Source organism: Rhinolophus sinicus, chromosome 17 (genome assembly GCF_057876585.1).
Source record: "Rhinolophus sinicus isolate RSI-liver-muscle chromosome 17, RSI-T2T, whole genome shotgun sequence".
Lineage (NCBI taxonomy): Eukaryota > Metazoa > Chordata > Mammalia > Chiroptera > Rhinolophidae > Rhinolophus > Rhinolophus sinicus.
The window spans coordinates 164,192,516-164,769,231 of NC_142517.1; the positions used below are offsets into that span (position 1 = coordinate 164,192,516).

Sequence of the window (576,716 nt, forward strand, 5' to 3'; positions counted from 1 at the left end):
TCTTGTTAGATATCTCAGTTTACAGGAGACTCAAATGATAAAGAGTTTTTAATAAAGATCATAGAGGAAGGCTTCTTAAAGCAGAAATACTAGGAGAATACCAGTATAGCCTCTGGGCCCATTAAATATGAGGGATGGAAAATAAACAGCCTCCACTCCAGAGGGCTGCAGGGTGTTGCTGGGGCACAGAAAATTCTCAAGTTCTCCATAGGCAAGAGGTGAGTCAGATTTTGTAAAGAGGCTGAGGATGAGAGGAATTTGCTAACAATGGAATTATTGTTTCAGGGGGTCAAAAAGGGAAGGCTGGGGAGATAACAGTGGAAATGTCAATCATCATCATCATCATCATCATCATCATCATCGTCATGTAGTCTAATATCCTGTCAGAAGGATAGTAAGATACATATACATATAGATGCATTGGCTTGAACCCTAACATTTTGAAGGCAATATACATATGGCAATGTCAACTTAATGATTTAATGCCAAGATAAGGTAAGGAAGTCCCAAATTGTACTAATTTATAAGAATTGAAGAAAAAAGACAAATATTGTATGATTCCACTTAGAGTAGTCAAATTCATAGAGACAGAAAGCGGAATGGTGGTTACCAGTGCCCTGGAAGAAAGGAGGAGGGGAGCTAATGTTTAATGAGCAAAGACTTTCAGTTTGGGAAGATGCCATCGTTCTGGAGATGGATGGTGGTGGTGGTTGTACAACAATGTGAATGTACCTCATGCTACATCGTACACTTAAAAATGGTTAGGTGACAAATTTTATGGTACGTTTTTTTTTTTTTTTTTTTTTTTTTTTTACCACACACACAAAAGAATGGAAGCAGTGTGCATTTTAACATTTGCTAATCCAAGTGAGTTCAGAGAATGTCAATTGTACACCCTAGAGGGGTTTGACATTGTGGAAGGTGTTCTATCTACTTCCTCTTATTTAATCCTCACGGCTGCCTGATCAGGAAAATATTGCTGTCTCCATCATAGAAGGAGGAGAACTGAGAGCCACAGAGCGGTCTTATTCAAAGCCAGACAGCTAGAAGTAATGGTGCTGGGAGTTATAGCCAAGTATATGTGTCCCCGAAGTCTATGTGCTTTCCACGTGCTAACTACATCACACTGAAATGGGGGATATGTAAACTCTGCTTTAAAAATGTTCCAAAGTCCACATTTTCAGCATGTGGCACAGTAGTGGGCCACTGGCAAACGCTAGCAACAGATGGTTAAGGCAGCTCCTTTTAAACAAAAGCCAGACTGTACTCAAGTTGAGAAGCCGGTGGTGTAAACAGGAGCAGGCTCCACAGAAGCAGCAGAGGCCTTGAATGAAAGAACACTGTTCAGTGGGAATACTGTGGAAGGACTCACCACTGTGCCTCAGATTTATCAGCTATCTCCACACACACAATCATTGCTATCATGGGGCATTACCCTCTGGATAATGCACAGCCAAAATAGGATGTGTTCAGAGGTAAAATTAAAATTTTATATCTGTACTTTAGAAATATGAGTGGTTCATAAGTACAAGGCATTAAAATGATTTAGATTCCACAAGCAGTGTGGGAACAGGAACCGTTGTATCAGATAGGTATAAAGCTCACTGATTGCCAAAACAACAGTGCCAAAAAGGAATTAAGCACAGACCACTCAGGGAAGCTTTGGATAATGCCAACTTGAACTTTTCTCTCTGTTTTTTTTTTCTCACCAAAGTATGTTTTGGAAAATCTGTGTATGTATCCTATTTTCTAGAGAACTTCAAAAGACTGACATGGACCACTGCAGAAACTTCAGAATACTGCCTTGAGAATACTTCAAATATTTCCAAAACACACCAGTATAAAACATCTGCAATGTAAATTAAAGATGCCAATTGAGTTGCCAGTAAAGGCAAAGTTTAATATTCCCACATGTTATTATACAGTATCTGTGATATGTTGGCTGAGTAGGGTATGCAAATTTGTACAGCATAGTATTTTTTCAAAATGTAAATCTAGTCCCTGGAGACATAACAACAGCAAGACTGAATAAATTGTCTGAAAAGTAAAATTCATATATCTTTTTTTATTGCTCGTTTAAAAGATAGGGGAAGGGAAAGAGCAAGAAAACTAATACTTCTAGTAAATGGTATTTTTCTTACTGAAGTGGTATCCGCAAATTCTTAATAAGCATAGATATGGAATGAATAGTTTTTTGTTTTTTTATCTTGGCATTGATTACTCCCATTACACACCTTTGAGAAGATACAATGGAAGCTAAATACGCTCATTTACTTAATAAATTCTCTTTTTGAGGTATTGACTATGTTATAGCTTACTCCATTTTTAAAGCTTCCTATGTTTTAAGATAATTGATTGAATTCTATCCAGGATGTGCAAAACAAAATGAAGCATGGTAGTTTCACAACATCAAAGAAGCCATACCTACGCTATAGAAGTATTTTGGAGGATTTAGTAATTCATAGAATCCTTGCCCTTGTGGGAGGTGGTAGCAAGGATAGGATAGTGGAAGCAGCTTCATTCTGGAAGTTTTCTCCTACTTTACTCCATTTGGAGTTGAGCTTCAGTGGTAATAACCATAAAGAACATTTTTAAGTGCAAAGTTATTTTGGGTAACCCAAAGGACAGTTTTTATCCAGTCACTGTCTAGTTCAATTATTCAATAGATTTTGAACTCAAAATACCATTACTGAAAGCAGTAAGGGAAAATTGTCAAGTGTGTATATCTTTTATATAGGTAGTTTAACTAAGGCATAGTTTCCAAATACTTTGGCATTATGCCAAAACCTTCAAGATAGGGGTCAGTAGACTAGGTTTCTAGACTTTATCACATTCTATCAATTGTGCAACCTTGGAAAAGTAATTTTTGCTCTTTGGAACTATGTTTCTTCATTTTCAAAATACGAAAGTTGGGTTCCACTAATTTTTCTGACCCGCTTCACCACCAGAGGACCTCATTTTAGCCGCTGTCTGGAGACTCCTACTTGAGAATCTCCAATTAGCTTCTGTAGTCAATTTGAGGACAAATGCACAATGTCTATTAGATGTTAGGCTGAGATCACGAATACCCAAAGTTTCCTTCCAACTCTAACAGTTTATGATCCTATGACTTATTTGGTGCCTACCCCTCAATCATCAGTAACAGCAATGCATTATGGGGTGCCCAGTATTTTACCATATTGGGCTAGGCAAGAGGGATATTAAAAAGTTTGAGAGATTCCTCTTCAATTTGGCTGGGAAGATAGATTAGATAGGTAAAATTAAGGAAACAGGGTAATGTGTACTGGGTGGGAATGATAACCTGGGCCCAGAGTGTTTAGGAAGGCTTTCATGGATGGGACTTGAGAGAGGTTAACGAAGTAGAAGAGGGTGCACCTCTGCAAAGGAGTAATCAGGTCTTTCCAGTGGGGATAAGTGGAGTCATCAGAAACATGGGAACAGAAATATTCAATGACTGTCTTGAAGTAATGAGTAGGCCAGTATAGCTGGAAAGAATTGTATTGTTATTTAATGACTCTTTAATCCCAAATTGTGTATAGAAGTTTAGCTGTTATTTTAGCAAATGTGGTAGCTATTATTACTATATTTAGCCGGCCTGTGGTACATCAGACTACTTAGCTGTTTACAATTACTTTTATTAACCCGAGCGAAATTACTGATGTGTCTCAGAATCTAATGTTGACCCAGTGGAACCATAGACAAATATTTATTGAATCCATATAGTGTGCAAATCTTTATGGCGCGTAAAGCTGGATTGGAAAGGTTTTTGCCCTAAGGGAGAAGACTAGTTATTGTAAAATGCCCTCAAGGAAAAAAACAAAATAAAGAGCAAGATCACACAGCCAATTTAACACTTTAAAAAATAAACCCTCAAGCGACCTACACTTACAAAAATGACCTTATTCATACCCACGATGAAACTGATTTCTGTGGTATACTGATGAGTGAAAACCTCTCGCTCTGGTTCAGGTCACTTCTTATCCACATAAACTCTAAGATTATTTCCCTTATTTTTTCGCGCTGCAGATCTCTACCTGGTATCCCACAAGCATGCCAAACTTTATGTTCCAATAGAATATAGAATCTCTCCCCAACACACCTTCTCTCTCCCAAACAAAATATAACAAAAGCAGACACCACTTCCATTGCTACCACCATCACAAAAAAACAGCCACCCAACCCTCCAAACCAAACCTACCCTTTCTCTGGCAATTCCCACCTTGGTGAATGGCACTACTTCCAACAAGCCAGTAACAAGGTCAGAAACTTTGGGTGGTGATGAAATGGGGGAAGACTGCATACAAGAAGGAGGTGGGGACAGGGGACCTTTGAGGCCAAGGAATGTATCTGTCTTGATCACAGTATTTCTACAGTTCCTGACACTTAGTAATTGTCCAATAACTGTTTGTTACATTAAGTAGAAATTTGCCCGAGAGTGGAAATTATTGCTTTATCAAAAGGAGGGAATAAATTAATATTCATCCTCTTGCTTTTTTTGGACAGCATAAAGTTTGACCTATATGTAGATTCTTGAACTGGTACTATTAGTACTTTGGTTCAGTTTCACAGACTCCTGTGACTTCTGCTTCAAAATATAACCAGCACTTATAATCTGACTTCTGAGGGAAATTGAATTCAGCATTTCAAGCAGCCAATGTACAAAGATACATTTGGAATGTAACAAGTTTGTAAATTGGGGGTTCTCTGTATTCTGTATGCTAAATGCTAAGTGAATATTTCAGATGCTAAACACTAGTGGTGGTGGACTAAAGAGAGCAAGATTGCTTCTGAGGGGTAGGTGAGAGAACTTTTCAAGGTGAAAGACTTACACAGAATATTTCAATGGGCAGGAGTTTAGAAATGCAGAGAGAAGGAAGAAGGGCGGAGGAGAATTATGAACAGCAGCAAGAATGAACAAGGAGTAGAGGAAGATGAGGAGTAAATGTCTTCATTGTGTCTAGAGAAGTATCAGAGATATGTAGAAAGTATGTCACTGCACAAGCAGCATTTTAGATTAATCTGGTGGTTCTCTATGGCATGATTTGGAGTTGAGAGAGACTGGAAATGGGAAAATCAATGAGACCTTTTTTATAAATCCTGGCATGAGATAATGACCTAAACCAGAATGGTAGTGGATATAAAAAGAATATGGAAAAAAGATAATGAACTAAGTACTGTTTTATTATTTCACAGAGCAGAAATTACATTCTAGGCCTTCTGATTTATAACAAACATAAACTACAGTAAGAGTCTCTGAAGTACATCATTGTGAGGTCTTATATTATTATTCTTGAAGGTACTTTTTGTTTATGTAAGAAACATATTAGGTGAAATATAATTACACTAATAGAGTTAACAGTTGATTTTTTTATTTGTTGTTAAAAAGGTACTGACGCTTCTATTGCCAGCAAAACTGTGGTTTAGATAACTTGAAAAACTCTCTCATTACAAAACACTTGGAAATCAGGGTAAAAGAAAACATTCCTATAAACCAAAAGTGAAGAGTGAATCGAACACCAAAATGATGTGGTGGAAGATGATGTTATAGCTGCCCTGGAAAGTGTGTTGGTCTTGTTAATCTAGAGTCTTGGGTTTATTATCCCATGTAAGAACATGACAGCCATGGGCCAGTGTCAGGTTAGATACCCCCATAATGCTGGAACCCCCGAAAAGTTGTGCCCTCAGAGAAGGGGCAAGATAGCAAAAATCTGTTTACCAACACAGGGAGGCAGCCAGGAGCTCAGTGCTTTTCACCTATGCAGTGGGTGGACTAAAATAGTATCCACTTAAAGTTCATAATCATAAACCCTCATATGGATTTGTCATTTGAATTTACACCATCTGTGGGGGTCCAAGAACTCGCCCTACACTGAGAAATCAACCAAAAAAAATAAATAAATAAAAGTAGGCTAGACTGTTATAAATTCCGGAGTGCTTTGTAGAAGGAAATGCAAAAACTCTCTTTTTTAACCCTAGTTGCACATCATTTCTACAGAGGAAGCTGCACAGATTATAATTAGAAAACACACAAGGAAATAACCTACTGTGGGGACAGAGTCCCAGAGAGCAGTTTCCAGGCTCTCAGCCTCACGTGGAAAGGTGCTGGCTCGGCTGTAATCAGATGGCCATCTGCTGTGGCTGGGTGGCCGTCAGCTGTAACCAGTTAGCCATTAGCCACTAATATAACTGCCGGGCTACACTAGGGGTTTGGTTGGTTGGCAGAGAAGTGGATGGCGGATCGCGGCTAGCAAGTGGGGTTAGGAAGTGCAGATGGCGGACTGCAGATCGTGTGGATCCTACTTCCTGTGTTTCACTAGGCGACCAGCGAGACTGGAGTGCAGGAAGACCCCTTGTTGGGGTACTGGCAGATGTTTCCTTTTGTATCTCGACCAGCCACCAGCGAGAATATAATGGTATGACTCCCCTATCTATGGCTCCGTTGTTCCTTTTTGGCTTCACCGTGTCTTGCGTTCTTGTGCAGGGAGCGGGAGCTGAGTTCCTGCATGATACCTACTATGAGTGAAGATTAGAAAATACATCAAGTAGCATGATTAGACCACCCAAGAACTTCAATTAATGGAGGCATTAGTTAGATATCACCAAACATCTGATTTAAATAACTGTAGACTTCAAAGAAGAAATTTAAAAAAATTTAAAAAGGTATTTGGGGATCTCGTTCTACGCAGAGAGCTATTTGGGCACCAGCAGGGCTAAGACTGATGATTGGGCGTTGCCAGCACGCAAAATGTAATGTCCATGGAACTGTTGTGAACGTCCATCCTATTCAATTAATGCTGATGTTGAAAATGTCAGATATTTTGGGTGAGACCTAGTGACAGGGATCTGCATGAAATGGTGATAATTTAAGTCAAATGATTCAGAACAGTGGTTGTGAAATTCCACAACCAGTTGGACGCAAGAACCCAGATCAGGTAGAGTGTAGGGGTAGTGGTGGTGGGGGGGGGTTGGGGGTGGGGGAGGATAGCTACTGACAAGAGCAGAGTGATGGTCAAGACCGTAGCAAGAGGGCTTGTGTTTAGGGCAGATGTATATCCGAGGAGAGAAATGGGTTACAAAACAAATTGGAAAAGCAGTCCTACAGTGCAGATTCGGCGTACATGAAGGTAGGGAGCAGGGAGGACGTAGTGCAGGGTTTGAACTACGGGTCCTCTGGATACCAGACAGAGTAACGAGACTAATTCCAGACCCTTCATATTGATGGGAATGGGTTTCCAATATACTTCTAGGCTTGGTTAGGACTTGCTCAGAGCCTGAGGAAATGTAGGACCTAAAGTTGGGTAAAGTTCTCTGAGGTAGGCACTGATACATCCGACTGTATTTATATATCTACTGATCTCTAGATTGTGAAATGCCTTTAGGACTTACAAACCGAAGAATCTTACCTTAGTAGTTGGTAATAAAGTAATTGTCATCCCCTTTAATTCACTATAAAATATCATGCAACATTTTTCTTTTTGCACACAATATAATTTCTATTTCAATGAATGCTACATCTCCATGAACAGATTTATGATAAATTCATCCAACTCTTTGTTGTCTGGCTTCCACTGTCACTGTAATTTTTTTTAAGATATTTATTAAGAAAAGCACTTATCCCTTTGCTGATAAAGCATCGTTTGAGGGGTCATTTTTCACTTTAGAAAATTAAAACGAAATTAAAATTTTTTGAGTTTGGAATGTTTTCCATTTGAGAGATGGAATTCCAGTCAGCCCGGTCCCCATTCTAACTGTCTGCCATGTTGTTGCCCATCTACAGGCTCAGTTCAGATGGTCCCCGGCAGGAGATGCTCCCTTCTAGAAACAGCCGGCAGCTGCTGGCCTGCCAGGGTTGAGGGTCTGCTTTGGAGGACCACAGAGTCTTTCTGACCTCACAGGTCAGACTGTTTGGAGCGAGCTGCCAGACTGCATGTGAGTTTCCCAGTGCTCCTGGGCCTTTTCACTCCAATGGCTTCTCAACAGAACCCCTTGCTGCTTCAGTGCACCCTTTTGCTATCTCAGGCTCTCAGGTGCCTGCTTTAGAGTAATTTCCAACATGCTGTTCAACTGGGGCCGCAGTGTGACAACACTAAGAGAACTTTGTGGCAATCTTCCAGAGTTAGAAGGTTCGTTTTCCTGTAAAACAAAAATGAAATTCCTAGATTCTGTGTTGACTTTGAGGACAGAGAGGAAGCTAGGGAAAATTGGTTTACAGTGTGTTCTAAAATTTCCACAGTGTGTTCCAAGATATACCTCATCCTGAGAAATCCGTTTGGAAAAAAGATTGGTTAAGAAAACTTTAGGTGAGTTGGTTTAAAAAAATATGTAGAAGTCTGCATCTTAGTCTCTCTTCTGGAAATTCATAATTCATAGGAACATGTTAATAGCTCTGAGAAGTCCTGCAGTAAAGAAACCTGTTTAATTTTGATTACTTCAGTGTTTTCCAAACTTTTTGATCTCCATAACATTTTTGGATAATACCTATTGTCATCCTGAAGGAACTAGAACGCTGGGGACCAAGCTTTGGAGAACACTAGGATTACCTGCATCTAATGGCATTTGCTCAGGCCTCATTGTCTTTGCCACTTCTGCCACAGAGGCCGACTTTTACTCTCTGCACCTTTCTTCTTTCTTGACTTCCCTTGTTCTGAGGTTCCTCCTACATCCTCTCTGTGTCCTAAACCTGGGTTTCTCCAAGGTTTAGGCCTCAGCTCACGGTTCTTTTTTTTTTTTTATAATTCTCTTTCTTTGGGATCATATTCCATCGCCTGGTTTCAATCATCACCCATATATGAATTAAAAATCTATCCCTAATATCTCTCCTAGCTGTAGTTCTGCATCTCAAAATGCCTCCAGAATACTTTCACTTGTATATTCTGCTGCCACCTCAAACTCAACATGTCTACATTTCTCTTCCCACAGTATGTACCTCTTTCTGTGCATATACGCAAACAATAACCAGTTACAGTCCATAAAGTTAGAGAAAACCCTATTTTAATAGCAATAAAAATGATTAAATACTCAGGAATAAACTTAGTAAGAAACATGCAAAACCTAGATGTGAAGAATTCAAAACACTCTCCTGAAAGCCAAAAAATGTAGACGTGAACACATGGAAAGACATTCTTTATTCTTGGATAGGATGAGTCTACATTATAAAGATGTCAGTTCTCCTTAAATCAATTTATAGATTTAATGCAATTTCTATAAAAATACCAACAAGCTTTTTAAAATGGAGCTCTATGAGTTGATATTAAAGTTTATGTAAAAAAGTTAATATGCAAGAATATCCAGGATAACATTAAAAAATAATGAGAAAAGAAAGACATTGAAGAAGATAAACTACTTCATGTAAAAGGAAAGAGATTTAAAGAAAACAAACATTTATCTGCTCATTTGTAGAAAAGAAATGCAGGAAGTATAAACCATAAATAATGAGATTGGTTACCTACAGGGAGTGGATGAGAATGAATAGATAGAATGTGTTGTAGGAGTGAGGGGGAGGTGACACTTCTTTGTGTATGTTTTTTTATATTGCTTTGACTCTGAGAACCACTGTAGTATTTCATGTGCTCCCCCCCCCCAAATAAATAATTAAACTTAGTCAGGACTTGGGAGAAACCTCAAATGGAACATGAAGAGCAATTCATGAACTTAAGTGTATTAAGTGAATAATGTAATCACATGAAGTAGGTGGGGAAGAAAAGAACTAACCTAACTAATGTTGGAAAATCATTTTTTGACTATAAACTATAAGACAAAAGACAAAAATCCTTCACAAAAATACTGTAGTCTACTTAGTAAATTTGTTTCTCATGGGGGGATATGGGTTTGCAATTCTGAAACTACTTTATATCTATACTATGACTGAACAAATAAGAAAATATATTGTGAATAATGAAAGCCAGGTTTCTCACTTTCAGAGAAAGAAATTACAAATGAAAAAAGGGGGAAAGGCTAGAATGAATTTTATGATGCTGGATTAAAATTGAAGGTTATCAATATGAACTCATGAGTTTATATATTTACACACATATATGTGTATATACATATACACTTATATAGGTATATATGTACATACATACATACATACAGGTAGTTTTAGAAATAAGTATAGATGTGTGTGTGTGTGTGTGTGTGTGTGTGTGTGTGTGTGTGCATGTGTTACTATATACACCTGTACTTTCTACCTTTGTCCACTGAATGGGCCTGGAAGCAGTGGCATTGGCATAGCTAGCAACCAGGTCTTGGTTTCTAAATATCATTTTCCACTAACAGAAACTAGGTTCCTTCGAAAATGGTTGATTCTATGGCTGGAGCAGGGAAAATACAAAATAAGCCTGGAACATCTAGTGCTAGAAAATAAGGAAATCCTTGAAAATTGATAGGGGCATTTGAAAAGGCACAGGAATCAACTTGAAAAATGTACTATTAGGCAAATCTGGGAAAATCTGAGTAATAAAATAAACAATGATAGTTTTGGATTATAACCAATAGAATAAAATAAATATGCATGAATCCATACTGATATAAATAAATAATTGAATAAATAAATAAATAAAAGGGATAAGGCACCGCTTTTTCTTGCTGTAGGATTCTAATTAAAAAATGTTGAAGGAATGCTAAAAATAGGAAATCACCCTTAGGTAAACACCAAAGTAATAATTATTGCAGACTAGAGTCAGGAATGGATCCTAAAATTAGTGGACAAAAGTATGATCAGAAGCAGGATTTTGCATAGTCTTAACATATCTCTCATAATTTACTTATTCATTGCAAAGAAAATAATTATAATCGCACAGTGGAGAAAACTCATAGGCACCACCTTAACCAAGTAATCAAATTTAACATGACTTGTAATAAGATGTATCACTTGTATCCCTGATATGATGTACTAAAAAAGGCACAACATCACTTCTGTGGTACTCTTGCCCAAAATACATAACCTCAATTTATCAAGGACATATCAGAGAAACCCAAATTGAGACCCATTCTACAAAATAACTGACCAGTATTTTTCAAAAGTGTCAATGTCGTGGAAGTCAAAGAAAAAGAAAAACTGAGCAACTGTCACATGTTGGAGGAGACTAGAGACACGACAACTAAATGCAACATGGGAGTCTGGACAAGAAGTAGAAGTGAGTGGGAAAACTGGAGAAATTAATATAAGGATTGTAGATTAGTTAATTTCTTGGTTTCAATAATTTTATATATTTTACATTTACAAATACAATTTCACAAATACAAATGCATTTTACAAATACAAATGCATTACACTTATAAATACAATTTTGTATTTATATAAAATACAAAAATATATTTTATTAGATGTTAATATTAGAAAAGCTGAGTGAAGGATATATGGGAACTGTATAATTTTTGCCACTTTTACTGGAAATCTAACATTCAAAACAAAAGTTAAAAACAATGATATAAAATAGGACATAACTTCAGGTATTAGGAGTACATACATAAATACTTAAAAACTTAAATTTAAAAACTACTAGGAAGGCTATGATATTAATTTTAATTTCAGGCCTATTATAGAGCATTTTAATCCAACATCCACTTTTCTTAATATGCTTTCTTACTACAACACGATCTGGCAGGGCTGATAAGTTAAAAGTGTTTTCCAGTATGCCATTCTTTTCCTAAAAGCCTTATGTCTTGCTGTAAACATACACTTCAAAATGATAATGGGCATTAAAGAAAAATTGGAAGATATATTTTTAGTTTATCACAAGAAAAATATGTAGGTGACTTACATGATCTTTAAACTGTTGTTAGATACTGAAGTAAATTTATTATAATTATTTTAAAATTTATTCTTAGACATCATCTTTGTTTACTCTGTATTCATCTCATTTTCACATACTGAGATTATTTTCCATATTTGTGTTTATGTATGTGTGCAACTACACGTACACAGGTGCATTATATATAGGTAGGTTCTCTTTTCTCAGGTATGGGGGATTTTAATGACAAATCCTTTGGAGAAAATTGGAAGAGGAAGTCCTGTGTGGAGAAATCGAATTCTCTTATCCCTTCTTAAGTTAGTGAAAGATCTTATTTGAGTTTTAATACTTCAGCCTTAAAATCCAGTTCAGATTCATCTATTGTGCTTTGAGTACTTCACATACAATATCTCTTTTTCCTGAATTGGAGTAGTAGCTTGATGATACTACTATAGGTACAATTTTAAACGAAGCAGAAGCAGATTTTTTTAGGTGTTTCTTATACTTGGAGTTAGGTTCTTTACTGACAGTAGTATACAGACAAAACTAAATAGAAGATCTAGATAAAACTCATGTAGCTTCATATGAATGACGGGGTTCAACAGGGAAGAGAGGAATATTCAGTCACTTAAAAAAAACTTTCCAGAGAGAAAATGGGAATCATTGCTATGACTGGCAAGAGGTGCTGCTACCCAGTATTAGTTGTTTTTATTCCTTTTGAGTTCCTGTGTTTTATTTCTAGGATACTGTTAAAAAAAAAAAAAGGAAAGAAAGTTGATAAGATACCAAATATTTCACACTGAAATTTGAACTGAGCAACAGCTTAAAATGGTTGCTTTTAATTTTGAAGAGTTATGCAGTGAGATGTTTTCATTTTATCTAGAAAGGAAAAAAAAAATCCTCATGAACAGAAGCATGTTGCTTGTGTCTCTGAGAGATTGTGAGGTTCAAACACGTGACAAATTGTTCATTACCCCTTTGAACGCTTAGATATTTGATGAACTGTTGGGCTCTTGAAAGTGTAGTTTACCCAGCTCAAGGAGTTATTTTTCGTATATCTAAGTTTCAGAAAGGCATTCGGTATCCTGGCAAGGGCATTTTGCTTACACTGAAGAATTGTGGTAGCTATGGCAACACAGCGACTTAAAACATTTCTTAATTAACATTGCCTATGACTTTAAATAGGTTTGGACGCTCTTTCATAGCCCTTATCACTCTGTGTTGAAATGGCTTGTTTGCTTGTCCACCTTCTCAATTGTATCCATGTTCTCAGATTGTATTTCAGAGCAGACACTGAATTTTGTGCACCGTGGTATCTCCATGATCTAGCTGTGGGCTCAGCATTACAAAATGGGGTCCAATAATTACCTGATGAATGAATGAATGAGTGAATAAAACTGATGCTCTGATATAGATTTTAATTTGGAAAGAAGGCAAAGGAAAATAGTGACAGCCATTTCATTTGGCAGAGCCTTCTAGATTCTGACTTTACATCAGAGGTGACCCATTTCTCTATCATGGGAACATTTTTCTCAAAATGGCTCCAAGTGCTTAGGAGTCCTTCCAAGTTTCTGCTTAGGCCCATCTCTTTGCCAGTTGTTTGTGACATACATGTTGTAGACAGGTGCCTTAATTGACCTTCACCAACTCTTCCGCTTGTTTAAAGGTTATGAGGTAAAATATGACAACTCAGATAAAGTCTAACACCAATGCCAAACCATCATCAAAAGCAAGAGTATCTACAACCAGTCTACAAAGTTTGCCAGTTATTCCCATTCAACACATCATCCTGTATTAAACAGTAAGAGTCTCACAATGAGAAGTGTCTTGCCCATTTGCAGTCTTAAATAAGGGCATATAATCAAACAATAATATCTTTTGGATGTTGTTCTGTCTGCACATGTTCTTCTCTTATTATTACTATAAGAGTGACTCTCTGCTATGGAACATGAAGTTAAACCTTTAAGACAGGTTCTTAGCAGTATAATTAAGGCAGTATAATAACAAGTCCTGGATGTAGACAGGTCAGAGCACTTCCTATAATATCACCTTTAAAAAAGTTTTTTCCAGTATGATAAAACACTTTTTCTCTAAACGATAAAAATGGCATAAAAATATTATAGAAAATTTAGACGACAGTAAAAAAATAAAAAAAGAATAAAAATCCCACCCCCTTGATACAACACATTTGAGAAATCCCACCCAGTATTTTTATATACATATTTTTACATAATTGTATTCACAATAAAACACACTTCACATTGTGCCGTTTTTACTTAACATTGCATCATTCATGTTTTCCATATTGTCATGTTCACACACATAATTTATAGCTTCAGAAAGAATATATACTTGTTAGCTAGCTCTGGAAGGACATTATATACCCCAAGGAATAAGACAATTTTTGTGGGTTTTTTTTGTTTTGTTTTGAAAACCTGTAAATTTACTGCTATAATGATTTAGGGTTGAGTTAGCTCGTTACATGTAGTATGTGAAAGTAGTTACTTGCACATAAATATAATAATATAATAAATATATATAAATAATAAATATAATAATTCTGTTGAAGGTATCCTCAGCTCTCTCTTTTAGTTAACACAATCACCGGAGTTTCTCTTCCCCTCCCCCACCTGGGGGCTGTGAAGGAATCATTACATTTTATTACTTCCTTTGTGAAGTGAAATGAAAAATGTTAAAGAGCTTAAACGACTTTTCTAGTTTTAAAAAAAGCGTTAGCCGCAGTATAGCACTCTTGATTCTTCTTGTAGACCGTGGTACTATGGTTTTGGCTGTCTAGCATCTTTTCTCCCATTTTCCTTCTTGTAACTGGTTTCATTCCTCCCTGGCCTGGTCAATCATTGAACCCATTCGTTTGGATAAAGTATTTAATCCAGAGGTGAGAACATTCAAGCAATTATAATTCTTCCCTGGGATTAATATATGGAAGGTGGGGTTGCCAGCTAGGAAGATGTCAGGTTGGTGCTACTAGCAGCTGTATTTCCTGACACCTGGGAGAAGGTGTGTCTCCCCTTAAAAGGAACAAAGCTGAACGGAGATGAGAGGTGAAGAGAGAGACAGAGAGCAAAAGCACTAAGGTCCTGGTTCCTAGAGTTATTCCTTTGGTTCTATGAATTACCCTGGTGTCTTTTCTGCCACGATGAGGCAATAAACTTCAATTTATTTAAGCTAGGTTTAATTGTGTTTTTATAACTTGCAGCTAGAAAAGTCCTAACTAATTCAGTTCCTGTAACTGCAGATAAGACGTTTATCAACCACCAGTGAAGAGCACCCTCAGTAGATATAATTAAAAGACTCAGTTCCCAATAATAACATAAAGCTTTGAAAGTGAGGCAACATACATATTCTGCCCACTTTGGGTGAATAATTTGGAAATTTAGCATTTTAATTTCTTTTGAAAACCAATTAATATTCGAAGAATCTAGGCCCACTATGATCAATAATGTAGATACTTGCCAAAGTGTCGTTCCATATGCCTGTAGTTCATGTGAGGGAGTCCTAGCCTAAAATACAGGAGGTTGGGATCAGAGAGTGAGAAAAAGGCAAGGACTTAGTCCTGGATTGGCCATGATTTCTTAGGAATTATACAAAATGGAGGAAAGATAAGTTGAGAAATATAAGGAGGAATGGCTGCCACATCTCTGTACCCTTTAAAAAAAAGTTTGTAAACCTCATGTTACATTGCTTGTAGTTGTCTACAGTTCCATTTTTTTAAAGTGAAAACTATTAACAGATGAACGGAAAAACTCTGGGGCATAGGCTGGCTACCTTAGTGTTTTAACTGTGTTAACATTCTACTTAGATTGATTGAATTAACCATAATTAATTCTGTTGATGAAGGCTGGGAGGGAGGTGGACTAACTTCATAAAAAGGCCAGAATTTATTGTATTATTGACATATAAATTATATAATTTTGAAGGCATCTCAGCCAAAATTTTACTCTTACAGGCATTTTTTAAAAAAGAAAATATTTACGTTTAAAAATTAGCATTCTAAAAAACATTAACATTTTATCAGAGAAAAATGAAATTCAGAGAAAATGCCTTAGTATTTTAATCTTAATAAAGTTCATATTCATTATGATAGCTGTATATTTTCTATAATATAGTAATATAAAATCTAGATTAGAGACCTGAAAATATTCTTATGACAGAACAGGTTTGTGAGAAAAGTGATTTTTATTAGAGCAAACAATAAGGCTGTTAAAGTCATGCATTAATATTTTAAGTAATTGTGTGATTATCCTTTTAGTAACATATGGATTCCCTAGCACTTTTGTTTTATAAGCTCATTCTTAAAAATTCCAGTGGCTTGTTTTCTTATATTTTCCTTAATTGTGGTGATTTTAAACAGATCTTCAGTTTTATAGCTGCCAGTTGTTCTAATATAGATGCATAAATATATTTTCTCCAGTTGGCTATTTATTACAAAGACAGCTTGTTTGTGGGTACTGTCAAGACATCTGCATTTTATTGGATTTAATTTTTAGTAATAAAGACCTCCCACATTATAGATTTTTTCCAGCCTAAATTAGCCTGTGTGGGAAGCAAAGGAACCGTCAGTCAGGGAGAAAAAGTGAATACATATGGCACTGATGATTCTGTTTCCCTGGCTACAATGAAGAAAGGGTTGAGCACAGACAGTGCCCTCAGCAGATCCCCGGTTCTTTCTCAAAAGCTTGCTAGAACAGAGTTGGTGTCAGTCCCAACCCAGTACCTTTCAGCCACCCCAGTTCATCCATGTGCCATGCACTAAGTCATAGACACTTACTGAAATTTCAGGGGACATTTGCCTTTGCCTCGCTCTGTTTCTCTTGCCTGTATGCCCGGTCCCTGGCTCTTGCCATGGTTTTCCACATTGGGGGTCAGTCTGCTATTTGAACTTGTTGGGTTTTGGTTACCTCAGTCCAATTTTCAGTACTCTCTAAGGACTTTGGTTCAGGTTCCCACACAGGCTCTACGACATGGAGAAATCTAAAAAACACCACATGTGTCAAAACATTTTATCTTCAGCTTTTTAATGGTGATAAACCAAAATTGATAGTAGTACTTGAATAGGTGATGGATCTTTTTCACTTTTAAAGGTTATATGTAATTCTCCACTGTGTAGAGAACAGACAGAAACTGAAAGATTTTCTTTTGGTTGACACAGAAATACCTGGAACAGTTAATTTCTCTTGGTTCATATTACCCATGGAATAAAGAGGAGGAAACCGGGCATAGTATACTCTTTACTATCAGTGTTATCTCCCTCCGCACAAACAGAAACTTATTATCTTAGCCTTGTCAACTCTGAATCTCAGCCAGTGAGAAGATGCTGCTTCTTAAAACACTGCTCTGTTTATGTCCATGTAAAGCTTTGTGGGGAAATTTAAATTTAATTTAACAAGTTTCCTGGTTGCAGAGGGTGTTGCAAATACTGATAAGACTTATCCTTAAGAAACATGAATTTACTGTAGTGGGTAGAATTGTACACCTTTCCCCCATCTCCTGCTGCCAAAAAACAAACAAACACAAACAAACAAAAAACCAATAAATTCAAGTTTCTAATCCCTGGTACCTGTGAATATGACCTTATTTGGAAATAAGAGTCTTTGCAGATGAAATTAAGATGGGGTCATACTGGATTAGGGTGAGCCCTAGTTTAATTACTGATGCCCATAAAAGACAAGGGAAATTTGGACACAGATACATAGGGAGAATGACATGTGATGATGGAGACAAGAGATTTGAGTGATATATGTTTAAAACCAAGGAAGGCTAAAGGTTGCTGGCAACGCCTAGAAGCTACAAAGAGGCAGGGGGAAGGATTCTTTCCTAGATGCTTTAGAGAAAGTATGGCCTACCAGATGCTCTCTGAAGTCTGTTTCACTTGTAATATTTTATGCCTCTAAATCTGTAACATATTTTGATTTTTCTCTAATTGTAATTTAAGAAGTTATTAGGTTAAGGGGTAAAAAGTCACTTAGGGGTTTTAGTGTTTTTTCCTCTTTCTGCTCCCCCAAAAGGGGAGCGGCGTGTGTCAAACTAGAGAATGTATTTATTCTCCAAGATGAGCTTCATTTTGGGTGCAGAGTTGAAGGGCAAACTCTCTCAGCTTAAACGCTGCTCAAGTCTCTTTCCCTCTGGTAAGCAAGGAAATAAAGTAATAATTAAACACTAATGTCTGTCCATGGACTAATCAACCTAGCAGTATAGGGGAACAGAGGAAATTAACGTGGCCCTGAGCGGCCTCCCTAAGCAGGCAGTTCAAACTCTCTGAGCCTGTTTCCTTATCAGTAAAATGGCGATAACAATATCATCTTACTGGGTTGTTGAGGATGAAATGAAATGAAATAGAATGCTATATATATATATATATTTTAAAGTGCCTGGTATCTAGTGTTGCTTAAAAACGTTCTTGCTTACAAAATCCTCGCTTACAGAAAGGATACTAAAAACCTCTGGGGTCCCCCTGCCCGCACCCTAGGGTCGTCGGAAACCAAGGACCTGCGACCGCTCACCGGCCAGGCACTGGCCGGGATCCCAGCGCTAGCGGCCCGCGCGCCCCGGGGGAGGAGAGCGGAGGCGGGGCCGGCGGAAGCGCTCGCGCGCCGCTGTCAGCTGCGCCGGAAGTTCCTGTCCGGGCCTGGCGGTAACCTTCGGATCCTCGCCGCCTTCACTGCCGCGGTGGTGGGCTCTGCATGTCCGAGCCGCTGCCAGGCTTGTTAGCTGCCAGAAGTCGCCCAGGTTGCGGAGGGGGACGCTAAGAATCGCAGGGAGAAGGACCCGCGGGCGCAGGGCCGCCCAGCCGACATGTCTCTAGTGGCGGAAGCCTTCGTTTCGCAGATCGCAGGTAGCGCGTGGCCGCGGACTGCAGACGCAGGCCAGGGCTGGGGCGGGGCAGCCGCGAAGAGCAGCGTGGGGTTTAGGGCTGCAGCTTTCCCCTTGCTTTGTGGGCATTAGATGCTGGACCCAGGCCTACGGTTGAAGGCGGGTATGGAGTACCAGCCTCATATCACAGATGAGAAAACTGAGGAGGAGACACTTAGCCAAGGTCACCCTGCAGTGGTAGGAGTCACGTTTGCTTCCCCTGGGCGGTGCTTTGTCCAGCTCTCTGTTTGGTCGGGAGAGGCTGGGTGCGTGGAGGAGGCCGTGGGTTGGGATTGAGGTGGGGGGCGTGGCCAAACATCCCAAGGCTTCTTTGTAAGAGTGGTGGCAGCCTGATCGTGGGACCTAAACTGTAAGGTGATTGTCACTAATGAATAGCCTCTTGTCATTGAGGGGCCACCAGAGTTCTTGTTTCATCTCCAAGCGACACAATACTGCCATTGCTAGGTCTCTAGGATTAATTGAAACATTTTTAAATCTACCTGAACTTTTGAGAAACACCTTTGATTTGATAGACTGAACATTACTGATGTAAATAGACCTGTACTTTTTTTGTTATTGAGGTTTGTATTCACTGTAGTGAAAGAAATTAAATATTGTTGAGAAAGTGAGGAGACTAGACATACGTATTGTAGGTTGATGAGTAATAGTTAATCTTTAAATGGAGTTACTCTTCTTAGTGTTTTCAGTATAAGTAGAAACAGTCACCGGAGTGAATAGATACATTTGAAATAAGGTAGTATTTTGGAAATGGAAAATACTGAGTGTATCATAAAATTTGCCAAAATGTTTTTAATTGCCCTGCATTTGTGTGAACATACATTTCTTTTTTCGTTTTGTCACTTAAAGTAAATACATTGTTTTCTAGGAGAGAGGGAAGCTCCCACTAGATTGCAAACTTCCTGAAAGCAGGGATCATACCAGTTTTGTGCCCCACAGTGCCCTGTGCCCCTGTCAGTGCGTGCTCAAATATTTATGACCTGAAATAATGAATAATATTGAGATTTAAAACAATTATCTATATTTTTACCATTTATTTAAAAAAGTTACATCATTGATTTATTTTAGATTGCTATGTTAAAAAATCAACCATTTCACAGTGTATGCTGATGGTATACTGTATGCATGTGTTCCAATGTGTGCTTTCTTTTAAAGAAAAAAAATGATGAATGTCTTTTAATAAACTTTTAATAAGTTTGGAATTTTGCTTCAGTTTGTGAAGTTTAAGAATTTCTAGGCATTTTATCTGTCTGCCATCTTAGCTACTTGTAATGATCTGTTACTCTAGGAGGAGGCATTTAAAGATGGATAATTCAATAAATGGTGTTGGGACAACTTCTAGGTCATAAGACTGCTAGAATAAATTCCAGATGAATTAAAGCTCTACATGGGGAAATGCAAATGGACAGTGAACATATGAAAAGATGCTCTTTGTCACTAAAAGCAGATGACAGTTTTTCTACCTTGTCAGATGGGGAAAAATGAATATGATAATTTGAAGTACTGACAAGGGCATGGGAAAACAGTTACCCTCAAATTATTGGTGAGTCTGTAAATTGTTACCACTTTTGGGGAACGTAATATCACTATATTTATTAAAATGCAATCCTTTGACCCAGAAATTCTTCAGGGCATTTATCTGATAGAAACGTAAGGACCAGTATTTAAAGAAATATGCAGAAAACAGAGAATCATACAGCGATACGAATTGTAGCATGGTTTGTAATAGCAAAAAACCAGAAATGTCCTAATTATATATCAAATTGTGGTATGCCCACATTATTACAGATACTGAAAATGAAGAGGTACACCTATTAAATATATTAGCTGGAAAGCTATGCTTATTTTAAGTAAAAACAAGTTATAGAATAATATACATATAGTATGAACCCATTATTAAATAAATAAACCCTATTTAAACATGCATATATAAGCAAAAAATACATAGAAGAATATTCAATTAATTTTAATTAGTGATTTGAGGGTAATAAGGGTAAGGGCATTGGTAGAGGGTAGAGGAACTATATTTCTGAACTGTTTGAATTGTTATAGTGAGAATATTTTACTTCTGTAATTTAAGTGATTGTAATTTTAAAAATTTAAAAGGTTTTGTTTTGGCAAGCAGTGAAAAAAAGGGCAGCTAAAATAATAGCTTGTATGAAACCCTATGTTTGACTTGTAAGTGACTTATAAGTGTAACTCAAATCCAACAACTTCAGAATATTCTATTTCTGGCAGTAATATGATTTTGTTGGAAGAGGTCAGTTTTAAAAGATTTGAGATATATACATATGTAGTCCTATGATAACTGTTTTTGTAGTTGAGAGCTCTAATTTTTAATGTATTTAACACTTTGCTTATTATTCTTCCTTTCAGTGAGTGTGAGCCAACATACTGTTTGATATTACTTTTGGAAACATTTAAAGGCATCTTGCCTTTAAGGATATCTGTGATATCCTCGAAAGCCTTTCTTTTTTTTTTTTTTTTTTTTTTAAGCATTTATTTGTTTGAGCAAAAGTGTGGCAGCCAGGGAGACACAGATTTAGGTAGCAACCTAAATTGTGCTCCCCTTGAAAGCCTTTTCCATAAGGACACCTTTTTGGATGGCTTCTCTGAACTCCACAGTTTAAGCGAACCGCTTCTGTCTCTGTACTACCAGTGTGTCCCCCACCAAGTTCTCTCAGTTCTTACTCCTTACTGTGACTCAACGACTTATTCTCTCCATCTCCACTGTTTTTCTTGCTTGGTTACTGTAGTAGTCTCTGAATTTGTTTCCCTGCTTCCATTCTGGTATCCTTCCAATAGTCTCCATACTGCAGGCCTCAGTGGGGTTTTGTTTGTGTTATTTTTATTTTCCTAAAAATGCAAATGTGACTCCTCTTGTTTTAACACCTTCATTAGTTCCCCAGTGTCAGAAGGTGGAGTGAGGCATATAAGACACAGACTTACTATAAATTAGTCCAAGTCTGTCTCTCTAGGCTAATCTCTTGCCATTCCTTTCCTTGAACATTCGCCTTTCTAACCTACTTGTAGTGTCTACGTGTTGCCCTCTACCTGAAATGTCCACTTTGCTTGGATAACTCCTGTTTGTCCTTTAAGGCTCTGGGCACATTTTAACCTGTAAGTCTACCTGACATTTTTCCCTGTCAAATGAGGAAGGCTTTTTTTTTTTTTTAAATATATTCCTGAAAACATGGCCATTGTAGAAAATGAAAACAATCCAAAAAAATATAAAGAATAAGGTAAAAATCACCTAAAATCATAACACCCAGATTAAGACTTTAAAATCCCATCTTCATCATTTAAACTTTGGTGAGCAGAGTTATCTCTTTCTCCCTGAAATTATTTTTAAAAAATGACACAGATAACAAAATATGCATACTTTTTTAAATAGCCTGTTTTGTTATATAACATATTGAGATTTCTTTCCATGTCTGAATGGAATTATACATAATCATTTTTAAATGGTTGGATAGTGTTTGATTGTAATGAAACCATAATTTATCCCGTCTTATTCTGATGGGTATTTAGGGTGTTATTTTGATCAGTTCAACCAGAGAAGCAGAAGCAGTAGGATCTCTGCCTCTACGCGCGCAGGCACGCACGCACAGAGAATTGGTTTATGCTGTTGTGGGGCTTGACCAACCAAGTACCAAGTCTATAGGCAGGCAGCCAGCAAGGGGATATCCTGAAGGAAGAGAGAGCACAGGCAGTGCCGTCCATAGGTGCTGCTTGCAGTGTTTGATCTCAGCTGATTAAATCAGGTACACCCAGGATAATCTGCCTTTTGATTAATGTAAAGTCAGCTGATTAGGGACTTCAATTATACCAGCAAAATCTCTTCACAGCAGCTCCTAGGTTAGTGTTTGAATAACTGGGAGAAGGTGTTTTGTATGCTACAGAATGGCTATTGCCTCCCTTCTGTCTTCCCAATGTCTCCTAGAGAATATTCCTCGTGGCTCACCCTGATCAGAAGCATAGTGGAAAGGGAATTCTGGAAAATGTAGTTTAGTCTAGCCAAGTTGATGCATCCTAAAGCACAGGTATATATGATTTTTCTCTATATCAGCAGTGCTTGCGTAGACATATGTGTGTCTGCTGAGTAGTTCCTTTGGATAAAGATCTGAAAGTGGACGAGGAATTTGAATTGTTCTTTCAACTTAGTGATATGGAAAGGAATGGTAAATTGTGATTTTGAAATAGTAATTTAGATCTCTAGATGATGATATGGTAGACTTAGAGCTTTAAAAAAAGGATACAAATAGTCCTGGATATTGAATGGTTTTCAAAATCTTTTATAACAGGCTGTGTATTTTAAATTTTGACTTGCCTTTTTTCTTGTAATGGCAAGATATTCCAATATATTACTTGAGTTTCTATTTAAAAAAGTTTTTTTCTTTTCAGTTGTCAGTGGGTATGAGTGTATTTAGGGCAGGATTGAGTAGCTGCATTTGTGCTGTGTGACCACATTTGGAGCAGTCACTGAAACCAAAAGGATGGAGTACTGCACTGGACAGGCCTGACTCACTTGCCCATCCTGTGCCAGGAGTGGTCCAGGCTGCAGGGCTCCATAGTGCCACCAGACCCATGCAAAAGAAAGAGAGCGAAGTGTTGAGCACTAAACAGGAGAAACCTAGGGTGTTATCACCTTCAGCTTTCACACTGCCCGTGGACTGTGGGATGCGAGTCAGACCTGGGTACTTACTCAGCCACTTACTAAATGTGTGACTTTGGGCAAATGACTTGCCTTTTTAAACCTTTTATTTGCAGAATGGTGAAGATAATTATAGATTATTTAAAGATGATGAGAAAATATGTAAGATGCTTAGGATTGTGTCTGGCACACTGTAAGCACTCGGTGTTCATTAATATTATTGTGAGCTGTTTACCTGTCAGTTTTTCTCTTCTACTGGGTTTTGCCTCTAACTTCCTGTGTGAAGATACAAATCTGGTCAAGTTTTTAAAAGTTATTTATAAATAGAATATGTAATTTATTTCAATAATATAAAACATCTAAGTTATTACAATGATTAAAATTACTCCTATGACAAATTATTCTGTTTATTTCAAGATTATACATTTCGTGAACTCCAGTCATGTTTCTCTTCATTATAAAATTGAATTCTTGTTATAGTTATATACCGGGGATGCCAAAAAATATATACGCATGACTTGCATTCATCTTTTGCTATCGGTATATATTGAGTATTACAATTTTAATACAGTCTTTTTCTTAAAATGTGTACACATGTTTTTGGCACCCTCTGTATATACTGAGTCATTTTCAGTAGAGGCCTGTTCATTAGACATTGTCAGACAGTTTTAGCTTAAAAACATAACTCATAATTATGTGATTACTGATACTATGAGTAAATGTCCAGTTTTGAGCCACTGTGCTAGATGATTTATATACATAATCATGAATACTAACTACTGGATCCTGTTAGATAGGTGGTGGTCTTGTCTTGGATGAGGAAATGGAAGCGCCCTTAGTAAGAGAGCATAAAGGTTAGGAACCAGATCATTTGCGTAAGACAGAGGAACTGACTTCTAGGCTCGGCTCTGCCTCTTACTTGTTTTATGGTCTTGGGCAGACCCTTCTAGGCCATAGTTTCCTTATTTGTAAAAGGGGTATAATCTATTTAATATTATATATATTAAACGCCTAGTATAGAGTGGTATGTATTAAATGTTCACTATATGGTAGTTTCTATTTATTACCCAAGAGCCTTTGAGGATGTTATCCTATTACCATTTCAGACAGCAGAAAATGTCCAGTGTCTTTATTTTTATTAACTCACATGCCATCTTTTCTGAATGATCTTATTATTTTACCAGTGTCTTGCTATATTTTAAGCATATTGGTTAATTTCATTGTACTGTCATTATTAATCTTTTGAAATCAGGACAATATCTGTCTGTTCTTTATTTAGAAGCTCAAAACTATATAAAGGATGAAAAAAGAAGACTTGGAATATTTCATTTATCTCATTGTGAGCATGTGGGTGCTTAATTATTTAAATTTATTAATAACTTCAGTCTAGCAGTAGCATTAATTTATAGTATGATCTGGAAAAGTAGTTTTATGGGTTCCATGAAACCCATATATGTAAGCATCCTGAAAGTAAGTATAATCAAAACAGGCATGTTTAAAAATTTTTGTTTTTATATCAGTAATAAAGTGTTTCTATTCCATCCTGCTTCCACAGAAGTCCTGGGAAATCTGTACTTTAAAAGCATTTCACAAGGGTTCTAGGGGCACAAAGAAGTGGAAAACATAGGTTAAAAGTCCTTTGTAAAATAGAAGTGATCTGTTGTTCACAAGGTTTATTGAGAATGAAGAAAATGATAATCAAGGCTCTTGTATCTGCGTGTGCTAATATCTAAGGATGATAATTGCAACAGATAATTGAAAAAATAAAGATACTTTGTTAGTTATTTATACTCAGTATTCTGAGGATTCTCCAATATTGAGGAAGGCACTGAGGAATTATTGAGAAGTTATTGAACTGGCTGTCACATTTCAGAGAACCTTTTTAAATTCATATTAGTTACATGAATAGTCTCGTACTGTAGTGCTTATCAAGCTGGCACATGTGAAGTAGATATTGAAGGGGCAGATGGAGAAGCAAAGCATGGTCATCCATAGTAGAGGCAAAGTGCAATTTATTGACAGCAGTGTGGCGTAGTTTATCATACTTGTAGTCATGAATAGGTTGGAAGCCAAATTCTTAGAGGCAGTGTTTTGTTGCCTTTTAGAAAACTTTGATAATGATGTTATGATCACTTGAAAGGCTTGTTTCGGATCTTGAAATAGTCCATAGTTAAACATAATGAGAGTTTTTATTTTCTTACATGCTTTATTAACATTTTATACTCCGAAATTACATGATTTTTAGTTTTTAACTTAAAAGATTTTGGTGATGGGTGCCCCATAAAATTTTTCAGTCGCGTTTCTGGAAGACATTTGAGTTATTAACGTTAGCTCAAGCTTCCCATATTTGAGTGAAAATTGAAAGAAAACATCATCAAACTTCTTAACATTTTTCAAACATTTTTGAAATTTCTTGATAACTCGTTATCAGACGGATTGAAGATATCAAATGGAGATGAGATATTAAATTCAGGCTTCTCATTTTTTTGTTCAAAGACAGACGTTACAATATTCAGCAAATCCAGCTCCAGACATTTATATGTAGAAGTATTTGCCTTGCCAGTAAGAGAAATGCATGTTTTAATTTTTTAATGCTTTGTAAATGATCCTCTATTCTTGAACACTTTTCTTATTTTTGTATGCTCTATAAATGAATCATGGTTTTGAACTTTTCTACATCAGTAATAAAAATGAAATTTGATTGGCTAGTAATAAAGAAGATGTGTTTCATAAAAAAAAAATCATTTTACATGGCAGTTCCCATTAACTAACTGCTTTAGCAAAATAGAACCATAAAAGGCATTTCATTGTGCTTATACATTTAGCTACGTTTTTGTGCTGATTGTATATTTTTATCTCTCCTAAGAACTTTTATAAACCAAAGAAGTTTCTTTATGACTTAACCTGCCTTTGGATTTGAAAAAAAAAAGACTTTTGTTGTCTATAGTTGTGTATATTTATCCCAGTGAATACAGTGTCCTTAGATATTATAATAGAATTTTCTCCTCATGTCATATTTCATGACCTGGTCAAACTTAGAGCCCTGTCTAGAACCTCAGACAAATAAATTGTATCATTTGTGAGACAGGAAGAGACCATCATTACTCCCGCATTTATTTCTGTAAGGTAACATTGGCAGGTGATGCTTTAATGATGCTTTAATGAGGCCTTTTATTGACCTTCTTGTCTTTTGATTATTAGCCTTTATGTTATAGGAACATGTTTTGGAATCATGAATTATAAGTAATATTCCTAATTTTCTTATTTTATAAATTTAAAAAAGATACATCAATAAGAAATAGGGTAAAAATAAAAGTTACTGTATGTTTTTCATCAGACACTTATTGTTATTTTTATTATTGATCAATTTAACATTCTGGTTTGGCTAGTGAATAAGAGCTAGTTATGTAAAGTTATCTATGTAAGTGATAATTGATATTTATTCTTTAGTTGAGATTGTGAATTATTCTTGATTTATTTTTTCCTAAAACATACTTCTCCTTCTTACCATATACTTGTACTGATTTTCCCATAGTGTCATTTGGTGGCTGTTGGGGAAGGTAAAATAATTTTAATATAAATATTCAGAAAGGAAGATATGTTTTAGAAATCATAGAGTGCAGTTTAAAGACAAATAATAAAATATGTTTCATTATTTGCTGTTTTGGATTATATGGGTAAATAAGTTTACTGATCTGCCTTTATGGGTAGATTATGGTAAGATTTGAGTTTAACTAGCATAATTAAGTCATTTTTCTCTTGGATTCTTTTTTCTTCTCCTTTCCTGAATAATGTCATCAGACCAGAATTTATGGGGTAAGCCACTGTGTTCAACTGGGTTTCAAATTCTGGGGACGAGAGGCCAGGGAGCACGGCTGTGGTCAGGAAGTTGGAGAGTGAAATTTCAGCAAGGTAAAGTTTCAAGGTAATGGGTTAATAAAATAGAATTGACTGGAGGGTAGGTGGAAGTTTCAGAATCTATGGTTGAAGCAGTAAAGTGGAATTTATAAGTGTAACATGGTCAGGAGTTAGTTTGGTAACTGATTGAGATGAACAGAGGGAATTCTGAGGCTTCAGATGAATCAACATTTAATTGTTTCTTTAATGAAAGGTCTGTGACTCAGGGTAACTATTAAAATTATGACTGTTCAGTTGCTGTTGTAGTGTAGAAACCATACCACAAGTTAGGGGTGTAAATTTTATTACTACATTGATGGATCCTGTGGGTCAGTAATTCAGACAGGCTACAGGAGGATTAACTTGTCTCTACCTCACAATGTCTGGATGCTCAGCTGGAAAGACTCAAAGGCTAGAGGTGATCCAGCAGTGGAGGGCTGGAAACATCTGGCAGCATCTTCACTCACACGTCTGAGAGTTGATGTTGGCTAGGAGCTCAGCTGGATTGTCTTGTGCGAGTTTTACACATGGCCTCTCCATGTGGCCTGGGCTTCCTCAGAGCCTGTAGCCTCAGGATAGTGAGACTTTTCTCCCAACGCTTGTGTTCAAGCTGACAAGGGAGAGAAGCTGCATCCCCTTTTATGACCCCATGCTGGAAGTCTTAATGCATCACTTTTACCATGTTCTGTTGGTTACAGGAGTTACAAGCCTGCCCCAATTCAAAGGAAGGGGAATTAGACTTTTCTTGGTGATGGGGGTGAAAGGGGCTTGGAGGTTCTAGTAGAGCTTGTGGGACAGGAGGTACTGCTGTAGCCATCTTGAAGAAATATAATCTGCCCCAGTTACCCGCGTGCATGTACTGGTGCGGAGGGCTCAGCCGGGTCATTTTAATTAGAGCTGGGAAGTGACTAGTCCCACTCAGGACCTAATAGAGGTTCTAAAACTGGACAGGGGTGAGTCCCGGGGTGTGTCCGGGGGGTAGGGAGGTACTGCACACTGCAGTCAGTTACCTGTGGAGCCCTCTACACCAGCCGGGTTTGCTTTGCAGCGCACTTCCTGCCTGCAGCCACGCACGGCGCACACACTTTTTTTTGTTTGTTTCTTACTAAAAGCCTGTTTTATATGTGAAGGTCAATGGTAGCTCTGAGGCAAGTATATTTTTTAAACATTCCGTAGATGATTGAACTGAGCTCCTCTGGTTAGAACTATTGAACCATTTGGAGAGAAAGTGAGTTCATGAGTTTACACTGTTGAATTTAGTATACCTTATCGAGATGTTATCGTTCCTTAATTTGGTTTGATGGTTTTATTTCCAGAGTTATAGCAATTTTTTGCTGTCAGACATCTTTAGATAGCAAAAGACCTGTTTGTATTTTCTACAGAATGTTTGTTAAGTCGAATACCTAAACAAACGAAGCACGAATACTTGCGTGCTCTGCTAAGTGCTGGGGTACAAAAATGAGTAGCATGATTCTTGACTTTCATAAACGTACACCCATTGAAACATAATTTCAGTACAAAGTGGTGAATTCTATATAGAAATGCTAATTTAGGATGCCCTCACCAAGCATTTTACCTTCCTTCTCTCAGACTGGATTCAGGGTGTTAGATGTTTAGTGAACAACTCCTCTTCCTGCCCCCCACCTTCTGTCTGTCACTCTTGTGATTAATTTTTGGACCTAGTTCAGATTTCATCTCCTCTTGTGAATGCTTCCCTGTCTTCCTCAGGCAGATTTTATGTCTTCAAGAGGATTCCTGTAGTGCTTTAGATGTACTTCTGGTCTGATGCTTATATTCATAATTACTGATTGAGTACATTCTGTGAGCTGGAGACTGTATGTGGCTCTTACATAATTTATCCAATTTTATTCTTCCAACAACCTTACAAAGTAGGTAATGTTTGTCCTTTTTACAGATGAGGTGATTGAGGCAAGAAGAGGTCAAGCAACTTGGCCAGCCTCACTCAGACGATCAGTTGTAGAGTTGGGAGGGGAACCCAGATATGTCTGTGTTCGAGACCTATGATTTGCCCCCGCACCACCTGTGTTCACTTATTGTATTGTAAATGGTGTGTATCTGTCCCCTCTTATTCTCAAACTCCATGTCCCCAGCTCTGTGTCCTTCACCCACTCAACAAAATTAGATTCTAGAAAGCAATGACAGTTTTATCTTCATCTTTATCTTTTTATTATAGTCTCTGGTACATTTTGGAAGTTTAATAATGTGTGTGTTCAGTTAAATGCTATACATATTTTTTTTTTCCTTCGTCTCTGAGGATTTTCTACCCTGACTCCTATTCATGAAGGGATTCTGTGATGGTTAGGTTATGTTATCTTAATTCTTGTGGGTAGTTTTTTTTTTGTTTTTGGTTTTGGTTCTGGGGCATCTTACAGTGCCAAGATTTCAGGAGGTCAAATCCTTTGTAGGGGATCCTTTGTTTCATGGCTAGCTGGGAGGAGTTAGGGAGGGGTTCTTTGGTTACCTTGCTTAGTGGGAGAGAGTGAGTATGTGTAAAGTACTTAGACTAGTGAGTACATAGTAGATACTTAAAAAAATAATAGGTGCTGTTATTACAGTGATTGTGTTTGGCTTAGAGTAGCGGGGAGAGTTGCTCCTTAGTTTGAGGGAAATCTATTTTCGGTTTTCCAGGATTAGATTTAGAGAACCATGAAACCTGTGAAGGTTAGCATTGTTACATTGCTGAGGCCTGATACTTGCCTGGGGCTGTTTGTCTTTTCTCCGGTTTTTGGCCAGAAATTGCACTTTTAATCTTAACTAGCTGTTTTTGTATAGTTCTGCTAGTGATCTCATATTCATCTCTGTTTCTGAGAAAAACTCAGACGTGGTGTTCGTGTTTCCTCTTTTGTGAATTTCAGATTGCCATTTTTTAAAAATTCAAATTTTAAGTCCTAGCCACAAGGTTCATATCTATTCATAATCACATGTAATTGGCCTGCTTTTTATTGGAATTTAATGAAAAATGGTTGTTCATTTTTATAATGGGACAAAGTCTAAACACAAGCATTTGAGAAAACGATACGTGCATACTTACTAAGAAAGAATGGAAGGTTTTAAATTTAACTTATATTCACTTTACCCTGAGTTATTGGCTTGATGGTGATGTGAATTTGTTTTCTGGACCCTTGTTAACTTCCACAAGTTTGTCGTTTTTAGGAAACTGATCCTTGAATACCATTTTGAAATTCATCTCTAGTTTCACATAGAAAGGTTTAGATGGTTCATGTTCAGGTCTCATTATTACTAACTTAATTTTACTTTCCTTATTGATTATATGTAATGGAGAAACTATCAATAGCCACTTTGGTTCCAAAATAAGTGAAGCCTCAGTTCATTAATCCTAAAGGGCTTATTCTGGAACAGTATAAAGTTACCCCATGTTACTAAGCTATGCTGTAAAACATGGCTTTAAGCCATATCCACAAAAACTTAAGTAGAATAATACGCGTAAAATATTCTTGAATGAAATTAATCTACACAGATCCTCACTACCACATTCTTTGAGGCAAATCAGTGGAAGAGGTGAAAATAACTTAATCTTATTTCAAGTGCATTCTGCGTCCCCAGGATGGTCTTCTTTGTGTGGCGTTCACAGTCTGTCTGCAGCGGATTTACTGGGAGTGCTTGTGGCAAGTTTGGATTCTTGGTCCTGATCTCTGTAGTGTTATAATCTCTGAGTTTTGGGTTTGGGAGAAATACACAATTTTATGAAGTTCCTCTGGGGATTCGTTTACACTGAGGGTTGAACCACTGTTGTAGGATGATTATAATTGCTTTAATTTTAATAATTCATTATTACCTAAGAATGTTTACTGTGGGCTCTGTAAGAGGTTAGCTAATTCAGTTGTGTGTTCACTGACTGGAGCCAGACTCCCTGGGTTCAAACCCTGGCTCTTGTCACTTACTAGTAGTGTGACTTTGGGCAAATTACTTATGCTTGTGCCTCAGTTTTATTCTTAAATAGGGATAATAATAATAGTGTCTACCTTGTACAGTTATGAGATAATTAATATGTCAGGGCTTAAGTGCACAATACATGCAGTATGTTAATATTTTCTATTTAGCTCAGCTTTACTGAGATATAATTTACATACCCGTTTAAGTGTACAAGTCAAGGATTTTTAAAGTATTATTTACAGTTATAATTCTTACCATAGATTAATTGTAGAATATTTCCACCGTTTCAAAAAGAAATCCCTTGCCCATTTGCAGTCACTTTCCATTCCCAGCCTAAGTCAATCACTCATCTACTTTCTGTCTCTATAGATTTTCCTGTTCTGAACATTTCATATAAATGGAATCATACAATATGTTTTCTTTGGTGTCTTGGTTTTTTTCCTGGGCATAATTCTTTTGAAGTTCATCTGTGTTGTAGCATGTATCAATACTTGGTTCCTTTTTATTGCCGAATTGTATTCTATTATATGGCTATATCACATTTTGCTTATTCATTCACCAGTTCATGTTTTTTTTTGGGTTGTTGCCACTATTTGACTATTGTGAATAATGCTGCTGTGAACATTCATGTACAAGTCTTTGTGTAGATATGTTTTTTATGGTAATTCTGTGTGTAACATTTTGAAAAACTACTAAACTTTTTATATTTCTACCAGCAATGTGTGAGAGTTCCAAGTTTTCCACATCCTATTTTGTCTGTCTTGCTGATTGTAGCCATTCTAGCGGATGTGAAGCGGTATCTTGTGATTTTGATTTGTATTTCCCTAGTGACTAATGATACTATCTTTTCATGTGCTTGTTGGCCATTCATGTATCTCCTTTGGCAAAATGTCTATTCAAATCCATTGCTCATGAAATATTTTTGGGTTATTTGCCTTTTTTATTATTGATTTGTAAAAGTTCTGTATATATTCTGGTTGTAAACTTTATGAGTCTTCAGGAATCTTAACTGCCATCACTATCCTCATCGTCACCATCATCATCAGCTGCCTGGATAGAAGTCCAGGTGGTGTTTGACCAGAAAAAGATATATTCTCATCATTCTCTAGTTTCATTTGGGCTCCAGTGTTGGTTGTGAGGGGAGATTCTGCCCTCTACTAGATTTCTTGAATTTTCCGTCTCTTTTGCTTTCTATCCTCTGCTTCCCAAATGGCAGGATATTAGCATCCATTTGCCTTAGATTTTAATTCTACTATATCATTCATTCGTGGCCTTCACTTTGGGTCATTTTAGTTTTTTGTTTACCACTTTGTTATAAATAAATGGGTGGTTGAAGATATTAATGAGGGATTTGTGGGCTATGATTTATTTATCATGGGCTCCACGAGTTGACTTTCATTTGGCCTATGGAAGATATTCACTGCTGTATGTAATTTTTTTTTCAGTTTTATGTAATATGTCGACCAAACAGAATTAGGCCTTGTTATGAATCTATGATAGAATCTTTATTTTCATAGTCATATAGACTCCAGTATTTGCCAGTTTTTAACTTGAAATATTATAAAGGCAACAGATATGGACATAGGCCACATGGTACTACTCAAATCTAAGTGCTTTAAAGGCAGTTACTTGATTTTCTTTATAATTCCATCTTTAGTTCTTAGAATGGGGTCTGGCACCTTCTGTGGGGGCAAAATACATATACATTCTGGGAGTATTTATTGAATGAATGCTAAAACAGATGTGTAGAATGTGGCTAAATTTACTTTCTAAAATGAGAGCTATGTACAATTTAGTATACGTATTTATATACAACAAGCAATAAATAATATACAGTGGATTCTGATGACAGTCAACAAGTTTCTTCTTGGTAAGGAGTGATGATAACTTGTAGCCGAGGAAATAGTTCTGGTGTGACTCTTCTTCCAGAGTCTGGGAATCCCTTTGTATTTTTGTCTGACGCTTCTCCAGTCTGTCCTAGAATGTCTACTTCCTGCTTCGGGGTGCTTATTTCAATCTAGGGTTGTCTTTAGTCTTTGTATCTGTGCTTGCTTGCAGTATATTCTTTAAGTCACTGCTATGACCTGAGTTTTTGTGTCCCCCCTCCCCCAAATTCATGTACTGAAATCCTATTCCCCAAGGTAGGGCCATTAGGAGGTGCTTAAGTCTGGAAGGCAGAGCCCTCACGATTGGGATTAGTGCCCATATAAAAGGCTCCAGAGGGCTCCCTTGCCCCTTCCACCGTGTGAGGACACAGTGAGAAGTCAGCAGTGGCCTAGAATAGGACTTTCACGAGAACCTGATCAGATTGGCGTCCTGATCTTGGACTTCCAGCCTTCTAACTGTGATAAATAAATTTCTATTGTTTATAAGTCACCCAATCTGTGGTATTTTGTTACAGCAGCCCAAATGGACTAAGACAGTAGCTTTACCACTAATGTTACAAAATGTTACCTGCCAGATTTTTAGGTTTATGGAAATGACAGTGTTACACTGTGCTTCTCCGTTTTCCAACGTGAGCCACTTTCTGACATGAACATCGATCTCTGACTGTTGAGGTGATGGCAGATTGGTTTTAAACTCCTTCTGTGGGAAGACTCACTTCCTGCTTACACATCCTGTGTAATACCATTAAACATTCCCTGTGAAGCAGTAGCTAGGGGCATCATTTAATCATTTCACTATCAGTGTTTTTTTGGTATATAGTGTTATTTTTGATTTGTACTGTATTTGCAGGTTGAATTGCTGTTGAATCTAATATATAGCTCTTAAAATTCTAGATTTGATAAAGTCACATGTCATCATATTTTAAGTCCAAATATCTTCAAAATCTATTTTAAATGAAGCCTTCAGCTCATGACTGCCTAAAACTTGATAGGTTTTGAGACTAATGTCTGTATTGGTATCACCGAGATCATCAGTATAGTATTTATGTCAAACTAGTAAATTTATTTCCTTCTTTTGTCTGTGTCTTGCAGTAACTTGTCCATGTTTAGGAGCTGCCAAATGCTTTTTGAGCATTTTGCTATATTAGTTTTTGCATTTACACCTTTGGCAGAAAGCCATCCAATCTTGGAGATAACGCTACACATGTTTCCTACTGCTTTTGTATAACACTGTCTACATCGTCTTTGGGAGCTGAAGGCATGACATCTGTGAGCTTTTGGAATCAAGTTGCCTAAGGATAAACTGGGTTTGACTTCATTAGTGCACAAATGATAGGTTTGTGTAGAGTTATTATAGCATTAATCAATGTGATGGATTGGAAATATGACAGTACTGAAGCAGCATATAATATTAGTGCCTATTATTCTACAAATTATATCTTCACCTACATTCTTATGCCAGAGGACTCATACATTAAGAATGCAAAACTTAAAAAACAACAACAGAGGGCACTTGTTTTCGTGGCCCTTCTCTTGTCCTCTTAGGTTAGATCATCAAGAGATGGACTTAGGAATTAGACTTGTTAGATCAAAGCATGACCTTTCATACTGTGAAATAGCATGAGTTGAATGGAATAGGTAGATTATCTGCCACCAGAATGACTTATCATCCAGCTTGATATTTGGGAGAATACTGCAGGTAAAATGTAGAGTCTTTAAGAGATCTAAGGGTATACATATGTGAATTTATTGGCCAGTGGCCATTACTCTAAAAATTATAATGGATTAGCAGTAAAGAGTATTTTTTTGCTATATTGTATTGGTTGATAAAGCTTAAAAATAGTAGGTACCTTAAAGATAATTAAATGAGAAACAAATATGGTTTTTTGGGGGGCGCTGTGGGTGTTGCTTTACGATGTGTGCATTTCTAATACTAATTTATTTAATTATACATTATTTAGTTTGTCTTATGGCTTTCAGATGTCCAAGCATATGTTTCCTCTCTCTTTTTTTAAAACTTTGTTCTCCAACATAAATACTGTTAGGAAAGGAGAAAGTTTCTTTGAAAAAAATTAAAAACACTTGTTTGGATTAAGAAAACTCTGCACTCCACTGAAGACTGAAAGTTTAAGAGGCATCTCCTTTGCTCCTGGTAAAAGAGATACTGGATGTAAAATAGTCACTCTGCCTAGGCAAGATTGGAAAGCAGGTAAAGGACTAAGTGGGTAAAAGACTTAATAACTTTAATTGGATACAAACTTACTTATGTGGTCCTCTGATATTTGCTTTATCTTTAGATGTTTATATCTATTAAATAGGAATATTTCTTTATAAAAATGATAGGAACTTTTATGGGTCTTTTGCTAGGGAATAAGAAGTCATTCTAATCTAAAGAATGAGTTAATGTAGGTCACTAAGAGTAGTTTAGAGGGTTACTGCTTTGGTGTGAAAATGATACCATAGTTTCTTATTGTGTTTATTCCTGAAAGGTGGGTAGTTTTACTTTGGAGCTCTCGTAATAAAGATACTAGCTTTAAGTGATATTTAGACCCCCCTCCAAAAAAAAATTCTGCTTAATTTGAATTTCATATTTTAGCATATATTATTGTAAATGCCATATTCAGTTTACAGTGGTTGAGAGGCCAAGTCATTAATAAATAATCTCAGGACCATAGGACTTTTTCACATTCTAGGAACTTACTGGAAATAGAGATAAGATACTGACATAATAATAGAATAGAGTAGAAAGTAATATATGATCTAAGACAAGTACAAACTGCTATGGACAGTATAAATAAAGGAGAAATTAGATTTGTTTCGTTAAAAAAGCTTTGATGGAGCTAGCATTTAAAGTTGGTCTGGGAAAAAGCATAGGGTTTGTGCTGGTGAAGGAATATTTTGAACAGAGGGGAACAATTGGAGCAAAGTCATGAGGGTGAGAAAGTATGAACTGTATGGGGGAAATTTTAAGTACTCTGGTAGGATACGAAGGTCCTATTGTTAGGTAGATAGGTAGGCAGGTTACCCCCGTGTCCCCCCCCTCCCCCGCCCGACCCCCTGCCTTCTCCGCTCCATTAATTTGTGTGTTTTCTTTCCAAGCCTTTTCTGTGGTCAAAAAAGATGATTTCACTAAAATAGAGGAAGATTCTTTTTTGGTCAAGGGTACATGAATAGCTGGGTTTCCTGCTAAAGCTTCAAATAAGTAGTTATTTAATTAGAACAGTGTTTTCCAAAGTGGGGTGGAGTGTATACACCCTTATTATGCAAGACGGTCCTTTTGAAGTACAGGAAGAAAATATTGGAACTTGAATTTCAATTTATTTTTAACTCTACTTTCTTTTTTAGTGTGTGATTTATTAGCTCAGGAATACCAACCATATGATTTCTAAATCTATTTGGCCCTGCATACTCGAATATTTTATTGATGGGGACACGAGATTTTAAAAAATGGTGGTCCCTGGGTTAGAGTTACAGAGTGTGGAAAGGAGAATAGTGAGATTGTCAGATGATTTGAGGGCCTTTTGTTAGTCTTAGGAGTGTTACAACGGTAATAACCAATGACAACTATATAATTTGATATAAAACAAACAATTTCCAGTTTTAGGGTCAGTGCATAGGTACGTTTATAGAATTAGATTCTGCCAACTATTTCTGGCAGCCATTCAGTATTTTTACAGTAGTGTTATTGGTTGTAGTCTTGAAGTTCTCTGGGTCACGTTTCCTTTTTTGGCCGTGTTCTGTAGTTTCCTTATCTTCCCTGCTGTATTCTTAGCCTAAACATAACAGAATAATAACAATAATGATATTGATAATAATAAAAGAAACATTATTTAGCCAACATTTACTGATTGCCTGTTAGGTGCTAGGTTCTAGGGATGAAGTGGTAAGCAAAAATCAGACATGAGCACTAGATTCATGGTGCTTATGTCCTAGTGGGGGAATTAATCAAATAGTCCTCAAACAGATGGAATAATGTTGACTGTGAAAGTGGTACAACGGAGTGTGCATGCTATTTAAGCTTGTAAAGAGAGGCTTCCCTGAGGACATGACTGGCTACATAATTTGTAGTGCCCAGGCTAAGATGAAAATGGGAGGCCCCTTGTTCAAAAGAATTCCAAGACTGTGACGGCAGAACATTAAACCAAGCGTGGAGTTTTTCTAAGTGCAGGCCTTGTGCAGCTGCTCAGGTTGCATGTCCATGAAGCTAGCCCAGTTTGCGGAAGTGATGCTTGAGATGCGAGGACACACTAGAAGGAGGGGAAGATTGCTCGAGGGCAGAGGAAACAGCACAAATGAATCGCTAGGGCAAGAAGGAAAAAGGTGCCTTCAGAAACTGGGTGAAGGCCGATGTGGCTGCAGTACAGAGTGGATGGAGTGGAGGTACGATGGGTCCAGAGAGGGAGAGAGAGTGGGGTGTAAGGTCAGGTTGAGGATTCTGATCTTTATTCCAAGAGCCTCACAGACTATTGATGTGTGTTAAGCATCAAGTTTACTTTTGGTGAGCTAGTAATACCAGTAACTTGAAATTTACCAACATTGGACCACATTTTCGCTCAATCCACATTTCCTACCAGTCTCCTTTTCAGAAACTTTTAGACTTCTATATTTATTTTAAGGCTGACTCTTCCCCATGGCAGGTTTACAAAGGCACTTCATATCAGGGAGTGCTTATGATGGTAGAAATTGATAATAGGGTAGGTGAGTTATGAAATTTTATCACTGTTGAATTAGTCTGGTCTAAAACATTTAAGGTCAACTGAAAAACTCAAGAGATGAAAATGTTCTATTGTTTTAAAATGATGTTTCCTTTTAAATGCTACAGATTTTTAAGGCGTATTGCTAGCACTATAATTCTAAATTTTTAATCTGCCTCTTTTACACGTGGTCAGGAGAAAGGGTGGGGATTGACTTGCCTGACCTTGGAAAAGGAGTGAGGAAGAATTTGTACTTTGGGACTTTGTCTTTCACATAATAGGCATTCTCAATAAAAAGGCTTTAATTAATATTCCCCAAACCAGGAAATAGGTTTCATACTTTGTTATGTGTGAATGATAACATTCATGATTCATGGGCTTCCTTATGAAGGCAGTTACAGAGCTCATTTCCTAGAAACATACCTGCAGGGTTGATTTGTAGATCCAGTGCCACGCCATACAACTTAGCGTTTTCACTTTTGTCACATTATGGAATAACACGCTAGCATTTCTTGTCCCATGTCATGTTTAAAACGTAATTATTTGAGCTGGTTTCTGTAGGTGATGCATTTAAATCAGTGATGTTTGTATACTCGGAGCTTGCTCGTGGGTGTGAGAGGCGGCTGATCATTCCCTGCCTCTGCTACCATTTCTTGTCTCCTGATTTGTGGGTGCGCTGGAATTCCCAGCTGCTAAAATAACATGGTTATATAGGTTTCTTGCCGCCTGTTGGTTTCTCCTTTTTAAATGGTAGGCTCTATTTGTGAAGATAACATCACATGTTTTGGCAGTTAGTTTTTGAGAGTTTATTTTCAATAATAATTTCTGAGTTGGAACATAGTTTGTATCTTGGATCAAGAAAAACACCGCCCCCCCTCACCCTGTTTCCAGCTTTAGGTTCTTAGTAACAGCTTTCAGTATTTGTAGGCAACTTTTTTTTTTTTAAAGATTTTTTTATTGGGGAAGGGGAACAGGACTTTATTGGGGAACAGTGTGTACTTCCAGGACTTTTTTCTAAGTCAAGTTGTCCTTTCAATCTTAGTTGTGGAGGGTGCCATTCAGCTTCAAGTTGTTGTACTGAATTTCAGTCTTAGTTGTGGAGGGCGCAGCTCAGCTCCAGGTCCAGTTGCCGTTTTCTAGTTGCAGGGGGCAGAGCCCACCATCCCTTGCGGGAGTCGAGGAATCGAACTGGCAACCTTGTGGTTGAGAGGACATGCTCCAACCAACTGAGCCATCCGGGAGGCAGCTTAGCTCAAGGTGCTGTGTTCAATCTTAGTTGCAGGGGGCGGAGCCCACCATCCCTTGAGGGACTCGAGGAATTTAACTGGCAACCTTGTGGTTGAGAGCCCACTGGCCCATGTGGGAATCGAACCGAACCGGCAGCCTTTGGAGTTAGGAGCGTGGAGCTCTAACCACCTGAGCCACCGGGCCGGCCCCTGTAGGGCAACTTTTTTATTCTTATTTGTAGTCAGGTAATATGTTGCAAGATTTCTTTTGCTTTCACATATGTCTATTGTATTAGATTTCGAGAATCCATGGGAGTGATGATGAATTAACTTTTAACTGAAATTACTGTTCATATGAGAACTCTCTGATATTACAGAGTAGTGAAGTGGTTTCTTATTTATCAAAGAACACTTAAATTATATTCAGCCTGTATTTAATGCTATGTATATGTTATTCCATTGTTTTGAAAATTTATAGTCCATGCCTAGTATGTAGACAGCTAACCAAAAATTAAAATGACCATAATATTTAATTGGAACACACTATTACTTTAGCATAGTTGATAATATTAAGTTCAGTAAAACTTTGATTAGCCAGAATATTTAAGGAATAGGGTGGTAGGTTTAATCAAATATCCCTTTTCTTTCTTCAACACACAATTAATGAGCACCAGCTGTATGTGCAGCATGGTACAGTACAGATGAATACTCACATCTGTACCATCAAGGAACTAATTTCAACATCTTTGAAGTTTTTGTAAATTTTATTCCTGTGCTTTACTGCTTTAATAAGATTAATACAATGCATATAATTGAATCTTTGGTGATGTAGGATCTTATAATGAATGAAACTCATTGTATTGTTTCTAATACAGATGTAAACGATGTAGGTGTATGCTGACCATACAATTTATCCTAAAAGGTTACTTTTGAGTAATTCGCTGATGTCAGCTTGTTTTTGTTTCCCTGACTTTTATTTTAAAAACTATGTTACACAGGTTAATTGGGTTCTTACTGAAATTTTACTTTATTAAAAAGTTTATAGTAACATATAATAAATATTTAGTTTCACTGCCTTTTTGGTACGTGAGTTGAAATTCAGTAGCCTTTCATACGGTACATGTGTAATATTGTGAGCGACGGCATACAAAACTTCGTATGGTCCATTATCTTCTTAATGATTTCATGCTATTATTCCTAAGTGTGAGTTTAATTTTGTGTCTCCCAAACCAAACCAAAAAATACCATTTATAATTTATAATACTACTACTATGTTTTTCTTTTCATTCTAAAGTGTAAATAAAAGCATATTAACCTCCCCTCACCCCTTGGACTGTTTTAGTGCATCTTAAATGATCAGTCATAAGGAAAAAAAGCTTCATACATATAAATTTCTTTTAAAAAATCAGCTAGAATTGTATATTAAAAATAATTTGTTGCTATGTCACAGAAATTGGATTAGTTTAAACACAATAAGAAAAATACCAATTATTATCAAATTTCATATATTTAATTTACTTTTTTGCTGAGAGCAAATATAATTACTGTGCCCAAATTGGTGATTTTGATATTTTATGGCTTTTACAAAGAAAAATTCAGCAAATTATATCCTGTATATTCTATCAGTGGAGACATTGCTTCTTAAGTACAGTTGATTAGACAAAATTCAAATCTAGTACTTTTTCCAATCGCTGGTAGGTTGTTAATGTTCTCTGTGTAGCTAGCTAGAGTCTCTTCTAGATGAAAGATTAAGAGGCAAGGTCAAGCAAGCCTGGCTTCAGGACTAAAATTAGCTTTAGCAGCTTTGACCTTGTAGGTACTTATTGCTTCATAATTGCTGCTCCCCTTTGCTGTTGTGGGGTGTGATGGGGTCAAGCCAATGACATGTTCTAGACTACAACTGGATTCCTCTGGAAGTTTCCATACTCCCAGCTTATGAGGCAAGATGCACAGGCTGATATACATATACTTGATTCTTTCATGCGGTGTTATCTGTTTGAAAATTTAAAAGTTTACGGTAAAATATTATAAATATTGTTTCACTTTTTTTTATAGTGAATTGAAATTCACTATCTTTTTCTATGAGTAACATTTTAGATATGTTTATGTTTGAAGGCGGCTAAAGGAATAGTAGCATATAGGCTGTTTTATTTTTTAAATTCTCACTTTTGATTGGGCAAGATGTCTTCCACCTCCTCCCCATAAAAAAACAAAACACAAATTACCACCAAACATGGATTGAAAATTATTTAACCTACTTATACAGGTTACCAAAGGAGCTAAGGTAGTGTGATTAGTTGCCATAGTAGTTAAGGTAACCTTGGCAATTCACTTTAAATGCTCTAGGCCAATGTGCTTATTAATTTGGTTATTCATTTGTTTTTGCCCTATATGCCTAACTATCACTGCCTTGTTTCCTCAGCTGCAGAACCTTGGCCTGAAAATGCTACATTATATCAGCAACTGAAAGGTAGGTACTTGTTCACAATTAAAAATGGCTTTGCGTCAAAATATATTTATTACAAAAAAAAAAATCCCTGAGTAATATAATTTACTGCAGCGAGAACATAAAACATAAAGAAAGGATTCCCTTGTGTAATTTGTCGAAGAGATTTTGCCTAAACTTGTATTTGCCAGTGTAAACCAACTATTCACGGCCTATAAGGTCCTTAGTTTATTATTGACTCATTATATTGCCTGCTGTAGGCAGTGTAAAATGATGTGGTTGCAGGAGCAGTTGGCAGATTTACTGCACCAATAGCTGACACAGCAGATTTTTGAAGCCCTTGGTAAAGTGGGCTCTCAGTAAAAAGGAACTGTTAAAATGTATAGGCTAGGATGGTTCAGGCTCCCTTTAGCAGCTCTTCATATATCATCAGATCACATTATGGACCCCATTTGGGGCTCAGCAGCCTGCTACAGTTGTCAGAAGACTGCAAAGTAATGAAGACTAATAGGCAGCAGCCCTAGTCTTCTAAGCATGGAATTTTTATTGCAGCGAACTTGTCATCTTTCTTTTGTGTGACAGACCTAGACATACTGTGCAATATTAACTGCAAGCTGGTTTTATATGATTTTGAGTGGTTTTACTTTTAACTAGAGAGGTTTGAGTAGATACATATAGTACTTAATTGTAATGAAAAGAAGAGGCATATATCTTGAAAACTTGAAAAATTAATTTGTTTTTAAATGAGTGATTTTAATTACATATTGCTGATAAAATGTGATAAATGATCAGTTATAGAGAAATAGTCTTGTTTTATCATTACTTACATACAATATAATATAATCAAAATTATAATTACACAATAGCATTGACATAGAACTTCATAATTATGTTAGTGAACGGCTATATCTTTTCTTTTTAAAAATAAAAATATAGGTGTATTTTACTTGTTTAGCAATCATACTGTTGACTCACACCTTTCATTGTATTTCCACAGGGGAGCAAATTTTGCTTTCTGACAATGCAGCTTCTCTTGCTGTGCAGGTAAATATATAAATAATGTAATATTTTTCACTTTGAGTTGCAATTTACCCCCCTCCCCAGACAGTCTGATACAGTACATTTAGAATTTTTCTGTGTGATTTACCATTATCAATATAACATCTCTTCTGTGAAGAGTAACTTGATTATGTGATATTGTTCAGCTAATTGTTATCAGTATATAAAATAAACAAAAATCTTCATTATTCATTCTTTTTTATAAAAATCATATATATGTTAGGCACATTCTGTTTCTTAGAACTTGTTCTGCTTTTGATTAGATATGATGGTATTGATCTTTGGGGGTGATATGTTCATTTATGGACACAGAATAATTTTCTAACTTAATTGTAAAGATTTATGCACCACATATTTTTAAGCATCATTTTCTCATTGTACTCATTCTAGCATTAATTCATTTGGTAATCTTGAAGCAGACATACTCCTCTCTGGTAATTTTTTATATACTTATTGATTACATTAGTGTCTATTATCCTCAAACCACTTATTGAATATAATAGCTCTTTAAGTTGTATATCACAGTTGTATAATCCAAAAAAGATTAGTGGCCCTGTAAATTTTAAACTGCACTATAGGGAGAATAGGATACTTGGGGATTTTTTTTGTTTTAAAAAAAGAGAAATGTTTATGTAGAATATAGAATTATAATTATAATTATTCAAACATTTTACATACTGAGCTGCTGTTTATATAGTTAGCTTACATAGCTTGACTCACAAAGAGAGGTTTATTGTCCAGTACCTAAAAGAGAAATCTAAGACATGTGACATTTATTGGAGATGAGACTGAGCATCTTGAGTACAGAAAGAAAGAGAAGAGGAACTGAGCTTTTGCCGTGTTCTAGACAACGATGCTAGGCACTTGGTCATTTCATAGTTTTTTTATTCAACTTGGTATCATTCTCTGGGCTTAATAACTATGTCTGATGCATAGTATGTTGATCAGTACATTTGTGTTGTGTTTAAGGCAGGGAAAGAAAGACAGATGAGAAGAAATGTGCCGGGCAATGATTTATTTGTGTGACTATCTATGAATATCTTTAAGTTTCTTTCTTTTTAGATTTATATCGCTTTACCAAAAATATAAATTGTTTATTTATTTACCTTGATTTTATCTTTGGGTACTAGTATTATAACTATTGTATTTTCGTATGTTAACTTTTGAGAAGCAGAAATTCTCAGTTGGTTATAGACAATAAATACGGACTTTATACTTCAATTTTTTTAATTTAAAAATATTTTAAAATTTGTTTATTTGTTTTTGGTGAGGGGGATAGAATTTAAGTTTAGCTTTCAAATACTAATAACATAGTGCTTAGCATATGGACCGTACTCAGTAAATGTTGAATGAAGGGTTTATAAGTGTGATAAAAGCAATCTTGCCTGATAACTGATAGCACCAATAAACTATTTGCTGTGTATAAAAGAGTATTTTCAATTTTTACGTCTTTGAAAAGATGGCTTAAGGTACAGTGAATATTTCAGTTGAAGCACTAATTCTTAACCCTTTTTTAATTGCCATTTTTGGGATAACGCTTTCAGGATTATCCACACAGTCCAGTGCACACACACAAATAACATACCGAGACTATTCTGCATATGAAGTTTATTGATCTCCCTGCTGTAGCTATCTGGGAATCTCCTATGAAGAGCCCCTAAAACTAAAGAATAGTAGTTTAGGAAGTACTGAAGTAATGTGCACCAAGTAGGATGGTATTTTGGGTAATTGTTCTTAACTAAGGGAGATTTCTACCTCATAGTGGACATTTGACGGTGTTTGGACATTTTTGGTTATCACACCTGTTGAGAAGGGTGCTGGTGGCATCAATTGGTGTTAAACATCTTACAATGCGCAGGACAATCCCTCCACAATAAAGAATTATCCAGCCTTAAATGTAAATAGTGTCAATGTTGAGAAACCCTGCAGAAGATGGTTTAACTAATTTTCAGTATAAACCAAGGTATTGGTGTGTTAACTGATTTAAAAAAAAATTGTTTCAAATAATCTGTGGAAGGAAAGAAAAAAAATCTATGTACTTTATTTAGCAACTCTATTTGTATGGTTCCTATTAATTTGCTTACTTACCATGGCTTCTCAAATCATAGTTGCAATTAAAAATAAAACCAGAGAAAAAGAACCTTTTAAAATGCAGAATTTTTCTTAACCATTTTCAATTTTTTTGTTATCCTACATATGTCACTTAGATGATAAATTAACCAGCATTTATTAAAAATTGTTGGTTTTCTTCAATATTCTTTGGCTTGACAGCTGATAGTAGCCATGACTATAAATGTGACTCTTCCAGATATCTGATGTAAACTTTATGGAATAATTTTCATCTATATGGTGGACCAGTATCCATTTAGAAAAATCAGTTAAATGTATAAAATTGATTAAAACAATGTGACAGGTATCCATAAGCTAGATATTTTATAGAAGATACCAGACATCAAACATCAGATATTTTAATAGTCTGCCAGTTAAGCCATCAAGAAATTTAAATTTTACTTACCACATAGACTTGGCATTTATTATACACCTGGAACTAAGTGGTTAGATCTTTTTTGATTAGAGGAACCTTTATGATTTCAGTTTAAAAGAAAATAAATTTTTTTTCTCATGGTTGTTATTTCCTCTTAGGTTTGTTTTCCTTTCTTCATCTACAAAGTATTGGTATTACAAGTGTTTTCCTGGTCATAAAATCATCTTGTATGTTGAATATAGTGAAGTATTAGTGTAGTGTGTTCCTCTGGTTTCATATACATATATATGTGTGTGTGTGTATATATATATACACACACACACATATATACACATATATGTATATATGTGTGTGTGTATATATATATATATATATATATATATATATATATATATATATATATATATATATAATGTATAATGTGGACCATATATGTAGTTTAAAATTTTGTAGTTGCCCCATTAAAAAAAGTGAAAAGAAACAGGTGAAATTGATTTTAATAATATATTTTTACCCAGTATATCCAAATGTTATCATTTTAACATCTTTTAATACAAAATGTATTAATGGGATGCTTTACCTTTTTTTTTTTTTTTTTTTTTTTTTTTACTAAGTTCAAAATTTGATGTGTATTTTACACTTAGAGGACATCTCAATTTGTGCTAGTTACATTTGAAGTGCTCAATAGCCACATGTAGCTGGTGGAAATACAGTATGAGCAACCACATATGAACTCTACAAGTTTTCTGCAAAAAATATTTTATTTGATTTTCTTCAAATGCTGCCTTTTATAGCAGATTCCACAAATGAAATGGGCAGCTGGGCTCTGTTCCAAATACAGCATACCTTAAACAGAACACTTTGTTTCCAGTTTCCTTATCTGTAAGATATAATAGATGATGGAAATGTAATAGAAGCTGCCTTATTGGGTTCGTGAAGATTCAATGTGTTAATACATATAAAACACTTAGAAAAGTACCTGGCATATTCTAAATATGCAATGAATGTTGGTTATTATATTTTTCTCTCCTGATTCTTATACAGAAGTACTCATAATCAAAGTCAGCAGGAGTAATGGAAGCTTGCAAGCTTTATAATGCCTAAAAACACTGAAGTAGTTAAAATAAATGTTAGATATAAGAATTTTTGGGCGGTGGCCGGTTAGCTCAGTTGGTTAGAGGGTGCTCTTAGCAACAAGGTTGCTGGTTCCATCCCCACATGGGTCCCTGTGAGCTGCGCCCCCTGGAACTAGATTGAAACTTGATTTGGAGCTGATGGGTCCTGGTAAAACACACTTGAAAGATAAAAGTTTACAAAAATTTTTGAGGGGACATATTTGAGTTTGTGTGAGTATTAATAATTTTCGTAATCATGCTTTCATTCCATACCCCCAAAATATTAATATTGAATGCTTTAATTTAAACAAAATATTATTTTAATATTGAATAAGATTTGTTTTAAATTGAATATTTATTAAATGCTTTCATTGTAAAAGGCACTCTACTGAAAACGTTTATATAAAGTGGCTTATGCAGTCTTTACCATAACACTACTAATAGGGTAGTAATACTAACCTAATTTTAAAGATGTGGAAACTGAAGCTCAGAAAAGCTTTAGTCAAGGTCATAGCCCACAAACTGGAGGTAGACAGTAGTAGCATTGGTTGAATGCCTGCCATCTGCTCATCACTGTGCTGAGCACTTAATTCTTATTAACTCATTTAATCCTTACAGCAACTCTATGAAGTAGGTATATTATTATAATATAATCCCTATTCTGCAGATAATGTTAGTAAAAATAGCAATAATGATGTAGCTAAAATTTGTACTGCACTTACTCCGTGTGCCAGGTTTTGTTATATGTACTTTAGGTATCATATCATAGGTAATACACACAGCAATGCTGTGAGGTAGGTGGTAGTATTATTTCCATTTTATAGATTAGGAAGTTGAGGCAGAGAGGTTAAGCATTTGGCCCAGAGTTATATAAGCAGCACTTGGCTGAGCTGGAATCCAGACCCAGGGAGTCTGAGTTGAGAATCCACACTCGTAACACTTTGTTGCATATCACTTCCGTTCAGTGACATAGAATTTTGAATTTTTATCCAAAAATAATGGAAAATTAATTTAAAACTCATTTCTGACATTTCCTAGCAAATTATATCTTACAATTTATAGATTACATTAAGATGTGAAAGATAAACGTGTCTCAGTTTTGGGATCTTTGACATGTGATAAAGACAGTCTCCTATATTATGAGTTATTGTGAAGCTCAAGGTTGGTAATAAAGGGGAAATTCTTTTGAAAAAAGGGAAACAAATATAAACATGTGATGATATTATATGCTGAATTAGTGCCTATTTTGGCTTGAAAGATTTACGTACATGTTTTGTTAATGTCTTTATATAATAAAATATTACTTTCTAGTCAGTTTTAGAAAAGATTTCTTTTAATATAAATGAAGCTAATTTAAAAAGAAGCCTGTTTCCTTTTTTTTTTTTAAATTTGGGTTAATCTATTGTAAAAGTTTGAATTTATTTTTAGAGAGTGGCTCAAGCTTATGATCATTATTAGAATGTTGCATGGAAGAGTAATCTTACTTTTTACGTAGTGTTTTACTTCAAGAATAACAAGCTCAGATTAAGGGAAATATCCCTATTCATTTAATATTCTCATTTCCCCTACTCTTTGTGCATAAATACTTTATCTCTAAAAATGAAAGGGAAGACAACAGAAAATAACTATTTTCTTTCTGTTGAATATTTTGTATCATTAAAAAAAGTCAGCATTTTTATAGGCCCCATTCATGTTGGCCATGAACACTAACATGTCAGATCTGCTGATAGATAGTTAGCTGACCCTTGCTTTTTCTTTTTAGCAAATGATGCTTTTTAGGTGGACATACTAATTAACGGTTAAATGGTAATATCCTAATGTAGAGATTGGAGAAGAGCAGAGGGAGGAGTAGCTCTCTCCTTTGGGGCTGCAGGCCAGTTGTTGCATTGAAGAAGCAACTGTGATTATCAAAGTGCTGTATAGCCGCTGTAAACTTGTCATGGCATTCTGGTGGCCACAACGCACAGCTTACCTGCAGAATTTTGGAGAAAATGATTTTGAATTTTCAGTTTGGTTGGATACATTTTTACTTTAAACAAGTTGTTCATGGTTGTATGCAGTTTTTGTCTCAGTTAAACCTGATACGAGTACAAGTAGGATGATACCAGTGGATATATTTTAATAGAGAATCAGTAGAATACTATTTTATGGAAAACATTTTAAAAATTGTTATAACTTTCTTAAAGTTTCATAAAGTGTAAAATTTTAGTTTTTTAAAGTTTGTTCATCCCTCCCACTTTGATCATCCTCTGCAAAATGAGGCTTCTGTATTCACTTTCAGGATCAGGATCAGGATCAGGAGAAGGAAAGCTAAAGGGTAGAGAGAATTTAGGGAACATTTATTACATAAGGGGACTTGGAAATTCCTTTTCAGTATTCTAAAATGAGCATAATGGAGGCTGCAGAAGTTTTGTTGATACCATTGAGTTTGAAATCTTCAGATAGAAAGTCTTGTCCTTACCACCTTTTGCATACCAGAAGTATTAAAGCATTTTTCTGATTTATGCTTATAATCCCTGGAATGACTTAAATACATAATATGTGACCTTTAGAAAAGATAACTGTGAACTTAAATTGCAAGCAGAATGTAGCAGATTAAAAAATTCTCATTATTAATCTTAATCCCTCAATACATAAATGATACGTTTATTAAAATATTTAAATTAGTCTTATTGGATTTGTGAAAATGAAATATATTCAGTATAGAATTAGGTGGTATTAGAGTTGTCAGTTTTAATAATTAGTCATTTTTAGTAATCAGTGAAATAATTTTAGTAATTAGTGAAAAATGGTTGGTTATATATGGTAATTGTTTGCCAATGTAAATATTAAACTTAGCAAAAATTCACACCTGTAGTTCTGAGAGATTGCAAGTTAAAATATCAACTGAATACTTTTCTGCTTAAAAAGTAAATAGCAAGCAGGATTTTAAAATTTGTTGCTGTGAAACAGAACAAAGCTATAGCTGTAAGATGAAAAAAATGACAGTCTATTTTTTAAACAGAAAAAGGCTAGAATTTTTCATTATTAGATATACAGTATCAACATAATCGATCTAGCAGCATTATATTTGAGCAGAAAACACACTTAAACTTGAGGCCATACACTACCCTGTGTGAGTGAAACATCTTTCATATAGTCCTAAGATGAAATTACCCTTGAATGAATAGCATCTTCATTTATCTTCAAACCTTTTCTGTGCTTTTAGTGAGTCTACTCTTTCAACATTCTACAACAAGAATTACATTATACCATTATACCAGAGTACTTCTGCAGTGTGAAATAGATTGGTTTGGAAAATGAACCTGGCTTTGCTATAAATTACATTCCCAGGTATAAAGGAATTTGTTATTTTGTTTAAAATAGTCACAAATGTAATTAAGGTCTTAATTTATGTTAAACTACAAATATGGCTATTACTTTAACTGGATTAGGTACTTAATCTGTCACTTCAAGAATGATACCTAACACTTTTCATTTGTAACCTTAGATACATTATTTCAATTACAGGGTCTGTAGCTGTTTGATATAAAAATGAATTATTTTGTAGATAGATTTGTTCATGGTTTTTAATTTTAAAACATGCCTCTTCAGTAAGGTGGAAAATAATTATTCAGTTGTTGTCAGATATTCCTTTGTGTCTTGGTAAAACAAGATACGAATTAAAATTCAGAACCATTTTCATTTTGTGTCCTGAAAATGGCATTGCATGCTTTAGAATAGTCCTTAGTGAATCCTTATATAAAATATTTCAAATTTAATTATGAAATGAATAAAAGCTTTTTCTTAAAGAAGGAAACCTGAGGTCTGACTGAAAATGGATTATTTCCTATCTAGAATTTGGATAACTTTGTTAATGTGATTTACATACATTTAGAAGCTTTATTTATGACCCCTTAAATTTCACAATATGAATCAGTATAAAGCATCTAATCTTTTAAAAACTTTTATTAAAGACAATTCCTGAAAATTTTGAATTATTTTTATATTTTTATTGGGAAGCAATGTTAATTTTCTTGCTTAAGGGCAATTAAAGAGTATTGTTATGTATTTTACTTGTAAGACAAATGTTCATTTTTCTTTTGGAATAAAGAAAAGGAAAGAAGATAGTGCTGCACATTGGTAAATGATTCAATACTGAATTAACATTAGTTTATTAAAATGAAGTGAATACATTTTATATCCCTGCCATCTACTATTTAGCTTACCCTAAGAATTAAAAAAAACATTTTTGTCATTGTTATTTTTCTCAATTGGGAATATTTATTTCATCTGTAAATAATCAAACTTTAAAGCTTTCATTATAGGACCTCAGAAAAATAGTTTCCTTTCTTTATTCCCAGGTTGTTCATTGAGTGCCAGCCACATGACTGGTATTGCATTAGGTTTTTTTTGGGTTACAAGAATTATTCTTTCTGTGCCTTTGCCTAGTTTATAACTCTTTTACATAATTTTGACCCTACAATTTTTATTTGTATTTATTCTAACAGGGAAACTTGTATTTTTTCCTATTCTGGTTATCTTTTTTTGTTGCTTTCTTTCCGAACGTGTTTTTTTCCTACAGCTGTCAGAGGTTGATGTATCTAAAACTGAGTGAAATATTCCAGGAGTAGTTTTCAAGTGAGAGTTATATTAAGGAAGGTTCTATTCTCTGATGTGACCTGTCTTCATATGTGCTCGCAATAGCATTTCATGTTTATGGTAACAAATTTGCTCTATTTAAAGCTTTCTATGCTTATTGAATTGTTTCTGATGATTTCTGCATAGCTATTTTTTTAAGTAGAATTCTTATTATTGTTTTCTAAAACATCTTGTTTATTGATATTTGTAACTTTATTGGCTTTTAATTAAAAAACCTCTGAATTTAACAGGAGTTATATCTAATCTTTTTTTATAAGGTAATGTCTTTTTTTTTTTTTTTTTAAGATTTTTTTGGGGAAAGGGAATAGGACTTTATTGGGGAACAGTGTATACTTCCAGGAGTTTTTTCCAAGTCAAGTTGTCCTTTCAATCTTAGTCGTGGAGGGTGCCATTCAGCTTCAAGTTGCTGTCCTTTCAGTCTTAGTTGTGGAGGGCGCAGCTCAGCTCCAGGTCCCGTTGCTAGTTGCAGGGGGCGCAACCCACCATCCCTTGCGGGAGTCAAACTGGCAACCTTGTGGTTGAGAGGATGTGCTCCAACCAACTGAGCCATCCGGGAGCTCAGCGGCAGCTCAGCTCAAGGTGCCCTGTTCAATCTTAGTTGCAGGGAGCGCTGCCCACCATCCCTTGCGGGACTCGAGGAATTGAACTGGCAACCTTGTGGTTGAGAGCTCACTGGCCCATGTGGGAATCGAACCGGCAGCCTTCGGAGTTAAGAGCATGGAACTCTAACCGCCTGAGCCACCGGGCCGGCCCTATATCTAACTTTTTAAAGCAGTGAGCTTTGGTCCCATTAAATAACAATGCTAATTTTTGTTGTAGTTTACTAGTTTTATATGAACTTAGGTATGTTTGTATTTATTATTATGAGTATCAGTATCCATTTAAGCAACTTCTTACATCTGTATTCTGTTAGGATCCTTCAGGTTCTGCCAGGGCACTTAACCAGTGACAGTTAAGGATTGGGACTGTGCTAATGGTTTGTCCAGTCATAAGAGTGATACGGCTTACGAGTCAGCCACAGAAAGTCAGTTGCTCTTAAGGATGGTAAGGATAACATCTCAATGAGGCTTCATCTTCCCTGTGCAAATGTAGTGACTAGGGCAGGCCTGTTATTGGCTAACGATGTTTCCTTTCAACTGGTGTTGAGCTCTTTTTACCATTTTCTGCATTGAGTATTTTTAACTACCCTTTTAAAATATATATCACAATTAAAACAAAGGATATTTGATATTTTAAAGGTAGATTCTACCTTGCTTTGTCAGGAATCGTCATATTTATTGTTTTCTGTAAAAGAAATGGATGACTTTTTGGCTTTAAATTTAATTTCATTGATTACCCCCCACCCCCAGATTTCTTTCTGTAATATAGTACACTTCTTCATGAAAAGACTTGAAGAAACTAGATATGCATAATATTTGAGATGTTTTGTTTGATTTGCTCACTAATGTTATTCTGCTTTTGTACTTATGTTAATTATAAGACTTGAGTGTTTATTTTAAATCTCCTGAAGATTGGGCCATAGTTGCTGAGATTTTAAAGGACTCCTGCTGACAGTGGCTCCTTCACGTAAATTTTCAGAAGATAATACTGCTCTAGTTGGATGGCTTTCTTAGCTTTCTGAAGCTTCTTATTTTAACCATGACTTTTCATTTGGTGGGCTGTAGATGCAGGAGATAGAAATGACCAAAAATAAAAACTGTCCTTGATTGTGTTTTTATTCTGTATAATATCTGTAGCTCTACCCATTTCTAACACCTTGATATTACATACCTTCAGGAAAGTGTTGGCAAAGATGATATTGATTTGTACATATTTCTGTCACTTGTGTCCACAGAAGAGTCCACAGAAGACTAGGCTTCTCAAAGTTTCAAGAGAACCTGCTTGTCTGCTTTTAAATAAATATTGTACCTTAGCAACTCCAGGCCTTTGAAAAGAGAGCAGAGTTGCCTGCTATTCATTTCCTTTCAGAAGTCTAACAGAAGTGACAACTAGAGAAGAACCCTAAAGACTCCTGCGTCCCCCTCCTCCTACCAAAACATGCTCAGCCTACATTTTTTCCTATTTTGGTAAATTGGCAGTTGCATCATTCTGGTTGTTTATGTCAGAAACTTTGAGTCATGTTTGAAGTCTCTTTCTTATATCCATATCCAGTTATCAGCAAATCCTTTTGGCTGTACCTTAAAAATATAGCCAGAATCCAACTTCTTAACCATCTCTAGCACTCCTAACTCTGGTTGAGGCCATTATCAATTCTTGCAAAATTCTCCTAACTAGTTTTCCTTCCTCCACTCTTCTGCTCTCTACAACCTAATCTCTGTAGAGCTGTTTGTAATACTTTAAAATGTCAGTCAGATTCCAGCAGTCCTCATCTCAACACCTTCTCGTGGTTGTTCATCTTATTCAAAGCAACAGTCAGAATCCTTACAATTATCTGTAAGTCCAGCATGATCTCCTGGTTGTCTCTCTGATCTCATCTCATCTCTTAACCACTCACTTCCTTTCTCCCCCACATCACACTGGTCCTATTGCTATTCCTCAAACACGCCAGTTTAAGCACAAGACTGCTTCATACCTTTGAACTTGGACAGCTCTTCTCTTAGCTATTTCTCTGATTTAAAACTTCTCAATGAATGTTATTTCTAAAGAATTTGGAGTCAAAATGTATAATCCTTTTATATTTACTTTTTCCTTTCTCATAATAGCAATTGGTGACATATTGTACATCCGTTTTCGTTTGGTGTTAGGAATTTTAGAGTGAAATTTGCTACTCATGTTAATGGACATTGAGTTGTTCCCAATATTTGATTATTATAGCTCAAGCTGCTATGAACATCCTTGTACATGTATGTTAGTGACTATATGCCTTATTTCTTTTTGGTATATTTCTAGGAGTGGAATTGTTGGCTGATAGAGTAGGCATATGCTTAGTAGTAGATATTACCAAACAAACAGTTTCAAAGTGTATGGATTGATTGATTTACACTCCTACCAGCAATGTGTGAGAGGCTTAGCGCCAAAAAATACCCCAAAAATAAAGTCCACTGTTCCACTCTTAACCCACCCCAAATCCTGATACCCACAGACAACCACTTTGAATCCTTTTAGCTATATTATTTCCCGTGGTATTTATCTCTATTTTTAGGTAAGATGCTTGTGATGGCCTTTCATTTTTGAATATTACATATACCTATTGAATTCCATTATGAAATTAAGCAGTACAGCTTTCCTCCCCCTCTCCTTCTCTATCTTCCCAATAGTTCTCTCACTTTTTTGGCTAAATTAATATTCAGAGTTTACACTATAATAATTAGAATGTAAACATTGATCCCAGCTTCTTTGTTCAGTGTACTATCAACATATTCTTTCTATATGATTTTTTTTCCTGTTGGGTAAATAATTGCTTTATTTAATTCATTTGGGTAGTTTTGAACTCTTTGTACTATAATACTCCTCACAAAGGTCAGACACATCAGGTCCTTTTTTTCTTTTTCTCTTGGGTATACTACCTCTGAAGCCCCCTTCTACTTTAGTTGGAGCAATTCCTTTCTGGCTTCAGAGCTATTTTCTTATGCTCGTCATTATCCAAGGAATTCTTTTTGCTTTTCTTTTATGTTCGATCCCCTATTTTCTGAGTCCCCTATATTCTTCATTAGCTTGCCTACTGAGAAAGAATACATGGGAAATAACATTTTAGAGACCTTGCTTGAATGATACTGTTTTTATTCTATCTCCACACTTGACTAATACCTTGGCCATATGTAGAATTTTAGGTTGGTAAGACTTTTCCTTAGAATTTTGAAGACCTTGTGTTATCGTCTAGCCTTTAGAGTTGCTGTTGAGTCATTCATTGTCATCTGTTTGCTCAGTTCGTTGTTTGTTTCTTTCCCCCCTTCCCCTCTCCCTTCTTCTCCCCTCCTCTTTTCTCTGCCTGGATCAGATTCCTTACCCTGTCTGTACCTGTTATCTTTAAATATTATACCTACTTCATAGGATAAAGCTATTAATTATTTAAGTACCTTGCATTTAGTAAGTGCTCAATAAATACTGGCCATTATAATTTTTTTTTGATGTATTCTTCTCTCTGCATTTTCTGTTTCCTCCCAATTCCTGTGTGTGTGTGTGTGTGTGTGGGGGGGGGTTGGCTCTATATGTTTGAGGATTTCCTCAAATATCTATTTATCTCTGCTAATAATTTATATTTAAGAGTGAAGTCCTACAAAGCTGATGGGGAGAAGAGGGGCTTTTGACATGTGGGCATCACTTAGACCAATTGCACAGTGAGCTGCCATTTTTGTTGGGCACTATCCCATCCCACCCCACTTCCACCCCCAGTAAAACCATCAGTATTTGTAGGCCTTTTCTGCAAAGGGATATCCAGGAAGGACTTAATTTGGCTGCCAGTGTTTGGAAGCTGAGAGGGAGAGTGGTGCTGTAGGTCTCTTCAGTCAGTGTGTTTACTGTCCTTTCACCTCTTTTCCATGTGACCCCCATACCCATCCATGGTGTCCCCTGTTGTGCTTGAGTCTGGAGTCAGGAGGCTTTCTGGTTGGGTTTCTCCAAAGACTGATCCTTTGTGTCCTGCCAGATTGCGGGCAGGTCAGCTGTCTGATGTTTATACAGACTTTCAACCAATCCTCGTATTTTTATTCCTTTATTTCACTTCAGCCTTCTGTGGTACTTGGTTCTTCCAATTTTGGAATACTCCTAGTTCTGTGATAGGAATATATTGATTTTGTCCTCCCCATGTTCTTAGGTTTCAGCTTCCTCGACCCTGCTGCATCGGCTTTCCATCTTACAAAAATGGGTTGACATCTGTGGTCTACTTTGGTCTCTCTCCCATTCTTTGTGTCTGGGTTTATACATTTTCTGTTTCTTCACTTTTTTTGAAGGGTCGCAGAGATAAATGTGTAAGTCAGTACTTCATATTTAACTAGTTATCTGTGATCTGGTATTACTTTTTTTCCCCTTTTTAGGAAACAAAAAATATACCAACACCCCACCCTTCAGTGATTTTTTTTTTTTTTTTTTAAACATTGAAAATTTAATTTTCAGCCATGCTGAGCGGAGCGCCTGCCGGGAGCCGGGTGGGAGCAGAGCCCGAGGCCCGCGAGCGGGGAGATGCTGATGACGATGGCGTGGGCCCCGCGCCCCCAGCGGGCGGCCGTGGAGGAGGCGTGCCAGGAGCTCTCCGTCCAGCGCTGCGTCATCTGCAGCTTCGTGAGCGATCGGGCCGCCACATTCCCGCGGCGGGCTGGGTGTGGGCTTTGAGAGATCGACCCCCTGCACTTGGTCCAGTTTTCAAAACATGAGGCTCCGCACACTGCAAGGACCGAGTGCTGAACTCAGATGAACTCCATGAGCTGTGTGAAGGTCTGAAGCCCAACCACAGGAATAAATATGACTCGGTGCTCATGGTTACACGAGTGACAAGTTCTTCCCGGGCGTGGTGGTGGACAGCATGCGGGACCTGAAGCGGTAGAACTCCCGCTGGGTGTACACGTGTGTGAGCCGGTGATGGGTGACGGCGAAAGCTCTGCCTGCGTTCCACAGGAGCTCCTTGTTTACAAAGAACAGGTGGTGCGCGTTGCAGACATTGTTAACTCCCATCCAGTTCTAGGCGGAGATACTGAGTGGCAGAAAGACCCACACAAGGAAGAAGCGTCAGCGGTGAGCACGTTCTGCACTCGAGGGGCCCCGCCACCGTGGCCATCACCAGCTCTGCCCGGCCCGGCCCTGCCCACGGGCCAGTGACTACCTGCTTCTGCGTGGGAGCCAGAGGATTCAGCGCCCCAACGGCCCTGGTGCTGGAGCGCATCCACGTGACATGGCACAAGGTGGACGCCGTCTTGGTGGGCACCTTCGTGGGACCTCTTCACTGCCATGTGCCTCGGCGTGGACACACAAGCACCCCAACAATCTCAAAGTGGGAGAAGACCATGTTAGCCGTGCACCGTGATCTTCAGCAGAGCCTGAGGTGTGTGGAGGCCCAGGCTGGGGGAGGACAGAAGCCCAGCCCGGCCTCGCTGCAGCTCTGGGTGGGCCGGAGTAGAAGGAACAGCTGGTGCTCCAGGTCACCGTGCCCTGCGGGTCTCGTGTGCCCACCTCCTGACGCACAGCGAGCGTGTCAGTATCTCCCTCTTTGTACTGGTGAAAAATGTAACATCTGCCTTAGAGCTGTGACTGAAACTTGATACATATTTTTTCTTTTGTGAGTATCTAGTATCACCTGGTCTTAAGTGTGACAATGTGCTGGTTGTGCACATTTTTAAAAATAACAAAAGTGATCACAAATTTGTAATTTGGAAACCAGCTCCCTCTCCTCCCCCAAAAGACTCCTGGAAAACCAGCTCTGTGGTCACCGTCTCAAGGGCATCCTGGCAGTCTGGGGGTGGGGGTGGTGGGGAGATGTGGTGGGGGGGCTGCTGCCTCCTGAGAGTCACATCAGCTCCCACTGCGTGGGCTGTGTCTGAGGTATCTCCTGTGTACCTGTGTCTCAGAGTGAGTTCCATGTTGACCATTTGCAACCTAATGAATTACAGCAATACCGGTTACTGTCATTTTGACCTTTCCCTCTTTGTTCCTGCTTCAGGGTTTTTGTTTCTTACTTTGCTATTCCGTAGATCCCTGGACATTTCAGATATCCTGCTTTTGTTTCAGCATATGGACGGGTTAATGCCCGCTGGCCCAGACACACGTAGGCCTGCATAGTCACTTTGATGGGGACCTTTCTAGGACCCCAAAAATTCAGGTCAGTCTGCAAATCTCATAAGTATCAGCGGGACCGCCCTGTAACCCCACAAGTATTTCTAGGGACCTGCTGAGCGATGTGTAGGGAGGCCAGTAAAGGGAAGGCTGGTGCAAGCCAAGGGTGCCTATGGGAAGATACCATGTTGGGCTCCTTTTGGAAAACTCACCTAGTTTATGGTACAATTAAGCACTGTGTGTTTGCCACCTGCTGCTGGTGACAAATGCTTCATGCCACGGAGATAGTGTACAGACAGGTACAGAGGGCAGAGGTGGGCTCCCACCTCCACTGTTGGCACATTTCACCCCTTGGCCCTGACACAAGTCCAAGTTGTCCACTGCCAGCATGACCCCCCTCGGCCCCACTTGCCCAGAATTTTGGGGTCCCCCAGGCATGACTGCAGATAGGCAGTCCCATCCTAAAGAGTCAACCGGCCTTGATCTCAGCAAAACCCCCCCCCCCACCCCGGGGCTGCAAAGGTTTACCTTTGTTGGTAGCCAGCAGCCTGGAGGGGACAAAGAGACTGTAGGACATGGGGGCCCACATGTGGCCCCTGGGAAAGCAGACTCTGAGGGCAGCCCTTGTCTCCAACCCATGGCTCCGTGCTCACAAGCAGGCCCCCTCCCAGAGCCTGTAAAGCTCCTCAGTAGCGCATTCTTCATGTTGTTGAAAATGCCCTAAAAAGAAGAGATGCCACTCGCTGTTGAACTCGCTGCACCGTTCTGCTTGTTTTTCTTCCCCACTCTGCTCACTTCTTGAATATCTTAACTCACATGTGTACAGCTCCCAGCGGCCTGTGCAGAGTTGGGGCATCTGTGCCCCTGCTTTGTTTCCTGGTTCCAAGGACCAGGCTTCTCTCAGCCCTGGGACAGAGCTGGCTTGCTGGTCCCTGCAGTGGCCACTGGACCAGGAGGAAGAGGAAGGTGTGACCTGCAGCCTGGCAGCCTCCCCAACAGGGTGAGAACATAGGGATGAGCCAAAGTCACCCAGGGCTGTGGGCCTGCACAGTGCCTTTAATGGGACATACTGCCACTGCCCAGCAGAGCTGGGGAGGTGGGCAGCGAGAAAAGCTTTTTCTTTTTTTCTTTTTAAAATTTTAATATTGAGAGTCAGTGTAGACTGGGGAAAGAACCTAAATGTATCTGTCTTCCCGAGACGGTGAAAGCCCACCCAGAAATTACAGTTTTGGGTGTTGGGCCTATTCCGTGTGTACAGTGAACTTGAAGGGAAATGCAGTCCGCCAACACTTCGATTCTTGGTTCTTTAGTTTTAGTTAAGAGACTTGGCCCCACTTTAGGTTTAATTCTTTGTTTTGACTTTCCATAGTTTAGTAACATGCAAAATGATGATGATAATTTATGTTAACATAGGAGATGTATTGACCCTGAACCGCCTGTTGGTTGTCAGAGTGCAGATTTCAGTACTTTCTAGTTTTTCAACCTCTTGTAGACCTTAAAGATGAATTAACACTTTAAAAAGAAGAATTTATTCAGTGTGTTGAAATTACATCAAGCTTATTAAATTTCAGGGTCTCAAGTCAGGTGCGAGGTATTATGTTCTGTGTGCATGTGTGCACGTGTGTGTGTGTGTGTGTGTGTGTGTGTGTGTGTGTCTGAAAAAGCACCTACCGTGTCATGCTTAACTGAGGGATAGGGCTTAGATGAGTTATCCTAAGTGTCGTTATTATAATTAGAACGACAGGTGTTTTTGGATTTACATAAGAATTAAAACATAAAGATTGCTTTTCTTTGAAAGAATTGAAAGTAAAATGTATTTTTGGTTGTTGTATCATGCCTGTTTTAGAGTATTTGTGGTGCTGATATGAGACTGAAAATTAACGTGAAATGTGAAAATAGTATTTTGGAACCTCAGAGATTTTCTTCCATCCTACAAGAGAGAGGAGAAATACTGTTTGAGTCAAAACCTGGTTTGGTTTTAGAGTTTTTATATTCTTGAAGGCAGTCATGGTATGCTTTGTTTCACATTTTTAAAGTCTGGATGAAAATACTGTGTTTGTGACATCAGATTTCTTAGCGAACTACAGATTAATTCAGAAAATTTCTTTTGAATCAGAGATAAAAAGTAATTATAGTAAATGCTGTGAAATTAATCTTTGGCTACATCAGCTGACAAATTAGTTATTCATGGGTTCTATTTGTGGGCTTTTTATTTTGTTTCATCTATCTGTCTGTTCTTTTACCAATACCACAGTGTTTTGATTACGATAGCTTTATAGTAAATCTTAAAGTTGGGTAGTGTCAGTCCGTCAACTTTGTTCTTCTCCTTCGGTATTGTGTTGGTTATTCTGGATCTTTTGCCTCTTTATATAAACTTTAGAATCAGTAGGTCAATATCTATAAAGCAACTGGCTGGGTTTTTGATTGGGATTGCATTGATTCTCTAGACCAAGGTGGGGTGAACCAGCATCTTGACAATATTGAACAGGGAGTATCTCTTCATTTATTTAGTTCTTCTTTCTTTTAGTTCTGCAAATATCTTTCATCAGAGTTTTGCCGTTTTGTAGTCTTCGTATAGACCTTGTACTATTTTCTTAGATTCATATCTAAGTATTTCATTTTTGGGGGATGTTAATGTATATGGTATTGTTTTTAATTTTAAATCTATTTGTTTATTGTTGGTGTATGGAAAAGGAATTTACTTTTGTATATTTAAAAAGACATTAATCTTTGGCTAACCAGAATTATGCTAATCAGTTGAGGTCTGTGGTAAGTTGAGTGTTGTTAAATTGGACAAAATTAAGTCAGTTATTTTTAGTAAAGAAGTAAAAAAATTAGCAGGACTGGAAGTATGGCGTTGATTGCAGAAATTACAATTTTGCTTAATCTTTCTTAGTGAAATACAGCTTTTTGAAATATTGATTCGTACAGTTGCCACTATGCATGTAGTTTTACAAAATACAGTATACCATATTTACTATTTTTTATGGTATTATTACTAACTAACAACTGGATATGAGTCAGACTTTTGAGACGATATATTAAGCAGTTTATTTTCCCGAGGGCCTCGATTCCCTCTTGGTCCCTCATTCTCAGCAGTTGGTTTTTCCCGTTTCTCACAGAATGTGAACATGCCCTCATTTTCGTGACCTTCTCCCTTATTAAATTGCAGTTATCGCCACTGATACCAACCACCCCTTGCATTACAGTGGAAAAAGTGTCCTATTTCCTGACAAAAACAGATCTCCACTTGTGCTCTTATTCCATTCCTTTTGACCTTCTCATGACTCGTGTGTTAGTTGTTGGTCAGGTATTGTACCTATTTCTTGTCATTTCAGCCTATTTCCACTTTTTTTTTTTTTAAATTTATGTTTTAACAAGCTCAACTTTTCTGTATCACCAGTATAGATATATATGTAATAGAACGGAGTTGACCTTTCTAATCCCTTCATCATCTTCTTGAAAGAGCTGTTTAAATTTAATCTAATTTTCCCCTTCCTAGCAAACTGTTTTAACAAGCCTTCCACATGATTTTGATGCATGACAAACTGAAGTTTGAGAACCACGATCCTTGTCTATATTTACAGGTCAATCTAGAAGCTCACTATTATCACTATAAATCTGGAGTGCTGGTTATAGTATTTAGAGGACTGTTAGTGTACACTTACATAGACACAGAGAAGTCAACTTTTCGTTGGGTGAGTCGGTGCTTAAACTTAGCAACAGTAATTGTTGGTGAATTAGTTAGGATTAATTTTATCTCTGACAAAAACCCCAAAATATGAGTGACTTAAGAATATAGGAATTTATTTCTTTTTCTTAGAAGTATGGGCAATCCGGCTTTGCTGACTACATGGTTATCAAAGACCTCATTAGGCTGCTTTGCTCTTGTTGCTCTATCATCTCCAACACGGAGCATCTGCTTCATGGCTTAGTTTGGCCTCTGTGGCTGTGGTCACTGTTTTCACATTCTTTCTAATCAGCAAGAAGGAGAAAAAGTTCCTCTTACAGAAACTTCCCAGCAGTTGCCCAGAACTTTAAAGTCCCATTGGCCAGAATTTAGACATTGGCCACACCCAATTGTAAGGGATCCTGGGAAATAAAGTTCTTATTTCAGGCAGCCATGTGTGAAGATAAAATTCATGGGTTCTACCACTGTAGAGAAAGAGGAGAACATACTGTGTGGGGGGTTGACTAGCAGCCTCTGTCACCGTAAACTCTGGGAACTTTGTTTGGCTCAGTCACTAAACATTGACTGCTTATTGTAAGTAGTGCACCATCTCATGCTAGCTGTGGAAAAGTGAGGGCGATGAGGATTGGGGCAGAATTACAAAAAATTAAAACCTATTCCTAAGATACTACATTTACTTGGGGACATCAGAGCAATGCAGGAATCAGAGGGTGTTTAAGTAGAGAGGGATCAGACTCATGTAGGGTTTCTTTTTAGAGAAGCATTCCTGGAAAACAGATTTGAAGAAGAGAATTGACACACTTTTAGGTAAAATGAGTACTTTGTACAAGATAATAATCACTGTTTATTATTCATACTATGTAACAAGAGTCTTAAGACTGATTTCCAATGTAGAACTAAGGAAGGAAGTATAATAGGCAATCTTAGGAGAAATCTTTATTGGGTAGGGCAGGCTGTTCTATTCATAATCTTAATATATAATAAGTAATAGTTTTGTTATGTATTAATTTGTCTCAGCTGACATTTGACTGCTGTTTATAGTAGTTCTCTCAGTTTTAAGAGGTAAAAGTTTGTTTTTTAGTTTGTATGTGGTAATTAGAGCCATTGTAACCTATGACTTCCCCCAATTGAATAATTTTATAGAAAGAAGACAGGGAAATTTAGTGAGTGGAGAAACAGAAACCTACATGTCATAGGAGAGAGAACAAGGTCAGCTTTGAGTGTTACAGAAGATAGTGGAGAGGACCAGTTAGAAGGCATATAGGTTTGGCAAAGTGTTTACTGATGTCTTAAAAACATTTAAAAATGAATTCGTATATATAATCTATACAGTTTTGCATTTTTTCACTTAATATTGTGATATGGACATTTTCCTGTCATAAAAAATTCTTTAAAAGTTTGATTTTTAAAAATTGGATAGCATTCCATGGTTGGAATTTACCATAAATAATTTACCCATTTCCTATTATTAGATATTTAAGTTGCTTATTTTTTGTTACTATAAACAAAGTGAAAATAAACAATTGTGGTTTTAAGAAGTGAATTAGCATAAAATCTACATTAGGATATTTAGTATTATTGGAGAGAACTTTGAAGTAGCAGAAATAACATTTTGAGAGTTTTCCCCTAAGACAAGAAAGATGATGATGCTATAAAGAGTAGTGGAGTTAAGCAATACCTTACAAAATTTGGACTTGACTCATCTCTTAAAGAAAATTAAAGCAATATATAGTATCGCTGACTTACATAAACTAATACAGTAAAATAAATGTGCGTAATTTACATTTCCTCCCTTAAATGTATATAAATGCTTTAAGTTTCAAACATTTACTGGTGTCTAAGTCATATTGATTTTTTTAGTAGTGAAATAACATTTTATTTTTGTTTGGAATACAGCTCTTTCACTTTAAATTCATTGATTCCTTTCCAATAAAGTGTTCCTATATACACTATTAAGAAATTTTTAAACAGTTGTGTTCAAATATGCATATACTTTCTCTAGGCTCACTATATACTTCTCTTGATTTACAGGCTTTTTTGCAAATGTGTAATTTGCCTATCAAAGTGGTTTGTAGGGCAAATGCAGAATATATGTCTCCATCTGGTAAGTGTTTTTCTTTCTAATTTTTTTCTTTGTTAATATTCTTCATTGATAAAATTGCAGTCCTAGTTCAGTTTATATCTAGATTTTAAAATGCCTATTTTTTGGTTTTCCCTTTGAAGAATTTCCCCAGGTTTTATAAAGTAACAAGTGCAAACTTGACATCGTGGGTGGTCATGATTGTTCATTTCAGCTCTGTGGTCAGAGATGGTTACTGGAAAGTTATGGGAATATTTTAAATAGTAAATATTAAGAAAACACATAATCTCAGATTTCCCCAGTCTTACTTACATACATAGGACTGTTTTCTCAGAAAACAAATTTTAATATTAATGAATCTATTTGTTATTAAACAGACTTCTCTAAATTATATTCTCCCATTATAAAGATGAAAGAGAGATTGTGGAATAATTAACTTGTCATAGATCTTAAAGTCATCTCTGAATGCTTTTGGTTTCTAATTTTTTTTGTTTTACTTTAACAGTTTTTAGGATACTTTTTATTAAGTTTATAGCCTTTCTGCTATTTTTTAAATCAGTATTGCTTTTCTGTGTATCATATATTAGTAAAATGCAGTTTTAAATAAATACAGTTCAGATAATTTTTAATATAAAAAATACAGTGCCACAAAGCTAATACATAAATGTTAAATAGAATTGATATGGATTATTATAACTATGGTTTTGCTGGAGCAATAACACAAAATCATTCCTTTATGAATAAATTCAGTGACTATAACTGATTGTCATAAGTGTGTTACATTGCTTTTACGGAGGCATTTATCCATTTCTTCATTGTAATAACTTGTCGTAAACGTTTTTTTCCATCTTAAGTCCTTAAGGGTGGTAATAATTGTCAAAAGCTGTGAAGACACCCTCTCCAAACATGCTGAAAATTCTATATGAATACATCAACATTTATAGATTTATGAATGTATATTTTAAAACATTTCCATAAAAGAATTTCTAGATTTATAAACATAGACATATTTTAGATTCTTGAAGACCACTAATTGACTCATTTTGTGTTAATTTTATATATAGGTTTTATAAATTTTACACAATTCTGGTGAAATGACTTATATTGGGTTCCGTCTTTTTCCTCTGTGTAGTCATACAAAAAGAGTATAGATACACATATAAAAAGGTTAGTAATCATATACTGAAGTTGATATCTTTGGCAAATGAGGAGAAGTCATATCCATGTTTCCTAAAATGACTGTACTTAGTATACTCTAGGTAGATATCTATCTACTATTTATAGACTCTATGAAAGACAAACAGATAAATATTATAGACTACAATAATACATACCTACCATATTATTGTATTGTACCGTACAATAATACATTCATAGGAATCTCCTATAGGTAGATGAAAATGATACTTTCTATTAAGATATTTAAGTTTCATCATATCTCTAGTATTCTCTTTCATCATATTATTTAGGGTGATCAGGGGAATGTGTTCCATTTTATTTGGTTGTTTGATCTTTTGGAAGATTTTTAAAACAGAGAGCATTATGGAACAGTCAGAAGATCGCTTGGCTAAGAGTTAAGAAACTTTTACTCTAATTCTTCTGTGACTTTGTCACATATTAACAATTTCTTTGGGAAATTTTACTTCTCTTCTTGGAGTCCCCATGACTTCATCTGTAATATGAGATGGTTGGATTGGATGACATCCAAGGTCCTTTCGAATAGTCTCGGAATATGCGTACTTGCTTGGCAAAATCTTCTTGCTTTCTTTGGAAATAAAAGTTCTAAAAATGATTATTCTGCCTGAAGTGAGAAACAGTGCCCTCAGTTCTCTTTTATAACCTTTGGTTGGTGCGAGAGAATAACTGTCTTTCTTTGCTTTTGCCTGATACCTGCCATAATAAGGATATAACATTAGGTCCACTCTGAGTCAGGCAAGTGACAGAAAACATTATTCACTTTTAATTTGTTGCCTTGATTTTTCTATATCTATTTATATTTAGAGATATTTAAGTACTCAGACTACCCAAACTGCTTCCCTGTTTCAGACTCTACAGTGCTCAAAGTATTTTTAAGAAAAGAAATAAAACGAAATCTCTTCCTTCCAAGAACTCCAAACTGGTTATTGAAAATGAGAAATATAGTATACTCTGCTCTCAAAAATGTTACACCCCAGAAATACCCTTCGGTCTGGGCATTCATTCACAACTAGTTTTCATTCTCAGATCATTTTGTCTCAGAAGACCTGCACTATTTCTATCAGTATTGTAGTTACAAGGATTTTATCCCAAGTTAAAAACAATATGACCTAACGACCCAGATAAGAAATTCTTTTTTGCAAGATTTATAAAGTAGTAGAAGAAAGGAATACAGAATTCGGTGTTTCTATATTGGTAACATGGAAATGTCTTCTAAATACATCTATTGAGTGGTTGTGTTCCAAAAGGCCTGCCTTTCCTTTGTAATGTGTTAGCCTATGGATGCAGATGAAGCTTTTGTTGGTGCTGTGCACCTCATCCATTACCCTCAGGCTGACTGAGCCGCAGAGGAGTGAATCTATTGAAAAGGACCATGAAGAAGCCTGCTGTTAGTGTGAACTCTGTTTGAACTAGGTCTGACAGCAAGTTTTCATCCTCTAGGTTTTGGGGTAAACTTTATTGTTATTTGGAGACTGTTTTGTTTTCATTATCTCTGATGATCTCATCAACTATTTTTATATGAAATAATTACTTTTTTAATGTGGCATTTATTTAGAGAAACTAGTTTTTATAAGCATCCTACTTGGTTTGTTTTCTCCCCACATGTGTTGGGATCATACTTTCTATTATAATTCATAAACTAACATACTTTCAAAGATTGCTAATTCTCTTAATTCCTGATATTTTTGAGTCAGACATGTATTAATCCACCAATATGTACTTAAAATATTGACTTTAATGGGTATCTGCAACTTAAAAGTAGAAGATGTAAAGGTCTCCTTTAATGTAGTGTAAAGTACAGATTGACTCATTGTACTCTGAAGAGAAAGCCTAGTTAAATTTCTTTGAACCATGAACCAATGTCTGGGCTTGGTTTGTGTAATTTGAATTTTTGAGTTTGAGTATTAACTGTTATATAGTGATTTTACTAGTGTTAGCTCTGAAAAGGGAATATTATGATCTGTTATTATATACAAGTGAGAACTCTAGAAACGAATCGCCTTTTTCTTTTTTAAAATCAGTAATCAGTGTTTAAAAATTTATAGAATTTAACATATACATTTAACTATAATTTTCAAAAGGTATAGTGTTATGAAATTTTTGTATTAATAAAGCATATCCTAGTTTTGTGTTAATTTCCTTTTTTATTAGCACAAACTTTAATTTACTGAAAGTATTTTCACACATTTTTTTTTTTCCCCTCAACAGGTAAAGTACCTTTTATTCATGTAGGAAATCAAGTAGTATCAGAACTTGGTCCAATAGTCCAATTCGTTAAAGCTAAGGTAATAAAAAAGATACTAAATGCATTTGATCACAGTTATTCTTAAATATGTCATTCATCATTCTTTAGCATGTCTTAAGATTTACATTGATTGTAATCTAGTTTTATAAAATACCAATATAAACTACTGGAGAAATATTTTTTAAATGTAAGTTTTTTTCTCATAATGTAAATCAATGCAAAAGAGGTAATTAGATCTTTCCAAAATAATACATAATTTTCTGACTTGATGCTTATAAGAATTCTGGTCATAAATAAAAACTGTTAAGTTGTTATTAATGTAAAATATCAAGTGAACATTTGAGAAGAGAGATATGATATGTTTAAAAGTTGAATGTATTAATTTATCCATTTGAATTATTCATTTAAATTTTAATAGTTATCGAAGGACAACCTCCATTAACATTTTTGGGAACATACTTCCAGACTTTTCCTTTTGCATATATTGAAAAATATGGCCTATACTATTATTAGTTATTTTGCAGCTCGCCTTTTAAAATCATCACTGTGTTTGGAAATCATTCCATGTTAATGACTATACATACATACATACATATACAAGTGTTTATGTATGCATTGTCCTTTTAAAGTCTCGTATAATATTCTGTTATATGGATGTATTATAATTTATTTACTTAAGTCTTTACTGATGCACACTTAAGTTGTTGCCAATTTTTTGCTGTTATGGAGTGCTAAGATAAATATTCTTGTACATATACCTTTGTACACTTGTCAGATTATCTCCTTAGGATAAATTCCTAAGAGTGATATTACGATGTTATAGGGTATGCATTTTTAAAATCTTAAAACACATTGCCAGATTGAACTAACGGTTATATTATTTTATGCATCCATTCATTCCTATAGCATATTAGAATTTAAAAATTAGTGTCTATTTCCCTATACCTTTACTAACATTTTTTTCATCTTTGACCACTGTATAAGCAACATATGTATCTTTTGGCATTTATTTTATTACTAATAAGATTAGTTTCTTAAAATAACAAGGTTTACTGACCATTCGTATGTTCTTCTTTGGTGAAATAATTGATAATATAATTTTATCCATTGAAAGATACATTTTTATAATGACAAATAAATACTGCTTATTAATAGTTTGTAGCGATATTATTTTTTCATATAAAATAATTATGTTTTAGGCATTTTGGAAATCAGTCCATTGGACATTTGCAGTAAAAAGATTGATGTTATATTACTTGGTAGTAAGATAACTGAAAGTTTTTGTATATTTAATATGATGCTCTTAAATTTTTTTAAATTCCCTTTAGGGCCATTCTCTTAGTGATGGGCTGGATGAAGTCCAAAAAGCAGAAATGAAAGCCTACATGGAATTAGTCAACAATATGCTGTTAACTGCAGAGGTATGATAGAAAATAATAGGCCTTGAAAATAAGCTTTTTCTCTCATAAAAGATCATCTTTCTTATGGGTTATTTTAAAGTTATTGAGAAATAGGAAAATAGTCAAGTAATTCTAGGGTGAGGATGCTTACCCAAATTACTTGATCATTATCTTTGAACAAGTTGCCTGACATTTTCAATTCTAATTTTTCTGTATGTAAAAAGGAGTGATTCTTGCTAACTTATTATTTTACTTTGGCCTTGTGAAGTTTACTTAAATAATATCTATAAAACACTTTAATGGTATTTAGAAATGTACTATGTGAATAAGAAATATTTTTCTTAAATACTGCCATTACATTTAATTATTATGTATAGCAACATTAGCAAAGAAAAAAAACAACCCTCACATATGTGACTTTTATAAAATTGGCTTATAAAAAATTACCATGGCAAGAAATAACTTTATTTTCATCCATTTTCTCTTTGGTATTCTAAAGTTTCAGTGACTGTTCTTTTGTTCCTAGTTGTATCTTCAGTGGTGTGATGAAGCTACAGTAGGGGAGGTGAGTGGTTCTGCAGCATTCATCTTAATTAAAGTTTAATGAGAAAACACTTTTGCTCAGAATCATAAGTCCCTGCTCATAAATGAAACATGGTGGTTTATACCATTAGTGATATAGTTTTTCACTTACTTTAATTTTGCTTGCACATACATTTTAGGGAAGCTATGTGTCATTGTTTGATATAACTGGTTGCAAAGTACATAAAAGTTTATATATTTTTAAAGAGAATGTTTTAAAATTTTAATTTTTTAGATTGCAAGCTATGTGTTTTTTCCAGATTGTTCTACTTGTGTTCTCTGAACATATATTTCCCCTAGAATTCTATTTGTAAAAAGACGCTTTGTTTTCAGAAAGAATCACGTTTTTAACAATCTTTTTTGCTTTAGATCACTCATGCTAGGTATGGATCTCCTTACCCTTGGCCTCTGAATCATATTTTGGCCTATCAGAAACAGTGGGAAGTCAAACGTAAGATGAAAGCTATTGGATGGGGTAACAAGACTCTGGACCAGGTCAGTCAGATCGAAGTTTACAAAACCCTCAGTGCATTTAAGAAAAGCCTTTAAAGCATTAAGAAATTCATTTTTTTTGTATTGATAGTCCTTTGTATTGATAGCTGGGATTTTAAGAAATCCCAACATAATAAAAAATTAACAAAACATTTCCTTTTATTTTCTCTGACATGAAATAGTTTTGTTTTATAAACATCACATGTGCTTATTATAAAACAAATTAAATAATACAGAAAAGTTCAAAAAGGAAATAAAAATTGCCTGAAATTCTACCATCTTGAAATTGTCGCAGTTAACTATTTTGAGAGCATTTTTCTCGATGTCTCTTAATAACATTTTCCTCAAATGGAATCATACCTGCTACTCTATAAGCTGATTTTTTTCCCATTCAGCAATACATTGTGGGCATCTTTTTTGCAAATAAATATCAATCTGCGTCATCAGGGCTTAAAATAGAAGTTAAGTACAGTACTTAATATATCTTTTTTTGTTTGTGTTTTTGCTCTTAAATTTACTGAAGTAGCAAGATTAAAAAATACAAATCTTGTCAAGGTCATGAGTTTGAACATCCTTAGACAATTTAATGTCTCTCTTCCAAGGCTACCCTTGGTCCTGGCCAGCCAACTCACTAATGTGTGCCATTGGCTGCAAGGGGGATTCGGAAAATGAATAGTGATGCAGTAAATAAAATCCATCTCCACTAGTGGAAAAACAACTCAAATGCTTTTATTTATGGTGAGTCATCAGGGTCATCTTTATAAAGCAGGTTATTTTATATATGTCAAATAATTTGAATATATAGATTTAGGAAAACGTTTTTGTAGGGAGTGCAGTGTTGAGATTAAGTCTTTCTTGAAAAGTAATCCTTATAAGTAACTTAATTGTACTTGCATTGAAAGGAAATTAGCTCTCAAATTTTCTTCCTATTTTTTTATATAGAAAGCATTACTTAATGTTCTATATGTGATCTATAGTCTGATTTAAATGTATTATAAAAGGTTACCTGAATTTATATATTTGTTATAAACAGTGAAGTAAATTGTTTTAGACACATTTTACTGTTTTGCTAATTTAAATATTTTCCTTTGGGGTCTATTGCCTGTATTAGGTCTTAGAAGATGTAGACCAGTGCTGTCAAGCTCTTTCTCAAAGACTGGGAACACAACCATATTTCTTCAATAAGCAGTAAGAAAATTTTTTTTTTTTACTTAGTTTTTTTCTGTACTGTTAGATTACAAAATTATTTTATCATAGAGGAATTGTTTTATCGAGAAATATTTATGAAAAGATTATATACTTAAATTTATTTTGCCTTCATTAGACATTTAATTAGCACTTCATGGGAGTCAGGCATCGTGCTACGGTAGGCTCTGGGAGACTGAGATTTCTCAAACGGGTTCTTGCCATTAAGAATTTCTAAGATCGGTGGCCGGTGGCTCAGTTGGTTAGAGCGTGAGCTCTTAACAACGGGATTGCCGGTTCGATTCCCACATGGGCCAGTGAGCTGTGCCCTCCACAACTAGATTGAAGGCAACGAGCTCCTGCTGAGCTTCCAGAGGGGTGGCCACATGGCTCGGTTAACGGCGACTGGACGTGGAGCTGAGCTGCACCCTCCATAACTAGATTGAAGGATAATGATGGAGCTGATAGGCCCTGGAGAAACACACTGTTCCCCAATAAAATAAAATAAAATTTCTAAGATAGGTAAACCAGTCATTAGTGTGTGATATGATAGAGGTTCTACTAGAGGTAGTTCAAGGTGTTATGTATGGAACTATGACATTTTGTTGCTTTCTTTTTCCTTTTCTTTTTTTTAATTAAAGTTTATTGTGGTGACAATAGTTAGTAAAGTTACATAGGTTTCAGGTGTATAATTCTGTAATACATCATCTATAAATCCCATTGTGTGTTCACCACCCAGAGTCAGTTCTCCTTCCATCACCATATATTTGATCCCCTTTACCCTCATCTACCACCTCCCTCCCTCCTTAACCTCTGGTAACCACTAAACTATTGTCTGTGCCTGAGTTTTTGTTTCTCATTTGTTTGGAACTATGACACTTTAATTAACAAAATTCTAAACTTGCAAAGTACTGTTAAAATACTTGTCTGTATAGGGTGATACCCTGGGGACTAGAAAAGTGAATAAAACTAAACAATAAAAAATATTGTTGGATAGACAGCACTATTATGAACTTATCTTTTAAAAGTTGGTGACATTATTTGTAAAGCCCAGAAATGAATATGAAGGATATAGATTAAATATTTATATAAGTAAGTTGAGTAATTCATATTTCATTAAGACAGAATTTTTTTTGTAATTTGGAAAAGAAAATCTAATATAAAGAATGGATTTTCTTTTTTTTTTTAAAGTTATAATTTTAGTGTATCAGAGTCAGCTATCCTGTGATCCAGTTTAAGATGGGTTTAAATTAGCATTTTAATCTCAGTGATTTGCTTAGAAGTTCTAACCTTTTCTTGGCTTTTTAATAAAATTTTCTTGCTTTTTATTTTTTAGGTTGATAGCTTTATTTGCTATTATTTATTCTTTCTTCATTGGCATTCATCTTCTATAGCCATATCATACATCTTTCGGTAGATATATTAATATTTGTAGCAAAAATGACTATTTGATAGGTTGGAAATATTTAAATTATATTAATATATACTACATGTAACTGATATTAAAATAAAATTGGAGTCTGTTGATCTCTGAAGCAGAAAGGTCTTAGAGCTCCAACTCATGAAATCCTGTAAGGGAAAGCTTCTACAGCTATGCTCATATTTCTAGTGGTGTTTGCTATGCAGAGTCTATTTGTTTTGTCTCTAATACAAAAGAAACGTATCCAAATAGTAGTATTATGTAGTTTCTTTTCTTTCTGATCTAGGAATTCTTAGGAGTTGAAAAGCTCAGAGGGGTGTGTTTTATTGTTTGAAGTGCATCATCCTGTGTTAGGAGTTTTGTTACACAAGCTGTCTTTATGGGAGGCCAGGAGCATATATCTAACTTATTTTTCTTCTCACGTAAATTCAGTATCAGAGTTAGTAATCAGGTATCATTTGACACGTGATTCAGTAGAAATGTCAAAATATTTTTTTCTTCATGAGGGTACAATTATATTTAAACTTGTAATTAAAAATTAAAAATTTAGAACAGGTGCGAAACCAAAGGTTTGCTATTGAGGAACTGTTTAATTGATAGTAAGATGTAGGTTTTTGAAATAATTTTACCTCATATGAGACTTAGGTAAACATTTTTCCCTAACAGTTATGATTAATGAATAGAATAGATTTAGTTTTTTGTTTTAATTTGATCCAATTGTTTAATTAATGTTAACATGCAAGTAAACTAAATTTATGAAAAAAGAAATTGTATTTTTACTTGGTTGTGGCAAAATTTTTCTCATTTCTTTATCTGTCGCAGGCATCATTACTTTGGGAGACACTGTACCTTAATGAATAGGGCACTGGCTTAAGTCAAGATATGTAGTATTGGATTCCAAGTCAGAGGCCCTGAATTCTATTCTTGGCTCTAACATATACCAAACTTTGGCAGGTTACTTTATTTCCCTGTGTATCTTCCCCTTACCCTCTTAAATTAGAGTCAGCTTTTCTCATAGCTTACCTACGGGGATGTTGAGAGGGCTCATGAAAGAAACCTAATAACTTTACTTGATGAGGGAAAGGGAAAGGGGAGTGGAGGGAGATCTTGCAGGAAGATTAGTAATAGGGAAAAAAGAAGACAAAGAAGCTAAATGGTGGAAAGGCAAAAGGAAAATGAATTTGAAAAAAATTAGAAATGATACAAGGTAGATAATAACATTGATGGCCTTTTTATCCTTCAAAATATATAGTGTTGATAGCTTTTAAATATTTATTTAAATCATATTTCTGAAATGCAACTAAAACAAAACGCGTACTACCTGTTATGTACGTGCTGTCTTGCTGATGTGTGATACCCGTTAAGACACCCACACAAAGACTGCTGCGTCATTTGTTCCCTTCACCTGGTTGAGTGTAGACTGGGAATGAGAAACTAAAACTGTTCTTAAAGTATAGTTTTATGCTACTTTTTTAATAAAGGGGAAGAAAGAGTAGAAAAATAATGTATTTTTTTCCTAAATGTAATCAGGATAGAAAAAGTTATACTTTTAAAGCATTTATGAGCTCCTTGTAGGTCTGTGCAAGCTAGAAGCTCAATAAATGTTGGTTAAAACTAGGTTAAGTTGAATGAGAAACTGGAAAAGGAGTTAGATTTTAAAAAGAAAAAATACTGCTATTAACCATAAAGTAGATGGTAAAATTTGAAAATATACCTTCATATACTGATGGAGAAGTGTACCGAAGAAATGGTGCAAAAATTATATTTGGGAATTTTAATTTGAAAAATGTCAGGGAGGAATAGGATTTTGTTGAGGTTTATTTAATTAAGAAATCACCAGTTAAGAAAATTAAGGGGAAATTGCTCAAAAATACCCAAAGGAAAAATATAGAAAAGGTTGATGACAAGGGGCTTGATTTACAAACTTGAAGGACCATCCTGAAGATTGGTGACTGGTATATAAAGAAAGGATATTTCTAGTAGTATGATTTCTAGTAGATTATTTCTAGTAGTCTGAAGACATGACAGGTTAGCAGTGTGATGGGAAAGAAAACTTAGTGAACATTTTTAGGAATATTGTGCTAGTAATTATTTTAATATAATGTGCATTGGTGATGCATCATTTATAGTCCATTAGAGGTGAGGTAGATAAATTTAATTTTTTTGTTAGTAATACATAATTAAAGGGAAAAAAACCTTAGAAAAATTTTTGTTGAAGGTATCTTTATGATTATGTCTCCTTCAGAAAGCTAAGTTACTTTAAAAGTGGTAAAATTAAAATGAAATCATGCTGGTAATATATGACTGGGTAATCAGGTCTCATTTTGTTGTGCCAGCACCACAGTGAAATCCTCTGAGCTTTGACAGCATTTTATTTATACATCTATTAAAGCACTTAGTAAATTGTGTTTTGGTAATTTGTTTTGTGTCCATGTCTTAGAAGATATTTCTTGTTTTGAGATCTCTAGTATCTGACATAGTTCCTGGCACATTGGAGACCTGCTTATTTACTTAGTGAATAAATTAATGAGTAAAGTGAATACAATCAATTAAACCAATATTATTTTAACACATTTAAATAATACTACTTCAATAAACAAGTCACACAACTAGGAAATCATAGTTTTAAAGATCTTTTTTTTCATGTCTTACAACAAACTCCAAGTTAAAACAGAATAAATTCTGTTATCAAATTGGGGTAGGATTTGTTTTTTTTTCTGTGACCTTTTTCTTTTAAATAGATGAATAAAATGTTTTTTTTAAATTGTATATATCCTACCATACAAGTTAAATGCTATCTGTGTTACTGTCATTTTTACTTTTGTTTCAGGCCCACTGAACTAGATGCACTGGTATTTGGCCATCTGTATACCATTCTTACCACACAGTTGACCAATGATGAACTTTCTGAGAAGGTGAAAAACTATAGCAACCTCCTTGCTTTCTGTAGAAGAATTGAACAGCACTATTTTGAAGATCGTGGTAAAGGCAGCTTATCCATCAGATTGTCTTAAGAATTATGTGTTAATTTAGTTATTAGTGAACAAAATTTAACTTTTGAAATATATGTTACTTGAATGATATGATAATGGTATCAGAATTTTAAAACCAAAACACTGCTTTTTGAAACCTCAAAACAAATTATATAATTAATGTATCCTATACATGTACTTTATACTGTTATTTGTGTACACATTAAAATAATTCTGAATGACTTCATTAGATATGCTGTACTCTATATCTGAAAAATTTTGTTTTCTTGAAACGTGTATGCACATAAAAATAAACCTTATACAACTGTATGGCTGGTGTATTTACTTGATTTTTCTGAAAGCCTCTCTCTGAGCATCATACATAGAGTATCTTTTCTACGGCAAGTAATTTGTGTTCCGTATTCCCAAGATTACTTTGCTAGATACATGGTAAACCTGGTCATAGGAAAGATGTTCTTCACAAGTATGCTTTTAGAAAATGTGACGATCAAATCTTGGAACAGATTACTATTTAAAAACATTTCTTCATATCTAAACTTAATTGAATTTAAAAACATTTCATCAGAGCAGGTATAATTTACATTTGATAAAGGAATTGTTTTAAGGACCTTATTGAGACAAGAATGTTTTAATAATGCTGTTTTATTCCTTTTGTGGGGAAGGTAGGATGGTTTTCACAGAAGTATCAACCAGCATTTATATGGAAGCACTAAGGATTATATGTTGTGTCCCTTTCAAATTTTCTAATATTTTATATATTTTATTTTAAAAATCATTTCTTGAAAATGTCTAGAATAATGTACTTTTACGTTTTCCTTTTTTTTTTTTTTTAAAGATTTTTATTGGGGAAGGGGTACAGGTCTTCATTGGGGAACAGTGTGTACTTCCAGGCCTTTTTTCCAAGTCAAGTTGTTGTCCTTTCAATCTTAGCTGTGGAGGGTGCTGTTCAGCTTTAAGTTGTTGTCCTTTCAGTCTTAGTTGTGGAGGGCGCAGCTCAGCTCCAGGTCCAGTTGCCGTTGCTCGTTGCAGGGGGCATAGCCCACCATCCCTTGTGGGAGTCAAACTGGCAACCTTGTGGTTGAGAGGATGCACTCCAACCAACTGAGCTATCCGGGAGTTCAGTGGCAGCTCAGCTCAAGGTACCGTGTTCAATTTTAGTTGCAGGGGGCGCTGCCCACCATCCCTTGCGGGACTCAAGGAATTGAGTTGGCAGCCTTGTGATTGAGAGCCCACTGGCCCATATGGGAATCGAACTGGCAGCCTTCGGAGTTAGGAGCATGGAGCTCTAACCGCCTGAGCCACTGGGCCGGCCCCTATGTTTTCTTTTTATGTACCAGGCATTTAAACTCATTTAGTCCTTATAAAAATACTGTGACGATTGTCCCTAGTTCACAGAAGAGGAAATGGAGACAGTGAAAGGATAATACTTGAAACTAATACAAAAGAAAAAGGAAAGGGTAATACCTTGCCTAGGCTCATGGGGTTAGTAAATTGAGTTGGAATTCAAACCCAGGTGTCTGGCATCTGTTCAGTTTTTAAGGAACACAGCACTTTTCTTTAAAACTGTAGATTTATACCATATAAGGGGTATACTGAACTAATTTTGTAATGTGTATTATTATTAAAATAAAAAATCCCAAGTTAACTGTGTTTTTGCACAATTTTTAAGATGAGTTTTTTTTGGTATATATTTTTAAATATTGTTTTGTATTTAATGATGCTTTTAAAAATATATATTACCCTAAGGTTCATTTAATTGAACTAGTACCATTTGTACCTCAGTATATACAATCTAGACTTTTCTTTGAGTATTTTTGGACATGAAGATATTACAGCAACATGGGCTGTGATATTTTAATCTTAATCATTACAACAGGCTATATTCTTACCTTAATACGAGGAACTTTATATCAAGTCGAGATATTTACTGTTATTTAAGACTACTGTCTACGATCACTCTCCAGCCCAGTTGCTCTCTAGTGTTGAGTAAATGATCATCAAAACAATACATTAGAAAATACCGTGTTTCCCCGAAAATAAGACCTAGCCAGACCATCAGCTCTACTGCGTCTTTTGGAGAAAAAAATTAATATAAGACCTGGTTATAATATATAATATAAAACACCAGGTCTTATATTAATTTTTGCTCCAAAAGACGCATTAGAGCGATGGTCCGGCTAGGTTTTATTTTCGGGGAAACATGGTAGAAACCTTGATGTCTTATGGTGATTCAGTTACTTTCTTTTATCTTTTAAATTTGAGTCCATAAAGCCAAGTCACAGTAGCTAAAAATTTTCACTGAAAAGCCAGTTTGCTGACCAAAGAATTAAATGTTATTTTGCTGCCAAAGTACTTGCTGCCAAAATACTTAACATGTATGCTGAATTTTAATATAAATAGCATGATCCCTTATTTAAATTAAAATCATAAGTAGTGAGAAAGGAAATCAAGACAGGTACAGTCTATAGTGTCATTTCATGACTTTTGAATGATGTGCATAACTATCTTCTATGAAACCCTTTTGCTACTTCTTAATTGATTTGAATATTGGATGAATAGATATTGTATTAATTCATTAGGTAACCTAAATCCAGAAAAAGTAGAAACTGTCGATCTGAGAGATGCGTTAATAATTTGTTTTGGTACATTTTTGATGACCAGATGAGTTAGTATTTTTCTTACTGTTATCTATGATTTCATTTAATGAGAATGGGTAAAATGTAGCTGTACATTGAGACAGTTCAAGTTACTACATTTCTAAAGTAAATTTAAGATACAACTTTTTGAACTTAATTTTAATTTTAATTTTTTTAAAGTATTACAACCAGTTGCTTCCTATCATTTATAAATTTTACTGAGTCTTAAATTTAAAAATATTGTAAACGTTTGATTATGTCTGGGCTGATAAACATGGTCTGACAATTAAATTCGTGAATTCATCCTAGAAAAAGTGCTACATACCTCTGCTGAATATCACTATGGTCACCTTCGAAGTACTCCCCTTGGGAAGCTATGCACAGATTCCAGTGCCTAGTTCACGCTTCAAGGCGATTTTGAAACTTTTCCTGGAATTCAAATTATTTCCTAATTCCCATGTGATTTCTTTGATCCATGGGTTATTTTGTAAGTGTACTTTTAAATTTGAAAATATTTGAGGATTTCCCAGATACCATTCTATTGATTTCTAATTTAATTCTCTTCTGTTTCTAGAACATACTGTATATTTCAGTTCTTTCAGATTTGTTCAAGTTTGCATTATGGTCTAGAATATGGTTTATCTTGGTGAATATTCCATTTGCATTTGAAAAGTGTGTATTTTGCTGTTATTAGAGTATTCTATAAATGTTAAGTTGGTCTAATTGGTTGATTGTGGTGTTTAGGTCTTTGATGTCCCTATTAATTTTCTACCTACTTGTTCTACATTACTGAGAAAGGACTGTTGAATTGTGGCTTTTTTCCTTCTTTCATTTCTATCAATTTACTTAATGCATTTTGAAGATTTCTTGTTAGGTGTATATATATTTAGGATTATTATTTCTTGGAAAATTGATCCCTTTATTGATATTCTTCTTTATCCCTGGTAATGTTTCTTGCTCTGAAATTATTTAGCTGATACTAATTTAGTTATTTATTTATCTGATATAGCTACTCGTTTTATTTAATGTTTGCAAGGCCATATGTGTGTGTGTGTGTGTGTGTGTGTGTGTGTGTGTATTTAAATATTTAAAAATATTTTATCTTTTCATTGCTTTTTTTTTTTTTCCCATTGGGGAACAGTGTGTTTCTCCAGGGCTCATCAGTTCCAAGTCGTTGTCCTTCAATCTAGTTGTGGAGGGCGCAGCTCAGCTCCAAGTCCAGTCGCCATTTTCATGGGGGCACAGCCCACCATCCCATGCGGGAATTGAAAGGGCAAGCTCGTGCTCTAACCAACTGAGCCATCGGCCGCCCCTCCGGAAGCTCAGCGGCAGCTTGTTGTCTTCACTCTAGTTGTGGAGGGTGCAGCTCGCTGCACCATGTGGGAATCAGACTGGCAACCCTGTTGTTCAGAGCTCATGCTCTAACCAACTGAGCCACCCAGCCCCCTGCAAAGTCTATATATTTTTATCATTTTACTTTTAGACTACTTACACCCTTTTATTTAAAATATTTTTCTTATAAACAGCTTAGAATTGGATCAGACAATTTCTTTTAATTGGTGTGTTTAGGGTATTTACATTTAATGTAATTTTTGATAGAGGTAGATTAAAATATTTTACCAGATATTTTCTATTCTACTTGTTCCAATTTCTTTTATCTCTTTCTTCCTTCTTTTGGATTGAGGTTTTTTATTGAAGCAATTTTATCTCTACTATTGGCTTATTTTTTATACCTTTAATCATTTTTTATAGTAGTTGTCCAGACTTTACAATATATACCTTTAATCAGAGCCTATTTTCAAATAATATAGACTACTTTTTTAAAAATTAAATTTATTGGGGTGACATTGGTTAGTAACATTATATGGGTTTCATTTCTATAATCATCTATGTATTACATTGTAATTATACTACTTTACTCACAGTTTATGGCTTGTCTTTTCATTTTCTCAGTGGTATCTTTGGAAGAGCAGAAATGTTTAATTTTGATTGAGTCTAGTTTATCAAGTATTTTATGGATTATGCTTTTGTTGTTATAGTGAAGAAGTCTACCTAATCTAAAGTCCTAAAGACATATAATGCTTGCAGTGTATGAGACATTGTTCTAAGTTCTTTACATATATTAAATAATTTATAACAATCCTATGATATAATATCCCTGTTTTAGAGATGACAAAACTAAGGAGGCACAGAGAGATTAAGAGATTTCTTCAAGGCCACATAACTTAAATTTTATATAAATTTATAGTCTTATGAAACTTTCACTATGAAACATTTAAATATTTGCTATTCTAAGTGAAAAGTAGTATCTTATTACTTTTTGATTTTATGTCTCTATATAAGTGAGGTTAAACATATTTTCAACTTTATTGGTTATTAGTAATCTCTGTTTTTGTCCATTGCTAATTGGATTGTTTTTTTTCCTTACTGATTTATGTGTGATGTTTGTATCATAGATAAATTAACCCATTGTTTTCAGAGGTTTTGTGGATATTTATCCTCAGCTTGCCATTTGCTTTTGCTTTTGATAGGTGTGAAAGGACTGGAAAATTAGTGAACAATCTATGATGTAGTATTTCTGTATATAAGGCCATAATATTGTGAATAATAATTTAACATTACTCATACAAGGTAGAGCCACTGTATCATGCATTGGCAGTCATTTGGTTATATAATGTTAAATGTTTTTTCCAACCAAATGCAATAACAGATTAGGTATCCATTATCTGTTTCCTTGGAGAATTTAGAAGTGCTGAATTTTTCACTGGACAGCTCAAGAAGCATTAATTTGTCAAGTTCTTGAATACCCATGTAGTCTTTATTTCTTGGTATCATATTTTTATTTTATCACTAGACTAATACTCTTCAGAGTTAAATTCTAATCAAACTTTTATGTTTACATCCCCCAGAGTGCTTATTTTCATTCATTCAGTAAACATCTTGAATTTGTCAAGGATTGTGTAAAGTAAGTAGTCTGAATAAGTATCTGCTATTTCCCAGCCCCTTATCTCTGGGAGTTTCTTTACTTGTTGAGCATATGGTAGGTGCTCAACAAATAATTATTGAGTGGATTTAGGCCGTGGATAATCCCCTAATATTTGGAAATTAAACAACACCCTTCAAAAACACCCAGGGTAAAGGAGATTAGAAAATATTTTGAATTTAGGAATAATGAAAATATACCCAAGTTTGTGGGATTTAAGTTAAATAGTGCCTACAGGGAAAAGTACAGCTTTAAATGTTCATATTCAAAAAGGAAAAAAAGCTTACAATCAATTATCTCAGCTTCCATCTTTAGACTCCAGAGAAAGAAGAGCAATTAACCCCCAGATAAGTACTATGAAGAAAATCATAAAGAATGATAATCAATGTAATAAAAAATGAAAAACCAACAGAAAATAAACCAAAATGACATAGGAAACAGACGTAATAAAAGTCAATAAAATTCTAGATAATTCAAATGGGGAAATGGATATTATTTTAGACAGATGGTTCTGGAACAAAGTCGATATCAAATGGAAAAAAAATCACAAGAAACTAACTCAAAATATATTATTGACCTAAATGTAAAAGTTGAAACTAAAACTTCTAGAAGAAAACACTGGGAAAACCCTTTGTGACTTTAGGGTAGGCAAAGATTTTGTTGATAGGACACAGCACTTACGAAAAAGGAAAATATTGTAAAATTCATCAAAATTAAAAACACTTCTTCCAAGTGACACTTTAGAAAATGAAAAGGCTTGCCACAGACTGGGAGAAATTATTTGCAATAATATATCTGATTAAATTATCAAGAACAGATAACAAACTCTTAGAACTTAATAAAAAGACAAACAATCCAGGTTAAAAAGTGAGCAAAAGACTTAGACATTATACAAAAGAAAATATATAAATGGCTAATAAATAGATGAAAAAGAAGCTTAATGTCATTAGTCATCAAGTAAATGTAATCAAACCACAATAGATACCACTGCACACCTTTAAAATGGTTAAAATTGAAGTTTGACTTTACCATGTGTTGACAAAGATGTGAAAGGATTGGAATTCTCATACATTGCTAGTGGGAGTAGAAATTGGTGTAAGCAGTTTGGAAAACTGGCAATTTTCTTAAATGCACGTTTACTACATGACTGAGTAAATCCGGTTCTAAGTATCTGCCCTAAAGGAATAACACCATGTCCATAAAAAGGTTTGTACCTTAATGTTTATCAGCTTAATTTGTAACAGCCTGGAATTTGAAAAAATTCCAAAAGTCCATCTACAGGATGAATAAATTATGGTATATTCAAACAACAGAATACTGTTCAATAATAAAAGGGACAAACTATTACTTGCAACAACCTGGATGAATCTCAAAACCATTACATATGCTGAGGGTAAGAGGCTAGAAGTGAAATATATATTCTATGTACATATATATGAAGTTCTAGACTAGGCAAAGTTAATCTATGATGACAGAAGATCAATGGTTGCCTGGGGTGAGGTGATTTGTTTTGATTGAACGCAGACGGGCACAAGGGAACCCTTTGGGGGAATGGGAAAATTCTCTGTTTGGATTTTGGTATGGTTTATAAGATGTATACATTTGTCAAAACTCATCAAAATGCATTTTATTCTATGTAAATTATACTTCAATAAAGTTGATTTAAAGAAATGAATTGGGTGACACTTTCTGTTCTCAGAAATTTATGTAAGATAGGGATTATTCAGCGTTACTGGATTTTGAGGAGAGATTTTTTGACTACAAATTCAATTTATATTTTTGTCATTAAGTTTTTTATTTCCTCTTAATTTAAAGAGTAAATCAATGCTACGTCCATAGTCTAGAATTTCAATTTAAGGTAATTTTCTTCACTTTTCATTAAGATTAAGAACGATGAGATATCTGGTTAATGAGGAAATAGGTTTTTGTTTCATTCTGTTGCTTTCTCCCCTTACTTCAAATCCTGGTTAAGACTATTCTTAAGAGTTATCCTGAGCTCTAGGCTGTGTTACACTCCCCTCTTCCACTCTTTATCACTTAAACATTGTGCACTTTTCAAGTGATCTTGATCCCATGCCAGACATTGCTTGTTTAGATTAAGGGCAGAGGTAAAATAGTTTTTAACTGAAGAAACTGATGCTTAGATAATTTGTGATTCTTGAAAATCTCTGGGTATATTTAGCTGCATGTCTCAATCCAAGCTATTTTCTTAACTCCCCCCCCCCCCCTTGATATTATTTGACACCTTTCCATATAGCCAGAGATCACGAACTTAATTCAGAAGCTAGGTGTGTGATGAATAGAGAGACAGACGGGATATTAGGACAATAGGAATAGTGGGGTCTATGTTAAACTGGAGAGTGCATCCCTCCACCTAAAGCATTAAAATAACCAAAAATTAAAACAACTTGCCTGCTGAACAATATGTCTGAAATCATATTCAAGTGGTTGACCATCATTATGAATCCATTGACTTGTGACTTAAAATATATTGTGCCATTTAAAGAAGTTTCTAAATTTGGAGGCAAGGAATATCCTGGGAAGCTCTTCAAACAATACATATTTCCCCTACCATCTGCCTAACTGAGGACTACTGGTATATTACCTTGGTATCTCGTGCTAAGTGATAATAATCAAGTTGATGGCACCATGTGGCTTTAGTTACTGGTCATTAGTAACAGTTTTCTTTTTGCCAGCAGAGAATGTTAATTTTGCTATGGGCTTTAGCAAAACTACATTGTGTACAATTGTATTATTAGAGAAATGACCAGAGATAACTGTATGTAGCTCTCACCTGACCCATATTAACAATGACTAGTATTTGGGTAAGAACTCTGTGTTCTCATTTATTATTCATTCATCCACTCAATAAATATTTAAATGTAGCAAAATGAGTTAGTGGTTTCTTGTCTCTGAAGATACTTCAAACTTAGTATTAGGAGGGAGAAAATCCAGCACTGGTATTCAAGTGGCGGAATGTCGGGAGATGGGCTTAATGAAGCCTCTTAGGATCAGCTGGACTGCTAGCAAACGCTTCATTTCCTGTGGATTTCTTTTCTCACAAGCTGAGCAGAGCTTCAACAGTTCTCACAACAATTATCACCCACTTGTTCTGTAGGTCTCAAGTTTTTTTGCATTAGTCAGGTTGAAGGATTCATAGTATTAATCACGACTGAAGTTGTTATTTATCACCTGCTGGGTGAGAAATAATAATTTTGGCACTAGTGGGGCAGCAGGCCAGAGGTACCAAATTAAGTAAAACATCTAAACACGAGCAAGGATCATTTCTCTGATTAATGAATTGTTACAAAGAAAAAGTGCTACTCATTATCTGGTCTTACCAATACAAAGTGGAGCTTGTAAGAAAAAAAAAGTACTAGCTTGCTCAGACCCTTTTTTCTGTTTATTTCATTTCTCTCTCTCTCTCTGAACAGATTTGTGTTGCAAGTCACACCATTTTTCATTTTTTGCTACCAAACAACACAAATGAAGAAATACCTTATATTTTAATATTACATCAGAAAATATTTCTGTCTATTGAAACAATGTTTCTTTGTGACCTTTACTAAATATGAAAGATTGTGTAAATTACCTTTAAAATGTTGAATTACCTCCTTACATGTGTATAAAATAAAGATTAAAATAAAGAGTCGATGAATTTTACTTTTTCTACTTTGAACTGAATGCCATTGCTGAAGGGCTTATTTTAGAAAGGATAAATTTTCATTTTGTTGTTTTTTATTTTGTTTTTTGAGAATTCCAAATAAGAAAAGCTTATTTTCACTTTGACTCCTAGAGCAATCTTTATATTTCATAATGCTTATCTAAGAAAGCCCACTTCCTGTTATGATGGGAGCAGCAAGGACTGGATTTATTCTCCTGCCTTAAAGAACTGAAGAAGCCAGACAAAATATATGAAACAGTGGTTTTCAGACATGAAACAATAGTCATTTCAGGACAGTGATCCTTGCATGAAAAGAAACAAAGTGAGCCTTTCAATTGTCCCAGCTTCTGCTTAGTATTTTCGGGCTGTAGCACAGGAGAGGGGAACAAAACAGGGCCCGGTAGATTCCCTGAGTTGAGAAGACAGAGTTCAGAGTTCAAGAAGGCCAACCAAGGTGGCTAGAATTCCCAAAGCAGAGTACTGGAGAGAACTGCATGGAGCGAGACCTCTAGAGAGGGTTCCGCCACTAGACTTCAGCTGAGTATTGTATTGATCATCACAGGTATATGAAGAAACTACCAAGACTCAGGAAAGAACTATTGGGAAAGAGCAAGTAGAACCATCGTTAGAGTTCGTAGAGGGCTAGAAATCATTTGCATTCCCATCAGAGTGGAAAGTCACCTGATACACATGGGCATCAAATGGAGTCCTCAGAAAGGCACTGCCTCAGAAGGGGATTCAGGCCAAATTAGTGTTAGTCAAAAAAAACAACAAATAAAAAATAATTACACTGAGTTTAAACGTGTGAACAATTATTGACATTTAATGGAATAGTTGTAAAAAGCTTCATGGAGAAGGTAAATGGAATTGCGTTTTAAAAGGTAGGTAAGTAGACTCTGAATCGGGGAAGACTTTTATTAGAAGATCACAGCATGAGTAGAGTGTCCAGCAAATTCATGGACAGTAGGTAAATCAATGCAGTTGGATCAGAAGGTTTCTGTATGGTAGCCATGAAAGATGAACTTATAAGTGTAAATTTGGACTCGATTTGGACAAAAGATCTTGAGGGCACTTAAGCAATTTTGACATTTAGGCAACGTGGCAGTCATCCTAGACAGAACGCTGTTCTGAACTTGGAGTCAAAAGCCTTGGGTCGGATTCCTGCTCCCATTGGTAGCTATGTGTGGCTTCAGGCAAGGCCCGCCCTCTCTAAGTTTTAACGTCCTCATGTACAACACAGAAATGTTACTACCTGTTCTGCTGCTTCACAGCCTTGATAGGTCTGAAGCATTCCACAAATCCAAAGTATTATTTTTATTGGAAAGAAGAATAAGATATGATTAAATTGGCTGTTGAGCAAGATTGATCAGGAAGTGATGTGTCATCTGCATCGTGCAGTAGGAAACAAAAATGAAAGCCTGTTTAACTTAAGTTGAGGTAATGAGTACTTGGATTAGGACGGTTGCCAAGGAAAAGGAAATAGAGGGGCAGATCTGAGAAAAACTTGGAAGGAAAAGTTTATAGGGTTCATAGCTAAACAGATGAAAAGAAAAAGTAACATCAAAGATTTTGAGCCTCAATGGCAGAAAGGGTATAGTTGATAGAAAAGCAAATTCATGAGACTGACAATTTTGATGCCAGTTTTGGATATGTTGAGTTGGACATCCAAGTAGAAAGGTCCAGTAGGCAGTTTAAAAAGACATTAATTTTCACAATTCTAATTTAATGAATCTCTCAAAGAAACTTCTGTACAAAACAGAGAGCTTTATTAACCATATCCTTGGTATTTTTTAGGATATAGGAGAACAAAAAGCCTGGGGGTAGAGGAGGGGGTAAACTGGATGTAATTTAGTTCTCCCAACCTTGACAAATGCTCATTTAAAAACATATAAATTAAACTTGTCAGGATAAGCTGCTAAGGGGCTGCTGGCCTCATCTTACAAACTCCCCAAATGTAAATTCACAAAATCCATTATGTTTGTTTTTCTGTAATTTTATTATTAACATATGTATGTTTCCATTTTCTTCCCTCTAGTCATTAATTGAAACAATTACAGGTAATCGGAAGTGGCAAATATTGATGGAAATTATGTTAACTGCCTGTTGTCTTCAATTGAGAGAATTCAATTTCTGGAAATCATATCACATTGAGTCACTACTAAGATGGTCTTGATGGCTTCTATTTCACTTACTCTCTCGTAAGCATAACTGGTCTTAGGTGGGATATGTTTTCATTTTGGTAAGTACATAGATTTTTTTTGTTTCATAAATTTCGAGAAATTATTTCTTTTTTAAAAATTACGTATTTTTGTTTGAGTTTTCAAAGTCCATGTTTGAAAACTTTTTTGTTTATGGCCAAATATGGTAAGTGGTACAGGACAAGAACTAAATATCACTTGTCTTCTTTTAGTCCCCCCGACTACCTGTCGAAAAAGGGAGGTTGGGGAGATATTTTATGTCCCTGAGAATTTTATAGGAAAATAAATCCATATGTTTCTGATGAATTTACACGTAACTCATTAAGACCTGAGGTTTTTGTAAAACCTATTTAATGTCTAAACAGATCCCTTTGGGACAATCTTTAAACTCAATTCTCCTCTATTGCTCTCTCTCCCTCCCTGATAAAAATAGAGGATCATAGTAAGAGAAAAATACTGTATTATGCCTTGAATTGCATGTCTGGATTCTGGATACCTCTTAAAAGAAAAAAAAAATTATGTTTTAGGATCCCAGTCTTGTGTGTGTGTGTATGTGTGTGTGTGTGTGTGTTTGTGTGCATGCATTTGTGACATATAACACACACACACACACACACACACACACAATCAAAATCCTATTCAAGTGTTCCTAAAACTCTGTATTGGATCTGTAGGATAGCTGCCTTGTCATTTATTTTTGTAAGGGTGACAATTCCCTTTACTCTCATCTATAGTAATGGCAAATCCCTAAAATTAATTACACCTTCTAATTGTAGGTGTAACCTTTTCTATGTACACCTGGTGCTAACAAGCATGCTTTACACTACATTTTCCTCCAAAGGAACAAAATGCAGGCCATTTCTAAGGCATTAGGCACAACAATTAAGCAGGGGATAGTGAGTGCCCTTTGCTTTCTCCTTTATCAAAATATATTCATTCCAGTTTTCAAATTGCTGTTTTTGAGTCCTAAATCTCTACCCACACTAATTTCTGCGGGTCAGACTTTGACCCTGATTGGAACAAAATCTGGAGTCGGATATTCACACCAGGACGCCTCCACCTCCGTGCGTGTCAGAAGCCATATTGCTGCAAATGCCTCACACACCTTGGAGTGCAGCTTGTGGAACTGATGAGGTGAGAGCGCGGCACAGCGGCACGGGCCTGGTAATCACAGGACTGAGGAAACACATACATCATCTGCCACCCAGGTTGGCATTTCAAGTAAAAAACCTTCACACTGTGTAAGATGTTGGACAAATGATGGCCATATGCATGTTTGTCTGGGTACAGATGGCTCCGCGTTCTCAGAGAAGAGAAAGCTGAGCTCGGCTCTTTTTGCAGACAGTTTAATATTGGTGACACAGTTTATGTCCTCTGCAAAAACAATAATGGAGGGGAAGGTGACATAAATTATTTGCAAATCGTTTGACATATGCAGGGCATTGTCCTTGCAATAATCACCATCAGTTTGTCAGTTTAAGATATGAACCGTGCCACTGCCATTTTATATCACTGTGTTAAGCTTTCACATGTTGTCATTTTACAGATTTGTTCTTTGGAGAACCACGGAAACACAAATCAAATTGGATTATGTTTAGTCATGTACTGTATCATGCACGTTGCTTAGATAAAAATAAAAATGTGCATCCTAGGGGATGGGATCTTGGGGCAGTCTTCCATTCCATATCTTTGGGAGGTGATAGTTAAACAAACCTCTCCATCTATACCATTACTCAACTTTAGTTCATTGTTCAATTGGTGAGATTATTTTTGAGAATATAGACGCCCATTTGTCACTATAAAGATATATAAAAGTGTATAAGATGAAAGTAGCTCATTCTAAGACTTTTTCTTATGTTTTCTAATCAATTTAGGAAATTAATATGCAAATGTTCAGTGATATCTCCTAGCCATCTTTAATTTTATATATGCTATTATTGGATTTCTTTCTCAACCTAAGAAAATTCCTGTGAATGGTGATTAAATAGTAGATGGTGTTGTCCCCCTTTATAGTATGAAATGAATGCCATATGGCACTTTTTACTTCTTGAATTCCTGATGTCAATTGATGTTGAAAACCGTGTGTTACAGTTTAACCATATATAACATTGCTCTATTGCATATATTTGGACCAATTGATAAATGAACTTTAGAGACAGTTTCTCAATTTCCCAGACTTTTCAATAAAACTATAAATTCTAAAACAGGGCATTCAGAAATTGAGTACAAACATTTCTGAAGAGAAATATGATTTGTTTTCATTTGGAAAAGTTACTTCCATTCAGTTACATCAGCAGCGCTGCCTCTGCCTTCACTCATTACATAGTCCTTAAAACAAAGATTTATTACTTTTCCATCTTTGAAATAACATTTTTCTCTTTGAAGGTAGCCATTATCACTATGCTTTTTATAGCTATACTGATAAGTGCAGTGAGACAAGCATTTACAAAGAAATTGTTTAATTTATCTTAAATGATGCACATAAACGGTGCATCAGGGAATTTGACATTAGGTTCAGATGATTTCAGAAAGTCTATATAGTAGCATTAAATCAGAATTTACTTAGCATCCAGGAAAGATTTAACTGAAAAACAAAAAAAGAAACTTGATGAAGATGTTGATAGAATCAAATATTGTCTTTATAGGACCAAAGTGGAAAGATGGCATTTTTAAACTTCCAACAAATTTAACTAATCCATTTATTTTAGAATCTTTGCCTATATACTGATACATGAACTCTATGTGTAACCTCTTATTGAACCTATGTCCCATAAACATCTCAAATTCTACTGTTCTTTCTAAACTGCTGTTCCTCCAGTATTTTCCCCGTCTCAGTTACTATCCCCATCTATTCAGTTGTTCCTTCATCTCTGTTCTCCTACAACTTTCATGTTAATATCTGTTATAAGTATAGTTAATTGTTTTAATTACTTACCTGTTCAATTAGACTGCCAGGTCTTTGCGATCATGTGAGACTCACGGTTGGTAAATATTTGTTGAATTGAATTGAATCATCTTTGGCTCTTCCTTCTTCTTCATCTCAATGTTAAACATTGTCAACTGTTGTTATGATTTGTCTCTAGAATTTGTTCCATCATCTTCATTCCATTGCCTTTTTCCTGGTTTCAGATCCTCATTGTCCTATTATTTTTTGCTAACTATTCCCTCCAGACTGAGATCTCCAGTTTCTACCTCTGTTCTAGTTGGGTACATGTTTCCTTGTGATCCACATGCTGCTTTCCTCTTCCTGCTCCAGGGACCTCATGGTCTTATTATACTCATATGATTGACTGATTGATTGGTTGATTGATTATTTATGTTTCACCAAACATGACTTATGAGATATTATTTTATTATTAACTTTTTGCATAGATTGAATTTTAGAATGTTGTTCTTTACCCTGGGTTGTAGCTTTCACCAAATCCTCTCCCTTTTGTACATGACGTCTATTTTTTAGCTCACATGTCCAGATCTAGATTTCTATTTTCTTTTTAACTGTTTACATATGGTACTTTAAAAACCTTTCTTATTATGACAAATTTTAAGCATACGAAAATCTAGAGAGAATAATACAGTGAACTCCCTGACCCATTGCCCAGTTTCAACAATAATGACCTCACGGACAATCTTGTCTGTCTATCCATCCATTCCCACTGTTTCTGTGTGCCATTGAGTTGAATTAGATTCTAGATGACAAGTATCAGCTTTAAATATAGTATGTATTTCTAAGTGATAAGAACTATCTTGAAATCTTATGACATATCATTATCACACTTATCAAAATTGACCGTAACACCTTACTATCATCTAATATGTAGTCAATGTTCATATTCCTTCGTTGTCTCATAAAGATATTTTAAAAATTATGTTTGTTCCAATAAAGATCTAGATAAGGTCCACACATTGCTATCAAGTTGATGAGTCATTTAATTTTATATGATCTATAGAGAACTCTTCCATCTCTTTCCTTATTTTACTTTTTGGTCATTTAGTATTGAAAAAACTAGGTATTTATCCTATGGCCTTTCTGTAGTCTGGATTTGCTAATGGCTTCTTCTTTCTCTTTATTTACCAGTTTTCAAATTAGTGAATTGGTTTCCTAACATCCTTCAATGATCAATGAATGTATTTGGGTTTTTTTAGTATCATTATGAACAAATGGACTTTTAAGAATTTACTTTTTCAATCCATCCCAAATATCATCTTTATTGATACTCAAATTGTTCCATCTTTGGCCAGTGGGAGGTTCTTTAGTTTGGCTTCTGAGTCCGTTTGACCGAGGTAGTATTTGGGAGCTTCCTTGGCTTTTGTGACCGATTTATACACTTCCTTTCCAGAACCCTGGAATCAGCTCTCTTTCTTAAAAACTCTGGCTCTTTTTGGTGGAAAATGGTATTTAGAGAATATAATTGAGATGCTCATTGCTACTGTACTAATCATTGTTTTAGGCATTTTCAGTAAAAAAAGCTAGTAAATATAAATATAAGTATATTCATATATATATGTGAAATACAAGGCATATTCAGAGAAGTCTAGCTTATATCTCTGTCCTGAATATACCATATTCCCTTGGTACTTAGATGTTTTCCCACTATCTATATCTTATTGCAGAGCAAACAGCACTTTAATGAAAAGTTGTGTATATATATTTTCCATATGTTTGCTAATAGATCTTTGGAATAGATTGCTAGAAGTGAGATATATGGATTAGAGGTAAATGCATAGGTCATTTGGTAGCTATTGGCAGGTTCCCTATGGATGATCCAATTTTACATTGTCACAAGTCATGTATGAGAGTTGCTGTCCCCTTCACAGTCTCATCAACAAAGTATGTTTTCTAATCCTTTGATTTTACTAATATGATAGGTAAGAAATAGTGTTTCAGTCTCATTTCAAAAATCAACCTTATTGAGGTATAATTTATATACACTAGTCCCCCTTTTTCCAAGGGGGATATGTTTCAGGACTCCCAGTAGATGCTGAAACCACATTAGTACTGAACCATATATATATATATATATATATATATATATATATATATATATATATATATATATATATATATATATGCTTTTTTCTATACATACATACTTATGATAAAGTTTATATATATGTGTATATATATATATATATACTATGATTTTTCCCATACATACATACCTATGATAAAGTTTAATTTATAAATTGTGCACAGTAAGAGAAACAATAATAAGTAATAATAAAACAGAAAATTATAACAATATACTATAATAAAAGTTATGTGAATATGAACTATTGTACTATACTCACCTTTTCACTTTAAAGGAAGCACTTTATGGCTCCTCTTTGGCATATCTGAATTGCCAACATCACTACTCACACTTTGGGACCATTATTAAGTAAAACAAGAGTTAGTTGAACACAAGCAGTGTGATACCCTAACAGTCAATCTGATAACTGAGACGCTCCTAAGTGACTAACAGGCAGGCAGCAAATACCGTGGATACGCTGGACAAAGTGATGATTCATGTCCTGGACAGGATGGAGAGGGATGGTGAGAGATTTCATCACACTACTCAAAATGGCATGCAATTTAAAAGTTATGAATTGTTCATTTCTAGAATTTTCCATTTAATATTTTTCGATTGCAGTTGACCATGGGAAACTGAAACTGTAGAAAGTGAAATCGTGGCTAGGAGGGAACTACTGTATAATAAATGCAAACTTTAGCTGTACAGGATTCAGGTTTAGAAAAATAAATATGAGGTGTGACAATTAAGTTTGCAAACTCATCCTAGAAAAAGTGCTACATACCTCATTGCTGAATATCACTGTGGTCACCTTCCAAGTACTCCCCTTGGGAAGCTATGCACCAACATCAGCACCTAGCCCACCCTTCAAAGCAATTTTGGAACTCTTTTTCTGGAATGGCCATCAAAGCTTTTGTTGTATTACCCTTGATGTCCTGAATGTCATCAAAATATCTTCCAGTCAATATTTCCTTTATCTTCGGGTACAGAAAGAAGTCATTGGGGGCCAGCTCAGGTGAGTAGGGAGGGTGTTCCAATACAGTTATTTGTTTACTGGCTAAAAACTCCCTCACAGACAGTGCCGTGTGAGCTGGTGCATTGTTGTGATGCAAGAGCCATGAATTATTGGCAAAAAGTTCAGGTAGTTTTAGTCTAACTTTTCCACACAGCCTTTTCAGCACTTCCAAATAGTAAACTTGGTTAACTGTTTGTCCAGTTGGTACAAATTCATAATAAATAATCCCCCGATATAAAAAAATGTTAGCAACATTGTTTTGACTCTTGATTTGGATATAACATTTTTGGTCATGAAGAATTGTCTGACTTACATTGCGCACTTTGACGCTTTGTTTCAGGGTTGTATTGGTACACTCATGTTTCATCACGAGTGATAACATGGCCCAAAACATCGTTTTGCCTCTTCAAAAGGTCTTGGCAAACTTCGACGCTCCTTTGCTTTTGTTCATCGGTGAGCTCCCTCAGAACCATTTTTGCACACACCTTTCTCATGCCCAGGTTTTCAGTTAGATTTTCCTAACTGTTTCTCTGTCAATATTTATTTGGTCTGCTATGCTTCTCACAGTCAGCGACGATTTTGATGCACGATTCAATTAATTTTTGCAATGTTTCCGTCAGTTCTGCTTGTTACTGGCAGCCCTGACCTCTCTTCATCAGTGAAGCGTTCACTCCCCTCAGAAAAACGTTTACTCCATTTGTACACTGCCATTTTCTTCATGGCATTATCCCCATAAACTTGGACTAACATGTTCCTGATTTCACTTCCACTCTTGCCAAGTTTAACAAGAAATTTAATGCTTGTTCGTTGTTCTAATTGAAACTCAGACATTCTTGCGATGGCACACAGAAACACACAACAACAATAACGAATGCCACTCAGCAAGACACCACCACATGTTGACACCAACACAGCTGTGAGACACTGACATACCAACGTTATGAAACCTTACTGTACAGTGCTGCCAATGTAAGCGCATGGTGGCGAGTTCACAAACTTCATCGATAGACCTTGTACGTCTGTGTGACTACCACCCAAATCAAACACATAGAACATTTCCATCATCCCCCAAAGTTCTTCATGACCCTTTGTAGTCAGTCCTCATTCCCTACCCCACCCCTGGTCCCAGGCAACAACTAATTTGCTTTCTATGATTACAGATTGATTTTTCCTATTCTAGAATTTCAGGTAGTAGGAATCATTTGTATGTACTCTTCTGTGTCTGATTTCTTTCAATTAACACTAAGTGAAATTCATTCATGTTGTAACATGTATCAGTTGTTCATTTTTTTGAAATCTATTTTATAAATTGTATGGATATACTATAGTTGGTTTATCTATTCATCTGTTGATGGACATTTGTGTTGTTGTAAATGTTTGGCTATTTTGAGCAAAGCTGTTATGAACATTCATGTTCATGTATAAGTTTTTGAGTGGACATAGGTTTTCATTTGGGTAAACACCTTCGAGTGGAATTGCTCAGTCATATAGTAAGTGTATTCTAACTTTATAAATAACTAAAACTATTTGCCAAACTGGTTGTACTATATGTCAATCCTACCCTTAATATTTGAGAAGTTCAGTTGCTCCACATCCTTGCTATCACTTGGGCTTGGCAGTCATTTAAGTTTTAGCCATTCTAGTGCGTGAGTGGTATGTAGTTCATTGTGATTTTATTTTGCATTTTCCTGATGTCATGATGTTGGGTATCTTGTGTAGGCTTACTGGCCAATACGTCTTCTTTTATGAGGTGACTGTTTAAATCTTTTGCCCAATTTTAATTGGGTTTTAAGATTTTATTAAAAAAATATCCTGGCTGTAAGCCTTTTGTCAGTATTATGCATATATTCTCCCAGGCTGTGGCTTGCCCTTTCATTTTATAAAGAGTGATTTTGGGAGAGCAAAATTTGTAAGTTTTGATGAAGTATCACTTATTATTTTCTTTCCAGGTTTGTGCTTTCTGTGTTACATTAAAAGAAAAAAAATCTTTCCTTACCCCAAGGCCACAAAGATTTTTCTAGTATTTTCTTCTGGAAATTTTAATGTCTTAGCTTTTACATTTATTTCTGTGTACGTTGTGAGTGTCAGAGTCCATTTTTTTCATATGCATAGGCTCAGAGTCCATTTTTCTAATACACATATCCAGTTGTTGTAGCACCATTTGTTGAAAAGACTATTCTTTCCAATTGAATTAGTTTGGCACCTTTGTTGTAAACCAATTGACCACACGTTTGTTTCTAGACACTTTTTTCTGTTCCATTAATCTATATATCTATTCTTATGCCAGTACCACACTGTTTTGATTATTGTAGTTTTATAGTAATTCTTGAAATCAGGCACAGTAAGTCCTTCTATGTTATTCTTCTTTAACAAAATGGTTTAGGTGGTTCTAAGTCGTTTGCATTTCTATATAAATTTTAGAATCCATTTGCCAATTTTTACCAAAATAAAGAAAAACTTGCTTGGGTAATAGCCCGAGAGTCCAACAAGATTTCAAATTCTGTAGGTAAGAATTTGAATCTCCCAGCCCTTTTTGAGCTCCTATTACTATTACTATTGCTATTGGCTAGTCTAAACTCCCCGTTAGTTCTTTGAGTCTGACAGGTTTTTACTCTCCTCATGTTAACTCAGTATGCAGTTAAAGATTCAAGGGAACCCTGTGCAGATCTTGAAACTCTTCCTGTATAGCTCTCTCCTCTATAGCACAATGTACCACAAATTCTTGCCAGTTTAGCCTCCTTGATTGCCAGTCTTTGTCATCTTAACTTGATGAGACCACTTTGCTCTGCTTGGTTTCCCCCTCCTTATAATATAACATCGTCCCCTAAAGTGCCTTTAAGCAAAACACTGGGGTGATTGTAGGGTCCACCTTATTGTTTCTCTTCTCTCCATGATCATAGTCACGTGCCGCTTGTTCTGTGTTTGAAAATACTTGTTTCATATATTTTATACAGTTTTCTAGTTGTCAATAGTAAGAGGGCAAGTCTGGTACCAGGAATCTGTATACTTTTACTTTTTCATTTCTCTTATTACGAATATCTTTGTATACCTTTTCATAGCGCTGAAGGCCATTTTCCTTTATTTTGCTAGCCCATTTTTCTATCATGTTATTGAACATTTTCTTCTCTATTTAAATACATAGCTTTAGGAGTATTAGCCCTTTACAGTGTAAGTTGCTAAATGTTTTTTCATTTTGCATTTGTATTTTCTAATGGTATTGTTTGCTGTATGAAAGTTTCTCCATATATATATATGGATTATATATATAATCAAAATTTACCAATTAATCCAAGTTATGGAGTAATTCATCCATGTTCTCCCACAGTACTTACATGGTTTCTAAAACTCTACTTGGAAATTTTTCTGGTATGTGGCATGAGAAATATATACAGTGTTATCTTTTTTTATATAGCTCTCCTGTTAATCGAATGCTATTTATTAAAAAGTCCATTTTTCCTTACTGATTTGAGATGATGCCTATAGAATATACTAAATTTTCATAAGCAGTTGGGTCTACTGCAGGATTTTAAATTTTGTGTCATGGGTCTGTTTTATTTCACCAAAACGACAGTTTTGATATTTGAGGCTTTAGAGTAGGTGTTATGCTCAGTAGGATAAGCCTTCTCACCCTTGCTCTTTGTTTTCCTGGCTATTGTTTGTTTCTCATTCTCTCAAGTGAACTTCATAATTAACTTGTTTAATTCCAGAAGTGAGTGGAAGATGAGTGGGAGGTACTTATTTCTCAGGGGTACAGATGTTTGGGAGAGTCCCATTTCAGGAGCATTTTGAAGGTTAATTTTTCTGAAGCAGGTGTTGCATGGAAGGGTAATTGGGATAAAGGTCATTTGGGAAGTTGGAACCTGATGGAGACATTAACCTTGATGTTTTAGCAAGCTAGTATGGAAAACGCAGAGAACAGGAATCTAAAAATAACAATGAAAGAAATGATGTGTCTTATTCTTTTTGTACGAATCTGATCTTGTGTGCCCCATGGCTGCTTTTAGTGAGAACTGATTTATCCTAATTTGGGCACTTCTCATCCCATAAAACAACAGAATTGTCTGCTGCCCTTTCAAATGGGAAAAGGCACCTCTCTTCTGGTCCTAGTCAGATATGTGCACCGAACTGACTAGCCGCTAGCAGTGATGGCCTGCCGTAAGCCATCTGCACTGGGTCTAGTGGGGACATCATGATGCTTTAGCAAAAGCGCAGCCTTTGGAAGCAATCAGACCTGGGTTCAAATCTTAGCACTGCTGCTCCCTAGTTATGTGACCTTGGGAAGTCAGTTTCTTCATTTGTAAAATGAGCATATAATGCTTCCCCTGTAGGTGTTAAGTTTGTTAAATGTAAAGCGTAGCACTCTCTGCTCTCGTCCTTGTCTTTTCTTAAGTCGTCATTAAGGCAGGTGTAAGTGGAGAGGGCTAAGCTTTATTTCATGCCTTTGCCTTTCTCTGTAGTATGCCATTGGCACATCCAGAAGTTAAAGCCGTGATCTTGGCTTTATTATCACTGTGTTGTTGAATAAACTCACATTTAATTTTGTTTGGAGTTAGATTGTTGTAGAATAAAAAGAACCTTTTTTTAAAAAATTAGTTTCAGGTGTACAAAACAACATAGTGATTAGACATTACACACCTCACAGAGTGATAACCCCAAGAAATCTACTATCCATCTGACACTGTGCATAGCTATTACAATACCATTCACTATATTCCCTATGCTGTACTTTACATCCTATGAATATATGTATGTATGTATGTATGTATGTATATATATATACATATATATATATATGTGTATATATATATATATATATATATATACACACACACACACACACACACACACGTATTCATTATGGTTGACGTTCAATATTATTTTATATTAGTTTCCAGTGTATAGTGCAGTGGTTAGGCATTTATATAATTTATGAAGTGAACCCCCGGTAAGTCTAGTACCCATCTGACACCATACATAGTTTTTACAACATTATTGACTATATTCCCCATGCTATATTTCACATCCCTGTGACTATTTTGTGACTACTAATTTGAACTTCCTAATCCTTTCACCTTTCTCACCCATCTCCCCAAGCTTCTTCTCATCTAGCAACCACCTGTTTGTTCTTTGTATCTATGAGTCTATTACTGTTTGTTTGTTTATTCTGTTAGTTATATTCCATATATAAGTGAGATTATTTTGTATTTGTCTTTCTCAGCCTGACTTATTTCACTTAGCATAATACCCTCTAGATCCATCCATCCATGTTGTTACAAATGGTAAGATTTCGTTCTTTTTAATGGCAAAGTAATACTCCATTGTATAAATGTACCACAGTTTCTTTATCCAGTGGTCTATTGATGGGTATTTCAGTTGTTTCCATATCTTGGCTATTGTGAATAGCACTGCAGTAAACATAGGGGTGCATATATTTTTTCAAATTCGTGTTTTGGATTTCTTTGGATAAATACCCAGGAGCGGAATTGCTGGGTCATAAAGTAGTTCTATTTTTAATTTTTTGAGGAACTTCCATATTGTTTTCCATAGTGGCTGCACCAATTTGCAATTCCACCAACAGTGCACAGTTCCCTTTTGTCCACATCTTCGCCAACACTTGTTGTTTGTTGATTTATTGATGATAGCCATTTTGACAGGTGTCAGGAGGCATGGCTGGTGATTTTTACAAAGTTAATACAAATTCAATTCTTGAGCCTAGCCTGTGACCACTTTGCAAAATGTGCTGAGAACACCACAGCCTGCCACTGTTCACCCTGGGCCTGCAGATCCTTGAGAGTCATCCAAGAGAGGCTGTGGCACAAGTTGTAGTTCACTACCCACCTGGAAAAGCTCCCCAGGTCGTGGAAAGCCATCTGCTGCTGTAAAAGGCTTCCACAGCGTGTGGGGTGGGCGGGCACCCAGGACTGAGAGTTCCCCTGGTGATGCAGCACTAGCTCTATGAGATGGGGATCCAGGGTGTCACCAAGGTGGTGCACGTGCACAGGTTCTACCAGACCAAAGCGGCCTCAGATTTGGCACTTTGGAGGAGAGTTCAACCTAGAAAAGATGGCAACCTCCTGTAGGCTACATTTCAGGCAGGCTCCACAGAGGAAGAATGGCTGCTGTCCTTCCAGCTCTTGCCCCATAGCCACACAATAGTCTTTCCTGGTATGTCTCTGGTGCCTCTTGAGTTGTTACCCCTCCACTGGAGACCAGGTGAGTGTTTGCAAGTGAGTGAGGCAGTGTGCGGGCCCTTTAAGAGGGTGTCTGGTATTCCAGCCATCTTCCATCTCACCAGATTGGACAGATGGAGTCTTTGATGATTTTTACTGCCAGATGTTGTGAGAACCCCCATTAAACTCTGCTTCCCAGCACAGGACCCATGGGCTGGGGAGCCTGGTATGGCGCTGGAAACCCTCCCTCTTCTGGGAGGACCTCTGCCACGGAGGTGTCCCTCCCGTGTTAAACCACTATCTGTGGGTTTGGGGTCTGCCCGTTTTGCACCTCCATTCCTTCTACCAGTCTTCATGTGGTCTCTTCTTTATATCCTTAGTTATAGGGCGTCTATTCAGCTAATCTTCAAGTGATTCTTGAGGCTGATTGTTCTATAATTTATTTGTAATTTTGGTATAATCCTAGAAGGCAGTAGGCATAACATTTACCTAATCCACCATCTTGGACTTTCCTGTGTTTTTTTTTGTTGTTGTTTGTTTGTTTGTTTGATAAAACAGTATTTGTAACAAGAGCTGGCAAAGTAGAGAGTAGTAGGTAAGCCTCCTACTTTCATGGACAGTCTCCTTGAAGACATAAATCCAGGAATTTTTGCTGCTCTTCTCTCACAGAAGCAAATGGAATCCTTCCCAGATGTAGAGAAAACCAGTGCACCATTTTAGAGATCTTAGAGCTAGAATCTATAGCCAAGCTAGGGCTTGATGTCGGTTTTCTTAGACTCCAACTATAGAGATTAAAAAAAACAAAAAAAACCCTAATTTCAAATCTTACCAAATAAAACTTTTGATAAAAGGCAGTTAAGACTTTTTAGTATTGTATATAATATCTGAATCATTTTCCAAACAAATCTTGTTGAAATCATTGATTTATCCAACTTCCTGAGCACCTGTGGTGAGTAAGGCAGTACCAGGTTATAAGGACGTTAAAAAAAAATTAAGATGATGTACATGTGCTTAAGTAATCTCTAGAAAATTGAGGAGCCCAATTTGTGTATAATAAAGAAGTTCAACCTCAGTTTTATTTTGGAATCAGTTTCTGATTTCTTGATGCATAATGGAAAATAATGGGATTCTGTGTATACTAAAAAACATCAGAATACCCCAAAAATGTAGTCGATGGGTGGATAATTTCCTTAGTTTCAAAGATACCCCATGTATTTGGTAGTGGATTATATATGATAATCTTTGATCTTGAGTCTCCTTGGTATTGTTATTACAAATTAATTTCTTAATTTAAATAAATGCCTAATCAGAGGTGTTCTGTGCCCTTTACAGGTACCTACTTATAAAAAGACATATACATATTCTGCATTGTCCAAACTATTTATAATTTTTTTATTGTAGACTTTAAAAAAATAATTTGTTTTTATCAGTGCAATGTTCAATACTTTTTTGAGATTTACCCTATTGTAAAGGGTTGGGGACCCTCAAACACACACATATACACAGACACACCAAACTTTAAAACCCAAACAACTAAAACTACCTCAAGTTTGTCCATCTCTCAGCGTAAGAGCCACATCAATAACTGCTTCTGTCCCTATGTTAAATACAACTGTGGTGTGTATTTAGCCCCTTGTCACTATACACTTGTTAGAAATTCATATAAACTGTAGAGATGCCATTTCACACAGGCTACTACAAAATGTGAAGCATCATGGTTTTGTATCATATGAACTCAAAGGAATTGAACAAAAATAACAGATTATCACGACATGCAATGCCCTTCTACTTTAGGCAAGAACAAGATTATCACTGAGGTTTTTCTTTGTGTAAAATCTGTGCTCTCTACCTTAGTACTTGTGGTCTTCAGGTAATATTGTTCAATTCGTTGAATACGCAAATTAGTTCAAATTTGATTTCTTATCAGTAGACTCAAGTGTGGTCTCCTTTTGTGGCAGTGAACTGATAGGGTTAGATGAAATCTGAAATTCAAATTTAACTGGTGTTCAGTAGTTTTATTTGCTAAACATGGCAACTCAGTTGTTGGGCTTGGAAAGAGACCATTTATATAACACTCATATTTACCTATCTATGAAGTTTAGCACAGAAGTGTATCTAAAATAAATAAGCCCAAACCTGTGTGTTTATTTTATTTTTACAGACATCTGTTTGTAAACCTGTGCAGAAGCCCTAGAACAACTTACCTGTTGAGCATTTAGAACCGTTAGAATGATTAAATAATAAGGTAAACTATTCTGGGAATGAAAACACCCCCAGGATGCTTGCCTTTATCTCACCCCAGTCCATAGTGAGCTAATAGTCTCTCTGAGCTGGATTACATGACCATTTTCTGGTGTCTGGCTCAATAGGAGATTGGGTATTTCCATTGTACCTCCAACAGGTCACAACAGGAACAAAGTCTTCTTCCCTAAGTTCAAGTTCAATATTTGTCTTTTGTTAAATATTTCACAGCTATTGATTTTACATGCCCAGAATTTCTTTTATTGGATTTTGATGTCTGATTCTGTCTCTTTCATAGGAATTAAATCCAATCACACAAAGATTCAGTTTGAAATGTGTTATAATGAATTCCCCCCTTACATCTGGGTATCCAAGGCCACCAGCAATGGTATTGTTCTGTGTTATTCCCATTGTAATGCATTTACAATCCCGAATCTTTAGATCTACTGAAAGTTTAAATTGAAAGAAGCATTTCAGTACTAAGCTCTATTATCCAGTGAATTGAAGGGAAATAAGAGAATAACATTGGTGAGTGTCTAGGGTCCACACACATACAAGATGAACAAATATATTGTCTCATAATTTACTTTGAAAAGGATCTTATAATACAAAATGTTGAGTAACGAAAAGTGGTTGATAGGTACCTATGACCAGGGCTGATATCTTTAGAAAACTATCCCGTTTTCTAAATAAGGGTCAACATCACAAGTGGCCAGACTTTAATTATATGGAGAAAAAGAAGGGATAGACTGAGCACACCCCATTGCTGGGCAAGCCTCTGAATAGGAGAATTATCATTATCAAAGCCCTATCCACTCATTACATGAGGGCAATATGTGTTTTAAAGATAACAGGTTGAACATAGGAGTGTCCCTGTTTGGAGAGGGCTTCTTTTTCTTATGTGACACGTAATTCTCCTGAGAAGTCACTTGGCTGTAGTAGACTGATCCTGATCTTGGCTGGTAAACTTTATTACGTGTCAATGTAGTTTCTATAGTTGTTGCACTTGTTCAGTATATGAAAAATTTCTGCCCACAGAAACTTCTTTTGGTCGTCTTTATTATCCAGGAAGGGGTCCTTCCAGACTTTTCAGACTGTAGAGGTCCCTATATAGTGAATCAACATCTACGATTGATTGATTTAGGATCTTTCCTTTGCCTTCTTTTTTGAAAGTTTTGGTAAGCAGTGAAATGACCAAAAAACATAGGGTCAAATTTGACTCAGACTCATGAAGATCTTACACTCATCTTAGACTTTTGGAGTTTTGGATTTGATTTGTGAAGCAGTTGTATTTATGATTCTAGTTAACTGAGCTCTTACTTAGAATATATTAACTTATTACAAACTATTGAAATGCAAGTACATTTTAGAAGCATCTATGTACTGTATTCATTAAGCTACATATGTCTTCCACCTGCTGGAGGCTTATGCAAATCCCAGGGAAGGCGTTCTCTTTTTCCAGTGGTTCTTAGGATGCAGAAGCCTCATAATTTTACTGATTCTGACTTTAAGTATTTCAAATGCCATCAAGTTGAAATTTGGCAAATAGTTTCTACTCTAGATTTATAAAAACAACAACTCTCTTTTATATACTTGGGAATGCTACCTAAAATGATAGTTATGAATGTGAGAATCCATTTTTTTTGGCAAGCAGGTAAAAACCAAGCCTTTTTAGGGAGATTGCTGTTAGCACCACAATTCTGGAAAAGTTAAAGCTAAGAATGGGAATGTATTGTAAGTCCTAATCCCTTCCTCTAGCCACTTACGGTCTTGAAGATGGAAGGCAGGAACAGGGCATTTAGGGAAGGAATTTGGAGAGAGAGGAGGAGGACACAGGAGGGTACCAGGAGCTGGCTGCCATGTGGTGACTCCCTTGAATGGCCTGTGGATTGACAACTTCCATGATGATTCTTAAGAGGAAGACCACGAATGGACATATTCCTGTGGGAGAACTTTGGGAAACCACAGGGAACATTTTGAAGGAGGCTGAGGTTTTGTGTGAGTACTTAGGACATTGAGCTAGTCACAGTCACATATTGTTACTTGGACCGTTACGGTCTCCATAGGCTGGTGAAGCTGGTAAGACCTGGGGTCATTTGGATTATCCACAGATAGGCCCAGCCATCAGTACCACCTTTTGAGGGGATCCAAGCCATCTGGTGTAGTGCTGACTGGCCTGTGCAAGCCAAACAGCAGGCCAGATGAAAGCCTTTTTGCAATTAATATTACTCATCCTAAGAGTTTCCTGTCTCTACTTTTAGAATAATTATTCCCAAATTTACTTAAGCATAAAGACCATCCCAGACATTTGTTAAAATACAAATTCCAAGGCCCATCTTTTGGAGATTCTGCACATTTAGGAGACACTGATTTTAGATAGGGTTGATGTATGAAATGTCCTGGTTGGCTGGATTTTGCCTAGGATTTTGTCTAGAAATCCCAATCTCTGGGATTTGATGAGCAAGTACATCATGTTCATCTACTCATTATTTATCTTAATTTCATAGACTTTGGTACATTTTTCCTTTTAGCCTTTGTTGGGTAAGGAGTCTTAAGTTTTTCAGTCTTTCTTTCTATGCAAACTGCTTCATTCACGTGATTATTTTAGTTGCCTTTTTTCTAAGCTTCTGGCCACATGTGGATATTGAGTGTGAGGACCAGAATTGCATGCACTTTTCAAGATATGAATGAACCACTGTGCCCAGGAGGGTAAGAGCAAGTATTTACCTCTCAACCTTCACCACTTCCCGACTCTATTTCTGTATTTCAACCACACAGAATAGCTTCATCAACACCTTCTAGCCTCCGCATGGACCTTTTCTCTTGTAGTACCTTTTTCTTTCTAGGACACCAGATCCTTTCAACCTACCTACATGCAGCTAACTCCCACTTCTTTTACCTTATTTGACCCCGACCACCTAGCTATCTGTCCTTTTCCCATATACCATCACATGGTGTTATCTAGGAGACAATTCATCACATTCCATCAATTTGTCACCCTGTAAGACTATAGCTTTGTATTTCCAACAGCAAGCAAAATGCTTGGTACATAGTCTGTGTTCAGTGCATGTTTATTGAAAGGAAGAATATTTATTTTTGACATTTTCTGATGCCGTCCCACATTTGTTCCCTTCTTTGTCCCTACGGTAGGGGGCTGTGTCTATAGAGAAAGCCTTTGGACTTTCAGCAAAGCTGAAAACCCAGAACATGGTGTTTCATAGCTACATTTTGCATGACTTCTGCTGAAGGCTGAGACCTATCTCTCTATTTTATATGAAGTCACAGAGTTTTGAGAGATCCTTGTAGCTTTTTTTCCCTAACAGTATTTCACATTTTAGCTATCTTAATATTATCTATAATTTGGGAGCTTTCTCTTGTGCTTTCTTGGAGAACACTTATAGAACATCAAATGGTCCCATTTTTGTACCCAGAAAAATGTTTAGTTTTACCAGTTTTTTGTATTTAGCTTTTATACTTGTCTCTCCATGACAAAATAACAAAGCTTTTAGGAACAGAGCTCTTAAACTCATGACTAGCCATTTGGATAAGAATGAATCCAATAGGCCATATAGTGGGGCTTAGAATAGTAAGAAGGTCTATAAAAATACATCGACCAGCATTCATATCAAATAATGTTATTTTGAGAACCATGCCTTAGAAAGAAGTAGATACTTTCAGAATGTGTATGTAAGCATCTATTAAGAGCTCATCTATCAACTCAACTCAAAATCCTCACAAAGGCCTATGAGACCCGGCATGGCTTGGTGCCTGCTACTTCTCTGAACATATCTCCTACCATATTCCTTTGACTCACTTGGCTCCAGCCAAATGGGCCTCCGTCCTCTTTTGTGTTCATTCTGCCTGGACCACTTTCCTACCTCTTTTCGTTCAATCTCAACTCAAATATCACCATTTTAGTGAGTTATTCCATGGCTATTCTATATAAAAATAGAACCTTCCCCATGCTGTCAGGCACTACTGGTGTCTCTCTCAAGCTTTTTCTCTAAAGCACCTTCTGATGTAATTTGTGTTGATTTGTGCATTTGTTTCCCTGTCTTCCTTGCTAGAAAGGTAAACTGCATGAAGGCTGAGATTGGTCTGTCTTGTTCACTGCTGTCTCCTCAGATCCTAGATCAATGGCTGGCAATACGAGGTCAGTCATTATTCATTGTTCAATATTGAATTTAGTTCCTATTGCACAATATTTTAAAAGTCTGCATAATATTATTAGAAAACAGAATAGAACATGACCAAGAAAGAATAAAAATGTTATGGAATATTTACTTTCTGAACCATTGGTCTTTAGATAATTTTATTGAGATTTAAATATCTTTCATACAGTATTTGAGTCTAATACTATTAAGCTATTTTAGAAGAGAGGGAAAAATGTTCATCACAATTTATTATAGTGAGGGGCGGACAGGTGGCTCAGTTGGTTAGAGCATGAGCTCTAGGCAACGGGGCTGCAGGTTCGATTCCCACATGGGCCAGCGAGCTGCACTCTCCGCAACTAGAATGAAGTCAATGAGCTGCTGCTCAGCTCCCGGGGAGCCAGATGGCTTAGTTGGTTGGAGTGCGGGCTCTCAAACACAAGATTTGATTCCTAGACTCCCGCAAGGGATGGTGGGCTGCGCCCCTTATAACTAACAATGGCAACTGGACCTGGAGCTGCGCTGCGCTCTCCACAACTAAGATTGAACCAACAATCAACAACTTGACTTGGAAAAGCCCTGGAAGTACACACCGTTACCCAATAAAGTTCTGTTAAAAAAAAGAAAACAAACAAACAAACAAAAAAAACCTACTATAGTGAAAAAATGGAAACAATGTAAGTGTCCAATTATAAGGAGTTGCTTAAGTTAATGTATATTTGTATGTTGTATTATACAGTTAGGAGAAATATTGGCATGGAAAAATGCTTCTGATATACTCTAAAGTGTATAAAATACAATATAAATATGCAAAAAATGTGATTTCAACTTTGGGGTGTGTGTGTGTGTATATATTACATACAGACATCCTCAGAGGACTGGAAACACATCAAAACAGTAATGGAACTGAGATACAGATGGTTTAAGTACATTGTCCAAGATTGCACTTCACACTAAATGGAGGAGCTGAGAGTCAAATGTAGGCACACCGATTCTAGCCTTATCACCATCCCCTGACTGTTCTGTGTGTGCCATGCTCAGCCTGGCTAGCATCACTTCTTCTAACCAGGAGCTTCTTCAGTTCAGGGTTGGGTGTCTGTAACCCAGCACCTAGCACATGCACCAGCTCACCGTGTAGTTGAATTCGGACTAATATAACTTTGGGTCTTATATGTCTTCTCTCTGGGATACTAGGGTTAGATTTCCAGAGACATAAATAACTCCTTTAGTTTTACCTGGAAAATATGATTGAATAGTAACACTCTGCAGGCTAATATGTAGTTTTCTGTAATGACAATGAGAGAGAGTTTACCAGTATTGAGTTGATTTTTTTTTTTCTTTTCTTTTCCAGGACTGCAACTATTGCTGTTGATCAATGGGGAAAGGATTTAGCTAAAGAGCAGATCCAATAAAAACAAGCCCGATTATTCAGTTGTAAGTATATGAGTTCACACCTTGGACAACTCTTAGGTTATGGCATCAGTTTGTTTGAGGGCAAGCTCAGATAAAACATCTTCCAAAGAATCATCACTGGTAAAGTTTATTTGGATGTTTAATCGAAATACGATGTTGGTAAATATAGCCCTAGACTAGAGTCTATAATTTCAGGGAAGTAGCTTACAAGATGGTCACCATTTGTTCTGCTGCTTCCTTAAGCAGCTGGCTTGATATTCAAGATGTCCTGTTTATATACTGTCGTCTACAAGGCCAGGGAACAAAGTGAGCCAAGTGATGGATCACCTCAGCAGGCTGACTCCGCCTGTCATTCTTGGTGGCTCTAATTAAAAGACGACTAAGTCAGGGGTCTAAGGCAGGGATGACAATAGGGCAGCAGTCCCTAAAATAGCAGCAAAGGAAAATGGATGCCTTTGAGTGATTGCATGATGTCTGAATTAATGGCCAGGAAATGAGAGATTATTGCATTCTTAAAGCTAGGCTGTTGTATAACGCTTGTGGTATGCTCAAACTGTATACTTGAACTTGGGGAAATTTAAGAGAGGAATTTGTTCAGTGATTGCGTGGCTGCATTTAATGCAGATTCAAGCAGTGCTTAAACTAAGGGGAAAACACTTTCCATTATTGCTGTTTTAGTATCGATGTTTCTAAAATAAGCATGATGTTATGAAACCTATTCTGTAGACACACGTAGTCTCTAGCCAGTTGTTGACGTAGAGAAACAGCTTTTATTGCTGCTGCCTCTGTTCCTGACTTATCATAATAATATTTGGTATTTAAATGGCTGTGTTACTGTGTAAGCAAAGCTTCTGACATTGTTCTTCTTCCTTGTTCTCCTTCTTCTTTTTAAAATATATTCTCACAGCACTTCTATCTGGCAAGTCAGTGATAAGCATCCTTATTTTTCTGTGGCTGATTAGTTTAGTAGGTTAAAGCATCACACAAAAGAGGCAAAGGTCTAACGTTTGATTCCCCCATGGGACTGAGCTTCCCTGGGCTGCACTCCTAACCCCAGCCACCATCTTGTAATGGTGTCCATTTATCATGGGTGGAAACGGGAGAAAGGGTGAGGGTGGATCAGAGCAAATCCATCACCACTACCGGAAACCCAACTGATCATGCTGGCCTCACAGATTGGGGGCTGAGAGGGTCAGGGGAGTCATTTTCTGCAAACAACAGTGCGTTATGCAAATGGGGAAATTGAGGTACAGATACATCATATTGCTGAATTTTAAATATTTGGTGATTTTAATAAACTTCAAATCCACATTATTTTTCCTTACTTTTCAGTCAGTCTGAATTTTTTAGACATAACCCTAAAAAATTTGCTACTATCTGGTCTGTATCATATATGGGCACCTAATTATTTCTTAAACTATCCTTTGTTCTAAAAATAACCACCACAAATTTAATAGTTGGAAAACAGATGTCAAATAAAACTTGCTCACATATATCTTTTCACAGAGAATGGCCTACCTTAGAAGAACCTACAGGGAATAAAGGAGAAAAAAAAAGGCCAGGACATAACAGTGACTTCAAAAGGCAGATGATTTTGGCTGAGGTAGGAGACATTATATTTGGCCCGGTTTTGTTTTTACAGGACAGTTATTCTTAGAGTGGCTGACCTTTCTATTGTGGATTTCTTTTATCTTGACTAATGTTGGCTCCTTTGCTCTCTCCCCCGCCCCCATTTATTTATTTTCCTCCAACTGGTGGCACTTCCGAGAAGCACTGCTGCTCCCAGCCTTGCAGACTGTACTGTCAGGTGCTCTCAAGGGCACTTGGTGGCTGAGATCTCCACCAAACATCTCATGCACACCAAGCTCACAGTCAAGTTCAATGTAGAGGCTCCGTTGAGATGAGAAAAATCTGGGCTGCTTTCCTCATTTCATTCTGTTGAATGTGATGCTTTCCTCAGAGTTGGCCTTTTACGAACATTCACTGAATTGAATGGGAAAGGAGGCCAAGGTCTGTAAATGCTATTTATATGCTTCTCTGATGAGAGTGATTTGGCTCCTTTTCCAATGTGCTACATTCACAGATAGCCAGGGAGTCCTCTTATCAGTTCAGGCAGATTTTCACCTCTACTTCTGGCTTATTTCCTACTTATGAGTGGCCTCCATCCCTGAAGTCACCTCCTTCTACCTTGGCCACCAGCATTATCCAACTCCTAGCATGTTCCAGCCAAGGAGTACCCAGTTCTCATTGTCTAAAGATCCTGTCCCCAGACCCTTTTTCCCTGACCTTCTCTTCCCCTGACCGCCCCCAAATTCTAGCTTCTGTCCTGCATGGCAGGAAAGGTAGCTTCTGCACTTATCCCAAGCACTTTCCCCACCTACACACTCCATTCCTTCTGATAACAAAAACAGCTTATTAATTATCCCGGGAATTAGAAAAGTAGAGAGTAGACTTCCTATCTCAGGTTCAAGGAGTTTGCACAGAATCATAATTAAGAGCACAGACTCCGGAGACAGACTGCTTAGATCAAATCCATCCCTTTGTGGCTGTGTGATCTTAGACAAGTTAGTTAACCTCTCTGGCCTCCATCCGTTCATCTTTCAATGTGAATAACAGTATCTACCTCACAGGTTAATATTTGTAAAGAACTTATAACAGACTTGGAAAAGAGTAAGTGCTATGTAAGCGTTACTCAAATAATGAGAAAATTTTCCTCCTCAACCTTCCCTCTAACTACCCATAGTATTGTAATTCTGGGCAGCAGGGGGATGAGGTTATGTATTTGGAGACTAGGACCCAGGCATTAACTACCTGCAGTCCCAGACTCTGGCAAAGGTGTATTAATATTAATATCTGGCAGGCTTAGTATATTAATATTTTTCTCTGAATCAGCCCATGTGTAGACTTGGCCCTGATGTGTGACCATGACCTTCAGATCTGGGTCTGCTGGCTATGGAGCTGTCGGGTGTATGTGGGGTGAGTATGTGTGTGTGGTCTGTGAAGTGTGGGGAGCAGGGTTTAAACCAGAATTCCTCTGGGCTAAAACCCATTTTGTACTCAAGACCCTCAGAGACATTTTTAGAATGAGAGAAAGCAACTCAAGAGAACTAGAGAGAAACTCTAGAAAAGAATGTGTGTAAAAGAGTATGAATCAAGAAATAATGGGAAAATAATGCTTTTTGGAGAGAATTTAGAGACTTTAGTGACTTTCTCAGTATTAGCATGTACTCACTATATCTGTGACCTAAATATGTCCCCACTCTTGACTAATAAGCTTAAAGCAGTGCTCAAGGATATGTGTGTCAAGGGAGAGGAAAGACCAGCGTCATCAGCTCCTGTAGGGCCTGCTGTCCCTTCAGAACCTGCTTGGATTTGTTTGGAACTCCCTATGTTCCTAATTAAATCTGCTTTTCACAAGTGCCAACACACACACACACACACACACTTCCTCATCCATTTTATTGTTACCTTTCATTTTTGTTCAATAACTATATGGGATGTATGCGGGAACTACTGTGTGTATGTTTTAAAACCATTTGAAATGGTCCATATATTTAAATATAATTTCTGAATTCTGGAAGATAAGGGTGATTCTCCAATACCCATAAGAACCTGCTCAGTGCCTTACCCCTTAGGAGATGTTTAATAAATATTTATTGCATGAAATTGCTGAATATCTGAGCAGTGTGCTATCTGTTATATCATCGGTGAAGCAGGATTCTGGGTTAATAGATTTTTGTCTCCACTGGGCTACAGGTACACAGAAACGGGTTGATAGCTTTTGGTTTATGTGTGTACACAGTCTTATCATTGGTCCTGCTTTTATTGCTTACTTGTTTATTAGTATAATTTTATGAATAAGAATAAGTGAACCCACCATCCATCACAAGGGCTCAATCTTAACAATAACCTACATCTAACTTATAGTTCTCTCATCCCATCTCCCTGCTCCTTGACCCAAAGAGCAGAATCCACAATCCTGTGATACTTCATCTAAAGCAGGGGTGTCCAAACTGCGGCCCACAATCCATTTTTTATTGGCCTGCAGCAAATTCCAAAAATATATTTAGTTTACTTAAATAAACCAGGTGAGGCAATATGTACTTCACCTCTAGCGAGTGGCCCAGCTATATGTGTATTTTACCGAATATGGCCCTTGGTGAAAAACATTGAAAAAAGTTTGGACACCCCTGATCTAAAGCATGTCTCCTGGGATAGGGGTGAGGAAGAAAAAGCATTCTCATGTTCCAAACAACTGGCCCAGGAATTTCTGAAACAAGTCCATTTGTCAGTTGCAGAGAACCTGTATTTTATTCAGGCCAGTAGGGTGTCTAGTCTGATCTACTTCATCTTGGCATAGAGGGCTTGGCAGGCCTGTGATGAAAGGTGGAGGAAGGGAGGGATTTCTTTGCCTTTTGAATGAAATGTTTAACAAGATCATGATAATCTACTTTTTAAAGTTTAGAATTAAGACACTTTGTAGTAGAATATCAGAACTGATGACTATATCTTTAGGTAAAAGCTATAAAAGTTTTCCATGCAGAGGATTTGTCTTACTGACTATGGGCTAAAAGCTCTGGCCCCCATCCTTCCACTACTTTTAGCTCTTGTAGTTGTTTCTTGTGGTATGACTTCCGTATTTCTAAATAAGTATTTAGAAATGCTCTCTCCTGAGTCATCAGTTTTACTCACCACCTATTGACTCTCTACTCTGGCAGAAAAGACTTAGCTCTCTCACTCCACTCTCCAGTCTTTCCCACTAGTTTTGGTTAAATCAGAATTTCAGAGTTTATAAAATTATGACTGTCAATATTGTTGTCAGAGCCAGAGTGCGTCATCATTAGGTCTCTTCTCTCATGCAAGTTTTCATGTTCCCTGCAGTTCCTAACTTTCTTGATTTTCATGGGATTTGTTTTCTTTGTATTCATTAATGTGTCTTTTCAGACTCTCTTATGTCTCTCAGCTCCCTTTGCCTCAGGGTTAACCTATCTGACAGTCCATCAAGTTCTCCATATACCTTTCCCCTTGACTTTTTCTCCTGGGAAACATCTCTTCCATCCTGGGTCTTCTTGCTCTGATCTGAGCCAGTTGCTCTAGAAGCTTGTGGTCCTGGGATTTTCCTTGCCTTTTTCCTACACTGGATTCCCTATTTTCTTTAAGAACGTATTTTCCTCTTTCTTGTTTTGTTCAAGAAGGATTCTTTGAGAGAAAATAAAAAAGGCAAGAGAAGTCATTATTTTGATATTTTGCATCTCTTAAAATATTTTTATTCTGCCGTCACATTGGAATGATAGTTTGGCTGTGGAATTCCAAATTGAAAATGATCTTCATTGTTTCATTGTCCTTTAGGTTCCAATGTCGTTTTGGAGAAGTTTGATGCCATTCTTATTCTTGATCCTTTGTATGTACTGGGTCAACCAGTCTCCCATTTGGAAGCGATTAGGATCTACTTTTTATCCTGAGTGGTCTAAAATGTTCTGATGTGGACATTTTTCATTAATTGTACTAGATTGTTAGAGGGCCTTTCATTTCTTAGATTTATAAACTTTATTTCTGGGAATGTTTCTTATATTATTTATTTAAGGCTATTCTCCCAACCGTTTTCTCTTTTCTTTTTCTCATCTCTTTAATGGCTGTTCAATATTCTACATTAATATTCTAATTTTCTTATATTTTTCTTTTATTGTCTAGCTTCTTAGGAGATTTTATTGACTTTATCTTCTATTCCTTCTACTGGACTTTTTCTTTTGGTTGTCTCACTGTTTCTTTTCTAAAAGTTCTTCCTTGTTACTTATTCCCTTTTTAAAGCTTCTTCTTATTTCATGGATGCAGTATTTTCTCTTTTCCCCTGGAGGATATTAACTGTAGTTTTTTGGAAGTTATCTTCTGCTCCCTGCATTATTTTGCCTGCCTCTAAATAACCAGTTGCTAAATAACCATCCAGGCAACTTACACTCAAAAGAGGAAATACTGACACTTAATCAACAAAAGAAAGTTATACTTGATGTCCTGTTTGTACAGAGGCAAAAATAGCTCTTCAAAAATAGCAGATTGAAGTTGATATTAAAAATGTCCACTTTGATAGTGCGCATACCTCTATTCCTGAGATAATCTATGCCAGCATAATAACTAGGGTGTCTGGTGGAATACGATCGTGTCAGAGTTGCTCTTGTCTGCATTAACACAAATATACGTATTTTACAATGAGAGCTGATAATAAAAATTTGCACAGGACTCAACTGTTTGTACTTTTTAAATACCATGTTTCCCTGAAAATAAGACCTAGCAGGACAATCAGCTCTAATGCGTCCTTTGGAGCAAAAATTAATATACAACCTCGTATTATATTATATTATATTATACTATACTATACTATACTATACTATACTATACTATACTATACTATACTATACTATATTATATTATATTATATTATATTATATTATATTATATTATATTATATTATACCCAGTCTTAAAATAAGACCGGATCTTATATTACTTTTTGCTCCAAAAGACGCATTAGAGCTGATTGTCTGGCTAGGTTCTTATTTTTGGGGAAACACGATATCTCCATAGTTGGTGATGCACAGAAGCATTTTTCTTTTTCTTTTTTTAAATGAAAGGAAAAAGAGCAGGACGCAATAACAGAAAATCCAGTGGGTAGAGCTATTGTTGATCAGGTTCTTTGAGTTGTGGGGGCTGCCCCTGCAGCATTCAAGGGATTTCTTTATGGACTAATATTAGACCAACTTCACTGTGCCTCAGGTACAGTGTCTAGAGAAGTTGTATCTGGATTTGCTTAATTAAGTATCCCAACATAGATATGTCTATTTATTTAGAGGATGTTACGTTACATGTACTTCACATATACCAAACAGAAAATTTAAAAATATGATCTAGGTAGTACACATAAATAAAAAAACTAAAATTTTCTACCTGTGCCCAGTACATCGTTCCTATTTTGGAGCTAGCTGACAGGTCTGGAAACAAGGTCCCCATTTACCTATAAAATGAAACACTCTAGAATTTTTCTCTATAATAAGAGAATAACTTTGTGAAAACAGAATTTGGACAAGATTATGTAGCTTATTTTTTTCCTCAGTGCCCATCTAAACCTCTCTATATTATAGGTCATTCTTCACTAATGAAAAATTCCCTTACTAGGCATTGGTATAGAAACTCTGCTCCCAGAAATCATATGCTCTCCTATGTGATTTGAAAGTACCGTATTCTGCTGGCTATTTTTGTGTCCTCAAAGTCCAGGATCAGAAATGGAATTTTCAGATTAGTTGCAGATGCCCCCCCCCCCCTTTGTAACTGGATGTGCTTTAATTCAAAAGGCAACTTTTCAGGCCATTAAGCTTCAATACAGTTTAATGCCTTTGGGCTGTCGGGCTTGAAATCATAGAGAAGCCTGAATAAATATTTTAAAATAAAATCTAGAAAGCAAAGCACATTTTTTTTTCCCCCTTATAGCAAACTTCTTTCTGGTTTCGTGATTTTTCTGCTTTGTTCCAATCAAACATCTTGGTCATGTGAAGGCTGCACAATCCCCAGAGGATGGCCCACCCGACTCAGGAGTGGTCAGGATAAGTCTGAGTAGGTTTGGCTTGTCACAGAGGGAGGAAGGCAGTGACTTCTGCCTCCTTCTGCTTGTAACTTTAACACAGTCCCAAGTGACCAGTTTGTATTCTAGGCCATAGTAACTCTTTTGCAGAATGAATAATATTTTCTTAAGTACATTTAAGTTCTCATTCACAGCCTATTTTAAACATGATTTAATGAATAAAAATGTGCTATTTATAAGTCCCTAAGCACATACTTTTTAGAATGGACTAAAAGAGTAGCTTTGTTTACACACATTTAATACAGTGACCAAGTAGGATGTCACTGTGGTCAGAACTCCCTCAAAATGATTTATGGCGAAAACTGCTCGTTGCCCGGTCATCTTTTTTAGGATCAAATTCAATTTTAACTCTTGATTCACTTGAACTTGTACAGACCGTTGTCCCCACTTTTCAAGTGGGAAACTAAGGCAGTTTAAACCAAAGGCAGTCGGGGAATCAGGAGCAAAGTCAGGTTATTTGAAAAGGTAGCCAATGTGCTGCCTCTAAGCTATCGGGAAGCCTCCTTAGTCAGAAGAGCTCTGATAATTGAGACAAGAACTGGGCTCTTACTTCTAGACTGGAGAAAGGATTTGCTAAGCAGGTTAACAGTGTACAAAAGACAGTTTAGTGTACATGCTATTTTAAGTCTGGGGAAGCAGCCGGTCGTGTGCAATTGGCGTTCTAACTATGAATTATTTCTCCATTTGTTAATAAGTTCCCTAAATAATCTCTTCTTAGCATCGCCTTGTGAACTGTATGAGTTATCATGTGTGATTTAAAGATATAAAATAGTCTCTAATTCAGATTAGGCTGAATTAGAAAGTGTTCGGTATCGGACGCCATCTTTTGTGTAGCAAAGTACAAGCTTTATGTGTCCTAATTTTAAAAATTAAGTTTATTCATAAATATGCTGTCATCTAATCTATGTGGGATTCTGAATACTTTTATTATTTAAAATTAACAATCATTTTAATTTTAAACAAGATATTGCTTTTTAAAAATTATTGTCTACCAAGAAGAAAATTGAGCTTTACTTTTTTAAACATTATCTCCGTGAGCTACTCCATTAGAAACAGCACAGGCTGAGATAGAATTTAACTGAAAAGTAAATGGTCTTGTGGAAGAGTATGTCATATTAAATTTTTAAGTGACAGTATTAACATTCCATTTCCTCTTTAGTTGGATTTCCTAGGAATAATCTATAACCTTTGAATAAACTTTAAAAAATGTATTTGATTGTTTTTGTCAGTGTGGTACATTAGCTATTTCAGGAAGCCTATAATTCTGGTAAAATAAAAGAGACTCTTTCAATATTTCTTAATAAAAAGGAGGACCCAGTGATAATCATACTTTATTATGATACCCAAATAAAAAAGGAAAAATAGCTATGGTTGTATATTTATACAATCTTGCAAATACAAAGTCACTATTTGACTTGAGTTGTTTTAACAAATCTTCTGGCCTAAATCAATTCAAGTTAATCAGATGCGGACCACCAAAAGCTATCTAGAGTGATTTAGGAGGTGCACTGCACAGGCCACTCATGAGAGAATCGGAATTCTTTGGAAGAGCTAAAGCTTTAAATTGTTAAGTGTTTAAAGTGGGAAATTAATTTTTTTGGAAAAACTGTTGTCAAGTTAGAAAGATACAGTACATCTTCTCAGCAGAGAATAATACTGAATTGATTTGAGGGTGGGAGTTCTTGATGATTAGTTTTCAAATAAGGATGCCATTCTCTGGAAGTCTGCATTAAACCCAGTTTCATCTTCACCATGAGAAGCAGTTATTTTCATCCAGCAAAAAGCATTTCCTGTGCAGTGGTAATAACACAATGAAATGTTATCAGGTGCCTCAGTAATGTATAGTCATCAATGAATCTAACAAGGATACATTTTATAAGAAAATCAATAAGAGAACATGATTATATTGTTGACTGCAGCCAGCATCCAGAAATGAAAAATAGAAAGAAAAATATCACTTTGCATTGGAGAGGGTTGCAGTGTATATAATGTGCCAGGATCTTCTGTTCAAAGTTATTAGGTATCTAGAGATACAACAGGCAGCAAAGGGATAAAAATACTTCAGCCCTTTTTAAATGTCAAAAACAACCTTAAAATCACTATTTCATCCCTAATCTGTTGTTTGAATAAAGTGTAGCTTTCTGTCCCATTGAAATGTTTATGTGTTTAAGTTGAAATGTGTTGTGAGCCACTGTTTGGAGATACTCATATTTACAAATGGGAAACACTATTCAAATAGTGAATTGGAAAAAAAAATCAATGAAGAATTCTACCAAATAGACATCTGGAAAACATGGGAAATAAATTTTTTAAACCTCTGAGGACTGGAGATCTTGTGCTTATATGTCATCTACCCAGTATTGTTTCTTACTACTCACGAGAATGAACACATGGGAGAGGAAGGAGTGATTGATATAAGTTATAACAAAAATACAAGACTTTAAAGTGTACTTCATGTATTGAAACTATCTTTAAAAGGACTTTTTAATACTGTGGCTGTATAATTCCATTACTATCCTCTCATTTTTCTTCCTTAAGAAAATATATTAACTTGAAATTGTAAAACTTGAAAGATTGTTTAACAAGTTTTGTCATTAAATTTGAAACATGCATTCACTATTATAAATGCACCTGATTCTAAAATATGGATTTATTTTGATATCTGGATGCTACTCACTTTTGTCCCTTATTTTTTTTAACTTTTATAAAGGTGTACATAGATACAATTTTAAAAGGCAAATTATTTTCAAGGCTTAAAATTAAGAACAGCAGCTCCTGACTCAACCTTCCTGAGCCCTCTTCAGTCTTTTCAACCGTTTCTTAGTCTTCTCACTTGTTCTTCTAGTATATTTTTGATCATGTTTCTGAATAACATTCTTACACTGTTATTAAAAGAGTTTTTAAAAGCTGTAGATATTATCTATTAGTTTCCTATCTTTAATGACGAGGTTTGGCTTTCACACCATTTCTCCTTCCAAACTCCTTCACTCATTTTGGTTAGATCAATATTCCAAGTTTATGACTAAGTCCATGTTTTTCACAGCTGAGACATATGATAAGATAGCATTTCCTTCATTGTCTACTTTTGTGGTTTTCCCTGGGATTAATAACTCCGTCTCTCTTTTTCATTGGCTTAGTTTTCTATTTCTGTTCTAATGTAGTCCCAAATCTTGGACGGAGTGGTAAATTTTGTCTGACTACAATCAAACAAATCAGATAGTTTTTTTCTTAGACACATCCCTCCAGAATTGCTCCAATCTAGACTGGCTCCTGGCTTCTGCCCTAGAAGCTTTGTTTATTTTATCATCATCATGTAGATGCCCTTTGCTCTTTTCTGTGCAGGACCCCTTGTTTCCTGGATCCCAAATCTTCCTCTTTCTTGTTTTATCACCCCTTTGGGCAGTAAGACTCTAGTCTACTAGCTTCCTAGTAAAAAATGCAGAGGAGATAATGTTTTTGTCTTTGTATTTCCAAAAATATTTTGATTCTGTCCTTACATTTGATCAATAGTTTGGCTGAGAATAGAATTCCACTATGCAAAAAAAAATTCCCTCAGTATTTTGAAGGTATTCATTGCTCCATGGTCTTCTAGTTTCCAATTTTGCTGGAGAGATTTCCTATGCCATCTGTTGTATGTGGCCTTTACATCAATGTTCCAGGATTTCCTCTTTGCTTCCAGAGTTTTCAAATTTCATGATTATGAGCTTTGATATCAGCCTTTTTAAAATTTACTATGCTGGATACTTGAGCCCTCTTAATACAGAACCTCATGTCTTTCTCTCTTGTGTGTTCTTTTCTAGTGTTATTTCTTCAGTGGTTTCCTCCCCACCTCTTTCCCTTTTTTTGTTAAGCTGCTATAATCAGTAGTTGGTCTTCCTGAACATGTTATCTAAATTTTCATTTTATTTCTTCCACGGTCATATATTTATATTTTTAATTTGATTTCTAGGAATTTTCCTCAACTTTATATTCCAACTCTTCTGTTGCTTTTTTTTTTTCATTTCAGTGGTTATAATTTCCAAGAACTTTTTACTGTTCATTGAATGTCATTTTAAAATAACTCATATTTTTGAGGATCTTACTTAATTTTTAATATTTTCTTCTGTCCCTACATTGTTTCTGTTTTCTCCAAGTTTGATCCTTTCTTCCCTCCCTCCCTCCCTTCCCCTTTTTTGGTGTTTCATGTTAGAAATGTTTCTTAAATGCCTAATGCTCCTTAGCTGTTGATTTGTAACAGTGAGTTTCTACCATGTGATCTGGAAGCTGTGCGCGTGCGTGTGCGTGTGTGTGCATGCATGTGAGTGTGCGCGTTCCAGTCAGCGCTGCACAAACACTAGGCTTCACTTTTAGGAGAACTGATTGGTCTTTTCTTTAGCTTGGTCAGTTTTGTTCACAGAGGAATCCTGCCTGGGAGATATGTCAGGCTCTCAGCCTTCTTGGAATTCAGTGGGGAAGGGCACTGTTTTGTATATAGATTTTCACTTAGTCCTGTTTTTAGTGAAGGAAATCCTGTGCTCAGCTATGAATTGTAATCCTGTGTCGAAAATCACTTTAATTCAACTTTTCTAGAGAATAGACCTTTAGAATTCTGCCTGGTTAAGGGTAGGGTGTTGTCTAACTGTGCTTGCTGGGGTAGGGGATCTGTTGTGTATAACTGCTATAGAATACATAGAATTTTAACTAATTCTATTGTTTTCAAGTTCGCCCACACACCCATCACTAGAGGTATCAAGTGCCTCTTATTCCTGAGCCTGTCAGGGTTCTGTGGTGCTCCTGGGCTTTCCCCCACTGCTGGCTCTGGTTTCTGTTGCCTTGAGTCTGACTAGACAGTTATGACTTCTCCACTTGCTTTCCAAGCTTCCACATTTTTATTACTGTCATCTTCTCACTCGTTCACTTAATCCTTGTGAGTGAATGCTTTTTCAAAACTCATTTCATTACCATTTCAGTGGTGATTCGGAAGGGACTAACAGTAACTGCAGTTGTGAAATCATCCATGTTTAAATAGAAACATCCATTTTCCTGACTTTTTGATTGTCCTTCTTATGTCAGGCTTACTTGCTCTTCTTTCTTTGGTTTCCAAAGGCAAGTTCTCTGAGGCTTAGCCCTATGTCCTTCCTTCACTTTGATGTCTGCTTTGAAGACCCTATGGCTACAATTGCTCTTATCCTGCTTCTCTCCATGCCTGTGTCTCCAATCTTGTTTTTTAACTAAACTCAAGTTCCATATTTCCATCAGCCTCGCAGGGCAGGGATTAGGATGAAGGAATAGGTCCCAGGTGCAAAACTGAAGGAGGCTCTCCCTCTCAGGGTTGTGTGACCTGAGACCTGAGTGTGACACCTTTTTAATATTTGCACTTAGGTGCCTTACTTTCCCACCCTAATCCTGGCCCTACTGCCTTGTCCATTTTTCCATTTTGGCTAGTTTGTCGCCTCCAACTTACTGATGTCCAAAGCCAAGCTCGTCATCTTTCCCTTCACAGCCCTGTCTTCCCCCATCTATATTGCTAGTCTTTTTCACTAGCACTACCAGTCCCCCTGCCAGATTCAGTCCTTTCCTTTACCAACTCCCTGACAGTCTGACTCAAAGTTTTATCTATTTTTCCTTTAAAATATATCTTATATCTGTCCCTCCAACAGGGATTTTAACTCTGGAATCCTTAAACAGAAACTTTCCCTGCTTCAAAATTCCTTATATACTGTTTTAATCACTTGTCACCTAAAAATCTTTAGTGTCTATTTCCGACCCATACAAATCTAAAATGCCAACTGTACTTTCAAAGCCCTCGGTCCTCTGACTCTACTTCATCTTGAATGAGTTCATCTTTCTTTTAAGGTTCAATACAAGTCATAACTAATTCATGAAGCGTTGAGTCACTTCTCATTACTGACTAGTCTGTTTAGTTTCCTCCTTTCAGTTCCTCCCATACAACTGTATATTTCATACTTTATTTCACACTGACTTTCAGCAATTTATACCTTATGGCCATCTCTTACTCATTGGTCCAAAGCCAAGTTCATCATCTTTCCATGCACAATCCACCTCTCTTTTCCTCACCTTTCATTCTAGCTTCTGTCAGTAGTACTTCTAATTTCTCAGTGAAATTTGTCTATCTGCCCCCTGATATTTTCATTTAAATTTCTATGGATTTATCCCTGTTCTATATATCATGTTTTTATATCTGCTTCCTCATCTAGGTGGTAAACTCTTGAGAGGCAGGGTGCACGTGTGAATATGGCTTCTTGTAAAGTCCTAAGCAAATAGAGGCCGTCAAATTCTCCTTGATAAGTAGGAAAAGCTGCTCCAATATTTTACACAATAGTTATCCAGGAGAAAGAAGGATTAACTTATCTCCCTATTAAAAGACTATCATTTTAAAAGAAAAGGATGTTGCAGGATTATCCCAATCATATGTTGCAATCATCATTTAGTATATATTTAAAAATATTTGTGTAATTAGATAACAATATTTTGAATTGAGTGCTGAAATTGTCTGTAAAATCTAAACTGTAGTTATTTGAGATATATTTATGGTTACTATAATTATCACAAGCTGCAATTTTGCATAAAGTTTTGTATATGTAAGACAGCAAGAAACTTCCTAAACACCACCAAACTCAGCCCTCTGGAATGTGTGGACTCCAATAAGGTCTCTAGTATAGACCATCTCTATTCCCCAGCCTCTCTCCTTGGTGAATTCCTAGATTTCACCATTAATAACAAGAGGTTTGAAAGCAAAAAAAAAAGAACAAGCAACAATTGTAATGACTCTCTCTCTGATAAATTTTATCACCTTTCCAGAATACTTCAATTGGTATTTTATTCAGTTATTCCAAACTTTCCCCAATAATAAATCTCTGAAAACCATCAAACTCCCAGTTATTTGAGAAATAAGAATTGGGGTTGAATTAGTGCTTCTCTGGGGATACGTGGGGTTTGAATTTAGGACTGAATATCAGAGCTTCTCACCTTCATGAGCACTTCATGAGGGCAGAGTGTCACGGATTACAGCAATTTTCCTGATTGTTCAGGCCTGAACTCAACACTGCTTAATTCTCCAGTGTGGTCCTGCAGTGTTTGTGGTGGTGATCCAATCACTCATGAGATCCCTTCCTCTCCATTCCTCACATTCCCAGCAGCTGCCACACTGTAATTTATAGGTACCGTATATGCTACCTTGGCCCTAGAGCTGCTCAAACTTCAATGTGCCCACGAATCAGCCTGGATCTTGTTAACATGCAGATTCTGATTGGTTGGGTCTAGGTGGGTCCCGAGAGTCTCAGTTTGCAGAAGCTCCCAGGTGATACGAATGCTGCTCCCGCAAGCACACTTCGAGTAGTAAGGCCGTAGGAAGCGTCAGAAGAATTTGTCCATTTTAAGAGTAAGCGTGCTGCAGGCATGCCGAACTTCCTGACGTTGAATTGTCATGACTTCTTACTGATAACTACAGCCCATGATTTTGTACTTTATTTTCATCTCCTGGCGTCCCAGTGGGTACCTTGTTCTCACATCAGAGAAGGCCAGCATCGCAGACAGGTATGTTTTCCTTGAACTCACTGGGTCAGTACTGGTAGGGCTCTTGGAAATCAAGAGCACTGTTTACAACCCCTCAGGTGCCTCTAAGTTGGGGATTTGGGGTATTTCTAATGCCATCTTGCTGTGAGTAATCAGATCTTTATTTTTAAGAGTGCTGCTCCGGAGCCCTTAGCTTTGAAGAATATTCAAGGGTCCACCACTGGCTGGGAAGGCAGCGTGTGGACTGCAGGGCCCTGATTTATGGGACTTCTCTCCTGCCTGTTCAGCAGGGAGTCACTTGCCAGATCCTCCAACAGAAATATGACTCTCGGTGGTAGTAAACATTCTGAGAAGAGGGCATGAAATGTGACTGAGAAAGGAACTGAAAAAGAAAATAACACTTTATTTCCTGAGCTACATTTGCCGTCTATCTCTGTGAGGTGGTGGCTGTCCCTTCCTTTGGGTGGTAGATACAAACACGTGAAGCTCTGGATTCCCAAGCACAGGCTAGAAGATTGTCACAGAGGCTGTTTTTGTCTGGAGTTTCAGGATCGATTCATTCTAAAATACAGATTAGGTGGGGATATCTTGCTTTACACACTGATGTGATTGAATTTTAATTTAAATTACTTATTTTCTAGGACCAAGTTAAGTAGCCATTTGTTTGAGTTGGAAGACGTTTTATCTGAACTATTTGTCTATTTGAGAGAAATGGCCCCTGTGAAATTTGAAATGGTAGCTCAGATTAGTTTCTGCAACTATCTAACCACTAGTAGATTAAGGAGCCCTTTTAGATCAGACTAAACAAGCAAGGACTTAATTGATTTCCCATTTCTTTTAATCTGTGGTTCTCAAAGTATGGGTTCCAGAGCAGCAGCATCAGCTCACCTTGGAACTGATTAGAAATGCAGATTCTTAAGCTTCACTCCAGATCTACTGAATCAGAAATCTGAGATCCCCAGTTTTGTTAATATATTTACTTCAACCTACCAGTGTATCAAGTAAAAAGTGAAAGAACCCACCAAAACCCCCAGCCTCACTCTCCTGAGTGCTTCATCCTTTGTAAAAGTAGTTGGGTTTATTGCCTTTAAGTGTTTTTTTTTTTTTTTTTTTTTTTTTTTTTTAAATAATGATAGATTCACAGGAAGTTGCATACAACAAATACACAGGGAGGTCCTATGTACCCTTCACCCAGTTTCTCCGAATGCAAATGTCTTGTGTTACTAGAGTACAGTGTCAAAACCAGGCAATTGACCTTGGTACACTCCACAGAGTTTATTCAGGTTCCACCCATTTTACATGCACTTAATTGTGTGTGTGTGTGTGTGTGTGTGTGTGTGTGTGTGTGTGTGTAGTTCTGTGTAACTTTATTACATGCATAGATTTGTGTAACCACCATCATAATCAAGATACATGGTTCCATCACCACAGGGCTCTTTTGTGTTATCTCCTTGTAGCTACACCCACGTCTCTCCCCTCCCGTCTTTAACCACTGGAAATCATTAATCTGTTCTTCATCCCTAAAATTGAGTTATTTCAATTTTATTCTTATTTATAAGTTTATATTTGTTATATAAATGGAACTGTATATTGTGTAACCTTTTGGGATTGATTTAAAAAACAAACAAACTCAGTATAATTCTCTGAGATTCATCCAGGTTGTCGCATAATCAATATTTTGTTCCTTTTTAATGTTAAGTAGTGTTCCATGGTAAGGATTTCCCACAGTTGCTTAACCATTCACTCATGGAAGGACATCAGGGGAGTTTCCATTTTTTGATGATTATGAATAATGCTGTTATAACATTCTTGTACAGGTGTTTGTGTGAATACAAGTTTTCATTTCTATGGGATAAATGTCCAGTTACTGGGTCATGTGGTAGTTGCATATTTAGTTTTTTTTTTTTAACTGCCAAACTGTTTTCTAGAGTGGTTGTAGCATTTTATATTCATACCAGCAATGTATGAGTAATCCAGGTTCTGGCCACTGTTTTTATTTTAGCCATCTATTATTCTGATAGGGGTGTAGTGATATCTTACTGTAGTTTTAATTTGAATTTTCCTAATAGTAAATGGTTTTGAACATCTTTTCATGTGCTTATATGCCATCTGTGTATTCTCTTTTGTGAAATGTTGGTTCATATCTTTTGTCTGTTTTCTAGTTGGGTTGTTTGATTTTTACAGTTGAGTTTTGAGAGTCCTTCAGATATGTGATTTGTAAATATTTTTTTTCTAGTCTATAGCTTATCTTTTTAGTCTCTAAACAGGATCTTTTGTGTTGCCATGCAGCAGCCTAACCATTTGTTTCCTTGTACTTGCCCCCAAAGAAAGGAGAGTCTGTAAGACGGATCCTTTCAGGGACTTTGCTAAACCTTTGTGTTTGCCTCCCTGTTTGGTCCCAGAAAGATGGCTGGTCAGCCAATGACAGGTACGACTTTCCACGTGGAAAGCAACCTAAGACAGGCAGAGCCGAGTGGGGACCAACAGGAGAACCCACGGGTTTGTATAGGTGGGCACAGCCCCCCACCTTCCTCAGGCTAAGGAAAACCTCAGACTCTGGGAAACCTGCAAGGGAAGTGATTCAATGACGTGCTCTCCATCTATTCATATGCATATAGGTTTTGTCCCTTGGGGAAGTTGAGACTTACAGGTACAGCTACCTGCAGGCAAGGGTGATTGGCTTGAATCAGTTTCCTATTATGGTGTATGGAATTCACAGATCTTGTGATTGATAAGCTTTATCTCCTTTACTTCCCCACCTAACTAATAAAAGCTAATGGGCAGGCCCGATTATGTGCCACAGCCCAGACCTTGAGGCTGCTGGTCCCTTGGCCCCTGCTTGCACTCTATTCTTGGCTACTGTCTTTTCTTAACCCTGAGCTGCCCTCCTCGCTCCCCACAACCCTCATCGTGCTGGACATGACACTTTTGCATAGCAAGATTTTAAAATTTTGATGAAGTGCAATTTATCAAATATTCCTTTTATGGATTGTGCTTTTGGTGCCAACTCTAGGAACTCTTCTGGCTCTAGCTCCCCAAAACTTCCTTTTTAATATTTTTTCAAAAAGTTTATAATTTTCCCTATAAGACTATGATCTTTTTGAGTTAACTATGTTGAATTAGAGCAGTAACATAGTTATCTTGTTCCCAATCTTAGGGAAGAAGACACTCAGTCTTTCATCATTAAGTATGACGTTAGTTGTAGATTTTTTTGTAGATGCTCTTAACAAGTTGAGAAAGTTCTTCTCTATTACTAGTTTGCTGAGGTTTTTTTTATCATAAATGAGTGTTGAATTTTGTCAAATGTTTTTCCTTCATCAAGTGTTACAATGATATGATTTTTCTTCTTTAGCCTGTTGATTTGTTGGCTTACATTGTTTGAATAATGAGAAGCCTTGAATACTTGGAATAAATCTCACTTGGTTGTGGTATATAGTTCTTTTTATGTATTACTGGATTCAATTTACTAAATTTTGTTGGGGATTTTTTGTGTCTTAAGTTCATGAAAGATATTTGTTTGTAGGTTCTTTTTTATTGTGCTGTTTGTCTGATTTTGGTATTAGGGTAATACTGGTCTCATAAAAGGAGTTGTTCCCTTCTGTTCTTTTTCTCTGAAAAAGAATGTGTAAAGTAAGTGCTAAATCTTTAACTGTCTGGTTGAATTTTCTGGTGAAATTATCCAGGCCCAGAAAATTTGGGGGAGGGGGAGAACTTCTAAATTATGAGTTTACTTTCTTTAATGGTTATAGGACTGTTCAGATTATCTATGTCATTTTAATTAAGATTTGGTAGTTTGTGATTTTTTTTAGTGTGATTTTTCAAAATTTCTAGTGAGATTTTGTCTTTCACTCTTGGATCATTTAGAAGTGTGTTGTTTTATTTCCAAGTGTTTGTAGATTTATCTATCTGTTGTCTCTCTGATATTAATTTCTAGTTTGATTTCATTATGGTCAGAGAACATATATGTATGATTTCAATTATTTAAATTTGTTGAAGTTTGTTTTAGAACCCAGCATATAGTCTACCTTGGTATACGTTCCATAGCTACTCGAAAAGAATGTGCATTCTGCTCTTGTTGGGTAGAGTTCTATAAATATAACTTAGATCCTGTTGGTTGTTGGTGGTGTTCAGTTCTTCTATATCTTTGTTGATTTTCTGTTTACTAGTTCTGTCAATTGCTGAGAGGAGTAAGTCTCCAGATGTAATTGTGGCAATCTGTGTTTGAAGAGGGCTTTCAGATGGTTCTTATCATGTTGAAGTTTGGACGCAAGTGCCTTTAACTATTTGTGAGTTTCAACTTCATGGCCTAAACCACCTTGAAAGTGAAGAAAATGTGATTTCTTTCCTGAAGCTGAAACTCTCTAGCTTTGATCCTTTCTTCCAATCCATCCTCCTGATCATTACTAGGTGCATTTTCCGAAAGAAAAGTTCAATCATATCACTTCCAGGGAAACCTTTAATGACTGTTTGCTGCCCTTGAGTTAAGCCTAACTATGTTAGCTTGAGTAGTGTCACCTGGTCTCAAGCACTATTAGCATTATTACCCGCTGCCATCCTATATGGGCTCTACTCTCTACCAACTGGACAAGTCATAATATCCTTGTGATATCAGAAACATATATTTGGTCTTCCTTCCTATTTCTGGCACAGAGCTTCTAAAACCCTTGGAATTTCCTAAGTGATGAGAGCTGCACATCTGGCTTTTGTTATGTTAATGAGGAGCCTTTTGGGCCACATCTAAGGATGGGGTCTGGTTGCCAGAACAACCCACCAGGTGACTTGAGGATTGGAAGTTTCAGTCCCATAGCTTGACCTCCAGGGAGGGGAGAGGGGCTGGAGGTTGAATCAGTTACTCACAGCCGATGATTTAATCAATCATACCTGTGTAATGAAGCCTCCATAAAAACCGAAAAGGAGAGGGTTCAGAGAGATTCCTTGTTGGTGAACACGTGGAGAGTGATACACTGGAGAGAACATGGAAGCTCCTTGCCCTTTCCTGTACCTTGTGCCCTGTGCATATCTTCCATCTGTCTCTTCCTGCGTTATATCCTGTTATAATAAACCGGTTGTAACATGTTTCTTTGAGTTCTGTGAACCTTTCTAGAAAATTAATGGGACCCAAGGAAGGGGTTATTGGACCCTCCAGTCTATAGCTGGTGGGACAGAAGCACAACTGTGGCATCTGAAGGCAGGAGAGCACAATCTAGTGGGCCCTTAACCTGTGGGATTTGGCAGTATCTCCGGGGAGATAGTATCAGAATTGAGTTGAATCAGAGAACACTCATCTGTCCAAGAATTGCTTGGTGGTGTGGAAACTCCCCATTTTGTCATTGTGACCCAGAACCCTTTAATCCTACACCCATACTGTGCCTTCCTTACTCTGAGTTTGCTTCATGCAATTTGTCTCTACCTGGATGTCCTCTGTTCATATTTATAATTGTTGAAATTTTCCCTGTCTTTCTAACCATCCCAATTAATACTTTTTTTCATGAGGATTTTAAAAAAATATCAGAACAATATATAATTTCTCCCTTCTCGGAACCCCCAACGCAGTTTGTCTCTCTCTTTCCCATTTTTCACATTATCCTTCTTAAGGGTTAGTTGGGATTTTATTGTCTCTCTTCTGCTAGATCTAGATCAAAAGTTTATTGAAGGCAAGAACTTCATCCTTGTATTTTCTGCAGCATCTCACATGGTTCCTTAAAAATACTTAAAAAGGGGGCTGGCTCAGTGGCTCAGGCGGTTAGAGCTCCATGCTCCTAACTCCGAAAGCTGCTGGTTCGATTCCCACATGGGCCAGTGGGCTCTCAACCACAAGGTTGCCAGTTCAATTCCTCGAGTCCCGCAAGGGATGGTGGGCAGCGCCCCCTGCAACTAAGATTGAACATGGCACCTTGAGCTGAGGTGCCGCTGAGATCCTGGATGGCTCAGTTGGTTTGAGTGCGTCCTCTCAACCACAAGGTTGCCAGTTCGAGTCCCGCAAGGGATGGTGGGCTGTGCCCCCTACAACTAGAAACGGGAACTGGACCTGGAGCTGAGCTGCGCCCTCCACAACTAAGACTGAAAGGACAACAACTTGAAGCTGAATGTCACCCTCCACAACTAAGATTGAAAGGACAACAACTTGACTTGGAAAAAAGTCCTGGAAGTACACACTGTTCCCCAATAAAGTCCTGTTCCCCTCCCCCAATAAAATCTTTAAAAAAAAAACAAACTTAAAAAGTATTTGTCAAATTGAATTTTCTAGACAATTAATGACACTTAATGTTCCATTGCTTTGTTCCTCCAAAATTAAAGAAGATTTCTAAATGTGTTAAGAGTTTCTCCTTTTGAGGATTCTAAAAGTAAAAGTTTTCTTTTTTAATGGAGAGTTCATTGGAAATTTATTATGCCTGTGAAGTGGCCTTTAAATGTATTCTAAGCAGTGGTACCATAATAAAATACATAGACATGTGAGTATTAGAGTCAGTGTCTGTGGTGATTCTGACTTTTTAGTGTGCCCGTCTCTACCCTCTTTTCCATCCCCACTACCTCTCTCAAGCGCTGGTTCCAGTGATCTAGTCTGTGGACTATTGCAGTGTTTCCCAAAGCTGGCTGGCTTTAAGGATAGCCTGGAACACTCACTAAAATACAGCGTCTTTGGCTCTACTCGAGAGCTCCAAAGAAAGATATGGGAATCTATATTTTTAACAGGCATCTCATGTGATTCCAATGGTCAGGCCATTGCTTTCTAATAGTCACAATTTCTCATCTCCCCGACCCATGCTTTATCTGTCATGTTACTTCATTATTAATTAAATTGACAACAACTTCCATAAAAGATTTGTAATTGAGGAGAGAGTGTCTCTGAATGTTTGATTTTCTAAATGAAAGGGACCTTCATAGTGGTCTGGTATATTTATTAATCATAGAATGCTTTAATATCCTCAACATGAGCATGAAAGATGCTATTACTTCCCCCAATCCATATATATTATTGAATATTATTGAATATTATGAGAACAAAAGAAAACTTTTTTTACAGCATAATAGAGAAATATCATCTTATCTGTGTTTTAGGGCAAACTGTGTTATGCTGAAGAACTGATACAAAATAACTTCAGGAGCTTCTGAGAATGTGGTGGACTGAGAATTTGATTCTCCATAGTAAGAAAAAGCTAACTCGTTGCACATAGTACCCAGAAAATTTACTCCTAACAGTCTATAATGTCTACAAATGTCGATGTGGAATTGCCAAGTAGCAATTTTGAGTATCATAAAACATAATAGCAACATTACTCTCTCAGCTGTAGATCTAAAGGGATTTTAGAAAGTATTTTATTTAATCTTTACATTTTATAGACAATAAAAATGTGAATGCTTGAGCTATTGTATCATGACACTGTCATAGTCCTTTGAATATACAGCATCATTTAATCTGACTGCCTCTGAGGTAGGTTGCTATTCTTGTTCATAGATAAGGAAACAGAACAACAGAGAGGTTAAGTAGTTTGTCCAAGATCACACAGCTAATGGATGATAGATTTGAGCCTAGGTACTTTGTCTCCAGAAGTCTACTCTTAACTGCTAGGTTTTACTGAGGAAATAAGCCACAAGTGCCCTGAGGCAAGTCACTTCTACTCACTAAGGGTAAAACTCAGTGCTCTTGATTTCTGCCACAATATTCTTTCTACCTCAGCAGGCTACATATAAACATGTCAGATAAATTGCAATTTCTTTTGGACCCCTTACTGTTATCAGTAGGAGTATGTTGCATCTCATAGCTACAGAAAAGTAAATATTTCTACTAATAGTCTCAGGAAAATCTTCTGCAGTTCGCCTGAATTTCAAGTCTACAGTCTTTCAGCACCATATAGTGCCGCCATTACATTAATGGAAATGTGAGAACGTTATGAATAACCCAAACAAATATCACCATTTAAAAGTCACCTTATGTTTCTCATAAGCAAAGGTTATGGGATGAATTGTATAACTCCCCTAAATACAATTTGTCAAATTCCTAACCCCCAGTACTTCAGAACGTGACTATATTTGGAGAGGGGGACTTTAGAAAAGTAGTTAAGGTAAAGGAAAGTCATATGGGTGGTTGTAATCCAATATGACTGGTGTCCGTGTAAGAACAGATTAGGACATAACACAGACAAACGGGTGACTATGTGAGGCCACAAGGAGAAAGTATCCATGTGTAAGTCAAGGAAAGAGGCCTCAGAAAAAACCAAACCTGCTGAGAACTTGATCTTGGGCTTCCAGTCTCCAGAATTGTGCAAATATGAATTTCTGTTATTTAAGGCACCCAGTCTGTGGTGGCAGCCCAAGCTGATTAATACAGCATAATTGGTAGAGCCTGTGGAGTCCTGTGAGTATGGATACTTGAGAAAACCCTTTGGTCATTAAAGAATTCTTTACTAAATATTTGCTTTGCATAAGGCCATTAGCAAAAAGAGTTGTCTAATTCAGAATATAGTGGCCCGTCTGTCCACAGCACATTTCCCTTCATAGTAAGTCAGTTTGAATTTCTCTGCTAAGGGCTGCAGAAATAGTTCCTCATTTTTGCTCACCCCTTCCATCCCCACCTTCCTTAAATCCAGGACAGGTACAATAATCAAAATAAAACGGACTATCCTCCTGGTTTTTCATGTCTTGAGGCAAGGTTTCAGGTTGAGTCCTAACAGCATGCTAAAAAACACAGGGAGTTCTGGCTTAACAGTTGGCCTGTGGCATGGTCAGTAGTTAAGCCATTTTAGCTTGAAGTTGTCTACTTTGAGGAAAATTTCTGTTCTTCAATACTTTGGGATAAAAAAACTAAAAAGACAAATATGCTTTTAGGATATGGCGTTGGAAAGTAAGCTGTGGGAATTATAAGGGGCACGGTACTTATTTTCCCCAGGCTCCCACAGTGAGGGACCATGACAAGTGCTTTTGGGAAAAAGATTCTCAAAGGTTATCTTTCTATCTGGAACTTTCAAATTTAAGATGTTACTAAAAAAATACGTATTATTTGCCAGTTTATTTTAAAACTATTCATTACAAGCCCTTATACCTCTTCTCCAAAACTCAAAGGAATATTAAAACGTTTTGCATAATGTTTCCTTTTTCAGACTTTTTGCAAAACAGCATGAGGAAATCATCACTTTTCTTTTGGAATAATGTGTGTGTAGGCAAAGGAAAGAGTTTGGATGCCCTGTACTTTTCTCAGTCTTGTCTTAAAAATCAGTACACAAGATAAAAAATAATGCTGCCAAACATTCACAACCAAAGAATTCCTCAAGTAGAGTTATACTGGGGCACAAAACTAGTTGTCAATTTTGATAGAATGTAAAAGATTTTAATGCCTTAGATCCATAAAGCACCAGGAAGTGGCAAAAATGACAACCATCAAAAAAAGAAAGACAAACACAAAACACAGTTCTGACATATTCCAGGATTTTTAATTGCGTCAGGTTTTAGATAAGTTTTGTTGTCTTTAAATCCATAAAGTAATAGGAATGGGTAAAAAAACAACAAGAACAGTTAAAAAGAAAAACAAATTCTGAAGTGATCCAGGAGTTCTAATGGGGTCAGATTTTATACAGTTTTTGGTTTTGTTTAGTAGATAATATATACTTAATAAACATACATATGATTGACGAAATACTTCTGATCATATGTTGGTTAGATCGCAGACTAAGAAGGAAATGGGTATTTTAAAGAATATGACTGCAGTTATCAGTTTCTAGGAGCACGTGCTGAAGTGCAGTATTACTTTGAAGCAAACGTAAGATAATTTTTTCTGTTTTGCCTGTGAGTTCTGTGTTAAATGAATGCTGCTGGCTGCAGTAACGATTCTGTGAACGCAAGTTTGTCTAACATTCCTGACAAATGCTTGATTACCCTGGAGCAGCCATCTGTATGTTTGTAAAATCTTGTAGGATGCCGTGTTCCTATTTTTCACAAAGAATCGTCTGCTTGGGATGGAGATGTTCTCTAACGCATTTCTTTAAGAGCTGATGTCTCTGTAGATAATCAGCAGACAGATCCTTCGACTGAGCAAAGCAGCTTTGAATCCTTAAACCGATGACCGGCCTGCTCGGGGTGGGTGAGCTGTGAAAGCAAAGCAAGAGGGCACAAGTGGCAAAGGGAACATGCTTGTGGGCTGTCTTCTCCCTCAGACTCACTAACGCTCTTGAAGTGGTGGCTTAACATGTTGAAAATTATGTGAAACTTGAAGAGCAACAAGTCAAACAAATGGTGAGGCTCGGGGGATTTGTAAAGGGATCCGGACCTTTCTAGTGCAGATTACCAGGTCATCAGTTCAAAGGCAGCTGTGCTCAGCCATTACTAAAAATTATTATGTGTGATGGCTTCCTGGGCCAGCTGGGAAGTGGGGTGGGTTCCTGGCTCCCTTGTAGACAGCTGGGCAGCTGAAACCCCAGAGAGGGGGACCACTATTTCAGCTGGCACTCGGGGAAACTGGAACTCACCAGAACTGCCTCAGTCTGCTGAGCCCTGCTGCTATCTGCCTTCTAAACGCCTCCTGGGGCTCTGCAGACTCCTGGCATGTGCCAGAGAAAACGTGCCCTGTGTCTGTATGAACTGCACGAATCCTGTCCGCCTGGAGGAAAACCTTTCATGCATGATTCCAGCTGCCGAGAATCGTGCTGGTGTATAGACGACTTGGCTTCTGGGTTTGACTCCATGTCTCTGAAAAAGTCACGTAGCTCTGAGTTTCCTTCAGGCCCCTGTCCCACCCCAAAGCACCAAGAAGTGCCCCAGGGAATTACCTCCAGGAGAGTCATGGCAAGCCCTTTGATTTGGCTTAGAGGCAGTAAAATTTACATAAAATTTACCATCTTCACAGAGCCTCCGATTCTGTGATACAGTATTCAGGGCTGCAACTGTGTTGGGACCTGGTACTCAGGGCTCAGCTTCCCATGAAATAAGGAACAGTTTTTCAAAGACAGAAAAGCAGTCATTTCTGGGCAGTCAGGTTAGGATCATGCTATTCAAACCAGCCTTGTGTAGAGGCAGGTGGCAGCTGCCTGGTCCAGTTGAGTTGGGAAAACTGATAAGTAGGATCTTATCTTTTTTGTGACCTCCATCCACTGCACCATCTACCAAGGACCAAGTGTAGATGCCAGCAGGCTGCTGGCTGTGGCTGGGGAAAAAGCCATGGTTGGGTCAGGGTTCTGGGAATGTGGGTTGCAGTCTTGGATCTGCCAAGAATAATTCTGGCTACTCCCATAACCTTTTTAGAACCTCAGTTTCCTCATCTGTAAAAAAAGAACATTTCTCTAGGAGGGCTTCTGAGCTATCACGTGGTTTCCAAAGTGCTATTTTTAAAACAATTTGAATTTTTCAGAAGGCAGTGATTATCAAAATAGAAATCTTTGTGACTGAAGCCATTAAGAGGAATTAAATTATATAGGCTCACAGTGAATGAACAAAATTTGTTCTTTCTGTAGAAAATTGGGGATGTGTTTATAAATTTAGAAAGCAAAATACACAATGGAGTTTAAATTAAGACTGCTTTGTAAAATGCGTGGGTACTACGAAGACTGCACAGAAGGTAGTGAAAATAGCTGTGTGAGTGGGAGAAATATGGGTGTGGCTTTTTATATAAATTTTTTTCGAACATTTTATTTACTGCATCCATTATTTTTTTCAACAACTAAAAACAGGCTTCCAAACAGCTTTTATCTTTAAATTTACTTTATGGAGGCAGTCACACTGCCTTTAGAAAAAAAACCTTTATTAGGCTGCACTTACTACATTATCTGGAAAATAGTGTATTTATATGTCTTATAGATTCACCTTCCCTCCTAAACCACACAAAACAAAAAATATAGATGTCTGGTTTTGTCAGTCCCTATAAATAAAAGGAGGCAGAGACAGTAAATATAGAAAGGTGGCATGTTACATTACCATAACACACCAGAAACCCAAGGTGAGGATAAAAGTGCTATTTATCAACCCACTGAGAGCTATGATTCTGTGGGTATTCATGTCTTCAGTTTTACTGGAGTTTAGATAATCCCAGAATTTGATTCTTTATCTTAGACCATCATCATTGGAAAGCTTTTTAGTAAAACTAACAGGTAGTGTCTAGAAGGTAGGAGTCTGATGGGGAACAAAGATAAATGAGGGGTGCATGTGGAGTAGCTACACTCCAAATAGCAACAGAAGGCGGGGAAATGTTCAGATTCAAAGGGAATCCTAAGTGTCCAGATCCTCGTCATTTCCGCGTCTGTTTACTTGTTTCCAGTCCTTAGCACCGACAACATCACGTGATTTCTGTTTAGTTTCTTTCCAAAAATACCACTCCAGGTCAGGAATTCATCTGTCTGATTTTAAATTACAAATTTAATAGCAAATAAAACAGAAGTCTGGATGATGACATTTGCATTAATTATATTTCTTTTCAGTTGAAGGAGTAGCTTTCTTGCTCTCTTTTTGTCTCTATGTATGCATTTATTATTAAGTACCCGTCTTTATAGAAACATAATCGTGGCTTCTTAACATTAAAGTGAACCAGAGTATTATTGAGTGTGAAGAACACAGCATTTCTTTCTTTCTTTCTTTCTTTTTTATTTTTTAAATTTTTTTAAAAAAGATTTTATTGGGGAAGGGGAATAGGACTTTATTGGGGAACAATGTGTATTTCCAGGTCTTTTTCCAAGTCAAGTTGTTGTCCTTTCAATCTTAGTTGTGGAGGGCGCAGCTCAGCTCCAGGTCCAGTTCCATTGTTAGTTGCAGGGGGCACAGCCCACCATCCCTTGCGGGAGTCGAACCAGCAACCTTGTGGTTGAGAGCCCACTGGCGCATGTGGGAATCGAACTGGCAGCCTTTGGCATTAAGAGCACGAAGCTCCAACCACCTGAGCCACCGGGCCGGTCTTCCTTCCTTCTTTCCCTCCCTTCTTTCCTTGCTCCTTCTTTCCTTCCTTCCTTCCTTCCTTCCTTCCTTCCTTCCTTCCTTCCTTCCTTCCTTCCTTCCTTCCTTCCTTTTCAATTCAAAAGTTTTCAAAATGTAGTCTAGGTTTCTGAGGTTAATGGGAGGACAGAGAAGTATGACTAACAGTTATTAAAACCTACCCTATTCTAGGCTCTGTGCTATGTGCTTTAAATGTTTCATCTCATTACCCCTCATGCCAACCTCTGAGACAGACACTGTCTCTCCCCAGTATACAGATGAGGTGACTCGCTCAAGGTCGTAGAGCTGGAAGTCAAGCTACACCTGAAATGGATAGCAAAGTGCGGACTTTATACTCTACAGTTTATGAGAAAGCAAGTAGCTTTCTTTATTTTAAAAGATGGATCTTATCTTGCTCTTAAGATAACTACTCAACTGCTGATGGAAGAAAAATGTATATTTGTCAGTTAAGCGGAACTTGGAAGAATATGCATTAGACTGGAAAAGGCTGCTTGAAATCAGAAGAGACAATGTGACTTTAGCACATCAGACTCGTGCATTATGAAGGTACAGTTATTGTACATTTGAGTCCTAGCGTATAAATTTTGGCTTGGGTATGTGGGAAATTCTGGCCGGAGACTGTGAGTAGGATTTCCTCAGAGAAGACATTTCTACTGTCTCTGCCCCACTCCCGCCCTCAAGGTAACTTCCCACCTCCCACCCTGTAAGAGCACCCTGTGCTTCCCATTTGCAGAACCCGTTATCCTTCCAGTAACTTCTTCCTTATCTGTCTTCCCAGCTGTGTTGGAGGCTCCGGGAGTGCTGGGACAGTCCCTCTCCTTCACCATCTAACACTCTGCATGCAGGACCTTAGGCAAAGCTGCAAATAGAGGCTCTGGGCCCTGGTTCCCACCCCACCCTCCTTTCTCTTCCAACTCTGAACACTTCAGCCTTACACTCCAGCACTGTCCTCTTCCACCCCGGCCTCCAGCCCCCATAGCTAGTCCTTTGCCTCCATCTCAGGGCCATTTGGACAGGGGATTCTAGGGTCTCGGGTACCTGGAACATGGCCCAGAAAATGGAGGATGGGCCAGAGCAAGCCGTGGGGCCCAGGGTAGGGATAGTGGTTGCCTGAGTCTAAAGGGGGGGGGGGGTGTTGTCAATACTGATGAAACACTGTTGAATGAAGATTAACAATGGATATACTAAAGCACAAAAATGCAGAGAGAGAACATCAAGCCAATCTCTGGGGGCCCTGAGCCACAGGAGGCCACACAGCGGGTTTCCCTGGAAGAAACACTCACCGTAGCTTATTGTACTCTTGCTATTATTTTTTCAGGGCTTTTCTAAACCCTTTAAGGGCTTTCATTGCAGAGAAAGTGCTATCTACCTGGGTGTCTAATAAAGAGATAAATCTCAGGCCATCTCAGAAATGACTCAAACCAATAGAAGTTGAACACCCTGAGAAATAGCTTGGCCCCTCAGGCTCTTTCCTGGTCTATCACCAGTAATTCACAGATCCATATAGCATTTCATTCCTGACAAGGCATATAAAGTTTAGCTAACAAGTGAAATTGCCTGCATCATGTTTACCCATCAGGGTCTGTGGGGTAGAGGCCAATTAAACTGGACCATCCCAATAAAACAAATGTAAAATCCAAATGGAATCTTTTTGCTAGATGAAGACAAACTCATCTTTCTTACAAATTTTAAGACCGATGCTAGGTACAGGTTTGAAGTTAAAGTTCCAGGTTAGTGTGAAAACAGGAGTGCTGAGAGAATCTTCATAGAGCAGTAGAGAAAATTTCCAAAGATGAACCAGAACTTCATTTGTTTCCCTCAATTCTTTATCTTAAGAATACAAGAATGATTCCGAGAAATTCAAAATGTCCCTCACTTACAGAAGGAGAAAAACAAAAAAAGGAATGTATATTCCATTAAAAAAGAATTGACAATTACTTAGAAGTCGGGAAACCAATTTTAAAATCAATACATTGCTTGAGAAGGGTAACGGATGTAATGTCAAAGTAGGAAGCATTATCCAAGCTGCATTACTTTGCACCAGGTCTTAAGTATCCTGCTCAATATTAAAACATCTGAGAAAGGAAGGTCCTAAAGCAGAGTTACAATCTCACCTAAATCTTTACAATCTCCTGACCAAAACTTATGATACAGGACGAAGCTGAAAATCAGGTTTGAGTTGCTTTTAGACTCACATTTGCTTAGTTTTAACATAACTGTAAAAGAACATCCCCATTCAGGATGCCCTACCCCCACCCCTAGAATAAACAGCATTTAACTACGAACAGGAGAAACCACAGAATTGGGTCCCTTGTGTCCCACTCAGATTCTTGGTGGCATTGCGAAGCACAATCTGAATGTTATTAAACGGGAAGTGGAAAACAAAGAGAGATTTAAAGTAAATTACGTGAAATGAATTTTCATCATTTCTGCTTTAGTTTGTGAAAAAGTCAATGTCCACATATGTATATCACTGAAGAATAATATCGGTTTATTCAGTGCAAGGGACAGAAATTTATTTAATCGTGAAAGAATTGACCGTAATTTGCAGCGTCATTACCATATTGAGGAGATGCTCGGTAAAGTGTGCTCTGAGAGGAAGTAAAGACAGACTGCTGGAATGGAACCAGGAGGACGGAACCAAGTTTCTTTTTTCAGTGTTTGGTACAAAGCCTTTCCCCATTCGTTTTAAATTACTAAGAAAAGTAAACATTTTGGTAAATGCTTCAGAGAGATTTATAGGTGATCCTAAATGCAATCTACTTGGTGACTGACTCAATTTTAATTCCTTTGGTTCTTGGTTGTAGAAAGGGCAACATTGTTACCACTCGCCTGGTCAAAGGTTACACTTCCTGCCCTTCATCAACCTGGCTGGGACATCTGAGTGTTTTCAGATACTAGTCAGGTCACCTTCCAAGGGGAATCACTCATGCTAACCATCTGATTAAGGAGCCTCTGTAATGAATCCTGCTACCAGGTATGCAATTAGCTAGGCTCTAGCTTTCTTGGTTCAATAAAATGGGTGTTAGATGCCCATCCATGTAAGCGCTCGGTAAACAAAGGCATCTGAGAATAGGACGTTCAGTTGCCATCCTTCCTTTAAAAATTTTTAAATTTATTTTAACTACATTTTAATTATTATTATTATTTTTAAGGACAATGCAAAATTGTGCTCATATCGCATAGAATTTGGAAACTCAGAGTGCCATGTGTGGCTCATTGTTTCTCTGAAGACTTTTCCACATGTACAGCTTTAATCATCTATTATACTTGAAGTGCAACAGTAGAGCCGGTGGCAATGTTCTGGATACTCTTTCCCCAAGGTCTCTATCAACACAGAAGTCTCACTAGTGCTTGCAAAGCCAAGCACTGTCTTAAGCTCTTTACTTATTGATAATTATTATTACTCATAATTTTTCACACATAAGGAAACAGAAGCTTGGTGAAGTAAGTTTTCTAAGCTAAGAAGTGACTAATCCAGGATTTGAACCCAGGCAGCCTAGAACCTGTGCATTTTACTATGACCCAGATCAACAAAATTGTGCCAGAGCAAAATAACAAAGCCCTTAGAAGTCATTCTGGGATCTCTACAATCCTATTTTTGTTTCTTTGCTCAGAAATTTGTGTCTCCTGGCCCTCAGACACAAACAGTCTGGACTCCAAACACCACCTCAATGCAAAACAGAGATCTTCATTCTTAACTGAAGATCTCCTAAACTCACGGTGTGGTACCTCTCACGGATGTTTGCATGTTAGCCTGGCCAATCCAGCTTGTATCCCCGACTGCAGTAATTGGCTCGGGAATGGGCCCATGACTCAAGCTGGTCCCATCGGTCCATCTAAACGCTTTTTTTTTAAGCCAAGATTAAAAAGGGCTGGTTTTTCCTATTGGACTTGAACCGAGAAGCAGGAAGCAGCTGCATGGTGGAGACTGAGAAGGGTAGAACCTGAGAATGGTATCAACAATCAAAGGAGAGCAGAAACCAGCCATGAGTCAGAGAGGGCCACGTCCTGGAGATATCCTTGAGGCCTACCCCAGCTGGGTCTGACATTGGTCCTATCCTGGACTTCTCAGCTATGACCCAATTAACTCCCTTTCTGCTGAAGTAGTTTGGATTGGGCTTTCTAACACTTGAAGTAGTTTGGGTTGGGCTTTCTGACACTTGCTATGGCCATGAGTAAGTAGAGTACTTTGATAAATTGAGGAAGGAAGAGGAAGATTCCTTTTCCACATTTAATTAATGAGGAGGCAAATATTTGTTGAACATTTTAAATGTACTATGAGTACAGTTCTGTACTAGGTGCTTTGCAAATATCAAACAAAAGGGAAATTTTTTGAGAAAGCCAAAACACACAGAACCATGGAACAGTTAAACAGCAACACATGAACAAGAGACGATAAAATGCATGTGTGCATATATTCAGAGTACATCACAGATGGTACGAGTGATGATGAGTGAAGTGGAGCTGGCCGAAGGCAACTTTTTGGATCTCTTAAGTTTTGAACTAAGCTTCTAAGGATTAACCTGATCAATAGAAGTGGTTGGGGAAGATATTTTTTGGTCAGGGCAACACAATAAGCAAATTGACATGTCACTTTATTCTGCTGAGCAAGCAAAGGGCAGAGTGGGGTCTCTGAAGTAGGGGTGATGGAAACTGGGGTTGGAGCCAGATTTGCACTGTACCAATATGAAGAGCAGACTGGGAAAGGAGGCCTATCCTGAGGTTGTTGATAAAGCCCTGAACAACATTTTGAGGGCCTTGCCTAGGATTGCAAGGAAAATAGGGAAAAGCTGAATCCAAAGAAATGGGGATGAGCTTTCTGAATCTGTTGTCCAAATAGTGTGTGACATTGAGTATGAATCAGACTGTGTCTTATTCATCTTCTCTTAGGGTCTGGCACTCTGGGTGTATTGATGTGTATTTATTAAATGAGTGAAGGAAGGAAGGAAGAAAGGAAAGAAAGAAAGGAGACTGAATTGGAAGGATGCTTCAGAAGCAGGAGCAAGATAATAGTTATTGATCAATGGCTGGAAGCTATGCAGAGTTCAAGAAGAGTCATAAAGGAGTAGAGCCATTTTTCTTTACAAAAGTGAAACAGTCACTAACTAGATGGGAATTGTGGTTTCTTTTTGTGGTGGCTCAGGTGGAAGTTAAGCTGGAGAGAATGGATCATTTTGACTCAATTAGATGGCCTTGTTATACCAGGTCTTCAACGTCCCCACCAATCAGCAGTCATATCCTTAATGCTCCCTGGTTTCCTTCCCACAGAAATGAGACACATCAGGAGCCAGATGCCACCTGCCTTGTTCCCCATAAACATACTTGCTCTGGTATAAAAGTCATTTTGCATGAAATACCTACATATTTTTAAAATTCTGCTTCCCAGCCTCAGCAGTGTTTTCCTTAACCTGCTTAGAATCTTTTGCAGACGTGCCTTTGCTCTTCAAAGGGCATTTCACTTTTCTCCAAACATTTCCTAATACACCTGAACAAATCAATTACAAGAAAGTCATCTTGTAGTTTCCGACAGATTTTGTGACTTTACAGGAGGTTGAATCTCTTCCTATATACATCCTACACCAACAGGCTCTCCCTTCATCTTTGCTCATTCCTCCCAACGCAGGAAATTGTTCTGGTAAATGGAGTCACTCCCCCACTAAGCCCAGGCTGGCCACAACAACAGGGTCCTCTGATCCTTCCCCAGGCTGATGGCTCTGTGTGCAGGGCTTTGCACTGCTCCAGTGATCCCAGGAAATGGAATTCCTTTCCCAAGCTGGAGCCCCCAAATTTACCTCTTTCTTCTTGCATTACTTCATTGATAGATAATCTGAGTTAATTCCTTCAGGGTTCTTAGGCATTTAGTCCTTGCCTCTTAATTCTGCTGCTGTTCTTCACTGAAATACCCACGGCAAATTCCCTAAGCTCATTCCGGTGCTGATCCTTATTTTCTTGCATAAACATAGAGTTGCATTAAAGAGAATTCTCTAAGTGAGCTTCATATATATATATATGAAGTATTCACCAGTTGACTAACATTCTTTTATAGCGCCAATCCTTTCTAACCGTGCTTTTCAAAAGGAACCTCTGCTTTCTATTTCTGTTAGCTCACTTTGGGGAAAGAACTCCCACAGAGTTTAGGTGTAAGGATGCTTAGACTAGGGAATTAGAATGCTAGTTTTTCATTTACCTTGTCTTTTGGGGAATAAAACAGTTTGGCATAGGAACATTCTGAGGGCTGCCAAGAAACAGCTACTTCTGTAAATCAGTTCATTAGGCCCTTAGTTTCTGCAACATTTGTCTTTCCGACTTCATTGCAAACTTGTAAAAGTGGGGACTGGTTCTTCCTCTCTTTTCCTGCTCCTCCACATTGTGAGCTAACCTTGGAGTTGGGTTGTCCATACTGGGGGGACCCCTTCACATGTGTAGCTGTGCCTGTGTTGAGGTAGCTAGCTACTAATTCCTGTGCTGTTGGCTGTTGTGTTGGTGTGTTGAAATTATTGTCTTGAAATAAAAGCATTTCAAAAATAAATTTATGCCAATATATGGAGTGTGCTGGTATGGTCACTGTAATTTAGGATTTTTGGACCACAAATGTCAGAAAACCCAATTCACGGTGATATAAACAATAAGTACGGTGTTCCCAGGACATTTGCAATTTAACCTTATTTTTCTGTCCAAAATGTTACTAGCACCCCCTTCATTCTCAAACATGCCCATATTTGGACAATAAAGTGTATGGTCATTGTCTGAGTGTTCAATGGTTGCCATAACAAATTATCACACATTTATTTCCTTATGGTTCTGTAGGTTAGAAGTCCAACACAAGTTTCACTGGGCTAAAAATCAAGGTGTTAGCAGGGCTGCGTTTTTTTCTGGATGCTGTAGGGGAGAATCCATTTCCTTCCCTTTTCCAGATTCGGGAGGGAGGCTGCCCGCATTCCTTGGCTTGTGGCCCCTCCCTCCAGCAATGTCCTGCCAAGTCCTCACACTGCTCTCTCTCCGTTCTTCTCTCTGATTCCCTCTCCCACTTTTAAGAACCCTTGTGATTATAGTGGGCCCACCCAGATAATCCAGGATGATGTCCCTGTTTTAACGTATCAGTTGATTAGAAGCTTGATTCAATCTGCAACCTTAATTCCCCTTTGCATGGTAGCCTATACATAGGACCCATGGCAGGGATTTGTCCAGGGACATTGGGGGAGAGGAGGCATTATCCAGCCTACCACTTCATTCTGCCCATAGAGGGCTTCATTCTCATTCATATCAAGAAGTCCAGAAGCAGTGTGGCTCCAGGAGGGCAAATTCGTAGCTGTGACATCATCATGGACCGAGAGTCTCATGTCTTCCTGCTGAGCCATCTTCAATGTGCCAGCTTATCTTTTAGTTTTCGGTGCAAGATGGCTGCTACATTGTCAGGCCCTCTTGCAGATACAGCCACATTCAGCTGCAGCAACCAGGAGATGTGAGGAGGCTATTTCTTCTCATGTATCTCTTTACCAATGATGAAAGTCTTTTCAGGAACCCCACAGAAGATTCTGGGTCTTGCTGGCCAGGATTATGGCACTCCACCACTCTCCCTCCGAAGCATATGGCCGAGGGAGAGTGGAAGCCAGAGCAGCAGGGGTGTTTCTCAAGGGAAGGACAAGGGGGAAGGCTCGGCAGGCGCTCAGAAAGGTGGGAGCAGCACTCATGAGGAACAAATCAGCTCCCGTGTGTTGGCACCAGGGACTTTGCTGAAATTCTCTAGTTTCTATTCATGAAATTCTTTGGGATCATAAAGTGGATCCCAAATGTTGTTTAGACTGGCTGCTCCAGAAATCGTGAGGCGTGGTCAGAGTGGTTTCTGCTTTTCACAGAGGAAAGTAGACACTGTGAAAAAAGTGGCATTCACAGAAGGAGGTTCTGGACCACACCCCGCGGGTGTCCATCTTTTGCTTGTGCCTGAGCTTTCTCACGGCTGCTTTGTTGTCCTAGTCCTGTTTTATGACCCTGCCTTGTATGTGAATGTATGTATAATCTTGAGGTACAAAAGCAGGACTTGTCAGCATATTTTATATAATAAATAGAACATATAATAATCTTGCAAATTTTCTCTATTATCCATGCTTAAGCTTCTGTGACTACAGTAGCTAATTATCTGGTGTACCTCTGAATTTTTGCAACAATATTGATAGCTACAGCTGCATAAGACACAGTAGTACATTCCAGTAAGTGAATGACTTTTATGGTCCCATTACTATTACTGGCAGCAGAGCTATGTGGTAAAGCACAGGAAGTCACAAGCAATAAAGTGCACACTGCTTCATGCCCCTGCAACAGGTGAAATGACACATCAGCCCAGGTAAATACCCACAGACTCACACATGGCAGCTCTTTGCCTCTCGAGGAAGCTGGCTGTTAATGCCATAAGAAAATTGCCACTGAAGTGTTTAATTGGAGTAGCAACAATAGGTACTGGAGTGTCCCAGCAGGGTACTTCAAGGGGAAGTCTCCCTCCTTTCATTGCTGTGAATAAAAGTGTGGTTTTCTCAGATCATTCTATGGGGAAAACTATGGGGAAAGATAAGAATACTTTAAAAATGCAACACTTTTTGTCAAAATGCTTTCCATTAAAGTTGTTTAAGGATTGCATACATGGGTGGGTGAATACATGAACTAAAAAATGACTATGCTATTCTTTTTATTACTTTAAACTATGATCTTCATGTAAACTCATTTCTTTAATTAGTAAGTGCTTATTGAGGGCCTACTATGTACCAGGCTCTTGCGATAGGTCAGTGAACCAAACAAATGTCCTTTCCCTCACGGAACTCACATTCACACAATGAAAGGTAAATACAGCACATCAGTGAATTACATGGTTTGTTAGAAGGTAAGTGTCCTGGGAAAGGAAAAGGTCGAGCAGTTTCAAGGGATCACAAATGTGAGGAGAAGGGTAAAAGAGGAGGGTTCGTGTTCACAATTTTAAATAAAGTGCTGAGAGGAGGTCTCATTGGGCGGGTGATATTTTAGAAAAAAAGAAAAAGGTGAGGGAGATAGCATATGCAGGAGAAATAGAAATCATGTCTCCCTGCCGTCCCCCTCACACTTAAAGCCTTTCAACCTTCCCATCGCTCCTACAGGAAAGTCTAAACCCTTTAACAGGATCTCATAGAAGATCATTTCTTGTTCTTTCAAACCTTATCTTGTTCCTCTCTTCCCCAGCCCATATGTTATTCCAGCCACCCTGCTCAACCCTCTGTGCCTTAAGCCTCCACTCTGCTGCCTGAGACCCTCCTTCCCTGGGGGTTTATGGGGGCTGGCCTCTAGGCATCTTCTCACTCTTCCCTCTCAGCTGGAATGCCATCTCCTCAAAGAGGCACTCAGCTGGCCAGCCCCCTGTCACTCTACCATACCAATCTATTGATGTTTATCACCATCTAACATGTTCATGTATTTGTTTCCTCATCTAGTCTGTCTTTCTCTAGAATATAAACTCTTACACAAGAACCTGACACATGAATAGTGATCTTATCCTTCTTAGTCCTTATTTCATGTCTAAAATTTAACACATAGTAAGTACCCACTGCATTTAAGTGAACAAATACATACATGCTTGAGTGTATGAGGCTTAAAAGCCTATTAGTTTGCGGCAATGTAAGGCTTACAAAATACTTACCAACCCACCCATCCCCACCATCACACACACACACACACAGACATGAATAATGCTTTTGTGATGTTGCAGAAGACATGACCATGGATTAGGAAGAGTTAACTTGCACCAAACTGCTCTCTCTACAAAGAGACCCATTGTCAGGCAGACCTGAGGCAGGTAGTGGGTTTACAGACAGATCAACCCTGCAATGTGCTGAAAGTGACTGATACGACAGCTGCTTTAGAGAGCACCTGCTCCAGAGCAAATTAAATGAGAAAGTGAGATGGATGATTGTTTATTGCTATTTCAGAGGCTATCTATATCTATCTATCTATCTATCTATCTATCTATCTATCTATCTATCTATCTATCTATCTATCTATCTGAAAGATTCTGGACTAGAATCTTGTCAAGGCTTGGAGCTGGTCCCAATAAAATCTAGAATAACTCTATATCAATACAACTTGGTAAACTCTTACAGAGCTTGTAATTACATAGCTCTGTACCAACTGCTTAGTTTCCACTGTTTTCAAAGCAGCTTTTCTTGGTAATATGTTTTACTCTTCTGAAATGAGGTGAGAGAAACAAAGAGAAGCAGAAGATGAGGGCTATTTCCTTGGGTTTACTTTCCTTAAGTTTCTTTAGAAACCAAATCAAATGTGGCTGGTCCAAAGTAGGGATTCTACTAGAAGAGAGTCTGTGGGGTTAAAAGATAAGAATACTTTAAAGATGCAATACTTTTTGTCAAAATGCTTTCCATTAAAGTTGTTTAAGGATTGCATGCATGGGTGGGTGAACTAAAGATGGCAGATACGTTTTATTTGAGGAGGCAATATGTTGTAATAGAAAGCTCAAGGGTTTATGACTGCTTCATGACATGTCTATAACTGGAATAATTCAGGGGAATTAACATAACCTCTGAAGAAGAATATTGCATTTAAAAACATGTGAAAAAGCAACTTCCATCTGTAAGTTTCAAACAAGAATGGTATGCCTAATTTTTCACTTATCCATTAACAGAGATTAAAACATAATGATAGTGATGGTAAGGTGTTGTAAGACAAACACTCTCAATCACTGCTCGTGTGAATTGATACAACTGTCCTAGAAAGAAATTTGGTAAATGTAAGAAGAGTCTTAAAAATTCCCATGTGCTTTATTTCAATTGTTGATCTTTTAATTGATTTTCTTGCCGAACATAATTTGTGCATAAAGAGGCTTATTGCAGTGCCTTTTGTAATAGTGAAAATCAGACATCACCCAAATGTACATTAGTAGAATCGTTAACTAAATGATGGATTATCTATATAATAGTGTAAAAAAGCTTATAAGTATGATGTAATGTTAAAGAAAAAGCAGGAAATTATGTATGGATTGTAAATTCAACTATGAGAAAGAAAATACACTGGAAAACTATTGGAACAAAATTTGTGAAAATATTGAGTGATTGCCTCTGGATGATGGAATTATAGTTGTTTTTTCCTTATATAATATTTATACCTTTCCATATCTTCCCCAACAAGCATGAGTTATTTTGATCCTCATGAAAAAACATTTTTTAGTAAAATCTTTGTAGGCAGAACTAGATTCTAATTTAGGCTCTATCGTGTATTAGCTGTGTGATATTTGATAAATTATTTAGTGCCTCTGAGCCTGAGTTGTCATCTGTAAAATGAGGAAGGTAACATCCAGCTTGCAGGGTTGCTGTGATGCGTAAACAAGATACTGTGTTTAAGAAGCCAACATGATCTTTACAACATTGCTGATTATATTCCCCGTACTGTATTATCTACCAGTTTGTATTTCTTAATGCCTTCACCTTTTTCACCCTGCCCACCAGCCCCGTTGCCTATCTGGCACCATACATAGTTATTACAGTTCATTGACTATATTCCTTATGCTCTACCCTACATCCCCATAACTACTGTATAACACCCAGTTTGTTCTTCTTAATCCCTTCCCCTTTCACCCATCCTTATTCCCACTCCCATCTTAAAGAAGTCCCTCTAAGATTCCTTGTAATACTGGTTTGGTGGTGATGATCTCCTGTAGCTTTTTCTTGTTTGGGAAGCTCCTCATCTGTCCTTCAGTTCTAAACGACAGATGTTGCTTTGTACGCCTGAAACTAACAAATACATACATACATACATACATACATACATACATAAATAAAAGAAGCCTAGCAGAATTGCCGGCACTCATTAGACAATAAGTAGCAGTTATTATAATTATTACTCTGGGATTTGAGGTGATTACAAGCAGGTAGGAGTACATTTTTTACTTTACCAATAAATCTTTTATTTTCTATTACATGCTTCAACATTTTACTAACAAAAGAGATCAAGAACTGTTTAATATTAAACTCCAGTTAATTGCATATGTCCTCTGATACTTTTCAAATGTAGAGACACATTTTTACACAAATATAATCACTAAAAAGAACAATTTATGTTCTGTTTAATATTTTTGGGTCTCACTTAAACATTTTTGCATATAATTTCACATACGTCAATATTAATTTATGGCTATGTAATATCTATAACAGCAGTAATAATACACCGACATTTACTTATCTATTTCCCAATTGTTGGACTTCCTAAAAAAACTTGTATGAATGAAATTGCTAGAAACATCTTTGTACAAATAGCTTTTTTTTTTTCCTTTTAAATATTTTCTTGGTAACTTGCAACTCAAAGTGAGTTAGTGTGTCAAAAGATAGATCGATTATAGAGCTCTTGTATTCTAAGTAGCTCTTTAAAAAGATTAATATACTACAATGCTACTAGTATGAAAATACATACAATTAAAAAAATTTTGCTAATATAATAGCATGAACTAGGTCACATTTATTTCAGTTTTCATTTTTAATATCAAGAAATCAATATTATTCTAAGCATTGACTTTTATTTATTGACTTCACACCTGTTTTCTATCCTTTTGTAAATTTGCCTGGTAAAAGGTAGAAAGCATTGTAGATTTGCATTCACTTTAAAATATATTGAACACTTTCTTCATGTGTAATGCAAATAACTTTATTCTATCTCTTCTTTTGTCTTCTTTCTATTCAGGATATACTTTTCATTTTTCCTTTAGTAAATTTCACCTACCTTGTCAGTATGTTTTTCAATTGTATAAAGTTCCTTTGTACCACTATTAGAATGGGAATTGTAGTCTTTTTATTTTTACGTTTATATTGCTTTATCATATGTAACGTGGATTTAATTTTTTTCGGTACCAATTTCCAGCTAATCTTTCCACCAGGAGTTATTAAATATTTATTTCTGTCTAATAGAATTATTAGTCTTAGTTAAACTTTCTATTTAGCATCATTAAACTATTTAGAGACATTGCTTAATAAGGCAAGAATATTTTCATAAGATGTTTTTTAATACTGGGAAGGTAGCTTTATCCCTAGCAATGTCTATTTTATGTATAAAATAAGAAATTATTTCCCAGGACTCTAATGTGATTATTTGAATAGAGGAAGACCATTTTGGATATAGTAGAAGAGCTACTAGTTCTAACCAGGATATTTTTAGAGATAGCAAGTATTGTATGCAATCTGTTGTACGGTTTGCATTTAATCTATTTGCGTGTAGTTTTTGAAATGCATCAATTGATTGCAGATTATTTTCAGGTAATTACATGGTCATTTTTAATGACAGAGTTTGTATTATTGTTGAAAGAAAGTTTGATAGCTCCCAATTTCTTACAAGATAAAGTGAAAACCTGCGTAGGTTTACCAAGTCTCAGCTTCCCATTCAGCCTCCCCTGGCATCGCCACTCCAGTCCCCACTTTCATTGTTCCTGGCCCCTGTGCCTCTCCTTTTTTCACCTTGTCCATGAAATCCTTCCAGAGGGGTTCCCTGTTTCTTAGGATATTGGTTTGGATGCTTTGACAGAGATCGTTTAAAAGAGTGATTGAAAAACTCACTCTTAAAGAGGGAAGGTTTATTTCCAGTTCACATTATTTCAAGTCTGAGCTGGTGGACAGGCTGGGAACAGGCTGTGCTTGCAGCTCCATTGGGTCACCCAGGGTCCCAGTGTCTTCTGCTTTGTTGCTCTGCCATCCCCTGCCTTTCTGTCCTTGTCCACATGGTCTAAATGTGCTACTAACACCTGCATCTCAGCCCATGGGAAAGGCCAAAATAGACAATAGAGAACAAGGAACTTCTTTTTAAGGGTATAATCCAGAAGTTGCAAACATCGTATCTGCTCCCTTCAGAATTTAGTCACATGGTCCTAATTAGCAGGAAGAGAGGCTGCAATCTCTACTGACTTTGTGCTCAGTTAAAACCCAAAGTGAAGATAGGGTGCAGGGAGAGTATTCTATCGTGAAAAGAAGGAGGGAATGGATGATGGTTGTTTCCCCATTGTCTGCTCCCCTGTCTTTGTGAAGTCTTTTTTGAGGTCCTTAGGCAAAATTAGTTTCTCTGTCCTCTGGGTCCCATATTTATGGTAAATAATTTTTGCACATCTCTCTCTCCCTTGAGTCTCCGCTCTTCTTGAAGGCAAGCACGTTTCCTCCTTCTTGGAATTTACTTTCTTATTTCATACTTATTTAGCTACAACTTTTGTTTTTCAGACGTTATCTGTCACATTGACTTCTCACTTGGAAAATGAAGCTGTAACTGTCTTTCACCTTCCTCCCATAATACACACACCCTTCCTATGTCCTCATCCACTCAATATAGTTATATAGTAATTTTATTTATGTCAACATTTGCGTTGTGTTTAAATAATTATGACTATGAAATGCTATTCACATATTGAACCATGTAGTATAATTTAATAACTTTTTCCATCTTGTCCCATACTTTGTTTTCTCTAGAGTTTATAATTGTTCGTTTTTTTAAAAAATTGTTGTTATTTAATATCTATGAACTTACCACTGAATTCCATCCAAACTTTCTCGAAATTACACAAATCTCCCTTCAATATGTTCAAACACATTAAAGATAAATTGCTTGCAACACAGGCCTTCTGATGCGCTCCAAATGGGACTGTTTATTTTCTAGGCTTTTTGTTGCTGAGTAATATTCTACGTTGTGGATATCCTTCTAAATGCTTTTGATTACTCATCTGTATTACTAAAACATTATTGAGCATACACCCTGCTATACATATATCCAGTCTATTAGTAGTATGGTACTGATATATTTGATACATTATAAAATGACGCCAACATCTAGAAGTTAAGATAAAAATAAGTATGACGTATTTTGTTCATACATCTTGATTAGTTCCTGGGTGAACATGTTTGGTTGCCGTTATGCTCAGTTCCACTTGGCTGTACTTTTGATGTTTCTAAGGTGATTCATTATCTTTCCCCTAAATTTAGCTCCTCCTCCTGGTTTCCCTGTGCATGAAATCAGTCTTTTCACTCAATTAGACCAAATTAGTAAGAGTGACCTTCACCCACCTTTCTTATTTCTTATAAACAATCTCTAATCTAAAAATACCTTTTGGATTCATCCATAGAGGCCCATCATTACTGCTCTGTGTTCTGTTCACATTTACTACTGTTCACATTTACTACTTCTTGCATCAAATGGAGAAAATTGTATTTTTCCAGGAAATCATCTGTTGTTTTTAGGTTTTTAAATGTGTCATTATAAGTTTTACGTAATATTCAATTATTGTCCTTTTAGCCTCCCTAGAACTTGTGATTATGCCCTTTTTTTCACATTCCTAATTTTACTGTTCTGCTCTTTTTTTCCCTAATCAAGCTTGGGAGGGTTTTATCTATTCTATTAGTCTTTCCAATGAACCAATTTTCAAATTTATTTAGTTTTGTTTTCTATTTTACTAATTTCAGCTTTAATCCCCCTAAAGTATAGTTTAGATCATGTCATTCCTGTCTTGGTAAGCCCTCAATGGTCCCCCTTGGCCCTCTGAATTAACTGCACATTCTTCAGACAGGTACTCTTGGCCATGAGGAGATGTGTATTGAATGGAGCTCTTTCTCCATTGTAAGAGAAGGCGAGCTCTACTCGTGTGGAGAAGAAAACCATGTCTGCCAACCAGCCTGTAATCTGTTTAGCTGTGTTATACAACACCCTTTATGTTTCACGTCAGGGGCAGATCCCTGACCTTTGGCAAGGTTGTGAAATAGACCTTGCAATCCTGGAAGTTGGGGATATAAATAATATTTATATATAAGGTCTGCAAAACCATAGGATCAGTTTCTTTAGCTGTAGTTAAATAGGAAGCTTGCTATAAATTCTTTAGTTCTTTATGGCGTGCAACAGTTGGTGACCTTAGTTTTTTAATAGTGTTTTCAGGGGAGCAAGAAAGAAAAAGAGAGGGTCATTAATATGGTGTAGCTTCTGGGACTTTTGTGAATATTTTGGTCTTGTACATACCTCCACTCACTAAGTGAAACACGTCTTTTCATTCTGTCTGCAGCAATTGGCACTGGCATTGAAGGTAGCTTAAATGAATGGATCATCCTAGTCACAGTCTACCCATTTGATTGAAAAGCAGTATTTATTATTTTTGGTGGACTTAGCCAATAGAGCTGATTTTTTTCTTTTTTCTTCTCAGAGTAACATTCTCAAAAGCCAATGTTACTGATTGATCTGAGATCTCTTTTTGTTTTCTATGAGAAAAACAACAACCCACCAGCTGCCAACAAATTGCCATATTCAGGAGAGCGTGGCTGGGGTCCTTATGAGTGAGTTTTCGTGAAGGTGTTGCTTGAGAAGACCATGGTCGCGATCACGTTCTCGGTGGAGTCCTGCAGTGACTGTGGTCCCAGCGTCATTATGGATTGCTTGGCATGGCAAGTAACTGGTAGTCTAAGACACTGAGGAGATTTATTGACATGAATGTGATAGAAAACAAATATGAATTCATGTGTGATTTGTTCCCAAGTGTTTTTATGTGTGATCAATTGCCCTGTGGTGATTTTGGAAGATGGATATATGAGGAAAAGTTTGTAGCTAGTAAAGAATATGGAGATAAATATCATTTAAGTGTTCATTTCAAACTTTAAAAATTAAATATTTTTATTTGATTTGTTTCTGACCACAAAAATCTATAAAGATTTAGTATAAAAATTCAGGTAAAAAAGATGAAAATAAAACCCATCAAATTCCAGAGGAAATCACTCTTCATATTTTATTTATGTTCTTATAATCTTTTTTTCCTGCTACATATCAACTTAACAAAAATGCAACTATATTAGAAAAATTAATAACATGCTGCGGCAGCTTAAAAAAATGGTTATAAACTGCTTGACACTTTCACTGTTCTCTCCCCTTGTACTGAGCAGGCATGTGACTCACTTGCAACCAATAGAATGTGGTTGAAGTGACTCTATGTGACATCCAAGGCTGGGTCAAAAAAGGTGATTCAGCTTCTGCCTTGTTCTTTCCAACACTTACAAGAAGTTCAACTGCTTGAAGGCCCCAGGCTCTAAGGGAGCCCAAGCCATATGAACAGGCCATGTGTAGGCACTGCAGCCAGCAGCCCAAGTTCACCTCCCAGCTGATTGCCACCCCCGATACCCAGTCCAGGCAAGACTTCAGATGACTGAGCTTTCATTTTACTGCAATCACTTAAGAGACCCCCCCAACCAAGAACTGCCCCATTGAGTCCGCCTCAAATTCCTGACCTACAAGCTTTTGAGAAAAACAAAATGGAGTAATTGGGGTACTTTGTTATACAGCAATAGTAACCAGAACACATGCTTAAAACAAACAAATAAATGAACAAACTTAGCAGCATGCTGTGAACTCTTCAGGTTAATTTCATTACCTTCTGCATCATTTTAATGGTTGCATAGCAGTTTTATTGTATGAAAACAACATACTGTTTTTAAATTAATCCCCAAGTGTTGAATATTAGATTACTTTACCTAATAGTGAAATCTTCTAGTTAAATCTTTGTTCAAATCTATGATTTATTTCTTAAGATAATTTACCAAAATTCAAAATGTAATCATGCCAGAATTATTATTTTAGTGCTTTTAACAAGTACCTTCAAATTATCCTGTACCAGAAGTGTCTGTGTACTATGCGTGCGTGCATACACACACAGAACAGAGGACAGAGCATGGGTTTAGAATCAGCAGACTTGATTTCCAACTCATACTTCCACAACTTGCATGGCCTTGAGCAAATTGCTTAAACTCCCTGAGCCTCATTTTAATCATCTCATTTTAATCATCTGTAAACTGGAGATAATAACACCTGAAAGGACCGCCATGAAAATTAAATGAAGTACAGTATTAAAGTACGAAGCACAGAGAGGCCATTTAAAGTGGTAGTTGTAATTATTTCCTGAGAGTGAAGTAATCACCCCTAGATTTCTTTTTCCTACTCTCCCCCACCTCCTGGGGGATTCTGCTTTCCTTCTGGTACTTTCCCTGGCTCCTGTCCTCGAGGGCTTTGCACACAGCTGGTTGATCAATCCTGGGTCATTGGTAGCTGGCAAATCCTGATGGTCTTATTTCTGCCAGTTAGTGGATTCATTTTAAGAGTCAATTCTTGAAAGTAGAGGCATCTTAAAGACCAATGGAATGAGTCCCTGATGCTAGGGTTCCTGACACCTGACGCACAAAGGGAGCAGATGTTTCCTGGGAGGAAGGCCGCCCTGTCATCGCACCCTTCAAACCACGCGCCTTGGACACTCCCAGTCATGAGACTGACCCCGTTCTCAGGCAACCTGCGTGGGACAGCTGGCCTTCCTTCTAAATAAGAGAGAAGTGAGAAAACAAAAACATGCAGATAATTCTTTCACATTAAGTTTGAATTACTGTTGGGAGACACCATGTGAGCTCTGAAAAGTGTGTGAAGGGAAAAGTGGTCACAGATGTGGGGTGGCAGCGCTCTGGGCTCCGCGGAGCATGTTTGGCTCTGGGTAGCTGAGAAAGACTGCTCTTCACAACTGACATCTGCAGGTTATCAGCAGGTGAGCGGGAGTGAGTGATGTTGGGAAGATTTTCTGAGCCAGTTCTATTTCTCTGTCCTTTTTTATTCTCAGTCATTCCAGAAAGTTGGATGAATTGAGGAATAAAAAAGGAAAGATTTTCTGCATTTTTAACTTTATTGAAGCTTTTATATGAGAACAAGGCCTTGGCAGGAAAGATGTTTACTTTCCAAAAAAAAAAAAAACAGTCTTAATGTAAATATGCTATGATGTAGCAGCTGTAGAACCTTCTTCAGAGATAGACTAGACAAGCTGTTCTTTTTTAAAAAAAAAAACACTGTAAAGTTAAATTATTTTCATTTTGTGTATTTCCTTTCAATTTTTGTCTGCGTACCTCTGTGGTAGGGTCAGAAGTTTTCCCATAATATACTCAAATGTGAAAAAATATATAGCTTTTTGTTTATATAACACCAATTTGATCTTACTCATGAATTTTTATTTGTGTCTTGGTAGCAGGAAAACATGTTAAAAACTAGATTTTTGCTAACTGGTAAATTTAGTCTGATGGAGTCATTCAAAAAGTCTGTTTGGATGTTCAGATACTTCAGGTAAAGTGGGCTTTCCTTCGGCCTGCCTTTACCCTCCTCCTCTCAGGAGGCTCTGGGTATATAAGAGATGAGGTAGGAGGAGATACAGTCTTTGAATCTTTAGAGAGTCCCTTGAGACCCTTATTTGTCCCTGTTGCACAGCTGGTAGTCTCTTGGCTTTCTGGAAGGGTGACCACTGGGGTGAGAATGGCCTCTTAGTGAGTGTTGGCTGGTAGCTGAGATTAAGGCCACTGCTGGTATAGCCTTCGGTCTGAGTGGGCAAGCCTGGAGGTCTCCCCTAGGAACTTGGCGTCGCTCACCTTGATGCTCATGGTTCTGTGGGCCCTTGGAGTCTGTGCTACATGCACATCTGGCCCCTGGCCCAGTCCTTCCATTTTGTTTCTCATCTTGTTGGGTGCCTAGGCTGGTTCTCAGCTGCTACTGTCTGTGTCTGCCCTCAGCATCATGAAGAACTTCTGGGTCCAATCCCAGCCACACAGACACCAGGGAAGCCCTTCTTTCATTACCCACACTGTATGCCAGAATTTATTTGATGTGGCAGCCTCCAGTTTGCTGTGGGTCAGCCTCCTTCCAAATCCCAAATATGAGGTGGGGCCAAAGCCCTCCCCACTTCAGTCTTCTTCCCACCTGCCCAACAAGATTCCCCCCCCTCTTCTTGTGGAGTAGGAATCTTCCTCAAATAAAACTAAGTCTGCTTGGCAAGGCCTCACCTTTGAGATTTCAGTAAGAGATTTTTTCATTTTGATACTCTCTTCCCCAGACCGAGTCTGGCTTTCAAAACCAACCTTTCATTAAAGAAAAAGGAAAAGTGGTTCTGAGGCAGGAAATTAATCCACAGCCTCTTTTTTCTGATGACCCCACCCCATCCCTACTAGTTAGAAATGGATCCTCCCTGGAATAATAATCCTAGTGGATTAGTCTGGGAAGTAAAAGGCTGCACGTAGACAGGATTTAAAGTGGGATGTATAAATACATGGGTTTTATATTAGCAATGTGTTTTCTCAGTAACAGATATTTTATATTATTACATTCAGAGTATGTACCATTTATAATCTGGTCTTTCCTCATCTATAAGATTTATTCCTTATACTATAATAAACATTTATCCATTGAATCAAATTAAATGATAATTTTTAGTGGTTATAAACTATTTCATGAGTTTGAAGTAATGTAAATTATTTAAACCTTCCTCTCTTTTGGGGCATTGTATTAGTTTTCTAGGGCTACCATAACAAAGTGGGTGGCTTAAAACACAAAAATTTATTTTAATTGAAACACAGTTTTGGAGGCTAAAAGTCCAAAATCAAAGTATTAGTAGGGCCACGCTCCCTCTGAAACCTACTGGGGAATCCTTCCTTGCCTCTTCCTAACTTTTGGTGGTTTGCTGGCAATCTTCAGCATTCCTGGGCTTGAAGACATCATTCCAATCCTTTATCTTCACATGGCCTTCTCCCTGTGTCTCTTCAGATAGTCTTCCTTCTGTGCGTATCTGTGTCTGGGTCCAAATTTTCACCTTTTATAAAGAAAGCAATCATACTGTATTAATGCCCACCCTAAAGACCCATTTTAACTTGACTGCATCTGCAAAGACCCTATTTCTACATCGGGCCCTATTCTGAAGTAACGGGGGTTAGCACTTGAACATATCTTTTTCAGGGAGTGCAATTCAACCCATAAGAGATGTTTTGGTTTCCAGGTTTTTGTTATTGGTGGCGGTGTTGGTACTACCATAGATAAAGCTGCTATAAATATCTTCAAGTACATAGCATTTTAAGTCTATTGAAATAGAATGCTAAAATGTAAAGCAATGAGAAAGATTGGAAATAAAAATTTTAACTTAATGATTTCTGTTTTTCATAATTCACATGGTTTTAATTGATGCTGTAAAGAGAAGTAGAATAGAAAGAGTTCAGAGCTTTCAATCAGTTCATTCATAAATAATAGGCTCAGCATGAGATGGACACTGTCCAACCCTTAAAAAGGCATCATAATGGGCTAAATAAAAGTTTAAGACTTGGAAGTTTTAACTAAACATTAATCCTTTCCCTCAATAATTGTTTTGAGAATCATGTTGCCTTGCCATGTGTGGTAAAATTTGTCCAGATATTTTCCATGGAAGATCATTGGTAGTCATGTTTTCAACATGTTTTGAAGTCCTAACACCGCCGAAAGCTTCCAAAAGCAAGAAACTCCTGTTTTGGAAAGATTTGCTGGAGAAATAAGATCTTTGTAATTTGTGAGCAGTCCCTCGATCCCAACTTCTCCCCACCCCCGACAAATCCACCCACATCTCATTTACTAGGCCTCTGACTCAAGGCCTGCATCTTACCTACCTGTGTATTTCTGCCTTGGGGCTCCCATGTGACTGTCCTTGTCTTGGTTTAGCTTTACCAAGTGCCAGAATTCATGTAGACTCTGTTCTCTGGGGAGGCCTGACATTTTCTGGCAAAGCTTGGTCATAAAGTTCTCCAAATAAACAGCTTTCCCAAATCTGAGTCTTTGCGATCTATATAACAGCACCACCATATTTTGTCTTTTCTAGTAGTTTTGGTAGAGTGATTACTGGGAAGATTCAAGATTTGAAGTGTCAAAGCAGGAGGGAGTTAACATTACTGTGCTTTCTTGGATGCCAGGCATTGAGTCATAGTTTTTCACAGATTGCTTATTTAAAACACGACTTTGGGAATAGTCATTGTCATTCCCATTTACAACTGAGGAAATAGGGGATGGGGGTCAAAGAAATTAAAAATATTATCCAAGTGAGTGGCAAAACCAGAATTCAAACCTAAATCTGCCAGGTGCTCAATCCTATGTGCTCTTTCTATCACACCACAATTCCTCCCAAGAAAAAAGCAAGGGCTTCTCAGAAATGGATACTCCTAAAGCAAGCCCTGGCGTACCTGGGACTGGTTTTGGGCTGGGGAATTAGACAAACCAAAGCTGGTCTAAAGCAGTGGATGTCAGCTGGGGTGATTTTGGTCCCCAGGGAACTTTTGGCAAAATCTGGAGACAGTTTTGGTTGCGGCAAGTAGGGAGATGGGTGCTACCGATATCAAATGGGTAGAGGCCAGGGACGCTGGTAAATATCCTACAAAGCACGCATCAGTACTATAAAGAGAAGTAGAATAGAGATAGTTCAGAGTTTGGAATCAACTTATTCACAAATAATAGGCTCTGAAGAAAATGAATATTGTCCAATAGGTAACAAGACACACAAAGCCCCTTACAACAAAGAATGATCTGGTCTAAAACGTGCATCGTGCTGAGGTTAGGAGACCTGGTCTGAAGGACTAACTTCTCATCTCGGCTTTTCCAAAGGACTATGAACTTGAATGTGTCACTTTGCTTCTCTTTGCCTTAGTATCTTCCATTGTAGAGTTGGTTTGCAGAGCGACATGAACTCTATGATTCTAGGCTCCTTAAAGAAGGTAAATTAAAATGTCCGTGCCCCAAAAAACAAAAAAGGGGTGTTTCCGCCCTTCATGAAATCTAGGCAAGGATTAAAGTATATTAGAGTTGGAGTTAAAAGGTTATAATTACATTGACATGAACTAGTAGGAACTAACCACCTGTTTTTTGCCCAAATCATTACTGAGGTAGCTGTTCTGTCTTCCCAGTTGGCTGCTTCCATCCATCTGCTATTGCGGGTTTGCTATTAGTGGGCCACATCTCCATATACGTGTATTATTTTCTGAGAACGATTTCTATCAGTCTCCATTAGTTTTCTGTTCCATCATTTAAGCGTCTTGAATCTTGGAGAATGCAAAGGATTTTTATTTTTTTTAAATGAGTTGGATTCCAATAAAAGTGTGACTATTATAATAAATTATTTCACATATTTAATGCAAAGTTGGTTGAGGTAAGAGTTTAGAAAAGGGCACAAGAAGAAAGAACCTCTGGGTTTTTGTGCATGGACACGAAATCCTAAATCAGTTTAGAGTTGTCATATGTTAGTCTACCATCAGTGCTGAGAACAGTGTATATATCACATAGGTTATGGGCAAAGTTTTTATTTTTTATTCTCAATAGTGTATTATATATTCTTTCCATAATGGCACATGGAAATTAGTGGCTGCAATATTAATACTAAGTAAAAAACATGTCTAGTTATTTTTTGCTTAGAATAGAGAATAGATGATTCTCTTCTAAGAACACTAAGTAGAAAATAGTAGGTAATATTTTCCCATGCCCCAGTAATAAGATCTATAATAGGATTTGGTAAAAACAAAACTTGCTTTTGGTATGACCACAACTAGCCAAACTAAATCACATAGCTGCCAGTCAACACAGAAATCAGTTTATGTGGGGTGGGGTGGGGGAGAACATTTCCAATAACCGTGGCCTTTTTTTCCCTTCAGAACTGAAAGTGCCGAGCACAGTTTTACCAGCAGGCTTGGTATTGACAATTTATTGACGTAATATTCTGGAGTGTTTCATTGCCAACATTCTTTTTAAAAAGTACCTAAGGTCAAAGTTGTTACCAAATGATCGTTATTTAATGACTGTTGCTAAGGTAGTAGTTACTTTTCTACATGTTCATGCTGAACTAGAGATGGAGAAGCCAGGTTGTGGTAGGTTTTCTTGTTTTTAATCTAAAAAAGCCCCAAGAAGAAAGCCCAGTGAGGATGATGGTTCAGCAGAAAGATTCCCTTATTAACAAATAATAATCAACTGTCCTATGTACTGTGAGGTGAGAGGAAAAAGTAAGTCTGATATCTAGAAGTATATTGGCTTTGCAGTCAGCGACGACTGCGTTCAAATCCTCACACCCCCATTACTGGTACATGAGCCTGGACAAACTCTCTAAGTTTTTTGTTTTTGTTTAAAGCCTCCGTTTTCTTATCTACAAAATAGGGACATGATCTTTCTCATTGAGTTTTTAAAAATATGATTTAAATGAAAGAGTATGTAAACTGACTTAAAATAGGTGCTTGATAAATACTAGTGTCCTTTGCACATTCACACCTGCTCGTATGCCATCCTGTCATCCTCCATAGGATTTTCCCACTGTTTATGTTACAGTGGGAAAGATAAGACTGACGCCGAGTGCCATGCAGGGGTTGTGACTGGTGTCATATGTACCCGGTACTCTGCAAAGGGGGAGGTCGCTTCCAAGCTGGTGAGTCAAAGGGAGAAATAAACTTCATGGTCCCTAATATGAAATGTCTTCCCTTGATGTAGCACCTCTACCCCCTCCTAGTTCAGGATTGTGTGTACATCCCTGGCACTATGCATATGGCACTATGCCTAACCCTGGCACAGCCCTTCTCACCCTGTGTGCGTGCACGTGTGTGCGTATGTACACACACCCTTGACGTCACTTGCCTTCTCTCATCCGTTTCTGTATCCTTGGACCTACCTACATAAAGCACGTAGAAACTAAATGTTCCTGGAGTGAATGAATGAATGAATGAATGAGCACTGGAGCTGTGCTGAGGACAACTATACACATTTGGAAATATCCAGTGGAGATGGGTGCATTTCAGGAGGAGTGGACACCTACAACCAACTTTCTCTTCCCCATTCAAGGTATATATTTAGAAAATTTGTGTCTGCCATACTTTAGTTACTCTGGGCAAATAGCTAAGTGAGCATTTTCATGATAGATTGTTTTTCTTTGGGCTCAGGCCCACAGCAGGAAGCAGGTCAGAGCACATTTCACTAAGATTCCACGAGAATCTTTCCTTTAGTGTAAGAGGCTGAAGCAGGATTCAGCTCTGTCCTCCGTTTTATGGGTTTGAGGCCTGAGGCTGGCAGGGAATACCTGTGCCACCCTGCTAAGGCCGCAGTGCTGGTCAGGAATGGGATCCAGCTCTTCCAGTTCAGCTTATACAAAACGAGCAAATAATTACCCTTTGCTTTTTATGAGTCATTGTTCCGGCCATATTTATATGTTGCCAGCAGAGACACATTGGTCAATATAGCTCACTACAGGCCTCACGACCACCCCTGGATTGCCAGGCTTCAGACTGACTGAACTGGCTGCTATAAAAATCACACTGACTGTCTCTGTCATTGACTCAGCCGTTTATTTCAGAGACAAAGTCACAGCTTTTATGTATTCATAAGTTTGCAGGAAGAAGGAATTAGAGAAATACAGCTGTTACATCCATAAACTGGTTTAACCTGAAGCTAATGAGGCTTAAGCTTCTCAGTCTCTGTCTTGTACAGACCCCAGACCTGGCAGGGCCCTGGGAGTGTTTGAACAGTATGTTCCTAATATCATGTTTTTGTAGCATTTCCAAAACTTAGGTATTTTTGTGTTATTTTTCTTGAAAAAGATCTCTGCACAACTGCCTCCTAGATTGTACAGGCTTCAGGCCCCAGAACACCTAGATCTGCCTCTGAGAGCCAGTAACTATTTTTTCAAATTCTGATTGCTTAAAGAAAGAACATGTGAAAATACTCCTTGTGTCAGAAATGGCTACCTGCCCCCCGGTTTCCATTTCCCCTCCTCCCTTTCAGTAACAACGGCACCCCATAAGTTTTAGGTGGGCGTTTGTCAGCTCAGCTAGAGAATATATTTCCCAGCTTCCCTAGCAGTAGGTGTGCCTGTGACTGAATTTGGACCAATAAACTGAAGTGAGATTGTACAAATTTAGGGTCTTACAACCTAAGCTGCTTTCCCTAAACATCTCTTTTCCTCTTTCCTACTGGCTGGGAAATGGTGAGGCCTGGAAGCCACATGGGAAGGACGGCAGCACTGTCCTGCCTTTCCTGGACTGCTCACTCCAGTTTCTTAGGTATAAGAGAAATTAAGTCACTGAACTTTTGCGTCTTTTAATTATGGCAGTTTAGACTGTACTCTCATTCACTCATTTCCCCCTCTTCTCTGTCAAAAAAAAAAAAATAGACAAAACAAAAAACCAACCCAGTAAGGATTTATCTCTATAATTACTCCCGATTCTATAAACTAAACCTGAATTTGTCTAAGATAGTTCTAGAAATATCCTTATCAATAGATTTACTCAAGCTCTGCTGGCCTAATATTGTAAAGAGCACTGCACAGGGGGTTAGGAGATGAGAATCCTACCCTTTATAGTTTTATGGGTGGGAAACAGACACTTTCTCTTTGGGTGTTGACATACTTGTCTGTTTATTGTGAGTAATTATGATTTCATCAGGGTCTTGGGAAGGTCAAGTACGTCTATATGTGAGATATCACTTTAGTTTTGTATTTATTTATTAGCTGACTTTATTTATATTTTGCCTTATTCCGAAAATGGTCTGACAAACTTCATAATACAAACCTGTTAGTTTTTTTGGTGAGGGTTACAGATAATCTATGCAAAATGCTTAGCATCAGCCTAGTACTTTGACAGCATACTGTGATAAGTGGTAGTTTGCCATCAGAAAGTTAGTAAGTGTTCCATAAATGGTAAGTTTTTACTATTAATAATAATGTGAATAATAAAAATAATAATAATGATAATATATGCCTAGTATTTTGAAACTATAAAGCTCTGCACAAATACCAGGAGTTATTGTTGTTGAGCCTATTCTGAAAAAATATAAGCAGATATATTTTACCGTTGGCAGCTATAAAACAACCAAAGTCACTTAGGAGATATTTACGAGATACAAGTCTAGAGTGTAGTGGACATAAGGGAGGGTTGCTCAGCTCATGGTGCTCCTCAGCCATCCTGTCTGTGGTTTTGTCCCCAGCTCCTGACCATGTCTGATTGGTTCAAGGGTAGAGATGCTAGTCCTACCCTTAGACTGGGCCGGTCGGATAGATTCCCTAGCCTGCGTTATGAAGGTTGGTAGAGCCTTGGCTGGGGCCTGGGGACTTACTGTTCAGCTCTTCCTGCCTCAGACTGAACTGCCCTAGTATCCTTCCCACCCCCAACCCCTTTTTTTCAACTATTCTCTTAAAAAATTTTTTTTCAATTACAGTTAACATTCAATATTATTTCATATTAGTTTCAAGTATACAGCGTAGTGGTTAGACATTTATATCATTTATGAAGTGATCCCCCCAACAAGTCTAGTATCTACCTGACACCATACATAGTTATTTCAATATTATTAACTAGATTCCCTATGTTGTACTTTACCATGACTATTTTGTATAATAACTACCAACTTGTACTTCTTAATCCCTTCACCTTTTTTATTAGATCCCCAAACGCCTGCCCATCTGGCAGCCATCAGTTTGTTCTCTGTTTCTATGAGTCTCTTTCTGTTTTGTTTGTTTATTTTGTTCTTTAGATTCCATGTATAAGTGAGGTCATATGGTATTTGTCTTTCTCAGTCTGACCTATTTCACTTAGCATAATACCCTCTATGTCCATTCATGTTGTCGCAAATGTAAGATTTCATTCTTTTTTATGGCTGAATAATATTTCATTGTATATATATACTACCTTCTTTATCCAAATGCCTATTGATGGGCACTTAGGTTACTTCATACCTTGGCTATTGTAAATAATGCTGCAGTGCACATGGGGTGCATATATCTTATTGAATTCGTGTTTTAGATTTCTTTGGATAAATACCAAGGAGAGGAAATGCTGGGTCCAAAGGTAGTTCTATTTTTAATTTTTGAAGAACCTCCATACTGTTTTGCATAGTGACTGTATCAACTCCAATCCCACCAACAGTGCATAAGGGTTCCCTTTTCTCCACATCCTCCCCAGCACTTGTTAATTTATTGATTGTAGCCCTTCTGCCAGGTGTGAAGTGGTACCTCATTGTGGTTTTAATTTGCACTTCTCTGATGATTAGTGACATTGATCATCATTTCATATGTCTATTGGCCAGCTCTACAGTCTTCTTTGGAGAAATGTCTATTCAGGTCCTCTGTCCATTTTTAATTGTTCTTTTTCTTTTGTTTTTGGTGTTAAGTTGTATTCTGTATAAATCTTGGATATTTACCCCTTATCAGATATATAATTGACGAATATCTTGTCCCATTCAGTGGGTTGTCTTTTTGTTTTGTTGATGGTTTCCTTTGCTATGAAAAAGCTTTTTAGTTTGATGTAGTCTCATTTGCTTATTTTTTGTTTCCATTTTGAGTTTATTTTTGTATATGGTGTGAGAAGGTGGTCTAGTTTCCTTTTTTTGCATATGTTTGTCCAGTTTTCCAAAAACCATTTATTGAATAGACTATCTTTGCCTCAGTGTATATTCTTTCCTCCTTTGTCATAGATTAATTGACCATATAGGCGTCTGTTTATTTCTGGGCTCACTATTCTGTTTCATTGATCTATGTATCCGTTTTTATGCCAATATGATGCTGTCCTGATTACTATAGCCTTGTAATATACTTTGATATCTGGTAGTGTTATTATGCCAAGTTTGTTCTTTCTCAATATTGCTATGACTCTTTGGGGTCTTTTGTGATTCTATATAAATTTTAAGATTATTTGTTCTAGTTCTGTGAAAAACGTATTTTAATAGGGATTGAATTTTTAACTATGTTAGTTCTACCTATCCACGAGTATGTACTTCCATTTATTTGTTTCTTCCAATTTCTTTCTTCCATGTCTTATAATTTTCTGAGTACAATTCTTTTATCTCATTGGTTAAATATTTTCTAGGTATTTTTCTTGATACAATTGTAAATGGAATTGTTTTTATAATTCTCTTTCTTAACAGTTCAGTGTTGCTTTATAAAAGTGCAACTGATTTCCGAATATTAATTTTGTATCCTGCTACTTTACTGAATTCATTTATCAGTTATAGTAGCTTTTTTTGGTAGAATCTTGACAGTTCTCTCTATATAGTATCATGTCATCTGCAAATAATGAGTTTTACTTCTTCCTTTCCAATTCGGATGCCTTTCATTTCTTGTTTTCTGTCTGATTGCTGTGCCTAGGACTTCCCCACCACCTGCTTCATCACTTATGTTAGCCAGAGTCTGGTTCTTTGCCTTGCACCCAAAGAACCTTGACTGATACCTACAGGAAAACTATGTTTGCTTTTCTCAAGTGCTTGTATTTCATGTTTCTGAGATGTGTATAAAGAACAAAAAGTGTAAGAGTTTATTAATAAGGCTGAGCAAAACTGAAGAGACAATGTAAGACAACATTTCTGAAAATTTTGTTTAGCTTCCTTCAGATTCTTGACTTGACAGGTATAAACTAAGGAATAATATTAAAGACAGAAATGTTTTTACTTATCAAATTATAAAACTATCTGGAACTAAAACTACAGTAAGGCTACATGAATGCATTTTGCATACAGAAGATACACAAATAGATGATTAAACGCACCATGTTTCACAGGATCTTTAATTAAGACCACAATGCAAGGGAAACCTGACCCAATTGTAGCTATGTATGAGCCACCCGAACCTCATCTGAAAGAGAGGGGTTTGCAGAGCTGCAGGCTTCTGTTGCCCTCCAAGGGGTGCTTTATTGCTAATGTACCAAATGTGCTAATTATAAGGCAGTTTTGTCTTTAAGGCAGTCCCTGAGCACAAACTCCTGAGAGTAGTCTGTCTACGCTGCTTGTAAAACTGCCATCAAGTGGGTTTTGAAACATAAACAATTACATGGATAATATATGTGGAAATAGACTATTGTAAAAATAAAAATTATGTTTAACTTCAGTGGAATGAAATGGAACATGTCCTTTGCCCAGGTCACACTTTATTCTAGTCACCTTCATTTTACAGGATTTGTTGTTGTTGTTGTTGTTGTGAAAGAAATCCCTCCCAACCATAATAAAAACCTCATTGATCTTTTCTTTGGAGACATTCATAACCAGATCTTTGATGAAATGCCCCATAATGGTTCTAAATGAGGTGTATTGAACTGTTTTGTCAATTCATTGCAGGAATAGTGGCACTGCCAATATTAAACATGAGGTAAACAGTTCTTATGAAAAGTATTATGGAAGCACTGTGATCTTTGCATTTTAAAGCCACGGTTTTATATTTTAGATCCTTTAAATATAGTTTGAAAAATCTCAATGCTCTATTAAGTAATGAAACTAAAAATGCCATTCAATTTAAAGCCGTGCTAACAAGGTTTGGCTTTCTCTGAAGGGTCCTGCTAGATGCTTTATTTCACTTTTCTACCTTTCACAGCTCCTCAGCCAACATCCACTCATTAATTCATTCATTCACTCATCCAATTATTGTTTATTAAATGCTGCTGTGAACATATATGTAAATATACAGATAACTTAATACCATAATGGAAACATGCAAGTGGTTTCGGAAGGTTCACAGCAGGTATCTGATAGAACTGTTTACACTGAACAATTTGTGCTTGTTCATAGGGTAAGCTATGAACCACCCTACTGCGAGGGAAAGTCTTATCAGAAAGAATATAAGGTGTCACCTCTTAGTCAGCTTTGAATTCAGCTTCGAATATGTCTTTGTTTCCAAAAGTTGCCTCTCCTATGGGCTCTGCCCTATGTATTTATGACACACATTGGCCTGCCCTGTGTTGCTGGAAAGGATCCTGAACCCTTGCTAAGGAAATAAATTCCACTGCTGCTCACTCTGGAGAATGTTACAAATGGAGTTTCGTTAGAAGCAGCAGCTCCATTGAGAACCGATGCCTGTACGGGGAGCCCTTAAAGAGTCTTCGTTTGGGCGCACATCTGAAACCTTGTTTTGCTTTCTCTGGCCCTAGCATTTTAATTCCTTGCCATGTCTCTGATTGGTAGTTATAAGTATCTTTCCTGTCTCATTTTCACCTGTCCCCTGTGGCCTCCTGAGGTGATGTTTGTGCTTGCAAACTCCAGGGCCTGTTTTTTTTTTCAAGTCAGGACATCCCAAACATATCATCTAAATTTGGTAAAAAGCTGTCTAGCTGTTTGGGTATGATGTGGTGACAGCAGAAAGATGGAAACTTAACTTTTGATTTATGGAACAAAGATGAGGCATGGTCCTATGCTACAGAGAATTCCTGCAGTTTCAAAATGAGTTCAAGTGTGTGGCAACAAGGCTCTTTCCCTTTTGATGTACATGCAGGAATTTCGATGCCATGAATTTCATAACATCGACTTGGTTTGAAGTGCCTATGTCAGTGCCCCTCCCCCACTCCCTACCATATGGAGGCTGAGTGGTTTATGGGAGAGGCCATGAATACCCATTTTGTCTTCTCCTTGTTGTTCCCACAGTGGGGTCTGTCTTCATGAAAGCTACATTCCGCAGGAGGGGGAATCCTGCCCTGAGGAAAAAAATGGCATCTCTGGCCAACTTCGACTTTTTCACACACTTTCCCAAAATTCTGTTCTGAGAGACGAGGATAACTTTATTTTTTTGAGGTCAGGATTCGAAGGAAAAGCTGCTTTTCAAGCTACCTACAGAAGCATTTCTTGAGATTTAAAGTTGTGATTACATGTGAAAAAGTCTGACCATACTATGAATTATGAATTAATATTGATGTCCCATCAATCAGGGCAGTGCATTTATAGTTAGATAAAAGTTAGAGAAAGTCAGGCATCCTAATTGGCACTCTGGAGGGAAGAACTCAGACAATCCTAAAGAAAGCCTTTCTCTACAAGGTACTTGGAGTATATTTATCCTCCAGACAGTAGTTATTCCAGGGAAGCTCTGGACAGCTGGTTGTTCCAGTGCCAGTTTTCAGGAGCTGAGGTGGCCCAGTTATCCACTATTGTATAACTAACCTCCCTAAGACATACCATGTTTCCCCGAAAATAAGACCTAGCTGGACCATCAGCTTTAATGCGTCTTTTGAATCAAAAATTAATATAAGACCCAGTCTTATTTTAATATAAGTCCCAGTCTTATAATATAATATAATATAATACCCGGTATAATATAATATAATTGTAATATAATACTGGGTCTTAATTTTTGCTCCAAAAGACGCATTAGAGCTGATAGTCCGGCTGGGTCTTATTTTCGGGGAAACACGGTAGTAGTATAAAACAACAACCTCTTGATTTTTTAATTTGTGCTGGGTTCAGTTGATGGCTCTTCTGCTTGTCTTGCCTGGGGTAATTGGTTGGAGGCTGGCTGGTTGGCAATGGTCTTATTCATATGTGAGAGAATTGCTGGAATGGCTTGATGTTTGGACCTCTCTCTCCCCTTGGTCTCTCATCCTCACGGAGGCTAGCCTGGGCTTTAATCTTATATGGTGATATTGGTTATCCAAGAGGGTGAAAGTGGAAGCTGCAGGATATTTTGAGGCCTGGGCTTGGAAGTCTCACTATGTCGTTTTTGGCACATGCTATTGGTCAAAGTGAATCATAAGGCCAGCCCTAATTCAAGGCATGGGAAAGGAACTCCACCTCTTATTGGGAAGAGCTGCAAATAATCTGTGGCCCTGTCTAATCTATGACAGTTAAGAGGGGTCAAGGTTGGAACCATGGGCTCCTACCAACTTGGAATGTCAGGACTTTTGCTTAATGTACAGCGACTACTCACTTTTGTAAAGATCTTGTGGAGTGATCCCCGGTAACGGTCTTTCCATAATCAGACCAACCCTTGGCAATAAGCTCCAGATTGATTTTTCTGAGATTCAAATATGATTACATCACTTTCAAACTTATACCTCAGTGGCTTCCTTTTGCCTCGAGGACAAACAAATTTCTTACCCTTTAGCATGGCTTACAGGACCTTTCACAGTCTGGCCCTTCCCACCTTTCTAGAATCCTCCCTCTTAGTGTCCTCACACATAAGCTTCGCTCCTTTTAGTTTCCAATGGCCCCGCGGGCTTTCGTGCTTTGATTAGTTCCTGATGTCTAGAACCATCCCCTTCCTTTCCTACTCTAGGTCCCCTGGGTTGTTCAGGGTCATATGCTTTGCAAAGCTTTCTTTTCGGATAGCCTCAGCTAAGTTAGGTGCCCTTGTCTGAGCTCCCCTCTGGTACCCAGAGCACCCTGCTATGCCTCCATTGTGCTCTTCACACTGTGGAGGGCTGGTCTCCCTGACTTTCCCTCCCACCAGACTACATGTTCCTGGACAGCAATAGCTATGCCTCGTTCCTCTCTGTAGCTAGTAGCTCAGTGTTGGGCACATAATGGGAGTTCAAAATAATGTGAATGAACAAATATATTGTATAGTGAAATCTCTTTGGGATTGATTTCTTATCGTTTTTGATAAAAATTCCCTACCTGTCCTTTGGAGGCCCTGGGTATATACAAATATGGGGACACATATCACGGAGCAGAGTCTCCAGGCTTGTTGTGGGTTGTTAGGGATCCTGGTGTTTTTCACTATTCTAACTTCTAACCAGGATCTCCTGCGTTCCTTCTTTTTCTTCATGTATTTTGGAATTATGTGATCATCATCAGTTTGGGTAAGAAGGAAACCATCAAGAAATGGCAAAGAGAATAGCAATGTTAAAATCTCATCTTAAAAGTTGCTTATGAGTCCATGAGACTCCCAGGAAGACATCAGGCAAGTGCTACTTCCCAGCAAGGCATGTGTCACCGCTGGAAAAATAGTACCCTAGACTGATGTTGAGTCATCTGTCATGGTTCATGCAGTGGTATCAAATATAACCTTTAGGACTGAATAGTGTTTTCCTTGTAGCAAAGACAACCATTCAGCAAAGATGTCCATGGCCCTCATCTATGCTGGTTTGAGGGAAATCACTCTTTTTCCACCACAGGCCTTGATCACCCACCCCCGTGACCCTGTCACAGTCCCGGGGCAGCAAAGGCAGCTCATGATGTTCTTTCACCATTGAGCAGCTGTTCCAGGAGAAGATGTGTTGAGGACGAACCAGGCAAGGAGAATGGAATGAAATGAGAAGCGGTGATAGGATGAACTCGAGTGAAGAAGGGAGAAGGCCAGCTTTCCCTCTCTGTCCATGACCTATCTGAGCTTCTCTGCTCTGATTTCTTTATCCTCTGGGCCCATCAAGGGCAGAGTTTCCAGCTCTCTCTTGCACATATTAAAAAGTATTGGCTACAGAGGAGAAGTAGTGAACTTGAAGCTCTATAAACCTTGCCTAATTTCAGTCCATAACTGATTTTCAAATAGTGTTCTTTAATCTTTTTTTCCGTTCAAAACCCTCAATCAATATCGACTACCAAATGCTTCTGTGTTTCTCCAAAAAGACATATTCCTTGATTAGCCTTATTTGAGGGAAAATTTGAGTACATAGTTGCCCTTATATGACCCTATAGACTGATTAAGCCCTTAAATAAAACCGAGTCTAAATGAAACTCAAAGGAAGAATTGCAACCTTTCATCCTGTGCTGGGCACTGGGCTAAGTTTTTACAACTCTATGAGGTAGACTCTAGTATTATCCCCAGATGGGGAAACTGAGTTTAGTATGATTAAGTTGGTTGAGTAAGGTCACACAGATAGTGATTGAAAGAGCTGTAAATATCCTAATTTTGTTTAACCAGTGCTCTCAGTCACTTCACTTATTGAATACAGCGGGTCAATACACATACATACATCTGTTGTTCTCTCCCACTCCCAGTTTTTATTGAGCATCTATTATAAGCCACACATTGGATTGGATATACCTTATATAGGTTATTACATTTGATTAAAAGAGCCGTTTACTAGCTGAGTTTGTATACAACTAAGGGCTCTCCCTTGTCAAGAGGTAATGTAGCATGGTAGTTAAGTACTGGGACTTTGGTGCTAGGCCCTCTGGGTTCAAACCCTGACTGGGCTACTTGCCAGCTCTGTGTATTCTGGCAAGTTATTAATTTCTCTGTACCTCAGTTTACTCCTCTGTGACAGGACATCACTGTATGAGGCTTAAATAACTCAAAATTTCTAGAGTGAATTGGCTTTTAAAATATGGCTGAGAAGAGAACCAGTGTGAATAGTAAAACCTTGCTAGATAATAACTCCAGCAAGAAAATCTTTAAAATAAAAATGAAAAAAAAAAACCCTGTCAAATTACAAAATCCATAACAAGTTTAAAATGAGAATATTTCCCAAATGTATCTCCAGGGCTATGAAGTGTGAGTATAATGAACTAAACTGTAATTTTATTCCAAGGACAAAGAAATAGTAATGGCTGGCAATGCTGGAGCCTGTTTTTGAGTGGACTACTTCTGACTTATTTGCTTCCAAGACATTTTAGGATCGTCTAAAACAGGGCTGATTGTTTTAGCTAATGAGTGGATATTTTTTTCACACTTAAAGGTACATTGTTGAGAAATCCAAATTGTGAAAATCCATCACTTATGAATGGATTATTTATCGTGATTATTTATGTATTGCCAGGGGAACACACGGTGCTTTCCACACAAGCACAGGCTGTCAAGTAATGCAGATGAGCCTTGAGAAATGAAATACCAGGAGGCCAGTGTGCATAACTGACTCAGAATTTGATAAGACAGTCTAGGAATTACTTGTGTTCTTTCGGTCAGTCATGGAAATCAGGCCAGACCATCTTTAGACTTTTGTTAAGTATGTATTCAACTTTCTTCATAATATATTTAATTTCATTGTCTTCCTTCTTCAGATTCTGCTCTTAATCTTCCCTAGAAGACCCACCTCCTATCAAAATGTCCATTTTCATAAGAGGTAGGAGGAAAGCTTCCTAGAGGGGAGTGTCTGCTTTGAAGGAGGAAGCAAGCAGACTGTTAGAGAAATCAAAATGCCAATTATCTTATGAGGTCTGACGCTGGGGAGCAATGCTATAAAAAAAGAGAGTTTACTGCAAAAGGGTGTCCCCTGCTGGGAACTCACTGAATTGCACTGCCACCAGCTCAGAACTCTTCCCTCAGATCAGCCCTGTAACCTAATGCAGCTGCAGGAGAGGGGCCTCCTTCCCCCAACACAGTACTCCTAGTCCCAGACTCGCTGCAGATGTTTCTTTATGACTCGTCAAAATGTTTGCTAAATATCATCTATTAAAATCCCAAACATCCTGGCTCTAGTTCTTTTATGTGAAACCCGACTCAAAATCTTAAACTAGATGATAGCAAAATAAAATATAAAATCAAATACAAACATGAAGGCGCATTTGTCCTGAAACATTGTGTTGCTCAGTAGGATTCCAACTGCAGAGGCCATGTCTTCATTTCTCCATAGTTTCGTGATGGGCAGTCTGGTAAGGTATTTGGTGGCCATCCCCAGTCTTCAGCTTTTATCATGAGATTTTAAAAACATTGTCATGTGTAGGAGGGCTACTGGTCCAACCTCAGTTTGTGGAGGCCACAGTCACTCCTCTCCCTACCCTCAGCAAGTGCTTCTCAGTGAGACTTTGGTCCAATTACATGGGAGGCAAAGTTGCTGCTGTCAGCATCCCTTTGTGAGTGATGTCTGGCAATCTCTCCTCTGAGGCTGGTATCCGGCTCCATTTAGTAAAGGAATGCGCCTTCTTCCTGAGGACTGTTTGCATTGTAAGACGGGATTCCTGCATGAAATAGTGCTTAATCCAAAAGAAGGAGATCCTAGTGGTGAAACAGTTATTGTTTGGGGAAACGGGAATGGTGTAGTCTACCCATCAAATCACATACCAGGGTTCATCTTCCTTTCTGTGGATAGAAGATCAGCTGCCATGGCAACCAAAACTCCAGCAGTTGACCTCAAGACAGAACTGACACCAGGAGATGGGAGGAAGTGGGGAGGAAGTCCACGAGGGAGCCTGGGCTCAGGTCCTCACCACACCTACAGATCTCCTGTGCAGGCGGAAGTGGGGCCAGCTGCAGCCCTGCTCCAGGAAGCTGGGAGCCGGCAGCTGGGCTGGGAACCCTTTGAGTTAAGGGAGGTCTGCGAGACAAGCAGCCACTGATTATAGGATATTTCATCGGAGCAGCTGCAAATGATCAGTTCCTGACTCAGTGCTTCTCAGAAGGTCCACCCTTTAGAAACTTCCCAAGCTGTGCATGTTGGACTTTATCTGGAAAGGCTCCACTACTGTCAGAGTTCTTTTAAAGAGAAAGGTATCTTTTTCAAATCTTTTTTTCTAAGCGGCTGTTTTTTAGGATAGGTGACTGGTTCTCTTCGTGTGTCCCCCTGATCAGCATCATTATCACCTCATCTGGGAGAGTGATGGAAATGTCAATTCCAGCGCTTCGTGCTGGGCCTACTGAATAAGAGATTGTAGGCTGAGGCCCAGCAATCTGTTTTCACAATCTCTCCGGGTCATTCTGATGCACACTGATGTCTGAGAACCATGGATATCGGTGAGGAATTCATCATTTAGTTAACATGGGAATACGTGATGGACAGATGAGAAGTGGGGAAAGGGTGACGCAAACCCTCCAGCTAAGATGAGGCCAAAGGCAGTCTCTTGATGCAGGTTCCTGCTTTCCTCTCCTTTTGGAACCTAGAGCATGTCCTTAGTGTCCTGCTGAGACTGGACGGACTGGACCCCATCCCCAACTATCACACCACTCATGTGGAAGACCGCAAGTTGTTTCCTGGTGACCTACTTGAGAGTGGAGTTTCCGGTAGTCCACTGTAGGGACACAGAGAGTACTCCATTGCTAGAGAGCTTTCTAATGCTCTCTATAAGGTATTTCAAACCAGCTACAGAAGTGACAACTTTGGCTTCAGTAACGGTGGTAGCTTTTAGAAGATAGCTGTGAGATGCTGTCACAAGGAACTATTATTAGGAGGCTAACCATTTTTTCACAGGGTATTGTGGCACGCGAGCCTCTCTCTGCTTAAAAGGTGGTTTTACACCTTTTCACCCATTTTGAAAAGTGCTCGGCGCAGCTCCCGCTTAAGAATCAGGATTTGAGTAACAGCTGCCATTAATGGGAGGCTTACTATCTGTTTAACACATGTATAATAACATACCAGCTTCTGATTGAATTCTTGTCACAACTCCAAAGATAGGTGCTTTTAATTTCCCCTATTTAACAGTGAAAGAAAATGAGTCTAATGAGAAGGAACTCACCCAAATTCCCCAAGCTAGTAAGGGGTCCCTCCAGGATTAGAACCCGGGGGGGGGGGGGCATCTAAGTCTAGAGACCACGGGGTTAACCAAACCAACCTGAAGCCCTGACCAAGGGTCACCTCCTTCCCAGGTCTCTATAGAGACCTCTTTGTGCCACTGCTAATCTTGCCACTGAAAATTTGCAGAACAGCTATACTGGTTATCTCATTTTAGCATCACAACAGCCCTATGAAAAGAGGACTAGTGTCAAGATCCGTGAGTAAGGATGAGGAAACGGAGACTCCAAATAGCCAGCATCCTATCTGAAATCACACAGATAATATAGGGCTGAGCCAAAGATCAGAACAGGAAGTACATTCATATTTAATACCCTCCAATCTGCTGCTTAGCATATCATAGCTTGTGTCCAAATTATTTATGTTCACATCTGTGGTTAGGAGACATCGGTGGCAGACCTTCTGAGTTAGTTATGACTTTTTTCCTCTCAAGTATTTATAAGAAACCAGGATTTAGAACGTTTTACAAAGTTTTTAATGTTATGTTATTTTTGCATTACTAAAATGCTGCCTGCTTGCAGTAACAAGTCAAACAATTCAGAAGCCTATTAGCCTTTTTATAGTCCGCACAGCATCTACTATATTGCCTGGTATGAAGTAGGTGTTTAATAAATGAAGTAGGTATAAATAGATATTGCTTGATTTCACCTACAGGTACTAAGTTTACAAGTGTTCGCGGAACACCAAAAACTGTGTTAGGGGGCTGTGGGGATGTAGCTATGACCTCTGTCCTCTGTAATCAAGGAGGAAGGACAGGCATTGGAGAAGACTGGGCCAAGAGGAGTGCCCAGATTCTGAGGTTTCAGCGAAAGCCTTCCAAGGAATACTGACTGAAGCAAGACCTCAGTTCCCTGTCTGAACTCGGTTTGCTCATTCCATATTAATTTGATCTACAAATGAAAATTCCCCATTCATTCATTCATTCATTCATTCATTCATTCAATATTTATTAAACACCCACTATGTGCCAGGTTCTGTGCTTGGCCCTGGAGAGTTTTTTTTTTTTTTAAACTTCATTGAGATATAATTCACGTACCATAGAATTTACCCACTTAATGTCTACAATTTAATGGCTTCTAGTATATTCACAGAGTTGTCAAAGCATGCCTGCAATCAATTTTAGACCATGTTCATCTCCCCAACAAGAAATCCCATAGCCATCAGCAATCATTCTTCATTTTCCCCCAAAACCTTCTGCCCCAGAACACCACAAATTTCCTTTCCTTCTCTATGGATTTGCCTGTCTTGGACATTTTCTATAAATGGGATAATATGTGATCTCTTTTGACTAACTTCTTTTACTTACCATGTTTTTAAGGTTCATCAATGTATCATCAGTACTGCTTTACTTTTTTTTTTTTAATTGGGGAATATTGGGGGACAATGTGTTTCTCCAGGGCCCATGAGCTCCAAGTCAAGTAGTTGTCCTTCAACCTTGTTGTGGAGGGCACAGCTCAACTCCAAGTCCATTTGCCGTTTTCAATCTTTAGATGCAGAAGGCGCAAACTACCATCCCATGCAGGAATTGAACCAGCAACCTTGTTGTTGAGAGCTTGCGCTCTAACCAACTGAGCCACCGGGCCACCTCTTCATTACTTTTTATACTGAATAATATTCCATTGTGTGACTTTTTTATTTATCCATTCATCAGCTCATGGACATTTGGGTTTCTGCTTTTTAGTTATTATGAATAATGCTGCTGTGAACATTCGTAAGCAAATTTTTGTGTGGAAATATGTTTTCATTTCTATTTCTCACTTAGGAGTGGAGTTGCTGAGGGAGTCCTGTGTCTAACTTTGAGGAACTGCCAGATTATTGTCCCAAGTGGCTGCACCATTTTATAATTCCTCCTACAGTATATGAACGCTCCAGTTTTTCCAAATTCTGACCAACATGTACTATTATCTGTCTTTTTTGCTTATAGCCATCTTGGTGTGAAGTGGTACCTTATTATGTATGGTTTTGATTTGATTGCTATTTTGAGCATTGTGGTGACACAATCTGGCTTAGGTTTTAAAAGGATCTGTCTGGCTAAGAGTAGATTGTGGGGTGAGGGGAGAAGGGAGAGAGCAGGCACGGGGAGCCAGTGAGGAGGTTATTGCAGTAATCCTGATGGAAGAGAGGGGTGGACCAAGGTGGCGGTAGAAGTGATGAGAAGTGAGGAATTCTGGAATCTGAAGAGCTCCCATACAAGAAGTGTAGGATTTCCAGGTTCTCTATACAACAAAGATTCCATTGTTGTCCTGGGGGAAACAAAATAATGCATGAGCCTTAGGTTTTGTAGTAAGGGTGGGAGAAATGTCAACTTGTGAACCTTTTTTGGCGGGACCTATCCCAGCATCAAGAGCCTGATAGCACAGGGAGGGCACTGTGTTGTTTGTTGTGAGCCATGGGGATCTGTCAGAGAGAGAGATTGAGACCTGGCTCCCTCACGAGGGTGTGGGTGACTTTGGGCGCACCATTTAAGATCACTATGACTCAATTCTTATCTGAAACAATGAAACAATCCCCAACTCTTCCAGGCTTGTTGCTGGGGAGCTACCTGGGAGAGTCAGGCATTTTGGTGATTTCCTTGGACCTTGAGAAGAGAGAGGAGCACTTGAGAGGGAGTCAGTGGAAAGAAGGAGAAATGCTCTAAAGTGTTTAGTTTAGAATCATTGAGATTATCCAACGCTTTCATATTTTGCTGCTTTGCAATGATTCTTTCAACCTTCTAGAAAATGCAAAATCTTCTTTAAATATTTCATGCGAAAATATGAGATTGCTTTTTTTGCAACCCTGGGACATATGATAGTGACATGATTTGATCTAAATAAATTGGCTGGAGGTGTGTATCATTGGATTTAGGGACTGTAACAATCAATGGCTTCAGTCTAACCTTGTATAATGTCACTTAGAAATTGTCAAGTCTCTGTAAGATCTAGTTGATCAATAAAAATAAGGCTGATGCATGAAAGGCAAGGCAAGTTACCATTCTATGCTAATAGAATTCTCCCGTTACTGAGTGCTCTCTGTAATCTGAAGAAGCCAAACACACAAATGGTTCCTGGGCTGGACAGGGAGCCAAGATCCTACCCACCATACTCACAGTTGTATGGAACTTACCTTTGGATACAATAGTCACTGAGTCCATAAAGACCATTTTTAAATGTCTAAACAATAGATTATTCACTTTTTCAGCTAAGTGTTTTATTGCTTTACCTTTGCTTTCTGTTTCTAATTTTAAAAATAAAGTGTATAATTTGGTTTCTGTACTAGTTATACATTTGATTTATTAGACAATATAAAAATATGAAAGTGTGTATCATTTTATAGTTACAAAACTAACAATAATAGTAAATTTAAGTAGTGATATATACCTACTCAGCTCATAGAGAAGTGAAAGAAAAGTATAGACCTCCTGCATTCTTGATATGTTTACTGAATTTTGAGATGTGAGCACACAAATGATGTTATTCTAGTGAAGTAAGAAAGTTTGACTAAGCCCCACTCTCTCCAGAGTATCCCTATTTCTTGGTTATTTTGAGTGGGAATGTAATGGAGAAGAAGGGGAGTGACTGGCTCTTTCCCTCAGGAACCCTGCCTTTTGGTACCTGGTATTCTCGCAGGTCCAGAGATGGCATGGCTGGTGTTGCAGAGACTGGTAGCTATTCACCAAACTCATTTCCCTTTCTTTTTGGGCACACAAAGAGTCTACCTTTGGCCAACTGCATGTGAATGGATTGATGTTTACTCCAGAAGTACATAGATAGTTTAACATTATAAAATCTATTATGTTATTCATTAATATTAATATAAGAGGTAAAAATGTATGATCATTGTGAAAGATTCCCCAAAACTATTTGATACAATTCCATACCCATTATCTGATTTAAAGAAAGAGTAACCTTAAATAGAAGAAAATTCCTTTAATGTTTTAAAGGGCTCTTAATAATTGGTAACTCTTTTTCTGTTCATTACATACCTTTTGATAGCCAAAGATCATGGCAAGAATCTGCCTCAAAGTTGCTATTATTTAGTTACTTAAGAACAGTTCTGCCCAATGACATATACTAAAGTAAAGATTCCAAAGACAGGAAAATAGTTCACTCAATTGACTTTATTCTCTGTTGCCAGAATCTATACAAGATGCGATTTAAAAATGCAGTGAATGTTTAAATAAAAAAGTATTACCGTAAGACACATTGCCATTAGTCCCCTCTCAAAATACCGCCCTTCACTTCGAACACACTTATCCCATTGTTCTTGCCACTTTCTGAAGCAGTTCTGGAAATCCTCTTTCGTGAGTATCTTTAGTTGTGCTGTCATGGCTGCCTCAATGTCCTGAATCGATTCAAAATGTTTGCCTTTCATGGTCATTTGGACTTTGGGGAAGAGCCAGAAGTCGAACGGTGCCAGATCCAGTAAATAAGGTGGATGACAACACACCATAATATTTTTATTTGACAGAAATTGCTGTACCAGAAACGATGGGTGACACAGAACCTTTTGTTATGATTAAAAAAAAAAACACCCACAGTAAATGCTACTGCCGAGTACCATCCAATGGAAAGGCAGGGATCTTCAAAATGGGAAACAACAAATTGGACCTTAGTAACAGTGTGTGACAGGTTTCAACTTGTTCTGTGCACTCAGTCGGGTATGAGCTACAGTTGAGAGAAGGTGTGTTTTAAAGTATGCCATCAATCATCCTCCATCACGACAATGCTCTGTGTCACACATCACTTCTGGTACAGCAATTTCTGTCAAATAAAAACATTACCGTGTGTCTTCATCCACCTTACTCACCAGATCAGGTATGGTGTGACTTCTGGCTCTTCCCCAAATAATTCAGGACATCGAGGCAGCCACAACAGCTCAACTAAAGACACTCACAGAATGACTTCCGGAACTGCTTCACAAAGTGACAAGAACAATGGGATGTGTTTGAAACGAGGGGGAGTATTTTGAGGGGGATTAATGGTAATGGTCTTTTACTATAATACTTTGTTATTTAAACGTTCACCGTATTGTTGGATCACACCTCATATATGTTACCAGGCAAAAGAACCTTAATTCCCAAATCATTCCTTGGTTTGACTTTGGATATAGGGGCCAAACCTTAAGGGGCCCCAAAGAGTCTCAGTCTTTCATCATACCTGTTAAGCAGAGGTGGCTTTCCTTCACAGTGCATGGGCCAAAGCCTTAAGTTTTGTCCACATTCCCTTCCTAACGTCTGGGATCTTCTCCATAGGAAGGAACTTCCTCTGCTCAGGGTCTGTGAAGGACCTCTTCTTCCTCACAATCTCACTCAAGTTGATTCATGAAAATGAACATTTTTGGGACTCACTTATTTCACTTCCAGGTTAAAAAAATAAAAAGGTCCAGGCTTCATGCCTGGTAATGAACTATGCTTATTTTTGAACTTCTAAAAATGTTTCTGTCATCCTTGAATTGGCTGAAATTTCAGTTTATTCAGGCATTGGACATCCAAAAAGAAGCTTGCTGTATTTGGCAAATGGTAGGAAAAGAGACATTAAACTCTTAGTGTTTTTAAGTTCCATTGAGCAATACTTTTATTCCCTCAATGCAAAGCTTTGCCTGAAAATGTGTCTAATAATTAGCTGGTAGACCAGATTACTCAGGAGTCTCTTCTGGTCTCATAAATAAATAGAATTTCTCTGTTGTAATTATTTATTTTCCCAAGAGTCCAGAAAGGCTGTAATCTTAACAACAACTTTATCTGTTTCCTCTCTCTATAATGATTTACTGTGTATACCTAAGAGACTAAGGAAATCTCTTTGGGTTTCCCTAGTCTGAGCTTCCAGAAGATATTTCTCTCTTAAAGGATCTGGGTGTTAAGCCAAACCCCCTGTTTATAGAATGTTAAGGTTATGACACGAGCCAATAAAAGCCTGGAAGTGCTGTTACTGCTGACATTGCACCCCTAACACACACCATTGTGCCTTTTATTTCTCTTTCACAATAGTGTGGAGTTAAGGAGGGAGTGTAAAACTTAACTTTGAATTTCCTGGCTTTTGTTGGTTTGTTGAGCAACTCTAATGCTATTGAATTTTTTTCCCTTGCTGGGTGGTGGTTTTTCTGGTCTGCAGTTGTGCATTGTATTTTTCTAAGAATTACAATGTTTTGGACACGTCATTTGGGTATGAATGTAAACCATAGATTGACCTTTGGCATGATAAGTGGAAACAGAGGAATATGTGTAAAATGTGTGAATTCATTTGAACCTGACAGTGATTTTCAGTGGGAGAGGTGAGTTCGTGTATGGAGTGATTTCGTGTATTGAGCATCTCTCTCTATCTCTCTCTCTCCCTGGTTTGTGTTGGACCAACTCATGGAGTTGCTGTTATTACATGAAGACAACATCCAGATGAAAGGGGAAACACTCTGCCTATTGTCATGGTACTTCCAGACATAGAGAGCTAACATTTATCCTTTAGGGACAGCAGTCACCACCACCCTCCCCCTACCCCACTCTAGCTCACTCTTTGCAGTGGATTTTCTGCAGAAAAATGGCTCTTCGCCTGTTCATCTGGCAAAATTAAGAGATCTCATTGCTTGACTTTTTCTCTTATCACTTTTTTTATTAAAAATAATTTATATTGTTTATTTTTTTCATTGCAAAAGCTATGTATGTTCATAGTAGAAAAACTTAAATAAAAATCGGCAAAAAGAGGAAGTTAAATGCATTAATCAGCCACTGCTAACAATTCACTGTGTATCTTTGTAGGTATTTTTCTTATGCAAACCTATTTGCTTTTAAAAAAGTAATCATATCATACACACTGTTTTGTAACCTACTTTCTTTTAAGCCACAACCTCAGGCATCTTTGTGCAGCAAAGATGTTTATCTATGTTTTGATAATTTTAAAAGTAGTTTGCATCATAGTTTAAAAAAATATTATATGAAATAACTTATGCTAAAAGTTTATATCTTTTTTATATATAAACAGCTATGCACATATTTGTTTTTTCCATTCATACGATATTCCTTAATTCTATGACTTGTAATTTGCCTAAGTGCTCATCCCGTGTCTTTCAACTGGACTGGAAGCTGTGTGGAACCATGTGCGTTTGACACCGTTCTATCCCCAGCACCAGAATAGAGACTGCTACATAATAGTAAATAACTGATGAATGAATAAGTAAACGTTTATATTGTTTTCCTTTTTTTTCATTACAAACATTCTTCCACATCAAACTTTGGCCACAGGTATTTTGTAGATTTTGTGTAGTCCTAGAAATAGAGTTTTGAGCCATGGGCATATGCTCTGGAAGCCAAACTGCCTGGTTTGTTTCCTGGTTGTACCACTTACAAGCTGATGTGCTGAGGCTAGCACACGAGAGCCACTTAAGCACTTCTCGTTCCAATTGCATGTTCAGTGACCAATGTTGGTAGCTTGAAATTGGCCACGATGGAAGAATTTACACCAGAAATTGGCAAACACCACCAATGAAGACTTTTTTTCTTTTCTTCTTCTTCTCCTCCTCCCTCTCCTCCCCGCCCTCCTCCTTCTTTCCGGATTGCTGGTTTGCTCTCATACCATGGCCATGACCGTAGGAAAGTTACATACCCTCTCCAGGGCTTAGTTTTCCCAAGTGTAAAATGGTGAAAATTAAAGTGCTACCTCACAGTCAAGGAGCCTGCTTTGCAAAGCTCTAGGGGGCACCATTTAAGGAACTCTCTGTGAGCAATGTTTTCTGGAATTGAGGAGTACACAGCACGGCTCCTAGGGTAGTTGTGAGGATTCAACGGTTAATACATGGAAATATACAAATACCAAGCACTTCATAAATGTAAGCAATTATTATGTTATTATAGGTTTATGTATTAGTTGAGGTGTTTCCAAATGCTCTCCAAAAGTGTTGCACACATTTATACTCCCACTAACAGTTTCCTCACTCCTTTGTCACTAGTGAATATTATTGGTCTTTTCCCAGCGTAATTGCTGAAGAATATCTAATTATGGCATTCATTTGCTTTCCATTGATTTTTGGTGAAACCGGACATCTTTTCGTTTGTTTATTGGCCACTGGATTTCTATGAATTATCTATTTATGCTCCTTGTCTATTTTTCTGTTAACATTCTCTTTTTTTGTTCTCTGCTTCCTCTTTTTTCTCAAATCAATCTATAAGAGCTCTTCGTATTATAAGCATTTCACTTATCTTGCTTTGTTTTTGTGTTTGCTACTCCAAAGATATTTTAAATTTGCATGTGGTACAAATAATTAATGTTTTCCAGGTTTGGTAACTTACTAAGTATGCTAAAATTATAAACCTAACTTCAAAATTTTCAGTAATTATGGCAGAGTATTTCATATTTGGACAGACATCATAATCATATCTATGTATCTATCTATCTTTATCCATTAATTTATTTTACTATTATAATTATAATATTTATAAGTACATAAGTATATATAATATAATAATTATAAATATACATTTATAAGTAGCTATTTTGCTATTATAAACAACTCTGGTTCAACATTCTTTTAACTATATTTTTGCACACGTCTCAATTTTTTTCCTCTAGGATAGTGCTAAATTATCCTCTGGAAAGGTTGTACTATTTTTCAACCTCACTATCAGCCTATGAAAATGTTATTGTGTCTTGAGAAAATAAGAACTCTGTCAAGCAAAATGTTCATATTGAGATTTTGGGATGCGGTTTGTAGTATTTTTTCCTTGTCGGTAAGAAGATGTCTCAATGTCTTTCCAATTCAGATTTTGTTACATCTTCACCACATGAATTATCCAAACACAAAGACTTGAATGTGTTGCTAAGCTCTTTATCAAATTTAGGGAAATAACAACAACTGGAAAGGCTGCTTGAGCTGCTGCAGAATGTTCATCATGAAGTCTCATAAAAAGACATTGCACAAATGCAAAGAGAGGCTAAGCAAGTAAGGACGGAGCTGATGTGCCTAGGAGGCAGCCATGCCCACACAACCAGGCACGTGAATTAGAGGCAGTAAGAAAGGGAGTCGTGAGGTGCACAGAAACCTCAGGTTCCTGAATGGACGGTCAAAAGTGCAAATGTGGTCTGAAGACGTCCAATCTATTTCTGGTGTGAGCGGTCACACTGCAAAAATCACCAAATGATGTAGGAATGATTTCACACAACAGTTCACTCGGTGATTTACGTGGGGCAGGCAGTAGGATCACGTGATGCTGGTGAGCCAATAGACAGCAAACCTGCTTTGCCACTGACAATCAACTGACACTGAGAGATGTCAGCAGCCAATATGACTGAGAGCTGGGAAGGCATAATAACATTAACATTGATGTTTCCAGCCACAATTGCTACATGCTTTTTCTCAGTTATTGCAAAAATGCTGTATGTTGATTGTACAATAAATTCCCCAGCCTTCATTCTTTAAGGCTTTCTAACCCAAATTTGATCATTTCACAGCAGTGTTGTGGTTTACTATTACTCTAAAATGGAATCAGTATCAATCTTTCATATATGTTTTTTCAGGGATCATTGTTTTTATTTCTTCAATACCAGTACCATTTAATGAAAAGGCAAAATTCGAGAAAGGGCAGGATTATATTGTCCTGAATGTTAAGCAAAATTCTGCATGCATTAGACATTGATGAATATTTCAAGGAGCATGTAGTGGCTAATCCTTGTCACTTGAAGATGAAGGATCCAGCAGTTAAACACACCCAAACTCCTATACCCAGACCAGGAAAAGATGACAATTTGGTAAGATTGAATTCAGCTCTTTAGATGCACATGGCCATGTTCTTCAGGGAGAAAGAGAAAATAAAAGTTAAAATAAAATGAACACAGTAGTTTATGTTCTAATTTTTATTTACCTTTAACCTTAAAAAGATCCCAAACTGTCCTAGACCTGAGTGTGTTTTTATTATATGTGCTGCCAAAGCGAGCACAAACCTCAGAGTACTTTTTAGATAAAGCTGACCAACAACTATCACAACCCCAAATGACAACTGTTGGATTTTAAAGGCTGATTGGCTATAGTGCCAAGAAAGTAATAAAGACAACTAACTATCCATGATGCACACTGAAGATTAGCCTGCTAAAACTTCTCTCCAGGGAGGGATAATGTTTATTTGCCTTTTCTTATTCCTCATTTGAACAACAAATCTGGGGAAGACAATATGGTATAACAGAAATGCCATTAAAGTCCAAAGCAGGGCACCCACTTTAATCTTGGCCGGATAATAATTATATTTCTATTTTAAGAACATTGTTCTATTTTTTGGACCCCATATCTTCATCTGTATATGAGTTTTCAAATTCTGAGAAAATTCCAGGAATCTCTCCACTTCCACTAACACCCACAGGGAAGGTGATTTTCTCTTTCAAGCTGGAGGCAATTTGACAGAGGGGATAGCCCCGGGCAAAGCAGAGGATAGTCCACAGTAGGAAGAAACAGGAAAGGGTGCGGTTGTTCAAGGACCTTCAGCTGTGAGAAGGGCATGGACCAGGTAGCCCTCCGAGGAGGCAAGAAAAGGTTACTGGTCTGCCGGATCCACGAGAGTGGGACTCGATCATATTCATCTCCGTGTCCCTGGAGCCTTACACCATGCCTGGCAGGCAGGAGGCATCAGATGCCTAAGAAATGTTCTCTTTTATACTTCATTTTGTATTTACAGTGTTATATTCTTTTTCATAAGGCGGTCTCCCAACTTCTGTAAACTTCAGGCCCCACAAGACCTGTATCTGCCTCCCGTAGGCATGAAACAAATATTTGTTGACCTAATGAGAAAAACAAAAAAGGAAACCCAACCCCCTCCCCCCCAAAAAAAAGTTGGCAACTGGGAGGATCAAATTCAACTTTAATCAGTCAGAGGCAACATTCCTAAACTGTTCCCCAAAAGCGACAGACAATGATTTACCTCAATTCAGCCAGTTAAAAACTTACGGTAGTTTTTCTTTGACAACTGAAGGCTGGAGGCTGATGTGTTTAAGTGTCTCTTAGAGTATTCTGAGTGATTGCAGTCTAGGTGCGAGCGTCTTTATGGGGGAGTTTTGTGCTTGCCACTGTGCAAGGGACTTTCACATAACTTATCTCACTTAATTTATTGTTTCCATTTTATGGATGAGGAAACTGAAGGTCATAAAGGTGAAATAATTATCCTTAAAGTCATGAAACTATTAACTGGTGAAGTTGAACCTTGACCTGTTGAGCCCCAAATCCTATGTATGTTCTCTACTACTCCGTGGTGTGCTACAGTGAGAAAATAGAGGGTCCTGTTTGTGGGGTGTAAAACTAAATGAAAATAAGAGAAGCGCAAAGGAGAACAGTAGGAAATGAAAGTGAATAGGGATTAGTGGACATGAGGGTTAGTTGATATTGATATTGATCACTTTATGACCATGGCATCTTTATTTTGCTGTTTATTAGAACAAGACCCATATAATTCAGTGTGGATTGGGAAGAATCTGGGCATTTGGACCTTGGGAACAAGAAACAGTGAATTTAGAGGAGTGACTTGAGTCAGAGGTTGTACATGGTTCAAAGATCAAATCTGAAGACATTTGTAATCAGAAGGATCAAAACAGATGCTTAGACTGATGTAATTAAACACGTAACTTCTCTGTAGAATTTAAGGGTCTTTGTAGTTCTGCAGAACTCTTGGCTATTTATTCTTATAGGAGAAGCCCTCAAAGAAATCAGTGTTGTGGGCACTGCAATGTGTGTAAAGCTGTGCTAGGTAGGCATTGTGGTGCGTTCAAAAGAAACGCATGACATGGTCCCTGACCTTAAGAGATAACAGAATAGTCAGAGAGTCAAGATACAGGCCCAGGACACAAGGAGATAGAGTCATCTGCTGTGCTAGAGGGTAAGTGTGAGGAAGGGGTAGGAAATAAGGCAAAATGTAGTACACTGGTAATTTTGTTAATTTCCTGACCTTGTTTCAGTGCCTCAGAGTTTAGAATGTACGGCTTTAGGAGCATCCTCACAGCAATCTTGTGAAATAGACAGGGAAAGTATTGTGATTCCCATTATGCAGATGAGGAAGGAAAGGAAAGCTCAGCAAGGTAAGGTGAATTGCCTAAGGCCGCCCAGCAGGTGAGTAGGAGAGCTGGGGGTCAAGCCTTAGGTCGAGGGTCATGCAGTGCCCAGGCTGAGCAGAGGTGTCCGCGCGTTGTATAAAATATTGATATGTTTTGTGCTTGTGACCTGTAGAGTCCTTTAAAGCATGGGATTCAGGGCAGGGACCACTCTGGCTCAGGCGTTAGGACAAAATTAGATTTAAGCAATACTATTATCCTCTATTTTGCAGATAAAGAAATTGAGCCACAGTGAGATTAAGAGTCATGTTTGGAGGACACAGCTAGTTAATTAAGGACAAGGTTTGAATCCAGGCTGTCTTACCCTGAAGCCTGTGTTTCAGTAAAATGTGACGGGGCAGCATCTATTACGCAATGCATTTTAAACAAAGTGGCAGGTTTCCTAGTAATTGAATTGACAGCTAGTGCTCTATTTTGACCTAATATTAAAAAGTGTGAGAATAGAAGTCTATGACTGGAAGCAGGTAAAGACATATTTGGACACATCCCAGGAGCTGACCAGTGGTATCCTGGTAAAAAGGGGGAGGGGTGCAGGGTGGGAAGTGGGTGGGGAACAGGGAGCCTGCTTTGTAGCATTTGCTGATTTCCGTCATGTAAATACTCCCACCATAGTTGATTTTGAGCTACGAACAGTCTAAGGTCTAGTTCAGGAAATTCCTGAATATTTAACAAAAGGCTCTTAGCCAGTAAGAAGCTATTGGCAGTTGTCTCTTCAGTCTTTTTCACTTTTATTTTTAGTGCTAAGAAGCATCTGTCATGCAGGGAGTCATACGGGGTCTCTAGTCCCACTCCCCACATAAGAACGCAGGACATGGTGAGGCCAAAAAGGAACACCCACGGAGCCATAGATAGGGGAGTCATACCACTATATTCTCGCTGGCGGCTGGGTTGGAAACACAGGAAGCAGGAGCCACAGGGTCTGCAACCTGCTATCTGCTTCTCTGTCAACCAACCAACCCCACTTGCTAGCTGCAATCTGCTCTGCTAATTGCAATCTGTGCTTGCCAGCCACCATCTCCTTGCTAGCCCCTACTTTCTGCTAGCATACCCACGGCAGTTATATTAGTGGCCAATGGCTCACTGGTTACAGCTGACGGCCAACTAGCCACAGCTGATGGTCATCCAATCACAGTTGACGGCCATTTACTACCTGAGTGAGCACCTTTCCACATGAGGGCGAGAGCCTGGAAACTGCACTGCTGGCTCTGTCCCCACAGCATTTTAAGAGAAAGTTTTGGAACCCGACTTAAAAGAGTCTTGTATTGTGATTATGCCTTCCTCTCCTCTTTATTTGTGCCCATCCATTAGAATACAAATTCACTTTCTGTATCTCATTGATTTTTTAAAAGTGGCTTGACTTTATATGTCTGACATATACAAGCTGACGACATTATGATACTTACTTCTCTTTTTTAATTCTTAAAGAACAGCATACTCCTGGTTGATCCGAAAATCAGATTTCTAGGGCCGATAAGAAAGACCTGCTTTCATTTAAATATTCTTGCTTGTCTTATAGTCTGCAACAGTTCTGTAGGAACTGACCCATTTAAGATCTCCACCTTTGCTGAATTTAATGTGGCTCAATGTTAATGAGCATCTGATTCTGGGTTTCTGACGTCTGGTATTCCTTGCCTTAGTGGCACTGCTTCACCGTGATTAACTCAAAAGATTTGCTTTGTTCATGTTGCTCTGAAAACCTAAGTGCAAGGTATCCATTCAGTGTTATTCCTCCCTGGTGGGTACAGCTCTCATTGGATACTAATGAGAATTACAAATATGGGTAAAGGAGAAACCAGTGCCTTTGGAGTTGAGGGGCTGGTTTTTAAAGATGTATTGCCCTGGCACTTAAGGAAAATGATTTATCTGTTTTGTTTTGTCCTTCTATAAATCAAGAATACAGCACAGCGTTAAGCATTCCTCAATATTTATGCTAATATAAATTTGGGCTTACATACTTGACACTAATTCAGGAGGAGCAACGGAATTAGAATAATGGCTACCTGCCACAGCCACGGGTGCTACTGAAGAGTCACTTTAACTCTTTATTAGGCCGTGGACTTTCCATGTGAAGCAGATATGGCAGATATTCCCTGTCAGGGCCAGTTTCTCTGGTAGGTGCATTCTGACCACATTCTCCATCTTTTGTTCAGTTTAGTTTTGGGCATTAGGTTAGCAACTGTGTATCTACATTTCAGAGTGAAGGGACAGAGGATGAGCTCTGCAGGAAATTGGAACCCAGGATGTTAACTGCATCCACAAGTCTTGGAACAGTCCACCGATCCAGTGAGCAAACAAATAAAAATACAAATGTTTGTAAAACATAGATTTATGTCCACTTCATGAAGTTTCTTTTTCTTTCTGCCATTGTGTTGGCGTCACGAATTTGCGATCCTCTGAATTTCCTTAACTCTTTGTCTTTCAGTTTCCTCATAAGTAAAATGGGGATAATAATAGGACTCACCTCATCAGATTCCTATGAGAGTGAGACAAATGAATGAGCACATGTGCTAAGTGGACTCAATACATGTTCTTGGGCTTGGTGTTCGCCATGCACTGCTGTGTCTTTGCACTCTCTATCCTTTGGGAGTATTTGTGAGAGTGCCTTGGACCCCCCCCCCCCCCCCACTCACCGGCAATTTTCTGAGTTGTTTTATTCGGGTTCCCCACTAGTCTATAGTAGAAGCTCAGAGACTTGCTGGGGTTCACTGCATTGCTAGTGTCTTCAGTGTCTCACTGAACTGTACGTGTGAATCGGGTCAATCGGATTAGCTGCCGGCTTGACCTTCGAGGGGAGAGCCCTGCAACCCCACTCTCCATGTTTCTATGTCTGAATGCATTTTTGATGTTGCCTCTCTTCATCCAACCCCAACATGCACACATATAATTTGGTAATAGGTTTCCTTTGGAAGATATAACTGCTGTAGACGAACAACCATATCTCCCACGAAAATTTGGCAGTTCTTTGATTACTTTTGATGCAAAGTACAATGAGAATTCAAGGCCTTATTATTATTCTTGCTAACCAGGAGCAATGCCAGGTTTAAAGTCAGATTTGTTTCTGTGTTAATAATACATTTGTATTACGCTACTTGCAGTCCCCGTCTCTACTCCTGCTATCTTCAATGTGAGTTTGCACTTGTCAAAATGAATAATATGCAGCATCAATTCAAACTCCACTTTTCCAGTGTGTTCAGCCGTAATAGTTTCACTTTACCTTGATTCTGTTGATTGCTATTAAATCCTGGATTGCTTTAAATTCTGTGAGATAGTCCTCAAAGTATCACTTATAAATTGTGTGCATTTATTAGAATCTTGCTTAGAACAAAGACTATTCAGGCCTCTGGAAAAGACTGTCTTTTACTTCTTCACTCTAGATAGAAGAGGTTACGGAAACATACTTAATCTGTTGAAAAAAAACTAATTGTTTAAAAAGTAAATATAATGAATTATTGTGTGTGTGGGGGGGAGGCTTTTTGCTTTTATTCTTCTTTTATTTGGCAGAGAAAAAAAATATAATCCAGACCCAATACACTTTAGTGAAGGGTGTGGATTGGGGCCAAGATTCATAATAAATTTCTCTGTGTCCCTCTGTACAATATTGCTGTAAATGAAGTGTTAGTTGAATTTATTAGGAGGGCGTTGTTCTTATGTAATTTATCTGGGCTTCAAAAGCCAACCTCCAGCTCTTTTATTTTTAGAAGTATAGTTATTATAGAGTACATTTTAAGAAATCCTGTCAGAGTATTGTAAATACCAAATCTGGTTTTCTATTTAAAAAATATTGCACCTACTTCAAATAAAAATGCATCTAAAGTGTAAAGTCAAGTTGAGTATGGTAAATAAAATGTAGTGGTTGTCAGTGTTGGTTGAGTACAGCATGCAAGCGACTGTATCCTGCATGCCGGGCAGAGGAGTCCTGGGAGTCCTGGCCCTAAAAACGCTTACAGGGGAGGAAGAGAAGAACAACAATTTGTTGAGTACGTGTTATCATTCCAACGAGACGCAGGCTTCCCGTGACACTAGTAAACCTTAAGCTTGAGGGTCCCTCACTTGTATTGGTCTCTTCCAAGACCTTGGGTGGGCCCCAGGTAATATGTTGACATGGCCTCATGTTTTGTAAAGTTTAGAAAATTATGCTATGTAAGTGCAATTGGTTAAGACCACTGTTTTGTTCATTCTACCTTCCTCTCGCGGTCCTTCCCCTAGTTAGTAGCCGGTGTCTTTGGAACGACCAGCAGTGTTTTGGAGATCTAGTTGAAGGAAATTGGGTTAGGACAGCATTTAGTGTGGGTTTCCTGAGAAATATTTAAGTGTTCCACAGCTACTTCCATGTCTAATGAAGTTATTGCTAACCATCCCAGGGTAGAGAGGGTTCCAGGGCACTGCTGCTGCCCACTGTGCCGACTCAGCGTCAGAATACAAAAATGCAGAACCTAAAAGTCGTATCACAGCATCACCGTGCTTTATAGGGTCTGGTGTCAGAAACAGGTGAGTGATGAAGGAGACACGAGGTTTGAAATATACAGAGCCAAAAGCTGGTCTCATCAATGGTCAGTGACAATGAAAGTTCTTTTCTGTTAGGGGCATGGTCAGTAATGAACCACCTATCACCGTACAGAAACTCACTGCGCTAGATTGAATGTTTGTATCCCACCTAAATTCGTATATTGAAAACCTGATGTTCAATGTGATGGAATGAGGAGGTGGGGCCTTTGAGAAGTTATTAGGTCATAAGGGTGAACCCCTCACAAATGGAATTAGTGCTGTCATAAAAGAGATTCCAGAGAGCTCTCTTGCCCCCAGGTCACAGTAGGAAGATGGTCATCAGAGAAGAAGCAGGCTCTAGCCAGACCCTGAATCTGTCAGCACCTTAATCTTGCACTTTCCAGCCCCCAGAACTGTGAGAAATAAATTTTTGTTTTTTAAGCCACTCAATTTATGACATTTTTGTTATATCAGCCCAAATGGACTAAGATACTCACCATACATTTTTTTCTTTTTTGATAAGAATGTGTGAAATAGAGCTAACCACAGTTCTTATATTTGTAGGATACAAACTTGTAGCCATATTATAAACAGAGACATGTCTGTGTGTAATACTTATTGTGTCCCTGCTATCAATGATATAAAACAAATTTAGTTCAACCCAGCTAGGGCAAAGACCAAATTATTTTTTAATCCTCTCTATAAAAATCATATTACAAAATCACTGTCATCTGGAGAAGTGATCGAGACTCTGCAGCCAGAAAACATAGGAAACAATATTATAGAGGTTTACCAGTCAATTAATTAATAAAAATATTATTGTTATTTTTCTGGATTTTGTGATGCATGTAGCATTTGGCAGCTTAAAAATATGCGGTGATTTCTTTTCTCATTCTGAGTACATATTTACTTTCGTGTTCTAGTCTTTAAGGAGTGCTCTCAAAATTGTAAGAATTCCAGGCCTCACAAAATCTGGATCCCCCAGGCCCCAGCTCTGTGCCCCTTTCAGGCACATTAATCTTATTTAACACTTTCATAGTAGCTGGGCGTGATAGGACGTGCTCATCCCTTTTCTTAATGAGTAAACTGAGGCTCAGGGAGGTTAAACCACTGTCCTGAGATGAGCTGGTAAATGTAGGCCTGGATTCACACCCTGGTTCATAGGAAAACCTTTCATTGTGGTGTTTCCTTAACTTATTTACTCTCTCCTCATTTTCAGCAAATGTTTTTGTTATCATTCTCTTTTATTTCACATCTATTCGCAGCTATGCTGCCATGTGAACATTAATATGCTCCTGTTACCCTCCTGTTTAAAATTGTTCAAGTCATTCATTCATTCATTCATTCAATGAATCCTTCCTGAGATGCTACTTGGACCTGCACAATGAGGATGCAGCAGAGAACAAAGCAAAGTTCCTGCCTCAAAGAGCTCATATTCTAGTGTGTGTGTGTGTGTGTGAGTGTGTGTGTGTGTGTGTGTGTAAAATAAGAACCAAAATACATATGTCTGAGAGAGGTAAATGCTAGGGAGGAAAATAGAGTAAGGGAGGAAAGGGAGTTTGCTATTTTATATATATAGCCTGGCTGGGGAAGGCCTCGCTGCTGACGGGACACTTGAGCAGAGGTTTGGATGCAGTGAGAATGTCAAGCCATGTGGATAAACAGAAGAGCATTCTCATGAGGAAACTGTGGGAGGGAACATGACTGCTGTGATGGGGGAACAGCTGGAGGGCAGAGTAGTTGTAGTCGAGTGAGAGAGGGAAGATGGGGTACCAGCATGGCGTTGGTGGGCATATCACCCAGGGCCTTTGGGCCACTGAGACTTGGATTTGTACTCTAAGTGGGCTGGGGAGGTACAGGAGGGTTTTGAGCAGAGGAATGACATGATCTGCGTTTTGGTTAAAAAGATCACTCTGGATGCTTTGTTAAGAATATTATAGTGGGGCAAGGGGGAAAGTGGAAACCATTTAGTCATTGCAGAGGGATTCCAGCAAGAGGTGATGGAGGCTTAGACCAGGGGCTGAGAAGTGGGCAGATTCTAGGTATCTCTTGCATGGTTCTCCATGTCCTTCAAGATCAAATGCCAACTTCTCAGCATGTTACACAAGGTCCTTTGTGGTCTGCCTGGTCTGTATCCGTCAGGTGCTCTGGGGGCTTTTGCACAAGTTTCTCTGCACTCCTGGAGCCCTTAGCTACTTTCTTCAAGGTGTAACCCTGTAAGGTCTCCATTACTTCCCCTCTTCCTCCAAATCTGGGTCTACCATTTTTCCAGCTCCCCATGCTTTCTCTATCCCTCTGTGTCATAACTGTCTCTTTACTTACCTGTTTTCCTTTCCCACACTGGACTGTGAACTCCTTGAGGGAGGGAATAATGGTGTTTTTTTTTGTTTTTAAAAACCAGTGCTTGGTACATAAGAGGTACCCAATCAATGTTTATGTCACAGGTGAATGCGCTGATTAACCTAGTATGGCTTTGAACTTCTAATTTTCCAAGGAGTAGCCCTAGGGAGGCTTTCCTTGTGTAGGGACATAGGGGACAAAAGCCAGTGGTGAGATTTAACTTTAGAATATAGGCCTTGCAACCTCAGGTAGTTTTTAGAGTAAAGCAGGGTTTAAACAAACCAAAAGTAAAAAATTAACAGTATAGGCAGAAGGAGTAAAGAGTTGGCTAAAAGTTGTGGAATAAAAATAAAATGAGTTACTCTTTATAGAGTGCATACCCTGAGCCATACCCTCTACTAGCATCTTAGATATGGAATCAGAGGTTAGACTAGAGGCTTATAAGGCCCTGTGAAAGCCAGTTGAGTATGCTTTTAAAACGATAAATTTTCAAGAACTCACCCATCCTCCTGAACAGTGAAAATGGCATTTGAGAAAGAATGTGGAAAATGTTGCAAAAGGGTAAAGGTCCCTCCTTGCCTGTGCCCCATGTGTCACCATATGCAAATAGTACAAGGACACCTGTTCTTGGCATTCTCAGCAGCAGTTAGAATTGGCATGACTGCTGGGTACCCTGATCGAAATTCACCTCTGTGATTTTTCTTTCTTCGTAGCAAACTCTTCATCTGCATTGCCTCCTACTTTCACCCGCATTTTACTCTAACTGCTGCTACTGTAATTAACTTCATGCTGGCCAGATTTAACAGTGCCTCACCTTAGTTTTACTGTGGACCTCTTGCTTCTTGCCCTGAGGTCCCTCTGACATGGAATGTGAGAGAAATGGCTGTGGAAAACCATTCACACATGTGACCTAAAAGTGTGGGAAGGGAAGGAAAAGCCTCACAGGCAACCCTTGATCAGTGGGCATGAAGATGGAGGAGAAATGCTTCTCTTGTTGTTCCTCAGGCAGATAATTCTGGGGTTCACTGTATACAATTTCTCAGAGGGTCCTGGTGGGGTTGAGCTCCAGTCACCCATATCATTGAGCAACTAGGTGACACATTCTTCTCTCTCTGCTTTCTCTCCTATTTGATTGTCCACAGTGTGTCACTTCTCTTTCCTGGGTCCACCTCTCCATCAAATGCAATTCAGTGTCTTAGACTCTGCTTGAAAGTGGCAGTTTGGGGCGAAGGGTTGAGTGGGAATCCTGACTCAGAAAGCCGTGCTCAACACCATTAAGTCAGCTGGACTTTAGAGTTCCATCTTGGAACCAAATGACACATCTACAGATAAAACACAGTAAAAAAAAAAAAAAAAAAAAAAAAAAAAAAAGAAAAAGAAAGCAATGCAGGAAAAGGAAAATCATCAGAATGGCTGGTCACACATCTTCTGTAAAAGAATTTGTTTTCACTAGATACTCTGAACGTTACCTTCCACCGTCAGTAGGTCAGTCCATTTCTTTTTTCCATAATATGGACATAGGCCCCACGGAGACCACCTTTTTCCAGAAACAAATCACCTCAAGCTGAGGATCCTTGTGAGGTGATCTGCTGCCTTATTACCTGATAAATGGCCTTTCACATAAAGATATCACAGATTCTGTTGCCAAGAATATTTTTCAAAAGGAGTATTTCTCAGTATGAAATAGCCTGTGAAGGTAATTACCACAATTCTGCTCTGAGCTGCCATAGTAAACAGTTGGTTTGGAGATGATCAGCAATTTTGTCAAGTCTTTCATTTGTTAATTATTCAAATGAGGAGAGTTCCATTAATGTTAATATTGTGTGTCTAAAATGTAGTGTTTTCCCATAGGAATTTTTCTAGGGATTAGGAATCGGGAAACATTTTTTTATTTTTATATAGGATGGTTTCTGTAGACAAAAAAAGAAATAAGTTCCAGAACTCGTAAGGTTGCCTTGTTATCTGAGCCTCTTCCATTATGAAATGTGCATGTTAATATTCATTAATTTTATTTATTTATAAAGTTAGTCCCCACTTAAAAATCTCTCCCTTACTTAATGTTAGACTTGCCAATTACTTTGACAAAATGCAAAGTAAGGTTGCAAATCTTGCAAAAGATGCAGGATTTTGTGAAGTTGATAAAAGTAATGTTGACAATTGTTTGAATCACGCACAAAGCCCCTGACAGATGGAAATGGAAGAATAAGAAAAATGAGCAATAAGTAAAAGGGTAAAAAATCAAGGAGAATGATGATAAAATAGTAATTCTTCTTAGAAATGTTCGAAAATTAAACAATTAAGATGGCCCTTTAGAAAATGATGAAATCCTAAAATATTGTACATTTTTATGATAGTAATGGATATCATAATGTGGTATTATAGTATTATAGCACTTAATAGGAAAATTATGTGAAGAAATCTCCTATTTGTTTCATTCTTGGTTCTAAAATGTAATTTAGAGTTGCAATTATAACCCAAAATTTAAAATATGATAAAGTAAACCTCTTTTAATAATTTTTAGTTGCATTTTTCAAAGTGAAGTCTCATTCAAACCTTACCCTCAGGCTCCAACTACTTACCCTGAATTTTTAGTTTCTGCTTTAAGTGGACTCACTTGAAGAAGCTCTTTCTCATTACAAATTACTCTGTATGTTAAATCATACAATCACGTATCAGGCAGTTTGGAACTCGGAAAGCATTTTCGAAAAATCATCTGCCTTTGTATTTTCACTTTGTAGTTGAACATGTGAGAAATTGGTTGACATGGCTGATTGTTGGGGATATGGCCGATAGAGAGGAAGGGACAACGTTTTAAGACTCATGACACCCAACACGATGCTTATGTGACTTTGCTCAATCACCCAAGTCCTCTGCATCTAAGAGCAATTAGACTCGATAACTCGACATTTTTGGAGATCGTTGAGAAAAGGTGCCATCAAAAATTTAAATATAGTTAGTTAACTCTTGATTATTCAGGTCTCTGGATTAGAATGAAAGTGCAGATCATTGAAAAAAGACTGAATGCTTAGGAATATTTTAGCTCTGTTCTGTTTTATAATGTATGACTGATTGTCCAAATTGCATTATATTTGATTTTTACTCGGAAAGTTTTGAAATGGCTAGTGTCCAAAAGCATTAAAATTCTGACCTAATAATCTAAAACAGCAGATAGTTCATAAAGCATTTATGTTTAGCTTTGTAAAACTTTACAGAATATTTCTGGCAGTGGATTTGCTTTCCCTAAATATATTTTGTTTAGGAAAATGTTAAAATGAGTTTGTCTTTCTGGAGTACAAATCACTAATAGTGGGTGGTAGAGGAAGTAAATTTTGAATTAAAAATTTGACTTAGATAATCCACGGAGCAAAGACTTTGCACAGGGATGTTACGGAGTTGTTTGTATTCCAAATTTCAAACATATTTGTTATCCAGAAACTTTACAGGTGCTTAGTTATACAGTTTGTGGATTTTTCAGATTTTGCATTTTTAGGACATTAAGAAAATACTCAAAATTTAGACAGATATTTTCAGACCATTAAAAATACTTATTATCAGTGAGAACTACAAATAGAAAACAGCTCATCTTGTTATTTATTTCATTACATTTGATTCCTACCCTTGAAATTACATCTGGTAAACAGATGGCAGGCACAAAAGTTGCACAAATAAACAGACACATACATCCACTTAATAGGGGGACCTGTTTATTGCGGTGGCTAGTGAGGACTCCTGGCTGAGAAGGACCAGTTGTCAGTTCTCAGCCAGAGCTGTTGTGGAGAGGGAAGGGCTGTGGGATATCTCTGCACATGTGTGTCACCGCAAGAGGCCTAGATAAGTCGCAGATCCTAAGTCCCAACATAATGGAGCCTTCTTTTAGTGCCTATGCTCTTGAATATTTCTTCAAGTGCTTGGGAGGCAGAAAAGGTCCTGAGGCATTTTGAGCAGGAGAGTGACCTGATCAAATTGAAAAGACTGTTCTGGCTGCAGTGAGAATGACCTTAGCTGAGGTGGGGAGGTAGAGGGGAGAGATGGTGGAAGGAGGAAAAGAAGTTGTGGGTGGAGAAGAAGCAGGAAGACTTGTAATTGGCTCTAGCAGTGGTTCAGGTGACAGTGACAGAACCTGGACTAGAGAAGTGCCCAGATTGCAGAAAAATGGAGTGGAATCAACAGGGCGTGGTGGGGAATTGGTGGTAGGAGATGGGGAAGCAGTAACAAGGAATAATCCCAGGTTTCTGGCTTGAACGTCTAGTTGGGTGGGGGAGCCATTTGCAGAAATGGGAAAGCTGGAGCAAGTAGGAATGTCTAGGAGAAAAACAAGAGGTTCCTTTTGGACATGCTAAGTGTGAGATGCCAGCAGAACATTCGGGGAGAAATGCCAAATAGATCATCCAGTGCTCAGAAGAGAGGTGTGCAGGACTGGAGACTAACATTTCAGGGCATTTTTATGTCTTTCAAAAGACTCATACAAATTTTATCTCCTTTAATTACATAACAATCCCTTTATGAAGGGATGTGAAGTCAGCAGGGCAGATGTTGTTATCCTGCATGTCACAGGTGGCGAAACTGAAACAAAAAGATGTTCAGAGATGGAGCCCAGTTCATGTCCCCACATCCCAAGGGCATTCTACGGGACATGGTCATTTGGCTCTGTTCTTCCATGTCAAAGTCCTACTGAATGTTTTAGTCTGATTTATGGTTTGTGTTCTAGTTTCCTACATGTGGGGAAGAAGCTGGCTTTTTTCCCTGCACAGAGAGTCCCAGACTCCACAAGTGTTTATTGCTGTCTCTCATCTTGATGGCTAGTAAAAAAGAATGAGATCTGCCTCAAAAGGGAGTTCAGGGCCTCCCATGGTTCTCACCCATCCAGATAGAGTGGGCACAGCAGAAAGACTGGTAGCAGGACAGCCTGTGGGTTCTGAAGAAAACGGTCCTTCTGCAGCCAGGCAGTGGAAGGTCAGCTCTATAATCCATTGGGTACCAGCAGGCACAGCAGCAGACCTGCAGACAAAGAATCCTTCCTGCTGTTTCAGCAGTCCTACAGCGATGGTCCTCAGACTCTCCTTCTTACAAGCTGGCTGTGGTCCTGACTTACTGAGAGTGTCTGGGCATCCAGGAGGTCAACTATATCGGCACAAAAACCCACCAGTTCTTTAAAAACATTAGCTATAAGCCAGTCACATTTCAAGCCTGTCTTTGGTGCCTGGAAGACACTTCTTTTATGATCGAGGTACAATAATTTCATTTTTCAGGGAAAGTCTGGTGGCTAAGGAAAAAATCTAGTGAAAAGTGTTCTTTGCTAAATGAACCATATACCCCAGTAAGGTGCCCGTCTCAGAAACCTATACTGAGACTTTAGATTCTTTTGCCCTTTCGACCAAAGCTCCTCTAGCTTTTAAGATTTTTCCCCTCTGTGTGTATTTGAATGCTCCCTCCTTCTTTCAGCTCCTACATACCTTTTTCTCCTTTTATTAACTTGACATGAAACATGTGTCCCCTCAGCTGCAACACACACTCTATTTTCAGTAGGAGAAGGTGAATATGGTTGCACTTTGGGTTCATCTAACATCTTGAACTATTTTTCAGATGTTGTGGGTAAAGGCAAACCCTAAATAACTTTAGCCGAACACATTTTCCTTAATTTCTAGCCTCATGTATTTAAAAGGGAAATATATTCCACATGTTTCTGATTTCATTTATCCTTAATTCCTCCAGAGGTTATTTTCTGAGACATGGTTGACGTTCCAGAAGCCCCACAAACCTTTTTTTCCCCCACTCAGTCCAACCCTGGTTTCTCAGGCTTAGAAAGCTACTTGGAACCAAGGCGCGATAACTTAACCACCGACCTTTTCTTCTGAAATATGTCTACTTCGGGAATTATGGTCCAAAAAGTGTCCATAGTTCTCTTTCAAGCTCCAGTTTTCTATGTCTTCTTTGGTCTGTGTAGGTAGGGCATTAAAAACTGCACCCATGTGTACGATTTTCTTTCGACTTAATCGTTCTGATTTCAAACACCCAACAAATATTTATATCGTACGTATCTCCAGTCGGTCCAGTGCTGAGATAGGCCCTTGAGGCGTGTGTAATACAATAACATTCATTTTGAACAAGATGCCTTTCGCAGTGTCTGGGCAGTCAGGAAGGGTGTCCGTTGCTAGAGAGCTGGTGTTCTCCCAACGGAGTCAGAGACAGCGCGAGGAGAAGGGTAAGAGGAGAGAATTGGGGGAACCTAGGGATAAGGAGGGGCTGGACTGGAGGTGGACGCTAGTGGGGTGCAGAGAGCTCCTCTGTGCTGTGTGGTGAGAGCAGGAGTCCTGGCAGCCTGAATCAGCATCTGTCTTCTGCGATTACAGCTCACATGGCAACAGGAAGGTTTGCGGATGGAAGTTATTTTTCACCTACCATTTTATTCTCAGACCAAAGGAAAAAGCAGGTGTAGAATTTACTCAGAACTCACATCCTCGCAGGTCACTTGGGACTTGGGACGTGCACTGTGAAAAGGTTAAGGGAACTAGCTTTTTCTTTCAAAAAGATATTTCTAAAAGAATAAACAAACTTAAGCACAGCACTAGACCCACAAATGACCCAAACACCAGCTATTTCAAATGCACAAACACTTAGGGAGCTGGGGGAAATGAGGAACTTCCAGGGAAAGAAAAGGAGAAGCACTTGAGAATAGGTGGGGTTCATTTCCTCCATTCGTGTTTTCTCTAAAATTCGCCTCAAGGCTCAGTGTTTCTGGTATTAATAATTCACAGGAAAATGTGATGAAGTAACCCCAACCTAGTCAGGAATGCAGGCGATTTAGCGCCTGAATGAAGGACGTACAGTATGTCCTCACTTAACATGTTGCATAGGTCTTTGGAAACTGCGACTCGAAATAAAACAACATATAACGAAACCAATTTTACCAGAGCCTAATTGATATCAACAAGAGTTAAGTTCTCACAGCATATTTCAGGTCACAAAAATATCACCAGACTTCTAAATAAAGACCCAAAACATTTCTAATATCAAACACTGAAATAAATGTGAGCTATACGTGCATTTAAGAAAGAGGAATAAAAACAAATAAGAGAATTCTTTTCCAAATTGCTTATTCCAGTTCTGCGTCAGGATGGCAGGAATCTATCCTGGAAGCTCAGGCCACAAGGCTGGACCCCACCCTGGACCCCACCCCCGACAGGACACCCTTCCATCACAAGGCTCACTCACCCCCACACTCACTGAGATTGGGACAACGTAGACACGCCACTTAACCGAATGTGCACATCCTTCGGGATGTGGGAGGAAATCCGAGAACCCAGAGAAAACCCACACAGACATGGGGAGAACGTGCAGATCTTACACAGACAGTGGCCCTGGCCAGAAATCCTTTTTTTTTTCTTGTCAACGTTATAAGAAAATGACATTGAATGAAATGACATTATCCAAGGACCTGCTGGTGTACCTTACAGGGAGTTTTTTCCCTGGCCCTGTTTTGCATTCTCCTAACACACTCTCTTGGGTTTGTTCTGACTGACTCAAGTGCGGTTTCATTGATGGTATAGAATAGATTAGTGTTTGGCAAAAGAATTACCACCTCAAGCTTGGGACAGCTGACTATAGATCAATTCCGCTTCCACAGCCAATTTCTGTTGAGCGTGATTATCTGAAGGCAGCTCCTGGCTCATGTATACAATTAGCAGGGTTAAATGAAGATTTAATGACCCAGAATCCAGCTGTTTGGTTTTCACTATACCTACAATTTCCAACTAATCATTCTAAGGCTCCCTACCTTGAACGGAGCCATGCACCTGTGTCTGTGGACACATTCAAGGGCTCCAGCATTAGAGATGGTACCATCCTCCAGGAAGTGACTCAGGAGCTGATGAGGGATCATTGCTACCCAGCATTTCCCCAGAATGGTGAGCATGGACTTAGCACCATTATTAAAGGTCTGTATGTCTCAGCCCTTATCCTGGTCCCATGTTGTAGAAAGAAGGGAAGCAAGACCAGGCTACCTGTCCAAACCAAGAAAGGAAGTTCACGGCCAGAAGAAATGAACTCTCTCAGCCTTCTATGTCTGTCTTGCTGGTTATTTCACTTCCCCAGCCTCTCCTTTGGGGCCCCGATATTCATAGAGAAAGCCCAGTGGCCTTTGTCTGCAGTTAACAGAATCATCTTAGTAGAGGGGGACTGCTTTCTCCCATATGCCCCCAACGATGACAGTGGCCTGTGAAAGCTGCCCCGTCCATCCCTCCCTCCCCTGAGACCCATTGCTGGGCAGCGGCTGTGGCTGACTCTGCTGGAGCCACTGGAGCTTCTGTGTAATGTTATGTGACTTATACATATTTTATTATGTTTGGCTGTTGGTGCTATTTAGATGAAAATTATTTCTAGATTATCATAAAGGCTGCCCTCTGTTAAACGAGTGCAGTTAGATCACTGACCATATGAAAATCTTCCAAAATTGGGGACTATATCTCAAAGCATCAAGGAAGCAGGAATTTCAAAGGTTGGGATGTGTGTGTGAGATGGGGAACGCAGCAATACACATGTAGCATTCTTGGCTTAAAGGAACTGCCAAACCTTGGAAAGGATTTAGACCACATTTATTATGATGCCGCAACATCACCAAGGATATAAACCAGTCACTGGCACTCTCTCAAAGAACACATCATTGTAACTCGTTACAACAATATTGCTATGATATGTGCTCATAATACTTAGAAAGCCTAAGCTATGAAAACAGTACAAGCCAACTGTCAGCAGTGATGTATCATTTAAAAAACAGAGAATGTATATGACATAATGGTTTAAATGAACTCTGTAAAAATATGCCGCTCTGCTGAAGCCGTTTGGCCGTCTGGACCTCCGGTGCCCTGCCCTGCTTTCCAGGATTCACTCCCTGCAGCTTGGCCTCCGGGAGCTCTCTTCCGTTCCTGTAGCTCTGGTTGCTGTTTTCAGAAATTCTGCAGTGTGCTTAGCAACTTCACCTGATCCTGTGTCTGGTTACTTAGTGCCTAGCAGAGTGCTTTGCTAAGAATGCTCGCAATTGACATGAGGGGGCTGATTTGATTTAAAAATTGTTTCCCTTATTTTTCCATTACAGTTGACATTCAATATTATATTAGTTTCAGGTGTACAGTGTAGTGGTTAGACATTTATGTAAGTTATGAAGTGATCCTCCCAATAAGACTAGTAGCCACCTGACACCATCCATAGCTATTACAATATTATTGACTGTATTCCGTATATTGTAGTTTACATCTCCGTGACTGTTTTGATTTTTATACAAATGTGGGATACTTGTTGGCCAGTCAGAGGGTGATGCAAATGGTTTTGCTTCCTCATGGAAAAAAAGTGATTAAGGCCATCTTGAAGGGATGGTCCCTTGGTCTGGCTGATGATTTGGCTTCTGACTTTGGGTCTGTTCTGTGAAGATGCTCATGGAGCTTTTCAGAAACTAGAGTGATGTGATGAACACACTGAGATGGCTACTGGACAGGTGAAACCACAGCAACAACCACGGGAGCAAGCAAGAGAAGAAACATTTAATAGTCAACCCCGTAACTAACCATGGGGTTGGGGGTGGGCAAGGTGCTTAGTCCATAAATTATTTTATCTAGTAAAAAACCAAAATAGTTGGTAAAATCCTTCCCATCACTGCAGGAGGGAGGGAGGAAGAGTGGAAGGGGGATGGGAAGGGAAGCGAGAGCAAGTGCTCTGTAAAGTATGCAAGTGCTCTGAACATGTGGGCACAGAGAACTTTTTGTAATTAGTGGATCAGCAATAAAATGTAGAAGGGAACCATCCCCTCGTGACAGAAAAAAAGTGAACAAAGTGAACAAGACAGATGCATTTCTTTTGCCCAGTTGGCACTAAAGCTTCCCCATAGACATGGAGGTAGTTAAGAACCAAACCATGGGGATAATCTGGCTGAGTATTATTGAGAGCTTTTTTTTTTTTTTTTATGAACACACGCAGGTATACACAAATTATCTATTTAGTGAGCTATATATTGTTTTTTGCATAGTGCAGGTTTATTTGTCTCACCGAATTCTTTATTCTTTTTGTTGTCCATAAAAGTCTTGAGTTAAAAAGAACTTCTGGTATTTTGAAAAAGTGATCCTTAAATGATTTGGAGTCAGTCAATACAATCAAAATACGTTGCCCGGCTTTCTCAGCTGCTCTCACAGAATGATGAAAACAGAGCCATTTTTCTGCTTTGGGGAGCCACTGGCCTTAGGTGCATGAGTCACACAAAGGAGATGCAAATGTACCTAGAAGGGGCAGTGAGGAAGAGGGATAAGTAAGGGGAAAGGGCCAGGAGGTGGCTGAATGGGGCTGAAGTCAGTGTGAAAACATGTGGGGAGGTGGCTGGCCTAGGGGATTGGGAGGCTCAGAGAACACATTTCACAAGCTTGTTCTGGAAGGTTTAGCTATGGTGATCGCCCTTCTAGCTTCTGGCTGATCAGAATGCAATGATCTGGTGACTCTTAATTTCAGGAAGGTATCATTCTACTATAGAATTTTTTACAGAAATTCCCACTCTTGTGAGAGGCCTCAGCAGGGAAGGAAGCTTGAATGCTTGCTTTGAGAACTCCACAAGTTAAGACCTTGTCTGGGAATGTCTATGACCCTCTGGAGAAAGAAGAGCCCTGTTTCTCACGAAGCAACCATTCCCGGAAGCTGACTTGCTTTATCCATGCTCTATCAATCTGCCACCTTTTAGGAGAACTACATGTAGTTCAAACATTTTTATAATGCTATTTGATAGTTTGAAACCAAGTCATATTTTATCACACCCACATTGTCATACTTTCAACAGAGAGGCGGAAAGAGCTGCCCCCTAAACACAAAGTTTTAAAAAAGTGTGTTCCTCATTAGCTACAGACTTTAAATTTCACTGTTGGAATCTTCTCAGCTTGGAAAAATGTTAGGTGAAACAGCCTTAATCGTGCACATTCTTGTAACTGTTAAAATTTGACATGCAGACTGAGAAATGTTCTTGCCACAGAGTTGGATTTATGTCTCTTCTCCTCAATCCCCCGAAACTCACACAACAATGAGAAGAGGACAAAGTGTGAACAAAATAATTAGATGCTCTGAAAAATCAGTTACATCCTGCTAGGGTTTGATACTGAAAACCCAAGGATTCTAAAATCTGGATGTTGAGCCTTTCCCGAGTGGAGGAATGGTTTCCTCCTGAACAGGAAATCATCTTGCCTATAGGTCTCTCTGGTTGATTTCCATGCTAGGTCTTAGAGGTGATATTACTTTCTCATTAAGGAGCATTAACTAGTTTAGACATGACCTCATGTAACAGTAAATTATCAATATTAGAAGTGAAAAATTTGCACATGGAGATTCAGCTGGAGAAAATGCCATGCTACATCATTCTCTCCTTTTGCAAATTTGTAGTTCATGTTTTTCATTCCATGACTGCATTATATATTTAAATTAGGAATGTTCCTCTGTGAATACCTGAACAGACATAACTTTTCTCCTAATTTTGGAGTTGGAAGATACCTTGGTCCAACCCCTCAATTTTACAAATGAGGAAAAGAAGACTAGGAAAAGACTCACCCATGCTCATATGAAAGAAATGGTTTATTTTAGGAATTAAAGGGCTCATCTCCCAAAACGAAATGAAATGAGCTAACTATGTACCTTCTCTGTTTCCTATTATGCCCTGGGGTGGAGTTTAAAATTAAAAGTTAATTTTTAAACTCCAGTAGCCACACTTCTATTGCTCCTCCCCCACTTCGGAACTAAGGGAAGTCCATTTGAAGATGGTCTTAGTGACTTTTATTCCCAGAATTGCATTCAGTCTTTCCCTCTTGGTGGCATCAGCAAATGGGTCACTCTGTCCAGAATTGGCCCTGGCTGCAGACAAACTCAGGATTTAAAGTCTATAGGAATATTAAGCTGTCAGTCTGGCTGAAATGGAGCAGAAGAAAGAGTGACAAGAAAAGAAAGTGGCCATGGTCCTGGGAACCTGTTCAGAGTTGCTACTGGAAAGGAACTTTTGTGTTCTTATCACTCACTGTTCCCTAAGCCTTAGATCATAGAATCTGTTCTGGAGTAGCCTGGTACTCCACAGATAAGTTACTGTGACTCTCTGAGGGAAATTTTGGCCCCTTTCTCTGAGGAGGATCCCTGGGAAGACGGATACCTATCTTGTCATGTTACTTATACCTATAGAACCCATTCTGTCTTCTGTTGAAACAAATGGTTCGGTGTTCTCTTTCTACCAGTCCACAAGCACCCAGCGAGCGGTAGGGTCTGCCCTGAAGGACAAGTGCCAATCCCAGGGGACATCGCTGGGCTTTGCACCCAGGACCTTGGTGACTTGAGCTGCTCCCTCCTCTCTCACCCCGTCTCCCTCTCTGTCTTCCCCTCTAGCGCTATTTCCACCTCCCTCCACCCCCCACTGCTCCTCCCTTTTCTGTCCCCCTCAGGCTCGCATAGGCTTTGTTTTGGGTTTTCCGCTCGCTCTGTCGGCACTCGTGTCTCTGTCCCCATCTGCTCGGCGCGCGGGGGGACATCACGGTGTTGCCGTCGTTTAGCGAGACCCGACCGCGTTTGGGGCCCCGCGCTGTCTTTTCAGTCCAAGGCGGGATACATGGGATGAAAGCAAGCGTACAGTCCCAGACAGTGGGAATACCCGCCGAAAAGACGCAATGCGATTCAGATGGCGGGTTATTCCCACTGCAAAAGGAGCGAATGACTCGGTTCGCGGTGCCTTACAGCTCCCCACCCTCCACCGGCTCCGCGCACCCAAACAAAGGCGCGGGCAGCTCGCGCCGCTCTCTGCCGCCGTGCGCGCCCCCTAGCGGTGGCTCCTCAGACAGCGACCCAGGCGAGCGGCCTGGCTGCCGCAGGCTTTCTCCGCAGCCACCACGAATGCGATTTTGTGATCCAGCAGCCAGTCCTATGGCCTGGTGCTGTGTTTCCTCTCTGACCCTCTCAGATGATGTTCATTTTGACGTTCTTGTAATCCAGCCCGAAAAGACGCCATTCACAAGCTCAGATATTTTCCTTAGTGAAACAAAGAAGCAAGTGATTTTCCCCTTTTCTCTTGTAGGGTGAGAAGGGATTTGGACATTAATGGTGGAGGGATGCTTTGTCTATTATTTGGTCCAGGTGACTGCAGAGTCTCAAAGAAAAACTCTTCAAGAAAAATTTTCTGGAAATGTGGATGAATCTGCTGGATTTGGCGATGTATCCCAGTGGTCAGAGCAGACTGTGGCAGCCACACACACAAAGGACACAAGAGATTGTAATAAAAAAACAGACAAACAAAAAACTATCAACCAATAGCCCCTATCAAAATGATGAGCACTGTTATCCACTCAGACGTGGAGTTTTCTCGTGACTAGCAAAGGGAAGGCTCAGACACAATTGGGAGATAGGCCTGAGCCAAAGGTGGGGTCAGTCTCTGGGAATATCTGATGTGCTCCTAGTAACCACAGGCAGAGGAAGAACAGAACCTCCATCTGAGCTGTTCTGGCTTGTGAAAATGACTCAACTTGTTTGGGAGGGTGAACTTGAAAGTGTGCAGCCCAGATGTAAAGTTTAAGATCCTGACACAGCTGTCTCTCCAAGTTGCCTTTGGGTTGAGTGCGGCCACACCCACAGCTGCAGCCAAGCAGTGCTGTTTGAAACTCCCCAGGGCCAACTGCTGCGAGAAGAACAGTTTATTACACAAAATGAAACAGAATGCCAGCTCATCTTTACAGTTTCACCGTCTGCCTTAGGGAAAGGAAAAAGGAGTTTTAGTTTTCACCCCATGTGCACCAAATGTGTTGTCCTGGGGCCAGTTGTAGGAAGATTTGGAAAGTTCTCCATTAGGCTGTTGACTCACTGTCTGACCATGGATCTAGCATTTAGTAAAACCAGCCACCGCGGTTCTTTTTGGGAGAGAATGACACTTGCCATTTGCCTCATGGGAATGCTGTCGAGTGCTCTGGCAATGAATCCAGGTTCAAATGACATACTTGATGTATTATAATCACTTTTCTCCATCATTTTAAACAAAAATAGTGGAGGTTGGGTCCCCTCATGTTAACTTTAGGAAGCTCATTCAACTGGATTCCTGGGTTTCAAGAGCAGGCTTTAAAAGAAAAAGGTAGACCTGAAAGACTATACAAATTGGAATATTGAGGCAAATATTAAAGTTTTTTTCTACCCTAAACAACACAGACAAGAGACAGTAAAAAAATCGTGTTATCAAATGAAACATCAGAAGAATTAGACAAAAGATAAAAACTTCTCTCCCCATAATATTTAGCACATAGGCTAAATGCTGTTTATTTAATGGTAAGAGGAAAACAGCCCTTTATCATCTCTCAGGACCCAACTATACTGAATTACACTCTTTGAACAAAACGGTTTGTTTTTCTCCTACAAAGGAGAACCTAGACTGTGAGTGGGTATGAGAGTGTTTCAAGCATCTGAAAGAAACATGAACTAGGTTGATCAACCAGATGTTTTGTCTACATAATACTAAGCATTAAGATATTTCCCCTATATGTGGATACGTGGTGTCATATAGATGAAACACTTGGATGGATAACTGAGTTTTTTTCTTTTTGTTCGGCTATTTATGACATACTGGAACAGCTGAAGAAGTATTCAGTTCAAAGTTCAGAAGGAGGAAACAGAAACAGGAGACAAGAGTAGTAAATAAAAGCCAGAACGAGGATCTTCACCAGCCTCTGTGGGGTCACAGCCTCCGGGTGCACAAGCAGAGGGCACCTGTGAATGCAGAAAAAGGCACCACTTCCTGATGACAGCGACCCCATGCCAGAGTGTGTGACTCAGCCATTAGAACATGTATTCGATTTCAGCCTCCCTTCTTTCCCCAGCTCACAGCTTTTGTGCAGTGCACTAACCATGCAACTATACATAGTGGCCGTGGAAAGTCAAAAGGAATAGGAGAAATATGTTCTATTTGGTATTGTGTCTGTCAAATTTTCATTTCCTTGGGATTTTAACTCTCCATCTCCCTCCTTAACCCACTCTCCCGTCTGAAACACAAATGCCTTTTAAAAAATTTTTGCTAGTTTAATTAGTGCATGAATTCATTTTGACTGATGAATTGATGTGGCTTATTGGCATGAAGATTTTCCTTCCCTCCCAGCACTGTATGTAATAGAAACGGCTTAAGTGGGGGTGACACCTGCTTTGATGCTGCAGACATTCTGTTTGAGGCAGAAAGGCCAGCCATTCAGCTGTGATTCTCTAAGTCCTGGGGGAGATAGTTTTTCATTGCTGTTGGTGGAGTGGGGGGAGGTTGGTGGTGAATAGGCAGAGAGAGTGGATGGTGGAGAAACAACATAGCTAAGGATTTAATGTTTATATTTTATTGGACTGATTTTGAAATAGTCATTGTTCACACCCTGGACCCAGGAGAGAAGGAGACCTTGACTTTTTGCCATCAGTAGTAAGGCATTGTGAATTAGGGCAGTGAGACGAAAATTTCCGATGCCTCTTGCCAAAGAATTAAGCTGAAATTAGTGCACAGTTGGTAACAATTTGATTTCTGGTTTCACTTTAATCAGTGAGGATTAATGGTTAAAATTTTTATTTCTAATCTTATGTTAGCCTGACTAACAAAAGCTGTCACTTTCTTGAAAACTGCTAAATGAAGAGGGATTTATAAGCTCTCTGAGAGAATAAAAGCTAAAGTGCTAAGGCCTACTTTTCAGACCATAAAATTTTCCAATTCCCCCAGCAGTCCCTCATGTACTGCTGGAAGAGCTGACTGCTGCTGGGTTCAGTAACGTTTACTGTTGGACAAAGGTGGTGCAAGAACTTGAGTGCAGCATTCTTTTATGGCTTCAAAACTCGAGATGCAGTAATCTTCGTGGGGAAAATTAATATTACAGAACAGAGTAGGAAGTAGGATTTGAATTGTGAATGGAGCATTGCCTAGCTTATATATTTTTTTTACCCTTTTTCCTTTTCCTGTTGCCATCTGAGCTAGACCTTTCTATGACTTTCCCATGCGAATCAATCCACAGCAAAATTGTGAAACTGGCGAAGTCTGTCCCTACTTTATCAAGGTTTCCCTGAGTGTCCTTTGAACAGTTTCTCGTTGACTCCCACCTCCACAGACTTTCACTGAAGACCCTTGTCCTTGGGGATAACTCCCTATTCCAGACTTCACTTGTCTTATCAGCCCAATTCCAACCCAAACCAAGTGTTGCCACAAACCTCTATGCACTCATGTCTTACCTCTTCCTTTTGAGTGTCTTGAGGGCAGAGCCTGTGCTCTCATTTCCCATTCGTCCCACTGTGCCCTACACAGCTTTGTGTACAGAAGGGATGCTCATGTCAGAATTCAAGGGGGTAAATGACAGGATGTTAGGGAGGAGATCTGAGCATCACATGAGTCGTGGGACAAGAGAACCTTCAAAGTCCCCCCGACTTCAAATTATATGCTTCTACAGCCTCACCAAAGGGGCAACGCCTCTTCTGTAGTTTGATGAAAAACAAATATGAACCTTTTCTCTAAGGTTAAATTATCTTCTGCTAAATACAATCCTCAGTGACTGGGTTGCTCTCAAAGATTACAGTGCAGAGTGAATGCCTCTTTCAACAGTGGACTGGGCAGTAGGAATGAATTATCCAATGCTCAGATGCAAGAACCATCAGTACTCACAATTTTTTGTTTTTTCCCCCACTCATGTTAATGCTAAGTCCCTCCTATCCAAGCGAGTCCAATATCAGTTAATTTGCAAGGGGTGGGAGTGGGAGAGGGGTTCCCTCCATCTCCGGTGAATTAACAAGAATTTGAGCATTTAAGTGGTGCCAGAAAAACCTGAAATAGCATGGTCCTAGCTCATGGTGGCCTTCATCTTCACAATGAGCCTTCCGCTAAATGAGGTGGTGTTCCGCGATGTCAGGTGGTGCTGGTTGGGGCAGCCCTCAGAGTTGCCCTCACAGCTTCCCCTCACATACCTCAGGTCAGCCATGGGGCAACCTGCCAACTCTGAAGGTCATGATTTTTACCATCCATCCACTACCCGGTCCCTGCATGGAAGTGAGGCACAGGTTTTCATCACTTGAGGAACTTGTCACACCCTCTGTTTCCCATCCTGCCTTGGGGGAACACTTACGTTGCCTAAATTGGGCCATGACCACCTCTTCTAACCCTTGGGGCCCTTCCCCATCCTGGGCAATCTAACTTATCTCCTCTATGATCCTTGGATTAAAACAAAAAAGAAGTCTGTTTTTCCTCTCCTGGGACAAAAGAAGCCTTCATATGCTTTCATAATTGTTACATCAGAGAAAAAGTCACAACCATATTAATTTGTAGTAGATGAGGAGAAATTGGGAAGCCCTTCATTTCTATGGAAATTATGTATGTATGTATCTATCTATGTATCTATGTATGTATGTATGTATGTGTGTGTGTATGTATGTATGTATCTATCATCTATGCCCATGTCTACATTTACAAATCGACCTTTGGTTGATTCAATGTAGGACTGTAACTTGCTGTTTAAAAAATGCTGTTCTAGTCCACCTTGTGCAGTGTGTGTTGGCTGGGATTGCATGTGATTGTATGCAGCAGAAACTTAACTACAGTGACAATACCAAATGGGTTTATTTTTCTTGTGTAATAAGAATTCCTAGCTGGTCAGCTTAAGGCTGGCGCCTTTACTCCATGTTGTACCCATGTTCTCTTTCCCTGTGCTCAGTGTGTTCCTTTCATCCATATGATTTAAAGTTGGCTGCTCCCAGGAAGGAAGGAGGATGATGAGCAAAAACCTTTACTTCATGAAGTGTCGCCTTTTAATTTAGGAATAGGAGTCTTTCCTAAGGACTTTGCCTTTATCTATGACCAAAACCATGCTGCATGGCCACCCAGGTTATGTAGAAAGCTGGGAAGTTATGAAGTGTGATCACAAAATACAGTGAATGTTTAAATAAAAAAAAAATGATTGCAGTAAAAGACACATTGCCATTCATCCCCCTCAAAATACTCCCCCCTCACGTGGAACACACTTATCCCATCGTTCTTGCCACTTTCTGAAGCAGTTCTGCAAGCCCTCTTTTGTGGGCATCTTTAGTTGTGCAGTCATGGCTGCCTCGATGTCCTGAATCATTTTGACATTGGGGAAGAGCCAGAAGTTGCATGGTGCCAGATCCAGTGAATAAGGTGGATGAGGACAGCCCGTAATGTTTTTATTTGACAGAAATTGCCGTATACCAGAAGCCAGGTGTGACATGGAGTGTTGTCATGATGGAGGATGAAACTTTTGCCCATTTCATGTTAACGCGTTGTTCATGATCCATGATTTGCGGCACACATTAAAACACACCTTCTCTCAACCATAGCTCACATCCGACTGACCGCACTGAACAAGTTGAAACTTGTCACACACTGTTATTAAGGTTCACGTGCCTCTTCCTGTATTGAAGATCCCTGCCTTTCCATTGGACGGCAATCGGCAGCAGCATTCTCCTATGTTTTGATCACAACTCATAAGCGGATCCAGCCCTTCTAATAGAAGGCAGAGGAAATGGGGGCGGAGGGGAGGAGGGATAGAGTGAGCATTGAGTGTCAAATGCATGATTTGTCCTATGCTATTTTAGTTGAAACAAGGAAAGAAAAGAAAAAGCATGATTTGTATCTGTGTGTGTGACTGTGACTAAAGACACAAATGCCTCCTCAAAGATTATAGTTGGTGTCATCTTTGAATTAAAAGTTAACACATGAAGATTGACAGCATGAGGTAGGTCATAGCCAAGGCACGGATAGTTTGGAGGGTCCTCTGGGGAAGATGGCTATGGTCACCTCTCAGCTGCAGTGTCCTTTATATTGCCCTGGGCCTCACAACGGGGGTGTAGAAGGAGGAGGCACCTCCGGGAGAAAGAAGGGAGAGCATTGATCGCAAAGGCTCTTGAGCGTGGCTACACACTGGAATCACTTGGGAAACTGTGTTTTAAAAAATACAGATTCCTGGGACTCAGCCTCAGAGATTCTGATTTAATTGATCTGGGATTCCATCTGGGTATTATTAATAGGATATTTCCATGCTCCCCACTTAAGATTCTGATGCATAGCCAGCATTGTAGCTCACTGTATTACATTATTCTAAAAAACAGTACCCACTTTCCCTAGAATCATGCTCGCTCAGTCAGCCTTGGCCTGATGTCATAGCAGACACACAAGATCCGCGTGCCTGCGGGAACTCCTGGTGGCAGCTGCTGCAGGGATGCTGTTGGGCATCTGCCTGTATCCTCTTCTCAAAAAGCCATGGGCAAATGCTTCTAGGTCTCAGTTTCAGGAAGTGTGATTCTCCTGAATATTTGGTTTGTTTTGGTCTTGTTGGCATGCAGAATCTTATAAATGTCTGTTTCCCTTTTTATTTTGGCATCTAGGAAGCTTAGGGAAAACTCTATATTGCCATATGGTCTACATTTCTCTCTGCTCATATCACTCCTTGGAGTTTGTAATTTCTCATTCAGAATTTTTACTTATACTCCTTCCATTAAAACAAAACAAAACACCTTCTTATTATATTTCTGCAAGCCATCTCCAATCCTTAGTAGGATGAGGCAGGGGATTAAAATAAATAAACAACATAAAAATCCAAAAAATGCCTAAACCCCTCCCCGTCACCCAGGTAAAACCCTTTCATCCTTCTATGTGCAATTCCTCCAAAGTTTGAATTTAGAAAAATTTTCTTTCTTTGTCTCTTCAAGGTTGCCCTTGACATTTATTTGAATCTGATTTCATTTGTATAAAAATGTTCTCAGTTGGAACTTGGGTGGTAGTCTCCCAAAGAGTAATTTGTTTCTGGGTCTCCACCCACAAAGGATGGCCTCAGTTCTTCATGAGGGCACTTTGCCTTTGGAATTTAAAGAATTAAAATTTAAGGAATTAGACATTCAGTTTACACTAACAGAGCCACTCAGCAGACAGTGTAATAGATGTAGTTAGAGAAGGGCTATATTTGTATTTTTTACCTCCCATAGTTTCTTCCTGGGTTTATTGTTTCAAGGATCTATTTTTAATTAAAAGGAAAGAGCAGCTGCTGTAGCAAGCAGTTCACCATGAGGCAGAAAACCAGAAAGCAGTCCTCATTTCATTTCATTTCATTTCATTTCATTTCATTTCATTTCATTTCATTTCATTTCATTTCATTTCATTTCATTTCACAAAGACAGCACTTAAGCTTTGACTTTCACTATTGTCTAGTACCAGTTATTTGTTTACCAGACATGCTTTAGATAGCTATACCCATTTGTAAGTCACTTCTTTTGTACATTATGGGCTAATGTCTGGCAAAGTGTTTTTAAGTTGCCTATTATCGTAAAAGTTAAGAACTCTGACAGAGATATTAGGAATCATAATAATATAATATTTATGAGGCAAACTACCAGGTAATAGCTAGCGATAGAAAAAGAGCTAGCAAGCACTTTCAAAATAAGTTTGCTATTAGTCAGCCATTGTTAACTCATGCAGCATTAGAAACAAGTCAGATGTCCAGTATTAATTTCCAAGCACCTGCTGTGTATCTTTGGGCAACACACTTAACCTTTCTGGATTCCAGAGCCTGAAGAAGTCATGGGCATTTTAAGATTCAACTAAGGAGGCCGGGTATAAAGCTCATTGTTTAGTATTCTGGATTAAAAAGGATAATTAGGAACAGATGCCAGATTCTTTTGCTGTTGACTTATATATGAATATGACTCAGAGGGGAGATAGCCTTCCTTGAGCAGCCCGTAGGATCCCTTGCGTTTCTTACTTGTTTTTAAAAGCATTGGCAAGTAAGAAAGGACAGGTCTACACAGAAGGGAAGCATGGATTCCATCTCCTTCCCTCTCCACTTTCCTACCTCTCAGCTACCGCCATTTATATATTTTGGGGGAGGGGGTGAAGGGGTGAGAGGGCACGCACGAGGAATGGAAAATTTGATTGCTGTGTTTCCCTCCACGCCACCACCCCTCCTGCCCCCCCCCCCCCTTTTTATCATAGAAGACTCTGGAGAAAAGAAATTCACAATAGTAAACTTTGGCCTTCAAAGTATAAAATCATACTATGAAAATTGTAGAAGTCTCTAAACTGTAGCATTGACCATGGCCTTTGTGTAAATTAGATTCCTAGCTTTCAGGGCAGGGACCCTCTCTTGCAGAATTTTGCCCATTCCTGTTTTCCTCGCTGGTAAGCAGCAATATTTTTTTCTGAGTACTGCTGCTTCCCATTGCCTGAGAGTTCTGTCAAGAGGAAAAATGATAATTGTTACACTGGAGTTATTGCATTTTTTGTGACACCAGCAAAATGACTTGCAGTATAATCAAAACTAAGAAGGGAAAGAGACCCTTTGCAATCAGAGATTCCACCCAGCTCCAAATAAAAATTTGACATTGCAATGTGATGTCTCAGTAGTTATTTGGTAGCAAAATCTCTGCGAAGTATTTCCATTGCATCCCCCCCACCCCCCACTGTGTACCAAGAAAATGTGGGCAGACTTCAACTTAAGTAAAAGAACTCCTCTGCCCAGGCTCCACAGTCTTGCCTCGCATTGCAGACTTCTGGGTTTTGTATTAAGGAGGCCACAGGACACATAGTTTCCAGTGAGGTTGCCTAGACAGACAAATGTGCAGAGACCAGCCCTCTCCTTACCCCTTCTTCCTTCTGGGTTAGTTCTGTCTTGGGGCATATGTTAGGCTGCTAGTCACTGAGACAAGATCCAGCGCCTGGACGGCCTCAGCCTCCTTCTGCCCACATAGAACCACAGAGAAATATGATGTATGTGGTGTGAAGTGTGCTCTGGAAGAACTGCAGGATGTGGGTTGGTTACTGAAGACAGGGGAAGCACACCACACCCGGAAGTAGTCAAATGATTTCTCCTGTGCAGATGTTTGCACAGGGTGCTGCCTAGACATTTCTGATAGGAAATGAGAATAGCAGCAACCGACAGACACATCCTGAAACCCGGTCTCTTTTGACTTAACTTGAACACCTTGGGGATTTTCAGGTGTGAAGAAATGTCCTTTCCAAAGCTGACAAGGACCCAGCCACCAGTGTCACTGGAGCATCTGAACCTATTTCTCAAGCACCACTGCACAGTAGTCGTGAATGTGGGCTTGAAGCCAGAGGTCATCAGTGTGAGTCCTGGAACTGGTGGCTGGGGTCCTACTGTAGGGTGTGAGAGGGAGGGAGAAAAATGGGGGTGCCCCAGAGAGGAAGGAATAGCAGTTCTGGAGGAAGTTAGGCCAGCTCTCCCACATGTTGGTGCTGTAAACTTGATCGCATTATAGAGCCTCTGTACATGTCAACCTCTAAATAGGGTTAATGGTATGTTTTCGTGTGTTCCTGAGAGGACTCAGTAAGATTCCATTGTAAAAAGGTGTGTCAAATATCTGGAACATAGCAGGCTCTCAATAAAAGGGAACTTTTAAAAATTTTAGCTCTTGCTTATCTTTTTCTCTCTCTCTTCATCTTAGACATTCTCGAAGGGTCTTTGGACTTGGTTACCCTTTTCACCATTTCCTTAGCCATTAAGGTTTTCTAAACTCAACATAAGGAACCCCTTCCAGCTATAGCTTGGAATCTGGACTTCTGCATCTCCTGGGAATGAAACTATTTTATTGTGTTTATTGCTATGCTCATGATTATTATTAATTTGCTATCAAAAGGACAGGTATCTTTAATGAGTTAGTCTCTGCATCTCATCTCCGCATTTCCAAAGCAAAGCCCTGAAATGCACAACTCAACTTGCTGGTGAAGCAGGCTTTTGAGTTTAGTTTGTGTACCTCCTGCAAAAAATGTTCCCCATGACCTGCCTCCCTAATAATTTTTGAGGGTTGAACTTATGCTCAGATAGTTACATCTGGTTCTGTATTTAACAAATGGGTCAGAAGGGAAAGGAGGAGTGGAAAAAAAACCATCCAGCCCGCCCCACCCCCCTCATTTTTTTTTCTCAGTGTGAAGTCATTTGCTTTTCTTTCTAGCCCTTACCAAGTCTTCAGAAGTTGAGCCAGGCAGATGGTGAGGTTACAGCTTGGGCAAAATGTGTTCTAATGTTATCAGCTTTAAAGGAGCACATGGAGCAAAGAAGAAAGATGGTTTGTGGTATTTTTGTTTATTAAATTTGATGGTTGGATTATGACATTTATATTTATTAAATGTACAGAATCTCATCCATCACTGTTGACAGTCAGAACATGTCCTCTGCGGTTGGCATCGCTGTCTCTTCCTGCAAAGAGATTTAACATTCATTCTTATTTGGGAGACTAAGAAGAGGTGGAGAAAAAAGGAGATCCGCCCTTCAGTGCCACCATCCTGGGGAAATGGGAGCAGAGATAAGTGTTATTGTGTTTGATTCTGCCATGTTAAGAAGACTGTTCCTTATTTGGGGTGTGAGTCGGTTAGATGGTGCGATCTGTGGAGGGAGTCAGTGGCATAAAAGCAGCACAACCAATGAACCTAGTGCAGGACAAATATATAGAAAGAGGGCTCTCAGCTTTGCCCCATTAAAATCCTGGCGTTGACTGTGGTTGAAGTAGTGTCGTGATGGCTTTGTCTAGTGGCCAGAGCACTTCAGCAGCCAGACGTCTTCAGTCGCTCTGGATTTTATTACCTACCAGATGTGGGCCTCTTGGATATTTTATTAGAGCACCAGGTGAGCTGATGAAAGGACAGCACTCGCACTGCTTTCCAAATGACTCCTGGTTCACTCGAACTTTGTTTACATGTAAGAGGAGACAAGAGTTGGCAAGGCTTAGAAACCAGAAGGCATTATCACCCACAAAGTTTCTCAGTAGGTCTCAAGGTGAAAGAGATGGTCTGCTTGCTTCAAGTTTACAGATCTTTTCCAGAGTGTAACTTAAGGATATTATTACAGCCAATGTGCAAATGAATGAGACACATGGGTTCAATCTCTCCAGCCACATATGATTCCAAAATAAAAGGTTCATTTAGATTTGAGTAAACCCAGTACATTTGGAAACCAGTTAACCTACCATATTGCCTGCACAGCCTGGAAACCTTTGAATTATAAATATTTAAGATACTAACCTGGAGAAAAGATTAAGTCCTTTTCCTTCCCCCCATCCCATCTCCCTGGCCTCCCTTTTTGGGCTAGTGTTGGGTCCTAACTCTGATCATTAGTGTCCTAGTTGACATTTTCTAAAGCAGCAGCCTACATACAGCTGCTATGTCTAGGAAAGATTTCAAGCCGCATCAAGCATTTACATAGGTATCATTCAGATTTTGACTGCCAGGTATTTCCCTCTCTTAGGCTGACATAGGACCTGGGAAATAGTTTATGAAGGTACCGTATCTAATCTTAGTCTTTGTAAATCAGACAATAACTGGTCATAAGTACCATGTCATTAATTGAGCATTGTTTAGGTACAGCTCGAGTCTATGTGTTACGAGGGCTATTAAACAAAGGTAAATGGCAGTTTATCTCTAGAGAGTTTAAACAAAACATACCAAAAGCCAGACCTCTATGAAGAGGCACAATTTCCTGCTAGATTGTGTGTGTGTGTGTGTGTGTGTGTGTGCCCGCACGCGCGCATCTGATTACAGAAATGGACAGTAAACATTTCCAGAGGTGGGAGAGAGTGCAGGTCTGGGGTGTTAACAGGCAAAGGTCATGAGTGCATGCCCCATATGCACCAGTTGGCTCTGCTCCATTTCACGGCCCCTCGGAAACCACAATCCGCCCTGACTATTACGCAGTTCACATGAGTGAAACCAGGGCTCATTTATGGAAGTGGTAGTGGTGGTGGGGGAACTCTAAGTCTTCTCTGTTTCTTTCTTAAATAAAAGTGATACTATGCAACATGTTATAATTTTAATTTTACATATGATATATGTAATGCTCATCTGCTATTTGAATGAATGGAATGAATATTTGTGAGCACATACTATCTGCAAGGGTACACACACATATATCCGTCTATCTATTCACCTATCTATACAAGCTTTTTTTGCATGTGACTCTCACAACTCTCTGAAGTAGGGATTTAGCATCTCCATTTAACTCCTAAAAAAATCTAAAGATTAGAGTCTAGTATGTAGTAGGTGCTCAATAAATATGTATTGCATGAATAAAAGAATGGAACTCAGATTAAAGATCTTGCTTTTCCTCATGGTTGTAAAGCAAATAAGAGGGATTGGTAAATTCCAACTCAGCTGATGTGGCTCCAAAGCTTGCTCTTTTCCTGACAATGCACGTGCGAGACAGCACAATTAGGTCACTGCACTGCCCAGTGCTTAGGGGGATAAGGCTCAGGAAAGGGAAGCACATCTGAGAAGACGTCTCTTTCCCTCCACCTGAAAGTTGTGTTGCAGACACAGTCAGAGCTATGAATCTCCTAGCAGTTCCTTCTTTAAATGAAACCCTGGCTGTAGAACAGAGATCAGGAGAGTGTTGGGCTTGGAGCTGCTCATCTCCCTGGAAAGACGTGCACTTAATGCAAGGTGAGAGGACAGGGAGTGTGAGGGCATGGCAGAGGAAGTAAGCATGTGGACCCAGGAATAATCCTAAAATCTTCGATGTGTGTTGGCCTCTAGTCACCAGTCCCCTGAAAAACAGATTTTAGGGTTCTGTAGGTTGAAACACACCAATTCCACACTCAGGAGGGAACTGCTATTTTATTGCCCCAATTAACTGCTTTATTTGTTTATAAATTCTTCCCCTTTCTGTTTTATGATGCAGTTGTGGTGTGTTTAATGGAACTGCAAGATTAAGACTGGCAAGATGAGTGCATGTTATGTTTCCAAAACCAATAAATGGTTTGAATCCAGAATGTTTGTGGCCCTTTTCAAAAATATTTGGTTTCTCTAAAAAGCAACAGCTGTTGGGAAATGGATGGAACTTTTTACTGTAGTGTGTATAGCATTTTATTTAAAGCTTTTGTTTCTTTGGAAAATTTGCTTGCCTGATAACAGATGAAACAACAGAACTTAGTAAAATATAAAAACTTATGATATTAAAAATCAGCAAGTTAGATGTTAAATTTAAAAGTCACACAAGAAAACCAAGAATCTCTTTCTAAAAATATTTCTGATTGACTGGAATTTTTTTGCTTCTGTGAGAATAGGTATCAATATTAAAAAATCACTTTCCACTAATATTTCTATTGTATTTTGCAGTTTACAAAGTACACATACATTTAAAATTTGGATTTCACTATAATTCTGAGCAGCTTAGGGACAATGATTTTCTTTGTTATAAATGATGCAAGTTAAGGCCTGGAAGGATGAAGAGAATTGCCTGGAGTTACAAGGCTCACCAGCAGTGGAGCCAGGATTAGTGTAGAATTTTACAATGACTAGCTCAGGGCTTTCTGTCATACCAAATTGTCTAATTATCAAATGATGCCATTATCAAACGGATGACAGTTAGGCAATGTGATCTGGCCAAGATATTATTGCTCCTGCAGGATGCTGTTGCCATAGCTACAAACCCATCACTCACCCCCCCAGTGGTGGAAGCATCAAATAGTGGCGTGTGGTCATATGATGAAGTCCTGGCTATGGGTATAGTGGTGTGTGTGTGTGTGTGTGTGTGTGTGTGTGTAGAAGGGTGGGGGAATCAGAGAAGCCTTCTATGCCTAAGCTGCCCACAGGATGCAGGGCACTGCATTTCACCAATACTACACCTAGAAAGTGCCTTACCCCACAGGACAGAAGGATGGATGCTGGATAGAGCAAAACAGGCTGGTAGTGCATCTCATCTGCCCAATGGGGGCAAGTATAGACCACAAAGAGCCTGGCAGACCAAAGTGATGACAGAGGTTTCTTCCTCCCTCCTTCCTTCCATCCTTTCTTTTATTTCCCAGAAAATATCAACCAACACGATTGGGAAGGAAAACTACAGGAAGTAGTTTTCCAAATTTAGCCAACCTAAGGGTCACCAGGAGCTTAATGAACATGTAGACCTTGAGGCCCCAGCCTTGAGATTCTGATTTCGTAAATGTTTTAACACTTGTCAAAAGCAGGGGTGATCCCCTAAACTAAAACAGCTTGAATGATACCAAAATAATATTTAATAATATTTTATTTTAAATAAAGGAGTAGTAAAGGAACTATTTGGCCAAAGCCTCTTGATATCCTAGAATGTCCATCCTATTGCTTTTTAAGAACAAACACCACAGGATTATGCTGTGTCCTAAAGGCGGTCTCCCCTGATTTTGGCAAACTGCTAATCGTAAGTCTGGAGTGGGGCTCAGCAATTGGAGTTTTTAACAAGCCTTTAGGTGGTCTACAGACTTCACTTTGAGAACCCTGGCATAACGAGGTTTAAGCAGGCAACTCTGCTTAGTTGATAGCCAGAGAATGTATAATGCAGCTCAGCTCTGGACGCTGCCTCTGGGCTGTAGTAAATGGGCTGAATGTCACCCCTGAATTGCAGGCTTTGCCTCCACTTGTTTCTTCTGAGTCTCTGGAGGCTGGCAAGCCCAGGCATCTGCACCATTGGCTGGTTTGGCCCAGCCTTGGCGCCCAGTGGAGTCAGTGTTCACCCATGTGCAGGGAGGTGGATAGAGTCAATGAGCTCCAGCGGAAGAAGGACTGGACTGAAAGTGAGGAAGTCTAGTGCTTTGCACTTTACATGTGAACCCTGGCACTTCTTCGCCACATCAGTGGTTGATGAGGAAAAAAGGGAAAACAGGAAACCTGTGCTCTTGCCCTCCACTGCTGACTCACTAGATTCATGCTACGTCTCCTAACATTGCTTCTCTGAAAACTTTTCTGGGAGTTCTGGCACGAGTGGGAAAGCAGTGGGCCAGGGGCCCTGAGCGCCTCCGCTGTGCTTTACTGCCAGCTTGGAAGACTCACTTAACCTCTCCGGGTTTCAGTTTCCTCATCCAGAAAAAGAAGTCGTTGAAATAGTAATCACTACACCCCTTCTATGTCTAACATTCTGGATTCCATTAATATATTCAGGGTGCTTTCTAAAGAACTTGCTAACTTTTCCATGAAAGACAAAATAAAAGGCCACTATTTAGAGCAAGTGCAATTTGCATTAGACATAAGGAGAATTCTCCTAACAGTAAGTACACGGATGGGTTTGGTCTCTGTATTAGTTTGAACAGGCTGCCATAACTAAGTACCTCAGACCAGATGATGTGAAAAATAATTTTTGTTTCTTTCTTATAATTTTGGAGGCTAGAAGTCTGAAATCAAAATGTTTGTGGGGTTGGTTTCTTCTGATGCCTCTCTCCTTGGCTTGTAAGTAACTATCTTCTTAACTATATCTTCACATGGTCTTCTGTGTGTCTGTGTCCTAATCTCCTTTTCTTATAAAAACACTAGTCATATAAGACAAGGCCCACCCTAATAACCTCATTTTAATTGCCTTTTTAAAGACTCTATCCCCAAATACAGTCACATTGTAGATATTGGGGTTAGGACTTCAGCATATGAATTTTGGTGGACACAATTCAGCCCATCACAGTCTCCAAGCAGGGAACCTTTAGCAGTATGGAAAACGTCTTATATCTCAGCTGACTTGGGCAAAGCCTCAGATTAGATGCGCAAAGAGGAGGTTTAGAGGAATTCCAGAAGACCTTGTTAATTCTATGGATTCATGATATTTTATAAAGCTCCTTACAGCCAACACCTCATTACCAAGAATGTGAATAAAGAAGGGGCACAACAACAACAAAAACAAGGCAGGGAAATAAAATAAAACAGCCAATGATTGGTACTTCAGGAAAAGCAAAGATGGAAAAGATCTTTGAAGCATTTACATTTGGGGCAGTTTCATTACATCATAAGGGCAGAGGTACTGTATCACACAGCCATTATTGTTTGATCTGCTCTTGTAGGTTAAGCTTTAGAGAGACTATAAGAGTCTATTTAATATAAATTCCACTTTTGGCGAACACAAAAGCAGGATTCTGCTGAGGACAAAGGAAAAATTCATGATGCAATTCCATGTATCCTCACGGGTGCCTTTTCATGGCTAAGAAGGGGGAAGAAGAATTCCTTTCCAATATCACTGTGAAAGAACACATACAGATTACTCTTCCTGATTGTTTGGACAGTAAAAGCAAGTAATGAGTCTCACATTACATATCTCTGGTTTTTATTGCTCCAATAACCTATCTGTCTCCTCTGGTATATTTTCAGCAGCAGAGCGTACTGCTGGCAAGAGAATGAATGCTTCGGCTCTCGTGCTCAGGCCGACGTCCAGGCCATTCCTCCCTCTGGCTTCTCATGGCCAGTTCACTGATGAGCACACCTTTGTTTTCCCACTGGGAGGAGATGCGCATGGTTTTCACAGTGACTTGTCATTGGACTCTCAAAGTCAACCACCCTCATCTGCAGGAAATTATACGTCCTCTCTGAGGAATCCTCTCTCCCCTCAGTGAAAAGAAAAGGCATTTCTTTAATAACTAAAATAGCCTACTGTGTCCAGCTTTAAACACACACTCACACACACACACACACACACACACACACACACACACACAACCAGTTTGAATAGTTATCTCAGACATTAGCTTATTTGTATGTCATTTGCTTTTCTGAAAACTATTTCTTAACCACACCTTCAGTTCACTCAGTGAGAAGGCATGGGTTCTATACTAATTTTCTATCACCACTGCAACAAATTTCCACAAACGTAGCAGCTTAAACAATACAATTTTATTATCTTACAATTTTGTTGATCAGATGTCCAACCCAGGCTAAAATCAAGGAATCGGCAGGGTTAGGGGAGAATCCTTGCCTATTTCAACTTCCAGAGGCTGCCCGCATTTCTTGGCTCATACTCCGTTTCCCCGAAAATAAGACCTAGCTGGCCAATCAGCTCTAATGCGTCTTTTGGAGCAAAAATCAGTATAAGGCCCGGTCTTATTTTACTATAATATAAGACCTGGTCTTCAATATAATAATATAATATAATATAATATAATATAATATAATATAATATAATATAATATAATATAATAATATAAAATATACCAGGTCTTATATTGATTTTTGCTCCAAAAGACGCATTAGAACTGATTGTCCGGCTAGGTCTTATTTTCGGGGAAACACAGTACCATCCCTTTTCTCCCTCTTCAAAAACAGAAAAGTTGTATCTCTCTGACTCTTCCTCTGTAGTCACATCTACCTCTTTCTCTTTCATTTCCTCTTTTGCGTTTAAGGAGATTGGGCCTACCTGGATAATCCAGAATACTCTATCCATCTCAAGTCCCTTTTGCCATGTAAGGTTACATATTCACAGGTTTTGGGGATTAGGATGTGAACATCATTGGAGGGTCATTATTCTGCCGATCACAAGCTCTGACCAATATAACTATGCATTTTGGTCTCTTCATTTGCACCATCATGGAAAGAGATGCAATTCTAAGGTAGATTGTTTTTCTGAAACAGCCAGCCCAGTTCTCCTTTTCCGTCTGCTCAGGGTGCAGTGATGTTTCTTTCAAATCCTGTAGGAAGGGACTGAGGGGCCTACACTTAAAGCCCCACCAGGTGGGGTGCGATGTCTGTCAGGAGATCTTTTCCTGCTCACCCAACCATGCAAACCAATGGAAATCTTAATGTCACTTTAGTTAGTCATGACCTCTGATGTCAACCAAATATATATATATATATATATATATATATATATGTAGGAATATATATATATGTAGGAATATATATATATATATATATATATATATATATATGAATATATATGTATGTATATACATATATACACCTATTTATTTAGGCAAAACCTTACCTAGCACTTTTTCTCATCTGTGGATACCCAACAACTGGAGGGAAAGGACTCTCACTTGTTTCTGTTGCACTCCCAGTGCCTAGTGCAAGGCTTGGCATATGAGAAGTTTAATAAACATTTGTTGAATTAATGAAAACTCTACATAAAAGTTCCTATGTATGGCTTTTCAAGCTCAGACTCTGAGGTAAGTGGGTGACCTGGCAGACATACTAGAGATAGAGTAGGAACCTGGAGATAATTTATTTTCCCAGAGTTTTAATATTGGATAAATTAAATTGGGAACATACAGAGATTTGTTTTTGTTTTGTTTTTTTTCTTTTTTGTAAAACAAATCAGACAGATAAATTATATATAGTCAATAATTGAATTTCCAACACAATATTAAAACTTACCAATTGTGAAAAAACAATGCAATGTAATAATATTCCAGAAAGCACTCTGATCTAGGAATTAGAATACTTGAGTAATGCTTAAGGAATAGCTGTATGATGTGGGGCAAGTTATTTGCTATCTCTGAGATCCTGTCCTTATCTCTAAATGATCCTATTTGACACTTAATATTGGGAATGGCCAAGGGTCTTCTCGATGCTGAAATGCTGTCATTTCTGTGGTCTCTTTATTCTAGTGTGATGTAACTCAGTTTTTCCCAAAGTGTGGAATATGGAATGTGGGTCACTGGCAGGATGTAATATGATTTTAGAGGTACATGAATTCTTTTAATTTTAACAATTTATTGAATTCATTGAATGTGCTGAACACCGTAAGATACAATCAGGAAATAGCATTGTTTTTATTCCCTACTACCTTCCCACTTGCCTTCCCACTGTCAGATCCCTGGCCTGCTGCTGGATGACATTCTAGACCAGTATCACGCTCATATTTTAAAACTTCCAGTCAGATGCAAATCCAAATTTCAACTTTTCATCCAATTCAGAGTTTTTACCCTCCACCATCTGATCCTTGATTCTGAAGACCAATAGTAAGAAAGGGAGTGATATTTTATTTTGCTCTCTTTGATTCACAAGTCCCAATTCACAGTGTTGCCTCTGGCTCTCCTACGTCAAGGCCAGGAGGAGGAGGATTAGAAAAAAAACAGAAAGACTGGTTTGTCTAGAGCTGTTGTAAGCTTGTGGTCAGCGCCTTCCTTGTCACAGAGGCCCAAGCTGGCTCTCTCGGAGGTGTTTCTATGGGTCCTTTGGAGATGCTTCCACCACCTTGCTGCAGACCACACCTCAATGAACTAATGGACTCTCTCTCTCTGACTTCATATGACAACCCTTTGGCCCCTATCTTTTGGCAGTTTATCCCAATCAATCTTTTTCTGCTGGGATTCCCTCGCCTCAGCAGGCGGATCTGGCACCTCGTCCTTTCAACATGGCTCTAACCCCACTGCTTTCTGGGGCATCATCCACGTGGCTCACAGGAGTGGCATAACCTTGCTCTATCATTTATAGACATGCAGCTTGTTCTGCATGGCCCTCTCTCCTTGTGTGGCTGCCCAGGGCAGCACCAGCTAACCTCTTGCCCTCTGATTTCTTTATTCCTCCAAACTCTAGGGAGCACAATTTGGGGTTCTCGCAAGACTTCACTAATGCTTCGGAGCTGCCCAAGACCTGCATCCAGCTGGAGAGTAAGAGGCCAGCATCCACGTCTGACAGTATCGTCGGCTCTATGAATGGTTTTCTGGAGACCCCCTTTACTTTACCCAAAGTGGTGGGGAAGAACCTAGAGGAAATAAAAGAAGACACCACAGTACCCTCTACTTTAATGAGGTATTCTCCTCCTGATGAATCTTCAGCCTTTTCTTGATGGTCTTGAAGGACAATGTTAGTCGCCTATTAGCACCTTGCTTTAGATTATCTGGGATACTTCTTACCGCTTTTTTAAAGCTTTGCAACTTTAGCTAAAATTATGAGATGGTAGAAAAAGCCCCCTTTCACGTCTTGTTACATATGTATTTTACTGTGTATCAAAAATGGATATAATTTATTAACTCTGATTTCATAGCCATTATTGTTTAGGCTTAGAATAGATACAAAAAGGAGGAAGTTTAAAGAAAAATAAAATGAATGATAGCAGAAGAGACTCACTTATGATGATTATGGCAACAACCATCATGGTGATATTCTTAGGCTGTCATGTAATGTGGGAGAATATAAGGCTGAGGCAGCACATTCTTCCTCTTTCCAGCCCAACTGTGACAAAAACAATGCCTATTCAGAACTGAAGACCGAACTTTTACTCCATTGTAGCTCACCTACAATGGGACATTTCCTACATCAGCTTCACAGTCAATCCCTCCAAGGTTCTTATTAAAAGTGAGAAGATGTTAATTCCTAAGTTATAAGAGAGTAATCTGCTTATCCTATCAGGGTGAGAAATTATCGCAAAACATAAATAAGGTTTAAATAAGGTGGTCACATACTGAATTATGAAGACCTTTATAAATAATTGACCTATAATTAAAAAAGAGATGGATAAAGATAGTCTGTATTTAAGGTGCTTAAAAGTACTTTAAGGTACTTAAGGTAGTGTAAAACAACACATTGAAATCATCAAGGGGAGATTTAAAAACATGAATTTCCATGAAAAAAGGTGTTGAAATGAAAGAGCACTGAATTTAGAATTAAAAAACCCCAACTCTGCCACTTACCTCTAGACGGTATGATCTTGGACAAGTCCCTTGGCTTCCCTGAGCCCATCTTTGTAGAATCTTCCCTCAGAACCATACTGAAAATGTGCAAGGATCGAGTAAAGCAATGCATGTGAAACAGAACAATCTGAAGAGCCCAACACAGTGTTTCATCAGCCAATAGATGCTAGCTATTGGTTTGAAAATTCTTTATTGAGATGTAATACACATACACGATGTGATCATAAAAATACAGTGAACGTTTAAATTAAAAAAAAATTTATTACAGCAAAAGACACATTGCCATTAATCCCTTTCAAAATGCTCCCCCTCACTTTGAATACACTTATCCCATCGTTCTTGCCACTTTCTGACATAGTCTGGAAGTCCTCTTTTGTGTCTTTATTTGCGCTGTCGTGGCTGCCTCCGTATCCTGAATTGATTGAAAACATTTACCTTTCATGGTCATTTTGACTTTGGGGAAGAGCCAGAAGTTGCACGGTACCAGATCTGGTGAATAAAATGGATGAGGAGACACTGTAATGTTTTTGTTTGACAGAAATCGGCGCATACCAGAAGTGATGTGGGACACGGAGCGTTGTCATGACGGAGAATGAAGACACTCACGAAAGAGGACTTCCAGAACTGCTCCAGAAAGTGGCAAGAATGATGGGATAAGTGTGTTTGAAGCGAGGGTGAGTACTTTGAGGGGGATTAATAGCAATGTGTCTTACTGTAATAAATTTTTAAAATTTAGACATTCACCGTACTGTTTGATCACACGTATGTTTAATTTGAAAGAAACGGCCAAACTGTTTTCCAAAGTGGCTGTACCATTTTGCATTTCCACTAGTTATGTATGAAATTTTCAGTTGTTGCACAACCTCAGCAACATTCAGTATTGTCAGTCTTTGTAACTTTAGTTAATCTAGGAGGTGTAAAGTGATATTTCATTGTTTTAATTTGCATTTCCCTAATGATGAATGATGCTCGGCACGCTTTCATGTGACTATTTGTCATTTGTACACCTTCTTTGGTGACGAATCTGTTGAAATCTGTTGCCAGTTTTTAAAATGGGGTTGTTTGTTTCTTGTTATTGTGGTGTAAGAGTTCTTTTATATGTTCGAGATAACTGCCTCTTATGAATATGTGATTGCAAATAATTTCTCCTGCTCTATGGTTTGCGTCTTCATTTTCTTAACAGTGTCTTTTGAAGTGTAAACATTTTTGTATGGTTATCCCATAGAAACAGGATGGATTCCTCCTCACCAAATGTGATGTAGGTGTTGAGACTCTTGATGCCACCAAGAAGGTCTGAAGAGGTTATTACCCAATAATGAGACTTTGGGGAGAGCAGGGCAGGCTCCTAAGCAGGTCCCAAAATGGCTTCAGCGAACAGGGAAAAGAGACTGGTTTTGTTTTTATTGTCATTGGGGAATGGGACTGGAATAAGCGTTCCTGTGCATGAGAGCCAGGATTTGCACGTTTTGAACTTCCTGCAGGTGACAAAGGTGGAGCACCTGGGCTTTCTTATCAGCTAGCTCAGAGGTGAGGGGGCGGGGGAGTGATGAGAGCTGTCAACAGTCCAATTCAAACATGGAAATGGAGCCAGACTCTTTATTATAGTTTAAATTTTTAGAAATTTAAATTTTTAGAAAGACCAATTTATCATAGCTTATCGTTCGTGGTTTATTATTGTGTTCTACTTAAGAAATATTTTCTTCAACCCAATAAATAGATTTCCCCTGTGTTTTCTTCCATAAGTTTTGTAGTTTTAGATATTACATTGAAGTGTTTGATTCATTTTGAGTTAATTTTTGTAAATGGTGTGAGGTAAGGATCTAGGAATTTTTTTTTCCCTCTCATATGACCATTTCTTCTAGGACTGTTTATTAAAAATATCTAGCCCTTCTACTGAATTACCTTGGCTCCTTTGCTGAAAATCAGTTGGCTATCAATCTGAGGGTCTATTTCTGGACTCTGTGTTCTATTTTATTGCTCTATATGTCTGTATTTGCTCCAATACCATGCCATATTTAGTACTATAGTTTTATAATAAGTCTTGAAATTGGATAGCATAATTACTCCAAATTTGTTCTTGTTTTCAGAATAATTTAACTTTCTAGATCTTCATTTGCATTTGTATATAAGTTTTAAAATCAGTTTGTCAGTTTCTACCCAAAACCCTGATGGGCTTTGATTGAAATTGCATTGAGTCAATGGATCAATTTGGGGAGAATTGACATCTTATCAATATTGTGTCTTCTGATAAATGAATACAGTTAATCTCCATTTATTTAGGACCATTTTTAATTTATCTCAGAAATGTTTTGTAATTTTCAGTATATAGGTTTTACACACATTGTATTATATTTTTCCCTAAGAGTTTTGTATCTTTGATGCTTTTGTAAATTTTATATATAAACTTCAATTTTAGTTTCCAATTGTGGAACTTTTGTTTCTAGCTAAGATGGAGTTACAGGAACTGGATCTAGCCTCTCAACTGAAACAACTAAAAAGCTGAACAATATGTATAAAACAATGGCTTTCAAATCATAGGACAGGCAATGAAAGAGTGATATCTGAGTGATGGGAAAAAAACAAGATGCGCCCTGTGACTGCCCAGCTTATGCTTGAGAGTGATTCCAGGCCACAGCGAAGGAGGCAGCAATTGAGGGGGAGCCCAGTATTCTCCCTGAGTTGAGGAAAGAGAGGTGGGAGTTCAGAGAGAGCGAGATTGCTAGAGTCTGCAGATCAGAGTACTGGAGAGAATAGAACTGCACTGAGAGAGAATTCCAGATCTCTGCACAGAGTCCCTATAAGTCTTCAGCTGAGTACTGATCAGTGCATGCTGGAGAGGAAACTACCAGAGGCCAGGGAAAGGATCACTCAGAAAGTTTAGAGAATACCTAGGGCTCATGCAGAGTGGAAAATGGTTTTTGTTCCTACCACTCAGTAGAGAAGCCTTTGAAATTTATGAGCCCTAGGCTAAATGCTGTTTTGGTCCTACGGAACAAAACGTAAGAGCAAGACCCAAATGGATCAAAATGTATCCAAGTAATGTAAGTGCATCCCAGGATTAAATTCAAGACTATTTGGTAATAGAAAAATATCCTGGATTTAAGAAGATAAACTTCACACTGTCTGGCATCCAAAAAAAAAAAAAAAAAGACCAGCTATACAAAGAAGCAGGAAAATGTGATCTATAATTAGGGGAAAATTCATTCAGTTGAAACTGACCCAGAAATGACCCAGATGATAGAATTAATGGACAAGGACATTAAAAGAGTTCCAATTACTGTGTTCCATATGTTCAAGAAGCTAGAAGAAAGATGAAAAATGTTAAATGTGACAGAAACTATACATATATAAAAAAAGAGACCTAAATTGAACTTCTAGTGATGAAAACTACAATGTCTGGGTGGAGAAACTTACTAGATGGAATTAATGGCAGATTGAACACTGAAGAGGAAAGAAATAGTAAATTGGAAGCAATGGAAACTATCCAAAATGAAATTCAAAGATACAGAAAGACTGAAAAAAACAAAAACAGAAGCAGAGCATCAATGAGCTCATGAGTCATAATATATGTCCTAATATAGGTGCTAAGGATTTCTTGAAGGAGAGGAGAGGGGAGCATAAAAAGTATTTGAAGAAATAATGGCTGAACATATTTTCAAGTTTGATGAAAATTATAATATAAACCTGCAGATTCAAGAACCAAAAACACCCCAAGCAAAATCGTGGATGAACCTCAAAATAATGCTGAGTGAAAGAAGCCAGGCAAACACAGTACATAGTTTATGTCTCCATACATCTAAAAATCTAGGAAAAGCAAACTAATTTACAGTGACAGAAAACATGGGGGTAGAGAAAGGGCATGGTGGGGCGAGAGGGAGGGATTATAAAGGGACACAGAAAACTTTTGAGAGCGATGATTATGTTTATTTTCTTGATAGTGGTGATGGTTTCATGAATACATATAAATATACACACACATCTAAAAACTTATCAAAGTGTACACTTTAAGTACATGCAGCTTATTATATGTCAATTATTTAAAAGTTCAAAACTGTTTAAAAGTTCCGGTTGTTTGTTGCTAGTACTATATAGAAGTGCAATTGATTTTTATATGTCAACCTTATATCCTGCAACTTTGCTAAACGCACTTGTTCTAATAATGCTTTTTATTGTTACTATCATTGTTGTTCTGATTAAAATCAACAGGCTTATCAAAGATGACATTTAAGGCATGTGTCAGAGCTTTGCAAACTGTGAAGCACTCTATACACTATTTCACTAACAATAATAGGAATATCAACCTTTTTATTCTCCCAGTTTCTAAGCAGAGGGGGTTTCTGTGCAGAAGATGAAGGCCTGGATAAACTGAGATCCTAGCAATCACATGAGAACAGTACGGCTCACTAAATACCCAAGGGCCAGGCCACCATCCTTCTCTAACAATTGCAGGAAATGGACTCAGATCCCTTTTCCTTCGAGTTCATGTGCCAGCTCCCTTGGTGGGGAAGCCCCTGCATCCTGTCTGCTCAGTATTTGATGCTTGGTGATAACAGGCCTGTGCTCTCCAAGAGCTGGGAACTGCTCAGAACAGAAGTATTTATGGATTCCCTGGAAATGCCTGCTGAAAGCACCCTGGAGCCTGGCTGGAGAGAGAGCTTTCCTCGCACAGGCATGCTTGCTGCTGCTCAGCTCTTGGGCTCTTGTCAATGCCAACAGAGCAGGGGAGAGAGTTTTCTATAGAACCCAGCTCTTTCTCCTGGTTTGCCATCCATAGTCTTCGATGACAGACCTTGTCCATCCGCTGGTCATGCAGCCAAGGTTCTCCAGTTCTGCACAATAGGCGTTAGTGTTAGAATAACTGATCCTGTTTATCCTTTATGCAAAATTAATTATTCAGTGTTGGTAAATTTACAGAGGGTTCTCCATGGGCTGCCAACAACAGGATTATACTAGAGAGCAATTGGATGTGCTGAAATCCATTAATTTCTATTCCATTGTTTTCTCAGTGCTATGAGCAAATATTATTTCATATGGATATCACATTTCTTTGTAGTCCTGTCAAACATTTGATGTGCACTCAAGTTTTTGCGTGCTCTACGGATGGCAGTGTGACAAGTTAGGCTTCCAGCTATTCCTCAGGGGCCTTAGCTAACTTCGCATACCTCCAATTTCTCCTGCATCTCTGTTTTCCCCTCTGATGGAACTCATCTTTGCTCCAAATGTCTTCTTTAGCAACACAGAAACTTTAGCAATGGGTGAACTCATTTTCTCCAAGTTCAGAAATTATTCAGACTTCAAGGATTTGGGAATTTAAAGGGGATTCTTGGTTTCTGCACCAGGTCACCCGTAACACAGTGCAACTTCTGTTTTCAAGTGGGATAAAAACCCTTTTAAGAAGCTTATTGAAAGGGCTCAGATGATTTCATGGACATCAAATAGTTTTTAAAGGACAATATTTTGATGGTTTAATTATAAGAAAATAGGAAACATTCAGATTAAATTGACCCTAAAACACACATGGTTTTAAAAATACAGGGCAAAGAATTCTGGAAAAATACTTTTTTTTTTTGGAATTTGAAACACATGAACAAAATCAAAAGGCTTGATGAATTCAGGTTAGAGCAGTTGGACGAAGGTGATTGGCAGTCTAGAATCCTGAGGCGGCCTTGGGCCGCTTGCCGGTGCTGCTTCTGATCTCCTTGTCACCTGGGATTCAGTTTTACACCTCAGTTTTTGCCTCTGAGATGGATTCAAGTACTGAATCCCTCCTCTTGTCAGTTTCTTTTTTTCCTTTAAGATTCTGAAGAAAATTATGTGCTCTTTGAATTCCTCACACATTTTTTTCCCAAATAGATTAGTTTCTGACCTGAGGAAATTTGATGACTTTTATTCTAGTTTCTTAATGGTCAGGGAGTTGAGTGCCACTGTGTATCATGTAGTTGAGAAACCCCGGTGTTTCTATTTTCCTGACACTGTGTATTCCATCTCTTCTAGTCACAGAAACTTTTCATCAAATATTACATGGATTAAAGCGCTCTTACTCTGGCGGAGCTGGGCAGGTATCTCCTCCTTCCCTACTGATCCTACTTTCACAGAGCAGAGTTTAGGGAGTCCCAGCAGATCACAAATTTGCTCATGATGTCTTGTTTTGCTGTGTTTGGGTAACCTTTGTGTGTGTACTTATTGTCTTTGAAAAATTATTTGTTTGTGTCTTTGCGACTTGTCGTGAAGGCACATGAATCGAGAGGTTTGGCTTCTGCCTGGCACTGTGGGCGTTACCAGTCCTTGACGGTCTTAAATCTAAGTTCAGAGTCTGAGGTTCTCTGGAATCTCCAGGCAACACAATCCAGGTGCCAATCCACATGCGGGCTGAGCTGGGGCTGTAATGTCTCAGGAAGGATTTCTTTCTCCCCCTCCACTCCCCACTTTCTGTCCCTCCTCCCCCATAGGTGTAGTGGAGGCAAGTTGACTTCTGGTTGACACATACTCTGAGGGTATAGTCTCTGGGGCTCATTCAATGTGAGAATGGTTTTTCTTAGACTCCCCTCTTGCATTGGCCCTGAGCCTTGACTTCTGTCCACCTCTGCATGAGACCAACAAAACTTAGCAGAAGCCTTCTGGATAAAAGCATCTGTAGTGCTCAGGTCTTGCTTTCTTCTCTAGCTTCCCTCTTCCCCTTAGATTTTGACCTGGTAGTTCCTTACAGCCTTGGCAGGTTATTGATACATGCATGAGACTTTTTTGGGAGGGCTAACATTTTATCCAATATTTTTAGTTGTTTTCTGCAGGAAGATTGGTCTGAAAAATACCTATCCCACCACTTCTGAAAATAGAACTTCTCTAGATATAAACTTGAGTTGAGAGTTTCCAAGTATCTGATTGTCAACTAAATCCTACCCCAAGGCAGCACTGCAGTAAGTCAGGTCTTCAAGGTTAGAACAAGGAGACCAGTTTCTCCTTCTTCTGTACCGTTTGGCAGTATATGTTCTATCATTTTGAATTAATAAAATCTTGTATCAGAGATTTCATGAGGATCCTATTTATCTGAGCCCTATACCACGTAACACATATGGTGGTATTATATATGATTTATTTTCATACAATTATAAGGAATTTGGGATGCAGTCTATTTTAAAGGCTAAATTTATTTGGCTTGTTCTTTAGCTTAAAGAAAAAAAGCAATATGTGTTGAAAGTGAGTTATATGATGTTATTAATTTATCCTCACTAGAAAACTAACTTTAAGTTGAGAAAAATGCATCAACTCCCTCAGTGTAGAACTTTCCCACTTTACCTGAGTTGGTGTAAAACTGGCTTCCATGCTCTACCTCTGTTATCAAAGCACAGTGTCCAGCCTGATGTTGAGTGATGTGGGCTCAAGCTCTAAGCCAACGACGTAAACCTTCAAAGGGTGTTCTGAAGGCTGAAAGCAGGAGGTAAAATGTGGGTGCTGATATGGGGCCTTTCTGGAAGCAAGGACTATGTGCTTGTGGAATGCTGACTAGCAGCCTCAAATACAGGAAAATTCGAGTAGAAAAAGAGTGCTCTTCTGCATCTGATAGTCCGACAATGGGCTTCTCTACAGCTAACCCCTGTCTATGCCTGGGGCTTACAGAGGAGTTACAGGGTGTGGCAAGCAAAGAAATGCTTTGTAATAGATGCTCCGTGGGGTTTGTAAGAATGAGGAAGGAAGGAGTGAAGGAACAAATGAACAGAATGCCTTTCCAGGTTGGCAATGTGCCTCCTGCTCTTCAGAGAGCATTTGTCATCCAGTTGCTTTGTGACGTGCTTCTTGACTCACAGGAAATAAATGATGCTTTCTTCACATGCCGTGTCCTGTGGCACGGCCCACAGACCACCTATATCCAAATTGTCTGGGGTGTTGGTCAAAACTGCTGACTGCTGGGCCCCATTCCACAACTGCTGAATCAGAATTTCAGGGGATGGGCGCAGGAAGCTGCACTTTTAACACAAGCCCAGGTAATTCTACAGTACAAATGAGTCGGAGGAGCATTGTATTATGTGAAGATTATCATCACATCAATTAATATCTATTAAGCATCACTATGTTCCTTGCATATTTTAGTTTCTAAACTATGAAAAAAAATCTGTAAGAAGTCTGTAACCTATTTTCATCTACTTTATCAGGTTGTTTGATGGTTTCTAGTGTTGAATGCATCTATTTGCCTTATCACCACAGTCACTTTATTCAAAAAATCCATACACATATTGTGCCATGATGAGGTTTCTATAGAATGAGAAACAGAGGCAAAAAGATTTCTCTCTAGATTCTAGGCAGTTAAAATCTGAAATACGACAGTACAATTTGAAGACTTGAAGAGTTAGAGAGGAAGGGAGTTGTTCCTTTCAGTTTTCTATAGTTTGGAAATTCCTCCAGTCTTGAAATAGGAATTCATTTAAGCAAGTTTGTCTTACCTTCGTCCAATATGGCTTCGTATAATAAAATGGAATTTCCTAATTAGCATTCCTGTCATGAATCCACCAGGATGAGTCCATAGGATTTCGCTTGACTAATTCTGTGTGTTAAGGAAAATCCCATGGCTATAAAAGAAACTGTTTTTTAAACGAAAAAGAATTTCTCAGACTAGGTCCATGTTTCTAAAAAGTAAGCTTGCATAACAATTGTTCTTTTTACCAAGTTCAGGAGAGTTCTGATGCAGGATCAAAAGGGTCAGGTGACACCCTGAGGAGAGAGATTTGAATAGATTTGAACAATGTTGTATGTGAGCAGAAAGCCTCCCCCATTGCTGCATAACATCCTGTGTAAAATAAATGTGGAGTAAAAGCACGATGTCTTACTGCAGTGCAACCTCTGTTGCAGACAGTAGGTAGGCGATTGATCAGTTATTTTTCATAAGATGAGGCAAGTCTCAGCTGAATGTCAGACTTCATGTTAACAGCAATAAAAATAAAAAGCAGTTCTCATATGCAGATCCTGGCAAAGAAACACATTGCGATGGATTTACTGTTTCCTTCATATAGGCCTTAGGCTGGAAATCAGCTGAACTTGTAGGGTCTCAGTTCTCATTTGTCGTGTACGGTGCTGGCCTGCCAAAGTGAACTGTGTTGTACAAGCACAAGGTCTCCAGGAAAAGTGAGTTCTGACACGGGCACACCCAGGCTGAGCTGGGGAAACCCTTCAAGTGTGCTTGTGATTCAAAGAAAGGCTGCCAGGAGCCTTGTGAAGAAGAGGATATAGAGACATGATCCGTTCTGGATCATTCGAAGTTCTGTCACCCTTAGATAAGAAACATTACAGCCTCCCAGGTGGTGGGTACTACAAAGGAGAGGTCATTATCCTTCTAAAGGTAAAAGCCTATTTTATAAGACAGAACTGAAAGGATGAAAAGAAAACGGAATATTCTTCAGTTTCCGAAGGTGGGTTGGTGGAGCATTGCCTGGTGTCACTCAGAATCCAATACCCATTTGTGAGGAATAAGTTCAATTGTCCAAAGTGAAGAAAATATCTTTAAAAACATTTGGTTGATGTAGTGATCATTTAATAGTTGCTCATTGCAATAATTACAAGGAGATCAATTTAGCGGCAACTCTCACAAAGGCAAATAGAAGATATGTTTATAATCATTTTAAATGAAGTCTCCAGAGCAATTTAAGTGCACTGCACATTTTAAACAATAAAAGGGAAAATCCAAGGCATTTCCTGCTGCAAGATTCAACTGTGTAAAGGCAAAAGGTGCTAAAAGTAGTATATTACCTGGATGAGCATAGAGTGTGTACTCAGACCAACCAGGAATCAACAGGAGATGGGTGCCATTGATTGGGACTATTCTCTCACTGCAAAGCATCTGGTGGTTGGAAAGTTTAAACATGAAAAAGTCCATCCACCAGCTGGATTCAGCTGTCTGAGTATTGCTGCCAATTCATCTGCAAAACACACAATCTACCTCTCATGTACAAAAAGGGTAAGAGGAAAATCCGCAAATGGGGTAAAACAAATCTCACCGTAGATTCAAAAAGGCCAAGTAGATCTTGACTTTTTCTCCCTCTTATCTTTTTGTCCCGGCTTATCTTACGTAACGACGTTGCCCCTGGTTTATGTCTCCGGCATTCTCTTTCATCTAGTGGAATTTGTGTTGTGTCTTAAGAGCTCTTCCATAAGTAGCATATTAATTAATTATTGGGTTAGTGAAACAAATTGCACATCAGTGTATTTTATAATTATTCTCCAATTAGATTTGGTTTATTGAGTTAGAGGAAGAGGAGAATGTGATTTCTGGTTAGACTAGAGGGAGCAGCAGGCAGGATTATGTTCTGAATTAGGAAACATTTTGAGCTTTCTTATTAAATAAAATTAAGCAGTGTATGTATGTGCAGCAGCTGGAAGAGAAGAGAGGGAGGGTGATTCCAAGAATCAGATGCCATGTTCCTTCTTTGCAAAATTTCCCCAACTTTTGGAAAGTCTGGAGCTTGTGCACAAGGGCAAAATACTGTCTGGAGAAGATATGCTGCAAGAGGAGAGAAAAGGAGCTGACATATTATTGGCATGGGGTCAAAAATGCAAGGGATCAGGAATTTAGAGGATTTCAGATGGCATCACACTTTTGGGCCTGGGGTATAAAGAAAGGGAAACAGAAATCACAGTAGACATCATGTCCAAACTGTCATAGGGCGCAGAGATCCCATTCAAGAAAACACATTCCTTCACCATTTGGAAGTATCCCACTTTTGGGATTCTCGGTATGTGTTTAGTATGTGTACTCCTAAAATATTTGCTCCTTTTGAACCCTTCTTACTTAGGAGCTTTTCTTCCCTACACCAGGGATCCTTCCTCACACAAGGTCATCTACAACACTATATAATGCCCTATGTCGGGCATTTGTCAATGTTTTATACAATCTGGCCGCTGGCTCCTTTCAAATGCCACTCTTCCTGTGTTGCCTCCAGCAGCCTCTTCTCAGCCACTCTGGTTTGTTTTCTGAACACTGCTAATGCTTTCTGGGGCCTTTGCTTAGAGTATAGAGGATCTCTGCTTGATCCTCTTGCTCTTCTTATCCAGATTCCACCCAGCCTTCAGGGTTCAGAAAAATGCAACTTCTCTCAGGAAGCCACCCTGTTTCTCTACCCTCAGAGTCCATGGCACATCTTTCTGAACCATTAGCTTGGCAATTTACTGACTGCCATCATACTTATTAATATCATTGTCTTACATTCTTATGAAGGCGCTACACATAGTTTCTTGACTTTTAGTCCCTTGAGCACACGGGTCGGGTACTCTAGGACAGTACCCACCATGTAATTTGAGTTCAATAAATGTACAATGATGAATTCATCAACAACAACAAAAAAGTTCTGAGAAATATTTCTTTTATCTCTTTCTATTCACATTAGCTCTATTAAACTCAATGTGTTAGATGCTTAATTAAAAAAACTAGTAAATTACTAGCATTAATTTCTATTGAGGAGGATTTAAGACACGTAGACTATTTTATTTCTTGGCATAGTACTTGTGTCTTCTCGTAAAATGAAATAGAATAATATTATCTTAAAGAAATTATGTACTTCATTACATTCTTGTATCCATCTTTCCCCTGTTACCTTACTGTTAGAGAATAACGGATAAACTTGCCATGTGACATAAATAAGAAAAAAAGGGAGCGACAGGATATCACATGGGCCTTCTGTTTCTTTTCCCACAACAAAGGTCCCAGATTTAACCTCTTTTCTTCAATTGACACTCATACATTGCTTCTGCTCTCCTTTTACAGGTTAGGGCTGGGCAAGAGCCCAGTGTGCTGTTTCCTTAAATCATTGAGCTATTGGAACAGGCAGAGCACATCTAGAGGGAGCTAAGTAGTTAATTGCAATTCATGGACTCAGCCAAACTAAAATGCAGCTTGTTCACCAAACCATCCTCTTTCCTTCCCCCTTTTCTCTGGATCAACCCCAGCTCTAATTAAAATGTAATATTCTCCTTATGTGATTCCTTGGAAAAGTTTGTGGAATGACCACATAATACAGAGCAGGTTTTCCAGATGTTCCCTGTCTTGGCTGCTATTCACATGTTCAGCACCCCCTCCCCATTTCTCTTCTCTACACTTACCATATGACCTCCTCTCCCCTTCCACTTCTCTGCTATCCCTGATATACTGTGCATAACTTCCTGAGTCTGATTGTTGTGCTTTCAGTGTGTAAGAACCATTACTGAAGTGCAGTGGGCCAAGAAAAAAGTAATACTTGCCTCCACAGAGCACTTTAATGCTATTTACAATGGAAAAAACAACTTTGAACGGCTTCCAAAATAACAGGCATTAAAATCACTTCTGTTTGCAGTTGAGATGGATTTTGCAATAACCTTTCCAAACCTGCTTCCTCTGAATGTTTTTCAGTCCATAGAGTGGCTTTCTCAATGAGAATTTAAAATGGTGCCCACATAAACACTTGACATACGTCTCAAAAGGTAATTTTCCAACACTCACTCAAATAGTTGCTTATGAAACCAGGGTCTGCAGTCACAAGATCTCAATGAAGATTGTACAAGCATGGAGATATTATAAAACACTGTTCCAAACCATAAATTAATAAAAGTAGCCATCAGGTTTGGGCTATGTTTGATAACATGATCACTTAGCACAGTCCCATGAGTTCAGTTTTCCATGCCTCTCCCCAAACATATTTTCCATAAACCTTATACCCTTTCAGTCTTTTGATCTGGGTTCCTTAAATGTTATAAGGATTTCTCAGTGAGAGGTTGCAAAATGGCATCCTGTAAGCCAAATCCATGTTTTTTTATTTTTATTTTTAAAACCTGTATAGGTTTTTTATTTTAATTATGAATTAGTACCTAATGTTTTAGAGTTGCAAGATTTCACTCACAGATTTGGATTCCTGGTTTCTCTTGAGTGATTATTTTGATGTAGCATTGTTCTGCTGGCCATGAGTCGGGTGGCTGACCCTTCACAGGGGGCAGGAGCTGACTGCTCACTGGACCTTCTGATTCTAAGTGTTCTTTGCCATCACCTACCTGGTGTTTGAGTTTAACATTTTGAGTCATAACTTCTTCAGTTCAAGTACTTTATAGACAGAAATTCAGTCAAGAAAGACTTGTTTGAAGCCATATGTTAGTTTTTAAAAAAATCTAAATTATTCCTCTGGATATATTTCTTTTTTTATTCATATTCTTGACACTGACTTCCCAAGTAAACTGAGCATAACCTAGTGGTTAAGAGCAAGGGCTTTCTAGTCATGTAGCCTCGAAGATTTTCTAGCTGTGTGGTGCTAGGAAAATTGTTTAAACATTTTGTGCCTCAGTTTTCTTATCTCTAAAATGGGAACACTCCATAACACAGTGATTCTTGACTGTAGTGTGAATCAGAATCACCTGGAGGGCTTGATAAAACATGGACGGCTGGTCCTCTCTCCAGTGTTTCTGATTCAGCAGGTCTGGGGCTGGACCTGAGAATGTGTGACATTTCTAACAAGTTCCCAGATGCTGCTGCAGTTCCAGGAACCACACTTTGAGGACAACTACCTAATCCATTAGGCAAAGATTAAATGTGATAGCTGTGCAAATTCATGGTTTAGTGAGCTAGTCATTTGATTGAAATAGAAAGTTATATTTAATTTGGTAGACGTTTAACTTTTAACTCTTTATAAAACTTGATGAATGATTACATTTTAATAATAGTATAGATTAATGGGGATTCCAGATATAATGAAACGATTTTATTTTTGAAACCTAAATATTTTCATACTACAAAAGAGAAAATCCACACCTTAACCTTGTTTTGGTCTTAACTTGGGTGTCTCTCTTGTTCTTTTACTGCTGTAAGGAAAGAATTAATAGATTTGCCCAAGGTATGGGAAGGAAAGGTGAACAAGAAAGGAATCATCTTAGGTTGCCATGAATAAAGCACATTCTGTTCTTCTACTGTCCGCTCTATGCTTCATGTCTTCCTGGAATCTAACCTCAGCAATGGAGGACTAACCTCTGACCTTCATGAGGAACAAAGCCATCTGTGCTCCACTGGCTGCGTGTCTGCTCCTTCTCCTTTCCCTGCGTTGCCTCAGTGATGAGCAGTGAGAAATGGGAAAGCCTCACATCAGACTCAGGAATTATGGGAGTGAGTTCCATGCAGACTTATGGTCATTGAACAAATATTCTCCTTCCTTCCTTCCTTCCTTCCTCCCTCCCTCCCTCCCTCCCTCCCTTCCTTCCTTCCTTCCTTCCTTCCTTCCTTCCTTCCTTCCTTTTTTCCTTCTTTCCTCCATTCCTTCCTTCTTTTCTTCCTTCTTCTTTCCTTCCTTCCTTCCTTCCTTCCTTCCTTCCTTCCTTCCTTCCTTCCTTCCTTCCTTTCTTCCTTCCTTCTCTCCCTCCTTCCTTCTTTTTTTCCTCCCTCCCTCCTTTCTCTCTCTGCTTTCCTCTATTTGGACATTAAATATTCAGAAATATAGCATGCATTTTGCACTACTGGCAACTGACACCTATTAAAAAGACTCTAGAACTCAATCCAGCTTGCCTGGTTCTGAAAAAAAAAAAAAGAAGTTCTAGCATGGTCTTCCGACATGTTCCACCTACAAAAATAACCCTGGTGTAATGCAACAAATAGAAGCTATATAAATAACACCTGGAGTGTAATACATTATGTCGAATTAAAAATTTAAGGACTCCTTTAAAAAGTTTGACCAATACATTATACTCTACTTCCTCCTGTGGCAGACCATGTGGATTTCAATGCCCCTTAACTTGGGAGAAATGAGAATGAGTGTGAAGTGCCCCGAGATGAAGGTTGTTGTATAGTGAGCTTTGTTAGCAAGGAAGTCTGTGGAAGCCCCTTTTCTGAAGATTTTAGGAAATGTTCTACGTCCAGTTCTACCCAGAGGCCGAAGACTACACTGAATGACCTCCAGAGGTTTCTGTGAAGGCTGTGATTTTGTGAATATTTTTCTTATACCAAACCAATCATTCCTTCCTAGCCCTCTCGAAGCATATAAAACACCACATGTCCTCTCCACAGCAGGCTGACTGCCATGCAATCTTTTACAAACAATTCTAATAAAACTCACACCCTATCGAGTCAAAAATGGCTGTGACTTCGAGCGACCTTTGAGATAGAAGCTCTCAACTGGCATTTAAATTTAAAGCTGCGTCATAATTTAGGGCACTAAATCAGTATGTAAAAAAGCGATCCATACCCAGTAAAAGCACAAGTAAGGGTGCCATAGACCACACAACTTTCTTTTCCATCTAAACCCTCCCACATTGTCTTCACCTGTGCTTGATGCTCCATCGTTTGACATTCCTTCGTCCATAAAACTTTACACATTTATGTGGGCAACAGTAAGACCAAGCAGTGATTATGGCATAAAATAGATAAAAAAAGTTACCAGACCATCAAATATGGACATCGTTTTCTAGCCAAATGCTTTATTAATGACAAATCAGCAGTCCCAAATGAATGCCAGTGTGATAAAATATCTGCTCCTTTGGTAAGTTTTCATTATGAACTATACTTACAGGCTGAATCTGAAGTGACTCAATTACTCCACAAACCACTTTCAAATTCTGAATGATGTTTCATTTGTGACACATAAATAGAAGACATTTTAGGAACACTTCAATAAATTTCATGTGGAGATTTTTCCTAAGTAGGCCCAGTTGGGTTGGAAGACATATAAAAATAGACTGATTTTTCCTGGTGCCATTTCCAGATAAGCTAGAAAGGAAGCCACAAGAAGCAGTTTGCGGCTGACATTTTGAAGATCTTATATCTTATAACTTATTTGCCATCATTAGTTGATGGAGAGTATTAGGAAAGTATAGAAAAATGGTGAGGAAATGAAACCGAAGAGACAAGGCATATTTGTATCAAAAACCTGGAAGGAAGAGAAAGAATTCTTCTTTTCACTGTATCCTTCACCCCCCCCCCCCCCTTTCTTCCTGCTCATGAGCCAAGTCAATGAATAGCTCTTTACAAGACTTGGAAGCTTAGAATTGCATTGCTTTAAAGTATGAGGGCTTCAGGAGTCTGGCCTAACAGCCAGGCAGTATCTTTTCAACTTGAGAACAAGCAGTCTGGCAGAACTCTTGAATTCTAAACTAACAGACCAAAAAAGTTCTCCCCTCGGTTGTTGAGAAATGCAGTCCAACAGTGACAGTGTAGGTAGTGGAGAAATACACCTAAATGGCTATTATAACCTAATTCTAGGAGACTTTTCCTGTATTCTGTAATGATATTTCAAGCTATGTGTGTTGGGCTTGTGGTGGTCTCAAGTGTATGTAATGAGTCACAGAAGAATAGGATTTTATTGTTCTTGGAATTGGGTTCCAAGATGACCCCCCACCCCCTTTATTTTGAGACATACCCAGGTCCTCTCTGTCTCCCACCCCAATGTTACTTCAAAGCACCCTTCCTGCAGAACCCCATGTGCAATGAGTATTCAGCATACCCCCCACAGCCCTGCATTATCTGGGTTTTTGGATAACCTTCCAGTCATAGTTCTGGACCTTTCTCATGAAGCAGTAGCAATCTTGCAAGAGTTTTGTCAGAAAAGAAAAATCAACCAGACACAAGCGTGAACAGACCCGTTGTCAGACCAAATCAACATTTCTACTCCTGTTCTGACAACTATAAATTCAGAAGTCATCACCACATAAAGTGCCTCGTGTACGAATTCTTGAACTCTGACTTCCTTTCAACAGCCTTAATGGTACTACTTACCATATCAGTTTAATGTGTCCCGGTGTTGTAATGTCATAAATGACAATCTCAACTACAATCGTAGCCCTAGTTGCCAAGCCTAACTCCACAACACCTCTGTCACATAACATGTGGCCCTGATGAGGCGCGCACACAGGGGACCTCCCCTCAAAGCCCTCGGCTCTCCCAGGCCTTCCTTCTCTATTAGAATAAGGAGGCCGGCCATCCACCACTGCAAAGTACAAACATGAAAATAATTAACCATCTCTTCTGTTCAGCTGTAACTTATATTCCTTATGAGGAAGAAAATGGAGTGAAACAGCTCCCCACCCCCCAAACAAGGCCCAGAGACCCACATTTCATTTGGAACACTAGGGGTTCTTGGTAGAGCCCATTAAAGTGTAGTTTGAAATATTTTCCTTTTCTCATCAAGTCACTAGGTCTGTAATTGATGTCATAAAAAATATCTGTGTTCAGTTGCAGTGAGTTTCTCGAGTCCCTTCAAGTTATCAATTATTTACATCCCAGTGAAATGAAAGGGAGCTGTAAAGCAAGGTCCTGAAATGCCACCAAGGAGTCTGAGGGTGGCATCGTTAATCTTGCGTGTAGCGTCCGCGACGTGGGCGTTAGTGCTCTGCTTGGGAAAGTTCATTTCTCCTTCTCTGTCATACAGTATCTGTGTGGGTTTATTGCTTCTCCTCGTAAATAGTCTCATTGGACTTTCTTGTTTGCTCATATCCTCCACAATTTGAACTCTTAAGGATGAGAGGAAAAACACTGGTTCCTTCAGCTAACACAGGCTCCTTCTCTCTGGATCTCTGGGGCTTTTACTGTTTCCTCCCTCATTCCCATAGCATCCAGGGTGTTTCATTCATTTACCACTGTTGACATAGTCCATATTTGACAGAAAATTGTGTTTGCGAATGGCAGAATTTCATTGGTATGAGTCTTTGCCTTCTGTTAGTTCCTCCTGCCTTAACGTCCCCTCCTGAAACTTTCTTCCCTTCATGCAGCAGAGTAAATAGTAGGACCAGATTTCATCCTATTACTTGTCCTTAGGGGAAACAGCAGAAAACATTTGGTGGTAAATCTTAAGATCCAAACTTGGCCATCATTCCTTTAGTGATATATCTAGGCGTCTTGGCTAACGTACAACCTCCATGTATCTGGTGAATAAATTTATGGATATTGTTGGTAAAATCTGATACTGCACATTTTGCCAACTCGTTCTTTTCAGGTTTCTTTGGGATTGTTCTTTTATAGGCCTTATTGTAATAACTGGGTTCAGCTGATGGAATCAGAGTTACTTCTAAATTCTAGAGCGCAATAAGCTTTAGCTTTTCCGTCATTCAAAGTGCAGATTTGAATCTACACAAATCTGTTCCTAATCAGCCCATTTCTCTGATCCACAGAGCATAAATTAGTTTGTTATAAATGAGGTGGCAGGCAAATGCCTGAACCTTTTGGAGAACCATTGCAGAGTTCTTTCTAGGGCTGAGGAGGGCATATATATTATTATTTCCCATCCAGTCAGAAAGGAAATTTTGAGGACATAATGGGACATGCTTGTTAGACAGGACTGCAGCCACAACTCTTTCTTAATGCTGCAATCGCATGTTCTATATTTACTGTTCCCTAGATATTTAAACATTTAAATTGGCACGAGGGTGTGGGGGAATTCTGCCAACATCTGGACCCTGGAAACCTCAGCAACTTGATTGACTTTGGAGACTTGCAGTCATGTTTGCCAATAAGCATTATGCCATCCAGAATTTCATAACACACTGTAGCAATATAGATAACTAATATGCCTCTCTCCTTCATTTCTTGAAAAGAAAAGACTATTCAGAACATAAGGGAATGTGTTCATTTAATGTAGCTATAAGGAAGGAAAGAGGGACGTTTTGGCAAAGTGGTTAAAAGCAGCTTATACAGTTAGGTGCCTGGGAGGAAGGATCCAGCGGTGGTTGGACTTCTGCTCAATGGTCCCATTTCCTGTAGGATGGAGGGGCACCTGGCTGAGATCTCTATGTTTCCTGTCCAGTGAAAGCAGAAGGGATCCACAAAAACAGGGAGTGAGGGAAGGAGTGGGTGGGTATGGGGAGAGGAAAGAAGTCCTATCTAGCTTTCCCTTGATCCCAACCAGGGACCAATACTTGACTGTTCTTTTAATAGAATGTGGTTCTGTCAAGGACAAATCAAGTGCAGCTTAAAAAAGTCTCTGCACACAATTTCGAAGCTGAAAAAGAACAGGCGTTGCTTATGCAGAGAAAGCACTCAAACTGTTCTGAAATGTGGGAAGACAGAGGCATGAATTTATAAGGAAGAAAATGGGTGCAAACATACCGAGTTAACTTGATTTATTCTTAGCTCTACAGGGTCTGTATTTTCTAATACAGGTCATGATGAATACTTTCACTTCTGTCAAGCTCAATGTGTTTCAAAGAGTGTTCACACACATTGTGTCTCTTGATCCTCAGGTAGGTGGCCTGGCTGGTGTCCCGCTTCCCAGTTTAAGGCTTGGAGGGATAAGTAAGTTACTTGATGTCACGCAGTCCCGACTTGGAAAGCGATCTGGATCTCTGGGCTCCTGCTTGTGGGCACTCCAGAACACAGCACAGACTCCTGCATCCTTTCCTTGTTCAGCAGGACTCAGTGCCAGCCCCTGTTCTCAGTGGCAACTTGGTAAACACTGATTGATGAATTAATTGGCAACGAAGATAATGACTGCTCTCGAGTACCTACAACAAAAGTTGTTGTTTTCCTCAGGGATCTGCCCAGCCCGGATGTACCTAGGGTTGGCATTAGAAAAATAATGAACAATATCAGTGGATATTAGTGATGGAGGAAGCAGGCTCCGATCTTGTGCAAGACGCCACACTGAGATTCACACAATTAGAAGTTTATAGTCAACCTGGGATGATACCGTCCATTAATCTTTCTAACAGCTACATGGTTCCATTTGGATCAGGCTCAGCTCTTACAAAATGCAGACTCATTACACTGACTCAGACAGGAGCTGGCTGGCGGAACATAGTCAAGGACAGTGCTACCGTGCAAGGATATTTGAAGAAATAGTTTGGTATCTTACACATGAGATGGAAGTTAGGCAAATGTGCCAGAAAGTCAATCCTTGTCCTTTGCTTGCCTTGTCCACTCAGGCTGAGGACTTCAATGTAAAGAGGAGGAAAGCATCTGTAATCAATCTGCTCAGAGGACGTGGCCGAGGGAGTTCACCAAGGTGGATTTGAGATAGGAATGGTCCGGTTTGGGACACAGCGGAATAGACAGCCAGTGTAAATGTGGTACTCTGAGGATGAGTGGGGTAATTTGGCCTCTCAGTTTGGCCTCGCAGTTTGAAATATCCAGATGGACTATATTAAAGAAAAGAGCATGCAGTCTTTAAATCTCCAGGCATAGAATAATGAGGAGAACACTGTTCCACCTACATCTTTTCTATTACAGAGCAGTACCTTTTGATTTTAAGAACTTTGTGAATATAATTTCATTCCTTACCCTCAATTTTTTTCAGTGGAGAAACTAATTCCAAGAAAGGTAAACTAACCCACCTAAAGTCACACAGCTATAAAAGTGACCAGGTAAGGATACATAATGGAACCCAGGGGCTTATTTTTACTAAAGACCATACTCTGAAATCGACCTGGGAGCTGCTAGGAGATGTCATGTTATAAGCCAGTATTAATCATTTCAACCTGGAGACTCAGGGAGAGGAAGGGAGTGAAGGAGACAAAATGGGGAATTTGGGAGATGGAAATGAACAACTTCACCCACTTTGCCAACGGCCTGGAGTGTCTGTGCACTCAGCAATTTGGGGCAACCTGGTTCTGTGATGCTTGGGAATGAGAATTCGAATTTTATGAAGAGATCAGTTAGCAAGTGAGCATCCTATGCAGGTGAAGCTGGAAAGCATAGAGACACTAGCAGAGACTATAGATGTGCTGTAGGCCTGGCCATTCTCAAGTATTATGCTACCCTGCAGTGGTTGTCAACGTCCGTGGGGTTCTTATTAATGCAGTACTAGTCTTTCCACTTAAAACCACTTTCAGGATCTTTTATAGTCTCTTCTTGTGAAACTATAATCACTGTAATCAATATTTCCTATCAACATATTCTGATCATTGAGCACTGAGCCTGGTCGGGAAAGATGGTTCCTGGAATCCCTAACAGTGATGAACTCAGTTCTCGATGAACTGCCTACAGATTGTCCAAGGTCAATGTTTATTGCCAGGCTGGTTTCTCCCTGCCACATAGACCCTTCTGAGCCAGCTCCTCTCATACTCTGTCACTGGGTGTTGAGGGAGGGCACATTAATTTTAATAGTGGCTTTAGTCAAACCTCATTAGGAAAATCAATATACTGCCCAAACCCCATTAAATAATATGTTTAAAACACTAAATAAATAACACTCAGATGATCCATACTTTTGGATCATCAAGGTAGCTTTTTTCTTCTGGTTGCAGCTAATTTAAGACTTCAGGGAAGGAGTTTTAAACACATTACTTTTGGCTTCAGCCCAACAATGTTGCAATGTGATATTTAGAGCCCATGAATCAAGAGAGAAACATGTATGGCCAGGTGTGGTTTGACATAAAAATTTCTGCAAGACAATTGGTCTCTCTGTATGATAAATGGTCAAAAATCTCATTCATTTCTAACGCCTATGCTTTAAAAGGTAAGGTAAATATACAGAAGGCTTCCTTTTCTTTGCTTGGCATTTATCTTCTCGAGTATGGAGGTCCTTTTGATTAATGTCTAGTCATTTAAGGAAAAAGATGTCCTCTTTAAGTTGCGTGAAATGTGATTAGATCATGCTTCTGGGGAGTTTTTATGTTCAGTTACTTAAACTTTTTAAAAAACTTAAAAATTTGTGTGTGTGTGTGTGTGTGTGTGTGTGTGTGTGTGTTGTGTGTGCTTCAAGAGACCCCCCCCCCCATCCCTGCATAATTTAATAGATGGGTCTGTTTCCTGATGTGGATTCTTCTTTAGCAGGAGTCTCCATCTGCTGGCAGTGATGGCTTTGAACTCTGACAGTGCCCAAGTGCTTGTGGGTAAGGGTCTCATCTGGTGGGCATCCACGTACCAACTCATTGTTCCTTCATACTTTCATTATGAAATTATAAAAGCAAAATGTCTGTTGTAATTTGGAATTTGCATTCTACATCATTGGCTGTCTATAACATCAAGGCTATTGCTTTTCGTTATATTATTATCTAGTTTGGGTTTTGATTTTTGGTGTGTGTGCGTGTTGTCGTTTTCCCCTAGTGAACTAACATAGTTTCAAACATTATATAAATAGCCCAGTTCCATTTGCTACTTTCCACAATTCTTTAAAATCAAGATACCAGATAAAACAACATTTTGATGGCTAGAGTCTATTATCAGCATATGACACAAGCCTGGTCTTTGAAAAAGCATAAATCAGATAACACGGTCCCAGTGATGCTGTGCTCTTTTGATTTTTTTTAAAGCCTTCTGTCAAGGCTGCCTTTACCTGCATCTTTTGATAATAAGAGAATTAGATCATTGGCGTCATCACAAGATGCATCTGGCAGCAGCTTTTCTTCATCATTGTCGTTACCAGGGGGTTGTGGTGTTGGATTTCTTTCAGTTCCATTTACTTTATGTCTATGTTTCTGGGTTCTCACAGCCTCTGTGTGTGTGTGTGTGTGTGTGTGTGTGTGTGTGTGTGTGTGTGTGTGTGGTAAGGAGGAGGGAGGAGGGGAAGAGAGGGGAAAATTGGGAGAGAATTGAAAGAAGTTAGGAAAGAGAGCGTGCTGAGGGTTCCTTCCTGCTCTAGTCCTATCCCAATTATTTGTCTAGTAAGTAGCCTACAGGCCTAGTGAGCCATTCGTGCCCTTACGTTTCTTAGCAGACACGGTGGCTTCCTCTGGAGCTATTCTTGGTTTTCCTATCCCCTCTCTGTCCACTTAATCACCGTCTTTAACAATCAGAGGCTCTGGGATACGTGGCATAGAGAACATCTCACACACGCAGACAGACATTTCTCTGCCTGTCTTTCAAGTACCACATTCTAGGCTTAGCAGCACAAGGAGAAACACATTCTCTTTGTTTCTGTATAAAGCTGTCACTCTTCGTCATGCCGCCGGTTTTGGTTCTGCCAAGACGAGCAGCAGATACTTTCTTATATAAAAGTCCTTGAAGGGAATCTACAATTTAAGTTTCAATTTTCCACTTGGTTATAGACTGGGATGATTCATTTACTTCTGGACCTCACTAATTAATGAAGAAATTGAAATATTATTGATTGCTTACTCTATGCCAAGCTCTGTGTTAGGTACACAGGCAGCAAGGGTGAACCTAAATAGACAGGGCTCCTGCCCTCACAAAGTTGGCCAGTCCAGTGTTCACTTCCTTGCTTTGAATGGAAGGCAGCTTAAGCAAGAACGTGACTTGTCAAAGAACGCTGGGTAATGAAGGGGAAGGCTGTGGACCGGGCTCAGGGAAGGACCGTAGCAGGGCTCTAGGGAGGAGGGTGCAGGGAGAGTGCAAACCACTTGATGGTCTAGTAGGAGTGAGTATATGGGTGCCAACCATTTTCCCAATCATGCATCACTCTCCTCAAGATTCAGAGTCCCAGGAGTGAGCATCTTTATGGCTTACCTGGGTCACTTGTCACCTTGGCCAGATCGCAGGACCCCAGAACGTGAACAATGCAGGGGGGCTGAGTATGTAATTTCCTTTAAGACTAGCAGGGGACTTCCATCAAAAGAAAGGGGAAAAGATGCTGAACTCGCATTCCCTGCTGTGCCTGGGCCCAGATTGAACAGAACTACTTGGTTATTGTTTCACATAGGCAGCAGCTAGATGCCAAAGAAGATACTAGGAGGAAATAGAATATTGAAGGAAAGCAAAGGCACAGATTCTCTCAATTTTTGGTGACTGCTTGATGTGGCGTGTCACATTAATTTAATTGCACTAAGTGTTGCTCAGCTACTTCATAACTTTAGTCTTGATCCCTGTGTAGAAAATACGGTTTCAATTTCTAAAAAGTTGCCTGCTGCATTTGCTAGACCTGAAATGCATAGCTATGGTTTCAGGGAGTACAGAGGTAGGGGATGGGGTGCTGCCACATAATGGTTGGGTAACTTGAGACAAATCACTTAATATTTCTGAGACTCCATTTTCTCATTTATAAAATTAGCACAATAATGTCTATTTCTGGATTGTTGTGAAGATGAGAGGATGAAAAATGGGAATATAAATGAAGTCCCTTACATATAGTAGATGCTCAGTAAATTGTGGATATTATTGTTGTGTTGTTATAGAAACTTTCTCCCTACTCTTCTTCCAGCCTATCTCAATTCTAATGCCCTTAAGCCCTTGTCAACTCCTGAATCTCTTCCATTCAGGCAAAAAGCAGCCTAAACAATGAGACTATTCATCATCTCAATAATAACTTGAAATAAATAAAAGAAGCTGGACTTAGGACAATTGGAAGTTAATGAATTCAGCAACTGACCGATGTCATCAAGGCCCCAGGTTCTTTCATTCTGCCCTTCTCCGTGTGTTGGCTTTGTTCCTAGGTGTGTCCCCTCATAGTTACAACATGGCTGCTCCAGCTCCAGCTGTCGCATCCTCACATAGCAGGGGCCAATGGCAAGAGGGGAAGTGTCCTCTTGTGTGTTCCTTTTCATCAAGGAATAAGATTTTTTCCAGAAATCCTGGCCCTGCTGAGCCTTTTCCCTCTGGTTCCATCTGGCAGCCACCCCACAGCTCTGAGAGCTCCCCTTAGGACAGCAAAGTGATGTGGCTGTCCGAGATCTTACATCTTTCCTCTCTTCTAGGAAAAAAGGGAGTGTCTTTCGTGGTAGCACCTGTTTCCAGGTGCACTGTCTCTTTCTCTGTCTTAACTTTAATAGGATCACATGCCTAGGGCTGCCCCAATCTGTGTACAGGGAATTTTGATACAAGCCAATTGGTGTCTACCTCTGAAATTGGGAGTGAACAAACCACATATCTGAGAATAGAGAAATCTCCCCCCCACCAACACATTAGGACACCATTAGGTAGGAAATGGGGGTTAGTGACTGTGCTGGGAGGCAGCAAGTGTCTACTATACCATCCCCATAGCAATCTCTGAACTTAGAGGGCTTAGTAATTGAGGCCAGTCACTGTGCTGCTCTGTACTATCTGCTGGAGGCCATTTAAACGAAATCAATTACACGTTTTCTGTGCCAACTTATGCTATGCTCTGTGCCTGGTGCTGGGGAGCAAAGCAAAAGGCAGCCAAACCACTGTCCTTAAAGCTCAGGGTAATAGTGGCTCATGTTATTAAATGGTCTCTTGGTATTTATCTTTCCGTGTTATCCCCCTGACCATACTGTTAGCATCATGAGGACAAGGACCATGTCTGATTCAGGACACATTTGCCCAAACCCTTTCCTCTCCCCTCCCAGCATGGAAACCACCCCCGCAGAGGTGGTATCGCATGACTCCTAGCACAAAACCCTGCCTGTCCTCTGCTTCTCCTTCAGCTTCTTTTTCTGGGTTCACCTCTCTCTTATGGGAGAGATTGCTAGTGTTCACCAGTCTCCAGTTCTTCTCTCCTTCCTGAGTTCACAGCTGAACTATTCTTTCTGCCGCCCTGGTATCCACGTGGGACCATGAGACTGAGTTCCGGTGGGATGGGAGCAGAAGCTGCATCGGCTACGACCAGGCCTGGTCATAAAACCTGTGCAATTTCCCAAGTTCCCCTTCGCTGTTCATGGGGCTGGGAGGGAGATCCTTTGAGATCCTAGAAGACGGGGGATCCTATGATGGAAGGGGCCCAGACCCTCGACTTACTGCTCAGAAGAGGTGCTCCCACGAGAGCTTGCCCGGCCAGGTGTGTAAACCGGACTCGGAGTGAGCAAGTGCCTGAGATTTGTTACATCTCAGCATCATACGCTGACTTATGTATTTATTTTTTTTAAGAGAACAAGTCTGGTTTTAGTAGTTTTCAAGAGAGTCTTTTGATGTATAAGACAAATTCTAGGAAGTTGTTTTGACAAGAGAATACAAAGCACTGATGCCACTTTCAGATTTAATATCCAGCATTCTGCAGGATGGTCGAAGAGAATATACATTTCCAGTAATTATCTGGATATTTACATTAGCCTCAATTTTGGGAAGAAATTATTATAAATGGTTCCATTTGCACATTAGTGAAACCCCTTAATCCCATTGTGTGCTTGTCATCTAACTGCTCCTTTTCAGACATTCCACATTTCTAATGAGAGTATTCCCTTACCTGCTGTTAAATCATTACTGTTTTTATAATGGATTCATTGTTTCTTAATTGTCCTAATTTTCTTTCTTACCTATTCTTGTTAAAAGCCAATTAAAATATGAATAATTTCAGCATCTTAGCCATTATGAAAGCAAAATGAAATTCAGGTTTGTATTCATTTGTCAGGGAAAGCCAGCAGAAGAAAGTGGGATGGGCAATTTCGTTAACCTCAACTGGATTTAACTAGACCTTGATGCTACATCCCATGGAGCTCAGAATTTGGTAATGTTAGAGCCAGAAGGGATCTTAGTGATCATTCAGTCCTCACCCCTCATTTACTGATGAGGCAACTCTGATCTACAGAGGGGTGCATAGGTGGGTAGCAGTGAAGGCAGGATTAGCCCAGGTCTAGCAATTTCGGTTAAATGAGCTGTGTGGAATTAAGCCTGTGTGTGTGAGTGAGCTTTCACTGTCTCCTAGACTGCTCTCTGTCTCTCAGGTTTCCTCCTATACCCCTAGAGTCTCAGCTAACGGCACTTATAGATACCTTGGCTTATTGGGAAGTTGATGTCTCTAGGTGTTTCTGCCCAGTGAGTCCAAATAAAACTTTTGATAATACCTTTCTGGACGTCTCTTTTCATCACCACCCTCTCCTCTCTCTGTTTCTCAGTTCACTGGCTATTCTTGCTTTAAGTATATCTGAGCAAAACCAGATAGGAAGGGCTCTTCTATTCCCTGCAATTATTGAGATACCTCCCTCTTCCATGTGGAAATGTTCTTCTGATCAATTAGGAGAGTCACTTCCATCTAGTATACTTTTTTAGGCATATGAACTTTTTTTTCTCAGTTAAGGAATATCAAACTCTCCTCCCAGATGATCCTCTAACTAGTTATGTGACTTTCAGCTAAACTCCTCACCTTTCTGACCCTTAGTTTCTCATCAGTAAAATTAGGGATTAGTTCAAAATGCCACTGTCACTTCCAATTGGAATTAATTGATCAGTTCAACAATATTTGATGGCCACTGTGGAAGGCCCTGGGAATTAAAAAAAAAAAAAAAAGAGTAAGAAAGAAATATCTCCTGCCCTTGAGAAACTCCTAATCTGGCTTGAAGTCATTGCTTTTACTAGTGGGGTAAAGAAAATGGATGACTAGCTGGTTTCCTGAATGAGATCTGGTTCTCACAATCGCCCGGGAAATGTGAAATCCAGAGACGTCTCCCGAATCTGTCAGGATTTTTAAGCCTCTGTTGGCATTTCTGTTCTTATCGTTATTCTAGATCATGTTCTTGAGACTTAAATTACCTCTCACCTGTATTAAAAATCTTTCTCTTTATATTTCATTTCTCTTTATACTTACACTTCTGTTTCTTGTTCTCCTTTCCAGTTTAATTCTTTGTAGACGGTCAACATTTGAGAATTAAGTTTTAGATTCTCTACACAGGTCACCCTTTGATGTACTTCTCCTAGCCTCTGATGCTTCCTTGATCTTGTGCATAAATGTATGTGTACTTACTACACTAGGATTTTGCTTATATTCTTTATTTTACAAGGCAGTTTTTTCTTAATATGCTATCATAAAACTGTACCAAATTGGTCAAAAGAAAGGAATTCCTCCCCTCTGCCTCTATTTTACTTTACTAGTCAATCATATCAGACAGAGGTCAGATGAAGCTTGCAGGAATGGTAGAGGCAACCCAGGGAAGCTTGCCTCTCAAAAGCTTCCTGGAAGTCTGTGCTTGGTCTCCTGCTGTGGAGCTTCTACAGTCCGTTGTGTTCACTCATCTCAAGCTGCTCTGATGCTCTGCAAATCCAAAATATGTCCACCAGCTGGTTTCCATTTCTGTCTTCTCTTTTCTTCATTTACTGTTGGCAGTGGATAAATCAGAGATTACCTGCATCAATTTGGACTTCAGTTTCTTAATTATGGCAAATCATCTTAGCCTGGAGATGGTTTTTCCCCAATATGACCATTGTAATCTTTCATAGAACTCTCCTGCCTCTGGCTGACTCTGTTTGACACACGGACTCAGTAAGAGAAGGGTCTGGTTCATGTGGGGCTCAGATGAGAGTTCTTCTAGGTCATCTACCAGACTAACAGACCCAGACTTTATATTCACCAGCCCACTATGGTTCATAGTCATTATTTTGGAGTGTATTAGTTAGGGCTGTCTTGGTTATAAAGGACAGAAAACCCACCTCTAAGCTGACTTAAGTTAAAAAAAAGATTAAATAATAATAATAATAGTGATAATGATAATAAAATCTAGGTGTATTCTAGGCATGGCTGGATCTTAGAGTTCAAATTTATTTGGACTCAGTCTCAGCCATACTAACTCCCATTTTGTGGCTTCAATCTTGGGTGGATCTTCTTCTTATGATGGCCCCCAGCAACTTCAGACTCATATTCTCTTAGATTTATGTTCAGCTCAGCAACAAGCTTCTGAGCGTGGTTATGACTGGTGAAAATAATCCCTGAGCCCGTCACTGTGGCCCAGGGAAAGGAATATGCTGATGGTAAAAACTGGGATTACGTGTCTGCTGTAGGAGTGGCAGGGTTCCCAGTCTCAGTGTGCCCTGAGATTAGGGGAGCATGGTTTCCTTACAGGAAATTAAAGGCATGGTTACCAGGAAAAGGGAAAGGAGATTCTGGGAAGGCCAGAACCCCAGAGGTCCCCTGAATGGGAATAGTTCCTACTAACCTGTGTGCTTGATCCATCTCTTTTTATTTTTTAAGATTATAGTTTAAGGTCATAGGCTAATAAGCTTCCTCTTGCTGGTTTTCCCATTATGTGATATCTCGGGTTCTAACTCTAAGACTTGATGCAGTTTAGGGTTCCTCATCTTTTTACTACTTCGGCTTATATTTTCAAAAATCAGAGATGGCATGTTACTTCCATTCTGCAAATCAGTGGGAAAAAAACACCCTTGTGCAAGGTTTCGACTGCTTCTCCAATCTAGCACGTTCCTAGCAATGACTTCAGAGTGTTTACAGGCTATGAACGCACTGTTACACTGTACATGAGGCCAAGGGCAGATTGTGTACTTCAGCTTCCTAAACGGTTTTCTAACTTACCAATTAATTTATTCTGTGTTCATCAAGAGACTTTTAACATTTAAACCCTCGATAAAAAGCAGGCATTCCACATCATAAAACTAGCAAGTCTGGTAAAATATAAAAGAAAAAAATTCACTCCCACTTGCAATTGTCTAAATAATCCACAGATGTGCACGAGCTATTGCCAACTATATTTGTTTATTTATTTGATTTATAAGATGGACTCAATGCATAAAAACATCATAGCATACATACAGTAAAGTATGTGCCTGCATTAATCTGTTGGCTCATGATATCGTGTTTCTTTCTGTACTTCAAAATTCCCTCAGCACATCTTTGATACTCAATGTATATTCATTAATAATGACTCTTCTCTGGGATTTCACATAAACAGCAAACGCAAGGAGTAACAGAGAGGGGGGAAAATCCCTATAGAAATATCTTTAGAATCATTGTATTATTTTGGATTCTTCTCAAGAAGCCAAATGGAAGTGAGTAGATCTGTCATTCCTTTCCTCTTAAGAGACACGATGTGTTTATAAAACCTTATAATTTGGCAGAATGCTAGGTGTGGTTTCTGTTTGTTACTCACTGGTCTTACTCTTTGTTTAATCAAGAATTAGCTTTCTAGTTCCAGAGGTGGAATTTGAAACAGGTTTTTCTCCCTCTTAATGAGTGAGCCTTTCCCCAGAGTCAAGAACTCAGACATGATAAAGCACAAGCGTGTTTTAATGACACCCTCTTCCCTTGCATGACCCAATGGAGAAAGTGGAGAATGTTTCTTCAAAGGGCAATGTGAGGAGTTTCTCACCATTCAGGCAGGGGACCATGCATCTTGATGAGATACTCCAACTACTTGGGTGTTCCCAGTGAAACCAGGCCTTGCCTTTTATAGTCTAAGATGGAAAAACACTGGCTTTCAGAAGGTGCGACAGCAAAAACATGGGCGGTTCATGTCCTTTGGCCTCCTGCCATCCCAGAGACAGCCACCAGTCCCTCTTTATGGGTCCAGCTGGATGTAGCTCCGACTTACAGTGAGTGATAGGTCTTTCAGGGGCTAGGCTGCCACAGCACAAAGAGCTATCAAACCCTCTTAAAAACAGGGACAAAACCTGGTCACGTGCATACATTTCCAACACAGCATGGTGAATCACCGTATTAAATTTAGGTTGCATCAGCCAGTTTTATATGTAAGGCCCATGGGATTCCACTAATTTAGAAGACAGTCGTGTAGCTAAAGGAAAAGTTTCATCACGAATGGTCTTTGTTTGGCACTTCACATCCCATAAGAGAGATTGTTCTTACAAGATAGTCTCTTAGATGAAAAGGAAGGCATTGCTGTTACAAATGTTGGCCTCGATCCCAATTCTTTGATTCTATTTCCTCAGCTATAGCATTGATGTGACCATACTTACCACTAAATGTACTTAACCTCACAAGAATGCTCTGACAACCCATGAAACAACTCCCTACGTCCCCTGAATTCTTTGGCCTTTCCGTAAAAAGCACCCAGAAATGAAACAATGTTTGAACAGATATAAATTGTACATATCCTCTTTGATTAAATGGGTTAGGGTAAAAGGCTCAGAAATGCAGGAGAATGGACAAAAACAGCATGTACTAATCTTTGGGGGATGTTTCTAGGCAACCAGCATTGCATGCTATAGAGATCATTAAATCTACTCCATTTTTATGCCTAGTGTTCCCAGGAGGTTCAGAGGTCTCAAAACATTCCAAACATTTTACTAAGAAGCTTCTTTTAGCCTTGTTAATGGGAACCGAGGACATTTTGGATGCAGGGACATTGCTGGTATAACTTCACTGAAAATGGAAATCTAACACATTTTGGGCTTAACTAACAAAGTGGCATCGTGATACAAATGCTATTATTCTGTCTCACATTCCTGGTCTCCACATGTGTGTGTATGTGTGTGCATGTGCTTTAATTTCAGTCTCGCATTAGAATTCTCATAGCTTATGATTATAAACTAGGAACATCTCTTCCATGTGCATACTACTTCCTGCCAAGTAGCACAGGTTGTCACAACACCTACACTGACCAAGGGATTCCCCCAAGTGGTCTATGCATCCCTTCATTAAGGTGGCCAACATTTAGGAGTTCTGGCTTTAGAATTGTAAGAATTCCCACTGCAGGGTCCAGAACTCTTATGGCTAAAATTTTGATTTCTGATGGAATGCAGGCAGATGTCAGTCTTGTTTATCAGAGCAATTCTAATGAGTCCAGAAATCCTTTGTATTTCATTGTTTTAGACTGTGACTTACTGCTCCTGGTTGGCCAACAGTCCAGTGTCTGTAATAAGTAAATGCACATTCCCTTGTTTCTCTGGAATACAGTCTGTCATAATTCTCTGGATATTTTAAATAAGAGATTAGCTGTCCCCAGGCAAAATTTAAGCTGTGGGACAGGATAACCTCTTGAGGTCTTTTCCAACTCTGTGTCTCCATGATGCTGATTTCCATTCTGAAAGGCAGATATTAACATTTCACCCCGTTCCACGCTTCTTCAATTTTTCAGCTTTTGTATTTCAAACATCTATTGATCGTGCAGTACTTGCACGCTGTTCCTTTGGTCTTTACATCTTTATTGATGCAAAGCAGTGCCAGAAAATGCTTTTTAACAGTTATTCAATCCTTGATGCCCCTCATGTATCAGATTTGGGATTTCATTTCTTAGAACTACTGGGCTGGTTACACAATTAATTGCTTCTTATTAATAAGCCATTAGGCTCGCTTGACCAACCATCAACAGCTGAAGAAAAGCACGGTTCCCCTCCTTTGCCCATATCTAGTTCTCTTTTGATGTTGAAGCTGCTCTCCTGTGTAATGGGAGACTCGCTGGAGTGTCTGGAGGTCTCCAGCTCATTTAAAGTGACAGGAAATGTTATTGCCTGATAAAAAACAGGTTTCTGTGGCCATCACTATGAACTTTATCCCTTCACCCATCAGAGGGATCCCAGAAGGCCACTGACACTTAACTCTGGGTAATCACATGGGTATTAAGAAAAGGGGTCATATGTTTGTATTTGTGTGTATGTGTAAATATCTGGCCACAGGTACCACCAATCTGTGTTTAGGAGGAAGCATAGCTTCCTTCCTAAAAGGAGGCAGGGCCAACTCCAGGGACAGACAGACATCGGTTTGAAATCTGGCTCCTCCGCTTACCAGGGTTGTAAGACCTTGGAGAAGCTATTGTTTTTCTCTAAGCCTCAGTTTGTCCTTCTGAAAAATGGTCTCATGCTACACCAACCCAGCTTGATTGTTTTGATGGGAGTTGAGTTGAGTGAGTTTTTTATAAATTTGTGATATTACCCCCTTATTGGATAGGTTATTGGCAAATATCTTTTCCCATTCAGTAGGATCCCTTTTTGTTTTATTGATGGTTTCCTTTGCTGTGAAAACACTTTTTAGTTTGATGTAATCCCACATTAGCTTGATTGTTTTGAGAATTGAACAAGGTGGCCTACATGTAGAATACATTCCATAAGAATTAGCTAGAATTACTCTCTCCAGCCCAAGTCCCGTTGACTTACATTCAGAGAAAAGGTCTGCATGGTGTCATGGACAATGAATGGGCTTTGGAGTCACACAGATCTGGTATGATCCCCACTGGGCCAGTTTCTCTGTGACCTTACTCTCTGATCCTTAGTTTCCCTTCTGAGGGCTGGTGTGAGGAACAAAATGAGGTAATGAGTTGTGCCCGCTATGCAGCAGGCTCTCAGGTGTGCTGGTTTCCTGATTGAAGACCATCAGGGCCCTTTAGACCTCCGTCTCCCAAGAACCCGGAGCGAGGTTCAGCCCCAGGCTGACTGTGACTGCAGGCCCCACATGTGCTTGGCGAAGGTGGGCGTCTTGCCTGGGCTGTGATCTCAGCACCCGCTCTGTGTTCATGATCCTCGTGCTTCCAGGAGAGCGGTCCTGAGGGTCCCTCCAGCTATAGGTCCGCAATGCTTTGTCCGGGTCCTTGGGGCCAGATGTGTTTCCGAATTCAGAATTTTCTATGTTTCAGAAAGAGAACTCAGTGCCGTCTGCATTACAGAGCCTAACACCGCGGTGGGGTCTGGACAGCACTCTGTAACCAAGTGAATTCATATTTCTGCAATGAAAGGTATGACAAGACACCCTGAAGTGAGATCATGGTGAAGATGCCCACATCTTTTCAGATCATGTTTTCCAACCACATGGGTTCAGGTCAAGTCAGAAGTAACTACCGAATGAGTTAGGGATAAACATTACATTTTCAGAGCTTTTCCAGTTTGGGGGTTGCAGATCAGGGATGGTGGGCCTGTAGACACCCTGGGGCTAGACCTGACTCCTCAGTCTTGATTTCTGTCTCTCTGATGTCTAAGCCATTTCCAAGTATCCACTCCCCTCTGCTATAAATATCCTTTCTAATCCGTGCCAAACTACAGAATTCTTACTTTAAAACCATTTCTTGAGAACCCTCCCCTTGGTAGTTACATTCCATACACTCAGTTAACTGCCTCCGTCTTCTGCTGCTCATTTTCCCCCAAGTCTGAACTTGCAACTGTATTATGAATAGATATATACGGCTGGCCTTGGGTGAAAGAATGCGTCCTTGGTTTGTCCTTAATGTACACATTTGCTTTCTCCTCTCCTCGTATGTGGGATGGCCCCCAGAGCAGGGGTCCTGTTATCTGATTCCTGACTCACTTGCTGCCCACAACTGGAGAGGTCCATGGGTTGTATGGATGCTGCTGAAAGGAGAACAAAGAGGGTCAGACATCAATCTCTACAGAAGCCATAGTAACTTCCAAGGCCATGGGCTGCACTCCTAACCTATGTTCAACCTTCTTACAGAGAGGATGGAGTGAAAGAGAGGAAACAAATCAGTGTCCACATCTATCTTCATTGCTATAAAAGCAATTCAAACTCTTGTTCCATCAAAGGTGAACATCATCTTTAAAAACTAGTGGAAAACCTACAATGGTGTCCTGAGTAGTGTTACTCTTTTTGGTGTTTGTGATCGTTATACAAAGACTGTACAGAGAGGAGCTGTGACCACCTCTAATGAATAAAATAACCGGCAAAGAGTAGTTGGCAAGGAAAATGAGGAGTTGCCTACACTTGCTGGCTCCATTTCTCACATGCTGGGCACTCTCCAACTTTGTCTAACTTGGCTCCTCTCCTCGTTGGAAAGAATTCTCCCCAGAGTCACCAGTGGCTTCCATAAGGCTAAAGTCAAGGGATATTTTTCAATTTCATTTAACTTAGATTCTAAGAAGTATTTTTACGCCATAAGCCAGCCCTTCCTAACGTGAAATATTTTCTTCCTGTGGCTTCCATGATACCACATTCTCGTACTTTTCTCCTTTATCTTTTACCTTTTATATTCAGTCTCCTTTGCAGGCTCATCCTTCACTATCTGGATCAAGAAATATGGGCGTTCACAAGGCTCTCTTACCTTTCCCCTCAGTAGTCTTTCCCTAGGTGAGCTTTCTTTTCTATACTCAGATGACTGACACATTTATAGTTCCAGTCCAGCTCCTTCTCCAAAATGGAGCTCCTGACCTCCCCACCCAAACCTGGTGCGCTCTCTCTCTCTCTCTCTCTCTCTCTCTGGAAACAGCATCATTGTTTGTTCTCTTTTGTGAGTCAGACACCTGGGGGTTGTACTGGACCCCTTTCCCTCCCTCCTCCCCCGTATTCGTTGATTACCAATTCCTGCTGGTTTTACCTCATAGGCAACTCTCCTGCCCGCCACATTTCTTCATTACCACCACAATGCTAGTCCAAACTTCCATCATCTATCCTTAAAAACTGAGGTTCCATTGCTATGGAGAGCAGAAATAATGGAAGTTGGAAGAAAACCAAGAGCATCCTTTGCAATAATTGTAGGTCCATATCTGTTAGGATAAGTATAACAGTCAGTAAAACAATACATTTCTCAAATTTTCATCTTACTGTTTAATACTAAACCATTTAGAAGACCATGGAAGGGTCTCACCTCTTCAAGGCTTTTGGCCCCGGAGTTCCTAAATCCTATAGCTAGCAGACCACAGTGGTGGCGGCACCATGTCTATAGGGGAGAGAAACAAGTGGGGCCTAATCCACTTTAGAAGCTCCTTATGCCAGGGATCCAACTAAAACTGCATACACTTGCTGCTTCTCCCTGGTTTCTTAAGTTGTTGATTGACTGAGAGCAGAGGATTTCCTCAGCTCATTTGTGACCCTGCCCTTCAGTGGGTGGGTGGGTGAGGGAGGTGAGGTCTGGATTAGTTCACGAGCTCTCTTTTCCTGACAATCCCCTGATACCTGCCCAGCTATGGATACTGACCCTCGAAGTCAATTTGCAGGAGGAGCCCAACCCAAGCCTGCATTAACCTACATCCAAAAAGTCAGACTGGAGCTGAACTGGTCTTGGTGGGTTTGTCATTTATCCTTGTCACCTGGTGAATTTGATGCTTATGATACATCCAAAGTCTCATCTCAGAGAATGGTCCTATGGTCAATCTAAAGATCAGCCTAATAGACAGAAACAAATGCGACAGCAGCTCCAAACAGTCGCTCTCACCTCCCAATTCCACTCTTTTGCTAGTCTTTTCTATTTCTGTAAATGTCACTTCTGGGCACTAGTTATTCATGGCCAAGAACAGAGAGTCACACGCAAAAGAGAAAGCCAGAGAGTCTTCTCTCTAACCACTTCCCTCATTTATTAAACTGCCAAGTCCTTTTGTTTCCACCTACAAGGACTCCTAGAGTCTTTTGACTTCTTTCTACTTTCACAGGTACCACCCTAGTTGAAGACATCATGTTCCTGTCCCGTGACCACAGTGATAGCCTCCTAACTGGTCTTTCTGTATTAACACTCCCCCCTCCAATTTATTCTCTACACAGAAACGCCAGTGATATTTTAAGAACAGGACTTATATTGTGGTCCCTCTCCCTTTGCTCATCGTGCTCTAATTCCATTTACTTCTGTCAGTTCTTTTAACATCAGTATCCTCTTTCCCACCTCAGGACCTTTGCATATACTGTTTCTTCAATCCAGAACTTTCTATCCTTTTCATCATCTATTGTTTCGCTCATTTTTAAGGCTCAGATTAAATATCAGTTTCTTGACTTCCCAAAGTAAATTGAATTCCTCTCACACTCTTTCAAATTACCCTTTAACTTTTTTACTTCACTTGTTACAACTGATAATTATACTTTCATTTTTATGATTAATTGCTTAATTTCTGTCACCCCAATCAGACCTTAAGCTCCAACAGGTCAAGGTCAAGTACCACATCTGAGCTGAACACCACTGAAGACTGGCACCCAGCAACATCTTGGACACAGAGTAGAAGCCCTTATTAGTAAGCTCAGACTCCCATAACAAACTACCACACACTGAGTGTTTTAAACAACAGAAATTTATCTTCTCACCGTTCTGGAGGGTGGAAGTTTCAAATCAAGGTTTGGCATATCCACTTCTGGTGAGGATCTCTTCCTGAGTTGTAGGAGACGGTCTTCTCGCTGTGTCCTCACATGGCCTTTCCTTGATGTATTCCTGGGGGGTAGGGGGAGGAGAGAAAGAGAGAGAGAGGTCTCTTACAAGGTCTTTTCTTATAAGACCACCAATCCTATCATATTAGGACCCTGTTATGACCCCATTTAAACTTAAACACCCCCTAAAAGCCCTATGTACAAATATAGTCACATTGGGGATTAGGACCTTAATGTATGAATTTTAGGGGGGCACAATTCAGTCTATAGCAGAGTGTAACAATATTTGTTGAAACTATGACTATAAAATGCAGCTATTAATGAAAAATTACTTCTGATAGATTGACAATTGCCTGCTTATTGTAGTTAGGTTTCATGAATATGAAAGAATTAATTTTTCTGAAACTTTGCATTCAAATGCAATCATCTTAATAAACATTTTGTGTGTTTTTTTAAACTTTTCCTTTTCTATGGTAGTTTTCCAGGTAATTATGTAGAATTGGTATCTGGATATGTACGTGGCAAAGTACAAGAGAAAACATTTTCCAAAAATCTACTACTATTTAAGAGGTATTTTAAAGTTAAGTTTCTTTGGTTACTTGAATTAAAGATGGTTTAATTCTAAAGTCCCCTTAATTCTGCTCGTGTAATTGACTTTTGAGGCAAATCATTGGCAGTGAAATAACCCTGGTTCATTAGAAGCACTACAGGAATGAGAAATCTGACAGCTGATCTCATTGTTCATGCTTAGTGTGTGTCCTAAAAGTAGTACAATAAGAAACTCCACAAAATCTTTGTGCTCTGATACTCCTTTTTTATTTTCCAGCGTAAATGCTTCCTCCAGGTTTATTTCCTGGGACTGCTTCTCCTGGTTTTGTTATATTTCATTTTCAGGGGAAGCTATCTAGTAATAGTGGCTTCTTTCCAACTAAGGGAACTGGCCTCCTCACATCCATTAATGGCAAATTGCAGTACTTTTGCTGGACTAACAAACTATCCATTACACTCAGTGCTGCTACCAGGGTCATTAGGGAGCGCATGTATGTTTTCTTTGTCTTTTTTCCTCCTGAGTCAGTGCCCAAGAAACATTTTATGCAGCTTCAGCTATTGTGAGTACAATTACACAAATGGCTGGAACTTCTTTTGGCAAAAACTTAGCATGTGTATGTGTCACAGGCATGAAAAACCTTCTGGAAAAGATGTATTTTCATATTACACTTTCTGGACATCAATTTCATGTAAATTATAAGGAAGGGTGACATGCAGTCTCATATATCTAGACATTATGTGGAAATGTGAATCTAAGTTGACCCAAAGAGACTTCTCAAGGGCTTGCTTCAGGTAGTGTTTGGAGCTGTCAGCCACAAAAGTCATGACAGTCAAGGACAGGCAACTCTTGCTCAGTATGCAGCAACTATCCTTTGATGCAGCACGTTGCCAGACTGTAGCAAGTAGAGAAATCCCACTGTGCAAAGTTTTTCTGGTCTCAGTGGTTAGTATCTTGACTTTGATGGAGACATTTCATAAGTCACAAAACGGCCAAAGGTCTAACACAGAGACTGGGTGCTGATTTTATGGCTGCTTTGCTGAGTGACTGTGGAGGCAGACTGCCTAAGGCTCTGTGACCTTTGGCAAACTACTTGACCTCTCTCTGCCTCAGTTTCCTTATGTATCATGAGAATAATAATAACAATAATAATAGTAATAATAGGATTATTTGATGATTAAATGAGTTACTACCCAGAAAACACTGAAAATAATGCCTAGCACATGGTTAGCACTCCATGTTAGTTGCTTACCTCTTATTTTCCTCATTTTTAAAATTTATTAAATGATTATCCAGCTACCTTGCCCCCAGTGAATATGGATAAGTATAAACCAGTAGTCCTGTCCTGAGAAATGTCTAAAGCAGAAGACAGAAATGAGTATTTCATGCATTCATCTATAACATAAATGAGCAAGGAAATATTTTCAAGTATGAAAAATTCGGAGTCATGTAGTTCATCTTCTCCCTCCGTTAAAAAAAAAAAAAATTCTCCTCTGGATGCTCATTAGGGGTTTCTTACCCTCATTTGGACTCTCTCCTCTAACCTCCTTTCGTCCCAATTCTTTGGTTTTCTTAAACTTCCCCCCACCCCCCTTAGGAAAGTGAAAGAATAACAGCTCCAGCTAGAGACGCTTGCTTGAAATAGCACTGGCACACAGTAGCTTCCTTTACCAGCCTCTGCCAATGAGCCCAGCCCTGCCCACAGATCTTGGGTACGTATGCTGCTGCATCCCTGGTGCAAGCCCCGGACCCTGAGGCCTGGTGGCAGGCCTCGGGTTTTCTGAAGAAAATGACGATACGCCTCCCGAGACCGGGCAGGCACCACCCATCTTGCTATCGCTGGAGTCTGTGCCAAGTACAACACTAGGAAAATCTTTTTCATTGTTTAGTGTTTCCATGGGCTTTGAAAAAAAGTTCCCATTTCTTATAGCCAAGTCCAGAATTCAACTGGACTTCACTGATAGTTGCTGAAAAGCAAAAAACAACCCAAATTCCATTTAACATTCTGAGACTCTTCCAACTGGCATTGTTTGTGGCCTCATGGATGATGCTTCTGACGTACTGCCATAGCTCCTTCCTCAAACCACCTTCACACACACGCTGACCCTCACTCTGCTTTGCGATATAAATTATTCATCTAATTTTTTCAGCACAAGGCAGACATGGCTGAGGAATGCTTCCCTCTGTAACATGAAGTAATTGACGTTTCTCTGCTTTCCTGCTATGTGGTTAGGGAATTATTAAAATGGACTTGTCTTTAATAGTCAATTTTTGTTGGGTATTATAGCTCAATAAGTAGCCACATACTCCCCATTTCCTTGTGGTTGTGATAGCTTCTGAGTACAGAAACTCTCCAAAGGCTGTATCTTTATACTTCTCTATTTCCTTTCCACGTCATCCCTCTGAACATAGAAAGCGAGTATGGCAGTTATGTGGGAATTTTACGTTAAAAAAAAATCTCACAGCCCCCAAAAATACCCTGAGATTGCGTTCAATTTCCCCTCCCCCTCCTTACTACCCACGCTACCACCAACAGTGACACCTAGTGGCCAAATATAAATTAGTCCCTTCATTCTGAGTTGAGCAGCCTTTTACAGAAAATAAAATTTCCTTTAGCAGCAAATAACGACTAAGCTTTCTGTCTTCCTGTGAATGCACAGAAGGATAGATTCTTCATAATGAAGACCTAAAATATAATATTTGGGGACGGACAGATGCATAATTTTTTCTTAAGACTATATTGGAGTTTTTAACCTGTTTTCTTTATAGTACTATAGACTTGTGCTCAATTTTCTTTACTTAGGTAACGGCCATTTTGATTTCATTATAATTTTAAAAGTTGGCAACAGCTTAGCAGTATTTTAAATGTCAACATCCAAAATATGTATCTAAAGGTAAAATATTTTAAATTAGTGATATTATAAATCAGCCATTTGCATAAATCTGTCTCAAACTCTTAAAACCACATTAACTGGCAAAAATGGTTTCCGTTTTAATGATAGTAATCTCTTAATGATTTTTTTCAATAAATGAGGAAACCATTCACAATGAAAAATTGAAAAACATTCACAATGTTAATGAATTCTTTAAGAGGTTACAAAAATATGAAATCCATATTTGGATTTGCAGTACGAAATCCATGAAGCCTGTTTTAAAAACTTTTTATTTTTACATAATTATAGATTCATAGGAAGTTGCAAAAATAATACAGAGAGGTCCCCTGTACCTTCATCCAGTTTCCCCAATGGTGACATCTTACACAACTAGAATGCAATGTCAAAACCTGGGAATTGACACTGGTACAATCCATAGAATTTATTTAGATTTTTATTTGTTTTACTTGCACTCAGTAATATACAGATATAATTTTATCACATGTGTAGATGCATGAACCACAATCAAGATACAGAACTGTTCCATCACCACAAAAATACCTCATGCTACTTCTTTATAATATTAAAATAAATGATTGAACCCAGATACCTTGTCTATGTCAAGAGGAAGGCATATGTATATCATCATCATCATCACATGCATTTATTGAGCTCTTTGTCCTTGTTAATTGCTTTACATGAGTTATTTCACTTATTTTTTGCAATAACTTTATGACATACATATTGTTTACTTTTTTTTTTTTTTACAATTGCATTTATTTAAAAGGACAGCAAGGGTAAAATTAAACATTAAAAAATGACAATTCACTTGATGTCTTGTCCTCTAATACACCAGATATAGAGTTTGCTTCAAGCCCAGTTTTAAATTCAATAAATATTGGGCACTGGTGAAGGGATTACAGACGCTGACAAAGTGCGTTGCTCAGTGCCAGCGCTCAGTTCCCCAGGTGGGGCCTTTTCTTGAGACCCTCCTATTGCCCAGGCCAGTCTCAGCATTCTAGAGCCCCGAGGATCAAGCTGGCTTCTCCTGAATGGCTTGTCAGAGTCAGCAGTGACTGAATGGAAGGGTTTAGTCCTTTCAATTCCTCCTTACTAGTTTTGTTTTTTGACATTTTACATCTTCAAATACTTGCGTATCTCTAGAACCACAACTTGTTGGGGAAAATGACATCATGAAATACCAACATGATTTGAATTAGCTACTCTAGAGTGAGGAAAGCTGAAAGGTAATTTAATGATTTTTACATCTGTCCAAGCAGGCTGTTTGAGGAAACACTGGACTGGGAGTCCGAGATTCACCCTAGTGTTGGCTTTGCCACTGACTCACTTGTGATGTGTGAACTGCCAGGGTCTTAGATTTTTCAAGTAAAGACAAGGAAGTTTGGAGATAATGACTGTTATGGACTGAATGTTTGTGTCCCCCACAAATTAAGATGTTGAAAGCCTAATACCCAATGTGATAGTATTTGGAGGTGGAGCTTTTGAGACGGAACCCTCATGAATGGAGTTAGTGCCCTTATGAAAGAGACCCCAGAGAGCTCCCTCACTCCTTTCACCCTGTGACCACACACTGAGGAGATAGCCATCTGTAACCCAGGAAGTGGGCGCTCACCAAACATCACCTTGATCTTGGACTTCTCAGCCTCCAGAACTGGGGGAAGTAAATGTTTGTTGTTTAATACACTCAGTTTGTGGTACTTTTGTTAAAGAGGCCCAAATGGACCATGGCGAAGGTCATTTTTAGTGTTATCGTTATAAAGTAAATGTTAAAAGGATTTGTTGATGATACAGGCATCTAATTATTGGGAAGGTGATTAATTAGAAATGCTCCATATGACTTAAAATAGATTTCTATCTCAAAATGGATGCTCTAGACTCTTGTAAATATGCCTTTTAGGGTCTTTGTAGACTTTCCTCTGGAAGTCACTTTCAATCTTGAAAATTTAATGAAATTTATTTGTTAGGAAATAATGTGCAAACGCATGGCACATTCTGATATAACACTTATAGTGAGCAGAAATCTCACTAGTGAGGAAATCAAAATGTTGAATTCCTGATTTAAATATGTCTCTTTCCAGCTGCGTGCTCTTTGGCAAGTCCCTTGACCTGTGTGAGTCACATTTCTCCTCAGCAGTTAGCTGTCTACTTACTGAAAATTTGTTAGTTATCTTTCAGGAAGCTTACTAGATAAAGTTGAAAATACAGGGAAATGCTTTGTAGTCTAGGACAAGTAAGGTACTACTGCAATACTGTATAAATTTGGGAAAAAATAAGTCAGACATGTGATTTACTATATATGAAAAATAAAAATAACCTTTAATGACTTTGAAATAATTATTTCTATCCACCCAACCTTAGCATTTACTTTTAAATGTTAGTACTGCTAGTATTCTACCTTTGGACAAAACACGTTTACAAAATCATGCATGAAATTTAAGTGTGTAAAGGTAGAACAATAGACTCCATAATTTAAGGGAGGGCACTGTTCATTTCCAGAGGTTTAATAATTTTAATTGATTTAATCATTTAGTCAGTGAACATATTTTTGTTGAGCATATAATATGTACTAGACACTGTTCTAGGAACTGGGGAAATAGCAGGGAACAAAATATGTAAGACATCTCTGCTTTCATAGCCTTACATTACGAGGGATGAATGGGGGAGACAGAAATAGACAAAGTAAAAAAGCAGACTATTTAATTCATTAGAAGGTGACAGAGGAGATAAATCAGCATCAGAGGAGAAAGGGTTTGTGTGTGTTAGTGAAGGGTACAAACTAATGTAGAGTGGCCCAGGAAGAAGTCTGTGACGAGGAGTTGAGTGTGAGAGACTGGCAGGCAAAGATGGCTGATGGCTTCCAGTCCCCTAACATGCAACTTCATTTCCGTACCAAGAAAATACCATACTGAGAAAGTCCCTAGAACTGGACTCAGAAACTAGATGACATTAAACCTAAATCTTCTTTCTCATACCTTGCTGAAGTGAGAGCCAATGAAGGCTGCTCAAATGAGTTTCTCTTGTGGGCAACTCTGGTAGATGGGCCAGACCAAGGAACCCAGAAAGGCTTATAACTTAGCAAAGGTTTTCTGCAACATTGGGGGGAAATTGAATATTCATTCACTAACTCAGCAATTAGCTTTTTCTTAGCTAGCCAGCTCGCTGGCTTGCTAAGTTCAGGCAGAGGGCCCAGAGGGCCTTCTTCGTTCCTATCAGTGGTCTCTCCTCAATTTCAGTAGGTGTTTCTGAGTGATAATGACCCGATGTTAAGAGGGCAAATATTTATTATAGCTCTGGGTTATTTTCTTGTCTTTTTTTCCCCATGTTGCAGAGGCAAATAATAATGCCACTTTGCAGTACAAGACATAAAATTGTAAAAAATGACACGAAAGTTCAGCTGGCAAGAGCCGTAATCACAGTGCTGAATTGTTAGCTCCAGGTATAACTGTTTTGAAATATGAGATCTGCTTATCTACTCTCCCCACCTGGGAACCTGGCCAGTGGCACAGAATTATTTAGTCCCTAAATTTGCTACCCTGCTTGATGTCATAGCCAGGACTAGCGTCCTGCAAAGGGAATCTTGTGGTTGTTAACATGCAGGAAATATATCTTCCTAGCCTCTTTCCTGAGGCCACTTATTCCATTCCCTAATTACTATATATATATATATATATATATATATATATATATATATATATATATATATATATATATACACACATACATACATATATATATTAAATGTCCCCAGAGATGTATAAACTGGCTTAAAAATTATACTTATGTGTAAATGACTGATGTAAAATAAGAGCAGGTTGTCCTGGGAAGAAAGGTTAGCTGATGGCTAGATGAGAGTGGGAAGGAAGAGACTCAGAAGAGGGGTGCTGGAGGAGGGGACAGAAGAAACAGACTGGTGGGTGGAAGAACAGCATCACCTCCTTCAGTGTTTTGCCCAAGCCAGCTCTGTTTATGCAAGACAGGAAGGGAATTAGAGGGAGAAGGTGACTGATTTTCAGAAGGGAATGTACAGAGGGTGAGGAGCAACTTTAGCTCTGCTTCTTTTCCTGAAAGCCTCCTGGAGTTTGCAATCCACTCCAGGCAGTGCAGAGCCCTGTAGAGGGTGGAGGCCATGCAGGGTGTGTCTCCATCAGGAGCCCTGAAGGGAGGTGGGGGCAGGCAGGGACCAAGCCCGGGTCTTCAGAGGGGCCAGTGGATAATCAGTGCAAGTTTACCTGCTGAAGGGATCAAGGTGGGCAGAGCAGGGTCTTACCCAGTGAACCATGGCCCTGAGGTCCTGTTTGAGGGAGAACCAGAGAGATGTTTATTCAAGGCAGCTAGGAAGAGTGTACCTGGGAGTATAATCTAGGAGAACCAAGTCAGGGTGAGATGAGTCAATATTGTCCCTGGGACACTGGAGGGAAATGTCACTGCCAAAGAATGAGGCTAAAAACAGGACCCAGCAGGGGCAAGGAAGAGTCTGGGGTAAGAATTCAGAACTGAAGCACCAGAATCTCTCCCAAAGCATATTCCACAGTGTATTCCCCCTGTGAGGTGAGCTGCTCCAGGAAAGGCTGCCATGGTCCTCCACTAAAAAGAAACTGAGAAGATGGCAACTACAACCTTCAGGTTCTTTAGCCTATTAAAAGGTCCAAGAAGTCCTACAACAAATAGACCTGTTTAGCTTTACTTAATCCATAATTTTCCTAATTAATTTGACCTTGGCTCCTTTTCATGTTACACCGAATCCGTTCTTAGTAGAAACACACTTCAGGAAACACCCTTATATAGTTTTTTCCCACAGTCCAGTAACACTCACCACCTACCTGAAGTCTCCTTGGTCACTGAGGTGGTGCAGAGTCCTTGCTATAAAACCGAGGTCTCCTCGCCGCCGGGCCCCGGGTCCACAGGTGGGCACGGACGCAGCTCATATCCGCTCCAACATGTGGGCATCTGTTGAAAGGGAGCTCAGAGAACACCAACAACCTGCTATATTGACTTGAAACCTATTGTGACTATGCTATAGGAACACTTTTGATCCACTGGGGAAGTATTTTTTGTCTTGCTAGAGAGAAATACCTTTTTATCGCAAATTCCCTACCTGTGTTTTCCACTGTGGAGTCCTTTTCCTTCCCCCCCTCTATGATGCTACCTTAAGACACCGCTGTCAATTAGCTGCCGTTTTTCACAAGCCAGTGCTGGCTAACAGACCACTAACCGCTGAGACCTAATATCCTTAGTCACACCTCACCCCTACTGAATGAAGAAGCTGAATTTTAAATTTGTTTTTCTAAAGGACACTGATTAGAAGAGTTGACAAAGCCACTTGAATGTGAAATTTTCAACTGTCTAACACGAAAAGCTTTCTCGATCTTCGTGTCTGAGGCGGGGGAGAAGGTTTATTTTCCTACTGTGTGAAAATAATGGATTTTGCCTTTTCTGGGAATCCATCATCGAAGAGTATGTTGAATACTCAAACAATGGCAGTCTAAATTCTCCCACAGTGACACTAAGTAGCTGGAACTAATTCAGAAATGTGCATGGAGCATGATGAGCATAACTTCGCGTGTGAAGAGAAGCAGGACGCCTCACCTGCCTCCGTCGTAGTTCATCTCAGGACCGACATGGGTTGGGCCAAGAGCTGCCCAGAAAATACAGGAGCTTGTTATAAATTACATCCAGCTTTGTTTTTTCTTTTTTTTCCTGTCCTTTTTCTTTTTTTTTTAAAGAGGCTCTTTGTCAAAGAGAGAATGTAAAGCTCAAATACTTTTTACTCATTTTCTTGCCGAGAGCTGCAAGCATAACCAGTAGCAATCGCCAGTAATTAATCATCGCTCTGGAGATGGGAGCACACGTTCAAAGACATTTTCAACCCACTGAAACACGTCATGGGTTTAAAATTCTGCCACAAAGGCAGAATCTCTGGAATGAGGCTTTACTTTTCTTTCTGATTTTGATATACCTACTGAGTGTGGCCAAAGGCCATCGTTGGAAAATCATCAGGGATGAAAAAATTCCTCTTGAGGGATCCTGGGCAAACAAGCATCTCTGGACCAGACTCTAGACAAGCAGCAAGATGGTCAGAGGCAAACATGTGACACTGGGGAAAATATTAGGCGAAAATATTTGGCAATGCTCTTTTGTGGCAATGAACAGAGACTCTCAAGTTGTAGGAGTGATTTATTGCAAGGATGCTTGTGGAACAGCACTGGAAATAGAAAATGCTCAGGGCCAGAGATAGTTCTAGAAACCACTTATGCTCTTTGTTGCTCTCAGCAGCCACAGGGATGCCCTGTATTGGTTTATCTGCTTATTTTTGTCACCTGCTCCATTCTACCCTCTCGGCAGACTGGCTTCTATTGCTTGCTCATAACTTCCCCTTTCTTATAACTTCAGCTTGGATGTGGCCCCTCTTGTTCCACCCTCTCTTTAATCCATCCTTTTAAAACTTCAGCCTTTATTACTGACTCATTCTCTTGGCATTTTCATAGCTCATATTCCCAGGAGAGCAAATTTAACTTGTCCAGATGATAGTTATGGGCCCGGCCATAAGTTGCTAGTCAGCCTATGGCTGTCTTACCTCTGGGTCAGGTGTTCAGCCCTACTCTAATCAACTGGGACCAGGTGGAGTAGGGTTACACTGTTGAACACACACTCCCCTAGATCTGTCCCTTCAGCAGGGGCTGTAACTAGGCAGGCACAGTGGTTGACATCTGATATCACTGTCATATTCCTGTTTCATCATTAATGAGATCTCTCAGAGCAGTCCACACTGTTCTCATACACGAGCCCCCACAGCTAGCAAAGCTCAGTTCTACTTTTAAATAAGTCTCTAATCTGTTCATGTTTTCCCATCCTCACTGCCACTACCCTTGTCAAGGTCATAACTTCCCTCACCCAATTTCTTCCTAGATGCTCTCCCTGTGAGCATTCCAATTCTTCCCCAATCTTGCAACCATCTTTCTATGATTCAAATCTGATGACACCACCCTCTGCTAATAATATTCAGTGGCTCTCATTGTCCAAAGGGTAAAGTCTAATTCCTTGGTATTGTTTAGAAGGTTTAAAGGTTTGACCTGGACTGCACCAGCTTTCTCCCACATCATCTCTCACCACATTCCTCCTTGCTCTCTATGCTCCCGCTTACTCAACTCCTGTCAATTTCTCACACATTCTGTGCTCTCTCTGCTTTTCCATTTGCCCTTCCCCAACTCTCCTCCTTCCCAGCTGACACTTCACTTCCTTGGACTTTCTAACTCTCAAGATGAGTGTGATGAGTACAGGGAGCATATCTGCTGTTTGCAGTTATATTATAGGCCCTGGCCCTCTGTGGCCACACAGTAGGTGCTCTGTAAATAGTACTTGCTCGTGTGTTGTCCTGGAACTCCAAGAAGTTGTCATTTCTGTGTGGGACTCAAAGTGAAAGGTAAATAAAAGAGATTTGGGAAAATGAAGAGAGTGAAGTGAAATAGAGAAGGACATGATATAATGGTTTTTAAAAACTCATGGAGTATAGATGGACCCCTGAAGGAAGGAAAAAGATCTATGGACTTTGATTACTGAGAGAAATATGCAGCCCCCAGAGGGCTAGCCAAGATCAAAGGATATTGCTGAGGAATCCATCTCAAGGATATCTAGCCATTAACAAAAAGCAGGATTTAGGCTCTGGATTAATTTCTTTAGCAGAGAGCAGTTCAGCTCCCTTCTAAAGCACTTGGAATAGTTGTGGTACTTCGGGGCGATATGAACCTGGACACCTGTTTCCTGGGGTTTCAGGGACCGTCTGCATTCCAAGGTACAGCCTACAGCTCCCTATGTGTTCCCACTATCCAGAGCTCTCGTGTACTTCCTGGTACAGGTTCACAGAGACTGTGGAATAGTTTATTTGCCCCTTAAGAAACCTGGGCTAAGCTCCCCTCCTATGTCCTGCCCCCCCAACCCCCATGGGAGCTTGGGGGAGAGAGAAGAGCTGGACAACCTCACCGTACTTCTGTGAAGGGTCATGCTCCTCTCTCTCTGACATTAGCCCTCTCTGGGAGAGTATTGAAGGCAAGCCACCATAATTCTTATCTCTACTGGCTTCAGGTAGATACTACATTTTCACAGTAGCTACCAAAACCATGCAAGTGAAACCACTCCCCATATGTTTTAATGTGAGAGCCTAAATTCTTGAGGTGGAAAAAAAAAAAAAAAAAGGAAGCCAAAAGGAGAACATCCACCTCACGTTATTTAGCAAGTGGAAGATATAGAGGGAAAGAGAGAGGGCAAACAGCCAGTCAGTAACATGGCATAAAAAACGAGTTATCTTTAAGCACACAGATTAGCCACAACTTCTCATAGAATCTGTTTCCTGCCAGTAGCAGCTGGTACCCAGAGAAGAACTCAGTCTCACCAGGAACCCAAGAAGGAGAGGATGGCCAAAGTCAACAGGCACTGCAACCACCTGAGGACTCATCGTAGACAGGGGTCACAGCAGGAAGAAATTGCTCCCGGAAGTTCAGAGCTGTGTGTTGGTCTGAATTAGAAAGGCTTGTAGATCACACCCCTCCATCCATGTCCCTGCTAACATTCCTCCAAATAGCCTGCGATCCATGAGACTTGAACCAAGCAACAGGGGTGAGAAGCAGCCCTTGTCCTGACATCCAGAGGCAGGGTGTTGCCCTCTCAGCAAAGTGGGGGGCTTAGTAATCTCATTTCTTGATAGTTCAGTCTGAAGAGATACCGGATTCCCACCTCCAGGTCCTTCACTCTGAGATGGATACACGTTGACATTTGCTGCATCGTTTGAATCTTTTTCCTCCTTTTTCTCCTTCTGCAAAAAGCAAATGAACAAATAAAACCAAAACAAAACACTTAAAAAGCCTCAGACAAACTGGATTCCCTTAGTCAAGGTACTTAACCTCTCCAAGCCTGTTTTTTCACCTACAAATTAAGGGATAAGATTTGCTGAAAAGCCCTCTGGATTCCTAAAGTCTATGACGTTTCATACAAAATAGTCAGAGGCCTCAGGAAAGCAGGGGAAACATATTCTTTCCCCTTATGGACCATCAAATAAGAAGAAGAATGAGTAACTGGGTGCAGAGTGCACAACAAACCTGACTTACAGACTTAAGATGCCTAATTAAATGGTGGCCTCCCCAAGGTCACAGCCTGCTTCCTGTTGGTGTCTGGTACTCCGTAATGCTATGCTTCCTGCGGCTCCCTGACAGCTGTGGACTTGACTCTTAACAGACTCTGTTTGTTTTTCTCCAAGGTGGATCCTAGACATGCACTGAAGGCCCTGTGGGCAGAGGCACAGGGTCGCTGCCGAGATTTGTATGTGTTCTTTTCTGCTCCTCATTGTTTAGGCCAGTGTGTCGGGTGGGAACTAGATTTAGGAAGAGTCGCTCTGATTTCGGCTGCCTGTTCCTTGCTCACAGTCGGGCCACCTTAGGATGTTGATTGTTGTGCTTTTGCCTATTGTTTTCCTGCTCCCTATTTCTAATTTTTCTCTCTCTCTCTCTCTCTCTCTCTCTCTCTCTCTCTCTCTCTTTCCAGAGGCTGACGCAGTTCTTTCCACCCCGAGTGCTTGGCCCCACTCTCCAGCTCTGGGCTCCGTAACCCATGGCAACAAGAGAAGGGAAGCAGGTGATCACATACATATTCTTCCCCCACCACCCCACTCCCGCTCTGGCAGTCTAGGGCACACAAAGGGAGGACTCTCAACTGACTGCAGTGCCAATTAGAGACACAGGCCTCATGGCTGGTGCCGAAGGCTCAGGGCTTCCGGGTCACGCTACAGCAGCTGCTGGGGAGCAGCGTGGCCTCTCTTCTACTTGTTCCAGCTCCTCGTATTTCTCCAGGGCAGCAAAGTAAAATCCGACCTTGCACACACAGTTAAAAATGCCTTCACAATAGTCCATTCCCAGCTAGCCCAGCCATGAACCCTATTTTATGTCACCATGGAGACTGGCAGAATTGTGACTGGTAGTAATCAGCGAACTTTCATATACTTAAAGTAAGAATTTTTTTTCCACGTGATTTTCTAAATGGAAATCATAGTTAAGTCATTTGAAATCTAAACTCTCACCGGTGTTCCCCTTTATATTTATGTGTTCTAGGAAGCTTCAACCCAATTCAACGGCTTTTTGTTCCTTGCCAAATTTCCTATTGGGTTTGACCTACAAATCCAAAGAGTCAAGTGATTGACCTGTGCTCAAGTGGTCATAATCCCCTTTCTGTACAGGGACTAGAAATACGTGATGGATTCTTATCTGACTTGGTCAGATCTAGTAGCTGTAAGTTAATAAAAAAAAGTCGTTTAAAGTGAAGCGTCATAAAAAGTGATACATCCAAACCCACGTAACATTTTATTTTCATTTAAAACTTACAAATATATATTAATCTCCCACTCTTTTCATGTAGGGCCAAACTCTGATGCTTGGAGGCCAAGATGACTTTTTTGTATAAGTTGTATTCATAACGCATCATCTACAATTTTTGGTTTCAGTTTTTTAGTGTTGTAAGAATTTAAAGACACTTGAAAAGTGATCTGAGCCCAGAATCTGTCTAGATTTTTATGGTTCCCCCAATATTTTATAACAGTCTCATTCCAACCAAAGCAAAATAACTTGCCTATTCTTTCCAAATAATTCAACTCATTTTTCAAGGAAAATCCTTATTTCCTTCTGTATTCATATTGCATTAGTTTACATATTATTCAATACAATTGCAAATGACAAAAAACAAATGCAACTGGCAAAAACTGATTTGGGAATAAACCCAAGTGTTCTTGATAAGTTGGACAGCCAACTGATGGGAGCAGAGGTGTGTAGGCACTCAAAAGAGTGGTATACAGCATCACAGGGCAACTGGGAACTTTCAGCCGTTCCAGCACATGATGGTTGAACGTGCTTACTAGCAGCAGGAATACGGTAATGTGATTTCTTATACTAGAAAGGTAATTCTGGCACGGAAATAGGCAGCCCCTTTCACTGATCTCTTCCACATACCGCTCCTGAACCTGTGCGTTTATCCCTAAGAGCAGTTCTTCATATTGAGCATTTGGACACCTCTACCTGTCCCATTTGCTCCTCAAATTCAACGTGTCCAAAACCAACCCTTTCTTTTCTTTTAAAACGGAATAGAACACACTGGTTTTGCTAGTAGGAGAACTCTTTCATCAAAGGAAAACTTAAGCCATTTGAAATCAAGATGGGAGCCCAGGGGCCCAAACTCCTTCAGGACCCTCCAGGAGATCCCAAGGAGCTTCCGAGAACCTCTACAATTCTTCAGAGCACAGATGGAAAACCTCTGGAATAGCGTACAGACTTTGGAGCCCGACAAAGCTGTTTCAACTCCTCATTGTTCCACATACTATCTGTGGACTTTGGGCAAATTAATTATTATCTGAGTCCCAGTTTCCTCAGAAATAAAGTGAGAATAGTATAACCACTAATAAAAATTGTGAGGAGAAGATGAAATGGCTCATGAGAAGCATTTGACTTGCTGAGGTGCTCACCAGAGTCTCCAAATCAGCTCCTTAAATAAAATAAAATAAAATAAAATAAAATAAAATAAAATAAAATAAAATAAAATAAGGCACCCAATTCCCATGGTTTGAAACTTCAGTTGCCATTGGCCCTTTTGTCCTCTTAAACCACCACCCTCCCACCATATCATCCAGTCATTTGGGATGTTCTGCACTTTCTAGCCCCTTAACATTTAATCTTCACTTTAGCTTCCATTTCATTCTCATGTTACTACCTTAGTTCCTGCCTTACTTCCTTAGTCCCCTAACTTCCTGCAAATTCAACCTACACATTGATGTCCAATGTTCTTGAATTATAGAAACCGACTGGGCAGATCATGCTGAGAGCCCCTCAGAGGTGCCCAGTGGTCTACCACCTAAAATCCATATGGCTGAGTTTGGCATAACACTGTTCCAAGCTTTATAGACTCTTTTCTTTTTCGGGCTTATCTTTGACCCCTTCCCCACCAACATTCCATGTCCAGCCCAAGCAACTCCTCTCTGTCCTCTGAACACAAGAATTTCATTCTTCACCAAACCCGTGCCTCTGCCCTGCTGTCTTCTCCACCTTGAGAGCCCCTCCTGCACACCTCTGGCTGCTAAGTCACACCAAGATCTCAAGCTGAAGGAACACTCTTGTTATAATGTTGTTTCATCTTTTAAATACCCTCCCCTGACCTCATCCCCCAAGGTTTGTGCCAATCTCTCTGTATTGTTATTATCAGTACATTTATTGTGGTCTCATTTGTGAGATCATTTCCCCCATGAACCTGACTCAGAACCTTGCCATAGTTAGTTTCAGAAAATGTGTCTTGGATGAATACTTTTTGATCAATAAAAATCCCAATGTAATAGATGAAATCCAAAAGAGGAAAAAAAAGCAAAAACTAAAGTGGATACCAAGCCTTACTGTGGGTTCATAGGGTACCATCTCCTCAGCGGTGAGAGGGGGCATTGCTACCCTTGATGTCTTGGTTTTCCTCCCAGAGGTTGTGCGTGTGGGCAAGGATAAAGATTAATCCAGAGGAAACAGGGTTTTCCTTGACTCTATGTTTTATTGTTACAAGTTTATTCATTGTTTTTTAGAGAGAGAAAATAAAACTTCTGTAAATTACTGCATTGCAAAGGAAACAAAGGAAAACCCACATGTTCTTCCAAGGGCCTCTTGCTGCCATTTTATTTTCTGTCTACCAAGCTTGTAGTGGAATATCATGGGCCATGATTTCCTGAACACTTTAATTATAGGAAATTCCCATAATTATAGGAAATTATGACCCCAGTAACAATTTCTGACTTGTCCACATCAAACTCCTTTCCTTTTCCCATTACAGCAAATCTAAAACTTCATACAATGTTATTCCATATTGTAACCATGAAAAACACAGAACATTACAATGAACAGCAAAAGGAGAACTCAACTGGCATTACAAACTGAGGAAACCCAATTCTCCCTTATCCTTTTTTATTAAGCTGGACAGACTGGCTAACAGAGGTATGGGGCGTTGGGCTCTGACTGCTCCAGGAAGCCACCATTAGCAAACAAACATCTGCTCGCTTCCCTCTGCAGTCCCTGCCAGCTGTAGCTGAGGCACAGTAAATTACTCTGCTAATTCTATTGGCTCATTCCTGCATTTCTCTAATGCAGATTATTGATTTGTGCCAGGGAGCCTGGGCTTGCACAGATTCTGAAGGTACAAGTGGGCAGAGTCTGATATTTTTAACACCAGAAAATCCTGTGGTAGAAGAACTGTTGCCGAAGTTGAAAGATAGCCAGTGGCAAAGACTAGAAAGAAAGAGCTAAGATTGAAAACAATGCATCAGTTCATTGAAAGAGTTCCCTTTAATGGTAAAATAGTGAGAATCATATAGGAGACAAAAGACCCCACTTTTAGTCACTTACAGAAGGCTGGGTAATTTTTACCCATTTTGAAGGATGATGGGAATGTGCTGGGGGATGTGATGAGGAAAGATAGTCTATCTTAAACTGATTATTTGGTGTGGAAATTCTACTCAAAGGAAAATAAAAATCTTACTATAACATGCACATTCTTAAACTGGTCTTGATTTTCGGAAGCACCAGGGTATATTAGCTGAGAAGTCAGATTCTGGAATTCCCTTCTACTTAGTAGTACGTCTTTGGTAAGGTTGTACTTGTTTCCTCATCTCTAAGTGACAGTGATAACTCCCATAATAATCATGAAAATCACACAGTATAGCCTCAGACTCATCGTGAGACCTACTCTCAGGGCTTTATGTTCTTCAACCAGAAAGCTTATAGGCAGTGAAGTCATACTGCAGGCTTGTTTGAGAAAAGCAGAGTGGGTGTTTGAGACCAGGAACCCACTGAGAAGAAACCACCCACTGGTGCCCTCCGGAGTTTGCTAAGCACCTACTTCTCAGGCTGGATGGGGTATGATAAGGGATTTAATTTCCTCATCCTGAAAGAAGTTAACCCAAATATGTAAGGCCAACGGCAATACCATCAGCTTTCAGGAGTTCTCACATTGCTTATGAAGTGTGAGGGGCTTGACATAAGCTCCACAATTTAACAGCTATTAAATTTCAAAGAATTATTCTCTGTGTTTTCCTGGTTATTTTAAATTCTACTGTCCCTGGAAGAGTGAAGTATGGAAACAAGATTGGGGATATCTTTCAAAGATGAAGCTGACATTGATTCAAAGCAGCTGTTCTGGTGGGATGCCCTCACCTGTACAGACAGCTGGCTGGTGTTAAGTGTGGCTTTTGTAAAAGGTGAGCAGAAGCCCATAACACTTAACACCGTGGAGCATCTCAGAAGGTTCAGTAAAACCCGGAAAAGGGTCCCTCCTTTCTGAGTTCTAAACTATTGACTTTGCAATAAATGTTTAGGGAACCACCCGTTCATTAGCCCTGTGTGAGGCACTTGATGTGGATTACTCATCTAATCCACACAACACTCCAAAACTATCCACCCTGGTGGCTGTTAACTAGGCCAGAGAAAAGCATGGAATTCACTAACTGGCCTGCGGGTTCCCAGCCAGGAAATCGGTAGAACTGAGATGGAATACAGACATGCCCATTTAACTTGAAAACTATCCTAAGATACCTACATTACAACATATATTACGACACATGTACCTCATGAAATTCCTAAAATCCAACCAATTTTGACCTACAAAACAGCAGTTTCATATGGTTCAACTAAATATAATACTTCAGTTGACCCACAGCATATATTTCATTTGACCTCCAGACCTGAACTAAGCTTTTTGTATTGATACCATGAAGTTATCCACAAAGAAATGCCAGTAAACGTGATTGTACTTGAAGACTTTAGTTCAATTCCTCTCATTTTTCTGTTGCAAAATACCAAAGACACCTGCCTGACCCTGCCTCAATGATTCATACAGTACTTGACATTTTTCTAATAATTTTGAAATTAATATTTGTATTTTTTCCCTCAGCTTTATTGTATTCTAACCAACTGAGCTTATAATTGTGTTTCCCTGACCTTGGCTGCTGAACTGCACACATTTTGCCATTATGACTTTTACATGACTTCTCAGTTCTTTCCGTGCTCAGTTCAGCAATATTACTAGAGTAATTATTGCTCTTTATACCTTCCAAACAAGGGTATGATTTTTTAAAAAACGTGAATTATATGAAACTGTATTAAAGTTTCTGGGATCTAGAAAATATTCTCAAGGAGGACAAAAACCGCCAAAATTATATGCACCTAAGATGCATTTTAATTGACATTTTACTAGAGAAACCCTTGATGATAGCACGGAAAGCTGTATTTTATGTTTACATGTAATGTTTGAAAACATGAACAATTTGCATAGTAATATTTATTATCTATGTTTCAAATGTACAGTTAATTAATGTGTGGTTTTGTAAGCTTTTCTCCCTTCCTCTACCATAACTCTGTATCTTTAGCCAGCCCTCTAATCAGATAGTTTTCTTTTAAGGAATTCTACCGTTCCTTTGCCCCCACCTCCTCCACCTCCAATTCTCTTCTATAAACATTTTGCCTGTTTTCGGCAAATTCTTTTGAAAGACATTTTCTCAATTTACAGTTTTTGAGACATTAATAAGATGAACTCAGTTATCTTTTTGCCAGCTTACCCAAGCAGAATGTAGGTAAAATAACAGTTCTCATTTGCTTGGCACTTTTTTGTTTTTGGAGAGAACTCTCACTGTTCCGATTATTTGATGTGAACATTGTATGCATAGTACCTATGTCTCTGTAGATGCCTTTTTAACTTAAAAAATGGTGTGTGTATTCAGCAATGTCTGGGTAGGACAATCTAAATTTCCTATTTGGGGATAATGATCCAGTTTGGGAATCTTTCCTTCTTTTCAGATTTTGAAGCTGCTCCTATGAACGTCCTATGTCCTATTTTGCTTATTAATAACAGCACAATAGGATCTAGTACTCTTCCCTGCTTTTTAACTATGATACTTTGAAACAAATCTTGCTCTGACAAATGCAAACATTTTTCTGTACTGACAAAGAACTGTCCTCGTGGTGTACCAACCATATTGTCAGGAATGCTGTCATTAGGAGCTGTACATTTCTAAGAAACCCTGCAAAGCTGAGATGTTTCCAAGTGGCCTTCATCAGGACCATGTAGGTTTGAATATTTGAAAAAATTCCCTTGAGACAACCTTCTTTTCTTTTTTTTTTCCCCAAGAAAATCTCACAAGTGATGGAGAGGTAGCCAGAGAACTTTCAAAATCACTGCCGCGACAATTGTCACATCCTGCGTTTGTCTTTCTGCTCCAGCAGCCGCCTCCGTAGTTCCAAGGCATGTTCCTGCACGCTTATTGCAGGATGCTACAGCCATTTCCTTATTTTGTGTAGATGTTTTTATTAGGTTGTGGACAGTTGTGCACACTGGTTTGAGAAGGGTTAACACTCAGCTGTGCTGTTCATGTGTCACAATCTGTTTCCTTTGAAGCAAGAGTGAAGTGTTTCCAAAGACAATCACTGTAATTCTATGCAGATTTTTCCTGATTAATGAATAGGAATTTTCAATTGAATCTTTAAATGAGTGAGAACAGTGTAAGAAATGGATATAATCCTTAAATTTTTTTTTTATTGAAAGGCATTTCAGATTTGAAAAACTTAGGCATTGTATACATCTCTAATTTATTGCCGTATGTGTTTCTTGAGTCATAACAATGTTGTAAAAGTTATATAATGCTTGCCAAAAAAATAGTGTGGTCTCTTTGTGAAGCTAAATGAAATAAAACACAAAGTTTGTGGTACATTAAATCACAAACATAAATATGTACTTTATGGCCCTCTCTTATTTCTAAATGTGCACATTTTAAAATAGAAACATTTACCAATATGCTGATTAGCAATTTCCCAGTCCAAAAAGCCCGATTGCATTTAAGATGCAAAAGATTAAAATGCCTAAATAGATGAAGTTAATAGTTCATCTTCCTAAATGCTTTTATATGTTTTAAGTCATATAGTTCCTTCCAACCCTGAAGACTCAAGGAGGTCCTTTGATGTGCATTTTTGTTTTCTGTACTTGCTTTCCTTGGAACCGAGTCTGACTGCATCCCAGACACCTGGAGAAATGTCGTGCATGGAACGAAGGCCATGTAGGCCTGCTACTGCACACTGTGTATGCAGGTTCTTGGAGCAAGTGAAGTGCTTTTTATTATCATATCACAAATATTCAACCTTAATTTTGGCTAAAAATCATCTCAGTTGCTAATGTTCCATCTCCCAATGATTTTATTCCTCCCCTGCATAAAAATTGGTCAAGGAGAACATGCAAGAGTATGTTGACTCTAAAATGCAATTCCCCAGGGAGACCTTATTTGCTCATCCATGTAGCATCTCTGTCTCCGTAGGTAGAACAGAATTTTTAAATGCCTCTAGTCCTTTAGGACACACTGCCAATTGGCGGTTCAAAAGTTCATATGATGCCATATGTCCTAATAATTTTTATCTACATCTGAAACAATACGGGACTGTCAAATAAAATCCTGCATGCAAACAAATGATGGAATGCAGGGGGACCCTCTGCTTTAGCCTTTTCTTTTTGTCCGACAAGCTAATGCAATAAGGCCAATAATAAAAGGTTGTGTACTGGGCCTAAAGCCTGTGACAGATAAAAAAGAAATGTTGGAAACCAATGAAGCTTTTGCACAATTAGATTTTTTGAGGCTGTGCTGTAAGGATTGCCCAGAGCCTGTTCAGGCCTGATTGATGGTAAAATCATAACTACATCATATTAGCTGTAGAGTTCACTGACAGGTTACTACAGATTAATATTGCCACTGCTGTTCACTTACCATCAGACCAGGGGAAATATGAATTGAGCTGTTCTTCTAACAAACCCTGCATATTAAAAGGTAAGGTGTCCTACTGAACAATCTCCCCTGTCACTGGGGAAAGACACAAACAATGTCTATTTGAGAGATATGCAGATACGGTGCAGCATACTAATTAGTTCTGCTAGGAGAGCCGTCACGTCCGCTGGCTAACGATCCTTCTTGTGAGCTTGTTCCTTCAGAGCTCTTGGCACAGGGCTGCAAATGACACCCTAAAACGTAGAGCTGCAAACCTTGGTGATTTAAATGCAGGCTGCCAGGCAAATTGCAGTGACATAAATTTGTCCCATGTGTTTTGCATCGTGTGAATATGAAACAGCGGAAGCTTTGGAGCCGAGTTTTGTTTGCACTGAACTCAGGGGGCTGGTGGGCAGTTTTCAGAGATGTTATCCACGGCAAGGTGGGGTCACCTGTCTTGCTTGTTTTGGAAAATGCAAGAAATAAACATGTGCTGATAACAATGCCAGCCTAAAATGAAAGCGTTTCAGCCTCTTATTACCCCAAGCCTTGGGTAAGAAGCCAACTGTGAAGCAAAAACAGGACTCACCATACAGTGTGTGAAATGGAAGAGTGAGGCCCGATTGGGGCGTGTCAGTGAGGAACCACTGAGACTTTCACATCCTGCTAACAAGACCCCCAGCCTGGAATCAGGCAGTGGCCAGTGCCTTTGGTGCCTGGGTCAAGGTGCTCATTCCCTTGTGATTTGGAATGTTGCAGCTATAAAGTGAGCGGTTTTGAACTAGGTGATCTCCGAGGTCCCTTTCAGCTCCATTATCCCATTCTGCAGGCCCTAAGTCTTATATCCTATTTTTTTATAGCCATGTTTTTTTAAATGTGGCCCTTGGACTTGACCTCAGCCTCCCTGAGCAGCTTGTTAAAGATGCTCACTCTGGACCCCACCCCACATGGTTTGGGTGCACGCTGAAGATTAAGAACCACTGTCATGAGGGATGGCAGTGGCTTGACTGAAGTCACTGTAGATCTTACCAGTGTTTTGTGGAGAATATGCAAAAAAGCTGGCGAGTCCACTGGCGTCTGGAGAAGAAGATAATAATGCCTTTTTATTTTCAAAGAGAAAATGGTGACCTTGACAACCTTAAATTATAAGCTTCATCAACAATGTTAATGGACAGATGACAGACTGGAAAAAATATATGCAATGCTTAAAACTGACTCTGGGGAAAAAAAAAAGTGACGCTGGATTAATACCTAGAATATACAAAGAACTGAAAGTTGACCAGAAAAAGACACGAAACCACATTTAAAAAATGCACAAAGAACGTGAAGAGGCAATTCACAGGGGAGGAAGCTCCAATGAGGAGCTAGTGTCAGATGGGTGTTCAAGTTCACTGGTGATCAGAACAATCGGAACAACACAGGCCCCTTCAGACCAGCAGAATGTCAAAATAGAAAGCTGGCCAGGTGTTCAAAGGCTACGGGATGATGGGAACTCTTCTTGATTGTTGAAGGAAGAGCAAATGAGTATGAGCATTTCAGAAAGCAGTCTGACAATTTTAGTGAAACTGAGAAAGGTGAAGGTGGCAAGAGGCCCCTACTTACCCAGGCGGGCAGGGAAAACTGAGGTTCTGGCATAATTACTAATAGTGCCCTTTTTCATTTCCCAAAACGTTCCTGTTAAAAAAGACAATAAATTGTGTAGTCACCCTACCTTTGTAAGCCCACTTTGGAACATATCCCAGAGGAATGTTCACAAAGGGATTGTGTCCAAAGATGTCTGTTTAGCATTGTTTGCGGTAATTGGGAACTGGAATTAATATTGGTGTCCTTCACTGGGACATTGGCTAAGTCAGCTAGCTGGTCGCATTCTATGGACTACTATGCAGCAAATGGAGGCAATATTTTAAATGTCTATGTATGTGCAATATGGATTAATTTCAGAAACAAAATTATAAGTGACAAAGTAAGAGAGAATGAGATTTAAAGCATAATGCCATTGTCCAACTGTTAAAAACAAATTCAGATTTGTTAAATACAAAACAATGAAAGATATGCAAGGATATATGCACATATCAAAAACATTGATGCTTTTGTGAGGGTGAGAGAAATGGAAATGAGGATTTCTAGGTGAGGAGGAGAAAATAATGAAATAAAAAGAAGGGTCTTGTGGGAATGATGAGATGATGTACTGTAAAACGAGGTGTAAGATTATTATAGACCTCTCCCCGTGGGGTCAAAAATGAAGGGTAAGAGTGATTATTATTTTAATTTCTGTCTGTGGGAATGTAATGGAAATATTTGTCTTCAAATCAAGTGTGATTGTTAGAAGGATGTGATTAGTTCATAGATAGGAAGAATTTGGAGTCTCTCTCACGCAAAACCTATTTACCAGGAAGATGGAAACTTTGGTCCAGATAATTCCACTATCTAATAATCTCCGAGCTGATAATAGAGTCTTGGCGTTGTTATCAGTGAGTGACTTAGATTTCACAAGAAGGAATGCAGCAATTTGCTGCAAGATCCATACTTGTAATTCTCTCCTACAACTTTCAGTGGCTCCCTATTTCCTATAATATTTAAGTCCAGACTCATGAGCTTGGCAATAAAGACCCTCTATTTTCTAACATCAAACTACCTCTCCCATTTTATCCCCCAATTTCTCCTCATTGATCCTTCACTCTCCAGAAACAGTCCCTCTGCCTCTGTCGTTGCTCACACAATGTGTTCTGTCTGGCATGCCCTTCTATTCTTCTTCTTGTCTGAGTCTTCTAATTTTCAGGACCATTTTGAGGTTCAGCTCCACTGTAGATCTTCTTTTGCCATCTCAGACTCACCTGACCTTGACTTTGTCCTTCACGCAGCTGTTACAATGCATGCTGCTTGGAATCATAAGTATATTTTCATACGTGCTTTCTCTGAAGGGACTATGTAATATACTCTCAACTATCTTACAAATAGTCCTAAGATTTGTATAAAGTATTATCAAATAAACATTTATTGATTCCCTGCTTGGATACTTGGAAGAAAGATACGGTGATCTCTGAGATACTGTCCCTGACTTAGAAGAAGCCTAGGTTCTTCCTCTATTTCTATCTGCCACCCTCAGCATGTTATCTTTTCATACTCAGACTGAGCGCATCTTCAACATAAGATACCACCATACTTGTAGACTTTACACCTTTGCAAAGCTGTGCTCAAAGGCGCGGTAGTAAGGAAGCTTCTTTCCAAGATCACTCTCTGTTTGTCAGAGAAGGATATATTTCCCAGAAGCTCCTAGAAGACTTCCTCGTACATCTTATTGGCCAGAACTGAGCCACCTGGTCCATGACTAGCCAGCCACAAAGAGGTATTGGACTTGTTTAGCACTATTATGGGAGGCAGGCTTCATTAGCGTGGAAGAAAGGGGAGGGATTGGTGGTAGAGTGGTACTTCAGAACAGTAAGGAGCTTCCCACAGGCCACAAAGGTATTGGATATCCAAGAAACTTTAAACCTTTTCTGCACCTTCATGCCTCCACCTTGTGGAATGAAATAATGTTCATGAGGAACAGGGTCTCATGTCTGTTGGACCTGGAATCATGCCTCCTTTCTTTGCTGAATGGTGGGGAACTCTTCTTGCATTTAATGAATGAATTCATTCATTTGTCCCGTAGTTATTCATCATATATTTATTGAGTATCTCTCAGATGTTCTTAAAATTTTTATGCCATTGAGTTCCTTCAGCAGCCAGATGAAACCCATGGATCCTTTCTCAGAATTTTTTTTTTTAAAGCGTTAAAAAATACACAGCATTACAAAGGAAACCAATTAAATTGAAATACAGTTTACCTTCAGACGCTGTGGGCAGATCCTATGCTGGTGTTTGGATATAAAATAACAGGAATTGGGAGGACTTTGCCCTCATGGAGCTTAGAGCCTGGTGGAGGAGACAGCAAAGGGCAATTTAAAGCTCTGATGAGGTACTGGGTGCTATGAGAGTGCCCCCTCAATGTGGGATGGGAGTGGAGAAAAAGAGAAAGATTCCTGAGTATCTAAGAAAGGATTCAAAAGAATCAACTAGGAAAGAGATAGTGGGAAGATAATTCTAGTGAGAAAGAAAAGTAAGTGCAGAGACGTGCGTGTAGATGAGAGAGTGGGCGGAAGGTTTGGAGGACAGTTATAAGTTCAGTATTTCTGGAACATAGAGGTCAAAGGGGTAGACAGTTCTCGGGAGCTGAGCAGAGATGAGCTCATGACAAAACACTCCTGAAAGAATCTGATGCTGTGCTGAAATCCACTCTGAGTAAGTTTTATTATATGTGGCAGCTTTGACCAGTAAAGACATGTGTCCAGACTCTATGACCTTGTTGGGTTTCTGCCCACTCTAGAGTCTTCAGTACTCAGCATAGTGCTGCATTAAATGATGGTTACATGAAGGGAACTCTAGCCCTTTGGGTTTCTAAATCCTTATCTGGCATATTACGATACATTTTATGAGGACTCCCAGCTGCATATGAGAACATAGTCAGCTCCTAAAGCAGAGTCTTCTACAACTCTCATCCCTCTCTACCACCATGTTCCTGGCTAAGCATAGCTACCCCACCCTTCCATCTGCAGCCAAAAAACGTCAAATTCTTGGCTGCATCTGTGGGGCGTAAGACCTCACGGTATGGATGGAGCTGGAGTAGTTAGCGGCTCACCGAGGACCAAGTGGGAGGCTGAGAGTGGGCGCTTACCCCACCCCGGTCCTCCACACAGTTACCCAGGCGCTCACCCAGGCTCCACAGCGCCATCTACTGGCTGCTCCCTTGGACAAGCCCTTGGTCCTTTTTTTTTTTTTTCAATAAAGATACCAGAGCCATGGTCTAGATTTCCAGGATTTTCTTCATCTCCTGTATCAACAATCCCCATCAACACAATAATGTGGCTTACAATGCACCTTACACATTATTATACAGCTGTCTCCCAATATTCAGGGAATGGAAGAAGGACAAATAGAGCATCAAATAGGAAGCAGGGGACTGGATATTCCCTGAGAAGAGATAGTGACCCGTCGGATGTTAGAGTTGGAAGGGAGCTTAAAATGTAACTAGTAAAACCCTTTCTCCTCACTGAGGCCCATTTTACAGTTGAAAGGAAAGGGCTGAACTTGATTCTGTCAACTACGGTCCTGAGTAGGGTTGTAGCAGTTGTCTAACCTCTCAGAACTTAGATTCCTCACCTCTTAAGATGAGTGGTTGGGACTATGTCTTTGAAAGTCCTGACTAAGCATAAATTCTGTTATTTTGAATCATGCCAAACTCTTTCCATGTACATGAGTCTAATTATCACTAAAAATGTAGTCTTCTCATTTATTTCTCGGATTGACATATAGCTGACATTTAAAAATTAACCCACTTTTTGTCAGATGGACACTTTTTTATGATTACCCTGTGAGTCACATCATCTGAAGTTTGCCACACAAACCTCAGATGATGCGAGAGAATGATTCACATTTCATAGTAGAAACATAGTAACTTTTTATTTCCTATGTTAGTTAAAATCTCTCTTAGCGTCTATATTTGCATTTAAAAAAGTCTAGTGGACATGCACATTTTCTTTGTTTTGGAGTGTGCTTGAGAATTTTGCACTGTGAGCAATGTGTTTGAGAGAAATGAACTGAACTGGGTAAAAGTCACATACCCTGGCATTCTCTGTTTCAGGATATAAGAAATGGCCTTCTCAATGATAGGAAGATCCTGGTGTCAGTAGACTCTTGATTTAGTTTTGTTGGAGGCTCAGATCATCACTTAATTTCACCGGGTCTGATCCTTCATTAGAAAAATGAGAGATAACCTATCTGACAACGAGAGAAAGAGGAATAAAGTTTGCAAAGCACTTAAGACATCTACAGGGTGATTTAAAGAGAAAAAGATAATAATCCACTTGAATTTTTCTTCGATGACATGGTGGATTGTCCTGGTGACATAATTTATAGGTCCCTTTCTTTGTCCACAAAAGGCTCTCAGGACCTGGGACTACATTTCCCTGTAACTGTACTAATTTTTGGCATGTATCAGGCACTGACCACAACCTAAATTTTGAACACAAGGTCACATGAGGCCGGATTAGACCACCACAGTTCTCCTGATTCATTTTTCCTCCGGTTAAATGCCACAGCACATAAACATTTTTTTTTTTTTTTTTTTTTTTTTTAAGAAGAGGAAGCTGTCTTTAAAACAAAATGACATTTTGAAAACTTTGTCCAAGAATTCTTGCAGATGAACTCTGAATGTGAGCAAGATGAGTTATTCTTTAGTAGGACAGTTAACAAAATATCAGTGGGAAAACATATATACATTGTAATTATAAAAGAAGGGATCTTCGAGAGAAAGTCAGGTACTTAAATATAGATTTCCAAAATATAAAAGTCATTGAGTAAAACTGCAAAACTTCTAGAAGTTTCTAATTAAATTTTGACTGTAGCATTTGCCTTTGTCTGGAGCAAGAAACCCAGCTGTTTTACAATAGGGTCTTTTGCCTCCTAGCAGCACAGCAGACAATGTGTGCCTTAAACAGCAAGTCTGTTTTCAAGGGCTACATCTTTTTGTTGTCTGTGGTTTCAATAAAACATTTTCTGAAGTTATTAATTCATGTTGCACCACATTGATTTCTTCTATTGTTTATTTATTCAAAAATTTGACCTAGCATTAAATTCTTGTGGTTATTATTCCTTGATGTATTAAATTTAATTGGAGCACAGGACTTCCATTTTGAGGTTTTGGTATTTAAAAAAAAAAAAAAAATCACTGGTCTTTAAATTGAAAGATTTGATGGAATATTAAATTTGATGAATCATAGCAAGTGTCTGTGTTTGTTAGCTTTTATAGACCACATTAAAGCATTCATTAATAAAGTCACAGTACATTGCTTTGAGTAGGTCCTAAAAGGTTAACGACTTGATGCAGGCTGGTGCTCTTAAGCTTTACTGTTGGAGAGTGGCATGTGTGGAACTTAGTTCACTTTGAAATTGGAATACAAAAGAGAGATTTTATTTTCTATCTCAAAGACCAGGAATTTTGTGGTCCCCTTTCTCTTTTCAACTTTTTTTTTTCTTCAACCATCATCAAAAATCATGCTTATTCAGGTGTACATGGTTTGAAGACAGTGGTTCGTTAGCTGCAGGATGACTCTGGAGGGGCTGTGGCATCACGGGAGCATGTCAGCCTCCCTCCTGGCTGCTCCTATAGTGACCTTTGAGCAGAGAGAAGCTGACTCGATTATGAATCATCCATTTTGGAATATGAGCTGTTATTCAAAAAGTATGTTGTTTACTGTTTGACTTTCTTTCCCCTGGAGACTCTGTCTTGGAAGACGAGATATACAAATATTTGCAATGTGCAAACAATAACTTATACATGCACCTATTATAATATCATGTAGCCAGAGGGCACCTGATGTGTATTTGTTGACTGACTGGATAACCACTGGATTCAAGAGTCAGGGACATCCTCTTTTCCTCTGTGGCTGGGAACACGTGGAGTAATTATTACATTTGAATTGTTTACCCCAGAGGATTTCTGCATCAAACTTCTATTTTATATTTTCAGAAATAGCATCAGATTAAACCAGACTGGAATTGTGTGGCTGCTTTTTAAAAAATTGCCGAATTGTGCAATTCCTTAATATTAAGAAAAGGCCCTCTGGACATTTCAGGGAAACTCATGAAATCTGTGTTTTTCTCAGAAGTAATTCTGTCTTGAAAAAGTCATGTGTGAGGGTAAATTTTTCTTAAAAGGAGACTTGTGCAGTGCCTTGATTCTATTGGGAATTGCTAGTAAAGTAAATGACTCAAATTGGTTTTGTGTGGGAGACCAATCAGAACATTTCCATGAGGTTGTAGGGCTGACCTGTAGTAGTTTAACTATTTCCTGAGCAACTAGAACCTGCTCGATTGGATGGATGATAGTTCCCATGTTAGTCATTGTGGAGAGAAAAATAACAGTTCATATAAAAGAGGCCACCTAGGGTTATGTGACTGCAATTGTTTCCAGGCTGAAACAACTTTGTATCTGTTTATTATTGTCAGTATTTTGTTATATTGTTCTTTCAGAATCAATAAAAGCTAACCTCCCTCCATGGCTTTGCTACTAAACTCTCCTGAAAGTGTGTGTAGTACCGAATGTCAAGAATGCCAAAGCCGGGAAGGAGGCAGAACTAATCATCAGTCAAAGTTAAATCCACTTTATTGAATGACCTTCTTAGAGGAAGTCTCTTCATTAATGTAAAACACATGAAAAGATTCATGTTTTTTTGTTGTTGTTGTTGTTGTTGTTTTAATGTGTGAGGTAATTTTTTTTTTCTTTAGAGAAAAAAACAGATACAGTAGTGATGTTTTTCTTTTGATTAACAGAAGCTATTTTGCACTAAGAAGATTCATTACTCTCAACTTTCCCACATTTCTACAAGATCTTGCCTGTCATTGTCATATCAGTTTATATTTATCCTACTTAATAGTAGTTTTTATAGTTAATGAAAAGATAGTCTTATGAAAACTAGTTTAACAAGCATAATCATTTGCATTTCTCTCTCTCTCCTGCATATCACATCATCCACTGATATCTATTTCAGACATGAGCGCAATAGATGCTATTCAAATGTCTTATGCATCCCAATGAATGGTGCCCACAGAAATGACCTTCACCAGCTCTAGGGTCCAGGGTTTAACCCTCGGCCCTGTAAAATCTGTGATGGGCTGGTAAATATTTAACAACCAGTTCCTGGGGTGGTAGGAGGAGGAAGCATTTGTCAGTGTCCAAGGTGTAAATACTTCCACTACGGCTAATTAGAAGGTAACAGACTTGAGTTGGGAAAAAATGTACACGATTGACACTTGCCAGCCAGTTATGAGTTGGCTTCAGCACATTACTGCAGATTCCTCCAAGTTACATGTTATGATTCTATGATTTTTAACAGATTGTAAAAGGAGAACTCCATTGGTTAAAAAAAAAATTTGTTTTACCCCAAATCTATGAAAACAATTGTATCTAAGACCCGTAGGTATCATTATGTGCTGACTGCAGGAATTTACCCAAGCAATACAAGAAACCAGCTCCGGGACATCTTTTTCCAGAAGCTCTTGGTTAAAACTACTTTGTTCAACAGGATGCTGTAGGAACAAAATTCTCTATGTGAGGGGAAAGAGAATGGTAGTTGTAATGGGTGATCTAGCTCTGGAACTTAAAAAGTTCGTTTTTTTAAAGGTATGGTCTCATTATGGGAATCTTAGTCTTTGTAGAATGAGACAGTTTTGAAGGACCCATTCAGAGGGTAAATAAAAAATGGGGGGGGCACTGGAATTTCTCGATCTTTCATCCTGAAACAGGGAAAATGAGGCCCACCATATAGGGCACTTTAGAGAAAATTCTGTAGAGTAAGACTTAACATTTGCAGCTGTTTAGGAGGAATGCCGGCAATGTAAGCAGCCCTGTTTTGAAGATAATGAATTTATGCCTTGTAGGAAGCCTCAGTGTGTGATCTCCTGGACCAGAACCTGTTAAGTGGCATGTTGCTATTTCTCTGCTTTCTTCCTCATCTTAGGTCACATCTCAAATATGAATGTCACCCAGAGGTTACCCCGATGATCCTAGCCCATCCTGGTGGTGCAGCTGTGCAGGGCTTGACCTTGAAGGACAGATGGCAGCAGGGCAGTCCTTCATACCTTGTGCTGGCCAAGGCTCAGCTTCTGACATTTCTGTCTACAGATGACAAAAGGCTTTCATTGTAAGCTGCTTTCTGATGCGTGCTTAAAACCAAGTTGAACACATTAAAAGGGAAAAGAGGCAGAAATCTATTCATTGTGCTCCGTGAAGAATTAAATAAAAATTTTATGAGAGTAGATGGAAGGGAAATAGATTTTTAAAAATCTTTATGGCCTCCCCCCTCCCCCCTGCCAAAATTAGATTTAATATTTATTTCAAGTTCATTATAATCTCCATTTATTCCAATACACATTTACATTATGTTCTATGTTGTATTTCCTTTTAAAAATAGACATTTTAAATAAAATGTTTCATACAAATTATATTTTATCTGAGTTTGATCTCTCTTTCTGGTTTGAGTATGATTCTTGCAAGCCCCAAACCTTCCCTTAGTAAAATTTACTGTCTCTAGGATATGGTATGCTTTCATGGGTTTCCCTCTAATGTTTTCCTTTTTCAACTCGAATACTTTCTCAGACTTCCTTCTCTATAATGTTACCAAGATTCTTTGAAGTATTATCTGATTTCAGAGCTAAGGCTTAACTATTCCTGTTTAGGAGACTTAAAATAACTCTCTATTCTTCTACTTAGTACTTTGGTCCACCATGTACCTACTTCAATCCTCTTGATTCAGCATCTTCCTGAAAAGTACAAGACAAAATTTCGGAATTCAGCAGATGATCTGATTACACAGAGGCCATGTGCTTGAAAAACAAACAAACAAAAAAGCTAATTAACGTTTACTGAGACATTTTAATGTCCCAGGCATTGTTCTAAATGCTTCATGTGTATTCCTCACTTAATCTTCACAATAACCTGGAGGAGATGGGTCATATTATTTTTTATCATCCCCATTTTCCAGACGAGGAAGGTAAGGCACAAAGAGTGACAGGACACATTGGTGAAGCGAGACTTCTAATTCAGACAGTGTGACTTGAGAGTTCACATTCTCATCCACTATATGTCATCTTTCACAGAGTGGTCTTGCAATCTGTTTTGAAAGCTATATTCAAGGCTGTGTGTGTGTGTGGGGGGGGTGGGGGTGGAAAGGGCCAGAAGATGGGCTCTTGATGTGATTTTGTCACTAATTAGTTGTGTAAACTTGAACAAGTCAAACTTTCTGGAAAAAGCTAGGCAGAAATCCATTACACTATGTCTATTTACAAGCTGCTTATTTATTTTAAATAAATACTACAGCGCTCAGTGGGAGGCCTTTTAAGCAGAGCAAGTTTCTGGGGTTGGACTGTGTGGTTAACACAGGGCTTCATGCAGGACTTCCTGGATTGAGTCCCTTCTCACCGGATGTGAGATGGTAGCAAGTTACTCACCCTGCCAGAGCTTCCATTTCCTTATTTGTAAAATGCAGATAATAAAAGGTGTTCACCTCAGAGGGTTGTTGAGGGTAGATGAACAGTGCATTTAAAGCATTTAGTGCATTCTCTGTATTATCTAAAGCATATGCTTCTCTATATGATCCTGTGAGGATACTATTATTATGCCCACTACACAGATGAATAAACGGAGGCCTAGAGAAGTTAAATAACTTGTTCAAAGATATTTATTTTTTAAGTGGTAGAATCAGGATTCTAACCCAGGGAGATGGGTGTTTAATCAATACACCATCTTTCTCCCAGGACTAAGAGGATACTGTATGTTATTTATTACCTGAGCTAACAGTCTCTTTCCCAGTATATCCTCCACCTTCCCGCAGTCCAGCAGCCAAGGGGTTAAACTGGTACCTGCAGAAGACTTCTAGGATCCTGCCTCAGTGCTAGACCCACAATCTATTCTGATCGGTCAGGGCCTGCCTCTGTTCTGATTAGTCAGTGCTACACACACACACACACACACACACACACCCTATCACCAAGCATTGGTTTTCTTTTGGAAAACAGAAAGGGTAAGCCAGAATGCCTTCCCACAATTTCTTCTAAATTTCAAGTTCTCCAGGCTTAGTCAGCATCCACCTGCCCAGGTCCACCCCACTTCCCACATGCCCACAGAGATAAACTTGTTTTACTAAGAGCTAATTTCCAATTTAGCATACAATATTGAGAATTAAAGTTTCACACGCTAACTACTGGTAGGAATGGCCTTAGGACATTGAAATTTGCTTGTGTCATATGTCAAGTGACTAAGAAAATTAAATGCTGTACCCGGGAAAATAGAACATGGGCAGACACGAATAATGAGTGTCTGTAGGACACATACTGGGACACAAGAAAATTAGTGCCCAGATTTCACTGCATGTTGTTACATGTGCATTTATTAAAGGCTTCAAAACTCTAACTTTTGAACTCCTGTGCACCAGGTAGAGAAGGATGCAAATGTGACTTGGGCTCGAATCAGTTTTTCTGAAAATTCTTTCTCTTCTTATTTGATAGCTAGGTTATGAAAATTTTCAGAATAGTAGGATTCCTATATTTTGATACTTGCCTGATTTCTCAAAGCCCAAAAGGCACCTTCTCGCTACTTGACTCTCACAGACTTCAGTCTGTTTGGCTTCCCCTTTGTCAATGAACACTGGTAAGGAAATGACCAGTAGGCACTTGTGTGTGGACACCTTCTGCCCAGGAGTGCTTTTTACTTTTCCTAGTGATGTCGATCTGAGGCCAGGCTGCTGAAAACAAGGCTCTTTTGTAAGATGCTCCAGATTCCATGTATCCCTGCTCTGTCTCTTCGCCACTAAACAGCCATTCCTGGGGCAAAACCCGAAAGCTGCACTATTTCTTTGTGAGGTGGGTCTGTGTCCACATAGGAGCAATGCCCAAGTTTCCCCTCATGACCCCCATAATTTATGTCTAACAAGCTCCCTCCTTCACTCACTAGCATCTTGTCTTTCACGAACCCCACTCTTCCCTTTGTGCTGGGTGTGCTGGGCTGGTGGACGGAGAGACGTTACCCAGAGAAGGCCAGTTTGAGCGTTTGTCCTTCAGGATATGCTGAAGATTCCTATCTTGCCTGAAGTTTTCTGGTTTTTAAACGTGGTCTTGAATCTTGTGGTCCTCGGTAAATATAGTAAAATAATACGTTGGAAAAGAAATGTTAATACATGCTGTAAATAGAAAAACAAGGTTTTCTGCAATTGATAATGTAGGCAAATGTGTACTGATAGTATTTAATTTGCACCAGTAGGTGAGAGCCCCAAATCCTTCATTACGAGGCTCAATCTGATTTTTGTTTGTGACCAGCATGAACGCTGACCTCTGCCCTTTGAATGATCTTTCCGTCTCTCCAAAAGTTCATGAAAAGGTCATGGAGCTGCACTGACTTCCTCTGTATGTGCATGGACGTGTCTTTGCTATTGATCTGGGAAAAGACCTTGCTTTGTCCATTCAATGGTTTTCTTCACTTTATTTTTAATGGAAACCTGGTCAGTAATTATAGAATTTTTCCACCGGAATTCACACCTGAGTAAGTGCAGAAAGCTAACCTCTTTTCATGCTGGTTATTTAGTCTGTGTTTTACCTTGGCCATAACTGCCAATTAAATGCATTTCTTGAACCCTTAACAAAGCAAAATATGGCACTTACTGGTCACAAGTTCAAAGCAGGAGAGAGAGAGAGAGAGAGAGAGAGAGAGAGAGAGAGAGAGAGAGAGAGAGAAATGTCTTAATAGCTGGAAATAAAAACACCAACGAATTTTTCTTATGGATTCCTTCATGTCAAATTCATATCATGAGTGACTCTGAGTTTTCCCTTTAGATCATCTTGGCATGATCGAGAAGCAAAAATAAAAATGATTTCTAGTATATTCTTGAAGTGATTCCTCCTTTTGATGCTGCCTGTCAACGTAAAAGGGGTTATGAATCTCTGGAAACCTGCTCTTCTGACACCAACTGCAGTGTAGGCACCGGTTTTCAAGTCAGATTGCAGTAACTGGTGCAGTTGGAGGGTTTTAAATCTCCACTAGAAAACTATTGCCATTTACACACAGCAAGATTGTACTGAAATGGTGAAAAATGTACTTGCATCATATTTAGAATGATTGTGGAGGGGGGATATAACAATACTTTTCAAAACTGTAAGCAATACGTATATTCATATCTTGTGCTATTTATCTTGTAGATATACAGCACTGGAAGTTCTTGGCTGCTAGCAGTTAGGTTAGCATTGAGAAGGAAAGATCCCGAGTTTGTCACTGCCGTATATCACTGCAGCTGTGCCCTTTGATTACACTGGGGCACCACCAGTCATTAATAACATGGAAAGCTTTTTGTCTGGCAAATGCATCACGTAGAGTCCTTTCTTAACACCTAGGCATCTTGGTGCCGTAGCAAAGGTAGATTAAAGATGAAGCGTGTTTATTTTATAGCCACACTTGGAAATGGAGGTGGACTTTCCAGAGCCATTTAAAAATAAATGTATTTTTTTCCTTGTCCTGTAAACTTGAAACATTTTCATAGTTTGCATTTGCTCAAGGGAACCCAATCATTAAGTATCACGTGAACAACCAATATAAGCACAATGTAATTGGGATTTTAATTCCATCACTGTTACACTCATTTGGGTACCAGAGGGTTACAAAACAAGCTATCATCCAAGAAAACAATTGCTGTGCAGACTTAAAAATCCAAATGTGTCCATGAAGATTTCTTGAAAAGCGTAACATGAATGGAATTTGCAAAATACAACGCTATCCAATGTGAAAAAAAAATTAACACAGATTTGATGCTCATTGAATGTGTTGCTTTGAAAATTTGATGCCAGTAGCCAGTTTTCCAGGCAGTGGTGCTTTCCCATCAAAGTCACACCAAAGTTGACCAATCGTGAGGGAGCTTGATTCACATTAAACTAACTCACAAAAAATAGATTTGTAAATGCCACCTCCCTACGTGAAACATTGCAAATTTTTAAAGATGAGTGTAATAAGCACTCTGTTAATTTTACCTCTGTTGCCACTAGGTTCCATTAGGATCCATCATTTCTTGCCTAGACTATTATAATAGCCTTTTCTGTTGTTGTCTTACCTCCAATCCAACTTCCCTAAATTCAGTTTTTCAAAGTCTGAGATTTTCACAACCATTAATGGGTGGTGAAATCAAGTCAGGGGTCCCCATCAATGTTTTTTTTTTTTTTTTTTAAAAAGGAAGAGAACAGATGGGATAAAGCATTTTGCAGCACATTGCACAGAGTAAGAGTGAGCACCATGGCCTGGAATTCTTTCTTTAGTGTGTGTGTGTGTGTGTGTGTGTGTGTGTGTGTGTGTGTGCATACTTTTACTCTCATTGGTTCCAGATGTAAAATGTACTTCTTCCTGATCAAAAAAAGTTTTAGAACCTCTGCTCTAATCCACGTTTCCCAATGTGTAAGATGCTTCCAGGCAATTTGGGCTCCGGACACTGGATCATGTGATAAGAAAATCATTGCCTTTTCTGTTTTTTATCCAGTTTATCTAATTAGGAAAAGAAGAAAGTCTCAGGTTGAGGCTAATGCATCCTTAACACCCATCTGACACTTGCTAAACTTCTTTTTATTGTTGTTGTTTTTAACAAAATTAGAACAGTCCTCAGACTCTACACTTTTGATTTAAAAAGTATGTGGATTAAATTTTATTAAATTGTTTTGTATATATTGCTTCCATTGTGTTCATTTTTAAAGCAAATGATACTAATTTTCCATTTATACTTGTGATGGAAAGTTTATTTTTAAATAATTTTAAGAAAAAGGCAGTTTAAATATTTAAAGAAAAATATTAAGGAATGTACCGGAGGTACCTGGTTAGGGCAAGAAAATGTGATTGGCAAATTACTAAAGCTTTTACGGAAGATGGGAGAACACTATCTATCAATTTTTCAAACTACTGCCAGAATAATCTTTCTAAAATACAAATACAATTCCATTATTGTCTCTATGTAAAATCCCTTGGCAGTGTGCCACTGTATACAGGATCTGACACCTGTCTCCTTTTCAACCTGTCCAAGGTCAACAGCTGTGCAGAGGTAGAATTGGGATCCAGATCCAAGGCTATCTGCCCCCAGAGCCCGCCATGGGCCACCAAACTGCTTGCCAAGGATGGATCAATTGCCTTTCTACTCTGGAGGGAGAGAACGATTGGAATCGAGAACCCGCTTTCCTTGGCTCTGCCCCGTCAGTCCCAGCTGCACCTCTGTCTGGTGAGAACAGCCGGGCTTCTGCCCCATCCCAGCGCTGTCTCCCAGGCTTCCCTGGCACTCTGCCTCTCTGGATCCTGGCCCTTATGGAATTCCCCAAACTCGACACTGCCCCATTGGCCTGACCACAGGCTTTTGTCAAAACTGCCCGGTTAATGGAAGCAGCATCATGTCTCCGTTAAGAGCAGGACTCTGCTGCCAGACTACTTGGCTGTGCTACTCAGCTTGGGACTTCAGACAAGTTACTTAACCTCTCTGTCGTCTCAAGAATAAAAGAGTTATGATTTTGAAAATGTTTAGAAGCATGCCTGGCACGTAGTGAATATTATGAGTATTTGTTAAATCAAGTGCCCGCCCTCTGGATCATGCCATTTCCTACCATTCCAAGTAAACATTCTGCTCAGTCAAGTCCCACGAATTCTTTACTTCTTTTAGATGCCCTATACAGGCTGTCACCCACTTGAATATCTTTGTCAGAACTCTATCTTCTGATATGTTACAATTTCTTTCATTCAACACAATCCCTGCTTTGGGGCCAGTACTGTGCTATGTGCAGCAGGATAAGAACAGATGAATAGTGTAGAGTTTCTTCTCAAGGAGCTTAAGATGGGTCAAAAAAGAAAATCAAGACAAAAAGCATTGTCTCTGCCATGCGGCATGCTGGGAGTCCCCAGTAGGGAAGGGGGAACAAGTTTGGGCAAGTGGGAGGGGTGGGCACTGAGGGGGTCATAGGAGGCCTACAGGCAGGCCCTTTCTGAGAGAAATCAGAAGTTTAATCTGTCCAATGTTAGAGGCCTGGCAAACTCAGATATGACCTGGGCAGGGTCATTGTCCAGGGGTGAGGCAGCGGGGACTCCAGGAGGGGGCAGGTCTCGGGGTCAGGTAAGATGCTTTAGGGTCCATCGCAGAGGTCTGCGGAGGTCAGGGAAAGGCCAATGTTCACTCAGCATCCCTCCTGCTTATTGGTTAGTGTGATAGTGAATTCTATGTGTCAGCTTGACAGGGCTACAGGATGCCCAGATATCTGGTTAAGCAATATTCTGGGTGTGTCTGTGAGCGGGTTTCCAGAAGACATTAGTGTTTGAATGTTTGAATTGATAAACTGAGTAAAGCAGATGGCCCTTCCTAATGTGGATGGACCTCATCCAACCCATTGAGGGGCTGAATAGAGCAAAAAGGGGGAAGAAGGGAAAATTCACTCTCTCTGCCTGACTGTTGAGCTGGGACATGAGTCTTCTGTCTTCCAGCGGGGACTTACACCACTGGCCCTCTGGTTCTCAGGCCTTGAGATTCAGACTGGAACTTACACCATCACTTCTTCTGGTTCTCAGGCCTTCGGACTCGAACTACAACTATGCCATTAGCTTTCCTGGGTCTCCAGCTTGCAGAAGGCAGACTGTGGGACTTCTCAGCCTCCATAATTGTGTGAGTCAATTCCTTATAATAAACTTCTTTTTACATATATTTATCAGTCTCCTATTGGGTCTGTTCCTCTGGAGAACACCATCAGTGCTCTGCCTGCTTGGGGTCCATGCTGTACTAAAGGCAGAGGCCCGAAATAGGAAGAGGTTGAGGGTCCCCTTCAATGAGGAATCAACCCTGCACAGTGACCCTTGCAAAAAACCCCAAGGAGAAACCAAATACCAAAGCAGAAGGCCCATCAGAGAACTAGCCACACCCAATGGAATTTGAGTGAAGCGGCTGAATCTCTCACTCCGAGTCTTAACAAGATGACGCCTGCCAACCAGTGCTGGGTCACTCTCCTACTTGTCTCCACATGTGAAGAAGACGTGGTTCTCATTGATCCCCAGGGTGCTCAGGCCGGGCCTCAAGGGGGCACAAAGCAGGGCAGGACCTTGGTGGTCCTACCAAGGAGAAGCAGCTGTTCCCAACTATGCTTCATGGTGGGATTCGGATGAGGGCAACACAAGCTTTCCAAACTTACAGGGCTGGGTGTTTTGGTACTGGTTTTGGCTGCGGCTGATCAGAGAGAGAGCTAGGCCTCGTGAGTTGAAAGTATTGGTATGAATTTACAGATGGAGATGGGACAGGAACCCAATTCCTGAGCATGGAAAAGAGGGAGCAAAGATACAGGGTTAAGGAAGTACAACGTGAGGGTGAGCTATATTTGAGGAGTTTAAGTTCCGAAGCTGGGGAAACGGGCAGTAAAATTGGCACTATCTCTAGAATAACGACAGTAGTGTTCCTTTTCTGGAAGCAGTGTTGTTCTATTCCTGATCGCCAGGGAGGTGGTGTGTTAGTGAGGGGGGCAGATATCAGAACTAATGAGGGAGGATTCTACTTTGAAAAGGCCATTACCCCCCCCCCCCCCACCCTTCAGTGACAATCAGTTAATCCCTGCTCCCAAGAGGAACAACCACTAGATCTTAGAGCTCAATTTTGCTCAAACGTGGGGATTGCGTTCGATGAGGCCCGAGATCTCTGTGGGCTCAGGACGGTTTTCTCAAATGCTCGCACATGATGACAACATCCTCTCCAAGTAGGTCGTATTTAAAAGAGTAAGAACTATTTTGGCTTATCCAGAAGAGCAGCTACTACTTTTTCCATTTCATAATAGGATATTAGTATTAGCTACCTTGGGAATGAATTGTAAATCATTCCAATAACTGTATATTGCTTACTTACTGTGTCAGTATGCATACTGTGTTCGTATTGCATGCTTACTGTGTTACTGAGGTAAGGAAGGCAGTGTGCCAGTGAGCGTGAGCTATAAATGAATACGATATAGTCCCTTCCTTCAAGGAATTCACAACCAAGTGGGAGTGATATTTAAACACACAAAGAGAGAGGTGGACTCTTGACAGTGGTATACTGGTAAATGTTTAGCAATTGGTGATCTGGAACAAAATGAGGGCTGGACTAGTTTGTAGCTCATGCGTATTTCCGTCGCGTATACTCTCACTATAGCTTCTGTAAGCTACCAACGTGACAGCACTGAATGCAGAGTTGGAAAGAGATATTAACAATGAGCGATCTCCAGCTGGTACGAGCTGGTGCTAAAGATAATCTGTCTGGGCTTGAGTCTTATCTGTGGCGTGACCTGGCTGTGGCACTGATTTTGTAACTCTTTTAGGCGTCAGTGTCTTCATCTGGAAAGTGGGGTGATAGTGGTACTTATCTATGGAGGTCTTTGAGGATTCCATAAGAAAAGCCCTGTCAAGCATTTAGAACAGTGTCTTGTGCATGAGCTCATAAGTATGAACCATAATTATTATAATTAAATACAGAGAGCATGGAGAGATGGCTTCCAGGTGGGGGAATTCCAGGATTTAATAAGTAGGTACAATTTTTCTACAGGCGGGGATGGTGGGGGTTGTGGAAGGGGAACCTCAAGAGTTTGGGGCAACACGGCAAAGCCAGGCAAGTAAGAAAGTATTGGTCATGTTCTGAAAATTCCACGGAATTCAGTTTGGCTGGAATACAGGTTACATAGGTAGGAACAGGGAAATCATGTGCTTAAGAATTAGGCTGGGCCATGTCATGGGAGTCTCGAATGGCAGAAGCTCAGACTTACCCTTTGGGGCCAGTGAGGAGCCACTGACTAGACACAGAAAAGTGGCATAAGGCCCAGTATTCCTGACAAAACGTCTCTAAACTAAGTGGCATAAATGTCCGCATGAGGTGAGGTGTCTGCTTCAAACGACCATTTGGGAACACATGCTCATTCTATCATTACAAACAAATATGGACTGGCTCCAGCCAAGCCTGGCACACAGCTAAAGAATATCAAAGCTGACTCCCACGTTCCATTTGTCGTTCAGTATTCAATCTGGAAACACAAGTGAGCCACTGAAAGTTTTCAAATGGGTATTATCTTCTGTCATCTTGAACTCACATCAATGCAGTTTCATCCCTGGTAGATGTTACAGAGATACGTGATCTCACTGAGTGATCCCCAGAATCACTAATACAAAATAAATTGCTGCCCTTTAGAAATGACTTGCAAATAGAAGTTCCTTAAATATTATAGGGTAGAAGAGTATTACCTTCTCCAGAGCTGAGTGAGGGAACACTTGCTCAGTTGGTATTGTTTTCCAGGATGTCACCTCTTTATAAAACGTTTTATTTAGAAAACATTATTTCGAAATGGTTCATTTGTTCTGGATCTAATTTCTATCATTTCAGGCTTTGATTCGTAAACAATGTTCAAAGAGCCAAGTTTTCACAGTTTACAAATTGCCCCAAATAACACTATTTTTAAAATAGCCTTAACATTTGCGCTTAGCAGTTTTAAAAGTACACTGGCATACACTGTATCATTTCATCCTCACAGTAACTCTGTGAGAGGGAATCACAGGGTTTTAGAGTTGGAAGGGATTTGTGAGATGAAGTTAAAGAGCCTCATTCTTCATTCATTTATTCAACAAATATTTGTTATATGTGTACTTGACAGAAACTATATCAAAATTACCCGTGGTGGTGGAGAATAAGAGACAGGCAGTTCCTGTTCCCCAGAAATTTACATTCTCACTGGGAGGCGGACAATAAACAAATAAATAAATTATCAAGATAATTAAAGACGGTGGTATGTGTCGTGTTGGGAACACACAGAGTTCCGGGATAGAGAGGATTTGTGTGGAAAATTGTGCTTGAGACGTCAGTGTTAGGAAGTGACATTTGAACTGAGACCTGAACACTAAGAAGGAGCCAGTCACTGAAGACCTGGGGGCAGAACATTCCAGACAGAAGAGCAAGTGCAAAAGCCAGCAGGGAGTTTGCCCTGATTGAGGGAACAAAGGAGGCCAGTGTGGCAGAGTGAAGTGAGCAAGAGGCAGTGTTGTCAGAGGAAGCAGGAGATGCAGACAAGGACCAGATCCTGAGGACTTTGGATTTCAACCCAAGACATTGCAAGATTTTAAGCAGTGAAGAGATGTGTGTGGACCGAGGTAGGGGTGGGGGTGGGGTTGGGGGCGGAATGGACTTGCAGAGGTATCAAAAGTGTAGGCCCTAAGACCAGTTAGGAAACTGGAACCCAAATAGAGAAGATAATATAGCTGATAGCAAACTCGGTTCCAGAACCCAGGTTTTTGGTTTCAAGGTCCAGTGTTCTTGTCATGTTGCAAATAAGGAAATGTCCAAGGGACTTTCATTACTGTTTATACAAGAGCATCTGGAAAGCTTATCATCCTCCCAGTTTTCAGAAAAACATACTCGTTGTGTGTGTGTGTGTTAGAAAAATCGAGAGCAGTCTTAAAATTTTTTCATAGTCTATGGGTGTGTGAAACACCCTGCTGTCTACCTAAGCTCCATTCTTTCCCTTTCTCCTGACCTACAGAACCTTTATTTCTTTCATGATAGCATTGTGCCCAGATGACATCTCTGTTTTCTAGTTTCCTTTTCAGTTAAGAGTGACCTAGTTTTGACCAAGTTGAAATTTTTTTTTTTAGATTTTATTGAGGAAGGGGAACAGGACTTTATTGGGGAACAGTGTGTACTTCCAGGACTTTTTTCCAAGTCAAGTTGTTGTCCTTTCAATCTTAGTTTGGAGGGTGCCGTTCAGTTTCAAGTTGTTGTCCTTTCAGTCTTAGTTGTGGAGGGCGCAGCTCAGCTCCAGGTCCAGTTGCCGTTGCTAGTTGCAGGGGGCACAGCCCACCATCCCTTGCAGGAGTCGAACCGGCAACCTTGTGGTTGAGAGGACATGTTCCAACCAACTGAGCCATCTGGGAGCTCAGCAGCAGCTCAGCTCAAGGTGCCATGGTCAATTTTAGTTGCAGGGGGTGCTGCCCACCATCCCTTGCGGGAATCGAGGAATTGAACTGGCAACCTTGTGGTTGAGAGCCCACTGGCCCATGTGGGAATCGAACCAGCAGCCTTCGGAGTTAGGAGCATGGAGCTCTAACCGCCTGAGCCACCAGGCCGGCCCTACCAAGTTGAATTTCACTGAGGATTTCCAGCAAAGTTTTCTTTTTCTGATAAAGACCCCACTTCTTCCTATGTCTTTGTCATTTTCTCCTTCTTATGTGAAACCATGAGGGTGAAAGCCACAGGTTAAGATGGCAGAGCAAGAACCTGGAAGGAGCCTGGTCCTTTCATGGTTTAAAAGCTACTGCACCCAATGTGCACATATTACTCATGAACTTTATGACCTGTGAGAAAATACTGGTTAAGCCACTGTCTTTGGATTTTTGTTAAATGCAGTTGAACACATCTGAATTAATCCATTGGCCTGGAGGGAGATAGAGATAAATTAATACACAGTGGCTATAGTCCAATGTAAACAGCTCGTGAAAATATGAGATGGGATGTTAACTAAGTGCTAGAGTCAGGCAAATTAAGTGTTGAGGATTTTCCTAAACAAGGGAGATATTTTTCTAAATAAGGAAATATAGTACTTTCTTCAGGAGGAATTAAGCCATCAGCTTTTACAATAAAATGTCCCACCCATGAAGGTTCAAAAATCAAAAAGAGCTGGGACCAAGGGCATTTAAATTACACCAAAAGAGGGCGCTCTGGAGGATGTCCAATTAACCGGCAGGCATCACCTGCAAATTAACTTAAAGAAGTATCAGGAAGTCTAGACAAGTTAGAGCCTCCTTTGGAGGTTGTGAATCTCTCTAAGGTTACATCTGGAGTCAGCTCAAGGGACTCTTGGTTCCTTTTTGTGGATTAGGTTCACAGCACATTTTCCTTCCAGGCTTCTCACAACCAAGATAGTCGCCCAATTGTCAACCTAGGCATCTCCATGACTAACCAAAATGGATGTAAATGAGAGCCTTCTGTGCCATTTCTTTTCATGACTACCTGAAAATACTGTTTGACCCATTTGAGTCTTTTGACAGCTTATTCAAAGGCACTATTTGGGTCAAGGAGCAAAAAGTGTATTCATGTCCTCATTTTCCCATATTCGAGTTACTCTTAGAATATGCATTTTCTCTCTTACACATAGACACCATGGACATTAGACTGTAAACTTGAGGGCAAAGTCTATTTGTAATGATTACCATGTAATTGCAAGGCCCAGTACAGCATAAGTACTATGTGTTATTCCATAAATATTAATTGCTTCTTTGACTCATGGACTCAGATGGAGTTCTCTGACCTTCTATAGAAAAGGCTGGATGACAGGTTATTAAGTGAGTTGATAGGGACAAGAGGAACCCCAGGCTCTCCATTCCCTTAAAAGTACCCCAAATGCATGACCACTGAATACCATGCGGGAGATCTCATCTAACACTGAACTAAACTGAGAACTCCAAATGGGCATTATCCATAAAAAAACAGGGAGAAGGATTTTCACTTTCTAGGCTTCCTCTTCTTCATGTGTTATCCACCCATCAATCCTCTCAGGTAGCCCACATTTATTGTGTTCTGATTTCAGTTTTTCTGACATTCTTTCAGCTTGTAGGGTATCTGGGAAAATAAAACATTAAGAAGGTTACAAAGAAAGTCTGACTATGAATTAAGAGTCTCATACTGCTTCCACCCTGCCAGCCAGACTGTTATTCTAAGAGACCAGTTGTGGAGGCGGCCCAGTTACTTTCTGAGGGGTTAGATGCTGAGTGATGTGAGCACCTTTCCATGTTTCAGTCATTACAATAGCCCCTCTTAAGCGACTTACACTTCGGTAGTGAAAACATTATTTGTAAGAGACGTGAAAACACACGTTTGGGGAATACAGTCACCGAGGTAATTTGTTTTTCTTAAAAAAAAAAATGCATCTTAACATATTTCTTGACGTTCCTTGCCTTCTTGTCCAAATGGTGCTGTGGAACGCTGGCGTTACGGATATTATGGTTCTGGGGTGGGGGCTTGCAATGATTTTCAAGCTGGGGTGGGGGGAGAGCAAGAAGAGACCAGTGAGTTTGTTATCAGGTAGCAGGAGTATATACGTTTCAAAAATGTGCAGCATCTCGAAAGTTGGGCTTCCTTCCCATCACCATTTATATTCCTGAGGAATAGACGTGTCTCTCACTCTGCGGCAGTGTTTCGTGACATTTGGATTTACAATGTTCAAGTTGAAGTCTCTAGCCCCTTGCAGTCTGTCAAAAACAGCTTCTTGGTCCATTTATTTTTGTCTTCCACACCCAGTCTGAATATCTTTTGTAAATTTACACTTGACAACCCTCGTATTTCAGTAGCTGACTTTGGTTTCACAATCTACCTTGCTTGCTCAGTTACATTAGCTGAAACAACAAATTTAATCCATGATGTCAATAGCAAATTATAGCAGAGGAGTAATATATGTCTGACATCATAAAGGTCAAGGCGACGGTAAAAACACTGCAAATTCTGGAGCCATTGTGTTTGCGCAAGCAGTGGGCTCTTGCTAAACACTAACATTATGAAAATCAGATTAGCGCTAAAAGCTGCATTTGGCTAATCTTATTTTTTTTAATATCTTCTTTTTTAAATGGTCAATTTCTAAAAGCAGAAAGCTCTTCTACTCTGTATAGCACTGTGGATTTTGCTCCCATGGACATTGGCTGTGTAATTATATTTTATATTTGGTAGTGGATAAATAATTAAAACGAGAATTACTTTTCTGAAAAGATTCATTTAGAGCACACGTTTTCTATTACCATAGCTGTTGAATGGGGGAGGGGACATCGCCTCCTACCTACCTAAACTACCTTGCCATTACAGTATCTAAATTACCTCCGTGAATTCTGAGCACAGAAGTGGTTGATGAATTGCTTTTGCATAAATGCACTTTCCCTTTGCTAGAATCTAATTTTATGAAACACACTCGTGTGTGCGCGCACACACACATTCACCAAGAGACATACGTATACCCAAGCAACTACTGAACCCTCTCAAGAAGAAAAATTGAAGGCTGGAATTTTCTCTATATAATGAAGTTTTTTTTAAAAAAAACGTTGCCAGTAATATAAGCATCTCTGAGGAAAGCCCAGATGGTTTCATCTCCTGTAGGGAAGAGCAGTTCATGAATCATTGTTTCCATGCAAAAGTGTTTCATTCCTTTAACTGGTGCTATCAATTGTACCAGCTGATTTTTTCCTAAAGTATCAAAATTTGATTCTGGCTTAAACTCATTTATTACAAGTAGGAAAAAAATTCTTCTGCAGAGTGAACCAAAAAGCCATTCTGTGGATGAAAGAGTCTGAGAACGCCATCCCTTTTGTAGTTCTAATGTATTTAAAGTGTTTGATCTGCCATGGGCATCCCCAGAGGGCAAGGAGGTTTCTTCAACAGCTGATGGCCCTCACTTGGCTCAGATGTATTTTCATTTGTTAATTAGAAACATTTATTTTAGTTTCCATGTGTTCTCGCTGTGTGTGTTAGATATAGGAAAGAACGCAGTATCTGAGCCCAAGATAAAATGTGATGGAATAATGTAGTATTAGGTATTATCTTCTGGTAGAGTCATTTACTGTTTATGTCGATGAGAAGGGAGAAAATGTCCCCCACTGGGCCCAGTGATAACCAGTGCTTTATGTAACTATTTTCCTGTGGTAGTGGAACAATGGCTGTAAAGAATTTGAAGACAAACAGGTTGGGAGGAAAGAAAATGGCCTCCTATGAGGTCTGAAGATGCCCAGCCTCTCCCCGAATCTGGCCTCTCCGGTTTACCTGCCTCCATTACTGCACGGAGTGATGAGTTTGGCCTTGGGCCTCAGGGCAGAGAGAACGTGGAGACCAGGGCAATAGAATCTCACATTTCTAGTCTAGCTTCTCTGCCTCACTCACAATTGCTTACCACCAGCAAGCTGAAGAAAAACCTATCCCTCAAATTGACATTGGGCCGTATAACTACATGGCTCAAGTTCATGTAGCACTTTGAAGAAAGAAAATGATTCCTATATATGAAGGTTACTGTAATTAATAACTACATTTTTTTATTTCTAAGATTTCTTTAATTTGGTAATTGTTGCTCATAAATATACCCTAGAGAACACAAAAGCGATACAGTTCTTGCCTGCAAGAAACTTAAAATTGACAATCACAACAAAAATCCCTAGCCCTTTAAGTAGTCTCTTGGTTTTGGACGCCTGTCTAGGTCACACTGCTGCAAGGGAGGAACGGAACGTGGGAACAGGTGTGTGTCACTCATGACGGGCTTAGTTACAGTCTCTTAACGGTGACATCGATGCAATGCAGCATGTCCAACTTGGACTTACGCTGACTTATCCATCAATGCAAGATTGCTGGTGTGGGTTGTGTATCTTGCCTTACATCATCAGCCTGAGATTGTGATATTTTTCTTCATAATCCAATAGAAAAATGATTTACTTTCTCTAATTTTTGTTATGAAATAAAATAACATCCTACAAACCAGGTTTTGATCATTTCTGACAGCAATTAGGTTTTTTGCTCTTACTTTAATCCAAGAGTAAATTTTGTTTCCTGGAGGAATGAATAAGTGAATTGTGGCTGGTACTGTGATCTGCCCCCCACCCCCCCCGCCCCCAATGGACTTCCCTTTCACTTTGATAGTGAATAGAAGCTTGGAAAAATGTGCCCTCTTCGTTGGGCCTTGAAAACATGGAACCTTGGCCTCTGGGCTATGTGGCTGCTTCTTTGGCTAAATGTTAGTGGTAAGTAATTAACAATTGTTGAGTGTGTTCTGTGTCCTAGGCACTGTGCCTTGCTCTTCATTGGCTGGGTCCGGTCTGGTACTTAGAATAGTCCTTTGAGTTAGGTATTGTTCTTTTTTCATTTTACAAAAGAGAAGGCTGGGACTTGATCAGGCTAAGTCATCTTTAAAGGCTATATACACAATAGATTGATTGTTAGACTAAGGGCTAATTTCCTTTGGGTCAGGTGCCCACCCCTGCTCCAAACATCCATTCACGGATCTAAACTTGACCGCCTCCAAACACCATGGTCCCAACCACTGCTTGTCTCATTGCAGGGTCACATCACAAAGGTCCCTTGCGTGGATTATTACCCCTGCTACTTCTCTTCGCCCTAGAGTGACAACTGTACTTCCTTTAGAATTGAGAAAGCAGGGATTTCCTGGGCTCGCCTCATCACCCCAAGCAAGCCTGTTACTGCTGCTCTTGCCAAGGGAAATGGGGACATGACGAATGATGGCTGCCTGCTCCAGGAATAAACAAACTCTTCCTTATTCCATTAGCTATTTTCTATTTCCTGCTAAGCCTCACAATTTGTTAGCACTATTAGGTTAATGTATGGCTGTATTCTTTTACCTATTTACTTTATATTCTTCACATGATGACATATTTCGGTGTTCGGGTCCTCTGAACACAGAATTAGATGAGTCTGTCAGGATAACTCTCCCAGCACTGGGAAGACCACCGCTAACTCCTCTTGATGGAGCACCTTTTCTCTGTGGGGCTGAGAAGAGACGATCTCGTGGCCACTGTGAACCAAGCAGGTTTGAAATGCAACGCTGCCCAAGGAGGACACGTTTACACTTGCTTCTCAGTCATCCTATACCCAAGGGAAACCTTCTGAGGTATATTGAAAACAGCACTAGACGAGACCCCAGGAACCCCAATTTCCAGCCCTCTACTATGTAGGGGTTTTGTGCAAATCAAGAAAAGGCATGTAGGTGGCTTCTGTTACGCTGTCCTGATTTTAAGAAAAAAACTTTCACTCTTTAACAGAAAAGGCTTTATTGCAAGATCACAAATGGACTGGACTTGGGCGGGGAAATGGACAGAGGGCAGCATTAGGTCCTTTCTGGCCACTTCTCTCTTTCTCTGTGTCTCTCACATACAAGTGACATGGTCTTGGCCTCATGGTAACTGTTTTCGGTGACCTTGCTGTCTTCTTGGCACCTCCATTGCTCTCTCTAGACTGGCTTCTTCCTTCCCTGTTGAGTTTAGAAAATGGAGGCCAAGAAACCAAATACAGTGCCTTGCTTGGGTAGCTCAATGTTTAGACTAAATAATGAATTTGAATGGGTTTTGGTAAAGCATGTGTTATTTCCCTATAGTTACACATTTATTTTATTCAGATGAAGGCATTTGAGTTTGTGACCACTGTACTCTGTATATATTTCCTGTACTTCCTTCTGCTTATTTATAATTTTTACTATCTCTTAACTTTAACGTTGGTGTTCTGTGATGCCTCATGTCCTTGATCCTTATCTAAATAATGTGCTCTGCGTTTTTTTTTTTTTTCTTAGCTGTTATTGCTAACCTTCATTCGCCCTGTTTTATCTCCATTTATATTCTTGCTTAAGAAGCTTCTCATCCTGTACTACGTAATAGGTCAGTCCAAGCTACCTACACTGCGATGTTTATTATAAATGGGAAAGTACTTTGCAATGTGTACAATGGTATAACATGTAAGGTGTTCATTATTATTATTACATGTCCATATTAGGGTCATATAGGTAGATCTAACTATCAAAAAAATCTCTCCTGGCACATGCAATGATTTATTGCTTTGGAGTTTATCCAAAGACCTTAGCTAAGAAACACAGCAGTTAAGCTATGGACCAATTTTTTTTTACTGATGTGAACATACCCATGGGTCTTCTCCAAGCATCGATGGGGGAATAATTTCAGATTCAGACAAATGGCTCAGATTCTTGTTTGAGCGGTATAGTCTGTAGGCACAGTCAAAGCACCCTGGAGAAACCTAGATGGGAACAGGTTATTCACGGGTATCTTGGAAACAGTTTCATTCTTGGATAATACAAAGCCATCAGTGTTGAAAACTATTGTGCGATCTTTACTTATGCTTACCAATTTAACCCTTTCCTCATCTTTGATATACCCACCATCTCTAATACCATGGTAATTTACCTGTTTCACCCTCCTCCAAACTCTGCTGCCCACACAATCTCCAATTAAAAATGAAACACAGAAGACAAAATAAGAGGAAGAAAGAGCTTTTTGCTTCCTGCAAGTTTGGGGCACTTAGGCTGGTTTATCTCTCTCTCAATGTCTCCTTTTACAAGGAGATAAAGACAACCATTATCAGAGAAGCCAAGTTACTAGATTGAAAGATTTTGTAAATATTTAGACTTAACTAATATAGTAGCATATGTTTACAAAGAATATAGTCTCAGAGATCTCATAACTAGAACTAATTAACATTGGTAATTAACTTTGGAAAGAACCCGAAAGCAAAGGAAGCAATTAAACAAATGATCTCTTAGTCTAGAAGATGCAAGACTTTGGAAGCCTATGACTCAGTTGAACATCTCTTAAGCTTTCTACTAGAAACACAGGACACCTGACAGGCTAGATCCTGGCCTGTGTGCTGTCTGCTTTGGTCCACTTCATAGGGATGTCACGAAGATAAAAGAGGTCATAGATGTAAAGACATATCAAGCATTTAGAAAGAGAGGTGCTATATATACCCAAGGTATTATTTGCATTATCTCCATCACCTGTTGTCACAGGCTTTTTTCTTCAAGGTTGCTGTAGCATAGGACCTATTTGTAGAAAGTCCAATAGATTAAAAACAAACAAAAACAAGATAAACAAAGCAAACAGCAGACCCCTTGAGTCAACCCAGGAGTGCCCAGCCAGGCATCCCTTGATGGGTGTGGGAGCTCTGCCCTTGTGAAGGCCGCAGAGGGCTGAGCACAGAGTTGAAGAGTAGCATTGCAAGGGGACAAAATCACTGGGTTCACGAAATGGTGTGTGTGCGTGTGTGTGTGTGTGTGTGTGTGTGTGTGTGTGTAGGGAGTGTCAGTCGAACCCTTCTTGTACCCAGGAAATGATGCGAAGAGCTCTAACACAAGAAGGACTGAGTTTCTGTGGATGCTGAGAATTACAAGGTGACACTGCCAACTAATCTGTCACAGGTCTTCAGATGATAATGTCTTTGTGCCAATTTCTCCCTCCTCCTGTCCCTTCCTCCCTCTCTCCCTCTTCTCTCTCTGTCTCCTCTCCTCTCATTTCCTCTCTCCTTTCTTTTGATCATATCACATTCCGGTCTTCAGCTGAATTTGTCATCTATTAAGATCTTTTTTACATGATTTTCTGCCAGGCCTGTGTCTTTACCGGATACAATAGACTGAGTGCTTGTGTTTCCCCAAAACTTTTATGTTGAAACATAATCCCCAGTTTGATGGTACTTGGAGGTGGGGCTTTTGGGAGGTGATTAGGTCACGAGGGTGGAGCCCTCATGAGTGAAATTAGTGCCCTTATGACAGAGACCCTAGAGATCTCCCACATCCCTTCCATCATGGGAGATTACAGTGAGAAGACAGCCCTCCATGAACCAGGAAGTGGGTCCTTACCAGACACTGAATCTGCCAGCTCCTTGATCTTGGACTTCCCAGCCTCCCAGACTATGAGAAATAAATGTTTGTTTTTAAGCCTCCCAGTCTGTGGTATTTTGTTATAACAGACTGAGCTAAGACACTCCCAAAAGTGGAGTCTGAGCCAAGAATTTGTGTGCAGGGCATGTCTTTAGAGGTGATTCCAGGGATCAGGGGTGAGAACCAGGAAGTATGAAATGGAAAGGGAGGGAAAGCCAGTCAAAGTTGCCTTATGGAATTGATTCCTGCAACAGGCAACTGGGACTGATTCTTACCAGGACCATCTGAGGCTATACAATGCTTGTCAGAATTGCTTACACTGAAAAGTATTGACAACAAAACTCATTTATCCATCAGCTCTCAACCCAGGTTGGTTAAGGGTTTCCCCAGCTACTACCCTGTTTCCCCGAAAATAAGACCTAGCTAGACAGTCAGCTCTAATGCGTCTTTTGGAGCAAAAATTAATATAAGACCTGGTATTATATTTATATTATATTATATTATATTATATTATATTATATTATATTATATTATATTATATTATATTATATTATATTAATTATATTATACTATACTATATTATATTATGAGACCCAGTCTTATATTATAGTGAAACGAGACCAGATTTTATATTAAGTTTTGCTCCAAAATGAGCGTTAGAGCTGATGGTCCAGCTAGGTCTTATTTTCGGAGAAACACGGAGTGGGGACAGAGCCCCAGAGAGCAGTTTCCAGGCTCTCGGCCTCACATGGAAAGGTGCTCACTTGGGTAGTAAATGGCCATCAACTGTGATTGGATGGCCATCAGCTGTGGCTAGTTGGCTGTCAGCTGTAACCAGTGAGCTGTTGACCACTAATATAACTGCTGTGGCTACGCTAGCAGAAAAGGGGGGCTAGCAAGAAGATGGTGGCTGAACCTGCAAGCGGTACAGTGAGGGTTGCGAACAGTGTGGCTCCTGCTTCCTGTGTCTCCAACACAGCCGCCAGCGAGAATATAGTGGTATGATTCCCCTATCTATGGCTCCGTGGGTGTTCCTTTTTGGCCTCACCACATCCTGCGTTCTTATGTGGGGAGTGGGAGCAGAGACCCCGCAGGCTGCCCTGCATGACAAATGATGCAGCGAGCAGGGTGTGGTGTCGGCCGAAACTCTCCAGAAAGTAATGGAGCAGTTTGTGCGTATGAACACTCAGTCTCAGGAAGACCAGAAGGAGCAGCTGCCCAAGAGCTGGACCCCCGTGGAGGGGTGGGAAGATGTGGATGGTTCTCCAACCACCATAGGCCAGAGAAAGTGAAGGTCGTTGCAGCCCTGTGGGCTGGGAAGTGCTTGCTGAGGCCCTCACCCCAGGTTGGGGAGGACTTGGAGCCCTCGCCCTGCGGAGAGGGCACACATTGTGAGGCTAATGCGCAGCCCTGGCGAATGACTGTGGAGTATGGGGAATTGCCTTCCATCCCTAATTTAATGGACCGTTTGACTGTTTGCTTGGAACTTACCACCATGTAGTGGAACTGGTGGATGTTTGCTTTTGTGTCTTGACCAGCCACCATTGAGAATATGTAAGCACCTTGACTGTGAGCCGCTGTTGTTCCAGCAGGGTACCCCGAGAGGCACAGAGAGAGTGGCAGTGCCGAGAACCCTGGCTGAGTCCAGGAAGTCTGGCTGTGCCCAGAAGTACTGGTGGTGCCCTGAGAAACCCTGGCTGTGCCCAGAGAGCCTGGCTGTGTCCAGGATATTGCATTCACCTCCAGGCTTCTCGCACAGGGACCCTTGCAGAAGACGCTTGTCACGTAGATTGTGAGGTGAGACCCTGTAGGGGTGGAGTGTGGGGACAGAGCCCCAGAGAGCAGTTTCCAGGCTCTCGGCCTCACATAGAAAGGTGCTGGCTCAGCTAGTAAGTGGCCATCAATTGTGACTGGATGACAATCAGCTGTGGCTAGTTGGCCGTCAACTGTAACCAGTGAGACATTGGCTACTAATATAACTGCTGTGGCTACGCTAGCAGGAAATGGGGGCTAGCAAGAAGATGGTGGCTGAGCCTGCAAGCGGTGCAGTGAGGGTTGCGAACAGTGTGGCTCCTGCTTCCTGTTTCTCCAACTGTCGTGCGGGGCGGCCTGCAGGGTCTCTGCTCCCGCTCCCCACGTAAGAACGCAGGATATGGTGAGGCCAAAACAGAACACTCAAGGAGCCATAGGTAGAGGAGTCATACCACTATGGTCTCACTGGAGGCTGGGTTCGCACGACGTGCGACCTGCTGTCTGCTTTGCTAGCTCAGCCACCATCTTCTTGCTAGCCCCCATTTCCTGCTAGCTTAGCCACAGCAGTTATATTAGTGGCCAATGGCTCACTGGTTACAGCTGACGGCCAACTAGCCACAGCTGCTGGCCATGCAATCACAGTTGATGGCCATTTACTACCTGAGCCAGCACATTTCTATGTGAGGCCGTGAGCCTGGAAACTGCTCTTTGGGGCTCTGTCCGCACACCAACCCGGCTGCCAGCGAGACTATAGTGGTGTGACTCCCCTACCTATGGCTCCGTGGGTGTTCCTTTTTGGCCTCACCATATCCTGCGTTCTCATGTGGGGAGTGGGAGCAGAGACCCCGCAGGCCGCCCCGCACAGCACACGGTATTGCATGTAACCTGAGCAGTCTTCTCCCGGTGTGGTTCCTGAGGATCTCAGGGCAGGAAGGTGAGCTCTTTAAATGAGACGTTATTAGCAGACGTGGCCTGCAGAGGCTCTAGGCACTTATGCTGCTGCTGTGGCTGGTATCAGAGGTAAGGCTGGCAGGATATGAGGTGATCCCAAGGGACTCTGACATGCCAGGCCTTCCTTAGCCTGCTTTTGTATAATTGACTTATGCTTATATAATAGAGGAATTCACATTTATTCCTTTTAAATTTCATAGTATTGATTTTTGCCCAGCAATTTTGCCTAGAGAATATTTTAAATATTCTGCTGCTTCCATTGCCTATAACTGTGCCAATCCTGGCTAGTTTTGGCTGGCTGGTTAGGTGGTTCAGAGCTTTGGATGTGAAGTTGGCTGGCCTGGACTCAAATCCCATCTTCACCACTAAGTAGCAGTGTGACCTTGGGGAAGTTAAATTTCCCATCTGTAGATTGGAGATAATTACAGTAACTACATCATAGAATTATTGTTTTAAAGGTTAAATGAAATAATCATTATCAAACAATTAGTGTAGTGCATGCATGATACAAAACAAGTGCTTAATAAATATAAACTATTTCTTGAAGTCTGAGTATAATTTCAAACCATCTAAGTAATTGGTAAAAGTATTGAATAGGAAAGTTTTAAATGAAGAACCCAACAGCAATTTTTCTCAACCTTCCCTTTAGTTTAATATTAATCCATGAGATCATAAAATTTGTTTTTTGAGTCCAACCACCCATCTTATGCTAGCATTCATCTCAAAAGATGATATTGCTTTGATGAATTAAAGGAGTGCTATATCTGCATAGAAGTGCAACTCAAAGTGTGCCCTATGGGCCAGGGCTGTTCCATCAACTATTACTGGTTCACAATAAGATATGTACAAAGACTGAGTAAATGGGTACAAACTTTTATAGCAATTTGACATTATCTTGGCATCTGGATACAAGGTCAAGGGACTCCTTTCACTGAACAGGGGATAGGTCAGATCAGGGAGTGCTGAACTTGTGAGATGAGTCTTACATGGTGAGCAGCGGGACAGTGTTAAACCATAAGGTTAATTTGTCAACTGTGACACAAAAGTATATAAAGACAGAATCTCTTTCATAAAAAGTTAATTTAAATATAACTATAATTTTACAGAATAAGTAGTTGGAACTGATTACTGATAAAGAATTGAACATTTTGCAAATAGAGTATCACTTGCTTCAGTTTGGAAAAAGTTAAAAATAAGTATCCTGTTTTGTTTCATTCCCATGAATACATCTCTGCAAGACTGGTTTCCCTATTTTACATATTATTAAAACATAGAAACAGCTTTGATGCACATTTTCCTCAATGAGTAGTACTGTCATCCATTGAACCTAAATAGACAACTTAAGTGAGAAACAAACTCCTTCATCACATTAAAATTAAACATTGATACACAAATTGTTCATTTAAAGTGTGACTATAGGTGTTTAATAAAGGAACGACATATAGTTTTTAAAAATTCAATTTCTTTTTCCTATGTTTTGATATTTATTGAAATGTAATTTAAAATCTATTTAATCTAACATCAATTATAATATTAAATCTAATATAAAAAATCTAATGTCTATTCAATCAAGGACAGGGGACAGGCCTTGAGGATGGTCAGAAGGTAGGGGCTTGGAGGGTTTTTTTTGAGTGGGAGTGACCTGGTGGGAGCAGTGGGTGGCTGTGAGTGTCTGGGGAGGGCTAGTGAGGAGGCGGATGGGTGGGAAACTGGAGGTGAGCAAGCAAGTGCAGAAGAGAGAGTTTTTGTTAAAATTACAAACAAAAACAAACAAAAAGAGAGGATTTGTATTTTGCGTATCGTCAATTTTTTTATGTTTTTTTTACTGGTAATTTATTTTTATTGATTTTATAAAAGTTACCAATCTCTTGGAAATTTTATAAAATTTTAACTTTCACAGTAGATGGTTTGAGAAGCACTGCTCTATGTTATGCACTTGATTTACCAACCCATTAATAAAAAGGAGATGAATAGCTCCTATGAAACTGACTAACATAACCCTCCTAAGATTTTATTATCTATAAAATCACTGCAATTATAGCACACAAGATATTGTAAGACTGAATTATTGCGTATGAACTGGCTTCGAAAGTAGGTTAAAAAATAACCACCAGTTCTCACAATGATTTCTGCCAATCTCATCCACATCTTTCCAATGGCGATGCCTGGACCACAGTAAGCACCCATACCCCAGAGGTGAGAAGCCAGAGGGTGGGGGAGCGAATGCAGGAGCACGTGAAGAGTGTCAGTCTGGGTCAGTGTCATTTTTGGGTGTAATTTTTCTTGCTGACACCCTAACATGGGCAATGTGGTCTGGCAACTCTAAAATTTGAATAAAGCTGCAATTCATTAGCCAACATTTAGCAATCCTGGAATGTATCCTGGGACTACTAAGACTTGAAGAAGTTAAAACAAAAGCATAAAAAAGGAAGTCAATAACAATAGCAAAACCCAGCAAAGGATTTTTTTTTAGAAAAATAAAGGGACAAATCCATTTATTTTTTAAAAACCCCTTTATTGAAACATAATCCACATATCATAAAATGTATCCATTTAAAGTGTACAATTTAATAGTTTTTACTGTATTCACAGAGTTGTGCAATCTCACCACAACCTAAGTTTAGAATGTTTTATTAGAATGTTTTACATTCTCTTTTATATAAATACTAAATATTTATATATGTGTATATATATATATGTATATATATGTGTGTGTGTATATATATATATATATATATTCTCTCTCTCTCTCTCTCTCTGTAGGTCATTATTGAATACAAAACATAAATCTATGGTCCCCTTAGAATATTAAGAACGCCTAACTAAAGGAGCTTAGCCTCTAGCCTCTTCTGATTATTCCTCCAGCCAGAGAGGAGCTGAGTGAGTGACTCAGGGCTGGATGCCTCCAGGTTCCCCTTGGAGGCCGGCTTGAGTAGCACGCTGCTCTTCCCCATCACGACCCCCATCTGACTGTCAGTGGCACTGGGTGTTTCAGGCAGGTTTGGGCCGGAGCTGTGCTACGTCCAAGTCAGTGATGCCGGTGGTTTTTCAATGACTCCAGCCTGGTTGAAAATACCAACACATTTCTGAGGTGACCACAGAACATCAGATAATGTTTTACTTCTCACTAACCTGGATTAGGTTCAAACTGGATATCTACATGGGAGAAGATCCATGTGTGCCCCCCTTTTCTTTTCCTATAGGATTTCAAACCCTTAGTTCCTTGATCTACTTCCTTTTTCCAAACATGGTTTGTCCCTCTGGTTTCTCCCTCCTCACAATTCCCATCCTCTTTGGATTCTGTAGGAAATCTGATTGCCACTCTTAAAAGGGTATCTGGGATAACTGTGTGTTGATGAACTGTTATTATTTTAATGGCTAGACATTCAACCAAGTAAATATTTTCTTAAATGCGAGTAACACATTCTTTTCCAAGTGTGCCACTCCAGAGTGGCCCAACCACCAACCGCAGTCCCACGCAGAACCCTTCATGGATTACAACAATAAGCCTGTTCAACTGGGAAGAGGGAAGAAATTGTTATTTTATTGAAAAACCCAAATGACTTAAAAATAAATACAGGGAAAATATAGCTCCCTAATGTAAGCTTGACTGTGAAAGGCAAACATCGTTAAAATGTGGTCTCTGTTTCAGGTGTTCTGGAAACAAATTCACTTTTCGGGTTTGGGGAGCTGCTCCAAGCATCAACAGAATGAAGGGACGAATCTTGTGTTTGAAGGCTTTGTGTAGCACCTTCCTTTCTCAAACAATATTTTCTATCTTGCAGAAATGTTGAGCTGTAAGTTTGATCCTGGTAAACAGTTAAGTGGTTTCACCATGTATTTAAAGAATTCAGACTTTGAAAACATTACATAGAAATCACACTGGTTTACCTTTTCATTGTCTATGAGGGAATGATAGTAAAAACAAGTTGTCCATGTCAAGCATGTTAATTACATAAAATCACGACCTAATCAAGCCCTTCAATATTTTCTGAGTTTCCACCATGTGCCAACACTGAGCCAGGAAAACCATGGGCTGTGGATTCACAGGTGTCCACCCCAAAGCTGAAACAATTAACAAGCAACTGTAATAAAGCCTAAGCATGCTCTGCTGGGTGAAAAGCATGCTCTAGGGAAGTTCATGGGGTGGGGGTGGGGGTTGGGTACTGTCACAGGAAGTAACATCCTCGTGGCAAATGGAAACCACAGGCTTCCTAGAAATAGAATGAGTTTGGCTTCACTACTTAGTACTCGGATCAGTAGAAACGAATACAGAATACAACCTACTCCTTTGTTCCAGTCAAGTTAGAAGCAGTTTCCCCAAACCAGGAAACTGCTAAAATAGAAACACTTGCCTCAAAGAATTTGAAAGGAGTTTTTAATAATAAAGGCTATCAATTGCATAGTTTCTGAACAGGAGCAAACTGGCAATCTTTTGCACTTTCTTTTTACTCAGAGATGCTGGCATCTGTTTCTGCTCTGTCTGCTAAGGTTTTTATTAGAAAAAGTACAATATATACCACTTCTCTATGATTAAAACATATTGCCCTTTGTGAGTGATGAATTCAGACAAATAAAGTATCTCTGTCTTTATTTTCTGTCATAGTTGGTCATAAATCCTGCAACCTAGAAGTGATAATGCGCTTTGGCTTCATGTAATTGTGCTGGCTGGAGCTCTGGATGCTCATGTCTCCAGTTTTATTGTGTTGGGACAACAGACAACTCATCCAAGTTGCTGATGGAGATGCTGGCAGTGGCCCAGCTCTTTAGGGTGATGATATGTGGATTGCTTTCTCTCAGGGATTGTTTTCCTCTAGCTGGTGATTTCTCTCATGGCTGTGTCTATCCTTTGGAAGACCATGAAGAAAGGAAAAATATGCCTCCTCTTTGCCACTTAATAGCGGGAGGGGGCATGTTGAGTTTGAAAGCTTAAAAGAAAATAAGTGAGTCACCTTAAATGCATACCCATTAATTTAATCACGCATTCTTTCCTTTCTTCCTTCTTTTCTCCCTCCCTCCCTCCCTCCCTCCCTCCCTCCCTCCCTCCCTTCCTTCCTTCATTACTCCCTCTATTCCACATTCTTTTATTAAATACTTTCTGTGTCTTGTGCCATACTGGGTGTCATGAAAGTCCTAAAGGAATTTTGGGGTCTGGTAAGGAAAATACAACTATAATGGGAAATTTGGGGAAGCGTGTCAGCACTGGCAGTGTATGTGTTAGGATAACATTAACTGCTATACCAATAAACTTCAGAAAAAAATGGATTAACACGATAAAAGTTTATTTCTCACTCAGATAATAATCCAAAGCAGACGTTCCTTATCTGTGGGATAAAGGATTCAGGTTTCTATCTTGAGTCTCAGCCTTGCTCTAGGTCTTCAGAAATATTTCCAGTCTTCAGAGATGGTAGAGAAGGTACATCATCACTTCTTAGAAATCCTCTTCCTACTCATTTTCCATTGGTGAAAACTTGTCACATGCCCCCAGCTGATGCCAGGAGGCTGGGAAGTACAGTCCCAGCAGGGGCAGCTGCATTTCCACAGGACAGCAGGAAACAAAGTTTAGTGGACAGTCAATCACAAGGAGAATATGAATGAATTGTCTTTTTATGAACAATTAATCTTCAGGTGGCAATGGAACACTTAAGAAATGTCTAGTAGGCACACTTTCTAGCATAAGCTAGAAACAGGACAGGAGATTTGAAGATCTTAAGGTTGGGTCACAAGGCAGGTCCGAGGTCCTATTTCTCAAATAAGAAAACAGTATTATTTATGCCACTCCCTTTAGGAAGGAGAGGAAGTTTCATTTTCAAATGCTCCATGACAGTGTAATTTAGCTCATTTTCTTTTTTTTTTCTTTTTCCTTTTACTCTCTTGAAGGGATCATAAAAATTAAGTCTAAAACAAATGCAGTTCTTCAGATAGCAGGTTTGGTTGCCCTTTGAGATACCTAATTTACAAAGCTCCCTTTAATGGGTGCCGTCTTACAGTCGGGGAAATGAGCCACTACCTTTGGAAGTCAGGTTTGTGAGCTGTTTTGCCTGAATCCCCTCCATTTTCCTCCCAGCCTCAGCGAGCACAGTTTCTTTTTACCCTAATGTAGTGGGGGATACAACGAAAGGAAATTTTCTTTAATTCAATAGTGAAACTTTCCAGTGGTGAAGCACTTTGAAATACAAACTAATTAATACCCACAGCTCTCTTCTCATGCAGTAAGGATTGTTGTTCTCATTTTTCACAGCTGAGAAGGTTGCAGTTAAGCTGGTTGGCCCCAGGCTGTGCACCTCGTCTGTGGAAGAACTTTGAGGCACTAGCCCTGCGTTCTCTCAGGATGGCATGTGGCCTCTCTCGGGAATAATCAGTTTTTATACGGGTTGTAGTTAACAGTGACTTCCTCAACGACGCTGCAGTGCCCCTGGCACTGGCTGTGCAATTAGTAACGTTCTTGTCAAAAACTGTGAGTGACCCACTAAAGAGAAGAGAGAAAAAGCAACTCACTGGATGGCCCTGTTTCACCTTCTAGAGATTGGAGAAATCTTTTTGCAGTCATCAGCACTGTGCTAAACTGAGAATCAGAAAGATGAGAAGGATTTGTTTATATCTTCATGGTACTAAGACCTTGGGGCCAAACTTATTATTGCCATGGCATAGAGAAAGAAATCGAGACCTAGAGATTTCTGCCTTCCCAGAGGTGACTCATTAGCAGGACTTTCATTCTAATATCATTCTTCTGTCTTGGCTCACGAGAGGAGAATACACTGGATACAAACAGCACTGCGACTATTTCGATAAGAAAAAAATCGTCATCAGTGATGCTGCATTTGAAGGTCTGCCTTGACCATATCCTTTGTGATGGAATAGCTGGTTCTGAATTGTCTCACAGATGCATAATCACAAACTGGCCCCTGTGGTAGCGAAATTTATAACCCACGTGTGAGGCCCCAGCGCTTTTGGCTGCACTCACAATTAAAAGGTGTATATTTCAAAGACTCTATCATAGTTTGGTGATGAGGTCCAGAGCCCGTCATTATAAACTGTTGGCTGTCAAGTATAAGAGAAATACCTAGGACATAACATAGATCTTGGTAGAATATTTGTCTCTGCCTTCTTGAAGAAGTTTATACTATTCATGCAAGTGATGGAATTAATAGTCATGAATAAACCCAGCCAGGCCACTTTGGATTCATTTTCATTGGTGACCACAGTGAGATTTGATGTTATAAAACTGCACTGTTCAATATGAGAGCCACAAGCCACATGTGGCTACTACGAACTGAAATGTGTTGTAAGTGTAAAATACACACTGGGTTTTGAAATCTTAATGTGAAAACAAGATCACAAAATATCTCATTTTTTATATTGATTACACGTTGAAATGACAATATTCTGGATATATTGGGTTAAATATAACATATTATTAAGATTTAATTTCACTGGTGTTTACTTTTATAATGTGGTTACTAGAATATTTAAAATTCCATATGTGGATCACAACTTTCTATCAGAAGGTACTTTTACTGAGTTCTAGCTTTTTAAGAGTCTCCTAACTATGAAAGTTTGTTCAACCACTCAGTCCCCGGACCACCAAAATCCTCCACTGTTAGCAACAGCTTCCTTTAGAATCAACAGGAAGACATCAATGTTCAAGCAAAAGAATGTTTCCTGACTTTTGAATTTGTTTTTATTATTTTATTTGCTAATATTAGAACAGATCTGAAAGGAAATACTTTTCATCTCTCTCCCCCTTGGCTAATTGCTCATGTCCTTCAAGACTCACTCCACATCACTGCCGTTTGGAAATCCTCCTCCCTCCCTCCCCCCGGCCCCCCCCCCCCCCCCCCGCCAGTGTCCTGGCAATAAGCTATAGGTGCTGCTCTTCTGTGTTTGCATAGCCAGACTGTCATCACTGGTTTATCTCTTCACCCACTGTCTATAAATTCCTTAAGGTCAGAGATTGTCTTTCATTTTTATATTTCCAGTATCTAGTACAGTATCTAAAAACATTACACAAATACTTATTGAATAATTGCTTAATTGAAGAATGAATGAATGAAAATAATTCACTAGTTGGCATTATTTTAGAATTATTAAAAATAGTAGCTGACATTTGATTGGCACCTCAATAAAGTGATGTTAGTTGATCCTCACAGAAGTATTTGGGAGGAAATCCTTCCTCATTAGAATCATCACATTTTATTAACTACAGTTCTTCATAGTAACTCAAGTCAGGAGTGCCCTAAAAATGATATTGATGAATACAGATTGTGAAAATTATAAAGTAACAATTTGTTCGTATTCGTATATCGTAAACCAACTAAGCTGATGGCAGAGAGGATATCAGCAATATGCATAAGGTATTTATTGTAGGGTTGAGAAGGTGCCTACAGAAAAACGAATCATTATATTCAGGGTGTCATAATTTATTGTCTAAACTCAAACACTTTGAAAATCAATGGGAGTGCTATAATATTTACTATGGCACAAAAAGCATAAACTGTACTGTTACGGACAAAATCAGGACATATGTTCACCCTAGTTATATTAAATAAGAAACATTTTTCAAGACAAGTGGCCTGTGATACAGGCAGAATGGATGGGCTGTCCCCACATGTTGATGGGAGAGAAGGGACCCTCGCTCTGAATGGAAGACCCAGGAGGTGAGACCAGCAGTCCAAGATTTTTACTATCTCTCTGTGGGGACAGAGTCCCAGAGAACAGTTTCCAGGCTCTCGGCCTCACGTGGAAAGATGCTGGCTCAGGTAGTAGATGGCCATCAGCTGTGACTAGTTGGCCATCAGCTGTTACCGGTTAGCTATTAGCCACTGATATAACTGCCGTGGCTGAGTTGGTTGGTTGGCAGAGAAGCGGACGGTGGATTGCGGATCACGTGGCTCCTGTTTCGTGTGCCTCCAACCCAGCTGCCAGTGAGACTGTAGTGGTGTGATTCCCCTATCTGTGGCTCCGTGGGTGTTCCTTTTTGGCCTCACCATATCCTGTATTCTTGTGCAGGGAGCGGGAGCTGAGACCCTGCATGACACTCTCCCAATGACTCAACTACACTGTTTTGAGTGGATGAAACTTTTCAGCAGTTTCTAGATGGAGCAACTTCATGGCCTCTGAGTGTAGAAGTCCTATCACCTGCTCATCAACTCACAAACCCAGAACTGTTTGGAAGAATCTGTCCTGTTAATTGTGGAGGGACTGCTTCCTTGACAAACGCTTAATGAGCCAACTCCTGCTATGCTCCTGGTCAAAGAGGTTGGAAATAGGGATGAGCTGTGGCCCTGCCATTTGTTAATGCCACATGTCTCCGTCATTGTTTTCAATTTGTTCTACCAGCCTTGGAGAAAAACTAAAAGCAACGTTATAATTGCTTGATATAAGTGCTTTCAACGAAAACCACCACATGTACCATTACTGTCTTCGTTTGAGAGATGAAGAAAGTGAGGCTTAGTGATTTTAAGAGATCTTTCCAGAGGGAGACTCATGGAGGAGATTTCTGTGGTTCGCTGCAATGTACTACTTCATGGAAACACCCCATGAAGGCTGCTCTGTCTTAATTTAATCTACATGTAAGCTTGAACTTTTCCAAAGAAATGAAGTATGATGTTCTCTGTCTGTCTCCTGCAAGTGTGGTTACCTCGCCACACTCCTTAGGTGGGCTCTTTGGGTAAATGTGACTCTGGGAGCCTAATAATCACAGCGAGTCTATCAGATGCCTGTGCTGCTTGAGAGCGGGCTGGACGCCGACCAGCATTATTTAAGTTTTCATTCAAAATCTCCTCTAGGGTGACTTCTGTGCTCCTGAAGAAGATCAACAAATGGCTGAAGACAGATTTTTCAGCCAGAGGAAAGACTTATTACCTTACCATCAGTCTAATGAAAACAGAGGTGAAATACCAACCTGCACTAGATAAACAGCACACCAAGCCATCCATCACACTCAGCCACACTGAGCAGAACACCTTAACCACTTTCACCTGACCTGCCTGCTTCACTCAGGTGGGTATTCACAGTACAGAGAGCTGGGATCTTTTTCCCACCAGTTTCTGTCAGAATAAAGCCCTGGACAGGAATCCTTTCGGCCACTCCCTCTCTCAGTCTAACTTCCCTTTTCTCCATAGCCATAGGCAAGAGCTTCTGAGGGGCCCACTTCTTACTTGTGTGCTCTTTGCTGGTATTCCCTTCCAGACGCAGTTTCTACTATTGGGTCTACTTAGTACCTCCCATGGCAACTTCTCAGGACCAACCAGTGGATAATTAACACAAGCATTCATTCACTATAAGTGCCTACCCCTCTATAACAGGCACTCTAGGAGCTCACAGTCTAGGAGGAAAGATAGACATCTTGCATATGTAGAGATATTCTTTTGCTTTTTATGTGTATCTCTCATTTTACCTTAACAATATTATGTGCAGTAGAGAAAGCATTATTAAACTCACTGTCAAGAAGAGGAAGCTATGGGGGGTGGAGAGTGGGCAAAATGGGTAAAGAAGGTCAGAAGGTACAAATTTCCAGATATAAAATATGTAAGTCATGGAGATGTATTGTATAGCATGGTGACTATAGTTAACAATACTGTATTGCATATTTGCAAGTTGCTAAGAGAGTAGCTCTTAAAAGTTCTCACCAAAAGAAAAAAAAAAATGTGTGTGGTGACGGATGTTAATTATACTTATTGTGATGATCACTTCATAAAAATACATAAATCAAATCGTGCTGTACATTAAAACTAAAATAACGTTGTATGTCAATTATAGCTCAATAAAAAAAGAAGCTCTAACTTAGATATGTGGTGTCACCCATAGTCGTAGGTAGAAGAAAACTAGAACTCTGAATATTTTCTTGAATGTGTAATTAGACTTCAGTTAACCAACCCTAGCTCAATGAATTCCCCCATATGAGACTTGTTTGATTATATTTTCAGACTTCCTCTTTTCTTCTAGAAATTTGAAAGTCATCTTTTACAAAAACAAAAAAACAAAAAACAACAAAATTCATTATGGCCGTCATCGACTAGGGAATGACGTTGACATCACAGACCCACAACCAGGGAGTTAAATTCTTAAAGCAGGGACTATATTTATATCCTCTGGATTTTGCAAGATGCGTACCTTGTGAGTGACTGCTGTGAATGCTTGACTCTATCTCTGCAATGGTGAATGAATTAAAGTATAACACGCACTTCCTTCACAATGGCCTTTTGAGGAACAAGCTCAAAGAGCTCTAGCACATTGTAAAATTGTGTTGTCTGTTGATCTTTGAAATAAGTAATCATGGGGAAGCCAGTTAGCTCAGAGCGTGGTGCTAATAATACCAAGGTTGCCGGTTCATTCCCTGCATGGGCCACTGTGAGCTGTGCCCTCCTTCAAAAAATAAAAAGTAATCATGATAGAAACAAAATTTAATATTAAATATATTTGTGTAATGCTTATGGTTTTACAGGCACTAAGCACACATTATCTTATTTAATACTTATAGCAATCCCATGATGTTTGGGCAAGCCCAATATACAAACGAAGAAATAGAGGCATAGAGCCTAACCTAATATTACACATTTAGTAAGTGGCAAAGCTATTATTTGGACTCAAGTTTTTGGGGGATATTCAGAGATAGTCATAGTCTAGTTAACACACAAGAAACGGATAGATAAATGAACATGTTGACTACCCGTAGTGGAGGATACCGTTCCAGAATGCCGAATAACAGAATACCTTTTTTCCTATCCATGACAACGCTTTCCTGGTATCGCGTTGTCTGAGAAGCTGTGTCATTATTCAAAAACTGCAAAGGAAAAGTGAATAGTATTGAAGGATGTTCCATGAAGACTATGGAACTTCAAGTCTAGATAACACTTCAAGTCTGTCTGTCTGTCTGTCTGTCTCTGTCTCTCTGTCTCTCTGTCTGTCTCTCTGTCACACACACACACACACACACACACACACACACACACAATCTCTGATGACTGGAGTGATTCCTCTCCTTGCCCCTATCATCACCTCTCTCTAGGGGCAGTTCTAGACAAATCACAAAACGCTGCCGGTCTGCTTACTTTTGTGTCCTGGTGCACCTCATCCGAGGGCACGTTCTTTCTTTAGCTTGGACCATGTTGTGTTCCCAGAGTAGGTATCTTTTGCAAATCAGTTCCTTAGTATGTTAATGGGTGTGACTTAAAAAAAAAAAAAGAAAAAGCTGGCAGCGGTGAGGGAGTTTCATGGCTTAAAAATATATTTGCGAGAAATGCAAATGTAAACAAAGTGACATGGGCACTATGGCTGTCAAAGATTGTCCCAAATTGATTTGAGAAGTATCTTGCAGGACTTGTATTCCTAAGGACGCTGGGCTAACCTCCTGTTTCCACTGTAATCACTTTTCCCAAAAAGGTAACAAAACTTTAAGTCTCCAATTATGCTTTCACTTACGTAGCTTACTGCCAAAGGTCAACCACTTGTCCTTTTTCCAAGCTTCTGAGAGACTTCACAGTCACCTCCAAGTACCATCTATCATTTATTTATTTCCATTGCTTGTAACACTTACACTTAGCAGATGAATAAACTTTTAGGCAGTTAGTTCATTGTACTGGAACCGTGTCTAACCATATTAGCATCTCACCCACTATGGCTGCTCCATAAAATGTCAAATGATAAGAAGAGCTGGGCTTTGGGACTTTTCTTCTGTGGTTGTGAATCTTGGAAATAATCCAGCTGTCGAGTCAAAGACAAACTTCATCTGTGCTGTTTCAGATCCATCATGTGTGTGAAGTGGAAAGATAAAGTTACACCCAGTGAGGTGCTGAAACATAGGAAATCGAACCAACCCAAGGGCCATGTTAATTAAAGCAGAGCTCTGCCAAGCAGGGCTTATCCACAGGGGACCTGAGACTCCCCAAATGTGTGTAGTTCAAGATTAAACCCAGCCAGCCCTTACTCATGGCTGATAGGCACTTGAAGCCCCATTTGAAGCACAACCTGAACTCCGCTGGCCCTGGCCCAAATGCCTGCAATGGACTTTGATCCTGTAGCTCTAAGTGCCATAGGATTTCAGACCAAACTGAAGCTCAAGTACCTTCAGGAACAATGACAAAAGGTGGAGATCAGAGAAAAGCAAGGACAGCTTGTTATCACAAGCCAAGGAGATAACATTATACTGAGAAGTAGTCAGTGCCTCACAAACTGTGCTTTGAGCCTCGGGTTAGAACAGAGGCAGGCATCTCTAGCTCCCTTCCAGATATTCCGTCTTCTCACCTTTCTCTTGGTTATGAAGTCCTTTGCATCATAATATGCAGCTTTGTGCATAGTAATATTTATTTCCCTAGTGAATTTGTACTCTTTACGCCACGTCGTGTGCTATGGCAGTCAGAGAATTTTCATGTGAACTAGATGCTGGGCAAACATTATGAAGATTGTCTGTCTTTGTTATGTGGAGCTGAAACCAAGCCCTATCTTTGGAAAGCTGTTCTCACAATGAGAGTTTGCCAGTTTCCAAAAAGATGTGGTGTATATCCAGCCCTTATTTCTTGTGTACCCTTTTCTTAGGAGGATCCACTCATGGGGTCCGAACAGCTGGCAGCCAAGTGTTGAGAGAAGGAAAGCTGGTGTGTGGTGTGTGCTGATATAGCGCAGGGCGTGGGGAGCCCGTGAGACGTGCTGAGTGATATTCCGCACCGTTAGCCTGGGCCAGATGTCCTGTACAGAGGGGTCTGCGGGACCCACCCACGTTATGAACTCTGGAGTCTGCAGCTATGGGGAGGTATTTCAAAGAAGGAATTCCTTCTGTTTGCATCCCCTGGCATGTCTAATACTCCCTGTGCATGGAGTATCTACGTATTTCATCAGTTACACTGGTGCCTGGTGAAACGGTTACTTGAATTGCTAATTACACCAGTAGGAGCCAAGGAATAAGGCCCCTGACGAACTGAATCAAAACAATAACAAAACCACAACTATTTTCAATGTCATTATTAGATAATCATGTACTCCCTCACCTGCCTTCTCCTGTGAAGGTGGATTCTAAAACTGAATTCTTTGGTAACTGGTTACTGTCTTTTGTGTTTTCACCTTCACACATGAATCTCCCCCAAAGACATGAGTTGGGGTCATGTGCTCATCACCATCACACATTGTCCTTTTGCATTTTTCAGAAGACCCCCGGGTGCTTGATTGTATTGGTATCCTTTTACTCAACAAGCTTATGATAGCTGAGCTTCGTTCCATGTTGAATTACTAGCATTGTTTTAAGTCATTAAAATTGTCATTTAAATCATTTTTAAAGCAGAAAAGGGCACAGCCTAGATTCTTTGGGTCTCCCAGTCCAAAATGTACACATTCAATAATAACAAACAACAGTCCTACACCCATTTATTTATGTGCATGATTAATGCACATAAATAAATTCCCTCACTGCCTTCCTCATGCTGACCTCAGGTCCTACCACTGCCTCCTGCTGTCTTGTCTGCGCTCTAGCCCACTGACCTCTGCATGCTCGCGGGACATGTCAGTCGCGGCCTGTGTACCCACTGTTTCCTGATTCCAGCTGCTCTTCCCCAGGATCTGCACAGTTCACCCCCTAGCTTCCTCCAGGTCTTTATTCAGATGTCGTCATCTCAGTGAGGCCTTCCCTGGCCATCCTCCTATACCAGACACTTTCTGTCTTCTTCCCAGGCTTTATTTTTCTCCTAAGCATGTATTGCTAAACTATAAATATACACATACTATATATATATTTTTTAGCTAGTTTCAGTGTTTGCCTCCCCAAGCAGAATGTAAGGAAAGAGAGTTTTTGCTTGTTTTGCTCCCTGTTGCATTAGGCCCTGGCACATGGTGCTTCACAGGAATTTTTGAATTAATTCATTAATGACTGGGGCCAAGTTCTGTACTGGCCACTCATGAGCAAGCCGATGGTTTCTCATTGCAAGAAGTTTATAGTCTTGTGGGAAAGACAGATATAAAGTACATAATTAAAACAAGATATGCTTACTGCAAGGAGCTGTGAGAGAGAATGGCAGAGAAGCCTAATCTGGTCTCTCCGTACAAGTGATGCTTAAACTGAGCCCTGAGTTTATATGAAGGGCCAGAGACAAGAGAGAATATGGTGGGTTCCAGGTGGCTGAAGCTGGGTTGTGAGAAATGAGGAATGTCCAGAGGTGCAATGAAGCTGCGGCAAGAGTTGTTCTGAAGGCCTTACGAGCGATCTACAGGAGATTCAGCACTGGGGAGCCATGCAGGGGTTTTAAATGGAGAAATGACATGATCCAGAATAGTGTTTGAATCGGATTTGAGAGAAGCAAGACGAAAAGCTAGAATGAAGTAGACTTCAGTGTGCACAGACTGTCAAGCTGTCCCTCTGAGAACTGCTGACTCTTAACAAACAAAAATAGTAAGCACAGACGGTACAAATGAAACAATTTCTTGGGATCCTTACAGTTCTTGGAACATACTGAGCTCATTCCTGCCTTAGCATTTTCACCCACCATGTCCCCCTTACTGGAAACGTTCTTTTCATCCATCTAAAGCTACCCACCCTCAGACATAGTTGCAGCCTACCTCTTCTGGAGAAACTTTCATAGCTCTTTCTGTCCTCATTGATCTTTCTTTCCTTTGATCTCCTAAAGCACTAAGGTACACACCACACAATTTAGTTCTTAATGGTCTGCTTTCTTGAATAACCTGATACTTTATTACCCCAAGTAGAATGTCCTCTCCTTGCAAACAAGGACCCCACATCCCACCCACCCTCTCTCCACCTACCTAGACAAAGGATGAAAACATACTAGGGTCTTCCAAAATGTACCAATTGATTTAAGTCCAGATTATTGAATATACACTGATATTCTGCGATCTTAGAATGACTCTTTGAAGAGTCACCTTTATATATGAGGACATCTGTGCATGTGTAGGTCAGCAGGGAAAACCGGGGGGGGGGGAAGAGCTAAGCTTTAGAGTTACTATCTGGCTATAATTTAGTCAACTGAACTCATGATAAAAAGAAAAAAAAAAGATTGGAAAGCCTTCTAAAATGCCTGGGCACTTGTAAAGAACAAAGGCAAAATATCCAAAGTTTAAAAGCACATCTCAAATATATCCCTAAATCAGGCAGTTGCCACAAGAATATCCAGTAGGACATGAAAACCAAAATTCGGTGAAATTTGGCCAACTGCATAAATGACCACAAACCTCAGTATGGTCAGCATTGACAACCAAAGTAATGGAGTGAAATGTGCAGAAATAGCTCTCTTTCTGGAGTAAGATGTCACAGCATTTCTTTCTGTTGTTGTTGTTACTGAGAAAATATGAACAGATGCTTTAATGATTACTTTATTCATGCTTTCTTCCAGTGTCTTTCCATCGGCTTTCAAGGACCACTGAATAGATCAACATAAAATAGTGTGGTATCTCTTGATTTCAGTTCAAAAATCTCGGTGTGCTGAAGGAAACTATCTTTTGGTAAAGATTTGATGATGATTGACTGAGGCCACGTTGAGAGAGACAATCTAGATCAAGCAGTTTGTCAAACTGCTATAATACGCTCATACATGAAAATTACCACCGGACCTCTGTTGCCTAAACTATGCAGCAATGAGCCTATGTTGATTTTGTTGATCAGTTACATGACAAAAATGCCAGGCACACAGCTCTCATTACAGGTATGTCAACATTTCTATTCTAGGTCCTTCTAGTCAAGAGTTTCAAAACTGATCATGGAATGAATCTTGGCATATAAAAGCCACTTCCCAGAAGAATTCTTAAAAAATACAAACTGGAAAAATGGTCCACAGCTTTGCTATTCTCATGTTACCCACAGGCCCCAAAATGAATGAGCAAATCCTTTTTCCTTATTTTTCCTTTCTCTAAGGAAATTGTGGATTTCAGGGCCGTTGAGTCAGTTTTTAACCTGACTTGTCTTGTAAAAGTTATCACTGGGAGTGAAAAGAATTAAGTTCTATTGTGCTACACAAAAATATTTTCCATGAGGTTGTGATGGGAGAAGGGAAGGTTGGCAAACATTGAAATCTCAAGTTTGAGTTCAGAGCTGTATTTCTGAGCATAAACAAGATGCTAGTATAATTTAGATGCTCTCTCTTTTTGAAAGATCTTAAAATTTTAGGTAATGAAAAACCGTGAGATCAAAGATTAAATCTTGTTTTTCCTTGCAACTCCAAAAATAGATATTTACTGACTGCAAACTACATTCCAGATGCTTTATGGCTATTAGGCCATGTAATACACTAACACGGCAATGAGGCATTATTGCCTTTGTTTTATAAATGAGGAAACCAAGGCTCAGACCAGTGAAGTAAATTGCCACAGGTCACAGAGTGAAGTGGGACCCATAGGCAGAGATTAAATTTTGGGGTATTCTTTCTAGTAATAACAGAGACAAATTATGCTAAAAAGTACCAATACTTAAGTGGAACAAACTCCTTACAGTTAAATACTGTATAGACTCTAAGTGGCTTAATTCTGCTAATATACCGTAGGTGTTTAAATGGTAAATGCTAGGACTCTGCAAGGCTGGGCCTAAGGAAAATGTGGATATTAAGTAGTGCCTTCATTTAGCCTCCCCATTTTTGCCCACATTGTGAAACTTTGGCAATTTCCATAGGCATCTTCAATTCCTTATAAAAGTTTACCATAAGAGTTAAGTGACCACGAGGGCGGGCAGGGAGCATGGACTCAGCCGGCAGTGCTCTTGCTTTCTGAAGCGGACCCCCATCCTGGCCCTGGCTGAAGCTGGGCCCTGCATAGCGGTTCCCTCAAATGAGGATTCACAGTCATGTAGGCTGAACTCGCCCTCAAACAGTTGGTGGTGATGAAAGTTTCTTTTTCATTATGTCTACGCCAATATTTAGTAGTCCAAGTCCAACTAACCGGTTTCTCACGTTTTTCAAAAACCAGTTTTCTTTTTCATGATTTGTAACTTAAATGGAGGAGAAAGGAAGAAGAAAAACACAAGAGGAAGAATACGGAGGAGGATGGGGAAGAAGGGATATGATGCCTATTAAAAGTATTTTTAAAAGAGTCATTGACCAAAAAGGGATCTCAGATACTCAGTTACCCAATATCGGTTACCGGCTTTCATCTTTTTCACAGCGTACTTATTTTTACCATAAAGCCCAATGGGCAAAAGCCAAGTCAGCTTCACTATGTGGCATGGAGCCTGCTACAGTATTGATAATATCAATCATGATTCTAAGATATCCTGTTACCATGTGAATATTATTTTATACACTTTAATAAGTTGCTTGAGCATTTAAGAGCATTTAAAAGTCTAAATCCATATTCATGTCAAATACGTAGGACATATTTTTCAGGATTGTCCTCTCCCTTGGGTCAGTAATACAGTTTATAATCATCTTAAAATTGCATTCTTAATTCCTTTTAATTTATCAGAAGGAAAATATGGATGGTTACTACTCAATTAAAATAGTCTTGATGCTTTTAAGGTAGACATTATGGGGTTTCTGGAGTGCCATCGAAGACAATTAAAAAAAGAAAGAGCAGCTGCATGACTTCAAAGCATTTTTAAGTGCTCCGAGTTTGCGGAGATATTCAGCTGTTCAGCGCTGTTTCCAACCGTCTTGTTCTCATATCATCTGTGATGTAATCAAGGAAAAATTGGAACATTTTACCCATGTGAAAGGTGCAGGAGTGTGTGACTAAAGATAGAATTTTCACTTGGTAACTATAGAATCTGTTCTGGTACTTTCACAGACGTGGCTTATAGCTGCCAAGAACAGGAACCAGGAAGATGACCAAAAACCAGAGACAAATGCCTGAGTCTGAGTCTCCCCCCTTAGCTGGACAGAGTGCCATTTGCTTTGTGAGGAAGCAAAGAGGTGTGCCCTTCGGTCAGAAGCTTTGTGAAGGTGATGCTTTTTTCTAGATGATTCCCATGCTACTAGCTAGAAAGCAACCCAGGAGGAGGACAGACTCAGTCACAACAGCTACAATTTCTTCCAGAGAAATTAGATGGGTCAAAGTGATGATTAATATAGCCACACACACACACACACACACACACACACACAATGCTAAGTCATCAAAATTGCATTCCAAGTCATTATGAAAGACTCACCTACAGAATTTAGCCCATACCCCTTCCTTTGGCTTGTTCCATTTCTGTGTGATCATGATCTTATATCATGACCCTAAACCAAAACCGTGTTGACATCTGTTTTAATGTCTTCCCCCTCACTTATGGAACATCTTAATTTCATGGACACATGAGTCAAGTTCTCTGAAAAGAACCTCCCCAACTAATAAACTTCTAAATGATTACTTACTATTAAGATGAAAACACTCTTGGGGAGGGGTACTATGAAGATTCCTTATTTGTGCCCAGTCTCAAAGAATTAGTGAACCTCTCTAAAGGAGAATAAATTGAGTCTTTGCAATGATTAAGTTGGTGGTGAGCTAAAGGCAAAAAGAGTCATTTAAATATATGCGAAGAGCTTTCATTGGTAGGGTATATGTTAGTATTGACAAAGAAGTTTGGCATGTGTTGCATTATTTGGTAAAAACATATTATATTGACAGTTCTTAGAAATAATTCACAGTTGTCTCCTAAGATTGTTCTTTTGTGAATATTTTCCTATTAAATGGGCAAATTTTCACCAGAAATATTTAACTGTAGGACCAATATCATAAAAAGAGATGAAATAGTACACATACTTAAAGAAGAATAACACATATTTTAAAGGCACATTTAAATGTGGGTCATTACTTCAATGGGTCTCACCCACTGCGGCCCACTTAGCACAGTTGTTACACTGGTGTGAGACTCTGATGCCTGAGCACTAGTTACTCCGGTTTTCAAAAGCTATGAATTTTGACATATGGCTCCTCATTATGGCTTCACCTAGGTGAGTGTATGGCTCCGGGCTTTTCTTGTGGGCTCTGAACTAGAGGAATGAAGCCTGGGATATGGGATCTGCAGGCACCGACTTGTCAGGAAAGGCCCACAGCTGCAGGTTTCAGTGAGCGAGGAAACCCGAGCCAGGGAACATGGAGTCACTAAGTCTTTCAAAGTAGGAGCAGAGCCCAAACTTTTAAGGAGGCTATCCAAACAGGTGACAGACTGCTGTACTTCAAAGACAGGAAATCCCTTCAAACGTTAAACTGTAAGGACACAAAATGACCTACATTCAAGAAAACAGGGAGGCAGTAACTCAGCGTCATGTTTGTTCCAGTTTAATGAAGCGTGTTTGGTGGTTATTAACTAGTACTAAGGATTCCTACTTTACGCAGACGGCAGCCTTTTCCACCGGAAACCCACGTTTCCAAGAGCTTACTTTAAAAAGTCACTCGAGTTCACATCAGACTGAAGTTACTATGTACAGTCTCTCTCTGGGCCAGTTTTCACCCTTAAAATTAGTCTGGTTTAAAATTACAATTACTCGAATGCTTTTAAAAAACTCTATGAAAATGTTTTAACGTCTTCCTGAACATCAAAACTAAGGGAAGGCATCCGCCTACAGAGCAGCCTTGGAAAAATGAGCAGATGGCTTTCTTCAGGCTTGAAAGACAGCCTGGACGCTTCCCAGTCAAGGCACAGGATTCCCCAATAGTTTCCCCAGCTCAGGACGTGCAGTCTAGGTGGATTTCTTGCCAATTCTCAAAAGTACTTTGGGCTGTAGATGTAGCAGTTTAAACCATGTGAGTGTAAGTACTAAATTCTTGCCCAATTCACTCAGAATAAAAGGAGGGCTGGGGACAGAAATGGCTGAAGGGAGCCAAGACATGGCATATGCCATTTTCTCATTGCAGGGCCTCTGTCGTTCCCCAGAATTACTGAACAAATGTGTAAGGGGAAGGAAATGGGTGGGTGAAAGCCAACCCCATCTCAGAACACAAAAGTTGTCCTTCCTGGTTTACATTTTTCAAAAAGCAAAAATCCAAAAAAGGGTGGAGACTGGAAAATCCCTAGGGAACCAAAAAGCTTAACCTACATTCCACAGTTTTATCAACTGAAGCCTCTCCGAACAAGGTCAAAGTTGATTCTGCTGCTCAGTTCAGAGCAAGTCAGCTTGTTTTGTATGAATAGCTATAAACTGTTTGCAAGTTTCCTAAATCAGGTACTCGGGATGAATTATGAATGGAATTAGCCAGCCTGACTTGGAATTTCCTCACTTTTACTGGTCTTTAAACAAGATTTTTATACATTCATATGTAATCAATGGGACCAACAGATGAAATGGGCCTTAACATAAAACATTCTGTTTTAGAGTGATTTTGTAGTTAAGGAAATTTAAATATGAACTTCTAATGTGGAAAAGGTAGTTTTTACTTACGGCTTTAAAACTGATCTGGAAAACTGATGAGCTGGCCACAACATTTCTGTCAGAAACTGAAATTAAGTTTATATTTTAAAAAACAATTTTAAATGCTTACTTTCTTTCATGAAGCCAATCTGCTTCTCATATCCTTATTCTTAGTCACCTTAAAAATACATAAATTTGATATTTGGTTATTGAGCTTTTTACTTGCAGGGTAGAATAATTTAGATATTCATAAATATAGAGGGCACAAGGAAATCCTTCCTTAGGTCATAACTTTCTTTACAATTATCATCCAAACGAGTGAAAGCTACAAGTACACCCCAACTTAATTTTGGCTATTAGCAATTTCACACCTTAATATATATTCTTCCATATAAAACCACCACTCTCTTAAAATTTTCCTTAAACTGGCATGTCCAAAATAGCAGTTTGTGTGCATAAAAACTATGAGATCAGAATCAATGTCACATTTTAGAGAGAAAAATGAACTTGGATTGTTTTTATTCCAACAAGGCACATGTTCAAATTTATCCCATGTAAATATAAAAGATTAAAATAAAGTATTTCTCAACTGTTTATGCAGAAAGTAAAACACAACAAATTCCAATAATGCTTTTCTCATATAGCTAATATAACAAAATATTTGGAACATTTAAAAGAAAGGTACTAATTAAAGTACACATAAAAATGTCAAAGTGTGAAAAGCAGTTGGAAAAAATACTTTTCAGTCACTTAGAATAAATTACTTGCACATTTTAATGGTAGTAAAATGTTTTTACAAACTTCTTGCCTTTTCAAGTACCTCAAACATATAAAGGGTGGAGTCTATTCTTTTTTCTTATAATACACTCAAAAGTATCCACCATATTGACAGACTGTTATTATGGTAATAATTTTCTAGCATTTCTATAGAATGGAAAATAGTCTCTGATTTTTTAAAGGGAGAGAAAGGGAGTGGGAACACCCCTTTAAAATACGCTTTTACATTCATTTAAAATGTATGAATTCCCAAGTTTCTTTACACAAACCTTTGATACTGCAGTTTTATATAGACTGCATCTGTAAGTTTAGAAATCCTCTTCCCACCACTAAACTCCTTAAATAAAGTTGTACTAATCTTGTTTAAAATTTTTAAAAAATCACTCACAGCAACCATATAGCTACCTGAAGAGTTAAAAATACTAGCATGATGTTGTTTTTAATAGTTATGAAAATATTTTTTCTGAAGGACAGATGAACTCCAATCTGAAATGTGAACACAGAACAAAATAATACAAGCATAAAGTTTCCCTTTGAACTTCATAAGTCATGAAGAAATGTGTATCATAAAATGTTCAATACAAAACTTTTGAGAAAACCCTATGCAGTAAAACATTTGTTTCTGTACTTTCATAAACATAAACTTGCCCTTCATTTTCAAAGGCAACACTGACCCACCACATTCACCATTGCTATCTACAGGGAATGGCTCAGAAAAATGAGTCACAGATATGTCATCTGTACCTTCCCCCCAGGCAGGCACATTGAGTCAAAAAGGAAGTTTGTTATTTATATCCATTCCTTTTAATTCTGTTTTTATTAGCTCTCCAAGTCTTTGATAGAAAATGTCAAACCACATTTAAGTTGACTTGTTTGCTTTTTTAACTCCAATGCTCCAGGCCAGGCTATTTCAAATTCAATCATTTGCAAGTGACCATAAACAGGGTTTTTTAAAATACATAAATTGTTAAAGAACACTTTTTCATATAACTTATAACAAAAAATATCTGAAATTTATAATTCCCACTATAAATTAATTATATTTATTTTAGGCTAAAAGTGTCAAGTGAACATGGCTTATCAAAATATCCTTGGGTGCTCCATTTGCCTTGACCATTACCTTGTCACATAAAAATCAAATGCTCTTGCCATCTGGAAAATGAAAAATGCAAGGCATCTTCATCCCAGTAACCTGTGCAAGCCTCTATAGGAAGCTGGAGGATCTTATGTGGTAACTAACTTACCTGTTCTGGGCTTTAGCAACAGGTTTACTTAAAAATATTGACTTTGTGGCAAAATGTAGCTAATTCTTAAATGTAGCTTAAAACCTTGGACATCCCTGAGGAAAAATGAAACCACGAAATGTGTCACTGTCCATTTATTTCCTATTTCACTAACTTCTAATTAATTCACTCCTAAAACGGACTCCGCAGATGGCAGCATTTGCATCATTTTAGAACTGCAAAACAAGACGTGGCGCGTTGATTATCTCCAGCTAAAAAGCGCCCCTCTTTCATTGGGTACCGTTCCCGACATCTTTCTCCCAGGAAGACAAATACTTTTCAGGTCTCGCACCCCTCTTTACAAACCTGCGCGGGGCTTTCGGGGGGCAGGGGGAGGCAAAGACTTTGGTGGGAGCTGCTTCTCTTCAGTGAAACGAGGGTTGACTGCAAAGGCGCAGGCTGCGCGTTCCAGCTATTTCCTGCCGATCCAGATTCCAGTCGGAGCAGCGAGGAGAGGAAGTCGGACTGCTTTTCCAAGCGGAGCCTCCACGTTGGGCTTTGGGGGCCCTGAGACCTTGGCCCCGAGCGGGGCGGAGGAGGAGCGCGAGTCGGGTGCCCGCTCCGCCCGTGCGCCCGGGGTCGCGCCCCAGGCTGGCGGCCTCGCAAGGCCGGGAGGGCTGGCGACAGGGTTCCGGGAGCAGTGGGGCACCCTGAACCCCTGAGAAGGGCCTGAGCAGGGAGAACTCGCCCCCAGAGTCGCAGGCTTCGACCCCCGGGGATGCACTTGAACCCGCGGCGAGGCCGGCAACCCGCGCACTCCGAGCGCACTCGCGTCCCGGGCGGAGCCGGACGTGGGCCTTGTACGCTCCTCGATCTCTTCTGTCCGAGCGGCCGGGTGCCGGGCGCTGGGCTGGGGGCCCCACCCTGTCCCCTGGGGTTAGCACCACCAGGAGCAGCGCATCCCACTCCCGGACCCCAAGTCTCCAAAAGCGAAGACCGAGATTCCGCCTGCGGCAAAGCTTGACTTACACATCATTTTCCGATTTGGAGAAAATGTCACAGGAGGTGGGGGTGAGGGGGGAGAGAAAGTACTGTAAATATGATTTCGAGGGGGGCGAGAGCAAGGCGTGAGCGCCCGGCCCCGGGTGGCGCGGGCGCGAGGGCGCCCTGGCGGGGATTCCCGGTCTCGCAGCGCGCCCTAGTGGACGCCCTTCCGCTCGCGGGCTCCCTGGCTACGCTCGCTCCTCTCCCTAAACTCATTCCAATCTGCAATATATTATTTCTTCCAAAGTATTGACAATGTGTGAGACTCCAGTAACCCCGGAGCTCTTGTCTGTAATCAGCACATTTATTCCCATTTAGGGAGAAAAATCCGAATTAAATCCCCGTGACTCAGATTGGGTTACAGTGTCATTTTCCCTGGATCCTCTTTTAAATCCACTCCACACTGCTTCTCTGTCTATTACATGCTAATTTAATTTTACTGTGGACGATATTTTCAGCATTTGCTGAGGACAGTAAATTTTGTAGTTTATGTTATTTCACTTTTTATGACTTTTTAACACTTAATAAAATTTTATTAGAGCACTTTTGTGTTTACAAGGCCACAAAACTCTTGGCAGGTTGTCAGAAGTCCTTTTTATTATGATCCTACTGATATACTGCGAGTAATGAAATAATCATGTCCAGAAATGTATCAAAGGCCAGAGGGATTATCCCACTTAATAGCTCCACAGATGCGCCCAGAAGAATGCGGACACGCGGCAGGACGGGCTGAGAGGCGGCGGGAGGAAGGAGGCAGCCCCCCGCTCCTTTCTTTACCATTTCAGTTGCTTTCCTAAAAGGCTACATGCAGGGTCATGTGACTTTCCGCGGTCTCAATAAAAAAAAAAAGAATTTATTCTATTGCAAAATGTGCTTTTCTTTTTATTCTCCTTGTGTGGGCATTTAAGACTGTTCTAGTGGCAAGTGAGGCTGGCTCAGCATATCCGTGTCAGTCACTTTCTTCTCATTTCTATGTGTACTTTTGTGGCATTTAAGCGGCGGATGGTGACACTGGTGTTGATCAGTACGCTTCTACAGCCCACACCGAGAGAAGGCGCTGGGAGGGACTCAGGAGGGTGCGAGGTGTTTTCAGGTCCTTCCCCTCCTACCAAACAGCACCTTTTGCTCTTGCTTTTTGTTTTGTTTTGAAAAAAAAAAAAAAAAGGGGGTGGGGGGGACTAGTGACTTGAGGACTCTGCCTTCTGCCTTTGCCAAGGAACCACAGTATGCTGCTTTTATTTTATTTTTACTTTTTTGGTAAGACTTACTATGAGGACTGAGCTATTGCAGTTTTGTTTTGTTTTTTGTTTTGTCTTTTTGTTAAAGAACCATTTCCTGTTCTTTTAAATCTATATGTGATCATTTAACACACTGGTGTTAAGTTCATTCTTGCTGCAAAAGAAGGCCATTGTACTTCCTGACCCCGAAAGCAAGGTGGGTGGCTTTGTTTTATAATCAAATTTTCTGTCTCCAGCATCATATTTCTGTTATTTCCTATACAGTGTGCCAAAGTGATCAAAGAGAGGAGGAATGGAATCCTAAATGGGGTGATTTTGAAATTACTGTTGCTTTCTGTACAGAGCACGTGTTCTTCTAAACTTTGGCTTTGAGGGACTTTGGCAATATTTTTCACAAGATGTGTGTGTGTGTGTGTGTGTGTGTGTGTGTGTGTGTGTGTGTGTGTGTTTCATGTTCCAACATCACATTCGGATTTTGCAGTCTGTCATTGTTTAAAACAACCCCTGGGAAGCGTGCTCCTCTCTCTGGATTGCCTCCATCACACACATGTGTGTACTCTCCCGTTCTGATGTACATAAGGCTGCACATGAGGGCTCTTTGATTTCAACTTCAAGGGAACAGTTTTGTTCTTTGTATGTCATTTGCTAACCATGGACAAAACTTAGTTCCTGGTCTAATAGTCTACTGTGTGTGTGGGATGCTCTAGGTTCTAAAAGGAGCCCATGAAGGATAGCACCCAGCGCTTAAGAAAAATGTATGTCCTGAGACAATTTGGGCAGTCATTTTTCTCATTACAGTGTTTTCCATTGAAAATATGAGGCAGTTTTTCTCTTTTTCAAATAATTTTGCTAACATAGCTGAGGAACTTGGAAAGAAAGTGATATTAGGCTCTGAGTAAACATTATCCCTCCATTCTGGTTGTTACTGATGATTTGTTTTCTTTGTCTTTTAATACAAGAAACACAGGACTGAACTGAGAACAGGGTTCAGATTTTCGCCCTCCAAATTCAGAGCATTTCACATAAAGGAATTTATGCCCAAGCAAGGAAATCAAGAGGAGCATATTAATTTTAATTCTGCTACAAAGTGACAGTTTAATTTTAGAAGTAATTTGTGTTTAAGACAATGCAAATAATACTTCAAACGCTGTAATAGCCTTCAAATTAGAAATCTGTTTTATTAGATTATGAAGTGAACCTCCCCTAAGGTAGATGGTTTTAATGCATCAAAGTATGCTTGTAATTCTCATTCGAAAGACCGAATACTACCTTAAATATGACACTTAGCTTGGTCAATGGAGGGCCTAACTAGTGCCCATGAGGACTTTACAGTCCCTTCTGAAGTGTTCAGTGCTGAAAGGAAAGGAAAGAATGAAGCCCCAATCCTATCGTGTAAGGAATCCACCTTTGAAAAGAGGATTAAATGAACCAAGCCAGAGGCATGAAATGGTCCCCTCGTACGACCAAGTGCTGTCAGAAAGCAGTAAGGCACGAGGTGCTAAGGACAGCTGCTTGGTTCTGATCCAATTCTGTTGCATAATACTTGTGTAGCTAAGGCAGTGTAAGCCTCAGGTCTCGATTGGACTCAGAATGGACAGCACTCCAGGAAAAGTTGTGTCCAACTTCTGTTCTACTTTTTCTATGAGTTCCTATGTTGTCTCTTAATTAGTAATCGGTTGTTTAAGTTTTTAAGGAAAGAGAGAGTTCAAATATGGGGGTGGAGCTCCCCGTAGTCAGCACAGTGCTTTGTATAGAAGTAACAGATAACTGATAAGATAATCTAATACACCAACATAAATCAAAGCACTCTGTATTATAATCTATTATTCAATGAACAGTAGTTGTAGGTACTATGCTAAATTATTTGATACATTGTTTCAGTCTGACACTGACCTTCATACAGGTAGTTATCACAATCTTCATTTTACAGGTAAGGAATATAAGACTCAAGAAGTTAAGTGACTTTCCCAAGGTCACACAGATAGTAAATGACACATTTGGAAGTTTAATCCAGTTCTGTGGGAATGTAAAACTTACATAGTTAGTCAACCACTATTCTATAGTGCCTGCCAATCAGATTGGGTTTATAGAGCCCTTAATCAGTTTGATGATTTACAATTATTGTATAAACCATAATGAAAATGATGAAGGCTGGGACCCAAGCCTTGACTCACTTGTGTCTTGTGCAGTGATTTAAATGCTGGGCTCAGGAGAGTGAGACACAGGCCTGCCTCCCAGGGCCTTGCCTATCCTCAGCTCCTCCCATAACTACAAGTAGATATTTGAAAAGGGCCAGAGGAGAAACCAGGGTTAATTTTTCCCCCTTGGAAACATAAAATTAAGCTGAATTTACCTGAAATAGTATTAAAATAAGTGAACAGAATTGCATGGTGAAAAAGACTAAAAACAGAACTCCAACAAGCATGTGGCAGAGCAGTTTTTCCATTTCACCAAAAGTTCTTCATGGATTTTAATGATATTCATTCTCCTAAAATAGTCAATGGGTGTCCCGACCATTTCAGGAAACAAAGAACAACCTCAGGCAATAAGAAAAGCCTTGATCCATGTACAAGGTCACATAATACACACACAAAGAGTAATGAGGGGTGCTCTGCTTTAACCACAGGATTAATTCTGCACCCTTAAAACAAATATATGTAGAACCCCAAAATAGGACATCAAGAGCCCATGCATGAGTTGTTCTGGGAAATAGTCAACACCCCCTTAGTGAAAACCCATCCAAGGATGGATGTCAGAAGTGGATGATGAAAAGATGAAAGCCAATGGCAGCTAGTTGGTAAACCCTATACGTTTCTTGAGAAGAAAAGGCTCAATCTTAGGTTTAGTGAGATTCCACCACCACCAAAACAGTCACAATTAATCTTTGACTAGAGATTCTGTGACTGTGAATGCTGGGAGAAGGGGAGGGGAAGTGAGAAGAAATGAGGGGTGCCTCCAAGGGACTCATGGCTCCACAGAGACGGAGCTCACTCCATGGAGAGAAGCAGCGAATTCTCTAAGGCCAAGTGTGATGCCCAGGAGCCCAGGGCAATCAGGCATCAGTGGTTTCGCTGGAGACCAGCTCTGGTTTTACCCGTCTCTGAGCAAGGGACTCAGGATACTTCATTCATCGTCCTCTTTCTGAGGTTTCCTTTTTGAAAGAGAAAAGTAATCAGAATTTTAATGCCGATTTATAGGGCTTTGGGGTTTAAAACTATATTTAGAGTTGGTTTTGAGCTCTTCACTACAAAGTCTGAATAATTCTTTTAAAATAGATGAGTAACTTGTGCTTTGAATATTTGATAAAAACAAGAGAAAACTAACAACAAAAAAGCAATATCAGCTGCTAAATTTAACACCACTAACATAAAAATACATATACAACTGAGGTTGGAAATCTCTAGAAAGAACATTGAGAAAACTGATGTTCACGCCAGACATAATTTTAAGCCACCAATACGTTTAGGGACCTTGAGTCATTTTCTTCAAATTTGACTTACCTTTCTTTCTGCATCTGTGAATTTGCCAAGTGAAAGTTTATTGCTATAACAGGTTTGGAATGATAGTGCATCTGTTTTGAAAAGGTCTGAGTACTTTTTGATTATTTGATGGAAAGAATGTATGCTTTTTCCTTTTTATGTATCTTTCGAACCAATTGCTTTGACATAAATAAAACCTTGAAAAACTGTATTCACCCTTTGTAAGCTCAGAGCATTTTGTCTCAGGAACCTTAGGAATGATTTCTGAAAGCATGTTGTGCATGAAAGCGTTCTCAGGTCTAATCCAGTCAGCTAGCCGGCAGATCAGACCTTATTCCTAAAGTTTCGGAATCTAGAACAAATGCAATGATCAGCAGTCCCCAAATGCAAAACCCGAGTGAGGCAACAAAACAGTGGGGGCAGTGTGTGTGTGTGTGGGGGGGGGGGGGGGGGGCGAGGCGGGAGCTGGCTCCCGAAGACAGGAAGCCGCTGGAATCTGGTTGCTAGGAGACGCTCCTCTTTTGCTGGCGGCAGGAAGATGTCCTTGAGCGTGGCTTCCCTTGGGTTGGCTTTGGACAAGCCGTGAATCAGTCTGTCCTCCCTGCTAGTGCTGCCCTCCCAACAGGGTCAGCCAACCAACGGTGCCGGTGACACGGAGGGGCAACGGTGGGTTCTAGTCCCTCAAAAAGTTTCTCACACATGCCCTGACTTTTTGATGCACTCTTCTGAAATCAGCAGGCATTTGATATGTCTACTCTGGGCTATGAGGATATGAGAAAAAAAAAAAAAAAAAAAAAAGCTTCCTGTGCGGTGCTTATACCTGTGAGAATTTTACAAAATAAAGTCACACACTAAATTATCTGAAGCAACCTACAAGTGCTGTAGGAAAAAGAGGGATAGGATAATTAGTTAATAGGAATTGAAAGAGATATGGTAGAGGAGAGGGAACTAGAGCTGGGAGGACTTGCCTGGGGAAGGATGATTCTGGCAGGTGAATACCAGCGCGACTGCCGAGGGCTCGCAGGGCCCCTCGGGATAGTGAACGTGTCTTTCTTGTTGACATTCGCACCCCCAGCACCTAGGACAGTGGTTGGCGGAATATATGCTCAGTGTTCAAGGGCTGAATGAATGCAGGAGAGTGAACGCGCTGGGCCGTGCTTGGTGGGAGTTTGCAGACCACGGTTAGTGTTCCCGGGAAAAGCTAGTTGACAGAAGGCTAAAGAAGGCTGGTCTTATTGTATCAGAGTGTCTGCATCAGGAATGGAGAGAAATGAGGTTGGCCAGTTAAGGTGCAGTCTAGTCATGAAAGCCCTTAACAACTAAGCAGAAAATGATTTTAAAAAATGAGGATGTCCTGTGAAATTCTGAGCCTAGTAGAGATGAAAGTTCTATGGTTTACAAACGCTCTTTCAAATGTATGCTCTCTTAAATATGTGCAGTTTATTATATGTCAATTATAGCTCTATAAAGCTATTGAAAATACATGATCTCAGTAGATGGTCAATATTTGGTGAAATGCACCTTATCATTATTGCGTGTTTACAGATGAGGAAACTGAGACCCAGAGAGACTCATGGCTTGCCCCAGTTCGTGTGTTTCCCACAACAAGCCAAGACTTCTGTGTCTTCTGCCTCCACACACTTCATTTGTTCTTTTCCAGAAGTAGCCTGTGGGGACAGAGTCCCAGAGAGCAGTTTCCAAGTTCTTGGCCTCACATGGAAAGGGGCTGGCTCGGTTACTAGTTGGCCATCAGCTGTTACCGGTTAGCCATTAGCCACTGGTATAACTGCCGTGGCTAAGCTAGCAAGCGCGGATTGCAGTTAGCAAGTGGGGTCGGTTGGCAGAGAGTGGGTGGCAGGTTGCGGATTGTGTGGCTCCTGCTTCCTGTGTCTCCAACCCAGCCGCCAGCAAGAATATGATGGTGTGACTCCCCTATCTATGGCTCCATGGGTGTTCCGTTTTAGCCTCACCATATCCTGCATTCATGTGTGGGGAGCGGGACTAGAGACCCCGCATGACACCCTGCATGACATAGCCCTCTGCTGAGGACCTTGAGACAAGGCTGGCCTATGGTGAGGGAGGCCAGCTGGTAGGCAGTGACATATTGGCTGTTTGTGAGATTACCACGGTGCTGGCTATGGGCATTGGAGAGGAAGATGGGAGATCAGTTTTCTCTCTCGCCTTTTCCCTTGCTTCTCCCTATACTCCACTAGCTTTGCCTTTCCTCCCCATTTTTGTTCTTCCATACCAGGGTCTCATACCTCTGAGGAATATTCTTGCTATGCATCACATATGCGGGCTCCTTGACTGCCACAACTGCTATAGGGCCAGCTTTGGGGCAATACTGTACTGTCTTGGAGAGAAAAGGACAACACCTTTCCCCCCAGTTTTATTGAGATATAATTGACATATAGCAATTATACATATAAGTTTAAAGTATACAACATAATGATTGGATATATGTATATATTGCAAAACGATCACCATAATATTAGTTAGCCTTCATCACCTCACGTAGTTACAATTATTTTCCTTGTGATGAGAACTTTAAAAATCTACTCTCTTAGCAACTTGCAAATATATAATACACTATTGTTAACTATAGTCACCATGCTGTACATTACATCCCTCAAACTTATAACTGCAAGTTTGTACCTTTTGACCATCTTCTCTTAATTTCCCCTCCTGCAACCACAAATCTGATCTTTGTTTTTTTTTTTAAATAAGATTTCACATACAACATCATATAGTATTGTCTTTCTCTTTCTGACTTGAACACTTAGCATAATGCCCTCAAGAACACCGCCATTTGGATCTGAAACATTATTATCTGTGGAACCTCTTAAAGAGGTCCAATATTAAACAGAACACAAAAAATGAGATTTGGAGCCCATAAAAATACTACTAACATTTGGACGATATATATGAATGTTGCATTTAAAAGATCATCTTAATGGGTTTCCAGACCTGGTTTCGAAAGCATTCACCCAACTCTTACATGTATGAGTGAAAATCATTTGGATTTTGACTTGAATAGTACATGGCCTCAAATATAAGCAACTAGACCATATGAGAGAAACAGTATAGTTCTGTGGGCTTGAGGCAGATAACTAAAGTTGGAATCCATGTTACACCATTTGCTAGATGGTACTTAGCCTCTTTGAGCCTCAGTTTCTTCATCTGCAAAATGGGAAAGAGCCTTATTTAATAGGTTTTTTGTGGCAATTAAATAACAAAATGAACATAAGGAATTGAACACAGTGCCAACCTTACAGGGAGGAATCACCCTGTGAATTGTATCCGCCACCACCATCATCATCAGCTCATTATCTTCATCACCTGCATTACCCAAAACATTCTGTCTTAGCCCATGATGGCATTAGAGAAAGATAGCCTTGCTTTCTTTAGCTGTTGCACTCTCCCAAGGCTGAAGATTATATTCTAATGCAATATTTTTTTCCTTTAATAGCTCCTTTGGCAGCTCTTTTCTTTTTCTGCCAAGTTGCTCATAGAGAGCTGTTCAGCAAGTGACACTGAAGTGTTTCTTAGTAAATGTTTGTTGAGTGAATGTATGAAATGAATGACACCACATCCAGAGGAAGTTTATTTTCTCCCATTGATTCCAATGAGGATTCTTTCTTTGTGAAGGGCGGTGGTGGTGGTTGGTAAGTGTTGTTGATAAACAGGAGTGACATGGCACAGGAGTTCTGTAGGGTCAGGTACTGGCCCATCAACCCAATCATTCAGAAATCCCTTTTCATCATACTGCAAAGCAACCAGACTGAGAAGGACAATTCAGTTAACTAGTTCTTTTATTGAAAACACCCAGGTTAGCAGGATTTTGTTCCCCTGAATCCCTCCCCTTACCTCCCCAATGGTCTGGTTAGATTGACTCATTGTTCCCAACGACCAGCTTCACCTGACACTTCTGTGACAGGGCCCCATAGCGCAATGCTCCTTTCGTCCCAAAGTGGTCAGTGAACTGCTCTGGAAAGTGTAGGTGTGACAATCTCCAGTCCCTCCATGGAGTCTCACTGGTTCTAATAGTCATTTTGCTGCTGAACCCCAGGTTGTATGACGAGTACAGAAGATGTGGGACATTAGTATTAAGCAGTTTAACACATGGCAAATGGGAATAGGATTTAAAAAACAGCAAGGAGATCAAGAAACATGCCAGAATGAAACGCAGTTTGGGGCCAGCAAGACATACTTTCCTGAAGGGCATTATACAAACCACTGGAAACAAGAGATCGCTTCCTAATAATAGAATCAGACATATACACCCTCTTTTAGTCTTTTAGTTATACTTTAAGGTGAAAATTTTTTTTTTAAAGTATTAAGCCTATATTTTTCTTTATTAACAGAACCACTTCTTCAGATTCTACTGAGAATGTTAATGTCAATAGTAATCTTGAACAGGTTTTTAAGATCCTAGAAACCTCCCTTAGCTCTAGCTGCGCCATCACCTGAAGCTCAGATTGCCGGGGCAGCACCTGTTTTCAGGCCCATGCTGAGGCCGGTCACTGCCCAGTCTTGAGCCATCTCACCTGGGGACCCGGTTCTACAATTCTTTGAGTGAGCTCAGCCCAAGGGTCTAATGCTAAAGGAATATTAGACCTGTGTCTGAGAAACACTTTTTTCAAGAATCATTTTCCCATCCATCCATTCATCCATTCCTTCAACCAACATCGTCACACAGACTATATATTCCAAAAGGTAGGTAACTTTTCTGTCTTCTTGACTGCTGTATCTTCAAAACTTAGCCAAGTCTGGCATAAGGTAACCACTGAAGGAATGTTTGTTCAATAAATAAACGAACAGTTATCAAATGCCCACTCTGCGTTGGAACTGGGGGTATTGATAAGACAAGACACAGTCCCTGCTTTCTTGGTGTTCACAATTCTTTTTCAGGATGATTATGTACCCCACCAGAAAAATAGATTTCAAGGCTGCTAATGCTCTTTTTATATTCAATTGACTAGCTGTTTCAGTAATTGACTGTGTAATGCACTAAAACAGATGCAAAGTTCCCTTCAGAGACAAATGAGGGGGAAAAAAAAAACAGCTTCACATCAGACAGATTCTCCTCATTTCTTCCTAAAGCACACAGCACCTCCAGTCACTAATGGTTGGAGGAGACTTTGGGGACACTAATCTTAATGACTGCACCATTTCCTACAGGTCTTGTTAGTTCCTAAAACCATCTGTAAGAAGTTATTGTATTTGGCTTTCTTAAGCCATATTTTTTAAGCAAGACATTTAATTAGTGCTTGTTAAGATGTTGTGAGTGCTTTGGCCACTTCTCTCGCCCCTGCTGTTTTTTCTTGGTCAGCATATTTTCTGGAAGTGTTGTTTCCGGGAAAGGGCCTGAGATGCTTCTCTGTTTGGAGAACTGCTATGTGTATCTACATGAAGAAGTATCTGATGGAGGCAAGGAGACTGTCAGATTGGCAGAAAGGGCCTCCATGTCCATAGCAGCTGCTCTGATAGACCTCTGGTTTTGACATTTTTGTTGAGAAAGCTGATACCTCAAAATAGGTTTGGGACAGATGACTACAGAAGGGTGCCCTGGAGCCCTAGAGAAAAATGTCAGAAAAAGTATTTGAAATATTAAATCTAAACACCTCGTACAAACACCATAAAAAGGAATTGGCTTGCAAAGATATCATTTTGAGTCACGCTAAGAGATGCCATAAAAAACGACACATTAGTTCATGGCACTGAAAAATCCACTGATACTCACTAAAAGAATATAGTTGAATATAGATTATTATTTTTGCAAATACTTAATACCATAAAGTTGATTAAAAATTCAAACCATTCTACAAAATAAGATAATTTTACTGAGTTCCCCCAGAATACTTTATCCATATTTGGATTAGGATGGCTTGATATTTATAGTAGTTTATGAATCATCAATACATGTCCAATCTAGTTATACAAAAAAAGTGTTTCAAAACAACACAACATGGAATCTGAGAAAATGAAGAAATGTGTGTATCTATGTCTAGATAGATTAAGAAAGGCTATATAATCTGCTAAGAGAATTTACTCATTTTCCCTACTCCAAATATATATTTCAAGAACAAAAGTTTCATGCTGGTTATTGCTTAAATGATAGTTAAAACAAATTCCCTTTCTCTTTGAATTTTAATGTGCTCCTTTAAGGTAATCCTGAATGGAGGAGGAAGTCCAATAAATGTAACATACACTTAGTCAAATTATTAAATCTCCATGTCCTACACGTAAAGTAATTCCTATTGAAATCCCTTTTGCTTCAGTAATCTAAACATTTAAATATATTAAAGTCTTCAGTGAAGGATTGGCATTTGGCACTGGGTGTAAAAACATTTCCTGCTGGGCCCTCAACCACTAACAAGATTTTTGTTTGGGAAAGGGGGCGGGGAAGGGGTGATGGGGAGTAGGAGGGGGAGACATTAGCAACTCTTGACATCTGAAATCTTGATCAGTCACAGCAACTTTGTCGGTTTGTATTGACGATTTGTGGCATTGTTGTTCATCTGTCTGTCATTCACTGGGGTTCGATGTTTGGATGCAGAGGTCTCAAGACCCTCTGCAGTCTTGCTGGGTGTTAGAGCAGCCAGGCCAAGCACCTGGCTGTCAGTTATAATCGCATCCCTGCCCCTGAAGTTGTTGGATACTTCTGATTCCCTTTGAACATAACTACTGTGCTACTCCAGTTTCAGGCCACTGATGTGAGAGACAGTCAATTCCTGGCTTTAGACTAGTTGGAAACAAGATTTATGAAATGTAGAGGGGTATCCATTTTGCTGGAAGGGTGGCTGTTTTCGTCCGCCTTGGGTTTAATGATACAGCATTTCCTCTGCAGTCTGTACAACTCCCTCAGTCTTTGAACACGGAGTGCAATAGTACATCAGAAAATTATTTTCATGGTGTTGCCATGTTTACTGTTTCCTGTTGTCTTTGCCTGAAAGTGTTTTAACAAAAATTAGGGTTGAGCATAAAAACATTTGAGCCAGGGGATGAAAGAAGTTGTTATTATGTTTCCTTTCCAGGTTAATGTGGTCGCCTTTGATTTAAGCACTATAGACTTAGGACAGGATATGACACCAATTAAAAACATGAAACTTAATTTTTGGACTAAACAATCACATACTCCTTCTTGTGATATCTAGTTGAGGGTTACTGACATGACATTTATTTCTCAACCACAACCCTAAATTTATTGGATTGGCTTTATTTAAGGTATGTGGGGCAACTAATATTAGTGCATGTAAAAGCCTTGCGATATCTCCAAAATTGTAAAGCTGCTGTTATAAAGAGAACATATTTTTCCTGATCACTGTCAACACAAGGTCAAGAATGCACGCAAACTCACTCCATGAGCCCCAGACCTACTCATCTTGGTTGGAGGCAGGTTCTAATTTAAGATCTAAATTTCAAAACAAATCAATCAATTTTATCTCATAAAGTACAACAGGAAAAATTTAACTAATAACTTCTCCTTAGCTGTAAATTTAAATTAAATTTGCACTAGAGTTTTAGTATTTATTGAAAACCAACTGTAAATAATATCACACAAATGATACATGATGAATCCTTTACAAATATAAAAAGTAATGTAGTGTATTTGGATAGCAATGTGTTTAAATTAAAAAATTGAATATGTGTTTAATTTTTAATGCAAAAAAATAATTAAAGGGAAGGCATACAAATATAAATGAGCCAGGTCAACCTCCCCATCTTTTCACTCTGACACCTTGTTTAACTCTAGCTAATGAGCCTGTGAAAAAAGTATTAGTGGTTTCAGTTCAGCCCCTGGTGGTCTATGTCACATATTGCATAACCCATTGGTGGGTCCTCTAGGGCTATTTCTCTTTAACAGACAGTAGCCTTTTATAATTCTGTCAGGGGTGCAGAGGGGAGGGGTCCTGTTTTGACCTATTTATTATGCACTTGAAAATAGTGAAAATGTTTATAGGAAGAAGTCAAATTAAATTTTGTAAGAACTTTTACTGCATTCAAATGCTCAAATTCGTACCTACAACTCTATACCAAATGCACAAGTAGAGTCATTATGTTTCAAAGAAATATAGTCACTCACGACTTCTACTCCATGTGGAAAATTACCAAACACTGCAGTTTTTCTAACCACGAAAATTCTCATTCCCCATGTGCAGTTGGTTAGCTCCTCACTGCATCCCCAAGGAGTCTATGTGAGTCTGAAGCACTGCAGAAAAATGAGAATTTCCACACTTAAACAGAGCCAAGGCAGTGTTTTTAATGATTAAAAATAAGAACAGAAAAAGTGGAAGAGGAGGGGACAATAGGTCCTGGGTTTTTTTCCCCCCTCCTATAAAAAATGAGAGTGTGGGGTTGCCAGGTGAGAGTCAAATATAAGCTTGCTTTTAATTTTTATAGGATATTCTTTAAAAAGAAGAAAAACAAATAAAAAGTGACTTAAAAAACTCTCTTAATTTCTTAACTGTAAGTTGCACAAAGTGAAGGCTAAAGTGAAAGGAGTTACCAAGTCACCAAATTCACCATACAGCTTTGTGAACTGTTAGGAGCAATTTTCAGGATCTGTACTTTTTATTTAAGAATGCTTTCCCTCTCAATTTGAGTGCTCATTTTTGACCAGTTTTTTTCCTTGGGTTGAATGTACACAGCTGATTCTGTTATCAGCATTCCTCTCTCTCTCTCTCTCTCCCTCCCTCACACACACACACACACACACACACACACGCTATATATATATATGTGTGTGTGTGTGTGTGTGTGTATATATATATATATATATATATATATATATATTTTTTTTTTTTTTTTAAAGAAAATGAATCTCTTTAGCCCCTTGGTAACAATATTTTAAAACACAGTTCAATATTTGGATCAGAGAGTAGAATATTTTCAAAGACAACTCTCCTGGACACAATGTGTTAACTGTTTTCTGTGCCACCATTTTATTGTGTGCAAACGGACAGCAAAATGGTGGTTCTAGCATTTTGTTGTATGAGGGCTCCTTCGCACAGGGTCCCAGAACCAGTTTGTATACCAATGGAAAAACCCAGATTTCTCAGGCCCAGGGACTGATTAAATAAAGCATACACACAAATCTTCTTCCACTCAGGGCTTTGTAGATGTCGCAGCAAAATTTTAGACATATCACACAAAGAGAGTAATTCCTGGTTAAAATGTAAAATGCAACAGAAACGCTATTTCAGTTAAATATGTAACTCCATGGTGTTGATCAGTGCATGTGTTATTAATAGACCCTCCAACAGCACAGTCAGTATCCTACCTTGAGAAAAGATCCAAGGCAGTTAGCAAAGAGAATGGGAATGTTTTACTTGTGAATAAATGATCTTTCCAGATCAAGGTTGAGGTCATTGGCAAGCTAGTTTAGGTGAGCTCATTCCACAGTTATTTGCACATGCAAATCGGGGTTCTATTTTTTTTATGTTACCGCCTTTTGTTCATGAGATCTTTGATTAATTTCTTAAAATTAATTATTAAAATAATTGAACAATGTAATAATTGAACTTGGCTAATAATATTCGTATGTATTAGTTCCTAAATATAACCAAAGGTAAGATAGATTTTTGACTTACCCTTAACTGGATCTCAAATCGAAGAGAGATGAATTTGACTAAGAGAAGAATTTGGCATTGCCTTTATTACCTACGGCTGAATTACCACTCTCTATTGTCTGAAGGAAAACATTTTCTTCTCGATGAGGTATACATTTTTAACACTAGAAAGCTGAGGCTCAGAGTCTATAGTATGTTTTTTTCTTTTTGACTGCAGTTGCCAAACATTTGAGATTATAAAAAACGATGGTGCTATATAAAATAGACCTGCAGCAACACTGTTTATGGCACACACAACAGTATTATTTTCTGCTGTTTGGTGTGCAGAAGTTGTAAATAGGAAAATGTGTAAGCTATTAAATCTAGGACCAATAGGACTCTTAAAGGAAGGTTTATTATACCAATGCCTGAAAAAGCTTTACTATTTTTATCTGTGGGTGTTAAATTTTCGTGTTCGCAACAGTATTTTAGCACTGGAGCTATTTATCGGGCAGCAGCTACGAAAAGAGGAAATGGACAGATGTCCATAAACAAAGGGCTCCACCTGGTGGTAAAGAGAAGGTATGAAATGTTGATGAAGAGAACTAATGCTGCAAAGGGAAACAGATGGAAGGGCAGCCGTGTGTGTGTGTGTGTGTGTGTGTGTGTGTGTGTGTGTGTGTGTGTGTGTGTGTGTGTGTGTGTGTGTGTCTTGTAATGAATACATTTGAAGAAAAGGAAATGACACAATCCCCCAAATTTGGACATCGATGTTGATATAGCTTTACAGCTAACAGCATTTGATTATTTCTTTCAAATCCAATCCTTCCAATTACATTTACAAATTATTTTATTCCAAATACATCCACTGGATCATACATTGACATATGTCCCTGAAAGATATTAAGCACAATAGAAGGCAAACTATCCATATCATCTAGTCATGTTACTTTTAAGTAGAATACAGTTTAGCAGACAAATTTAAACAAAGGAAGCATTTGCTTCAACACAAGGGTGTTCTTTGGGTGGCTTTGTGGCTTGCCTAATTAGGAAGGACTGAAAAGAACGCGGTGCAGAACTTAATTGGGGGAGGGACGAAATAGTTTCAAATCCATGGCTAAGAAACAGAAAATTCCTCATTTTTAAATGGCATTCGTGGCTTAAATGTTAAAGAATTTGAATCTATGCATTGTTACTCTTCCACCTTTTCAAACTCTAAAATTAGACCAGGAATTACATATATCAAATGCTATGCAAAATGTAAAATAGGCATGCCGTTTATGGCTCTCTACGTAAGGTGGAAATTAAATCTTCAGCCTCCAATAAAATTGTATTTCTGTAATAAAACTGCTGCACCTTGACTCTAGACTACATTGAATCCCAAATTAAACACCCCATTTACTATACTGTAACAAGCAAAAGAGTTTGCTACACTGAACAATATTACAGATAGAAAAAAGGCGTTATATTTTGCTTTACCATCTATGGAGGGTCACCAAAACAGACTCATTGCCCATCCAGTCTTTCTTAGAACATGTTTTGATGAGGGAACATTTTTAAGGTTTGTCTTTCACTGTTAAAATTTGTATTTCCTCCTTAAATAGATAAATCCGCACTGGTGTTTAGGTCTAAAAAAGTCCATCAAGTAGGATATTTACTACAAAATGTCTTACTGCATTTCATAACTCAGTCCTATAAGCAGAAACAGCTGGTGTGCTAAAGGCTAGGTACATTTCTTTATGCCTTGTACGTAATGTGGATGCTTTTCTCTATAACGCACATGCGCGGTTCACTCCATACCCACGTCTGCAGCACGCACCTACTGCTCCATGATGTATGAAGGTTTTCAATTTAGGATCTGTTAATACATGTTATGTATTTTATCTCACCCAAAGCTGATTTAGAAGGATTAGGCTAGGCATTATTTTAAGCAGTCTAGTGTTGTAGGTTGATATTTTTTACCCACCACGCTATGGCCCAGCCAACACTGACTTCTGGCATTTGTGAAGGGGCTTTATTAGAAATTAAAACCTACGGAGGGTGAAGAAAAGCGAGCGATGAATACTAATGTTGCCTCGTCGTGCCACCTGAAGCGCAGACGACAATGACAGGGCGCAGTGCCTCTCAGTCTCAGTAGTCCTGTCGCCCACCCTGCCGACGATCCACCCTCTAGTGGACCGAAGAGGAAGTTCCTATCCTGGTGGCCTCCCGCTGCAATTCATTTAATAAAGATGCTCCCCGCCCCCGTCCTGCCCCTCCCCCCCAGGAGATAGTAGATATTATTAACCTTCAAGTACTATACAGCGAGATGAATGTTAATCGTGAAGGGATTTCTAATCAAGTTTAATGGTGTAGGACAAAGAGAAGTTGTGTTAGCAGTTTCAATCCTGCTAAAGATGCTAATTGTTATGTTTGGTATGATAGGTAAGGATAATATGGAAATGGCAATAGCTTTAGTGTTTCAATCTGGAAGTTGGCACCTATAATTTTGAGGCAAGTATGGAGGAAAGGGATGGCTTGCTTGGTATGAATGACTTGTCAAGGGGCTAATTTCCTCGGAGACACTGCTGATTTGAGGCTTGATGTCTACTCAGGTCAAGAAAAGAGGATTCTCTGCTGTGAGGAAATCTCTTAGGGAGAAATTTTGGACCTGCACACAGCACGTGTCTACACTAAAGGATGCAGAGGTTATGGTGTCCAGTACCCGCCTTTGGAGCACTTTCTCTCTTCTATGTGTCCTTCTGTGGTTTCCATTTTTGCCAACATGTAAAGGTTAATTTTTTTAAAGAAGATATTTCACCTTGACTCAGGAAACATAGTAAGAACATGTAGGAATCCTAGATGAGAACTGAGAGAATCCCCATTTTTTTTCTTCCTCAACTTCTCTCTCTCTCATTGATTCATGAGTCCTTACCTATGCTCTCTTAGGCGGTCACCCTCCTGCCCCAGCTTCAGTGTTCCCACCCAGGTATTCTGTTGTCTGTCCTGGTCCCTGGCTATTTGAGCTGAGATTCTTGCAGGGCAGATATGCACACGGAAGTGGAGGATATCAGATGTTACAAAAACAATGTCTGTGGGGACAGAGTCCCAGAGAGCAGTTTCCAGGCTCTCAGCTTCACGTGGAAAGGTGCTGGCTCGGTTACTAGGTGGCCGTCAGCTGTAACTGGTTGGCCATCAGCTGTTACCGGTTAGCCATTAGCCACTGATATAACTGCAGTGGCTAAGCTAGCAAGCACGGATTGCAGTTAGCAAGTGGGGTTGCTTGGCAGAGAAGTGGACGGTAAGTAGTGGATCATGTGGCTCCTGCTTCCTGTGTCTCCAACCCAGCTGCCAGCGAGACTATAGTGGTGTGACTCCCCATCTATGGCTCCGTGGGTGTTCCTTTTTGGCCTCACCATGTCCTGCATTCTTGTACGGGGAGCAGGACTCTAGTCCCTGCATGACAATGTCTTAAGTGTATACTTGTAGTTGATTTTGATTACCCTAATTTCTATGGCTCAAGCCTAAACTACTGTAGTACTGTCATGATGTCACCTATCATTGAACTGGAGAGCATTTTGCTATAGTGCAGCTTACTGGTTGACTATGGGCCTTGAAAAGTTTCCTTTTATTTTTGTAGTTTACATATTTAGTTGAAATTTAGGAAACATCTACATGATAAATAGAAATGATCAAAAGATAATTCATTAAGGATATGCACTTACATGGATGTGGGCCATTTTAACTTTGTGTCAGCTTCCATATGTGGAGGCTTTTTTTTTTTTTTTTTTTTTTTGACAGACTCCTTAAAAAAATGATTCAAATAGAAGAGATAAAGATGATTCCCAGGTGTTAACACGAAATGTGAAATCAGTGACCAACATTATTTTCCCATCAATAATGATAATTATAGTAATTAGTCCAGCATCACACCTGTGCAAAACCCTTATCCCTATTTTACAGATGAGGTAACTGAGACACCAAAGGTTAATTGCTTGCCTAAAGCCATGTAGCAACTCCATCAGTACCACGGTTTAACTCTCCTACTCTTGCTTCCTTGTCAATGAAAAAATTATTTCCTTCAAAGAAGGAAAATGTATTGCTTATATCACAGGAGACTGGTGTTGATGAAGAATGGAACAGAGGTCACATATTATTTGTTTTAAACTTGTAGAATCTTTCTCATATTAGTGGGCTTTTACTATGCTTTCTAGGTTGGAGCTACTTCAGTGTCATAAAGCTCCACATATATACTTTTAGCAAAATCAGTAGTGACCCATGCGAATAAGGAGATGGTAATTAGACACGAGACAGACCTCAATGTGTTCTTCACTTGAAGACAGAGTAAATTCAGTGAGGTACATAATTCTTTTCGTTTTCTTTCCCAGAAGAATATGTGTTTTTTCCCTACCCAAATGTTTCAGTGAACATTGCAGCTGTGCATCAAGAGTCAGTTTTACATGCATATATTCCAAGAACAATGTGAAGTATTTATCCCTCGGGATAAAAAAAAATACCCAGCAACAACAAACTTGAAAACAGATGGTTCTGATACAGTCTGATAAGAATGTAAACAGGAAAATATCCTTGTTGACTTATTTCTTAGTAATCAGTAATAATTAGTTATTGTCTAGAGATGAATTATAGTTTTGATTTCGCAAGCACGACCATAAACAGCCTCTGAAAAGTGAAACTAAATTTCTGACATTGGTGAGGAATTACTGACTCATGTTGAACCTTCCTCACTAACATTCTTCTTGATTGATATAAAAGAATAGAAACTTTAAAGAGGACAATTTCTGCATTCTTAGCCATTTCTTTTGTCATTGTTGGATTTACAAATATACCCCTCGAGTCAATCCGTGAATGGATTCACTTGAAAAATAACTTAAAATTTCTCTACAGCTTAGAGAACTAAAACTCTCCTTCCTTTTTCCCACCCATCTTTCCTCCCTCCCTCCTTTGTTTCTTTTCATTTCTTTTTGGTCTTATTATTTTAGATGAAGATAAAAATCTTTTCCCGCTAGAGTCTGGACTGGTGTTTCTATGAACTCATTATATTTCTTTGTCAAAGACATTCTTTCTTGATGGCATTTAGATTTAATAAACATTTAATGGATGCTTCCTATTTGCCAAGCCCTGTGCTAGGCACTGGGGATACAAAGATGAATCAGACATACTTTCTTCTTGTATAAGATTCATAGTTTAGCTGGAGAGGCAGGTACATAAATAACTCTCATTCAGTTTGTTAAGAAGTGGGTAAAGTGGCATAAAGATAAGGGATGATTCCTTGGGAGAACACGGAGCTTTACAGAGGAGATATTAGATTAGATCTTAAATATGGCTGTATTGAACCCTAACTGCCGAGACCCACAGGCTGTGACATCCTGAATGAGTAATGAAAATTCAAATTGCCGACCAGTTCTTTGGATCAGGTAATTGAACACCATTAGATGTTTGGGGAACATGTAGACAAGACCATGGGATCTTGCCACAAACCAGAAGTTTTGAGAGGTGTTCTTGTAAAATACAATACTTTGTAATAGAAAAGTTAGATTGTATTCTTCTATGATAATATGCCATTGGAAAGAATAATCCCTCTTTACTATGCAATTCAGCCATCTGAAAATATTTGTTATTAAAATAAACTATTAATAATACAGATAGTCTATGCAGAACATCCCAGAAAGCCTTCGCATTTCTTTTTTTAACAACATGCAACAAATATTTAGTCAGTGCCATATACTGTGCTAGACATGTGGGTTAAAAGAACAAATAAGATATATAACCTTTCCCTGTGGAACACATAAAATCTGATGGGGAAGGACAATATCAGATAACTCCCCAAATTATTTATTAGCTAAAATGTGACAAATGCTATTGTACATGATAAAGACTATCATTTTGTCTACCCTGTTTTTGTTCTTTCTTGTTCTGGTCACAGTAACTTGATTTTGTTTTTGAGAAATACCCTTCACCATCGCATGCAACCTCGCTGGGACTGTCAATCAAAGCGCCTCACCCCTAGCTTGTGATCCAAGGTAGACCAATCAGATGCGCTTTGTCAGAATGAAGGGGCTCTCTCTATGGTTTCACATTCCAATATCTTGTTTCATCCCTAGCCTTCCCTTTGATTTTGAGAATTACCCTATATCCTTCCAATAAATGTGTTAGGTTAATCAGTTTTAACTGCTTGCAACCAGTTATAATATTTATAAAACTGCCTAAAAAGCCAGCATTCAAATAAGAAGTAAACTAAATTGTGGCATGATCTTGAGATTTGGTGACGTATAATAACAGAGAATCCATTTGATTGTGTTGTTTGGAACACTATATTTTGAATAGCATGAGTTTGATGACATAGGATTAATTTCCTTTTCTTTGTGTCTGCAATAAATAATATTTCTATAATAACAATATCAGAAGTCATAAAAATATTTATAAAACAGAATGTATGTATTATAAGCTTTGACAGTCTAAAAGCTATATTCTGACTGACATCCAAAGGTGGGGAGGTGTGTTAACTCTCTTATCTTATGGTGCTAAGGTCAAGAAATATTTTCTAAAGCTGCTAGATCCAGAAATGGAAGGATAATTGTATCATTTAAAGTTACACAGCTCCCCGCTGAAGAACTGAAAAATCATGAATTAACCTAAATTGAAGAAAAGATAGAGAAGGAAGTTTCACTCATATAAATGAGTGAAAGTTTTCGGCTCTCATGTAGAGAAGTAAATGCTACTGATGGCCTAAGGTTGAAAAGTCAAGAAAGAAGGGTGCAGACATATTCTTTCTTTAGAGTTACAGTAGAAATCACTGGAAGAACTAAAATCTAAGTTTATTAACAGTGACTTCCTTTGGGGAGCAGTTGGTGGTGAGCTAGATAGAGAGTATAATTTGACATAAACTTGGCTGGAGAACATCTGGCATTCTAAAAACACACAAGTCATTAACCTAGTGATGGCACGAAGAAAGCAATATTATCCTGAGATGTGTTAAGACGAGTATCATGTGCATCTAGGAAATAATCCTCGTGTAAAGTCATCATAGGTCCACCTCTCATTTGAATATTACACTTTGGGTCTGTAACTTAAAACATATGGATGAAAATTGAATAGAATTCATGTATAAAAAGAGGAAAATGATGACAGGGGTTGGAAACTATGTACATACAAAAAAAAGGTGGGCTATTTGTCTTGGAGAAGAGAAGGCTGAGGGGAGACAAAATTAACAACCTCTGGGCAGTGAGGTGGAACTGCGGAGAACACCAGCCAGCCTTCTCCATCTCACTGGACAGAGCTGAAGAAAGTGAGTCTCACTAGACAGCTCAGGAGAGAGTGTGTTTTTAGACACAGGAAGACTTTATGATCTGTTAGTATGACTGAACTGAGGAAGGGGTTGTCCCAGGAACTTTTGGAGTACTTTAGAAATAAGATAGAATTATTCATTTCCAAATTAAGGGCTTGTACCAGATTTCAGATCCCTTTGGCAATGTAGCAAGCACATTTTACAGTCTGATGTCTGTGAATTTACATATGGAGGAAGGTATTAATGGTTAAGTAGTCTAAATAGTCCTACTTTGGCTGTGATTCCCAGGTAATATCTCACTAGAAAAAAAAAATCAATATTCACAATTTCTTTCTCTGGAGTACTATGCTAACTACTGGTTCCTTTAAAATATATATATTAAAAATATATATGCACATACCTACACATACTACTTTATATATCATGTTTTAAAAGAAATTCATGTATTCTTAGAAGTAGTAGCTATGAAATTCATACTTTGCATGATTATTAAAATATTTACAGTTTACTTTTCTAACAATAAAAGTAATATGTTTTTAATGTTGAAAAGCTTTGAAAACACAGAAATTGTGAAAAACACAACTTTTTTCATTAAAGAGTGAGCAAGCAAACAAAAAACATAACTCGGCCCTGCCATCTCCTGAGTGCTGCTTAGGTGGTCCAGCTGGGTTTCTCTCTGGCTGGAATCTGCTACCCTGGGCTCGTCCTTTCAAGAATGAGGTAGGAGTACATGATTAGCTAGCTACATTTTCATCTTTCCTCCTCACTGCGATTGGATCTCACTTTCCCATTCTCTGACACTTCTGTGTTGAAACAATAAGTAGAAATGCAGTAATAGAGTAATTTATTTACCTGCACATAGATCAGGGTAACTCCCTTTGGAAAGCTGATTGTGTACTCTGTGTCTAGGTAGCTGTGGCCTTGGTAGGACACTAAAATTAACATCTAGGGATTGGTTCAGGTGTTTGTATTTGACACCTGAAAGGAATTCTTCAACTTTGGACTTTGGGGCTGTCTACCTGGAGCTCATGCTTGCTTGAAACGTGATGTAGAGAGGCAAGAAGCATGGAATGAAGGGAATGACTCTTGGTTCTTTAACCAATATGGCTGCCGCAAAGGATTCCAGAGTTAAAAGAAATTTAAAAAGTGCAGACCACGCTGGTCACAGCTAATAGAGGCATGACCTTATTGACCTGATCTTTCTATTCATGGATAATCCTTGAGTTATGTATTTATCTGGTCTCATATCAGAAGATTGGAGAGAGACGATAGGCAGGGTGAATGTCTGATATGAGACCAGACATTCGCCCTGCCTATCTTCTCTCTCCAATCTTGATAAAGTCTTGAGTCAGAAAGATACTCTGGTTTCTCTTGATTTTCCATGGGAAAAAGACACTCCTTTCTCTGTTACCTCTCCTGTCAATCAAATGGCTACATGGAATATGCAGGAGCTGGGGACTTCCTTTGTTCAGCTGTTACGCCCACATGCTTAAATCTTTACCCCGTTTCTGCCCACTTAACTCTGCTGTTGCAGTGTTTGCACCCAGTACACACATGGAGATCATGTGATCAGTCTGCTTTACATAATGAACTTCAGAGCTGGAAGGAAGTGTTAAGGAGTTTTTAAGATTTTAATTTTCAGATGAAAGATCAAGACCCAGAGAGCCTGGATGTCTCGTCCAAGACCACACAGCTGCTTAAGAGCAGATTGAAGACTAGAACCCAGGTTGTTTATTTCCTAGGATTCTGCTGCTTCCTCCAGTAGGGACCATCAGAGAAGACAGCAGACTTCCCTGTTCTTTCAGGGGCACAGAAGATTTCTGTGGTAGAGCCACTGGTCCCTAAATGTTGACAGTTTAGTATTGAAAAAAAGTCACTATTATTAGATATTCTCTGTAACTTAGAATGGTTCTTTTCCTGAATAGATCTATGGCATTACTATTTATATAGTAACCAGAGGTTTATGTAAGGTCTATGCAGACAAAAGTTTTCTTTTTAAAAAATGATGCCAATTATTCTTTCTCTCTATCATTTTAGTCTCTAAAAATCTCAGAAAGCTAATGATTCTTGCCCTTTCAGCTGTCAGTTTGCTTATCTGTAATATGCAATATGCAATGGTCTCTAAGATCTTTTCAGAACCTGAAAAACTTGGATTTCTGAATTTAGATTTCCTGAAGAGAAGATTTGAAAACTCGACCTTGGTTTTGAATACTTCATAAGGGACCTTTCTAAAATATATTATCCCTCGTCTGCTGTCATAAACAGTGTAGACAGAACACTTTGACTCTCCTCTTGGTGAGCCAGGATCAGGGGTATAAACACACCCCTGTGGCTGAGTTATGTACCAAGAGGGATGGCCTCAGGGCCTAAAACAACCTCCAGACCACTGGCTTTTTGAGTTCTTTTGTCAGAAATGATATAATTTCTGAAAACCCAGGAAGAGAAATGGAGAAAGCTAAAAGGCCACTAATGAATGGGGAAATTAGCCAATGGCAAAAAGCCAACTGTCTTTTTACAAGCAAAATGTCTTCATTATTTTTGTGTGTCTGGCATTGACACTTAGCTCCTGAGCAACTTCCTCACAGACTGGTCTTGGTCTAACAGTTGACTGGTTTAACCAGAAAGAACATGAAGGGGCAGACACATGTGAAGCTTTTGGGATGGGGGCAATAAAGAGAACTGGGCATTGCTACCAGGGTAAAGAAGAGTCACGTAAAGGTGAACAGCTTGTTGTCCAGTTATATTGTCATCCCGGGTTTTGACAGCTTGGTTCATTCATGTAGAATTGTATATATGGTATAATTAGTAGGACTCTAAGTTCATAAATATCCTCTAACATGAGCAGCGGATTCTAATCTCTTTCATTGTAGGAACTGTGTGACTTTCTTCCCCCATTCCTGATGTCACTTGTGTGGGGAAATGACTTTAACATGCCCTTTGTTTAGCTGGGGGGAGGGGAGGATGGGAGGAGGACACTGAGGTCCAGAACAGCAAAAGATTGCCCTCCAGCCATGTCAAACGTCTGTCCATGACACAGCCAACCCATCCATTCTAGTTATTGTCATAGTTCACATCAGCTCCAGTTAGAGAAGCTTGGAAATATTAAGAATATTCTTTCTACTCAAGATTAGATAGGTAGCGGGGACACACACACACACACACACACACACACACACACACAAAGGTGAAAGTAGAGATGCAGATTCAAGAAGCCCAGAGGAAAATAGCTTATATGATAAAAATGGTTGGGGAGGGTTAAGGAGGAGAGAAGAGCACATCAGGAGAGTGGGAAAAAGTCCAGGAGGAGTTTTAGAGGGAGAGGAGTGAATTTGAAGAAACTGTCATAGGTTGTAAGCCTTTGAGGCAACAAACGAGTGAGAGGAGTTAGAGGGAGTTTGGTTGTATATTCATTATTCCATGTGCCACCTCTTTGCTATTCCCCACAAATAATGATCTATACCGTGTTTCCCTGAAAAGAAGACCTAGCCACACAATCAGCTCTAATATGTTTTTTGGAGCAAAAATTAATATAAGACCTGGTCTTATTTTACTATAATAAGACTGGGTCTTATAATATAATAATATAATATAATACAATATAATATAATTAATATAATATCTAATATATTAATTATTCTTATATTAATTTTTGTTCCAAAAGACGCATTAGAGCTAATTGTCTGGCTAGGTCTTCTTTTCGGGGAAACAGGGTCCCTACATAAGTTATCCTTGTTTTTGGAGTCAGAATTAAGAGACCCTCACGATGAGGAAGCTAACCTTAGTTGAACAATTTTTATTTAAGCTGCAGATATTCTCGTTAACATGAAGGCACCCCAGTGGCGACGACTCCTGAAACCCAAGCTGAGCACACTGCTCCTCAATCTGCCCCTGCCTGCCACGTTGCAATTGTCACTTATGGTCTAGTTTACTTAATAGATGTAAAAGCTATAAAGTTGGTGCTCAATGCTAAGTCTCATCAAAAAAAAAAAAAAAAAAAAAAAAAAAAGCCTATAAAGAAAAGCAGGAGCATTCTAGCCAGCTGTCTAATTTTGGAAAATCATCTGACCTTTCTGGGCCTTCTTTTCTGCATCTGTAAAAAGAGCTTGAAATTTCAATGCTTCTAAGCAGCTGAGCATTAAGCTTATCGACTACCACACCTGGAGCAAAAATGCATTTTTGGAACAGTACTGGGTTCTGGGTTTGTCAGAAATTGTGTGTGAATAAGAAATTGATAAAGTGACTTCTGCTTGTCAACTCACAAAAGATGTGTTGACCTTCGTCACTTCCAGGCAGCTGATGAGTGGATCAGAGACCAAGTATGCCATCCTGGCTTTGCCATGGAATCCGTCCCGCTCTGGGGCACGGTCCAGACGATACCACGGAAATGTTAAGGGAGTAGGGCCGCATGTTTGCCAAGGAGAACCCGGGACAGTTTTATGCTTCCTTCACTGTAGAAGTGGAAAATTCCATTCCCGTGAGCAAGACCATCCCATGGTCAGGATGCACTTAGTGTATTAAATGTAAGATTTCCAGTTAGCCCTCCTTTGTTTGACTCCGAGTTCATCAAGGAGCCCTTTCCTTATGATTTGGCTGGCTGGTCACATCTGCCTACAGGGAGAGAATAAACTGGAATATTTTGGTTCCTGTAACAGTTATAGCTCATGGTAAATGTTTAAAAAAGAGTAGACAGTATTAATGTGGAGAGGGAATTTAAAGGAGTAGAATATATTAGAGAAACAGTGAAGGGGGCAGGGAGTTGGGCCATTCTGTGGCCCTTAGAGACATTTTGTAGAGCATGGAAATACAGGTTGGAGGTTATCTCTATGTCTGTGCTGCCGACATGTCAATCCACATGGGGCAAATGTCAGTAGTGGATTTGCTTTACAACGAAGATGGCATTTTGCAATTCGTCTGTAATAATGTGAATCGTTTATTAAAGGCTGATCTGCATCATGAATAGTATTCATTACAAATAAACAAAAAAATAAATAAATAGCACAGTAGTCCCAAAATAAATGAGTAAGGGTCGATTTCAAAGTTGAGCTAGCATGATATTCCTGAAAAGATACCTTGATTGAGCATTATAAAGTCTCTTCTATTTGGAAATATCTCTCTATTTACATATTGATATAATTCCACATACTTCTAGTTGGACTAATGTTAATGACAAATAAAACTTGAACATTCTGAAAGTTGAACGGTTTTAGAGAGACCTCTGTCAAGATAGGAAGTATTACTAGTTTACAGGGGAACGTATATTTCTTATATGTCATTTGAAATGTATTACAATAAGTATCTAGATTTATATCTGTCTCTTAAACCTCAAACTGAAAATTTTCAAGAAGCATAGACACAAATGCCCTCAATCAAAAAAGGGCTGCTTAGCAGTCTAAGAAGAATATAATTAAAGAAGCCCATTTTAGGCATCTATGCAATTATTTTAAGATATGTTTAGAATTTGCATTTAGTAGAAGGATTGGGTTATTAACCACACAACTTATCACCCTTAGTAATCATATTAACAGAAATAAAATGCTCAGAAACTTTGGGAAGTTGATTAGTAATCTACATTTTATACTAATTATGGGAAACACATTATAGATTATAAATACACAAGATAAAAATCCCAGGTTCCTGAGTGCAAAAAAATAAACTTTCACTTATTTTGACAAGCATTGCCTGGTCTGAACTATTTATAATACTTTAGAGTGTACTAGCACTTTTTTTGTAATATAAAAAGTAATAGAATCTTAGTAATATGAGGTCCCACTAGAGATATTTGCTATTAAATTGTTGCTGAGTGTGCTGAGGTTTGGGGTAGAATTATCGAGTTTGCAGATTAGCAAAACAGGTTCTGGCAATGTTTTAAAATTGAGTAGTGATGCTTTAAAATGAGGCATATTTTAAGGATTCACAATATGAATTTAAAAATAGATGAAACGATTGGTTTGTTATCCCCAAGCCGTGTATGTTAATTAGTGTTTTTATGTAAACTAATTTTATGGTTGTCTACAGGTTTAAGCATATACAACAGGGGTGTGGGAGTGAGACAAAGTTCACGACAGAATAATTGAAAATGAGGCATGACATTAATTTTAAATAAGTGTTTTCCCATTTTATTTCTGCTTTCTTTTCATTTTTATAAAAAAAACCCCTTTCCCTTTTTAGTCATTATCAAAGCTGCAAACCCAAGATGGCCCACTTCTGTAAAATTAGCCTTTTGCCTCTGTCTCTAATTCTAAATTTGATATACTTTAAATTCTATCTTGAATGTTGCCAGTGGGAGTCCTCTTCTCTTCTGGGCGCTGTAACGTTTGAGGGTCACCAAAAGGAAGAATATACCACACTCATCTCTGCCACTTGCCATGGGGAAGCTTGCGTTTGTGTCCTTATTGAATTTCTTTCTGCTGTGAGCAAAGTTGCACAACGTAATAAAGCTACACAATAATGGCAGAACTGTTAAATCTACTCTCTTCTCCCTGTCCACCAGTTTAAAAATGAAAAGGTCGGTGATGGCAAGAGACTAATTCTTTATAGTTGCCAAATAACTGTTTTAATTCTTTTCAATTGCCTGTGTGCCACCTAGATTTACCAGTGGTGAGGAGGTAGTTATTGGAAGTTCAAGAAAGAAATCCTAGCAGTATGGCAGCAGTACTTTCCAGCAGTCCTCTTCAGTTCGTTTTGAAACAATTACGTAAACCAGAATTAGTTATTAAGTCACCTATTAGGTAGTTAGCGTGCATGATAGAATTAGTCAAAGGAATTTGTAATTAACTATTATGAACCTGCAGTAGAAAAACAAGTCCTTTATAAATGTTACTAATTTTCATGGTACTACTAATAATTATGCCTATTAAAGGTGGAGCCTTAATTTACTATTAACAGTAATTATTAATAAATTATAATCTTAAAATTCCAAGGCTCCTTAGAAGTTATCCAATCTAGCTTCTTACCCTCAGAGAAGACGAGGTGAAAGCTCTACTTCTTCCATGAAAATGATTCATGGTGCCCCAAATCTTGGCGAAGCTTTCCTTCCTTTCAATTTTGTGTCGTATCTGTGCTGGGCATTTGTCACTTAGCATGGGTTGCCCTGTGGTGAAATTTATGCATGTGTCCTATGTCCTGAACCAGAGTGTCAGACCCTTCCCAGGCAAAGGCTGGATTTAATCCTTTCGGCCCACTTCCCGCAGACCCTACCATAGAAGACAATCATTACACATTGAGGATGATGAAGTAAATTTATCTTGAAAACCGTGCTAGTCCTAAACAATTCTCTCTTGGTATTTGATCAGCAACTTGAATTAGAAAATGTGAGAGATGCTCAGGACCTTGGAGTTCTATTCTAATCTCTGTGTTATATATAATGAAACTGAGTAAGACTCAACGAGGCAGAATCACTTGCCTGCGATACCTTGCTAGTTAATGACAGAATGTGGACCAGAATTGCAATTTCATTAACTGCAGGTCCCGAACTCTCTTTTTAGCATGCCATTTGATGTTAACATCATGCATTTACCCCTCCTTAGGTTTGTTCATTAGAGGTACCAGCCCTGGGTTCTTTCTCTGTATGTTCATAGACTGGTGGCAGTTTATGATGCCACAGATGTGTTCTGATGTCAGCCAGTGGCTCTGGAATTTAATTGACAACATCCTGGTATTTCTACGTTCTCTCAAACATGTGATTTTAGTTTCCTTATAGAAAATCAAAGTGGAAGGTTTGGGAAAGAAGTCTTCACCATTCACTACAACTCTAAGTTGGGAAAACCAGGTCAGTGAATTGCACATCTGTAACAGCTGGTCTGGAAGGACCATTTTAAGCCTTCTCAGACATGCAGCTAAGCAAGACTGGAGCTCTGTGACATCACCTAATTTCTCTGCTAAACCGAAGTTCTCCTTGAGTTTTCTGCTTAACAACATGTTATGTTGAGTGAGGGGTATATTGGCTCAAAGCTCAGTTTCATCATGTGTCCAGCCTCATGGTATTTCCCCAGACAGGGAAGCTGCCTTCCAGGCCTGACTGGTTTTTCCAATACTGCTGGGGGAGTTTTCAGTGAACAAGTACAATATAGAGTTTTCATTTGTGACAGATGTTATCTGGTTTCTAATTTTTCTTCAAGTTATTTTAAGGACAATCACCACTCATTTTTCTCTGACCAACTTAAAAAAAGAGATGAAACAATCTTCTCAGCACGAATAATAGCAAAAAGCACATGACAATCAAAGCTTTTGAACTCGGAGACAGCTGGGATGCCCAGAATCAGCGTGATTTTTCTTTAATGACTTCAGAGCCCCATGTGTGTGCGATCAGAGTAGACTGTGTGATCTTAAACAGCCTTGGTGTCACATGGGAAGTTTCCATGTCTTGACTAAATAGACTTTCTCATTTGAAATTAGCATCCCATCATGAAAAGTAGGACCGTGTGTGGGAGGTTGGCTGAGGTCTTTGCTGTCATTTGAAACAAGCACTGCTTCTGCTTCTCCTGACCCCAGTACATTAGACCGTTACCTGAATTTCGGGACCAAGTGGTTCTGAAATCATTTCAGAACACACCCAGAAAGTTGCAAATACCAGAGGGAGAGGATGGTCTGGGTTTCACTACCTTTGTTGCAGGCAGTCATGAGCGTGACAAAAGGTCACTGTGATTTGTGGTCACAGGTTCCACATACATTCACAAGAGTGGATGGAGAATCAAAGTTCTGTGGTCCATTGGTTACTTTACCTTGGGACGTCACGAAGTAGCAAAGTTTCCAAAAATAATTTGAGGACTAACATAGAATTGCCAACTCCCTCCAGTTATCAGCCCAGTAAAGGCATTGAACATATCCAGTCTCCTTGTATCTTTGTTTCATACAAAAAGGGACATTTTAATACTGCAGCATGAGAATACCATAATCTAAGAATTAAGTCTTTCAAATTAAATAAACTTAATTTTAGGAAAGAGTTCCTATATTGTTTATCTTTAAAAAACAAAAACAAAAAGCAAAACAAAACAAAAAACTGTCCTTTTGCTGTGGACCTCTGTATTTACACAGCTCTGCCTTTGAGAAATCACTGTTGTACTCTGAACATCACAAAACTGTTTATGACCATAGCATAGCTATGTTTCTAGCTCAGGCTAACTTTCTGTGTGTTTAATGCTCCTTTTAAGATTCCGGTTGAATGTCACTTAGTACTGGCTGGAGCCTCGTTCACTAGTTTTGGTGGATGCTGCAGGTATTATCATAATTCATTCATTCACAAATATATACAACTCTTCTCATTCAGAGTAATGCTCGAAAAACATGCAGCTTCTGACTCAACAACTAATTCCATAGCACAAGAGTGGAATCCTGGATGGCCCTTCTGTTTCCAGAAGCTCCCACCTTCCATTCAGTGTATAAGGCCTGCGTTCCTGGAGGCCAACTACGAGGCTGACATACTGAGGTGTCACAAAAAGCTCTCTACAAGGAATTAGGTACCTGGGCTGTGATTTAATGTTCCACCACCAATGAGCTAGGAATTCTGAGAAACTCATTTAAACTCTCTGGGTCTCCGTTTTCTGATATGTAAAATGGAGACACCACCACCAGCCACGTTCTAACTGTAACTTACTAAGTACTGTAGAAGCCTCAATGTTCTTAATCTATACATTGAGGGAATGTGTGTGACTAAATGATGAAGGTCTTTTTTTGCTTAGGAAGGTTGCTGGCGTTTGCCAGTGGAAGTCACCACACACCAAAAATTTACTGAAAGTATAATATGGGTCAAGTATTGTGCTGTGTCTCAGGACACAAGAAAAAGACTACATTATTATTATTATTATTATTACTATTATTATTATTTAGGTTGCGTGTGTAGAAAGTCATGCTTCCCTCATTTGTAGTTTCTTCATTCATTCATTCACCCATTTGTTCATTTAACAAACACAGACAGATCTAGGCTATGTGCTGGGTAGATAAAATAAAATGAGCTCGCTACTTCCAACAATCTTGAAACTCCTTTTCAAGAGTCTGTTATTGAAAAATATACATGTTTTTTTTTCTCATGAGGCACAAAAGGCACATTATATACTAGAACACAAGAAGAAATTATGAAATGAGTATTTGTCTATAGATCCTGAATATAGGATTATTGGAGAACAATTCTCTCTCTCTGCTTACCATCTCTCTGCCTCTCTATTTTTTCTCTGTACTACACAAAGACACCCAGTATTTGATAAAGTTAGGTAGAATTTATTCAATTAGATAAAATCCTGACAATGAAAGTTGAATAGCAGAATCTAATGTGATTTAGGGCCATCAAAAGCCAAAGAACATTTAGAGATTCCCAGCCCATGGAATCTACTCGTTTGATCAATGGAGTTTACCAAAGTGCTTATGCAGCACCTCTCCTCTTAAAGTATCCCACCACTAATAACAATAATAAGGAAAGGGAGAAAGAAGTTATAAGCGTAAGTTATTCTATTTCATTGCAGAAAGCAATGAAAAAATTAAGTAAACACTTGCCAAATAGCTACATTACTTTGCCCTTTGTAGAACCAGCCTTTGATTGCTAGATAAAATTTCTTGCGGCTGATGAGGCTAAGAAATTCCTTTGCTTTGAATATAATGGTGAATACTCAAAGTCTTATTCAGTTAAATTCAATTGTTTGCAAATTGAAAATTGAAAGACTTTGTATGTTAATGTTTTGTTTAGAAACAATTTCAAAGGCATATAACTCCCTGGTTAAGTTACTGTCCAGAATACTAAACCAAAAATCATATGAGTCTTTAGGCAACTCTGACACTATCCATCAAACACTTGGCAGTGTACTATATCATATGGACACTAAATAAATATTTGTTTAATGAATGAATATATGAATTAAGCTTATGAATTAAAAAGGTGATCATATCATCTTGCATTTGTATATGCTTTACAATTTTTAAAGCATTTTCACATTTATCCTCACAATAACACTTTGAATAAAGAAGAAATTAATTCAGCATGTCGGTTTCTACTTGAAAGCTTTGAAGTCACAGAGTATGTACTTGGTCTAAAGTGAAAACTATAGTAGAAATATGCTAGGAAGTGTGAATAATTAGAAAAACAAAATAAAACAGAAACAATAAAATATATTCAAAAAGCTTAATAAACAAAATGAAAATAAACTAGGAAGGAAAACTGTGGTTTAAAAGATTATGCTACTATTGTTTTTATACACACTGAGGTAGAGTTGATCCCTGAACTAGAATTCCATCTCCAAGTAATGTTTACTGTCATATGTGTGAGTATGTGTGTGTGCATACACATGCACAGACATATATATTGTAGCTTTTCTGTTTTTCTCTCTAGAAATATAACCAGAGAAACTAGAGTCACAAGTATTTTCACCAGATCTTCAGTACATGGCAGCCATGCATTCATCTGGACAGTAGAATCTTTTATTTTTTCCTTCCTTGAACCCAGCTGAATGTCAATAAATGTTGTGGGGGCTGTGCTGCCAGATACTCTGTCTAAGGACCACAAAACTGGCCCTTTCATGCAACCCTCCTTCCTTGCTAACACTGTGGCTGATAGAAAGTCTTCCTTGAGGAATGAGAGGCAAAAACAAAACAAAACAAACAAACGAAACAACAACAACAACAACAACAACAAAAACCCACAGGGATGGCCGGTTAGCTCAGTTGGTTAGAGCACAATGCTCATGACACCAGGGTGGCTGGTTCAATCCCTGCTATGGGCCACTGTGAGCTGCGCCCTCCACAACTAGATTGAAAAAACTCTTTGACTTGGAGCTGATGGGTCCTGGAAAAACATACTTAAAAAAATAAAAAATAAAAAATAACCACACAGATGGCAGCTCACTTTAAGTTCCCAGACACTTCAGCACTCAATTTTGTCCCAAGAGCTCGGACATCAGCCCCGATCGTAAACTGCTGTGCGACAAGAGCTTTTCAGCTATACGAGCTAATAGATGTTACATGAGCAATGGTGAATGTTAAGTTAGTAGTAAGTTACTGAATGCCTTGTTTGCCTTTTTTGTCATTGTTATTGTTGTTCTTATTTATTTATTTTCTTGGACAGTTTCATTTGTTAAACATACTTACAGTAAAATGGGATTATAACTAATTCCCAGGATGGTTAAAAACAAAGGGTGCACAGAAAGTATCTAAGTCCCTGGAAAGATGTGTTTCTAACTGTGTGCATGAACCTTCTAAGTCCTGCCTCAGATGCTCTGCATGTGGGCTTCCTAGGTCACAATCCTGATACGTCCCCAGGCCACAATCCAGCTGCTCGGGATCATATTCTCTCAAACTCATAAATCCAAGAGAGATTAAAAAGAGGAGACCAAAAAGAGAAACAGAAGCCAGATAGTCATTGGAAAAACCATTTGGGTTTCTCCGACACCTGAGTTTATCAAGATGCTCTTGAAAACTTATAAAGAAAGCCATTCTAAAGCTCATGCCAAGGGGGATTGTGATTTGGTAGGAGAAACATTTAGAATCAGAGGAATTGGGTTCCAGGTTGCTGTTCTGCCACCTAGCAGGAGTTGAGCATCTTTAGGCAAATCACTGAATCCCGCTGAGCCTCAGTTTCCTCATCTGGAAAATAGGGACACTAATATTATGTCGCAGGTTTTGTGAGAATATGATGAACAACAACCTGAAAAGTCTTTGTAAACTATATAGGGATGTCAAACAGATGTTATTATCAGAGGTAATATTTTGATAATATGCAGCCTTTTTATTATAAAAATAATACATGTTCATTGCAGAAAATTTGGCATTCTATGAGTTGTAATACACTGACAATATGACTGATAGATTCTGGAATTATGTGCATGTCCTAAAAGTTTGAAGCATCTTATATACCTTATAATATTGGGGTTTGTCTCCCTGCCTTTTGGAGCTCTGAGTGACTACAGACTGTCCATAATACCTGAACTCTAAGGTCCTCTTAAAGAGTTTCCACCAAAAGTCTCCTCAGAAGTAAGCAACCAGCAAAACTGCAGGTGCCCATGAAAACTGTTGGGTAGCCTGTGTTCTGAAAAGAGATCTCTGGGATGGAAATTAGGGAACAGAGCTCTAGTCCCAATCCTCTGCTAACTCTTCACTTTCTTGGGCCTGAATTTCCTCATCTGCAAAATTATCTAGTTAGAGAGATATTCTTTGAGGTAGATTCCTGATACGGTTTTTGTGAGTCTTTACTTAATCTGTTGTATTTGTGGGCTCTTCAAGCACCAATAGGGACCAACCCGGAAGGTGAAACATGCTTGATGTCAGCTCAGGGTATCCCACAATATTTCCAGGTGATTTCAGGAACACCACTGTCACTCCATGTCACCTATAAGATGGGGAAGGGGACCCAGTCAGGAAAGATTATAAGGAACAGTTTGTTGCCCAGTTTAAAATGTCCCCATTTCTACCTCGTTTTCCTTGGATGCATGGATAAAACCTCACATATGTATAGAAAGCCGGAAGTGTGAATTGGTTATAGATTTTTTTTTTAGGAGAATAAGAAGTAGATAGATTAAACAGAAAACATGGGACTAAATAAGAGGGGGAAAGAGAAGCAGCTGTTGAGAGGTACCAGAATTCCTTTTGCCTCTAAAGGGAACAATAATATGTTATAGGGCATTTAAATGTTCCTCTAGACAGAGAATTTCAGCCTTGATGGGGTCTTTGCAGTGTTCTGGAATGAAAAGTTCTTAAATAGAGTGTTTAAATGCTAGCGTACAGATTTAATGTTGGGTTCTTTGACCTGAAAGCAGCACTAGCCTCTACCTTGATTAAAGCAGCTTGTACAGGGAATTTGGACCTTGCCAGCATTTGCTCATTCAAGGCAATTTACTGAAAATTTGGGTCAGGTCTTATAAGCAGAACATGGTAAAGGATAGAGCTCTTGTCATCCTTTTAAACTTGTCATCAAGAATCGCTGCTGTCAGAATGTTGTGTTAAATATTAAAATGTAGTCTCTCAATAAAATGGTTTTGCTTTCACTTTAGTGTGAGAACAGTATACATTACGTTCTGAAAGAACCGAAGGCCAAAAAAACAAGCAACAATTAAAAATGAATTCTTAAAAGCATAAGAAATCTAAAAGGGAGGTTTCTTTAGAACATAATGAAATACAAGTTGAAAGGTAACTTGCCAAAGTGACACTGCTCTTGTAATATTACTGGAATAGTCTTCCTGACTGAAACAGAAATTAAAGGGAGGCTGAGGAATACTGACATTAAATTCTACATAAATATTCTGGTTATTTAATAGTAATTTATTGTAGTTTTACTGGAAATTTTCTCCTCTTAGTTCTTAAAAGGTTTTACAGCCTCAATTAGCACTTTTACTCCTAATAATCAATATTGATTTTCCTGTATTCATTTTAGATTAAAAAATTTTTACCTAAAACTCAAATCTTAACTGTTTTTTAAAGTAACATATCTCATTAAAAAATCAGGCTTACTGGGTACACCTTCATTGCCATCTGGAAAATGACAAATTTTCACTTATGTGATATAGGTTCTTTATTCAGAAATATGGATTTGGAAAAATCTTAAAGAAGAATGTGTGCATCATTTTCTAATACCTTCTCAAAATTAGGTAGCAGTGATTATTTTTAATTATATTGTGGGTTCAGGTTTTAGCCTGGCTATTTATCTCCGTATTTCAGGATACTTGATGTATCTAGCAGCTGATTCTTCTGCTCACAACTTACACTAGTTTTACAAGGCACATTGCCTGACTGGAGACCACCAAGCTGGCCCCCAAGGGGTTATGAGATGTCCTCAGGAAAACAGTGGACAGTCAGGGATCATTCCTGTTCACTCTACATGTTAGGACAGTGAACTGGAATTACCTGTTCTTTACAGTAATAACTTTCCCCCTTCATATTCCAGGCTCTCTCGAATAACATGGCACACATGACACCTGGACCACAAACATGTCACTAAAAACCTGCAATTAAATCCTGCAAACTGCTTTGTTTAAATGTTTCCTATGATCTTTCGTGTGGTGTTCAATTTAGTCATCTTTTGAAATTTGAGTAGGTTTTTCGTTGTGTGTAGCATTCAGTGATGTTAATAAAAAATAAAAAGGGTATCTAAGGACTACCTTTTTCAGTCAGTCACACATTTCACAAATATTTGAGCCACCTTGGGTTGCCCAGGAAATGTCTGCTGCCACATTAGTGATGTGATAATAGGCTTCACTATCACCTGGATGTGAATAGAATGAAGTCACTTATTGCTTCTGAAGGCAGCTTGTTCTCAGCTTGTGTCCTAAAGGCATTGTATGAACACAATGGACTTTCTATCTCGGAGGTGAAAGTGAGAGATAACCTAAAGTAGTCCTTACCGCTGGTGTGTGTGTGTGTGTGTGTGTGTGTGTGTGAGTGTGCGTGCGTGCGTGTGTGTGTGTGTGTGTGTTTCATTTTTGTTTAACGGGTCCGCTGATATTTGAAGGAAATTACCAAAATTGAGCTAGTTGCATAACATATTTCTGGGTCTCCAATCTGCTCTGTTCTGTGACATGCAAAACTTCTAATGACTGGGGACCTCTAACTCAGCTGCAATAGCCCATCAAAGGTGCAACTTTATTCTCTCATAACGGCTTTGTCATGTGATCTGCTGACATATCTGCATACTTCTCCCTGAGCTGTGCAGATGTGGCCATGAAAAAGGCACGTATACCATTGTGTATTTCCTACCTTTCCTCCAAAAATGAATTTGATTTCTGATTATGGCAGTGAGGCTGCCTGCCATATAAAATTTCCTACAGGTGTACACCCTCTTAAAAAAAAGCCCAATCTATGAAAATCAAGAACTAAAAATGAGAATGACTCAGGGCTATTATTAATGTTACAAAGTGCCCTTTGCTTTGTAAAGGTATTTTCCATAGTTTATAAACAAAAGGCTTCTCTAGTGAATTTATGATATTTTTTAATGAAAAAAGATGTATATGTATTTTTTAGATAGACAGTTGTCACAAATTAAAACATAGACATTATTAAATAATAAGCTTCATGAGCTTTTGTTTGTTGTTGGGAAAAATTGCAAACCATTTATTAATTTGCTGCATGAGATGTTTATTTAAAAACTGGGCACATATATTTTACCTGAAAAAAATCAGGCCTTGAGTTATTGTTCTTCAAAATAAAATGTATGGCTTCTAAAACTTAATTTTGAGTGTTTAACCTATTTCTCCTCTGAGGAATATGGGCTTGTGAACAGCGTACATTCTTCATATCACATTCAAAATCTAATCTGGTTTTTCTAGCAATCACATGGATAGGTGTAAACAGATAAACAGTCACCATACACCATTGACTGCCATGGCTCATTTTTCATCTTTTGAAATAAAAGCCCAAGAGAATTTTCGTCAAGATAAATTAGAGATAAAAAAAGTTCTCTTTTGAAGTGGATACTTTGAACGTGGCAGATTTGTAGGGAATTTTCCTTTGCCTTTGAGTCCTTTTAAGATTTAGAAAGCTCTACAAAATTAGAATTTTGGTTACTATAAACATTGTTTATCTGACCCTGAATTGAAGAACTGTTTTTCAGCCAGTACTGAAGTTGTTTTGGTTTTTGTAATTTCAGATATATTATCAGGTTTAACACTAAATTTAAACATTATAAATTAGTTGACTTTTCCCTTAATTAGCTACAGTTACATTCCTATATAAAAACTGAAAATATGAATACTTACATTTCCCTCCAAGGGAGTCTAATTACATTATTATCTGAAATAGTATCCCCTGAATGATTCTTTGAACAATACTGCCTATGTTTTCTTCCTCCATGCAGACCGTTCATAAATAACACAGTCTACATAAAGACAAACAGTACATTCAGCATGTTTTTCAATATGGAAAAAAGCAAGTTGAAAAAAGCAAATGAACCAAACCTCTGTATTCGTAACCAGCTTCTAGACCACTTTAATATAGAATTTAGAGTAGGTATGTACATTGTTCATTGGAGTATTTTAATATTTTTTTCATACAATGCCATCTGTCAAATATCCAAAGAAGGCAAATTACTCAAAGGGAAGAGTACAAAAAAGCCCAGAAATACTGAGCTATGTCTGGTGACATCATGAGAATAAAATACTCAGTTAATAACAATACTACTAATAAAGGAAACATAGTAAATAAATTAGAGGTCATATTAAAAATGGGCCTTCTTATATAAGGTGAGAAATATACCCTATCAATTCTGATCCATTTTTCTTACATAAAACATCTCTTCTTTAAAACAAAATAAAACAATGCTCCTAGCAAATCCCTCAAGACATTGTGAATCCTACATGAGATACACCAGAATAAAAGAGCATTACAAGAAATTTTGAATGGAACAACTACAGAATTATTATCCATTGAGTTATAAGGAATGGCTTCCCCTCTAGTTCAGGGTTTGTTTCTTTTCCCCCCACTATCAACTTTTAACCCATCTTAACAGTTTAGTAAAGCCAGATGTGTCAGGTTTACCTTTCCAAAGGAATTCTGTTTAGAGAATGATATTGCAGCATGGTGATATACATTGCTCTTTAATACAAGTTTCTTTCTTTTCCAAAATCCAATTCCCTGCTATACGTATTCATTTCTTGAAGGACTACTTCAATTCTCTAAAATAAATAAATAAGTGGACAACCCTTATACGTGCTCCATGCCATGGGTCCGTGAGCGTAAATAACACGATGTGAATTCAAATACACATCCTTTTCCCATTCCTTTCCATTCTCAGTGCCAACTTTGTCTCAATAAACAATGACCTTCAGCTTAGTATGAAGGAAGCATCCAGTACAAAATGCATGGAGCGGTGCCCCTTCGGAGAACGAAACCCTTCAGGATGGCCAAGGATGAGAATAAAACAGAAGCTCCTGAGAGCAGATTCCCAAAAAAGGAGGGCATTTGAAATTCACCTGAGGTAACAGCAACAACTGTGGCTGAGTCGGGGAGGTTTCGGCAGGCACAGTTTTGCTGATCCCTTTTAAAAACATGACCCAGGAATATGAGGCACTGAAGTAGTCATAGAATTGAAGAAGATCTGAGATCGCCTGATTCATTCCTTGTTGAACACGTTCCTCAGCTTTTCCAACAGGAAAGTGGAGGCATTAATCCTTTTCACATTTCTAAAAAGCAGGTTTCCAGGATTAAAGAATTCAAGGCAGCAAAAGATCAAATTGCTATTTATCTAGGACTCTTTCTAACCAGTGGTGCACCATGCGGTACACTGAAAGAGCTTATTTATTGAATCCCCAATTGAATTGGCCTTAGAGAGTTAATGTAACATCCACGGTGACAAATTTACTTACTACGAATGAATTGCATTAGTTCCATTATTTGTAAAGCACTTTCCCATCTGGGAAGAAAGTTGCAGCATAAATCCCATTCTTTTCAGTAGCATGGCTGGAAGGTATCAACCTTTTATAAGCTAGGAAAGTCAGGATTTTTCTCCTATTCATTTGCTAAGTATTTTCTGTCCCATGAGGTTTAACACATTGAAAATACGGCAGGTGGCAGAGGACAAGGACGAGGGAAAAGAGCTCAGTCTTTTGCCCTGTTGGACTGTGTCACTTTCTTAATTCTGTGGAAGCCTGTTTTGCAGGATTGGTGTCAAAACAGAGGCACTGAGTTAACAACCAGGAGAATCACTTTACTTAATACTTGCTTCTAGGTATTTTAGTAGATTCAGCCTGGTCTCAGCAGTTCCAAAATCTGAGATTCTTTATCCCTAAGCATTTCCACAGAGGTAGTATTATATTATGTCAAATATATACATATATGAGAACCCAGATCTTTTGATCCAAATAAATTATGAAATCATTGTTAGTCTTAAAATTGGAATAATGCATTTTATGCATCCAAAGGAAAAGTGACTTTAAACTGGGTAGATGAACCATTGCATCATCCCTCCATAGCTAGCTTATTTCTAGCTCATTAGGCACATACGTACATGCATACATGCATGCATGCGTACATACATACATACATACATACATACATACATACTTGGGAGCCCAGTGGTCTGAGTTCAAGCCCTGGTGCCACCATTGTTCACTGCTTGACTTTGGTCAAATTAATTGCACCGCTGTGAGCCTCAGTGACATCCTCTATAAAATGGGAATAAGAATAGTAGCAAGTTAGAGGGCAGTGATACGACGAAATATGATAATGCATGTAAGGCTCTGATCATGGTGGTTGGTACATTGTAAACCACCACTAAATGTCACTGTTATTATTATCATTGGATGGGACTTTTCAGATGTGTTATCCAAAGTTTCTGCTCGGCTTGAGATGGTGCTTTTAGTGGTCTGGGAGAGTCTGGTAGACATTGGCTCAGGTACCTAACATGTGAACAATGGACTGTAGACATTTTTTTATGGCTCCTGTTGCCTCATTGGTCCACTGATTTTGAAGCTTCTGTTCTGCACACTAACTTGGATTCATTCACCCACTCACTCAGAGGGCACTGAGGGGGGAAACCTGTGGGCAGCTTCTGCCAGTCCCTTGAAGAACCAAAGGGAGAGTACTTGCCTTCCAGAATGTCAAAAATACATGGAATTACTTTAAAAATAATATAAAGCATATCTGTACTACAGATGAGCTAGTTTTAAATTTTATACAATTTGGTTCCTTGATAATTGCTAACAATTATTGAAGGCTCACCAAGGGCCAAACACTGTGCCAAGGACTTTCTATAAATTGTCCTCACAAGGATCTTAAAAGGCAGACACTCTTATTATGCTAACCTTTGAACCCAAGGATTCTAACTCTGGAGTCTGTACCCTTAACTATTACCCTAAACTATGTCATGAGCTAATATTGATTGCTAACCTATTTTTAAAAAATACTAGATACTCCTCTAGTACAACCTGGTTTCTTTTGAAGACTGAGCCCTTGTCTCTTGTCACCACGTTGTGTTGAATCAAACACAGTTGTAATTGCATTTCTTAACAGTCAGGATCCTTTGCACTTTTATTTGTAATTTCCAGTTTATAGAGAGGTGTTATATGCTTTGTTACTTAGACCCCTTTGTCTTACTCAAAGGATTGCAGGTTTCCCACTTAAGTAATCCTCGCTGGAAGGTCACCATCAGCTCCATTTTGCTGCTAAGGAGGCTGAACCTAGGATAGAGCACAGGACTAGGCCTTGGCCATTCCACTGATGAGAAAATCAAGTACAGCTTGAACCCAGATCTTTTGATCCAAATAAATAATGAAATCACTGTTAGTCTTAAAATTGGAATAATGCATTTTATGCATCCAAAGGAAAAGTGACTTTACACTTGGAAGGTCAGCTGGTGCCTCATCCTTCTATAGCTCGCTCCTTCAGCCAACATCACTGAGCTCCTCCCAAATGCTAGGTGGAACCAGACACAGAGCTGGACTTCAAGAAACCTATGGAAGGGGGAAATTAGAAACTCCAATCGAAGATATAATAATAATAATAATAATAATAATAGCCATAAAAGAAGAATTGGAATCAGGGGATTGAGGATTCTTTGTAGCTGGCCTTGCAACCCTGTCAAATGAGAGGGCTGCCTTGGCAGGGGAGGGAGCTCATGGCAAGGAAGTGCCAGGCTGGTTTACTTAGTAAAGTGCTGGTTAGATAACTGGGAGGCTAAACAGCTAAATTTGGCACTAAAATGAAAAACGTTTTTGTCTATTAATTTTATCTTTTCTAAACCAGTTGTTTTGTTCCCACAGATACAGAATGATGTATTTTATGAACTCAAATGCAAGAGTTCAAGTGAAAAATTTGAAGTTCATATTTTCAGTTATTTCATATTTTGCGTCTTATTCATTTTAATGCTATTCAATGCTGTTCAACTCCTGCACTGAAACATCTCCGACACACATAGGCAGTTTCTCTTTAAGAAAAGATTCTGGTCCTGTTTTTCTGATGGTCATTCAGTGATACAAACCTGTAGGACTGAGATAAATTGCTCCTGGAAACATTTTCCTCTTGGAAAATCACAGATGAGACTAAATGAGACATTTTATATATATAGTAGCAAACAGTCATAGGTACATTTCATTTTGAAAGTCCCATCTGTCTTGCAGCCCAAACAGGTTTTGACATCGCAGAGTGATTGCAGCACTTGAGGATGTGGGAAGAGGCAGAGATATACAACAGGACACTGACGAACTTGCTATATTTGTACCGTTTGGATGTTTTTCAAAAGCTAAAATATAATTAGAACTGTAATTATGTTTCTTGATATATAGGACTGCTCTATTTTGCAAAGTATAACTTGAATACCCAACATTTAAACATAACTGCAGCTTTCAGAACAAAAGAGAACCAGCGCAGTTTTTTGCTAGGATTGGGGTTTTAATTGATATTATTGTAGCTAAAAGTTTGAACATGATGGGAATAAAGGGTCTGGTGTTTTTCAGCACCTTATTATTCATTTCACATCTTTATGTCAGCTATGTGCTCAAGTCCACGGAGTCTGTAATATTTAAATTAATAATGTAAATTTAACTATTGCCATTAAAGCAAAGAGCTAATTAGGTCCCTGCTTGCTGACTGGCAGTGTGATGCAATGAGTAAAATGGTTTGAGCTGATAGCTAACACTACCAGGAAAATGTGAATTGAGTACACTGGAGATTAAACAACCTCCAAGACTGCAAAGGAGGGGAAAATAAAAAGTGTCTCGTCTCATTTTTCTTAAAAAGAAGAAAATCCATGAAGAGACACAAAGAGCTCATCAAGCAGCTCAGAGCAAGGTTTCTGAGATGTTATGCAATTATTTGGTGCCTTCCATTCTGTGGCTTTTCTTCCAAGCACTTGGAGATGCAATTTTTCTCAGGAATCAGTTAGAATGTTGGCCTTCTTCCATAGTTTTCACATTCTATGCCAGAGAGGCCAACAAGTTGAACTTGACCTGTTTTAGAAACACCTCTTCTAAATAAGCCTTAGCAAAAAAAAAACACCAAAAAGAAAAAAAGAGAGCTTGAATGGCATTTCTCTCTCTCCCCACCCGTTTCCCTTCCTCCTTCTTTTCTTTCCTGCCTCCCTCCCTTCCTCGCTCCCTCCTTCTGCCATTATTCTCATTTCAGAAAAACAACCAAAGACAAATGGAGAGGCAAAATAATGCTTATTTCAAATTCAGGTAAGGAGAGTCTGTCTTGGAACTTGAAGAAGTAGAAAAATGGTGCAGAATGGCATAAGGCACATCCTCCGTTTAATAGAGTAAAAGCCTTTATGATTGTCAGAAACAAAGCAAGGGCTTTCTCACATGGGGTTTTTCTGTTGAAATGAGTATCAGCTTGCTTGCTGCTTCCGGACTGGCTCAGTGGAAGCTGCTTACAGAACTGTGGGGCAGCCCAGCTTCTCCCTCTTTTCTCTCAGCTCAGACACGACTAGTAGGCTATTTGAAGATCTAATGGGAAGCCAGGCTGATCAGGTAGTCCTGCCTGAAGGTACAATGCAACAACAATTGCATGTGAGGTAGGAAAAGGGGCACTTGGCTCAACACGCTTTTTAAAAATAAAAGGCATGCTTTTTGAATGTAATAAAAGGTGAACATTATGTTCATCAAGGGATAGTCCCATATGTTGTGTGAAATGACTCCGTTTTTAAGAACAATGCTTTTACTCTAAGGAAAACTGATTATTTAATTGGATTGCTACAACCTAACACCATTAAATATTTGCTTCATTTAATTCCATCAAATGACAATCCACATGTCTGTGCTGATGAATTCATTTGTTGAGAATACTTTCTCATAGCAAATTTGCTCCACTCTTCTATATTCTCAATCCCTCCCTCCCTTTCTCCCCATTTCTAAAGTGTCATAACATGGTTCCCCAAGGATAACTTGTTCTGGTTGCCCATCATTGCAGAAGGCTCTCACATGACCAATATTGAAGAACCTTTGTAACCAAAAGCATTGTTTCCTTTTACCTCCAGCTTGGCAAGAAACTGGCACTAAAGTGACAGATGGAATAAGAATTGTAAGTACTAAAAGGCTATGCTGGCTAAAGGTGTTGGCCAAATTATTCTCCTGGAACTTGTCTACACAGAATCAGTGGTTTCTGTTTCAGACAGAAAGTTACTTTTTACTTTTTAAACCTTGGAGTGTTTAACATTGCTAGAGGCAATGTTGCATAGTGGTTTATGAAACTAACAGCTGCTACCTACCGAAAGGCTTCTATGGCTTCCTACCTACACACAATGTGATCTAACCCACAGGACAATTTTATGACTAGTTTTGAAGTCAGACAGGTCAGTTACATTACTTTGGAACTTATTTTCCTTATCTGTAAAGTGGGGTAATAATACTTGATGGGATTCTGTGAGGATAAAATGAAGTCATATATGTAAATTGAGTAAAAGCATAGCCTGTAGCCTTCAATAAACAGTGCTATTGTAACCATTTATCAGGAAATATGAGGTGGTTGTCCCTGTGCTATTGGGGTTTGGTAGCTACACTCAAAAAAAAAAAAAAAAAAAAGTAATAATAAGATTGTAAGATTGTAGACCTAAACCACGATATACCAGTATATATATTAACAAGTTAACAGACTGGATACAATCCAAAATCTAACCATACGCTACTTACAATCAACACACTTCAAATATAAGGATATAGAATGAATAAAAATAAAATTATGGCATTTTTCAATATATATGTATATCAAGTCATCATGTTGTATACCTTAAATTTCACAATGTTAGATGTCAATTATATCTTAATAAAGCGGGGGGAGAAAAAGGACATATCTTTTAAAAAACATAATATGATGGGAAATATATATATCATACCAATACCAACCAATAAAAGTTTATGGCTATACCAAAAAAAAAAGTCATCCACCCATTATGCTCATGTTTGAAGAGTAAAACTGGCTGACCATTTTGAAACTCACCTTTTTCAAAAGGAAGCTCTATTAGAAAGAGTCTGTTAAGTTTGCTCTTTCAGACCTTCTCCCAGGTGAATGAATGCCACTACAGAATCCTTCTGCAAGTTCCCAATGGATCCTCAGAGCTGAGTTGCTAATAATTCCATTGATTGGACACACCAGTATGAATTTAACCACAACTCTATGGGTAGATTTTTAGGTTGTGGTCAATTTTAAAACACTTTAAATAGTACTGTGGTTAACATATTTATATTTATGTTTTCCCCTTACATTCTGGCTGGTTTTCTCAGAAAACATTCCCAGAGCTAGAATAGGATAGATGATTGGGTTAAGAAAAGTGAGCATTTTTATGGACCTTGATATATTAAGTCGGTGCAGAAGTAATTGTGGTTTCGGCTATTGTTTCTAACCTTTTAAACTGCAATTACTTTCACACCAAACTAATATATTGCCAACTTGCTTTCTAATTGACAATGCATTGCGTGAATAGAGTTTTACCAATCTCTAGCATAAGCTTGAGTTCTTTTCTCTTATAGAAAATCTCCAATTCAAAAATATTTCTTAAAATATAACATTGTATCAAGTGATGTAAGTGCCTGTTGGAGGAGACAATAATGAAATATGTACTCAAACCCCCAAGCATCCTTGGAAGCTGGCAGTCAAGGAAGAATTGCCATGTTGGACACAGAAGCTATAGACTGGAGCGAAGAAAAGCAGCGAAACCAGGTTGGCTCACAGGAACCCTGAGAACATAAGCAGTAACTAAGATTGAAGGTCTGTGCTCAGCAGTTGACATGGATTGTTTCATCAAATCCTCCCCAAATCTCCATTTTACAGTTGAGAAAACTTTACTAGCATCTGAAAGCAACATTTCCATCAGGGATGGGGCAGTCCATAATAATCAGCCCAAATTTTTCCTGTTTTGCATCCAGACTAGGAATCACAGTACTTTCTCCAAAAGCCGTGTGAGGTGTGGGGATGGGGGAAGCATCTCCCATGGGGTTAAGCAAGAAAGAAAGGGAGGAAGAAGAAAGGCAGCTGAACTGTTCCCTTCCCAGAAACCTTCAGAGATGTTTATGCCACCATGACCTGTGATCCTTTGGGCCAGCAATATCCCCTGAAGCTTTGCAGGATGGAAAGAGCCAACACTGTGCCAACATTCTCCGGTCCTGTGATAGGACCTAACCGTGCCACGAGGCTGGCCTTTCATGAAGCATTTCTCCATAGTTGAACCATAACACATACACGTTCTCGTCTAGATGAGACACTGAGCTTTTCCAGTTCACCTTTTCTTTCTTGAACAAGCATATTTATACTGGTCAATGTGTGAGAAATACCTCTTTTGGGGCAGTTCCCCTTTGTCCCTCTTCCCAGGCCTTAGGCCACTGAAAGAGCACAAGACTGTGACATTTTGTAAGACTTACCTCTAGATCAGTGTCACAAAAGCAGCTGGCAGTATTGACTATGCCCCTGAACCAATCAGTGTCCTGGGTATCTTTCCATTGATTTTACTCCTGAGTTCACAGGAAGACCCAGTGTGTTTACTTTGACTCAATGCTGAGATGTAGTTTCCTTAGGACAGTCTGTGTGGACATAAGAAATGGGAAATGAAGGGGGGAAATGCAGCAGACCAGCTTCAAAAGTACAAGGATGAGGTAGAGTGAGCTGAAATATCTTACCTGCTGCATTTCAAAATAGAAATAGTCCTACCCCATTAAAATACTTCTTTGTAAAGTGCCATTGTTCTCGGGATAAAGCCCAAGCTTCTTAATGTGGCACACACAGCCCCTCCGGACGCTCCTCCTTCCTCCAGCAGACACTATTTGCCCCTCACAGGATAGACTCCAATCTTAATGGTCCATTTCCAGTTCTAAAATTGTGCAGCTCTCTTGCCTCAACGGCTCTGTACCTGCTGATTCCTCTGCCTTTAGGGACTTTCTCCTCCTTCCTCCCTGGCTTGGCTACCTTCAATGCTACCTCTCCCAGGAAGCACCCCCTGACGACCCAAGACCTGGTCATGCTCCTCTCCCATGGGCTCTTATAAAAGCCTGTGTACTCTGTTCTTATCCAAGTGCTTTTCCTGCTGATAGGAATTCCCTGTTACTTATCTGTTTCCCCCCTTGGCTGCAAGCTGCTGGAGGGTAGAGACTTACGTCTTATTCAGTGTTTTCATGCCCATTCAGTGCTTGATTCAGGGAATGGAGGCATTAGGAAGGCCTTTCACAAGTGTTTGTTGTTGTGGAGTCCTGACTCAGGCTGCAGCTTTACATCATGTGTGCTTACACTAAAATGCACTACCTGCACAGAGATACTAGCATCCCATTCCTATGTTTGTCTCACTGAACTGTAGTGTGTCTGAATACCTATTGCCACCAAACAGCTCTCTCTTTCTTTCTTTCTTTCTTACACACACACACACACACACACACACACACACACACACACACCCTCACATGGTTCTTAAGCTCCACTGTTGAACTAGAATCTTGCCTACAACACTGCTCTATGCCCAGGAGGCACGCTTGACACATCCATACTGCATTTACCCAGACAGCATAGCTACTTAATCTACTGACTGTGCTACACAACCTTGGTAAATGATCCCGATCCAGCCTCTCTCCATTGCAAATAGCTAGGTTTGGGTTCCCAGGCTGGGTTTGGGAGCCCACCGAAACCAAAAGCCTCTTCAGAACCACCTAGTTGGTTGGCAGCTGGGGAAAGGTGCATTTTTGTTACACACGTTGTTTCCAAAATTTGGCTAACACCTGAATAGATATACACAAAATGTATTGAAGAAGCAGCCTATTGTTCTTCAGGTTACTGTGATCATGCCCAGAGCCTTGCAAATCATCAATGCAAAACACAACATACTTTCAAAGAATTAAAATGGCTCAACTTCAAAGAGAGGCTTCGTTTAGAGCCACCTGGCGGTATTTCCTCAGTCCTCCTCTCTGGATAGAGAGGGGAACCGCTACTTACCACCCAGCTGCTGCCCTCCTAACCCATAGCTTGTTACATTAAGGGAAGAAAGTTTTATGTGTATAATTTGTGAAGTTCTCTAAGGCAGACAGTGCTATATAAATGTGAAATGCTGTTATTAATAATAAAGGTTGGCTCACCTAAGAATACTGTAGAATTAAAGTAATGAGATTCTATTTTTAGGCAGACTTGCCAATAACATGCAAGTATGATAAGGCTGTGATTTAAAGCTCACTTTAACCTTCCATTGCTCTAAAGAGTACATTTTCCAGGCCGCCTACACAGCAGTCAGCCACCCAGAGCTCTATTAACACTAATGGTGGAGCCTCACTTGAATCCCAGCATGCCCCACTAAAAATAGGCTTTGGTCTTTCCGACATGGCAGCATATCTTACAGACAACTTGCTTTCACAAAATATAGATCGGCCGCCTCAGTCACCTCACACACCCTGATCACTGTCTTGGAAACGATCAAAAAGCTTCTAGAATGTGTTTTGAAATTTTCATACACTTATAATTATGTGAAGAGCTAGGGTGCGTATGGGAGGCACAGTTATGTTTATTTTCAGATATGAAAAAAAATTTAACAAATGCCCTGGTTCAAAGTGATTCACAACTAGAAAAGAAGTTTCCCTCCTCAGGAAGAAAAAAATAATTAGCTCTTCCTCCATGAATGTTCAGGTCAATGCTTTGTCAATAACAGTAACTCTTCTTCACCAATTTAGTGCAGCCTATAAAGATCGTTATGACTCATAATTACACATGCAGATTTATGTCAAAATGCATGTATAAATCTGCAGTTCTGGCTATGGGTCACCTCTTATCAGAAAAAAGATTTGTGTAAGGAGACACTCTCCTTGATCCCTGTGGACATTTTTTTCTTTCTGATTTGGGGGCATAATTATAAGGGTTTGTTACCATGACACAAATATGACCCGAGGCACATTACAGATTCACAGCTGGAGGGAGTGAGGAGCTGGCTGACTTTGATGGTGGGTAATGGGGGGGAGGGTGATGTGGCTGTGGAAATATACTTTCTGGGATTATTGCTCTCTGGCTAAATGAAGAGCACCTTTTCAACACCTGCAGGCCAGCTACTATAAATCAGAGGAAAGATGATTATCTGAACAGAGGGAGATGGGTTTTAAAATGACTGAGACTTCCCGAGGCTGAAGTCTACTGCTTGATTCAGGGACATAGGGAAATCTTAGCCCTGCTGGGTTATCAAACTCCGTGGAAGCCTGAGGGGTCAAATGAGATGTCAGGTTGGCCTTGCCCAGGATTCTCACAGGCTAGGATTTGTTTTGAGGTGTATTTCCCGCTAGGAAAGCTGAGTGTTGAGACATCACCTGGTCTCCAGAGAACAATCTCCCTGATGGTAAAGGGGCAGGCTGCATCCACCCTCTATGTGTGAACAGATAAAATTGAAAAATTGCTGGGTCTTTTATTTAGCAACTGTCTGAATGCTTGATCTGGGAGATTCCTATGAGCATGCCCAGAAATTCCACTTTTTTCCTACCTGCAGACCTCAACTATGTGTACTTACACAATAGATATTTAATACGGCAACTCACAGACAATGTTCATAAAAATACATAGAAAGTTAATACCTCCCCTATGACAAATCAACTCCACTTCTGCGGATACACCTAAAAGAAGCATGTGCTTATGTCCACAAGTAGACTTGTACAAGGACAGTCATCACAGCTTTATTCATAACAGCCCAGTCCCAGAGACAACCCAAATATTTATCAACAGGTGAATAGATAAACAAACTGTCCTACATCCCTGCATTCGGCAATAAAAGGGAAAGAACTACTGATATCCAACACGACATAGATGAATCAAACAAATGTTACATTAAGTGAAAGAAGCCAGACACAAAAGAGTCCATAACATGTGACTCCATTTATATGAATTTCAAGGACAGGCAAAGCTGGTCTATGGAAATAGAAATCAGAATACCAGCGAGGTTGGTGCAAAAGTAATTGCGGTTTAAAAGGTTACAAATAATTGCAAAAACTGCAATTACTTTTGCACCAACCAAATACTTCAGTGGGGCGAAGGTTATTGACTAGAAAGGGGCACAAGGGAACTCTCCTCTAGGAGATGAAAATATTTTATATCCTAATCTGGGCAGTGCTTAGCATGGTATATAATATGTAAAAATTTCATCGGGCTGTATACTTAATATTTGTATATTGTACTGTTTATAACTTATAGCTTAATAAATTTAAAAAATTTAAAGCTATCTGAAAGAAATACGTGGAGAAAAAGCTCACTTTGTAAGAACAATTATGAACAGAGATAAAATCATGAAGACATTCTAAAGAGTAAATGAAAAAAAGATAAGTGAAAAAACATGAATCTTTCACCTCTTCTCACTTTTATCACATGACATGAAAATGCTGGGGCTTTGGAAACTAAAATCATTATATGATATGCTGAGGCATTCACCGAGAGTTCTTTTAAGGGCTTATTTTCAGAATGTTCCTGTTAAATGAGGAAGTGCTTCATTTGCAAGTTTCTCCTTAGGAAATGGTGTTGTTCAAACATAAACAGTCAGGAAATAGATATTTTAGGTTGATTCATCACTTGTCTTAGCAAGAGATCAATTAGTTAATGATACTGTTGGCCTCAAGCATACTTAAAATGTATTTCATTCTTTTGAACATTTAGATTAATTTAGGTATAAAGCTACAGTGTTTTTATGACAAAAGATGATATTAAGTACACATTTCCCATTTTTCATACAATACACTTCAGTTCTTTTGCATTTGTCTTATGATAAAGACTTTCAAGTTGTTAAAGGAAGTCTTTGGGGTACTTGCCTTCCTGTGTCGCTAATGAAACAAAGAAGGCTTATTTTTCAAGAACGATCATGACAGAACTTCCACATGGCGTCTGCTACTCATTATTCAGTTGACATTTCCATTTCTGGAATTCTAAAGTTTGTCTGAAATTGTTAGTGACATTTATAAAATGCTTGCAGAATTTCAAAATGGACCCCAGAGATCACTAAGTCCTTCCCCCTCATTTGAGATGAGGAAACGGAGATCAAGAAAGGTTAAGTGACTTGCCCAGGGTTCAACTTCTTTGGCTGACTTCTTGAGTAGAATTTGGATGCCTTTCTTGAACTCCGTGATAACAGCAGATTCTATGATCAAAGAGATATCACCAATGTGTCCTTTGTGAGCACGTGCACATTCTATAGAATGGGGGAGTCCATTTAAAGATGCTCTTCCGTGTCTAGAGGATTTTACAGTCCTTGAAATTCTGTTTCCAATCTCTTGATAGTTTCCCCACAGCAAAGTCTGTATCACTAACATTAGGCTAGGCCCCGTCTGTCTCCCTTCTTAGTAATATTGCATTTAGAACTCTGAATCCCTGTAATGTATAATATGTGGCTTGGGAGCTGCTTTGTCTGGGTTCACTTCTGATTTCACTACTGACGAGCTATGCAGCAGACTTACTTGCACTATAAATCTCAGGTTCCTAATCTGAAAAATAGGGATAATATTAGTGCCTTACCTCATTTTTTGTTTTAATTAAATGATGTGAGTCAAGTCAGCTTGGTCCTTAATAAATATTCAATAAATGTTAGCTAATAGACCATTTCAGAATTTCAAAAAAAAAAAAACCAAAAAAAAACACCTCCATTTTATTTTACCTGATTTTCCCACTTCTACATTTTTGTATATACAGTTCAGTGCCCCAATACCCTACTCATTCCTCTTCTTTCAGGACCCCTCTGAACGCCAGCCCCCTCCATCATGACCTACTTTGTCCTCCACACACCCCTCATCCACTTGATTGTCCATGGCACACACAGCTCATAGTACACATTTTAGCACTTTACTCTTGGTCTTACAATGCCATTTAATTATTTCATCTGATGTAACCTTTCAGAAGGCAAGGGCAATCTAATGTATTTGTTTTATATCTTTAATAGGACCCAGCAGAGTGAGGGACACACAGCAAATGCTTGAAAATCATTATACCAAAGAATTAAAATAGAGAAACTTCAAAATATTAAGTCTTGATTCCAATGATGGCTGGAGAACTATTTCAATGGAGATATTCTATGAAATCACATTTTAAAAATATTTTATATAACAGGACCACTGTAGCCAAAAACAAACAAACAAAGAAAAACAAAAACAATACAAGACACAAAAACAAAAATCCAAAACATTGCCTGGAGTGGAATTATGACTTTCACTATAATCCAAATTCTGGAAATCGGGTGTTTCCTTTCAGTTCTGTTATGATGCGTGCAATCTAGTATCAAGACCAAAATCCTGTTTTTGATTTATGAATGAAATAATGACCCAAGGCCAAAAAGAACATATAAAATCATAGCTCCAGCTCATGTTCATAGTCATACTTTTTTTATATACCAGGAAGTAGCAGAGCCATTAAGAATATGCAACAGCAATGATAAGACTTACAGTTAACATTTTACATATTCATAAATATGTATTTTTATATAACTTAGAAACAAACAGCGATTACTTGTCAAACCTTACAAGAAATCACCACATATGGTGATACTCTACTGAAATATTTTCATTCCCTTTTTGATGTTATGGTTACCTAGTGTCCATTTCACAAAAGATCTTTCTCAAGTACATTGAAGAATATAGAATTGTTTGGACAGTTGCCATTTACATTCAGACTTTAACCTTTTCACGGCCTTGGTCCAATTTTGTGATGTATTTAAATAATAAATATTATTTTCCTGTTCACACAAATTCATTGCTAACTTAGGCATTACACATTTACTTTTTGTGTAATTTTTAGGTTGTGGCCAAGATATCCTAAGTGCCAGAAGAAACAAAGCCAGGGAATACGTAGTTCCTCTCCTTTCTGTTGCTCGTGACTGTGCTTGGCAGACAGAAGACTTGTTGGGATTCCACATGACAGAGCTTTGCTTCCTGAGTTTGCTTACCCAGGGTGCCAGTGTTCACCTGCCGTCGTCAGAATAATGCACACTCACATAACCACAGAGCCATCAGTAACACACAGGGGTTTATGGTATTATCTTCTCATTTTGCTTCAATCGTTCATCCTTTCCACAGAGATTGAATACCTACTCTGTACCACGATGGGACACAGCAGGAAAGAAAACACAAAACCCCGTGCCCTCATGGAGCCTAATTCTAAGAACTTCTTTTTCTCGAGCCTCTCAGTCCTTGGTGCTTTGCTCTTTTGCCTCAGTTTCACTACTAGGTTTTGACAAGAGTAGAAAATAACTCTTTGCATTCTTGTGGCCAGGAAGAGTTTTGGTTTTAGCATTACTTGTTTTTATGCTATATTGACTATACATGTTTCATTCTTAAAATATAGACCAAACATATAATAATTACTTTTTAAAATCTGATATAATTTCTTTCTTTACAGCCTTTGCACTGGGAGTGTTTTCTTTTCTTTCTTTCTTTCTTTCTTTCTTTCTTTTTTTTCTTTTCTTTTTCTTTTCTTTTTTTTTGTATGAAGGGAATTGGAATTATTTCAATGCAACCTCTGTGCCTGAGTGTCTGTAATATTTGAACAATTAGTTAATGGATTGATGGGCCCATTAATGTTTTGCAGAGGCTACTGTTTTGTTTGTGCTAAATTGTCTTTTACTTTTTTCATGTTCAAAAATAGAATCCATTTATTGTGTCATTTGGCCCACGGATGCTTCTCTTTGCTGTTATAATATATGCTAACAATAGCATTTGAAGTCTCATGGTCATGGCATGGACTTATATGTTTAAATATGAGTGATGGGCAAACTGTAAAAATCACAGCTTCATTTTTGACTCTCTACAAGGGTAGTTAACAGAGTGTGTGGTTCAGTTTGCACACCAAAATTGGTAACAACTTACATATATTGTGCTCAGCGAAACAGAACTCAGGGCATCTTAAGGTGTTAATTGTTCCTGTGATGGTGACTTGATGAAGTATTGGGAAAGGTGGGGATAGTGATTAAAATTAAGTAGGATTTCTCTGCCACGTAGAAGCTATTCTCAGAATTGTTAATAATATGTTCATCCCTGTGACCACAGTGAGATTAACAGGAAATGGAGAAATCATTGTTAATTGACTAGGTTCCAAAAAATGGGGAACACACAAGCTCTTTTCTATTTTAAAGGGAAGTTTTTTTAAAGCATGACTTGTGATTGCCCCACATTATCCCACTCTAAAGAGGCAGTCAGTTGTTTCTAACACATATATGCATTCCAGGATAGAGAGCTATGTAGGAATGTAATTTGAAGCAAAGAGCAGTTTAGAAGTTATGAACTGCAATTATGAATGGTAGTTATGAATTCAGCCAAAAATCAGTTGGGTTCATTCATATCTTTCAATCTGAAATAGATTTTGGAATATGCCTCTGTTTTCTAAACATTTCCAAAGAATTTCTTTTATTTCATAAAAGATGAATCCCTTTATTGGTGATGGGACTGAACTAAATAAAAATAATAAGTTAAAATAATATAAAAAATAAAAACAGTAACATTTATAGATTGTTTTTGTTTGTCAGACATATGCAAAGTACAGAAATTGTTTTATTTAACTTTTAACCCTACAAGATTAGCACATTTTAATATCCCTTTAATGGCTGAAGAAACTGAGGCATGGAGAGATCAAAAACTTTCCCAAACTCCCATAGCTAGTATTTGGACAGGAACTTCATAGCCCATGCCCTTAACCATCTTTTTATAATGCCTGCCAGGTTTTGGCAAGAGAAAATGAAATTCTGTATTATTCTTTTTTATCTCATGCTGTTTATTCAAAGGTCAAATTCACATCTCTTCCAGATGGGCATTTTGTGGTTCTAGCTGGAGGATGGTTCATGATTCTTTTCAAAGACCTCTTTGACTTAGGGGCTTACATCAAACTTTAAAAGTTGCCTGGTCTGAGTAGCTTAAAATTATCTGGTGCTTACTTGCAACCTTTTTAATAAATGCCCTTCTGGCTTGGGATGGCTTTGGTATTTCACATTTAGTAAAAGTGTCTGCTACCTGCCCTTAGAAAATATCTTGGTTTTATGTTTCCCAGACTGGTTGTTGCTGAAGGCAAAATGTGGACTGGAGAGTGGTGGAATTTCACTGTGCTATCGAAATTAGGTGCAACTACTACACTAAAAGCAACAGCAGGTGCTATAAATCTGAACTTTGTTTGGGGGAAGAAAAAGAATAAAAGTAAAACATGTGAAAGAATAGGCCACTAAATTGTCAAGTTGAAGACAGTGTTCCTAGAGAAACAATTAAGCATTTCTACAAAGGAATCATGTTTTATTTTGGATTGCGCTTAAAATGTGAAAGTACAATGCAGATTTCTAAATAATTAATCAGTCAATTTCTACAAAGCCATTTCATTCATCTCCTTCAGGGCACTTCTCTTTTTCTAATATTTAAAATTTTTTCTTGTTATTAAAGTAATTTATTGTATAACACATTTATTGTAGAACATCTAGAAATACATGAATAACCCAAAATATCACAACACAAAGATATATATTGTTAAAATTTTAGTATCGATCCTTCCAATATTTATTATACACACACACACACACACACACACACACACACACACAGAGTTTTTAATGTAATCTGTTATCGTCACTTATCAATATATCACAGAATATTTCCATCTTATTAAATATTCTTTTATAGCATTGTTTTAATGATGATTATATCATATCTTAACCAAATCATTATGTTAGAAATTGAAATTTGTTCTAGTTTTGTACCGTTATAAACAATGCTACAATGCAGCTAATTCTTGGTATACATTCATGATTATTTTTCTTAGGATAAATTCCTATATCTGGACATGTGGTCACCAAGTGTTTGGAAAATATACTGCCCAAGTGCTCCTCCAGAAAGGCACCAGTTTGCATTCACACAATATGGCATTTCTAATCTTTCTTTTGAGTAATTTCAGTGAGCTCTTATTTCTGTACCAGCAAACTCCCCACCCCTTATCTATATGTCCAGCTGACAGTGGATGAGCTTAGATAGTTGCTCAGTCAGCTTTCCATTCAGTTCCACCTCTACCTCAGGCTTTCTGTTTTGCTCTCTTGCACTTCGGTACAGTTGTTGTGAAGGATAGAGAGAAATGGTTAGGGGAGCAGGGTGAAAAAAGAAGTAAACACACTATCCTAAACCAGACTCTTTCAGGTGTAGTGCTTTCCTCGTGACAGATTTATAATAGGGGCAAAGAAAGATTCTCCTTATTTTATTCATTTATTTAGTAACCATCATCTGAAACACTTTATTATAGTGTGTCAAAGGAAACTAAAACATTTAAAAAATCTTGTTGGGTTGTTTCATAATTCTGCCCTACTTAGTACGTCAGTTGCCTGGGGGGTTGGGCTGCCCCCTCTGCAAGATTCTGCTCCTTATCTGTGGTCAAGGGTGGCTTACTCTAGAATGACTGTGGTCCTTAAACCCACAGAGAAAGTCTGTAGAAATTGAGCTGAACTCTTAGAAGGATGCTATCTGCCCTCAACTCTTAAGAGACTACTTTGTCTTTAAACAGGGATTTGAAAAAATGAAATTCCAACTTTTTGTTTTTAGAAAATACTTGGAATGACACATTATTTTTTAATTTTCCACATACATCACATATGAATAAAATAGGAAAACATAAACTTGTAGGGATCTATCTCAAATATACTAAAAATAAAAAAATATTAATCAAATGAGTCTATTTTGAATAAAAATGGTGTTGTTTTATAGCACCAGCCCTTCATTATCTAATTATGTCTGCATAATAAACCACGGGGCAAACAGCTTTAATTCTACGTAATTTACTTGTAGAGTCACAGGGAGCAGAAAGACTGTTTTCCTTTCTTTTCTTCGTGTGAACAAGCAAAATGAGTGATTTAGTGTGAAAAATCCTGGGGATTAGATCAGTTGAAGCTGATATGGTTCATTGACCACAAAGAAGAAAGTGGAGCTCTGACAATAAAACATCTAGCAAATGGGTATAGTTACAGCAAAAGTACGTTTCATAACCCAAATATGAACCTAACTGTTGGCTATATGCCTCCAAAGCAGTTGACAGACACGGGATTAGTCCAAGGCATGTGTAAGTCAGAGTTGTCATGCATTAATCCTAGAGACAACTGGAAGCCACTTAGCCTACGGATTGAGTGTAAATGTGCAAAAAGTGGCTTGGCTTGATGCGCATTCCAAACTCAATTATTCAAAACAAGGTTTTCTTCTATTACATCCATGCTTCATAAAAGAAATTGGTGCCACTAAATTACACTGTGTTCTAAATGTAACCTTTGGCCAAAACCCCTAATTCAAAATGGTCAATGTCTTTCATGCCATATAACCTCTTCTTAATTTGGACAAATACAACTATTTCAGATTCCCTAAGATTTATTCACATGTATTTTTAGTATTTGACTTGCTCACCATAATTAGCCCAGGTGTGTTCCCAACTCAATTGTCTTCACTGATGGTATATTTTTAGTGATGGAAGAACTTTGTCAAAAAATCAAACACACCACCCACACCCCTGGAAGAAAAGAAGGCTTTGGAGCTGCAAAACCCTGACAATGAGTTTGTTACTATCACTGGAACATTATTACAGACTATAACCAGGCCAGTGAACAACCTCACTCATCTGGATTTAGACAGGTCCTAACAGGCTTGTGTATTTGAGAATGGTAGCCAGTCAGAGCCAAAGTAACATACGGATACCCAAAGGAAGAATCTTTCTAAACAAGGAAATGCAACATTCTCATCCATTGTATCTCAAGAAGGTAGGCACCAGGATGGAAAGAGAGTAGTTTAACTTTATATGGCTGAACTAAGCTTCCTGGCTCCTTGAAATAATAGTAAATACTTCTACACACTATCTAGAGATGAAACCTCTAATTAAGTTGAGCCCAATAAAAAGAAACATGCGAGGCCGTGGTTCTCAGACTCTGATACCATTGAAGCTCCAAGAGTGTGGCTGACGCACCTCAGGTCTGGGGTGGGAGTATTCCTGCTTCACCCGGAGTTCTACCTTGGGTGTCTTTCTAAGTAGCCGCTTGAAGGAAGGCTTCTTTATAAATAATAATAGTGATAACAATAACAATAATGGAAAAGACCAGTATAACTGTGAAGCTGTGGTCTAGTAATGATTCGATTAGGACCAGAATCTTAACTAGGCCACTGACACCAGCAGTGAAAGAGGTTCTAATATTTTATCACAGACTATAAAATAGATGCTTAATAAATGCTTGTGGACTGAATGAATTCACGAATAAAAGAAAGAGAGAGTGAAGAGTGTTGCACCAGCGGTTTAAAGATTCCGGTTCAAATCCTGATTCCTTGAGGGATCTTGGCTTCCTCTCTGGGCCTCTGGGATTCCCATCCAGCTCTGCCTGGATGATCAGAAAAAGGTATGCTGTGTTGGCAAGGAGTCGGCGAGGGAAAGAGCAAGTTACAAATGCTGAAGATCAGACGGGTCAATAAAGATTAAGCCACCCACAGCATCTACAATATCCAGCACGGACTGTCTGGAAAGGTGAGTATCACCTTGCTGTTCACAAGCCATTTCACACACCTCCTCAAAATAACTTCCTCCCACTTTCTAAATGACAAAACTGAGGTCTGGCAAGGCAAGTGATGTTCTTAATGTCACACAAGTGGCAGAGCTGACATTGGAAACTGAATCCTCAGACTCCATCACCCTGTGGACTCCAGTATATAAAAAGCTTTTATAACCTGGTCACCCAGGTGGGAGGGAAACATAAAGTGGCAGAAGGATTCCAAAGAATTGGGCTGGCCTAGTTCTCCTCTCTTGAGAAGGAGGCCCGTAACCTAAATCTTGTAATTTCCGATCCAGAGTTTCATGCATGAAACTTTACAGCCTCTTGAAAGACGAATGAACAGGTTTGATTCACTGGAAGTCAGAACAGCTTTTTCAAACATTTGAGAATTAAGATAGGTAGTTAGCCTGCCTTATAAAATTTTCTTATAGATGTCACTATCAGAACCATTTATCTTAGCTTAGTACACTGCAAGCTTATTCAAACCCATTACATTTTCAGATTCAGTCATTGTTAGTTGAGGGTTTTAGCATTAATCTTAGCTGCATCTTAATTCATGTGATCGTGAAAAGTAGTGATTTGTTTTGCTATCACCAAGTTTCATCCATTTAAAATAGGTCACCAAGATGTCACATTTTATGAGGTTATTTATACCACCTCTCTCTTTTGGGGTTGCAGTTTTGCAGGTTATTTTTCTTCTGTGTATTAATGAGAGGAGTTCAGAGTACTGAATTTTGTTTATTGAAGAAACTGGCATCTGTGAATCCTGAGTAAATAAAAAATATAAAGTGTGAAATAATGAAATAACTTACCTGGTAAATTCTAATTTTATAATATGAATTGAGAAAATCTTAAAGTAAAAAATAGTCTTAATTTCCCAGTTTATTTGTAAATTGATATAATCTATACATGTAACTTTCAAATATCACCCAATTGTACTTTAATAGTCCTTTATATCTGTGTGTATACAAATATGCATACATATTCCATACACATTCTAGCATAAAATGAGTTGTTGATGAATTTTTAAAAAAGATCTTGTCCAATATCTATAGTTTGTAGATATATGAACAAGATAACTTTCTACGTATTAGAGATAGTTAACAAAAAGCAACTATATGCCCATTAACAAACTAATAACTGTAAGTTCTAACTTGTCCTAATTATTTCTAATAATCTCTGTGGAGACTAATATCTCAAAAGTATGGATGTGTTGATGAGAGAAAGCAGATTTAAAAGCACTGATTTATTACAACCCTTCATTAAGGTTAAAAGCATTCCAGTGAGATGAAGACATCTGCCTTGTATTTTCACATTGCAGAAGAAAAGTTAAGGACAGGAAGAACAAAAAAGAACAAAAACAATGTATCAAGTTGAATTCAAGCCAGGTTTGAAGAAAACAATGCTAGTTTCATATCTGTAAAAGTTTTCAAAAAAGAAACTTGCCCACTATTATTAATTATTATGCTACCAAATATATTTAATACTGTATATTAATAATGAAAATTATTCTATATGTCCCTAAATTATTTTTCAAATGTTTACTTATAGTTATTCAACACATGAATCTTTCAATAGTCTTTTCTTTCTTTCAAAAAGTAACAAAGAAGGCTACTATCAGAAAGAATTAAGATAGATTAATTATGTGATGTACTGGAGAAAGATTTTTTAAATGGGCCACTTCTTCCCTCTTCTTTTAGAGGTGGAACTGGGTAAGGTTTGCAATTATAGGGTTTAGTGAATAGTCACTTGATATCTTGGAAATCAAAGGAAAAGGCCACTGGAGAGAGGCTGAACTTAGCTGTTGCAGGATTTTTATCTCTCTAAATGAGTGCTACTGACAGGAACCATATGTGTTATGTACTATAGCTGAGGAAGAGAACATGGGTGGTTTTCCAAGGAGCTGTGACCTGCCTGCATGTGCATGTCTATCTGTGAGCTCATGGCAAGTCTGATGTATTTATGATGTTTAATAAACACATAGAGACACATGTGAGTTTGGGGACTATGCTTCTCTCATTTAAAAGATTAGATGTGATATTCAGATTGATTTTGCCTTAGAATTAAAATCAATGTTTGTACTCCGTGGTTTTGTCACTACACAAAAACATCTGTGGAAGTGTGAGGCTCCCTTTGAAATGACAGAAGAAAGATTAATTCGTTCCTAATGAAGCTTGTATTTAGCCACTTGAAAATAAGTAACAGCTTAAGCAGAGCTGATGATCACTCAAAACAATTTCACTTAAGTAATCAAATGAATTTATTTCACATTGTAGTGTCAGGGTTCTGAAGTGGCAAATATTTTCCTGGGAAAAGTAGAGACAAGTGCCATTTTAATTTGTGTTTTTTGTGGCATATCTTTTTCCATTTATTATTTTATTTTTCCATTTATTATTTATATATAGCATTTCCTTTTTAGTTTTAACCTACCTATATCATTATATGTGAAGTGAGTTTCTTGTGGAAAGCACATAGTGGAGGGCATGATTTTTGAAGATCCATTTTAATAATCTCTGTTTTTTGATTGATGTGTGTAGACCATTTACATTTAATGTAATTTTGATATGTTTACATTTAGGTCTATCATTTTATTTTTTATTTTCTCTTTTTCATTCATCTGTTTTCCCTTTCTTGCCTTCTTTTGGATTATTTGAACCATTTTTTAGTATTCGATCTTAATTGATTGTGTTTTTTACTATATCTCTTTGCATAGATTTTTAGTAATTGCTGTAAGGATTGTAGGTTGCTGTAAGGATATACTTAACTTTTCATAATCTACTTATACTCAATACTTAATCGTTTCCAGTGAAGTGTAGAAAACTTACCACCATAATGATTCTCTCTAGATGTTATAATTGCCATATATTATATCTACACACACTGAAAACCCTACCAGACAATGCTATAATTTTTTCTTTTCAACCATTAAATATTTTTTAAAGGAATCGAGAGGAGAGTAATATATTATATTTACCCAGATAGTTACAATTTCAGTTGCACTTCTTTTACTCCTGATGTTCCATGTTCCCTTCTAATATCACCTCCCTTCTTTCTGAAAATCTTCCTTTAGCAATAAATTATCTTAATTTCCTTTCATCTAAGAATGTTTATTTCACCTTCAGTCCTAAAGGTATTTTTTCTAGATATAGAATTCTTTATTGATATTTCTTTTCTTTCAGCACTTGAAAACTATTGTGCCATTTCTCACTGATCTCCATGGTTTCTGACGAGAAATCTGCAGTTATTAGAATCCTTGTTTTCGTATACATAACATGCCGTTTTTCTCTGGCTGCTTTCAAGATTTCTTCTTTACTTTTAGCTTTCAGCAGTTTGATTATAATGTGTCTAGGCATGGATTTTTTTGAGTTTGTCTTATTGGAGGTTTCCTAAGCTTCTTGAGTCTTTAGGTTTATGTCTTTCACCAAATTTTGGGACTTTTCAATCATTATTTCCTCATTTTTTTTTTTTTTAATCACCACACTTTCTCCTGTTCTTCTGAGATTCAATAACCATGAATGTTAGGCCTTTTACTGTTATGCCACTGATATCTGAATCTGCGTTCATTTTTTTTTTTCTGTTTTGTTTATTCTGTTCTTTAGATTTCACATATAAGTGAGATCATATGGTATTTGTCTTTCTCAGTGTGACTTATTTTGCTTAGCATTATATCCTCTAGGTCCATCCATAGATCTCAGTTTTAAATCTTATTTTCTCTTTGTTATTTAGTTTGCATGATTTCTATTGATCGATCTTTATGTTCACAGACTCCATCCTTTGTCATCTCCATTCTGCTATTGAGCCCATCCAATGAGTTTTTTATTTCAGTTATTTTGTTTTCAGTGCTAAAATTTCCATTTGATTTTTCTTTATATTTTCTGTTTCTCTGTTCAGATTTCCTATTTTTCTCTTTGCTTTAAGAAAGTTTGTCATTGATTGTTGGAGCGTTTTTTAATAATAGCTGCTCTAAATTCTATTAAGTAATTTAAAACATCCATGTCATCCTGGCATTGATGTTTGTTGATTGTCTTTTGCCATGTGAGTTGAATTTTCCTGGTTCTTCACATGCTGAGTAATTTTATACTGTAGCCTAAAAATTTGAATATTATATTGAGACTCTGGGTCTTGTTGAAATCCTATGGAGAATGTTGATATTTTTGTTTTAGCAGGTAATTGACCTGATTATATTCAGGCTACAAGTTTTAAAGTCCAGTGTGATTCAGAAATGTGTCATGGGTACACCACCCAGTGGTAAAGATGAGACCTGGGTGAGAGTTCATCTATTCACTTTTCAACGTCTTGTATGTGATGATTAAGATGAGATCCATTCATGTGAAAATCTGGGAGTCTCCGAGTTTATAAATACCTTCATGGGGTTGTTGTCATGAACTCCCCCTTCTCCACAATCTTCCAAGTACTTTCTTGTTTCCTGGGACTGTCCTTTGGAAGCCTCCAGTCAGAAAGTTGGGATTCTGCCATGCATTTCTGCAGCTGTGCCTGCCTCCAGGACTAGATGACAAGGAAAAATAATAGTAAACTCGCACCAGTTCAGTGGTACTTTGAATTTTGGTTCTCTTCCCCAATTTGCTGTTTATTATTTACTTTTCAGAGTTCTCAATTAACTCATCTACACATTCTGTCCAGGTTGTATAGCTGCAGTCAGATGAAGAGCAGTCAGGAGTGTGTTTTCTCCCTCTTACCCAGAAACTGAATCTTGAGAGTGACATTTTAAAATGACACATTTTGTTATAATAAACTTGTCAATTAAAATTTCAGGTATAGTGTCCTCAATAATTGAGGACATTCAATTTAAAAAGAAGTTTTAAGATATTTAAGTCTTAAATCTCTAATGTTATAAAAAAAATGGCACGTTTAGGTAATGAACCAGGAAATAGCTGTGACAAAATCAATACAGTATCATGTAACAAGGTAGGCATGACAGTATAAATTTACTCATAAACATGCATAAGATACATATGCAACCCTAAAATTTGTTCATTTTGATTCTTCTGTCTTGTCTACATGGTGGTTCCATAATGTATCATAATATAGTCTCATAATGTGAGGTATTTTTAGTTCACAAATAATCCTTATGTTCGTGTGTACGTGTGTGTACATGTGTGCACACACACATACACACAGCACTTTGTTCTGCAAAAAAATTTGCTTGGAACTAGAGTTCCCTAAAGCAGTGGTTCTTAAGCTTTAATATTTTCCAACTCCAGAGTACTTCATTCAGTATTTATGGGATGAGCTTCAAGAATTTGCGTTTCTAACGAGACAATGCCAGATGGTTCCAATGTCGCTGGTTTCAGAACCTCTCCTTGAGAACTGCTATCATGAAGGAATGAACAGTGCACACCAGAATGTTATGTGGCCCATCAAAAGGCATAAATTGATGATTAAACTGAAATTTGTGATTTTCTAATGACTTTGTGAGATTTGTGAAAGACAAATTCATTTTGGCCTTGAGTTGACTTCTTACCACAATTACTTTAAATTTCAAGTTTTGATGAAAGCTTAAATGTTTTCAGTCAGTTCAGTTGCCATTATAAATATGTATACGCACAAATGTATATGCAGTATAGTCATAATATTAGCATAACAAATTGAAATAATACTTCATTTAATCAAATCAATTATTTGGTTTCTCCAGTGTCAAAAACTTAACAAAATTAATTATCTTAATTGCTATTCACATTATTAGATTTAACTCACACTTAATCTAAAACAGAGGTTGGTTTATGGGCCAAATCTGCCCCCATGTCCTTTTTGTATGTCTAGTAAACTAAGAATGGCTTTTATATTTTTAAAATGTTGTTAAAAAAAAAGACGAAGAAAAAGAACATACCACAGAAACTGTATGTGGCCCACAAAGCCTAGAATATTTACACTTTGATCCTTTATGGAGAAAGTTTACTGACTCTGATCTAGAGCATTGTCTGGTGAAGTTGAGATAATGTGTTAAGACATGATATAGTAGAGTGATTAGAAGCACTTTTTGTTGTTAGATTTCCCTTGTTCAAATCCTGCCTCCATTAACAATTTTATGTGGCCTGGGACAAATTAACATAATCTTTCCATGCATCAGTATCTACATCTAGAAAATGAAGAAGATGGAAGTACCTAACTCATAAAGCTATTGTTGATTTAATTACTCAGTACATGCAAAGCCCTTAGAATAGCACCTGGCAACATGGCACAAGATCCATATTATCTACTTGATAGAATACTGGGTCAACAGTAAGTAGTATTTCTACTAAGCATTCATAATATGCACATATATACGAGTACATAAGTGTTACTATTTAATATTAAGTGGAAAAAGCAAAGCACAAACAAAATAGCCTGCAACAATTTGTAGATTAAGTAAAACATAAAAACTATGCACTGGAAAAGAAAATACAGGAAGGAAACACTCTAGCTTATTAGTAGTGGCCCCAACTTATCAGCAATGGGACTATGGATGATTTTCCCCCTTCAACTTTTTTTTTCTTCATTCACTATGAATCTCAGCTTAATGGCTGTGCCTCAGAGGTAGCTAATGCTTCTGCCAAGGTGCTTATCCCCAAGATAGGATAAGATGAGCTAAGGCTGCAGCGGTCACCATAATTCTGTCAGTATTTATTTTGGTCTCTGTAAGTCAGGCTGTTCACATTCTTTGTACATAGTTGTATTTAATTAGGACTTAGAACTGGCCATAAAATGTGCATTAATTGTCTGTTATTTCATAAATGATGGTCAAAATAACAAACCTTGATAGGAACAGTTTGGGGGTAAGCACCATTTGGTCTGTTCATTTTCCAAGGCTCCCTGCCCCAAGCAAGAGATTTCTATTTGTTATCTCCTTTTATCCTGGAGAATTACTAATCCTGTACTACCATATTAAGTACCAATTAAGCAGAGATTTGTCATTCCTGCTCGAGAACATTGAGCTGGGCTGTGGCTGCATATTTCACAGACTTCTGACAGAAATTATTTTAATTAGACTGCTGCTAGCAGCATTTAAAATAGTCTGTATGGACAGAGAGAGGAAGAATGGCTCCTCAGTCAGATAATTTACTTATTTTTCTTTTTCACTCACCATAAATCTTAGGGTTGTGGTTATTAAGCCTTTGGAGGGGGAAGGGGATAGTCAGGGAAAGAAATCAGCTAAACTTTATCTTACTTTAAATACCAGAAAAGAAAAATCTCCCACAGCTTTACTGAAAAAGGCATTTTTAGAAGAAAAATGTGTTCAAGCAAAAACTGACACTAAAAGGATATTTTGACATTATGAATATCTAACATTTTTAAACAATAAAAAGGATCCGTGCACCTTTTATATATAACTAAGGTGGTTGGGACGTTTGCTTTTCATCTTTGTTATAACCCCAAAATTGAAGTCATTAGTTGGTAATTAGGTTAACTTGACAATGAACATCAAACTAAATAAGTAACAACTAAATTGAACTCCACATTTAGTAGACCTTCACTAACCAGAAGACAAAGTTGACAATTGTAAAAGAATATATTTTATGAACTCCATTTATTAAGATAAAGAAATTGTATGAGTATAATATTTTCTCTTTTAAAAAATTTTAAATAAGGATTGGTTCTCCCCTACTCCCAAAATTCTGATCAATACTCAGTTAATTGAAATGTTAATCAGTCTTATTTCCAAACATTCTGATTTACTTAATTAGATCAAATATATTTGAGTAAATATTCTAAAAATGTTATAATATCTAACCATCAAAACGCATATATTTTCTTTGTGCTCTTCACTCACACATGTGGTTCAGTCTTCCCTCTATGAAGCAGCCACAACCCCTCATTTTACCTTTAATTGGAATTGTAATGCTTTATGGCTTAAAGCATTGAAAGGTTTTTCCACACAAAAGCCAGCTAACTTCCAAAATACAAGATGAATTCAAAGATTGTAAGTATTACAAGTTCTTAAAGAACAAGTTAAGAGACTCTCTATATGCCCACCACTTATTGAAAATGTAAAACATAAGTATCCCATGATCAGTTTTAATGGGAAGATTAGAAGACTGGATAAGGCTGCTTTGGATGTAATGCTATGAGCAATCTGCACGTGGACACGTGGACATCCAAGTAAATAATGAATAGGCTTTTAATCTCCCTTCAATATGACTGGCTACTGCACTATTTTCACAAGTCATTAAAAAATATGTTTTAAAAACCAAGACATGAAGACACGGTTACATTTCTTAATGTAGAGCTTTAGAAATGGTAGCCTGTGTAACTCTGTTGGAGAACTTGTATTTTGAAAAGATTAGGTTAGAACCACTATGGAATTGTGGGAACCCAGAGATGATTATAAGTGAATGGAAAGTGTGAGGGAAGAAGAAAGAGATGGTGGTCACATCCACTAGAGCACCAGAGATGGTCACTCCTGCCATACCCGTATGATGGTTCCACGTGCTATATCTCTAACTGGAGGGAGTGAGAAGATAGGCATGTGGCTAGGGAGAGACGGAGATAGAAGTGAAACCTGAGTTCTTCCTTAAAATAGGTATTGGCTAGGGATTAACAATAATTGATATGGTAGTTGATTCATAGTCTTTCCTGACTTCCTAACTCTTCAAAGCCAAATTCTTAAAGTCTGATGTTTTTCTGAACTGATTTTGAATATTTTTCATTGTTTCTATTTACAGTGCTTCTCACGATTTTAGTATTACAAACACAGCAAATGTGTACTTGCTACTATAGAAGGTCCAAAGGAATGCTTATAAATGCATTTGTATGCCAAACCCAGTGAAGGACGGGTATGAATTTGAAATCCCAAGTGAAAGTCTGCCATGATTTAAACCCAGCCATTCTCTTCTCCTTGCTTATGTATGTTTTATTTTGGTGTCTTCTTCTAACTCAGAACAGTTCTCTCTACATTGAGGCTGGTCACATTCCTTGATGATTTACCCAAACATCTAGGAAAAAGCATAGCAGCTGCAGAATCTCACACTCCGTTCTAGCACTTAACTTGTATCATGTGTAGATTCACATGACCCTTTAAACCAATCATAGGTGAAAAAAAAAAAAATCTCTTAGAGAGCATTATCACCATAAAATCAGGAACAAACCCTTAGGTTTTTCTTGAATTAAATCAGGTTAATAGGATCCAAATGTTGAGGCTGAGCCTCTAGTCCAGTGGTTCTCAAAGTGTGGCCCCCACAAACAGCAGCAGCAACATCAACTGGAAACCTGTTAGAAATGCAAATTCTTAGCCTTGCCCCCAAATCTTGTGAACTAGAAACTGGAGGTTGGACCTAGCAAACACAGTTTCATAAGCCCTCAAAGTGATTCTGAGGCTAACATCTGAGCACTGTAGCTGTGGCCCCCTTTGACTACCCACTGGAATCTCATTGAGAGCTTTAAAAATTCCTAAGGCCTATGCTCCACCACTACAGGCTCTGATTTAATTAGTCTGCAGTGTGGCCCCAGAACATGTGTTTGCTAAAGGTTCCTGGGTGATTCAAATGTGCAGTGAGGGTTGAAAACCACAGTGATAGCCCAGACAAAAATGTCTCCCAATTCATCAATCTCTTGACAACAATAGTTTATCGCCTCGGCCCATACTTTTCCACAAACTGGAAGGTTAGTACTCTTTGTACTTCTGAGTTATTCTTACTGTCAAAGTTGCATTCCATATCTATAAGCAAGGGTTGCTTTTCCTTAACACTTTCATTTTTGTTTGGCCTTTTGCTTTTCAAAAACGTTTATTGTTTCCAACATAATCATACATTTAACATCTTTAGGATTCTCAGTGCTTTTATGGTTATAAACTGTGATGGGATTAATAATGTTTGTCAAATGCCTCAAAATGAAGTATAGATATAACTTTTCCTACCATCTATTAGTGGCAGACATGTTGACCTGCTTCTGCTTTGGAGGATCATTTTGTTCTCATCTCTAGATTTTCCCACTAGACAGGCTAGTTTATATGATTTATTTCTACATTTCCATTGGGAATTAAATTTAGGACTATCATACATTTAGGTAGACCTACATGCATAGACCAATTCTCACCCTAAAGCCCCCAAGAAACTCATTTGGTATTTATACCAATGTCACACTTACTCATTGATCTATTGAACAAATATTCATTGAGAAGATACCACACATTGAATTAAATAGTAAGTAATAGTACTGTATTACTCATGCCATAATAGATATTAGAAAACAACTACTCATTGTAAGTTTAACAGATATTAGGAAACAGCTACCCATTATAAGCCAGTCTGGTAGAAATTTCATCAAGGAAGAATTGCCCAAAGTACTCTTATTATTTAGTGATGTTAATATTTCTGTTGACCCCCAAGGGTGTGGCATAGCACATAGGGGCATAGCACATAGGCACTCACTTTCCATTGCCAGAAAATGGGTGATGGCTTGGCCTTCTATCCGTTGACATATAGTCCCAACGCAATTCATCAGATATTTACTGAAAATTTACAAAATATTTATTAAACATTTTCTATGTAGAGGGCATAGTACCATTTCCAAGCCGCCAAAATGAAACAATGGAAAAGAGTCACACTGATGCATCACCACAGACTGGTACTGGTGGCCCCACTGAGGTCTGACCTAAAGCATTCCAATTTCCTGGGTAGCCATACCTGCTTGACCACGCCTGGGTTATTTGGGGGTAGGGGGTTACTGAGTACCATGTGAATAAACGCATTGTCTATTGTATCCAGGTTTCACCCTGTGTGGAATAAAGAAATGGAGACATTTTTTATGAAAGGAGTTATTCACTTGCTAATGGTCCAATGAGATTTGGGGAATGTCTGCTTTCTGACTCTCCTTTCTGGTGAAAAGTCAAGGAAATGCATGCGGGAAGATTACAGTTTGAATTAATATTCTGACTCACTTCAGTACACTCCCCCCTTCCCCAAACCCACCAGCTTCCCAACTAAGTAGCATTCCTTTGCCCTCTCAGGAGGTTGGGGTCTGCTCAGTGATTCTGACCCATTTCTCAGCTTTCAAAGGTTACAGATTAATTGTGTTTGGTGCCCAGAGTTTCCAGAACTCCCCCAACCCTAAAACACTGAATTTTGAAGTTAATACAACTTTACCACAGGGCATTTGCCAAATGCTGACCTAGAGAGGGAGGAGTGAAGGTTGGGGGGCAGGGAGGTGCAGGGGGGAAGTGGCCGGGAGGAAATAAGAGCAAATTCCTCCTAAACGATCTGACAGGAAATGACACAGTATCGGCCTCCTACCACCCCACTGGCCAATGCTGGGAGAGGGAGCAGGCCAGCGTGAGGGAGAAGTCCTTCGTAATCATAGAGCAGTGCCAGAGCGCAGTAGGTGAGGATGATGAAATAATAAAGCATTTCCCGTGTGTGTTTTTCATTAGGCCTGTTTTGTTTTTCTTCCAAGTGCTGGGGAAACAGAACAGAAGCCCCGCTTCAACCAGCACCACAGTGGCCGCCACCCCTGGGAATAGCAGCTGCCCAAATAGGAGGGGAGCCCTCGGTGGAATTGATTCTAACACCTTCCTAATGGAAATAATGATTTGTAAAGCCCTCTTTATACCCTTTGCTACATAATTAGGAGCCCAAAGAGCAAAAGATTAAAAACGTTGTTTTCTACTCCCAGCATTTTTGAAAATTTGGCAACACATTAAATGTTTCGTTCCTAGAGCCAAGCAGGTAGAAGAAGTCTTGGTATAGACCCAGCCTCGGCTGGTCCGGCTGGCCCTTGAATCACTCAACACTCATTACATAGAAATTAACTGGCTTGATGTCAATTAGTGAGAATTTGTTAGCAGACATACCCAATGGGACCTCCCCATCACCCAATTTGGTGGTTTTTGTGGAAAATATCTAAATACCCTTTGTTCAAGTTAACTTAGATAGTGTTAGGTGCCACAGGTTATGTCAGCCTCCTTTATGGAGCGTGTGTGAGTGTGTGTGTGTGTGTGTGTGTGTGTGTGTGTGTGTGTGTGTTTTCAGGGCCAGGGCTGAACATCAATTTTCACCTATCTCTCAGAGAAGATAATTAAGAGGAAGCTCAAAAGGCGGCTGGCTGGAAAATTCGCTCCAGCCTTGAGAAATAACCAATCCAAAATGCCTGTTGTTAAATGGGTCATAAAAGCACTGGGAAATCAATATTTGACTTTCTGTTTTGGGAATGGTGGCTGCTACATGCAGTTTCAGATCAATCTGCTATCGTCATTGTGCCCCGAGACCCAAATAATTCCTCTGTTAATTCTGGACACTTTGAAGGTGGAAATCTCACTTGTTTATCTTTCTATAAGTAATTGCCCCCCTTCACTCCATCCCAGTCCTAGGTGGCTCATGTAAAATAAACCATGTGATAAATAAAATAAGGACTCATTTTATTAAATATCTAGGAGAAGTGCTTGGATGACCTGAAAATGTAATTAAACCTCTACATAAGCAGGTTACCGGCTGAAAAGCGAGATTGATAGATGAACCCCTTCAGCTAAAAGGGAATGCTTAATGGACTGAATGATAATCTTGGACTCTCTCCACCTTGGAATCACAGGTCCAGACTAAGGCAGGCTCCACTCCACTGTCTCTCCTCTAAGACAAATGAAGCTCCAGCAGGCTGCTGTGAGGAGAGCCCAGAGGTGAGACCCGAGGCTGCATGTAGACGTGGAGATGGGCCACACTCCTCGGAAAAATGGCCACAAACACTCAGAGCTGTGTTTGCAATGGTTCCTCCTGCCTTACTATCCAAAAGGCCTGAAGAACTCGTTAGTCTCCAAACCTCAAATTTATTTCTGAACTTCTGAAAAGAAGATGTTAATTGCAAAATGAAGAGCTGAAAATGAAATTAAGGCCTTAGTAGGAGAAAATGAGCTAAAATAATGAAAAATTACCTGTTGTAATTGTACTCCTACCAACCCTTCTTCCCGCTCCAAAAAGAGGCCAGATTCTATCCTCTTCATTGACAAGTATAACAAACTTCCTGACTCTGAGCTTTTTAAACGTTTTTATCTGAAGGTGGTCTTGGTGAAGTTTTGGTAGCATAAATTTTAGCTCCAGTTCTATGATGTTGATATATTTCAAGTTTAAATATAATATTTGGATCATTTTGGATTTATCATCTTGGTTTTCTGCTTTGTTTAATTTATAAAGTGAAATTAAATGAGCCATTCCTCGTAGCACTGTATGACACCTCCAGAAATTGACAATGTCAAAGCATAATGTCTTTTCTTTGATCATGACAGGGGTTCTGTAACCTACATGATCAATGCAATTTATCATAAGATGGAAGCAGCAGCCCTGACTCCAGAGCAGACTGACCAAGTTGAAGCTATCTTCGTTCGCTACCATTGGTCATCCAGGCCGCTTCACTCAAAAGTCAAGTTCTTAAGCCAGTAACTCACTGGGCAAGTCACTCCTAGTATGATTTGTCACTTCAGAGAAGATAACTTAATGGAAGAAACCCAATTTTCCAATCCAGTTTTGCAGAGCAAACCATCATTGTCTCTCAGACTATGAAAGATAGAATTCTGTGCTCTTCTCACTTTTAGAAGAGAGTAAAGGAAGTCCTTATCCCTGGCTAAATCCATGAAAAACACATCATACGGGTCATAACCATTTGGGAGTTTAGCGAATAAACTGTAGTTTACTTCTTAGTGATGATACATGATGTGAAAAAAATAGTCTAAGACACACAGGCCATTTTATAGTCATGTACTCTACCTGGAATACAGCAAAGGATTACTTTGATTCTACAGTCAGTTAACCCTCCCAGAGCTCATCGTCAGTTACATTAGTATTTCCCAGACTATCCCACTCTCTTTGGAATGGAGTAACTTGCCTCTTCATTTATCTCCCCAGATACCCATCTTTTCATCTAGGTTCTGTGTTTTTTTGTGTGTTTTTTTTTTATCTTATTCCATTATGAACTATGGGAGAATGATTTGGTTCTAGAATCAACTTAAGAATGATCAATTTCCAGATTGGGTATAAGAGTCTATGGCCTTAACTTCAATAAGTAGCCCAGGCCATCTATGGAATGGGCCTTCTCCCTGATACTTGTCCTAATGTAGACCCAGCAGGGATGATGTGGGAAACTACCCTTAAAAAAGGACAAAAACAGTGGGGGTGGGGGGGAGTAGAAGAGGGAAAAGGGGATCAAATATATGGTGATGGAAGAACTGACTCTGGGTGGTGAGCACACAATGTGACTGACACATAGATGATGTACTATCGAAATGTACTCTTAAAACCGATATAATTTTACTAAACCCAATTAATGTCACCCCAGTAACTTTATAAAAATTAATAAACAAACACACAAAAACAACAACAACAAAATGAGCTGAAGAGACCAGGAACTGGGCAAATAAGAATGTCTGGTTTCTTATGAATTCGTTTCAGTGCCAGTCAAAATGGAGCCCTTAAAGTGAAGAGCCTGTCTGAAGGCTGCGGAGAGCTTTTGTAATATTACTCAGTTATTACCAAATGCATATAATCATAGAATATAGGCCAGAGACAAATGAAATTTGAAAAAAGACTAATTCCTTATACCTTCATTTTCCTCGTCTTATTTCCTAAAGTTAGCAAATAATGAACACTTAATATTGTGAGCCCATGAATAACTTGGCATTTTGGCACCTACGATTGCATGCTATTCTCCTACTGTGGTGTTCACCTATACAGTACTGTGTGTGGAAGGGTGCAACGTTGACTAGGAGTTTAGTCCTGATCTTTAATCACCTTTATGATGTAAGGCTTATGTATTAACTAGATTGACTTTTTAACAGACTGAGAAGTGAGAGTATTGTGGTCCAGACCATAGGTCCTGGAGCCAGGCTGTGTGGGCCTGCATCCAGCTCTACTACATATTAGCTGGCGTATTCTTGGAAAGTTACACAGCATTTCTGTGTCTCAGTTTTCTCCTCTGTAAAAAAGGGTTAATAACAGTGTTCCCTCATAAAGTTGTAAAGATTAAAAGAGTTAATGTAGATCATAAGCTTAGCTTGATAGTTGTCACAGAGGAAGTGTGTTTATGTAAGCATTAGCTGCTATTATTACTGTCTCAATCTGCTAGGAACGGTTGTCTGAAGTGAAGTTCAGCTGCGGAGGGAGTTCAGGAGAGGTTCTCTCCAGCAACAACAGTTATGGCGCCTAACTGTGCAGAACACAGAGAGAGGCTTCAGATGCTCCTCTTTACCTGAACTCCCTCCCACAGTCCCCTCCTCATTGTAGCTGCTCAGTTCAGCTTCCAAAAAGTTCTCAGTTCTTCCCTTTCTGGCCAAAATCCTTTCACCTCCTTCCTTCTTTCAACTGTTTGGGTTTTCTCCAGGCAGCTTCATGTCCCTGCACATGTAGAATGAGTAAGCCTCTCAGTTTCTCCAGGTCTGTCTCTACCCATTATCCCACCCTATCCATTACTCCTGCAAAAATATCCCTCTTAGGAAGCAGGAGGGGGAGAAAGACTGTGAATAATTATACTTTTAATATTTTTACCTCTGTTAGAGTAAATAACTCTCTAAAATACATGAATATGATCCTATGAATCTTTCACATCTGAAAACAATGTCTAGAGTATAGTCATCGGCATATACTGTAGTGGCAAATTTATTTTTTTTAAATATACTATTTGCTGTCAAGCACGCTGGCAGCATGATCGAATCATTACTTTGTTATTACATTATTTGTTTTTTTTAAATTACTATAGCAATCTGCATTAAGAGACCTACCAAAGTCTGTATTTCTCTTTTTACTGAACCATCAGAATGGATTGAAATTAATTTCAAATCATTTATTTAAAAGAACATTTAGTGTTTCCTTGTTATTCACTACTTGGTTGACAAAAAGACAAATTCTATTTTGAAATATTATGTGACATTACCTGATACTGTTTTCCTTAAAAGAGAAAAAAGTACAACACCTATTTTTCTGTTAATGAGCTAAGGTAACTAAAGGCTATGGTACTTGATACATCTTGTGGCTTTTATGATCCTGTCCAATTTTGCATGATTCATAATTTACAACTTAAATGGAGAAGGCTGGGTGGGCATGAGTGGATTGCAAATCTCTTGGGCAGTACTTCTGAGTGTAGAGCCTTGATAATAATTAAGATGAGAGGGTCCAAGCTCTTCTCCAAGTGTGTCTCAAATTGGCAGTGAAGACATGTTTGCTTCACCTCCATTGCAACTAAAAAGGAAAAGTCTGCAAAATCTTCTAAGGCTGGCAAAGTTGGCATTTGCTGCCTTCTCCCCACTGCTTCTTTTTAACTTCCCTCCTTCTGTAAATGGCAACCCAGATTCCTCCCTCCCATCTCTTCCAGGGCCCCTTCTTTTCTCAAAATGGCTGTGATGGTTAGCTGCCCACAAAAAAGTTATGTTCCCCCTTCCAGAGTGACCTGGGAAATGTCTGCCCAGGGTTTACATTTCCCAGCCCCACCTGCATCTGGGCAGAGCCATGAACTGGTTCTCTTACCAATGGTCTGTGAGCAGAGAACTGTGTCTATTCTTGGCCAAAGTGTTTAAGAAACTTCATGTCTGCGCTTTCCTCCTCTGCCACTGAAAGCAGAGGATTCGAACCCTGAGGATGCTAAAGCCACAATGTGGAAGGAGTCTGGGTCTCTGAAGCTCCACATGGAGCAAAACTGTCCACTCACCACGATGCCTATCTTGTATGTGACATGATTAAGAAATAAGCAGCCATGGTGTTAAACCACTGAAATTATAATTAAGGAAAATTGAAGATCTGGACTAAACTCCTAGTCAACATGGTACCCTTCCACATACAATACTCTATAGGTTTGTCTGAGCAGTTAGCATTACCCTAGCCCAGGTAACAAACTTGGGTCTCTATTTCATTCCCTGAACACGAATGCCTAGGGGTAAGTCAGGAGATAATGATTAACCTTCCTCCTGCCAGAAGGATTTGAATTTTACCTGGGGAAACTGCCCCCCTTCTCCCCTGAAGAGAACCTGTGTAAGTGTGGCTGTACATGCTGAGCACGTGGGATTAGACCCTGCCAACCATCAGTTTGACAAGGAGAAAATAGTGCTGGTCAGACTCAGAATTCCTGGGCCTGAGTTCTAATAACTTAATGCTTAGCCAGTCTTCACTTAACTTCCTAAGCCATCATTTTCTCATCAGGAAAATGAAGGGCTAGGGTACATTGTCATGTTTAAGACTTTGAAACCTCATAGATCCCAATTTGTGACCTGTAAGATCTTGGCAAATTCCTTACCCTTTGCAAGCCTTGGTTTTCTCATCTGCAAAGCATGGATAAGAACACTTTTCTAACAGGTCTGTTGACTCCTTCATTCAGTCATTCACTCATTGATTTACTTATTCATTCGAAAAATATTTATAGAGAACCTATTCTGTGCCAAGTACAATTCTCAGTGCGTTTACAGGAGATACAGCTGTGAAGAAAAGAAAGTCTCCTGCCCTTATGAAGCTTGTATTTGAGGGGACATGGCAGGTAATAAGCAATAACCAGACCTGCATTAGGCGAGGGTGGCAGGAGTGAAACAAGCTAATATCTATAAATTGCTTATACAGTGCCTGATACGTGGTAAATACTAAGTAATGGGAGCTACTATTAATATTAACTATAAATATGAAAACGTGTAGACTGGTAAATGTAATAGCAACCAGTAGGGCTATTGTGGGGATTAAATGAAGCACATCGTTGTGAATTATTTATTATTATCTATTTATTTGACGATTAACTGAAAAAATATAAAGAAAGAGATATAAGGTACCCCTCACCATTTCCGTGAGGTTGGGACATTTTCTGTTGGCAGCAGCTGTTGGCATCTTGAGAGCAGAGAAAATACAGCTACAATCCACCCCTGATCTTTCAATGCCAATCTGTGTAATTTTGCCGAAAAGCCTTGGAGGGTATCATCTACTGCCCTCAAGTGGAAATCATTGGGCTTTGGTTAAATTGAATGAGAGAAACCAGGGACCCTCACATGGCCTCAACCTTCTGTCATTGGCACAGAGGAGAAGACTGGTCCCTACACCCTAAACAGAGGATCTGACCGGGCCTACTCCAGTGTCCATCTGCTGGAGAGTGTTCCTCAAAACCCTGGTGTGAAATAACTCTCTACACTGGCCCTTAGCAAAAAATTCAGTTTAAGTATGAATACAACAAGAGGCGTGTAAAAATATGTGCAAGGCACACAGTCTTTGTGAAATTCTTACAGCGTGATTTTCCTACCAGAAGAGCTCACTGTCAGTTAACGGTATGAGTTACGTAAGTAGGGTGACCATAATATTTATCAGCCAATCTGGACACTTTAGAGAGTGAAAGGGGCTCATACTAATAATTATACCAGAACAGCAGGAGGAAATCAGGACTGTCCTATGAGGCAAAACTGAACAGGTGCTCACCCCGGGCCCTGATTCTTAGGAATATTGTTTTTACTGACTTTTAAGGCTCATGTTTCTTTTAGAGAAGGGTAGAACTGTGTTTATAAAAATGCCTCAGATGTAATAATATACTTGTATTTCTCCATAACCGTGACAGCAATATACCAAATATTTTGGATCCTCTCAGCGTTATGTGAAATCACTTGTACTAGGTCTTATGGGGGCTACGAAATTGTCCGAGACATGACCCCAGGACTCAGGTACCTTGTCATTTAGCAGAAGAGAGAAGCCGTGTACAGTCACCCTCAAGGCAGTGTGTGGTGATGCTGTGCCAAAGCTGGCAGGGGCTCAGAGCTGGCAGATGTCACTTCTTGGGAATCCAAGAAGGCTGCATGGAGGAAGTGGCACTTGAATTGGCCTTTTCAGTTTGGGTGAATGAAGCTTGCACAGAATGTGGAGAATAATGGTTCACATGGTGGGAGATACGGACAAAGACTCATAGACCAAAAACCGTGGTTGGGATTAGGGAGGGATGAGCAGCTGAGTGTTGTTGGATGAAAGTGTTTATGGATGAGAATGAACAGGGAGATGTGGCTTGGGGGCAGATGGTGGAGAGTTGAGAATGACACAACTTGTCATGTGAAGGGTTTGGACTGTTTCCTGTTCCTGGGATCTCAGAGGAGGGGTGAGGAAAGTTCTGCTGCACTGCCAAGGGCAGATCTGATGCCCAAGCAGACTAGGTGGTCAGGTTTTCAGGAGGGTACCCATCTCAGTAGGACTAAGGACTAATTTTTAGTCCAGATGTGATATTAAAAGCAAACCCTTTTTGCTCTGAGCAAGTTGGCCTTTACATAAGGATGCAAACACGATGAGTGGGGAAAAAATACAAGACAGCCCTTTGATGTTTTGGGTCCTCCAAAGACCTGGTGGGGGAGAAGGAGAAGTTCTACCCTAAGAGGGGAGTTAATGGTCACGGTTCACTATTTGTCATCAGTAGCACAGGAATTAGCACATGATGTTGGCAGAGACGGGGTATGCGCAGAATGTTCCCACTAGGGTCCCCTGGAAGCTGAGTGGGAAGAAGAACGGAACTTTTATCAGTGGGACTGGAACAGCAGCCAAGTGACATTATCCTGTTGCCTTGGGTCATTGCAGAGTGGTGGCTGTGGCACCCTCTCTCTTATGGGACCGGCTGTGCATGGTGCTAACTCTTACCAGAAGGGGCCCGGTGTCTTTGGTTGCTTGTCCAGGAAACAGACTCAGATCGTGATTTGCATGAAGACAGTTAACTGGGGAACGCCACGAGGGCAACACCGGTGAAGGAGCAGGAGCAGCGGGATTGGGTAGAGGGAGGAGCCGAACAGCCGTACAGTCATGACAAAGGCCTCAGTGGTTCCCACCGGGAGCTCTGGACTGGGATGGCCCTTCAAAGTCGCCCTGTCTTGATGAAAGAGGGCCAAGCCTTTGGATCTCTCCTTCCTTGTCTCCACAGACCAGTTACGCATGCAAGGTGCCCCAGAAAGGAGTTGTATGTTGGATGAGGTGACTCTCTCCAACTGGGGGCAATGCCAGGAGAGTTAAGCCTCATTTATGTCTTCACTTATAATATACACAGCACTTAAAAATATGAAAAGCCCATCTCTTTGAAAAGCATTCTGTATTGGAAGCTTTTGTCCAAGTCACAAAAGTCTCTCACCTTCAATGAATTTGTCAAGCTTCCCTCTATGTCACTTTACTGATGTATTGAAACCAATTGGATGGTTTGGAAATAAGTTTTGCTCAAATTAGCTAGACAAGTGTTTCCTTAACTTGCCTTGGTTATAAGATTTGCTTCTGAGATTTTGATTCAGTAGGTCTTGGTTAGAACGTGAGGAGGTATATTTTTAATAAGTATCTCAGAGGATTCTGATATAGATAGTTCATGGGCCGCACTTTGAGAAACACAGAATTAGAAAGAACACTGAAGTTCTTTCTTTGCCCTTGGCATGAGTCTGAATTATGCCCAAAGAATATAGCATGAGTAAAACTATGTATTTACATTAACCCATATGTAAACATATGTGTAGTTGACAGGTATTATGTACTATTGTGCTTCCCCGAAATAATACCTAACCAGAAAATAAACCCTAGCATGATTTTTCGGGATGACATCCCCTGAACATAAGCCCAAATGTGTCTTTTGGAGCAAAAATTAATGTAAGGCCCGGTCTTATTTTTGGGGAAACACGGTATGATTAGAAGTTTAGAGAAAATTTCCTTTGTAAAAAAGATATAATTCCCTCATACAGAGAGAATTTATGGTGATTTTTCTCATTCTTACTCATTTCTTTCAAGGTGAGATTTAATTTTCCATGACAATCATTTCATCAAAAGATACACACTTACAAACACATAATTTTCTTTTGAAAAATTCAATCATTCTGTTCACCTCCAGGGCCTTTTCTTTGCAGTAGAATGATTTGTATAATTTCACACCTTAGCTGCATTCTTTGAATTCTTATTGATAATTGTGCATGATTTGTTATGAGGATAAACACACATCAATAGGAGCATTGACTGCTACAAATTATAAATATAAATAAAATACAACAATTGTCTATCTCTGGTAGCTTGTCTGGCAAATACATTTTATACACTACTTCTTTGACCTTGAAATAGGTTTTAATCAATTATTCAGTCATTTTGAAACAAATTTGAGTATGGCCTTTGTTCAACTTATTAATTTTGAAATTATAATATCCTAATTAAATAAAAACATTTTAAAAGACCCCTGCATCTTGCTAATTTTCAAAGAATACAATTGCTACAGTAGGAGGTTATTAATGAGTCTTTGCTAATTCACAAACTCTCCCATCTCCCCGACAGCCAATAACCTCTTGGTTTGTAACAGAGATTTAATGAACAAATTTGGGAGTACTGTGGTAGTTTAAGATGAAAGGTTTACAAAACACACCAAAGCCATTTACTAGAAAGCAATATATATTATCATTAGTAATTAAAACTACATTACCCTTGTCAAAATGAATGAAAAAGTGAGTCTTATGGTGTAGTACTCTTATATTTCATCATGTTTGTTTCTCATCTGCCTATCGGGTGTTTCATGGGGTCTCCCATTGCAGTTTCTGCATAGACTGGTAGCAATATTAGAGAACAATATGAAGGAGTATGATGAATTCATCCCCTGTTTATGTACGAGGGATCCACTGTGCAAAATCTCATAATCTGAAGTGGGTCTCCCCGTTGTCATTAGTGGATAAGCAAAGTTCTGCTTTCCTTATCACTTTAGAAAAATGTTCTACTTTCTATTCTTTATTTTCCTCTTCAATTTCTGATACACACGTATTTCATTGGTTCATGAAATAATGTTCTGAAACAGATGGTGATGAAATGGAGGCAAAGAATAGGGTAACCAGTCTTTCCTTTCTATAGTCATTCTACCTATGTATTCAACTAATACTTACTGAGTACCTACCATGTGCTGGGTAGAAAATAGGGAGAGAAGATTAAAATCAATGATAGTTCCCGCACTCTAGGAATTCACATTCTATTTGGAGAGACCGATGTATAAACTAATTAAAATAGAATGTGGCAAATGCAATGATATTTACAGGTGGCTCATACACAAGGCACATAGGTGACACACAGGCATAGCAATGCTAAAGGCGCATCTAACTCAGAGGATGTCTGTCCCTAAGGCTTTGTGGCATAACAGCCATTGAATTGGGACTGACAAGCAGAGAAGAAAGAGCAGAGTACATTCCAAGGAAAGGGAACCTAAAAGAGTATGGCTTGTAGGTTTGCAGTGAGGTAGGTCCAGTGGCCAAATGCAAAGGGAATGGGGAAGAAAGAGATTGTGTTGAAGAATGGGAAAAGCTCCATGTTACGGACAGAATTATTTTTCCTAAAAATTCACATGTTGAAGCCCCAACTCTCAATGTGACCGTATTTGGAGAGAGGGCCTTTATGTAGCTAATTAACGTAAAGTGAGGTCATAAAGATGAGGTCCTTATCCAATAGGACTGGTGTCCTTGTAAGAAGAGGAAGAGACACTAGCATTCTCTCGCTCCTCAAGTGCACAAAGAGGTCATGTGAGCACACAGTGAGGTGCCCGCCACCTACTAACCAAGAGAAGAGGCATCAGAATTGCCGTCACCTTGCTCTTGGACTTGCCAACCACTAGAACTGTGACAAAACTCACTTCTGTTGCTTAAGCCACCCAGTCTATGTGTCTTGTGATGGCAGCCTGCGATGCTCAACACACGCCACGGGGCAGGAATAAAAGGCCTTTGCCTGCAGTGCCAAGAAGTGCGGACCAGGAACGATAGCTGGCTCCTTAGCAGAGCAGTATCATGATCACATTTGGGCTTTGGGAAGACTGCTGTGGGCAGTGGGGAGGGAAGACAGACTGAGGCCAAGAATATGCAGGTCACAAAAGCAGAAGGACAGATCACAGAGCCTTGTCTCAAGAGCCAGGAGGGACCTATATTTCAGTCCAGCTCTTTCACTCCCAGTCAGTTGGCCTTGTAGCGGTCACTTTACCTTCCTGGGCCCCTGTCTCCACTCCTATAAAATGAGGAGAGTTGACGCAAGGGTGGTTACTACAACACTATGACCTCCTAGCGGACATCCCTCTTTGAAAACGCTTCTCCCCACACTGTGTTTGGACCTCATGACCAGGATGAGCAGGCCTCAGGCGAGAGCTCACTGATCAAAGTGATCACTCGGCTCAGACTGGATCAGTCTGGCTCTTTTCTTCAAAACTTCAGGCTGAGACTCAGTCTGGGTATTGGGAACCAAGTCACATTAACAGCAAGAGAAAGTTTTAAAAATCTTACTCCTGCATCCCTAGAGTAGCCCCTGTTCTGCCTCTTCCCGACACCTGATTGTGCAACTTTTCCTTGGTTCTCCTCGAGTTCTCACCTCCTTAAATATACTTAAGTATATGAAATATAAAATATACCTAAAGTAATTTTTCCCTTAGGCTAATTTAAGTCAGTTTCCATTGTGTATAACCGAAACGTATCCTCCAAACTACTCCCTAATCTAACATTTGATGAGTTTGAGACAAGGGCATGATACATACACCCTTGTAGCTGCTCTAGGGCCAGCCATAGCCAATGCAGGATGCCGGAGTGTTTGTTGGGGCTCTATGAGATCTTCAAGCCTCCTATAAGATTTCTCCACTAATCTGCTGATGTGTCTGAAGTTTCCACTATATAGCAGTTGTGCCTGTGGATAGAATGTCTCCATAGGGTTACCGTCAAAAACGGTCCTGGATTATCAGATTTACTACTAATTTACCTATGGGACTACAGATATTTTTGAAGGGGGAAGATTTTGAGGATGGAGAGAGTTAGAAAATATATAGATCAAAAAAGTCAAGGGGACAGAAATGAGATTCCAGGGCTCCTGGTGATAATGATGGAGTGCAGGTGACCCTGGAGCAGGGGAAAGCTGAACCATCAGTGAAACCCACTGCACACTTCACCATTTTATTGTGGGTCTACCTTGGGCCTGTAAGAAGTTCTGTGAGAGTCTGGATCGGGTCTTCTTCATGTTCTCCATGCCCTTTCCAAGCCACATGAGTAGGAGACCCCTCTAGAAAACCTAACTGAAGAGGTTCTAGGCAGGGTGTTGGGAAGAGCATGTGTTTTAGGTCAGAGACTCGTGCCCCAATGCTGGCTCTACCTCTGACTGACCCTGGGGCTTTAGCCAAACCACCTCCCTTCCTGAACTTCAGTTCCATTTCTTACAATGGCTGTGAGCAGAAATTAAATAAGGTGCCGTAGAGAAAAATGTTTAGGAAATGTGGACATTGAAAGAAAAGAAAAATATCTCTAGCTACCAAACTGAAATATTTTTCACAGGCAAAAAACTTTTATCAAGATGCTGTTAAATGAGTGCGAATTAAGAAGTTTGTGCAGCACAGAGCTGTTAGATTTTATGTTTTGCTCCAAACGAATTCAAGAGTTCATGTGGAAATAGGCAGGATGTCTCAGAAAATCTTTTGTACTGCTACATTATTCTTTTTACGTCTCTGCCCACTGGCCTCCTATTGGTTATTTTAGCAGGGTGGCTCTGGCGGAAAACCCAGTGTGTGTGTTAGAATTTGTCCCTTGCTGTGTCCTCTGAAGCAAATGGTTGACGTCTCTGTGCTGTAGCTTCTTTGTCATGTCTGAAAACAAACTCAAGCTTGCTTATTATGTTTTCCCTGTGGAAAATAATTAACAAAAATGATGACTAAGCACTCTTCTGCCAACCAAGTGCTAAGTAATTCAGTTATATATACATAGTAACTGTGTAGTTATATACACTTGTTAACTGTATTTTTAATCAACCTGAGAAATAGACATTCACCTCGTCTTCCAAGCTGATTAAAATGTATGCCAGCAGAACAGGAAAACATGCTGATTCTTTTCATTGCACCCATTAACTTGGTTCCACATGCAAGAGAGTGGATGTTTATAAACACGTGTGAGTTCCTCCGTGGAGACACTTATGTTCATTTAAAGATAGTACTGTGTGCAGTGGAGAACCTTAAAATCATGGTCAGCCCCATGCTATGGACTTATAAGTTTTTATAATTTTCAGGTGTTTGAGGAAGAACTCGCTGACAAAGATGAGGATTCCCTTGTGACGTGTGACTGCACATCAGGGCTGCCTCTCCAAAATGCTCAGCAGCGCCCAGTACGGTCAGTCCACTGGACAAAGTCATGTCCGTCTAGAACCTCAGGTCTTCGTCTGGCATTGTGTTGCACAGGAACACGAATCCCAACAACCATGCAGGCTCTCAGGGCTGTGGAGTTGGCCCGGGGTGCCGGCCTCGTCCTCATCAAGCCGTCATGCACACCCCGCACCCAACCCCCGGTGTTTATGTTCACAGAGGCGGGCTGGACCCGAGGCAGCACTTCTTGTGCTTTCCTTAGAACAGAGAGACAACCGTGGGTCACACATGCCACATTGGGACACAGAGGCAGAGTTAGGATTCAGTACTTCTGTGTCTCTGTTGCTCTCATAATGATCTTCTGGTCTAGCAGAAAAAACTGGGGCTCACTTCTCAAATGGACCTGAGGGCAAATCCTGACTCAGTCACGAACTCCACTAATTCGTTACACGATCCTGAGCAAATTGCTCCTGAGGTCTTCCCTCAGTTTCCTCACCAGTAAGACAGATAGCTGGAAACAGAGCTGTATTAGATAAAACACCCAAATTAAGGGACTCAATCAATGTTTGCTTTCTCCTTAATTATAAAACTATTCGATTTATTCAGGGTTTGGTACAGTTGCTACGTGAGCTCTTTCCGTGAAGCTAGGGGCATTCATCACAATAAAACATTCCCCTTTATAGACTGGACAGAGATTCCCTAACACAGACAATGAAAGCATATTTGGGGGATGATCCTTGCCAAGCCCACTTTGATGTTTTTGTTATAAAAGAGCAAAGCCAGATGGAAATGATGAAATAGCTAAGCTGGTGCAAAAATGTGAGACAGAGGTATGTTTCCCACTAGCTTTTACTCACTGAAATATTCTGTACTTTTCCTATGTTACAGAAGAAGAGTGCTTCCACTCCAAGTCTACAGATCACATAGCCCCTATCCAGACCCCTTAAGTCCTTTAGCAAAATCTGACTTTGAGTTAAAAGGAGAAACGGGTTCTGAGCATCTGCTCTGGAGGCCTCAGATAACACTCTTGCTTATCAAGCCTTGATCAGAGAGGATGCCAGAAACACATGGAAAGGTCTCACCCCTCTGACCTTCCCCTCATAATATTTGAAAATAAGAGGACTCAGGGCACTTGAGCAGGGGCCTGGAAAAGAGTTAGTGTGCCTAAGTTCAGTTCCACACACATTTATCAAACCAGCCCTATAGGCCAGACGTGCTGGGAGCTGGGGTGGAATTAGGAACATCACAGAGACCAGAAGGCACTCCGCCTCTGGAGCCAGAATTGCTCCCGAGTGCCAGCATCTTAGTGGGCACATTCGCTCATTTCATTTGCACCTTGGGTTCCCTTTACATGTTGTAAAACTGGTCCAGCAACAAAGCAGGCAGGCATCACTATTATTTGTTGTCTTACATGCATGAGCTCAGTGTTCTGAGACAGGTACAGAATCTAACCACAGCAGTTTCAAATTCAGCACTGCCGCAGGTCTGAGACCTCAGTTGCCCAATTTAAAAACAATCCAAGGTATGCAGTAAATCATGCTGGAGGATGGTATACAGTAGAAACACATAAAGCTGAACCCAGGGACTGAGTGGAGAAATAAATGGAATGATTCATGAAAAGCACCCAATTCAGTGCCTGGCGCATTGTGGGTCCCTTGATTCACATTCGGCATCATCAAGATTTGTATCAAATCCGCAGACAGGCCAGCCAGATCATGAACATGATTCGGCAATGATCGATAAAATTATAGAATCACTGGATTGGAAGGAATTTGGAAAGTTCTTCCAATCTCTTCTGATAGCTACCCTAAACCTCTCAGCATTATTGGTAAGCCCAGTTTGCTTGCCCTATCTAAGCATGTTCAGGGTGAATAAACTTTTCATTTTATTCTTCATGAGTGCCTAAACTCAGAACTACACCTCATATTATTTATTTATTTTTAAAATAAGCTGCATGTGCCAGCCCGGGAGAGATGTTTTTCCTCTAACTTCACAGTCAAACTTCAAACAGCAAGTGTCCTTATTGAAAGACTGGCCAGATGCAGGTATATATCTCTGGGAGATGTCCTGGTTTCTTTTCAAATTACGCAGTGAATATACTTCTTGACATGCGCACACAAGATTTGTGGCAAAAACACCTTTCTTTCATGTAACTGATTTTCCTTTAATCCCAACCTTAATGTATATCATTCTTGATGCATAATCTCAAATGGTCTTTGAACTAGCGAACACTGACTTTGAATGATGAAGAAATAAATGACAGTTTACTTTATAGCTGGGTTCAGGATACGTGGGGTTCAGGGGCAATGGCGGTATAACTATTCACCTTTCACCTTGGCACAAACAGGTAAAATACTAAAGGGAAGTGATTAGTATTAAAGGGAAGAGCTGACAATAAGTTAAAACCCAGAGGCCAAGCGCTCCCGATGCATTTACATTCCTTGGCTTTTAAGGCAATGTTTAAAATAAAAAAACTATCACCAAGACAGAAAAACTGCTATAGTTACATCACAGCACACTGAGTTGCAAACCTGTTAATGAAAGACATAATTCTAGCGTTGTCTACATCATACTATATTCTCATGCAAAACACTTTAATGCCTGGTGTAAATTACTTTAGACTTCCTTAGCATGTATTGCATTTTTTAATCATAGGTGTTCAGTTCTATTTTCCATTTAGAGTCCAGGAGAGTAATATCCAAATAAAGCCAGGTGAGTTCCACACTTGCAGCCTCCCATTTTCTGGTCCCACTCTCCCCTCTGCCCCCTTCCTCACCTGTCCACTCCACACCCCCAACCTCTAGGACAACTCCAGTTCCAAGTATATCCTCAGTTGGAGGGTATAATCTGGTGCTGGGTCAGAAAAGTGAACAAACGGAGCTTTTCCTTGGACGGGATGTTAGACCAGGGGCCATCAGAAGTGCTCCAGCCCTGCCTGCAGCAGGCACATCTGCGGGAAGGTGAGACTTGCCTCCTGCAGAGCCCCATCCACTTCATGGCAGGATATGTTAGAATGTTCACAAGGAACCTACCATGCCCATCTACATTCTGAGAAAGTCAAGCGGGAGAAATTGTTAAATATTCGTGTAAAATGACAGGGCCAGGGTAGGTACCCAGACGGTCTGAGCTGCTTGCCTGACTGTGCCGTGGCAGGCTGTGGTCATCTATCTAAAGCACCAAGCGGACCAAAGCTTTCTTGGCACACGTCCCTCGTCTTCTACTTCTCCTTCTAAGGCAGAATTAATTATTCATATATACGCCTATAAAGCTGCCCACACACCTTTATAGGGTTGCCAGTGTTACAGTGGGCCATGGTGGACAACGTCTTCCTTGACAATCTGTAAGCAAGGTTGGGGTCCATAGTCATGTATCTGAGAACCGCGGGGCATAGCACGTGCTGGTATGTAATATAGTAGGTGCTCGGTCAAAGTTTGCCGAATAAATAAATGGTATGTCTTGTGGAGAAAGATGTCAGATTTATACGCTGCCATTTAAATCATGTATATTTTCATTTCACCATCTCCAAATTGTGTAAATGAAAATAGGAAAGGCTCTGTGATGGTGACAGAATTCTGTATTCTGTAGTCTGGAAAATATGTAATGATAGTAAAACATTGACTGTGTTTACCCATTATTAATTCAGGAGACTGGCAACATATGCATTTGAGGGGTTATTTTTTGGCCATGGGGAGTGAAAATGTAACATATTCTCCGCAGGATTCCCCTTTTTTCCCTGATGGAAAAAAAAAATGCAGCTTTTACTTATTTATCTATAACATTTGCAGGGTTCTATTTTTTCAGCTGGTTCTTCCTACCCAGGTATGGGGCCTAAATGGGGTCTCGGTCCAAGGTTAGCTAAAGTGCTGGATGAGATGAGTGTTGGCATCTGTCCCTGTGACTATTGATTCTGGGGCTGTGCCAGGTCCCTGGGGATTGGAAAGATTCCCTATCTGAGGCTACTTGGCTCCAAAAACCCTTCCTCCAGCGCTTGCCAACTAAAACACAGTAGGAGCAAATGTTGTGTGGCAACTGGGTATAAACACAACAGTTGGAATGCTTCAGAAAGAAGTTTGGATTTCCTGGTTAAGTGTATTCAATGTTAAAACAACAATAACAGTGTTAAAAACACATTTGGGGATTGTTAGAATGCCTTACCCACTGATTCTCATTATTACTCTCAGAGACTCTTTGGATACACTGGTACCTCTGAGAAGTATTTCCTTAGGGATTATCTTACAGACTAGGTAAGGCAAAGAAATGGATTAAAATAGGCCCTCAAATAAGGCAAATGCAATGTTTGTTCAACATCGCCTTACTGTGAGAGTGGAATAGTGAAAGGGGGATAAAGAGACTTGGGTTCTCCTTTTGGCTACGATGCTCACCAGGTCTGAGATCTTAGGTAACTCTTGTCTCTGTTTCCTCATATATAAAGGGGGTAGGTTGCTCATAGAAATCTCTCAGGTGCCTTGTACATTGAAGCTTGCTGAGAATTTCTGCCCTCTGAAATTGACCAAATGTCCTCAGCCCCGTGTGTTTGTGCTCGAGTAGAGAGCAAAGGCTCTTAGTTTTTAAATCATGGCTTTGGTGTTGGCATGCAGACAGAGAATCTCATGAGTTTTTCACCCAGGGACTACCTAGTTGGGAAGGATCCCTGTTACGGGTTGAATAATGTCCCCTTAAAAAGATATGTTGAAGTTCTAAACCCCATTCTGAGGACTGTCACCCTATTTGGAAATCAGGTCTTTGCAGATTTAAGCAAGCTGAAGTCATTAGGGTGTGCCCTAACCCAATATACCTGCTGTCCCTGTATAAAGGGGGAAATTTCACAGAGGCAGACATAGAGGGAAGATAACTGAAGAGACAAAGGGAGAACATTATGTGAAGATGGAGGCAGAGATTATCCTTTCCCAAACCAAACAATGGCCGGGGCTACCAGGAGTTGGAAGAGGCAGGGAAAGATCCTTCCCCTACAGGTTTCAGAGGGTGCACGGTCCTGCCAACAGCTTGATCTTGGGCTTCCAGTTTCCAGAACTGTGAGATGATCAATTTGTGTTGTTCTAAGCCACCCACCCCGTTGTGGTACTTGTTATGGCAGCCCTAGCAGACTAATACAGACTAATGCAGACCACCTTAGAGCTCCTGAAGCTAATATGATGTTATATGTCAATTATACCTCAATAAAAAAGTGTTTTTAATTTGAAATATTTTTTAAGTGGTAATTCATCATGAACACAGGAAATGCTGGGATCAGGGGTGATATTTAATTGGTATGCATAGGTATAACCTAATAGCTAGCTAAAGTAGTTACGTGTTAATAGCCACTGCCCTGAGCATCCCCCTTCCCACCACCCCCCCCACCCCCAGCTGCCTCTGGCTGTCTCTGCCGCCTGGTTGCTCTGTCCCTTCCCAGGGTGCTCCTCTACGACTTCCCCCCAGAATCCAGCAAATGAAAGGTTGACTCTTGATACTGCGGAGAATTGGTCTCTGACTTCTGCCCTAGGGCTACCTCTGCCACAGTCCCTTATGATTGGCCAGGACCAGTTGCCAATAATGTTATTTCTGACTGAGAGCCTTGTGCATTTGAGTTACGGTAAAGGGCATCTTTCTGCAAATGATGGGAAAACATGCCATGGAAGGAGGTGAAACTAGAGGCTGCTGGAGGGAGGAAAAGAGAAACAAACATACAAGAGATCAGAGCAGTAGGAGAGAAAACAGAGCCAGGAAGAAGGGGCCCACTGCAGCTGTTATCGTACAGTTGAGATATTGTTTTACCTAAAAATGCCTCTGGCCTTCTTGTCATTTTCCTAGTAACCTACCACTGATCCAGTAGTAGGAGAAAGGGGAGGAAAGAGGGCACAGAGGACACAGGACATGAAGAGCCAGTAGCTCAGAGATATGGCTGAGGTGAGACTGGCCAGGACCTGACTTCAAACTTGTCTACTGGACCAGAAGAGGTGCCAGGGCAAGTGACCATCTGATGATGCTAACTGTGGAGATGCAGGTGGGCTGGCAAAGCTTACTTACAAGAAACTCTTGTGTCAGTCAGTCTAGCTAGCAGTGGTGCGGGTAGAGGCAGCACTCATACCAGCAATAACCCTTTCACTTCTCTACATGCCTCCTCTCACCTCATCCTCAAAGACCTCTGAAAGTAGGTATTATCATTAATTCTCATTTTACAGGGAGGAATCTGAAATGCAGCAAAGTTACCTAAATACCAGTAAGGTATGGGGTCAAGATTCAAACTCAGGTATGTTTGCCTCCAACTTCTGGGCCCTAAATCACTAGTCTATCGGCCTCCTGTAAAGAAGTTACCTGGCCATGTGTAATTCAGAAGCCACTCAAGTCTGAGTGTGTATCATGTGTGCCCTCACCAATCCAAACTCCCAACTATATAAAATCTTTTGACCAAGTCAAGATGATTCACGTAGAAAGAAAAACCATATAATATGAACATTAAAGGATTGTCTTCCCATATTGTCAGAAACGTCTGTCCAAGTGACATCATTTAATGTCTTTTGAATGTCCATTGTGAATTGAGCATAGGATGTGCCATGGTCACACCCCGGCATTTCTCAGGGTTTCTGTCTTGGAAACAAAACAGGAATCTCCATGGTCAAGTAGTCATCTTGAGAGGTTAGATACTATTCTTACTCTAAGCCTATCCATACAGTGATAGGATAGAAATGAGTATTTCTCTGAAATAATTCATATTTATGAGTAACATAAACCAATTATTCTTAAATAAGATTTGGCTTTATCATCTGACTGACTCTGGAGCATTCTTAACTCTTTATCTATGTTTACCTCCCCCACCCCTTGTCAACCCTGTTTGGTAAACACTACCCAAGCATGCTCTCAAACATATCACCCTTAGAAATCAATGTAAATGTAATTCTACCAACTGAAACTAAGCTAATAAGACCTGAGAGGTCATAATAGTACCAGGCATGCTATGAATAAAAACTGTAACTGCAGCTCAATGATTGATTCAACCGATGACAATGAAGGTCCAGGGGAAAATGAGCTATTTAATTTTGTCATATAGCCTAGTGTGTTCTAAAGCACCTTTAAATTGGGATTGGCTCTCAGGCTTATTGTGTTATTGCTACATGCATTATTTGAGCCTACGGAAGGAAAAGAAACTAAAAGTAGAGGGAGCAACTTGATTTCATTGCTGGGTCCAGTATGATCTCACTCTTCTGTCATAGAAAGACCCCAAGTCATCCACCTGCATGTTCCCTTTGAACATATCCATATTATTTTCCTAGGGCTGCCATAACAAAGTTCCATGAACTGGGTGGCTTCAAGCAACAGAAATGTATTGTCTCACAGTTCTGGAGACCAGAAGTCCAAAATCAAGGTATTGGTAGGATGGATTCCTTCTGAGGGCTATTATGGGACAGAATCAATTCTATGCCTCTCTCCTAGCATCTGGTAGCCCCAGGTTTCCTTTGGTCTGTACATGCATTACTCCAAACCTCCCACGTCTTTGTCTTCACATGGCCATCTTCTCACAAGGGCACTACTCATATCGCACTAGGGGCCCACCCTACTCAAGTATGACCTCACCTTAACTAATCACACCTGCAATGACCCTATTTCCAAATAAGGCCACATTCTGAGATGCTGGGGTTAGGGCTTCAACATATCTTTATGGGGGAAACACATTTCAACCCATAGCAATATCCAAGTAGAAAACGTTAGAGCTCATAGCACTAAAGCTACTAGGTTACAAACCAGACAAAATATTTACCAAAACTATAATACAGAATATGGAAGTTTTAGTTATAAGTAGCTGATTACTGTATTATATTTCTACTTTTCAAATTATAAAGTAGTTAACACAGAAAGTATACATATAATGTATGTATAAGGTACAAAGAGTAATAAAATGAATATCAGCGGACCTGTCAGTTTAAGAAGCAGGACATTGTCAGTTAAAGTCCCCATATGCCTTTACATAATCTTATCCCACTTCTTTCTTGGTGAGCAAGACAGACTAGATCCCTGCCCTCATGGGACTTACATTTCAATTGAGGAAGACGGACAATAAACACAAAAATGAGAAACAAAACATCAGATAAAGAGAGTGCTAATGCAAAGCGTTAAACTATGGTGATGTGAAAAAAGTAACTAGATGGCAACTTTGGATTGGAAAGTCAGGGAAAGCTTCTTTGGCGTGGTGACGTTTAGGCTGAGATCTGATCAAAAAGAAGGAGTCAGTCATGTGAAGATAAGGAAGAAAAGCATCCAGGACAGGGCATGAGAATGTGCAAAGGGCATCAGGCACGACGGCTTGGCAAGGAAAAGGCCATCTGGCTGGAACTTAGCGGGTGAAGATGAGATAAAGTCATAGCTAAGAATGTACTTTAAAAACTGGAGTAAAAAGTTTAGATTTTGTTCTAAGAGCAAGAGATGCTATCAGAGGGTTTTACGCGAGGATGTAACATGATCTGATTTATGTTTGGAAAGAGAACCGCGGTTGCCATGTGGCAGGGACAGACTGGAAGCAGAGAAGCTATCAGCACTAGATGGATAGTAGGGGAGATGGAGGCAAGTACAGATGTGGGATGTGCTTTAGAGATAGTGTCCACAGGACTACAGGCGCTGGATGTGGGGCACAAAGGAGAGAGAAAATGATGCTAACATATTTGGCTTGAGCAACTGAGTGGATTGTGGTGCATTTTAATGGGATGAAAAAGATTTGCGGAGGAGCAAATTTAGGGGTGTGCACATTACAAGTTTTCCTTTGTTAAGTTTGAAAGATGCCTATAAGATAAGCACGTGAAGAGTTTACTAGGCAGTTGGCCATACAAGTCCCTGAATCTTTGTTAAGAACCAGGCTCATTCCTTATGAAATATAATCAACTCTACATTAGTCAAGACACATTCTGTCTTTGGTAAATTTCCTGAGCCATTTTCTTATGGCCTTATTTCCCTTTGATTCCTGCTTAACTACTCACTCGTTCACCTAATATTTTCTAATATGTGTTTTGTGGATGAGCACAACGCTGGCATCTAACATACTTTAGACATAAGTGGCTCTCTACAAATGTGCGCAGAACAAGTGAAAGAATGAATGAATGGATGAATATACTGCCCTGGTTCTCCTGAGGCATAAGGCTCCAAAGAGTAGTCTACTGTAGGAAATAATGCATAATGTTTAATAATTAAAATACAAAGTAAAAGCTGATGAGTTGAACAGGGAAGGAACCAATAAAGGATTGTGGGACTTCAAAAAAAGATAGGGGATTCAGGAAATGTGGTATATGCACATGACAGAATACCATTCAGTAATAAGAATGAAGAAACTAAAACTATATGCAACTACATTCCACAAACATAATATTGCGTAAAATGAGCCATAAAAAAAGATCATGAACTGTATGATTCCATTTATATAAAATTCCAGAAAAACAAAACTAATTTATGTTGTGAGAAGTTGGGGTAGTGGCTGGTTACCCTGTGTTGGGGGGTTGTGACTGGTAGGGAGGATGAGGGGAATTATGGGATTCTCATTACATTCTGTTTCTTTGCTTTTGCTTATATGAGTGCTCATTTTGTAAAAGTTCATCTATCTGTAGACCTAGAATTTGTATACTTTTAGAATGTGTTATGTGTCAAGAACTGTGAAAGGTCTGAGATTTATCCAACTTGCAAACCTGCCACAGTTTTATGGTTGCTGGCAGAAGACATAATGCTCCTGGGTCAGAAACAAAGAAATTGATTGCTCACAGCAAGACAAGCAGCATGAGCTTTATGTTTGCTCGGGCTCCTCTTGCTCCCCCTCCTCAAAGTTGCCCAGGGGAGGCTCGGATGGATGCTGCACATGCAATTGGTTTGTGTCAACTGAGGAACCCCAAGCTTAGAGAACCCAAATCTTTCATAATGGGATACAAGCAAGCTGGCCCCACATTTGCTATAAAGGGAGACAGTATTTTTGTTATAGTACACAGTAAACAAACCTGTCCTCTGCTTGGGAGGAAGACACTGTCTTCCAAGGCTGTTCTCTACACAACCATCCTTGGAATAAATGGTTGGACACAAAAGTTACCAGTGCCTTTCTGTTCATCAGACATGCAGAAATGTGACAGATTCCTGGAGGATTATCTCACAACATGGCATACTTCATAAAAAGTTTGCATTGAAAATTATGTGGTATTTTACCTAGTTCTTATTTGAGCACGATCAGATTGAGGGAAAATGACTTTTATGTAAGTAACAGTGAGCAGTTGAGTTTGCGTAGAGGATAGGGTTTTGCCTACCTAAAAAGTCTTCCAACATGGGAAGGTGAGTAAAATGAAATGGCCAATTTTGTCATCTTTTTTACTCTTCAGATGAAGGTTTGTAGAAAGGTAGAAAATCACATTAATGAATGAAACGAGACCTCAAGGATCATCTGTGGCTCTCATTTATCCTTTTCCCTACTCCCCGAACTGTGCAAGTTTAGATTATTTAGAGTTAAGATTTAGAAAACATTTTCATCATAATATGTACACAGGTCAGTAGATTTTATTTTGAAAATAAAATTTAAAAATGCAGGCAATAATCATTTCAAATACCTTTAAAAGCTTTTTTTTAATTTCTGTAATTGAAAGTTTTAAACCAAAATTAGATTGGTCCCAATTTACTGAGACAAATCTTTAGATTTCTTGTCTGATTTACAAGAAATCTAGGTGACCCAATAGCGTTTAAGTAGAAATGTGATATACTTAATGCTTAACATTTTCTTAACATTTTCTCTCTGAAACATTCATTTTTATGCTGCCTAGGTAAGAGTGTGGAAATGAATATTAAAATCCCATAACCATATTTTGGTGCTGATGCTGCATTTTCACTTTTTATGATCTATCTTGAGCTGTTAGATTGAATGGCAGTCTGCTGTTTAATCAAGAGCCATGTGTTATTCTATATAACTGTACTGTAATATAAAAGTGAATGTAAAATTAATTTTAGGATGTATATATTTAATTACATAGCCTCGTGTTACATATCTGAATCAAATTGTGCATTGCCTCTTAATAGCTTGAAAAAGTTAGGAATTAATTTAAGCAACGAAGCTTGAGATCTTTTTAAGGAGGCTTTTCTCAGATCATAACTGAGTTCTTGAAGTTGGGTCCTTTGTGGTTTTTCCAATGTAGCCCCTCGAGTAGGAAAGTAAAGGATATATTTATTGAATGTTTGTTTTACACCAGGCAATGGAATAGATGGTTTACATATATCACCTTGTTTTAAAGCCTAATGAAATTCCATGAGGTGAGTGTAATTATTCCCATTGTATACATGAATAAACAAATCAAGAGTAAATTACTTGAGGTCACACCATGAATGATGGTGGAACCAGGATTTGAAGCTAGAGTTGTATGTCTCCATAGTAAAAATTTTAAAAATAGGACTTGCATATGGGTACGAACAAAAAGACTAGAAAGATGACTGTATATCATTATGTTAGCAGTGGTGGGATTAAGGTAATTTTTCACTTCTTCATTCTGTATTTTCTGAATTCTTGATAATCTATAAGTATTCATACTTATTATTTAAATGTAGTATAGGACTTGAAATGATCTTGAGACGTCATTTAGGTTGAAATTATTAATGGCAAGAGCTCCCATAGACTATATTTGTATAACGTCTCTTGACAAGGGAAGTTTGAGGCAGGTAGTCTTCTGAAAGCCTGCGGTATGAGGCTATTGCTAGGGGCCTGATGACCATGGGTGATAGTGTGCCTCTCACAGAGACCTCAAAGGTCAAGTTTGATTGAAAAGATAACCAGTTCAGGACTTCACTCCAAGCTGGGAAGATTCTAGTGGGTGGACCTTAGATGGCTTGATTATTACTAGGTCTTGTAAGCAAAAATTATTCCTGCCTCTTTATCACCACTTAAAAAGAAAAATTCCTCTAATGGCTATGGGAATCATGGAGTCATTTCACTTACTTCTCTAGTAAAGTGTGATCTTATTGTTTATTTAATAATAACCTTTACTGTGTATGTATCCTTGAAACAGTTCGGATCAAGAATCATATGACCATTCCCCCTCTTGAATGTATCATTCTCTTTAATATTTCTGCAGCTAATTGTCCACGGGATGGTATTGGGATAGAAATATCAGCTAGGAAGGCATAGTAGATGCTGTGGTGTGCCACCCAGATAGCTCCTTTTGGATCAAGGTGTTATTTCCCCAGCTATTGGAGTATTGTCTGCCGGAAGCTAACGGTTGAGATCCTCCTCAGGAATCGCCCTTCACCAAACGAAGCTGCCTTGCCCAAGGTTACCTGCTTTCCTCATGGACAGCCCATATCTAATGCCTGGACTATAAGTGGGTACAAAGCCCAGCACCCTTGTTCTAATTTGGGGGTGTCTCTGAAAGGCCATCTCAGCTTCAGACCTTCCTATAGGATCATCTGAGACGCCTGCGGCAATCCCGTCACAGTTCCACTCTCCCTCTGCCCACGCCTTCTATCCTTACAGGCGTTGCTCTTTAGATAATTCACCGCTGAGCCCTCTCCATGTAAAGTGCTGTCTCAGAGTCTCTATCCTGGAAAACTGGACCTAAGACTTACTTGCATTTCCTACAACCTCCACTCCACCATTCTGCCCCAGGTGAGCTACAAAAAGAGAAGCATCCAAAGGTGGATACCTCAGTGAATAAGTGTACCAGGCAGTTTCGTGCATGGATCGCCCTTCTTCTTGGAGAGACTGAGCAAGGAGTTAGTGACAGACTCACACAGCAAGTTGGTCAGGAAAGTTCTCTAAACCCTGCTCTCCACGCCCTGGAGCCTAGAGCTACACTGCTTGTTAGCATCTCACTGCCAACAGTCCTATCAGATGCAGATAAAGTGAGCACTGGCATCCAGCCAAGCTCTAAGACTGGCTGCTTTCCTGGAATGTGGACGTTGTGGGTGCAGTGCTAGGTCATAGCTGAGAGTTTTCTGTAGTGCCACCAAACTGTAGTAACGGTGGTACAACAGAATTCTCTAGTTTAGAATGGAGCAAGGACGCCACTTCACAGGGAACCCTCTGTGATCCAATGCCTGCCTTTTGGGCTGGGCTCCTCCATTAGTCACATACAAGGAATCACGGGATTGAAATGCAGTCATGGCCACTTAACGACGGGAATACGTTCTGAGAAATGCAATGTTAGGCAATTTCCTTGGGCAAACATCATAGACTGCACTTACACAAACGTAGATGGTATAGTCTACCACACACCTTGGCTGTATGGTACACCACTATTGCACATGTGGTCCATCGTTTATCTAAATGTCATGGCACATGACTGTAGACCTTGCCTGCTCTGGGTACGGTGACTGGGTAACTTGGCATCCTCTCTTGGGTGCAAACGCTACCATGAACCCCCAAAAGCTGACAAAGTTAAAAGGATAAGATGGCCTCAGAGGATACCACAAAGAAATGTGTTATCTCTTTGTTAACAACCCTCTCATGAAAAATATACTGGAACAGATTGCAGCAGGACAACTCGGTCAATAAAGACTTCCGGATTTAATCGCTCACATAGGGGACCCTTTTCTTTAACATTAGAGTGAACTATTTTCCCCAGTACTACAATTATTGTTCCACATTTTGCAGATCAGCCAGAACTGTCTCTAGATAGGCTCAGCTAACTACCATCTACACTACCATTTGCACTAATGCAAATGATTGACTTAAGTGGGAAGACTCCAGGAGAAAAATCTTTAAATATCATCGTGAATGGATGGTAGGTCTCTATTTTGTTAAACTGGTTTCTCTACTTCTCAGACATAATGTCCTCACTTCAGCATTCAAAAAGAATTTACAGTATAAAATGATTTCATTCAACCGGTAAATTAGTTTCATGAAGATAAACTTTATAGCAAATTTCTCTGGCCTGGCAGGATGCAGTGCTGCTCAAAATCAGACCATAAAAATAATTTTTAAATGATCTCAATAGTATACCAGTAATCCTTACTGTTAACATTATTTGGTCAAAACTGAAACAGAATTGTAAAACTTCCTAGGTTGCCCTCTTGCCTTGACTACTGGGGAACTCAGAGCTAAATTAGTGTTTAATTATAATAATTCTTCGCATAGATTTTCTGATACAATCACTTTTTCTTTCCCACCTCATATTCATTCTATCTCCCCAACACACAACAACTACATAATTTTTAAAAAATATCTTTAAGAGTTTTCCCTGGTAAAAACAACAACAACAACAACAAAAACAAACAGAAGATCAAGAAACATCCTAGAAACTGTAACTATTTCTGTCTTGTTGGCCCAATATTTTAAAACTGATGTGGGGGATACAGGTAAATCATAAGCAATTAATAAGTAGGAAATGAGGAGAAATCCAAGTTCAACATCGTTCCAAAGACCAAGAATTTGATGATAAGTGCCTGAATACGGGTTATATATCCACCAAAGAAAGGAAAACAGTCTTTTCAGTATGGAATCCATTTTCCAAAACTGAATAGATCTGTGCCTCAAGCAGTTCCATCAGACAAATTGTGGCCTAAATCTTCTTTGAACTGTTGGGCTTAAATCAAATTTAGATATAAAAGGTTTCATTTTACATAACCTACATTTAAAGTTTCTATTGAGTCTTCAAAATGATTTGCTGCAATGCACGTGTTTTTGGTGTGAGTCCAACTTCTTAACCTGTCTAGAGTTTCAGTGATAAAAGTTCACATTAACTTAAATAATTTGCCAGCAATGAACACTCTCAGGTTAGTTCCCAATGCTCTCCAGGTCTTCTGCATATTCAGATAAGACGAGCAGACTCTTTGTAAAAACTGACATTAATTGTTATGATTCCCTATATCAATATTGTAATCAATTTTTAAATAGCCTTCCATATTCTGTGTATATTGGAAGCTGAGATAACGGAATGGATATGTCAAGATAGCATGGGCTCTGATGTGTAAAAATATAACCCTGCAGTTCCAGTTACTTAACACAATAAAAGTTTATTTGTTATTCATGCTAAGTCCCAATGTGAGTCAGCTAACTCTTCAGGGTAGCTGCCCTCCATGCTGTGACAAAGAGATCCAGATTATTTGTATCTTATAGTTTCGCCATCTCAATACACACCCTTCTTTGTCTCATGGCAGGAGAAAAGAGAGTTAGAGAGCTGCACACTGACTCTTGAATGCTTCAACCCATGAGCGACTCTTGTTCATGGCCCATTGCCCAGCTCTAATCACCTGGGAGCACATGGATATTCAGTGAACAGTACACATTTCTGATTCAAGAAATTTTCAGCATTCTGAGGGAATGCGCAAATTTGTTGCATCTGATTCTGTAAAAAGGCAGGTTTTATCAATGTCACTGTTTTTAAATAAGGCCTTGTTTAATGGGACATATTTGAATGAATACACAGCATCTATGCTTATAAATATACATCTAAAAGCAGAATATAACTTTGTTTCATAAAATAACTCCTTCTTCCTTGTTTTTTATAAGTGATTCTTGTATGGATTTAAGATCATTTTTTGGTAAAGGCATTGTTTTATTGTTTGGGTGATAAGGGTCAAAGACATGCCCATATAGGCAGGAAGTAGGGTTTCACTCAAATAAGAGGTTATTCATTGTGCCAGGCACTAGAATTCTAGCAACATTCTGAGGAAGAAGCAAACTTCTCCCCTCCAAAGGGAACCCAGGGTTGAGAGGCATTGCTCAGGGAAGCCGTACAGTAAGAATGCTCTTCTTAAAGTGGGTGAAACTATCAAGAGCCTATCTCCCGTGTGTAGAGACGAAGGACAACAATAAGCAAACCAAGGGCTGGGAGCAAGGTTTGTAGGCAAGGAACTATTAGGACGTACTGACCCTTTAAAAGAAGAGCATAGAGTGGTGGGCACTGATGAGGACCTGGGACCTTGCTCACTACCTCAGCACTTGGTGAAATCAGTTTCAGAACTCTTGAGGGAACCAAGGTTTATCTTTGGACCAACTTTTGGAAAGGAAGCAGAAAATCTTGTTGTTTTTTAGATGGAGATTGGAGTAAAAAGGAAGTGATAAGACCCCAATGGAAGGCCATACTGTGGGAGACAAAGCAGGGTGCATGTTGTTGAGTATAACTATGATTGATACACCACGGGGAGGGAGAGGAGTGGGAGATGAGGTTGGGGAAATGGACAGTGGCTGGATCAAAGCTATGCTTCCAGAGTCAATGTAGTCATTGCAGAATTCATATCAGGAAAATAGATGAATAGCTGTCATCTTTGAAGCATCAGCTGAGAAGCTATTGTAGTCTATTGATGATTTGGGGAATTATGGCAGTGGTGAGGATAGAGATAAAATATTTTGTGATAGGCTCTTCTACAGGACTTGGAGGGCTATTAATGATGGAGTGAGAGAGTTGTAAGTGCATCATGATGACTTCCAAGTTTCAGGCTTGGGAAACTGGGAGATGATGGCACCATATTCACTGGGAGAGAGCAGAAGCAGACTGAGTGTAGAAAAGGTATTGGGACAGTTCTGTACATGGTGAATTTGAGCTAACTGTGGCACAGAACAGATATTCGATAATTATTCTCTGAATATGCAAATTCCTTACACCTTCAGAAAGAAAAATAATGACTATTTCCCAATATCTTGGCCCCACACAGAAAGAGTGATGAGGTCTTCTGATAGTGTCATGTATCGATTAGAAATTAAGATAATGAAAGCTCAATTCTTATTCATAGTTGTCCTCTACTAGGAGTTGAAGACACTCATTATTACTCAGATATTGATGCAGTATTCTGTCCTTTGGGTTAGACGTCCTGGTTCTGCCTGCTGGAATCATAGCTGTGTTTCCTGGACCCTCTGGATTCTGCCTACACCGGCGTCTGCAAGCTGGTTCTAGCACCCACAACACCCACCCAAGGAGCAGGATTTCTACCTCGCGTCAGCCAGTTTCTCATCTGTCCCTCCCTAAGATCTTGCAGCCTTGATCGTCACCTGACTGGCTTCCTATAGCAATGCTACAGACACCACCTCTGGGCAATCATTGCGTGGTTGCACGTGACTCCTGCTGAAGAAATGTTCTTTAGGACCTCAAAATAGGTTATTGCTCTCCTCCCCCAAACTTCAATGAGATACGTAATTCAGTGCTTGATACGTGAAAAGTATTCAATCAATGTTTGTTGAATGAATAAATGGATGATAAATAAATTAAATGGGAGGCCATTAAAAAAATAAACCTCTTGCAACTCTGTCAATACACCTTGTGCTCACAACAACCCCCATATCAATGATACAGATGCCTTATCTGGTGACAAACACAAATTTAGTGGTGAACACAAATTTAGTGGTGAACACAATTTTCGCTAATAACTGACTGGAAATGGTTAAACTCATCATACATCTACAGCCGAAGAGTTCCACCTGCGTGTGTCAAAGGAGAGTAACAGGCAGGTCAACAGCCATTGTGACAGAAAGAAGCATAATGAAGCATCTTCCCAAAAGAAGTATAATAAAGGATCTTTTTACAGACATGGAAAACACAGCAGGAAAAGCAATAACATGTTTTTAATTGGAAACATTCAGATTTACTCTTAATTTAATTCAGCTGCCCGGCAGCCACGATTAGGTTTGCATCATGATGTATCTTCAATACTATCTATTTTCATAAATGCATACTTTCATGAATATGGCTCTGATGGATCCTGACATTTTAAAATATGTCCTAGTGTCCTTTTCTGTGCAGTAGACCAAGCATAGAGTGTTCACTCCTATATCATTGTCACTGTACTTTCAGACCAGATGGCTACTTCATCACAGAAGCAAGAATTAGGGATAATTTATGCTGTTCTTTGCTCTAGAATGTGAAAATAGAAAGCATTTGCTACACACATTCTTACGAAGAGCAGCTCTACCCAGCAGTAACTGCCTCGTCAGAGGGCATTTGGCGTTATGGCTGCATAGCCTTCAGGAACGAGATTTCATTCCATGGAGCCCTACGCTCTCAGGTCACTGAGAAAATTGTCAAAGCACAGGAGTCGATGCTTCATCCAGTAACCAAAGTAAGCCTAAAATGCCCCTTTGTTAAGGAAAACAGGTTGCAATAAAGCAGTTCTAAAATGGGAAAGATTATATCTGAACCCTCCATTGTTTCATATTCAAGGATTTCTCCCCTTCATAGGAAAAAAAATACGAATGTTGGCTTAATATTCATAGCAGTTGTTATTTTGTGTCTGTGAACATTAAATGTTAAAAACGGAAGAGCTATTTATCCTCAGACTGCTGAAAAGAACAGTGGAAAAATTTCTCTTTATTGGTCTATAAATAAGCAAAGTCTGAACACACCCTTTTTTGGGAGAAATGCCACGGCAGCTCATTACACATACCAACAGGCTCATCAGGATTCCTTCATTTGATATTGCCGTAAGCACGCAGATGAAAACATAGACGAAAGAGTGTCCTCTCAGGCTTTCAAACGTATTTAACCCCAGGACCAGTAGTATTCCCTCAGTGAAAGAAAAATGTGTATAAAATGATAAACATTTCTGTTTAACAGGTGTTATTGTTTAGGAAAAGCTAGGTGAATCAGTACAATATCATTTAACACAAGCTCAGAAGTGACAAATCAAATGGCCCATTAGTTCCTTTGTTGTATAATCATATATTATCAACAAAGAAATGTAGGGCTTTGTAGCTTTGTCTAAAAATGTACCAAAATCAACCGGTTAATTCTGTTAAAGGAAAAGACTCTACCAAAAAATCAGTTAAGACGCCTGTTCGAACTCTACAGACCAAAGATCTAGTTGCATTAATTTTTTTATGTATCAATTATTTGAGACTATGAACATGTAGAAAAGTCATTGAAAATGTCTCAATTACATGGGCAATACAATCCAGCCTTTCTTATTTGAATCTGTTTAATTTGTTCATATTGGTGTAGGCAAAATTAAAAGGTTATCAGTCTGAAAAGTGAGAGCAGGCAGAAAGCTTAAGAAATTGAAAAGAACAGGCAGCTAGCCATAATCATGTTCCCCCTCCAAGGAAGGAACCCGTGTCTGCCTGTTTCCTGTACATGATCTGAGGCTTATACTCATATTAATGATACCTCTTCCATCAATATCTTGGATTATTACCAGTGTCTTGGAGAAATTTTATTGGCTACTGCAGTTCATTGAGAATTAATTGATATGACACACTTACTCTACATGAACTTGAAAAAAAGTCTATCGAGTGAGTGATTTAATTCATTTTATGTTAATTATAAATTATGCCAGGAAACACTATTATGGGTGGACTTGTTTCCAGCTCTTGGACTGCATGTGCGAGCAGTTTGTACTTCCAACATTCTGGATACCCTGACTTTGACTGACTGGCTAACAGCTTAGGAAAGGCATTAATTTGGCATCCTCACCAATATTTGCAATGTTCTTAAACAAATGATGCCAGGAAGAGACAGCAAAATGCCCCACTTATCTTTATTTGTAATTTAACCAACATTATCAGAGGTGACCTCCGAATTGGATAATTAAAATTTTTTACTCACACTCTGTATATTTTAAATAATCTCCTAAGTGTTTCATAAAATTGAAAAGGAAGTAGGTGGGGGGAACTGCTGCCAAATCAAATGGAAAATGAAAGATTCCTTTAGAAAGAAAATATAAAGAGTTATTGGCTGCATGTTAAGCCCACATCCTGAAGAACTCTTTATTTTCATTTCCTGTTCAATACTCCCGATGAGTAGATTCCTCCTGACTCTCCCTCTTACGGAGCGTTCGCTGGTCCTTTTATTAAAAGAAGTCCATCAGAATAAGGGTAGTTGTTATGCAGGAGCGGTAACTCACATAATGGGGGATGGCATTTCTTTCCACTCGTGCTGCTCCGCTGGTTCTAATAGCAACCTGGAGCTCAATTTCCTCCTCAAGAACATAGCATTTCATGTGGAATGTCAATTATTAAAATGCAGTGTCCCGTGTCCCACTTCTCACTAGATGAATTCATTTGCAAAACTTGCTAATTTATGCAAATGATCCTTAACCTGTAACTGCCTGGAATCTATTTTGTCATTTCTAGCTTTTGGCAGCTTGGAGCCTAGATGTGGGAAGGAAACCCATTAATGCAGAATTTGTTAGTTCTGTCATCATTATATTGGTTATTGAGTTGTTCAAAAAAAGAAAAAAAAAACCACCACCACCACCGACAGATAAAAATGTGTTATAAGTGGAAGCCAGTTGACAGCCAGAGCTGAAAAATCTGGAGATTAAATTAAAGATAAACCAGGATGAGAGGATCTGGTACCTGTGTGTCCTGACACCCTGAGTAATGTTAGAAGCTAATGACCTCTTTTCTTGGAGAAACTAACTGGTTAATAACCCAAGGAGGGTCTATCAACTACTGACTAAGACAGATACAGATAGTAGTCAGATAAGGAATTTCTTTCTGCGAGCAAAAACCAAACTGGCCTGGGTTTCAGTAAAAACAAAGCACAAAAGGAACTATACACAATTTTAAATTTTTGGTCATGGTTACATGTAAGACAAGGCAGCAAAAAACCCCCAAACAATGGGTGTTTGTCAACAAGGGTATTGCTGTGTGTGTGTGTGTGTGTGTGTGTGTGTGTCTGTGTGTGTGTCTGTGTGTGTGTGAGTGTGTGTGTTCAAATATGGGGAGTATTAGTGGGTCTGTCCAATAGTTCTGTGTCTGAATGTGTGTTCCCACAGATACCTCATACATCAAATCTTGAGGTGTGGGGTTTTGTACGTTCTTACATCAATAGCACCATATTTTAATCAATTATTCTGACAAGACATTCTGCAATGTTTGCCCCCACTGGCCCTGATTGACTATTATACAGTTTCTTCTTACGAACAGTTTTGAAAATGAGCTTTCTGCAAAACTCGGATCTGCTCTTGCTTTTCCTTTTTCTTTTTTGAGGTCAAGAGAAGGATTCAGATTCCTGGCCTGGCTTCTGAATCCACAGGAAATGTATACATCACATCGTTTTTATTCAATGCTATTCATTTCAGCAAGTTTCCAAAGGCCATGGAGCAGTTAAGCAGGCTGAATCGGATTATCCAGGGAGACTTGACCAGGAAGCAGACGGTCAGTGTGTGTGTGTGTGTGTGTGTGTGATATGCACAGGTGAGCTTCAGTCTGGACACCCACTCTGGGACACTGACGCAGCCCCTCCAGATTCCTGCATCACACAGAGCAGCCATGTATGCTGCACATACATGGTCAAACTGTTCTTGTAACCTGCTCTGCTGAATGTTGTGTTGCACTTTTCTCTTTCTTTCATTACAACAGTTGCAAAGTGGGTCTGGGTCATTTGTTGTACATAATAGAATGGATTCTTTAAACTCCAAAGTAGTTTCCAAATAAAGAGAAAAAAACAAAGAATCTGCCTTTGATAAAATGGACAATTACCACTTCAAGAAACCTGTCTAAACTCTAAAAGAATAAGAGAGTACATATTTAATCACTCACTTTGCTCCTGTTTCTTTCAGAAACATGTCTCTTTAAATCTACTGAGGAAGATATTCCTTCTGGCCCACAGGATGCCAAAATGACTTGCTGATTTATTTATGCAGCACTTGGCAGCCCATAGTCCAGATTGTGGCTGAAGCTGAATTATATGAGCCTTCCCCTAGTGAGTATATTTTAAAATTATATTAAAAATGTATTTTTTGAAAACATCAGTTATATTTGGCCCAGCCTCAGGCCCTGAGAAATACAGTGAGAACGGTAAGGAATTAATATGGCTAAGGACCTAGCTGGTGAAATTTTTATTGTGAGCGATTAGAAAAATGTTAAGGCTTCATTTGGAAAACCAAAAAAAAAAAAAAAAAAAAGTATTCAGACTTAAATGCTTTAGTGATATCAAATGTGCCCTTTTCTATTTGCAGCAAGTCATCTGGTCATTCAACAATTCCTTTGACTTCTATTATGTTCCAAGAAGTATCCTAGGCCCAGGGGACAGTGGTGGAAAAGACAGGCCCTGTGCCTTCTCTTCTGAAACCAACATGTCAGGGGAAGGAGATGGATGATAAACAGGTAAATAAATACTGTAGGTGAACAGCATGGTTTCACGTCACAATAACCGTTAAGCCTATGTAATAAGGAGGGGCTTTGAACTGAGACTTGCTGGAGGCGCAGTTACTTTATGTGTCCACCTGAGAAGACGGCTCCTCTAATGTCAAATCAGAAAAGTAGACTCTGGCAAAACAATTTCCTGGATAATTTTACTTCTGCAAAATCCAGGTTGAAAGAAAAATGTGTTGTCAAACTCTAATGAAAGGGTTTAGACTAAGAGATGGGAGTTGAAGAGACCAAAGTGGTCGGGCAGTATGGTTCTACAAGTGGCTTTGCAGTTTGGCATTGTAGGTTTAAGCTTTACTTGATCAGTGATCAATTGTTATTAAGGAGGCTCAAGTTTACAATCAGGTCAGAGGGGCAGGGTTTTTATCAGTGGGTAATAAAAAGTGACACAGCAAGGATAAGAACTTAGAGATTCTCATCTGTCTTTATTGAAAATCTTATTATATTTATTGAGAATTATTGAGAATTATACTTGCACGTCACTTCATTTTTTTTCAGAGTATAATTCACAGCTTTTATGCCCTTAGATTTCCATGACAATCCCATAAGGTGTTACAGTCTTCATATTAGATGAAGAAAATAAGTCGCAGAAGTCATACAGCTTAAAAATAGTGACACTGTTCTCTCTACCACGGCTAGGCATTCACTCATAAATGCAGATACTGCATAATTTTAAAGGAATCATTCTTTGTAATTATATTACACACTGCCCCTATAGCCAGCTGAAAACGAAAACTTCTGGTAGTCCACTGGGAGTTCAGTTTTATCCATTTTTATGTGGATTTTTTAAACTGAAGATATGTCTTCAAAGTGGAAAACAACCACTTAAATAAGCAAATTGGTGAGACAATGCTCAGGTTGGTCCAAGCTACCAAACAAGCTATTTGAAGCCATGGTTTGCTGTGGAGTCAAGTAGACAAGGACTCAAATTCAAAGATATAGCCTGGCTCTTATTGATGACGCAGTGGAGCTGGATTTCACTTCACTTGAATTTATACTGAAAAGGGAAGGTCAAAGGGAAGCCTGGGATTGTGTCTAGAAGATATCAGCGCCTTGTTGTTACTCTTAAAAACCATAGCCAAGAACAATCACTAAAGCTGACACTCACATATGAACAATTACAATCTAGACTTTTGCTTAAGAACTACCGGCCAAAGAAATAAAAAATTAATAATTCAAATTAAATTCACTTAAATCATCTTAATATCCCCTTTTGGTACACAAAGATCTATTCTTAAGACAAAAAATTTCAAGGAATTTATCACTTACCAAGGAATAGATGTAATTATTACCAGATAACATTAATAGAGTGTCAAAAGCATTTAAATTAATTTATTGGGTACTAATAATATACAAGGATATTGCATAAAACATAAAAGTAGGCACATTCCAATCTATTAAGTCCTCAATCCTAATTCAACAGCACAACTCAACACTCTTAAGCTGAAGTGTATCTATCACCAGTAAACTTACTAGTGATCACCTTTTTAAAAAAATTCATCATTGTAATTTCTCCACAATGTAGTCTTCAATGCCAGGCTAGTTAACCTCTCAGAGATTGCTTTATGAGAGGAGTGTGTGTGTGTGTGTGTGTGTGTGTAAGTGAGAGTTTGTACATTTCATTGAAGGTACTTAAGCATAAATTTGAATTAGGATTACAGTAATTTTGTTGTCAAAAAATATTGAGCAGAAGGTTCGATCTAATAGGTGTTCCTTCTTAACTATTGTGTACACAACTATATACTATATTAAGCCGTCAGGGGAAACATGGGTATGGGCAGACCCCATATTCTTGAGAATGTGGAAGAATCCTCCTGCTCTATTCCAGTCAGGGCTTCTGGTGCTCCCTCAGGAGATGACAGATTCTGGACTCCACTTATACTCATGCTCTGAAGCCATCTTGGAAAGGCAGGTCCATCTACGTTCTAGAGGAGAGCTTCCCAACTGGTTGAATGGCTGGATCTCCTGGGCCTTTATAAAAGATGTTCTCAGACAGAGCCAAAACTCATTGGTTCTTTTTCTACCCTTTGGGACTAACTGAACCAGTCTCATCCTTCATCGACATAATGGCTGGCTTCTTTAGTTATCCTAGAAGGTCCTAAGTCAAAGCTCCAAGTGGGGTCTTAAGCAGATGATACCATAGTATTGATGGAAACGTCTAGCTTTGGAATCAGGTAGAACTGGATGTGAATCTAAGCCTTACCACCTTCTGTGTCAATTTGAGGAGTTATCACACTAGTCTTTGAGCTTCTGTTTCCTTACTTGTAAAGTGGGAACAATCATGCTCACTTTATAGGATGTTGTGAGGAGTAAATGACGAAACAGCCCGGCACTAATCACCTAGTAAGTGCTCAAAACTGCGAACTCCCTCCCTTACCCCTCGGCTCTCAAGGACCTTGCCTTATAAATATTCGTCAATCTCATATATCATTTCAAGTCACAGATATACAAAATGGATGTTGTGTCTCAGTTTCATCTGGCTGCATATTTCATCTGAAATTTCTAAGTACTTCACTGGTATAGTGAAGTCTTCTTTTAACATCGTTCTTGGATTTCTTGTTCTAGAGCCATTGTATAAATGGAAAGGTGTAGAACAGTATTAACTTCCCTCCAATAGGGTTTAAGCTGACTCACTCACTTTATCATAGCACCTGGCATAACGGGGAATGGAGCCACCATTATATCCTCCAAGGGGATATTAAATTCCATTTTGCAGTTAAAATTTAGGAACTTTGTTCAAAAAGCAAAAATGATTTGACTAACAGTTGCTGCGTTCTATTGTTAATACTATGGAAAATAATCAAATTGGTTTAAATAATTGATTATTTTCCCATCAAGGGCAGCCTTGCCACTTTCACAGGGACAGAGATTAGTCCCTTTTAATTAATGTGACTTCTCAGAGGCAAGATTCTGGATAGACTCTGATTCTTACAGCACCGTCTATTTTCCTAACAGTTATCTAGACAGGATCAGTGTTGTTACTTCGAGTCATACAATGGAATGGTTATAGGTAATCCCTTCTTCTGAACTAGCTTGAAATAAAAATTAAATGGGCCTTGAGCTTTTGTGAATTGCAGCGTTTCATTGGGGCCGTGGAACACTAAGTGAGGCTCAGAAACAGGGTGTTAATTCAGGCCTAATCATTTAATTCCACTCTGTTACGTGCCGTATTTATTGCCCTCCTGGATCTGTTTTCTATGGCCTGATAAAGAGACAGTGATTCTCTGAAGCTCAGTCAGGGACCATTTTATTTATATCGTTAGTTAGTCCAATAAAAGCACTGGCTTCAGATTCCTGCTGTTATCATCTGTTTTGTAGCCCTGTCGTTAACTATGAAAATGTTGACGTGGTTTTCATTTCTTGGGCTGGAGTTTCTTTGCAGTTGGATGGGGGTCTGTAAGGAGGGGATAGTCAACACTAGGTTGACTGTAGAAAAGTCAAATTTGGTGTAACCAGATGCAGTTTGTCTGGGGGTCAACCCAGGTTTTAGCCACCAATGTGAACTTTGCTTTTTTAAGTGGTTGGTGTTGTGAAAACTTGATCGACTTTTTTTAGGGTGAACTCAGACCCTTTTGAGCTGTGATTCTCTTTGTGAACCAGACAGATTAAAAAAAAAAAATTAAATCAAAACCTTGCTGCAACTCTCTGCAAAGTGAAAACAGTTCTAATTTCACACACACAAAAAGGAAATAGAATGTAGCTCTAAAGTTGTTTATGTATGTCCAGCAAAGGAGAAGCGATGAAAAACAAACATGCAATAGGATCACACTTCAGATACTCTTTTTAAAAATAGTTTTAATTGCATAGTTTAGTGAATTAATTAATTGTTTTCCTAACATCCTGGAAAGTGTTGTGGAGAGGCCCAGAATAAGGAAATGATGGTAGAAAACGGATTTATAGAGGTCACTTGAATTAATGATATGGCAACCAGAAGATAACACAGGTGCATTAACATAACATATTGTGTAATTACCAGCATTTCCAATGGAGTTAATGTGTAGTTATCCATGTAATAACAGACATTATTTCAGAGCAGATATGCAATTAGCTCATGTCATTGGTGTGTAGTGCACGAGTGAAGCAAATCATTATTGTTGTTTCGGCACTAAAAGATGAAGACATTTTGAGGACCGATGGGCCTCTATCAAAGAGATCGTCTTTTTAAGTCTGTCTAAAGCATCCACTCAGCAAGTAAATGTAAAAAGTATTAATGGCGAGTGGCTTCCAGATCTGTGCAGATATTTAGATGTTTGGAACAATTAGCATTGAAGAAAGTTGTATTTGAGGAATTTAATTAAAATTTGCTTGGAAGTGCAAACATCAATAACCAAACGTTATCACATTCTCATTGAAAGATAAGAAATGAATATTCATTTATTTTGCCAAAAAAAGATTTGTTGACCACTTTCTATGGGAAATAGTTAGCTAATAATTTAGGTTATGCCTCTAAAGTGCCTCAGACACAGCACAGTAACAACTGTCACTGGATTTTATTTTCATTTCACTTGAGAAATAAAGATTTCCTCCAAGCCACATGAGGTCTCTGTCACCCACCCACACGCATAGCAGGACCTAAATTTGTAAGCTGAGGGCCTACAAATTCTGGCTGCAGAGACCTGTCAGGGCATTTTTGCTGACCCCCACCCCTGACCCCCACTATCATGTGCTCTGTAGGGCAGGTGAGGGTGAGGGGGCAACAATCCACCTTGGGAAATGGAGCCAGAGCTATAGCCTGACCAACGCCAAGGAATGCTCGTGGGAAATAGCTGACCAAGATCTCAGCCCCAGGCCGGGTATTTTCACAACTCTCTCTCAAATGTACTATCTTAATGACAAACATGAAAGAGCTTTGCAAAATTTTTAAAAGTTATCAAGTAGTTGTTTACATTTCTTGACAAAATAGGAACTATGGCAGCAGAATCAAATTGAAAACATCCTTCGATTAAAGAGGTAATAATTACGTCTGTTGTTTTGGCATTTTGTAGAAAGAGAAGTGGTTGCAGTGGTTGTAGTGGTTAGATATGTGTTTGGTCTTACATTTTCAATAACCTTAAAAAAAAAAAAAAAGAATCTGATGACCCCAGAAATCTTGCCAGTTCCACTACGGCAGAAAGAGGTGGCAGAAATTTCTACAACCCAAAAAGCCATCTGAAGTAAACAAACGATCCGCGTAGTTCTCCTAAATACAGAGAGACACACCATTGGATTGTGGAGCATCCTGACACAGTGCTCTTTGGCACCAGGTGGGTGGGGACGGGGAGACGGAGGGTTTTGCTGTGTATGGGGCCATCTGACAGACAGTAACAACACCTAGTACTTTAGAATGTACGAATCCCTTTATCACATTTGATGTTCAAAACTTTATCACTTACACTTTATCACATTTGATGTTCAAAACAAACTTGTAGGTATGAAGATTGTTTTTCTAATTCACCAGAGAATTATTAAATCCATATTATAGAGTGGTGACTGAGTCCCAAAGAGCTCATCTTTCGGGAACATGATAGAGTCAGGTCATCTCATGCCTAGCCCAGTACAATTCCACTAAATAAAGATTGAAAGGAGTTATATAAAAAATAACAAATGGCCTTACTTATGTCCCTGCCAGTTCTGACTTTTCATGGTTCTGTGTTAAGTGCCAAATTATGAATTTTAGAGAAAAGGGAACTAGGATGATCAAAAAAGATTTCAGACAAGACGTGGGGAATTCTGGGAGGGGTTCTGGAGAGAATGGCAGAGACATTCAAGCTGATGGAATGGCGCAGGGGGAAGAAAGTGTGGTGGAGGAAGGGTGGAGGAAGGAGGGTCAGAATGTGCCAGACACAGAAGATTTACATAAGAAAACAGTAGGAAATACACACTGAATGGTAGACAGTACCCAGATGGTGAAGGCCTTGAATGCAATCTCAAGAGTTTATTTGGAAGAAAGTGAAGAACTAATGAAAGCTTGGAGCAGGAGAACGATGTCATAAAGGGGACTTTTTATGAGGATTAATCTAGTAGTGTGCAAGAAAAAGTAGCTATTGTTGGCGAAGCCACAGTTCTGCGACCACAGCAATTGTCCAAGTATGAGGGAGAAATACTGCTAAAGAGTGTAGTATACAACCACAAGGATTTAACAATTCTCTGGTGAATTAGAAAAACAATTTTCAGATGTTCTAAAGTATTTAAATAAATCAGTCACAGCTGCTCCCCCTTCCTGAGCAATAGCTCCAAATTAAATTTGGCTTTCAGTAGACATGAAGAGCAAAATTAGGCAATCATCTGAAATCTGGGACAATGCCCTATAATAGGTGCTCAATAAATTTTTCTTGTAATTGTGATGAAAATATTATTCAATTCAATCAAAAAATCATATTCTTCTAGATATCCAGCTTTTTCAGATACCAATATTTCTTATTAAAATATGATTTATTTTTAATTCTTCTAAATATTTTAAATGTATAGATCTAAAATAAGTGAATTCTAAATTTGGAGGCCAATAGACTTTTTATTTTCTTTTTATTTATGAGCAGAGTGACATCGAACTGATAGTAGTAGGAATAAATTTAATATTTTGAATTGAGTCTAGAATCTTTGTTATAAAGAATCTCATATAACTTTGTTATTTGCTAAGGGCCACAATTTCAGTTTATTGCACCACATAGCTTTAAATAAAATCTGTTATTCCTAGAGAGCCTTGGGCTAAATTATGAAATAAGATAAATGAGCGTTTAGAGATAACTGATTCTTCAGTAGAAATTGTCACACTGGCTGGGTAAACAAGATGAACAGGTTCCTTTACATCTCTGGGCCTCAGTTTTCTCACCTGGGAAATGGGGATAATAAGAGTAGTGCTTGCCCTCACAGGTAAACTATACAAATGTTAGTCACTCTTGTGATCCATTCCTAATCCCCTCTGTGCCCCCTATACCCTGTAGTGCTTGTTACCTTCATGAGGTCATCTGGGTAACACTTTATTCTCCCCTCATCCATATTAAAGGTTACCTCTCCTGAATTCCAACTCATCCCACTCGTGCCCTAATTTTGGCTACGTTTGATAACCTGTGACCTGCCAAGATGTCAAAGAATGTTAATATACCAATGAATGTTACCAGACACTGTTTGCATTTTAACAGGGCTTAAAAGCCATAAGCCAAACAGTGAAAACTGTATTAATTTTACATTCTTCAACTGGCTAGTGAGGAAGATCCTAGAGGGGAGAGATGGAAGGAGGGCCTAAATCACGCCTGCACACATAAAGCAGACTCTGGGGAGAGGCTGACTTCCTGGTGGTCCCTTAATGGCTCCATAATCAAAACCGGATGTAGTGGCTGCTCCAGCCATAAGCCAATTTCCCTGCCAAGGTCGGTCCTACACAAAGGGAGAACTTTGCTGGTTAATAAAATATGCCATCATCCCTTTCACATTCAGCAAACGTAAAATATGCCTTCATTGAGTTCAGCATCCATGCTTTCTACAGGCTTTATAGCAAAGGGCTGCATCCTGCTATCTCTGTTCCTGCTACAATGAGGGCCCACTGCGTCCCCCTCCTGCATTTACAAACACGGGCATTCAAGCCACAGTCGGCCTTCCATTGCTAAAGAAGAGAGCTGCCTGCATCCCCGCGCGAAAGGCTCTTTCCACTCAAACCAATTGTGGTGCTTGCTTCCCTTGGCCCTGGCACGCACTTACAGCTGTGTTTATTGAAGTGGGACTGTAATTTGCTACAGCATGCCCGACTATTAATAGACAATTATTTATTGCAAATCTGAACCATTTATACTGCTTACTGGCTGACACAATGTAAAATTTTGATCCAAATGTTAATGTGTCCATGACATTGCATAATTCTGTTCCCTGCCCTGATTTTTCTCTTCTAAATGAATCGAATTTGCAGTACAAGGAAATGGCATTTTTAATGGATGAATGATTTACAGCCTCAAACTTATAAGGCTATAATTTGTGTAACTTAGGGGGAATTGACTAATTGCAATAACACAGCAAATTAGACAAATTTAGGATTGTACTGGGAATGAATTCATAGGGACAGAATGAAAATAACTCAAAAAGTTCTTAAAGGGTAACTGAATAAATCTCACTTTAGGGCAATTGTATTTTCGGGGGGAGATCAGGTACTTTTGAGGCCAAACAATCTTATACATATTCAATTGAGTAGAACATAGATAAAAATTACCTCTTCATAAAGAACCATATGTGTAGGAGCGAGCACTTCCAGTTCTCTAAATGTTTATAAAATTGCCTACACAAATGTTTTCAGCAGTTGGGTGAAAACAAAGAGCTTTATAGTTATGTGATTTCGTGCAAAAGACACCAAATTTAACATATTTACCTTCTATTTGTTGAGCATGCAACACAATGCCAGGGAAGAATGATTTCCTAATGGAGATATTCATGATTTTTCAAAATAAAGAATGTACATCAGCAAAAATAATATTTACTTCTTTCTGAAGTATTCCTCTTAGGTTGTTTATATCGATTCCTGTTATTCTGTTACCTCTGCCCGCAGAAAGATTGTTAAGATAAAAAGTGCCTCAACGGCTCTAATTAAATCACTGAGAACTATACTGCGCTGTCTAAATACAAGGACATTCAAAGTGAAGATTCCGTCAGTATTTTAGTCCAGGTGGCTTCCACAGATTAATGATGAGAGAAAGAGGATTTCGGGGGTGCTCTAAGAATAACAGTAAAATATTTGTGTATCCTTCCAAGTTATATACAAAATGGCCTTCTCTTCTCCAAAAGGCATGACCCTCCTTCTCTCTGGCTGTAGCAATGACTTCCTTGGTTTTCCCTCCTGTTCCCTGCCATCAGTCTGAATCCCTTCCAGTCTGTCTTCCACAACCTAACTGGTCATTTTTCTAAACTGCGCTTGCCTTGCTTCTCTCCTGCTGAAAACTGTCCCCTGAATGGTCAGGATCAAGCAGGAACACTTGAGCACAGTGCACTCGACTCTTCTCACCCGGATACCTCTCCAGCACCCCTCCTGCTAGTCCCCTCTGTCCCTGCCTTCCCCTCCCACAGCAGCCCCTCACCCTACACGTGAACCATAAGCTCCAGACAACTTGTAATCCTTGGAACAGGCCACATGCTTATCTCTAATTGAGGGTTCTTGGCATACCCCTGTCCCCTCTGCTTGTGACGCCCTCCCCACTCTCCTTGCTTGGCTGTCACTGATGCCCTGGGGATGGGAGGTTCAGATGACATCTCTGGGAAATGTGTGCTGAGCTCCCAAGCTGTCAGCTGCCCCTGCTTCCCCATCACCGACTTCCATACCCAACCAGAGCCTTAGTTCTTTAGCTACCTTCACTGGCTGGAAGCTCCTGGAGGGTAAGACCTGTCTTCTTTCCTGGTTTTGGCCACAGAGCAGACACTCTGTCAATACGCCAGGAATAAAGGAAATACCTATTGAGTATTTACTTTGTGCCAGGCACTGAACAAGGCCCTGCAAAGAACACAAAAATGGTTTGTGCATGCTCCCGTCTCTCAAATAGAATAGCTTATAATTAACTATAATAGCTTATAATTAAGTATATATTAAATATGAAACCAAGGAATAACAAAGCAAAATATGATAAGGGCCATAAGAGAGGCAAGACTTGCTATAGGGTTTCAGAAAATTGAGATTCATTCTTTAAAAATCATTATCTTCTCTTTGTTTCTCTCTCACTCACCTTGAAATCAAGCAGACCTGAAATTAAATCCTCATTCAACCACTTATGAACAATGTGACCTTGGGAAACTTACTTTACCTATGGCAAGCCTCAATTTCCTCATCTGTAAAATGAATATCATAATATTTACCTTATTGGGGTAAGTGAGATCATGCAAAGGCCAAGTGCATGAAAAAGGCTCTGCAAATGGTGCTGGGAATATTATTTCTAGAGGATGTTCTACTTGATCTCCGAGGCCTGCTCTACTGAACTTCACGTTTTATTTTTCAGCCTCTCATATTTCACCTATTGGGAAGGTATCTTAGAGTAGGAGCCTTATCTACATATGGCCAATAGTTGGTTTTCAAATTAGACACAATATCCTCAATCTCCGTTCAAAATGGATTGTAAATTAATACTGGGAAGGACTACCTTGAAATTTTAAGGACTCAAGGACAGAAACCACAGCTCACACTCTGCTGGTAGGCAAAGACGTTTTGTTGAACTTGAATTGGAGAACTTTAAAAATCTTGTTCAGCATGTATTTACTGAGTTCTTGTATAGACCTTCTTGCTGCACCGATCTTTCCTTCCAAAGACCTCTATCCAGAACAGAGAGATGTCATGGGGAATGGGAAAGCAGTCACCAGCTGCAGCAATATAGGCAACAGTGAAGTGATGAAATGGGATCAGATGTTAGTATTGATTCTATTGCCTAGGTCAGATTGAAGGACCAAACACCACTGCTATAACTTACATGCTAAAAGGAGCCAAGACTACTATCTACCTTATTAACAGTGGACCCAGGGGTTTACAGTGGCTAAGAGTTAGGCAGACCTATATAGCTCTATGATTTTGTACATATCAATCTTTTAAAACTCCAGATTCTTCAGCCATTTCACAGAGTTTGCAAAAATAACGGTGGGAGATTGTTTTGTGGGTCAATTGAGGTAATGCTTACAGCACAGTAAGAACTCAATTCATGGCTATTTTTATTATCATTTTGAAGGTAAGTTATGGAATCTGTGGCATTTTAAAGTACATTAAGTTAAGGATGCCTGTTTGAGAGAGGAGATTTTTATATTATTCGTACTCCACTGAATGCCCAGCTCATAATCATTGGAGAGTACAATCTTGCCTTCCTCCACACTGCCAAAGAAGGGGGCAGGTGTTAGACACACGTGCAAGAAACGAGATCAATAGACCCAAGGTCCTAACTAAATCAATGCAAACAGAAATTTCACATTTCTTATAAATAACCAGCTACCACCTATAGTACATGTGATATTGTTTAGTCTTGTTTTCTTTCTGATCAAGCAAAATTTGGATGTGGAAATATTTTAAAAAGGAAAGAAACATTTTTTAGGCTCTTAGAGAAGCCTGGAGAGCAGTTTGGCTCAGGCCTCTGCATTCAGGAAGAGCCTCAAATTGGTTTTTTGAGCATTTTTTCTAATCTGTAACCATGAAGACACACTGACAGGGTTGAAGGAAAATACCCATCAGATTCCCACCTGGGTCCCCATGTTGGATCTCAAGGCTTACAGCCCCTGTTAAGAAACACCACTTAAAAATCTTTGGAACCACAACATTATTTAAATATTAAACCACCATTTAAATATCTTTCGAACCACAAAATTATTTTGCTCAAAGTATTTTGTGCTAAAGTCATGAAACGCGTCAATTTTATGAATTGAAAATATACCACATGTTTTGTAACTCTGTTTAGATGTTTCTCCACTTTTTAACACTCAGAACATCTAAAAATAGAAATAGCCTGGGCCACTGTCTTGACGTGTAACGGGTCACGCCCTTTCTAACTCACTCATCTGGTTAATGCCTGATTTTGATCAATAGGGAGAGTTATTCATATTAAACATATTTGTTTTACTTTCACACCCCATTCAAGAAGAGAAGCCATAAACAGAAATATATTGGTGAAGAGCCAGTTTTTAATTGTGTCCAATGGAAGAATTCTTTGGGAGTTGCGTAGGGCTGTACCACTGATGTACATCAAGAGGAATTCAGATTTTATATTATTTGTTCTAAACCAGAACATTTTACTTATTATTCATAATACATGTTGAAAGCAGACACCAAAATGGCTCATTTGGAGCCTTTTTGTGCGCGCTTGCTAGTGCATATTAACGCCAGTATGCATTCTGTATTATAGATCCATAAAATGCATTTGCATAATATTGAAATTATAATCCCAAATGTGTACTAAAAACCTTTATGAAAAATTGTTACTGCTCAGCTACTATACAGTGGCTAATTTTTAATCTTCCGCCTCTCAGCTGCAAGTAAAGATGGGGTGTTCTTTAAATAAAAATCTGAGGAGTAGGAGCCTGGAACTTAACTCTCCCTCTTTTAAGTAGGATATTTTCAGGTGGTGGAATGTATAATGATCTAATACACTAAACAGTTGCCTTCAAAGTAACTCTGGCTTTTTGTGGACCGATGTCCTGACTTTTTGGATCAGGCTGAGAAGTATCTCTAATTTATCTGCCTTGCCTCAGCAACAGGATGAGGGTCTCTTCCTAGTTAGTGAAGACGCCTTCCGGAAGAGAAGCAAGGTGGCTGAGCTGGCAAACACTTGAGCAGAGAAGACCACTGGCCACTGATACTTGAGTGCCATCTCTGTGCTCAGTGCTGTGGTGGATGCTCGATTAAACAAAGGACCCTCATAATAACTCAATGAGGTAGATATATATCCCTTATGGTGAAACAGTCTAGAGAGGTCAAACACTTGCCAGGCCTGTCTTCTCTCAGAGGTAGACCCATACCTATTAATTCCCATATTTCAACTGCTGCATCCAACAATAGTGTTAACTACAGGTGCTTGATTCTTCAAATGATTCCACAACTGTGTTTTCCAATAATTTTCAGAGAGTTCAAGGTGAGACTTTGCAGAATGAATGTCACTGAGTTACATTTCTACTAGGCCTCATTGACATAGATCTTATCAAGGGGAGCCCCAATCATTCGGCTGAATGCTCTCCTAGTACCCAGTGGGGCCAGTCAGAGAGTGGCCCTGCTTTTCCTCTATGGAACTGGTTATCTCTTGGCCATTGGCCCCTCCTGCCTTTTCCCATGGTCGTAGGCAGAACTTTCTCCTCTGTGAAAACTCAGGGAGTTCTCAATTCACACTTATAATGTGACCAAATTGTGAAGCAAGGACATGTTCTCTGGTGCCCCCTCATCAGGCTCTACCTCCTTCCTTTTCTGTCTCTTCTGAAATTTACAGCTGCAGGAAGGAGAAGAGAAAACCGAAGTCACACAGGACTGTCCCCACTGGATGACCACCTTATGCTACTGGCTTCCTGACAAGGACCAAGGGAGAACCAGAAATAAGGCAGAATAAATCCCCTACTTTATTTGGGGAATTTGGGTCTGGAAAAAGGGTTCCTATTTCCCAAGTGATTTATTTTCGTTTAGTTTACTTAATTTTATTAAGTATTACATGCAAATTCAAAAAGCGTCATAGTTCAAATTTATGATTTATACTGTGGAAACTAAGCCTCTTTACTACTTCTTAAAATAAACAATAGTATAATATACATGATATTCTGCACCTCATTTTTTTTTCCATTTGTTAGCATCTTAGAGATCCTTTGTACAGGGACATACGCAGCTGCCTCTTTTAACATGTATGTGCCTTAACTTATTTGATCAGTCTTCTTTTTATGGATATTTGTTTCCATGATTTGTTATTATTAACATTGCTGCAATAAATCACTAATTCATAGGTCATTTTGAAACATATGAATATATCTATAAGATAAAATTCTGGAAATGTAATTGGGGCACAGAATGTGTGCGCTTTTAATTTTGGTAGCTTTTGAACAATTTTTCACCCTAGAGGTTGCACCCATTTTCACTCCCTCCAACACACCACCAGGAATGCACTAGAATGCCTTAGCTTAACCTTTGCTTCAGGAGTTTCTGGTAAGCAATGGACAGGACTGAGAGAAGACAGATTCAGAAGAGGGCTGGACAGAGGCCTGGTTTGGTGGATGGCAGCTGGACTGCTAGCCTGTTCCCAGGCATGTGGCAGAATGAGGAAGACTGGGAAACTCTTGATGAGCCCATTCTATTCATTTCAAACTACTCTGAGATAAATCCAAACATATGGGTCTCCTGTCTGCTGCGAAAAATCTCCAGGAGGTAAATTCCACAGTCTTCTTGGGTAAACTATTTGGACTTCTCACAACTCCTCTGAAAGTCAGGACATTTTTTCTTATGTCTAATATAAATCTTCCCTGCATACATCCACTTGTGAAAAACGTGTGCTAACATTTCCCCAAAGCAATGCAAGTTCAACTCCCTAGACAACATGGTGCTGTAATTTCAAGGCTAAAGTACATATCCTTGTTTTCACAATAGCATGTATCTCTGAAATTATTTTAGAAGCCTTTAATGCATACATAAGGAATAGCCTGAGTGTTTTTATTTTACCCTGTATTTAACTTAGCTATGGACCTTATAGAGACTGTGTGTGTGTGTGTGTGTGTTTGTGTGTGTGTGTGTGTGTGTGTGTGTGTACACACTAAAATTTTGCTGTGCTCTCTTGTTTTATTCTTGTCATACATTTTAATTGTAGAATTATGATACTTTCTCGTTAGGTGCCCTTTATCAGACAGCTTTCTTAACACTTCTAATATCACTTCTGCTGAAGGTAACAATGTTGCTGTAACCGAGATGCATGTAAGTTATTTCTGAGTGCATCTTTCTTTTTCTGTCTATATACAATAACTATTTTAGGAACATTTGGTATCCAAAAAATTCCAGCATTGTGCAAATTAAAACATCTGCTTATGCTTTGACACTCTCATTCTTCAAAGTTTAGTTGGATTTGTGGTTGCTTTGTTCAACAAGAATGCTCTTAGAGCCCAAGGATGCACATTTAATTATTGGGAAGATATGTTTGACAGAACTGTAGGGGAAAAATTACCCTTTATATTAACTTTAACATTTTTATAGAATGAGATTGCCTGTGAGTCAAAGAAGGGGGAAACTCCAGGGAAATAAATAGGCATCTATTTGGTCACTGGTCTCCTTTTACTGATTTACAAGACACCAACCAACTATTCTTTGCTCTGTTACCTAGAACTCATCAGTTTGCTCTCAAACTGGCATTTCTGATTTCTGCTGAGGTTAAAAACAGCAAAGTACACTCTGCTTCCAACAGTAAATAACAGAGGGTGTTATTCTTTTCATTCAAACAGGCTTTAGATCACAGCAGACAGCTACAACCAGGTGCATTTGGCTGCATTTGTCATTGCCACGAATGCAAAACATGTAAAGAGTCTGCGGCACCCGGGTCTCTGGACCCAGCATTTTCCGACCTCAAATGTTCTTCATCCCTGATTATGGTTGAGCCTGTGTCACCCAACACCATAAGGCAGGGCCAAGGTGCCTGTAGTAATGGCAATATCTCCTAATTGGTTTGTATATTTACACAGGTCATTGGTGCCAGGTAGCAGATTGTACACTGGAAGTCTTTCTGTATCTCAGGCCAAAGACCTGGGCAACGCCGAGATAACACATGTCAAGAGGCAGCAGTGGCTGGTAAGCCAACTCATCACTCACTTTGTCCCACCACCCCGCCTGGCCCCCTCTTGTTGCAGCCTTTTCAGTGCCATTTCAGGATCTTCGCTGTTAGACTGGGAGTGAAGGGAGAGAAGGGGGAATGCATAACGCACGCTAGCAGCTAGAGGGATTTGTGGAGGCAGGAACCAGCAGGTGAACAATGACTCATTTGGAAACCTGCGGCTGGGCGTGTGTTATTTGCATATCTGGGACCCTTAGTTAAAGCGCTGGCCCAGCTGTGTAGGCGCATCAGTCGGGGGGCTGGTCTGAGATGGGAGATGGCTGCTCGCAGAGAGCAGAGTCACTTCCTATGTCATTTGTGCACAAGTTGAGGGAAGGCATTCTCTTTGGGGACCTGCTGCAGAAAAGCTGCGTGGTTCTGCGATTTATTTTCCTTCTGCCAAGTATATTATTTCCATACTCGCCTTTTCAAGATCTTGCAAATTTCCCCGAAAAATGATTTAACAACTTAATGAAAACAACAGTGAAACAAAAGCTGCGTTGATGAGGGACAGAGGTAAGGTTGGGTTTGAAATGAGTGGCGAACCTTGTAATGAGGTGTGCAGCTTTGTATATTAAGCGATTTCTCTGTGGTACTTTTCCAGATGTGATGGAATACATTTATTTTTGTGCTCATCTGAACTGAAATAATACAAATGAGATACTAAAAAGATATCATTATGTGCAGAAGTAGGCAAAGAATTTAGCATCCCAATTCTGTAAGTTAACAGCTGTGCGTAAAGCAATTCGAAACTGCTTCGAGTCTGCAGGTTGTGCAGAAACTTCTGTCAAGCTCGTATGAACCACTGATGATCTACGTGTGAATCCTGCATGTGGATAGTTCAAATCTACTTTATTTCAGGCAAAAATAAATAGCTGGTAGTAAGAAATCTGTCTCCACCGAAAGCCTGCAATACAGCTGAATACAGCCACTGTGGTAGTGCAATAAAACGGGATGAGTTTTAAAGTACCAGATGGTACCCTGTACAGTGCCTGAAATAAAAAGGAGAATTAGGGTGCCCTAAGGTGTGCACAGGAAAGGCAATTACATGAAATAAATGGGCCTCAGGCCTACAGGATGCTCAAGTATGCTACACAGGAGACAAATAGTACATCTGGTGAACAGATTTTATCACACACTGGAAAGCTATAAAGCATGCCGCTGAATATCAGATCCCCGCCTCACAATGACATTTTACCTGTGTTGGTATTCAGTGCTGTTTATTTTAAAAGGTGCTGTAATCTCAATGATGTGTTTTAAAAGCCTCCTTAACATTGTTTCCTACTATGTACCTTTGCCAGAGTGAGGTGTGTGCAGACTGACACAATGCAATGAGATTTTGTGGACAAATAGCCACTCTGGTTGCACAAGACTATGTTTTTGTTTCATTTATCTCATTGCTGATGTGATTTTAGTAATAGGATTATACTTGTCAGCACTCCCTGTTTGGGAAAATGCCAACATATTTTGAATGCTACTTCCCACATCTCCATTTCATTGTCTGAGAACCTCACTAGAGTTTCCCTCCCTACCCGCCCTCCTTTTGCTTAATATTCAAAGAAAAAGCGATTTTAGGTGGTGGGGGTCTGTGGGGAGAATTTATTGGAAGGGAGCCCTTTCTTATTTCTTTCTCCACAAATGCAAATCTGCTTTCTGTTTGAAAATTGTGTGTTCCTTTTCTATTGTAAAAAAGACGGAGGAACACATCGTAACATTCATTATTGTTTTAAGAGTTGCTGTAATAAAATCTTCTCAGTACTTAAAGATAGTTTTAGTGCCCCTCCTAGGATTCATTCTAGCTTTGATAATTGGGTAATTGCATCCCCTCCCCCAACAATAAATATTTTCACCCAATTAAGTTTAAAACTCTAATAAATTTTAAAGAATTATAGTCTACAAATTTATACCCTAGAACCAGTATTCAGGATGAATATTTGTCTTAAGCCATGGAGCAGTGCAGCCTGTTTATATGCTTCTATTCCTTCTGTGCAGTGTTCTAGCTCCTGAGAGCAGGTGCTGGCCGTGTGGCTTCCCTGGGTCCCGGGCAGGGGCTGCAGGAGCCAGGGAAAATGAGTGCTCACTGCCCATATGGTTTCGGACAAGCAGTCCTTTACTTCCACGTCCTAGTCCTTCCTTGTTTCCAGACAGCATTATTCAACCATTCACTCATTCATTCACTTATTTACCCCACCCTCCCTCCCTCCCAGTCCCCCTTCCTCTTTCCCTCCCTTCCTCCCCCCTTCTTTTTTCCCTCCCCCCTCCCTCCTTCCTTCTCTCTCTCCCTCCCTCCTTCCCTCCTCCTTCCCTCCCTCCCTCCCTCCCTCCCTCCCTCCCTCCCTCCCCTCCTTCTGTCCAGTAACTTCTAATTAGGCCTATGCTTGGAGCTGAGGCTGGGCACAGAGGGGCACAGGATCAACAAGGTGGCTGTTCGCACAGAGCTTACCTTCCACTCCATCTCATTTGCTCCCCAAACCAACGTGTACAGATCAGTGTTGCAGAGCTCCATTCCAAGTCAAGCCATCTGATGCCTAAGAGCATAGACTTTCAATGCTAAAGGGCAACTAAGGGACCCAGAGCACTAACTGCCTTGTTCAGATGTGTAGTAAATGCACAGTTCACATTTTAAGCTCTCACCCACTAGAGGCACACAAACCTTCTATTCCCTTAACAAAATAGGGTCAATCATAGCCCCCAAAGCCAGTAGCTTTAGCAAGAGTAATGCCTGAGGCCCTGGAGCCAGCAGCAAGGGCAAAGGGCACCACTGGCATGGCTGAAGCTGAGGTCTGGGAGAAGGGAAAAGAGAAAAAGAGACTTAGTGCAGCCTCAGCAGGAGTGAGAGGCGGGGCATTGATTAGGGGATTGTGTAGGGGAAGAAGAGAACCAAAAGTAGAACTGTTGGAGGCGCGGCTGGCAGCGAGGAGAGAATGGACCCCGGATCCTGGGGAAAGAGGAATCCTGAAGGCATCGGCCTGTCTTCCCACCGCCATCGCTTTCCTCAGACCTGGTGCTTCTTTCCGTCTACTCTGCCCCCACGTTCTAAGCCAGCCGTCCTCGCATGCCACCCCCAAATGCCCAGACGCGCTCTTCCCTGCTCATCCCTCTGCCTCCGCCATCAAAGCTTAGCCATTTCTATCCCATTCCTACCCAAGCACAAGGCGGCACTGGCTGCCCAGGCACTTGTACGTCAGATGGAAGGTGATGACAGAACAATGACTTGAAAACACAAAAGCAGTGCTGCTAAATGTCCAGGTAACGTGGTTCTAGGCGTCGAATTCTATTAAGGAAGAAGATGCCAATGATATTACGTTGGTGGAAAAATTGTACGCTATTTAGAAAAACGTTAGTTTCTAAAGCTCTACATAAATTTCAAGAACTTCTGAAGACATCCACAGGGAAGTTGTTTTAAAAATTCAGGATTATTATACTTGAAAATGAAAATCAGAATTTAGTCACCTGTGCATTTCAAATACCTTTCTCATAGGTGAGGGGATTGTTGGTGGCAACTGAGGTTTAAAAAGAGGAAATCTCCTAAAGTTCAAAGTTCAACAGCTGAGCTGGGGCTAAAATCAGTGTGGTATTGGCTTGTTACATCATATGCAGAACTGATCAAGATGATGGCAATAATAATACATAATAATAATAATGTTTTATTCACTCTCAAATATTTCAAATGATTTGAAAGATTGCATTAGGGCAAATAAAAGCAATGCATTTAAGAGAATAGTTTAAACAAAGGGCAGGAAAAGATGACAGGGAAGAATGTGTAGGGAATCTCTTTTGTGTCTGGATTCAATTTTTGCTCTATTCACATTTTCCGTCAGTTTCTGATAGGCAATCTCATTCAGCTGCAGGCAAGGATGGGGGGACGACATGGATGGTTCTACCTTTCTAGGAAGCGATGAGCGAAAAGTGTATGGAGGTAAGGGGTTCTTTTAGGACGCGTATGAGACTGTTTCAATGCGGTTTCTCCAAGGGCAGGGTGGGCCACAGGTGGCTGCTTGCTGCCCAATGTTCACTGGTGTGTCACCCACCTGGAGGGCAGGCTTAGCCGAAGCAGAGCTGAAGAAAGGATCTGACCAGAATTAGCCACGGTTGCAGGGAACCCCACCCCACCCCACCCCACCCTGTCCACGGAAATAGCCTGAGCAGGTGTGGAGGAAGGTCATTACTACGTGGTCTGCCGGGGAGCCTGTCTGGGACTTAGTGGACCGGATGCCAGATGTCAGCATCTCCATCCTGCACTGCTGCCTCAGCAATCAGGGAGTCACACCGGCTTCACAGAGCAAGCCATTCCAGTGTGAGGGATGAAACGAGAGTGGATGGGTCTAACACCCGCTGCTGCTGTACTCTAACTGAGTGACCTTGGACAAGTTATTTAAACCTCAGTTTTCCACTCTAAGTTTTCAAAGTGGGCATGAAAATGTAACACTTTCCCCATAAAACTATAATGAGGAGTAAACAAGGTAATACAATAAAATGCAAAGCACATTACAATTTTTAGCTATTCTTACAAATAGTAACTGTAGATGAGGATAAGGGAATTAGAGGTGTAGAGAGAAGGAGAGGGAAATGAGGCTTTCTTTGGGGGTATTATAGTAAAGCATCAGAAGGAATATAAGAGGAAAAAGACTTGGAGGCTAGCACGGGGGGTGGAGGACGTGCAGTGGGGAGGAATAGAATTAGAATGGATCCACTCAACACCTATGGTGCAGGGTTCTCTATTATTAAGGGGTGTCATCCAAGGAATGGGAACCCTTTGGGATAAACAGAAGCAAGTGGTGGGTATGGGAGAGTAAATCAGAAACCATTCTGGAAGCTGGCTCGGTGGCAGTAAGTAATGAGGATTGTATGGCAACTTACCCAACAGCTGTTGGAAGTGGTGAGAGTTGGGTCATAGCTATCATGGTACATGTGGCTGTAAAGCCAGGGGAAATGGGGGAGGTGGTCCTGAGGGTAACTGTTGGCTATTAGGAAAAAAGCAAAGTGAGGAAAACTCCAGGTTGTTATTGTAGGGATGTTTTCAATGCCATTTGAAGGTCCTTAGAGACCAGAGGATCTGCAGAGTCTCAACATGTGTATAAAGGTACAAATAGCAATGTTTTGTGCTTGTAGGAAATTGGTGACATTAAGGAACAGGCAGAATCTATTACAAAGGGCCTGAATGAATATAAATGGCATCAGAGGCTGGCATTCATTTTTTTAAGGTGACAGAGTGAAATGCATTTTAATTTGCAGAGAAAATAACAAACGTAGTGAAAATATGAGACTTGAATTGACTTAGAGATAATTCCAAAATGTTCTGAAGATAAAAGGGATTGAAAAAATAGCTGATGTGTCAGAATGCACCAGCAGTAATGTTGGATGAAGCAGAAATGAAACCAGATTGTAGAAATATTTTGATGCCAATCCCATTAACTAATCAAATCTGAGATTTGTAAGGCTTTGAGATCAGCAAAGACCTTGCTCTATATGTCTAACTTTTCAGGGCTGGATAGGAGAATGATAAGAAATGGAATTTCTCTAAGCTACAGACAGAAGAGAAACAGGAAGGGAGAAGCTAGTAGTACATGAGAACAACCCCCACAAATGTAAATTCCTACATGCATGTCATATTTTCATAATACGATTTGCACCACCATTTCGCACTTCACTGTCTTAAATTCTGAGTTCTGTCTCTTGGACTGTATATCTCTCCTCTTTCAAAGATCGATTACCAAATCCACTTACCTGTGTACATATTCACTTATTCAATGCATATTTACTAAGCATCAGCTACATATAGGACCCTGTGCTAGATGTTGAGTAGTATGATTTCAGTCCTTAGAGAGTTTACAATTTGGGCAAAAGGCAGCTGTGCAGATAAATAATTATAGAGCAAGACAGGAGGTCAGTATTATGAGTTCTATTGAGATAGTGCTTTGAGGACATGGCATCTGAGGCAGGAGCTATGAATTCCAATTGGGTGGACTGAAGGAGCTTCATGCAAGTTTAAGATTTCAACAACGAGAGCAGGGATGTGAGAGGATGTTCTAAGCAGAGGGATAGGAAAGAGCTAAGATGTTTTCAGGAAATGACAGGTAGTGGGGAGGTTCGGAGAGTGGGAGAACACCTTCCACCGATGGAAGGCGTGGTTTGCCACATGGTCACTTCTACGTCTTACACAGATACTGCTCTCAGCATGTGGAGCAAGCAGAGAGGCAGAGAGTCCTGGGGAGAAAGGACGATGGCCAGAACTGAGGCTGTAGCAGGAGGCGTGGAAAGGAGGGGCTGGGTCTGAGAGACACTGTGGCCCTAAGGACCAGTTGGTGGGGAGTGAGGGAGAGGATAGAACCTGTGAAGGAATAAGAACCGTATGTTGGCCTCTGCCCCCAGTCCTACGCACAGAGCTCCAAAAACACTTACAAATTCCTAAGTTGTAAGACCACTAGGAGCATCTCTTGCTCTAATGAAGTGACTCTGGGTTGACTTCTGGATGAGGAGTCACCAGAAAGACCAATCCATGATTAGAAGCTTTGAATTTTCAGCCCTACCCCTCATCCTCTAGAGAGGGGAGAGGAGCTGAAAGTGTAGTTAATAATTGATCATGCATATGTGAGGAAGCCTCCATAAAATCTCAATAGCAGGGGGTTCAGAGAGCTTCCAGAAGGCGAACACATGCATCCTGGGAGAGTGATGCACCCCAACCCCATTCGGACAGGAGCTCTTGCACTTAGGACTCTCCCAGACCTCGCCCTATGTATCTCTTCTTTTGGCTGTTCATCTATATCCTTTAATAAACTGGTAAATGTGTCTCCCTGAGTTCTGTGAGCCACTCTAGCAAATTAGTCAACCATGAAGAGGGATTGTTGCAACCTCTGTCAGAAGCACAGATGATAACCTGAGTTTGCTATTGGCATTGGAAGTGGGGTAAGCCAGTTGTGGGACGGAGCCCTGTCAGTGCGATCGGACACTATCTCCAGGTAGATGGGGTTATTAGTGAGCTGAATTCTCACACACCCAGTGGGTGTCCTGAGAACGGCTTGGTGTCGTGTGGAAACCACCTCCACTCACATTGGAAAAATGTGGGTACCAGAACCTTTACAGAACCCAAGGGTTTTTTTCAGAGTTCTCATTCTCTTTAACCTTTCTCTCCCATGTGATAATACTTACTATTTCAGGCTTGAAGCGTCTTTGTGTTTCTTTGAACGAGGCAATACTACCCTGCTTCCCCTTCTGGTCATGGGCAAAATCTTAATAAATCACCTTTTGTAAGAAATTCGGCTCTTCATTCCAACATTCATCTCTCTAAAAGATTAAGTGGTTTATATGACTCGGGTTAAGTTTAAGTTAAGTGGTAGGTCCAAGACCATGATACGTATCTACTAAGCTGAGTTCCATCCCCTGGGGAGAAAAAAAGGGGAAGAGATTTGGTTGCAGGTATGTACAAATGTGAGCCTGGAGAATTGAAATGTTCCTAAGACTCCCTTGGCTGGAGAACTTAATGCTTCATACCAGCAGGCAAAAATAGTTTGAAGTTCATTCCCAAGAGAGTGACTTTTAAATAGAGATATGATTTGGAATGGTCGACATATAAATCTTTTTCCCAGGCTTCAACAAGAAGCACGAGTTTGATCTAACAGACAGCAATGAGTCTTTAAGAGCTATAATGGCCCATCATGTCAGAGTATTCAGATATCTGGATCTTGTACAAGCATGATAAAAGCCCTCTAAATGTTTTGCACAAATAAATGAGTGCTTAGCTAGCTGTGTTTCTTAAAGTAAATGACTCAGCCATTGTTCACTTGTAAAATACCCAAGGGTCCTAGTCTACATTTTGGAGAAATGTGTTGCAACATTTCTGTTAGAAGAACAAAGCAGTTTGGGAGCTGTAGGAAATCACTAACTTCTATTTTTGTTTTGCACACTGCTAACTTAAGAAATATGCTGTTCAGTCCACATTTTTGTGACGGGCAGTCCTCAGGTCCTGTCTCTAGTGACAAACAGGGGTGATGGGTGCAAAATACTCTTGTATTCAAAAAACTGATTTGGGACATAGTTCAATAATTTTAAGAACCAAACATTTTGCGAGACTCTTGATTGATAAGGCTTATAAGCTAATGACTGTATAAGTGGAAATCTTGCCTGTAGAACCATTGAGTTCTCTCATTCCTAGCAAGTAGTTGAAGAACTTTTGCCACCCCACAAGCCTTCTTCTCTGATGAGAAAATTAATAATTATCTCTGTATGTTCCTGAAATGCTTGTCATGACATGGAATTAAAGTACCCTTTTTCATTCAATGCCTGAAACAAAGTATTTCATAAAGAAGTTGTGGTAAATAAAGCTTTTTGATAAGTAGCTGGTACTAAAACAGTCAATTCTGTCAGGGGACACTCAGGCTGCCCTGAGTCTCTGTGCGCCAGAAGCCAAAGTGCTTTGGCTCAAGTCAAAACCAGAGCCGGAGGTTTTCTGATTTGTAACAGGCAGGTAAATCTGGGCCCACAGAGGTCATTTCTTTGAAAGAAAACAAACAAACAAAAAAACCCCATGCTTTCCCAATAGCTATACTTTCTGTGTGATGGTTTTAGGAAAGGACTGGATATAATGTTTCCTTTTTGGTTGTGAGTACTGAAATGGGAACACGTCATGTAATGATGGCCCTGTCTGGAGCAGTCAGAGGGCCTAATGAAGGCTGCTGCAACCCCCGCTGTCATCCTCCAGGCAACCCCCTAAATCCCCAGGAGAGACGCAGTTTTCCGGCTTGCCGATGTGGGTATTTGGAGATTGAAAAATGTGGGGGGAAGAACAGGAGGGATTATACCTTCTATCTCTGCCAAAATGAATGGTTTTGCCTTCAAGTCAAGCCCTCTTGGGTTTGAAGGAGGCATTGCTTTATTTGTCGAGGGAAAACTCCATTTTTCTAAAGAAACTTAAAATGAGCAGCCTCAACTTCTATTTACACATAGTTTAAGTGACTATGCGGAGAAGACTAAGAAGCCACATGTAATGGAGGCTCCCCTAGGAACCACACAGAATTCTAACCAGATACCACAAGCAGGTGTTTATAGAAGGCTAGTACGCTAGAGGCACTGGGCCAGCAGAGATGAAGAGCTAGTTCCAAAGGGAAAAGGGAATCAATCGAAACAACTGAGTCCCATGTCCTCTAAAGGGGCTCTTTAGGGAGACTCCAGAATCAACTTTCGGTATTGAACAGCTTTTCAAGTATATGAAGCTATAAACCTTTCCTTGGTCTTGAAGACATTTAATCTCCAGACACACAGGAAACTCATGTGTGTCTCCCTTTAAACTTTCTCCAATCTACATCCCTGGGTGAATGCTTAGAGCGATGAAAAACCTTCCTTGAGTTTTCTAGCCACTTGGGAGCACTCTCCTTTAGTGAGGGCCACCAACTGCACCAGGATTTGGGGCTCCAGGGATTGGCAATGGTGTGCATATGTCTAAGGGGTTATCCTTGTGTTTCTGGCTGCTAGACTTATTGGGTAAGCAATGAGCGTCAGCAAAGACCACTGACCAGAGAAGGGGCATGGCTAGAGCTGTGTTCTAGAAAGATCATTCTGGCAGCAGTGTGGAGAAATGAATTACCACAGGAAGAGATGACAGCAAGGAACACAGTCACAACTTTTCATGTTTCAAGTGAGAGATGATGAGAATTTGAAGGAGGACCGTGACAATGACATCGGCCCACCTGTGGCCACAGGTATTACTGTCAAGAGTAACCATGGGCCTAACAGACCTCCACGTGGTTCCAGACTGTGTCATGCACACTTCAGTGGCCTCAGGGTCTACTCCCACTTTCTCTCATGGGATCCTGCACACCTTCCTCAGACAGGAGTCTACATGTCATAAGCATGTCTGCTTCTAATAGTTTGTAATGTGCATTCCTTTCCATAAGAGACTTGGGGTGAATTTATGGTTTGGGCACGGAGCCATTTCCTTATCCTGCTCATAACTAAACCCAGCAAGATTGCGTTGCCACTATCACATTAAACTTCTGATCACAAAGATGGGCAGTGCTGGGATAGGCACATGGTGACAGCCCAGCAAACAGCCTCTGTCTTTCAGGACGAGTAAGGTCAGGAGAGGCCTTCACATGAGACCCGCACAGATTCACAGATTAATAAAAAAAACCCAAGTAATTATTACAGCTTTTTACTTAGTACTGAGCCCTGCTTTGTACTAAAGTCTGGGCTCTGTTTTATGTATTTTTTGTCATTTAATTCTCACAACAACCCTATGAAGTAGGTACTATTAGTATTCGTATTAGACAAAGATAAAACCAGGGCTTAAATAAGAGTTTAAGAAACCTTCTTAAATACTCCTGAAACTTATAGTGTTATTATGTCAATTATATCTCAATAAGACTAGAAAAAACACATCGTCTAACACACACACACACACACACATACACACACACACACACACGCACACAGAAACCTTTTTAAAGTTTCATAGTAGGTAGCAGAGCAGGGGATAAAATCCAGGTGTGTCTTATTACTGGGCTTAAGCTTGGTGGCGTAATGCCATGGAGATCCCAGGCACCTTGTAATTGCCTGCACAGATGCTAATCTATTTATGGTACAACCCATGGTATATGGCCAAACTAAACCAAACTGTAGGCATTTCTTCCACTCTAATTCAATATAGGAAGATGAGTTTGTCCCAAGTCTTAGATTTAATTCAGCACTTGGGATCTGGGTCTTGGCAGAAGGGGATATAGTAAAGGATCCAGACCAGATGAACCCTCAGACCCACTACCTCAGGGGCCCAATCCATGCCTGTGAGAAAGGATCAAAATATGTCCAGCACCCATGATATCTTTCCTTCCAGGGTTGGTGACTAGACACATTCCAGTCACCTTGCAGGGACTTCTTGACATAGACAGGCTCCTGTCCCCAATTCATAAAACTTATGAGCCAATAGACAGTCATGGCAGAGTTACAGAAAGGCTCAGGTGAGGCTTTGTACCTGGGCACTAAGGATATGTAACCTCCAAGAGCACTAGGCAGCCATAGCTGCCAAGGAAAGTGGTCTATTGGCCAGGGCTCCAAGGTCAGATCGTCACCTGCCGCAGTGAACGGTCAGTTAAAAAAAGTCACTCAGTCCCAAATGGAGAAGTTACTCGTGGTCATCCGCTAAGAGTGCATTACAAAGAACCTCTAAAAAAATCTGATGGCATAGAGAAAGTAAACAAAAGATTAATATCCAACATTTATATGCAAGCAATACATCATTAATGATCATTATGGAGAACTTGCTTAGTTCAAATGAGGTTCCAGAAGACTGGAAGCATTTCATTGTAGCACCAGTATTTATAATAGCCACCCTTGGGAACAGCGGGCCCATCAACCTGACATAGCTAATATGCAAGGTAATGGAAATAAGTAGAGGTGAAACAGAACCACACGGACACTGAATTATCTTGGGAGCCAAACTCCATGCAAATAATTAGAGACTGCCCTGTTTATTAACAGAGTGGAGAGGACATTCCTCAGACAACTTAGGTCACATTTGAATTTACCATCTGAAACTGGGACATCCAGTTGCCCCGCTACTCAAAATCACAGCAAAGAACACTCTGCAATTGACAGAGGACGGATGAAATTGACAGAGCTTCTGATGAAATTGGAGGAAGGAATTTGTTCACAAGGTTGGAGAAAAAGAGGGTGGTCTGGATTTTAGTCCCATTCCCAAGAGACTCACTATGAAACATTTTTCAAGTCACTTAACCTACCCTTTTATTAGTTTCCTCAACTATAAAATGTAAATAGTATTGCCTAACTTCCTATCTCCTAGTTCGTGTAAAACAAAATAGAAGAGCCTATTTGAAAGTGCTTTGTAGAATTAAGAACAGGAGAGGGAGATGCAAAGGGCTCAATGAGCTGAGTAGCACGCATGAGTGACAGGAGGGCACCATGAGGATTTTGCAAACTTGCAAGAGACACCCTCTGAAAGAGCCCTTCAGCTCTAGCCCAGTGTTGCTTTGCAGGCATGCAGGCTCCGTGTTGCAGGCCCTCCCGTTTCAAATCAAAATTGGAATAGATTCTGTGTGTGTGTGTGTGTGTGTGTGTGAGAGAGAGAGAGAGAGAGAGAGAGAGAGAGAGAGAGAGAGAGAGAGAGAGAGAGAGATCTCAATTTTAAATGCAGCAACTAAAACAAAAATTTCTAAAACTCGGTTCATGCAGACTGCGTCCAATTCATGGCCTATTAGTATGCAACCTCTCCCTAATGGATCATATGGTATAAGAGCAACTGGGAATTTTATTAGTTGATAATGATAATAATTGCTAACATTTATAGACTACTTACTATGTATCAAGTACTCTTCTAAAAATTATATGAAGTAGTCCCAAGAAGCCCATGAGACAGGTAATTTTATAATCCCCATTTTACACATATGGAAACTGGGTGAGATTATCACTAGCTAAAGTTACTGAATTTTATGGAAGCCTTCACTTTTTATATATATATATTCAGTACAGGGTGTGATATAAAAGACTTCCATTCAATTTTTTTAAAACAAAACCCTTCACTATGACTGTTCTAATGAAATATTTTCTCAAAGCATGGTTAATTTTAGTCATTAACTATAAATAAGTACAGAGAATTTGCCCATATTTCCTCTTACATTTTTTACTATTCTTTAGCTTACCCTGACCCATGGAGTCAGTCAACCAAATAATACTAAAAGTTCATTTTTATTTATCTGGGTGAAGCAGGAAAGGCAGTTTCTTCACCTGCCTTAAACATTCGAACTAAACAGTGGAAAAGGTAAACATTCCAGTGTCAATCCTGTGCCAACTTCAAATACAAGGTCACTGAGTCCAGAAGTGGCACAATAATGTTGCATCTTCTTGTTATTGTGAATTAAAGAATCCAGCAGAAGTCTTTCATCTGGGAAAATAACCTAGGGAGAGGGTGTTCACGTTTAAGAAAGGCTTTCCAACAATATCCAGAAATAAAGAGCTAGGCCACCCACGCAGAGGAGAAGCACTCTACGCGAGTAGTCAGATGATCAGAGGGACGTTGGAATGATGAAGGAAACATGACTCGATTGTCCCCATCTCCTTCTCTCTTAGTTGACCTTTGTCAATACCTTTGCTTATTAGAATGACCATCAGAGAGTACACAGAAGATCATTTGAAAAGCAATGCTCCTCGTGGGACGATTAGCAGAAAATGATCATTTGTTGTGATGATCAGAAAAGGGTGGATGATGAAGAAATGTCCAATAACTTAAAATCTGAATCACACAGAAGCCTATCGTTTCTCAGTCTGAGTTGTATTCCTACCCCTGTTAGCGCTCCCTTTCCCATACTTCTGTTTTCTCGGCCCAGCCTTCCTGCATTCTCTTGCAGCATGGAGGTAGAGGGCTCCCAGGTGAAAGAAGGCAGTTAAAAATATCAGAAGGAGCTGGCAAAGGAAGATCATGGTGAAGGGAAGGAAGACATGGAATCTTATCAAGGGTCAGTGTGTGGCCCTGGGTGGTTCCGGAGCACGGTGTTGTACGTGGGCAGAAGAGAAAACAAAGAGGGCCGCCCAGACGCAGAGGAGCCTCCTTCATCTCCTCCCAGTCCATGGGGCTCAGGGCCTACATCCCTTCTTTTCCCGTCACAGGCTGAGCGCTTCCCCAAGGACCCGGGGAATTAGAACAGGATGTGTCTAACCCCCAAGGGAGTCTGAAACAAAAGCCAAACAAGAAAAGAAACTTCCCTTCATGTGCCCTTCACCAAAGGGCATTCATTCTGAGAAACAGAGAGAATTCTCTTAAAATGGCGTTTCCTTGGCCTGGGAGGGGGAACTAGTCAGGGAATTCTCAGAAGCAACGATAAAAGAAGAGTCTTGGGAGTATGATCATTTGTAGGTACCCTTGATTTTAATCATGAAAAAGGAAATGATAACCATTAGAAAATTCCCAAGAAGAGGCTATGCCAAGACAGAGGGGAGAGTGGTAGTGATTTTTTTAAGAGGAGCAACACAATTCTCCTCTGTTCCCCCCACCCTGCAGCCTTTGGGGTTGAAGCCCTTTGTAACATATTTGATTGTGTAAGTATTTACAGAACTCTGGTATGTCCCTAGCACTGTGCCACATGTTTCTCTGAGTGTGGCCATTAAGAGAAGACTTTTTTTTCCTTTTCATTTAGCAAAGACATCACACTGGGAATGGAGCTAGTGGGGTCAGGAATGATTTTCATGATCCTGAAGCTTAATAGGGGATTTATGTCCTGGTCCTTGATTCAAGATGGGTGAACTGTCTTGTGCATGTTCCAGAAGTGGACATCCCAGAAGGTGAGGGCATTTAAGGCATCTCGGGTATCAAAGAAGTCACAGGGCTTTCAGACAGCTTGCAGCCCATTGCGGACCCAAACTTAACGCTCTGAGGAGAGCCAGACCCAATTAAACTGGGGACGGCTTTGCAAGTGCCAAGTTTCATGCAACTTCCAATGGATTTGGAATGAGGAGTAGAGGCAGGCCCAGAGCAAAATGAGCTGAGTCGGGAAAGGGGAAAATAGATTCAGAATGTAAAAAGCAGGGTTCTTTGATGGGCTGAGGAACTGACACATGGAAAATGTAATGCATTATTGACAAACACGTATGCTGGCTGCAAAAATAATTAACACAAGCAGAAAAGAAATAGGAATGAAATGGAGCAGAAAGACTTTGAAAGATTGTGAAGTGGCCGCTGAAATTGCCAAGCTAATGTCAGAGAGATGATTAAAATTTTCCAATAGAACAGGTGAATAGGTAGTTAGGAGAGTGTGGTGTAAACCAAGAGAGAGTGGATCGTTATATGAGTCTGCACTGAGGTACTCATCAGCATTTTATGTGCAACTTTGCAGCGCACATTTTAGCAGATGGAGGAAGCTCTTAAAAGCTGATAGCGAAGCCGAGGCTGACTGCCTTTCCTTTCCATAGTAACCGTCCCCGGAATGGGTACTTACTCCAAGTGCGCACTGCAGGACCAGTTCTCAGAATAGAATTCCAGACATATAACACGTTCACAAAGTCAAGATATCTGCAAAACTCTAGGACCAGGGGAGAGGAGTGGGAAAAAAAAAGGGAGGTTTCCATCTTCGAAGCACAAGTGCCTGGATGAACAGGCTCTAAATAGATAAGCTGGAGGCTCAGTGATCAGAACTCAAAATGAAGATCCAGTAGCCACAAGGAGAGCCTCTGCTGCAGGCCTAACCCTGTGCAGGCACGCAGGCACGCGCGCACACACACATTCTTGTGGAAACTGTACTGCTGCAATAACAAAAACAATTAGATGGCGGATTGTGGAGATGTTAAAAAGGACTAATTCTTCATGATCAGAATGACTTTTTCGCTCATTCAACAGAAAAAAGACTCTTATTTTTTATTTGTTGGCAAAGCCAAATTAGAAAAAATATATATCTTTACGACCACAGGAGACAAATGAGTGATACCAAATATCACTAAAACTGCTATTAATCTACAGTGATATAAAATTACCATCTCAGCACAAAGAAAGCCTATATAATCTGAATTTCTCTAGCATCGTAAAAACGAATGAGAAGCAAAATTGAGAGTAAGTATGCTTTTGAGATGCCGTTAAGAGTTACATGCACTGTTAACAAATCTGGCTAGACAGACTGGTGATTTACCTTGAGAGAAAAATTTATAGAGACACAGAAAATTTCCAAATGGGACCAACTGATTGCTTTTCTCCTTAGTTGATGACACCTTTGAGGGTGCTATTCTCCTTTCTTCAATATTTAAATGTAGCTGATCAGCCATTGACTTTATGGATTATTTCCCCCTGTTTTCATTTGCTCGTTTTCTGCACAATTCAGAAGCCAAAAGTAGGTTGGGGTGGGGTGAGGGTACGACGAAGAAGAGAATACAGATCAGGGGTTTCTTCAGGTACCAGAAGAACGCAGACAGTCCGACGAGGTGACCAGTGAGCAGTACAAGGCACTATTGGTTCCATCACTAGGGGACCCTCCCCAAATCTGAACAAGACTGACCCTTTGCTAGTTTTTCATTATCTCTTGCTCAGACGGGAGGATTGGAATATTAGCCCAATTCTGGGATGTTTCACAAGCCTCTGGAAGAGCTGGAAGAGAATAATGCCAGGCCAGAATCTGACGGGAAACAGAGGGCAGTGGCTTTGGGCTCTTGAGTGAGACGCTAATGACAAGAGGAGGAGGAAGTCTGGAGTCAGGTAAAAAGATAGAGAAATGGGAATGGGGGAAATGAGTGTTTCCACTTCTTCCATATATCAAAAAAGAGAAAGGACAAAAAGGAAGCTCACTACCAACAACAACACTTTGGGAAAATTTAGAAAGGAACACGTGACTGTTTTCAGTTGGTCTCGAGGGTGGGTGAGAACAGCCTATTAAGGTGGTATAGCTTTACCAAAATGCTACCAGTCACCTGTTTGCTGCTAGCCAGAGAAAAATGCAAGGGAGTGATAGTGATGGCTTTGCCTTTTTGTCAGCTGTCTTCTTCTACCAAGGTTCTAACATCTGTGTGTAATGCTACATCCAGATGTTAATGGTGGGCGGGGGTGGGGCAGCTCTTAGTCAGAATCCCATTTTACTGGTGCAAAAACACCGACACAGAGCATTATAGTCTCCTGCCCACGGGCACGTAATTAGAACAAGGTTAATCCAGAAATAGAATTTCTGTCCCACTCCAGCGCATTGTTCTTTCCATGAAAGTGAAACAGGCACCAATTCCTCACATCCCTATTGGCAGAGACAACAGCCTGAGAACACAGGGGTGCTGGGCGTGGCTTTTTATGTCCCAGCAGAAGTGCCAGGGACAGGTCCTAGTTTGTGGCACATGAAGCTTCAATTAATGGGGCACTCTTTAAGAATTCAAAAAGATGAATGCACAATCAGGTATGAACAGGAAAATTAAATGAGTAAGAAATTGCATCAAATCAGAAATGTGAGAAAAACTGACAAATATCACAAGTTTCCAAAAAATCCAGAGAAAATAACACTATATCTTAATTAATTGTCTGAGACAGTTCTATAATGTTGGCTTCTTCACATTTTTTGCCTTCGTACTCTATGATTGCCTTGTTCTATGAGAATGATTTTGTAATATTTCCTAGAACAAGGTCTTTCCTCTAGCGTGGTTGATGAAAATGTGTCTACTACTGATGATTTCAAAAAGTGACTTTTTGCTTCAGCCTTTTATTGGCAGTGCCATGTCTGTAATTTCCTCGGCACTTTCTTGCTTGAGAGATGTTTCTTACCTGAGACCACAGCTTTTGGAGACTGTAGCCCTATGACCAAGCTGGGAGCTCCTCCCTCTTCCCACCCCCACCCCCAGCCCCAGGTCCTCACTTCCCCTTTGCTCACCAGGAATAACCACCTGAAAGGAGTCGGGAGGCAGTGAAGCCCAGGTTAAAGGGATAATGAGCAGCGTCCAGTCCGAATACTTCCCGTTGAAGGCAATGATGGGAAAGGACGCTTACATGGCTCACCAGAAGAAGCTGTCATTAGGGCCTGGGCAGACGGAGAGGTTGTGCTCAACCTGCCAGCCAGCCAGCAGCCCCAAGACTGCCTGGGGCAAGGGCGGTGATGCCCCAGGCTGAGGCAGCGCTCTTTGTCTCAAGCACAGGTGACTGCTTTCTCCTGCAGGGCAACACCTGAGCCTTGGAAAAGACCTTGAATTCTCAGCTTCTCCAGCTACCCTGTGACTCCACTTCTAGGTACCCCCGGCCACATTGGGAAATAGAAAGCTCATTTTCAGGACCTCACTTTCCTGTTGGAGCATTTCCTGTTCTTGGAATGTCGCTGCAGTGGAAATTCACAGATAGGGCATTTAGAGTAAGTTTTGAAGCTTGAAGGAAGTTTTCTAACCTGTCAATAATTATCAGATTTTGATCCATCCCGTTAAAGGAAAGACTGAATTATCTTTTCCTGCTCTCTATAGTAAATATTAAAAATTTTCATATGTAGTCAACCAAAATGCATGTAGCCAAAACAGTGTAGAAAAGAAAAGTGATGTAGCAGTGTGGCTGCCTCAGCAGTCCTAGAATCCAGAGGAGATACCTCCATCCCTAAGATACCCCAAGTCCACGGGCACGTGCTCTTGGCGTCCTGGCAGAGCTCACTAAGAAATGCTTCCCTTTCAAATGTTTGGGAATCACTTAAAATAGTCCATAACTTGGGTGACTGAATTCAGATCAGAACTCTTTAAAACAAAATGCCTTAACATTTAAGGAATACAGTTGGAATTGTGTGAGTCCATAGAACCTGTAGGAAAGATATCAAGATGTTGGAGAATTTCCCCTCGAGGAAGCCAAGGAACAGACACACCATCACATGTATGGCTAACGTCAGTGTCAAGTTGAGCTTAGCATGTTCAGATCATCTACCAGCTGTACGACCCATGATTAATCTCATGGTCTTTTTACTAGTCCTCGTTTCCTCACCGATTAGAAAGGGGACTGATGCTATGGTTATACTTAGCTCGAAGGACGTGCGAGCACCGATCAGAGTGCTCTATACATGGTGCTTAATGAATGTGATTCCCTTCCTATGGTTTTACAATATAGGCTCTTGAATTTTAGACAGTTTTCTACGGTGTCTTTCATCTTTACTAAAGGCTCCATTTATACAACTTGAGTTCCTGCTGGCACCCAAGAGGCCCCATTGTTTTTAAGTCCTTATTAATTCCTGATTTTTGCTTTATCTTCTTCACTCAAAGACCAAACCCTGAACTCTTGCTTCCACCCCGTACTGCCTGTTTTGTGCGATGCTGACACTAACCCTTAGAACAAATGGACTGCGAATGTTAGATCATTTCTTCATACAGCTTTTGATGTTCAATCTTCCTAGAAACACTGGCTATACCTCTCAGATGGGAGTTAAGGCATCATGATACATACCTACAGCTCTTCCTTCTACTCAGACTTCTCCAGGCGACCCATATTTCTAATTTTAGTAGTGCCTGTAAGCAGTTAGGAGTCAGGCACGTACATACCGAATGGTTGGTGCCAAAGCGGCTGTGTCTGATCAGATAGCACGTGTCAGTTATTCTGAATCCTTTCCCTTGAAATGGGTACTTCAATGCTTCAAAGTTTTCTGATATTCAGAGCTGTACTTTTCCAGACCTCATCCTAAAGCATGTCAATTTCAGGGTCTGATGTAGAGCTTTTTTCCTGCTCTGGGCTGTTGAATGTTTCTGGCTCATTTTATTTATTTACTTTTTTTAAAAAATTCTGTGTCTGCTCATAGAGGGGCAGGGAGCTGAGGAGGAGAAGGCAGGTAAGGCAGGATTCTGGCTCAAAATGAATTGATTAAAAAGTAATGACTGACTTTCAGATCCTCGGCCTCACTCTCATCTGAAATAGTTGTTTTCAAAGGTGAAGAGACATGGCTAGAAATCAATGGGCAGGCCTGTAAGTATGTAAAATCGATCACAGCGTGGGCACAATTTGTATCAGCACTGCCTTCTGAATGCACAGGGAAAGGGGAGCATACCATGGCTTCCTTCAAATTGCTCTGTGTTCCCAAACTTAAAGGGATGAGGAAAATGCTTGAGGGATTTTTAACTTGAGCACATTGACTTGTGATATTAGCACCTTGAGTTCTCTGGCGTCAGGAGCTGGCTAAATGTTCCTTGCTGATAAATGGTTTGGTCACAAAGTCTCACCCACTTCCATTATCTATGTAATGTATACAAGTTTCTTTGGTTTGTAGCAAGACATTTTTGTATTAGTTATTCAAAAATTACTGATTAATGACTAAGATGTATCCTTATAAAAAAAATAAATCCTTATCATGACCATAGACATAAACAGACTTTTAAAAACAAATTGGAATAAACCTTTAAAAGAATTTAACCTAATCCAGTCATTTTACAAATGGGAGAACTGAGGCCCAAGTTGCTTGTGTGATTTGGTCACAGTTAGCAGCAAAGCTGGGTATTCTGAGGTCTACCTGAAGTCATGACGTGACAGTATTTGTACACCACACTGGAACAAACTGGAGGGCACTTGGGGACATCTATATAGGTGAGGTGAAAATGTTTATTATATTTTCTTTATACTTTATTACTGTGATAATAAAAATAAAATACAGAGCGTTAGAGATATTAAATATCGAATTTGTATAAAAGCACAAAATAAAATCTTTTCCAAAATTCTTAATGAAAAAGGTGAGCTTGCTTCTATGCACGTAAGTACTTTATACCAAGTTTTATGTTTGACATGGCTACAGGCAAGTCCTGATCAAATCTTTGTAATGAGCTCTTCAAGTTCTTGATAGTCACCATTGATGAGAAACTTTGTTCTCACAAGGAGGTGATAAAAAATTTAAAGCCATTTTTTACAGCCATTCAAAAATTTACAACAGTCGAAATGATCTTTAAAGGATCTATGAGCTCTTCTTTTTAATTTTCTTTGACCGATGTAAATGTTGAAATTTCTTTTAATAGTGGAAATGGACTTCCAAACCAGTCAAGATCTTTCATTTGGAGCATTTCCAGAGAAAGGTGCTGGAACATGCAGAATGCGCACACAGTACTAAAGCCCTTGCTCTGCCACCTGTGTGGACTCCACTAAAAGGGCACATTTATGCAAATGGACATAAGTACCCAGTACATGTGAAGAAAGAGGTGCAAGGCTGCCTTCTGAGCTACGTCTTGCAGGGGTCCCATCTGGCCTGCTCACTTTCCCATCTCCCGCTCTCAGCCCAGGCTCGGACCTCCCACCATGCTCCTCGGACCCCTGGAACAAGAAATCTCTGGCATCTCTGCAGCCATCTTTCCCACAGTGGGCAGCAGCGTGCTCTGCAGTGACTGCTGGGATAGATAGTGAAAAGCACCCTCTTGGCAGTGCTCAGTGCATTGCAGAGAAACTCAGGATATCGGCCGTCGGCAAGGACTATGGGTCATGCTGTCAGAGCCCCTCAGTCCGCTCTTAATGAGTCCTGGACTCATGACCAGCTTGGGACCTCGCTGTCCCCAGCCTCAGGCGCTGAAGTTTCATTAGTTCAAAATACACTAGTAACCTCTTCAAGCACAGCAATCAGGAAGCCCAGAGAGGTGCAAAGGACTGGCCCAGGTCGGCAAGTGACAGGCCAAGATCAGAACGGGATTGTCTACCACTCAATCTGCATTCTCTCCCCTTTCCAAGGTACATCTCCACTGATAATCTGGCCAACATACTGTCCTACAGGATGGGATAAAGCTAACGTCTCCTTAGTTCTACCAGTAGACCAGCAAATGTGGTAGTTTTACTTCTGGAGTCTAATAAATGGTGGCCGTAGAAATTCATATAATTAGTACCCAATTGAAATTTCACCTTACAAATAAATTAGTAATACTAAATCCTATTACACCCATTACAGGATCACAGAGGTACTGCTGCTCTCTTCCCCAAACGCTTGATGTCAGTGAGACCTGAACCACTTACCACTTTAAAACCAAACATCACCACGGATAGAAAAATAAAATCAAGCAATTTCTTCTATCGTTTTTCCCACAAACTCCATTCATTATCTGACTTTGCATATGCTTTATCCATTTCACTTCCCCTGGGCTGAGCCATTTATGTTATAAAGAGTGCAGCCTGCACTAAAAATGCCCTTCCTCCATCTTTCTTTTCAAAAGGAAAAACACTTTTTTCCATGCCTGGTAAGAAGTGCTGAGTGGACAGCCCTGGAGGCTTCTGTTTATACTGTGAGCAACTGCGGCACAAATCAGCACCAAGTTTCTCTTGATTTCTGCCTGAAACAATATTATTCTGCAGGGACCCCCTCTGGGGGTCCAGAAGCTGATATATTCCTTGCTGTCGCATGTGTGCCGAAAAGAGCAATTTTAGTCCTTCTGATGCCTCCAGAAACAGTGGGCCTTGCTGAGGTGGAGGGGTGGCACCATGTCACCACATTCTTGTCACCACCCATCAGCAGCATACATTTATTGAGCCCCTACTATGTACAAAGCCATGTGTTAAGTTCTATCTGTTAAGTTTATGTATGAAGTACTATATACTAAGTGTATGTGCTAACTCCACGATAGAAGAAATAGTAGTAGATATTTGTTGAACACTTCCTATTTGCCAGGCACTAAATTAAATGTGTTAAACATGCGTTACATAATTAGGCCTCACCACGATCCAATGAAGACTTTATTATACCAATTTTATGCCTAAACATATTATTATTCTCAAAATTACGGCACCTCTGCAAAAAGGTTCTCCCTAATTACCTTATTTAATGCAATTACCTTTTTCTCCAACTCAGCTCCTTATTTGTTTTTTTCATAATACTTCTCATACTTTTTTATTTCTGTGTTCATTTATTGGATTTTTTTTTTTTTTTTTTTTTTTTTTTTGGGCCATCTCCCTCACTAGTATGTTATGCTCCATGAGACTAGAGGTTGTGTATCTTTTGTTTCACTGCCTAACAGAATACCTGTGATTTCAGTAAGTGTTACATGGATGGATGGATGGATGGATGGATGGATGGATGGATGGATGGATAGATGGATAGATGAATGAACAAAATCAAGAGGAAAAAATTAAGTGCCTTGCCCAAGGTCATAAAGCTAGTGAGTGGCAGAGCTGGGATTCAATGTCCACCTGCTTAAGGGCATCTATACTCTCCTAAATATATGATAACCCCATTGGGAATGTGAGATGTAGATACAGGAAGCAATACAGAGAATTCAGGGGACCGGCACCTAAGAAAAAAAGCTCTTTTCTCAGGTATAGTCTGGAACTACCTCCTTTGTTAGAACTCGGTAGATCCTCACCTGATGTATGTTGGGATTCCTGCTAGATCTACTGATCCACTTACTACACCACCCTTTCTTACTCATCCTTTGATTTCTCTCCTCCATTTTCCTTTGTGTTATTATCATCTTAAAGTGATGCAGTGGAATTTCCACAGAGGCAATATCTTAGTAATATTCTACTTCCAATAGGGCTGGGTCATCTATCAGGGCAAATATGCTATTGAAGAGAGACCGACCACCAGCATCATCAAGAGAGTTTTTTGGGTATTGACAGTGGGGACTGAGCCAAACAGACCTTACAACCACATGATAAAATAACTAAAATGTCTCCATGACCTCATCAGTATGTGCATTCAAATAAGGTTTTATTAACATCGTCATCTAAATTTCTTCCTCTTGGCCCCACCCTGAGCCAACATCCCTGCCAAGTTTTCCCAATATATTCCTGAGAGTTCACAGGAACGTCTTCTCTAGCTCACACAACAGTCATGCAAGTCCCCAAACAGCCCTCACCTTCCACTCCTGCTCTGGAACCTCCACCCACAACACAGCTGGAGGGAACTTCACTGCAGCAATGGCTGATGCCCATGGTAGGAACACAACATATGTAACACAGGCAACACCACCCTAACTCACCAATCCACAAGGAGCCAGAGCTCTGGGTTCCTCAAAGCAGGAAGGGTGGATGGACCTCACCCTTGTTCTGTGCCACACATCAGTGTGCACAAGGGGGACCACTTTGGGGTTCAGATGACAAAGTCTCTCATGAAAATAGCTCTGTCAGCTTCTCCCCAATAGGTGACAACCCAGCCCAGGGATTTAGTTATAGGCAGAATCTAGTCCACGTCTTCAATTCTCCAAGCCTATGTGCCCCTCTCAAATCCCTGCAAAACAAAGGAAAAGAAACAAAGAAACCACCACCAACAACAACACTAATGCACTTCCTCTCCCTGCTCCAAAACCAAGGGCTCTCATGGATACTGAGTCTTACAAAGTTGTACCCAGAACAGTCATGGTAGGTACAGGTACATAGATACACTAAGAGAGCCAGAATAGTCTCCCGTTTCACAAGCAGCCAAATTCTGACAAACGCTGTGTTCAGCAAGAGCGTCATGCTACTGTGCACCAACGGTACACTCTCTACAGTAGCCCTCACCATTCATGGCTCTACACGCCCCTGCTGTGGACTCCACCATTCCGCATACTCACGGCCCTGTGAACACTGCACAACACACATTCCTTGCCTCCTCTACTTGCTCATTCTGCAGTTCTTCTTACATCAGTTAGCTACAGTCACAAAATGTTGTACAACGAACTACCCCCAAACAGGGGCTTAAGAGAACATTTATTCTCCCTCATATATTTGGGCTTAGCTGGTCCAGGCTCAGTTCAGTTGGCCTTGATTTCAAGCTACAGACAGGGTCAAGAATTGCTCTACATGTTTTCTCATCCTCTTTAGACCATCAGGCTAGCCTGGGCACTTCCTTTTCCTGGCAGAAGCACAAGAAGGGGCAGCTGAGGAGCACAGGGACTTTTCCAATCTCTGTTTCTGTCATGTCTGCTAACATCCCATCGGGTGAAGCAAGTCACATGGCCAACCCCGACATCACTGAGCAGGAAAGTACACTCCTCCATGAAGCCATGGCGGGGCAGGGGCAGGGGGTGGGAGTTAGTATTTGCTGAACAATCATCTAATCTATCACACAGCCAAACCCAAATGTACAGGGTCAGTAAACATGCCATCACGATGCAGTCAAGACTTCCCCTGACAGTTTGCTGTAAGAAATTTATGTGAAAGAATACATCCATGTCTCATATTATACAAATACTTCACATCAAAGCATTACCACTGGCTTCTTGGTCAGCTCCCAGCTAAGCTTGTTTGAAATAGTCATGACTTGCCCAGTGAGGGACCCTGGTTTCTAGAACCAATATAGCCTTGTCTTTAAAGAAATCACTCCTTTCTCTGACTTGTATTTTATGCTGTTTGAACAGCCTGGGCTCCAGAACTTCCTGTTTACTTTCTCTCTCCCTACCCCACACCATTTCCAACTCTCCTGTGTTCAGACTTCTTTCCTTGGCCCAGACTACTTCTGGAGACATCTGCGATGGCTTTGCAAAGTCAAAAGGAAAGAAAGAAAGAGAGAGAGAGAGAGAGAGAGAGAGAGAGAGAGAGAGAGAGAGAGAGAGATTGGGAAGGAGGGAGGGAGGGAGGGAGGGAGGGAGGGAGGGAGGGAGGGAGGGAGGAAGAAACAGAAGTCCTTTCCTAACGCCTGCTCCTTCTTCCAACTCAGATCACTTGAATGTGGGTGTCTGTGATACAGCACATTCTTATCACTGGTGATGGAGCAGAGGTTAAACACAAAAACAGCAACCACACGCATGGCGCTTGCCCATCCCTCCAGGGGAGGAAAGTTACAGCAATATGCTCGGGCCCCCTGTTGTCTCTATTGTTCTACATCGCCTTTGGTCTGAAATAGTCATACAGAACCTTTCTTTCACAGGGACAATGACATAGTGTTTAATCACATGTTTAATTTTTCAAAGTCAATATTTGCAGACAACGTAAGCACAGCATGATATTGCCTTGGAGTTGTTGATGAATCCCTTTCGGAGGCTTCCCTTCTTTAAATTTCCTCTTTATTTTCAGCTCATCATTAGTCCCGTAATGGGGTGTGTGCCTGTTTGTGTGAGTGCATTATCTTATTGCCCCAAAGCCTGGTAAGCATTATGGTGGATTACTTATTTTGGATTAAATCATACAGACCTCCTTCCCATCCTGTTCCATAATCAGCAAGAATGATAAGAATGACTTAACCCAGCATCCTTGGGAAACAGAGACCAGCCAGAGATGCCCCAGACAAGCAGGGATGGCATTGATGTAATCTCCAGCCTAGATGATGGGGGTGTTTGTCATCTGTTTAGAAAGCGAAATCATCACCATGAAATAGTTCTTTGATACCCATTTTACATACAAAGCAAAGGAGGCACGTGGACAGATGAAATGACAAATTAAGAGTCACACTGTGAATTGGTGGGAGCCCTGAACGATCTTTAGGGGTCCCGGCTTCTCAGAGCATCGAAACCCTCTCTTGAGATTTGGCACCACGAATCTTTCATGGTGCAAACCCCCTTTCTAAAATGGTTTTTAGAAGGGAGCACAAAGTGGAATTGAAAAAATATCAGAAAAGTTTCTCTGTAAGAGAAAGGTGAGTCATGTTCAGTCTCCTAACAACTTTCCATTCCTTCTTCCATTCCTACAGGTTTAAACAGATTTTAATCACAAATCCTCTAGGACATTGATTTTCCAACCCATCCATTACACATGGGATAGAGAACTTTCATTTTTGTTTGAAACGGTCATGCTTTATATATAAAAAGATAAATTTTCTACTTATGATTGCTTATGTATCCCGCAAACTAGGGAGAAATGTAACATTTGTTTCCTTCAGCTATTAGGGCTTTATTTTATTTTCCTTTCTAAAAATGTAAAGTTCTGAGAGTCTTAGCTTAAGATCATTAAGTGCCAAGAAATTAGCTACGTAAAGTGGCTCATAGAACTTGGGACAATTAGTGCTTCTTGCAAAACTGCAAAAAAGTTTTGAGTCAAGGCTATTCAGCAAAGTTCATGTTAAATGCAAATTCCATTAAGTTTTTAAAAACATTTTTGCTTTGCAAAATGTAAAAAAGTAATTTAGAACCAATGAGAAACGCTAAAAGTCATTCAGACAGGCTTTTCTGAGCTAAGGTCTTCAGCAGGTTTCAGCCTGTTACCGGAAGTCAAAACATCTAATGTCCATTAATTCTTGAGTCATCTTTATTCTCCTCCCTGAGCTCACAGTCTGCCTGGTTCCATCCAATTCCTTGGTGCCAGCATATCTGTTAATGTCCCAAGTGGCTTCCTTTACAGCTGCGTGATCATCTGTGTATTATTAACTAACCGCAAATTAAAGTCATTACTTGGTGCTTAATTTTATGTAACATTTCTTTGTAATGTGTACAAAAGGAATTTGTTTTTATAGGAGTTTGGTAAATAGCATGTGCCATGATTAATTAGAGAATATAATGGGTCTGTTGATTTGAAATTAAATTCAATACAACAACTTTCTTTAAAAATTATTTCTTAAATGACATTTCAAGGTGTGTGAGCCTTAAAAAAAAAAAAAGTAAACCTCCTGCACCAATGTTTTTATGTCCTATCTCAGATCTATCTGTTGGACTTTACCTGGTAAAGGACCCGGTTTTATTTTTCTCAAATCTCTAGGCACTCGAGAGCAGCACAAAGAGCTATTTTAAATGCTTTTTGGAACCAAGTACAGTGTAAATAAGTAAACTCATAAGCAACCCTTTAAATACTTAGAAGTCCGTTTTAGTTCAGTAGAGCTCACTCCCCTCCAGCTACCTGTGTTCTCCTCCTTCTCATATACACCAAGCGCATTCCTGCCTCAGGGCCTTTGCACTTGTTTCTTCTGCCTGGACATTTTTCTACCTGGATCTTCGTGTGGCTCAAATCTTAGACAGGGACTTTTCCGACCATCCAAGCTAAGGAAGTTCCCTGCTGTACTCTCCATCACATCACCATATTCAATGTTTTATTCACAGAACAAATCACCCTCTGATATCACCTGGCTTTGTGTTTGTTCACTGTTTTCCCTCTGTCTCCTATAGAAGGTAAGATTCTTGAGAGCAGAAACTTGTCTGCCTTATCCTCCTTGTATTTCCAAACCTAGAACAATGCCTGGCACATTTGTTGGTGCTTAATAAATCTTTATGACATGAATGAATGAATTTCATTGCTCTCACAAGCCCCTATAAAACAACCATGTTGCTAATGGAGTAAGAGCATAACTGGCTTTAAATTTTTTCTTGAAGAAACAGAAAGAGAAATTCGATGCTTGTTGCCTAGGCATGAGATGCACTGGGAGGAAATGAATAATTAAAATGTGAACAAATTAAATGCCAGGGAAGAGCAGAAATAGAGATTGCAACTGATTGCTTTAGTTTGTATAAGCACCAAATACCAGCTGAGAATTAAAACCTTCAATCCGCTGGCACCTTCTGTCTTTATAAACTCAACAACTAACTTGACCTGTTCCCATTAAAACAACTTAGCCAAGCTACTGTCTTTGTTGATATTAAACTAAAAAAGTTGAAGATTCTTTTGACTTTCACATGTTGAAAACAGGATTCTTAGGGTTGATACGGTGTTTCACTGTATTGAGAGACGAAGAATAATGAGATGAGAGTACTGCAGTAATATAACAGATTTTCTGACCGAGAATATAAACTAAAAGGTACAAATGTCCATGTTAAGTGTAATACTACATTTAAGTTTTATCCTCAAACTACACCAGAGTCTCCCTTTCTCCCCAGACTCCTGTGCCTTTTTTAAAGCTCTTCTGCAACTCAAGATGAAGTCTGTATCAAACCAATGGGACTAGCCTTGCAGTGTTAATAAGATTTTAGTCCCCCAGTTGTGAGTGGGATCTGGGAAATACTTTCTGATTTTCTCAATGTGTTTAGAGGGAGCAGAAGTTTAGGTGGCTCAGTTCACAAGGAAATACAAATTCCTTGTGTTCAAATCCAATCTCTGCCATTTACCAACTTCTGCAAGATACTTAATTTCTCTGAGTTTCAGTTTTCTCATCTGCAAAATGGGCCTGATGTAACTTGTATGGATTAAATGTAAAGCACTTGTTTTCATGTAATCATACAAGACAATCCTTTTACTTATTGCTTTTGGATTTTGAGTTGTAAATTAGAGCATTATCCCCAGGACAAGTTATAGAGTAATTCACCCACACTTTTTCTCTAATACTTTATATGTCCTCTTTTACGTGTAAATTTCCCATCCATGTAAAATTTGTTCTGGTATATGATAAAAGGAACGACTTCAATTTTATCTTTTTGCATGTGGTTATCCAGTGTCCTAACACCACTTATTAAAAAGTCCATCTTTTCCTCACTAGTTAGGGATGCCACTTTACCATACACTACATTTTTACATGCAATTAGGTCTATTTCTGAGTTTTCTACTTTTCCATTTTTTTGGTCATGCATTAATGCAAAACTGTTAATTATACAGGTTTATAATGTGCTTTAATATTATATACCATTTCTCTTCTTTTTGAAGGGTTCCCTGACTATTCTTACAAGTTTATTCTTCCATACTATATAGTCAATTTATCCAGCTCTATGAAAAAACTTGATGGAATCTTTACGGCAATTGCATTAAATGTTTAAATAAACACAAAAAGAACTAAGATCTTTATGATGTTGAGTTTTTCTATGGACATAGTTCATCGTTCCAACTATTTAAGTCTAATTTTACATCATCACAAGTGTTCATTATTTTCTTCATATAGATTTTGAACATTTCTTGTTAAATTTATACTGAGGTATTTTATTTAGTTTTTAGCTATCAGACATGTGGTCTTTTCTTCCATTATGTCTTCTAACTGGTTTTTGTTTGTATCTACTGATTCATTTTTGGTATATTGGCATTGTTGTGGATGTAGTGTGGGATAAAGCAAAAATATATATACCAGGGGTGTCAAAAAAATGTATACAAGTGACCACTTTGGTCAGCATTGTTCAAGCAGTACCATTATTAGAAGTGTCTGGATGCTGATGGTAACCACTTTGAACACCTCTTGTAATTGCAGAAGTCAAATGTGACTTGCTTTCATCTTTTATTAACAGTATATATTGAGCAATACAATTTTAATACAGTTTTCCTTTCTTAAAATGTGTATACATTTTTGGGGGACATCGTCTGTATATTGGTATCATTGACAACTGGGATTTTCAGGTTGGGTGAGAGCAGACAAAACTGTAAGATCAATGAGATTAAGTAAAAATCCTGTAGTTCTGAAAATGAATCTGAGGTAGCAATACTAATTCATAATGTGTTTTATGCTTAAAAAGTATACATTTTCTCATTCCGTCCACTGAAAAGGCTTGAAAAATGGCTAACCCAATAGTAGTGAGAACCCCTAGAACTCTGATTGTGTCTCTAAATACTATTTTCCACCAAAAATTCTACTCTTCTTGGAAAGATGGCTTATTCCGGGTCTGAGGCAAGAAACTTAGTAAATGAGTCTGGAATATCTTGTCATACCAGGTAGCAAGGAAGCTGTGAAAACTGCTAGGGTTCTGTCCAAAGAATTTGGGTACCAGTTTAAAGAGGATCCAACAGGCCAATGGGATAATTTCAGCATCAGTAGGACGATAAATGCAATGGATGGATTAAAACATATCAAGTATATTTGAATCTGTCATTTCAGTATGATAACAAAAACTAAACTCATTGATCTCCTTTAGAGAATGCCAGGGAACCAATTCTCTGTATTAAAAAACTGGTCTCAGAGTAGCCAAAGAGTCAAGGAGAAGTTTCTTTTCATAGAATTTTTCCAGCTAATAAATGAATAAGGATCAATAGAAGTGGGACATCATCATTTTGCAACCTCCTCATGAATTAATGGATCTAAGCAATGACCACCAAGGACTACTCACACCACCACAGGGAGATAAACATTATGTGCCTCTTAATAGAAGTGCAAACCACAATGTATGACATATGACTGAAAAATAATTGAACCTGAATCTTATCAAGCCGCTAGATCTAGCTACCAACTTACAGCTTACAGCGGCAGAGGAACACACTAAACAACATCACAGGGACACGATCAGCAAAATCCAAAGTGTTGGAAATCCCAGGACAAACAGCCAGTTTCTTCAACGATAACAAAAAAAGCAAGAAAAAAAAAGAGAGATATTAGGGAATCTATACATTTTTTGTAACATGGAAATATTTATTTGATCATACTTTAAAAGGCAGGGTAGAATCATATCCATTTTCTAATAGTGTCATTGTACACGGACTGAATTTCAGAGATGTTGGTTTGCTTTGGAAACTTCTGAAGAGTTGACCATTTAGCAACCTAGTATACTTTTTCCTTCCCCTCCAGATTCTCCTGCACTTGTTGGGGGAGGAGGGCGGGGGTAGAGGTGGAGAGAGGGGAGAGGGTTGGTGACAACCGATGCTAAATAAATAGTATGTAGTTGAACTTGTCAACTTTCTTCCCCTTTCTTCCATAAGCCACAGGGTGACTTGGCTTATTCCTTAGCTGTGGTCATTGATGAAACAAGTAGGCTTATCAAACACAGAGAATGGAGGGATGTTTCCATGGTAGATTATTTCCAAAGGTAGAAATGGATGAACTCAGAGCTTAATGTCTCGGTCCCTTCTTTTGCTGACCAGAGAGAGGTATGCCAGCAACGGAGTTCAGATACTTGGTCCATTGAAACATGGGGGTAATGCACTCAGTTCTCTTTGATTTAAACGTGTTGGGAAAGTCATCTCTAGGTGGAGGAAGAAGTTAGTTTATTCCAAAGATGGTACGATATGAGGAAAAGCAAAGCAGCAAACAGCAGGCCGTGTCCCTTTCCTCTTGGACTCCCAATGATCACTCCGCTCCTTTACAGTCCAAGGAAACTCACCGGAGAGAACAGAGGCTGGTAACTGGGGCAGGGAAATGAGGAGGCCTTTACCTGGATCTGTGGACCACTTCTGATCTTGGAATCCCAGCACGCAGTTCAGGTAGATATGGGGACTTGCAGTGTTAAGAGTCCTGATTCTTTTGAGGTATACCATACAGATACTAGGTTCCTTTCCAACCACACCCTCTGTGGTTTGGACGCATAGATAACCTCCCCACTGATGCTCAGCCACTTCCCAACAGCAAGAAGGCATTCTTAGAAGATGGGGACAATCAGACTATCTTTAGTTGGTCCAATGTTGAGAAGGGAGTTGCCTCCCAAACTTACTATCTGAACAAATACCAAAATGAATTCAGAGTCACTTCAATGTCAGACATGACCACATACCCATGATAGCCCCCAGATGCCTGGTGATGGTGGCTCCCACTTGTGAGCATAGCAACCTCCCTGGCTTGAATTTACCCCGATGTTGTAGTATCCTCCATGGAAACCAGAGCATTTCTGACCCCATCTGTCATTTACCGCCACCTCATCCTGGATAGGGCCAAGGAAGAAAATCTGCAGAGTTCCAATAAGTATTAGGACATCCCCAATCTTCATGAGTCCAAATCAGGTCAGGTTTGTACCTGTTAATAAGGTCGTACAACTCTGGCATTGTTTTCTCACTGACAAAATGTGTTTTTAAGCCTTTTTTTTTTTTTTATCAAGTAGGTGGAGTGGATGGAACCATTGTAAGAGTGCGTGATAAAGTCCACAGTGTCTGTTCCTCTTCCAGACAGCTGTTCCCAACTCACCAACCAAATCACAACAAGGCCCCAGTTCCTCAGCGTTCCAGCTCCAAGACACTTGCTGCCAGGACTATATTCTGGCCCCATGGCTGGCCCAGTCGTCGGAGTGGGAGAGGTTGGCCGTGACCGAAGCCAGGTGGGTAGCTGACATGCTCAACGCCCTGGTTCCTGGGGCAGCTGCTTCCCCTTCCAGTGCCACCGGACACGCGTGCAGCCCCAGCCCGGCACTGACCACACCCCAGTGCACTAACAACCTGAACTTTGACTGGTGCGAGACTCAGCAAATCCAGGGTGTAGCAGGGCCTTCGGTGCTCCTGGCACCTGCAGCTCGCCCGTGACAACTGCCAATTAAAAGAGGCTTCTAATTCAACAGTCCTCACAAATGGACCTTGTTTGGAACCTGACTCAAGCAAAGCAAACATTTTGTTATGTTTTGTTTTGTTTTGGGAAAAACAGGACCACTGTGGTGTTTATGAAAGTAGATGAGATCTGCTGTAGAAATCAGAAAGAACTGAGAGTGTTGGAGTGAGAAGCTGGGGATGGAGAGAGTGCCGGCGACGTGGGATGGGCGTGGGACCTTCCCCACCTCTGTGATGCTCATCACGACCTCATTTATCTATTGCCTTGAATGTGCGTCTCGGAGAAATATTTTGGTTTGAAAAGAATCTCAGAGTAGGGATCCAGAAAAAGATTAGCTATATTAAACCTTGTTCTCCAATTCGACTAGAGATAAAACAAGAGAGAAAGGAGACATATCTCCAAATTCAATTCTCCTATCTTCAGTTATGTTTTATGGAGAACTTATGTCATTCACAAAAGAGATGTAGTTTCCCCAGGGGAGACAGCAGGTGTACATTTTCTCTCAAGGTTATTTAATTGCTGTCAGGAAGACATATGATTAACAAAACCAAATGCTGGAAATATGAAGTATAGACAATTTTAAAGTGGTTTATATAGTTGATTACAGTATATCATCCGATGTGTTTATTTGCCAGAAGCCTGTCTATCACAGACTGTTCCCCCACCTGTGCAGCGGCACTAAACAGCCTACTGCTTAGCTGTGTGTAAACTCCCACCTGAGGGAATGGCCAGCACCCAGCACAAAATACCATCCCCCGCTGGCCTCTCAGTTGCTCCCTATGCACCAGCTTCACACCAGTGGTTCGACCACCTTAAGCTGAGGCCTGAGGCCTCCTGGCCTGTAGAGTCCCCTGCTTTGATGAGAGAGCCCTTTAAGCTCTTTGGAAGGAAAAACAATATGGAAATGAAATGAGAGGATGTTGGGGTTCCTCACTGTCCTTTATAACATTGCTACTCAAAGTGAGGCCCGCTATCAGTGACCTGTGGGTTATTGTTCAGAGATGAGACAAGCACAGAATGGAAAGGGGACATTTAGAACTTCTGAGAGCCATTTGGTTGCATAAGTGTATGTCTGTTGACCCTAATTTACAAAATGGGACTTAAATTTTGTGTGTATTGCTTTTTATTCTGTTTTCAGTTATTTTTTATTGTACTTTACAAAGTATCAGGCTGTGGCAGACTGGAAATAAGAACGAATCCTTCACCACACATAGTTTGAGAAGCACTCCCGTGCAATCTGCAACCCAGGGGGCTTCACCGCAACACTCCGGCAGTTCCCAAAGGGCACCCAATGGCAAAAATGTGGACCGACAAAGATGATCCTCCCCAAAGGTCAAAGGGTCACTCATAGGTGACAAACAAGGTGTTAAGTCTATGCCAGGGGTTGACAGTTCTAACAAAACCAGTCCAGCATATCCCCGGTCACAGCATAACCCTTCGACTTTTCAATAGTAGTAGGAGAAGCAGCTGCTAAGACTTACATAGGATTTACTATGATGAAGATACTGTCCTAAAGCTTTACATATACAAGACAACAAATCTTTCCTCTGTCTTTGGAGTGATATATATCCACACTGATACATGTACACAGGGAAGTACAGCATCAAGTCTGCTTACAGTCATTCCTCGTATAGCCATGAACATTTGCTAACAATGGACCCCTTATGTGGGTATTTCAAGACATCAGGCCAAATATACTAGAGACAACAATTGAAGAATAGAAATGTAATATCGGACATAGGCATTTTGTGTTCAGATATTGGTCATAGAGCCTAGCTGGAAAAAATTTTAGTACAGAAACAGCATTCAATTTTGGAAAATGTGGGGATGAGCTGAATGATGTTTTCGTGTTCTTTTGTTGCGTTTGGAGATTCTCATGAAACAAAGATAAAAAAAAATAAGCAGCAAAGACAACAACAAAGCTTGCACCACAGCATACAGACATTATCCAAAACCAAGGTTTTCATCTACTAGTTTTCTCCCCCTAAATAGACTGTAAGACTGGGGAACATTTTCAGACATTTCTGTACACCTTGCCCCAACATTGGGGTTTAATTAATGTTCCGATTTTATCAATTTTTATTTAACAACAGTCTATTTGCCCTATTCCGCTAAGAATCCTTCTTAGACTCTGTGTAAGGGCAGCTGCTTTCTTCCCACCCTCGTGATTTCTGCAATAACCAGAGCTAACCCACTGCTGTTGGCAGCCAGGTTCTTACTCTGTTTGGCTCTGTAGTGGTAAAAAAAGTTAATCACACCCAGATTTTTAGTATATCATTGCAGGGAGGGATTAAGAAGTTCACCCCAAGGGAAATATAAATAGGGGGAAAATTAGCTTCTCTCTTATCTTTCTGTGGCGTTTGTCCCACCTCAGGTTCTGGGGACAAGCTAGCGCTCAGTTCTGTGGGGGTAGTAGATGGTTCCAAACCCACAGGAGCTGTCAGTCCCCAGCTGACTAAAATCTCTTCTTCTCACCAATTTGAACCTAGTAATACAATGTTAATACTATAGCCCAATCAATTAATATTCATTGGAAGTCCATAACATTCCATAACCATGATTCCTACCCCTAATTAACCATGAATCTCAAGAGAGTCTTCTCCATATTAGCTCCATGTGCTCGAGGAAGGCATGGTTGTAGGCCTCTTCCTGAAGGTGGAGAACCAGAAAAGGAGAGGAAACCAAAGCAACTCAGCCAATTACACAAGGTAGGTTAGTGAAAAGGCAAGATGACCCCTGTTCATTAGTAGGGCTGTTTCCAGGAGAGAAAGTCCCAACTTGTTTGTGTGTGTCATTTCTTAGGTCTCTATAATAATGAGAAGCAGAGTAGTTCCTTATAAAGTGACTTCAAAAAATTATCATTTTATCTTCCCAATAAGGTGATGAGATAGATATTAATAGCTCCATTTTACAGATGAGGAAACCAAGACTCAGGAAGAGTAAGTCCTTGCCCACCTGTTCATACATGTTGGAGTGGAGCCAGGACCTTAACTGAAAGCCTCTGCCTTCGAGCCCAGTAGTCTCTTACCATCATAGCTGCCTTTACGGTCTTGTCCTAAATTTTTTTCTTTTCGATGTTTCACAGGCATCTCGAATTTAATATATCTAAAACTGAATTTCTAATTGTTCCTCCAAATATTTTCTTTCTCTCGTCTTCTGTATGAGAAGTGTGGGAGTTACCTTTGACATCTTGTTCTCTCTGACTTTCCCAAATTGCCATCACCAAATCATGGCAATTTTACCTCCAAAACACCCTTTTGCTACTTTTAGTGCCACCGACTGGTTCAAGCACTCCAGACATTTATTTGTTAAATGCATGTTGAAGTGGAATGTATCCACTTAAGAAGGATACCAAGAGGGCAGAGTAGCTGGGAGATGAGCTAGATTTCCTTTTAAAAATAAGATTTTGAGATGTTTCTTCAAAGGAAAATAAGGAGAAATTAAGCTTGTGTGTGACCTTATTTGCTTGGATATATGAGGTAATATTAGTTGTAGTCATAGTAATATCTTAAATTTGCATTTTAACTTCTCTGAGGGCAACTGGAATCCTTTCTTTAAAAACGCAGAATTTAAATTAAATGCATTGTGGCTTAATAACAAAAGAAATTAATGCTTTAGATAGAGTGTCTAGTTTTCCTCTCACAATCAATCTCTTAAAAGATAGGTAAACAAATTATAATTTTACAGATTGAAAACTGAGGTGCAGAGAAGCAAAGCAACTTGTCCAGGGTCACACAGCTGAGACTAGAATCCAGAATACCCAGGCCCACATAATCAGAAGGTGTTTTTCTTTTTTTTTCTAGTAGGCTCTTCTATATTCGTTCATGCATTCTGTCCTCATATTTTAATACTAAGACAACCCAACAAAAAGCAATCTAGGAAATTCACTGATTTACAAGAAGCCCGTGGCACATACACTATGGCCCAGAGACCGTAGTTCTTCTTTTGTTGCTATTCTAGAGATAGTGCTTGAGCACCAGAAAATCAAAAGTGAAGACTTAATAAGAATTTTCTTAAAGGACAAGAGCATTAAAAATAACTATAGCTATAATAATTTGTTAAAGAATATACAATATAAAAAGAAGCAAACTGTGACATCAAAAACATAAACAAGGAGAGTAAAAGGGTTTAGCTTTTGTATGTAATTGAAGTTAAGTTGTTATCAGCATTGACTGCTATATCTATAAGATATTTTATATAATGTTCATGATAAACACAAAGTGGAAACATACAGTAGACTCACAAAACATAAAGAGAAAGGGAATCAAAGCATATCACTATGAAAAATCATCAGTTCACAACGGAGGACAGTAAGAGGGGAAAAAAGAAACAAGGGTACTACAAAGCAGACAAAAAGCAATAAGGTAGCATTAGTAACTCCTTACCTGTCAATAATTACTCTAATGTAATTGAATTAAGTTTTCCAATCAACAGGCATAGAGTAGCTGGATAGATTTAAAAAACAAGATCCAACTTTATGCTGCCTGCAAGAGACAATGTTCATATTACCCAAAGCCATCTATAGAGTCAATGAAATCTCTATCAAAATTCCATTGGCATTTTTCAATTTAAAATTATAATATTCATGTGCAACCACAAAAGATCCTGAATAGCCAAAGCAATGTTTAAAAAGATCAAACCTGGAGGTGTCACACTTCCTGATTTCAAACTATAGTACAAAGCTATAGAGATCAAAACAGTATGGTCCTGGCATAAAAACAGACACATAGACCAACGGAATAGAACAGAAGCCCAGAAATAAACCCTTGCATATATGATCAACTAATATTTCACAAGGAGACAAGAACACTCAATGGGGAAAAGATAGTCTCTTGAATAAATAGTGTTAGGAAAACTAGATAACCGCATGCAAAAGAATGAAACCGGACCCTATCTTATACCATACACAAATATTAACTCAGAATGGAATAAATACTTAAATATAAGATGTGAAACAATAAAACTTCTAGAAGAAAGCATGGGAAAAAATCTCCTTGATATTGGTCTTGGTAATAATCTTTTGACTATGACACCAAAAAAATACAAGAAACAAATGAAAACATTAATAAGCAAAACTACATCAAACTAAAAAGCTTCTGCACAGCAAAAGAAATAATAAACACTATGAAAAGGCAACCTATGGAATGGGAGAGAATATTTGCAAATCATATACATATTTGACAAGGAGTTAGGATCCAAAATACCTAAAGAACTCATACAATTCAATAGCAAAAAAACAGAGGCGCTGAATAGACATTTTTCTAAAGAAGACATACAAATGGACAACAGGTACATGAAAAGATGTCCAACATCACTAGTTATGAGTAAAATATAAATCAAAACCACAATATAAGATCATTTCACACCTGTCAAGATGGCTATTAACAAAAAGACAAGAGATAAGTGTTTGCATGAATGTGGAAAAAAAGGGAACCTTTGTGCATTGTTGGTAGGAATGCAAATGGGTGCTGCCACTATGGAAAACAGTATAGATATTTCTCAAACATTTGAAAATATTAATAGAATTACCACATGATCCAACATTCCCACTTCTGGGTATATATCTGAAGGAAATGAAACAGGATCTCAAAGAGATATCTGAACTCCCATGTTTACTGTAGCATTATTCACAACAGTTAAGACATGGAAACAACCTAAATGTTTATCAAAAGATGAATGAATAAAGATGTGCTGTATATACACAATGGAATATTGTTCACCCATGAGAAAGAAGGGAATCCTGCCGTTTGCAACAACATGGATGGACATTGAGGGCATTGTGCTAAGTGAGATAAGTCAGGCAGAATAAGTCAAATGCTGTATGGCACCACTTATACGTAGAATCTTAAAAAAAGTTAAACTCATAGAAACCAATAGAATGGTGGTTACCAGGGGCTTGGGGGTGGGGGAAACAGAGAGATGATGGTCAAAGAGTACAAACTTTCAGTTATGAGTAAATTTGGGGATCTAATATTCAGCATGGTGATTATAGTTAACAAAACTGTATTACATACTTAAAAGTTGCTATAGAAAGTAGATCTTAAATGTTCTCACCACAAAAAAGAAATGGCAGTTACGTAAAGTGACTGACGTGTTAGCTTACACTATAGTGGTAAGTGTATCAAATCAACATGTACGTCTTACACTTACACAATGTTACATGTCAATTATACCTCAATAAAGCTGGGAAAAAATATTTTTCTTTACTGGTAAAATGAAAATCCTTCAAGGGAAAAAACCCACAATGGCACATTTCTATAATATTCTCTTGCATGCTGGTTCTTTTTGCACTGGATACAAATGCTTCATTAAGTGACTTGATAATGCTGATCTCCTCTTTAAACTACCTACCTATTTGTTTTCTCTTATGGTCCTTCTTAGAATCAGAAACCATATGTGCTAAAGAAATTCAAGAAGCAATCTAAATAAATTTTTCAATTTACTGTTTTATATAGATCAAATTGGGTCACTACAAAATACAATATTTAGTGTCAATTCTCTGTAGCCTAAGTGAAATATTTCTTTTCACTCCAAGTCCACGTTGTTGAAAAATTTACCATGAACTTCCCCCAAACTAGGTCTTAATGCTAAAGTACACTCCTAGAAGTACAAAGATACTAAGTTAAAAAAAAAAAAAATCTGTCAATGATGTAGATAAAAATGAATGTTAGAGCAATTCCTGGGCAGCAGAGAAAGACTCCAATGTTTACATAATCCCAATGTGCATATGTGGTTTCTTCTACATTTTCCTGCTAAAACTCATCTGGCTTTGCTCAAGACCTCAAATGCAGTGAATTCTGGGCAGCACCTAATATTTATTCATAGCATTGTCAAGAGCATCTTTGCAGTTCTTGCCAAGGTCTGTCGTTGAATATGTTTATCCAGCTGCATGGCAAAAACATAATATGCAGTCATCATTTTACTCAGTCACCCACTCAATATTTTCTTCTATCATTAAATTAACTCATAAATATTACACTTTTAATGCCAGAAAGCCATGGTTCATCCAGGCAGTTGAATACTTGTTTGTCCATTTTCTAATGTTGCTGGGCATGCAGTCATTTCATTATAGAGTTTGAAATAATGAAAATCATTGCATTTACTTAACATGCACAATAAACTTCCATGAGGTCCACTATTTTGAAGTGTAAGGCCTTAGAAGAAATTTTGGAAGAAGCACCGAAGGGGCTGGGTTGGAAATGGTTTTAGTGTACATAGGCAAATCTGCTCTGATGGCCCAATGCAAAGGGAAGAAATGACGGCTTTATTTGCAGCTGTCACAGGTTCTTGCTCAGCTGAGGAAAGTTTCAAATAAACACACGTATCTTGGCCTTGTTTGTATTTGATTCATTACCAGACGGTACTCGTGAACTGTGTAGGCTATTGCCATGTGCCATGGCATTTCAGAGACTTCTTCCTTTAAACATCCACCTCCGGTCTGTGCTGTTTTTTGTTTTTTTTAAAGCAGCCAGCAGATGCCTTACACACTCGTTTACATAGGAAAAGGATTGCAGCTTAAAGGCAAGAATCAGCCTTTGCCCTCCAATGCTCTTCCTGGTGACAGCAACACAATCTGCATCTACTCCTATGTAGATTCCCGGCCCTGGAGGCAAGAGCCACGTACCACAGGACCCTTCTTGAATCACCTTCTGAATGAATCACCTTCTGAATGAAATACAGAGGGTGCCAAAAACATGTGAACACATTTTAAGAAAGGAAAAAAACTGTATTAAAATTGTAATACTCAATATATACCGATAACAAGAGATGAATACAAGTCACGTTTGACTTCTGCAATTACAAGAGGTGCTCAATGTGGTTACCATCTGCGTAATTTTAATACAGATTTTTCCTTCTTAAAATGTGTATACATTTTTTTGGCACCCTCTGTATTTAGAGCTGGCACGGCAGGACAGTTAGCTTTTCTAGAATTGTATCCAAATATGCACGATCATTCTGGGAATAGCCTTGGTTAGCAATTGCTCATAATGTCAACACTTTTGGAAACTTTTTACAGTCGTTTTATTGTTTTTATTTCAAAAATAAAACTTAAAGGAGCTTGAAAAGTAGGTTTTTAGATGATCACACAATGGCCTGAGTTCCACGGTTTCAGTTCTGTGCATTTTACTTTCTGTGCACCCACTGAAATTAACCAAAATTTGAACAAAGACTGTGGATAGAAATGAGCCCTAACTTCCTAGACTACTGGGTGCAATGCACGAGCTGAAGCGTTTGGAAAGCACTGGCCCTGGGAGAAGAAGTTATAGCACACAACATATGGGCTTTAAAATCTGGAACTATCCAAGACAGAACAAGAAAGCTATTTTCACTTTACTTGTCCCTTTTTTTTCCTCCCTCCCAAAGATGAATGATTTCTAATCACATTTTATTTTCATCTTTAGAGCGGGTTCCCGAAAAAGCAAGGTCAGATTAAAACTGCTGGTGAGTTTGCAGCCCTGTCCAATGATTACCTAATGCATTTGTGTCATCTGCTTTCCTTGCTGTGTAAAAACACACTAAGGAAATGTGTAAGTCCACTGAATTGTTCCCAACTCTTTTATTCACCTTTCAGTATGCTAGTTCCTTCCCTTGGCATTGATATCATTATGCATTTGTCAAAGATAGACTGTCACTTTAGGACCTCTATTATGTGCAAGAATTGGCAGCAAATTTTGCCACTGGGATTTGCTTATATCCTCTGTATGTTATTGTACTTCTTTGGCATTCAGTAAATTCCATACACCCACTTCTTTGATGTTCATTCCAGCCCCTAAATGTGGAAACAATGACTGAAATTTTGGATCAAAGCATCTGTATATGGCAGGCAACACAGCTCTCTGATAATTCACTAGAACAGAGAGCCCTCCCCTCCCCAGTCCCCCCTAAAATCTAGACCAATAGTCTTCCTACAGCAGCTCTGGCTTCCCCAATGCACGGGAGGAAGGTAAAGAAAACAACTCCAAGGTTTTAGGAAAAAGAAAGAGACTAAACTAGACAGCTAAATTGAAACTCATGGTCATTTCTAACTACCGAGAAAGCTAATGACTGTTCCAATTAGTTCTCTCATTCCTTTTTACCGGGTGTTGCTCTATTCTAGCACTTCTACTGGGCCAGGCTTTTTTCCGGTTGGGAAAGTCTCCAGAGCTAATTTCTGTATAATGTTAGCTGCACACGATGGCTCAGATTTTCTAAGATGAATTTTTAAAAGAAGAGTGAAAGGGTCCTTGAATTAAGGCATTATAAAAGTAATTGAAAAACAAAAACGAAAAACCCAGAACTATCAAAATTTCAGCGAATTACTTTTGCAAACTAGAATTAGCTGTCTGGAACACATTTTCAGTGTTTGCTTTTGCTTTACTCCTGGGATGCCAGTGCAAATAATTACTTCATTCAATTTATTTCACAGGTCAACTTTGACTCATAAAAGCATTAAAGCAGGTAACCCCCTAGGGATGTTGGAAAGACAGATGAGCCAGTAGATATGAAAACTGTTGTAAGCTCTTTGAGGAAGAAAAAGGCACTTTATAAATCCAGGGTATTTTATGGTTATGTTTTCACTTCACTCCATTTGGTATCCAGAATGTGCTAGTTATAATTAATACACAATGTTGGGAACTATTATAAAAGTACCATACGTCTTTTAAATATAGTGAAGATAATTGTGTTTTGGGAACCTCATCCTGTGTAAATTAGAATTCCCAGTAGAATGTCATAATTGAGAAGTGAGCTGACTGCACTGAATGGAGAAGAGAGTCATCTTAGCATGATAGTGTGTGTTCAATCAAAAGGTAGAGTGCCAAGGAGGTAACATGACAGCCCTTAAAATACCAGTTTCAGATTGCCCAAGTGGAAAGTTTTTACTGCCAGACATATGCAACAGTGACATCCAGCGGCCATAGCGATAATTACAAGTGTGTCTCAAAATATAAAATAAGTTTTATGTTGTGATTAAATATTCTGTATTGTTAAATGTTGTCTACCTTTTTTATCTGGCCACAATATAAGTCAATAATTCAGGCTGGATGCTAAGTAAAGCAAAAGGCATTTTGTTTATTGACTAACTACATTTCAAAGTCTGTTGTTCCATTATTATTTTGTTTGTTTTTTTAATTTTACTAAAATGATAGTGGATCTACTCTCCAAGGCCCTCCCTGACCCTCCTCAGCACACTTAGATATTTTTGCAAGTGCAAATGGGACTGCATGCATACTTCAGACGCAGCAAAAATGGAAGCTGTTTTTGATCCCACTGTTAAATACTCCGGGAAAGTCATCTGCGACCCTGAACATTTTCATTGGTGTAGAATTGCTCTAAGAAGTTCATTAAGATTTTTTTCCAAGTCATTGAAGAAGAAAAAGAAGGGGAGAAAGAGAAAAAAAATGAAAGGAAAATAAAGGAAAGGAGGACGGAAAGAAAAAAAAATGAAGGAAAAAAAAAATGGAGGAAGAAGGGGGGAGGAAGGGAGGAAGGCAGGAGAGAGAACAAAGAACAGGACTACTCATTGATCTTTAATAACTACTCATTAATATGATAATATATCTAAAGAGGGAATTCAAAGAGATATTAGTCTCCAAGATTTTTGTTGTTGTTATAAATTGCACTCCTTCAACTGCCAGGCAATTAATTGATAAAAAATAATAATAATTTTCATTAAGAACAACTCCAAGAACATCTATTACTGCTTTCAAGTACCTTGAACAATGTCACTTGTAAGAAGATGCTTAAAAAGTGTCCCTCTCTCCCACGTTGGGGCAGAATTCTGGAGGGAAGTCTGTTAGGTCACCTGGGCCTGTAAGTTATTTGTGTCCGTGCCAATCCTGAGCACACCAGGTCCCTGCTCACCAACTTCCCAGGGGCAGCCCTGCAGAGAAACCATCGCCTATGGCCAGCTACTTCTCCATCTCAGGCTCCCTCACGTTGGGAGGTTTTCCCTTCAACTATCTGCTTCTTGAAAGTTCTCAGGATGGGAAGAATTTAAACATGCCTCTTTCACTTCCTTCTTGTTAGAGGGGGGGGGGGGGGAATTAAACAGACAAAACATCTACCTAACTCTAATAAGAAAGTACTAAAATCAAGAAAGACATAACTTCATCAAAATCCAAATGCCCTTTAGCTATAATATCCCCTCTTTTGTGCCCAAATGATGGAGGAGAAAGAAAATTACAGAAACCGTGTTGGATTGAAGGAGGGCGTGCGTGTGAGACCTGCGATTTCCATTAAACGAAGAACACACGGACAAAGGGATGGGGATGGTCTGCAAGGAGAGTCTGGCAAATTCTTCCCATGTGTCAGTGAGCGTTAGAGGAGATATGCACTGAAACAGAGCAGGTAAAGCTGCAGCCTCTAGCCAGGTTTGTTGGCTTTTACAAGGCCTTTGAACTGCAAGCTGGATTATCCAGATACCAAAGTGAAAGAATCCTGCGTTCCTATCTCTGCTTTCATAGTATCCTCACTTGGAGATTCTCTGGCTTCTTGCTTCTCTTAGTAATATTCACAGCAGGGCTTTGTGGGGAATAGATGGAGAATTAGCATGCCCACGTCTCACCTCTCCTCAGAGTTCTGCAGGAGTCTGGCTGGGCTAGCTCTTATCTTGTGCACCCGGAAACCCTGATGCGATGACTTCTGCAGTCAAGCCCTGGGGTCCCTCAAGAGTAACAGGGGAACTTTCCCTTGACATGCTGGGGTCTCCGGAACCAAGTTCTCCATGACCACCAGCTCCTGCCAGTCCGAGGAGCAAGAGGCTGGTCTGAGGAATCAGTTTCCTTCTTTTCTCCCTAAAGAAAAAACCTGTCTTGGGAAGCTCTTTTCAGTGTTTCAGGACAAAAAAAAAAAAGAAGAAGAAGAAGAAAATGAAGCAGTTGCACGATACGCATCTCCTCTCCAGGCTGACAGGGTCGGGTATAGTTTTACTGTAGTATAGAATCTAATAATCGATTTAATTTGTTCAGAGTGATGTCATAAATACACAGGTGGCATTTGGATGGAATCATATGTCATAAACCTGTCTGCTCCTATCTGGGTTCAGAATACAGAAGAACCTGTTTTACAGACATTCTAGAATTTTTACATGGTCAATTGGCTGGTTTTGTATTCTGGAACACATCAGAGCATCTGCAGGAAAAATAAATAAATTCTACAAAATGGTGGCAAGATTCCTGATTTACTGATAGTGCTGGTTTGAATTTTCACAAAAATATTTAGCTATAGGACAATGTATTAGGCATATTCTTAAAGGTAAATAACTGCAGCCAATAAAAGTACGGCCTATAAAGGGTCCTATCTTCTACTAGTTTTCCACACCGAGAATTACTACCGGTATAATCATGGCTCCCTGCACACTAATATTTCCTCTGATACAGTATGATCAATGTTGTGGAAAAACATTTATTATATTTCTTCTAGCTACTTAAAGGCATTACTGAATTATGGGCATCGCAAAACGAATCCACTGTGCATTTTTTCTTTATGTGACGTTTTTACAATCTTCATTTTCTGCTTTGCAGCCACTGAGCTATAGAGATCCACACTTTGTCCCTCTTACAACTGCCACTGGGGCCACCCTCTCCTTTCTGCTTTATGACATCTGAAATGCACTTCATATGATAACATTCCTTGTCATTTTGTGCTGGACTCTTATTTGAAAGGAAGAAGTTATGAAAGAAATTAAACCATCGATGTTGTTAATAAGACTAATCTCCTTAGTTAACAAAGGTTATGAAGTTTAGACTGAGAAAAGGACAAGGGCAGGAGATGGTATTTTACGGAATCATTCCAGAAGAGCTGATGGACTCTGAATGGGTGTGGGTTTTGCAGTTTTGACATTTAACAATTTTATTAACATCTTTGCTTATTATATACCTTAATCCATAGGATCTGCAGCTGGGAGACAGTGTCCAGCTAACAGCCCATGTTTCAGGCCCTGCCAGGGGATGAATCAATTAGCAAGAGAAGCAGTGATGCAAATGCTCCGGGGTCACTCTGGATGCTGTTTGCCTTTTTGATAGAGAAAGCACGCCATAAATAACATCACACCTCAGGAAATCATTCCGGGAGGCCCTGATGCCGGCGGGACTGCTGCCTGGGACGGAAGGAATCATTTGCTTGTTGTGTGTATTTCCCTCATCTCAGTCAATGGAGGATTTGTAGTAAAATCAAAGTATTTAAAAGGAGGATAGTATGTGGTAACAGAGGCATGTTTAGTAATTCTTTTAGTACCAGAACCCATGATTTATGATCCAGAGTTATAACCAACTTTATTACAAAAATGACTTCACCCATAATAACCTTATTCAGGGCTCTCTAGAGAATGATGTAGTACCCAACAGCATTATAATCTAGCAAATATTCACAAACAATTCCCACCTCAGTCTCATTTCCACCCCCTCCCCCAGGCAGGCTTCCTCTTTACCTGCTGGGGGTGGGGGGGTTCCAAGGCAAGGTTTTGTGCTGTTTTCTGTGGGATTTGCCCAGATCAAGCATTGATAATAAGCCAGGACAGAAAGCTGCCTCCTGGGTCTCAGTCACATCTTCCCCAACCTGTTCCCTGTGCCATAATGAGCAGAAGACACCCACTCACCACTTATTTCATCCCCACTCAGAGCTTTCCTCACTCCCTGCACTCTCACTCTACCATAACTCAGATCCCCACCACCTTAGGTGGGCTCACTAAAGCTCCTCCCCTCCCCCTTTCTAATTGCCATGGTAACCAGGCTGTACTAAAGCCGCCAGGGCTGGGTGTCCTAGCAGGGTCCCCTGGGCGTACCAGGATATAGGAGCTAGCCCTCCATCTTATTAAACTCCAGTGTCAGTTCCTAGCAATTGTTTTAAATTTATACCCTCAGAGTGGTTTAGTGGGATTACATGTCCATTTGCATTAAAACAGGATTCTGTCATTAAACTGCCATGCAGTAAGCTTTCTTGGGACAAATTAACGAGCTCTAAATATCATCAAGTAGAAGTTCACTTCACCAAGATGGCCAACAAGGGGGGCAGAAGGAAGTGGCTGCTCAGAAATCTTAGCCCAGGAGAAATATAAGTGCCAACCAAGGAAGGAGTTCTTGTCCTGTTTCCTCACTGTGAGATAAGTGGCTGATTTAGAACTGATCTGGGAGAGTTGGCGACATTCTCCCTACTCACCAAAATCCTACAGTTTACCTCTTAGTTCCTTATTCCAAGTATGCCTTTACCCTTGACCTTGGCTGCTGAAATTTGCTGATGGACCATTGGTCCCTTTACTCTGTGTCAGTGTCCTAGTATCATTTGCTTTACTCTGTTGTCTATCTGTCCTTATGGAACTTGTGTGCATCTGAGGTGCCTGGAAACAACACGCACACAGCACCGCATATAGCCAGAGTGAGTGCTCCCGACTCTAAAATGCCTGGACGGTAGGTACAAGATTGTCTGGACCATCAGTCAGGGGCCTGGACCCAGGAACACATGACATTACTCTAGTCATCTAGAAGCAGAATAGGAACAGGGGACAGTTTTTAAGTGAGATTGTCCCTGCTCACAAGTATTACCAGCACGCGCACTTACAAATACATGTTCATGTCTGCGTAGAAAATTTTCATTAAAAACAAGTAAATCAACCCCCAAACCTTCCTTTATGGAAAGGAAGTAAGACTGGCTGCTACACAGACATCCCGACCCACATACACTCTGATCTCATTTCTGTGCAGTCTTAACAGGGGACAGCAGTGCATGATTGAGACACTGCTATATTTAGGAATGACAAGATGGGCATTATTAATAGCTTAATTGACATTAAGGCAATTACCCCTACCCTTATTACAGCTTGCAGAATTACACAGAAAATACTGGCTGAGGCCTTTTTTCCCTAGAGCTACCCAAGGATACAGCATTTTATTTCATGCCAGATCCCGGCTTTGACATTAGATACTTAGCCATAGAATGATTCCAGTAAATCATTATAAATGCATTATAATAAAGATGTTATGAGCTATCAGATATTAACCCCCAACCCCTAAAGAGAGATAAATAGTCCAGTTGCACGATTCTCACTTTTGTTTCATAAGAAATAAGCTTTTGCAAAGAGCAACTGACTAATGAATTATAAAATGGTGTGTTGAGCTCAGATAATTAAACAATGCATTTTAGTGTCTAGTGCAGAATGAACACTAAATCATACACAAATAAAAAGGGAAAAACCTAAACCCCAAGCTCAACTTCTATTTTCAAATAACATTACAGTTGGTCTACAGTCTAGAAATGCGTCAACTCTTTTCTTATCTGATTAGAGGGGTTTATCAAGTGTAAGATCAAGACACAAATAGGTCTACTAAACCAAGAGTCAGAACAAGAATTCTGGAGGTGCTAATTTCAGATAAGCCCACAAGGTTATTTTAATGGAGATTTTACGTGGAGATTACCTTTCTTTCCAAAGTATTTACTGGGGCAAAAGTCCAGAAGAATCTGGAAGTTTCCAAGTTTCCTTATACTTTTATATTTTTATCTCTGAACTCATAATAAAACATATTAGTGGATGGGGGGGGGGGGGTTAAAAACTCTGGTACTGATGGTGGTCTTGGCCTTATGCTGCCAGAAAGTGGAGGGGTGCAGAAGTTGGTTTGGGTTCTAACCACTGTCCTCAGGTATGTCATCATGGCTGGCAGGGCTCCATCTAATGGTCAACCTTGGATCACCATGAAGTTTTCACCTCCAGTGGCCCCCATGCGGAGTTAGTTTGCCATTGGCTGCCATTTCCGGCATGTCCTGGATTTGCCACAAGATTTGAAGCTGCACTTAAGCACATTCTGAATATGCGTTTTAGTTTTTCCAGCCTCTCAAAGAATGTGGTGACCGCCTTGAGGCAGTCTTCCGTTTCTTGGTCAAACAGCACACCACTAATGACCATGTGGACGAAATTAGAGAAGGTCTTGGACTCTGTGTGGGCAGTAACCACCTGTGCCGGCGAGCAGGACTTCTCTGGAGCACCTGGTACATCGTGTTCCACTCAGCCAGTCCTCCCCTCTGCTCCACTCAAGCCAGAGCACACAGCCCAGTCCCCCCTCCACTTTCCCATCCCCCCTCTGTGCAGCTGACTTCATCTTTCTAAGGATTCTTTTCTTCAAATGTAAGATGAAGATACTAATAATGCCTGACATAGTGTGTGAATACTAAATGAGGTCGGTTGTGTATAGATCTATCTATGTAAAGTATCTATTACACAACACATCCACAATTAAATTGTATCTATTTTTATTTTAGCTATCTTGTATTTTTCCTCTCCTGCTTCTTCTCTCTTTATTCTACCCTGACATCTCCCAACTCCCACCACCAAACACACACACATACACACACACACACACTTGCAAATCTCTGAAGGAAGAGACTTGGACCTATGCACTCAATACCTTTCTAGCACAGTGTTTTGTTTAAGGCATACACGGTGTACATGCTAGTTTTCCTGCACAATATTAATAACAACAGCTACTAATAATAGTTAACATCTTCTGACCACTTAGTATGAGCCAGGTACTATGCTAAGTATCATAACCTTATTTAAGTCTTACAACAAACCTGTGAGACAAATACAATTTTCATCCTTATTTTATGGGAAACTAAAGGTTAAAGACATTATATAACTTGCTCAAGGTCACACAAGCTCATAAGTGAGCAGCCAAAATGCAAACCCAAAAACAGTCTAGATTTGGAGTCTCAGCTCTTAATTGCCACTGCATTGAGCTGATTTTGTCAGCTTTCTTCTCTTTCAGACAGGGTTCCATCAAGGGATCAGTCATAAGCACATACCCATTCTTAGATGGATGACCCATAGGACCTTGATCTTTGGCATTCCAGGAAGTACAAAAGTGTATGCTAACTCTAGTTTACAGCTGTCCAAAAGTTACTTGTTTGAAAACTCCCAGGTCATTACATAAAACCATCCAAAAAGACTTTACAATTGCGCAGCCCATAAAGTTAATTTCACTTTGAGGAATGTGTCTGAGGGAGGTGACTCACTCAGTTATGTATTCAGGTTGGTGGTCACAATAGATGGAGCTGTCCTGTCATCCTTGACACCCTGGCTTACTGGCAGCCTCGCTCCATCACACTGTCACAGGCAAGGGATGGCCTCCCAGTCTTGGCTCAGAACAGTTTTGCTTCCTAATGGCCCAAGCCTCACAAACCCCACACCTCCCTTAATTAAAGAAGCAAATTAAGAGGACTATTTCAACCTTAGGGATGAATTATCTTAGTAATAAGATTGACATTTTATTGGATAAAAGGTCACACATGGGTTTATAAAAAAAAAAAAAATGCTGCCTTCATGTACAAGGACCTGTGGGAAAGATTGCCTGAGGTGGAGAGGGGTTTGTGTAGCCCAGGAGATTTACTTCTAAAACAGCCACCAGAGGGACTAAGAGTGAGGCCTGCTGCAGCAGAACACAGGCTCACTCTCTGTTCTGCATTTGTCCCTCAGGCACAGCAGCTAAATATTTGGGATCTTCCATAGTCTTCATTTCAAATTCGCTGATTCTGAGTGCTGTGGTGGAAACTCCTAATGTCACAAAGAGTTAGGCACCCTCTCCTCTCAGGCACATGGAGGCTGTAGAGCTTGGCTTCCTGGTCATTAAGTAAGCCATGTGATTTGTCTGTTGTTGTGACAAGAGGTGTTGTGTGTCACCTCCAGGCCAAATCATTTGATTGTCAGTGGAAGACTCCCCAGTTCTTTTCATTCCTGCAGAAGTGAGCTTGGAAGCATCTGTTGAGATGGCAGAGGGGCCTGTGTCCTGAATGACCTGGTGGAGCCGAGTCTTCCACAGGCCCATGTTAGACATGTAGCATCAGCAAGAAATTAACTTTTGTTGGATTAAGCCACTGAAATGTGGAGGTGTTTGTCACTACAGTGAAACCTACCCAACTCTGACTAATCCAGACGCTGACTTTTTGTTCAGAAAATATGGTCCTTTTCTCCAAGTCATAAAACCTTTACATTTTTTCCAATAGCTTTATTCATTCATTCAGTGATTTACACATTTTTTTCATCCTTTTGGTATATTCTTAGATGCCTAAAATTGCCAGATGACCCCGAATTGGGCAGAGAGGTGGTTTTGTCCTCATCCATTGATAAATATTAGTACTGTGAAATAAGTGGCGGAAATAAAAGAAAATGAGGTTGATTTTTTTGAAAATAACATGGCATAAAGTGATAATGAAAAAAAGGGGAAATATAGAGAAAAAGAAAAAAGAGAACAAAAAAGATAAAGAATGAAAAATAAACAAATACAAAAAAGACAAAGGAAAAAAAATAGAGGAAAAAAACAACAGAAAAGATGGGCACTTCTTTTCAAGTTAACTGTAGCCAGTTGCTTGCAGTTGGGTTCCACTCCAGAAGGCATCTCTCAGGATATTTTTTACCTTCAGTACTTAGTACATGTGCCTAGCATGCTAGAGTGCTCAAGAAGTGTTACTTGAGGGGTGGCCAAATGGGTCAGTTGGTTAGAGCACGAGCTCTCAACAACAAGGTTGCCGGTTCAATTCCCGCATGGGATGGTGGGCTGCACCCGCTGCAACTAAAGATTAAAAACGGCAACTGGAGTTGGAGCTGAGCTGCGCCTTCCACCACTAGATTGTAGGACAACAACTTGGAGCTGATGGGCCCTGGAGAAACACACTGTCCCCCAATATTCCCCAATAAAATTTATTTTTTTAAAAGTGTTGGTTGAAAGAGCAAATAAAGGAATGAATACATCTTAATTTTATAATCTTGAAAGTATATGTTACTTAAACTGGTCTATGATATGAATGGGCATTCTATCATACATTGAAAGGCAGTACAAAAAGTGAGAGGGGAACTAGAAATAATTGAGTTTGAATAGTTATTCATAACCTTTAAACCTGAGTCCTTGAAAAAGTAACTTTGTGGTCAGAGCAATTATTCTTTGTCCTAGAAACAGGACATCACTGATGACTCAGAGCACTCTATTTAAGACAGTTTCAAAAAAAAAAAAAAATGAGGTAGAAATGTCCTTGTTTTGTTTGCCTCTGGCTGGATGAAGTGAGGGTGCAGTCAGCACTGAGGTATCTATAGTCTTCATGCTGTGGGAGATGAAAGTAGGAGAGCTGGATAAAATTTGCTGAATAATTTATTTGAAAAAAATGGGGCAAGATATAACAAAATATCAAAGGGTTAATAAGATGGAGGAACTGGGAGTCCATCTACTGCTGATGCCAAGTGGGAACCTCCAATAGAATATTCACCATGTTGTGGGGTAATTCACTTTCCTGAGATGTACAAAAGGACTGTGGTAAGGCTGCCCCTATTCTAGGATACTTGTGGGTAAAGTCAATAGAAACCGATTGTAAGGATACAAAAGGAAGTTAGTCTTTCTTCTGAAGGAAAATGTACATCCTGAGTGTGTGTGTGTGTGTGTGTGTGTGTGTGTGTGTGTGTGTACACTTACACACACTCAGGCAAAGTTCAGGTGTCTAGGACTTGAGATGAGAACGGAAAGCACCAAATAAGCAGAAAGCTGCTGCATGGCAGGCTGAAGGTGGATGACTGTCACCTGGAGGGGGCAGGAAGATGAACCACACAGTCAGAGGGTATCCTGTGGATCACATAGAAACACAGCAAAAGTGTTGTTCCGTCCTAGCTGCGATTTTAAAGACAAGGCAGATCTTTGGGGATCAACTTCTCTTGGGGACAAACACACTCTCTACATCCAAATTCAAACCCATCAACTTCCACCTATCATCGCAAGCTACATTCCTCTCTCGTTTCTTATCAAAGGGACAAGCATTCTTCTCACTTCCTTGGCTCAAAATCATGAGATTCTTATCCTCACTTTTCCTTTCATTCAATATCTTTCCCTTCAAATGTTTCTTGGATTCACTCTTTTCTTCTCCCTGCCTCGGTATTTATCTAGCTGGTCTACCTAATTTGAGATCATTACCTTCCTATAGGAGAGAGAACACTGACACGCAAATAATGAAAGACTATCACATAATCCAAAGAAGAAATGATGGGTGCTATCGTAACAATGGCCCTAAGTGCTAGATTTCCCAGACAGTTCAGATTTCATGTAATTTTGTTATTTTCAATAAAGGCAATTTGTTACATGCATATGTTGAAAGATACAATTTTTAAAATATTACCTGATTTTTTTTCTCTAGCATTTCTTTTTTCTCTTGTCCCCTTCTTCCTCTCCCATTCAAGCAGCTGCACATGTTGCTGCTCTATAACTCAAGGAAGGGATGAGACAGCATTAAACAGAAGAAGAATTCTCTTCCTGACTTGTATATTTCAAAAAGCATAGCCCCTTGTGGGGGATAAAAATGTTATTATTAGGGCAGAGGCAAAAGAGTTGGGAGCAAACATGAATACAAGCTAGGTGTCACCTCTTAAAAAAGAAAAGCCCCCCATGATTGATAAAGGGGGAGATCTGAAGGGAAACAATGGGAACAGAGATGTTGGGGTAGGTACTACATCCATAAGAACAAGGATGTAGGTCCTGTTAGCTGGCATTAGATAATAAGATGGCCAAAACCCTATAGTTCTTATGGGAGTAGAGGTGGAGGTAGTAAAGATTGGTAAATTAGCATAGTTACTTTGGAAGTTAATTTGGTAGCATTTGGTATAATTGAAACTCTGGAGAAATTTTTACGCATATATTTAAACAAAAATGTTAATGCAGCATGACTTCTAATGGAAAAAAAAAACTTCCAACAACCTAAATGTTCATTTATAGAAGAGGTGATAAATAAAGTGTGAAATTGTGTCAACCATGAACTATTGTATAGCAGTTAAAAGGTTAAAACAATAGGAAGAAATTGGTGGGGAATTTAGACCATAGAATCCAACTGTCTAAAAACCCTTAAGAATTAAGATATAAGTGCCTCATTTTATAGGTGAGAAGGAATGGAGGCCTGAAGTTAAATAATTTCTTCAAATCAGGCTGTTGGGTGGACTTCCAACCTGGCCTTTTGTCCATGACATCATCTGATACCCCAAGCTACCTGGTATAGTTTTCAGTCTATCCCAGGAAGTAGAAAATTGTCCCCTCTGACCTCCCCAGTACTCTTGCATAGAAGAACAGGGAGAGAAAAGGAAAGGGGAAATAAGAGAGCAGAAAGAAACTGTTGCTCTTGCTCTTGAGATCTCGGTCCAGAAGAAAAGCAGAATCAAAATAGGAAACCACAAAAGTCCCCTAAGTAACACAGTTCTAGAGTTTCCCACATTCACAGCTCAGGGGTCTCCTGAATCTCTCTGGATTGCCATTTTACTATTAGCAAAACAAGGGATTCAACAAAAGGAATTATACTGATCCCTTAAGTTTAAAATATTATTCTTGCAACAAATCTACCTTTTAGCTGTAGAATCTATGCTGTCTGAATTTCACTGTTGAAATCTACACCCGTAAAATAATTTTTCATCCACGTTTTCCATATCTTTTGTTCATACCCTAAAGTTTCTGTTGGTTGGTCAAAACTAGAGACCATAGCTGATGCTTCTTTTCCAATATAATGTGTAATTCTCAATAGTCCTATAAACTCATGGGCAGTATCTTCTGCCTGAGCTTTCAAGATAGGCACTCAATAAAAAATCTCAACACTAAATGTCACTCCAGGCATTTTTTAAAGATTGGGAGCCCAATGTCAGTAAAATGGCTTTGGCTCCATCTCTACAGAAGCCTGAAGTGGGAGTGTAAGTCATCACGGCCGGCACTGACCTCCCAGCATGGTCTGGTGGGCTGAATGGGAGTGGGAGTCAGGACTCCACGTTAAGTACTAACTGAGTGACTGACTTGGGCTGTGTCATTGGAGGAAACTGTTCCACCTTTAGGCTTCTTTGCAGAGGAAGAAAAAGTTGCACAGAGAAAAAGTTTTCTGAAAAGTACATCATGCTCTAGAGGCCAAATGCTACAGTCATTAAAAAAGTAAGGGGAGGCTCAGCGTCTTACTCAGCAATGACTGTATCCCCATCGTTCCAGGTGTCCCCACCTACACCACCAGTTGCAAGATTTCAAAGTGTCATGGCCCAGCCATCATAAATACAGCGACTTTCACACAAATGGCTCAAATTAAATTTTCACTTTTAAAGTAACACACTTTTTGTAATTATTAATGGTTTATTCATGTGACTGCCCATGAGTGAAGGGCATTTCCCTCTCCTACATCTTTAATGGAAATAATTAATGAGGTGTTAGAAATTAACAACAATTAACAGTGCATAGGAACAAGGGCAGAAGGTCGGAGACTCTGAAGAGTTATGATGTTTCGTTTCTCGGGTGGAATCTTGCCATTTCAAGGAGGGAGACAGCAAGAGCATTTTTCCTCTTAAATATCTTTCCATTGAACTAATTTTTCAAATGCGGAAAAACTAGACAATGGTTCTAGTAGTCTTACATCTTAAGTACAGATTTCTCTGGTGGACTATAAGAATTCCCAGCCCTGGATTGCATCTCTCTCTGGCACAAATGCAACTGTTTGTTGCTCCTGAACATGGGCCCAAACACCGTTATTTTTTAAGATTAAGTATGTTAATGGAAGGAAGTCAACTTCCTGGCACTTTTCTCCAGACTATTAGTTTTGCTGAGCAAGCAAAATAGTACATTTTAGCTTAGTAATAAGCATTGCTTGATATATAGAGCAGACTTACAATTTAACAATAGCATGATCATTTTAGATTCTATTGGGTTCTAGTGGATTTCTGGAAATAACTCACTTTGAGTAATATATAAACATATATCAATTATATAAGTTATATGTAAGTAGGTGCATGTGTTTTTTTATGTTTGTTTAACTACAGGATCTCTGTAAGTGTTATTGCTACATACAGGTAAATTAATACATTGTTTTAATTGTATCTTATAGATAAGTGCCGAAAAATATTACAAAAATATTACTACTGAACTTTTGTGTCTCCCAGCTTCACTCTATGTATTTTTTCCCATTTTCTAAAACACAACTAGAAACTCTTGAGCCAGTCTCACATGTATCCCAACATTGAAAATAAAGTCAGAGAGTGAGTCAAGCTCAAATATTCAAATTGATGGTTTCACCAAAGATATCCACCAAGGATATCTTACTAGAGAATGGGCATGATATATATATATATATATATATATATATATATATATATATATATATATATATATATTATATTACTTTATATATATTACTTTGTGTGTGGAAGCAGAATATATATATTCTGCTTCCACACACAAAGTAATTACAATTATAATTGCATTACCTGGAATTATAAGCATAATTAATTATATTCCTTCAGTGCTTTAGAGCTAACAAAGTACATTCACACACATTAATTATTTAACCTTATCAGCACCCTGTGAGGCAGGCATAGCAGAAAACCCACAGAACACCACCAAGGATTTCTTACTGAGCCCAGATCTGTTTCCTCCAGGTGGCTACTTCATTCTTTCTCTCTTAGAATCATCTCGTTAAACCAAGCTTATGCTGAAAGTAGACAAAAACCCAATTTCTAGAGGCGATGCTGTTTCTGTCTCCTTGGCCAAGCAACTTGCCAACCAGCACAAGTGGTGTTTAGAGGAGGAACAGGCAAGAATTTGTGGGAAGGGGTACTAGTCACTGTGACCTCATGGCTCTAGTTTGGCCCAGGTATGAGCGTCAGTTGGTGTGTCCTGAGCCTGACTCCATGTTTTCACGGATAAGAACCATTCACAGAATGACAGACTTCGGGATCCAGAAGAGGACCCATCTATTGAGCACCTGGGATGTGTGTGTGGCTGGAAATGCCAAGAAAGTCCAAGCTCCTCAGGAGCTTATGATCAATGGGAAACGACCATCATCGTGACCCTATGCAGGTCCGCCCTTGGGGTGTGCACGTTAGGAGCTCAAATGTACATTCTTCTTCCTGCCTTTCAAGGTTCCCACCCACACCTCCCACTTGAAATCCAGCCTGATGCATGTCTCCGGGGTTCTTTCCCATTATGCTTTCATATACCATCCCTCCCACAACAAAGCCACTGTCTGTTCCTAGTCCTGGGCTCCTTGTTGCAGGGCTCTTGACCTTCCTCATCCTTCAAATCCCAGCCAAAGGCTACCTCCCCCAGAGAGAAGAGAAAACAGACTTGGGTCCTTCCATTGAGAACTTAAAATTCCTTGGAGAAGGAATTTCTACTCAGAAAACTATAATAAAGTTGTCAACGTTCAGGGCCCTAATCAGTGCTCCTTAAAGTGGACCTTGGACTAGCAGGGTCAGTAGAACCTGGGAACTTGTTAGAAATATGAATTCTTCGACTCCATCTGAAACATACTGAATTAGGATCTCCAGGGGTGGGCCCAAAAGTCAGTGTTTCAAGAAGCTCTCCAGGTGAATCTGAGGTCTGTTAAAGTTTGAGAAACCCTGCCTTAAAAGGAGAGATTTTCATTCAATGTCAGAAGAGGGAGTGATTTGCTTCCAGAAGGTGGCCCTTTAAGGCCGATAGGATTCTGTCATTCTAGATTTTTGCCCTCTGGCATCCAACGGATTGCTTGTCCTAATTTATTTATTCTGAATTCTCACTGCATTCATCATACTCTGTAAAGTATCTGTGCTAGGCTGATAACATCCTCCAAAAATATGTTCATGTATTAATTCCATTAATTAATTAACCTATGAGTGTTACCTTATTTGGAAAAAGGGTCTTTGCAGATGTGATTATCTTTGATTATCTGGGTGGGTCCTAAATGCCATCATATGTATCCTTATAAGAGAGAGGCAGAGGGAGATTTGAAACAAATGCACAGAGGAGAAGGTGACAAGAAGATGAAGGCAGAGATTGGAGGGATATAGCCACAAGCCAAGGAATGCTCACACCCACCAGAAGCTGGAAGAGGCATTGGACAGATTCTCTGCTGGACCTTCCAGAGGGAGTAGCCCTGCTAACACCTTAATTTTGGACTTCTGGCCTCCCAAACTGTGAGAGACTAGATTTCTGTTGCTTAAAAGACAAACAGCAACAACAACAACAACAAAAGACTAACAGGATTCAGACACCTGCAGAGGAGTAGCAGGTAAAAACCATGGGAGCAGAGGCCTGATCCAGGGTGTGGTCTGGGAATAGGACCCAGTACCTAGGACGGTGAAGAGTCGTTGGCAGTCAATTTGCAAATAATAACAATAAGAATAATAGTTAACATTTATTGAGCCCTTATTACATGTCATGTAGATTTCTAAATGCTTTATTTATAAGAATTACCTCATTCTATGATCACAACTCTATCAAGTAGAAAGTGTTATTAGATCATTCTCATTTAAACATGAGGAAATGGAGGCTTAAAGAAAGTAACTAAATTGCCTACCACACAACTTGGGTTTGAATATTTGCAGCAATGAGGATATAGGTTGAGTTTTGGGCTTGGCAGCACCAAGATCACAGCTTAACTTTAGGGCATTTTGGGAGCCCTACAGGGATGGTTGACACACAAACAGATAGTTGTAAGAAGACCGGCTTGATGGCCATAATCCAGGATAGAGAGGAAAGAGAGAGTGAGGATTAGAACTGTGTCAATGGCAATGAAAAGGAAGGGGCAGATTCCAGATAATGTGCAGTCCAAGGAGCAGGACTTGACAAGGGATGAGATGCGAGGGGCAAAGGAGAGGCTGAGTCAAACACTGTTCTGGGAGCTTAGTCTGGGAGGAAAGTGGAGTCCTGAACCAAAGGAGAGAGCAATTACAGTAACAACAACACATTACCCTCTTTTTCATATTCGACTTAATGTATCAAATACTTATGTACCAGATACTGTTCTAAGAATTTTACATAGATCAATTCACTTAATTTCTACAAAAATCTTAAGAGGTATTTCCTTTATTCTTTCCCATTTTACAGATGAGAAAACTTATTCTACTCTTACTGTGAAATAGCACTGGCATCTTCTCAGTGATTAGGATATTTGTTCCTTGAAAGAATTCAAATAGATTTTTTCCAGACTTGGACGCAAACAGAATATAGCCAAGTAAAGCAGGAGGTTAATTATCCAGAATCACCTGGGCAGCTTTGCAGATGCTGCAGTGCTGGGGCTCCATGCCCAGAGATCAGGATTCAGCTGGCCCAGGTGAGGCCAGCACAGCATTTGTTGTTTGTTCTTGAAATTTCCCCCAAGTGCAGGCAGCACTGGAGACTACTGAATTAATCAACGGACATACATTTATTGCTTACATACTAGGTGGCAGGTGGTGTGCTCCGTGCACTGGGAGATTCCAAGTGTGAACGAGATACTGCACCAGCCCTCAGAGTTGCTATCTCCCAGGAGCTACATTAGACTAACAAAGAAGACAGTAACAATATTGGGGAACAACGCAGAAGTGGTGAATTCAGCAAATGACCCAGAATTAATCCTTGGAGCCTGCTAGGAGAATCAGGGAGGGCTCAAGAAGGACAGTGTTTACACGAAATAAGCAGATAAGGAAACCATCAGAGATTGCTGTGTAAAGTTACGCTTCCCCATAGGAGGTCAACCGGTGTAGACCAATTTATCATTTTCTGCCTCCCTTCTCCATAAGAGGAGCTCCAAATCGTTTACATATCCAGGGCCGGGTCAGGCCCTGGCGCCTACACCGTCGATGGTGGGGCACGTCTTTTTTTTGGCCAGTGGGAAAAGAAGGAAAACATTTCAGCAGGGCTAAATCCCAGTGTCTTTATTTGAACTTCCCTGGACCAGGCGAGTTAGTGGTATTTATGGCTTAGAAGAATTTCCATCTGTAAGTTTATCTTCTTGTTAAAAATCAGCTGTCCCCTTACCCCAAACAACCAAAGACAATAAATCAAGGCTTAAGTAAGAAGCAAAGACTTATCTCTACAAATGGGAATCCCCATGGTTGATAACACACTATTTTTTTAGTATCAGGCATCGGAAGAGGTTAAGTGACTAGAGAGCAGGGGTGAACTCCCCTTTAAATGGACATACAGAAAGCCTGGAAATGAGATGTTGTCCACGCTGAGAAAGGAAGAGCTGCATTAACATATCCCCATGAATGCAGCACCTAGTCAAGCCTTTACTCTCCCAAATGAAGCAACTGTTGTTGTTCTTAATTGATTCTGCCCATTTTTGACTACCCTCTCCAATCTGATTCCTTCCTCTTTCACAGCAACACTGGTGTCACAATAAGCAAGTCTCATTTCTCAATACTGAACAGATGTACAGTTCTGTCACTGTCATCAAGGGGATGTCAGCAGAGTTTGGTGGCAGTCAACTGATGCAATAAACTATCTTATTAAAAGTAAAAAGTGTTATCTACTGATCCCAAACTCTCCTTTGCCAAGAAAACTCTGTGTGCTTTTTGTCTACACCTGGGCTCAAGTACAATATCAGTGACTGGCCCAGACAATTGCCCTTCCATTCTAACACCCAAGTTGCTCCCACCCCCACACACGGTGTATAACCTGAGTTGAGGGTATCATTTTCCCCACTGTTCAAGGTCCCATTATTCACAGGTGGAATAGAAGGAGCTCATGTAAGTAGAAGGCTCTTTACTACCAAATATGTCTCCTGATCAAGTTGTCACGTTGTCTGAGATGTTTTCTTTTCTAAAGAGTTTCTGAACAATCTCTGGCAATTATTTTCATTTGGAAAAATTTGGGAGGATTGCTCATGTCCTCAGAATGTCATTTAAAATGCATATAATCTTTGGAATGTTCGTTCCATATTTTAAGCCGCTTTCTATTATTTATTCCCCATGATACAGCAAGTTTTTCAGTAACAGAGAATAGTAATAAAACACACACACACACACACACACAGTGTGGAATTTAAAACCCACACATGATGTTTATGGAAATTATTTCTTCTCCTCAAACACAATCCCACACGAGCAGACTGAGACTTAACCTCCCGTATTAAAAGTAGTAGCTGTCTTTCCTAGGAGTGCTATTGGAGTGCTGTGGTGTCAGGCAGGGTGAGAAGTCAGGAGGAGGGAAACAAGCTGTCATCAGCAAAAGTTTCTTCCAGAGGAAGCCAAGTATTCACTCAGGATTTCTTTCTATCACAAAGGGAAGTGCACATTGCTTGGATCCTCCAAAGCTCAAAGGAAAATCTGTATGATTCTTTCCCTCTGACCAAGTTGTCTCCCACACCACCCCCTTTTCTTGAGAAATTTAAAAGATACAGGAAAGTTAAACTCTCACATTCATACTTCCTGGAGTTAACAACTGTTAACATCTGGTCATATTTTTTCCTCCCGTTTTTTTCTTTTTCTTTCTTTCTTTTTTTTTTTTTTAAGAAATAATATGTTTCAGATTCCAAACTTTGTCCCCCTTCAACCAGTCCACTCCCCCACACCCAAGGGAAACCACCCTTGAGTTGGGTGTGAACCCTTCCAATCTATTAAAAATATATACATTTTATACACTAATGCATACCACAAGTAATATATAGTATTACTTTCTATATGTATTTTGTTATTTAAATAAATGACATCACTCTTTACAGTTTCTGCAACTTGATTTTTTTTTTTCTTATTTAACATTAGGTTTTTGGCTATCTATACATGTTGAGGTATTTACATCTAATTAATTCCTTTTCATTGTGTGTATATATTACATTTCCAATCCACTATTAATGGATATTCAAGTTCTTACCAGTTTTTCACAATGCTGCTGCAAACATTCTCGTACATGTTTCTACATACACACAAACAAAGGTTTTGTAGGAAATATACTTAGCAGTGGAATGTATGGGCTGAGGGAATGTATAATTTGTATTTTACTTAGGGGCTGCCAACAGACTCTGAAAGTGACTACTGATTTACATTCCCACCAGCAGAAGGTGATGGGACAATTTCCCCCACATGCTTACCAATGGATGATATTATTGAACATTTAATTTTTTTCCAATTGAATGGTTAAAAAATAATGACTAAGTATTGGTTTTATTTCTCATTTCCATGACTATTAGTAAGTTTAATTATCTTTCACAGGTTTATTGGCAATAACACTTTTCTCTCATAGGTATTCCCCTCACATCCATTCAGTTGGATTTCTTGGCAATGCTTTATGTACCCTTCCAGAGATTTCTATGCATTTGCAAGAAAAAAAAAAAAGCTTATATGTTCCCCTACAATTACTTTTTATAAATTCATAAGATAGCATATTATATATTCCTTCTGCATCTTGCTTTTTTCATTTAAAGATATCTTAAAGATTTTTCTATCTCAGTTTATATTTCTTTTCGCTCCAGTTTACTTTATTTCATTTTATTTATTTATTTTTGGCAGCAGTCTTCTTTTGTATTGATGAACCAGAGTTTATTCAACAGGTTTCCTACTGCTTGACATTTAGGTTGCTTCCAATTTTTTACTACTAAAAATTGTGTTTCAATGACTACTTTTGTACATCTATTACTTCACACATATACAATACCTATAGGATAAATCGCCAGAAGTGGAAGTACTAGTTAAAGCTAAGCCTTTTTAATTTTAATAGGTATTATGAAATTATCCTCTGTAGAGGCTGTACCAATTTATATTCCCACCAGCAATGTATGTGTCATTTGTCTCTTTTGAAAGATTAATATAATCATAACAGATAACATTTATTGAGTGTTTATTATAGGCCAGGCGTAGTTCTAAATCCATTATTCGTATTTTAAAAAAATCATTATGGAAAATGTCAAATGTGAGTAAAAGAAAAGAAAAGAATATAATGAACTCCCATATGCCCTCCACCCAGCTTCAATAACTAAGAACATATGGCAAATCTCCTTTCATCTATACACCCACCCACATTCTCTCTTCTCCACACACCTGCTGGATTATTTTAAAGCAAATGCCAGGCACTGTGTCACTTTTTTCATAAATATTTCAGTAGTATCTCTAAGAGATAGGAATTTTTTTAAGTAACCACTGTGGCATTATCATGTCCTAAACATTAATGACAATTTTTTAACGATCACTTCACAACCAGTTAGTATACAAATTTCCCCAACTGATCCACAAACACCTTTTTATAGTTGGTTTCTTTGAATCAAAATCCAAACAAGTTCCACACACTTTATTTGGTTGCTCTCTTTAATTTCTTTTAGTCCCTAACAGATCCCCTCCCTCTTGTTTTCTCACCATTTATTTACTTAAAAAAAATGTGTCAAGGTGGGCAAAAAGTACAAATTTCTAGCGATAAAATAAATGAGTCCTGGGGATGTAATGTACAGCAGGATGACTACAGTTAATAATACTGTAATTTATATTTGAAAGTTGCTAAGAGAGTAGATCTTAAAAGTTCTCATTCCAATAAAAAAAATATAACTACATGTGTTGATGGATGTTAATTAGACTTATTGTGGTGATCATTTCACAATATATACATATATTGAATCATTATGTTGTACACCTGAAACTAATATAATGTTATACGTCAATTACACCTCAATAAAAAAAATTGTCATTTGTTCTGTTCAATTGTATTTTAACTTTGTTTATAATGGGTTTTGTTTGTTGCCGTATAAGAGAGAGTCAAATTTTGCTATAATCAAATTTAAGTACCTTGTCCTCTGTAGTATGTGTTTTTCAAATCTTGTTAAAGAAAGACTTCCCCGCTCCAAAGATATATATTGTTTTCCAGATAGGTTTAGAGTTATGTGATTTACATTTTAGTACTTAAATCCATCTGGACTTTATACTTGTGTATGGTACAAAGTAGGAATCTCATTTAATTTTTTTTCTATGGGGTGGGTCCATTTTCTACCCTTTCTTCCTTGATTTGCAATGTTATGTGTGACACAAACTAAATTTTAGCATTTGTATGGCTCCATTTATAGGCTCTATCTCCTGTCTGATTGACCTATTTATTCTATCCTTCTCCAATACCACACTGTTTCAATGAGTATAACTTTCTAATATGTCAGGGCATTGTTAGGACAAATTTGTGTGCAGATATTTTAATATGCAATAAACTCAGGCTAATCAGAGGCTTCATATGTCCAAACAATGTTGGACTTTGGTTTAGGAAGAAAATGACATTTACAGCCTGTCGGAACAGAGGTGGGAATCCCTATCGTACAAATAGATAACATTTGAAAGCTAGATTTACTTTGTTTGGAAAGGTTTCGTGTAGTCCCACAAGTACAGTACTTTCACAATGTCTTCTCAGATCACACAGGATTTTACTCTTCCCACCCCCCTCCTCTGCTCCATCCCTGTCTGTGTGTGTGGGCAGAGAGAAAGTTCATGAATCCAGGAAGTAGGTGAGGGTAAACATGCAAACCTTTGGTTTACAGATTAGAAATAAGAGGCCCCAGAAGTGGGAGAAGGTCAAGCCACAAGTCACAGGACTCTTGTTATTTGCTGTCCTGCCAACTACTAAATTTAGTAGATTTTAATGCTTCAAAGAGCCAATAGCTGACTGGTCATGATTAATTCATCAGACACATACTGCTTGGCCAGTCTTGAAAGTGTGGGAAGGATGGCAGCAGTGAATGTACAGATCAGCTCTCAGATGAGAAAGGAGTGTTCTTGCTACATGGAAGGAACATGTAGAGCCCCAGACATACAGCCCTGTCTCATTTCCTCAAGGCTGGTCAAGGGAAAGACTCCTACCCGGCCTAGGTGTGAGCACCTCTCCACAAAAGCAAGCACTGTGTTCTTTACTCCAAGGCCTCAAAGAACTTTGTACATCTTCCTTAAGGCTAACTAATGTTTTGATGATAAAGCACATGTAGGTCCAGAATCAAAGAAAATACACTCGATAAAAATTAACTCAGGGGTACAGCAAAGTATTTGAGATGTGGTTTTTACCCGCTATGTAGAGAAAAAGACCTGCTTAAGTTTTAAGTCTCTGATTTGGTGAAGCCTGAAAAATAAAAGGAAACTTAACAGCCAACATGGGTAAAGGGGATGCTGTCTCTTTAGAGACTTAAAACGCAGAGTGAAAATAGAACATCAACTACTGTTATCTTTTCTAAGCAGTATATAGTCAAGAGTGACGCTGCCAGTAATCCTCTACCATAGAGAAATGAGACTCTCATTTGGCAGAATAAAACCAATCAATAGGACTCATTCATGCACCCAACAAATATTTACTGCTCCCTACTGACACTGAGCAATCCATACCAGACAAGACGTGCAGGTGCCATCTTTCATGCCCTTTCCATTCTAGAGCTGAAAAGGCAACTAACAAGTAAAAAGTAAATGTCAAGCAAGCTGCATGACTGTATGAAGGAAACACACAAAGGGCCAAGGTAGAGTCCAAATATAGGGAATCTGTGTTATGTAAGGTGGTCAGGGAAGGCTTATCTGAGGAGCGACACTTAAGTTGAGACATAAGGGAGGCAAAGCAGCTGGCTGAGCACAAAACAGGGGGAAGAAAGTTCCTGGAAGGTGAACAGGCCCTGAAGTGGGCAGAAACTTGACAGGTGGAGGAGCTGAAAAGAAACAGCAAGCTGGAACTTGGTGAAACTGACAGAGTGCGGAGGAAGGAGGTAGTGGTTGGAGATAGGTCCTGGCCAACTCATGCAAGGCCATGTAGGCCGAGGTTATCCATTCACATTTTTTCCTAAGAGCGACAGAAATGCTTGGGCAGTACTTTAGGAGGAGACTGACCTGATCTGGTTTGCATTTTGCAAATTTGTAACTCTCTACCTGTTGTGCAGCAAATGGATGAGAAGGCAGATGTTTATGTGAGAAGAGGTGGTGGCCTGGACTAGGGTGGGAAAGAGAAGAGGCAGAAAAAATGGATGGACTCAGTTTGGAAGTGGACTAAACTAGTCTTGTTGGCAGGCTGTATTGAGAGGGTGAGGAAAAGGGTAAAATTATAGATAACTTTTAGCTTCTCAACTTGAGCAACTGAGTAAAGGAAGGGCGTTTTACCAAAACAGGAAAGACTGGGTGAGGGAGGGCATAAGTTGGAAGTAGAAATTAGGTGTTCCATTTGGACAAGTTTAATTTGCAGGTATATGATTCTGAAATTCAGAGGAAAGATTTGGGCTAGAGATAAAAATTTGGGAGTTGTCAGCATATAAAAGTACTAAATGAATATGGGAAGGTGTGTGAGATTATCTAAGGAGAGAGTTTGGAGATGAACAAGAAGAGGAACCAGAGTCAAAGTCTGAGAAGCATCAACATTTGAGCTGAGGACAAAGGATGAGGAGCTCACACAATGGCCATTAAAAGAAGAGGAAAACCAGTAGTGTTGTTATGGAAATCAAAGAAGAAAGCAGTTCAAGAAGGATGAAGGAGGTGGCTTTGTGGAATGCTGCCAGGATCCTTGGAGAGCAGGACTGAAGGGATTGAGCAAGAACGTTCCTGGGATTCCAGCTCCTAGTAACAGTTTCTCAGAGGGCTTCTGCTCCTCCTTGTGGCCTGTGCACTAGAAGTTCAGGGATTTACTGTTCAAAAGGATTTGTCAGCCTCCGCCCCCCCACCCCCACCCCCGCCCACCACCACCACCATCTGGGGGTTACCAGCTTTGAGGCAAACTCTGAGACCATAATGGAAGACCAGGAACTCAGCACCTCACCCCTGCATCACTGCATCAGCTCCTTGCTGGCGGCCATAGTTCCAGACTCCTTCCTAGCTCTGGTATTATACACTAGTTCAAGATTATTCCTTGCAATACTGCTCGAAATTGGCATCACACGTTTCAGGAAAAATTTATCATACTCTTTCAAAATTTAAAATGTTTGTGCAGTCTGTCTGGCCTGGCATTTTTACTTCAGTGCTTCTCACAAGAGCTAAATGTTCAAGAATGTTCCAATTTCCAGTATTGTTTGTAATAGTAAAAAATCAGAACAACTTAAATGCCCACTCATAGGGAGGTGGTACATATTAAAATATAATATATCAATACAGTTGAATGTTATATAGACATGGGTGGGTGAAGTGAAGTCTTTCTAGATGTGCTGACACGGAAAGGCAGCCATGATATATTGTGTGGCTGCCTGCCAGCTTTCACTCTCCTCTCTTGCCTTCTAACAGAACCACAGTCTTTGTTCTGGTCTCCACCCGCTCCCCAAGGCAGCCCATGTGACTCATGTGTCACAGTCAATCCATGAATTCCTCTAGAAATTGTAAATGTGAAGATTCTCTCCAAATCTTTTCTCACCTCTGTAGCCAAAGAGATTTTGAAAAACCTAATCGCTTCACCTTTACTTTCTTTCCCTTGGAATAAAGACCAAAATCCTGCACAAAGGACGAGGCCCTGCATGACCTGACCATGACCTGACCACTGACTGGTCACCCCTAGAGCATCATCACTCTCCTGCTTGTTCCCTGGGCTCCAGCCGTACTGGCCTTCTTCCTGTTTTGGAATCACAATGTTTATTCCTGGACAAGACCTATGGACACAACACTTTCTCTGTTATTATCCTTCTGATAGATCAAATGTCACCTACTCAGGAGAACCTTCCTGACCATTCAAGTTAGATTAGAACCATACATTTTTAAACTCTAAAGACTTGTGTGCTCTTCCCTCTTAGCCTTTCTTATGATACACAGGCATTCATTTACTATGTGATTATTTGATAAATAGCTATCTCCCTCACTCAACCTCAAGACCTCTGGGGGAAGGACTGTGTCTGCCTTGCCCAAAATTTTACCAGTAGCACCCCATACAGTACCTGGAGCATAGTAGGTGCTCCATAAATATTTATCAAATGAATGAACCTGGAACTGTCTTACACATAGTAGGAGCACCACTAATAATCATTGAGTCAAACTAAGTAAGAGATGGGGATTTGAAGTTGTTCTGTTAATTTTGATCAAATCAACGTATGTGACCTTAAGATTTAAGTATAATATAGTCCTCCTTCTTCCATCTAATCAATCAGTAAATCTCATGAACTCTGCCTCCAAAACACAGCCCAAGTCTTTCCCCTTCTCTTCATCCCTACCACCACCAGTCCCCTAGTCCAAACCACCATCGGCTCTCGCTAGACTATTGCAATAGCCTCCCAGCTGGGTCCTATTTCCAGCTGCATCCGTCTATAGTCATTTTCCATGAGGCAGATAAGACAACCTTTAAAGTACATCAGATCATGTCAAACCCCTAGTTAACACCTAGGTGAGATACAGGTTAAATTCCTTACCCTGACTTTTTCTGGCTTCTGAAAACCTCTTTGACATAATATCGTAACATTATCAGAAACCGCCTCTACTATCCAAACACTGGCCTTTCTTCTGTCCTTCACATACCAGTCTTTCCCATTTCAGGGTCTTCACTGACTCACGTCTTTATTGACAATGCCCTTCTTACACAGCCATCCCTGACCACCCAATTAAAAATAACCATCCAGTCTGTCACATCACTGTATTTTAATCTACCTGGCACTTATCTCTACCCGGCGTTTTTCTTTTATCTTTTTTTGTGTGTGACCCCGACGTGATATGAACATGCTTCTTATTTCTTCATCTGTCTTGTTTACTGCTATATTTCCCATACCTAAACACAGTGTCAGGCCCCTAAGAGGTGGTTAATAAATTTCTGTTGAATGAATGAATATCTTCTTTAATTTATGACAAGTTGATTTCCAGTTCCATTACTTCACTGAAAGCACTCTTTTTTAGGTACTTCCAGAAATGGCTTGTTACTTCTAAGCTTGAACTTTCCCCCGCCCCTACCTCTGCTGCATATTGGCTATTTCCTACTCCTTCTAGCATTCGCCTCCCTTCCTCCTGTGGTAACTCTCCCACTGCCCACCTGACTGCTCTTTTGCCTCTCGCTGGCTTCTCCCATTCTCACACTTAAAACATCCTACATGGTTTAAGTTTTTATTCTTCTCCTTCTCTTAGAAACACGCTGTCCCATAACCCAGGAGTTGAGTTATGGTTCATTCCTGTTTTCCCTTTGGCCTAGATGGCCAGGCTGTCATCACAGCCTCTGAGTCTTCTCTGTAACATTTTTTTTTTTTTTCATTTCTATTTTTAATACATAAGATGCCTAAAGCAACAAATTACTTCTTTAAAACAAATATGCCTAAGTTTTTCTATAAATTCTAAAAATACTCAGATAATTTATTTAGTCAGTCAGTTAGTAGAAACTGAATGCATTGGGGCATACATTGTAATATTTCTTAGATTCAACACTTTTCCCATTCCCATTCCACGTTTTACCTAAAATGACACAAACGCTTCCTATTTTATCAATGTCTCTTTCAGTTCCAAAAACTCAGAATCACAAGATAGTAGAATTGGAATTACCAATAACCAATGGTTAACCTTGAGATAATCTAACTTCATCTTTTGAGATGAGAAAACTGAATCCCATAAATAATCCCAAGGTTTGTTCAATATCTGAGTTAAGCGTTCACGTTAAGAGAGCTTTCCACCTCTCCTACACTGTCTTCTTTTTCATTTCTGAAATGTTCTCCCTAACTTGGCTTTCTTTCCTACATAGCTGTTACATTCATCTTTTTTTTTTCTTTTTTTAAAGATTTTATTGGGGAAGGGGGACAGGACTTTATTGGGGAACAGTGTGTACTTCCAGGATTATTTTCCAAGTCAAATTGTTGTCCTTTCAGTCTTAGTTGTGGAGGGCGCAGCTCAGCTCCAGGTCCAGTTGCTGTTGCTAATTGTAGGGGGCACAGCCCACCATCCCTTGTGGGACTCGAGGAATGGAACCGGCAACCTTGTGGTTGAGAGCCCACTAGCTCATGTGGGACTCGAACCGACAGCCTTTGGAGTTCGGAGCATGGAGCTCCAACCGCCTGAGCCACCGGGCCAGCCCACATTCATCTTTCTTAAGATGGAAATGATCCCAACATACTACTACTCAGAAAGCTTCAAGGGCTTCTAATGCTTCAGTTAAACTGAGATGTCCACTCACTGTTCCTAGATACACTGCTCCCAGAGTTAAGCTCAAACTCCTCTGCTTGGTATCTGGCATTCAAATTTTCACAAACTGATACCTTTTCTGTTAACCTCAGAGAACAGAAAAGGTGTTCAATAGAAGCAAGATTTTGGAAGACAATTTCACATCAATATGAAGACATTTTCTAATTATTAAAATTGTTCTCCAATGGCATGGGTTTTCTTGGGAGATGGTGATCTTCCTGTGAGCCTCAGTGTTCAAAAACAGGCTGGACATGCAAAAGTCATTGGGTGGGGAGCTGCTGGGATAATCTCAGATTCCCTGCAACTCTCAGCTCCAGTACCCAGCATTTACCCCATGCTAACCTACTCCAGGGTTAGCATGGGGTAGGTTACCCATGCCAAACAAACTGAGCAGTTAGCTATTCTCCATATGGCCCCACACTTTCCAATCCTTCTTTTCCTTTGTTTATGTTGTTCTTGCTTCCTGGTCTGTCTCTTCCAACCATCTCCATGAAACCGATGAAAAGATCACCCATTCTATGACACCACTGCAGACACCTCCAACTAAGTCTCTCTCTCTCTCTCTCTCTCTCTCTCTCTCTCTGTCTCTCTCTCTCTCTCTCTCTCCACACACACACACTCCCCGCCTTCTCCCTCTCCTACTCTTCCTCCCTCCCTCAGCATAGAATCATATTATTTTCTCTGGGGTAGATTGGAAGGAACATTAATGGGCATTTGATCTAAACACCTGTGATTTTACTCCCTGCTGTCTCTCTTCCAGGGAGTCCTGCATGCCACACTATTTCATCCATTGCACTTTTCTTTCTGTTAGGGAGCCTCCGGTATCCCTGCCTCAAATATACTCCCCTGAGCCCTACATTTCAAGGTCTCCATCAGTCGTGCCCACACCTGACTTCCCAGCAGAGGAGCCAGCCCCCATTTGGTTAGATGAGCTTCTTTGCATCTCCACCCATATTTGCGGGTAGTTCTCCTCTCTATTCTCAGGCCATTCTCTCAAATGGAAACCTTTTCCTCTTCTTGTCTGCTGAGAAATGTTCTTCACTCCCCTCCAGCAAGGCTTCCTTAACTAAAATGGCTGCTCTTTTTATTTTAAATTTCTTGATAACTTGGCCTCAGAAGTCAGATGTCTGGCTCTGTATTGATAGTGAACTGTTTTCTAGCTGTCCTGACATCTTCTGTCTCTATTGGCACGAGCCCCCTTATATTTCTTTTGCCCACTCCCACCCACTCAGTGTATCGAGTACACAAGACATAATAAACACTTGTTGATGCTCATTAAACAGGTTATATCTTATCAGCAGCCATATTACTAAACAATAGCCCAAACTGCATTTTGTGCTGAGAAGCAAAATTAGACAGAGAATTAAAAAAAAATTTTTTTTAAGAGGTATTGGGAAGTCCAAGAGGAGGAACTGGATATTAGCAGTGAAACAAAGAGGTAAGAAATCCTTCATAGTTTCCTACAAGATTGCTTTAATTGAAGCAGAAACACACGAACATCAGAGGTGCACTCATTTTAACACCAGGAAGATGAATTAGAAAAGCCGCCCCAATACTTTTTTCCCTGAGTGATGTATTAGGTGATGAAAAGCTTGTAATATGTTATGGTTGTACCTTTGACATATGATTTAACCCATTGGTGCAGTGTCTGGATTTCTTGCTTTGCATCTGTCTAACTTTGGCTGTTAGAAACGAGATTCTGAAATGAGAGCAGAAACGGAGCCTTATAAGGGTTTGATGGGGAGAGTGAAGTCTTTCTGCAGATTTATGCTGAGAATTTATAGTAGCTTAATAAGGATTGCAAAACTGAACAACACAATATAAAAGTTATTCCTTAGAGACAGATCACTCTGAAGTCTGGCTCCAAGTGGTCTTCTGCTTAAGCTTCCAGGCCAAATGATGGCAGACAAATACACCGCTAGAAATTGGAGAGGTGGCATTTCACTCTTCCATATGTTCCCAGGAAGGTCACTTTTACTGCAGGAAAACCTTTAGTACAAAGTAGAAGTGAGCCACGGTGTGGACCCTCACACTGGCCCAGGCTGGGGAAGTGCCCAGAGCCTTACGGGCCCATCAGAAGGCTCTGCAAAGGGGACTGCTGAGCATTCTGTTATATACTCATTGAGTTCAGAACTGAAGTGGAGAAACAGAGCGCTCTCTCCATGCCCTTTGTGTTCTGCTAACCCACAGGGTCCGTGGGCATGATCTTTAAAAGCAGTTCAGATTGCTGATGCAGCTACCAGCTTGCACCTTACTATCTTTCACACAAAGTATTTTTTTTTTAATTTTTAACAGGATACATGGTTTCTTCACTTCAGTGCTATACTGCTAGCTCATTAAAAATAAACAAATAAAAAGTGTATTATGACCTCTAAATGTTTTTCTTCGGTGCTTGCACAGAGCCAGCCCGGCTACATCTCATATTTGGCAAGTTTAAGGAGTTTCCTCTCCTATCTCTCTTTTCCATCATTCAGATCATTCTTGAAACATTTAAGCAAGAGCAGGGTCTGCCCAATACTCGTAAACCTTGCCCTGCTCTGTCTTCTGCGTCATGCTGACCTAGTCTTGGGTTAACCACTCTGGCTATATCCTGCCAGCTGGTTGAGCACCCATGTAATGGTGGTGTGGTCTGTACAACATTTTCTCCAGATTTCTGATGACTGGCATGTGGGAGAGCATCAGAAATCCGAGTACAATAGAAATAGAGCATATAATCCGTGTCCTTCTGACTCATCAGGCCCACCCCACAGTCTTAGATCCAGACTAGCTAGTAAAGAGCTTCTGACTGCCACCCTCTTCTCAAAAATATTTTGCTGTTACTTCGCTGAGTTTAGAATAAATGTCTCCTTACATTTGCTAGGGCTTTGAATTCCATCTGTGGCAATTAGTCTCTTTTATGTCCACTTATGGAATAATCTCACCACATACTCCCTACCCTGATTTCATTCTTACATGATTCCAAACCCCTCCTTCTTCTTGCCTCCTAGCCCCAGGCTAGTCCTAGAATGAACACAGAACAGATTTTAAGCGCTAGGCTATTTCTTTTCCGTGGTCTCTTTTCCCAGCCATTTGGTGAATTCATAGCCTGTCTTCCCCTCCAGGGTTGTTCCTGTACAGGAATGTGTATGGATTAAATAATAACACGCCTTACCAGCAGGCCTGGGGAGGTGCAGTGGGACGCAGTGTGCCCGACGTAGGCTTTCCCACAAATCTGAGCAGTGAATCTAGAGAGTGCTGTTATTCTTTAACAGCTGTCTTTGAAGGGAAAAAGATGGAGAGACGGCAGATGTTCTGGGGCCACCTAACAAAGCTGATCTCTTTGAGTCAGGTGTGGCGCCAGACAGACCCGCAGCGGAGCCTGCGGACATGACATAGCAACACAGTCTAAAACTTCCGCCTCCCAAACTGACAAACTCGGTGTTTCCTTTTTTTTTAAAAAAATGAAACGTTTGCTTTGAAGTGGGTGTTCCAACAGTGTGTGGGACTCTACAACTCAGAACAGGAATCTAACTTTTGTCTAAAGTGAGGTGCTCCACTGAGGGAAAAGAGAAGATAACGGATTCCAGGGTACAATATTCTACTGATCTCACAGGAAGTCCTCAAGAAAATTTTAGGGTCTCGATCCGTTTAGGATTGAAATGACAAGCCATAAACTCTAAAAGATTTAACTGAGGGAAAAGCAAGTTAGCTTATTTAAAACCCTTTGTTATTAACACTAATAACAATTAATTACAAGCATTTATTCTGATTTATGGACACCTGCTTTGCCTCAACAACACAGCCCCACCCCTCCAATTACTTAGTGATACAGCGGCACATTCATTTTGCTTGGAGGAGTCAAGACTTTTCTAATTTCCTGTGTAGCCACCTTCAGCTCTGTGTATATCTTCCTATTTTAAATTACCACCAGGCCTCAAACATATTTGTCTGGTTTTGAAAGCAGCAGGAGGTGCTTTTTGAAGTTTCTAAAATGCTTACACATGCATACATGCACATGTGTGCATGTAGACACGCAGAGGTCACTTGATCCATGATAAAATCCCTTTTGTGCATAAGTTTCCCAAGGATTTAATATCACTCAGATATATAAAACTTCTCTTTTTTTCCCCCTCTTATTTTAATGATCTATCACAATTAGATGTGTTTCTTATTTATAACACTACTTTTGCAACAACAAAGAAATCTGGGATAAGTGATGACCAAAATGACTTTAGAAGTCAGCATGGGACATTATTTTCTGCTATTAGTCTTTACCAATGTCAAGTGCAAAATTTAAATTAACAAGCACTTCCCTTATTGGAATGACTTCAGCACTTTTGCTGCCTTCCATTGATTTCTATTTACTTTGGCAGCCACGGGCTAGAAGAACATATTTCTGTGCCTGAAGAAGCAACCTAAGATTTCACAAGGGTATGTAGATGTGACTGTCAGGATGAAATGTTGCTGTGAGGTTATTCTAAGAATTAACATAATACAGGGGGAGCACTATTTATGTAGTGTTCCTGCAGGCCTTAACTTCCTGTTAGTGTTGTGTTAGTGCAGTCTCCTGGCTGTATTTCTCATATTAACAACTGGTCTATAGTACTTTAACCTAGCAGTAAATATGATGTCAAGCCATTTTAAAACTAAACAGCCTACCTGCAAATATGTCACATATGCCAGATATTCCCAACCAGAGGTAACCTTGACCCCACGTTAGCTCACGGGGAAGAAGTTGCCGTTGCCGCTGTCACTAAGTTACTATTGGGGATTGGCATGCATATGGGATTACTCTTCATTAGAAATATCAATAATAAATGTTTCCATGTCCAAGTTGGCTTCAAAAAGATAGAAGTCTACAGAAGGGCCAAAATAAACTTTGGACTCATTGTCCAGTTGTTTTGATTTTTTTTTTCTTTAGTTCTTGGAATTGAAAAACCACGGAATAAAAGCAATCAGAAGATACCCCCTCTTTTTTTTCTCTTCCCCATCTTACCACCAGCAACAGAAATCTAATCGCACAATGGCATAATCATCTACCAAGTTACCACATTTTCCTTGAACCTTGTCTTCTATATCCTGACATAGCAAACATTTGCCAACAGTCTGTGGCTCCACTGGCTTTACCAATAACATAGAAATAAAGAAATAAAGTTCAGCTACATTTTTTGAAACTGAGATCAACCCCAGAGGACTACAGAAGACATTTTCTCACTGTGCTTTTAAACTGAAAATGACACTGTTGATCCAGTGCCAACTTCAACCCCTCCTTCTGGAATGGGAGGTGATACCAAAACGTGGTCTTGCACGGGAAAGGGGACCCCGAGGACACACCAAAGCTCAGCTGAAAGCTGGATGGGGGGCGTGTGGGCGGGGGAGGGGGAGCTTGGGGGTGTATGTTCACAGGCAGGAGGAGGCTCATGCAGCTACAACTCAACCAGATCACCCGAAAACTCCCTCTGCTGTGGGGAGAGGTGGGCATCGGCTCCTTTAATGACCCCAGATAGTGAGGACCTGTTTTATGTCTGATCGCAATTACTGGGAGACCAGGCAAGTGTCCAAGCAGCTGTTGGGTCACAGGCACATTAGCCACGGACAAGCTACCCTTTCAGATCTCACCCACATGGTACCCGCCACCCGCCCAACCTGGGCCAAATCCATTTCTATGAGGCACTATCTACAGATGCCACTTCTCAGGAGTTCTGAGTTACTCTGGAGTGATGCTATGTACTTACTCTTCACCTCTTTGAAACACTGGCTAATGACACTCATAGAAGAAAAGGAGCCAGTCCCCTGTAGAAGTGAACAATTCCTAATGAGGAAGTTTCTACAGCAGAAAACACGTCAGTGCCTTCTGCTGTTTTGATATGCAACTACACTGGTGGTCTGACAGCAGGCATTATTCAGTCGGGGCTTTACCCGGCCTCTCTTACCCAGTCAACAAACCTGTCCTGACTCCTACGGGCCAGGTGCTAGGAATAAGCCATGAGCACTTCTGATTGGGTCTTGCTGTCATTCAGATTCTAAGTCAAGGGACAATTAATTACTGTGAAGTAGGGTGAGCAGGGCAGTAAAACAAGAACAAAAACTATTAATGGTGATGATGGTGGTCGGCAGGCCATCCACATACAGGCCACCTTCCCTTCGTAAGGCCAACTTTAAGGGGTCAAGAGGCCTGTCGAACCACTTTGGCCAAAAGGAAATGTGTAGTCTTCCAGGCCCAGGTGATTTCTACCTACATCCTTGGAAGTTTCCAAGTTAAAAATTAAATCTAACTGTGACCTTCTGCCACTTTATAGTATAAGAAAGGAATGGATTTTGTTAGGTCCCGCATCCATTTAGCAATTTCCTTATAAGTTGCATTCCTGAAATTCATTAGGAGGTAGTATTTTGGGATTTAAAATGTATTTATCCATGAAACAGATGCCATAGTAGTGTTTAGTTTTATTTGTTCAGCAATTATTTAGGCCTCACTGTGTACCAGGTACTGTTCTAAGCACTACTAGTTTGAATCATTCAACCCTCCTTGGAGCCCTATGAGAGAGGTACTGTTATGCATGAGGAAACTAAGCACTGAGGGGTTAAGTAATTTCTACAGGGTCACACAGCAGACGGGAATAGCAACTTCCACACAATCCTTTCTAATCTATCTGGACATGTTTGTCAGGAAAGTCTCTGAGAATGACATTCTGAATAGCCCATCCTCATCCCCAAGGTTCCCCCTTCTCTGCTGCCCACTGGACATGCTCCCACCTGGACCTTCTGTCCAGGGAAAAATCTGCTCAATGTCAGAAAAACGCAGGAGCTCTAAATTCTGACACCTGCAGGCTCCTGTCTCCAAGAAGGAAGAGACAAGCCAGAGTCCACCTCTGTGGCTGCTTGACCCTAGACTTGCAGGAGAACCTTGTGCCAAAACAGATCTCAGTGGAAAACAAGGTCTAATAACAAAAGCTTTAAGGGATGCCAGGCAGAACCTTCCTCATAAGATCTGCAAGAGCCACTGCTCCAGGGCTGGGTGATTAAGCAGACAGAGCAGGAGGAAGGTAGAAGCGGGGAGGCTGGGCTCCCACCCATCTTGGCAGTCCTTTGGACCACAGTGCCCTACATGCACCAGATGGCACAGAGTGGCGAGGTTTTGACTAGGAAAGGGCAAGGTCATACATGACATCTAGCCTCCCGGGAGTCTAGATATAATGTGTAACCTTGACCATGTCAGTGTGATAGATACCATCAGTCTAATTCCAAGCTCTTGATGGAGAACTGCCCCTGCAACATAGTCATTTGCAATCTTGCACCATGAAATGAACCACCTGCAGTTGACAGAACAGAAGGATTCAACACTAGAGACAAAACACAGCTTACAGCTATTTTCAAGGATAATAGAGTGAGTTCCCCAACAATGGAAGTATTCAAGCATCGCTTGGCCCATATTATAGAGGGAAATCAGACGTCTAGGTTGGTTCAGTGAGATTGATGGTTTCCAAATGCAGATGTTCACCATGGTCGCCTGGAGAATTTAAGAAAAAGCATATTGCCAGGCTCAATGCCTAATGGTCAGATTCATTAGGTCTAGAGTGGAACTTACGGAATCCGTAGTTTTCATAAAAGTTGCAGCTATTCCAGTGCCCCACCCCGCCCCCAAGACTGGGAATCTGTGGACCAGGTAATGTTTGTAATTCCTTTAAACCGGAGAGGTCATGATTTTTCGCAAAGGCTCTGAGCGTCACCCACCATGTATTTACAGGTAGAAAAATGCCGATGTATACTGCCTGTCACCAGGGAATGGTTTCTACCCCCACACAATGCAGTGGTTTGCATATTTGCTGTTTCCCCCCAAAAGCACACGGGAATGAATCATTATTGAAACAATTTACTTTCAGTTAGTGCATGAATGCCTTCCCATGATGCTCTGATGCTTTGTTTGTCCTCCTATAAAAATTATTTATGACCCAAGTGTGATCTTTTAAATCAGAATACTTATTCCTGAAATCAAAGCTCTAGCATGCTAATGCAAGTAGAAACCTTAATAATTTTTCAAAGCCATGCTGAATATTCAAAACCTGGAACTGAAGGAAAGGAGTTAACATTAATTAATATTTGAAGCAGTAAAATAAAAGCAACAGTGAAGCTAATTTTGCAGGACAATTAATCATGAGTCTTGCTAATTACACATGGGATTTTGCAAATGATTTTTTTCTCAGGTAGCAAAGTAAAAATGATAATCCGCTACCCATCAAAATCATTGGCTTCTCACCAATGTCCCCAGCAAGAGCAATTAGTGGGAACAGCAGAGCCCTAGTAATTGCATGTCAAGAGAGGAGAATGTGAGAATCTTAATTGCTCTAAATAAAGACCACTTGCTCATATGTACACCTGATTGTCCAAAACAACTCTGCGAGCTAGAGCAAGTATGCCACCACTTCCAGGTGCTCGCATAAAAATAACTCTGTGGGAGCAGTATTCTCCCAGCAACCCATGCAGTTTCTGGGAGAAAATATCAATATGCATTCACATTCTGAACTGCAGTGTCATCACTTGAATATAAGAACTGCAAAAAAAAAAAAAAAAAAAAAAAAATCACTCACTTGGGAAAATGTGCATATTCTTTATATTTGCCAAATATTTATTGCTGACATTTTTTTGAAGAACTTTAACTATCTACAAGGTGCCAAGGGCTTCAAATTTACTGAATTTTAGGATCACCAATAAAATGTTTTTAACAAGACATCTCAAGAGGGCATAAAATAAAAAATTACCATATTCATGAGTGTAAGCCTCTAAGATTGCAATGCTATAAACTGGATGTTTATAATTTGCTTGTGGCTTTCTTAATTAAAAACTGGTAATTAGAAAAACTCAAGTACTATTTTTACCCTTCATCTTCTACACTTTCCATGCTACTGTTACTTTTCAGTTTAATATATGTACACATGGATGCACACAATTGCAAATGATCAATAATATTTAACTGTGTGTCTAAAGCCTAAATGATGATGGATACATTTAAATATTGCTTTCCAGGAGATTATTATTCCAATGGCCATGTCGCGGGTAAAACATTTAGTTTAAACAAGACAGCTACCATTTTTTGCTTTTCCAAACATACATCGTTTATGCTCATTTTTACACCGAATTGCTGACTTGCTTTCCAAGTATTACTGGTAGCTATTGTCTGCGCGCCTAGCCTTGTATCTCTAAGTACACCATGTTGAAGTGCTAAACCACCACACTCTTCCTGCTATTAGCTTTGTCGGCAGGATGTTAAGCGCAGAGCAGTAACCTTAGCTTACTACCACATCCCCTTTGCACATCCAAAATTGTGCACACAGTTTACTACATTAGAACTACTTAAAAGTAACAAGCAGGGCATGGGAGGGCCACTTCCTTTGCTGAATTACCAGCAGATTACAGGTGTGCATCTGACTCCCGGAGATGACTCAAGTAGTGTCACTAAGATGGTGATTTAAATAGTTAGAAGCTTTTCTGGGGAAGGCAGTGCTCACAGTCCTATCATTTTGCAGATATTGCTCACAAATGGCAAATTATTTACCCAGCTTCCTTAAGAGATTGCTTTTGATTTTTACTATGTTTTAAAACAGAAACCTTTGAAGATGGGTGTTTTCCTGTCAAGGTACAACCATTATGCCATCCTTAAGTTAGAACTCCTTCTTCAGGTTATCATATATACAAATCTCATGGGACCTTAATACAACACGCCCTCCCTTTTTTTCAAACATCAATTTGGGGCCAAAAAAGGATCTGAGTCAGAGCAATCATTATTTACTTGGAAGCCTTTTACCACAACACAAATTGTTGTGGTATATATTTGTAGGAAGATTTTTCAGAGGGTCTGGGAAGAAATGACAAAGAAAGCTATGAGTAAACCGAAGCCATGGGTAATACAACCTCATGGCTATGTCTTAGATGGCTCTAAAGAATCTGATATGAATTATAAGATCACTGTTTAGAAAATGCATAGTTTTTACAGATCATTATAAGTACATCCTATTATTCTAAACTAAAGAGCAGAAGGAGTTAAGTGCCGAATTCTCCAAGTTTCCTCCCTGGGCTGTAGAAGTTCTTTGAGCAGCATTTCAAATGTTCACATATACATTCTGTTTCCCGGGTTGTCTGGCGTCAACATCAGGGGATTGCTGACTTACTATTTATATTGCTACTCATTACTGGGAAAGAGAAGGACAAGGAAGCCTTTTGATCAAAATGTATAATTTCCCAACATTAAATGTTTATAAAAGGGTGTTACAGTAATAAGGGGTTAGGTATGCCAGAAGTTTCCAAATCAAGGGCCAAATCACTCCAGAGTGAATTTGGCATAAGTATTCTTACTTTCTAGCTACCCATTCAGGGAACACGAGTAGAGCTTGGCCTGACCTTTGCCTCACACAACCCTCGGGACCTTTTGTGGTTTTTCTTGACCATAGTATCTGCATACATGTTGGTAATGTTTAACACCATGGCAGACTTCCATAAAGCAGCTCTATTATATTGGTCCATTGATGGAGATTGTGGTGCCACATCGATTAAAGAAGGCAGAGAGAGAGAGACAATGAGTCAACTTCCTATCACCTATCATTTGGAAAGAAATTTGTAGCAAAAATATAAATTTTCTGCACACATATCAATTTTGCATCAAAAAATATGCATCCTATAAGTAACAAAAAGACAGGGATAGGAGAACAGAAAAATAATGATGAAGCTGGACTATCCAGGTCAGGCCACTTACAATTTGGGGCTTCAGTTGCCTCCTTTGATTTTGGATCTGATCAGAGGTTCTTAACCTGCATCTGCTAAGTCCCCTAAGACATCCACTGATAAGCTCGATACTCATGAATCCTCTGAAATCATGGACCACATGCTGTGTGTTTGTACGGATACATATTTTTCTGGACTCAGCTTTATATGAAATTCTCAAAGAAAACCATTATCCAGATAAGGATGAAAACTACTGGCCTTTTCCAGTTCTAGTCTTTTTTACAGTAAGGGACTATTTGATAATCCTGTTTCTAAATAAAGGCTGCTCCAAATGGCTCTCTCATTTCCAAAGAAACTCAGAGCTCAAAATCTTGTTTTATAGTTTAATATCACTGCCTCTGGGTTGGCATACACCTAGAAATCTGAGATCCCTCAGCAATTACTCAACAAGGTTCCACTTCGGATAACAAGTCTTTGTTATCTAATGCTCCTTTCATGAGGCAGTACTGAACTGAGCTGTATTAATAGCCATAAAGGAGGAAAAAGGAGCAGATGAGCACTTTGCTTCATTGCTGGCCAGAGCAATTTGAATATCTCGATGGCCTGCATCGTAACAGATCTTTTGTGAATCGATTACAATTCAGGGTTTGTGAGTTGGTTGAAGTTAGCTATAGTGTTATTATAAAAACATTGCAAATTCTGCTTGTCTAATCAGTTGTTGTCAATGAGCTACTGCGTTAGCTCCCACAACTGGACAGTCTTGCTATGTTCTTAAGGTTTCTTCAGTCTATGTGTCATAGACTTCGAAAGGGCTGCTAAAGCGAACATGACCCATGTCCATGCTCAAAAATAAAGGGAAAGGAAATTCAAAAATCCAAAAAAAATTATCAGTCAAATTTGAGGCTGGACAGGTAGCCTAGCATTAGCTGGAACTAACCCCTCACATTTGATAGAATGAAATGAAAGCACACACCATGGATTATTCTAAATGATTAACGAGCTCTCAGGGTGTTTGTTCTGATATGAAAATAGTGAGATTTGAAGGGGAAATCAAGGCAGCCAGAGAGAAGCAGGTAATAAACTAAACTACTTGGATTCTTAAATGGTAGCTTCTAATTTTTTAAAATGTAAACATGGAAGTGTCCATTTCTAAATTGCACACTGAAGCCATGACTTAAAAGGCCCTCGTTAGCATTACTATAGAGAATAAATTGCTAAAGACAATAAAGAAACTATTGCTCTTATAGGGAAGATGGTAAAATGAGAAGTTATGACAGAAGGACAGAAACATAAGCAGGATACAATGAGACGTGGGGGCAGAATGGTCTTCCCTTCTCTCCTGTGCTCTCACAACTCTGGGACTAGTCAGGGCTGGTCATGATCAGCATTTGGTTTGCTATTCAACAAGAACACTGAGGTACTGCAGGGAAGAATTGCCAGTTAGTATATATGGTTTAGTGACCTCAAATCCATGTGGTCTAGTATACCCAGCATGGAAGGAGATACAAAATGACATTTTCTTGTGCAAAATCTTGCATGCTGACCCAAAGAAAAGCTATTAGGCTTTTATTTAAACAGATAATCTCCAAGATAAGTTTCCACCAAGGAGAGAAGCACACTGTATGTGCTAAGGCAAAAGGAGACTCTTTAAACTGGGGCATGGCTCGTCCATGAGCTGCCCCAGGGAGCTGGGTTAGGCCCCTCCCAAGGGGGACTGAGAAAGCTGTGGACCACCCACAAGGCAGGCCCCACCGGGAATCGATCAGCCTGTGCTGCGCCCCACTCTCTCCTACCCAATCAGATGACTTTCCAAGGGCTGTGACAAAAAGCCCAGTTGCCTTTAGAGTCACCAGGGCCCACATTTAAATGAAAACACTGTGTTAATAACCCCAGAGAGTGTTTAAGAGGAGAGGGAAGAGAGACACATCAAAGTTAGTGCTGTTTGGACAAAGGAAGGAGAACCCTGGTGATCCAGTATTCTTTGTTTCTTCATTTCCAAATTTAAAACCATTTCTCTCTAATGTAATAAAGGAGGTCAACCTGAGCAAAACCACCATCTTTCCTGCCATGATTCACTCCTCCTCCTCCTGCCCCTTGAACAAAACATACACACCTTCTCCTTTCCTATGTCAACTGGTCATTCTTGGGAGCTCCCATCTTAGTAACAGCTGTTTCATGCCTCCATCCATATCTCAGTTTCTCTTCTTGACCTTTTAGACAAGCTGTTGGTCCATATTTAAATGGAGTGCATTTGAAGGCGTGGGGGGAAGGAGGGGAGCAAAAGCACTCAGGGCACCAAGAAATGGCCAAATGGACCTCTGCTAATACCCACAAAGACCCCAACTCCAAGAAGAGCCTAACCATCACTGCGATGCAGATTTGATGGAACTAACACCCTCCTTTCCCCTCACAAACTAGAAAATTGCTCAAGATTCTTCAACATGTTATGTACAATTCCCCACTAGAAATATAGAACCAAAAGAGAGACAAATTATTCTCTGATATAAAAGATACATTTTCTTTTCAGTTTTCTAAATATTGGATTAAATTTTAATATTTTCCCACTTCACTGGGCCAGAGATTATCAATCTGGTCCGTGAAGTTCTTTATAAAACATTTAAAATAGCGCAGAACTCTGCATCGCAGTTTAAACAAATTTGCATCCCATGAGGCATCGATGTGATTAGTCAAAAAAACCCAAAATGTCTTATGAAGGATAAGGAGACTTGCAGAGATATGAAAATATTTTGTAATTATCACATTTTGAGTAAAATAAAAGAATATCTCAACAGCTAGTACCAAAATTCCTCTTAGGGAGTCAATTATCTTTGTTTAGGAAAATACCGTGATAAGCTTTGAGGGAAAGATGATGAAACCCAGAAGACCCAGGGATATCAGGCGCTAAGGCAGCAAAAGAGAGTTAAAACTGCTATTCAGAGGGAGGGAGAAAGAACAGGGGAAAGGAAAACAAAAGGACAGAGAATCCTAAAAGGTGGCATGAGATAGGGCACTTGGAGATGAAGTAACTGGTGAAGAAAATCCCCTGTGGAGGTAGCAGGTATGGAGGGACTCATAAGAAGGAAACAAATAAATTCAACTTGAGGTTATTCACTTTGCTGTGATGTAAACCCCTCCTGTGTCTCCAAAAGCCTCAAGGAAAGTGCACTGACCACGTGTCTTTGACCTCCTTTCTTTCAGTAGAAGTCAAGGAAGGGATCTCATCCCATATCACATTCTAAGATGCTGGGGGTTAGGATTTCAATACTGTGAATTTGGTGGGGGGGGTGGGGATACAATTCAGCCCATAACACTATTGGTACATGCAACAATGTAGGTGACCTCCAATGCACTATGCCGAGTGAAAGAACCCCGTCTCAAAAGGCTACAAACTGTATAATTCCATTTATATCATACTCTGGAAAAGCAAAATTACAAGGATAAACAACAGATCAAAGGTTGCAAGAGATTGAAGGTGGGGAAGGGTTTGACAACAAAGGGGCAGCATGAGGTCGTTAGAGGGGAAGGGACAATGAAACCATTGGGTAACTTAATTGTGGTGGTGTTTACATGACTCCATGCATGTGTCAGAAGTTATAGAACAGTAAACCAAATAATGAATATTCCTGCAGAAAAAGAACTGGTCTTAGTTTAATAGCCTGTCAATGTTTTAAAAAGACACTTACAGGGCAAACAGCTGAGTGCTTTGCGTGGTTTGCCCCTGCCATCATGCAATGACCTCCCAACACTTTTACGTCTTCCCCTCAACAATACACCCAAACTGGACTCAGGAATTTTCAGGTGAAGAAATCATGACTACAGAAACAGAGTTCATTCTATATTTCCAAAGCTCCCTCCTAACATGAATTCTGCTGAGGAAGTCAAGATTTAATCCCTTTCCATAGGTCTGGGGTCTCTGTGGTGGACGGAGAACACCCATCCTAACTCCCGCAGACAAAGAAGGAACCACCTATTTGAAATCCCTAATGGGCAGATATGTCATCCTTCTCATAACCCTCCACTTCTGCTCCTCATTGACGGTTTGAGAGGCCCTGAGACTCCGACTCCCTAATTCCAGCCACTGCCTTCTCCTGTGTCTTGGTTTTATCAGGCCCCATTGATTATAAAGCCTGCAGTTTTCCATACTCTTCCACAAAGGAGGAAACAGTTATTTTGGTCATACTGATGCTCATGGTTATTCCTAATAAATCATTATCAGTTCATATAAAGCTTTGATAGTGGAATCTTTCATTTGTATTTCTTTGTTCATTTACACTTTTTCTACTTCCAACAAAAGAATTTGGGGTAGGCTTTCTTTCAATTTCATTAAATAAATATTTATTGAGTTCCTACTATGTGCTAGGGGCTGTAAAACCATAGTCCCTGCTTGAGGCCCCTACGATCTAGTAAGGACGGATGAGAGAACAGAGGGTTTTAATACACCTCAGTAAGGCTTATGACAGAGACAAACAGGCTGCTCTGGAACCTCAGAGAAGGGGTGCATATACCAGCCTGGGCATTGGGGAAGGCTTCAGAGAGTTTGATCTTGAAACACGAGCTGAATTCAATGAAGCAAAGAAGAGTGAAAAGGGATGCAGAAAGGTTTGAAGATGTTCGGAGTGGCTGAAACATATTTGGTACAAACCAGGGAGAGGTTGCTGGAGACAAGGCAGAAACCAGATCATAAAAGGCCTCCTTCTGAGACTGACAACACAAATGTTAAGACCTTTTGTTATTATTCCACAGGTGCCTATTTTAAAATTATTATTTATATAGTTGTATTAATATCTGCCATGTTGTAGTTTTCTATCCATTGCATTTGTTCTTTGTTTCTTCCTGCCACCCATCTTTCTGCCTTCTCTGGTTTTAATTGAACAATTTATGTGATTCCATTTTATCTCCTTCTCACCATATCTTAGCATAATTATGCTTTTAAAAATTAATTGTTTACCTAGAGTTTACAATATATGTTTTTAACTAATCTATGTCCACCTTCAAATAATACTATAGCACTTCGTGTGTAGTGCATGTACCTCATACTCATAATTTCCAATTCCTCTCTCGCATCCCTCATAGCTGTCATTCATTTCACTTATTCATATGCTGCAATGACCCAATATATTGCTATTATTATTTAACAGCTATCTTCTAGATCAATTAAGAATAAGAAAAATGAGAGATTTTATTTATATTGATTTCTACCTTCTCTGATAACTTTTCCTTTCTTTATTTAGGTATAGTTTCTCACATATGTATCTTCTTCCTTCTGCATGAAGAACGCCTTATAACTGTTTTTGCAGACTAAGTCTGTTGGTCAGTTTTTGGTTGTCTGAGAAATTCTCTGTTTCTCCTTCACTTTGAAGGATAATTTTGCTGGAAATAGTATTCTAGGTTGGTAGTGTTTTTCCTTCAACTCTAAATATTTCACTCCACTCTTCTTGCTTACATGATTTCTGATAGTAGGCATACTATAATTTTTATCCTTATTCCTCTATAGGTGTCTTTTTCCCCTTCTGGCTTCTTTCAATATTTTCTCTTTGTCTTTGGTTTTCTATAGTTTGAAGGCAGCTTGATATGCTTCTCCATGCTTCCTGGATTTGTGTTTTGTTGTTCGTCATTCGTCTTTGAAATTTCTTGGCCATTATTATTTCAAGTATTTCTTTTGCTGCATTCTCCATTTCTTCTCATTCTGGTATGCTCATTATGTGTATGTTATACCTTCTGATATTGGCCCAGAGTTCTTGGATGTTGTGTTCTAATGTGTTTAATTCCTTTTTTTCCCCTTCTTTCATTTTATTTTGGAAAGTACTTAATTGCTCTATTTTCAAGTTTACTGACTTTCCTTAGCTGTGTGAATTATACTGTTTAGCCCACCTAAGTCTTCTTCAATTCTGTTAGTTTTTTTTTTCTTTCTTTTGGGAAGGGGAACAGGACTTTATTGGGGAACAGTGTGTACTTCCAGGACTTTTTCCAAGTCAAGTTGTTGTCCTTTCAATCTTAGTTGTGGAGGGTGCCGTTCAGCTTCAAGTTGTTGTCCTTCCAGTCTTAGTTGTGGGGGGTGCAGCTCAGCTCCAGGTCCAGTTGCCATTGCTAGTTGCAGGGGGCACAGCCCACTATCCTTTGCGGGAGTCAAACCGGCAGCCTTGTGGTTGAGAGGATGTGTTCCAACAAACTGAGCCATCTGGGAGCTCAGCAGCAGCTCAGCTCAAGGTGCCGTGTTCAATTTTAGTTTCAGGGGGCAGAGCCCACCATCCCTTGCAGGAGTCGAGGAATCGAACTGGCAACCTTGTGGTTGAGAGCCCACTGGCCCATGTGGGAATTGAACCGGCAGCCTTCGGAGTTAGGAGCATGGAGCTCTAACCGCCTGAGCCACCAGGCCAGCCCTGTTTTGTTTTTTTCTGTATTTCCTTTTGATTCTTTCTTAGAGTCTCCATCTCTGCTTACATTACCCATCTGTTTTTGCATGTTGTCTATTTTTATTAAATGTTTGAATATGTTAATCATAGTTATTTTAAATTCCCTACCTGAAAATTCCAACATCTATATTATATCAGAGTCTTGTTCTCATGATTGCTTTATCCCTTCAAACTGTTTTTTGTTCCTTTTGGCATGCCTTATAATTTTTTTGTTGAAAGCAGACATTGTATTGAGTAATAGGAACTAAGGTAAATAGGTCATTGTATTGAGTAATAGGAACTAAGGTAAATAGTATTCTAGGTTGGTAGTGTTTTTCCTTCAACTCTAAATATTTCACTCCACTCTTCTTGCTTAGTTCAAGGATTTATGTTAATCTAGGTAGGAGTTAAGCTGTGCTTAATGTTTGCTGTACCATAAGTTCCAGAGGCTTTAAATTTCTTTAGTGTCATTCTTTTATCTTTGAACTTCCCTAAGTTCTCCTGGTAAGACAGAGTCTGTGTCTTACAGTTCTTTTGAATGTAATCCACTTATTATACTGAAGTCCTGCGGTGTGGTGGTAACCTATGGAAGAGGGAGGGCATTCGATAATCTTCCAACAAAATTTCTGTCATTTAATAGACCTGTGTCTAATGGCTATGATCTTTATAAGAGTTTCACCAGTGGAATAGCTTTTTGCCCCACCTGACCCCTATTCCTCTCCCTGGTTGCAACATTACCATTCTGTTTCCTTGAAGCCCTGGTGACTACAATTTTTCTCCCTTAGGTGAGTCAGGAAGGCTGGAGAGAACTAGAGTAGGATGGAATTTCCTGCCTCCAGATGGAAAAAGGCTCTGGCTAAGTCCTTTCCCATGTAAAGTGGGCCTTTATTATTGAGAAGGCTCTGGGTGTGTTTCATGATTACCCTTTCTCTCATCTCTTCCCACAACCATATCAAAATTATAACTAAACTACAGAATAATCATCATTGAGAATTGCCTGAAGTCTAGCTGGACAGAAGTCCTATAACTAAGGATAAACGGGAGAAGCCACCTCAAGATTGTTACGAGCGGCAGAGAATTGGAATGGGTTGTTCCCATACCTGCATGTGGCAGTTAAAAAATCATGAGGAATATCTCAGCTGTGGAGGTGCCCCCTGAGAAGCAAGGGGTCCCAGACCCACACCAGGCTACCCAGCCCAGGGTTCTAGTGCAGGCAAGAGAAGTCCCCATAACTTCTGGCTGTGAAAACCAGTGGAGATTGTGGCTGAGTGAGAAAGAGGGCTGTTGGAGTCCCAGGCATTCCTCTTAAATGGCCTGCACGTGGACTAATTCACTGACGGACTCATTTGCTATGAGCTCTAGCTCAGGGGCAGCAGCATGAAAGGCACCAAGAACACATGGAAAGGAACTTAATTGTCTGGCTTCAGGGGAGGGAGGGAGGGAGGGACAGCTTTCTCCCAGACAGAAGTGCTGGCACAAGTCATGTTTCCTTTGTTGAGCCCTCCCTCCAACCCAGCCTGCACACATAGGCAGGTGCCATATGTGAATCTCCATCAACCTAGCTAATACTGTTTGCTTTGCCCTGGTGATTCCCTGAGATCCCGCCCTACCCAACTTGTAAGCCCACCCAAACTTTTCCAGTGGCTTTTCCATACAAATGGCCTGTCTTGGCTCATGTCATGGAATTTCCTAAACTCTCTCAAAGGTTCACAAACTCCAAAAAAGGATCATCTGTCCTCAGCATACCCCATACCTTGTGCTAAACTGTCCCAGCCTGGCACTAGAGGCAGTTTGCAGCTTAGCTTATCCCAGGTATCTCCAAGCCCAAGACAAGTGGCAACCATCTGCAGATTACTTTGTAGCTCACACCAAGTGGTCCCAGGCAGGCAGAGGCAGCAGCTGTCCTTGGCCTGCACCAGAGCCCCTTCCAAGAAGCCCCAGAATCAACATACTTAGTGGACAGCTTCAGACCTCACCAGAGCACCACACAACCACCTCCACAAATCACACACCCAGATGGCAGACTCGACAGACACCAGAGCCCCACTAAAGTGAATCCTGCTCTGTAGGGTCAGCTCCTATATAACAGCTCTTCTACTATAGTCACAGCCAGTCCTCCCAACTAATCATCCTGAGGGTCAATCCCTCCCACTGATGTGCCAACAGAAATCAAGGCTCAATTACAACAGGAGGGTACACACAACCCACACAAAGGACACACCTGGCTCAGGAGACAAGGGAGACTGTGCCACTGGGCTCCACAGGACACCTACTATATCAGGTCAGTCTACCAAGACCAGGAGACATAGCAGCTCTATCTAATACATTGAAACAAACACAGGGAGGCAGCCAAAATGGGGAGACAAATAAATGTGTCCCAAATGAAAGAACAGAGCAAAACCACAGAAAAAGAACTAAACAAAATAGACACAACCAATCTACCAGATGCAAAGTTTAAAACACTGGTTATAAGGATGCTCAATGGTCTCAGTGAGAACTTCAACAAAGAGGTAGGGAATATTAAAATGGAGATAGAAAACATAAAAAGAACCAGTCAGAAATGAATACAATAACTGAAATGAAGAATATATTAGAGGGAATCAAAAGTAGATTAGATGAAGCATAGGATCGAATCAGTGATTGGGAGGATAAGGTAGCAGAAAACACTCAAGCAGAAATACAAAAAGAAGGGGGCCGGGCTGGTGGCTCAGGCGGTTGGAGCTCCGTGCTCCTAACTCCGAAGGCTGCCAGTTCAATTCCCACATGGGCCAGTGGGCTCTCAACCACAAGGTTGCCAGTTCAATTCCTCGAGTCCCAAAAGGGATGGTGGGCTGCGCCCCCTGCAACTAGCAATGGCAACTGAACCTGGAGCTGAGCTGCGCCATCCACAACTAAGACTGAAAGGACACAAACTTGAAGCTGAATGGCACCCTCCACAACTAAGATTGAAAGGACAACAACTTGACTTGGATAAATTGCCTGGGAGTACACACTGTTCCCCAATAAAGTCCAAAAAGAACTTTAAAAAAAAAAAGAAAAGAAAAAGAATCCCTCTCCCCACACCCCCCCCCCCAAATGAGGAGAGTTTAAGGGACTTCTGGGAAAACATCAAGTACCAACATTTATATCATAGAGGTACCTGAAGGAGAAGAGAGAAAACAAGGAATTGAAAGCCTATTTGAAGAAATAATGATGGAAAAAATCCCTAACCTGGCAAAACAAACACACATACAAGCCCAGGAAGTGTAAAGAGTCCCAAACAAGATGAACCCAAAGAGCCCCACACCAGACACACCATAATTAAAATGCCAAAGATTAAAGACAAAGAACCTTAGAAACAGCAAGAGGAAAGCAGTTAGTTACCTACAAGGAAGCTCCCATAAGACTCAGCTGATTTCTCAACAGAAACTTTGCAGGCTAGAAGGGATTGGCAAGAAGGATTTAAAGTGGTGAAAATCAAGGACCTACAACCAAGATTACTCTATCCAGCAAAACTATCATTTGCTATCAAAGGATAGATACAGATCTTCCCAGACAAGAAAAAGCTAAAGGATTTCATCACCACCAAACCAGTATTACAGAAAATGTTAAAGGGACTTCTTTAAGAAGAAGAATGAAAAAAAAAAATACAAAATATGAATAATAAAATGGCAATAACTATATATCTATCAACAATTACTTTAAATGTAAATGGACTAAATGCTCTAATCAAAAGACATAGGGTGGCTGAGTGTATAATAAAACAAGACCCATACATATGCTGCCTACAAGAGGCTCACTTCAGATCAAAAGACACACAGAGACTGAAAGTAAAGGGATGGGAAAAGACATTTCATGAAAATGGAAAAAAACAACAAAAAAGCTGGGGTAGCAATCCTTACACCAGGTAAAATAGACTTTAACCCAAAGGCTATAAAAAGAAACAAAGAAGGACCCAGCAATTGTATTTCTTTGTATTTATCCAAAGAAACCCATAACACTAATTTGAAAAGATATATGCATCTCTATATTTATTGCAGCATTATTTATAATAGCCAAGCTATGGAAGCAACCTAAGTGTCCATCAATAGATGAATGGATAAAGAAGTGGTACATATATATATAATGGAATACTACTCAGCCATAAAAAAGAATGAAATCTTGCCATCTGCCAGATGGACCTAGAGGGTCCATGGACTTAGAGGGTATTGTGCTAAGTGAAAGAAGTCAGACAGAGAAAAATAAATACTACATGATTTCACTTATATGTAGAATCTAAAAAACAAACAAACAAAATGAACAAACAGAAACAAACTCATAGATAACATTTTGACGGTTGCCAGATGAGAGAGGGTTTGGGAAGATGGGTGAAAGAAGGGAAGGAATTAAGAAGTACAAACTGGTAGTTACAAAATAGCCATGGGGATGTAAAGGGATAGCATAGGAAATATAATCAATACTATTGTAATAACTATGTATGGTGTCAGATGGGTACTAACATTACCAGGGTGATCACTTTGTAAGTTATATAAATGTCTAATCACTATGTTGTATGCCTGAAACTAATGCAATATTGTATGTCAACTACAATTGAAAAATAAAAAAGTATTTTTAAAAAATTGAAAAAGAATGAAGACTATAAAAGTATCTACTGTACACAGGGGAAGCACTTACCACATATCAGGATTCTGCCAGCACTTAGCTAAAATTATCTCAGCTAATCCTCCTGCTATCTCTACATGCGGGGCCATTTTGCAGGTGAGGAATTTGATGCTTAGAGCCTTTAAATAACTTACCTTTGAAGAATTCAAATCCAGTTCCTACTAACTCTCACACCCATACTCTTTACCACCACCCCACTTAGAAATTTCTCATATACTTACTGGTTGAGTCTCACTAATCAAAACTGAGCATTCTAGACCTGTGAGGCATTGGTTATATAAAATCCTCCTGTTTTCATTAAAAATTAAGGACCAAAGTTAGTTCTTTTAGGCACAATATAGGTCAAAAATTTATTACAACTCCAAGGATCTTTGAAAATTCTCCTGTTGCACTTGAATTTTGTTGGGTTAAACAAAGAGATGTTCACCCTGAATCTAATTTTTCTTTTAAAGAAATATTTCTAACAGTATTTGTCTCAATGAAATTTTCATGACATAAAGGGGGAAAAAAAGGCAAAGAACCTGACCCTTGCTAGTTAAAGAATCGAAGATAGTTCATCCAACATTTTTCTAGAGGATGACATATTTAGATAAACTGAATTAACGTTTTTCACTTAAATATCCCTTTACGATATCTAAAATGCTTTTTGAACTAGTGGCGAGTAGGGTTTGGTCCATATTATATAATCTCTTCCACAAGAGGAGACTCAACCTTAAATAAATTAAGTGACTTGCCAAGATCACGTAACTTAGGTCATGAGTCAGAACTGGAACCTGAATCTTCTGAATTTAGGTTTGGTTTTAAATAGGGAGAATAAGTGGAAGTGGTATTTCCAGGAATGTTAATTTAAGTAGAAACAGTCGCTACTGGAGATGTTTTATGCTATAAAACATAATTTTAGTTGGAATTTGATGTTATCCATTTACAGGCTAACATATTAAATAGTATCCCTTGTTGTCACTATACAATTACAATATTACGGTATTGTGATTATTTTATAATTCAGGAAAGTTTGATACAAAAGGTGATGTTCATGGAAATGATAAAAATAAGTGACAGATTTCAGGTTAGGACACAGATACATCGCTTGTTATATGGTCATTGGTATTTTAAAGAATTAATTCTTGGCTGAGTATTGGAATGATTTAAGACAACTGTGTCTCTTTTACAATATCAAGTATACAGCATTTTTAAAAACCTTTGGCTTCAGTCAACCATGGACTATTTTGAAGAGAAATGTATAGCAAATTCTGTATTAGGGCCTCACTTCCTATTTGAAGAAAGAAAATAATCAATTAATATGAATGTGAGCTTTCTGGGAACATAAAAAGGTTAAGAGAATTATGTTGGGTAATGGAATGTTGCACTTACAGATTTATACATTTCAAATAGAAATGCATTAGACATGTTAATATGCCTAAATGCACAAAAAGGATTTAAATATGATGGTTAATTCATCACCTGTTGACAAATAACGTTTTATACTTAATGTTAAAGTACAAATATTTTTTCTGAAATGGCCAGTTCTAATAAATCTGACAAATGTGCCTGTAAATAAAAGATGATAATGTTAGTCAGTGCCTTATAAACTCTCTGAGTTCAATCTTCTCTAAGTGAGGTGAGTGCTAAAACGAAGAGTAATAACAACACGGTGACAGAGAAAGAGCTACAGCTAACCAAGGGGCAGATGTTCCAGGTCTGAAAACAAAAGCAGGCCATTGGTTTGCCTCACCTGTTTTGCTTTCCCAAGGTTGCAATTAAGGTTTGAGAAGAGGTCACAAAACATATCTTCCAATGTTTCTGGGGAGAGACCTAGCATCCCCAGGCTTTGTCCCACACTGGGATAAAGGGTATCTTTAGTAAGAAGCATTTTTTCTTTTAAGAGAAAGTTTAGTATGTTTTGACTATTAGGTATCATTTCAAAATGATCTATATATTTGAAAGCATAGATTATTATTAGCTTTTAGCTAGTGAATGTTTATTAAATCTAATGAATAAATCAATAAAATTGGTTCCTGGACGCTTTTTCTTTTTAAAACAAATACCAATGATTCTCCATACCATGTTATAACCATTACATGACCAAGTATATAATCATGAATATCACTATGAAATGGAGTTCCAAAAAATAAGGGAAATGAATAATTGTTGAATAGGCTACCTATTCCTCAACATTAAGCTCATTATATTTTCTTTTAAAATTATTCAACTAGAATTCAGGGACAACCCATCTTTTCCTTCTTCAGCTTCACAGAATTGAATTATTATTTTCTTAAGTTTCTTTATCATATACAATGTTTGTTAGTGTTGTATGGATTTTTTAAAAACAAATATTTATATTACCCAGCATCTTTCATATCCACAAGATGAGAATAATTGGTGTTTCTTTTTTTTTTTAATTAAAGTTTATTGGGGTGACAATTGTTAGTAAAGTTACATAGATTTCAGGTGTACGATTCTGTAATACATCCTCTATAAATCCCATTGTGTGTTCACCACCCAGAGGTGTTTTGTAATAATGAAAGATTCTGCAGTTTTATAAAAGAAGAATGAGATTCCACAGAATTTTATGAAACATTAAATCAAGAATAGCTATCATTTCAGAGCTAAGCACATTTTATCATAATTTGAAAATTATTGGAGTATTGTATACATATTAACGTTATTTTTCAGAACAATTGATATATCAGGCATGCAAGTAACAAAGGTTGAGCTGTTAAGCCAAGTAGTCAAGAGCAAATCTGGCAAGTCTGATAGACTTGATTTGGAATTCCAGTTCTGTTTATTGTGTCATCTTAAGAAGGTGATTGCCTGAGTTTCCTCATCTGTAAAATGGGATTACTTTAGTACCTACCTATAATGTTGTCATAAGGATATCAGATCATGGAGGCAGAGCAATTAGCACAAAGATGGATGCAAAGATACACACTCCAAGAGAGAAACTAATATATTATTTTACTCTTACTGACTACAATGGGAAAATGAGAAAAAGTCTAATCATGGGTGTAGTTAGAGAGAAGCGGAGCAGAAATATTCTCAAATAGACTTGACACGAAAAGGATCACTCTAAATTAAATACTCCATAAAAAAAAAAGAAAGAAAGAAAAGAAATGCCTTAAAGTCAACTCTAAAATAATTAAAAAACAATGGTGACTCTAAGAAAGAGGATAAATTTCTCTCTTCATACAGTGCTAAAGAAAGCAGCATTCCATATAAACAAGTGTTTTCTGATAAGTTTTTTAAAAAGTAAGAAGAAAGGAAATTCCGAGACCCAGATTCATCTAGAGTTGCCAAGGTCATTGTAGCATTTGGAGAGGAAATTACGTGGGTGCAGAAGGGAGCAGGATAGGGCAATGGATTTAGACCCAAAGCATCACTCACAGAAGACACAACTACAGAGAGACATTCTCCCACTCTCATTTCGGGCTAAGTGGCCAGAAATGCAAGAACCACTGTCACAGTAGCTTTTCACTAGCTTGTGTATTTACCCACCAAGAACCATAAGGACCTTTACTACATAAAATGCCAAGTGTGGTGGTAATTGACATCAAACGATCCATGTCTACCAACAAATAAAAGACTAAAGTAATAAACATAGTGAGATGAGTGTTTAATGACCTTCAACAAATTTTTATTGTAAGATCTATAACAGTTAACTATATAGACTGATATCTCTGGCCTGGAGCAGTCTCCGTTTTCAAAGTCAGAGGAAGAGGCCCAAATCCTGTCTCGCTACCATGGCTCATGAAAACTGGCTTGACTGTATCAACCTGGAAAGAGCTTGCCAAAATTGTCAGGTCCCTGAGACTTCCACCAAAAAATTACACTTTTCCACTTTGAGTATCACTCCCCACTCCCCCTAAACACACATTCCTTTTACTCTTTCCGTAGCTGGATAAAATACTATGATCGGTATTCGACCATTTCTTCCCCAAACCTAGGCATCCAGATGAAGCACGATAAATACCATCATTTAAGAGGCTCTTGAATTTCTCAAATCCCCAATCACTGGCCTTAATATTGTCCTGCAAACACCTGGCCAGAACCTGAACTGAATAGTCATTTTGTCAGTGTTAAGCGGCAACCTCAGAATGTTTCCTTGTATATAGATTTTTATCTGTAAACAGAACATAAATAAAAAGAGAAGAAAGCAATAGTCCTCACTCTGTTGAACATCATAGGTTATGAAATCACCATAGCACAAAGCTAGAAAGACAGCACAAATATGTTAATTTCCTTTTAGGCCCACTGATTAGTTTTCTTTAGGTGCTGTAAGACTTTGTTTAGGTCCATGGTCTATGGGCAGGAATTAATTTCATGCCTGGATTCTTGACTCTTTACCTGGGGGTAGGAGAGGAGTTTCAAGAACTCATCCAGACCCTCAGGTTCATAAGGATCCTCAAGTAAGGAGGATGCTTTTCTCTCTCTCTCTTTCTCATCATGACCAAAGTGGATCTCAGCCCGAGACAAACCTAGTTATAACATACATCAAAATTCAAGACTATGATAGGTGTTTAAACTAAATAGTAAAATGGTGATAGTTTTTATTTCCTTCATGGTTTCCAAAATATTAGTTAGGAATTAATGTTAGTTAGTATGTAAATTAATGTATCTTCGTTTTTTAAAACAGGATTTTAGTGGTTATGAATTCAATTGACAATGGCAGTGAGAACTGGTAGAATAGTATCAGTTTAGATGCAAAGACAAAAGCATCTCTGTACCCCCAAATCTCCAGGATCACTTTTAGGATCTCTCCAGGATCTCTTTGGGCATAAGCATGATTCAATTTCTTGTGATTTACACGTATCCTATAATTCAAGGAAGGATCGATCTCTCTAAAAGTTGGATAAAACTTAAGTAAAAGCTCAGAGTCATAGACATCTATTCTTTTGTCTGTGCAGAACAAAATACTTCTCCAGGAAACGCTCCTTCTAATATGTGTTTCAAAAAGCAGGGGCCATATTCTAATTGATCTCACCTCCCACTTAGCATTGGTCTAGGACCTCACATCAGATCTGGGCCAATCAACAAGCAAATCCCTCTGGCCTTTATGACTGGTCCAGAGGATGGCACTTAGCCCAAATAGGAAATTAAAATCCTTTCTGGGCTATTTTTATCTTGAGGAAAGAGAGCAAGTTTTAGTGGCTCTTTGTCTCTCTGGCAGTGAAATTGAAAATAGAAGTCTACTAGTTGCTGGCTAATCTGTCCCAACCATGTGAAGAAACTGGTCTTCGGTAAGAGAGGATGATACCGACGCGCAGAAAGAAGCAGGGTAGGACAGGGAATGCAGATGGAAGGCGGTGGACGTGCATCTTCGTCCCCAGGTCCAGTTGTCTCTTTCCTTAATCGGATTGTATTTCCACCATACAGATACAATAGCCATAAACTCTATAGCAAAATGCAGTAAAATAATTAGGAAGAGATAAGTTGGTTTGTACATTTATTACCTTTGTTCTTAATACAATTTATTTACTTGCAAGTGTCTATAGTTTAATTTTTAACAATGGCTCTGTTTAACAATCAAATTGCAAAATTCCTGGCAATTTAACCCTCAGGTCTGGTGTGAGATGATTGGTATAAGCCCATACCTGGAGCATGGGAACCTTCCTTAGCTGAGGTGTTTTGGAGTTTTTTATACTAAAGTTTAGAACGTTATATATACTTAGATCTCTCAAAACTTTGCAGTTTAAGCCTTTTGTATTATATTAGAAAGGTCTCTTCGTATCAGACTCCAGCACTTTCATCTTTCCATAATAAAATAAAATAAAAACTTTAACTTACTTGAAATTTATTTACATGTAAAGTATAAAGTAAGGACCTAAACTTCCTTCCTAAAGCAAGGACCCCCAAATATTAGCCTATTGTCATAATAACTTTTATTCAAATAAACCACCCTTCTACTTTACCTTTATGATGTACTAAATTCTGATGAATACTTGGATGTGTTTTGTGGATTTCTATTCTGAATCATTGACTGATCTGTATTTTTTATGACTAATATCACAGTGTTCTAATTAGTGAATCTTTAAAATACCCTTTTATCTCCTTTAGAGTGGCTCTCCCATTACTCTTAAATTTTTCTGATCTATTTTTGTGTATTATTATTTGAGATGAATTACATAATCATTTTTTGTCAGGTTTCAAAAAATCTATTACAATTTTTATTGTATTTGCATTAATTTTTTTACCTCCTCACAATATTGAATCCTTCCAAGAACATGGTGTTTTATATCTAGATCTGTATGCCTATTATATCTCCACTTATTCAAGTTCCATTTTATTTTTTGTAGCTAAGTTATATACATATATATACACACACATACACACACATATATGTATATATATATTTATTGAATAGATATATAGATATATAGGTATATAGATATATAGTTGCTGTTGTTAATGGAAATTTATCATTCTAGTCAATCAGAAATTTTTAATTAAAAATACAAGAGTCAATTTGAAAAGCTATTTTGTTTGTATACTTATAACTGCCCACCTTTCTGACGCTAACAGTCTTTTATTTGATTCTTATCTGTAAATAAAAATGTTTTTATTTTATCTCCCATATTTATTATACCTCTTATTTTCTTGCCTTGTCTGATTGCATTGGCTAAAACTTCCAAACAATACTGAATAATAATGGTAAAAGTAAACATCCTTGTTATGTTCTTTTTTATATGCAAATTCCTCTAGCTTTTATCTTCAGATAGGTACTTTTCATTTTAAAGTAGTATCATTATAATCCCACATAACTAAAAGGTTTTATTAAGATTGAATATTGATTGTTATCAAATGGTTTTCTGCCTTATGAGATTTATACCGTTTTTCCCTGTTTTCTAATGTTGACATATCCTTGTATTCCTGAAGCACTCCTTACCCTTAAATTGTTCTTTTGATCCTGAATTTAATTGTAGCATGATGACTTTCACAGAACAGTTACAAAAACCACTGATTAATTTACTGATTAATTGATTGGAAAATGAAAATGAAAGTCACTGATCTTCTCTGTCATTAGGAATTGAAATTGCCATGATTATTTTGTCCTCCTTAGGATAATGAGGAAAACAAGGACCCAAATTAATGAGCTCCAGGAGGGATGAATGCCAAGGATGAAATTCTTCTGGGTGTTCAGTCTCAGTTCCCAAGAGAAGGTAGTTACTAGCTTCTGAGTAGATTTTTGTCCCTTGACTTGATAAATGTGAAAGTTAATCGGATAGGTTAACATCTGTGTGATGTTAACCTGCTGTGTGAACCCTTAGCAAATATCACTCTGTCTGACAAAATTTAACTGGGATAACAATGTCAGTAGTGACAAGTTCCTGTGCCACAGACAGTGTCTGCCAATAATGCTTTCTTTTACACTCCATCCATGGTAAATGGTTTCCTTGCTGCTTCCATGTTCCAGCCATGGAATCTGAGCTAAGAAAGAGACTCACCTCTTCCTCCCTCAATTGCCCTACTTCCAGGTAGAACTGAGTCTACCCCCAAATAACCTAACAAGCAAGATCTGTGAAGAAAGATTGCAGCCTTGCCCCACAAGACAATTTCCAGCTTTTCACAGTCTTTTTGGTCAAGAAATTCTTCCTAATATCTAGCCACAATTTTTCATATTCTCTCTTGTAATTAGTTTTAAAATTGCTCTTGTCACAATTCTCCCCAGATAGTTTGCCCTTCCAGGTGGCCTCCCTCACTATGAATGAAGCTGAGAAATCACTATACAAAATCCAATTCTCTCAGCTTCCATTCCCTCAGCAAGGTTTTATTGAACACCTACAATGTACCAAGTACCAAAACAGATGCTAGAAGGGAGTGGGAAGGGTAAGGAACTCTTTAGAATAAAGATGAATCAGACCTGGTTCCTGCCCCCAAGAAACTTGTGGGTTACCTGAGGAGCAAACATTAGAAACATAAAATTATTCCCTAAGGGTACTTTCCATGGAATGTGACTTCAACATGAGAATGTCATATATGGGAGACGCTACCTGCAAACACACAATACAAAGCATTTCACACTATTTGATGTCTATATAGACCATTTTCCAAGAAAATAAAAGTGATTTATATACGTTCACTCACTATTTATACATCTCTCACCTGCCAAGGGCCCTGCTTCCCTTCACATGCACACATAGGGCTTTGACTGACTTCAAAGAGAGCTTGGTGCACAAGGGAGAGACCCACAGAGGCTGACATGGACACATACTGCTATTAATCCCAGAACACTTCTCGGAGCTGGGGAGGCAGGAAGTATTGTTACAGCTCTTTAAAGTCACAGGAATTAAACCCAAAGATTAAACAACTTTCTCGGAGCCAAAACGGTTCCTGAGGGTTGAGCATGGTGATAAAGCACTTTGGCTCTGAAGTCAGACTGTTGGGATTTGAATCCTGGCCCCAACCCTTATCACCAGTGCAACCTTAAGCAATTGGCTTAACCTCTTTATGGTTTCTTCACTGGTAAGATGGGGATAAAAATAATACCGACCACACAAGATTGTTTTGAGGATCACATGAGTCAATAAAAGCAAAATATTAGAATACTACTTATCACATGTTAATTGTTCCTCAGCATCTACGAATGCAGATTAGCCCCCTGTCTTCTGCATAAGGGTCAGCTTTAGATCACAACCACCCAGGCTCACTTTGGCAGCACAAACACTACCGCAGATTCGATTGCTAATCCAGCAGTTGAAAGCTTAAAGACAGAAGCCACCTCAAAGCCACCCCACTGAATTAGAAATAATAGAATTACATCCAACTAGCTCAGCAAATGTCAGACAAAGTCAGGGTCTATCCCTCCTCCTCCACCTCTTCCCATAATGTCTTTCTTTTCATTACCTTGAGTAACCAAAACCAAAATTTCTTTCAGCTGAAAGGACACATTTCCATTGCCATGTTTCTTTTATTTTTTATGCCAGGATCACAAAGATGACAGAGAGCCTGAGAAGGTTCATTCTGCCCCAGGTTCATTCTGCCCCAGGAAGAAGCTATTTCCAAAGAAACACTGTATACAGTCTTCAGGAAGGAAAGAACATCTCATTCTCATGACCAAGCTATAAAAATTTTTATACCTAAATCATATTGTCAGGTCATTCTTCAATTTCAGTTAGTTTCATATGGGATATATTATTATATGGTTATGATTACAAACTGTGCTTCAAAGACATCCATACACAAAGCAAGCCTGGGTATTAAAAATCTTGGTCTGTAAAATCTTGCTTTTCATCCCAAACAAGTAGTGATCATATAAAATTTAATGCAACATAATAAAAACAAGTGTGTTTAAAAAATCCCCAAAGTATACCACCCTCCCATCCTCCCTACCACTCCTAAGAAAGCTCTAGATTAATCTCTGTTAACTGGAGGTGATGCTCATGAGCCTTCAGCAAAATTTAGAACTCAATTTCTATTTGAATCATTGGCCTTGCCCTGTTACCATTAGCATCAGACTAATTATAAATTCAAGTGACTTGCCCAAAGTCATACAGATAGTTTTAGCATTAGACTTGTGTTTCTGCTCCCTTAGAAATATTTTAAATAACATTACCCATTACCACTACTGGATAAAATGGCACATACCCAACTGATAATGCACCGGACATCAGTGCTATTAAATAAAGAGCATAAAAATATTATTTATGTTTGTAATTTGCTTGAATGTAGAAAAGGTCTTGGAAATATCTTCTCTGACCCTACTGACCATCCCTGTCTGGAAGCTGCCTGCCTTAGCCTTGCCACTAAACCCTCATCTGCTATGTTTATATTATATCATCTCCTTTCCAAAAAAGGGAGGACACTGGCCCCAGTGGGGCCAATCATATTTTCTCTCCTGAGAATTCGGGATTGACTCAGCCCTCGGTCTGGGCTGCAGGAGATGTGAGTAGAGGAGATGCAAAGTCTTCTTTCTGGTCTCTCCTTGACAGATTTGCAAATAGCATAAAGGGGACTGGAAAACCCAGTCAGGCGGATGGCGCATTGTCAGCAGAACCCAGGAAATGTTGCCTTGATAAAAGAATCTCTAGTCTTCCTGCAGGAAACAGTGGTATGTGACTGGAAACCCAATGATGTCACGGGAAGGTGGCCCTGACGTCAGCTGTGGCATCTGAAAACCAAGGCCAGACTCTGCGACAGGAGGAGGACACAGCCATTCACATGGGAGGGTGACAGCTTTGTGTCCAGGTGTCAGGATATCGGGAAGGCTGCTCCCTCACCTCTTGGCTCCTTGCCGGGCGCCGCCCTCTGCACTGCCTGGGTATCAGCCCCTCGCATTCCCCAGGCACTGATTTAGCCATGGAAAGTAACTGAGTTCATCTTTTTAAAGGGATTACCTATAAATAATTTAAAATGTTACTCATTGAAAGTTTATTTACCTTTCTCTAGTCATTACTACTACTCCCATAGTACTAGTAATACTAGTACTAATATTACACTAGTAGTGGCTATAAGAACTGCTAACAGTTGGAAGACGGCTAAGCTGCTGCAGGGCCCAGCCATCCCCTGCAGGTCCTACTTCTCCTCTCAAGTACTCTCTCCTACACAGACGCCCACCTTATCCCAATACAGGCTCCGAAAGTCCTGACAAAATCCCTCCTGGTGGCCTTCCACTGTGAATTACTTTCTCTGTTGACTTTATTCAAATGTCTCAGACTCCAACACAGGGAGACTGACAAAATGGGGTATGGTACTGGGAGTAATTGCCTAGGAATGGAAGCTATGGGAATAGATGTGAGCCTTCCAAGAAAGAGTTTAAAGTGTAAGGCCAAAGACTTCTTTCTGGGAAACACAAGGTATAAGGGATGTGGAGGGAGGGAAGGAATCAGAGAGAAAGAGGGAGAACCACTAGAAATAGCAGGGAAGTCAAGGTGGGGAGAAAGCTTACAAGAATAGGGGATGGCTATAGTGCCAGAGGTGGAAGTCAGTGCAGCAGGCAGAGAATGGTGACGGGCAGTGAAGCCAGCAACTGAGGAACACTGGAGCTCGGCCTTACTAGTCCCCAGATAGGCAGAGGATAACAGCACAAGCATGAGCCCCCACAGGCACTCAAGATATGCCAGGGAGGATGCAGAAGCCAATGGCAATAGCAGGCCTGAAACTAATTGGCTAAGACTAGTCTAAAGGAGTCACAGATACTGAAGTGGCCACACTGAGAAAAATTAAGTCAACACTACATAGAAAATACTTAAACATTCGTCAATGCCATTCCCACCTTTCCACCATCAGAAGGGTATAGTTTAGGCACTTCACTCTGTCTCAGAGAAGTTCTGCTATGCCTGGTGAGAATACTAATATCAACATATTGACCAGCAGAAACCCAGCTACCTGGAATCTTTAACCAGATTTTATTCGCCTGCCCTCCACTTCCAAAACAGTGAGAGAAAAACTGTCAAAAAATTTTTTTCTTTTAGAGATTTAGTCAACAAAGAAATATAGTATCTATACAGACTCAACTCAACCTCCATACTTTTTCCAGCCATACATATACAAAACAACAGAAACTGATGTTTGGGATAATAACCCTGAAATAAAAGATCCCAGCCACTGAAGAAATACTTACTTAAGCTCATATGCTTTACTTAACAAAAATTTTATACTTTAAAATGCTTTATTCCATTTGATCTTATCAATAACCCTAATAAGGTAACACATTAGGGTTACTTAATCAAATTCAAACGAAGTACTTTGGTTATATATAGTCTCACAGAAAATTTATTTTGGCAATATTGTAGATAGGCTTGGTACTCCTGTGAGTTTCAGAAATCAAACATTAAATTACTTATCAAGAAATTAGCCTCACATGGTTTGAGAAAACACTTTTTGAAATATTCCGTTCCTAGAACTAACTGACTCTGGGTGGTGAGCACACAATGTGATATATAGATGACGTATTAATGTCACAGAATTGTACACTTGAAACCTATATAATTTTACTAACCATTGTCACCCCCAACAAATTTTAATTAAAAAAAGAAATATTCCATTCCTTTATGTAACTATTTTTAAGTTACTGAGATACAAAACGAAAAGAAAAAAAAAAAAAGCAATGAGTTTGGGATGCTTGCTTTTATTCCCCTATGCTCAAAAACAACCAATTTAATAGGTTTTCACATCTCTAACTTGGGTTAAGGGGTCCTATTGAAATATCTGTACCCCTTGACTATTTCACTGCACAAATTTATCGTTAGGGCTTTATCTGTGAGAGGCAGGGAAAGTAACCCTCATTTTCATACGGAGCAAATGAAACACAGATATTAAAACAGTAAATAGAAAAGCCAAAATTATAACTTAGTCTTTTCTTTCTTTTTTATTTTACTCTATTATTTTACTATCCATAGATTCACTGGACAAATAATAGAGGCTTTTACTAATAAAATTAAAATGTGTTACTCTAATATAATATCATATGCTAATCAATGAAACTTTACATATATCAAGACTGACCCAAATGTGTTCACACATGATTAGAAATGACTATATTCAGCTAGAATGCATGGTGTCTGTCACATTCTCTCTCTCTCTCGCTCTCACACACACACACACACACACACACAGACACACACACATACACCCCAGCCGGCTGTTCTGACTAGGACACCTTTGTGAAAGGTTGTTCACCTGTTGACTGACTGTTGACTGACAGATCCCTCTGGGTACCCAGTACTGGGTGACTCATTCTCCTTTTCCACTGGCCAAGCCGTGTGGTCAAAGGAAAGATGGCTAGCTATGAGAAAAGCATTTCTGTAGCAAAGGGCATATGTGCAAAGGGCAGCTGTTTCCCTTTTCTCTCTCAGGACACCCAGGTGCCATTACTAAATTTCCTGTATGCAGGGCCCTGGAAAAGGTCACTGACCTTGGGCAAGGGAACACGTTTTCCTTTCAAACCGTCTTTCTTTATCCATTGTTACCAGAAGATTACCACTCACTATGTTGTCTTATAAATTATTCCTATAAGATTTATAGCCATATCTACGCTTCAAGTCAAACATTCTTTTCAGGTGAAACAGAGTAATTTACTGGATTTGTGTCTCTAAACAATCTTATAAATAGTTGCTCTCTAGTTCAAGGTGAATAACACTCGGTGGCAGGCTAGTATCAAAGAATACTGATTGCAATTCAATTTTATTACCTTTGAGGATTCACCCTGAGGAATAGAGCAGACCGGTCAAAAATCTATAGGCTGATCATTGTGGGTCTGTATTGGAAATCCTTTCCAAGTAAACATGTCCTAGAAGGGTTTTTGTCTCCTCTCTTCATTGATGACCATGTATATATTTTCTTTTCCAGAGGTGCCAAGATGACAGTGTTGCTAATCATACCTGCAGTTATGGCCGAGATGGTCAATGCCTGCCTGCTCACACATAAAATCTGATCTCTAGATTGCGGCTGCAAATGCTTGTTTAGACCCTGACACACCCCGTAAACTTCCTCTACCCTGGACACCAGTGCAAATAGCAGTGAACACAATGTTAATGCCATTCCAGCTTCCCATTCTTGATAATTTTGCCTGCTATGTACGGCTCAGATGAGATGCCAACAAGATTTTTTTTAAATTAGATATTCTGTCTGAGTATATTTAATTTTCATAATTCTAGAAATACATTAGCTTATGGTCTTTAATTTGGCATGGAGTTTGCTAACACATTGAATACCATTTTCTGCCTGTTTACCTACCAAAGGACACATAAACCTCTTAATTTCCCTAAAAGTATACGGAATATTCCAAATGTGCCCTTGGGCACAGGAAAACTGTGATAAGGTAGTGGGATAATGTGAAGAATTCCAGAATATGAAATTCAATTCTGGTGGTAATTTTAGCCCGAGGAAACACAACAAAGGTACGCTAAGTTTGCATGTGTTCTGTTTTCTTTCATGTCCTTAAAATCTAGAGATTATTTAGCCAGAGTGAAAATTTAACTTTTTGTTGAAGATTCCTTTCTCTCATAATCTCACTTTTGAATTCTGAAGCACTTCAGACTTCAGTGCTTGTCCAGGGCCAAACTCTGTATTCATCAAGATTTTGCCAAATGTGCATGTGTGCTGCCTTAGCAGCCAGATGCCGAGAGGGAAATCAAAGGTAAGGAACAGGAAATGAAGTAGAACTGAAATTGTAATGTCTGTGTTATTGGCGATGTCTGTGAGAGAGGAAAGAAGTCATTACTGTGGGGTGCAAAGGATTTGTGTTAATATAACAACTAGGTAAACTTTATTAAAACTACCTTTCAGCTTCCAAAAGAATGCTACTGCATTAAGGTAGCTAGCTACCTTAATGTTTACCCTGTTATATTACTGGTTGCTATGGCAATATCCTCCTAGGTATTTGTAAGGTCACAAAAGGAAGAGCTAACCCTCTTACTCCTGGAATAACTAATGCGGTTCTGTTACTTGCTTGATGTAAATGGTCTCAAGTGACAGCGAACTATACATATAGTCAATTATAACTGCTCAAAGGAAATGATTTGTTGTAACAGCCGCTGTTCAACCTCTGTGACATCAATGTTTCTATGGAAACAGTTGCCTATTGCACTGCTTTGAATTGAGTATTGATCAAACGAGGGCCAACACTATTTCAGAGACTCGCTACTTTACTGTGTGGCAATTTACGATAGGAACTCATAACATCACTGTATATTTCAAGCCCCAAGGAACCAATTTAGCAGACAGTTACAGTAGAATATTAACAGAGGTCAATAATGGAAGTCTGATTATAGTCCTAGGACAATTATTCAATGCTTTTGTTGTCTGCCCTTCCAACTTTCCAGCACCTATTGCAGTTTTCAAATAATAATATTCATGCCTGAAGAAAGGGCTATATTCATTCGTCTTCTATTTTAAACTTTATTTTTCATTGTTATGTTATCTATCAATAAAATTATTCAGTTATATTAACCACGCTGTGACCCCCTCAGAAGTAAATAACTATTGATCAAGGAGTAAAGATCTACTGGAGCACAGCACTGTTTTCCATTAATGATCGTGTTGGTCCCACTGATAAGATGGTTGTCTCCAAACAACTGAAGACACAAAAGCAAAAAAAAAAAATAGGTCTAATTTCCATATAAAATAGTTAGGGCTCAATCCCCCATCTCTGTTGAAGAATGGGTTCTCCAACCTCAATTGAAGGAATAGTGAAAATAAAAGCAATGCCACGCAGAATCTTTCTGTAAGCCTTTTGTTCAATTATGTTTCCATTATCCATGGATGTTTTATTCAATCTTCTTTGGAAATGACCTTCATGCTGGTCTCACCCAAGCCTTTCCTTTTACAGATGAGGAAAGAAGGTGATGTGGCCTCTTCGGTGTTTTTCATAAAATAAATATTCTCCTTACAAATATATATGTGAAAAACATTATGTTGGAAAAATATTCATGATTCACACGTTTGTCACTCGTCTGAATGAAAACGCATGCCAATTATCTCTGCTCTTAGGTTGATTTGTCAAGAACCTCAGGCAACCAAGTCTACAAAATTATTTATTTCTACCCCTCCTCATTCTAAACCAGGATTTGAGGCACATAGTTAACCAGTTTATCACAGTGACATTGACCAAAACACAGACAGTAAAAGTTAATTTTTGCAGCTGAAGTTATAACACTTCAGAAAGTACTTGAACAACACGGCTACATGCCCAAAAAAGGGGTGAGGGGGTGTAGGTGTCTATGAATGAAATCTGTTTCAACACATAGATAGGAGCACTAACTTTTTATTACCATAATTGAAAAATTATGGCTTGGGGAATGATTCTTGGCAGGTAATAACAAATTCATCCACCTGCTTGAAAGAAGCTCCTCCTCATATAAGAAAAAAGGATAGTCTCCTAGCTTAGCCATTGATTTTTAAAATCCTATCAAAATAGGTTAAAAATAAAAATCAGTTAAAAAATCAGTCCAGGTAAAGTGTCAAATAGTATTTATGTTTTCTCGTTCATACAGCAAGTATTTGTTAAGCACCCACTGAATGCCAGATACTGTTCTGAATATGGGAACATAGAGGTAAATAAAACTAGCTCACAATAGTAGGTAGTAAGAGTCTTTTTCCATGTAGACTAGCGTAGGGTGCTCAGGAAAGAGTTGGTCTCTGATCCCACACTTAATGTTCTCTCCTTGTCTCTTTTACCATATTTTTATCACCCTGGGTGCTTGTTTATATATTTATATTCTGCTTTGCTATTGAGGGTGAGCAGAGTTTACCAGCCCAAAATATGCTTTTATGGGATATTGATTATTTTAAGCTGGTTATTTTTAAAAAACAAAAGACTCAGGAAGAAGCTTTGATCTTTCCCCTAATTGCCTAAAAGAGACGAGACAGAGGACCTGCTCCAGGAAGGGAGCTATCACCATAGATAGCTGAAGTTCAATATGAACTAGTGTAACAGACAGGGAGGAACCTAGCAAGGCCCTTTTGCTCAATCCTCTCTGTGTCCCATTGCTAAAGATGGCCTGGCAAACACGCATTTACCAAACATTTATTTTCCATCTCCATGTGAATTGCCTTCCTCCCCTTTGAAAGCTCAAACCACAACACAGCCTTTTCCTTAGCTCAAGATGACATTAAGCCTTAGCTACCCAATTTGTCTTCAGATCACATCCTCTTACAGATCCCGGTATGTGCATATGTAATAAACTTAGTTATTTTCTCCTGTTAATGTGTCTCATGTTACTTGGATGAGATCAGCCAGAAGAACCTAGAAGAGTAGAAGGAAAATTACTTTTCTTCCCCCATATTATAGAAAAGATTTAAAGCACCTTACAAAAATCCAAAAGAGAATACATTATGACATAAAGAAACTAAAAATAGGAAACTAAACTAAAACCAAGAGTTGATTTAATAAATAAAATGTATTAACAGAAGATCCTGTATATGTTCTATGAATAGATGGACCATAATTTTGATTCTGAGCTTCCCAGCAGCCAGTACCAAAGAGGAAACATAATCAGTCACAATTCTGTGGCAGAGAGATGAAAACAAAAGCAGAACAAAACTCAGGTGTGCAAAAGAAGCACAATGACTCCTGTATTAAGACGAGAGAGACTTCTCCCCAGGTCCTCAGACAACAGACCTTGGTGATGTGGTAAACAACATCTTCCTCAACACAAACCTTGTAAATACACCACAGTGCTTTGGAGGGCTGGAACCATAAGGCTTTTCAAACCAAGACCAGGACCACAATGTAATGAACACAGTTCTGCAGGAGAACCAAACAATGCCTTTCCTGAAGTATTGCTTTCTGCCAACATATATGTATAGAGGAGCCATAAAAAATAAAACTATTAGTAAACTACCCATACAATACCTAACTTGGAATAATGTACCTTCCTACTTTACGCTGAAGATCACTCAGGTACCAAGATTTATACCTGCACCTGCATAAACAGATGAGTTGGCTTCCTCTCAAATCTTTCCATCTATAACTACAACTGCGTGTGTGTGTGTGTGTGTGTGTGTGTGTGTGTGTGTGTGTGTGATTTCTTTGCTCTATTTGTGAAATAGTACAGAAGCACTTTTACCTAAACGTCAGTTCTGGTTTTGGTCTATGGATCATTCCTAGCTTATCCAAATTAGACCATCTGTATTAAAATAAAAAGGAAGAGGAGCAGGAGGAGGAGGAAGAATATGATAAGGTCATCCTGATCTGGCTAATTCAAATGTGGTACTAACTTATTAAAAGGCTAGAATATTAAAAGGCTAAAAACAGAAGGGGCTAGGACACAGCCCTGTTTTACATCTATTGGGGCCATCAAAAGGCTCTACATTGAATGCATGTGGCTTAATCCATATCTAGAGTCAAAGCAAGAGAAGGGCTCCACTAAATCCCACCATGATCTTGTGCTATACCAACAGATGACTCCAGCGTGATGGAAGTCATGCCAGAGATCACAAAGGACTAACATTAAAACCCACGTGCTCCTCATGCTCCCGTGATTTTTCAAAAAGGAAACTGACTTGCATTTTACTTATAAATTTACAAGTCCATAATCTGGAAGAATCTCAAGTCAAAGCAGCTTGAGAGTTACAAAGTTCAGGGTGATTAAATAGGGAAGAGTGAGCTTTTTAGGTGCCACCAGAAACTGGCCTTCACTAAACTCATTCCCCAAACCATATATGCCTCAAGTGATTATGTCCCAGAATCTGCTTTCATCACTGGACCACACAGACCAATTTAGTTACACTCTTACCCCTTTCCAACCAATGGATTTATACCTGCAATTTTTAGGTGAAAAAAAAAAAAAGTTTGTAATTATATTTAAATGTGTGAGTAAAACGAAACCGCTCCTCTTGCCCTCTTCAATGTGTCCAGTCTCAGGTTTTTTTCCTCAGTGGTATGCTGGACTTCTCCACTGCACTCCCAGACCTCCACAAAGACACTCTCTTGTCCGTGGGTAACTATCAAAATCAGTGTTCTTTGGGAGGAAGAGAATAGAAAACTCCTATTCCACCACCTTGAAGATATCGCTCGCTCATAACCTCTGCTCTTTCCCTGCCCCCTTTTCTCAGTGAATGTGACTGAGTGACAAAAATAAAAGAACACTGGAATACCCAGGCTCAAGCCCCACCTCTGCTTCCTACTGGTTACTTGACCTCCGGAAAGTTGTAGCAAATGGCCTTTCAAAGTCTACTCATCTATTAAACACATGATAAATACATATACTCCCTTCCAATGTGTTTTGAAGATTCAATGCGATACTATATGTGAAAGTGTTTTCCATTATTTAAGTTTGAAAGGACATTTTATTGAACACATTTTTTTCACAGTTGGCCTATATCTCAGAGCAACTTGGTGGTATTTTGGGTTTTCTGATCTCCTAGAATATATTTTAAGCAGAACATCTTTAAACAGCCTAGTACAGAGAGGAACAGCTTAGATAAGTAAGTGGATTCCATGTATTCTCATGGAAAAACAAGGGACCTCAGAGTCTGACGGTTCCGGTGGGCTCCAGCGCCATTGCCACCCCCATGTGAGAGCAGGCTGGGTACTTGGGCCTCTGAGCTTGTAAACTCAGGTTAATGCTCCCCAACCTGAGGAATCCTTGTGAGCATTGGTAATGAACAACATGAGGGCACACAGCAGGTGCCAGATAAATGAGAACTCTTACTATTTTACAGAGAAAGGAAATAATAAACTAGATAGCACTACATAAATCATCTCCATAGTGATATTCTCTCACAGGGAGATTTGGAATAAGAAGGTCTAATCTTAGAACCCATCCACATTGGTTTAGTTATTAGAGTGCCAAAAGTGACCTCTCAGAGCCGACCTCAGTGAGATTTGTCAGCAGAGGAAGGATTACCATCATTCCCACTTTACAGGTGAGAAAATCAAGTGGTTACATTAGTGTATCAGTAGAACAGGATGGAAACACCAAGGTCTTCTCATCACCATAGGTCTTGTTTTCCCACAGCCTCCTGCCAAGCACTCTGTAAGGCAGCCCAGGACAAGTACTCCCAAAGCATAGCATCCTAATAAAATTCCAGCACCAGAGATAAGTGCAGAAGGATGACACCTATTAACTATGGGAAGTAAGTTTTAGCTGGCAAAAATTACCTACCGAAACCTTAAATTGAGCATATGCCTCCCCAGGTCCTGAGAGAGGTCATTCTAAAAATGCCAATTTTTAGGGTTAATCCAGAAAGCAGCAAGGCCCCACCACAAGATGGGGAGTTACTGTGCCCTCTCCCAAGTCTTCCAGCACCCTAGCCCATATATTAGCAAAATCTGGGCTCTCTTAAGTGTGCACTCAAATCTAATCTCATCCTGGACAATGCTTGAAAGATCTCTGAAGGTCAAGAACCCTGCTGGTTTGGATTAGCTGAGGCTTAAGAAAATGGGGGATAGGAATGTGGGAGAGGATAGGAAAAGGATTAGGGCAAGAGATTTCAACTGCATGTCACAGCTTCACATCTCTTTGAACTTGTGCCAATATGGATTTCCATTACCATGTGTGGTCTTCTGGACCCCAGAACCAGCTTAGGATGCAAGCATACAGGTCACACACCCAAAGAACGGATAGTACACACCTGAGGTCAGGCACTTCCCTAGGCTTTTGGGGAAAAGTCACAGCACAGATAACCCCCGGCCAAGACAAAACCATGTGAAAGCAGCTGCATTTTCCCACCTCTCCAGTACTTCCCATTCACTTTAAAAGCTGCCACTCTCCTTTGGGAAAACTATTTCTGAGACGTACCCACAAAACCCACAATGAACGTAAACAATAAGGAGATGCTATAAATTTTGGCTGGTTTACTAATTAACTAAAGAAATAATATACATCCAACAGAAAAGTTCTTTAAGTGAAGATATTTTGACGGCAATTTGGACTAACTCTTTGAGCTTTTCCATAGGACACCTAATATTTTGTAGCTATTCCATACGTCATGATTTCGGAATTGTCCTACATCTTTTCCCAACCTCTCTTCCCACCATCTAACTGTCCCCATTGGGAAGGCCAACATGACTGATCTTAAACTTTTATGTAAGAGGAAGGTGGTCATATAAACCCCGACATTTTTTTGTTCCAGACTTCTGAAACAAATATTGACTTGAATGATCTTTATGATTTTTCTCTTTATGAATGATCTTTATGGTGAAATTATTGGATTGGGGCCAGGAATATGCCTTCTCCAAAAGCTGCAATTTATGCTGAAAGTATCTCAGGAAATACAAAACCTTGAGAATATGCCACTGTAATTTTTTTCTCCCTCATTGCAGGCAGGTAAACCATGAATTTTTGAAGTTACATGAATCTCCCTGGGTTCTGACAATACTGCATGTCATCTCACCATCAGTCTACTGGCTGTGAGCATAGAGCCTGGTCCTGAAACTTACAGGTCCTCCATGAATGGAGAGAGGCTGAGACAAGAAAGACGACTATCGCCCTGCCCATGAACCTTCTCAGCCTTGATCTTGCTCCTTTCTCTGGGCACATTTCACAGAGAACTAGAACCAAGGGGCAAAGGGTAGGCAAAGGCTGACGTTTTGGGGAACGGGGAGAGACCAGGCTAAAAGGCCAAATATAAAGGATACGGAAGAGGGAGCCTGCAGCCTTTATTTCACTTCATGCCAATTCATCCACGGAAATTCATCACTTCTGATATTCCAACCTCAAATTCAGCTCCTCATGGACATTTGGCCACACATATACCATGAGTGGTTTGTTCCTCAGGGTTACATGTCAGAAGCATACAGTTCAGAAATAGGAAATCCCCAAAGTCAGAAGCCCGTTGACAGTGGGTTCCTTATAAACCTCAGTCTTTCCCCTCGGGTTATTCTTTTGAGGAGTGGATGTGAACATCCTATGTCCCAAACCCTTGTCCTCCCTCTGTTTTTCCTTCACTCAGGTCTGAGTCAGCTCATGAAGAAAATAACTTACAGCTCAGCAGTGCATTTCTGGGTTTGTCTTATTTATTTGGTTCTCAAACACAAAAGCTCAGATCCAAGGATGGCACTATAAACCCTCTTAAACACAAAAATAAAACTTGGTAATTCCATAAGGCCACAAAGAAAAGGCATTTGGTCTGACTTAGCTATTCCCCTGAGTTCTCACCAGAAGTCGGGGGTAAGGGAAGCTATATTTCCCAGCATGGACACGGCATACACCTTTATGACTGAAAGAGGATGTTTTTATTTGCACTGCATTATACCCATAAATTCCATCCACTCAGCAAGTCAAATTATTGCTGGCCTCCAAAATACATTAAGTTTGGGTTTAAATCAGTCACTTTTAAAGATTTACTGCAGCCCACTTCCTAGCCATATTTGTAATATATTCCCCCTGCAAATGTGCTTTAAAATACATTGTTTGTGGCGTTGTCTTACTTCAGTCAGCCATGTGAAGATATAAGGAATATAAGCTCTAATTTGCAGTTTCTTTGTGTGTGTGATTGGGGTCCCTACTCGTGGAGCTAATGGCTGCCAACATGCTTTTGTGCTATGAAGAGCGAGAGCTCACTGAATCTGAACCAAATGAAAATTAGTGAGATAACAGTAAACAGCAATGGGACAATATAGAGCCCTGAGCCGTTTCTATTAGCCTTTGGTGACAGCAGACAAGCTTTTCCAGACAATGGTGGAAGAGGAAAGCCAAAGAATTATTTGGGATGCTTAATAGTGCATGGCATGTGTAAGGTGTGCTTAATGGTGGTGCTCAAAATTTCTTTCCCCTACCTAGAATTCCTATTTTACAAAGTATTACAAATTTGTGTTCCTCATCGATTGTGACTCAAAGAATTTCAACACAACAAACTGATTCAGAGAGTACAAAACCTGCATCGATTATCATTTTAAGTGGCCGAGAAAGAGAGATGCCCGATTTCCATGGTCCCCTTGGGAAAGAAGCCCTGTTTTCTCTGAACTTCTGTTTGTCGAGTTGATCTGTGCTTGAAGGGGAGGAGATGGGCAGCGTTGTGGGAGGGACGTGTATGGTGGCCCCTACCAGACACTCGGCGTTCCTCTGAGCTGAACAGGAAACTTGGGCCTGTCGAGCCTGTGTGAAGCAGGACAGTTGGATGGTTTTGCACCTACCACTACTTTGATGCCCATCTATTTCAAAAGACTGGTTTCTAAAGACAAAAGCTGCTAGCAGCTCACCAACAAAGAAGACACCACAAGCGTTACCCACAGTGAAGGCGGCATCTGTAAAACAATATGATACGGATTCTTCTTTGTATGTGTCAGAAATCAAGCACATTTTTCCTTTTGAAGGCTATTTGTGAGGCACTTTCGCATCTATGTATATAAGCCTACTGTAATAAATACCTGATGAATATTAAGATATGATTTTCTCACAACTCACATGCCAGAGCCAATTGATATCTATAATATTCCACATTTTCTGATAATCGTAATATTTCCACATAGACTTGGGACTATCATAATCTCAAGATATATAATATTAATAACAATTAGCATTTTTGAGTACTTACATGCCAAGAACCTTGCTGAACACTCTACATTAATTATCTTCCTTATACAACTCTCAATCTTATGATAGATATTATTTCCATTTTGTCACTGAGGACACTGCGATCAGAGATGTTAAATAACTGGCTGGAGATGACAGAGTTAGTAAGAAGCAGAGCTAGAATTTAACCTTGGGTATTACTTACTGAAGGGCATCTTTCATCACTACCCATTTCTATCACCATGATTATTGTCTACTGAGGACCAGTGGGTTGCAGGAACTGCTTAGTATCAACTTGCAAGGACTGGTTGTTAAATTTTCAGGAAGTTTGTGAGGTGGTTATTGTCAAGTTGGTGGCTTAAAATTGGCCATGGTGCAAGTATTTACACCCCAAAAATAGGCAAACACTAGAAATCAGAGCTTTTTTGAGAGACAGAGACGGGGTGGAGTGGAATGAGTTTGTAAACATTTACCAACATACCACTGCTAGAGAAGAACATTTTCAAGTACAGAGCATAGACCTATTTGGCCCTTTCTTCCCCTCCATATTTTTGGCCTCCTAACTGTATAATGTGACCAAGTTAGTAATAAAGCAGAACAAATACCCTGGAAAATGGTGCCCACCTCTAGGCTGGGTGTGGACTTCACTGCACAGTCTCAGCTTCAATTCCCAGTCTGGCCTGATACTGCTTTTTCCCCCCACCCATTTTATACTTCACTTGCACTGCCTGTGAAACACAAAGTGATTGGCAGGGCAAACTGAGACATTGGATACAGTTGTTTTGATGAAAAATTCTGTAAGCCAAAGTCAGTTCTTATGACTCAAAATTAATAACCTCAGCCTAAGGCACCAATTAGCTCTTTCTTGATTCTTTTACTTTCCACCAGGTGGATATAATATAAATCCAAAGGAAAGCTATATTCTGAAGACAGAGGGCATCCCTTTATATCCACAACCTGGTCTCTGCTGGGGAGACTCATGCTCAATATTCTTTATTATTATACAATTAACATTTATTGAGTGTTAATAGTGAATTTATATATAACACAGAGACTATTACTATACCTGGTTTCTTGGCAGATTGTAAGAACAGCATGTTTTTGATATCTTGGATGGCACCAAGCTCACTATAATTTCCCAGTGAAGTCAGTTGCTCCTAATTTCCTGAACATCTGTGCATCAAATTCATTAAATGGCTAATGAATCCAGACATATAAGGGTTCATAAAAATATTTATATCTGACATTAACAAAATGGCACTCCTGCTTTGTCCCTCTATGTGACATCCTTAAGACCATCAAGTTTTTGTCACTGGCTGGAACCTGGTAGAAGAAGGTAAACAACTGAAATCTGTACCTTCATGTTTCCTCCATGGGAGGGAGGGTTAGAGAAAACAAGGCTCAAAGTAGTCCGTGAATTTGGAACAAAGACTATGGGAATAGGAGACAGGGGTGCAGGCAAAGTCAGAGGATGTCCATATTCCATAAAGTCATTTACCTGAAGATCTTAGCAAACATGGACTGAATGTTCACCAAGGGTAGAGCAGGGTATGATCAGTGATCACACATGTGTCCCATGGTCCCACCGTACCATTGGCCAGGTCAGGGGGGCTCCAGCTCAAGCCCACACTTACAAAAATTAATAATTATAATGCTCTACGCTTAGAGGTTTAAATATTCTAGCAACAGCTGAAGAGACACTATTTGTCATGAACTATGTATGAAGAGTCAAACGCTGGGGTTTTCCTCTGAAGACTGATATTCTCTGGCTAAGTAACCTTGTACCTGTCAATAGATTTCTCTGTGATCTCAGGCTGTCCCACCCCATGCAAAAAATGAGTGGGGTGTGGGTTAGATTTCCAGGCCCCTCCAAATCTAAAAGTTTTAGGCTTGTTCTACTGAGGAGAGCAGGAGGCTAGGGGTTAATGTTTGCTAATAGAACTTCAGTGCAAAATTTGAAAACATTGCTCATTTTCAGGTTTGCACCATTTAAGGAAAGGGCTTCATCTAAGGCTAGCTGGGAAACCTCCAACTTCATAGCCTGTCTGTAGACATCTTTCCCCTTCCCACTGGAAGTCAAGTTTGCAAAACAAGGGCAAATTTGCTCAGGAAAAGAAAACCAGGAACTCAGAGATTTGGGAGCTCTGAAACATCTTCTTTCACTGATTCACAGAGTGGCAATGCTTGCCAAGGAGCATCTGGAGTTATGTGGGGAGACTGGGCCCCACACTGGCCTAATGAGGGGCCGCTATAATCCCTTTATAGAAAGACAGGACCGACTAAAGGGCTTTATGTACTGCCAGGACCATCCACTGTGAAAGAGTTTAGGAGACGACTTGCTTAATCAAAAGTATACTCGTGCTGATTTGCTGCTTATTCTAAGTAGTGGACCCTCAGAATGTGCTCTTCAGTTATCTTTTCATCTCAAGGTATGAAATGGTGAAAATGAAGCACTCCCATAGAAAAGGGAGCGTGGACTTAGGACGCCCCAGTGGAGCACATTTGCAGCTCTGGGACTTGCCCAGACTCTTCTGCCTCCCACTCCCCCTTACCAGCCCTTCCTGAAGCAGCTGAAACTCTGCCTGGGCTTTCCAGTACTCATGACCGCCTCAGCCCAAAGTAATTACCCACCCGTCTCTACACTCTTGGAGTATTTATCTCCCACTGCAATCCATCTGATGATCAAGTCCTACTCCGTGATATTGCTTTTATGCTATCAAAGTATTGTTCAAATATGTTATTATTGTCATTTACAATGTGCACAATTGATTGCCCTGATTTCATTATAAACTCCTTGAGAGCAAGTTTTGAGG

General features: G+C 39.3%; 1 protein-coding gene, 2 long non-coding RNA genes and 2 pseudogenes across 9 annotated transcripts in view; 3 read left to right on the forward strand and 2 right to left on the reverse strand.

Moving 5' to 3' along the window:
• The first annotated feature begins 18,380 nt into the window (after nucleotides 1–18,380).
• Nucleotides 18,381–74,934, forward strand: MTX2 (metaxin 2). Of its 5 annotated transcripts, XM_074338403.2 has the most exons (11): nucleotides 18,384–18,585; nucleotides 41,315–41,362; nucleotides 42,336–42,382; nucleotides 55,691–56,612; nucleotides 63,063–63,135; nucleotides 66,517–66,593; nucleotides 67,882–67,974; nucleotides 68,480–68,518; nucleotides 68,905–69,030; nucleotides 70,139–70,215; nucleotides 74,463–74,934. In XM_074338403.2, exons 5-11 carry the CDS (start codon nucleotides 63,075–63,077, stop codon nucleotides 74,644–74,646), a joined length of 657 nt encoding a protein of 218 aa, XP_074194504.1. In that variant the 5' UTR covers nucleotides 18,384–18,585; nucleotides 41,315–41,362; nucleotides 42,336–42,382; nucleotides 55,691–56,612; nucleotides 63,063–63,074; the 3' UTR covers nucleotides 74,647–74,934. The 5 variants fall into 5 exon arrangements, with proteins under 5 accessions (XP_019594899.1, XP_074194504.1, XP_088650588.1 ...); XM_019739340.3 differs by lacking the exon at nucleotides 55,691–56,612 and having other exon boundaries at nucleotides 18,381–18,585; XM_088794462.1 differs by lacking the exons at nucleotides 18,384–18,585; nucleotides 41,315–41,362; nucleotides 42,336–42,382 and adding an exon at nucleotides 58,167–58,340 and having other exon boundaries at nucleotides 56,339–56,846.
• On the forward strand, nucleotides 55,757–56,829 carry LOC148754875 (pyridoxal kinase pseudogene; annotated as a pseudogene).
• Nucleotides 74,935–85,949: 11,015 nt separating the features above from the next.
• Nucleotides 85,950–275,787, forward strand: LOC109451261 (uncharacterized). Of its 3 annotated transcripts, XR_016019810.1 has the most exons (9): nucleotides 85,950–87,314; nucleotides 92,471–92,583; nucleotides 104,609–104,694; nucleotides 106,044–106,126; nucleotides 107,612–107,708; nucleotides 223,225–223,440; nucleotides 224,860–224,995; nucleotides 273,746–273,835; nucleotides 275,335–275,787. It is a non-coding gene; the product is annotated as an uncharacterized LOC109451261 (long non-coding RNA). The 3 variants fall into 3 exon arrangements; XR_016019811.1 differs by lacking the exons at nucleotides 85,950–87,314; nucleotides 92,471–92,583 and adding an exon at nucleotides 97,000–103,250; XR_016019809.1 differs by lacking the exons at nucleotides 85,950–87,314; nucleotides 92,471–92,583 and having other exon boundaries at nucleotides 97,000–104,694.
• Nucleotides 275,788–339,458: 63,671 nt separating this feature from the next.
• Nucleotides 339,459–576,716, reverse strand: part of LOC148754876 (uncharacterized) — a 493,335-nt gene continuing 256,077 nt past the window's right edge. The window contains exons 5-6 of the long non-coding RNA XR_016019765.1: nucleotides 385,825–385,983; nucleotides 339,459–343,407 (exon numbers count right to left, since the gene is read on the reverse strand). This is a non-coding gene — a long non-coding RNA (uncharacterized LOC148754876). The remainder of the gene's footprint in view (nucleotides 343,408–385,824; nucleotides 385,984–576,716) is intronic.
• The window catches only part of LOC109451225 (tissue alpha-L-fucosidase-like), an 87,880-nt pseudogene continuing 2,307 nt past the window's right edge, over nucleotides 491,144–576,716 (reverse strand).

Excerpts from the sequence above, each read along its gene's own strand:
- MTX2 (XM_019739340.3), top strand. The coding sequence starts at position 18,546 with ATGTCTCTAGTGGCGGAAGCCTTCGTTTCGCAGATCGCAG. Across the intron at positions 63,136-66,516 it reads AGAATATATGTCTCCATCTG|GTAAAGTACCTTTTATTCAT; the intron begins GTAAGTGTTTTT and ends TCCCCTCAACAG. Across the intron at positions 67,975-68,479 it reads ATATGCTGTTAACTGCAGAG|TTGTATCTTCAGTGGTGTGA; the intron begins GTATGATAGAAA and ends TTTTGTTCCTAG.